The sequence below is a fragment of the Lissotriton helveticus genome, chromosome 1_2, assembly GCF_964261635.1.
Source record: "Lissotriton helveticus chromosome 1_2, aLisHel1.1, whole genome shotgun sequence".
Classification (NCBI taxonomy): Eukaryota; Metazoa; Chordata; class Amphibia; order Caudata; family Salamandridae; genus Lissotriton; species Lissotriton helveticus.
In genome coordinates this window covers 163,203,100-163,779,815 of record NC_136058.1, presented here as the reverse complement: position 1 = coordinate 163,779,815, position 576,716 = coordinate 163,203,100, and the positions used below count along the sequence as shown (strand labels likewise).

Sequence of the window (576,716 nt, the reverse complement as noted above, 5' to 3'; positions counted from 1 at the left end):
TTTCCTCGACCTCCGCGGCCGCTGTGGCGAGCGCCCCCGCTCCTTCTCCCGCTCCTCCCGTGCTCTGGCGCCGTCCGTCCCAGCCTTGTATGTCTCCCACCAGTCCCAGGCCTCTGCTGATGTGTTAAAGAAGCTCGCCTTGTCGTCCACCACCACTCGGAGCCTGGCTGGGAAAAGCAACGAGTAGGCAATCCCCTCATTCCGCAACTCCTTTTTGATTGTAAGGAAGGAGGCCCGCTGCTTCTGTGTCTCGAAGGTGAAATCCGGGAAAAGCGTGACCCTGCTGTTCGCAATCTGGAAGGGGCCATCCTCCCGAGCTCTCCGCAGGAGCAAGTCCCTATCCTTGTGATGAAGCAACTTGGCTATGATCGGCCTGGGTGGGAGCCCGGGCTTGGGAGGCCCTGAGGGGACTCTATGTGCACGCTCCAGTGTGAAGAAGGGCGAGAGCCCTTCCGGCGCCACCACTGTTTTCATCCATTCCTCCATGTAGGCAACCATGTCCCTCGCCCCCTCCGTCTCTGGTACGCCCACGATCCGCACATTGCTGCGCCGGCTTCTATTTTCCGCGTCCTCCGCCCGCCTTTTCAGGGTGCGTATGCGGTCCAGGGCTTCCGTTAGCTTCCCTTCCATCACCTTGTGAGCCGGCGCCAGGTCCTTGATCACCGTTTCAGCGTCCTTGACCCTGTCTTTCAATTTGTCGTGGTCCGCCCGGAGCAAGCCCAGTCCCGACGCCACTTGCGCAATATCGTTGTGGAGCGCGTCTCGAGTGGCCGTTATGGCTTCCAGTATCCGGTCCTGTAAACGCTGCAGGTCCGTCTGCCCGGTGGGGCCCCCCTCCGCCGCATCAGACGGCTCAGCCTCCTCCGCCTTAGTCCTCGGCTTCCCCATTGTGGCTGACTTCGTTCTGCTCGGCCTGCCTGGTTGGCTGAGACCCCCCCGGGCCACGGCCTCACGGCCTGTCCCTGTACGCTACGGGGTCGCGCTGTCGCAGATGTCGCACCCCAGCAGTGGCGCCTGTCGTGGTTCTCGGCCCCCGGGGGCTGTGGATGTTCGTTCTTTTTTCCCTCGGGCCTCAGCCACGTGGCCGGCTCCTGTGCGCCACGGGATCCCACTGCTCTGTTGCCGCACTCCAGAAGCAGCGCCTGCCGTGCAGTTCGCTCCCTGGGGGACTATGGTATACCGTCTCCCCTCTCCTGGGCTAGCGGCTCAAGTGTGGCGCGCTATCGGGAGTTTGGCGCTGTCGGGGGACCGCTGCTGGCCTGCAGGGCGTCTCCGCTACGTCTCCAACAACCATTCGCTCAGTCGCGGCGGGGGGGGCAGCGAGAAAAAGGAGGTGGGGGGCGGGGGGGGGCCCCGGGCCGTGCTGCAGTAGTTCCCGTTCCTCGTGGCCCACCTCTCAGGGCTGCCCCCGCTCACCCGCCATCAAGTTCAGTGCCCAGGGCTGGGTCGGAGGTCGTCTCTCCGCTCTCCTGGCTAATGAAGCCGCCTGGGAGCTCCGCCTGCAGTGACGTACCTGGCGGCCCTGTTTCCTAGCGGTCGCGGTCGCCGCGCACCGCAGCCGAGGGTCAAGGAGCTCCTCCCGCTGCGGGGGGTATCGCCGTTGGGACCGTCCCAGACGGCGGCCGCGCCCCCACCGTGTGCTCCGGGTGTGTGGACCGCTGCGCCGCCCTCGGTCAGTCAAGGCTCCGTCGCGGCCGCCATCTTGCACGCCGCCGTCTCTCCCTTCACTCAGGCGGCCGCTGCGACCGGCGGCCGATCTCGGCGCTGCAGCGCCGCCAGCAGCTCAGATCTCGCCCGGCCAGTCTCCCTCAGGTCCGCCAGCGGCTCCGGGGCACTTGCGGGTTCTCTGGCCCCGTTTTCAGGAGTATTGTGGGGAAGGAGGCACGGAGCTCCGGGCTCACGCCGCCATCTCCCTCGGCGCTCAAGCCACGCCGTGAAGTTCAAAGACTTATGTGTCACCTTTAATGTACTACAGGATTCTGGTCCAAAATACTTCCAAGTCAGGTTTGCTTTGTAGCAGCCGGAGAGAGCTCTCCGCTTCAACTCTGCCACAAACGTGATTGCCCCAGGTTTAAATTTTCCTCCTGCGATGGAAGAAGTTTTGTGGTGGGAGCCTCCAAACTTTGCAATTTTCTTCCTCTTTACATCAAGCTTTCGTCAGATCTATTGTGTTTCAGAAGTGTTCTCTAAACCAGGCTTTTCAAGAACTAGTTGGGCTAATTTTCCTCTCTATATCACAGCAGCACCTAGATGCCCCAGGTTTAGTCTCCCTCTAAATAGGAATATATAACATAACATAACCAACTGTGTAAAATCCATAACACCCCCTTCGCCCCATCAAAGTATTCAGCGCCCAGACCCTATCTGAATCCTGTCAGTGTTCCATCAGTTTACCTGCAGAGTCAAAGTGCCCAGACCACAAGTCTTGCCTCCTCTCAGCTCCTGTGGACAGTGCAAACAGGCAATGGGTGGCCATGCCATTTTTAGGTCTTGCCTGCTGACAGAGCATGGGCTGTCACTGCAAGAGGTATTGTTTGCAATAAAGGGCTTGGAGCCTGCTTGTTGCTTGCCATTCGTTGGCTTCATTGTCACTCTTCTTTGCTTCCTTCTAATTGGCCAGCTTGTGCGCCTGCTTAACTTCCTTTTTTTCCGTGGAGCATGGACCAAGCACAGATTGATTTGTGTCCCTCCGCTGCTCATGCTGTGATTTATATACTATTTATTCTCCCCCTCCATACCACACTTTTTCCGTGCTACTGCCCGATCTCTACCCCTCCCCATCATTGTGATTCTTTAAGTGAGCCATGTTCCTAGCAGGGGACTGCTTGGAAATATGGGCTGGGGAGGCACAAGTGAGTTCAGTTTCTGGACGAGGGGGTCCACAGCTGAAAAGAATGCCGTTTGTTTTGCATTTTTCCCTACTTGTTATGTTAACGCAGTGTTATGGCTGCAGCTTCCATCAACTCCACAAAAGAAAGATTTTACTTTCAATCTTACTTTTATCACCACAGAACGCCGAACTAAAGAGCAGCCACTAAGGGGCTTTAAGTGGACTTTAGTTATGTTTAGTAGGGGATGGTGTTTTCTCATAGCTTTTTTATGAAACCTGCAGAGTGTCTTTAAATACCAACAAATTGTTTTCTAACACATTACAACTATAGCTTGTTTTTTCTTCTTTGGTGTTTCACAAGGAGGTCCTTTAATACCAACTGCAATATCTTACTTGTATGATCGTACATTTTTCACACGACCCCTTCATTACTCACAGTGTGATGACTTGTTAACAAACATATGCAGTTTAGAACAGCAAAGTGAAGAGATGTTTACAAAAGAGATGGCTATTGTTGTGCTGTTTGGAGAGTGTGTTTGTTTCTTAAAACTGCAGCACTGTACAATCAAGTCCTTAGTGTGCCAATAATGAAAATCCGGTGTGGGCGTATATACTTTCAGTTTCTTTATTTTTTGACACAGCAAAATGAGGACTGATTGTAATTTTGTGGTGTAATAGATTCACCCAGGTGTTCACTTGTTAAACAATCCAGGATTATGGGTTTATGTTTAGTTTTGATAGCACATACATGGCTCTTTACACAGCAATAGTAGTTTTTAGGTCGAGCCTAGGCAGCACATGCGCTGCTCCGTGAGCCATGCTGTGTTGGAGTATGTACTTGAAGCCCCGCCCACTCTCTGCCCATATTTGTCACTGGCTTGTGTCATTGTCCTTCGTAAATGCTGCCTTCTGGCTCATTATTGGGATTGTTAGTCTCTCCTTAGTACCGCCTTGTCTTCATTTGTAACCTCCCATAAGGACTGGCCCTTTACTTTGGTTGTTACACTGTCCGTCTTCTTCAGTCTGTAAGCACTATTTTCTTTAATGATTTTCTCTTACTGCAGGAGGGTCTCTCGTGCGCAGTTGTGACCACTAGTTTGTTTATTTAACTTGTAGCAAACTGGGACGACTTCTGGGGCCATGGGAGACAGAGGGGGGCAACTAAGCAATGCCTTCAAGCATTTGGAACGTAGTAGGTCTCGCATTTGCGAGAATTTAAGCTATTGGCATTGTAAATGACAATGCCTTTTATTTATGTTTAAAAAATGAAAACATAAATAAAAGGCATTGTCAATTACAATGCCAATAGCTCAAACGCGCGTAAATGTGAGCGAGACCTATTACATTGCAGATGCTTGTTGTGTTGGCAAAAAAATAAAATAACGAAAATAAAAACATGTCCCCCCACAAGCAGTTGTGGCAGTGCTGCCTAGTTGCACAGTTATCTCAAGGACATCGACTCCACAAATAGGTAGCATGATTCAAAACACAGTAAACAAGCATTGGCAAAGCCACAAGGCTTCGCTGATGTGAGAGCCTATTGGCTTTGCAGTGTCTTTTAGCCTTGCTGTATAGTGGTGTTGACTGTGCAGCAGGGCTGAAGGCAAAGTTAGTATAAAATGGATTTATCATCATTTCCCTTTTTTCTAACTTTACCTTTAGCCATGCTGTACAGCCATACTACTGTAGAACATAGGTAGAAAACATTGGCAAAGTCAACACCTCTCGCATCAGCGAAACCTGTTGGCTTTACCAATGCTCTTTTATACATGCCCCTTGAATCAATAAGCGTGGATGCACAAATTTGGTTTTCAATTTTCTCTGTGGTTGTAAGCATATAGTTGTTAATAATGTATGATTAACTTTGTCTTGCTTAAGTTCCTGCTTCCATAGTGTCATTCCTCTGTGATGTATTCACTCTGACACTTTGAACTTGCAGTTCTCCTTGATTTACTTTTATCAAGTACTTCACTTATTATTCTCATATTTACTCCATTTCCCGAGCCTATTTTGTTTCTGATCTTGTTTAAAGTGGTTTAGCCAAATGGATGTACAGCATTTTTGCATTATCTTTCTGTCAGCAGATGGATCTCCACTAATGTGTTATCCCCTTCCTACATTAAAGTCTGTCATTTGAATACATAGAGATCATTTTATACCATAAAGCGACTTTGTGGTGGCGGCATACCATAGCCCACGTTACAGAGTACCCATTAATCCCAAGCCAAAGGCACTGCAGATGTTGGGGTGGATCAGAATTGACTAGATAAACTGACTTGGAGGTCTCACAAGCTTACTTAATAGAAGCTTGTTATGGCCAACATCACCAGGATCCTTTCAACCCTTGGCTGGTCCAACATAAAGGTCACATTTGCTCATCACAGGATAATGAATCTCAAACAGGACCCAGACAGATAATACCAGTAGCAATAAAGCAGAACATCTGCGTCCTGTGAGGCAATCATTTGAGAATTTGGTGTCTTTATTGGAGACAGAGAGGGCATTAGTGGCCGCCACTGCTAATCGGTCCAACCATTGCTCCATTTTGTGCCCCAGCTTCTCAAACTCCATGTGTGCAAGGGGCTTATGGGTCACCTTCTATTTCTAAATCTTTAGGCTATTGGACTTTGAAGGATTACTGATTGGGAGAGCCATGCAAAAACAGTGCGGAAATTGCACACTCGAAAGTTGTGGTGCTGTGGAGTGCGGCATTCCAGGGTTCGAACCTCCAGATTGGGTTTAACCCACTAATTAAAAGAGTTTTCCCTGTTATGAAATGTACAGTGTCACAATTAGCAGTGTTTGAGTGGAGAATTGTTGCCAGTCTTGACCTGGTGAAAATCATGCCGACAAACAGTGCAATTTGATTGTCACAAACTCAGAATTCCGGTTCGGGTGCAAATGACTGTTTGCACCCAAATAGAGATTTGTGATAGAGTCAGAATAAATGTGTCACAAAAGTGACACAACTCCAGCAACTGGTCATTACACATGGGCAAGTTCCATGTTAAATGTGCCAGCATCAGTCTTATGCCTGCCATGAGGCAAGCGTAAGATATTGACACATTTGCATCCTAGAAGTGGCGCAGTGAAATCTTACAGATTTCACTGCGCCACTTCTACGACCCTTTCTTGCGTCGGATCGCCCCCCGCATACATTATACTTGGCACAGGTATAATGTGGCACAGGGGTTTATGAAATGACGCATCTACCTAGATGCGTCACGTTGTGAATATTACGCACCATTGCTTTTTTATTATACCGCTAGTGCGTCAAAAATGTGACACACCGGCAGCGCAAAAGTGACACCACGGCCCATAAATAGGCCCCTACGGGTCTTATTAACAAGTCCCTTGCACCACTTTTGTGTAATTTTTAAAATGGGAAAAGTGACGTACGGGTGGAGCAAGGGACTTGTAAATCTGCCCATATATGTCCAATATTTTTACCTACTTCATTTTTATTTTGGAATTTTATAAAGCGCTAAGTTACACTCTCCGGCGTGTCCCTGCACTGAGATTGAGTAGGTGAGAGGGTGAAAAGTTTAAGGCAGTGCTAGGCGAAACAGGTGTGTTTTGAGGGGTGTACGGAATTTAGCCTCAGAGGGTTCAAGGCGTATTTCAGTTGGTAGTAAGTTCCAATTCTTGGCTGCAAGAAGTCTGAACGATCTGCCCCCCATGCGGGCTCTACGGATTTTGGGGACTGCGACCATACCAGTCCCAGAAGATCTAAGCATCCGCTCTGGTCTGTAGGGGGTGATAAGACAGTTTAGGGGGGCGGGTGCTCTACCTCCCAAAATGCGGTGGCATACGCAGAGGGCTTTGTACTTTGTACTTTTCCCATACTTTTCACACTTACAACTTTTGCTCACTTTAAACGTCATGTGCTCGATTGAAGCAAGTTTTGAAACAGCTGATCTTCAATCATGTGTTTTATGCCAAGGGTTCCAGTTCCTCATCTTAAATTTTGACCAAATCCACAAGGTGAACCCACATCTCGAGTCTTCCTTACGGTTATTTACTTGTAAGACCGTCATGTAGTTCTTGCTTGTTCTACATTTTCAAGTTAGGTGAAACAGTTGCATCGTTTTTATAGCTCTCTATGAAAAAAAAATGTTGTTTTTATTTTTAATTTCATTCATACATATTAGACACATCATGCCTTTCTATTTATCCTCCATCTAGGCAAGTTTCGAAGCAATTTAATTGACATATGCAAACCCATCTCATCGGATCTACTGTAGACACTTGATACATAATGTGCTTAAATGTTGGCCACTAAGGTCCAAAGACAGGCCAATGCTATATCAAAAGCTCTTTTGTTCCTTTGTAATGCCCTCCCTACAATCTGTGTAGTACATACCAAATAAAAGGATTTTTTTTCTAAACTCTACGACACACCTGTTTCTACCACCCCTCCTCACCTTTTTTTATTTTTCGTTCTTTACTCAGTATTCATGCATTGTGTATCAATTTCACTATCTTCTCCCTATGCATATGTACTGTTTTTTTTTGCACTTCTAGCACTTGTATACTACTTTTCTGCCGGCTGTGAAAAGGTTGAAAAGGTTGAATCCAGATGTTTTACTTTCAAATGTATTGTGTCTGGGTTGCTGTTTTAAATCAACTCCTAAAATGTATATCCCTTTTCATGTTGCACCTTATCGACGTAATGTGAACGAGAGGTGTGTGAAAAGTTTGAAGGTTTTCCTTCCCAGTTTCTGCAGTTATTTTAAACTTGGCAATCTTTTTGTGAAACTCTTAAAAACTGCCTAGTTTAAAAAAGACGAATCTGAGCCTGTTGTCCAAAAGCAGATTTACTACAGAAATTCCCAGGATTAAAACACTTTATTGCAGGAAATGCCTCCAGCAAAAGATTTTGCAAAATAATTATTTTACAAACACCTGCCTTGTTGGCAAAATTGAAAAACCCAATACATCTTCAAGTTTTTATTTAGATGCAAAGTTAATTAAAACCAATGCTGATTAGAACAAGAATGAACAAGATACATCTTTTTTAGACCCAAGTAAAATAAATATAACTTTTACATAATAAATCAAATTAATCAAATAGTAGTAAAAAAATGCGCAAACAGTAAAATAAACCTGTAAACAAGCAGAAGCTAATATAGTTCTCAAATGCCATGGGAACTTTGCCCATAGTCTAGCCCTTCTTCATGTCTAGCCTAATAGTGAGCCAGGTGCAATAGACCGTCAGCTGGAGGGGGATTTCCTGCCATGTGTCATTATCGAAATTATGCATTGTCAGCTGAGTCATAGCGATAGGGAGCAATGCGTGTGACCAAGAGATTTAAAAATGATAAGTTACAGGCTACTTGTTACAGTGGCGGCCAAGGATGCTGCAGGAACAGTGTCCATGCTGGGTCTTGGAAGTTTTAGCTTGTGGGTCCTCTGACTTAAATCAGGACAGTACTGGTTGTCTTCGTATGTGGATCCCACATGTATTAATATGAGTTTTTGAGCAGTTGGGACCTCTCCTTCTTCAGGTGGATACAAGTGCAGAGCAGATGGGGCATATCCTCTGTTCCATTGCCGCACAACCGGCAGCACATTGAGGTTTGCCCCCTCAGCCATGGTGGAAGATGCAGAACAGACGGAAGTATGGCCAACCGATATTTCAGAAACTTTTCCTTTATGTTCCTGGGATAGCCCGGGCTAAAGTAAGTCTGTGGACTAAGTGATTTGTAACAGTTAATCGACATCCAGCCGTGGCTTCGGAATGACAATGCAGCCTTGTCTTCTACTAAGGGAAGACTCCTGATTTCCTTCCGCACCACTTTTTTGAAGGCTGCATGGCTAGTTGGAGTGTCCCAGAGTTGGGAGAGCCCAGTTGTTGTAAGAGATCCCTGTAAGAAGTTTATAGCAGGAGATGTACTCCTGTGCTGAAGCTCATGCCAGAGTAGATGATTTAGGGTGTTAGGGATGGCATTCCTGATCTTGTGCCAAAGGGCTATGTAAGCCCCTTGCACTGATAGGTATTGTTTGGTGAGGCCAAACTCCGACGGGATCTGTGCTGTAGAGATGTAAATCGGTATATTGAACAGAATTGTTTAGGCCTTGACTAGTGTGCTGTCCAGGATTCTAAAGTCCCTTCCTTCTAAAGGCTCCACTTTCATATGTGATGGCTGGTAGTATTTTAGATTGTGCAACCTAGAGGAGTGGAGAGAGCTTTGGGCCTTCCAGTTTGGATTTTGAGTCCATTCTTCAAAAGCAGATTTACTTCACAAATTCCCAGGAATAAAACACTTTCGGGGAAAAGCCTCCAGCAAAAGAGATTTCGCAAAATAATTATTTTACAAAATACTGCCTCTTGTTGGCAAAAATCAACTGTGGTCATTCCCCGTGTACACTAACTATATGTCAATTGTATCTATTTGTATATATGCAAGCTTGGAGATGAAGTAGAACAAAAAAATTATTAAAAAATTGTTAAAAACATCCTTAAAAAAATACATAAAAGTACACTGTATATAGGACTCCTCACAATGTTTCTATCTCCACTCAGTTCCTATTTGTTTTGCTGATGTTAATATTTGCTTCTTAGATGTTACCACTTACCTGTTTGTTTTAAAGGTTTTTAAACGTTTAGAAATCAAATGTTATATTTATATCTTATGTAAAAAATGAGTGTCTAATATCAGTTTTAATATTGTATGTCCTTATAGCCTTGAAGAAGTCTCATGGAGACGAAACGCGTCGCGTCGGCTATGACTATGATCTTGTATTCTGCTCTAAGGAATGAATGAAAATCTCATCTATCAAATAAAGAAAGAAGACTAAAACATTTTTGGACTAAACAAAGTCTCCAGAAAAGTTATTGGGTTCTGGGAGTTTACTTAGGATGACTGAGATTGAAATTTGAACATTATTTGAAAATGTAATCACAAAACTTATCACTTTTCTTGAATATATTGGTATGTGCTGAGCATCTCGTTATCTATAACATATTATATCACTCATGACATGGTCAGTGGCATCACTCATGACATCACTGATGACATCTCAAATGACATCACTGATGACATCACTGATGCCATCATCCAGTGAATGTGTGTCTTTCTGAAAAATAAATATTTTTTATATATGTATATCTAAAGATAGATGGAAGAATAAATGGGTAACTAAGTGTCTAAATGGATGTTTTCTTTGTAAATTTGATTGTAAAACTGACTTAAGTGTATCTTAGTGAATACATGTATTAGCGACTAATGTTTAAATATTTAAATATCTATATCAGTGTCTCACTTTGTGTATAAGTGGCTGCATGAGTTGGTGAGTAGCTACATGAATGTGTATATGGGCTATTAGTTGGTTTTTTGAGTATCAGTATGAGTGTCTGTATGGTTCGGAGGGGGATATAACTTACCGCATAGATGCATGAATGAGTGACTCACTTTATGCATGTGTTTTGAAGACAGCATGTGCGCAGGACTGTATGGGTGGATGAGTGTGTGTATGGGTTTGTTAGTGAGTGAATGACTGTCTCAATAGTGTCTTTATGAGTAAGTACATATGTTTTAAACTAGTATATGTGAGTATTGATCTATATAAGTGAGTATAAATGAGAGCGAGAGATTGGAAGAGTTCCTGTATAAATAAGTATGTATTTCTATAAGTGATTGTTTAAGAGAGTAAGTATGTGTACGTTTCTGTAGAAGTCGTGTGTTGGTGTGTGTATAGCTGTATATGCAAATAAATGAATGTTTGATACTTTATTTGCATGTGTGAGTATGTGTGTGAGTAACTCTATGTACGAGTGTAGGTGTGTAACAGGATGTATAGGTGTATGAGTACATATGATGAGTGAGTACATGTATGTGTGACTATATAGAACTGTTGATGAATGAGTGGATGTGTATGTAGATTTTGGAATTACTGAATAGGTTGTTCTAACTGGTATTGGTATTTCCATTGTTTTGAAAATGTTAGTTTCTATTTTTCAATGTGTGTATCTAAGGTTATATTAGGGTGAGAGGAGGTCTGCCACTCTTTCACAAGGATGATGTCATCAGTGATGTCATTTAAGATGTCATGAGTGATGTCATGAGTGATGTCACTGACCATATCATGAGTGATGTAATATGTGATGGCATCAAGAGTGGATTGCGGGCACACGAGTTATAGTTAGCTAAACTAACTATAACGGGGGAATTTCAATGGTTTTGTATGAGTGAAATGTCCAGACAACCTATGTTTTTTTCAGTGAATTTCTATGGTTTTTTAAATGCTAATTCCTAACTATAACGTGATTGAAACCTATGGCTTTTCCAGTGAATTTGCAAGATTTTTTAAATGCTAATTCCTAACTATAACGTGCCTAAAACCTATGGTTGTTTCAGTGAATTTCATAGGTTTTGCAAATGCCAATTTTGAAATGTATTAATTGTTATATTTATTTTTTTATACTAAATTCCTACATTTTTTGCAATAATTATTTTTATTTTTTTATTTTTTTAATTACATTACATATTTTTAATGTAAAAAAAGTAAAATGATTTCTTTAATTTGATATTTTTTTCAAAATATTAAAATTAATTGCAATATATTTTTGGTGCATTTTCTTGTGGTAAACGTAGGGTACGCGTACCGTCCTCGCACACTCCTGCGCAACTGTAATCATACTGTATGCGTACCCGCGCATACGTTACAGATACATTTTGACGTTACGCCTCGCATCGGCGCTTCTGCGTGACGTCATGTACGTTTGTACGGCATACGCTTTGCGTACCACATGAATTTTTTTTAATGTTTAAAAAGATATATTTATGTATTTAATGTAAATTTTAGGGCAAGGCATTATCTGAGGTTATCATGAAAATACTATTCATTTAGTTTTAGTAAGCGTATATTACTTTTAAAAGCAACTACGCAAATCGCAGGGTACGTCGTACGTACGCGCATCATAAGAGCACCCGACGCGCACCCCATGTGACTTCAAAACAAGAGATTTGATTGGTTCATAATACTTCCTATTCTAACTGTTGAAGGACCCCACCCATTTTAATCATTCTTCTTTGACCTTCACTGAAGAACCATCTGTTTTGTGAAGCTCCTGTGTTTTTTAACAAATCTTCAATATGGCTGCACACTAGGATGAAGATTTATCTGAACACTCTTCAGAAGAAGAATTACTTGCTGAAGATCCAGTCCCAAAAAGAAAGGAAGCTCTGATATGCAATTTTTTTACATTTCCTGATGGAGAAAAGAAAGTTAATGCAGCTAAGGTCACCTGTAAGGTGTGTGGGACAGTGCTTCCAAGAGGCGATCCGAATAAAAAATATTCTTTTGGAACTGCCAGCATGGTAAAACATGTGAAGACACTACATTCCCGTAATTATGCGAGAGATGCATGTGACAGGCTGCAAGAAGACGCTCCACCAGCTGTAGCCAGCACTTCCACAGCACCATCAAGTCCTCATCCGGACATCCGTCCAGATTTTGCTGATTTGATTATTTTATGTAAATTTTGTAAGGAAACCTTATGTTCCGCAGAACAATCAATTGATTTAATTTGCAGACGGAAACAGGAGCACCGTTGCTCCCACCGTTAATTCTTTTTTGTTTATTTGTTACACACTATTTTGTTTCTTCAGTTCCCTTTTTTTCTGTTAATGTGTTCATAAAAAACCCCAAAAAATATAAAACAACAAAAAACACAAAAAAAAGTTATTTTAATAACTAACTTCACTGGTCAAAAAAAGAGCTATATTAGTATGATAGTGTGTAAAAGTTTTTGTTGAATGAATGCGTACTGCATAATTGAATGAATACATTGGTAGTGTATGGTGAATGTAAAAGTGCAGAACTATAAAGAGGTGCTACAGTATAACTCCATAAGGTGTTTACTTGTAGTGTACTGTATTACTTCTAAAACACAGAAATGTAACATATGTACATAACTATATTACAAGTCTATGCTTTCCTCTGCACTTCTGGTGAAACTGCCTGGGTGAATTTATAAGTGTTTGTGTTTTGATGCATTGAATGGATTAGCACATACTGATGAATGGGTCACTATAACAGTGCAACAGCAGTGACAGAGTGTTTGGTGGAAGTGTAAGGATACAGACAGGGGAATTGAAGATATGAAAGACAAGTGTGCAGGTGGATAGAAGACTGCATACATAGTGCATAGAGGTTTGAAGCAGTCCATGTCCTAAGGCCTACTTCACTGCATGAGTACTTGGGTACTGACTGAATGATTACAGTTCTGCAAGGACAGTGCCTGACTGAATTTATAAGTGCTTGAGTTTTAGTGCAGTGAATGGATTAGCACAAACTGCTGAATGGGTCACTACAATAGTAGAACAGCAGTGACAGACTGTTTGGTGGAAGTGTAAGGATACAGACTGGGGAATTGAAGGTTTGAAATACAAGTGTGCAGGTGGATAGAAGACTGCATGCATAGTGTATAGCGGTTTGAAGCTGTCCATGTTCTAAGGCCTACTTTGCTGTATGAGTACTTGGGTATTGACTGTATGATTACAGTTCTGCAAGGACAGTGCCTGACTGAATTTATAAGTGCTTGAGTTTTAGTACACTGAATGGATTAGCACATACTTGAATGAGTCACTACAATAGTGCAACAACAGTGACAGAGTGTTTGGTGAAAGTGTCATGATACAGAGTAGAGAATTGAAGATGTGATAGACAAGTGTGCAAGTGGATAAAAGACTGCATGTATAGTGCATAGGGGTTTGAAACAGTCCATGACCTAAGGCCTACTTCACTGCATGAGTACTTGGGTACTGACTGAATGATTACAGTTTAGCAAGGAGAGTGCCTAACTGAATTTATAAGTGATTCAGTGTTAGCGCAGTGAATGGATTAGCACATACTGCTGAATGGGTCACTTCAATAGTGCAACAGCTGTGACAGTGTGTTTTGGTGGAAGTGTAAGGATACAGACTAGGGAATTGAAGGTATAAAAGACAAGTGTGCAGGTAGATACAAGACTACATGCATAGTGCATAGGGGTTTGAAAGAGTTCATGCCCTAAGGCCTTCTTCGCTGCATGAGTACTTGAGTACTGACTGAATGATTACAGTACTGTAAGTAGAGTGTCTGAGTGAATCTATAAGTGCTTGAGTTTTAGAGCACTGAATGATAAGTACATACCGCTGAAGGAGTCACTACAACAGTGCAAGGGCAGTGACAGAGTGTTTTCTGGAAGAGTAAGGATACAGACTGTGGAATTGAAGGTGTGAAAGACAAGTGTGCAGGTGGATAGAAGATTGCATGTATAGTGCATAGAGGTTTGAAGCAGTCCATGTCCTAAGGCCTACTTTGCTGCATGAGTACTTAGGTACTGAGTGAAGGATTACAGTACTGTAAGGAGAAAGTCTGAGTGAATCTATGAGTGATTCAGTTTGAGTACAGTGAATGGATTAGCACATACTGCTGAATGAGTCACTACAGTAGTGTAACAGCAGTGACAGTGTGTTTGGTGGAAGTATAAGGATACAGAGTGGAGAATTGAAGATGTGAAAGACAAGTGTGCAGGTGGATAGAAGACTGCATGTATAGTGTATAGGGGTTTGAAGCAGCCCATGTTCTAAGGCCTACTTTGCTGCATGAGTACTTTGGTACCTTCTGAATAATTAAATTTCTGCAAGGAGAATGCCTGACTGAATTTATAAGTGCTTGAGTTTTAGCACAGTGAATGGATTAGCACGTACTGCTGAATGGGTCACTACAACAGTGCAACAGCAGTGACAGAGTGTTTGGTGGAAGTGTAAGGATACAGACTGTGGAATTGAAGTTGTGAAAGACAAGTGTGCAGGTGGATAGAAGACTGCATGTATACTGGATAGAGGTTTGAAGCAGTACATGTCCTAAGGCCTACTTCGCTCCATGAGTACTTGGGTACTGACTGAATGACTAGAATACTGTAAGGAGAGTGTCTAAGTGAATATATAAGTGCTTGAGTTTTAGTGCAGTAAATGGATTAGTACATACTGCTAAATGGGTCACTACAACAGTGCAACAGCAATGACAGAGTGTTTGCTGGAAGTGTAAGGATACAGAGTAGGGAATTGAAGATGTGAAAGATAAGTGTGCAGGTGGATAGAAGACTGCATGCATAGTGTATAGGGGTTTGGAGCAGTCCATGTCCTAAGGCCTACTTTACTGCATCAGTACTTGCGTACTGCCTGAATGATTACAGTTCTGTAAGCACAGTGCCTGACTGAATTTATAAGGGCTTGAGTTTTAGCACAGTGAATGGATTAGCACATACTGCTGAATGGGTCACTACAATAGTGCAACAGCAGTCACAGAGTGTTTGCTGGAAGTGTAAGGATACAGACTAGGGAATTGAAGATGTGAAACACAAGTGTGCACATGGATAGAAGACTGCATGCATACAGCATACAGGTTTGAAGCAGTCCTTGTCCTAAGGCCTACTTCACTACATGAGTACTTGGATACTGAGTAAATGATTACAGTACTGTAAGGAGAGTGTCTCAGTGAATCCACAAGTGCTTGGGTTTTAGCGCACTGAATGATTAGTACATACCTCTGAATGGGTCACTACAACAGTTCAAGGGCAAAGAGAGAGTGTTTCCTGGAAGGTTAAACGATACAGACTAGGAAATTGAAGATATGAAAGACAAGTGTGCAGGTGGATAGAAGACTGCATGCACAGTGTTTAGGGGTTTGAAGCAGTCCATGTCCTAAGGCCTACTTCGCTGCATGACTACTTGGGTACTGACTGAATGATTACAGTTCTGCAAGGAGAGTGCTTAACTGAGTTTATAAATCCTTCAATTTTAACGCAGTGAATAGATTAGCACATACTGCTGAATAGGTCAGTACAACAGTGCAACAGCAGTTACAGAGTGTTTGCTGGAAGTTTAAGGATACAGACTGGGAAACTGAAGATGTGAAATGCAAGTGTGCAAGTGCGTAGAAGACTGCATGTATAGTGCATAGAGGTTTGAAGCAGTCCATGTCCTAAGGCCTACTTCGCTGCATGAGTACTTGGGTGCTGACTGAATCATTAGCGTACTGTAAGGAGAGTGCCTGACTAAATTTATAAATGCTTGAGTTTTAGCACAGTAAATAGATTAGTACATACTGATGAATAGGTCACTACAACAGTGCAACAGCAGTGACAGAGTGCTTGGTGAAAGTGTAAGGATACAGACTGGGGAATTGAAGGTGTGAAAGACAAGTATGCAGGTGGATAGAAGACTGCATACATAGTGCATAGAGGTTTGAAGCAGTCCATGTCCTAAGGCCTACTTCACTGCATGAGTACTTGCGTACTGACTGAATGATTACAGTTCTGCAAGGACAGTGCCTAACTGGATTTATAAGTGCTTGAGTTTTAGTGCAATGAATGGATTAGCGCATACTACTGAATGGGTCACTACAATAGTGCAACAGCAGTGACAGAGTGTTTGGTGGAAGTGGAAGGATACAGATAGTGCATAGGGGTTTGAACTAGTCCATGTCCTAAGGCCTACTTCGCTGCATGAGTATTTGGATACTGGCTGGATGATTAGAGTACTGTAAGGAGAGTGTGCAAGTGAATATATAAGTGCTTGAGTTTTAGTGCAGTAAATGGATTAGCACATACTGCTGAATGCACTACAACAGTATTGACAGAGTGTTTGCTGGAAGTCTAAGGATACAGACTGGGGTATTGAAGATGTGAAACACAAGTGTGCAGATGGATAGAAGATGTATAGTGCATAGGGGTTTGAAGCAGTCCATGTCCTAAGTCCTACTATATATCTAACTACTACATTTTAGTGTACAACCCTAACTCATTTTGCAAATACATAAGCAATTTGCTGCACTATTTACAACAACATTACATCGAAAAAGTGACACAATACAACCACAAGAGGCGCAAGGGGCTTGTAAATCTGCCCCAGAGTGTTTGCAGCAGTGTATGTATACTGACTGGGAATTGAAGATTTGAAACACAGGTCTGATTCTAGATAAGCAACACTATTAAGTACTGTAGAAGGGCTAAAATGACTGCACACATTCCAGAAATGTAAATACTGCATTTTAGTGAACAACCATAACTCTTTTTCCAAGTACAAAAGCAATAACTGGTTTCTAATTCTATCAAAACTTGAAAAAAGGATACCTTTTTAAGCAGTTATGTGTCTGCAAACACAAAACGTACAACAATGCTTCTCTAAGAATCGTTCCTAAATGCACACAGATGCACAGTGTGATTGTAGACAAAAAATATAAGACCTTGCATTTTACCAAAACACAATTACTAGTCTAGAAACGGTAAGATGACTAAACACATTTTATATATATGACTGCTGCATTTTACTATACAATCCTGATTCATTTTGCAAATACATAACCAATTCGCTGCATTATAAGCGCCAACATTACATCAAAAAAGTGACACAATAGAACAACAAAGAGGGGCAAGGGGCTTGTAAATCTGCCCCAGAGTGTATGCAGCAGTGTATGTATACTGACTAGGGAATTGTAAATTTGAAACACAAGTCTGATTCTAGACAAGCAACACTATTAATTACTCTTGAAGGGCTAATATGACTGCACGCATTACAGAAATATAAATACTGCATTTTACTGTACAACTATGACTCATTTTGAAAATACAAAAGCAATAACTGGTTTGTAATTCTATCAAAACTAGAAAAAAGGATAGGTTTTTAAGCACTTATGTATCTGCAAACACAAAAGATACAAAAATGCTTCTCTCAGAATAATTCCTAAATGCACACAGACGAACAGTGTGATTCTAGACAAAAAATATTAGACATTGCATTTTACCAAAACACATTTACTAGTCGAGAAACAGTTAAGTAACTGCGCACATTCCATATATAACTACTACATTTCAGTGCACAACCCTGACCCCTTTTGCAAATACATAAGCAATTCGCTGCATTATTTGTGGCAACATTGCATCAAAAAAGTAATGCAATGGCAAAACAAAGAGGTGCAAGAGGCTTGTAAATCTTCCTCAGAGAGTTTGCAGTAGTGTATCTATACTGACTGGAAAATTGTAGATTTGAAACACAAGTCTAATTCTAAACAAGCAACACTATTAACTACTTTAGAACTGGAAAAGTGACTGCACACATTCTACATTTATTAATACTGTACTTTACTGTACAAATCTGACTCACCAAACACATTAACTTACCAAATGCTTTTTTCACAATGGTTATCCAAATGCAGACAAACTCAGAATGCGATTCTACACAACTAAACTACTCCTTGCACTTTAGAAGGATAAATACATTACTCTTATTAAAAACAAAATGCACCACATACACCCCCTTACAAATTAACAACTCACCTTTCAAATTGATTTGTAGATTAAGAAGAATGTCAGTCACACAGCAGATATTCTTATGCATAATCTCTGTACTTCACTGTTCTTTCCAAAACCAGAAAATGGCAAACTTTCCTCTCATTCTACACATACATACATATAAATAACAGATCAAAGTGCTTCCCACATTAATTCAAAAGCAAACACACATTTCTAATGGTTGAACATTTGAACCCTTTCCAACAGACATAACTTTGAACCCTACCCCCAATTTGCTTTCTGCTGTTACCATAGTAACAGATCATGCAAAACTCAACTGACCACAGAGGTCAAAAGTTCAGCACACTGTAAAACACTCCTCCTCAGCAAGTTTACACTCTGCATAGGTACTTACTTATAAGTACCAATAAAGAGAAAGGCTCTTGTTACAACCAACCAACATCTAAACACATAAGCTTGATAGATATCTGAAAAATATATATATTTTTGATCTTTTTTCTTGCTTAGGTACGCGTACCAAACGGATTAGAAATCTCGCAGCATACGTGGTACGATACGCGTACCCAACGCGTGCACACCAGAGGTCGTGCTGAGCACCACGCTCGGTACGCGTACCCTAATTTTAACCTAAAAAAATAGCCCCTATCACAAATTTTTATTATCCCCGGGGACCCCTTCCCCCGGGCTTATATAAAACATTGGGGACCGTGGGAGAGCCCCAATGCCCCCGCGGTCCCAGCCGGCTCCCGTGTCCTTCGGGAGCCGACATTGCTTTTCCTCAGGGGTAGCAGCTAACATGCTGCTCCCCCTGAGGAAAAAAAATGTGCTTTCCTATTTGGAAGACTGAGCAGTTTAACCTGCTCTCTCTTCCAAATAGGAAAGCAGTTTGCAATGACAGGGTGGGAGATGCGAGGCTCCTGCCCTGTCATTGCAAACGGCAGTGTCCCGGGGGTGGGCACTGCAGGAGCCGTCCCTGGGGGGTGACGGTCCCTAGGGCCACCTCGGGCTCCAGGAGGGGGCCATGTGGCCCCCCTCCAACACTTTCAAAAAGCCCCGGGGCTGGCGGGGCCTCAGAGCCCCCCTCAATTAATGTTTTAAAGCCCCGGGGTGGTGGTCCCCGGGGCTGGGGGGTCCTAAGAGCCCCCCCACATGTTTACATTTGTTACGGGGGGGCGTGAGCCCCCCGCACATATATTTAAAAAAAAGCACCAGGGGTGGGGGTCCCCGGGCCTGGTGGGCCCCTCTGGGCCCCCCATTATAATAAACTACATTGGCCCCGGGACTTGGCCCCCCTGGGGGCTAATTACCACTAAAGCGACCTTGGTTTTTTTCTTTTATTCACGCGATACGCGTATCCTACGCTGATCCCGTGATTTAAAAAACAAAAGGTCTCATTTTTAGGCCTTGGATGTCCTTGTGGGACCCCCAGAGCAGAACTAGGGGGTCATGAAGTCCGATGGCAAATAGCAAACTTTTCCTCTCAATCTACACACTCAATCTACACACATATACATTTCTTCCCACATTAATTCAAAAGCAAACACACATTTCTATTGCTTGAACATTTACACCCTTTCCAACTGACATAACTTCAAACCCTACCCCATTCTGCCTTATGCCTGTTACCATAGAAACACTTCATGGAACACTTAACTGAGCACACAGGTCAAAAGTTCATCACACAATGTTGCAAATCAAAACAGCAAGTGTGCTTGACTTTTCAACATATCAGCTTATCTTATGTAACGTACCTTTCAATCAGTTTTTGTTAACCAATAAGAATAATGCTTTTAAAAAACAGAAACATGCACCCTAGTTTTCAGTGTAGAATGTTCTCAAACAACCAATCATTTCTTTACTTTTATCAAAACTGCATCTTATCCACCATTTTAGAAAAATCTGAGGGGCATATTACCAAGGAATAGCGATATTTATCGCAAAATGCGCTTAGCGCATTTTTTTTATCGCTGCCTATCGCTGGATATTTTAGCGGAGAAAACATGCTATAGCAACGTTTTTCTCCATTGTGCTAAAATATCCAGCGATAGCGGCAAAATGCGTGAATATCGCTGAGAATACAGCGATATTCACGCATTAGCGACGAAATGCTCTTAGCCATGTTATCCACCTCCCATTGGATAACATGGCTAAGAACTTGTCTGGGCAGGTGTTAGTATTTAGAGATATTCGTGCTTAGCGCGAATATTTCCATCGCTACGCCTGCTTTGCTAATAGGCGATAGCGACGTTAGCGACTCCTTTCAGTCGCTAACTGGTTGGGTACGCCCACTTTGCATGTCATTAGCGATAAACATCGCTGACATGCAAAGCGGGCCCCAAACCGCTCGCTATCGCCTAAAAGCTGTCACTAACATCAGTTAGCGACAGCTTGCTAATACGGCGATAGAATTATCGCCGCTTAGCGTCTGAAAATGGCCGCTAAAGCGGCGATAATTGCCTATCGCCCTGCTTGATAATATGCCCCTTAGTTTTTAAACGGCCATTTCATTTACAGAGACCATCTGAGTGCATCCAGACCTCTCTGTAAGATGCTTACAGTGTGAATTGTGGGACACAGCTATATTTTCTGGAGACAAAGGTACGCAGAACAGAAAGGAATTCACAAAGACCTAGGTTTACCAAATGTAGACATTAAATGAATTGGACAGAAAGGGTTAAAGTGGCATCAATTGATGCCATTGGTTAAATCCTTTTTACATCTCCAACACCCTGACCTCATAATTGTGCACTGTGGAGGCAATGGCCTAGGCACTTTGACTGGGGTAGGTCTGGAAATGCTTATGAAGGACACCTTTGGAGAACTGATGTCACTTTTCCCCCAAACTGCCTTTGTCTATTCTAACATATGCCAAAGGCAGAAATGGAACTGGTCCAATCAATTTTGTCCACAGATTGAGAAAGCTAGGAAACATGTGAATAAATCTGTTTCTGCTTTTCTCCGAGACTATAGAATGGGGTCCATATACCACAACAATCTGTGTTTCAATATGCGTGGCATCTATAGGAGAGATGGTGTACATTATACAGATGAAGGGAACAGAGTCTTCTTCTAGACTCTGCATCGGTACTTACTTGTAGGTACTAAAATCTCTCAATAAACACAAGGGCTCGTTTTAGCTCCACCCAACATCTAAAACACATAAGCTTGGTAAATATCTGAAAAATATTTTTCTTTTTCTTGCTTGGATACGCGTACTGGACGCCTTAGAAATCGGGCAGCATACATCGTATGGTACGCTACCCAATGTGTACACACCAGAGGTTATAAAAATATGAGGAGGAGGGCAACATGGCCCCCCTCCTGAGGATTCTTTTAACCCCGGGGACCCCATCCCCCGGGGCTCTGCCTCATTAAAAAAAAAACATTTTTGGGGAAGGGGGACCACATGGCCCCCTTCCCGGGCCACTTCTGGCCCCGGGGACCCCATCCCCCTGGGGCTGTTCCTCACTGTTGGGGACTGTGGGGGGGGTCCCCAATCCCCCTACAGTCCCTGCCGGCTCCCTGCATCCTGCGGTAGCCGACATTGCTTTTCTACATGGGGAGCAGCTAACATGCTGCTCCCCATGGAGAAAAGCAATAATCTTTGGTTTTTGGAAGAGAGAGCAGGTTTCCTGCTCTCTCTTCCAAAAACCAAAGCAAACCATAGCAAACTACAGTGTCCCGGGGTGCCTCTGCAGGAGCCGGCCCTGGGGGGTGGCGGTCCCCAGGGCCATCACGAGGGGAGGCCGCGTGGCCCCCCTCCCAACATTTAAAAGCCCCGGGGGTGGTGGTCCCCAGGGCTGGGGGGTCCGTCATGGACCCCCAATTTAAAAATGTAGTGCCCCGGGGAGGTGGCGGTCCCTGGGGCGTGTGGGGGGGCTTGAGCAGAGCCCCCCATAGTTATAAAAAAGAAGAAGCCCCGGGGGGGTGGTCCCCGGGGCTGCGAGGGGGCTGTGAGCCCCCCGCATATATAACAATAAAGCCCCACGGGGTGGCGGTCCCCGGGGCTGGGGGACCCCTCTGGGCCCCCCATTATAATGAATCATATTGCCCCCGGGACTTGGCCCCCCCGGGGGCTAATTAGCACTAAAGCGGGCTTCGGTTTTTTTTTCAGGGGATACGCGTATCCTACGCACATCCCGCGATTTAAAAATAAAAAATGTTTTTTGGGGCCTTGGGGGTCCTTATGGGACACCCTAAGGAAGCCTACGGGGGTCAGGGTGTTTCTACCCTGCCCCCTTTGCGTCTTTTGCGCACTTGTTTTTCAGTTTTCTTGTGCCTCGGTTCTACCGAGACACAAGATGGCTGCCAACACTTCCTGGTTTGGAGTGTTGACAGACAATTAGCATGCAGCTCATGCTCGTAAGGGTACGCTCATGATCCTCGGACGATACGCGTACCCTACTTCGTCCATAGATATATCCATGATTTTACTTTTGATTTTCTCAGGAACTACTGCACAGATTTACACAATTTAACAAAAAGCAAAATCTGCGAACCAAACTCTACCTTTTTGCCAATTTTTGTGTAATTCCGTTCAGCAGTTCGGGCTGTAGCCGTGTCTAAAGGTCCCTATTTAAAATTTCATGGGGAAAACACATTTTGGGACCCCCCTTTTTTCTGGCCCTCACTTGACGAATCATCCCAAAACTTTCAGGATAGGAGCGCAGCAGAGCGGGCCATCTTCTTGGAGAATTTCGCGAAGATTCGTCAATTGGCGCCAAAGTTATTCCAAATAGAATGTTGCAGATTTCCTATGGAAACAAGGTCCTAACTATAACTACCTACTGGCGACCTCCAGTGGGTAATATATATATATATAGAGAGAGGGCTTAATTTCATCTGAGGAGTACAAATTTATGTGTATCAATTTTCCCGTTTTGCCATCTCTTTACCTTATCCCTAAGGTACACAAAGCTGTGCAACCGATACCTGGCAGGCCCATTGTGTCTGCAATTGGCAGTGTGGGTGAAAAAGTGGGGGAGTATATCGACTTTTTCCTCCAAGACTTTGTAAAACAACTACCAAGCTTCACACGTGATACCAGTGATTTTATCAACAAAATTGCAACCATTGAATGGGATAATGATATGTGGCTCATCTCATTAGATGTGGAGGCGCTTTATACAAGCATTGATCACGGACAAGGACTTTCAGCAGTGAAGCATTATCTTTCCAAGCGACCGATTACGTATTATGAATATAATAAGGTCATTTTGTGTCTCATGGAATGGTGCCTCCACAATAATTTTTTCTCTTTTGGCAAAGAGATTTTCAGACAGCTTAGAGGGGTGGCGATGGGGGCCTGCTTCTCTCCCAGCTATGCGTGCTTGCACGTCGGCTGGTGGGAGGAGCAGGTCCTCAATGTACGCCATAAGGGGTGGATGGATGACCATATAAGTTGTTTCTTGAGGTACATAGATGATATTTTTATTGCTTGGAGAGGTACCAAAGAGGAAGCCCTTTTATTCATTCATGAGATAAATTGTAATACTCTTAATCTCAACTTTACGGCGCACATTGATAAAAACAGAATTCAATTTTTAGATGTTGAAGTGTATGTTACTAACGGCACACTCAAAACCACCCTTCATAGAAAACCAACTGCGGGCAATGCTACGCTGCACGCAACCAGCATGCACCCTAGACATACCATCTCAGGAATCCCCTACGGCGAGATCTTGAGATTAAAGAGGATTTGTAGTTCTCCTTCTGATTATGAAACTTGTCTAGCAGAACTTATGATACGGCTAAAGGCAAGGGGTTATTCTGATACCATCTTAAAAGCAGCCCTTGATAAATCCCTATCTCGGTCCAGGGAAAGTCTTTTTCCCACTATAACTTCTGTGGAAGAAACCCCTATCGTAACAGATCCTCTAGTAGAATGCCCACGCCTGATTACCACATACAGTAGAGAGGATAGGAAAATCAACTCCATCATCAATAAAAACTGGCCTATTGTCCTTAGTGACCATGTACTTAACACCAGATTGCCGGCTTCCCCTACTGTCACTTTCAGACGTGCTAAAACAATGGGTAACTGTCTGGACAGAGCAGCCCCTGAGCTTAAAACTAAAAAACCTTGACTACGACCTGCTCGGGTTTTTTTTAAATGCTCAAGCTGCCGTGCTTGCAAATTTGGCACCACTATCTCGCATTATTCCACTCCGTTTAGCACCATTGCCAAACCAAATCTGGGTAACTTCTCCTGTAAAACAGACCAAGCTGTTTACGTTCTGACATGCACCTGTGGGCTTAGATATGTTGGCAGTACTAAGCTCCAGGTGCATGTCAGGATATTGCAGCATTTGCGGGCAATATTACACAGTGACCCGGCCTACCCGGTCGCCCGGCATTTCAAAAGGGTCCACAACAATGACCTCTCATGCTTGAGCTATTTTGTTATTGGAGCAGTCCCACTGCATAAAAGAGGGGGTGATCGTGAACTCCAGCTCAGAAAATTGGAGAGCAGATTCATTTTAGAGCTCGACAGCCGTTGGCCAAATGGGCTCAACAATATTGAAGAAATGCACCACTACCTATAACACTAGACTGTTTATCCCTAGTTATTTCTGAGTTGGTCCATTGACAGTTCATTTTCACTTTCCTTCTTTCTTCTCCTCTCTTGGTGCAATTTTCTCCTAGTTAGGTTCCCTATTAGGAGAAACTAGATTTAGAACATCGGTGGAAGTGTCAACATGAGTAGTGAGCCTTGGGTGTTTAAGTTGAGTGATGTCATTATATCAGATATGTTCCGACGGCGTAGAGATTTTCTTGTAACGTACACTCCTATTCTCCTTAGGTTTATATTGTATATAGATATCTCTGCATATATCACTGTATTTAAGTTTCTAACTTATTTGCCTTGATGTTTACATATGAACTGTTTACATTAGCACATCATGAAATCTCTTTTTACTTTTTCTAGAGGATTTTAGATCAAGTTATATTGTGCCATGACATGTACCTATTTATGGGGTATGATACTATTTTTACATATGCCCATTTTTAATCTTTTGATACTTTTTTACCATTTGTGATTTTAGGGAACCTATAATTCAGTCATACAGTTATTCATGAAATTTAGAATTCGAGAAGTTATACATGTATGAAATTTGATGGTATCCCCGTTCAGATGGTAATGCGGCTGATTCTCGCACTTTGCACTTTTTGACTCATACACTTTTTTACACTTTTTTGCACTTTATCTTTCGCTGCTTATGCACAGATTTGCACATGTTAAAAGCAATGCTACATATAACTTGCTGTGGTAATTACTTAATTGTTGGTGGTTTTTAGAAACATGAGTATCGTATTTATACTGTTATTATATATTCCGCTAAGTTAAAGAAATTTGGATTGGTAATGACTAACAAAACAATAGTCTTTGTACATGTTTTAAAATAGTTTGCAAATTCAGCGTTTCCTTTGAATTACATGGATTTAACCAGTAACGATTTTTTCAGGTGCAATGCTATAGATTAACTAGCAGCGATAGTATTTTTACACTGTCTGTAACACATGTGACACTGGAGGTCGCCACCAGGGGGTGGTGACATTTTCTAACATAAGTGTATAAAAAAGCATAAAAATTCGAATTATGTTGCAGCGTGAACAAGGGCACCTTGGCCCGAAACGCGTCGCTGGTTCTGTGGGTTATGTGTGAATAAACTACATCTTTCTGACTTTGCTGGTCCGTTCCTCTACTTGTTGGCGTGGAAGCGTGGGCTGCGAGCGCAGAGCGTGCTGAGGAGGAGCTGTGTTTATATATATATATATATATTCTCTCTCTCTCTCTCTCTCTCTCTCTCTCTCTCTCTCTCTCTCTCTCTCTCTCTCTCTCTCTCTCTCTCTCTCTCTCTCTCTCTCTCTCTCTCTCTCTCTCTCTCTCTCTCTCTCTCTCTCTCTCTCTCTCTCTCTCTCTCTCTCTCTCTCTCTCTCTCTCTCTCTCTCTCTCTCTCTCTCTCTCTCTCTCTATATATATATATATATATATATATATATATATATATATATATTACCTACTGGCGGTCGCCAGTAGGTATATATAGTTAGGATTTTTTCTCTATGGGTTTTTTGAAAATTCTATGTCTAATAACTTTGGCGTTTGTGGACGGAATTGGCTGAAATTTTCAGGAAAATGGCACATTTTGTTTCTGAGCAGCCCTTGAAAATTTGGGGGGGGTTCGTCCAGTGGGGGCCGAGAAAAAAGGGGGGTCCCAAAACGTGTTTTTAACATTGAGTTTTCCATAGGGCGGTTGGCCTCACTTTTAGCCCGAACGGCTGAATGGATTTGCACGAAACTTGGCAAAATTGTAGGGACTGGTAGCCCGATGTGCCTTTTGTAGGTCTCAATATATGTGCTCCAGTGGATTTTGAGAAATTAACGTTTAAAAAAAGATATATATCTGTAACAGCGGACCGGTTAGCGCTCTGGTTCGCGGACTTTTCGCGCAACGGAGCTTTGTGAAGCGAAGCTGATTGGTTCTCCGGCGTCTGTCAACATTCCAAACAGTCCGTAGCGGCCGCCATCTTGTCTCTCGGTAGGATCGAGAGACAAGAGGAGGTCAAAACAAAGGGGGAAATAACTATAAGGGGGCATAGTAGATCCTCGCTGACCCCCTAGGTTTGATGTGGAGGTTTTAAAAGGGCCCCGCGGGGCAAAAAAAAATAATAAAAATAATAATTGAACGGCTGAATGGATTTGCACGAAACTTGGCAAAATATTAGGGACTGGTAGCCCGATGTGCCTTTGCTAGGTCTCAATATATGTGCTCCAGTGGATTTTGAGAAATTAACGTTCAAAAAAAGATATATATCTGTAACAGCGCTCCGCTTCGCGTAACGGAGGTTTGCGAAGCTGATTGGTCATTCTGTCACTGGGCTATAGTTGGGCTACATCTGGCTGATATTTGGGCTACATTTGTTTTTTTGTGTGTCTGGCGGCCATCTTTGGGCTACATTGGGCTACATTGGGCTTCATTGGGCTACATTCGGCTAATTAGCAAATAGCTCATCGCAAACTAGGAATGGTAAAGAATCGCTATTTATTCCTTAAAGTTCGCTATTTAGGAAATGCAAATAACTTTGATGATACATATGGCGGTTCATCTCTAACAAGATAAGAAGCATAGGGATAGATTTATGATGACTGGCGCATCACCAGGGATGTGTTAGTCATTCTGTGCCGCTGTTCCGTCACCTATGGTGTGCTGCATTTACAATGCGGCGCATCACGGGGCAAAAACAGCACAGATGCGTGATGTATCTGTGCCGTAAAGGTGGCGCATTGCTGGAGTTGTATCGCAAGTGTGATGAAGGTCCAGCAAGGGTCGGGGGTGCCCCTGTCGCAGGGTTTCTGTTCTCACACAGAACTGTGGACAGAGGATTGGAACCTCGGCGAATTAGGGTGTCCCAAAACTCACGTTAGTAATCAAAAACTATTTAGCAAGCTAGGTACAGTGTCACATTGGATATAACAAACTCTCAATGTTTAGACAATCCATAATATGAACTTATAGTACCTCAGGATACGTGGAACTCATGAACAGTCGGTCGTTATATATTTCTTAGAAACCAGAACATGGAGTTAAGAAGAACACATGTGTATTTGAAATGTTTATTTACTAATGCCGTCTTCTCAGGCGTAGTACCTTAGATAATAAAAGTACACATATTATCAGTAGCAAAATTACCAGCATAGTTACTAGTACATAAAAAGTGAATGGTGATAGTATGTTAACATGCTGTAAATGAATAAGAGTTAGCAACACTTATAAGCAGCCGCGGGCCGTGGAGGGAGTTACGGTGGGGCAGGGAGGCGGGGAGGGGGAGGGGCAAGGTAGAGAGGGCTCCACCCTGCTTCTCCCCCTCCCCGCCTCCCTGCCTCACCGTAACTCCCTCCACGGCCCGCGGCTGCTTATATCTCACCCTCCCTAATACACATATTATATTATTTGCTAAGAAGGTCTCTTTGTGTTGGTTTAGGGCGTGCCCATACTTTAGTGTCTTAGATTTGAAGGAATCACATCAGCATACACCAGCTCTCTCTTCATGTGAACCGCATCAACTGTTGTGTATGTGTGTTCGGCAAAGCAATATAAAACCCGCCTCATGCCCAGAATTGGCAGAAGTTGCACTTATGTTATGAGTATGAAGTCGTGGAGATCAGACCTCATAACAATTCTGTATCGTGTTGTTCTTGAAACTTTAGCACTCGCTGTACAGATATAGTTTAACAAGTAAAGCAGATAGTAGACCAATAACATATTATTCTCATGTAAACCACGATGAACTACTAGGTGGAAAGCTAAAGCAACAACTAAATGTCGTGTGCAGAAGTTGCAAAAAAGGAAAAATGGCGTTTAAACCGGTAATGAGCCCATGCTAACTTAACACGGTGTAAAGATATCCAGGACCTAGATGACACCTCCTCATGATCCGGAAACGAACTGAATAAGATAATAGAAGTGCCATCTCATGAGAGCAGATTGCAAGTTTATATGTGGACGGTCCGCAAGGTAAAGCATTAAAAACTAGGAAAATTCAATGCTAAAGAAAAATAAAACAGCCAAGTACTTTATCGAGTCTTAAGCCAATAGGCAAGGTAAATAATAAAAACTTGACAATTAAGTCAATGAATTGTCAATGAAATGCTAGTACTCAGCATATGAAACATGAAAAAGGTCTATGACATAACTGTGTATGCAAAATAAGCTGCAACAGCCTCCAACAGGAAGTCACCGTCTTCATCCGAAAACAGTTCAGCCATCCAATTTAAAAGCGGAAAAGAACATACGTGCTCTCCCAGCACCGGATCCTCTATCACCATCAGAGGACAGCTCGGTGGGTTTTCAAGAAAGCTGTGTTCCAAGAAAGACTGTGCTGCCGCCAGTAAATTCCAGGGACCAAGTAGTCCATGCATCAATGCCACAGCCATAATCCTTTCGCCAGGACAAATCAACTCGTGAGTAATGATAGGAGTCATCAGCTGATTAAAGTCGACGTCAGGAGAAACCGGTCCGCAGAGACACAAATCAATGGCCCAATCGAAATCACAGGTCAGGCAGTGAAATACAGGCTGGACACAGGTGAAGTAGGAGAACCGAAAAGATAATCCATATGCCGTGCTTAATATCGCCAACGGCATTGTGCCATAATATTCTAGCATGCGATTGCGGAACAGTGTCAGCAGCTGCAGGGTCGGAGGTTGCATAGGAGGGACATCCATATTTAAAAATGTAAAAAAGCACAAGAGCGTCCGCTGGTAATGCAAGTAAAAATGCAATCCACGAACCAGAGTGGAGAAAATGGAATGAAAGGGAGCAGGGATGACTCCAAAGATTTTCTCAAATGAAGTCACGAGACCACTGGTAACAACTTTAAAAAAGTGTGCCAGGGATTTTGTGGAGGATGCGTTAAAGATAGTCGGAAACATGTTGCTGAAATTGAAAGGCAAACCTGTGTACGGGTGTTCGCTATGTGAAGTACGAAAGTTTCACGGGCCGAACTCAAGGCCACCTCTCTCTGAGACAAAAGAGCTCTTATTCTTGTCATGCCGTTGAAACGTGTCCCAAGGTTGGTATTTGTGGCCAGATTGAAAACTCCCTATGTTCATGTGTGGGAGGAAATAGAACATTTCTGCAGCAAATAACCCGTTCACTTACTGTTACGATAAAAGGAATACTTTTAATTAACTCAGAACAATCTTCATTATTGAGCATCAAATAACTACCATTTTCCAACAACTTGAACGTGGGGATGATAGCAGGAACTGGCGTGCCTTGCAACACGCAAGCCATATTTGGTCGGTGTTTGTTGCATGAATCGTGTAACTGTATGTGCCTACACATTAGTGAATGATCTGGCGTCTCAGTGCATTCCTCTCCATTCAGATAAACTTCTTGATCATCTTTGAAACATCTGTATGTGTATGGAAGCGACCAGACCTCATGAACAAAAGCACTACCTAAAGGTTCATAAAGACCTATTGGTATATATTTCATACAATTTGAAAACTTATATAAAGCAAAAGGCAGCGTTATTAAACCGTGGATAAGGCATGTTGCCAAAAAACCCGCAATCCTCTGCTGATGATGTCACTGAGCATGTCATGAATGATGTAATATGTGACATCATCAGTAGTGGATTATGGGTAATAGTATCTCTAGTTTACTCCCCTATAGCTGTCTTTCTTTTAACATAAGTGTGTGTTTCCTTCCCTTATACTTACTGTTTTTGGTTCGCTTCCAGTTCGCGTACCAGCGAGCGAACTAGGAAGCGAACTAAGAGAAATAGAGGTTGGCACAGTTCCAAATATTGTACCAATTTTTTAATAACGGGGAGGTAGTTCTGAAAAGAACTTTTTTTTTTATTTTTCTGAACATTTTTTTAATGTTTTTGAATTTTTCGGAACAGTTTTATATTTTTTTGGGTTTTTCTTGGAGGGGGCAATGAAAACGATTCATTGTAAAGGGCTCAACAGGAGCAACAAAACAAAAAAAAGAAGTATTTATTATTTTGGGCGTTTCGGACAAACTTGCATATGATAGTCAATAGCTCTGTTGATCAGAGTGATGCTTCTTTCTCCGTAGGAAATGAATCCATCGCAAAATACGCAGGTGTGTTTTACTTCACCAAATCTCATTTGTATATTTGGCACCATCTCTCTGCCCTCTGGTCCCGTTACTTCCGGTACAACAGATCTTCTGGCCATAATAGGGAGATTATCTAGGTCGTTCCGAAACTGTGCAGCACTGTAGTTGTTAGGATGCCACCTAGTCATATGGCGATGCATTGTGTAGTTTCCGAAACTGTATTTTTTGTCGGTCCCTCTGGACAGTCTATCTTGACATATAAGGCAAGTTACGTATCTTGCATTTACTTTTTTCTGACCTTTGGGAATTTTAAAAAATTGCCAAATGAAGTTTTCTTTCCGGTGAGACGTCTTGGGCTGCTCAGGCAAAAACTGTCTCTCTTCGTGCTCGTCCTCCTGTTCCTCTTCTTCTTCTTCTTGTTGAATTACAACTTGAGCAGGTGGTCCACTCTTCCTTGGATGTGGTGGAGGTGGTGGGGAAGCACCAGCTGAAGCTACTAAAGAAGCCATTGCTCAGTGATCACAAAGGGTCTTTCTCTCACAATGATGAAAGTCAGAGTGAGGAAAGAAGGAGGGATTTTCATCATTTGGGAAAAACAAGAGTTCTCAACCAATCAAAAGTGTTCATTTTAGATTATATGACCTAGTCTTACATCATTAGGAAACCAAAAGTGAAATGAACCAATGAAAAGTGTTATTACCAAGTCACATGACTTGCTGTGTTTACGTTAAGCGCTTTGCAGGGCCTCCCGGTTTGCTTCCAGAAACCTGCGCTTTGGCACTCGCTTCGCGTACCAGTTCGCTAACGTAGCACGTCATATGACGTATCACGCGACAACGTGGAACGTCATGCGGACGGGAGGCGTCACGATGTTGTTTTCTAACGCGGCACTTGCGGTAAAGAAACGTTTACCGGCTCGCGGTCTATTTCGCGGCATCAAGGTCAGCTAACGGGAAGCTTCCCGATTCGCGAAGCGGGAACGAAGAAAAAAAAATATTTTAAAAAAAAATTATTCATAAACATATAAAATATATTTTTGGATTTAAAGAAGAATACATTTTACAGCTACAGATATTAGCTGTTAAAAAAACAATGAAATTCACAGAAAAAACCATAGGTTATAGACCATATATAGTTAGGAATTAGCATTTACAAAACCTTGAAAATTCACTGAAAAAACCATAGGTTATAGACCATATATAGTTAGGAATTAGCATTTAGAAAACCTTATTTCACTCACACAAAACCATTGAAATTCCATATATAGTTAGTTGCACTAACTATATATCGCGCACCCGCAATCCACTGCTGATGATGTCACATATTACATCATTCATGACATGGTCAGTGACATCACTGATGACATCACTGATGACAACATCCAGTGATTATGTGTTTCTGTAAAGTTTAAATATGTTTTACATATTGAAGAATGAGTGGATGTATAAGTGTCTGAATGAAGGTTTTAGTAGGTGCGTGATTGACTGTATGAGTGAGTGATTAAATGCGTCTTACTAAATGCACGGGTTAGTGACTAAACTGTCTGAAAGTGTGCATCAGTATGTCTGTTGTTGTGCAAGCTGCTGCATGTGTTGATCAGTAGCTATATAAGTAGCTATATGGGTTATTGATTGGTTGCACAAGTATTTGTATGGGAGACGGAGTGTGTGTATGGCTGGCTGGGAGGTGTGTGACTCTGTGCAGATCAATGTGTACTTGTATCAGTGATTCTATAAGAGAGTAAGTATGTGTTAGTATATGTTTGAAAATGTAAGGTACTCTATGTTTAACTGTGTAGATTAGAAAATGGAAGTGTGATTGATTCTTTACAGGACTGACTAGGTGTGTGAGTAACTCCATGGATGAGTGGCAGAGTGTGAGTGTCTGTATAGGTGTATGAGTGCATATGATAGTGTTGTAAAGATGAGTGATTGTATGTATGAATGATTGTATGGGTGAATGAGTGAATGTGTGTGTAGACGTAGGAATCAGTGAATGCGTATGTAGTAACTAGTATTGGTGTGTCAATGGTTTCAAAAATTATACTCTGTATTTAACACTGGGTGTAACAGAGGTTATATTAAAGTTGAGGAGATGCATTGTATTGTCACATTAATGATATCATCATTGATGTGACCATTGATGTCAAAAGAGATATCATCAGTGATGTCATTTGAGATGTCATCAGTGATGTCATCAGTGATGTCACTGACCATGTCATGAATGATGTAATATGTGACATCATCAGCAGTGGATTGCGGGTGCGCGATATATAGTTAGTGCAACTAACTATATATGGAATTTCAATGGTTTTGTGTGAGTGAAATAAGGTTTTCTAAATGCTAATTCCTAACTATATATGGTCTATAACCTATGGTTTTTTCAGTGAATTTTCAAGGTTTTGTAAATGCTAATTCCTAACTATATATGGTCTATAACCTATGGTTTTTTCTGTGAATATATATATATATATATATATATATATATATATATATATATATCCCGGAATAATATATAAATCTATCTAGTTTCCTTAGGCAAAGCGTTTTTTGTTTTGCCAATAACTTTGACGCCACTTGATGAATCTTCACACAATTTTCAATCAACGTCCCCATTTACGCTCAGCTACTGTGTTGAAAGTTTCGGGATGATGCTTCAAGCTTTGGCGAGAAAAAGGGTTGGGTCCCAAAACGTATGTTCCCTATGTTATGTCTATGGGGATTTTTCATTTTTTGAACACGAGTAGAGCCCAAACCGCTGAACGGAATTACACCAAATTTGACAGAAAGCTAGATTTTGGTTCAGAAAGCATGATTTTTGTGATTTGGTGTAAATCTGTTCTTTAGTTTCAAATATATTTAAAAATATAACAAATATATATATCAGGGAGCCCAAAAACCTATTGAAACCCTATAGAAATTTGATTGGCTGCCAACACTTCAACCAGGACGTGTTGACAGCCATCTTTGAAATCAGTTGAACCGAGTCCCACAAAAAGTGTAAAAAGAAAAGAGAGCAGGGTAGAAGCACCCTGATCCCATAGGCCTCTTGAGGAGGGGGGTTTCACCCCCCAGCCAGCAGTGAGCCCGGAGATGCGTTTGCAGAGTGGTGGAGAAAGGACTTGGCCTCCGAAGACCTCTCACAGTCCTGCTGTGTGAGACTTACTGGAGGTAACAGGAGGACTTGTTGGCCCCCGAGAACCCTCTAGAGGAAAGCGGACTGCATCCAACAACCATCAGTGCACCAGGAGGTGCGTTTGCACAGTGGAGGACAAAGGGAGCGTGGCATCAGATGACTTCTAAGCAATTGTGCTGTGTGGGACTTGGTGGAGGTAACTACCGGACCCATTCACAGACCCATACCAGTTCTTACCCACTCACGGAATTCATAGAACTACATACACATCCACTCACTCACCCACACAGCCACTCACATCCACCCACTCACTCACTCAATAATACAGCCACTTTAAATCTTGATTTACGATGAAGACTGGTAAAGAAGAGAATACCAAGGCATCAAACTCCCCCTGTCGAATGGTAAGGAGAAAAGAACCAAGTCAAATTCCTGCTGCAAGGAATATCAGGGACAAAGGTTGGAGCAAGAAGGTGAAGAACATGACAAAAGTAAGGGAACACATGTGTTTCTACACAATCTTCTCATAGAATTTCCTCTTTAAATATTTTTCTAACAGTAACTGGCATCACAGAAAAAAGACCTTCTTCATCTTGTTTTACGGAGCTTCAGATAATAGCCTGTGGACAGATCACCATCTTTGATAGGGAATGTTATAAGGTTTGACTGCTTTCTTATTCTGGAAATCATGTAATTCACATAACTCATAGAAACCAATGCCCATATTGCACATCGGGGTAAGTCTGAATGTCCTCAACTTAAAAAAGAAAAGAAAGAAGACTAGGTCTACTCTGGGGACACCTGTCCAGTACGATTAAAGTTGCTTACCTCTGTAGGGATGAAACCTAATGTCGAGCCTGAGGTCTGACATTGAGGACATGTCGGACCGATTTGCAGCAAGAGCCTCACCTCAAGCAGACCTCTTTGAGTTACGGTGTGAGTGTGCTACCATTGATCGCCTTGTAAAGCATGCCACAGCCTAAGACCATGGCAAAGAAACTGGGTGCGTTAAACCTTTCTGGGAGAATGGCTTTATGTACAGTGTGCCCAAGAACTATGAACCTTGATCAACTAGAAAGGTAGTAGTGCCACAGTGTTGCTGGAAATATTCCTTTTAGATTTGGCTCCAACACCAGAGACAACAGTCATAAGCTTTAAAGGGCGGCCCCGGTTCTGCTGGGCAGGTACGGGCTGCTCGGGGACTCAGTAATCTAAAGAGGTGCAGCGGGAGAGAGAGCGGAGCACTCCTGTGCTCCTCCTGCATGCCTCCCCAGGCCACACATGCTTGCGGCTCCCAACCAGAATCCAAGCCTTACCTGGGGGGGTGCGTTGCCTCACTCTCTTTCCCTCCCCGCTTGTTGAAAGTCCTGCTGGGCGGCCTGATGTTGTTCAGCTCGGTTGTTAGGCTACGCTCTAACCGGAAGGGTTACGGTGCTGCCTTCTCCGTCGTTGACAATCTTGGACAGATTGCTGTTGGTGAACAGCGATCACGACCCCTTTCACCTTTGCAGCTCTCTGAGCTTCAAGAAATCCTTTGGCACGTTGCGGCTCGGACCGGCGGCGGTGATCCTCACTCACAGCTTTAGTTACCATGACAGCTCGGGCCACAAACAGCAATTCAGCAGCCTGGACTATGTTTCACGCTGCGGGGGCAATACAATCACGGGGCACCTCGTAACCAGTACCACGGACCACACAGCAGACTTCCAGTAATCCTGTAGCACTTTGCGGCTCGGGCCGTTGGCAGTGATCTTCCCTCACAGCCTCAGTTATGATGACGGCTCGGGCCACAAACAGCAATACAGCAGCATGGACGATGTTTCACGCTGCGGGGGAATGCAATCACGGGGCACCTCGTAAACAGTACCAGGGACCACACGGCAGTCTCAGGCGTGCAAAAGCACCACACACCAAGTGTCGCTGAGACATGGTTGGAAACTTTTATGTTCCTGAGTTTCCACAACAGGGGACCAGTCCTCCTCGGGCCTTTGGAGACACGCTACTTCAGGACACAGCCCACAGCAAAGTCCTCACAAGCAGGGGGATACAGCACACAGCAAAATCCCTTTTCCTCTCCTTAGTCAAATCAGCAAACGGCAGGCCAGCCCCAGAACACACAGCAAGGACAGTCCTACTCTTCAGTCTTTCAGCTGTTCTTCTTTGGCAGAGGTTCCTCTCGATCACCAAGTAGGTTCAATCCTTTTTCAGTTTGGATTTCAGTCTTGAGTTCAGGGGTTTCAGCTCTCACACTTATCCCCCTAAATACCTTTGAAGTCTTTGGGGCCCATTCCGCCCGCCACCGTATCTAGAAACGGGACCGCCCGCCATTGTCGCGGCGGTCCCACAAATGGCATTAGGATGCGCCCGCCAGATTGGCGGGCGCATCCCACATTTTCAACATTGCTGCATGCGGTGCTGCAAGCAGCACCCGCCGCAATGTGTAAAATGCATGTTGTGCATTTGAATGCACAATGTGACAGGCAAGGCACCGCGTGGTGCCTGTCACGTTGCGCACCCCTCACCCCCACAAACACCCTGGGGGCCCACGACGGGCCCCCAAAGACAAAACCGCATGCCTTTCCATGGCGGAGTCTCCGCCATGGAAAGGCATTTCAGCGCCATGTTGATAATATGGATGGCGGTGCCTGCAGGGCACCGCCACCATATTCCTGGGCTTTTCCACCTGGTAGGCAATTGGGCGGATTGCCTACTGGTGAAAACCGGCAGACGGTCTTCCTGTCCGCCGGAGTCCCCCCTGCCATCGTAATGTGGCGGGGGAAATGGTATGCAGGTGGTAGATTTTGGCGGGCGGATTGCCACCGTCATACGGGCGGTGGTGGTCCGCCCTCTATCATAATGACCCCCTTTGTGTTCAGGGAGCTCTGACCCCAGTCCAAACCAGACCTGGGTGTATTCCTGCCAGTGCACACCCTCTTCCTTTGATAGTGCATGTCTGGGACCCAGACGCTCAGCAGGAGGTGGAGCCATCCTTTTGTGGCAGCAACACAGCCCTCTTCACATCCAGGCAGGCTACTCCTCCCCCTCACATCAAATGCAGGCCAGCCTGTTGCTGTCTCACCTACCCTTCCCCGAGGTCAGGAAACTCCCCAGACCCTGTCACATCCAAACCCACATTGTCAATACACAAACAGGCAGGGGTTTAAGGCAAGAAACCAGCAACTTCTAAAAGCTTGGTTTCTAAGCACACAATTTAAAAACCATCTTCACAAAAAGATGTGTTATTAAATTCTGAGTTCAGGCACACTAAACTCCATCTCTCCATCGTATGCCTATGGGAAGATATCTTGGAAACATGGGGCATAGCATTCCCCATTCAGTCCTATGGGCAAGATGACCTTGCAACAGTGAAAAACAAATTTGGCATTATTTCACTGTCAGGACATGTTACACACCTCAGTACATGTCCTACCTTTCACATAGACTGCACCCTGCCCAGGGGGATACCTTGGGCCTACTATAGGGGTGTCTGATGAGCATAAAAAGGGAAGGTAAGGCCTGGCAAGTGGGTGCACTTGTCAGGACAACAAGGCAGTTAACAAACTGTGCGCAGGCACTGCAGTGGCAGGCCTGAGATCGATTTTTAGGGCTACTTGTGTGGGTTGCACAATTAGTGCTGCTGGCCCACTAGTAGCATTTGCATTACCAACCCTGGCACACATAGTGCACTTTACTAGTAAGACAATCATATCAATTATGGACAACCAATTACCATAACACTTTTTACAGGGAGCACGTGCACTTTGACACTGATCAGCAGAGACAAAGTGCCCAAAGCTTCTAAGTCTGCAATATTTTGTCAGAAAAAGGTCTAGGAGGAAGGCAAAAAGTTTAAGGAACTTTAGCCAAAAAGGGCCAAGTCCAACACTTGGATTTACTAGCCAATGGAAATCAGGATTTGCATTTGATAGTTTCCCAAATGCTGCTTTGAGTTTTTTTGCATCAAGGGGCATTCCACAGGTAGGTCATTGGCATTCCCACCCATGGGCTTTGGAACAAATCCAGGGCCGGACTGGCATTTCCGGGCACCGGGCAATCCCCCGGTAGGCTGAATGGGGTGGGTGCCGGTTTTATGACAGAAGGCCGGTTCTGCTGTTGGGGGCCGATTTGGCCGCGTCGGACCGATCGTGCAATGTAAAGTCAAACATAACATTGCATTAAGCACAACCAAGCCTGGTTGTGCTTAATGCAATGTTATGTTTGACTTTACATTGCACAGTCAATGCGACACGGCCAAATCAGCCCCCAGCAAGGCCGCCTGAGCACAAGGATTCTCTCCTGATGCTTTCCAGGCTGCATAAAATGCTGGTGCTCGGTAAATGGGTCACGTGACGTGAGATGATGTCACCGCCTGCGAGTCTGCGCGCGTGGTTAGGGGCCGGAGGGTCTTCTCCTGACTCCTGCCTGGTGGAGCTCATGCGCATTTGGCTCGCGCATTAAAAAGTGTGCCTGAAGATTATCTGAGGCGAGGTCGAGGAGGCGAGGTAGGCATCTGAGACAATTGAAGTGCATGAACCTACGTGACACATTTTTTTGATGTTGTGGTTTAGTATTGAAACTCTTAACTTTCAACACGAGTGCAATTTCCGGTGTGGCTAGAGGACTCCAGAATGATTTATGTCTCGTGCTCTAGAAGAACCTGCTTTTTGCACACATAGCATTTTAATACTAGTTCTGTGTGTATGTTTTTTCCGTTCATGTGAAACAGAATGGTAGTTAGCCCTTTCGATTTACTTGAGGAAAAGACTGTCTCTGATTTAAATGCCAGCTGTAGGCCTTAGGCTTAGACAGTCCGCAGTTCTTACCCAGAATGCACCCGTTGTCCAATGGTGTACACAGTCTGGAATTCTGATTCAGGCTATGCCTGCAGAAAGAGGTTGCTAATAGTCCCAGTACTTACAGCAGAGGTCATTGGTAGCGCCTGGTTCAAATCCTATATCCACGGGCTGAGACCCTGAATAGTGTCTGGTTCAGAACCTATGTGAATATTGTGGATTTTAGCAGGGTTTTAAGTGAGATGAAAAAACTACAGGGTCTCTCATAGGGGCGTGGCCGATGTGATTAAGGATGTGGCTTAAAGCACAAGTTAAACATCTGTGCATAGCGTAGTGTGCTGCCCCACTGGTATTTTGCTGCTTCTGTCTATTCACCCAGATATATAACACAAGAAGTAACACTGCAGTGGACATTGGACAACCAACCAGATCACTTTTACTTTCGGTTGGCAGGTGCGTCCTCAGAATTGGAAACTGTTTTCTCTGGAAACCCATAGTGGGTGAAGATGTGGCAGAGGGAAGGGAGTGTAGTCATAAGGGGCCAAGTTTGAAAAGTAAAGTCTAACAAACTACATATATATTTTTTTAAATATCAGCTGTAAAGAAGTTGGCAACAAGGACATATATTTCAGTAAATCTGTTCTTGATTGGTCACAAAGAGGCTGCAATTTAAAACATTCTACAGGGTTTAGACACCTGCTGCAGAGATCATTGTCTGAACAGCAGTTTTGAATGAATTACATTAGCGGTAAAACAACTTTAGTGGTTAACACAGTTCTGGGAGAGTTCTGTGTTTTGTCCAGTGATAGGTTTGATTCATAAAGTAGCACAGCGGGCTAATGCGCCTGCTGCAAATCCCATCGTTTAACATGCCTGTGCAGATTTGGAGTTTAATTAGGTATGTGTGTTGACTACTGCTTTTGATACAGATCCGTTTGTAACTTCCAGTTCACACACACAAGCCTTTTAATATAGCACAGTGAGCTATAAACCAGCATCGAGGAGCTGCATGCAACCTGTAAGTCGTGGATTTAGATCCTTATTGTTGTAAAGAAGAGTTCCTTTGGGGGGTAATAAAGTGGTGTTAGTGCAGACAACCCAAATCGCTTTGTCCAAGTTCATATTTACAAAATTGTGGACTTTGTCATGCTAAGTCAAAGTGATAGTCACGTACATGCCAATAGAACCAATTCAGGCGGGAGACTCACGATTTTTTAAAATGAAATATTGTTATATTTTAAATCTCTTCCGTCTAAAATGTCTGTGATTCAATATAAATTAATGTGAAAAGTCCATTCCCCTGAAGAATATTTACACATTTCTCACTTTCCATTTTAAATTATTGGCATGTATGTTAAATTGCTTCACTCCGTGCAAGCTTCTAAACCAAGCACTGCATAGCGCCTAGGACCGAACCGCGTGACTTCCCAAAAAGTGAAAGTAAGATGCCGAAGGAACCAACCAGATATAAAAGCTGGAGGAACTGTTTTACCGGCAGTAAATGTGCGGCTGGGGGCGTGACCGTCCCTCTACCTATTCCCTGTTAGTCGACAGTTGTCACTGAGGAGACCTGCTGCTTTTCTCTCGCCATGGACACTGCACTCGACACGGTAAATAACGCTTGCTGTTTGTGTATGTCAGTCTGTCTTTGTATGTGTGTCTGGCAGAGAGGGTATTCGCCGCCCATCTTTCACCTTCGCTGGGTTTCAGCGCCCACCCTGAGGGGCAAATGCGCGTTTTTCGGCGGATTCTGAATATGAGAAGAGCTCAAGCAGCTAAACTTTAAGCCATGGCACCTTATACTGAAAGAAAAGCGTATTTGTCACTAGTCGTAGGAAATTAATGCCACCGGATCAAAGGCAGCTGAAATACATGAAACTAGATGCAGTTGACAACCAGTCACTTTCACTTTCGGTTGGCAGGTGCGTCTTCAGAATCCTACATCACAGACCTCCGCACCTATTTCAGCGAAGTTTAGACATTTAACTTAGAAAGTGATAGTAGGGTGGGCTGCCTTCGATTTCTTTAAACCACAATATAATTTTCCATAATTCGTTTGGCAAATACTCTCAGAAAATAGTGCCTTGGTTCTAAAATATCGCTGTCCCAAAATGCAGTCTCCGTGCACGTCATCTTTTAAGAGTTGTGATGTCATGATATCAACTGCTGCAGATCCAGCAGACAAGGTGAAAGGACGTTATGCAGCATCTTACGCATCTCAGAGGCCAGGCCAGGGACTGGGAAAGTCGGCACCCCATAATTTTATTCCCCCCTTTCTGCCGCCCGCAGGTGAGTCTATTTGCGACTGGATCAGACGCCGTCCAGTCGGTTAAATTGAATTCAATAATCCTCCTGCTTCTGGCCTGATCATCGATGGATGCCGGGCCTATGCCCTTGCCCCTTAGGCCCCTTTTGCTTTTTAAAATTCTTTCTGGGCCTGGCCCGGTTGCAAGTTCCGTGGCACTGGCTGTTGCGAGTCTCAACAGACAGTGGGTGCCACAGTGGCACTAGCTGTTGCGACCGGGGCGGGCGGGCCAGAAGTTGAATTATCATGGCTGCTCTCATGTTGAAACACTGCGTGCTGGCTTTGTTTTCATGTCGAAGTAAGGGTGCATTGTGCAGGGGCATTGTTGTGACGTGAGTGATTGGAGCTTTGGCAAAAGGAGGGTTATCAGGCCTGATGGTTATGTTGGCAGGACCGCCTGAAGTGCCCCTAATTCTGGTGTAATATCCTTAGGTCGGGTTGTCCGTGTATGGAGCTGGTAACGCTGTACGTGTCCTTCAAGGTGTCAGCCTCGCCCTTACATAGAATTATCCCGTCTTCCAGTTCCAGCAGCACTTGCACTTGACATCGCTAACATTGAAAATTGCTGTTCCTCTTGACCTCTCTCTAATGACGCTCATGTGCACATGATTTACTGTAGTGTAGTTCCTATCATCCCAATAGGCTCTGCGCATTGGAATAATATCTTCAATAGTATAGACCTAGGGCAGAGGTTAACTAGGTCTTCTACCGACGATATTAGACTTAAAGTTTTGTGTTTGCCAGCTAGCTCAGAGTTCACTAGAAACTTTCTCGAATAGGCAAGGAGGATTTTAACCTCCCTGGATAGACAAGAAGGGATTTAGTTTCTGACAACCATAGAACATGACAACTTTGCTCTCCCCTAATCAAGAGTGTATCTCTAGAGTCGTGTGAAAACAAAAGACAACTTATTTCACTCAGTCAGTTCAGTGCATTCTTAGTTTCACCAGATTGTAGAGAAAAGGAAAAGACGGGCGTGTTCAATAAAAGATGTTATTTATTGATCAGTCTCCTTTCTCATACAAGAGAAATGAATCGCTATTATTGTAATACTTATAGTTAAGTAAAGTGCATACAGTAAAGACAGAATTATAAAATAATACTGTAAAAGCATTGATATGGTTTCTAAGCCATATGATACCTTAAAATGGATAAAATAGATACATACATATATACATTTGACTAATCATACTCAACTGGTGCTTCTAACCACGCCTACCCCAGTGTACCTGACCTAAGCCTAATACGTGGGCGGGAGTAGATAAGTAGCAGTTTAAGTTAAGTTTGCTTTGCCAAGGGACTGACTCGAGGATTCTCTGCAAGGGGTTATTCAGTTCTGTACCTGAGATCTAGAATGATGGAGGGCTGGTATCTCTTATCCCAGGTCTTGATATTCCAGCTGCCTGCGAGGGCTGCTTGGAAGCGCCGGAGCTGGATTTCTCAGCAGGAGAAAGGCAGCGTCTCGTTCTCAGCGCGTCAGGAAGGCGGGGCAGCGCCTGTGGGCTTCGCTCTCTGCTGGGCTCCTCGGCACGTCTCGCTGCTCCGATCTCGTCACCACCGCATGTGTTTGCTTAAGGCAATGACAGTAATATTTATACCTGAAAGGTGCCGAGATTGACGTAAGGATGGACATATATACGTCAATAAGGATGTCATATGAACGGGCTCGTTCGCACATTCTTTTGCTGAAGTTCTCTGTGAAATCAAAACAATGGCTATGGGAATTTCCCAGGTCGCTGTAGGTTTGATTTGTTTTGAGAACTCCGTATGCCTTATCAGGGGCTGGAGGAATATCGCTTGTCTAATTAGATGGCATGCGTTATGACCTAATCAGATAACGCGCTTCTGTGCCGTGGTGTGGCTTAATCAGATAACGGTTTTTGCACCGTTGGATGGCTGCTAGTTAATTATTAACCAGACCAGGGTCAGGAATAGGGGAATCGATACAGTACCTATAGGAATACATCACACCCACTCCACGTAGACTATGTCCATATTTACAAATCTAGGCATAGTGAAACCAGTAGCGTTTGTGTATATCGTACTACCCCAAAATACATTCATATGTATCCTGAAAATTTTGTACTACGAAACATACGAAACATAATCACATGTACTATCACGTCTACCATATGCACAAGCAGTTTAATAATGCTAAACATATAACGCAAATTTTAAATTTGTCATGAAAAAATGCGAAAAATACACATGAAATGCCTTTTAATACAGAAAAAAGGTGCGAGACCATTTCATCACAATCATAAAGTTATGTAAAATAGTGCTAGAGGATAGCGAATGTCTCGTGACTACCTAAAATAGAAATTTAGTTCTCTAAGAATAATGTCTACTTTAAGCAGAAGATAAGTGTCCCAAAAATTCGTAAATATTTTTGAATTGGGGAGAAAAAAAAACTCTTGTAGTCTGAAAAAATGTTGAGAGAAAATATTTTCATATCGTTTTTCGAAAAGTTGAAGGCCAATTTCAGCATGTAGGGAACTCCAAGTGCTAATTTGCTCAAAGTTATTCCTGCTGCTCTGGTGAAAACATCATATCATTTAGACTGTTGAAAAGACTGTCAACAGCTTCTTGCGTAAGTTCCACTAATTCGGAAAAGGTTGTTACCATGCATTCATGAGCCTGAGCATGATTGCCTCCATTGATGTTTTGATCAGCATAGCTGACTGAAGGTCGTACCTGATCGATGCTGCTTTCATCTTGTGCTTCACTACCCCTCAATCGTAGTGGTGAAGTCTCCACGAATGCCGTCATCAGGATTGGTAGCCGCTGGGGACAGCACAATGCATGAGCCGTTACCGGACCCAACAAGGTATCTGCGTCCATTGGCACATCCGATAGTAGTGCCAGACAGGTGTCCAACACGCATTCTTCGCCGCATAGCAAGCACCTTAATACAGGCATAACACAACTTTGCCACATTGGTCTAAATGAAAGAGACCAAGTCATGTTCAGGTCTCTAAGCCGGGATAGTCCAAGGATTTTAGTTACCCGGTCCCGGTAGCCAATGGCTAGGATCTTTTCTTCCCTTGTCGCAGGTGTTTTGTCTGTGACATGGTTTGCCATAGCGAAATAACAGGATCAAAAATAGAATACCCGCTACTAGTCCCAAAAGGAGTGGAAGTCCGCCAAAAATGGAATGGACAAAGTCTGGAAAAATACCCAGGATGGCTTTGAATGGAGTTAAAGCACCCGAAAACACTGCTTTAAATACACTGGAGACACCAGTGGTATCAGAAATATTTAAGATTTTGTTCAGTATTTCTGCGAAATGTATGGGGGAATTAGTTGATAATAATGAATGAATCTCTTCTGTTGTCCTTGCAACTTGGAGATCATACGTTTCTTTTGATGACGTTAGCCTGGTCGGCGTCTGTAGGAGCACAGTCTTCATTCTGCTTAAAGTATCTATTCGAATAGAAGCAATTTTCAAATCGGGCCATAACCTTGCCTCCCTGTCTGGAGAATCGTTCGGGAACAATACTCGTTCACAGCACATGACCTTCCTAGTCACGGTTATGAGATAAGGTTTTCCGGGCAGCAAACTACAACATCTGCGATCTACTATTAGAATGTAACTCCCGTTCGAGAGTCTCCTAAAGAATGGTTCTATTCGTGTTGCAGGTGTGCCTAGCTGGTAAAATGAAAGGTTATTTGAAGTCCCTTCACAGGCTTCATGCAAACTAATACCCTGACACAGAAGTGTACCGCTTAGTGATCTTGCACAATTATCGCCACTGAGAAACACTTTCTGGCCGTTATTACTGACACATTCGTGTGTATAGGGCAAGTTCCATATTGACTTAATGTACCCTTTACCCAACCTTTCATACTGGCCTGCCTGTATATATTTTTGGCAGAATTGAAACTGGAAAGTAGTTATTGGAATATTTATTATTCCATGTATTATCCATTCAATGACAGGTCGTTCTGACATTGTTAATGGTAATCTCTCAAGTTTTTCAATGCTCAGAATTGTATAGTCAGCACCCTTCTGTGCCAAACTGATTTGTTTATCAGTAAGGTTAAAGATATTAAATAATGACGTTGTGTTGATTAAACGCCAAGGCACATAGCCAGAACGCAGATTTTGTAACGTCCAGCCAAGCTGTACAATAGAACGCAATTGGGACTGACCGTGTTGTAACATCAGTAAGTCTTGCGATATTATATCGATTGCTGAAGACACAATGCTGTCCAGAGAATATATTCTGGAGGACAGAGTCATTAACCCATTGTCCACCACAGAAAGTGATTTTTCCAAATTAATACGGTCAATTTCCCGTATTTTTTCTGCTGTCTCAATTTGAGTTACTTTCCAAACTTCGTTATAAGCTGCATATATAGAGGCCGCTATGAAACGTTTTTGACGCTGTTTGCGTGGTCCCAATATGAAATCACGCAAGTCAGCACCTTCTGTAAGTAAAGTTAGGTGTTGCTTAATTTCAGCCAGTGTGGACGTTTGTAGCCATTGAAGGCAGAGCTTGCCCACGCTGTAGGTGGTTACTATCCCTGGATGTTGTCTTTGGGAATATCTAGGGCCTGGCCTAGTCAATGTGAACCCCTGTATTTTGTTCAGGAATCTGTCTTGACAGTTATTTGTATCTGTGGGCCAGATCAACCATTTTTTCCATTCAGGATGTGTTCTGTTTTGGTTTAATATATGGTTTACGTCTATCTCAACATCTATAGAGCTATTACTGTTCACTGTTGGCTTTGGAATAGACGGTTTGTTCAAATCTTTGATTTTTGCTAAGCCAAGACAGGTAGTTTGTTGAATAGTGTCATTCAAAAATATAATTTGTTCTGGGATCATGCAGGCTCTAAACAATGATTCTATACCTTGTACTTGCCAATCTCTTGTACCCCAAACAGTTTTTGCTTCAATATTATTGTTCCAGAAATCAAACCCAAATGTATTCATTTGTTCAAAGAATGAATCGGAATATATCAATTTTGTGTTTGTAAGCATGGTCTTCATACCTGTCTTATTTGACAATTTGAAATAAAATGTTTCTGCATTACTCGTGTTAAACCCTGAAAAGTATGAATATTTATCATAAAATGTTTTTGAGCTGTCTTTTGGAGGAGTAGCACAATGTTCCCATTGGTTATAATTTAAAACATTTCTAGGTTGAGCAGATTTATGTAGATAATGGTTACCATAGTGGTTGTAGCAGAACATCTGATCATAATTAGACGAACCCTGCAAATAATCATGTTCTGTAAATTTAGCAGACATCACAAGATCAGACATCATATCATTAATACTTTCAAAGTCCCAATCATCAGCAAATGAGCTCGGTTTTACAAAGTCACTCAATGAGATCTTGAATTGGTGTGGATACTTCAGGATTTCAACCGGACCATAGATTTCATAATCAGTTTTGTCCCATGCTACACCGCCTGGTATAGGATTGGCTGTGAAGTTCACTGAAGAAAGTTCTCTTTTCTCGATGTGTGAAGATGTGTGTGGTTTAAGGACCAAGTTGATTTTCTGGCTTGCTGTGTCCATTTTAGCATATTTCCTTCAATGAAATGTCCCAAGCATAGTACCATGATGAGCCAAAGAATGAGGATAAATGCACCGAAGGCCACCCAAAATTAAATCCATGGAGAAATCAGATAGGTTTCTTTCAGCTGTTGAAAAAGTTCCTTAGCTTTGTCTTTAAAAGTTTTTGTTGATGGCTGTTTCTTTGCTTCACTCAGGTCTTCAGATGAATCATCGAAGTTGATGAAGTAGCCGGATGCTGTTCTGTCAATTGTTCCAATTGTTTTTGGATTTTTGCTTTGTTTCATTAGCAAAGTCTGCAGTTACATCATCATAGGTTGTTGTTTCTTGATGAAAAGTTTTAATTTGGGTTTTAAGAGGTTCAAGTTCCATTGCTTTGTTGCATAGTCCTTGTTGATTCACTGTAGATTTTCCAAATGTGATCAGTCTTCCAGTTTGAGCCTCTGTATTCGTAGCAAACATTGGTGTTCTGCTACTTCTTGGGAGTCCACTTGGCCTACTGTTTGTTATCGGCCACATGATTGTGGTTTAACCAGGTCGATGGATACAACTCGGTTCTCCTTTTTACCAGCAAGGGGCGGTAGTACTACTGATCTTGTCCCGTTGACAGACAAGACAGGAACTGCTTTTCTGTAATAAGGTCCAAATTCCTTCTTTACCGCGATCTTCTCTCTGACTAGATCCCCGACTTTTGGAATCCAGACAGGCCTTGCTGGGACAGGTGGTTTCTCTTCAGTGGTTGTTGGCTGTTGTTTCAACTTTATGTTGCTCAGGTCTTTTCTTGTTTCATTTAAGTCCTGTAAAATAGCCAAACGATCTTTGATATCAAAGCTTTTGTCTTTAACCACTGAAGTCTGACTATCAAGATCTTGGATCATCATTCTAGTCCCGAACAATAGTTCGTACGGACTGAACCCTTTCAGAGAATTCCTTGGCAGGTTATTTAGACTACGTTGGACACTTCTTAAATGTTTGACCCACCCAGCTCCCGAACCTAATACCTTTTCCGTTATAGATTGCTCTATGTATTGGTTTTTTCTTTACACCATCCCGTATCCCTCAGGAAGGAAGTGAGAAGAGTCCCGCTATGCTATGCTCATTTGGCCATGCTTCCCCATAAGCTTGAGGGCTAAAGGGAATACATTATTCATAACGTAGCATGCTTCTAGCGTATATGCCATTATAGACTCGCAAATCCTTTTATAAAAGTCCAGACGTCAGCCGAGCGCTGGGGTCTACATTATAAGTGAAAATTAGTCTTTTTATGTTAATATAACGTGTTTTCGTGATGGGTACTTTCTTATTGTTGTTGTTTTTCTGGAGCGAAGTGCCGTGGCAATAGTCCTCCTCGCTCGCCACTGCGATCTCTATTGCAGTCTGGGCAGTTTTTTTACAAAAATGTGATGATGCAGGCTCATGCCTGGCCACCAGTACACTGATTGTAATTCTTCCAGAGAATCTTTTTGCTTAAGGTGTCTGAGACCCTCACCCATATGTGCGTCTGCTATTAACAAGCCTCTCCTGTCCGTGTTTGGAATTACTCTATCCCCCACTCCAGGGATTCGAGCAAAAGGGACTGAGTTTGCATCGATTATGTATGTATAATTGAGTGGATAATTGATCGGTAGCGCTGAGCAGTCGCCTTTTGATGACGTTTTCACCGCCAGCACAGTTTCACCGTCAATGTATTTTACTGCATGCTTTTTTGTAGCTACGGAAGCCGATTTTGTTGCTTCCGCTGTGGCTGTCTCAGCCAATGAATTCCCTGCAACGTGAACGCCATCACGCTGATGACTCAGTGAATGTATCACGTGAGTTTTTGGTAGTTCTTTCTTTAAAAGAACTAATTGTTCCCAAAGCGCTTTCTGCTTTATTGTGGCACCTGTGTCATCTTTGTAACCGTTTTTAATCCATTTCTGTAAGTCGTTATTGTATGATTTGACGCAGTAATACGAATCGCACACTATAAGTGTCGGGAATTCGCGATCGGCATTATCTAGCGCCATTTTCAATGCTATTATTTCAGTTTGTTGTTCTGAATTATTTTCCACTGAGTGTGTTTTTGTAAGTAGAGGTCTTAATTTACCTCCGCGCCACACTTCCTTTACAATTTCGCACGTGGCGTTGTAAGCCAGCTCTCCCCAAACTGAGGGTTGAGCATGTCCGTCTGTATATATTACACAGGCGTACTGTCGTAAAGGCAGAATGTCGATTGGCAGAGGGTATTCTCTCTCATATTTTAGAAATTTTAATTCTTTCATTTCCGGGTCAAAATAGTATTTTATTTTGTCTGTAGCAACAGAATTTACCCATTGTAACCGTTCTGGATTCAGTGCCGTTGTCGGTAAATTACATGGTGTTGTTAATGCCTCAAAAGCTGATTCGGCTGTTCTGACTGTAACCTGTCTACCGTCGGCTTGGTATTTTTCTTTTGCTACAGCTGTTTGAACCGCATGAACAATGCTTTCCTTAATGCTGAACCTTTTTTCAGCTTCTGTGTACAAATGTGATTTGTATGCTATTGGTACCTTCTCTCCTTCATTAGAGGTCCGGTATGTGAATCCGCATCTTCCTGGGATGACTCGAATCACAAGGTTGCGTGTATTGTCACGTGTTTGTAATTTTGTTTTTATTAACATATCTGTTTGTAAAGATCTCAACATTTCTGTGTGTTTTTGAGTCCAATTGATTCTTTTAAAATCTGTTTTTATTAGATCATAGAGAGGTTTAATTCTCTCTGCATAATTTATAATGTAAGTTCTTCCGAAATTTAGGAAGCCTAGAATTGATTGTAAGTTTTTTAGTGTTCTAGGTGCTTGGATTACAGCACATTTCTCTAGGAAATTGTCAGCCAGGCTTTTGCCTTCACTTGATAGTTCATATCCTAAAAACAGGACAGTTAGATGGGCAATTCTTGACTTTTTAAAGTTGAATTTGTAACCCTCTGCTGCGAACCCAAGTATTATGGTGTTCACTCTCTTCAAGTGAGTATCCAAGTCATCATCTGTTAGATAGATGTCGTCGACATAAGATAATGCCTCGTCATCATATGTTTGTAATAATTCTGTTACTCTCGCTGAGAATAATCCTGGGCTATTCTTGAACCCCTGGGGCAAACGACAGAATTATTTTTGCGTGCCATTTATTGAGAACGCCGTCAAATATCTGCTCTCTGGTGCTATATTTTGACAAAAGAATCCATTAGAAATGTCTAATGTGGTTTTGTATTTTTTGCGCACTATGTTATTCATTAGTGCAGCACTATGCAAGTTTTGTACCGCAAATGTTTTGCAACATGAGTTAAGGTGTCTGTAGTCCAAAACAAGACGATATGAATTGTCTGGCTTGGAGACAGGAAACAAAGGGTTGTTCATTTGTGAGGTGCAAGTTTCAATCCCCCCCTGGTATTCAAGTTGATCTAGGATCTCTTTTACCTGTTTTTTAGCTTCTTGCTTAATCGGGTACTGCCTCTGTGCAATAGGTTGTGATTTTAGCTGGATTTTGTGAGGAGGAGAGTCCTCATCCCATCCCACATGATTTTTATATAAGGCAGGGGCTTGAGCTACTGCCCACTTTCTTGCAAGTGTATATTTTTTATGAATTGGAATATGGTTTGAGAAGGCAGGCATAATTATTTCTTCGCCATGTGGGCACTCCCTGACAAACTCTGGAAGCCAGTCTCGTTCAGCTAGAAGGATGTCATAGCCCTTGGAGAGATTATCCCAAAATAGACCCCTTATTTTTCTAGTCTTATCCCCTCTATACGCAATGTTATTTCATATATTTTATGAGGTTTGCTAACTCTGGTATCTGCAGTTTCCACCTGAATGTATTCATTCGTGTCCACTGTCTCCAGATGATTCATAAGGACTTTGCGAGCTATGCTCACTTCTGCTGCGCTGTCTAGCATTGTCTGAGCCCATTCTCCGTTTTTCAGCTGTGTCCTCAGTATTCTCGGCATTGTTAATTACTTTAATACTGGCTACCTTCTTTTTTGGAAATTGTAATTTTTTATTCAGATGAGCAGGTTCTTTGTCTTTGGACTTGACGTGCTCTTCCCTGTGTTCTGATCGTCCTCTTCTTTCCGATTTCTGCGAGGAAGTCTGAAAAGATTGAGAGGAACGTGTATCAATATCTTGATATCTATCACGTTGTTTTATATTATCCCTATTTCTAAGGTTGTATTTTTTCACAGAGGGCTCCCTGTGGGGAGACTTGCATCATTGATCAGGAGATCTTTCTCTCCGCCGAGGAGACCTTCCTCTGGACTGGAATCTTTTTCCTTTAGGATTGGATTGCTTATTTCCATCCCAGCTCTTTTTTTGAGTGTTTAAATTATTTTTTATAAATACCTTTTCAGGACTTTCAACTAGTTGAGGTTTCACTGGTATTCCACCCAAACTATCTCTTCCTAGTTCTTCATAGGATTTTTCTATGATTCTGGCAATTTCAGATGGTTGGTCTGCTATATTTGTCTCTTTTAACCTCTGGCGAATCGCCACATTTGCTGCTTCTCCCTTTATGTTGGCTAATAATATTGCCGAGACCTGCTTGAAATCTTTCAGTAGTTTCATACCGAGAGTTAAAGCGGGTTCTGGACCGTATTCATCTTGAATCTGTTTTAGCACATCTGGTATTACTGACATGGATGGTACACCATGTGTTTTTGTGTAAATGGAAGCAAAGACTGTTCTCCAAGTGTCACAGTCCTCCACATGTGGTGCGATTCCCATTGGAAGACAGATAGTCAGAATCTTATGTTTCTCAACAGGGGTGGTATCTGGAAACACCGCCTCTATTTGAGTGATTTTTTGTGCTAGCCAGAAAGGAATTTGTTCCCGTTTTGTGGGTACTTTACCTAGACAGGACTGTATGTTCTGTGGTGTAATTTTATTTGTGTTCCCCTGATGAGTGGTCAGCTGTGGAATTTTAATTGCTGGTTGGATTGTTGAAGTCCGCATTACATATTGGACTAATTGTCTATGTATTTTTATTAATGTTTTTAGCTGTGCTAAAAGCTCTGGTGCAGGCATTTCTTCAATGTCTGGATGTGGTGTATATCCGGCTAGGACCGGCCACGTTGCTCCTGGTCTACCTAGTGGACCGAGCCTGGTGATGTGATTATTATGTTTTAGGGCGCCATGAAACAAAAGCAGGTGCTCTTGGAATTTGAGTGGTATTTCCACCTCCTCAAAAGGAGTGTACTCATTAGGAGGTTCCTCTATTTTGTAATAGTGGAAGTCCTTTGTTACAGCGTTTGCTGCTGGAAAGTTTATCCATGAATAGAATACCTCTGTCTGCCGATATTCGTGTGCCTCAATTACGAATATGACTGTACCACCTCTTGGTGTCAGTCCATTTTCTATAAGTTTTAGGGTTATAGATTTCCTTATGTTGACCGGGATGAGTATTGCATCTGGGTCATTTTCCAGCAGAGTATTGTCTGCTACTAGGAGTTCAGCTGCTATTCTAACTGTCTCCCTTTCTTCTTCACTTTCTGTCATTTTACTGACAGGAAGGTTATTCTGTTTGTTTGCAGATCAGGTTTTTATGGAAACAAAGATTAGATGCACAATATTTTGGAACAGTGTATCCTTCAACGTTGAATAAACCAAGAACCATACATAGGAGTCTCCTCCTGCGAGGTTTGGCGGATATGACCTTTCACCCACTCCAGACGTCTTTGGAGTATTATGGGAAAAAAGGGGTTCTGTGTGAAAAAGCACGACTGAGTTACTCTAATGTCTTGCGTTAGTTTTATCGCCTATCCAAACGTTGGGCGCCATGTAGTGTAGTTCCTATCATCCCAATAGGCTCTGCGCATTGGAATAATATCTTCAATAGTATAGACCTAGGGCAGAGGTTAACTAGGTCTTCTACCGACGATATTAGACTTAAAGTTTTGTGTTTGCCAGCTAGCTCAGAGTTCACTAGAAACTTTCTCGAATAGGCAAGGAGGATTTTAACCTCCCTGGATAGACAAGAAGGGATTTAGTTTCTGACAACCATAGAACATGACAACTTTGCTCTCCCCTAATCAAGAGTGTATCTCTAGAGTCGTGTGAAAACAAAAGACAACTTATTTCACTCAGTCAGTTCAGTGCATTCTTAGTTTCACCAGATTGTAGAGAAAAGGAAAAGACGGGCGTGTTCAATAAAAGATGTTATTTATTGATCAGTCTCCTTTCTCATACAAGAGAAATGAATCGTTATTATTGTAATACTTATAGTTAAGTAAAGTGCATACAGTAAAGACAGAATTATAAAATAATACTGTAAAAGCATTGATATGGTTTCTAAGCCATATGATACCTTAAAATGGATAAAATAGATACATACATATATACATTTAACTAATCATACTCAACTGGTGCTTCTAACCACGCCTACCCCAGTGTACCTGACCTAAGCCTAATACGTGGGCGGGAGTAGATAAGTAGCAGTTTAAGTTAAGTTTGCTTTGCCAAGGGACTGACTCGAGAATTCTCTGCAAGGGGTTATTCAGTTCTGTACCTGAGATCTAGAATGATGGAGGGCTGGTATCTCTTATCCCAGGTCTTGATATTCCAGCTGCCTGCGAGGGCTGCTTGGAAGCGCCGGAGCTGGATTTCTCAGCAGGAGAAAGGCAGCGTCTCGTTCTCAGCGCGTCAGGAAGGCGGGGCAGCGCCTGTGGGCTTCGCTCTCTGCTGGGCTCCTCGGCACGTCTCGCTGCTCCGATCTCGTCACCACCGCATGTGTTTGCTTAAGGCAATGTCGGTAATATTTATACCTGAAAGGTGCCGAGATTGACGTAAGGATGGACATATATACGTCAATAAGGATGTCATATGAACGGGCTCGTTCGCACATTCTTTTGCTGAAGTTCTCTGTGAAATCAAAACAATGGCTATGGGAATTTCCCAGGTCGCTGTAGGTTTGATTTGTTTTGAGAACTCCGTATGCCTTATCAGGGGCTGGAGGAATATCGCTTGTCTAATTAGATGGCATGCGTTATGACCTAATCAGATAACGCGCTTCTGTGCCGTGGTGTGGCTTAATCAGATAACGGTTTTTGCACCGTTGGATGGCTGCTAGTTAATTATTAACCAGACCAGGGTCAGGAATAGGGGAATCGATACAGTACCTATAGGAATACATCACATTACTGTTACCAGAGTAGATTGGGATGAAAGTTAATTTGTAGAGATAGACATGAACAACGGTGCGTTTTGAAAGACTCGCAGGTCAGAGTTAAGATTGAACAAAATGAGAACTATCCGGTTTGGGTCATGCTGCTGATTTTGCTGAAACAATGTAAGCAGAGTACCACATTGTCTTTATTTTTACTCTAAATTTTACATACTAATCGGCGAACAGGTGATCTGTATTTAATGTGCCGGTGTTCTTCTTGATTCCGCCTGCATCAGCAGAAAAATTGCGTTGGTGGCGGGGAGGGGAGACGAGCCGGTGAAAATACAGTGCACTGTGGTTAAACGTCTGTGGACTTTGTTTCAGACAGTTCTGGGAAAACCTAAATTACCATTTAAAAAAATCTCCAAAATAGATCTAAATTAAATTTAAAAAAATCTCCAAAATAGATATAAATTTACAAAATAGATGAATTAAAGCTGACTGATTAAATGCAAAAACATGATTCATTTGCTTCAGCATTCTCCCTTCAGTTCTTCCATTGTGAGAGAGTGGACACGTTTGTCATGCCCAGCAAAGTAAAGTTTTTAATCACCGCCTCCATTTTGCCTCCATCTAATTAAACAACACTATTGGAATTAGCATGTAGATATTCGCTTTACTAGAAACACATTTCACACGGATGTGGCTTTCCTGGTTTTATGACCTATCCCCCTGTATTACTGATCCTGCGAAAGCAAAAGGGGCCTAAGGTGCAAGGGCGTAGGCCTCGGAGGGGTGATGGCTAAGTTTGTGCTGATGCCTGTGAACATTTGCACGTTCTGCCTGAATTCAGTTGTGCTAGAGTCTACCCTACAACAGTGGGTCATTGAGGATGCGAATCGGGAAAGAGAGTAGAAGGAAAAGGAGACAAGAGGAATAAGTGAGAGAAGGAATGGAATCAAGTAATAGGGTGAAATGAAGGAAGAACAAGGGTAAAGGAGGGCGGAATGAGAGAGCATTAACCAGGATAGGAATTAAGTAAAGAATCTTAGGTGATCATGGAGAAATGGTAGGGAAAAGAACAGAACGCAATGGAATGAGAGGGGAGATTATATTTAGACATGGATTAGAAAAAAGGAGAGACGAGGAGGATAAGAACTGAAAGGATAAGAGAGCAGAGGAAATAGAGGGGAAAATCAAATGGCAAAAAAGGTTTAAGAATGGAGATTTTGACATCTAAGTAAAAAGTGTAGAAGGCAGGATTAGGAAAAAGAGTAGCAAGGGAAAGAAAGGTAACTGGGAGAATGCCCTTCTTTCTGGGGAAGAACATGTTTAAAAAAACATGATAAAAAGCTAGATGAAAGATTATTTAAATCTGGCTGAAAGTACTTGAACAGGAGTGAATGTGAAGAAGCCAGGGGCATCTCCTAGATAGGAAATGTGTTTAATAGCCAAAGTAGTGCAGCCAGAACATCCTATTATATTTGAGCTAAACTTGCAGTTGAGGGAGATGGTGGTCTTGTTGTAACTGGTGCTCCTCATTGAGACACTAGATGCCACCTCCAGTGTATTTATTAAAATGCAAACAGAAAATAAGATGTATACTTTCTAACGCTTGGTAATCAGAATAATGGTAATGAAATTGTTCAAAAATGTCAAATTCATACTATGAAATTCTCATTGTACAAGTTCATGACATTTAAGACAACAGCCAACACATGTTTCGCAAAAGTGTAAATCCGCTTTCTTAGGGCTCTTTCCATCTATTTATCACATATTGTGTTTCAAATTAAAAATATCAATGTATCTTGTTAGGACGGTTTATTCTGTTTTATTTATCCGTGAAGTGTTTTTCTTGCCCAGCATTTAGTAGAATACCTCTTTCTTCCCAATGCATGCACCAGATTTACCTCACTTGGTACTTACTGCCTGTGCATATTGTCATCCAAATAGAAGCAGTCTCTACTGTATCATACCTGTAATATAGCATGAGTTCCTTCCGACCTGCAGCATGCCAGCTGTTTGGTGGTTTACCCCACTACTTACTAGTATACATTGTAGCTTGCTGACTGTGCAGTTGTACATAACCTGTGTGGCTACCCAAGGCCATTTCATCCTTCTGCCTGTGCAAGTGCATTCTTGCCTGTCCTTGATGTGCCTCTTTCCTTTCCATAGCTTAACCCAGAGTCAATTAAAGCTGTCTCTAGGCCAGACTTAAATAAGAAACACAGATGTGCCTGTGGTGTTGGAAGCCTGTCCACGTTTCTACCGAGCCCATAGCTTTTTCTGATATCCTTGGAAACAGTCATTATCTTCACAAGGAGCACAACGGAGGACATGGTTTTTCCTAGACTGTAAAACGAGCAATTCCCTCTTACCAACCAGACCTGTTCTACCATTGGTTGGTTTGATGGTCTGTGGTTAGTAGGGGTTTTGCATGGCCCCAGCTCGACACCCTCACAGTGCGTACTGAATGAGCACAGCGTGCCCTTTCCACGTCTGGTAATGAGCTCTTTGATGGTGTGATGACATGGAGGATGTTCCTTGCTTGGCACAAATGTGTGCAATGGCCGTGCGATTACTCTCCGTAGTCCCCTCCAGGTTCTTTTGAGATTCAAAAGGCTGCGCACATGCGATGCACATGTAAAGCACATGCCTTTCACAAAGTGTCCTACAAATTGTCACACAAGTGAATTGTCACATAAGTGGCGTACCCTTGATGACAACCTATGCTTCACATTCACAGTTAAGCTAAATGGTTGGTGGGGTCTGTAACTATTTGCTGCTGATACAATAGAAGTGGGATATGTCAATTATTAACTCCTCAAAGTAAATGGACGTACAGATCTGCTAATCTGCTTCACATAACATTCAGAATACTTGAAAAGAACTTTAAACAATATGCATCCGTAAACTCTCTCCTGTGTTAAACATTCAAAATGATACTGGGACTTCATGGGGAGATGCTCTTCAAGGATGGTGAGCTGTAGACCTAGTCTTCCACAGGCCTCCTGTGTGAAGTGATTTTTAGATATATTATTGTTCATACTGATGGCTGAGACATGGTTGGATAAGTCCTTGTTGGCCTAAGACTTCTCCTAATTAAATGCAGGTTTTATTCTGCTTTATTACATCAATAGCCATGTTTGTTGGCTCTTAGGGCTTAGTGCACTTTACCACCGCTAACCATTGCTAAAGTGCTTGCGCTCATTCCTTTAAACATGGTAAAATTGGCACATTTTATTTACTTGCAAGTCCCTAAAAATGTGGTTCTACATGTACCCAGGGACTGTAAATTAAATGCTGCTAGTGGGCCTGCAACACTTATTGTGCCACCTACTTAAGTAGCCTATTCAAACATGTGTCAAGGCAAGGGCCTGTCATTGCAGTCTGCCTGTGCAGTTGTAAAACTGCCATTTTGACCTGGCAAAAGGTCGAGGCTGAATTAGGTAATCATTTACTATGCTTTAAGTGAATACAATCTAGTATGTAATGTAAAATGTGTTGAAAAATGCTTTGTTTTGGCCTTTCTGTCTCCCAAATTTTCTTGGGGGGGTCACAAGTTCAACCCCCCAAACTCCCCCTTGTAGTGGTTGTTCACTGCGCTTGCTTGCTACACACCATGTGGGGGCTGGTCTCATTTTTACTTTGTTCTCTCTGATGCACTACTCGTGTCTATTTTTGGTTTTCTCTGAAAGAAAGTCTATGGGTACATATGACTGGATGGGTAACCTGGTGCTCTTTAAGGTCATCATCTACTATTTACTGTGCTTTGAAAGTTGATACAATTGAATATGTAATGAAAAATGTGCTGTGAAATTCACTCTTTTGGTCTGTCGTTTTCCAAAATTTTCTTGGGGGGAAAACCCTCCTAATAGCTGTCAGGCTCGCTCGCTACGCTCGCTCGCTACACGCCGGCCGGGGGCAGGTCTGAAAAAATTTGCCAGGGCTGCTTTCAGTTCCCAGTCCGGCCCTGAACAAATCCCTATCTACAGCCATTCATAGACTGGGATTTGCAGCAAAATCTCCTTTAGGGAGGCATAAGAAGAAGTAATGTTTTCATTTCTGCTTGTTTCTTATACTTTGCATGAGGTGCGGACGGCACAGGTAAGGGCAGTGGGGCGGGGTGAGAGGGTTGACAGATGAAGGGATAGGTAAAAATTAAATTTAAAAAAATAAAACCACATACCATGTGCTTGCTGTATCGCCAACTCAGTTTCGACTTCCCCCGTTCCCACCCCATCGCTCTTACCTATGCTGGCCGCGTCTGCTTTGCATGCTTGGTCCATTGTAGCGTGCACGCATGAAGCAGGAAAAGTATTAAAGGATAGTTTTTGTACTGGATTGGCTTGCTTTCTGTACAGAAACAATTCCTTACAGAATGCACACACCTTGGCAGTATGGCGGAAGGGTGTGTGTGTTAATGCTTGCAGCCTAAAATGCGCCAGCACAGAGAGAGAAGAAAAACAGTGCCGTAACTGCTGGCATTGCGTGAATGTTTCATAAATCTGGGTCTAAATGCTTTGGCAGTGTAAGATCATTTCTTACAGACAATGTAAAGCTTTGGTAAGATGATCATGAAGATGTGTTCGTAACAAGTTTTGTATGGTTGACTATCTGAAGAGGGGACTTCGACTTCTTGGTAGCCTCAACAACGAAGGCAAGAGATTGAACTCCAGATTTGGTACTGAACTCTGGTAGAAGGTGTGAGAAACTACCTCAGCTTCATAGTTGGGTGTAACAGATTTGATAAACCAGTGAGGCTGCAGTACATCTCAGCATTACTACTGTGTCATACATTGAGCAGTTTCAACATCTCTTAATAGGTCTGCTGCATTTGTAATGGAACAGTACAGGCATTTTCCATCACCATACTCTGAATCAAACAGAACTATAAATTATCAACAGAGCGAACAGATATTCACTGCCCTCGAGAAGGGCAAACTGCTGTTGTTTTCTCTGCTGTTGCAGGTGCTCCTGCATGATGAGGTACCCTGTGCAGTAGTCCGGCTCGGTCATGCTTGAGATTGGCACTGAGGTGCATTAACCCTCTGAGTTTCTTGCTGGAAGATACCCACAGATCCCTGCTCTACAGTATATTTAACCGTGTGCTCTTGGCTACCCTACACCTGTACTGTATTAGGTCAGGGAATATTACAACTCTGCTGTGCCTGTTCTGTATGTGTGCAGTGAATTTTGCAGTGCGGATGCCTGCACTTTTCCTACTCTGTGTCTTCGAGGGAAACGTGCATTGCTACTGCATTCAGTTTGCCCAATTTGTGTGTGTTAGGGAAGCTTGCAGTGATTATCTTTATGTATGTGTGATATGTGAGCAAAGGAAATTTGCACTCCTAGTGCCAAGGTGGTATCTGTTTGTGTGTTCAAGGGAAGTGCGAACATCTGGTGCCCATCTGGCACCTGTTATTTGCATGCACACCTCTGTTGCTGAGCTCCCCTTTGGTTTAACACTTCTGTCGGTGAGTGAAACGTTTTGATACTAGACAAGCTTTATCTTCTACCTGTTGTAGACTGTGCAATACCTGTGCTGTGAAAGGCGATATTTGTTAATGCACATCTGGTAGCTCCTCTGTGTGAGGGTGGGGAGCAGGGGATTTACACCAGTTTGCTCCCTGCCCTCCACCTTCCTTCCACTCTCCATTGCCGCCAAATATACCCTCTGCCCCTAGCGTTGTACATTTGAATCTAACCTCCTAGTACTCTCTGCTCTGTCCCAAGGCTGCACCCTGCACTCACACCCTCTTGCACCCATCCACAATAGTGCCGCCACTTTGGCTGTTGTATTGTTTGTTGGCGTGGCTTCAACAACACTGGTACAGTTTATGGAACAATAGTGCCAGCTTCTAACACAGTGAACATTTACAGGCATGTGACAGCTGTGTATCCATCCTCTCACACTTAAAAATGTCCAGAAGTATTGCAAGATTCCTGTGTGTGGCTAATGGCCATCCACCACAACAGTGGTACCCAATGTGAAGCTCGCGAACACATGTTGCTCAAAGGACCCTAAAGTGTTGCTCACCAAATGATAAAAACACTATCTTTTTAGGTCTCGCCTGTCGATGCGCATGCGCATCGAGCAAGCGAGACTATAGGGGCTCATCCACACTTTATCTAACTTGCAAGGAATCGTGGCGATTCCTTGCAGTGCCCGTGACTTTTAAGCTCAATGCGCATGTGCATTGAGCTTAAAAGCGCGTGCACAGCCGCCCGCATTCCTCCGACACCTTTGAAGTGAAGCTTAGCTTCACTTCAAAGGCCCGGCTTGTTCACACCCACATGCCGCTCTGCCCCGCTCCGCCCCCTCCCCTGAGTCATCCTGCCTGCCCTCGACGTTCCCCCCGCCCCCTCCCGCCACGCAATGCCGAGAGCTTGTTGTCACTTTGATTCCGGCTTAATGCTGAGGCTGCTGCCCAACGCGTGACGCATTTGTTAAATGAACCTTGATTGAATGCGAGTTATATTTAATTTAATTTGCAGTGTATTGGTTTAATTAAAGTGACTGTCAGAAGAGAAGGGCGCACACACACGGTGTGCCTAAACTGGTCTCTGCCCTCGCGGCCCTGGCGTCTCTTTTAGGATGTTACCTCGCTGGATTAGTCTTTACACTGATCATGCTTCGAGGCGCCCCTCTCTACCTCATGTCTTAAATTTGGCGCCAGTCCTCGTCCTGTTCTACAAATATTATGACTGCTGCAATTTATACCACACTCTACTGTCTTTACTTTATTTATATGTAGGAACATTTTAGGAATATGTAATATGTATGTCTTCTGTAAAGCGCTTTGGAACCTTTGGCTAATGTCCGCGCTATATAAAAATGCTGTGCGGTTGACTCTCCACCATCCCCGCCATTTCTTTTATGAGAGGCGTACTTGGCCCGCCCCGGGGTCCATTCTCTGCTGGAAGAGGCCCACCTTCTTCAAGTATGGCAGCGCGCCTTTCTTTTGTCATGGACATCGAGGCTTGCCTTCAAACACACTTTTACTCTCAGCGCGGTGCTCAGCAACGTTTATGTGACACTTAATACACTTGAGGAGTTATTGTAGCAATTTACATCCGGCAGTATACTTAACTACATGCAGCCCTTCAGCATCAAGAAATGTGACTGGCTCTGCGGCAGAGCCTCTGCCCCAGTCCATTAAGCCTCATAGAGACACCAACCTGACCCGTGACTGTTTATGCTCCAGGCCAGAACCTCCATTGAGATGTCAGTCATGAGACTACCTTCCCCACAGCCCCTCAAGCCCCATGGAGACATGAGACTGACGTGACTTACTCTGTCCGGGCCCTAACGCAACAAACTAACATACAAGTCTTGAAGCGTTCCCGTTTTCCGGACTATACTGCAGTTCAGCTGCTCAGCAAACCGAAGGATCCTATCTTGCACACTTGTATTTTGCAGGTTTTTTTTTTTTGCAGTTTTGATATAGCGCAAATTCAACTCTAAGCTATTGATTGGAACGGTTAACATGGTACCCGTTACATTGCACAAGGACAAATTTGGTTTTTGTAGGTACGGATAATGATGCGATTTCCCCAGGATCACTGGATGTCGAGCCAACCCCAAGATTAGAACCTGGTTCCCCCGCTCAGAAGTGGTTAGCCCAGACTGATGTCACATTCTCTCCCCATGGCCTAATCTTCACAAACCCGTGTGAAATCTCGAGGGGAGCTGCGAGGTTTAAAGGACCCGCTTTATCTTTCTGTAAAACGCGCTCATTCATCTTCTGTTTGAGCTGTAATTGTTTTGTACGATTCTTTCCTTTTAATAGTAGCTTCTCCTCTTTCTTAGTGACCTTTGGAATTGTAAATGTATGCCAAGGTATCTATTGCTGTTAGCGTGGGTAATACAAGCAATCTCATTTATTCATTCATTCAAATATAATATTGCGCATCCCCAACTTGCTGACCCGTCCTGTGTTTAATGGCTGTAGAGCATCCCCAACCGGCTGAACACGTCCTGTGTTTAATGGCTGTGGAACTATTGATCTCTGTGTTACACATATAGCCCCTGCATCCAGGTACATGGTACATTCTACAAATATTATGACTGCTGCAATTTATACCACACTCTACTGTCTTTACTTTATTTATATGTAGGAACATTTTAGGAATATGTAATATGTATGTCTTCTGTAAAGCGCTTTGGAACCTTTGGCTAATGTCCGCGCTATATAAAAATGCATACATGCATAAACTTATAAACAACTCGCACTATGTATTAATGCCTAAATAAACATACTCCATGTCGGACAAACTGGTACATGACAGAAGAACGGAGCAAAGCAAGGCAAAGCCCGGACTAGCACCCTGACACCGCCCGGAGTGTATCGTACGCTACAAGTGCCTTAAAGAAGAACAACCATTCGTAATAGTATTGTAATTCAACCCAGCGCATCGATGACAGCGCTCCTCAGCAGAGAATTACAGAAGAGACAGTAAGAACATTCATAAAAAGCCATAAACACAGCAGCTTGCCTGTTAATTAGATTGCTTTCTTATAACAGCTGCTAACTATCCATGCTTTGCAAAACATTAAAAGGTACCTCCCACTGTTAGTTCAGCCGACCGTCTCTAAAAACCGGGACATGACCTTAATTTCCTGAAATCTGCAGGGAAGGCTGGAGAAAAACCGGGACTGTCCGGGCAAATCCGCGACGCCTGGTCACCCTATGCTATTGAACGAGGCTATTCTTTGTAAATTGCATAAAACTGAGCTTTCTCTTTCAGTGCGTGCGTTTACTCCACATAGGTATCAGTAGGTGCCACTGTGGAGGAACTGTGCATAGATGCCTGTCAGACCCCGTCCGTGTACATTGTGTGTGCTTGTCAGTTTTTGACTCGAATGGTGTGTTCTGGGTGTGCATTAAGTGCACTTGTACATGTTGGCTGTGCCCCAATCTGTGCGTGCGCTCCTTATGCGCGGGCGTCTCAATATACTTTATTTGTGAGTGCGCATTTTGCATTTGAACGTAAGCACGTGTTTGTGACTGACGCTCGCAATCATCTAGCCCTGGAAGTGCCCCTGCGTGACTGGTGTCAGCACAAGCCCTTCCCGAATCCGTCTGTTTCTGTGTTTATATCTCCTGCGTGTGTGGTGTTACTAGGCCCTGGCGGCTGCGTGTACTTCAAGCTACCTGCGCCCTGGCACATCTGAGGTATGCAAGTACAATTTCTTGATTGAATTTAGGGCAACCCTTCTTGACCGTCACACCAATGGCGAATCCATCCTCACCCTCCACTCCTCACCCTCCACTCCTCACCCTCCACTCCTCACCCTCCACTCCTCTCCTCACCCTCACTCATCCTCACCCTCCACTCCTCACCCTCCACTCCTCACCCTCCACTCCTCACCCTCCACTCCTCTCCTCACCCTCACTCATCCTCACCCTCCACTCCTCACCCTCCACTCCTCACCCTCCACTCCTCTCCTCACCCTCACTCATCCTCACCCTCACTCATCCTCACCCTCAACTCCTCATCCTCACCCTCACTCATCCTCACCCACCCTCACTCACCCTCACTCATCCTCACCCTCACTCATCCTCACCCTCAACTCCTCATCCTCACCCTCACTCATCCTCACCCACCCTCACTCACCCTCACTCACCCTCACCCTCACTCATCCTCACCCTCACTCATCCTCACCCTCACTCATCCTCACCCTCACTCATCCTCACCCTCAACTCCTCACCCTCACTCATCCTCACCCTCACTCATCCTCACCCTCAACTCCTCACCCTCACCCTCACTCATCCTCACCCTCACTCATCCTCACCCTCAACTCCTCATCCTCACCCTCACTCATCCTCACCCTCACTCATCCTCACCCTCAACTCCTCACCCTCACCCTCACTCATCCTCACCCTCACTCATCCTCACCCTCAACTCATCCTCACCCTCAACTCCTCACCCTCAACTCCTCATCCTCACCCTCACTCATCCTCACCCTCACTCATCCTCACCCACCCTCACTCACCCTCACTCACCCTCACACAGTGCAATAGGTCTCGGAGCATTTGAGTTAGAGCTTTTAGAATTGTTTATGGCTTTTTTTATTTGTAATTCTTTAGCATTGGCTACAGGAAACAAAAATGCTAAAGATTTACAAAAAAAACCCATAAACAATTCTAAAAGCACTAACTCTAATGCTGCGAGACCTATTGCATTTCCAATGCTTGTTTACTGTTGTTACACTTGTGATGTGAGAGCGAGTAAGAAGTTCCTCATTGGATATACTCAGTGCAGCTATTTCCCTGGCTCTTGTTCCTCAGATGTGAGGAATTCTTGCTGGACCCGCTCTAATGGAGGCTTCATTCTCAGAAAGGAGCTGGGAGCTCAAGTCAAGATCAGGAAGCACCAAGCGGCAGCTCTTGAACAGAGCGTTTGTAGGAGGGTCGAACAGGGGTGGCATACCTCTACTCAACCTTCGGCTCCTGGCACTGACCAGTCCCTGCCCCTGTCCTGGCACCGCTTCTGACATCTGCTGGGCTAGCAGATCAAGCGGTGTATCCATGGTCCAAATGAGACATCAACCACAGTGATGCTGACCACGCATAAGTACTTCAACTCAGTGAACCTAGGGCTCAACAAGCAAGTTAACACCATGCATAGAGATAGACAGGGCTCACGAAGCGTGCATTCTAGGAGCATTATGGAAACCAGCAAAAGTGTGCCAGAAAGACATTACGAATAATGCACGTGTGCTTGCCTTGCTATGTAATTAGTGGATGTTAAAAATGATCAAATGGGGCATTATGGAATTAGCAGACAGTGTATACTGTTGGCATGGTGCAAGCTTGCAAAATAAATTGGAGAGTTAGGGGGAAATGTAGAGTGATAACTGGGCTGTTTTTAAAAATTGGAAGTATGCTTGCTGACTAATACAGAAAACTATGGAGTGAGCTGGAGAAATTCATAAATTAACCAGTGCTAAATGAGACAAAGTGATTTTTTATTTTAAATATAAGTTTTCCACCCTGATTATTTTTTGTCTTAAGCCCTTCAATAGTGACGTCTGCCATGGATGGAGCTACAAGCACTGGGGATTCTTTCAAATGGTGGTGCCTGACTGTCCCAGCGCATCTCTCTCTGCTTGGGCCTGACTGCCTGTCAGGGTCCGAGGCTGACCGTAGGGAGTAATAGTATACTACTAACAAACCTGGTCGCAGTAAGTGGAGGAACTGTTTCTATCTTTAAATTTGTTTTAATAAATTCATTTTATTAAAGATTTCTAGCACCTAAAAAACACACACACACACACACACACGCTCAGCAGAATCGTAGGCTTGTCTCCCATTTGCCCCAATAATTTATATATCAATTGATGGCCTTCCTGTGCTTGCTGTAGTTAGTATATGCCTCCCCGCCCTGCTGCATTGTGAGCCCTGAGCCCGCCCCCGCTGCCATATCCGGTCCCACTTTTTCGTACGTCCGTAACTCTTGTATATCAGTCTCTCGTGTAAGGAGCACCAGTCCTTATTACAATTCTGCTGCTCTAGGTCTGGCGCGGCCTTAGCACCGAATCGTTGAAGCACATTTCTTCTAGCAACCATCATGCTCACCGTACACAAGATCTTTTCGATGCTTTCTTTTCTTGATGCTTGTTGGTGACGTTCGGGGGTCCATGTTTGTAGACCTGTTCATGGTTGAACGTCTTGGACCGGTTGGTGGTCCACTTCTGCCGATCCCTGGCAGGTTGCTTTCGGTCGTCCTGTCGGACTTTGCGCTACAACAGTTCCTGGGGGACCCGTTGTGGGTCAGCACTTGATGGGCGATCATTCTGCGGATCGGTTCCTGGGAGGCGCCACGTCGTGTGGTCGTGCGCGATAATTGTTCTGCGTGATGGCGCTGCCTGCGGTCTTCTTTCTGCTTGCGGTGGCTGTGCGTCGCCACGTGGCGCGTTGTTTGCGCACTTACTGTTCAGGGTTCTGGGACGCCTGTTGCATGACTTGGGTACTTGCTGCTTTGGCTGTCGTCGGGTACTTGATGCTTTGGACCGTTGGCGGGAGTAGTTGATGCTGCGGTGAGCGCCTGTGGCCACAAGGCGTCGCTGCTCTCTCCGTCCTTTGATCGCGGCAGTCGTTTCCCTGGACGTTCTTCTAGTGCTTGGCAGTCGTTTCCTCCAGACGTCAGTGCTTGGATGCTTTGTGAGGCATTGGTGCCTTTTCCCACGTCGCGTTGGAAGTGGCAGCCGCCGACTCCTTGCTGGTGTGTGTGGGTGTCACTTGCGCTGTTGCGCAGGTACTTGCTGCGGGAGTTTAGATGCTTGCTTGCTGCGGGAGTTTAGATGCTTTCCCTGGGGGCGCTACTCAGTCTGATGCCCCTTGATGCTGTTGACTGAGCTTGCGTTGTGCAATGCTTGTTTTAGTTTTTTTTTTTTTATGAAAATGCAGGTGCGCTTTGCCTTTTGGCCACTGGGTGGCAGTGTTCACTGTGTCAGCAGCCTGCCTTGCTTGATACCTTCTTCGCTGATTGAGCACTCTATTGTCTGTGCTCTCTCGGTGCACAGGGGGCTGGGGTTGGAGCTACTGTTGCCTTCCTGTTGAGTCCCTGTCCTTGGGTGCTGGGCACCGGGCTGCCCTCCTAGTAAGTCCGTCCCCTTTTCTTATTTACTGGTGGGGGCAAGAGGCATAGGCATGGAGGCGAGGTACTTCAGTGGCTATGTGCAGGGGGGGGGAAAACCATGCTCAGTGCCTTGCTGGTTGTCCGTGCTCTCACACACGCTTTACAGTTACTTTTGTCCAGTTCAAAATGATTATTGTGGCGCTGGCCGCATACAGGCACTTTGTTCCTTTCCTGGACGTTGGCGGCGCTGGCCGCGTGCAGACGCTTCTCCTGCTTTCCCCTCCCCGCCCGCTGCAGCCTCGGCAGTCCTCGCGGGGGGGGGGGGGGGATTTGATGCTTCCTCAGGCGGGGAGCGCGTCGCTCCGGTCACTCTTCCCTGGGCGGGGCAGGCCGCGGGTAGGCTCCGCCGGCTCTGCCTATTCGAAATGCTGATGAGGCTCCGGTCTCCCACCGCAGCAGCTCCACATCGCACACGCTGCGCGGCGGAGACCTGTCACGGACGTCGCAGGCCGCGGGTAGGCTCCGTTGGCTCTGCAGTTCTTCTCCACTCGGGGGTGCCGTCGGCGGGCCGCGGGTGGGCTCCGCTGGCGCTGCAGAGTCTTTCCTTTGCTGGGGGGCTACCGGCGGGCCGCGGGTGGGCTCCGCTGGCCCGGAACACGTTGCGAGGGGGGTCGGGAGGCGGTTAGCTACTCCGCTCCCTCCCCCTCGTTGTTGACGGGTGTTGCGGGTCCGGCCGCGCTTCCTCACGCCGCCATTAGTCTCTGTGCCCCGCCGCTTCTAGGCACACACGCGGCGGGGGCGGGGGACGACTCGGGCAGGCCGCGGGTAGGCTCCGCTGGCGCTGCTTATTGTTTGGCACAGTTTATGGCGGGCACTTCGCCCGTGGGGCTCACCTTCGGCCGGCGGGCCAGATGCTCCGTCGCGGTCGCGGCGGGTGGGCTCCGTCCGGCCCGTGCACCTCTGCGGTGGGGGTCTTCAGCCTCGCGGCCGTCGCAGGTGGGCTCTGGGCGGTCCGCTGTTGCTTGGTGGCACTCGGTGGTGGCGGTCGACGCGGGTGGGCTCCGGTCGGCTTGCTGTGGGGCTCCCGGTCACTGCGGGGCTCCGACGTGCCCACCGGCTGCGCCCTGCTGCAGGGGATGCCCTCTAGGCGGGCAGCTCTCTTCCCCTATTTCTTGTAGATTTAGCAGTGGGTAGTGGCACGCATGGGCTGCACTACCGGCCTCGTCGCCAATGTAAAGTTAGAGGTGGAGGGCCCTAGGCCCGCATGTTAGGAGCAGCAATGACGGACGCAGACACCAGATGAGGGTAGTAGGAATCGCCTCGAGCACGTGCGCTCGGCCCCTTTTATTGCCAGCGTCATGTGACACCATGACGTCTGTGGTGGGTGGGTGTAAAGTGTAATACAGACACTCTAAACACTAGACCGTGTTCAGGCTAGGACACTACAGTGTCGTCGTGGGGTTACCTCCCCCAGATATAAATTGCAGCAGTTTTTGCTGAAAGGGGGCCATCTGTGCCAGCCACGCATCATACAGTGTTACACATTGGACCAAAAGGTCTTCAATTCCGGGCACTCCTGTAAAGTTTGGAATAGGGTTCCCCTCCAACCACCCCCTCCCGGGCCGCGATTGTCAGGAGGGTGCCCTACCCAGGCCAGTACCGATCTGGTGAGGTAAGCCCTCTGAAGGATCTTTTATTACACCAGTTTGAAACCCGACCGTATGCTACCTCTTGGTGTCATGACCTCCTCCTCCCACTCACCATCCTGTTTCGCACTAAAGTCAACAAGCTGGATAGGGGTATTGTTGTTGATAGTCTTGTATATGAGGAATATGGCTTTCTGCGGGATCCCCTGAGACAGAAGTATGCTCTCCAGGGGGAATGTGTCCTTAAGGGGGAGTGTGGCAGTGGACTTTGAGTCACCTGAGTGTTGTGATGTGCTGGAACTTAAATGCCTCGGTGCTTGACAGTTTAAATTCTACTTGGAAGTCCACCAGGGTTTTCAACCTATCCTCCCCAAACATCACCCAATTTGATAAACCCTATCAGATCCTTATGACGTACCTCAAGGATCATCCATCTGCCCAACCCTCTTCGACATCTACCTGACCCCCTCACGGACATCGTCAGATCACACATCATAAACATAATTTCCAAAGCCGACGACACCCAGCTCGTCCTATTGCTCTCAGCATACCCCACCTCAACTAAAACCAACTTCTACAACTATATGAAGAATGTCTCAGCCTGGGTGAGGAACAACTACCCCAAGCTCAATCAGAACAAGACGGGAATCCTCATCTTCAGCAAGCATACCACTCTATGGAACGACTCCTGGTGGCTGTTCGAACTATGTCCCATCATTCAGCGACTACAGCTGACACAGAATGCAGTGGCAAGGCTGATCCTCAACCTGTCTAAGAGATCCCACATTACCCAGAACTTGAAGGACCTACACTGGCTCCCAGTCCAGAAGAGAGGCCTTTTCAACACCCTGACCCACACCCACAGCCACACTTACAAGGCCCTGCATAACCAAGGACCTACCTACATGAACCATCGCCTGCACTTCTACCAGCCAAACAGGAACCTCCTCTCGGTGCACCTCGCCCTTGCAGAGATACCACGCAGCTGCACAGGAGTCCGCTTCATCTTCCACCTCACTGCCAAAGCCTGGAACAACCTACCTCTCCACCTCTACACTGCACCATCGCTGACCACCTTCAGGAAGGGACTCAAGACCTGGCTGTTCGAATGAGACCAGCAGGAAGCGCCTGGATACCCTCCGGTGTGACAAGCTGCACTCTACAATTACGTTATTGACTGATTGATCCCATTTACCAAAGCCCGGCAGACTTCCAACGTCCCTGAGCAGATCACTATCCCATAAAGGAGTTTCTCTTGTTATGTCCCACTCCAATTAAGTCAGAGCAGTGCATTGTCCAAGGATCCGACCACTGCCAGTGTGTGCTGTGGTAGTGATGTGCGGCTATTGCGCTTACTTACTCTAGGTGGGTAGCCCCTGTCTCCCATGGTGTGTCTGTCTACTTTCAGGAAGGGCTTATTCTGAGGGACAAATGCCTAATCATTAATTGTCATTAGTTGTAAGCCTGTATGTCGTAGGGAGCTATTCCACTGTCATACACTCCCCCTGTCAGTTTCCCGTGGGCAATTCTAGCTGGTTTCCCGCTCCACAGTAGTAGTACACGCATTCCATCTCTACCCATTAGAGGAGAGCTGCAGACACCCAGGAGGGGGTGTTTTGGAGGACATGTGTAAATTTGGGGGAGAATGAGCATCTTAACCAATGCAGCTGTACCTACGAGGGGCACAGGCGGGCTGCCGCAGTGTGAGGACTGTTTTGCAGAATTTGTCTAGAACATCTTAAAGGTTCTTCTAGAAGAATTCCTCCCTTTACCTAGTTACATATCCCACAAATATTTGAATCCTCCACGAACAATAGGGATCAGTTTCCACAAGGCTACCTGCGATAGTCCTTCAGGGAATGGACGGAGAACTAACTTATCCAAGTTGATGCTGAAGCCAGTATACTGGAAACCGGTCCAGGAGCTACAGTATGCAGTCTGTGGTCAACTCAAGTCGGGGTAATTTGGGAAAGCATTGAGCACAGTCATTTATTCCAAAATACAAAGTCAGAGTTATACATTTTACAAAGCTGCACTGACCTCTGACCAATACAAAATTCTACATTTGGATCACACAATAGTGAAGCCTACAAGTGGATGTCCCTATAGGCCTACTATGGAATTTGCAAAATCTGCACATTGGGGGAATTGTGGAAGTAGACCACAGTATGCTAAAAGTTGTACCATAGAAATGTGTAAAGTGTGATAACTAGAACATTATAGAAAATAGCAAATTGGGTTAAATTGGTATTGCACCCTACCTGGGGGCCCATTAAGATGTCGAGCGGATTGCCCCCGCCAGGCTGGCGGTAGCGACTGCCGGCCTGGCGGGGGCAATCCGCCCGACATCCACTCTCGAATTCCCCCTGCCATATTAGTATGGCGGGGGGGACCGCAGAGGACGGAAAGAGCGTCCGCCGCTTTTCCGCCCCGGTCGCCTTGCGGCCGGGGCGGAAAAGGGTTTATATGGTGGCGGTGTCTATTAGACACCGCCTGCCATATTAGGATAGGCATTTGGGAATGCCTTTCCGTGGCAAAGGCATGTGGAGTCCCCCTGCAGGGGCCAGTTGCGGGCCACCATGGACTCTGGGGGGTTGAGGGGTGCACATGGGGGGTACCTATGGTACCACCCTGCATTTCAATGCACAGCATGACAGGCACCTCGCGGGGCCTCTCATGTTGTGCATTGAAATGCACAACGTGCATTTTTAGCATTGCGGCGGGGGTTGCTTTCAGCACAGCCCGCCGCAATGCTAAAAATGTGGGAAGCGCCCGCCACTGTGGTGAGCGCATCCTAATATGTAGAACGGGACCCCCGCCCTTATAGCGTGTGGTCCCATTCACCGGTAGGATGACGGGCGGCCAAAGTCCGCCTGTCATCCTAATGGACCCCCAAGACTTTACAGGGCTACTTTCATTACAAAATGTAATCTCTGTTACAGAGCTCCCCATAAACAGTTGGAGATTGTCATTAGCCCCTGTAAAGTTGTCTTTTTATCGTACCACATTCTGACCAGTGTTACTAAGTTAAAATAATTAAAATACACCTAATTCTCTATATTTAACAGGTCCTCCGGAAGAATAACCCCCATGCACCTCAATTCTAACTCTTCTTTCAATCCTACCAAAGTTTGACGAAATGCGGGGAATAATATGTTTGAAATGCACAATTTGACATAAAATACTATCGTTCCGTGAGGTGAAACCCCCCCCTCCAAATATCCTTGTGAAATAGAATTGAAGTCTAAAATACATTTATACTCATGCCACTACCCTACAGTTCATTAAAATGCACCATTTGCTACTAATTTCTCAGTTGTTCTTGAGGGCAGTGAACAACTCCCTTGAGAATAGTCACGGAATCTTCCAAAAAGTGTTTTAACTGTTTATGCAGAAAAATGGTTCCTCAAGTTACGCAGGTAACAAAAATAAAAATAAACAGGTCTTGAAATGTCCTATCTCAATCAGATTTCCTTCAATAATAAAGATTATTGTAGCGTTGCATTGATGGTTAAAAAAGCTATTTTCAAATACAGTGACACTTTCAACTTGTATTTTCACAAGATTTTGCTAAGAGACAATGGGGCTTATTTAGAAAACCCCTTGCACCGCGGGCGGATTACTTTTTCCAATATTAAAAGAGGCTTGTGAATATGTCATAGGGACGTGTTTATGAGAAGCGTTGCATCAATGCGACAAAGCAGGGATGCAAGCCTTTTTAGTGCGCCCTTCTTGCAACACCATGGATGTGCCATATTACCAGTACATTCGCATCATCTCTCAAGGGGTTACAGATACGTCAGCACAACTGACCTATCTGTAGGTGCAAAAGTAATGCATTGCTAGGGTGTGTCTGAAAACAGAGGCAACTCCAGCAATGTGTTCCTTCACATGTGGCAAGCCCCATGTGAATACCTTCACATGTGGCAAGCCCCATGTGAAAGAGTCTGTGTCACTCTTACACCTGGCATGAGGCAGGTGTAAGGTTTCGACAGAGTGGCATCCTAAAAGTGGAACACTGAAATCTTATAGATTTCAATTAGCCACTTCTACGAGTCTTTGATGCAGGGGAACACCCACCCTGCATACATTGTACCTGAAGCAGGTATAATGTTGTGCAGGGATTTACGAAGTGACACATCTGCCTAGATGTTTCACTTTTTAAATGTTTTAATCATATCCTTCTCTTGTCTAGTGGTCTGTTATCTTGGTAGGGGCATTAATACGTTACATTAAAAATTGCTATTTTAGAATACTTTGTGAAACAATGTATAGTTTACGCTTAAAAAGTTTGTTTAATTTAAAAAATACTGGTTGTGTAATTGTTATGTGTCATAAAGGTCGTTTTAATGTAAATAAGTGGCCTGATAAAGGCATATGCGTGGAAAGGCATGCGTGGAAAGTCTGAGTGGTAAAAGCATGTGTGTAAAAGTTATGTATTGTAATGTCATATGATCCTCTGCGTATGACCCACTCTTCAGTCTGAAGCCTGTAGGAAAGTTTAAGTCCCTACTTTTCGAGTCATACTGCATACAGGTAACATGGGATCCACTGTCAGATTCCAGCAACTGGTCCAAAGTGTTTTCATCTTCAGGTGTATCTCTCTTCTGCTAAGCAGACACAGTCTTCCTTTCAGGTGATTATTTACACAGCAGGAAGGGGCAAGGGGCGTTTCAAACTGGAGCACCCATAACTTGAGCTAAATTACGTGTGAACCCCTTGTTCCTGCCAGCCACTGCCTTTGGGAGGCAAAGGGTATCAATCAATCAATCAGTACATTTATAGAGCGCACTACTCATCCGTGAGGGTTTCAAAGCTCTGAGGGGGGGGGATGCTGCTACTGCTCGAACAGCCAGGTCTTGAGGTGTCTCCTGAAGGCGAGAAGGTCTTGGGTCAGTGGGAGGTGGGTGGGGAGGGAGTTCCAGGTCTTGGCGGCGAGGTAGGAGAAAGATCTGCCGCCTGTTGTTGTTCTTCTGGTGCGTGGTACGGTGGCGACCCTACCTGGATTATTCACCGTGCAATCAAGGAGACCTCTATCTCTACCTCTCCACATCCTTCATCATACCAAATGGTGGTGCTCAAGAAGAGAGAATCAGCAGACCTCTTAAATCAAGGTCTCAACTGCATAAGTAAAGCAGCCCTGTGTCCTTCCTCTGATGCCTTATTGTCGGATACCAACCCCAAAGTTCAGGAATGCAGCAATGCACTGTGCCAGCCTCGGGAGGCAGTTGTACAGCCTCCATCTTGAGTTACTCTTTACTTGGGGTGATTCCACTGACTTCACATAAAACACTTGCATTCAGCATGGAGTCACACTACACATCACCATATAAACTCTGTGCACACATCATTCACTCAGTGAGGTTAGTGCAGTGTTCCTTCACATCATGGTAACGGAAATTTACCTGAGTGAGGTTGGTAGATATTTCCCTTTCCAATGACAGTAAAAAGGCCTGTCCTGTACGGTACTACAGGATAGAACAACGTATGCTGCCACCACTACTCCATGATTATGCCCCAGCACAAAAGACAGTAGTCTTGTGTCCTGGGGAGGTGCGCCCTTCACGTAACCTACCCCTCAGCGTGCACATGATTTCCATGTATGTTGGGAACAAGAAGCTGGACAGAAGCACATAGCTGTAAAACCATGTATTCCGTTCCTTGCTAAAGAGCACAAGTGCTGCAAAGACTGTCTGACCGAGTGTTGCTAAGGCTGGTGCTCCAAGAAGGGGACACAGAATGTGGCAGTAGCCCTCTGTGAGCTGAGGCAGTGGGGGCCACTGCAAACCTTTTTATGCAATGATAGTGCTCTGTTTAGTCTTTATCTTGTGCCAGTTATCCTCTGAGGCTTTATGTGTGTTCGTGCGTGAGCGTGTGCACGTGTTTGCGTGCATGTGTGTGTGGTGTGGTGTGGGGGGCTGACCTCAGCCTGCTCCAGTAGAGCTCTGTGCTCTGAGATGACAGAGGTCAATGTGGAAGAGGAGGTAGAGCTCAGCTGGTGCCATTTTCACTCAGAAGGGAGGGAAGTGGGCGGAGAGGAAGTGAGCTCAGCATGTGCTGGTTGCTGTCTGTGCTCTGAGGTGGTGGGTGGCCACTGTGCTGTTGTGTATACCAGGACTTTCATGTGATACAAATTCATGGTCAAAGCAAGACAGGCTCAGTTGCATGCAAACATGATCACAGTTAACATAGATGAGGGTGTGTAATAAGGACAAGTCCTATTACACACACATTAAATGTTTGAGTAGTAATGCTAACAGCATGTGCTTGATCACCTTGTCAAGTAAACTCCATGTTTTCTGACACCATTCAAACTAAGGAGACAGAGAAGGAAAACCTTCCAGTTCTCTGGTGCACGTGTTGTACCATAGGTGCAATGAACTTTGTAGGGATCAGTCTTAGAAGGAAGAAGGAAAAGCAGAGTTAGAATCTACAGCTTCTATATACTTTTGGAAAGGGGGATTATTTGCAGATTTTTGTAGCAAAGATGGAGGCGAGTGTGAGCAGCCCCTCAATGCTCTAAGACATCACTGAAAATAAAGGGGTATAAAATAATGGTGCAAGAACGGGGTTAGGTTCTTGGACTAGTTACTGAGAGGAGATACTAAAGGGCTGAATTCTGACTGTTGACCCATTGACAGCATAAGGAACATGACATGACAGAGCACCCCTGAGGAGCAGGAACCCCTGAAAAACCCAAGCCCACCCAGAGAGACCCAGAAGGGATCTTACAATCCTCCTTATTAACAGGGGGGTATTCTGCTTGACCACCTGAGGGTTGCTTAGCTCTTAACAGTTACAAAGGATCTGCTAAATTCACTAGTTCCAATTTCTAAGCCTTTGTGAGCAACGGTGGGGGGAGAAACAAAGAATGTAGAACAGGAGACAGCAGACATACTAGAGAACCTGCCCTTACAGCCCACTTGACACTGGGAGTAGGGCCAGACTCTGTAAGTACTACTGAAATGTTCTTTTCATGGATTGAAGTAGATGTTGCAGATGCACCAGGGCTATTCACAAAGTGAGTAATGATAGCTGCTCCAAAGTTCTGTGCTCCATATCTTTTCATTGAAGTGCATCGGCCTATGTAAAGCACATGACCCTATTTCAAAGGAGACTATCACATGTGATGCAGAATGTACGCTTAACTCCTTTGACATTGCCAGGGCAAACGCGGCCTGCACCAGGCACACATACACCAAACCCTAAGAGGAACCATGTTGGTAGAAATAATAAAGAATAATACAGACATTGTTTACACATTTTGGTAGCAAAGCAAGAACCCAGCAAGATCTCGCCTTCTCGTCATAGGACATAAATGGTGATAAGTTATATAAGTTAGCAGTGTGTATGTTTCCGGAGTTCCATGTACAAGGGTAGGGCTCCATCACATGATTTTCTGCAGATAAAAGATTCTGTAACAGGTTTCTCTGACTCCTAATACTCGCCATCTAACAGATTATAGCTAGCTGGATGAGGAGTGGGTGAAACCTGCCTGTTCTCCGTTTTTCTAAAAATTATATATTTATTTTTGGGGATAAAGGGATCTACTGGGTGTGAGCCCAGTAATATTGAAATGAATATAGCAGTGGCACTAGTCTGAAGCCATAGTTATCTCAACAACGGTGGCCCGCAATGGGAAGTGTTGTAAATTCATTCTTAGCTCTATATGGCTTCTTGGTCTCTTAAGTCCTTTCTTTGTGTTTCTATCTTCTTACCTAGCTGTGTTCTATCTGGTGTGTGGGGATTCTAGCCCTGGCAGTTTGAAGCTGACCAGACCAGAAGCAGACCAAAGGAAAAGACCAGGAAGACCAGAGCAGTACCTCACCAAAAAGAACTCACCTAACTGCAGCAAGAATCAAGAAGAAAAGTCTAAAACCGGAGTATCATAAGAAAGATTGATAAATTAGACGTAAACTACAAGAGGAATTCAATGAAGCAAGCCGCAAATTAGTGCTGTGAAACGCCTGGTAATGTGAGAAGAAACTGTAACAGTGAGTAATACGGATATGTTAAAAGAGATTGTCCCACTTCAACAAATATTTTTAAATAATTATTTTTGTCAAGGTGAAGAAAATATATTTTAAAATTGGGAACTGGTAACTCTCTTTAATATGCCAGAATTGCTCCATATTTGCTAGGAGTATCGTTTTACCCAACAAGTACTTAATATGGAAAACGGGGACAATTAAAACCAAATACTGTGAGACACTTGCCATACGTGTTGCCTAGAAAGGAATGGAAAACGACTGATTTACAAGGAATGTTAAACTAGTAAAAGACTAACATGTAATCAGCCGCATTTTTTAGGTCATCTACAAAGATGTGTGCCCCTGAAGTAATTTTCTGCAGTTGTGTGAGGGAATTCGGCGAAGACTGAATTGACACTTGTACAGATCTCCGTCTTACCGTTGGTGCTCTGAGAGAGATCCTTCCCATATTGCGGTTGTGTGCACACTGATGACGTCGTTGGAATGTCCGTGAGTACTAGCGGAATGATTGTCTCTTCATCGTCATACTCTCAGAATGTCCAGTGTCCTGGCTATCACCCATCGTTTGAGAAGTGCTGTCATCATCACGCATTGCGCGCAGCGTGTAACGTCACTCTGCGACGTCAGGCAACCATTTTATAGCTTCATGCGCTGTGTTCTCATGTAACAGGTTTCGAGGACACAACGCAACGCTACCCATGTGCGGTGTGTAGGGTTGCCACGGAATGAAATTAATGGAGACACAACGACAATCTCAGCGGTTGCCACAAGCTGTTTAATTGGAGCATCAGTGAGTTATTGCTAAGTGACTGACATGTTTTTACTATATGCATAATTGCTGTGTTGCAAAGTCTTCCATTTATTTGTATCATATGGAATGAGAGCGGGCCTGAATGTTCTCAACACATTCAACTTTTTACCGGAACCGATGTACGTGATATTTCACTTTTAATTGAAGTAAAACACCGTCCTAGTGGCGAATCTTCTACAACACTGCCACCTAGTGGATTTGGGTAACATTTTGTGTTTGCTTATTTTTATAAATTGAAGAATTCGATCGTCGCTATATGGTTTTCTTTGACAATCCTCAACAAAACTCAGCGTTTTGCGATAAGAGTGTGAAGGCTCAATTTAAGATTGTCATTACCGCATATATAGTAAAGTCATAGTTGAAGTGCGGAAAAACAAACTGCAAGACATGTGAGGCAGAAGAAAATCAGACTTCATTCGAGTAGAAGAGATGTCATTGGTATTTATAGACTGTAGATTCATAGAGATGAATTACTAACTGCAATATTGAAATCGAGGTCTGTCAGAACTAGCATCTAATTGGGAGAGGTCAAGGATTTCATACGACCGGAGCGGGACAAAGGTCCCATAACCAGGAGGGGACAATGATCCCGGAAGTGGTCTCATGTAGAAGTGGACTAACGCTCCAGTGCCACAGTTAATCTGGATGGTGACTCCTGTGGTTTAAGGGGACATAAGTTTACAAAAAAAAAAGAGAGACAACAAAGGAAATTCCAGAACCCGCTGAACCAAGAGATGGGTGGGGACAGAAAAATGCCCCTGGACTGGTAGGGAACAAAGGAAATTCCAGGACCCGTTGAACCAAGAGATGGGTGGGGACAGAAAAATGCCCCTGGACTGGTAGGGAACAAAGGAAATTCCAGGACCCGTTGAACCAAGAGATGGGTGGGGACAGAAGATTGTCTCTGGACTGGAAGGGGACAAAAGTTCCAGATTTAGGACCGGGAGAGGACAAAGGATGTCCCAGGACCGGAGGAGGAGTACCGGGAGTGGACAGATGATGTCCCAGGACCGGTGGAGGACAAAACTCCCACAACCTGTACCGGGAGAGGATGAACAGAGTCCCAAGTCCGGCAGGGTTCACGACCGTGGTTCGTGAAGGACTAGAGCTTGAGAAATGAAATTTAAGAAATTTCGGAAGCCTAAAAACAATCTGAGGCTCTTAACCCAAAGGAAAGACCCAGAACCTATACACCTGGTTTAGAACTAACTTTTGGACTGAAAGAAGTCTAGATCCAAATTTTCTTTGAGAGTATTCTTCCAGAACTGTTCTACCTTCAAAATAGCGAATATCTGCGATGGACAATTATTATTGGAGAAAGTGAACTCTCTATTTCTGTTTTTGGTGGCCACAATGATGGAGCGTAGAGGGTGCACTGGCTCTTCATTTTTGTCAATTGAAGGGGAGAAGGTGGTCATAGTGATCTTCATCTTGTTTCACTTCTTGATCCTGATTCTTTTCTCCCTGTTCTGGAAGTTCATGAGGTCTTCGACCTCCTAAGTGTTATACGTTTTCTTCTTCGTGTTTTCCATGCTTCATCTTCTTATGTGTTTGAGGTTTTCATATGTGTTTTGTTTGTAAGGGGGGAAGATGTGTTGTAAATTCATTCTTAGCTCTATATGGCTTCTTGGTCTCTTAAGTCCTTTTGTTGTGTTTCTATCTTCTTACCTAGCTGTGTTCTATCTGGTGTGTGGGGATTCTAGCCCTGGCACTTTGAAGCTGACCAGACCAGAAGCAGACCAAAGGAAAAGACCAGGAAGACCAGAGCAGTACCTCACCAAAAAGAACCCACCTAACTGCGGCAAGAATCAAGAAGAAAAGTCTAAAACCGGAGTATCATAAGAAAGATTGATAAATTAGACGTAAACTACAAGAGGAATTCAATGAAGCAAGCCGCAAATTAGTGCTGTGAAACGCATGGTAATGTGAGAAGAAACTGTAACAGTGAGTAATACGGATATGTTAAAAGAGATTGTCCCACTTCAACAAATATTTTTAAATAATTATTTTTGTCAAGATGAAGAAAATATCTTTTAAAATTGGGAACTGGTAACTCTTTTTAATATGCCAGAATTGCTCCATATTTGCTAGGAGTATCGTTTTACCCAACAAGTACTTAATATGGAAAACAGGGACAATTAAAACCAAATACTGTGAGACACTTGCCATACGTGTTGCCTAGAAATGAATGGAAAACGACTGATTTACAAGGAATGTTAAACTAGTAAAAGACTAACATGTAATCAGCCGCATTTTTTAGGTCATCTACAAAGATGTGTGCCCCTGAAGTAATTTTCTGCAGTTGTGTGAGGGAATTCGGCGAAGACTGAATTGACACTTGTACAGATCTCCGTCTTACCGTTGGTGCTCTGAGAGAGATCCTTCCCATACTGCGGTTGTGTGCACACTGATGACGTCGTTGGAATGTCCGTGAGTACTAGCGGAATGATTGTCTCTTCATCGTCATACTCTCAGAATGTCCAGTGTCCTGGCTATCACCCATCGTTTGAGAAGTGCTGTCATCATCACGCATTGCGCGCAGCGTGTAACGTCACTCTGCGACGTCAGGCAACCATTTTATAGCTCCATGCGCTGTGTTCTCATGTAACAGGTTTCGAGGACACAACGCAACGCTACCCATGTGCGGTGTGTAGGGTTGCCACGGAATGAAATTAATGGAGACACAACGACAATCTCAGCGGTTGCCACAAGCTGTTTAATTGGAGCATCAGTGAGTTATTGCTAAGTGACTGACATGTTTTTACTATATGCATAATTGCTGTGTTGCAAAGTCTTCCATTTATTTGTATCATATGGAATGAGAGCGGGCCTGAATGTTCTCAACACATTCAACTTTTTACCGGAACCGATGTACGTGATATTTCACTTTTAATTGAAGTAAAACACCGTCCTAGTGGCGAATCTTCTACAACACTGCCACCTAGTGGATTTGGGTAACATTTTGTGTTTGCTTATTTTTATAAATTGAAGAATTCGATCGTCGCTATATGGTTTTCTTTGCCAATCCTCAACAAAACTCAGCGTTTTGCGATGAGTGTGAAGGCTCAATTTAAGATTGTCATTACCGCATATATAGTAAAGTCATAGTTGAAGTGCGGAAAAACAAACTGCAAGACATGTGAGGCAGAAGAAAATCAGACTTCATTCGAGTAGAAGAGATGTCATTGGTATTTATAGACTGTAGATTCATAGAGATGAATTACTAACTGCAATATTGAAATCGAGGTCTGTCAGAACTAGCATCTAATTGGGAGAGGTCAAGGATTTCATACGACCGGAGCGGGACAAAGGTCCCATAACCAGGAGGGGACAATGATCCCGGAAGTGGTCTCATGTAGAAGTGGACTAACGCTCCAGTGCCACAGTTAATCTGGATGGTGACTCCTGTGGTTTGAGGGGACATAAGTTTACAAAAAAAAAAGAGAGACAACAAAGGAAATTCCAGAACCCGCTGAACCAAGAGGTGGGTGGGGACAGAAAAATGCCCCTGGACTGGTAGGGAACAAAGGAAATTCCAGGACCCGTTGAACCAAGAGATGGGTGGGGACAGAAAAATGCCCCTGGACTGGTAGGGAACAAAGGAAATTCCAGGACCCGTTGAACCAAGAGATGGGTGGGGACAGAAGATTGTCTCTGGACTGGAAGGGGACAAAAGTTCCAGATTTAGGACCGGGAGAGGACAAAGGATGTCCCAGGACCGGAGGAGGAGTACCGGGAGTGGACAGATGATGTCCCAGGACCGGTGGAGGACAAAACTCCCACAACCTGTACCGGGAGAGGATGAACAGAGTCCCAAGTCCGGCAGGGTTCACGACTATGGTTCGTGAAGGACTAGAGCTTGAGAAATGAAATTTAAGAAATTTCGGAAGCCTAAAAACAATCTGAGGCTCTTAACCCGTAGAAAATACCCAGAATCTGTACACCTGGTTTAGAACTAACTTTTGGACTGAAAGAAGTCTAGATCCAAATTTTCTTTGAGAGTATTCTTCCAGAACTGTTCTACCTTCAAAATAGCGAATATCTGCGATCAACAATTATTATTGGAGAAAGTGAACTCTCTATTTCTGTTTTTGGTGGCCACAATGATGGAGCGTAGAGGGTGCACTGGCTCTTCATTTTTGTCAATTGAAGGGGAGAAGGTGGTCATAGTGATCTTCATCTTGTTTCACTTCTTGATCCTGATTCTTTTCTCCCTGTTCTGGAAGTTCATGAGGTCTTCGACCTCCCAAGTGTTATACATTTTCTTCTTCGTGTTTTCCATGCTTCATCTTCTTTTGTGTTTGAGGTTTTCATATGTGTTTTGTTTGTAAGGGGGGAAGATGTGTTGTAAATTCATTCTTAGCTCTATATGGCTTCTTGGTCTCCTAAGTCCTTTCTTTGTGTTTCTATCTTCTTACCTAGCTGTGTTCTATCTGGTGTGTGTGGATTCTAGTCATGGCAGTTGGTCTGGTCAGCTGTGAGGATTTGTGCTCTGCTGTCTTATCTTATCTTGTAACTTAATTAATCCAACTTAACTACTGGAAGACGTGTCCTGCTGCCTACTTAATTTATGTACAACAGGAAGTAGCTGGGGGGGGAGGGGTGGAGAATGTGGGGTGTGTAGACAAGGGGTACCGTGAGCTTTTAACATGCTGTTCTGGTATTTGAAGATGGCTGAGCCACAGGAAAAAACTACTGCTTCTTCTTTTGGCTCGCTTGCAGTCCAGACGGGCTTGCCGACCCCTTAGCTCAGCATGCATAGGCATCAGCCAGGGTACACAGGCATCAAGACTAGCTCCCCTGCAGTGCCTGGTCTCATCAGCTAGGTCCTTGAGACTCTTTTGTAAAATTAAATCCTGCATAGTGCTCCTGTGCGCTGATCCAAAATGTGAGCCACTTTAGACAAGCAAAGACTAAAAGGGGCTGATGGACAGCGACCAACGGGTGATGAGGAATGATGCATAGATATCTATGCCTATCTTTGGGCCTAGTTACGATGGTAGGTGGACTTACGTCCACCCGACACTGTTGAGAAAAGGAATTGCCTGACCGTCGGTCGGCTGCTCCGACCGCAGGATTATGATGCAATCTCTGGTAGCAAACATCCATTTGTCGAGGGAAGCTTGTGGGCGGGCAGAAAAGGTCTGCACCATAAGCATCTGTTGACAAATGGATGTTTGTAAACATCCCTGCACCATGTGGCAGACACTGTGAGGTGCAAGGATTTTCAGCCAGGCCCCATTGCTGAGGGCCAGGGGGAAGGGGCTCTGCTAGGGGTCCCCAAAAACAGTTTCCAACAGCCTTTTCAAGTTGGAAAGGCCGACATGAAATGGCTGTCGGAAAGAGCCATCATAATCCTGATGGTGGAGCTGTGCCTGGCTCTGCCATTATTGTGGTATTATGGTGGATCAGACAATGTCCTGACACTGTCCGTTGGAACTGCATTGGAACCCCCCTGCTGGTTTAAATCCGACTGCTGTCATCTTAATACGGCAGTCGAAATGAAACCTACGATGTCAGGCGTAAAGCCTCCAACCAGCCTCCGACATCTTAATCGGGTCCTTTGTGATTACAGACAGTTAAAGATGTCAATAGTCAAACCGGAAAAAAATCAAAACTCATAAAAATTAATGAATTTTCAGTTAAACGAAGTAGTCCTGGTTGTAATTTCTTGGTTCCTTCCGCCCCCTCTCTTCCCTAGCCTTCTATTGGTACTGCCCACGCAAGACTGCATGAACATTCCACAGCTGCCTTCAGCTGACTGGAACTCGTGATGGTGATAGATGCAATAAAGAAGACTCCATCTTTTACAGTGTGCCTCGTTATTTATTACACTGGCGACGGAAGACTGCGTGGGGGCAGTTCACCATCACCCCCAAGTGATGATCCAGCACAGCAAGTAATTTTCGGAAGAATTAAACGGTACCTGTCAAGAGAGGAGACGTGTCCCTCGTGAACCTTCTTCACCTTTGGCGGAGAGAGTGGAGTATAGAGGCGTCTACACTGAGGTTCCCGCTACGTGCTGTTGGTCTTCGTGCTGAGGTGAGGAAGGGAGATCTTCCGACGCGATCACCAGCTGTTGTCCGCCAGCAAGTGGTTCCGTGGCTTGACATATAAGTGGTTGAGCAGGTGTGGTAACTAGCAGGAAAAGTTATGTGCAACCTGCGGGTGTCGCCTGGAAGGGTTAGCCGCCTCATCTCCGTGGTGTGTAGCGTGCGCTACAGGGATTTTTGTGGCAGTTGCTGAGGAGACCGGTCGGGCGGCTGGGGCTGTCGGTGGTGTAACTGCCTGGGCAGCTGGTGGAGTCGTGCGGCACAAGTTCCCTCTCTGTGCGTTTGCTGTAGAGGGTGGTTTCCTCAAGGAACGCGGCTCCTTTCACGGAAGTTGCGCCAGAACCGGGGAGCTGTGGAGAAAGCACCGCACCTGCGCAGTTAGTTTTCATCACAGCGCCAGAGCCGGGGAGCTGTGTAGAGAGCACCGCACTTGCGCAGTTAATTTTTCCCTCACAGAGGCGTCTGCCAGTAGACAATAAGCTAAAGCGGAGCCTCCTCCTGAGCATTGAGGGTGTGTTAACTCCATAGGTGCCACTCTGTCGTTGCCTGCATTCTTCGCTGACAGGCACAGCTGATTCTAATTGCACGACTTTCCTCAAGCTATTTTCTTGGTACCTAAGCGCAGAAGTTGGGGAGAAAGTACAACGCCGGCGTTACCTGTTCCCTCAAGTAGGTGTGTCACACGGCAGTGGTAGCAGTGTTCACCCTGATCAGCAGGTGTGGTTATTCAACAGGTACTGTCTACTCTCAACTTTCATCTTTCGCTGACAGGCACAGCTGATTCTAATTGTACTTCCTCTATATAGCAGAATCGCCTGTCTAACCTACGCTGATGGGCACAGCTGTGTAGAAGTTGTCTTGGCCAAGTCTCTCCATTTTAGAGTAACCATTATATCCTATCGTTACTTATTTCTGCTTTTCTCTTAAATTTGACAGTGTATGAGTGTTTCAGTAATATTATTCCTGCTTTGGGTTAGGATTAAGGGAGTGACATGTTCCTGTTAAATTCATCATTTTGTATAATATTCTTAAGTATAGCCATTGTATATTGTTTACTTTACAGGATGGCGAGTACGAGTATGTCACAGCCACCACCATTTTTGAACGAGGTGGGTGAGCCACAATTACCCTGGAAACAATGGATTAGACTTTTATAGTCTTATCTGATTTCTATTGGGGGCGAGAGATTTCCTGCTTTAAGAAAATTGCATACTTTACTACATAATTTAGGCGTGGACGGGCGTAAAACTTACGACAATATATCTGCGGAGGCAGAGGAAGACAGCGATGACGATGAAAATGTTTATTTAGCAGCAGTAAACAGGCTGGAAAAACATTTTGGGAAAACCATTAATGTAGTCTTGGAAAGGCATACATTTTTCTCTAGGGTGCAAGGTAAAGGGGAAAAGGTTAACACTTATATTGCTGCACTCAAAGGATTAGCTAACATGTGTGAATTTGAAAACCTACAAGATTCTCTTATTAGAGATCAACTATTTAGATGCACCAATAACGCAAAAATACAAGAAAGACTATTGGTTGCAAATCCAGATCTCAAACAAGCGGTGGATATCGCTGTGGGGATTGAGCACACAGCAGATTGCATGGTTGCCATGAAGGGAGAAGGGCAGAAGAATACAGAGGTGAATGCCATAAGCAAACAGGAAACAAACAGGGAAACTAAAGGGAAAAGTCAAGGGCTGGTTCCTCCAGGGACTAAGCTTAAGTGTTTCAGATGTGGGAGCCCTAATCACCTGGCCAATCATGCAAGTTGCCCGGTAAGATCGGTCACGTGTCACAAGTGTGGGAAAAGGGGGTATCTAGCTAGACTGTGCAAAGAGATTCAACCTAAATCAGTCCACTCTATTGAACAGGAGACTGACCAAGAGGTCAAATGGTGTTCAAGGTTGATGATGAAGACAAGGCTGAGAAGTTTCCGTCTTGCACTATTACCTTAGACCAGAGAGAGGTTACTGTTTTCGCTGATTCCTGTTCACCATATGCATTAGTTGAGGAGAAGACATTTTCTAAAATGTTTCCCACAGGACAACAGGACATACAACCTGCAGACATACACCCAGGGGGGTACAATGGGGACCCTATACCTTTGGTGGGAATGACTACGATGAGGATTGGGTTCAAAGGAAGGTGCACTGTGGGTAAAATGTATCTCACAAAGAAAGGCTCTAGTCTGTTGGGATGGAGACACCAACGGGAGTTAGGCATCAAACTAGACCCCAACAGTCCTGATCAAGTACTCCTGGTGGATCAGTCTGTGGGGGGCGAGAATGTGTGTGAGGAGTTTCCCCAGGTGTTTACGGATAAATTGGGATTACTCAAGGACTACCAGCATTCTATAAAACTTAAAGGGAAGGCTAGACCTGTGGCTCATATGGTAAGGCCGATTCCCCATTTGATGCAGGCTCCGCTACAAGCAGAGATAGACAGACTGTTAGCTCAAGGAGTTATTGAGCCCATAGAGAGCTCACAGTGGTTGGCCCCGATTGTCCTCACAACGAAGTCATCAGGAAAGGACATTAGGCTATGTGTGGACCTTAGGGACCTCAACAACAGCATATGGGTAGACAGGCATCCTTGCCACGCATACACGAGGTCCTCACTTTGATCAAAGGGGCTAGTTGTTTCAGTGTTCTTGACCTTTCATCTGCCTACCACCAGGTAGAGTTACACCCCAATTCATGGCACTTAACCTCTTTCATTACCCCATTGGGACCTTCCAGTACATCCGCATGCCTTTTGGCTTAGCCTCGGCTGCTGCTGTTTTCCAGAGGATCATGCAACATGTGCTGGGGGACCTTCCCAAAACTTTGTGCTTCCAGGATGACATCCTCATCTATGGCAAGGATGTTGAGGAGCACGATTCCATTTTGAGAGGGGCATTGACTAAACTAGAGGCTGCGGGGTTAACCCTGAAAAGAGAGAAATGTCGCATTGGGGTGGGATCGGTGGAATACCTGGGCCACACAATTTCAGAGGATGGCATTAAGCCCAAGTTAAATCTAGTTGAAGCTATTCAAGGTACAAAACCACCTACAAATGCTGATGAATTAAAGTCATTTACTGGGCTTTCAGAGTACTATGCCAAATTCGTGAGAAATTATGCCAGTATTGTTGAACCACTAAGAATGTTGGTGAAAGCAAGAACTCCGTTTGTATGGAATGAAAGTTGTCAAGTGGCGTTCACCACAGTGAAAGACAGCATTGCCTCAGCCCCATTTTTGGGGAGATTTGACCCGACCAAACCCACCAGGGAGAGGGGGCTAGCCTCGTACAGATGGATAAGAACAAAGAACAGGTAGTGGCTTTTGCGTCACATGCTCTTAAAGGAGCGGAGGTAAACTACTCTGTAGTAGAGAAAGAGGCGCTAGCATGTACGTGGGCTATTAAGCATTTTCGTTTCTTCCTCTGGGGCATTCCTTTCACTGTGCGGACCGACCACAAACCCCTCATGTATGCCTTCACTACGAAAGGATCAGAGAAAACAACGCCACGTATTTCAAGGTGGATTTTAGGTTTGGAGGGGTACAATTTCACTGTAAAGTACATGCCAGGCTCACAAAATGTGGTTGCAGATTTCCTGTCCCGCTCACCAAACAGTGTTGATGGAAGTGAAGAGGTAACAGAGGATGAGGAACGGGTGTTGAAACTCACATGTTTGGGCAAAGAGGAGTGGGAACAGGGTTTGAACCAAGATAGGTATTTGCAAGCACTCAAAGACTATATAGTAAATGGATGGCCGGGTGAAAAGAGCAAGGTGATACCTGAATTGTGTGGATTCTGCGAGGTGAGGTTGGAACTTAACATTTATGATGGTGTGGTATTCAGAGGAGAAAAGGTGGTCCCACCTAACTCTTTAAGACAGAAAATTGTTGAACTGGCAGATGTGGGACACTTGGGCCGTAGCTTAACTAAAAATAAGATCAGGATGGACTACTGGTGGCCGGGGATGGATGCCATGGCAGAACTCGTAGTGAGAGACTGCATAGAATGCTGCTAAGCGGATAAAACCCATCGAACTAGGAAACCACCCCTGTCCCCGGTGTCTATACCAGAGAAGCCTTGGTCCAAACTAGCCCTGGACATAATTGGCCCACTTAAGTTGAAAACCTTGAGGGAAAGATTTATGCTTGTTTTGGTAGACTACCATTTGAAGTGGGTGATTTACAAATGCGTCCACCAAATCGACACCAAGGCACTTGTAAGCTTTCTCAAAGATACTTTCTTCGAGGAAGGCATTCCTGATATTATAATTACTGATAATGGGGTGCAATTTACATCAGATGAAATGAAAGAGTTTCTTTCAGACATGGGCATCATCCACCAAAAAACTGCATTGTATTGTCCCCGTGCCAACGGGTTGGTGGAGCGCATGAACCGGTTGATAAAAGAGTGCATACAGCGTGCAGAGATTTTAAACACACCTACTGCACAGGCTCTACAAGAAACAATCTGGGCTCACCGCACCACCCCTAACCTAGTCACGGGGGTGTCTCCTTTCACTTCATTGAAGGGGAGAGTTCCTAGAACCAGACTTTCTCCCCCGATTAAAAGACAGGCCAATTGTCTGGTAAACAGAGAAGAAATTGGAGAACGCTATAAAAGCCACCAAGAAAAGTATGAAGCAAGGTACAATGCGGATAAACATGTAAAAACTAGCCAGGTGAGAGAAGGGGATTTGGTTCGCATCGACCTTCCCAAGTCTAGACAGAGAGGTGCCACCAGATTCTCGGATCCCCTGCGGGTGACTAAAGTGGGTAAGAACGTGGTACAGTTAGCCAATGGTCAAACCTGGAGCATGGATAGAATTGTTCTGCACAAGGAAATCAATGTTCCCCAGTTGCAGTCTATGCCTCACAGTATGAGTCGAGTGGCTCTTAGGAGGTCGTCTAGACCCACAGTTGCACCCCGGTGGAGCAAAGATTACTATACCACATGATTAATTGTGTCAGCACTGGTTACGGTTTTGTTTGATATTCTTACCTCATTTCTGCCTACCTTATTGAATTGAAAATTGTTATCTATGCAATGTACTGTCTATCCTTTTCTTTCCTTCCCTCCATAAGGAGATGTGTTGTAATCTCTTGGTTCCTTCCGCCCCCCCTCTTCCCTAGCCTTCTATTGGTACTGCCCACGCAAGAATGCATGAACATTCCACAGCTGCCTTCAGCTGACTGGAACTGGTGATGGTGATAGATGCAATAAAGAAGACTCCATCTTTTACAGTGTGCCTCGTTATTTATTACAGTCCTGTATTCAACTTTCCTGTAATCCACATCCCTTCATTGAGACAAAAGATCACCATTGGCAGCGTTGGAGTTCTTAAATGAAACGATATTACACTATGTAACCCACTTTTAATTATTGGATGTATGACATTACAACGCATGCTTTTACATCGCATGCCTTCACAACACGGTTTTTACAACGCAAACCTTTACAACGCATAGCGCTTTGGGGTGCTGGATAGTAAATAGTTTAATTTACTATTCCAACTCCAGTCCCCGTGGACACTAGGGAAGGTGTTGGATAGTAAATTAAACGTATTCCCTATCCTAGAGCGCCCCCCAGTGCAATGCGTTGTAATGGTTTGCGTTGTAAAAGTTGCGTCGTAAAGGCACTGCGTGAAAAAAGTTGCGTTGTAAAGGATGTTTCCCTTAATTATTCATTGGTTAATTAGATCAGCGGCTGCGAGCCTGTCACGGGTTCAGAATCACAAGCCTGCAGGTCCGTCTTTGCTTATCATCAATCCGGGCTGATTAAACGACATGCCAATGAGGCTGGTAACAGTTTGAGGCTAGTTATTTTGAAATGCACACTACACGAAAAGCAAGTACTACAATGACAGGGCATTTCTGCTCATTATTGAGTTGTTCTGATTAATTTTACACTTTTTAAGTGTTTATAAATATTGATATTAACCACTGTGGGCATGTGTTACTGTCGCCCTGCTCGATCCTCACATTATCAGATGTACCTTGAACAAACCATCCACCCAGGAGCAGTCTAACAAACACTGGACTTGTGAACAGTCCAGTCAGACACCACAGAGGACAAGGTCAACCCCTTCAGCAGAGACTGATCGGATACTTCCCAAGCATTACTCCTCAGGAAACACGTTTTGTGCAAACGTGCATTTGATTCGAGCTGGAAGGGATATCTGCGCATCTGTGAACAATAAAAAGGGGGAGGGCTGTCTGGGGGCTGCCCCCTGTATTAACTATGCCTCGCTTGTCCTTTTCAACGCTGCTAGAGATAGTGAGATCAGAGGGGGTCATTACGATGGCGGGAAATCCGCGACGGCCGGGCTGGCAGTTGCGGATCTGCCGCCATCACCCTGAAAATTCCCACCACCAAATTAGGATGGAGGTGGGAATGTGAACGGTACCGCGGCGGATGGAAAGACTGTCCGCCATGGTCCGGCAAGGCGGGCCTTTTCCGCCCGCCTTGCGGGACTAGGTACAATGGGTCAGCACCGCCGTGGGCATTATGATGCCTGTCTTTTGCGGCGGTGTTCCTGCCGCAAAAAGACAAGCGGAAAATGCCTTTGGGGGCCCGTTGCATTTGCATGTACAAGGTGGCAGGCACTGCCTGCCACGTTGTACATGCAAATGTAAAACATGTATTTTTACATTTTGGCAGGTGCTGCCACCCGCCACAATGTAAACATACAGGATGCGCCCGCCAGTGTGGCGGACGCATCCTAATTCATTTTGTGGTACCGCCGCACCTATGGCGGGGGTCCCTTTTCAGCAGCGATAGTCCGCCCGCCATCGTAATCGGCCCCAGAGTTTGAAAATCAAAAACCGGGACATTCTACGAACATAGAAGTAGGACTATAATTTTGCATCTGGTGACGGGGACACAACGGCTAAATTGACGACATTCCTCAGCAGAGAAACACAGACAGCGAGGCCCAAAGGGGTAAATAGATGCAACTTTTACTCACAGAATTATGTATGTTAATTTGTTTGCTTTCTGAAAAAGGCTGCTAACTGATCATGCACTGGAGCACATGAAAACGTGCTACCCTCTGTGTTCACTCCACCCTTTCTGAAACTTGTGCAAAAACCGTCCAGGACAGATGGTGAAAACCCGGGACTCTCCTAGCAAATCCTGAATACCTGGTCATCCTAGGTAGGATTGCATGTGTGGAAAGCATAAGAGCAGGGGATCAACATCTTTCACAGGTGCCCCGCACTGCCGAATGCCGATGCGTTTGAATAGTATGACTGCATACTCTTGATTCCACCTTATGCCTCTTTCTTCCACCACCCTACACTTTCTGTCTCCGTATCTCACTTTTTTGTTGCAATTTTGAATCCTTCCTTTCTCATTGTTTTAGTATCTTCCCTGCCCTCCCTCCTTCTTTCTCCCTTTTCTCTTTTTGCTCCGAGTCAAAATATGATCATGAAAAATAAGTCCACTTTCCTGAATGTGAGTGCTGGTGCCCCCCACCTGTAACTATAAGCACAAATGGTATTATTTAAAGGCTTGTGTTTGAAGACGTGGCATTTGAGTAAAGGTTTGGTAATGTTGGTCGAGTTAGATGCTCTCAGGGTGATGCTTAGCATGTCACAGTGAGGTGGAGCTATGAGTGAGAAAGACTAACAGCCAGATGCATCAAACCAAAAAGTGCTCGCAAAAATAGTGATTAGCTATTTGCGAGCGCTTTTTAGCATTTTCCAATGCATCAACCAAAAAGACCAATCCCGCAAAATACCGAATCGCTAAAATAGGGAAAAGCGAAATTGCCATTCCATATTTGCGAGAAATCCAAATTGCGATAACAAATAAGGAATCGCAAAAAAAATTCGCTATACAATGCATGAAAAATCGCAAATAGCGATTTCTTCAAAAATCGCTATTTAGCAAGTGCAGATTAAGGGGAATCACAATCAGGTGGTAAAAAAAAAAAAAACCTACTCACCTGCAAATCATCTGAAGCCTATTTAAACAGACCCATGAGGCCACAGTGGCCTTTCACAATGGCAGCACTCTACGTGTTTGCAAGGAGGAGGAGGATACTTGCAGCAGGCCAGCCCAGAAGGAGAATCCAGGAGAGAATCTTCCGCCTGCGCATCACTTTGTTGGGACAAACTGTAGAGCAAATATATGATAAGTACAGGCTGAATGCTGCAATGATTCACTACTTAATAGATGAATTGGACCCACTATTGCAGCGCCAGACTCTTAGGACCCAGGCCATCCCAACTCATGTCCAGGTGCTATGTTGCCTGCACCTGCTTGCGTCAGGTACTTTCCAGGATGTAGTAGCAGGAGCTGGAGGGGTATCACAGAACTCCCTTTCGCGGTTCTTCAAATCCTTCCTGGCCGCCATGATGGCTTTGATCCACAACCACATCACCTTCCCCACAACCCAACAGGAATTGACCCAAACTAAACAGGACTTCTACCAAGTTGCCCAGTTTCCACACGTGATCGGATGCATAGATTGCATCCACGTAGCCATATGTCCCCCAGCAGTAAATGAGTATATCTTCCGTAACCGCAAAGCATATCACTCAATAAATGTCCAAGCAGTGTGCAATGCGAAAAACATCATTACCGACCTCGTAGCACAATACCCTGGGAGCACCCACGATTCCTACAACTTTCGCCATAGTTGCATGCACACACGTCTGCTCAGGGGCGAATTTGGCGAAGGACACCTGCTAGGTAAATTTAATAAAATACTCATCACTGAAGTATGAAATGGCAATGCATACCTGACACTAACACTTTGCTTTAAACCCTGTAGGTGACAGTGGCTACGCGGTGAGGGATTTCATCATGACTCCATACTTGAACCCAGCCAGCCCACAACAACAGAGGTACAACGCAGCCCACATCAGGACACGTAATGCCATCGAACGGACATTTGGATTGCTCAAGAGTCGCTTCCACATCCTGCATAAGACTGGAGGAGCAATGCTGTACCACCCGGAAACATGCTGCAGGATAGTGGCGGCATGTGCAATGTTGCACAATATAGCAACAAGGAGAGGTATCCCCTTAGAGGAATCCGACACTGAGGACAACCAGCCCCCAGCACACCCACGCCGGGCACATTTGGCCACTTCAGCGGAGGGGCAAAGAAAATGTACAGACATCACCCAGCATTATTTCTAAGGTATGTAATGATGAGACACAACACTTAATTGCAGGAAATGAAAAGTATTTATTAGCACGTGAAGCGGTAGGGGTGTTCATTTAAACATAGCTGGTGGCCATAAGCACAATAACTGCATGCACTAAAGGACAAATGAGACACACAAAGGACTTGAAATTCAGTCACAAAGAATGTCTTGGACATGGTTACGTCACCATTATGAATTCCACCATTCGGATTAGGTTTAGCGTTTCCTCCCTCTCACACCCAAACGTCTTTCACCTGCATCTGCATCTACATTCTCGGATGCAGCGGGAGGGGTTGCTCTACGGGTACTGCACCTCCTGCCAGTGGTGACTTGTGCAGAGATGCTGCTTAGGCTGGATGCCTCACTACCCTCTTCCCCTGTAACATTGCCGTGCTCACCAGTTCTAGACTGCATCAGTTCAACGGCAGTGGTCATTTGGCCGAGTGCTTTGGACACATCCCCACAAAAATGGCCCATATCAATCTGCATTTCCACCGACCGACGTGACAGCAGTGCAATGCTGTTGCAAATCTTGTTTTTAGACCTGGTATAGCCAGCCATGCAGGTCACAAACTGGTGATGCCTCCTCCTCTGTGTGTTGTTTGATTGTCTGTTTGCTTCCACAAGTGCTGTAGTTAGTTACCTCACACTCTCGGCCATGACTGATATGTTTCTGTTCATTTTTGTCATCTTCAGGTTGATGGCTCCCATATGCCTCGCTTGCAGGTGCTGCACCCGCAACATCTGTGATTCCATGCCACCCCACACATTGGGAGTTCCTGCCTCCTGTGCCCCGATAAGGGTCCTTGGCCTGCGTCTTATTCCCATCCGGACATGTGCCTGAGGTGTAGTTGTGTGGCTCACACTTGGATGGCTTGTCTCAGGAGCAGTTTCAGGTCCCTGTTCTGTCTCCATTGGCTGCAGTGGTGTAACTGTGGCCCTGCGTTTTGCCGGTGCCTTGGTTTTGGGTGGTGGTGTCACAGGTTTCGCCACGGCAGCCTCTTCAATGACCTGTGTGCTGTCTCCACATTCACTGTCATCAGTGTCTTCTGCTGCATCTGTGATGTGAAACAGTGCAATATTATTTTGTGTTGGTGCTAATGTTGTGCAACGTTACATTTCTTTACATATTAGCTCTCACTGTCTCTCATCATTGACAGTGCAGCATTTTGGTAGCATTTTGGCTTACAATGTTGTATTGTGACTGGCAATTTGGTTCTACAGCCTACAGGTCCCATAATGTATTTGTGTCCCTATGTACAATGTGGATTGGACTATTTTTGCTGTGATTTAGCTGGTTAATTACTGATTGGGCACGATTAGGATGCACATTGTAATGTTGATTATCATGCATCTTACCTTGTGTGCTACTGGCCGCACCAAATGTATCCAGCTGCGTTACTCCCACCACTGCTTCAGGCTGGATAGTGCCCTCAACCAGGTCCTCCAGGGCTGTGTTGTCTGGGACTGTTGAGCTTCCTCCTCCGGTCACCTCCGCCTCCTTCAGCCTTTGCGCTATCCGCTCCTTGGCACGGCTACGCAGGTCGTTCCATCATTTCTTTAAATCATCGATGCTGCGGTGTGTCACCCCCACAGCATTCACTTTGATTTTGATCCTGTTCCAGATCCTTCTTTTTTCTGCTTCTGGTACTTTAAGTGACAACTTCCCAAAAAGCTTGTCTCTTCCTGGCAACTGCACCCTTTTCTGTTGCTGTTTGGGACATTTTGACTGTCTCCACCTGTCAGCAAACAACAGTTTGTGTTTTCTGCTCTCTCCCCCAGCACTCTGCTTCTGCCTCTCAGTTCCTCTGTGCACAGGTGGCAGCATAGGCGGATTGACTTCCTGGTTGTGAGGTCATCAGCCTGCTCCCAATGCGACTCTGTAGTTTTCCCGAGCTCGGACTTTGCGATCTCGCAATTTGCGATCTCGCAAATAGCGAAATCGCAATTAGCGGGATCGCAAAATGCAAGAATAGAGGTTTTACACAATAGCGATTCTTTAACATGGAATCGCTAATGTAATTAGCGATTTTAAGTGAATCTTAATTTTTTCGCTATCCTCATCATGCATAGCTAATAGCGAGTCCTTATTTGCGATTCCTTAATAATCGCAAATAAGGATTCTCTATTTCTTTGCTTGATGCATCTGGCCCTAAAACCAGAACAAGGATTATGGCTGGAAAGATGCTAGAAAAAGAGGAGGAGTAAAGTGTGGTTTCTTTTACTATCCTTTTGAATGGTCTGCGAACTAAACATGTCGGCATGTTGGGTGGAATGCCGTACTATGGCCTGGATGAACTTTAGGTATAAAAGTGGGCATTTTATTCTGGTTTAGTTCACCACCCAAGAACTTGCCATTGTCTCCTTTTCAGTTCTTCAGTCAAACTATCAACCCCATGGAGAAGGTTAAAAAGGAGGGATCTCTTTGGAGAAAGTGCTTAAAATGAGTGCACAAATGAACCAGGAAAATAAATAAATCCACAACCATCTTTCTAGAATCAAATAAATCATCCCCTTTATATTTAGATATCTAAGGATAGCGCGAGTTCAGGGAGAATGTAATACTTGACTACGATGATTATGTGCACTTAAAATTATGACAAAATCGACCCAGAAAGTGTAGAAAGCCATAAGGCTAAGGCAAAAATGAATTATGGACTGGAGAGAAGAACCTAATGACTGCGCCTCTTGCCAAGATCTGCACTGGTTAAAGGTGGAAGACAATGTAAGATTTAAAGAACAATGCTTATGACATAAATGTGTCACTACCACTGGCGTTGAATATATAAAATATAAGTAAAAACCATTCCATTATACACATACCATTTGCCAGCCAATGAAAGCCAAGTTCCACCAGCAGTGGTGGCCGGCACAGGTAAGATCGATGGGGTGAGGCGGGCTGGGCTGGGGAGTTAAGAAAGTCGACAGACGACGGGTTAGTTAAAATTAAATACAAAAACGAATAAAACCACTTACCTTGCGTTCCGCATTAACTAATATGTCGTCTGTCGGCTTTCACTTCCAACCCTCTCTGCCGCTGCCCCGGCCTCACTGCCTTACCACTCTTATCTGTGCCAGCCGCCACTGGCCACCAAGCGTGTTTTATTTAGGGCCATTAAAAAGGAAATCATTTTGCTACCTGGCACTCAAATTGTGGAATGCCCTTCAACGCTCTCCTCAGTTCCAATCATCTGTACTCGGTTCAAATTACTCCTTAAACATAATTTTTTGCTAAGTTCTAGCTCTGCTATGATTGCAGGCAAAAAGCACAGCATCGCCCACTGATGTATTGGGGCGTTTTTACCAAGGCGTCACGCAGCCAACACAGCAAGACATGCATAAAACATAGAGAGCAGAAAAGTGTGACATCTACAATGATATGGCGCACCTCTGCTCCCTTCTTGTGCTGGTGCACTGTGTTCAGCCTATCGCCAAAGCAGGCACCTTGGGCCATGCTGCAAGGGTACCTGTGTTACGAGTAGGATTGTTTTTGTGCATGAAGGCAAACATTCAGATTCAAAAACAGTCCATAATGGCATTTTCCGTTTTCTATGTGTGATGCAGAATTGATTACACATAGAATAAGGAAGTAACAAGGAGAAATACAGATATTTCTCATAGTTACACCTGGGTCTGGGAGGCGCACTATTTTAGCACCATTCCAGGCTTACTGACATTAGTAAATCTGGGATTGTGCCAAAATCCATGAATGGATGCTTGGGAACGTCCATGCTCCACCCAAGGAAAGCCTCCCTTGTGCAAAGAAACGCAGGGCAGAGCTATGCAGTGCATTGCGTTACTTTGTATATACTAAACCATTGAAAGCAGCTTTGCGTGGCTTAGTAACTCCCAGCTAAGGACATGCGTTGCCTTGTGATGACTTGCGTCATGCAAGAATAATGCAAACCCTTAGTAAATCTGGGACATAATTTATTGAAACCTATACACGTGTACGCCAGCAAGCAATATATCCAAACACTGGATAGAAAAAAAGAAACATGGTCTCTCCGTGTTCCATGCCTATTCTGTTCCTTTCTTGTCCAGGACTATTTAGATCTCATTTTTCAAATGTGCTGCATTGTGATAACTTCCTGTTTCATTGTGTTTCGTGTTTGTACACTTTCTGTCTGTGTTTACCTATGCTTTGCCTCCTTTCCTGTTAGGTGCTGTATTCTGTTGGCCTTCAATCTGTACCCTGACTCCTTGCCCTTGTGTATATATTGGAAAATTACAAGAAAACACATCACAAAGTGCAATTTCAGCAGAGTTTCTAGATCAGTCAATCAAGATTATGTATGGATTCCACGCTTCAACACATCCCTCAAGATGTCCAAACTTCTGAGAATGCATGGACTGTTATATTTCCGTTTGAACTTCAAGGTTAATATTTGACATCAAAGAGGCCTTCTTCAAATTCACTGCCCTGCAATAGTTGGTTTTCATTCATTCTTCTACTGCACTATATCTATCTATCTATCTATCTATCTATCTATCTATCTATATATATATATATATATATATATAATTGTTACTTTAGGGCACGAGGAATAGTTTCTTCAGATAACTATAACTAGTGAATGTCAGTGTTTTAAAATGTTATGTTGCCACTGAAATTTTCACCTAACTATAGTGTTACTTTAACTGTTGTTTTTTTTGTAAAGTAAGATATAATTACAATTCCTAAACATAATGTCACTTTAACCTTTGTTACTTTTAGTGAATTTCTTGCTTTTTTTAATGTAAAGTAGCATTTTACAATCATATGCAAAAACCAACAACAGAGTCATTCTTTTAACATGTTTTAGCCCACAAAACACAATCATAAAAACAACCACAAGAGGGCTTTGTGCTTCATATGAAGAGCATAGAGCTCCAGCTAGGAGTGTTTTTGAAAAATATGGTAAGTTTTCTTGGAAACACCCTCCTAACTATAACTACCTAGCGGCAACTGCCACTGATTAATTATGTATATTATATATATATATATATATATATATATATATGTCAAAGCAAACTCCCTCGAAGAAAGAGCAGAGGCCACACAGGGGAAGTTTCGGAGCCAGCTTTAATCGCAGTTCACACGGAATGGCGAATGCATTTCGGCGTCGTAGCCTTCTTCAGCGCCCAGAGTGTGATCAGGATGCAGGTGCAAAATCACGGGTTTAGAATACCCAGCCCCCTCCTGATAGGTGTTCAGATGCTCCTCCCCCAGGTGAGTCACATGCGCTAATACCTTATGTGGGCCGCCCAGTGGCAGGCGCCTACATATCCCATAATGCTTTGTTCTTAACGGGTGGGTATTGCGAGGGTGGAACAGCAACATAATTCAGCACAAAACTCCAAAGTCCGTGTTAGTGCGCATTCAGCTTTCTCCTCTGGTCCCCACGCTGCAGCAACCTCCAGACATCAGGAATTAATTCAGCGTGGGCAAGTATGTGGGTACACCTTGCCACGGTGCAGTCAATGACCGCATACACCGCCACCTGTCTTCCCGTGCCTGAAAGCGGGCCTTGGCAATACCAGTAACCTAGAAGAAACAAAAATTCGCCGAAGCAGTGTCCAGCAAACCAGGGCCACTTAAAGCTGCGAGAGGCTCTTGAGCGCAGCACTGGAACTGCGCGAATGAATGTCAAAGCAAACTCCCTCGAAGAAAGAGCAGAGGCCACACAGGGGAAGTTTCGGAGCCAGCTTTAATCGCAGTTCACACGGAATGGCGAATGCATTTCGGCGTCGTAGCCTTTTTCAGCGCCCAGAGTGTGATCAGGATGCAGGTGCAAAATCACGGGTTTAGAATACCCAGCCCCCTCCTGATAGGTGTTCAGATGTATATATATATATATATGTGATCTAAACAAAGTGAGCCCTTAAGCTCTTCACAGGGCACACACGCTTTCCCCTCAACATCCGGTTCTAGCGCCTGCTGAGACACGCATACAAGCTGTCAAATCATCTGGCCATCTCCGACTCGTTTCAAGGCTGTTCCGCCCCGTAATCATGGAAAGTGAACAGCAGGATTCAAAACCCTCACTCCTTGTTACTCTCAATCCTTTTATTGATCGAAAGTCCGCCCCCAGTGGGCCCAAAATGCTGGACAATGTTGGGGCACGCGGGGGTCGGGGAAGCCTGATTGCTCCCGGACAAGGTCGGGACGGGCTGCTAGTTTATATATATACGAGAAAGATCCGCCGTCTTCGAACAGTACCTTGGTGGGTTATATAAATATATTTACACATACACTGAAAAACATCTGCTGTTCCTCCCTGGAGATCCGCGGGCTGCTGATCCTCGAACGATATCTTCAAAATACAATTCAGAATCGTTTCCTGAGTATTCTTGGTACAAGCCAGACAGGCTGAGCACTTGGGGGACATTTATAGATAGACATGCAGTGCAGCGCAGCAAGTCACCTTGTTGCACTGTGTGACAGGGAAATGGCAAGAATGCCTCATATTCAAGGCAATAAGCAGCATTCCTGCCTTTTCCTGTAGGCTGGCGTACTTTTGGCAGGCTAGCACCAACAGAGGCCCCCTTGCACTATTGTGCAAGGGGACCTGCGTTGCATGCAGGATTGTTTTTGTGCATGAAGAGGCACCTTCTTGCACAAAAACAAACTTGAGAGGCATATTCCTCTATCTATGTGTGCTGCAGAATGCAGCACACATAGAAAGAGGAAGTAATGAGGAGCCATAAAGATATTTCTCCTCGTTACGCCTCTCCTGGGTAGGCATATCTTTTTGGCGCATTCCCATGTTTACCATCTTTGGCAAATCTGGGAATGCATCCAAAACCATGGAAGTTGCTGGGGATACCCATGCAATGCCTTCTTAGGGCAGAGTAAGGCAATGCAACAGTTTGCAGTGCGTTCCCTTACTCCAGATTCATGGAGCCACTTGTGCCATGCAAAGTGCTTCATAAATCTGACTTAAAGGTTTGCGTTGATCTTGCACAATGTTGCGTGATGCAAAAGTGCCACAAACCACCTCGTAAATAGGCCCCTTGGCATCAATGAAGGGCTTTCAATACACCCTGCAGGAGTGCTGCCCCTGCCGCTGAACAGAAAAAATTATTCGTGGTCAGTGCAAGTGCTGGCATGAACTATACATAAACTACTATTTTTGGGGCAAGAGGACACAGCACATACAACTGACAATTTGTAGTGTGATAAAGGCCACATTTAAGAAGTTGGTGCACAATACAAACATTTTTATAACCCTAGGCAAATTGCGTTACAAAGCGATTGTGCTCACTATACATCTATATTACCCCACTGCTTGGCCTACTTCCCCATCTCTAATTGTTCCCCCAAGCATTCTACCAACTCGACTGCCTATCACTGTACCTATACTCTACATCAAGAACTAACTTTACTTCCTAAATCTATAAGCCTTTAACATCCTGCCTTCTGTAAGTGTAATCATACACCCCACTCTCCCTTTCAAATTGCTTCACCCTCCTCAACAGCAATAAAATCGATACAAACCGTGGAAACATCACAGCAAAGTGTCACCTCAGCACCTGCCCAAAAAGTCTGAGGGGGTGCATTTAATCTAGTTAAATACAGCAAGGTCACTGACTTTATCATGCCATCACTTGGAACACATGCAAAGTCTGACCTTTCCAAAAGGGTACTGAGGATTTACGCAGTGTAAAAAGTAGGTTCAGTTCCAACTTTACTGTTGAACCTGACATCCCAGGCATGGGATCCCCCCAACTTTTTGCCTTCAATTCTCTTGTTTTTGCTGACTTGGTTTTTGCTGGCCTTGGGAGTCTGCACTCTTTACCACTGTTAACCAGTGCGAAAGTCTAGGTGATCTCTTCCCTAAAACATGGTAACATTTGCCTCCACCCAATTTGCACATTTAATTTACTTCTAAGTCCCTAGTAAAGTGGTACTACCTAAACCCAAGGCCTGTAAATTAAATGCTACTTGAGGCCCTGTAGCACTGATTATGCCACACACTTAAGCAGCTCTTTTAACCCGTTTGCGGCGGCTGCGATTACGCGGCAGTGCGGCACTTCCGCAAAAGGGGCGGGGCTGCGTCATCCGTTGGACGTGCGCAGCACTACGAAGGTAGTGCTCGCGACGTCCAACGGCCGACGTCAGCACTTAAGGGGTTAAACATGTATCAGGCCTGCCACAGAAGGTACTGTGTACAGTTTTAAACTGCCATTTCAACCTGGTAAAATAAACCTTTTGCCAGGCCTAAACCTTCTTTTGTAATACATAGAAGGCGCCCCTAAGGTAGAACCCCAAACCGCCCCTAGGGCTTGGTGCAGTGTATTTAAAAAGTTGGACATGCACTTTCTAACGTTCACATGTCTTGGAAGTAGAAAACTCTTAAATTCAGTTTCACTACTACAAAACCTGCCTCTCCCATAGGATCACATTGGGTTACCCTATTACATTAATAAGGGATAACTTTAAGTTGAGAGCAGGTAGGAATGTTGAGTTTGGTGTCTAAACAATAATAATTTAGCACCCACATTAATGGTAAAGTCGAATTTTAAGTCACAATTCAAAAAAGGCTCAAACCTTCTATTTTATTACATATAGGTCACTCAAAGGGTTGGCCCTAAACAGCCTACAGAGCAGGGTGCAATGTGTTAAAAAAATTGGGCATGTACTTTTAAGGTTGCTATGGCCTGATAGTGAAAAACTCTTTAACTTGTTTTTCACTATTACAAGGCCTACCTCTCTCATAGGATAAAATTGGAGTTACCTTATTATCTTTAATGGGCTGTAACTTCCATTTGGGGGCAGGTAGACAGGTCGGGCTTGGTGTCTAAAGAATTGTAATTAAAAGTCCTCTTTAACCCCTCCCACGCTCATGACGAGCTCAGCTCGTCATGAGCCACGGTTCTCGTGTGCTCATGACGAGCTGAGCTCGTCATGACCGTTAGAATGCTCAGATGCGGGGCTAATTCCCCTGCTGTGCTGGGCGTTCTAAGGAACGGGCGTGGTCATGACGAGCTCAGCTCGTCATGAGCACACGAGAAACGTGGCTCATGACAAGCTGAGCTCGTCATGAGCACCGGGGTGCTGTGCGCACCCCCACTCCCCCCAGCACAGCGGGGGAATCGGCCCCTCAGCCAAGGGGTTAAAGGTAAAGTTTCGTTTTTAATCACAATTCTGAAAATGGCACTTTTGTAAAGTTGGCATTTTCATGTCCCAACCATTTAGTGCCTGTAGCCTCTATCCTGGGTCACATAACTAGGTGTAGCTGGCAGTTAGTCTTTGTGTAGTGCTACCAGACAGTGAGACAAAGGGGAACAGGTGTTGGCAGGATGGGCCAACTCTGACTTTATAGGGGGTGAAGCTATCAATCAATCAATCAATCACAGCATTTGTATAGCGCACTACTCACCCGGAGGGTCTCAAGGCGCTAGGGGAGAGGGGGTCCGCTACTGCTCGAACAGCCAGGTCTTGAGCTGCTTCCTGAAGGCGAGGTGGTCCTGGGTCAGGCGTATGTGGGTCAGGAGGAGTTTCAGGTCTTGGTGGCGAGGTAGGAGAAGGACCTTCCCCCTGTGGTGGCTCTTCGGATGCGGGGGACGGCGGCGAGGGCGTGGCTGGTCGATCGAAGCTGGCGTTTGGGAGCGTAGAAGTTGAGGCGGCTGTTGAGGTATCCTGGGCCTTGGTTGTGCAGGGCTTTGTGTGCGTGGGTGAGGAGACGGAAAGTGATTCGCTTGTTGACCGGGAGCCAGTGCAGGTCTCTCAGGTGTCCGGAGATGTGGCTGCGGCGGGGGATGTCCAGGATGAGTCGTGCTGAGGCGTTCTGGATCCGCTGGAGTCTCTTCTGGAGTTTGTCGGTGGTTCCGGCGTAGAGGGCGTTGCCGTAGTCCAGGCGGCTGGTGACGAGGGCCTGGGTGACCGTCTTCCTGGTCTCGGTGGGGATCCACCGGAAGATCTTGCGTATCACCTTCCACACTTGCTCATCGCAAAGACTCTACCTTAGCACAATCACAAAGAGCTTTACACTAGTCTTTTGTGCCACAAACTGGGGCCTGGCATGGAGGTAGGAAATTCCAAACATATCTGGGGGCGGAACCCTCTAGAAACATCTCCTACTTCAAAGGTGGCACCAACGATAAATAGTAGAATGTTGGAAAGTGGATTATTAGTAGTGATAAGCAGTGATTTACCAATAGTAATAAAACCACAAACACGATGAAAGGGTCAGTCAAGGTCTCAGTAATTTGCTCCCTTGCTCAACCCTTGGTAGCTGGCAATGAGCAGGCAAGTGTAACTTAGGAAACAGGTGTGTAAAGTATTTAAAAAACACCAATACATTAAATAAGTTAGACACAACACGCAATAAAAATCCAACTCCAATGTATAAAAATATATTATATTTTTGTGAACAAATGGACACCAAAATGACAAAATCCAAGGTAGGGAACCGGATATATGACTTTTTCAAGAATAAAGACTTTCTAGTGCTTAAAAATATAGCGCCACTTTAGGACATCTGATCGCGCCTGACTGGGACAAAATCAAATGTTTGAGGCCGACCACAATGGAGTCCTCGTTGGCTACACTAAGTGAGAGGCCTCGGTCAAAATGTTTACCTTCACACCTAGTTGTTTTTCTGGAGTTTTTTCCCTCGACGTTGAGCAAGGCACTTCATCAGGCCGGATTCGGTGCAGGTTTGTCGGCTTGACTGTGAGGTCCAGGTAAAATCCTGGAAGTCTGGAGCTCTGGAGTTTTCAGCGGGATGCACCTGAAATCCAGGCCGGGTTGCGGTTGAAGATAGCCGGCTTGACTCTCAATATAGAGTTGGTCACCTTATGGAGCTTTTTCCAAAAGTTGCTCCAAACTTCTGGAACTTCTTCATGAAGTTCCTCTTGAGGGATCAAAGTGCCCTAAACACATATGCAAGGGCCTGGAATCTCCAGGGCAGTCGGAGCCAGAAAACCAGCATCTAGTGATCAAAATGGGGGCAGAAAATGGGGGGACACTTCAAACACATTTCTCACAGGACCTTCAGACTCAACTCTTCAGTGCACATCTGGACCTATGGAAGAAGAGCTGCTGTGCTGCTCTGCCGCAAGAAAGACTGCTACTCTGGGGCTATGCAGTCTAAGCGAGAAGGACTGGACCTTTAACCCAGGACCAGTAGAGTGAATACAAGGGCTCGTTGACTGGCCTCCTGATCAGAGCACCAGCGACAGAAAAACCTCCAACTACGTTGGACCCAGCACCTGGACTCTGCCTGCTGTGAGTCCTGCCCCTCAAGTGGTGCAGCCAAGTTCTAGATCCTTAGAACTGGGCCTGAAAGTGTGCTTCCAGTCTATGGTCCAAGCACAACCAACGCAGCACGGCGCATTACCACACAGCCACGCATCGGAACCGCTGCTGCATGACTCATTCCGAAATGCAGGATCTTACAACTCCTCAGAACCGCCACTGCACACTGAATCTTTGACCCAGGACCTCACCTCACAGCCCTGCAGATCCTCAGAACTGCTGCTGCATGGCACATCCTCGATGCAAAACTTAGCAACCAGTGCAGCACGGCCCATCCTTGATGAGGGACCTCGCAACACCACCCAACCACGATTTATTGTACTTTATTTATTCATTTATTTATTGAGGAATTTTATCTAGCGCTGGCTGGACCCAGGGGTATCGGAGCGCTTTACAACAGTTTTAATGCAAGAATCACACAATAGAGCAGTAGTATATATATATATTGGTTCTGAAGTGCCAGTGTGCTGTGCAGAATTGAGGTAGTAGGTGAGTCCTGAGATAACATCATTGAGTGCACATTGTCTTGGATTGAACCTCTTTGAGGGAGGAGGGAACAGGTAAGGGTCAAGGAGCAAGGAAGAGGTAGGTCTTAATGATTAAGTGTCGGGAGCTACGGCGAGCAGGTTTGTGTGCTTTGGCGGCGGTTATATGTTCAGGAGGCAATGGTTGAGGAAGAGGTCTTTTAGGTGTTTTTCTAATTTTGCGAAGGATGGGATAGTCCGGATATCAGCTGGGATGCAGTTACAGATTTTGGGCGCGTTTCCGGCGAAGGACCGGTCAGCATTTTTTTGTTTGCGTATTTTCATAGGGGTGAGTAGTAGGGTGTTGGAGCTCCTGAGGTTCCTTGTCAGACCAGCCCTCTTTGAGTTTGATGGCCAGGTAGTCCAGTTTTCCTGTGTGCAGGGCTTTGTGCGTGCGGCAGGCAGTTCTGAAGCTGGCATGTAATTCGACTGGGAGCCATTTTAGTTCTCTGAGTGCGGGTGAGATGTGATCGTATTTCATAACTCCAGTGACCATTCTTGCTGCTGCGCTGAGAGTTGTTTTGAGGGGAGCTAGGTGAGATTTTGTTGTACCAGTTAGGGCTGCATTCCCATAGTTGAGTCTGGAAAGCACCAGTGATTGAGTGGCTTGTTTGAGGTCTTTGGGTGGGATGAAGGGTTTTATTCTGTTAAGTAGCTTCAGATTGAGAAAGGCACTCTTTGCGGAGTTCTTAATATGTTTGGCCATGTCAAGTTTTGGGTCTAGAGTGATTCCAATTGATTTTACGGAGTTGGCCAGAGTGAGATTGCCATTGGAAGCATCCATTGCTTTTAGCATTTCTGAAATTTTAGGGTTCTCTTCTTTGTTGGAGATGAGGAAGATCTCTGTTTTGTCTTGGTAGAGTTTTAGGTGGTTTAGTGACAGCCAGTGTTGGATTTTGTTTAGAGTGTTGTTGAGTCTGTGAATGTCATCTATGGAGGAGGTTTCCAGATAGATCTGGGTGTCATCTGTGTATAGGTGGAAGGGGATGTTAGCATTTCTGAGTATGGTGGTGAGGGGTTACATGTATATGTTGAACAGTTGTGGTGAGAGCACTGAACCTTGGGGGACACCCCTGCAGACGGGGTGTAGGTCGGAAGTAAAGTTTTTGGTTTTTATCCTTTGGGAGCGACTGTGTAAGAAGGAGGAGAACCAGTGTAGAACCACCTCATCAACACCTAACTTTTCTTGTAAAGCCTTGATGAGTAGTTGGTGATCAACCGTGTCAATGGCTGCTGATAGGTCCAGGAGAAGGTGGAGGCAACATTGGTCGGTATCGAGGGACTTGTGGATATCGTCCATGATGTTAAGGATTGAGGTCTCGGTGCTATAGCCTTTGCTGAAGCCCGGGGATCATCAAGGTTGATGCTGTCCATGTGCTGTCAGTTGTAAGAGAACGCATCTTTTGAGGATTTTGGATAGGAGGGGGAGATTGGAGACAGGTCTGAAGATGTTCAGGTCCTTGATGTCAAGGCCTGTTTTTTTAGTAGTGGCGTGACTTGGCTACCTTTGAGGCATTCAGGTACGACTCCGGTTCTCAGGGAGTTGTTTATGATCTTGCAACAGAACGGGGCTATGAAGAGTTTCAGCTTTTTGGCCAATTGGGTGAGGATAGGATCAAGGACGTGAGAAGCGCGTTTGGAGGTGGAGATCAGTTTGAGAATCTCGGCTTCCGGGATGGGGTTGAAGGATTTCCATGTTTTCGTAGGGTGCTTGTGAGTGCTGTCTTCTGTCACTGGGGCCAAGCTTTTGCAGGCGAAGTTGACGTTGATGTCTAGAGAGATCTCAATCTTGGTGATTTTGTCTTCGAAGAAGTTGGCACGGGTCCTTGGAGGCCTGCATTGAGGATTCAGGGGGCTTGAAGGTTTGTTGCCTGATGATTTTAAACAGTTCTTTGGGTGGATATTTCGCTGTTGATGTCATTTGTGTATTTCCTTCGGGCTGCTTTGAGTTGTTCGTGTAGGCTTGTGGAGGGGTTGCTCTTCCATAGTCATTCTGTAGCTCTTAATTGTCTTCTTTTGTTGTTAATGTCCGTGTTGAACCAGGATCTGGAAGGGATGTTCCTGGTTTTTTGTTGTTTCAGGGGGGCTACTTGGTCTAGAATGGATGTCATGGTTGTGTTGTAGTGGGCGGTGAGTTCTGTTGTAGATAGATCATCCGTGGAGACAGTGAGGAGGGAGTTTACCCTTTCCTCTAGGTCAGTCATGTTGATCTGAGTAAGGTTTCTCATCCATTTGGGGGGGGGGTCTTGGGTGGGGGGGTTGGAGTGTGATCGGTTGAGTGAGGTGAAATAGGATTAAGTGGTGGTCAGAGCCGTCCACGGGCATGGTGTGGTCTATCTTGACTGTGTCACGTTGGGCGATAATGGCATCTAGGATTGCTCCTTTGTTGTGGGATTCCTCTGAGCAGTGTTGGGTAAGGTTGTTGCTGTGTAGCAGCTCATTCAGGTTCTGGATTAGCGAGTTGTTTTCTTCATTCTAGTGTAGGTTGAGGTCGCCCAGAATTAGGTTGTTCGCGTCTTGGAGAGAGCAGTGGGCAATCAGGTCGGACAGGTGCTCGGTGAATGCAGTGGTGTTCCATGGGGGGGTGGTAAATTAGATGGCTGATTGGTGTTTTGTTATTGCTTGTGTTAATGTTGGTGGTTAGGCATTCAAAGGTGTTGTAGAAAAGGGAGTCTATTCTCGTCACAGAAATGTTGTTTTTGTGGATGATTGTTATGCCTCCACCTCTTTGGTTTTTTCTATCTTTATTGGTGCTTGCAAAGCTAGGGGGACAAGAGTATCCATGAGTGGTGAAGAAAAAATCATTCCGTGATGAATGCTATGTCTATTGTGTGGGTGAGGATTGATTCTGCTAGCTCTGTGGCATGCTTGTTGGCTGATCTGCAGTTTATGAGCATGCAGTTGGTGGGGGCTGTTTCTGTTTTGGGTTTCTTCGTTCAGGAGGGCCGTGGGGATGTTAGTGCGGGTGGCTGGTGGTCTTGGGGATTTTGGAAGGGCCTGGTCTCTTCCCAGTCCAGTGATCACCTGATTTTGGATTGGAGGGTGACAGTAATTGGTGTGCCGTACAAGGAAGCAAGATCTGCCGCTTCACGCGCAGACATTATATCTCTTGTTATTTTGGGTCTCTTTGTCTGATTAGAGACGGGGGTTGAGATCCATCTCGGGTGGGGAGCCTTGGCAGGCATTTGTTGTTTGGGGATGGGGAAGGTAAGGATTCGATGTGGCTTATGGAGTGCGGCGAGGTTGGTTAGGATTTCGCTAAAGCACTGGATTATAGTTGCTATCTGGCTTTCAAGCAGGGTGAGCCGCTGCCCAGTCTCTACGTCGGTGGGGGTGTTCTGGGTGGGTATGTCAAACCTGGAGGGGAAGAGCCTGATGTTGTTTTGTTGCCTTCTTGTGAGTGTGCTGTCCGTGTAGGTTCTGAGTGGGGCCGTGTGTGCAGGGTGTCGAGGGTCATGTTGTGGCATCTGTTTTTTTTTTCATGTGAGCCTAGGGAGGTAGTTGGGAGTCACTAAATGTGTGTTGGTGTTGTTTGATGTGGGTTCGGGGAGTTGGAGGGGGGGATGGGTAGGGGTGATTGCCACAGGGGGTTAGTTGGGCCTTGTTCTCTAAGGTAGTGTTGAGAGTGGTGTCTCATGGCAAAAGGCTGGTGTTGTTATTAGGGGGCACCAGAATAATAGGTGAGCTCTTCTGGCTGGTCTGGCTCTTCGGGGAGAGGAGGAGGGACGGGCAGGGGAGGAGAGCGTAAGAGGGGGCAGTCCTGCATGATGGGAAGAGGGAGTCAAATGTCTCTAGATTGTCGTTGTTGGCTTGTATCAGGACTGTGCCGTTGGAGTAGATGGTCACAGAGATGTTCCCATTCAGCCTATTGCGGTTAGGAGATGAGAATGTCAGTTTGCAGCTATGGGAAGTGTTATTCGTTTTCTAAATGTGGAGCTGCGATCTGAGGATGGAGTTCCACTTTTCGGGTCTTTCAGAGTGGAAAATGAGATCCATTTTTATCTGTCATTTGGAGGAGCAGTGGTATATGTCCGCGAATAGTGATTCTGGGTGCTTTTTAAATCAGTTTGTGCTTGAAGTTTTTTTTCCGCTTTGGGTGATAGGTTAGGAGGAAAACTTATCGAGAAGGAGGTCGGGCTGTGCGGTTTTAAATAACTCGGAGAAGAGGGGTTAGTGTAGCTTGACCTGACGGATGGCATTGTGTCTAGGCAGGACGGGGGCTAGCTCCCTTTGGGAATGGTGGGATAGTGGTTCCAAAGGGGGAGTCGGGGCAATATCTGAGGGCGTACGTTAGATAAGGTCGAGAGCCGTCAGTTTAGGAACTTGTTGTATGTGAGTGATGGGTGTAGTGTGGTGAGCTTGTTGTATTAGGGGGTCTCTGGGTCAGTGATTGGCAGTTTCCCTAATCAGCGGGACGGGGGGAGGTGGAGATAGAGTGGGGTGGATGGCGGGAGTCCTCTGAGGTTGGTGAGCCGTCCTTTTAGGGGTAATGTGCGAGTAGTTGTGAGATTCTTGCCATTTCTTTTTGTGCTGGTCGGTAACTCACCGGTGCAGGTGACTGGAAGTTACTCCTAGTAGGCCATTTTACCGTCAGGCATCATGGGTCAGGCAATGGGTGTATACGTAGTGGCACGGCAGTCATGAAGGGGGGTTCAGATGACTTCCTTTTTGGGCCCAGCAGGACAGGGCCAGTTGTAGCTTTTACCCTACCACATGAGTTGGGGTGGTCAGTAACTCACTGGTGCAAATTGACGGTAGTTAGCCCTAGAGTTAGTCCTGGGTGGCCATCAAATGGTCAGGCACGTAGAGTGGGGATTTAGCAGTCTGGCACATAGAGTGAGGAGAGGCAGACTCAACGGTGCTGGCGGGTCGAAGTGAGGGTGATTGTGTTGGTGAGTTCACCTCTTTATGGAAAGTCAGTGACTCACCGGTGTGGTTTGTTTGACGGTGTGAGTTATGTGCCCCGGGCGGCCATCTTAACGTCAGGCATATAGAGTGGGGAGCTGGCAGTCTCGAGGGTGCGCAGGCTCTTGTTGCTTTAATTTTGTGACCGGTGGGTCGAGGCAAGGCTGCTTCAGGAGGTGAGATCACTACTTTAGTATTGTTAGTGACTCACCGGTGTAGTTTGGTGCGAGTTATGTGCCCCGGGCAGCCAACTTAAGGTCAGGCGCATAGAGTGGGGAGCTGGTAGTCTCGAGGGTGCTTGGGCTCTCGTCACTTTAATTTTGTGACCGACGGGTCGAGGCGAGGTTGATTCAGGAGGTGAGATCTCTACTTTTAGAGTTGTTAGTGACTCACCGGTGTAGTTTGGTTGTCGGGCGAATTCAGCGCCCCGAGTGGCCATCTTGTGGTCAGGCACTGGTGAATTGCGGCACCTAAAGTAAGGAGATGTCAGTCTCAAACGTGCAGGTGGTCTCGTCGCATTAATTCCAAGACCGGTGGGTTGGGTCGAGGTTAATTAAGGTGGTGATAGTGCTTCTCTGAGTGTAGTCTTTGTTCAGCAAGCCTAGTTTGGTTCCTGTACCAGGCCCGTGCTCTATCGCAATCGGCCTGAACAAGTGACTTTGTCTGGGTCTGGCGTGACCAGATAATCATTATTGGCGAGTTAGCTAAATCATTAAAATTACATATCGCTGCAGAATGTGATGAGGGACCCCCGAGCTGCCCAATCTTACAAATAATCATTGACCTTGGACTGAACAGCCCTCCTAGAAGGGTTGGTGGTCCGGTGCATGATTGGGGGCCACCCTGTGTTGCAGCGGGTGCAGGGGACTGTGTTATGCCCCTGAACACCTAAGACAAACTTTGCATGACAATATGGTATATTATCTGAATTATTCCTGCACAAAGTCGAACGTCTCCCACCTCTTTATTTACCCTAAAATCCCAACCCAAATGAGCTGCTCATTGTGCTGCACATATGTCATGCTGCAAACAACTCCCTACTCCTCGGCATGGGTTTGAACAGAAGTATGTTTTCCTCTGTATAAAAAATGGCCCTGCGGGTTGGTCACACCTCCTGCCGTTGCCACTAGCATCTCTTAAAACAACGTGAAGTTGAATAACAATGCAATAACTTTTAAATGCAGCCACTGAGTGGGGCACTGAATCTTATTGCATCTTAGCAGGAAACACTGCTCCATATACATGATACACCAGCATAAGTTCTGAAAAAGTGCCCTGGTCCGGACCACAGTGTGTGTCACACGCACTTATTATCCCTGTACACTCCTTTAATCGAGTAGGATTGTTAAATTTTTCTATCCCACTCCACCTTTTACAACAAGCAATTTCCAACAACATGCTTATAAATAGGTACACTATTAAATGAATGTGGGGTGCTTAGCAATGCTCATAAAAAAGTCAAATAAGGGGCATATTACCGAGGAATAGCGATATTTATCGCAAAATGCGCTTAGCGCATTCTTTTTTATCGCTGCCTATCGCTGGATATGTTTGCCGAGAAAACATGCTATTAGCAAAGTTTTTCTCCATTGTGCTAAAATATCCAGCGATAGCGGCGAAATGCGTCAATATCGCTGAGAATACAGCGATATTCTTGCATTAGCGACTAAATGCTCTTAGCCATGTTATCCACCTCCCATTGGATAACATGGCTAAGAACTGGTCTGGGCAGGTGTTAGTATTTGGAGATATTCGCGCTTAGCGCGAATATTTCCATCGCTACGCCTGCCTTGCTAATAGGCGATAGCGACGTTAGCGACTGCTTTCAGTCGCTAACTGGTTAGGTACGCCCACTTTGCATGTCATTAGCGATAAACGTCGCTGACATGCAAAGCGGGCCCCAAACCGCTCGCTATCGCCTAAAAGCTGTCACTAACATCAGTTAGCGACAGCTTGATAATAGGGCGATAGAATTATCGCCGTTTAGCAGCCAGCGGCGATAATTGCCTATCGCCCTGCTTGATAATATGCCCCTCAGTTTACCCGTTAATGAAAGTTTTCACATATTTTCCCTACATTTTCCCATTTTAAACAAACCAGCAAGGGTTAAAGAGAAAAAAAGGTGCCACACATTATCTCCATTGAATAGATGATGACCCTTCCTTTCGTTCACCTGAGCAGACGCATGAGGCATAAAGGAGAAACCAAAGTGATGAGCATGATGATAAACACGGACACCACACATGTAAAGCTTTTTATTGATAAAGGATTGCATACAGCACCTAATGCAAGTAAATCAGTTTTTGTTAAAATACATACCGCCTCACGAGAAAACAAACATACACATTTTTAGACTCGTCTGAGGCAGCACACGTGCTGCATGCACTTCGCTTGTGAGAAATCTTGTACACAACAAGGGGTTTGCAGTCCGCCCTTTGCTTGATTTTCATTGGCTTTATTGGTACTATTATATGCTATCTTCTAATTGACATGCACATGCTGGCTTCATTTCTTTTGTCTTTTGGCTGGAGCATGGACCAACTACTGATTGTTCAGCCTGATTGGTGGTCTTCCGCAGACCACGCTGTGATTGAGGTACTACTTTTATTTTGTCTTCTTCCCCGTTGTTGTGGTTGAAGTTTAAAAAAATAAATCTTTATTTATAATTCTCATTAAATACAAAGCATGCATTTCAAGACACATGCTCGACATTTACAACTGTCAGTGATCCATCTAATACATAGTAATCCTACAAAACACAATTGCACGTTCTATGTCTGGTAATATAGTGACATATTCCCCATTCACTTCTTTTTACCCCACTCCAGTTGGGTACCTCAATTGCTCGTGCCACTCTGTGAGCTGATATCCTGTTCTGTTTGCGAGCTAACCGATGTATGTTCAAACAAGTAGGACCTGTGGGGCTGCCAGATATCAAGCGGCTTAGACACCGGGTGTTGTAGCTGTGCGCATATCCCACTGGTAGTATTACAATATGACATGCTGAACATCCAGCCCTTCAGTGTTGGCGGGTATTTACTCCACCCAGTGAATTCCCACTTCTCTTTTTGCTAACAATAATGCAATTGCACTGAAACGCTTATATGACTTAGTAATCTCTTGCACATACCCCAACAAGGCCTGCATAGGTGGCAGGGGAAGGCCCAAGCCGGTCATTTCGATAGCTCACTAAATACTTGAGACCAAATTCGAGCCACCCGGACACAGGTCCAAGTCATGTGCGCAAAATCGGCCATCTGGGCTCTACATCTGGGGCAGATGTGTGGGCACAGTGGGTCCATCCGGTGAACTTTGGCAGGAGAGACGTAAGCTCGCCATAGAAATTTTAAGTCTAATATTTTATGTTTATGATTGAATTAAACTTTACGTGTTTGCTTGCAACATGTCGGCCACTGTGCATCAGTAAGAGGGGCACCCAAGTCCTGTTCCCAGGCTGCACATACCCCCTCATCCCAAATTGGGAGCATAGCTATTGATGCCCTATACATCCTAGCCATGAGGTGCCCACGGTTATATCCTTGATAAGGAGTGTCAGCGGAGGAAAGTCCTGTGGTTCCAAGGGGTAGCTCGGAACCAAGGATCTAAACGCTCTCTGTAATCTACACAAATTGAACTGATCAATCAATCAATCAATCAGGACATTTGTTAAGCGTGCTACATACCTGGGGGAGTGGGAGGGGGTGCTGCTACTGATCGAAGAGCCAGATCTTGAGAAGTCTTCTGAAGGCCAGTAGATCTTGAGTCTGCCGTAGGTTGGTGGGGAGGGTGTTCCAGTTCTTGGCGGCGAGGTGGGAGAAGGATCTGCCGCCGGCGGTCATTCTTTGGATGCGGGGGACTGTGGCGAGGGCGAGGCCGGCAGACTGGAGCTTGCGGGTAGTAGTGTAGAAGCTGAGTTGTCTGTTGAGGTACGCTGGGTCGGCGTTGTGGAGGGCCTTGTGTGGGTGGATGAGGAGCTTGAAGGTTATCCTCTTGTTGACGGGGAGCCAGTGTAGGTCTCTCAGGTGGGGTGTGGTGTGGTTGCGGCGGGGGATTTCGAGGATCAGTCGCACCGAGGTATTCTGGATGCGTTGCAGCCGTCTCAGGAGCTTGGTTGACGTTCCTGCGTAGAGGGCGTTTCCGTAGTCCAGCCTGCTGGTGACGAGGGCCGTGGGTGACTGTTCTTCTCGTTTCGGTGGGGATCCACTTGAAGATCCTGCTGAGCATTCTGAGGGTGTTGAAGCAGGAAGAGAACACGGCGTTGACCTGTTTAGACATGGAGAGGGTGGAGTCGAGGATGACCCCCAGGTTGCGTGCGTGGTCGGTGGGTGTCGGGGCTGTTCCCAGTGATGTTGGCCACCAGGAGTCGTCCCAACTTGAAGGGGTGGAGCCAAGGATGAGGACCTCCGTCTTTTCCGAGTTCAGCTTCAGTCGGCTGTTCTTCATCCATTCGGCGATGGCCTTCATTCCTTCGTGGAGGTTGGTTTTGGCGGTGTGAGGTTCTTTGGTGAGGGAGATGATCAGCTGGGTGTCGTCGGCGTAGGAGATGATGTTGAGGTTGTGCTGTCTGGCGACGTGGGCGAGGGGTGCCATGTAGATGTTGAACAGCGTTGGGCTTAGGTAAGAGCCCTGGGGTATGCCGCAGATGATCTTGTGGCAGTGGAGCAGAAGGGTGGGAAGGGGGACGCACTGAGTTCTGCCGGAGAGGAAGGATGTGGTCCAGTCCAGGGCCTTCTCTTGGATCCCGGCGCTGTGTAGGCGTGTTCGTAGTGTGCGGTGGCAGACCGTGTCGAAGGCAGCTGACAGGTCTAGGAGGATGAGGGCTGCTGTTTCCCCGTTGTCGAACAGGGTCCTGGTGTTGTCGGTGGCAGCGATGAGGGCGGTTTCGGTGCTGTGGTTGCTGCTGAAACCGGACTGGGATGGGTCCAGGATGTTGTTGTCCTCGAGGTAGCGGGTCAGTTGTTTGTTGACGATTTTCTCGGTGACCTTCGCCGGGAACGGGAGCAGGGAGATGGGACGGAAGTTCTTGAGGTCGTTGGGGTCCGCCTTGGGTTTTGTCAGTAGGGCGTTGATCTCGGCGTGCTTCCAGCTCTCCGGGAAGGTTGCTGTCTTGAAGGAAATGTTGATAGATTTCCGGAGATGGGGAGCAATGATTGTGCTGGCTTTGCTGAAGACGTGGTGTGGGCATGGGTTAGACGGGGATCCGGAATGGACGGAGTTCATGATCTTTGTGGTGTCATCGCCGTTGATGTTGGACCAGGCGATCAGGTGGCTGGTGGTTGCGGGGGTGGAGGTCTTGGTGGTGGGCGGGAGAGTCGTGGCGTTGAAGCTGTTGTGGATGTCGGCGATCTTGCAGTGGAAGAAGGTGGCAAGTGAGTCGCACAGGTGCTGCGAAGGGGGAATGTCGTTGATGTTGGAGCTGGGATTGGAGAGTTCCTTCACGATGCTGAAAAGCTCTTTGCTGTGTGTGCGTTGTTATCCAGGCGGTCCTTGAAAGTGGTCCTCTTGGCGGTTCTGATGAGTTGATGGTGTCTGCGGGTGGCGTTCTTGAGGGCTGTGTATTTGTCTGGTGATCGTTCGCGGAGCCAATTGTTCTCCAATTTCCAGCATGTACGCTTGGAAGCCTGGAGGTCTTCAGTGAACCAGGTGGCTTTCTTGCTGGCGTGGCTGTTGGAGGATGTCTTGAGCGGAGCGAGAGTGTTGGTGCAATCGTTGATCCACTGTCGGAGTTTGAGGGCGGCGGTGTTGGGTTCGGTGGGGTCAGTTGGTGGATTCTGGGGGAGGGTGGTGACTAGCTGCTCTTCGGTGACTTTACCCCAGCAGCGACGAGGCATCTGTTGGGTGCGGTGGTGTGTGGTGGGCTTCCTGAAGGTGAAATAGATGCAGCGGTGGTAGGTCCAGTGGGGTTCGGTGGTGTGGTTGAAGGAGACGTGGGGGCTTTCAGAAAAGATGGGGTCAAGTGTGTGACCAGCGGTGTGGGTGGGTGTTGTCACAAGCTGTCTGAGTCTGAGGTTGGCGAGGTTGTTGATCAGGGTGGCTGAGTTGACGTCGTTGTTGTTCTCGAGGTGGAAGTTCAGGTCCCAGAGGAGGATGTAGTCTGTGGAGGCGAGGGTGTGGATGCTGATGAGGTCGGCAATGAAGTCGCTGAACTGTGGTCTGGGTCCGGGGGTCTGTAGATGAGGGTTCCTCTGAGGGTGGTGTTGAGGTCGGTGTGGATCTGGAAGTGCAGGTGTTCGGTGGTGCTGAGGGTGTCATCGGTGTTGGTCGAGACTCTGAGGGTGTTCTTGTGGACGATGGCAATTCCACCTCCTACTCTGTTGGTGCGGTCTCTGTGGGAGATCTTGTAGCCTTCTGGGATGGCTATAGCGGTATCGGGTGCAGAGGCGGGGTTCAGCCAGGTCTCCGTTAGGAAGGCTACGTCTGGGGCGCTTGAGTCGAGGAGGTCCCAGAGTTTGACGGCGTGTTTGCAGACGGAGCGAGTGTTGAGGAACGTCGCTCCCTGGAACCTTCCATCCTCTTCCCTGGAGAACATGTGTCCATTAGGAAACACATCCCCAATAGTGCCCAAATTAAATTATGGTAAAGGTTCGTCGCATTGTGACCTCCTTAGTAATGGGTACCCAGATGTTCCCAGCAAACGGGAGAGCAACTGAGTTCCCGTAGTTCGAGCAAACTGCATCCCGGCCCAACTGGTCGTTGACTGTGTCTGTATGTCTGCCATGTCCGGTCGGGAGCAATGCAGACAAGGGGCGTAAATATGGAATCCGTGAATCAAAGTGAAACCAGTGTCTGGAAAAGCCAAACTGCGCAACGGGGTAGTATACGCATAAATTATGAATTCCAACCCCCCCGCTCATACAGGAGCGTCAAACTGTCCCAGATAATCCTCAGCTGTTTGCCGCCCTAGACCTATCAAATTAATTTAGAGCGAAGCATGGCAAAGAAGGTCTTATATAGCGGTATTGGAATATTCTGGAACAGGTAGAGAAATTGCAGAAAAAATGCCATCTTGATCAACGCTATCCTGCCAGCCATGGCCAAGGGGAGTTTAAGCCACCTCTCTATATTACCACCTAATTTCTCCATGGCAGGACCATAGTTAAGTTGGAGTATTTGGGCCAGATTCCTGTGGATACTTATCCCCAGATATTTTTTTTTTTTATAAAATATTTTAATTAGCATTTTTCTGTAAATCCACAACATAAGCATATCATCATCAGTCATCCCTCCCATCCCTTCCGCCCCACACCGCCAAGCATCTTCGTTAAAAACATTATAGTCTCCTTCAACTCAGACCACCCCATCTCACAGTCCTTAAGAATCCAATCAGTATCCTCTAAATGTCTTTCGTTGTGCATCTTTCAGTGCCCACTTATGGACCCCCTTCGACTTCTGAGTTCATTGTCCCCCATCTAGCCCATAATATCTTCTCCACTTGCCCCACACTCTACCAAATTTCTTAGGGCACCCACTCGCCTTATAGGTGACTCTTTCCGCTACCATATGCAAGTCCAGACCCCTCCTCCATTCTTTGAGCTGCGGTAACTCTGCCACCCCCACTTCCTTGCCACATCTCTCTTTGCAACCACTAGGGCCAGGACCAGGAAAATCAGCAGTGGGTGCGCAAGGTCCACATCGTTAGTCATACCCAGCAAAACCAATTTAGGGTCTAACGGTAGGGCAGTCTCCAGCACCTCACCCAATTCTCTCATGACCTCCCCCCAGTAAGTTTGGAGTGTGGGGCAGGACCAGACAGTGTAGTAAAAATCTCCTCTACTGTGGCCACACCTCAGGCAGGTCGAGTCTGGAGCCCGTCCCATCTTGTGCAGTCGCACCCTGTCAAAGTATGTCCAGTGGAGAATATTGTATTGGATAAGCCTCAGTCGGGATTTAATAGCTGCCTCCCTCGAATGCATCAACACCACATATGTAGTAATTCCAGGAGACAGATGGTTGAATCAAATAGGTTTAATTCCCAAACTACACAGCTTGTCATCTGCTAGTCACATCTGTCCCAGTCAGTTAGCTCTCAGTATTGAAACATAACATTCTACAGTGGTACAGATGCGATGACCTCACAGATGCAATGGCAGAAGAATGTAAGAATATGATACAGTACAAGACTTGGAATATAACATACCTCACTTTCCTCAAAATAACATAAAAAAAACTAAACAAAAACAAGAAAACAAACATTGTACATAGTAACTAAACTTAAATATAACATTGCATCTGTAATAACATTCAGCAAGAAATATAAGTACCAAAACAGAAAAACAGTGTAATGCAATAACTTTCTGCAAACAAATATATACTAAAGAATAAATACAACAGTACTTAATCACGATATCTATGAGGTAAAATGGACACTCTAGAGCTCTTCCTACGAGATACATTTATATCGCTATCCCGTCCATTGAGATTATCAGAACAAGAAGATCTTGTTCTCACTTTAACAACTTTTGAAAGATTCCACCAACATCCACCTTCTACCTGGAAAGCATTGTTACCAATTCTTGTAATTTTGATATGTTCACGAAATTTACACTTCACTTTCTTGGTGTGTACAGAACTCTTAATTTTAACAAAATCACCCACACACAATGAAACCATCTTTACATTCTTCTTTTTATCAAACCATTCTTTCTCTTTAACTTGTGTAATTTCAGAATTAGTTTTAACTGTCTCCAAAAGTAACTCAACATCAACCAACGAATCAAACCACTTGCACATCCATCCAGGTCGAAAACTAGTATTCGCTTTTCGTCCCCTTAGCACTTCAAAAGGTGAAACCTTAGTGGATGAGTGATGTGTTGTTCTGCAGGACCAAAGCATACTTTCGATAGATGCAAAAATATCATGCCCACCTTTTACTGCCCACCTAATGCAATCACCAATAACCCTGTTCATCCTTTCCACCAGACCATTGGTCTGTGGATAGTATAGTGAGCTTCTAAGATGCTTGATACCACTGGACTTAATAAAAGTTAGAAATTCATCACTTAGAAATTGAGTCCCATTATCTGAGACAATAAACTGAGGAAATCCTTCCCTCAAAAACTCCTCTTTAAGAAACTTGATTACACTGGATGAACTAGCTTCCTTGACAACTTTTACTTCCGGCCACTTCGATGTGTAATCCATCAAAACTAAAATAAATCTCATCCTCAAAGGTAAAACCTCATAGGGACCCATAATATCAATACCTACTTTGAGCCACGATCTGGATGGACACTCAATTGGAGACAGAGGTGGAACAACAACCTTAAGTGTCTTTTCAGAAGAACTGCACACAGGACAATTCTCAATAAACATCTTGATTTCACTGTCCATACTTGGCCGCCAAAAATCTTGCTGTACACGACGTATAGTAAGTGAGATACCCAAATGCCCTTCATGAGCTTCTTTTACAATGATGGATCTAAGAGAATGAGGTGGAATTAATTTCTCACACCTCATTATTAAACCATCCTCAATAGAAATTTCTGATTCAACCTTCCAGTATGGTTGTAATTCAGAAGACAAAGACTTCTCTTTAGGCCAACCATTCTTGATAAAGTTGAAGACCTCTTGTAACACCCTGTCCTTTGAAAGAGAAGCTCTCCAAACTTCCTCAGACCCAACCGCTAAAATGGGTACATCTACTGATGCCACAAAACAATCCTCCTCATCCTCATCATTTAAGTCTTGAAAACATGTCCCTTTACTCAGATCACCACTCTGGGGATAACGTGATAAAAAGTCCGCCCGTGTGTTCTTCCCCCCCAGCAATATGTGTAACCTCAAATTGATATTGAAGCAACTTACTAACCATCCTAGTGACTCTGGGTGTACAACATTTGCTAGGTCCAGCAGACAAAATAGATACCAGTGGCTTGTGATCTGTGATTAGGTTAAAGTGCCTTCCCCAAACATAAGGTCGATATTTATCAATGGCCCACACACACGCTAATAGTTCTTTCTCGATAACTGAATACTGAGTTTCAGCACTCCTAAGAACCCTAGGCGCAAACGCAACTGTGTGCTCTTGATTACCAGAACGTTAAGTGAGAATAGCTGCTAAACCTACTTTGCTCGCATCTACAGTTATAAAACATGGCAAGTCAGGATCAAATGGTGTAAGAGCGTCACTTTCCTTCAAAACATCCTTGACCTCCATAAATGCACGTTCACAGTCTGTTGACCACAAAAATTTGGTAGACGTCTTGAGAAGGTTGCTAATGGGTCTAACCATGGATGCATAGTTAGGAACAAATCTAGAATAGTACTCTAACAAACCTAGCAATGACTTAACTCCAGATTTGTCTTTAGGTACAGGTGCATTCATGATTGCATCAATCAACCCTTGCCTTGGCTTTATCCCTTCACGAGAAAGCAGATGACCAAGGTACTCTATTCTTTGCATCCAAACTTGCACTTTTCAGTTTTGAGTACCACTCCATTATCCCTGAATATTTCCAAGACCTTCGTAATAATCTGATCATGTGTCTGATCATCTTTGGCATAAATCAACACATCATCTTGGAAAACAAGAACACCTTCTACATCCCTCAATAAGTTTTGCATAACCCTTTGGAATACTGATGCCTTAGAGGCTAGCCCAAACGGCATCCTTTTGTAGCGGAAAGTTCCAAGTGGAGATACAAAAGCTGTCAAGGAACGTGACTCAGGGTGAAGCTCTATTTGATGATAGGCGCTAGCCAGGTCCAACTTAGAATTTTTTTTCGCCCCCTTGATACTGGCAAATAGGTTAGTAATTTTAGGTAAAGGGTGAGAATCAACCCAAATCTCCTTGTTCAAAGATCTGAGATCCACACACACCCTTAGCTTACCATCTCGTTTGCATGCGACCACAAGGGGAGACAACCATAATGAAGAATCAGTAGGTTCAATAATTCCCTTCTCACATAGCATTGACAGCTCTTTGTTGAGATCCTGCCTGATGCTGAAGGGCACACCCCTAAGTTTATGCTTAATAGGAGTTGTTCCATCCTTAACTATGATTTTATGCTTGAACCCCGTGATTTTTCCTATCTCATCACTGAAGACAGAAGGAAATTCATTGATCAATTTAGTGCTTTCTTCTACACAAGAGACCAGCAATACCTGTTCTTTGGCGCCTGGTCTAAGTTGCATGCCAAACAGCCCTTGATGGAACCACCCAAGTATATTCAATCCTTTGACTGCTACGTAAACCTTTCCCCTAATTCTCCTACCTTTGAATATTAGGTAATCTTCAAGAAAACCCAATAGTTCAATTCTTCGTCCTTCGTAAGAAACGGGAGATCTGTCTGGAGGGAACAATTCTCTCTCTCCCCATGTTTCATGAAACAGTTTTTCCGTTACCATGGTAATCCTAGCACCTGATCCACTAGAAGATTAAGTTTCTTATCGCCTACAAGTATCTCAACTATGGGGTCGACACACGTTGATGGATCACCTGTAAGTGGTATCAATATGTTACTAGACTCAGTGTGATCCATGACAACAGAAATGGTTTCTGTATCAGAATCATCTTCTGATTCTACAACACAAGCTATCGCTTTCTTTTTGAATTTCTTTTTTAAACAAACAGTTGCAACATGTCCAATTTTATTACAATAGTTACACGTAGCATTCAATGCTGGACTTCACACAGTGGCTGACCGCCTGCGCCGACGACCTCGTGCCACTAAAGAACCCTCCCAGCAGACCCAGAAGCAAGAAGGCATCCTGGTTCACCCACGACCTCAAGGACTCCAAGAAGACCTGCCGCACCCTCGAGAAAGCCTGGCTCCTCGACCGGACCACCGACAACATGACCGCCCTCAAACACGCTACCCGCAAGCACCACCAGCTCATCCGCACCACCAAGAAGAAATCCCTGAAGGAACGACTGGACAACAACGCCCACAACAGCAAAGAGCTCTTCACTATCGTCAAGGAGTTCTCCAACCCCAGCACCGGCACCAACGACATCACTCCGTCACAAGACCTCTGCGACTCCCTCGCCTCGTTCTTCCACCGCAAGATCGCCGACATCCACAACAGCTTCGGCGCCCCACCCACGCACCCAACCGTCGAACCAACGCCCCCCACCGCCACCCTTCGCACCTGGACCACGGTGACCACCGAAGACACAGCCCGCACGATGAACACCATCCACTCCGGATCACCGACCGACCCCTGCCCACACCACATCTTCAACAAGGCCGACTCCACCATCGCACCCCAACTCCGGAACATCATCAACGCCTCCTTCAACACCGCCACCTTCCCGGAGAGCTGGAAGCACGCCGAGATCAGCGCCCTCCTGAAGAAACCTACAGCGGACCCCACCGATCTCAAAAACTTCCGCCCCATCTCGCTCCTCCCTTTTTCTGCTAAAGTCATCGAGAAGATCGTCAACAGACAGCTGACCGCCTTCCTCGAGACGAACGGATCCCTCGACCCCTCGCAGTCCAGCTTCAGAGCCAACCACAGCACCGAGACCGCCCTCATCGCAGCCACCGACGACATCCGGACCCTGCTCGACAAGGGGTAAACAGTGGCCCTCCTCCTCCTGGACCTCTCCGCTGCGTTCGACACGGTCTGCCACCGCACCCTAGTCCAGCGCCTCAGCAACATCGGTATCCAAGAGAAGGCACTGGAGTGGATCATCTCGTTCCTCGCCGGAAGAACACAAAGAGTCCGCCTGCCCCCGTTTCGCTCCGAGGCCACCGAAGTCATCTGCGGCGTCCCGCAAGGATCTTCACTCAGCCCCACCCTCTTCAACATCTACATGAAACCTCTCGCAGCCATCGCACGCCAGCACAACCTCAACATCATCTCTTACGCCGACAACACCCAGCTGATCCTCTCCCTCACCAGAGACCCCGACACCGCCAGAACCTGCCTACACGAAGGGATGAAAGACGTCGCCGAGTGGATGAAGGACAGCCGCCTGAAACTGAACTCGGACAAGACGGAAGTCCTCATCCTGGGATCTTCGCCCTCCGCCTGGGACGACTCCTGGTGGCCCCCAGCCCTGGGCACCGCACCCAAGCCAACCGACCAAGCACGCAACCTGGGCTTCATCCTGGACCCCTCCCTCTCGATGACCAGACAAGTCAACGCCGTCTCCTCATCGTGCTTCAACACCCTGCGTATGCTTCGCAAGATCTTCCACTGGATCCCGACCGAGACCAGGAAGACTGTCACCCAGGCACTCGTCAGCAGCCGACTGGACTACGGAAACGCCCTCTGCGCCGGAACCACAGCCAAGCTACAGAAAAGACTCCAGCGCATCCAGAACGCCTCCGCCCGACTCATCCTGGATGTCCCCCGACGCAGCCACATCTCCAGCCACCTGAGGAACCTGCACTGGCTCCCCGTCGACAAGAGGATCACGTTCCGGCTCCTCACCCACGCACACAAGTCTCTCCACGACCTGGGCCCCAAGTACCTCAATGACCGCCTGACCTTCTACACACCCACCCGCCAGCTACGGTCCACCAGCCTCGCCCTCGCAGCCGTACCACGCATCCGAAGAGCCACCACCGGAGGAAGATCCTTCTCTTACCTGGCTGCCAAGACTTGGAACTCCCTCCCCATCCACCTTCGGCTGACCCAGGACCATCTCGCCTTCAGGAAACAACTCAAGACCTGGCTGTTCGAGCAGTAGCATACCCCTCCCCCCAAGCGCCTTGAGACCCTCCCGGGTGAGTAGTGCGCTATACAAATGGCATGATTGATTGATTGATTGACATTTCGCTCCTTTACCATGATCTGAACTGCCACAACGTAAGCAAACATCACTAGGTATAGAATTAGCATTTTTGAATCTTGAGGAAGAATTGCTCCCATTCTTCACAGACTTTTTTTTAAAGTTCTTTGAATTACCAACAAAGTTGATACTATCCGGTGGTTTGTCCTCCAACTCTTTAAGAGAGATGTGAGATGTCTCGATGCTCTTTGCTACTTTAAGGGAAACATCCTTTACAACGCAACTTTTACCACGCAGTGCTATTACAACGCAGGTTTTACAACAAAAACCATTACAACGCATTGCGCTGGGGGGCGCTTTAGGATAGGGAATAGATTTAATTTACTATCCAACACCTTCCCTAGTGTCCACGGGGACTGGAGTTGGAATAGTAAATTAAACTATTCACTATCCAGCACCCCAAAGCGCTATTCGTTGTAATGGTATGCATTGTAAAAACTGCGTTGTAACAGCATGCGTGGTAAAAGCATGCGTTGTAACGTCATACATCCCTACTTTAATGGTTTCATCAAGCAGGGGATTGTCCATGGAAAGCAACTTCTGTCTGATCTGCTTGTCTTTACAATGACCAACAAATTGTTCACAAATTAATTGCTCGGTAAAATTCTCAAAAAGACAGACAGAGGCTAACTTCCTAAGAGTAGAAATATAAGCATCAACGTCCTCACTTTCAGATTGCTTTCTTTTGAAAAACTTGTGCCTGAGAACAATTAAATTAGGTTGCTTATCAAATCTAAGCTTCAGTTTAGTGACAGTAATTTGATATTCATCTATTAATTCATTATCACCAGGGGTGTCAGGTAAATGTTTGAAAATCGACCTCCCTTCGAAACCTAGCGAGTGCAATAAAAGACACTTCTTACTTTCAGGACGAAACCTCAAAGCTCCAATAGCACCTAGATAAGTCTCGAAAGCATTGAACCAAATATCCCACTTCACCGGGGGATCCTCTGGAGTATCAAGAAATGAAGGAGGAGCATTAATAGACTGTAGAGAAGACATGTTGAAATTTTGTAAATAATGAACGTTAAATAAGATATGAAATCCAGAACATATAAAACAATCTGAATTCTGACAATAATAGACAGTGATATAAAATCACATAGGTTCTATAGGACTACATTGGTAATTCGCAAAGTAAAAAAAATGTTTCCCCAATCACAGATGAAAGTGTGCGAATCACAGATGACTTTTTAAAAATTGAATAAAAAGTAAAATAGAAGAAAAGAGAAACACCTTACAATGTAAATATAATAAATCCGATGTTTGTAGAAGTCAGTATAGATATTTGAAAGTATGAAAGGTGAAACACCGCAAGAATTGTAATGTCTGCTTCTAGTACTGAATAAAGATTGAAAATTCCAATTGAAGAATGCTTTCCTCTGTAACAAAAGAAATAATGCTGTCCTCTCCCAGAATCTTGTTTGTTGAATAATAGAATGCCCACAGACAATCAGCAAAGCACTGGAAACGTAGTAGAGCGATCGTAGAATGTGAAAACAATGCTGAAAGACACAGTCTCGGAGATGTCAGTTTGTAAAAAAAAAATGCGTGATTGGCAACCTCAGATTCATCCAAAACGTGGTTGGCAACGTGAATCCTTCATTGAATGGTTGGCAGTGTGAGCCTTCAATAGGTTGGCAACGTAGAGAGCATGCGCGGGAAGAAGAATTCAATACACGCGCAGACTCAGACCTCGCCCTGACTCAATAACGAAAGTTGGGAGAGGCTCGCGGTAATAATGCGCGATTGAAAAAATGCTCACAGGAGGGCGTGCGCACGAGGCAGAAAACAACAGTTCAGTAAGTGCTTCTAAAGTTAATGTTATTTAAAAAATGCATCCTATGAGAATCGCCAGATGATACTGTGATATACGCAGAGTAAATAAAAACTTGTTAAACGTGAACACTCTCTAGATCAGAGGTAGAGTTCCGTAACAGGTTGATGGTGAATTTTAAAATACGCATTGATGGTGTGCATAGAAAAGTTACACGATATGCACAATAATGGTAGTGTCTACGCTGTCTGCTTATAATGTCAGACAATAAAAAGTACAGCAGCAGCAAGGTAGACAAAAGTTAATAAAGTCTCAGTTTGAGATTGATGAAATTGAAAATAATAGAAATTGAAAGTCACTTATCTCAAAGTGTCGAGTGTGCCATCACAAATATTGACGCGTTGCAGAAGAATTGAAGAGATGACATTGATGAAAAATGAAAATTGAAGAGATTACATTGATGAAAGATGAGGATGTGACAGTTGAGGCAGATGACTTCAAAAGGGTCAAAATCTTGATTGAAGAGCTTAAATTGATGCGTGGATTCAGCTGTGTAGGTCCTCGTTGCCAAAATTATGTAGTAATTCCAGGAGACAGATGGTTGAATCAAATAGATTTAATTCTCAAACTGCACAGCTTGTCATCTGCTAGTCACATCTGTCCCAGTCAGTTAGCTCTCAGTATTGAAACATAACATTCTACAGTGGTACAGATGCGATGACCTCACAGATGCAATGGCAGCAGAATGTAAGAATATGATTAAAGATACAGTACAAGACTTGGAATATAACAACATCCCAGTCCACGTCATTCATTTCTCCCACGTCCTCCTCCCACTTCCTCCGAAGAGTGACCAACTCATCGGGTACATTATTCATCAGTGTTCTGCACGTTAGGGAGACCGCCCTATCTGGGATTTGCTCCTGTAGTAGGCGGCCTTCCAGAGGAGCATATTCAGGAAGCGGTCCCGACAGAGCCCCCTCTGCCCGCCAGGTGTGCCTCAACTGAGCGTATTTAAAGTACTGAGTGCGATGTAGTCCGAATTCTGTCCGTAACGTTTGGAATGATTTCAGTGCCCCTCTTGCTGTCACGTCTCCCAGCGTCGATATCCCTATGTCATCCCATCTCTGGAATCCTTTCAGCTTATTCAGTTCTTTTAACCAAGCACGGTGCCATAGTGGTGTCTGTCTCGTGGGCTTCTTCTCCCATCCTATACTCTTGATCGCCCGATTCCATACCTTCAGGGTAATACTGGTGGTCGGGAGCAAGGCCTCTTTCCCTTTGCCCCCGTATAAATAGTGGGTACATGAACGGGCTGCCATCCCGCTTCTCTCCAGCGCGTAGGTGGGGTGCGCAGCGGGGGGTGTAGCCAGTCATTAATTGGGACCAGGTGTTCTGCCCAGGAGTAGGCTTCTATGTTGGTGAGCGAGATCCCGCCACTATACTGGTGTCTGTTGAGGGTCGCCAGCGCCACCCAAGGTTGTTTACCCAACCATAGGAAGGCTCGCAAATCGGCATTAATGTCTGTGAACACCCTACGGAGGAGGGGATTGTACTCATTTTGGAAGGCGTACAGAAAGCGCGGAAGCGTAACCATTTTGAACATGGCCGACCGGCCCAGGATTGTTAGGGGGAGCAACCGCCACAGGTTAGCGTCCTCTATGAAATTATGCATTATTCGCCTAATGTTCCTCTCGTAGGAGAGGGCCCTATCTAGCGTCACAAAGATCCCAAGGTACAGAAAACCCTTGCACGTCGTTTGCAGCCGCTCCGGCAAGCCAGACCATTGTTCCTGGCCTCGAGGGCCATAGAGTATCAACTTGTGCCAGTTTATCCGGTATCCCGCGTGAGCTCCGTACCTTTCCAGCTCTGAGAACAATTTCGCTATAGTGGTTTCTGGGTGAGTGATAGACAGGAGGACATCATCCGCGTAGAGGGATATTTTTTCCACAGAGGCACCTGAAGTTCCCATTCTAAACCCCCTAATGTCAGCGTTTTGTCTTATCGCGCATGCCAGAACCTCGATCGTCAGAGCAAAGAGCAGAGGGGACAGAGGGCACCCCTGTCTGGTCCCCCTCCGCACCGGGAAGTCCCAGGAGAGAGTCCTGTTTACTTTGACTTTCGCTCTGGGGTCCGTGTATAGCAACTGTACCCATTTCCGGAACCGGGGTCCAAAACCAAACCGTACCAGGACCCCTTCAAGGAAGGGCCAGTGGACTGCATCGAACGCCTTTTCAGCATCCAGTGACAGGAACCAGTGGGGGTCCCGCCTCTTGCTCACCTCCTGTACCCAATTATGCGTTCTTCTGAGGTTCAATCTGGTGGCCCTATCCGGGAGGAAGCCCGTCTGTTCTAGATGAACGAGCCCCTTTATCACCTCCCGGAGCCGAAGGGCAAGGATAGTCGCTAGTAGCTTCACTTCTATGTTCAAGAGGGAGATGGGGCGGTAGGACGCACAATCCTCCGCCGGCTTACCCTCCTTATAGACCGGAATTATTGTAGCCATCCGTAGGTCTGGCGGCAGCTCCCCTACCTGTACTGCCTCCTCAAAGAGTCCCAGCAAATGGCGGACCACCAAATCCGAGGTGCGTTTAAAAAATTCCGCAGGGAACCCATTAGGTCCCGGGACTTCCCTGCTTTCAGCTTGGTCAGGGCCATCTTAACATCCTCTAACTTAATGTCAGCCTGTAGGGCTCCTTGAGCCGGTGCCCAGGCTGGTGGGCGGCCCCGGATAGACCACGGGCACTGATTCCCCTGGAACGGCGGGGCACGCAGTGAGAAGCAGGGCAGGAGGCTGGAGCAGATATTCGAGGGCTCCACTCGGGGAATCTCTGGGGGGTCCCTTCCAGCCCCTCCCCCCCCAACTGTGTACACGGGGATTGCGCCGGCATACCGGGAGAGCGTGGAGGCTCGACCCTGGCAGGGGGTCAAGAAGATCGACCCTACAGCCGGACACTGACAAAGGCCGGAGTGACCGCCCCGCCCCCCAAGGAAGGCCTAGCTGCGGGGCCCGTGAGAGTGCCTGCATTGGAGTGGAGGTGGCCTGGTGACGCGGCACCTGCCTGAAGGACCGGGAGTGCCCCCCCCCAGAAAGGAGGAAGGGAGAATCGACCGAGGTGCCGTTGCTATTCGACAGCGCTTGGAGGAGTACACGATGGGGAAAAAAGAAGCAGCGGCTAGGACCCCACGACAGGGGACCCTAGACCGCTACGCTACGGCCCAGCCACACACAGGCACTGAACTGCCAGGTCCTCGCTCAGACACGGAGCTATTGATGGGGGCTATACAAGCCTCAAGGGAGGACATACAAGCGTCCCGGGCAGCGCTGGAGGTCAAGATCGGGGAGGTGGGCTCAGAGGTCACACTGCTGAGACAGGACTTCCGCAACTTGACGGAGCGGGTGACCACGGCGGAGACTAGGCTGAGCGAAGCAGAGGACTCCATTCACGCTCTTAAGAAAGATATGGCGGAACTTCAGGCCTCACATCGGCAATTACAATGGAAGGTAGATGACGCGGAAAATAGGGCCCGCCGCAACAACCTCCACTCTGTGGGCTTTAGGGAAGGAATCGAAAGAACTAACATGGTGACGTTCCTGCACTCTTGGCTGCGGAGGACCTTCCAGACAGTGGAGTTCTCTACTTGCTTCCTGATCGAGCGGGCACACCGGGCATTGCTGGTGAAGCCACCAGTGGGGGCAAGGCCGAGACCGGTCATTGCACGCTTCCTGAACTTTGCAGACCAGGATTTGATCCTGAGGGAAGCTGGAAAAATGGGGGAGATCCGACTTGACAATACCCACATAATGATATTTCCTGACCATAGCCTGGAGGTGCAGAAGCAGAGGCGCTCCTTTGACCTGGTGAAAGCAAAGTTAAGAGACCTCCATATCCAATACATGCTGCTCCTCCCGGCAAAATTGAAAGTGATTTATAAGGAGAAGACATACTTTTTCACCCTCCCGGAGAATGCGTGGCAGTGGCTGGAGGAACGCCCCCCGCCCAGGAGAGCGAAAGAGGTGAGGCGGGGGGTGCCAAATGAAGAGGCAACCAACGGGACCCAGTGGGGGCTGCCGAAGTCCCAGAGACGGAGAGGATCGAGGAACAGGAGGCAAGTGCAGACGACGCCGTATCCCAAACTCAGCGCGATTGGTCGACAGAGGCGGAAATCAGCGTCCCCCTTAGCAGGAGATATGGCGGGTTCCAGATTTCGCTGCCTGGAACAGTTTGCCCGCTCGGAAGAGGAGGAAGACACCGGTGGCCTTACGTCTGGAGCGGAGGAAGTGGAGGCGCAGTCACTGCATCCGCTGGTAGCAGCAATTCACGAAATGGAGCAGGAAGCGGTTAAGCAGACATGGGGCTCGCAGGACGATATCCAGGACTCACACTCATGAACCTGGGTCTGAAAGGGCGGAAGAGGCATAGGCTCATAGCCGGAAGGCACGCAAGTTGACTCACCCCTATACCTATTGTTTTAGTGTATTTCTATTCTGCACTTATACGTAGGTCTTGTAGGAGAGTTTTCTATGCCTGCCACATAGACAGTTAGCGTCTGGCTGTTCGGGGGTGAAACAGGGGAGGGCGACAGACCTCCTCTGCTGGAAAGTCCTATATTCTGTGTTTGTAGAGGATAGGACTGAAGGGGGAGGGAGGTGGGGTGGAGGGTGAGGAGGGGAGTTGTTTTTGTTCTAAGTTTGAGACAGTTGGGGAGGAGGGACAGGGGGAGGTTGAGGGGAGGGGTGGTGGGGGTGGGGGAAGTTCGTGGGGGAGTTGGGGGTGAGAGGAGGGGTTTGAGCATGTCACAGAGGTCATTCAAGTCAGCGTCCTGGAAGCTCCTATTGCCCGACCCCAGGCATCATGCATCAGGTATCTGGGCCAGATGTCATCTAGCCGCACGGAGACGCCACAGGCCAGGGCAGGGCTGAAGGTCTTAACTTGGAACGTAAATGGTCTAGGTAATAAAATAAAGAGAGGGCTGGTTCAAGCCTACATCAAGTGGGTGGGCCCTGACATAATCCTATTCCAAGAAACACACTTAAAAGGCACCAAATGTGGGTTTTTGGCTAGAGGGAAGTACACGGTTCTAGCACATGCGGGGTTTACCACAGGGTCCAGGGGAGTGGCTATATTGTGTAAAAAGAATCCACCGTTTCAAACTAAACAGATGTTGTGTGACCCCCAAGGAGCGTATGTGGGAGTGCGGGGTACCTGGAGACGGCAGGAGTATACGATTATTTCGGTATATGCTCCCCCGAAATTGCAAATGGCTGCGCTTGAGGGGGTGACAGATATTCTCCTTAATACGGCGGGTACTCTTCCAGTACTAGGGGGCGACTTTAATGACGTGATGGTCCCGACGCAGGACAGGACGGGAGACAGGTCCAGAGATCAGACCCCAACTTTGCTTTCCAAGACAATATCCACGCTGGGCTTGACGGACGTATGGAGGTGGTTACATCCAGAAGACAGGACTTTCTCATTTTTCTCAGGGGCTGACAGGGTCTACTAGAGACTTGACTATCTCTTCCTGGCCAGGCATACACTGATGGCCGAAGATACGGCTGAATATCAAGCTAGGGGGATTTCGGACCACTCCCCTCTCATAGCAGTGGTGGGGGGAGGGAGGGCAGGGAAGGGGGGGACTTGGAGGTTGACGGCCTGGGATCTGCAAAATGTGTCCATACTGAAGGGTATCAGAGCCGATATCAAAGCATACATTGCTGATAATGAGGGCTCGGTCTCGTCGAAAGTGGTCTTCTGGGAGGCCTTTAAGGCGGTCCTGCGCGGTAGAGCGCAGAACAGGCTAGCATAGGAGGCCAGGAAAGCTCGAAACGATACTAGGCTGCTTGAGGCGCAGATACTGAAACTGGAAAAAGAGTACTGAGGCAATAGATCACCGGAGACTCTCAGAAGGCTGACGGATGTGCAACGTCATTACAGGGACATACTGACGGGGAGGCCAAAACACAGGCACTGGCGACACTTCATCGGATATATGATGTGGGAGACAAATCGGGAAAGCTGCTGGCATGGCTCAGTAGAAAGGAGAGAGACGCACGTTGGATAGAGCAGGTCAGGGAAGCCCAGGGGAACCTAGTACGGTCAGACAGGCTGATAGCGGAGGCCTTTGCTACACACTTTAAACTATTCTATGACGCTAGGGACCTAGGGATGCAGGAGGACGCCCTACGCTATATGTCGCACATTGACCTCCCAGTCTTGACGGAAGAGGACCAAGGAGCCCTAGAGGCTGACATTAAGTTAGAGGATGTTAAGACGGCCCTGAACAAGCTGAGAGCGGGGAAGTCCCCGGGACCTAATGGGTTCCCTGCGGAATTTTTTTAACGCACCTCGGATTTGTGGGCCTGCCATTTGCTGGGACTCTTCGGGGGAGCTGCCGCTAGACCTACAGATGGCTACGATAATTCCGGTCCATAAGGAGGGTAAGCCGGCGGTGGATTGTGCGTCCTACCGCCCCATCTCCCTCTTGAACATAGAAGTGAAGCTACTAGCGACTATCCTTGCCCTTCGGCTCCGGGAGGTGATAAAGGGGCTCGTTCATCTAGATCAGACGGGCTTCCTCCCGGATAGGGCCACCAGACTGAACCTCAGAAGAACGCATAATTGGGTACAGGAGGTGAGCAAGAGGCGGGACCCCCCACTGGTTCCTGTCTCTGGATGCTGAAAAGGCGTTTGATGCAGTTCAACTGGCCCTTCCTTGAAGGGGTCCTGGTACGGTTTGGTTTCGGACCCCGGTTCCGGAAATGGGTACAGTTGCTATACACGGACCCCAGAGCGAAAGTCAAAGTAAACAGGACTCTCTCCTGGGACTTCCCGGTGCGGAGGGGGACCAGACAGGGGTGCCCTCTGTCCCCTCTGCTGTTTACTCTGACCATCGTGGTGCTGGCATGCGCGATAAGACAAAATGCTGACATTAGGGGGTTTAGAATGGGAACTTACGATGCCGCTGAGAAAAAATATCCCTCTACGCAGATGACGTCCTCCTGTATATCACTCACCCAGAAACTACTATAGCGAAATTGTTCTCAGAGATGGAAAGATACGGAGCCCACGCGGGATACCGGATAAACTGGCACAAGTTGATACTCTATGGCCCTCGAGGCCAGGAACAATGGTCGGGCTTGCCGGAGCGGCTGCAAACGACGTGCAAGGGTTTTCTGTACCTTGGGATCTTTGTGACGCTAGATAGGGCCCTCTCCTACGAGAGGAACATTAGACGAATAATGCATCATTTCATAGAGGACGCTAACCTGTGGCGGTTGCTCCCCCTAACAATCCTGGACCGGGCGGCCATGTTCAAAATGGTTACGCTGCCGCGCTTTCTGTACGCCTTCCAAAATGAGGACTATCCCCTCCCCCGTAGGGTGTTCACAGACATTAATGCCGATTTACGAGCCTTCCTATGGTTGGGTAAACAACCTTGGGTGGCGCTGGCGACCCTCAACAGACACCAGTATAGTGGCGGGATCTCGCTCCCCAACATAGAAGCCCTACTACTGGGCAGAACACCTGGTCCCAATTAATGACTGGCTACACGCCCCCGCTGCGCACCCCACCTACGCGCTGGAGAGAAGCGGGATGGCAGCCCGTTCATGCACCCACTATTTATACGGGGCAAAGGGAAAGAGGCCTTGCTCCCCGCCACCAGGATTACCCTGACGGTATGGAATCGGGCGATCAAGAGTATAGGATGGGAGAAGAAGCCCACTAGACAGACACCACTATGGCACCGTGCTTGGTTAAAAGAACTGAATAAGCTGAAAGGATTCCAGAGATGGGATGACATAGGGATATCGACGCTGGGAGACGTGACCGCAAGAGGGGCACTGAAATCATTCCAAACGTTACGGACAGAATTCGAACTACATCGCACTCAGTACTTTAAATACGCTCAGTTGAGGCATACCTGGCGGGCAGAGGGGGCCCTGTCGGGACCGCTTCCTGAATATGCTCCTCTGGAAGGCCGCCTACTACAGGAACAAATCCCAGATAGGGCGGTCTCCCTAACGTACAGAACACTGATGAATAATGTACCCGATGGGTTGGTCACTCTTCGGAGGAAGTGGGAGGAGGAAGTGGGAGAAATGGATGACGTGGACTGGGATGTTGTTATATTCCAAGTCTTGTACTGTATCTTTAATTATATTCTTACATTCTGCTGCCATTGCATCTGTGAGGTCATCGCATCTGTACCACTGTAGAATGTTATGTTTCAATACTGTGAGCTAACTGACTGGGACAGATGTGACTAGCAGATGACAAGCTGTGCAGTTTGAGAATTAAATCTATTTGATTCAACCATCTGTCTCCTGGAATTACTACATAATTTTGGCAACGAGGACCTACACAGTTGAATCCACGCATCAATTTAAGCTCTTCAATCAAGATTTTGACCCTTTTGAAGTCATCTGCCTCAACTGTCACATCCTCATCTTTCATCAATGTCATCACTTCAATCTTCATTTTTCATCAATCTTCAATTCTTCTGCAACGCGGCAATATTTGTGATGGCACACTCAACACTTTGAGATAAGTGACTTTCAATTTCTATTATTTTCAATTTCATCAATCTCAAACTAAGACTTTATTAACTTTTGTCTACCTTGCTGCTGCTGTACTTTTCATTGTCTGAGATTATAAGCAGACAGCGTAGACACTACCATTATTGTGCATATCGTGTAACTTTTCTATGCACACCATCAATGTGTATTCTAAAATTCACCATCAACCTGTTACGGAACTCTACCTCTGATCTAGAGTGTTCACGTTTAACAAGTTTTTATTTACCCAGCGTATATCACAGTATCATCTGGCGATTCTCGTAGGATGCATTTTTTAAATAACATTAACTTTAGAAGCACTTACTGAACTGTTGTTTTCTGCCTCGCGCGCACGTCCTCCTGTGAGCATTTTTTCATTATTACCGCGAGCCTCTCCCAACTTTCGTTATTGAGTCAGGGCGAGGTCTGAGTCTGCGCGTGTATTGAATTCTTCTTCCCGCGCATGCTCTCTACGTTGCCAACCTATTGAAGGCTCACACTGCCAACCATTCAATGAAGGATTCACGTTGCCAAACACGTTTTGGATGAATCTGAGGTTGCCAATCACGCATTTTTTTTTTACAAACTGTGACATCACTGAGACTGTGTCTTTCAGCATTGTTTTCACATTCTACGATCTCTCTACTACGTTTCCAGTGCTTTGCTGATTGTCTGTGGGCATTCTATTATTCAACAAACAAGATTCTGGGAGAGGACAGCATTATTTCTTTTGTTACAGAGGAAAGCATTCTTCAATTGGAATTTTCAATCTTTATTCAGTACTAGAAGCAGACATTACAATTCTTGCTGTGTTTCACCGTTCATACTTTCAAATATGGATGCAGATATTTTACTTTTTTAATCTATACTGACTTCTACAAACATCGGATTTATTATATTTACATTGTAAGTTGTTTTCTCTTTTCTTCTATTTTACTTTTTATTCTATTTTTAAAAAGTCATCTGTGATTCGCACACTTTCATCTGTGATTGGGGAAACTTTTTTTTTACTTTACGAATTACCAATTTAGTACTATAGAATCTATGTGATTTTATATTACTGTCTATTATTGTCAGAATTCAGATTGTTTTATATGTTCTGGATTTCATATCTTATTTACCGTTCATTATTTACAAAATTTCAACATGTCTTCTCTACAGTCTATTAATGCTCCTCCTTCATTTCTTGATACTCCAGGTGATCCCCCGGTGAAGTGGGATATTTGGTTTGATGCTTTCGAGACTTATCTAGGTGCTATTGGAGCTTTGAGGTTTTGTCCTGAAAGAAAGAAGTGTCTTTTATTGCACTCGCTAGGTTTCGAAGGGAGGTCGATTTTCAAACATTTACCTGACCCCCCTGGTGATAATGAATTAATAGATGAATATCAAATTACTGTCACTAAACTCAAGCTTAGATTTGATAAGCAACCTAATTTAATTGTTCTCAGGCACAAGTTTTTCAAAAGAAAGCAATCTGAAAGTGAGGACGTTGATGCTTATATTTCTACTCTTAGGAAGTTAGCCTCTGTCTGTCTTTTTGAGAATTTTACCGAGCAATTAATTTGTGACCAATTTGTTGGTCATTGTAAAGACAAGCAGATCAGACAGAAGTTGCTTTCCATTGACAATCCCCTGCTTGATGAAACCATTAAAGTAGCAAAGAGCATCGAGACATCTCACATCTCTCTTAAAGAGTTGGAGGACAAACCACCGGATAGTATCAACTTTGTTGGTAATTCAAAGAACTTTAAAAAAAAGTCTGTGAAAAATGGGAGCAATTCTTCCTCAAGATTCAAAAATGCTAATTCTATACCTAGTGATGTTTGCTTACGTTGCTGGCCGCCGTCGTCTGCTAGGTGAATCCCGGCCCTGGCGTCTAGCCTCCAGTGCCGTAGGCCTGCTCAACCACTTAGGACGTCCCTGCTACCATCAGAGGATCCACTTCCAGCGCCGCTGGGGCGCACCCGCAGGATTCAGGCCAGGGTGGAGGCCTCGCCACCACACTACCTCTTCGGGCCGCCCGGGCTGGGCCTCGCCGCCACACTCTCTCCTCTCAGCTTCACGCCTCCTCCGGCGATCTTCTGGGGCCCCGACTGTCCTCTGCTCCGTCTCCGCCGGGATGCTGCTGTGCGTTGGGCTCCAGTCTCCACTTCAGGCTGCCGCTCGATCGCTCATCGCTCCGCTCAGCCGCCCAGCTGCGCTGGCCTGCCTCCTCGGGTCACCCGGGCTGGGCCTCTCCGCCGCGCTCGCCCCCTGCAGCGACGTGCCCTCGGCGATCTTCCGGAGCCCCGACTGGCCTCCGCTTCGTCACAGCCGGGGCACTGCCGTGTGCTGGGCTCTGGACTCTGCCTCAGTCTGCCGCTCGGCCACTCACCGCATCTATCGTCTCCGCCCCGGGCTTTCCCAAAGCCGATCAGGGGACCGCCGCCATCTTGGGCTGCCAGTTGGAGCCAGTGCGAACTTCCGAGTGCCGTTTCTGTGGGTGTACTATTCGGCGGCCTCCGCTTCTGGTTGCCAGGGTGTGACTGGACACTTAGCGATCCCTCTGCCACTAGAACGGGACTTTTGGGCAATTTTAGGGTGTCGGATCAAGATCAGCTCGCCGGAGCTGCGGAGGTTCGCTTCCTACTCGGCCATGCTGTTGGCCACGTCTCCTTATCCCCAGATATTTGAAAGAGTCATCGCACCATTTCAAATCCAAAGTGTCCCGGTTACAGTGGGCCTCTGTCAATGGGAAAATGTCATAATTACCCCAATTTATATGCAATCCTGATAGAGCACTAAAGTGGTTGATCTCTCGCAAGAGAGGCCCCAGGTTTTCATCCGGATGCCGCACGTATAAAATTATATCATCAGCCTATAGTGCGATCAACAATGGGCCCGTCTTGAATTGTATGCCCCTGTGAAAATGAGTATCCTTAAGATGACGCACCAGGGGCTCCATCATAATTACAAATAGCAACGGAGAGAGAGGACACCCTGGCGTGTTCCCCTTGGCAGTGTGAAGGGGGCCGTCAACATATGTTTCACCTGAATTTGGGCAGACTGAAGCGTATATAATAACGAGACCCCAGCTATAAACCTGGGGGGCATCCCCAGCCTTATCAATGTAGCCCGGAGAAAGGGCCACTCTAGAGAATCGAAGGCCTTTTCAGCATCTAAAAGCACTGCAGCCGCTGGTAGTGCAGGTGAAATACTGTGGAATGTGGCATACAAATTACGAAGGTTCTGGGCAGTGCACCTATGCGGGATGAACCCATCCTGGGTGGGCGAGATCAGTTTATCAACTATCAGGGCCAACCTGTTAGCCAGCAGTTTCGCCAGAATCTTATAATCAAAATTCAATAAGGATAGCGGCATGTACTAGCCACAACTCTTGGGGTTTTTACCTGCCTTAGGTATTAGTGTGATAACTGCCTCGCGGAGAATCGGGGGGAGTATACCTGTTTCTATTGCTTCCTGATAAACATCTATTAGATGTCCGTTTGAAGGCTTTATAGAAACTGCCAGAAAAGTCATCCAGACTGGAGGCCTTGGACCCATCCATTGCGTCAATAGCTTGAACCACATCATCCACTGTAAATGGCTCAGCCAGTAATTCCCTATGTGCATTCTCCAGCCACACTAACGCTATTTCATCCAAATAGGCATTACTAGCATCAGTATCCGAGGAGACTTTAGTAGTATATACATCTTTATAATACGATAATATTTTGGTTCCTATACCTTCGCAATCGGTTATAATCTCACCTTCTTCCACAATCAAGCTGGTTATGTATGTTGGGGTCCTGTGGTGCTGAATCAATCTTGCCAACGTGCGGCCTGGGCGCTCTCCCTCCCCTTACCTCCTGGCAACCACATACTTCCCTAAATAGTGTTCATGGAATTCAGCCAGGAGGGCCGCCTGTCGCCTCAGCCTGGAAGCCATCTGAGCATCTCCTCGTTCTTTGTCAATAGCCACTAACTGCCTCTCAATTCTGGATAGGGTATTACGCAGGTCCTTAAGAATTCAGGCCCCCTTCGATATATACACATATATATGTATGCTTTAAATGCTTTCCATAGCATCGCTTTAGTGTCAACTGTGCCCTCATTAGGTTCAAAGTCATCATCAATGGCCTGACCCAGCTCGCTTGCAAATAGTGAATCACGCAGTGCCATCTCGGGGAACCGCCACCGCTTGGCTCTACCACCTGCGCCACTGATCCTTAGTCCCACCATAACCGGGGCATGGCTGACAAAGTATGCAACAGGTGCCCTGTCTTAACCAGCCATACAGCCACATAAGGGGTGGGGAACCAATAATCCAGTCTTGTCTACGTATTGTGTGGCGCAGAATAGTGCATGTACATCTGCGTGTCTGCATGTAAGTGTCGCCAAGCATCAATAAGCTGATACGCCTCTAACAATCCTGTCATGATTTGCCTGGCTCTTGGCTTAATGTCTGAAGTGTTGGCTGTACTATCCAGCCGTGGATTCAATAAAATATTCAGATCCCCACCCATGCACACCCGGCCTGCCCCCATCCTGTCAATGCTGGCATGTAAGTCAATAAAGAATTTTGGGTTGTCTATGTTTGGAGCATATACATTTACAAATAGCATTGTGTTCTCTAATAGCCACTCTTTTACTAGTAGGAACCTACCAGCCTAATCTGAGTATATCTCTACAGTTCTAAATGGTACTTGCTTGTGGATTAGAATGGCAACCCCTCTAGAATAGGTGCTGTAACTAGCAAAGTAATGATTTCTGTAACTAGAGCCATTCATTGGGGGGATAATGTGGTGACAATTGGGTTTCCTGTAGGAAGGCAATGTCAGCATTGTGATGCTGTAAATAGTCCCAGACTGCACACAGGCTCTGCAATAGCAGGCCTGAGCCACATTTTACAAGCTGCTTCTGTGGGTGGCACAATCAGTGCTGCAAGCCCACCAGCATCATTTGATTTATAGGCCCTGGGCACACATGGTGCACTGTACTAGGGTCTGACAAGTAAATCAAACAACCAATCATGGATCATAAATACATACAATAATTTACAACTGGGAGCACTTGCACTTTAACACTGAACAGCAGTGGCAAAGTGCCCAAAGCATCTAGACCAGCAAAAAACACAGGAGGCAATAGCTAAAAATGGAAGGGAGTCCAACGCCAATGGGGCCAAGTATAACAGATTGGTCTTTGGTGGGTGCACAGTGGTACATTTCGGAGGTATGTGTCACTTCTTCCTGCCATCGCTCTGTTGTGTAGGAATCCTCCTCCTCTGGCAGTGGGTAAAAATTATATTATAGCCAGCCCATGCCTCCACTGCTGTTGTGAAGAAAGAGGCTGTGCCTTTATCAACGATTGGTAGCCTTGCTGGGGAACATTAGGGCGTAGGGTAGCCCCAGCTGGTGCAGGTATCGCTTCACCCCGAGGAATGTTTCATGTTGCGTTTGCACTGCAGTAGTATAGTCAGGGTAAATATGTACTGCGTTCCTATCCACTGTCCAGGGGCCATGTGCCCTCGTTTTTCGTAGTATCACATCCGGGTCACAATAGTTATACAGTCGAGCTACAGTAGCTCGTGGAGGCACCCTGGGATGTGGCAGTATGCCCGATACTCTCCGTGCTCATTCCACCATAAACCAACGGGATAAATGCCTTCTAGCACCACCAACTCTAGCCAGTCCTCCAAAAATAACCCCATACTGTTCCCCTCCACTCCCTCATGGAGGCCGACCAGGTGCACATTATTATGATGCAATCATGCCCCTGAGTGTGTTTATCTCCTTCTCTAGCGCCTGCATGCAGGAGGGCTGAGCATGTATAACTGGCTATGCCTGTGCCAGTGATGACTCCACTGACGTCGCCCTCTCATCTATCTTCACATTGTCAGCCCATAGAAGCATCTCATCCTGCACTACCATTTAAATGTTGTTTTCTAGCGCCACGTTGGTGTCCTGTATGGCTGCTAGTATAATGGCCCTGTGTGTCCCAAGTCTTGTTCCGCTTGCACTGTTAACCGTAACCAGTGCAGAATTTGTAAAACAATAAGTGCTGGGGCCCAAAATTTTGTTCAGAAGCCTGCAGCCGGTGCTGCGAATATCAGGAGTACTTAGTACCAAGATGGCATAGTGTTGATACAAACTTACTCTTCTTTCAATTACTGCCAAACACTCACAACCCCTTTAGCTTATATTGCAAGATCTTTTTCATCCCTGCTTTCACATATATCACTGTTTTTCTGTCTTTCACTTGATTTTTGTTTTCCCCTTTTGTGTTTTTTTTTCTCTGAGCTCTTGCTCTGGGTAAAAGTCTCATGAACAAAAATAAATGCCAGTCTCCAATAAGTGCTGGTGTGCTTCACCAGCAGCCACTGGTTCAAATTAAGCATTGGCTATACCACTGTTCCGTAATGTCTTTGCAACATCTACAATCATGACAACATGCAGGTGGCAGTGGTGCTCCTTGAGCTATGCCTGGTAACCTGGATCGCTAAAACAAGTGCTGACGGCCTGGATAAGTGACCTGCTGAATATTCAAAAGGATTACAGAAGTATCACAAACCCTCCCAAGAGTAATCCCTTGTACCTTTGTTTCTCATATGGCTCAGTGTATTGCAAAAGGATATCACCAGGAGTGTATCTTTGGGGTGCGACATCCCCCAAGTAAATGCATTCTTGGATTGGTAGTTGGGTCTGGAACCCTGAGTTGGGTCTGCAATCTCTGTGTGGAATTTTCTCATAGGTTGAGCCAAGAATGAAAGACAAAACATTGACCTTTGATGAAAAACAGGAGCAACAGATGTGTATATCTGGTGGCTGTACTTAAAAATGTGAAACTAGGTGAGCTGGAATCAATGCCAGCTTTCCCGCTTGTCAAACGTTTATGATCCCAGGAAAATATTTTATTTCACAGAGCCTTCTTTTTCTTTATTATCGCTTCAGAGCATTTTGAAATGCTTCAGTTCATGATGTGCTCTGTACAAGCACCTCATATATTTACTTTCACAGCCTTTAATGTTGCTCCAACTAAAATAAGAATTTAAGCCACATATAGGGTGTACATGACAACTGACTTGCCTCTTAGTTCATCTATTGGCATAGTCATCGGAGTGTGAGCCGCGAATGTTTCTAAAAACGTTAAATTTTAGTAAATCTCTGTCATTGTAGTGATATCTGAAGTATTAAAGTGAAACAGTTTCATATATTAAAGTAATACACTTTTTTTAACATATTTATTGTATGAAATACATGGCAAACGTTTTTATGGCTATGCTGTGCACATACTCTTGGAGCCAAACCCAACCCATGGCTTGGTTTGGGCTTTGTTGACCCTATTATTTGCCTGCTGCACCCCTCTATTTGCGACTCAGGCTTAGTACATGGGGACGTCAGTGGCTTGATAAAATGGTTTGTAAAAGGCGAGGAAAAGAAACACAGAACCCTGCCCACGTGCACCCATGTGACAATTCTACCAACGAGACTTGTATCAGAGACAAAGAAGAAGAGCGCCTGCAATGAAAAAAAATACATTTAACGTAGAAGATCTCAGGGCAGGGACACCAGGCCGTTGTGTGGTAAGTGACCGTAATCATGAGATCTGAGGGAGAACTACCAGGACCAGCTGGGACGTGCAGGGGAGTAGCTTCAGCAGTGGTGTTTGGGGTTTGACACCCTGTAGGAAACTGGAATTTTGTTGCAGTTGTCCCCCCACCTTTTGCCCCATTAGAACTACTAGGTTTTCTACTCTGACTGTGCACTGGAACCTGCTAACAAGGCTCCAGTGCCAGTGCTCTTTCCCTAAAATAAAGTAAATGTTCAATTGTACCCCAATTGGCAAAGACTTTAGCACCCCTGTAGGTCCCTAGTAAATGATACCACTGGTACCTAGGGCATTGATATTAAAGGGGGTCCCTAAGGGCTGCAGAATGTATTGTGCCACCCTAAGGGACCCACACCCAAATCCACACAGACTGCCATTGCAGGCTGCGTTAAATGGTGCAAACAATGCGTGAAAACACAACATGGCACACTCACTGTGTACCATGCCAAAGTCACTGCATATAATATATGTAAGTCACCCCTACAGCAGGCCTTGTAGCCCTAAGGAAGTGTGCATTATATTATTTGTGGGGGACATATCTACATGAGCAGCTATGCCCCTGTTCTGTCTAGTTCAAATACTAAATGGTACAAGTGAGCACGGAGGCCATCTTAAGTATATGTACTGGGCACTGGACATTACTAGTTCCCCAGCTACATATGGCTTTACTGAAACCTATGGTGTTTGGTATCAAACACCTTGTATGAATAAATCTGTAGTGTTACCAGTAATAGATGTATTATGACATGCACCCTTAGGGCACCATAGCGGTACCCAGTAGCGGTCGGTGACCCTCAAAAGTGGAGGGTCGTCGAGCCGGTGCCAAACCCAGTGGCCTTTAGGCTCACATTCCAAAGCTCTCAATCATGGCTCCTCAACAGATTTTATAATGAGCCATGACTGTGATCGCTGCAATTAAGGCTGAAGGCAATGCGAGTTTCTCACAGTGCCTGTCAGTGGGCCAAAAGATACAAAATAAAAGCGTACTTACCTACGTTTTCTCGCTTCCACGTCACCTTGAATCCTCCATGAGGCTCAGCCAACCCTCTCCAAATCCCAATGCTTATCTCATGCAGCAGATGAGCAGCATGAGAGCAGCACCAGGATTGGCTGGAGTGGGCTGTCTTGATGCTCCAGCTGGTACAGGGGAACTGGGGCTGCTCTCCACTCAGCTATCTAGCTAGGTGGAGAAGTTTACACTGTAAATGTCAGGCTGGCCGTTGCAAGACAGCCAGCCGAAGAGACATGTGCAGTGTAAATTGATGGAGTGAGCACCACTCCCCTGCTGGCAGTCAGCAGCAGCCCCACCCGCAAACACCTCTAGGGCTTGGACCAGTGAAAAATAAAATAGTAATTAATTTTATTACCATTTTATTTTTCACTTTTGCTGCACTGGCAGCAGGGGGTAACGCTCCTCTGCCTTAATGGGGGGTGCACAGTTGGAGGTGCCCCCTGAAAAACCTACCAGAATCTAGTGTGCTGGCTGACTGGTATCGTCCAGCCTGCCACCATCGACAAGTTTTGACCCCCTGCAGGTTAGAGCCCACTCTCTCTATGGTAAAAAATAATGTCTGTTCACACAACCTCCAGCAGGATGGCTAGTGATTTAGCATATTAAGGCCAGGGGCTTTAAAGTCCCTGCCACCTTTTATATGCAACCACAGCATCCCCCAGTCCTGGGAGATGCCACCCCCTGAACTGAGGCCCATTTGGCACCAGGACAAGGGGGAAATTAGCTTTGCCATAGGCGTGTTGCACCTCCAGGCTAGTCACACCCCTAAGGTGGGCTACCTAGTGTGCTTAACGAAAGACGGGTTCCACCATCTTCGTTTTAGTGAAATTAGGAACACTGGGACAAGATTATGTCCACTCCCCACAGGATGTGGTCATATACAGGATGTAGTGACCACAGGGGTAAGTAGCACATTGGTTACTTCCCTCCCCTTAATGCACCTACATTTAGTATTTAGGTGGCCCCCTGACACAGGGAACTCAGATTCATCTGCATGAAAAAAGAATAAGGACTAAGAAGAGACAGAGAGCTGGGAACTGTGGACCTGCACCCAACTTAGCCAAAACCCTGCCACGCTGCTGCTCCCCCAAAAATCACAGACACTGACTCGTCCAGAAGCAGTACAGCCTCCCCAAACCCTTGGAAGTCTCCCCATCACTTCATTTATCCAACGATATCTCCCTGAACCAGCACGCACAGACCGCATCTGCCCTGGACAGCGTTCTGTTGACACCTGGGCCCACCGAGGGAGCAGCACTCCAGAAAAATGTCTACATTTGTCCAGGAGGTCAGATCCAACACCCTGCAAAATCTGAGGACACCAGGGCCTCCAGGAGCCGCCCAGCACCAATACCCGAGGTACCGGAGCCAGCTGTAAGCACTCTAGGCCTTATTTATGAGGCCTTGCGATAGTTTTGCGCCTCCGTTGCATCACTTTTTGTGATGCATCAGCAGCGTAAACATGCCTCCTGTTGTGCCCTATTTACAAAGTGACGCATCTAAGCAGATGCGTCACTTTGCAAACCCATGCGCTACATTATACCTGCGTCAGGTAAGTAAGCCTCGTTGAAGTGTCGCAGTGAAATCTACCAGATTTCACTGCGCCACTTTTAGGGTGCAAATGCGTCAATATCTTGTGCCTGCCTCATAGCAGGCGTAAGACTGATGCAGGTCCGTTCACATGGGGCTTGCCCCATGTGAAAGGACACATTGCTGGAGTTGCGTCACTTTTGTGACACACTCCAGCAATGCGTCACTTTTGTGCCATACAGATACATCAGAAATACTGACGTATCTGTAACTCCTTGAGACATGATGCGTCATACAGTAAATATGAAGTATCAATCATGTTGCAAGGAGGGCGCAATGAGAAGTGACGCATCGCTGTTTTCACGCAGCAATGCGTCACTTCTCATACATGAGTCCCCAAGACTTGTTTGTGTTCAGTCGGAAAACCACTGCAGCAAATACTTACCTGCATGTTGAGGGACTCCAAGAAAGGCCAGCTCCACACTGAGAGTGGCCTTGCAGTGTTTCTTTTCCCTCTTCTGCAGTTACACTGAGAACCGAGAGAGCCTCTAACTCACTGACCTCCTGGACAAAACACCTCTGCACCCGAGCTCCCCATCCTGGGATCATGTAAACCAATAGTGTCTCTGTAGTCCTGAGACCCTCAAGAGCCAAGCCCTACTTGGGTTCTGCCAGACTTGTTTCCCAGTCTCCATTTGCAGCCTTTTTTCTTACAGGTACTTTTCTCCATTGCCTTTACCATGTAGTGTTTGAGGCTACCACAGCGTAAACCACCTCTGCACCTGGACACCCCAGGACAGGTCAACTTGAACTTTTGGTGCTTTCTTGCACCTTGGCCCCTACTTACCCTAAGTCCATAAGAACAGTCCTGTAAGTTGTCTGTAAGTGTACCTATGCAATGAATGTTTCTCCCATAGAATAACATTACTGTGTTTGAGGCTCATGCCTCAAATCTGACAACTGTCACTGTCTACTGTTATTACTGTAAAAATTGATAACGTTTGAAGTACTTACCTTATTCTCATAATCTTGCTATAAAAAATTATATAAATTATGTAAACATCTATATTATTTTTCTAATTGGTCTTGAGTTTCTTCTTGAGTGTGTGTCTCATTTATTGGCTCTGTGTGTACAACAAATAATTAACACTACGCTTTGATAAGCGTAAACACTACCACACAGAGAGCATTTGGGATTATTAATTTAAGCCCTGTAAGCCAAATAAATGACGCCAGGACATTCTACATAGTTTACCTCATTTAGGCACATGACATCGACATTAAATTTAAATACATAACTGATAAGGTTGTATTGTTTTTTTCATAGCACATGATGTGCTGAATCACTTTATGTTTCTGCAACACTACCACAGTTTCTGTGACACACTAGCTGGCAGTAACAAAAAAACAACATATTTCTGAGTACCTGTTTACTTATCTGAGGCCATCATGTATATATCTAAGTGGGATCAAATGATATTCTCATGTTTCCTCATCTAATAACAGACAAAAATGTCTGGCAGGAAAAATACAACAGCTGCTTGGGTGAAGCAAGAGCAGAAAGCCCCTGCAGGCTGCATATTTGTCAGTATGAGGGATGTTTACTCTCCTTGTCTCTGACTGCAGGAGATACTGCTTGGGGAGAAATTATATTTGTATTTGTCTTGGTATGTTCCGGTTCACGAAAAGGAGTCTGCTATTGTTTCATCAAGAGGAAAAAATCTATCATGGCACTCTGAATCATTTCAGCAGGAGCAGCCAAGGAAAGTCAGAAATGTCCTGCATGAGCTTTTTCAGAGCCTGCTGGCTGTCTGGATGAGAAGTAATTCCAAAGAAAACACATGGCTGTTCAAGAGAGTAAAATCCAGGTTTTCGTGAGTAGGATTAGTGCATGTTAGAAATGGGGCTTCTGGTTGGCTAGGGTCTGCACTTAAGCCAAGCAGAACTAACCCACCACTCTAGCCAGGGTAGCTTGGTGCAGAGCAGGCAGACTTGTAGTAGGAGGCAATGTGTAAAGTATTTGTGCAAAACACACAGTAATGCATGAATACACCACAAAAAGACTCTACACAGGTTTAGAAAAATCGGAGATATTTATCATTAGATTTAGAGATATCACTTTGAAATAGATCAAGGAAAAAGCATTGCTTTCAAATATATAGGTGTGTTCACAATTTTGGTAATATTGCAGTCTTAGGAGGCAGTGCGCTTCTCTTATGGTAATGAGGGTCCCTCTGGGGGACTTGTGAGCGGGATGTGCTAAATTCAGTGGCTACAGGGAGTGCCTAACAGCTGCAGGAACCACTCAGGTGGCAGACCCGAGTCTGGTGTACTCACAGGGTATGCGTTAAATCCTGCTGCCTGTGGTGCTAACAGGCCTCAGGTCACGGCGTCGCACTCAGGCCCCTCGGGCTGGGAGTTGGTGCATTCTCCACCGACATCACTCTGCTCAAACAGTCGGCCGAAATGAAATACCAGTATTTGTAAAGCGCACAGCTACCTCCGAAGTGGTGTCCCGGCAAGCTATGGCCCAGAGTCACATGGTGCTGGGTTGGGCTGCCCTGCTGCCGGTGCCGGGAATCTAACCGTGAGCCCCAGATTCCAGCTTCCGTCGCCCTGACCGCGGAGCCACACCTCTTCCAAAAAGAGGCTGCGCTGAGGAATTCCCTTAGTGCGGCGTCATTGCTGGCACAGTCACTCGCTGAAGGGGGCTGCATTGAAGGAGGTTCCCCAGGTGCAGAGGCAATTGAAAAAGAACCAACAGGTGGTGTTTTCACAGCAGTGAAAAACAAACTTAGCTGTTTGTCACTGCCAGGACATGTAAAACTGAAAAGTACATGTTCGGCCTTTTAGTTACATAGCACCCAATCCTTAGAGTTACAGAGGGCCTGCCTTAGGGGTGACTTATGTGTAATAAAAGGGGAGATTGAAGGCTTGGCTAGGTTTTTAATGTGAAGTCTAAGTTGCAGTGGATAGGATCAACTTCATGGCACTGACAAGAAGGACAGCAGTAGAATGCAAAACAGGTGGCATGACCACAAACACAGGGCAAAAGAAAAACTGGCCAGAAACCTCAAAGACTGCAATGAGGACCGGAGGAGGGGCAGATGTCCAGGAGGAGTTGAACCCATTGGAGGAGCAAGCGGCATCACTCATTCCAACTAAGTTAGTTGATGGAGTCGAGGGCCAGAACAGTGCTGGCATAGAGGCCCAAAAATACGTACAGGATGAATGATAGCATAATATATTTGACATATATTTTTTAATTTCCAATATGATCCCTTACAAACATAGGGGTACATTTACTAAATGTTCATGCTACCCAGGGCAGCAAGCAACGTTGCTGTGCTACGTTGTGGGAAAGGGAGAGAGTAGAAATTCTCCACATTTACAAAGATATGTAGCATTTCTGCTCTCACCTTGTTCAGGTGCACTATATCTAACCTAGCACCAAAGCAAGCACCGTTTCTCCAAGGCGCAAGGGGCCTTACAACCAGGATTGTTTTTGTGCTGAAAGGGACACCTTTCTGCACAAACATAATGCTCTGAGGCTTCCTGTTCTGTCTATGTGTGCTGCAGAATGCAGCATTTACAGAAAGAGAAACAATAAGGAGAAATATACATCTTTCTCATCATTAAACCTCCCCTGGGAAGGTGTAGCATTTTGACGCATTGCCAGGTTAACTAATGTTAGTAAATCTGGATATGCCTGCAAAAACCATGGATGAATATGTGGGAAAAGCCATGATCCACCCATAGAAAGATTTCTCAGGTCAAAGCTATGTAAGGCGGCGTCTTGCGCAACTCCAGATTTACTGTACCTCGCAGAGCCACGCAAGGTGGCTCTGCGTGCCATACTAAAGCTCACTTATGGGCTTGTGTTGCCCCTGTGTCACCTTGCGTGACACAAGGTCAATGCAATCCCTTGTTAAAAGTGGCCAGGAGTGCATAGTACAATGTCAAAGACTGTGATACAGGCCCGCAATCCATATACTAGTTACCTGTGGTGCATTGTGTGCTGCAAAGTTACATATCTTACATGCCTCTACCAAATTCAAAGGGTACCAACACTGCAGGCCTATATGTGTGTGCAGTATTGTGTCATACGTCACATGTATAAAATAGGCACAGACAGCATGACACTAATATCCAAGAGTTGGCTTGGTTTATCCTCACTTATGACTCAGAACACGTCAGTATCGCCATATGGGTCACACGTCCACATTGGCACAAGTATGGATGTGTTTTTAAGAATAAACATACTGGTTGAAATGTTTATGATGAAAACGTTATGCAATTTGCACAGATAGTAAGTGAGGGAAGATGAGCTTTCTAACCACCAAGCGTTTTCTTTATCTTGTGGAGGGTTACTCCATCTAACATGGACAGGCTTGTTTGTTTTTGGTACATATCAGTAGGAGGACGAGCCCTTCTGAGACTTTTCTCTTATCTCCCCCTTTTTTTGTTAAGACTTTCTAAATCAACTACATAAACTTAAAGTAAAACGTCTATGCATCTGAAAATAAAAGTACCCTCAAAGTTGTGTAAAATGTCCATCAGATAAAATTCTACAACTCCTTTTGGAAATCATTTTGAAAGTTAGTGCTCCAGTTCAGGTAAATGTGTGGAGATACAGTTAGCACGATGCATCCCTGTGGCGTGTAGAATTGTAAATGTAGGATATGTAGGTGAATCTTTGTGTATTACCGTCGCAAATGTGTGTGGATGGCAATAATCCATGGGGCCTATTTACAAGCCGGTTTGCGTCACCTTTGCAATACACAACTTGGTACATGCGCAATGCAAACCTTAAGCGAGATTTATGAAGCCACACAAGGCCAATTTGGGTGGCCCTGAGTGGCTCCTTAAATCTGAAATAAAGCAACGCAGCACAAATCACTGGGTTGGCTTACTCTGCACAAGGGATGCATTATATGGGTGTTGCATGGGTGTTCCCATGCAACTTCTATGGTTTTTGATTAATTCTGAGATTTAACAGAACTGGTAAACCTGGGGATGCACCAAAAAGATATGCCTTCCCAGGAGAGGCATGACGAATCCTCTCTGTATGTATGCTGCATTCCACAGCACACATAGAAAGAGGAACATGTCTCTCAGGATTATTTTTGTGCAGGAAGGTGTCTTATATATGGCAAGGTGATGCCTTAAATATGGCGCTATCCTGTCCTTTCCCTTTCATGCGGGAATGAAAAAAAGGCCTGTGACAACTTTGGAGAAGAAATGAATCACAGTCTGTCTAAAGAGTGTTGAAAAATTAATAATCAACACCGATTATTATTTTCATATAACGAAATAATAGTTTAGTTATTGTTTTTCAAAAAACACAGTTAATGTAAAAAACATCTTATTGGAAAAACAACTACGTACCAAGAAATTAATATAAAACATACAATACATGTCCTAAAGGGAAAAAGGAGCGCCAAAAATATATATATATTCATTTGCTGTATATGTATTTCATATACTTAAGATTAGTAACACTTAATGCATTACAATAGTAGTAATAACGTTGCAAAGAAGGGGGGGAGGTTTGGGATGGTTGTGCTCGTGATAGAAGGGGTGGGTAGAAGTCACTGGTTAAAGAATACACGTTGTTTCAAAGATTATGAATTCAGACTGGTAACGAAGACCAGTATACAGGACCTGTCCTTGCCAAATGTTTAGGTTGAAGTTATACAATTTTCTAAAGCATTAATGCAACGTCAAGCAATGGAAGGGGGCAGAAAGGTACAGATCCCTGTGAGTGGATGGCGTCGACGTTTTGACTCGACTAATGCAAGGAGGGTGACTTCTGCTGCGACTCTTCCTCAGGATGGATAGCGAGCAACCTAATCCTGGTGCCAGGCAGGCATCACAGGTGAGTTCAGAAGTGATGGTGGGGATCCAACAAGGTAGGTCAATTCCCCTGGTTCTAGTTGAGTTTCTCCTTTGTGTGGACCACCTTGTGAAGTCCTCAATGTTAATTCGTCATACTGACAGTTATGTATATCTGAGTAAATCGGTAGAGTTCATGAAAGAGAAACTAGTGCTGTCCGTCTCTCACCTGTCGTCCTGCCGGAATCAGTGCGAGACTTTCAGGCAGGGCAGCAAAACAACGTGCTACGCTGCGTGACAAGTTCATAAATCTACTGACAAAAATATAAAGGTTAGTAACAATGATGACAAAAAAAATTGTGTGCTGATGTACGAGTTCTAATCAATTTTATACTAAATGAACGACACAAAATAATTAGGATACTCCACTAATGTCATGTTTTGCTAGCACCTGGTGAATATGGTCAGAAAGGGGAGGAACTATCAATTGACTAATTCTCAGTCTAGAAGCTGCAAGGTTGATACAGGTTTGTCTACCGATGTCCACAATCGATAAAGACAATTGTGAAGTCAAATCCAGTAATAATCTTGAACACATTTATATCTACAATTCAAGTTATGGAGTGTTACCATGTCTGAACTGTGACCTATGTACTATGCCATATGCATACCTAATATGTGTGTGTCAGCATGGTACGTTGTTGCACTTACAATGCTGTAGAATAAAATGAGGGTGCCTGGTGACTTTGGCTTACACTACAATATGCCCATATTGGCATGTTGGTATATTTGGTTGCAATATCTTTGCATACGATGAAATGGAATAAATGGCTGTTACAATCAATGTGAGATTATCGCCATTAAATACAACCTCTGATGATTTCTACTATATCCCTCTTCTTTACTAGAGAAAAGCACTAACTCTCCTGAACAATAGGGTGTCTGTGATAACCAGCCTGTCCTGGACTCTCCCATGCTCCCTGAGGATGACGACACCTTCAACCAACTCCTGCACACTATTGACACTTCTCCTTCAATCTAGGTGAGGGAAGAAGATGATGTTGGGTCTCTGTTGGAACTGGCACTTTCTGGTTGGCTGAGGCAGTACCTCAGCCAGGCAGAACTTACCACTCCTGTCAGGGGCGGGTGATTAGATACACTGTATAACCTGCGCTCACCCTTGGGTAGCTTGGCACTGAGCAGTCAGGCTTACCACAGAGGCAATGGGCAAAGCATTGGCACAGCACTCACTCACGATCAATACCTTGTGCATCACAAAAGAAACTTCACATGTGATATATATAAAAAAATGAAGTTTGTATTCAACATACATATTAATCAACACCACATGAACATTATGTATTTCTGTGGATAAATCATATTCAGAATTATTACTAGCAGTACTAGGCTCAACTGTGTCCTCCTCGACCTAAGTGCAGCCTTTGGCACGGTGAACCATCGCACCTTGGTTCATCATCTCAAGAATATGGGAGTAACAGGCATGGCCCTATCATGGCTACAATATTTCCTGAAGAAAGATACTTCCAGGTATTTGAAGGGGATACCCTTTCTAAACCCTTCCTGTTTCAGTGTGGAGTCCCCCAGGGCTCGTCCCTGAGCCCCACTCTTTTTAATGAATATATGGCCCCTTTGGCGGATATCGTATCCCCCTTTGGAAGCCATATAGTCACATTTGCTGATGACACTCAGCTGGTCGTAGCGCTGAATCAGGCATAACCGTCGCCCAGTGATCTTCATTCCTGTCTTGAGGAAGTTGCTACTTGGATGGGCTTATCTCATCTACAGCTCAATGGTGATAAAACCGAGTTTATGCTGCTTGACAACCAGTCAAGTTTTAAATCTTGCACTATGTGGCCGGCCTGCATAGGCCCGGCACCAGTCCAAAAAAACCGAGATAAAAAGCTTGGGTATTTCGTTTGATCAAGATCTTACCTTCAGAGCCCAAGCCAGGAAGACTGCCGCCCCTTCCTACGGCCTGCTCAGAATGACCCGCAAAATACTCCCCCTACTACCTTGCCAAGCTAAAATCTTACTGATCCATGCCTTAATTCTGTCCAGGATAAACTAAGGCAACACTCTACCTAGGCGCCCCAATCTCAGTGGTTGCAAAACTACAGATCGTACAAAATTCTGCAGCAAGACTGCTCACAGGCACGAAGAATCGATGCTCAGCAAAGCCCGCCCTATGCTCCCTTCACTGGCTTCCGGTGCAGGAGAGAATCCATTTTAAAGCTCTCTGTGTCACTCATAAGTCTTTAGAAGGAAATGGGCCACCCTTTATCAAATCCTTGATTAGACTCTACAAGGCTACCAGAAAAATTCGCTCTGACGAGCTCCACTTAGCAGAAGTGCCCAGAATCAAGAAGGCCAGAGCGGGCGGCCATCTTTTCTCACACAACGCTGCCAAGCTCTGGAACTCCCTACCGCTCTTCCTCCGTAGGGAATCTAACCATCTTGCATTTCGAAAACAGCTAAAAACCTGGCTCTTCCCATAAGGGCCCCGGCCTCCGCTGCAGCGCTGGGATGCCTTCGAGTAGCCATGCGCTATATAAAAGCCTTATTCATTTAATTTCATTTCAACTGTGTTCAAATGACATCAGCAATATGCACACTTGGGAAAGATCCTATTCTACAACCCCCTCCGCCCTTAGCATCCTTATGAGATGCAACATGTTGTAAGCTCCAGGCCCACCCTAGCAATTCTTTTTATCCAATACCACACAGTTAGAAGGTGCACCTCCGGTCACAACACAATCTGAAATATGTACATCCACAGAATGATGTCTCTTTTTAAAAGCATCGCGGGCCGAGGTTGCACAAGGAAATAACAATGTCAACCGCAATGCTCATTTGGCAAGAAATCAACGTATCAGGCCAACCACTCTCCAGTTTCATGAATCATGTGCGGTTCCCCACGGTCACTCCCACACACACACACACATACTCACTCATTCCGCACCGCTACATTGTGCAACAGATATCAGACAAGTCTGAATGGAAGCGCTCGTACACAAACGCACTCAGCACCCTAATCAGGTACAACTGATATCCAGCAGGTCAATTTGCTATACACTGTAGACCCCGTGGCCTCAAGCCCCCCTCTGACCTCCAACTCACCCCAACTATCCTACACCAATTGATTGGAGACACCCCGTACTCCCCCTGGGCACTAGTAAGTACGCGGCTGAAGTCGCTCTTAGTCAGGATCCCAGGAAAGCAGGTGGGGCTAGGCAGCAAGGTCAATTCGGAGGCAGTCAGCAAAAGCAGTTAGGCAGCCACTCAAGAAGTTTACACACAGGATGTGGAGCAGACAGAGGCGAAGCACAGGGGGTCACGCAGTCACTTGACCAACTGCCGATCGTTCTCCAAAGTGTTCCTCCAGGACAGTCAGTCACTCCACCCTAGCCGGGCAATACTACTTGGCAACATGGTGTTGTAAGGAAGGCAGGTGAGGAAAGGGCACTTGGTCTGTCGCACTAAGGTCCCAGTAAGGGAACAGTCGTTGAAAGAAGAATGAAGCAGGGAGGGCCTCTTGGAAGGAGAAGGCACCCTGTCAGTTACACTTTGATCGTACTCAGGCAATCTGGAGGCAACATCGGGTGTGCAATGATACAGGTTGCACCAGACCGTACCGGACACACACAACGAAGAGTTGCAAATTCCGCACCTCACTGGAAATGAGGCACAACGTCTGGTACACGTCAATATGGGTTGCACCAGACAGCTCCGGTCATACACACATGCGCAATGCCTCACGAGGTAGAATGGAGCACTACTATGGTTGCGTCCCACCTCAGAGAGACGCAACCTGTGAATTAGACACCGCACGCAATGAACATGCAGTCGGCATGTCGCACGAGAGAGATGCAGCATGGTTGACGAAGCGGGCCATGCTGGGTCCCACAACTGGTGAATCCTCTCACCACCAGCGAGGCACTTATGTGTGCCAAGGTCTCCATGATGTGGGGCCCACATTCCTTAGATACGGGCCAGAATTTGGGGCTCCACAGAAGGCAATCCGGTCTCCAGGCACAATTCTTAGTTCCAAGCCTACGCCGCGCTACCAGTTGGAATCCAGGAGACAATGTGGCCACTTGAGTGGGCACCGCGCTTCAGGTGTCACAGGTAGATGTGGGTCCCTCTTAGGAGATCTGTGATTTCCTCAAGACCTACAAACAGGGGGCAAGCTCAACAAGCCCTCGGAGAGCACACTTCAGTGTGCCACCCAGTAGCAGGCCAGCTACTCTTCAGGAAGGGCACACGGTCCGTTTGAATGGAAGTAATCCTCCTTGTGCATAACAGAGTCCTCTGGCAATGTGCTCCATTCTCGACCTGAAATTCATAAATATGCCCCTATTATAACTATAGGTACAGCTGTCATTCCTTGAGCTTGAAATGAGTAGGAAGGAATGACAGACAGTGACAAATTTATTTTCCACTTTTAGTGCAGGCTCGAAACAACAAGGAGTAGGTGGATTGAAGTTAAACCTGTAGACCGGCGGCTGCTGGATAAACAGGTACAAATAGCGACATTTAGAATGGATAGAGAAGATAAGTGTTTAAAAACAGAGAACTAAAACAAACCTTTTGCTTTGTACACATTTTTTAGATAATTATCAAAGACAGAGCCCTGAAGAGAACCTAGGAACTGAAGTCAGCTGGTTCGAAACGCGTCGGCATATAAAATAGACATCAAATGATTTATAGACCAATGAATTTATGTGTGGTTTATTTTCACAAATAATTGTTGATGGTCTGCATTTATATGTGGTTATTGAACTCGACATTGAGAATTACTTTGTCTAGTCCAGATAAGGATCTGTGTTTACGAAGTGAAAACTGTATATTGTGTATATATATGTGAATAATGTTTTGTATATATGTGTAAATGGTAAAAATGTGTTTTCACACATAAAAATCTTTTTGAAAAAATGAAAAACAGAGATTAAAAGGGTACAAATAAAATATACCCAACAAACCTAAGAGTAATACTGGTTTGTTGTTTTCCTTAAGTACAAGGACAAAAATAGTGTGTGGTTGGTATTTAAAAACTTTTTTTTCCACTTTCTAATAGTGGCATTTCTACACGAATTACGACAAAGCCACCTTTACCACTGGCAAGAGGTTGTCACTGTGAATCCAAGAATAGTAATCATGAGACTGGTCCACTGCAATCCACTATTGCAGCCTGAAGTGAGTTCAGCCATTTCTCATGTTAGCTTAAGGGAAGAGCAAACCTCATAGGAAGTGAAAACACACATGGGTATTCATATTACCTGGGCAGGGGACACACAGGTGTACCTGCCCTGCCTTTCACCTACCACTGGCTTCACCCCTTAAGACGTACCCTCGGGGTACTTGGGTAAAAGTGAAAGGTCCACGCAGGATGGCTAGTTACATAAACGAATGAAGCTGCTCTGAGTCTGTCAGCTGCTCTTTCCAACCCATTGGACACGTTAGCACCCCTCAAAAAACATTACTCGGCCAGGAAAAGTCCCTCGTCGCCCTGGTTCTCTGAACATCTAAGATTACTACGGCAGAAATGTAGACAGAAGGAGAGAGCCTGGTATGCCTGTTCTTATCTCCAGGGGTAGTGTGAACACAAACTAGCCCTGAGAGAATATAAAAAGGCCATTGCTGAGGAAAAAAAGAACTACTTCAGCGAGATTACCACCTCACTGAAATCATCTAGAGAGCTTTTTTAAATCATCTACACTTTATCAACGCCTAAAGTCACTGATTCGGTCGTTGAGTCGCAGAAGCTCTGCGATGATATCGCAAGCTTCTTCCACTCCAAAATCTCTGACATTTATATTTCCCTCAAATCCCTTAATGTGGAATTGGATACCAATAGGGCACTTTTGCCCCCCCTCCCCTCTCCCTCCCACAATGAGACCCCTGAATTGGGCTCCCCTCCTAACTTATCTAGCTTCCCTCATTTGACGCAGGATGAATTAAACCGCCTTCTTGATGCCACTAAATCATGCTCGCCTCTTGATCCCTGCCCCCTAAAAATCTTGAAAGCATGTAGGGAGGCTGTTCTTCCCCCCCTTCTGGAGGTTATGAACAGGGCCATCACAGAGGGGTCTTTTCCAACCCCATGGAAACTGGCAGTTGTTAGGCCTCTTCTAAAGAAGCCTTCCTTAAACCCTGAAGTCTTAAAAAACTTCCGGCCCATATCTTTGCTTCCAGCCCCTGCCAAGATACTTGAGGCCCATCTTAATTGTCATCTGACTACATACTTAGAAAAGATGGGCCTTCTGGACATTTCCCAGCATGGGTTCCGTGCTGCTCACAGAACCGAGTCTGCCCTCACTGTCGTAGTCAACAATATCCGCTCTGAGGTGGACAGAGGGCAGATCACTCTATTGGTGCTGCTCGACCTTACAGCAGCATTTGATACCCTGTCCCCTTCAATCCTGGTAGACCGGCCGAAGGGGATAGGGGTGGGGGGAAGTGCCTTGAATCTCCTATCCTCCTTCCTCTGTCAGAGACACCAAAAGGTTAAGCTCGGTAGCTTTCTGTCTCCCTCTCAGGCCGTGCAATGTGGGGTTCCTCAGGGCTCCTCCCTGAGCCCTCTACTCTTCAACGTTTATGTAACCCCACTTGCCGAGGTAGTAAGATTATTTGGGTACCAAATTCTGTCTTATGCAGACGATACCCAGATTATCATTTCCACCACCTCACCGTCTAAAGAGGATGCCTCCAATTCTCCAGTATTAGGGGTGTCTTTCATAGATTCACATGCCTGAATCATTCCCCGTCGTCGGAGTAGGAGTCCCACGGTACATAAAAAAGCAGTAATATGCCATTTGTACATAGCAAATAACAGTTATACTAAACCAGGAAGTAAAGTAGCCCCAGCTACCATGGAAAAAACTTCCACATTAGTGACTATCCAAGTCATTATGTATAGACCAAACTGCAGCCAATCAGACCACAGCTCCCACCAGAATACTCTCCCCAGAGACCCAGGCTGTCAGATTTTTTACAGCACGTCGTGTGATAGGGAGTCTCTCTGAGCTCTGCTCAGTTTTTTCTCTACTTTTGAAAGTTTTCACTTTCCAACATGTCTAAATCAAAGTCCCTGTTCAGGGCCTGTGAATCCTGTGGAAAGGCAAGACTGTTCAAGGAGGATCCGCATACTCTCTGCATCTACTGCTTGTACCCTGATCATCAGGCTAAGGAGTGCAAGATTTGTCGCACCTTTCCTTCAAAGACCCTCAGGGACAGAGAGGGTCGCTTGCTGCTGTGGATACAGCGGATTAAAGATAAGGATGTGCCACTCTCAGAGGTAGGAAGTTTGGCTTCAGGGTCTTCTATGGGATCTAGGAAGAGGATGGCTGAGAGTACTGTGACTACTCCTAAGGCTAAGGTGGCAAGACAGGCTCAGCTCACTGTAGACGCTGGTGAGCCTTCTACATCAAAAATGAAAAAATCCTCTGAGAAATCTGTGAGGCCAACAGAATAAAAAAAGACTGTGTCTTTATTGTCACCTCAGAGGCCTGTAACCAAGGCAGCGACTACTCTGCCGTTTTCCTGTCAGACAGCCACTGCAGTGACTTCTACTGTGACTTTTTCCTCACCAAAACCTTCTATGGTGATGGCCTCAGCGTCCTCTCCGACGTTTGTTCATGTCCAGATTCGTCCCATCTCGTCGACGAAAATAGTCACACCTCTCGTGGACGAGCCTCCGTCGACGAAGCTAGTACCAGCGTCAACGAGCAGCTTGCCGTCGACGGCAGCCTTACAGGCAAAAAAGACCTTACCGTCGACGACGGCATCGTCGACGAAGCTGCCGTCGACGATCCCATCGTCGACGAGGAAAACACCGTCGACGGCCCCGTCGACGGCCCCGTCGACGACGGCCTCGTCGATGAGGAAGATAGTCCCGTCGACGGCCCCGTCGACGAAGAAAGTTGTTCCGTCGACGATTTCGTCGTCGACGACGAAGTCCATCTCGTCGACGAAGATTAAACAGCCACAGTCGTCGACGGAGCAATTATCGTCGACGAGTGCATCGTCGACGTCGAAGTCTAAGCCACAAGAAGCAGTATTACTAGTGGCTCAAGAGAATCCAACAACACCGAAGCTGTCATATTGCACAGATCTTCAAGTCTGGTCAGCAAGGAGCAAGGTAATACAGCTGCCATCTCCAGCCACCACTGCGGCTCTATTACAAAGGCGTTCATCACAGTCTGCATCTTTGTCGCCACTAAAGATGCCAGACAAGCTCTTGGATTCTGAGGAGGATGAGTCTGGTGAGGAACTATTTCAGGCAGCTAAGAGCCCATCTGATTTGCTTATACTTGTAAAGGATCAGGAGGAAGAGGAGCAAGTGATGCCACCGCCTAGGTTGGAGACTGAACCAACGCCAGGGATGCAAATGCCTATGGAGCTTTTCCAAAATTTGCAGTATATGTTGAGCGATTATTATCGCCGTTTCCCGCCTTCAGAGTCAGGCGAATCACACATCTCTTCTCCACAGCCTCGAGCTCCAATGACAGAAGACACGGAGCATGCCCGACCATCCACACCGGTGCCCTACCACCAAACGGAGGATGAGAATACTGATGAGGAAACTCATGAAGAGGGGGAATTGGATAAAACGGACTCGTCGGACTATGAAGATTATCAAGCTGACACACCTGCTCCAGATGAAGAACCAAAGGCTGAGTCACCACCGGTGGATATTGCAAATTTCCATAGGATTATGGACAAAGCAACTAAGAGATTTCTCATTACCATGGAGGCTAAACAGGACGAATGTTTCCTGTACGACTTTAAGAGTTTGTCTCAGAGGCAAAGTTGGTCTATTCCAATTATAGACTTCATTTGGAAAGAAGGTCTAAAGATCATGGCCACACCTAATTCTTTACCTGCGGTTTTACCGCGAGTGGATAAGAAGTACAGGGCACCAACTTCTTCGCCTGCTTGCCTGATCGGCCAGGCCAAGACGGAGTCAGTCATTGCGCAAGCAGCTCAAAAGAGAGCAAAGAACCCATCATCTCAGATCTCTACTCCTACGGACAGAGATGGGAGGCGACTCGATACCATTGGGAAAAAGGTATCGACTATTGCAGCGACTACAGTTAGGGCTGCTAATTCGTTGGCAATTCTCGGCAGGTATGATAGGCAGATGTGGTCAGACATATCGCCATACATTCAAAAACTGCCTGAACCGGATCGTACCGAAGCCACAAAAATTCTGCAGGAAGGGGAGTGTGCTTCGTCGGAGATCATTGATGCTGCAGTGGACGTGGCAGCTACAGGATTTAGACAGTTGGCAGGAGCTGCTGTCCTTAGAAGAGAGGGATGGTTGAAATCTACATCCTTTAGGCAGGAGGTGCAAGCCAAGGTGCTGAACATGGCTTATGATGGCGAGTACCTATTCGGCTCGCATGTGGATGAGGCTTTGCAGGCCATCAAGAAGGATACAGAAACTGCACGATCGTTGGGTACTCTGCAGTATCGGAAATCTTCCTTTCGTGGTGCTAGAGGAAGAGGTAACTTCACAAATAGAGGAGGATATTACCAACAGCGTTCATATACGAACAACCAAAATGCCCAGAGATACCAGCCATATAAGCAACAGCCTTATGGCCAGAGAAGAAATAATTATTCACAGCCCGAGGGAAAACAACATATCGGGGCAGAGACAACACTAACAAAAAGTGAGACTCACATCCTGCCACCACTTTGTCCCAGCCAGAAACAAATTGGAGGAAGAATATCCCTACATTGCTCAAAATGGTCAAATATTACCACAGACAAATGGGTCCTGGATGTGGTTTCAAAGGGCCACATATTAGAATTTGTAAAAACCCCTCCAAATTCACCCCCAAAGGGACCGCCCCCAGCACATCTCAAAGAGCTGTTCATCCAAATCAATACAATGATTCGAAAGGGGGCAATCGAGAGAGTACCTCAACATCAGAGAGGAAAAGGTTTTTACTCTCGTTTTTTCTTGATACGCAAAAAATCGGGGGAATGGCGCCCCATCCTCGATTTGCATGCCCTCAACAAATACATCAAAAAATTAACGTTCAGAATGTTGACACTCCAAGAGATCCTCCAGTTTTTGGCAGAAGGGGACCACATGGCAACACTCGACCTTCAGGATGCTTACTTCCACGTACCCATTTTCCCCAGACACAGGAAGTTCCTAAGGTTCAGAGTGGCTGGCAGGGATTTCCAATTCAAGGTGCTTCCCTTTGGACTACGTTCAGCCCCAAGGGTATTCACAAAGATGTTGGCACCTGTAGCGGCCCACTTACGATTACAGGGTATTCAGATATACCCATATCTGGACGATTGCCTTATCAAGGCCAATTCCTACGCCACAACAAGCAGACATGTACAGAAATGCCTTTGCCTGCTTCAAAGCCTGGGTTTCTCAGTGAACTTCGAGAAATCAGATCTGATACCATCACAAAGGAAGTCTTTCCTAGGAGCGACGCTGGATTCCAAGCTCGCTCAGGTCTTCATTTCAAGCGAAAGGCAGGAGAAGATTCAAAAGATGGTGACTACACTCCTCAGAAAAGAGTGCATTTCTGTTCGAAAATTCAAATCTTTCCTAGGGATGATCTCATCGTGCATCCCACTCACTCCAAACTGTCGTCTGAGGATGAGACCCTTACAAGAGGAACTCAGTCACCAATGGGTGCAGGTATCAGGTTCCTTCGAGGATATCATCGCCTTAACACCTCGAATGAAGAATACAATCCCGTGGTGGAGTCAGAAACACAACCTGCAGGTGGGTTGTGCTTTCCTCGCAGAGGTCCCCAGATTCATCGTAACCACGGATGCCTCGCTAGAAGGTTGGGGCGCTCACCTTCAAGGGATGACGATCAGTGGCAAATGGGACAGACAACAAAAGAAATGGCACATCAATCTATTGGAATTAAGGGCCATTTTCCTCGCCATGAAATCTTTTCAGGCGATACTGGAAGGCTCGACAGTGTTGATTCGAACAGACAACACAACGAGCATGCATTACCTGAACAAGCAGGGGGGCACAAGATCAGCCCTGTTGTCCCAGCAGGCTCAAGAGATCTGGAATTGGGCTCTGAATCACGACATCAACTTGTCAGCGGTGCATGTTCCAGGAGTAGCCAATGTACTGGCAGATTCCCTGAGCAGGTCCAAGAGCAGCACTCACGAGTGGGAACTGCATCAGCCAGCGCTGGATCGGATCTTCCAGAGATGGGGTCACCCCGATCTGGATCTTTTCGCAACTTTTCGGAACAAGAAATTACACACTTTGCGAGCTGGATTCCCCACAGAGAATCTTGCGGGGATGCTCTGTCACTGAATTGGGAGCGGATATTTGCCTACGCCTTCCCGCCAATTCCATTAATTCCCAAAGTCATCAAGAAAATGAGGAGTCAACCGTGTCGAATAATTCTGATTGCTCCACGGTGGCCACGACAATATTGGTTCACACAGCTTCTTCTTCTATCAGAACGCGAACCAGTCCAGCTGCCTCAAATTCCAAATCTTCTGACAATTCAAGAAGGCAGGGTATATCATCCGGACCCTCATTCTCTGAAATTATCGGCTTGGCTCCTCAACACATGAGTTTGTACACTTGAACATTCCGCAGGACTGTCAAGAAGTCCTAGCCAATGCTAGAGCGCCTTCAACGAACAAAACTTACAAACTTAAATGGAAGCGTTTTTGTGTTTGGTGCCAAACTATGAATTTACATCCCATGAATGCGGAACCGGAAAAGATCTTACCCTTCTTTCTGCAGTTGCCTAATCAGGTTTGGCGCACTCAACGCTTAAAGTGTTTTTAGCGGCTATATCCCGATACCGTCAGGATGGTACGAATTCTCTATATTCCTCAAGAATTATCCAGCAATTCTTTAAAGGTTTATTTCGTATGTTTCCACCAATACGTCTGCCACCTCCATCCTGGCATTTGAATATAGTACTAGCTCAGCTCATGCGCCATCCCTTTGAGCCAATCCATAAAGTTGATCTCAAGTTCATCACTTGGAAGGTTGCATTACTGCTGGCGTTAACATCAGCCAGAAGGGTGAGTGACATGTAAGCGTTCACGTCTAAGCCACCTTTCTTGCAATTCACGAATGACTCTGTGATACTGCGCACCAACCCGAAGTACATGCCCAAGGTGCCATCGGATTTTCATTTAAATGAGCCAGTGATACTTAAGACATTCTTTCCGAATCCGCAGTCGCCAGCTGAGCGGACTTTACACTCATTAGACATTAGGAGATGTCTTAAGTTTTATCTTTCAAGGACAGCTGCCATCAGGAAGACGGATCAGCTATTTGTAGCGCATGGCAGACTGAGACAAGGCTGTGCAGTGACAAAACAGACTATCGCTAGGTGGGTCTCATCAACGATAGGGCTCTGCCATCTACAAGCAGGTAAACCCTTACAGACCTTACCTAGAGCTCATTCTACGAGAGCAGTCTCCTCTTCAACTGCTTTGTTTGCTGGTGTGCCTCTCCTGCAGATCTGTAGAGCGGCAACATGGTCCAGCAGGCACACATTCACGAGGCATTACTGTCTGGATTCTTCAAGTGATACCGATGCCTCAGTGGGGAGAGCAGTCCTGCGTAATCTTTTTCAATAAGGTGAGCCTCTGATGATCTCTCCCACCTCCTCTTGCTCTTTTGACGCTTTAATATGTTATTGCATTACATTATGTTCATGCATGAAGACTGTTAGCTTAGCGTCTAAGAGCGATATATTGTATTACTGCTAACTACTCGGATTCAGGCATGTGAATCTATGAAAGACACCCCTAATACTGGAGAAGAACAATAGTTACTTACCTGTAATCTGTGGTTCTCCAGTATTGGTGTCTTTCATAGATTCACATGCACCCACCCACCTCCCCTCAGAGTCTCACCCAGACTGTTAGATATATATATATATACTCAGGTACACTCCGGTGCTACAAAATCTGACAGCCTGGGTCTCTGGGGAGAGTATTCTGGTGGGAGCTGTGGTCTGATTGGCTGCAGTTTGGTCTATACATAATGACTTGGATAGTCACTAATGTGGAAGTTTTTTCCATGGTAGCTGGGGCTACTTTACTTCCTGGTTTAGTATAACTGTTATTTGCTATGTACAAATGGCATATTACTGCTTTTTTATGTACCGTGGGACTCCTACTCCGACGACGGGGAATGATTCAGGCATGTGAATCTATGAAAGACACCTATACTGGAGAACCACAGATTACAGGTAAGTAACTATTGTTCATTTCGAACGTGTATGGAGGCAGTCTCGCAATGGATGGTGCGTAACTACCTAAAGCTCAACGGAGAGAAGACGGAGGTTCTAATCTTTGGAGAAAGCCACAACATTTGGTCGAAGATTGGTGGCCCCCCTCTTCGGGGAACTGCCCTCATCAAACCAACTCGGCCAGGAACGTAGGCGTTCTTATAGATTCAGCCCTCTCCTTTGACCTTCAGGTTAACAGAACAGTATCCACCTGCTGTAATACCATCCGAATGTTGAAAAAGATCGCCCCCTACTTGTCACCTGACGCCCGCAAGCAGTCAACAGTTGCCCTGATATCTTCCAGGCTTGACTATTGCAATGCGCTCTATGGGGGAGTAAATAAGAAATCTCTTCATCGTCTCCAGATGGTTCAAAATTCTGCAGCCAGAATGGTCCTAAATCTTCCCAGGCTATCATCTGCAACTCAGGCTAGGAAGGATCTCCACTGGCTACCTATATATGCCAGGATTTCCTTCAAGCTCATCTGTTTGGCTCACAGGGCTGTGTTCGGATCAGGTCCTGAAGGTATAAAAACTCTTGTCAGTCCCTACTCCCCCAAGAGAACCCTTCGTTCGTCCTCAAGAAATCTGCTTGCCGTTCCCAGATTTAAAAAGGTGAAACGGGGAGGAAGAGCCTTTTCTACTTTGGCCCCTAAACTGTGGAACAATCTCCCCCCCGAACTCTCCAGCCAACCCTCTCTGGTGATTTTTCGGAAGCTCCTAAAGACATGGCTCTTCTCTCAGGCTTATTAACTCATTCTCTCCTTTCTATCTTGTATATCTCTATGTGTGGACTGCGCCTTGATGCCCCCTGGGTTAAGTTTGCGCATTATAAATAAATAAATAAACATAAACAGGAGAGTCTGAGTGAACGCACAATTGTGTGCCTCAGCCAGTAATGTCAGGCTGGACACATTTTTAAGAGCACCATCGGTGTAAAGCATAACCAAGCCTGCAGTGGCAGGCTGGACACATGTGTAGGGACACCATTTGTGCAGAACACACGCCCGCCTGCAATGGCAGGCTGGACCTGTATTGAGGAGCACCATCGCGGCAACGTGTTCACCAGCCAGCCATGGCAGGCCAGAAACGTATTGAGGAGCACCATTGGTGCGAGTGCGCACACCAGCCTGAAAGGGCAGGCTGGGCACATGCTTAGGATGCCCTCAGTGCTGAGCACACACCAGCCTGCAATGGCAGACTGGACAAATATTCAATGACACCATCGATGCAAGTGTGCACACCAGCCTGCACTGGCAGATTGGACCCAGGTCTTAAAACATCATAGATGGGAGTGGGCACCCATTGGCCGGCCATGGTAGACTGATGCTTTAGAAACCTCAGGTGAGCACCACTTCCTAGCGTGTGTAGGAAGGGCGGGCGCACCTTCACTCTGCACCTCCAGTGGGAAAGTGCCCAAGACTCTAAAAAGAGAATCGTCCAGCCTGGGAGGTGTCCCACAGGAAAATCTGACCCCCTAGGTAGATAAAACCTATATGGAGGGTTATACCTACCTGAGCAGTTCACATTCTGATGTACCTACCCGGCCACTCACCTACCCTGGTTTAGTGGTACTGAACGGCCCTCTTAGGGTTGGCTACGGAGTGAGATCGGCCAACCTAAGTATGAGACATTCTTGACAGGCTATTTAGGAGGGTGGCACAATCAGTGCAGCGTCCCCCTATTGTCTCACCAGCCCTGGGTATGTGGTGTACCTTCGTACAAGGCACTCACAAGGATAACACCTAAATCAATCAAGTACGCACCCTATTCTGGCATGTGCAGGAAAGGTGCATGCACTTTCCCACTGCAGTGCAGTGGGAGAGTGTCCGGGGTCAGGAAAAGGAATTGGCAAATACCAGGAGAACAAAAAGCAACAGCTTTAGGGAAATCCCTCTAAGAAGGGCTATGTCCAACAGTGTCCAAGTGAACCAACTCAGACTGTGTTCATCAAACATGTGTTCCCCATATTACCAGCAAGGACTCTGATGACCCCCAAGTCAGGTTTCAATTGCGAGTAGTTCAGCAAGGACTCTGATGACCCCCAAGTCATGTTTCAATGGAGAGTGGTCAGGGTCCAGCTGCATATGGCAGAAGAAGGCAAGTTGAGGATGGAGACCTTAGCGGGCACCCTTTAAGGAGTCCGGAGGTGTTTCAGCCCCAATAAGGGGTTGGCAGAAGGGGCACAAAACACCCATTCTTGGCTCAATGTATTTGATGACTCCTTAGCAGACATGGCTGGTGTTATGATGCTTCTCATGAATATCATTAACACTCAAGTCTAAATGTTTACTGAGGTCTAGCCATGCCAACTTCCAAGTAGTACAACATGCTACATGTCAGTTTGATATATTTATGCTGCTCACATGACCATAACAGAATGTATGTCATCTAAACTTATTTCATAACATATATGTAGCACACACTATGGTGTTGCCATGTGTCGGGCCCTTCTGCATCCAGGACAAACAACATTTACAAATGAATATCCCACTTTGACTGTGAGTGCTGGAAATCTCACGTCCTTGTTCCCTCAATATATGCATCAATTGAAGTCTAAGAGCTGGATTTACCAAAGGATTGCATTGCAAGGTGACGCAAGGGACACACACTCCTTTAGTCAAATTTATCAAGCCATGCAAAGCCACTTTGCAAGGCTCCAGGTGGCTTGGTAGATTCAAAGTAACGCAAGGCAGTGTAAGTCACTGCCTTACGTTACTCTGCACTGGAAAGGCATTAGATGGGTGGAGCATGGATGTTCCCCCGCATCCACCCATGCTTTTTAGTGCATCCACAAATTTACCAAAACAAGTATACTTGAGAATGCCTCAAAATTGTTTGCCTTCACGATAGAGGCACAACAAGAAGAAATATCTATATTTCTCATGTTGTTTCCTCTTTCTGAGTGTGCTGCATTATGCAGCACACTCTGAAAGAGGAAAACCCCTCTAAGGATTGTTTTTTGCATGAAGGTGCCCCTAGGTGCTCAAAAACAATCCTGCCTGCAATACAGGCACCCTTACACCATGATGCAAGGGTGCATGTGGTGGTGCTAGGCAGCACATAGTGCGCCAGCGCAGGGCCAGAGCAGGAATGTGCATATCTTGTAGTGTAGTTCCTATATTTCCAATAGGCTCTGCACATTGGAATAATATACACTATAGATTTGACATAGGACTGAGGTCAGTATGTCTCTATCGAGTATATTAAACTTAATTGTGTGTGTGCCAGCTAACTCAGAGGTCACTAGAAACTTTCTCGAATAAACAAGAAGGGACTAGTCTCTGACAACTGCATAAACATGACAACTTTGTTTCCCCTAGGACCGGAACAATATCTTCAGAGTCATGGAAACAATAGATAAATATTTCACTTAGTCATTCATGCATTCTTCGTTTCTACAGATTTGCACAGAAATAGAGAGACGGGCATTTCAATAAAAGGATTTATTGAACAGTCTTCTTTCTCATGCAAGAGAGGTGAACTGCTACAAACGTTAGACAGAATGCAAAGTATAATACGTACAGCGCGAACAGTAGTATAAAATATACTGTAATAGCATTGTCTGTTGCTATGACATAAATAAAAATACATACATAAATAACACAGGCTAAAATACTCAACTGGTGCTTCTAAAATACGCCGACCCCAATGTACCTAACCTAGGTCTAGTACCAGGGAGGAAGTAGGTACTGTTTAGATATAGTTTTAGTTCTGCCAAGAATTGCCAAAGGTTTCTCTAGGTTTTAATCATCTCCATACCTTAGAATGAGAGAGGTTGGTATCTCTTTCCCTGGACTCGATCTCCCAACACCCCGCAAGGGGAGTCAGAAACACTGGAGCTGGATTCTCGGCAGGAGGATTACAGCTTTTTAGTCAGTGCGTCAGCTGGAGAGTTGGCTTCCTTCGGCACTTGCTGTGGCGAGCTGCGTCATGCAAGTAGGTATTCGAACTGCACCGAACATCACCGTGCTTTGCCATAGCAAGTGAAGGTATATTTATACCTTGAAGGTGTTTAGGAATGCCAGTATTGACGTAAAGGTTGGGCATATGAACGTCATCAATGAACCCTAAGGAATAGATTTTCATGCATAATAATGAGTTTCTTGCCAAAATCAATATTCAAGCAAGGGGAAGTCCATAACGGCTTAAGAGTCTGGTTTTCCAAGAACTCGTTGTTACGTAGATGAACGGATGGAAGTAGCCATACCAGTATTTGGGTAGCATGGGCTATGCCTAAATAAGGACTGGATTTCTATGCCTATATAAGGGCAATGTGAATTGTACCTATATAAGGGCATGAATCAGGAAAATGCATACGGAATCTAAAATCGAACACAACAATCTTGGAAGACATGGCGCATTCTTGCCCTCTCCATTTTATGCAGCACAGGAAGTTGTCATGCTACACTGCGCTGTGTCAAATATTGATAAAGCTGCCCCTAAGTGCTTGAACAACCATCATGTGGTGTTGTCTGTAGATAGGATATACAATATTGGGGACACACATTACACATGTCATATATGTAGGACAGCAACTCCAATTAATTTACCCTATTGGGTCGAAGGTACCGACCAAGAAAAAATAAAAATTGTATTGATTTTTGATGATGAGTATCAGTAATAAACCTTATCACTATCCCGCTGCACTATTACTTACCCTCTCATTGCACCTAGGCAGCACATATCACCGGCTTCAAATAATGGCTTGAGCTTTTGTGTATCCATCTTAACAGGCATGACCAATATTTATTCGACTAATATATGATGGACTTGCAACAAAGTCATACATATAATGGTATGGTACTCCATTCACATTTGTCAGGAGGATGAACCTATACATGGTGGTTAGTGACACAGTTAGTAAAAGTCTCACATCAACAGCTTTGTATTAAGCACCTAGGTGTATTGTGCATCCTTTCAGTAATGGTCAAGGATGCATACCCTCATTCACATATACAATTCAGCTTATAATGCTGCCGTACTTACACTGTGGACTTATAATGCCAGTGTATGAGCTGTGCAGAATACAGTGCATCATCTGTAGGACTGCTATGGCACACACATCATGCTAACATCGTAAACATTACATCAGAAGTAATCATTCATGTATATGAGCAGTGTAAAATGCAGGATGTTGTATATAGCCTCAAACATACATATGATTTTTCCTTCATTTCATAATATGGACAAATGGCAAATAGCTGTAGTGCTACAGGACCTGTGTAGACATGCTAGAAAGTCTCACTGGAGAGTGCATACAGTTGACATATAGCTGTCTGTAACTTTTTGGTATAATGAGGCCATGACTGGCAAGGGTGACTATCTGATTACTGTACAGAACAGTACACATAACTTATAGTAGGCAAACATGAGGAAGGAAAACCATCCCCCACATGCATCAAGTGGTTTTGGAGTCGCAAACGGTGCGAATCGGAAAAATCGGCCGTTTGCGACTCCAAAATCACTTTTTGGGATGCATGAATCAATTTTAGAAAATTCGCTATTTTTTGCCTTTCCTAAAAATGCGATTGCATTTAAGGAATCACATTTGTGCGATTCCTTAAATGCAATGCATGAATTTTAAAAAAAAATGCAAATTTGGAAATAGGAAGTGCAATGTTAATTTGCGAAAACTTTCAAAAATTCTCAAATAAGCATTTTTGAAAGTGTCATGGACATGTGTGTGTGAAACTTGCACTTAAAAAAAACATTTCAAGGGTGCTGAGGGGGGTCCTTTGGACCCCCCTCAGCACCCTTGAAATGCATAAAAAAAATGGAATTCGCAAAATAAAAAATTGCAAAAAGGCATTGATTCCTATGGGCCTCTAGGCCCATAGGAATCAATGTAATGCCATTCCTTAATTGCGATTCGCAATTAAGGAATCGCAAATACCGAAAATTAAGAAATCCTAAAAACTTTTAAGATTTCTTGATGCATAGGATTTTGCAATTCCTAAATTGCGATTCCTTAGTTTTCGCAATTTAGGAATTACAAAATCCTTCAATGATGCATGTGGCCGCATATGTGTAGTATTTCACACAAAGACATCTAGTAGCAGTTTAATTGTTTTTTTATATAACTCCACTTGTGTCATGAGTAGCGTGAAAGGTTTACATATCAGTTACTCTCATCAAAATGCATTGTTCTATAAGCCTTTTATTTCACATTCACCCATCTGTAAGGTAAATCCTTATTTGAATTATGAGTGTTGGGTTGGGTGAGATAAAAAGAGCTATAAACAACATCCATATTTTGACTTCCAAAATACATTTGGGCCCAGATTTATTGACATCTTGCATTATGTTTACCCAACTTTCGTGGTGTACCAATAACACAAAAAGCTAGTACATATTTACAAAGCAGCAATAGGGACCATTTATACTGTTTTGCATTGATTCAGAAATAAAAGTTTTCCAAAATAGTGGCTTGTGCTGCATTGCATGACATATTTGTTTTGGGAAGCATTACATGGGTGGAGTATAGTTGTTTACTGTGCATCCAACTATGGATTTCACACAATCCCAGATTTCAATAGGTTTGTACACCAGGGATTGCATTAAAAGTTTATATCTCCCAGAGGATGGCGTAAAGAGGAGGAACTATCTTTGTTTCTGATCCTTATAACCTATTCCATTCAGCAGCACAGATAGAAAGAGGAGCATAACATGAGGGATTGTTTTTAGCAGAAAGATTCCTCTACCTGAACTAAAACAGTTATCCCTGTCCCGCAGAGAACTTTGTGGAGTGAGTGATGTATTCTTACATATCTAAGGCCAGGAACCACTGACTAAGAAAGATTCCAGACTAATGAACTGTACTTTCACTATCAGAGTATGTGCTGGGTATCAATGTATATGTTTATATCTGTTTACAGGTTGAGATGCAGACTATGTATTGTGACTGGCTATATAGAAAGTGTTAGTGATAGTTGTAATGACATTCTTCCGGTGATTCTGATGTGATACATACATCAGTAAAGCATCTTCAAATGGAGAGGTTGTATGCTTTGTCACAATTACTATTGTTTTTTTTTTAAGATAAGGCAGCATTGTTACTAACACTAATATTACCTCTCCACGGAACACAACAAGTGGCAAAATCATCTATATTTTTTTAAGTGCACTGCATAAATGTCGTTTGTCACATGTTTACATAGATTTGTATCAACACAATACTGCAGTGCCTTTGTAAATCACTGGGAAGCTATTAGTATCCTTTCATGCTACATCCACTAATTGATGTTGCAGTCAGTGGGCGGTGCTGTCACCCTTGTGATACCCACGATACCAGTTGATACAGCGCTTAATTGTATGCATAGCCCTGACTTACTCTCCCTCCAGCCCCAATTATCATAGAAACGAAGTGGACAATGAGCCATATAAAGGCCCCTACCTTCCTCCATCAAAATTCCTTTCTCTCCTGTTACCAGACATAACAAAGGCACACACTATATACATAACTAAATAAGTAAAAGAAAAATAAACACCCCTTAACACCGCTACGCCTATAAACCCCTAAACTAACCCAAAGAGATACACAAACAAAAGCTTTACAAGACAATACACTGATGAACACACAAATTACACACAGATAACACAAACAGGCAATACTATTCACTAACTCAACAAGTTAGACAAGCCACTAACTCCTAATTCCACACACAACCACCAAGTATAAAGAGAAAGTGAATCTAACTTTCACACACTTCCTGGTATGTGATTTGCATCATTTACAGGGTTCATCCACCCAATTTGTGTAGCTTGCATCCTGTTTTCCAACACAAGGGTCATGCAATGCATGTTTGCGCTACGCAGCGTCCTATTTTACCACGCAGGGGCCTCACAATACATGGTTGTGCTGCATCCCATTTTACTACATAGGGGCCACGTAATATAAATTTGTTCTACGCAGCATCACATTTTACCACGCAGGAGACACACAATGCATTTGTGATACATAGGGTCCTATTTTACCATGCACGGGCCACACAAGACGTTTTTGCGCTACACAGTTTCCTAATTTACCACTCTAAGGCCACCCAAAACTTTTGAGCTGTGCACTGTGGTATCATTCTACCTATAATGCACCGTAGGCAGCACACACACTTTACCTAACATTTAATCAGCAGTGACACTACACAGCAGATTATTTAACTTGTATATGCGGCCCCTTCTTTTTGCCCTGAGAAAGCACAAAGTCACTATATACAACTATGCAGATGACTTGCAGTTAGTTTTCGTTCTTAATTCCCCAAATGCTGTGCAGGACTTCCAAGCCACTATGACTTTAATCCAGAGTTGGATGTCCTCAAATCATCTCAAATTAAACCCAGGGAAAACTGAGTTGATCCTGCCCGGCAAGAGCGAAATCAGTTGGAGCCCTAACTTTTGGCCTGCTGATATGGGCCTTCCCCCTAAGAAATCTTTGACTGTAAAAAGTCTGGGGATAACCATCAATGAGGACCTCTCGCTAAAATCCCAAATTGGAACCGTGGTTTCCTCTGGATTTTTCCAATTGAGGAAAATTAGGAAAATCGCCCATTTCCTCACTCCTTCCGCCTTAATTCAGGTGGTCATGGCCCTAGTCCTCTCCCATATCGATTTCTCAAATAGCCTATACCTTGGCCTACCTGTAGGACAACTTAGAAGATTGCAGTACTTGCAGAATCAGGCCGCCAGGCTGATCTGCAATGTACCCAAATGGGAATCGATCAAATTAGGCCTAGAGACCCTGCACTGGTTACCCGTGGCTCAAAGAGCCGAATTTAAAGCCGGGTGTATTATCTTTAAGGCTTTGCAAGGCAAGGGACCTCTATTCATCAGGCAGCTGATTGGAAGATATGTTCCCTCACGTAATCTGAGATCAGCCCACAAAGATCTACTTGAAGTACCTCGCTTTAAGAAAAAACGACAAGGTGGCAGCAGCTTCCATTTCTTAGCAGCCACCCTATGGAATTCTCTGCCACTAGCCCTTAGACAGAGTAAGGACCTCCTGGCCTTTAGGAAAGCATTTAAGACTCACCTCTTCACACAGGCTTACCTGAAATAAAGATTCCTGCAGACTCACCCCTTGTTATGTTTTTTTTCCTTTTTTGTTTCTTTCCAGCGCCAAGAAGCCTTCGGGCGTATGTGCGCTTTATAAATTTTTAATAACATAACATAACATAGCTATGCACCTTGCTGCATGGCATTGTGTGACAAGGACACAGCAGAAATATCAGATAATTACAAAGATATAATGGGGGTTGGGAGCACGCTGCCTCACAGTCCCAGCACAATTTTCACCTTTGCATCCTGGTAAATGCAGTACACAGTTCAAACTCACTTCAAAATTAGCTGGAGTTTTTCACCAAAGTGGGTGCAGACATTGCTGAATATCTCTAGACATGTGTTTCTGGGATGAGCCCGTCATCACTAGAGAGCAGCAGTATTAGAGAGCAAAGAAAAATAATATCTGGGGTTGCTGGAAATGCTGCCAAGTTTCTCTCAGGTTACAGTACCACTCACAGGCACACAGGTTCATCTCCAAAGCTCGTCAGCTTGCTGATTAAAGGGAGCCTTTTAAACAGAATGGGGTTGGGGAGCACACTGTCTCACAGTCCCAGCACAAATCGCCCCTTTGCATCCTGGTAAATGCAGTACACAGTTCAAACTCACTTCAAAATTAGCTGGAGTTTTTCACCAAAGTTGGTGCAGACATTGCTGTATATCTCTAGACACGTGTTTCTGGGTTGAGCCTGTCATCAGTAGAGAGCGGCAGTATTAGAAAGCAAACACAAATCATCTGGTGTTGCTGGAAATGCTGCTAAGTTTCTTTCAGGTCACAGTACCACTCAAAGGCACACAGGTGCATCTCCAAAGCTTGTCAGCTTGCTTGCTCAAGGGAGCCTTTTAAACTCACTTCAAAATTAGCTGGAGTTTTTCACTAAAGTTGGTGCAGACATTGCTGTATATCTCTAGACACAGGTTTCTGGGTTGAGCCCGTCATCAGTAGAGAGCAGCAGTATTAGAAAGCAAAGAAAAATCATCATGCTGGGATGGTGAGGCAGTGTGCTCCCAACCCCCATTCTAATTACAAAGATATGTTATATTTCAGCATCATCAAAGGTGTTGCAATAATTCTTTCTTAGCACCAACAGCGGAAATCTTGCATAGTGCTAGAGTGGCTGTGTTAGAAGCAGGTTTGATGGTTAGCAGAAAGTGACACCTTCTGGGCCAACATTAATTTGAAAAAGTTATTTTCCTCTTTCTATGTGTGCTGTCTTATGCAGCACACATGGAAAGAGAACATAAAACTTATACCATAAAAATTTTTAGCACGTTACATGGAGCATGTGAAGTTGTAACATTTATGCATAGTCCCACAATTACAAATATTTTTAAAGCTGCGAATATGTCACAAAACATTTGTGCATGCATGGTAACGTCCATGCTTTACCCATTGCACAACTAAAAATGTGTAATGTAGAGTGACGCACCACAAGCAGGTGACTTGTGCCACATTTATTTACAGTGTGACACAAGGCAACGCAGGCCCTTAAGTCTGATTTCATGTGCCCCTCAGAGCCTCCGTGTATTGCTTTTCATAGCATGGTAAATCTGGATTCCCGTAAGGCTGTGCAAGTCACCACCTTGCCTTACTCTGCTCTGGGAAGGTTTTACATTATTTCTGCGGGTTACTTCCACACTCTGTGCATGCTGCGTTCTGCACCACACATATAGAGAGGAGAATGCCTCAAGGACTTATTTTAGTGCACATAATCTATACTGCCTGAAATGCAGGCCCACTTGCACAAGGGTGCCTGAGTCGACACTAGTCTGCACTCATTGGTGCAGAGCAGTGAGAGGTAAGGAATGCCCCATATATATTTATATCTGGGGCATTCCTGTACTATCCCAGTGATGCTACTCATCACAACAAGTTGAATAGCAACGTTTTCTTGTATTGCTTTGTTTGATAACTAGAGCTATGCCTCTTAGCAGAGTCTACATCAATGTACTTATCCATTGTGTGGGCAGAACAGGACAGTATGTGACACATACAATTCATCACACATGTTGTGGGATGTGTTTTATTGGCAGTAGATGTTGTGCTTTTTGTGCAAATGTAGACCCTATAGCACAACCATGTTTTCTAAACTGCAGCTGTCATGACTTACAATAATGACATAGTGTATGGTGTAAGTCCCTTTGTTGCCACTCTGGTTACGCATATTACCAGCTCCTCACCCACTGCATACCTGCTTTAGAATGGAGAAAGTGCTTACATTTGTTGCTATGTCACTTCAAATTCCTAAACACATAGATAGGTGTATGCATAGGTGCACCCATAGTCCTACTAAGCGGCACCTTCACAACCCAAAGTTGCCCACTGATGCAACATGCATTGTCCCAACTTCATTTTAATTACACAACATAAACTTAGGCCACACAAAGTGAGTTAGCATGGCTTAGTGTATATCATCATGTATGTACCTGGAGAATTAATGCACTTAGTATCTCAAATACTATGGTGATAATTACATGATCACATGCCCCTATGAGACTATGACTATTACTACATACCGTAAATATTTAATGTATTAAATCAGAGTAACTAGATAGGAGGAGGACTCGGTTAAAGGTTAAGCTAATTAAAGCGAGGGAAGATAACATTTGGATTAAATTGAGAGAAGCAGCCTCTAAAGGCCAGGTAAGAACCTTTTGGTCTCTCATCGGGGAGGGATATGGAGCTAGATCACGATCACTTCCTGTGGCCATAGAGGAGCACAAATGGGTTAGCTTTATTCAGGATCTGTATGCAGATAATGCAATGGTAAATAGGTCTATATTGTACTAATGGGAGACCCTTTATCGTATGATTCACCATCTGAAAAGGAAATAGAAATGGCGATTAGGGGGATGCGCTCCTCCGGAGCAATGGGCCCCAATGAATTACCAATCACAGTTTTAAAACAAAATAGTGAACTGTGGAGTAAAATTCTCTATCCGGTGTTTAAGCACTGCTATACAATTAAATTGGTTCTCCCCTCTTGGAAGGGAAGTAAAATAGTCCCTCTATTTAAGAAAGGAGATCGAGAAGCTCCACAGAACTATCGTCAAATTGCACTTCTTGACGCAGTGGGTAAAGTTTTTGCTAAATGCCTTTTGTCCGAGATTAATGATTGGGTAGTTGCGGAAAAACTGTTACCGTTGGAGCAAACCGGGTTTTTGACAAGGCATGGAACAATTGATAATCTAACTGCATTACAGGTAATAACTGAAAAATATGTCAAAGTTAGAGGAGGAAAAGTGTATACAGCCTTCATAGATTTCTTCACAGCATTCGATAAAGAAGATTGTTTCTTGCTGTGGAGAAAACTGTTAGACCTGGGTATGCCGGCTACCCTTTTGGAGTTAGTTCGGGCTCTCCATACGGATACGTGGTGCAGAATCCTAATGGGTGGGGAAAGAGGTCTCTCCCAAACCATCCCCACTGCAAATGGCCTAAAACAAGGATGTTTATTAGCTCCTTTACTTTTCTCCCTATATATTTCTGATCTTCTTCACAATCTGGCTCAAAGTGAGGGTATTGCCCCGTTATTGGGGGAAAAACCGTTTGCATGTTTACTTTATGCAGACTACATAATAATATTCGATTTAATGCCTAGGGGATTAAATAGTCGGCTGCAGGCGTTACATAAATTTGCAGAAGCCCACTATCTACAGATTAATATATCTAAAAGTAAAATTATGTGCATGCACGAAAGAAAAAAGCTGCAGTACAGGAATTTTGTATGGTCTGTGGGAGGCCAGAAATTGGAATTTGTAAAATCTTACGTTTTCCTGGGAAAAGTAGTGTGTGGCAACCTAAGTGATAAAGCCTGTATAGAAAGTAATATCCGTAAAGCTACCACGCAGGAGAAAAATTTGGGCTCCCTCTATAGATCTACTGGAAAAAGACATTTTGCATTCTTGTTAGAGGTTTTCCGTGCAAAAATACCTGCCTCTCTGTTATATGGTATTGAATTGCTTGACATAGAGAAATGTTTTTGTTTTTTTAAATACAACAGAAAGACAAATTTTAAAGAGCCTAGCCTCAGTCAACTCTGCGTGCCCAGTGGCTGCCCTAAGGTTAGAATTTGGTTAAAGAAGCAGTTGGGTACAGGGTCTTGCGGGGATAGTGCGATGGGTTGCAAGCCTGGTAAAGGGTGATCCTGGCACACTAAGATTTTTAATCCAGAAAGAAATATTAGAAAATTTGACGAAACAGTCATTAGTTCTTAACATTTTTTAGGATTGCTGTTGATTTGCTTCAATTGGATGAGTCTCTGCTTTTTGCCATATCAATTAAGGGCCATCTTGAACCAGGCTACCAGGGAATTAGGTTTCACTAGGGATAGGGATGCTTGCATCCTAAAGAGGGGTATCCATCTGTCTATAGACTCCTGTGAGATAAATAAAGCACAGGCTTATATTTCCTGGAACCTGCCCCATGGAGTGCGCCACTTCTGGCTATTATTGAGACAGGGTATGCTCCCTTTAAATAATGTGCTGTCTAAATGGTATGGTTCTCCCCCGAGCTATAATCTGTGTAATAACTCCATTCAGGACGTTAATCATGTGTTATTTATTTGCCCCGCTTTATTATTGTATCGACGTAAATGGATGAGACCTATTTGTCTACAATTATCTATCCTCTCAGCGTCAGCACTAATTGATTCTTTTTATGAGCCACCAAATTAAATGTTTTGTTATAGGATTTTTCAATTTTTTTGTGTTTTATAAATTTGTATTAAATGATGTGTAGGAAGCAATTGGTTTTAATCTGATGTTTTAGTATTAAGGGCATAAAGGGTATTTTAATTATCCCCTAATGTATAAGAAACTATGTTGCACAAAACTTTTATATATAGTTGGTCATTCAATTTATGTGGATGTCTTTGGAGTTCCAAGAGCATAAATAAATAAACTTGAAACTTGAGAGTAACTAGATTCCTAATACCTATCACATTATGTGACACAGTAGGTGTGCTGAGAAGGTGTGTTGATACCCCACATATCCACCAACACACATCACCTCTTCTCCTTTGTTAAGGTTCTACAAATTCAGCATGAATCATGAATTCTGGACCTGTGTTATGGACTGCCTATTTGTATAATAACTTTGTAAGACAACGTCTGCAATATGACTGTGCTGGCATTAGGATGTGTAATGTTATGTATATATACGTATGTTGATACATCTTAGATGACTCTACTCAGCTACCATTATACATCACCAGATTACACATCTATGCTTCGCTCATGCCTCTGATGTCTGTTGTTGCATAGGAACCCCTCCTTACACACTTACTATACCAATTATTAAATTCAATGAAATATGGCTAACAACTTAGCACATTTTTTGGTTTTAATTGACACAAACACAACAACATGATTTCATATATGTTGTAACAAACAAGACGTGTCTATTGACTGTGAGTTTTGCCAAGGAGCTTTGGGTTGGAGACATTTTTATACTGATGGCCTTACGTCTTTGTGTACGCCTGTGTTGGCCATGCCTAGCATTCTGACACATTTCCATCATTGAATTGCACTGCATGATGGTGTGTCATGCAGGGATATGTTAGTAAATCCCACTACTTTAAGGTTGCATTGGATTTTCTCTGGAACACCTACCTTGCATACATTAAATCCAGTGTCACGCAGGCCAAACCCGTGCATCACTTGAACTTCATGCAGTCCCAAAAATAAGCAGCAAGGCTCCTGCGTCAGTTGGTAAATTTGACTTGAGAACTTGCATTGTCTTTCGTCACCCTGCGTGATACAAGGGCTTGATAAATCTGAGCCTCAGTTTGTTGTTCCGCCCTCCTGTCTGGAAACACATTACTTTTCCTAATCCCTCTCTGATCGGGGAATCCCACATGGTGGAAAGAAATACTGTCTGCTCCGGTGGCCCGTGGAAAGAATATCTTGTGTAATGAAAACCTCTGTGTTCAATTTCAGCTTGTCATCCTCAACATGAACTCTGTGGTTATTTGGTTTCTAAACACGACCGTGCCATTGTCAGATCTTGTATCTAAACTCAGGACTGCAAATGTCTTTAGAAGATTGGAATGTTCGAAGCCCCTTTAAGGCAATACAGTAGAAGATGGGCAACGGTGGCTGGTGCGTGCCTCCAGGTCTCACATTCCAGTATTGCATTCCAGGGTTCTCCATGTTTAACTTAGAACATTCTGCACTCATTACGTAGGCAGCTCGACTAACCTAGTTTTTCTGAGTCAGGCTGTATCAGCTGTAAGAAAACTGTAATGTTGGAGCTTCAGGGAAGGCAATGGAGTAGCTCAAGGCCACTGATGGGTGATATGCACATTCTGTTCCAACATTCCATTTCTGTTTCTCTCAATTTAATTTAGAACATTTTGCACTCAACGGGTGGAATGTTCTAATAACATTGTAGCTCATCTGCCTCTGATTGTATCAGTTGTTCAAGTACCTGCTGCTTGATACAGACTTTCACATGCAGTTCAGGCCTATCATTTGGGTGGGCACTGATAAATGTGTTGAATTCCCTCCCTAGCCTTGCTGGCTGTGGGTTTGCAAATGCCACTGTGGCATCGAAAGATCTGGCACCTTGACCTTGTAAATCATGGTTCTGTCATTTTGTATTAACAAATCATCCAACATTTCCATGTTACTTCTTTTACAGATCTCAAGGTGTCCTTGTGTTAGGGATGATAAGTGTGTTCCTTGCTGGGGACACATCACATCACAGAACTGGCACTGTACAGAACTGGCACTGTCAGTGCCTGGAACACACAAACAGCCCCATACAATGATCCTGTCATGCTGGCCCATCTCTCACTGCCGAGGGATTGGCCCATCTGGCATGGTCAGGTGAGACTGCTTGATTGGGCCAATTTTTTGTGGTCCTGTCACGGTCTAGGGGCCTAAAACACTGACCCACACACTGACCGCTTCTTACTGCCCCATCTGGTAGTACAAGAGTGGGAGACATGCCAGTTCAAAACTGAACCATGCACCAGGCCCAGGCATTCTATGCATAATATGGGCCCTGATTCCCTGCCAGCAGCCAATCAGAATGATCCTCACATAGGAACTCTTTCTTTCTTTTTTTTTTTTTTGTCAGAAATGTAATGATATGCATTGTGTTCTCCTTGGGGTCATTGCTATATGCAGTTTCTTTTGTCCTGAAGATGGTCTGAGGGATTTACATCATAGAAGACCGAAACGTCGACTGTACTGTCCATTTCCCCAATTACTGATGTATTTGAAGTGATTGTTTTATTTACTATGATATATGTTACTTTTTTTAATTAAACTAGGAATGGATGTTTTTACCCTTGAACTATAGGTTAAAATGTACTGTACTTTGTTCATGTGTATGCATTGAATTAACTTCAGTTTTGATTGTACCCTGCTAACTTTGATTTACAAATGAAAATATATTTATATATTGACTATAAGATATTCCTGTGTGTGTTTTGTTGTTTTGATCCTCTGCATTGATTGCACAAGTTATTCAATTTATTTTACCACTGGTTCATATTTTGTTAACATTTGAACTATCAAAAAATTGTTTTAAATATACCTCATAAGAAATCATATTTCCTGAACAAAATCCCTTGTTGGCACACTTTACCTGATATTACCTGATTCCCTGCCAGCAGCCAATCAGAATGATCCTCACATAGGAACTCTTTCTTTTTTTGTTGCTTTTTTTTAAAAATAGTTGTCAATAAGATTTGTTGAACAGCCTCTTATTTACACAACCTTCCTGGCCACAATTCCTACCACACAGAATAGCTGGGTATGAACTACTAGAAACTCGCACGTGGGCCAGCAATCTTGAAATTATCCAGAGTGCACTGCAGGACATTTGTTACCTCTGTTGGCATATTTTCCATTCGATTGGTTTGCAGAATCAGAGCCTCCCGAACAAGAAAGGTTCACTTTGGGATTCGCTTCAGCTTACAGCGCATTTAAGATTCCCCAGCCCTAGTGGTAACTCTGATTGAGAGATCCCAGGACTGGTGCGCAACTTCGGCTAAGTGGCGTTGCTAGCACTGTCCTTCAAAACGGTTCGTTTGCATGAGTTTATTGTCGAACTGCTCCTGTTGCTGATTGACGAAGAGTATAGACTGAAGGGCCTTCCTAGTCCCCGCCTTCTTTTATGATGTCCGGCAAGTACCAGAATGTTAAAAAAATAAAATTGGAAAAAAAACGGCCTGGCTGAATACCTCACATTCCAGATGCTGTTGCTTGAGAGTTCTGCGTTATTTCAGCAGTTATGAGCTGGCGCCAATCTGCACCTGAGCTTAACTCGCGTTTTCAGTCTCGCGCCTGCACCTGTTCAGTGGAAATTACATTTGTTACTTTTCCCATTTGGACTAACTTCTTGGAGCATGGCTTAGGTCAGCTTGAACACACTATCTGTGGCGCGGGGTTCCTTCAGAGTTGTGAGTAAATGTCTTCACGTCGTAGGCTAGCGTAGTACTGGTCTGCGCAGAGCTCGGCTTCCTCAGTCTCAGAGCCTCTGTCGCAGAGGTTGGGACCTCTCAGAAGTACATCTACTGGGCGCACGGTGACGGACACCTGGCGCTGCGCACTGAAGTACATCCGTTGGGGCACTGAGGCGGGGATCCTCTGGCGCGGCGCACTGACTTCTCATCACCCACGGGGTCTCGGAGACGGGAAACCTTGGCACTGCGCACTGACACTGCTCATCACCCCCGGGAGCGGCGCACTGACTGCTCATCACCCGCACCGCGCGCTGCAGCAAGCAGGGTCTCCTCGCTCTTGGAACGCGTCCGCGCCACATCTGGAGTCGATCTGCGCGCGGCGCTGGGCGGCCCTCGAGCTGCGAGCGTGGATGTGAGCTGCGCGTGACATGGCACGGAGCGAGGCTCGCCGGTGAGAAGACGCGCACTGCCCGCCTCTGCCGTCGTTTGTGGCTCCTGCTGTCAGCCCTCAAGGTGAGTGGGGGAGGGTGGCCGGACAGGCTGGGGGAAGCAGCTGTTACAACCGTGCTGCTGAATTATAAACAAAAACAATTATACACGAGTGCGTTTTTCATCCGAAACTACTCTCTGCGGTTGAACAAGTGTTATTTTGACTGCGCTCTCATATACCCTTATGCATTGACTGTAATTTTGACAAAACTCACGTGGGCAGTGTCTCATTGCTCTGAAGGGCAGTTAGTGCCATATTGTCGGGATCATTTTAATTAGAGGTGCAGTTCTGCCGATGGACTTACTTTTCGGGTCTGTTTTCAGGTGGGGTACTTTCAGTTGAGTGAGTGGTTGCATGCATTCACCTAGTGTTCATTGCAGAGGAGGACGCTAGAGAATATCATGTGGTTCTGGGAACTCACATTTGGAACCTGTGCTGGGTTTGGGTGACACATTTACAGAGCTTTAAGTGGGATTGAAAAACGTAAAGGGGCGTGGCTGGTGTAATTAAGGGCGTGGCTTAAAACCACCTAAGCTAGAAATCTGCATAGCATAGTGTGCCCTCCGACTGGTATTTTGCTGTTTCTGTCATTGCACGTATTGTAGACATATAACAAACACACCAAGTAACTTTATACCAACAACAAGCCAGAACTATTGGCTTTGCCAATAGTTGTTAGTTGTATAAGATACATAAGCAACAACTATGGCTTCGTTGTACAGAACACTGAAAATGCTTCAGTTCTGAAATGGTGAGACCGTGAAAGAACTATAAGGAGTCTTTTGAAGTGACCCCAAAGGCAGCGAGCGGTGGCACTGCTGCAGATTTAAGATTTCATTTTTCAGCGAGAGTGAGCGCACACATGGAGAGCCCGATAGAGACACGTCTCAGCACCTGCTGTTTAGAACTGTCGGTGCTGAGAACCGGTAGGACCCGGCCCACTTAAAGTCTTGCATATGTGGATGTCGAAAAGCTACGGAGAGCCCTACATATGTCAAGGTATCAAACATGCTTGGTGGATTACAGGGAATTTCCATACAGCGAGAAATATGCTGCCCATAGGATTCTTTATATTTATTTATTATATAATTAGTTATTATGTGCGCGGCTATCGGCCTGTGGCTGCTGTAGGGTACATTTGGATGACATTATATGGGTGATACTTGGCGATGCCATGCTGTTGAGGGTCATTGTATTGCAGTCAGAGTACCTGTGTTGGGCATTCGTCTTCCGGTGCCCACATCCTAGTTGCCCTTCGGGTAGCCTTCTTCTGAAAAGTGCAGCTGATTTCAGCATAGTGTGAAGTATGCATCATATGCCCTTACCTCAAAGACCACATGCCTAAAAACTCAGGGCTTTATTTATGAAGGCCTTGTGCCACCGGTGCGTCACTTTTAAAATGGGAAAAAGTGACGAACCGGCGGAGCAAGGCCTTCATAAATAAGGCCCTCAGAGTGAAGCAGAATTCTTTATTTGATGGCACTTTCCAAAGCTAAACTTAATGTAACGATTGTGATTTACATTTTTTTCTTTGATTGCCTTAACTATCTGTAACTGTCTTTAAATTGCCACACAAGATGGTCTAGAAGTCCCTCAGAACACAATGCCATGCATCATCACACAGCACCTTAAAACAGCATATATTAAGTTCTAACTTTGAACATACACACACCCAACATGTCAGAATATGCAATTAACTTGTTATAAAGATGTCCATCAGCACATATCAGTTCCTCCCTACCACACATGTACATTTGTTGGGCAGTCAGCACCCGTGGCAACCGAGGTAATACATGTAACCAATTTGGCACTGCTCTCCACTCTCACTCACCCAAAAAATACAATCCCAAATCATTACAACTGACAGACTCACATCACTCAGCCTATGGAGGGCACCCGTCCACGAAACTGAATCAAAGTTCAGGCTGCGATGGAACCATTTGGAAAGTCATATTCAGAATACAAAACAATGCGATACTAATGGTAATTAACAGCAACAAAAAAGTTAATGGCAGTTTATACCCCAATAACACTACATTGACGAAAAATATCACAGCAATCTGAACTGTACCTAGTTGGTAAAACCAACAGTTGCTACTTACATTCTTTTAACTTCGATGTATATTCTCTTAAACTCTCTTCCAAGTCTGAGCCTAGAAATGTTGGTGCTATGGGCTCCGTGACGTTTAGAATACAGCTCCATCTCATTCTTGTAGGGGCAATCTGGTGAACCCTAGTTGTTGGGGCCCTAGGCAGTTCCCTAGATTGCTCCTCAATAACGTCCTCGCTATTTAATTTACTCATCTCTGATTCATTTTTGCAAACAGAGCAGTGATACCAGCTCGGGAGTGACGTGCCAAAACCACAAGCTATCCATAGGCCGCACATGCAAAATTAAAATGTTCTGTTTGGAATTTATTCGAAAGGTCAGAGCTTACTGAAAAGCTGCTCCATTTGGACAACTTTCCAACGTAGACGGAAACATATCCTTTCCATATAGGGCAGCTTACTTTCATTCCCTGCTATTAATAAACCTCCCATTTTGCAGCTGTTTCCTCTGCCAAAGGGTGTCTTAAAGTTCTGGAGAACTGAACAAATTGTGTCTTTGCCTTGTGATACCAACCTGAAAGGACACGCGCAATCAGACTCAAACTCAAAACATATGTTTCTGACATATTTTTTATCAGCATGTTTATAAATGAATGTGTTCAGGAATAGAAAAGATGACACGGGTAGTCACTGGGGTTGGTTTTAGGGATAGGCAACCTTTTTGTTTGTCTCAGTGCGAAGTGTAAGCGAATTACTGAACTAATCCGCTCATTCCAGTAGTTGTTTCTGCATCCACGGACAAAAAACAAGCTGTGCCAAAACCATAGGTCTGGTGTAGGCTTCCAGCCTTTTCTGGTTTGTCATGTTTGTTTTATTTTGTCATGGTTTATGCATAGTTTTATTGTAGGGGAAGATGTTCAGCCCTCGTCATTCTAAAATAAGCATTGGTTAAAAGCAAAAACATTTTTTTGTTTTCAAAAAGTAAACATTGCCCTAGTAGTCCTTGGCACTGAAGGGTTCTACTTTGTATGTGGAAGTGCTCCTTGTGAAAGGGCAGAATGCTGTCACTCACAGTGAAGCTAGCCAATGGTTTGAGTAGACTGACCCGTTGCCCTATATATATATATATATATATTACCTACTGGCAGTCGCCAGTAGGTATATATATTTAGGATTTTTTTGAATAGGGATTTCTGAAAATTCTATGTTGAATAACTTTGGCGTTGAAGGACGGAATTGGCTGAAATTTTCAGGAAAATTGCACATTTTGTTTCTGAGCGTCCCCTGAAAGTTTGGGGGGGGATTCGTCAAGCGGGGGCCGAGAAAAAAGGGGGGTCCCAAAACGTGTTTTTAACATTGAGTTTTCCATAGGGCGGTTGGACTCACTTTTAGCTCGAACGGCTGAATGGATTTCTATGAAACTTGGCAAAATTGTAGAGACTGTTTGCCCGATGTGCCTTTGCTAGGTCTCAAGATATGTGCTCCAGTGGATTTTGAGAAATTAACGTTCAAAAAAATATATATATCTGTGACAGCGTCCCGGTTGTTGTGTTGTGTGGGTGATGTAAGTACCAACATGTAGGTACCAATGAAGAGTCTAAAATTCAATGTACACCGTCTCCTCTGTAGATATTTTGTATGTTCTAATATGGGTTATTTAAATGTAAATGTGTGGAAAAGCACTTCATGCTTTAAAGCAATTGTATTTTTGAACTGATTGTTCTTTCCTCTTAGTCCTCCTCTTTGTTTTTTTTTCCCAACACTCTTCTTCAGCATGATAGTTGATAAATTCGTTCCCTCAAAACATTTATATACATAAAAAAATTATATTAAATACATATAAAATATATTTTTCCTTTAAAAGAAGAATACATTTTACAGCTTTTGATATTTGCTATTAAAAAACCATTGAAATTCACTGAAAAAACCATAGGTTATAGACCATATATAGTTAGGAATTAGCATTTACAAAACCTTGAAAATTCACTGAAAAAACCATAGGTTATAGACCATATATAGTTAGGAATTAGCATTTACAAAACCTTATTTTCCTCACACAAAACCATTGAAATTCGCATATATAGTTAGTTGCACTAACTATATATCGCGCACCCGCAATCCACTGCTGATCATGTCACATATTACATCATTCATGACATGGTCAGTGACATCACTGATGACATCACTGATGACATCTCAAATGACATCACTGATGACATCACTGATGACAACATCCAGTGACTGTATGTTTCTGTAAAGTTAAAATATGTCTTACATATTGAAGAATGAGTGGATGTATAAGTGTCTGGATGAAGGATTTAGTAGGTGCATGACTGACTGTATGAGTGAGTGATTAAATGTGTCTCACTGAGTGCATGGGTTAGTGACTAAACTGTCTTAATTTGTGCATCATTATGTCTGTTGCTCTGTAAACTGCTGCATGTGTTGATCAGTAGCTATATGAGTAACTATATGGGTTATTGATTGGTTGCCCAAGTATTTGTATGGGAGACTGAGTGTGTGTGTGGGTGGCTGGGAGGTGTATGACTCTGTGCATAGATGTGTGAGCAGTTGATTCACTAGATGTATGGGTTCAAAAGTGCATGTGGAAACAGCTGTGTGGGCGGTTGACTGTGTGCATGAGTGTATTGGTGAGTGAATGGATATCTCAGTGCTACAGGTCAAAGTAAGTACATATGTAAAACACTGTACATGTGAGAGTTGACATATATAAATAACTGTGCATAAGAGCCAGTGAATGTGTGAGTGGCTGTATGGATCATTGTGAACTTGTATCAGGGATTGTATAAGAGAGTAAATATGTGTTAGTATATGTTTGAATAAGTAAGGTGTGTATAACTGTATAGTTGAGGAAATGGAGGTGTGTTTGATTCTTTGCATGACTGACTAGGTGTGTGAGTAACTCCATGGATGAGTGACAGTCTGTGAGTGTCTGTTTACACTGAGTGTATCTAAGGTTATATTAGAGTCTGAAGAGGTTCATCGTATTATCACATGAATGATGTCATCAGTGATGTGATCAGTAATGTCAAATGAGATGTCATCGGTGATGTCATCAGTGATGTCATTTAAGATGTCATCAGTGATGTCATCAGTGATGTCATCAGTGATGTCATTTGAGATGGCATCAGTGATGTCATCAGTGATGTCATCAGTGATGTCATTTGAGATGTCATCAGTGATGTCATCCGTGATGTCATTTGAGATGTCATCAGTGATGTCATCAGTGATGTCACTGACCATGTCATGAATGATGTAATATGTGACATGATCAGCAGTGGATTGCGGGTGCGCGATATATAGTTAGTGCAACTAACTATATATGCGAATTTCAATGGTTTTGTGTGAGGAAAATAAGGTTTTGTAAATGCTAATTCCTAACTATATATGGTCTATAACCTATGGTTTTTTCAGTGAATTTTCAAGGTTTTGTAAATGCTAATTCCTAACTATATATGGTCTATAACCTATGGTTTTTTCAGTGAATATATATATATATATATATATATATATATATAATATAGTTATTTACAGGGTCTTTTTAGTCAGTCCGCTTAATCCATAATAGGGCTGTTATTGTGTCATTCACTTTTCGTGAATGACACAATAACAGCCCTATTATGGATTAAGCGGACTGACTAAAAAGACCCTGTAAATAAGTATATTATATATATATATATATATATATATATATATATATATATATATATATATATATATATATATATATATATATATATATATATATATATATATATATAATTTTAGTAAAATAAGAATGTTGGTGCTAATGCCAGAGCTAAAAATTACTGCTGAAACTTGCTCTGGGCACCAAACTATTTCTAATTGCTTGCCCACCCTTTCTGCCATGCACAGTCTGTGGCAGAATGGATAGGCTGTGCCAGCACTATCATTCGTTCAAATCTTTTTACATTTTTTATAAACAGGTGCCCAGGAGACAATTAGAATGGTAAAACCACAGAAATCCATTTTCATACATTTTGACATCCAATCGGAAATGCTGAAAAAGCTGCTGATCCAGTAACACCGACTGTCCTCAGACAATTTGAATAGTTCCCTTTAGTTACACCATTCTGATTGTCTGCTCAGTTGATATTCAGAATAAGTATAGCAGCAAGCGCCTCCAGGGGCCTCTTTGGATGAATGAAACCGTATTTATAGAGTGCTACAAATACCCGATGAACATCTCGACTCTAAGAAAGGACTGACTAAGCCAACTTGCGGAGGAAGGCATCCTTGAAGGGGACCATGGAAGAATGATGAGCCAGGTTTTCAAAAGTTTCCTGAACTTCTCATGATCTGGATGTTTTTTATCTGTAGAGGCAGCAAATTCCACCACGAGGTGGCCAGATAGGAGAAAGATTGCCCCCAGATTTAGAGGAATTGATGTTGGGAACTGTCAGGTATTGCAGGGCGGAAGAACGCAAAGCGTACCCCGGAGTGTATGGAATTAATGTTTTCCTGCTGTCCACAGGACATGTCTTCTAATCTCCACTATGAACAAGACAAAGTGTTTTAAAGATAGTTTTTTAGGTCTCGCCTGGCAAAAGCAGCGCATGCGTTGCACTTGCTATTGCGAGTACCTTTTGGAATCGATTCTGCAGAGGGCTTTCATGCATGTTTCTGCATGGACAAATATGGCTGCTCTTGCCATTTGTCCATAGCAGACAGCATGCACATGTCAAAAGAACTGTGGACAGTCCGAAGCCATCTTGTGCCAAGCTTTCCATTGTCATGGCAACTAAGCTGTGTGCACGCACGCGCATGCTGTCCATGCGTATGGACACGAGATGTGTACGCGCGCGCGCATGGAGGCGTGCTTACACAGTCTTATTCTAAGCCTCCCTTGCGGCTTCCAATGCAGAAATGTGTAATTTTAGAGATTAAAAAACAATGCTAATGCTTTTTTACCCAATGTTTTTTCATTTTTTTAAGTTAATATTTTCATGGCCCAGCATCACCCCCAACAATACGTTTTGCATGAAACATGACACCTCTTTCATAGTTTGCATTTACCACAAACTGGGGCTTGTGTTTGCAAAGACATGTATCCATGACTACACCGATAATAGCATGTCTGTTCTCAGTTCTGCCTGGAGTTTCGCAGCTGCCTTCCTTTGACAGGGAACTGTGAGTCAGTGTTGCGCTTCTGGCCCCCCCTCAGCTGCAGTGTTCTGGTGTCCGGAGCCTAGCGCCGAGGTGTCGTTGCTTAACCGGATGTGCGGTTGGGGGAGTGCTCGGCATTTTCTGTCAGTGACAGTCGGACGCATCACCTTCCTCCTCTGGATCAACGAGACTGTGATGCCTTAACCTGCTGCTATGCTTAGTAATCACTCACTGACTTCTTCAGTGGGCGTGTTGCCGCAGCGCGGGGGTCAAGAAGCGTGTGTGTATGTAGTGGGACTTGAATAGCGCCCAGGGCTTTAAGTGGGATGAAAATCTAAAGGGGGGGGCTCTCAAATGGGCATGGCCCATGTAATTAGGGTTTGGCTTGAGAAACGGGAGCTAAAAATCTGAGCGTAGCATAGCGTGCTGCACGAGTGGTAATTTTCTGCTTCTGACATTGCACCCAGATATATAATATAACTAGGGCTCCCGGTTTTATGGTATTTTTTTTTTTTCCATTTCCGTCTGTATTTATCCATATTTATTTTTTGGGCATTTTTTCTGTATTTATCCACATTTATTTTTGCCACAAGTAAAATGCGATGCTATAGCTAGTATTTTTCCACATTTATTTAAATTGACAATGCACACATGCGCTGTAACATTACACCTATAACAAGCCAGGACAATTGGCTTTGCCAATGGTTGTTAGTTTCATAAGATAAATAAGCTACAACTGGGGTTTCATTGTATAGAATATTGAAATTGCTGCAGTTCTGAGATGATGAGTATTGGACTTGGCCCTTTTGGCAGGTTCACCCCTAAACTTTTTGCATTTTAATGTGACCTAATGTTTGTTGTTTTTGGCCTCTGCGCACTGTAGCACTGTGGCCCCAGTGTAAAGTGCGTGCACACTCTGAGTGCGTGTGGTGAGATTGGCCTGCCCTCCCATAGGAATGCATGGGGGATATGTGTGTCCATGGTAAATCCTGGTGTGAGAGGAGTGCAGGGGCGAGTTTGGTATGTGCGAACTCGTGAGAATAAATGCTGCGCAATGGTGTGTGACTGGTGGAGAAGTGCCATTTTTAGAAGTTGGCATTTCTGTGTGCTGTGTGCCTGCCAGCCTGATGTGGAGTGCATGTCTGGCTGGTGATTGACAGGGGCTGGATGGTGTGCTAGGCACCAGGAGCCACGATGAGTCTGCCCAGTGGTGAATAGGGAGATCTGCATGTAGATGGGAGGGAGGAGTTGCACCTGGGACCTGAATAGGGCTGTGCCTTCCCTCCACAATGCTGGCTCCGCCCCCTGTGGTGCGTCTGAGCACCTAGCCCCCACCTGACAAAGGGGAGAGGAGTTGAGCACAACAAAGTGCTCCAAAGCTCCCCCAAACCAGTTGCATCTGGTTTTCCCCCAGCCCTGTGCTATGTGACAAAGGGAAAGGGGTATATAAATGCAGGGGGTGTGACCCCAGTGTTCTGTGCACTGATCCTGACTCTGGGGGCTGCTGCTGATGGGCTCCAGGAGAAACCGCCACATGGGACTGCCTCCCTGCTGAAGGGCTATGTGTGCTGGCTTGCCTGAGCCCAGACTTGTGACCCCCTTCCTCTGAGGAGATTCCCTTGGACTTGGGGATTTCACTTCTGGTGCCTTGGGAGCATTTTTGCTTTTGGTTTGAGGAGCGCTTTGTTCTTCATTGTTGCTGGGAGTGCTTCTATTTTTCTTGCTTGCAGCTTGTTGGACCTTAGCGGGTGCCCACCCCGCTGCTGTGTGGCCCCTGAGGGGACCCCTGGTGTGGGGATCCCCTCCCTTCGTGCAGAAGGGAAGCAGGAGCCCACCTCGCTAATATATTTAATTTACACGAAGGCGGGAGCCCACCCCGCACTTCGCTGAGGAAAAGCAGCCCTTAGATTTATAGTGCAAGCGGGCTCCCACCCCGCATTTTTGAAGCCTCTGGTGCCTTTTATTGATAGTGGGTACCCAGCCCGTGTTTTCAACACTAAATGGGAGCCTACCCCGTATTACCTCCCACCTTGAGGAAATCACCGCCGCGACTCAGGTGTGGAGCGTGAGACCGGAAGTCAGGCAGCCCTCGTTGAGACAGGGGCGGGGCCTGACCAGGAAGCAGAAGGGAGCCTACCCCGCGCTCCTGTGCATGCCACAGCTACTGTAGCAGTCTGCCAGCAGAAGCGGAGGTGGCCCGAAGCACATTGCCGGTGCCTGCCCCCGCCGCAGAGGAAGATGTGCTACTGCCGGAGCCTCCCCAGGAAAGGAGAAGCTCCACAGTACCGCCGTGAGACAGGAGGAGTGCTGCAGTGGCTGACGGGGCTCCCATGTGGAAAGGAGAGCCCTGTGTGCAGCTGTAGAGGACACCCGGAAAAACGAGACCACGAGGGAGTCCCAGGTGAGTGGGACGTTACCCCCCCCCCCATGGCCGGTCCCTATTTCTCTTGAGCGGTACCACAGGGCAGCGGACCGCTCCAACGGTGGGAGCTATTTTCGTGGTCTTTAACTCAGAATCCCCACAGTTGTGCCCCTTCCTACTTGGAGCTCACAGCGGCGCTGCAGTTGCGGGCCGCTGCAACATGGGGCACATTTGTTTATTCTTAGAGCCTGTGCGTGTTTCTATTGGGGGCATTATTATTTAAATTTCCAGTGTGCTCCAAACCTGGGGCCAGTTATCAAGCTTCATTTTTGGATACCCAGCTGCCCCCCCAGACAGAGGGCAGCTGCAACGGTTTGTGCCTAATTGTTTTCAGAATCACAGTTTGAGTTTAAAATATTTATAAAAGCGCACTTTCACCAGCGGTTTCATGGCGCTGCAACAAACAAATCCCCAGAGGGGGAAACAAAATGACAAGAAAGAGAGCAAAGGCAACAACCGACCTAATTAAAAGACTTAGCGAATAGATGGGCTTTGAGTTTCTTCCGGAATTGAGGGTAAAGAGTCAGAGATCTAAGCTCTAGAGGCAAGGAATTCCATAGGACTGGGGCAAGGGTCGCGAACTTTGATCCTCCCCATTTCTTCCTCCGGAAACGGGAGACAGATAACAGGGATTGGGTGGATGATCGTAGCTCCCTAGTTGGAACATAGGGAATAATCTCAGATGTGATGAAGGCCGGAGCCGCGCCCAGTCGTGCTTGAAAGGTGATGGAGGCTAGCTTAAACTGGACGCGCTCCCGGACAGGGAGCCAGTGCAAGGATTTGAGAAGGGGTGTTACGTGGTGGGATTTTGGGAGATTGAACACCAACCCTGCCGCCTGGTTCTGGATCAACTGCAAGCGCTTTAGACAATATGCAGGAATACCTGCATACAAGGCGTTGCCATAATCCAGGCGGGAAATAACCATCGCCAGGATGATCAGTTTCAAGGCATCAAAGGAAAAAAAACGAGATACCTTGCGGATGGTGCGTAGTGACAAAAAGGAAGAGGATACCACAGAACTAACCTGGGAGTGAAGGGTGAGCTGGGAATTAAGTTTGATACCTAAAGTTTTAACAGAGGTAGAAGGGACCGTGGGAGAACCTAGGGAAGGGGGCCAAAAAAGAGGAGACCAGGGACTGGAGCAACCACCCGTCAACACCAACTCGGTCTTATCCGGGTTGAGTTTCAGGTGGTTGTAGTTCATCCAGTCCCGGATGAAAATCATAATAGACTGAAAGTTTGAGATGGAAGCAGAGGAAGAAGACAGATTGAAAACAAGTTGGAGGTCATCCGCATAATTGTACACGCTGACCTCCATTTGCTGTAACGAAAAAATAAGGGGGGTGATATAGAGGTTGAACAAAAGAGGTGAAAGGGAAGAACCTTGGGGGACCCCGCACTGAACTTTCCGGAAGTCCGCGGAGAAATCACCCAGGCGAACAGCCTGGGTGCGGTCCCTCAGGAAGGAGGACAACCATACCAGGGCGGTACCCCCGATCCCCGCCGTCCCGACACGGCAGAGTAAGATGGTATGGTCAACGTGTCAAAGGCGGCTGAGAGATCGAGGAGAACCAAGGCCTGGGCCTGGTTGGTATCCATTCCCTCCCTGAGGTTGTCAAGGACCGAAAGTACTACGGACTCCGTAGAGTGTGCGGGGCGGACGCCGGCCTGGCGGGGAGCCAGAACCCCATACTCCTCCACAAACGTGCTCAAAGACTTGGTAACATGGCGTTCGAGCACCTTAGCCAAAAATGGTAGGAGAGAGATGGGGCGATAATTGGCGGGGACCGAAGGGTCTGCGCCAGGCTTCTTTAAGATGGGGACAATAACAGCTGTCTTCACTGAGTTGGGTACAACTCCCTGGGAAAGAGAACTGTTAAGGAAGTGAAGAGGGGGATCTGAACAAGTTGTGTAAATATGGCGAAGAATGTGCGCGGGGCAAGTATCCAGTGGGGAGCCAGATTTGACCAAGGGGATAATCGAGGTCAAGGATTCCTTAGTGAGGGGGGGAAAGGCATCGAGTTGTCCCTTAGGTGGAGGACACTGGGGGTCAACAAAGGTCGGGGAGGGTAAGGGAATGTTGGCTTTAATAATCGCGATCTTCTCAATAAAAAATTATTTAGGGAGTGACAGAGGTCCTGGGAGGGGAAGGGCTTAAGAGATGTCCTGTCAGAGAATGCCAAATTGTGGACTATCGAGAAAATTTCCCTCGGCCGATTCTCAGCTGTAAGAATCTTAGAGGAGAAATAGGACGTTTTTGCCACCGGAATGGCCTTCTTATATTGGGCCAGGAGAGTGGTAAATTCAGATCTGAGTAAGGGGCAATATTTCCTCCTCCAGGCACGCTCGGCTCGGCGCACCGCTAGTTTGGTGATCTTAAGATCATCGCTGAATCACAAGTTGGCATCCTTCTCCCGCTTTGATGTCACCCGCTTCAGCGGGGCAATGGAATCACAGCCTGAGAGGAGCCAGTGTTCGATAGCAGAGGCCTGAGAAAGAGTGGATAGGCCTTGTAGGGTAGGATAGGAAGAAATTAATAATGCGGATAAATTCTCCGGATCCACTTGGCTCCATGAGCGGACCCAAACATTCTTTGGGAGCGGGGGCCTAACAGTAGAGCTAATGGGAAGGTTAAACGAAATCAAATGATGGTCAGACCAGGTGCAGGGTAAAATGGACAGGGGGCCTACCGGGCAGTTCAGGGACCAAATCTGATCTAAGATATGTCCTTTGACGTGAGTGGGAGAATGGACGTGTGACACAAAATTAAGAGATTGAAGTGTATCTGAGAACTGTTTAGAAGATGGACATTCCGCTGGGTCTGAAGGCCAGAAGTTAAAGTCTCCCAATAGTAAAATGGAAGAGTTATTAACCGTAAGTGTGGCAAGTACCTCTTGAAAGTCGGAGAGAAAAAGTAAAGGTGACTGGGGAGGCCGGTAAGTGAGAAAACAGGTAAGAGGGGATGTGGTCGATGTAGTACGAATAGCAAGGTACTCTGTTGTAGCGATATCTGGCAAGGATAGAAGTTGGAAGGGAAGGTCGGCCCGGGTAATGACCGCCACGCCGCCCCCAGCCCTACCGGCAGAATGGTCTGCTCGTAGAGCATAGTATGGAGCAGGGAGAGTGGCCAATAGGGCAGGGAGAGAATCATCACTAAACCAAGTCTCGGTTAGGAAAAGAAGATCAGGTGCGTGGAGATCCAACAGCACCGATAATTCGTGTGAGTGGGCCACAATGGCCGGGTATTAAGGTAGTAGGCCGAGAGGGTCCTAAGAGAGCCTGGGCTGGCTTCCTCTCTGGATAACTGGGGGGGAGTGGAGGGAACAAGAGGGCGGGGAAGTGAGGAGTCAGGGGACAGATCAAGTGAAGATATGATGGAACAAGTAGAGGCGGGCAGAGGCCACGGGCCATGGAGAGTACGGAGTTGGGAAGAAGTGTAAGTGATGATTTGGGCAGAGTGACGTGCCCCTAGCCCCGGTCGGTCGCGGACGGGCGCAGACGGGCTTGCCTTAGGCGCGCCTTCGGCGCGCAATCGTCGCGCCCGCTGCGCCCGTCCGCTGCGCTTCCGGCCAATGCACATAGTTTTATAGGAGCGTTAGGGGCAGTGGGGGGAAGGAAGGGGGCATGGCCAGCGAAGTGGGCGGGGCTAACTCCCTCGCTGTAGATGGCGGCAGAGAGGAAGGATTCCCCGTGACAGCGTCGAAATCGGCTGTTCGGGGTGTTAGAGAATCAAAGCCTGGGTTCAGTGCAGGTGAGTAAAAACACTAAAATACACAAGTTTAAAATGCAATTCTACAATGCTCCAGTGCCAGTGCTCCGTCCTTGAGTGGCCCCGCCTACCAGAGGGCTGCTCCAACGTTGGCCTTTGTTCTTAGGGCGCATTGAAAAAACTGTGCCTCCTTTTAACATTTCCAGCTGCCCCGCAAGTAGTAAGCAGCTGCACCGTTTAGGCGCACAGTTCTTTGGGGACATGGTTGAAGTTAGGAGTGAGACGCACTCCTTCACCCCCACCCATTCCCAGCTGCCCAGCAAGTAATGGGCAGCTGCCACGTTTAGGCCTGCGCAGATTGCGCACCCTTGACTTTCGCTGCCTAGGCAGCGCACCCTGACTCTTGTGACATAGGGCATTTGAGCCCCTTTTTGGATGGTCAGTTGGCCAGGGGGACGGTTAGATTCATAGGGCGCCAGGCCCTGTGTTTGGAGTGCTAGGAAATGTAGTGTATGTAGTTTGTTTTATGCACCCTGTTTTATGCCTCTAAATGTGTTTTATGATTAGGAGGGTGTTTTGCATCTTATGGTTCATGCTAGGGAGATTATGTTTCACAGCGTGATTTCTGCCTTATGTGATGATTATTGCATAGTGTGGTTTACTTTGCAGAACCTCATGCTAAGTTCCTAACTTTTACCAGTAGTTACTGGTTGTGCTCTACATTTATTATTTGTGCTACATTACAATTGGTGATTTGTGATTGTTCTGACAGTTGCCCAATTGGCCCTGTTAGGTGTATATAATCCCCTGTAAGATACTGCCCAGTGTCAGTTGGCACAGTGTACATTGTGTGATTATGATATGTGTTTATGGTAATACAAAGGCTATTTTTATATATAACCTTGTGTGGAGTTCCTTTTGTGGGGTGCCAAGGGTGTTACTGCTGTGTGTGTGTGTTGCACAAACGCTTTACACATTGCCTCCGGGATAGGCCTGACTACTTGTGCCAAGCTACCAAGGGGGTGAGCAGGGGTTATCTTTGGCGTGTAACTCTCAAGCCGAGCGACAACTGGTTGCACTGCAAACTCTGCCTTTAGATAATCACGTGTTTGGGGATTATTGTTTCTGAGTTTTATTTTATTGTTTCTCCTAAGAGTGTCATTTGTGGATTGTGTACTCTTGCTTCAGCTCAGACAGCTAGATCCCCTGTGTTGCACATGTCTCTGAGCGTCCTGCCAAAATGGAGTCTGCTTTTAATTTCTGTGGTCTGTTTAGATACAGTATGTGTGAGTTGGTAGAGTTCTGTGAAGAGAGAGACATAGCAGTGAGTGGGTCAGACACCCAGTCCAAGCTTAGGGAAAACCTAATCCAATGGCAAAAGTATGACTGGGAACGTGAGTGCAGTGAGGAGGAGAGGGCCCGGGCCACACGCCAGGAGGGTGGTGGGTCTGAGGGGAGCCCTGAAGAGTCTGAAGAGGAGGAAGAAAATGACAGGACAGGGACGCCAGTAGATAGTGAGGACCCCATGGATAGGGAGTCCCTTGCTGGGTCCAGTGTCGGGGGCAGCGCCCCATCCCTTTCCCAGTTCCCAGAGGAGTGGGTAGATAGGAGGAAAGAAAGGGAATAACAGCTGGCTTTAGAGAAACTCCAGAAGGAGAGCTATGAGCATATGGAAGCTCAGAAATTGGAGTTGGAGCATAGGAAGTTAGCCTTAGAGGAGAAAAACGACTTATGGGCTCAGGAGTTGAGTCTTAAGGCTTTGGGCCTTGAAGAGCAAAAGCTACAGACTGAGAGGGTCTTAGCGCAGGAGAGGATGGCGGAGGCTGAGAGGGCCTTCGCCAGAGAGAAATTAGCTCTGGAGGGTAAATTATCCCCTGAGCGCAGTCGTAGTTTTCTGGATTTCCCAGTGAGGGTGGATTCCAGTGGTGGCAGCAATATAGAGTCAAGTGCAGGATGTCCCATTCCCAGATCCCAAAGTATGGTCCCTTGTTCCCTAGGAGAGGAGTACAGGTTGAAGTTCATGGGCAGTAAGAAACTGTCTCACCAGTCTTGGGGGAAGTTTGTGGACGAATGTGGTGAGGCACTGGACGAGTGGTTCATGACTAGCACAGCCAAAGAGTTTGATTATGACAGCCTGGCCCATTTGATTATCAAAGAGCACATGCTCAGTCATTGGTATCCGGGGTAGCGCCAACACCTGCTTGGGTGTGGCTCCTCCGATCCCAGGAAGCTTGCACGGGAAGCCAACCTCTGGGTGGTGGCCAGAGGTTCTGAAGAGGCATTGAGAAGTGATCCCAAAAGTAGTGGCTCAGGTATCTCCCAGCCCAGAGTGGTGGAAGAGGTTCAGAGAAGCCCAGCTAGGTCCCAGTGTAGTGAGAGGGGTGTAAGGGCTCAAGTCCTGTCTCAGTAGTGTAGGAGTGAGTGTGGGACTGAGTGTTCCCAGGTGCCCGAAACCCAGACTCAGAACCTGAATGGTTTCTTCAGGGAACACCAGGTTGGGGGCCTAGGCTGTCCTGTTAGTCCATTTGAGGAGGATCTCCTAGTGTCTAGGGAACTTGGAGCATCTGTAAATAAAGCTCCAGTGGTTCTAGTGTCTGGCGGTGCTGCTCCAGTTGGGAGGGCACATAAGTCCGGATTGAGGAATGAATGGGGTATGTGTTCCCCAGTGGAAGAACCAATGGGTCAGGGACCAGCCAGTAGGGCCGAGTTCCCTTGGAGTGACCATGGTGACACCACTTCTGTTCTGGGGGATCTTCGCGCTCTGTCAGGTGGACAGGGGACGGGAGATCTGCACCAGGCAGACTGTCACACAACATATGAGTCATGTATTACCCTTGGAGGGATAGTTTGTGAGTCCCCAGAAGTCCTGGAGTGCCAGGCAAGTACTCTGCCAGAGGGTTTAGACCCAAGGTTGGGAGACCAGGTACAGAATCTGCGTGACCTAGATGGAAGGACGTCTGTAACCAGTGTCCTGACCGGTTCATCTTCCAGGGGTACCACTCCTGTTGGGAGGGGGCAGAATTCTGGAAAGGGGTGCAGAGAGTGGGAAGCCTCGCCTCTGACCCCGGTGTAACCTGAAGGGTTAAACCTTAGGTTGGAGACCAGCTATGGGAGATAGGTCCTGAACTGGTTAGAGAGTGGTGTTCTATGGGTACCTCTCAAAGGAGGAGAGGGCAGAACCCTAGAAGGAGAGGTAGGGGGAGGAGAGCCTCACCCGTGACTTCTGGTCAGCCCGAGGGTGCAGACCCTAGGCTGGAGGATCAGTGGCAGTCTAGACCTGCCCAGATGAGGGGAAGAGTGGAGAATGGATACTATGTGCCAGGGGTTACTTTCCCCCCACTCTGTGAATGGGCAAGGACCAGTGGCATCTGGGTGGCCTAGGGCCTGGTCGCGGATTGCAAGGGAGTACCAGTGGGGTAGCCCAGTTGCTCCGGACAGCTTTTTCAGAAGGAACCACATGGGTTCACCGTGGCGTAGAACAGGAGGGTGTCCCTGCATTGTGGGCCGCGCATCCGTGTTCTATCGCCCCAAGCAGGGAAGCCCATCACAGTGGTGATTGGTCTGCCCTGCGTTTTGGCTGGAAGGGAGTTGTGTTGGACTTGGCCCTTTTGGCAGGTTCACCCCTAAACTTTTTGCATTTTAATGTGACCTGATGTTAGTTGTTTTTGGCCTCTGTGCACTGTAGCACTGTGACCCAGTGTAAAGTGTGTGCACACTCTGAGTGCTTGTGGTGAGATTTGCCTGGCCTCCCATAGGAATGCATGGGGGATATGTGTGTCCATGGTGTTCATGGTAACTCCTGGTGTGAGAGGAGTGCAGGGGAAAGTTTGGTATGTGCGAACTCGTGAGAATAAATGCTGCCCAATGGTGTACGCAGATTTATTGTGACTGCTGGAGAAGTGCCACTTTTAGAAGTTGGCATTTCTGTGTGCTGTGTGCCTGCCTGCCTGATGTGGAGTGCATGTCTGGCTGGTGATTGACTGGGGGTGGATGGTGTGCTTAGCTCCAGGAGCCAGGATGAGTCTTCCCATTGGTGAATAAGGAGATCTGCATGTAGATGGGAGGGAGGAGTTGCACCTGGGACCTGAATAGGGCTGTGCGTTCCCTCCACAATGCTGGCTCCTCCCCCTGTGGTGCGTCTGAGCACCTAGCCCCCACCTGACAAAGGGGAGAGGTGCTGAGCACAACAAAGTGCTCCAAAGCTCCCCAAATCAGTTGCATCTGGTTTTCCCCAAGCCCTGTGCTATGTGACATAGGGAAAGGGGTGTATAAATGTAGGGGCTGTGACCCCAGTGTTCTGTGTACTGATCGCGACGCTGGGGGCTGCAGCTGGGCTCCAGAAGGAACCGCCACAAGGGACTGCCTCCCTGCTGGAGGTCCCTGTGTGCTGGCCTGCCTGAGCCCAGCCTTGTGCCCCCTTCCTCCTGAGGAGATTCCCCTGGACTTGGGGACTTCACTTCTGGTGCCTTGGGAGCATTTTTGCTTTTGTTTTGAGGAGCGCTTTGTTCTTCGTTGTTGCTGGGAGCGCTTCTATTTTTCTTGCTTGCAGCTTGTTGTACCTTAGCGGGTGCCCACCCCGCTGCTGTGTGGCCCCCGAGGGGACCCCTGGCGTGGGATCCCCTCCCTGCATGCAGAAGGGAAGCGGGTGCCCACACCGCTATTATATTTAATTTACACAAAGGCGGGAGCCCACCCCGCATTTCGGTGAGGAAAAGCAGCCCTTGGATTTATAGTGCAAGCGGGTGCCCACACCGCATTTTTGCAGCCTCTGGTGCGTTTTATTGATAGCGGGTGCCCACCCGCGTTTTCACCACTGAACGGGAGCCTACCCCGCCTTACCTCCCACCTTGAGGAAATCACCACCGCAATCCGGGTGTGGAGCGCGAGACCGGAAGTCAGGCAGCCCTCGTCAAGACATGGGCAGGGCCTGACCAGGAAGCAGACGGGAGCCTACCCCACGCTCCTGTGCATGCCACAGCCACTGTAGCAGTCTGCCATCAGAGGCAGAGGGGGCCCGATGCACATTGCCAGTGCCTGCCCCCGCCGCAGAGGAAGACGTGCTACTGCCGGAGCCTCCCCGGGAGAGGAGAAGCTCCACAGTACCGCCGCAAGACAGAAGGAGTGCTGCAGTGGCTGGCGGGGCTCCCGTGTGGAGAGGAGAGCCCCGCATGCAGCTGCAGAGGATGCCCGGAGAGAAGAGACCACGAGGTAATCCCAGGTGAGTGGGATGTTACCCCCCCTCCCATGGCCGGTCCCTATTTCTCTTGAGTGGTCCCGCAGGGCAGTGGACAGCCCCAATGGTGAGAGATATTTTCGTGGTCTTTAACTTCAGAGTCCCCCGAGCGGGGCACACAAGCACAGTTGTGTTCATTCCTACTTTGGGCTCACAGCGGCACCACAGTTGCGGGCCGCTGCAACACGGGGCACGATTGTTTATTCTTAGAGCCTGTGCGTGGCTCTATCGGGGGCATTATTAAATGTCCAGTTCGCTCCAAACCTGGGGCCAGGTATCAGAAAGTCCCGGTGGGGCCAGAGGGCACCTAGTGCCAAGTTTCATTTTTGGATACCCAGCTGCCCCCCCAGACAGAGGGCAGCTGCAACGGTTTGTGCCCAATTGTTTTCAGAGGCACAGTTGGTGCCAGTGCTCCGTCCTTGAGTGGCCCCACCTGCCAGAGGGCCGCTCCAACATTGGCATTTGTTCTTAGGGCACATTGAAAGAATCGTGCCTCCTTTTAACACTTCCAGCTGCCCAGCAAGTAGTGGGCAGCTGCACCGTTTAGGCGCATAGTTCTTTGGGGGCATGTTTGAAGTTAGGAGTGAGACTTACTCCTTCGCCCCCACCCATTCCCAGCTGCCCAGTAAGTAGTGGGCAGCTGCCACGTTTAGGTCTGCGCAGATTGCGCACCCTTGACTTTCGCTGCCTAGGCAGCGCACCCTGACTCTTGTGACAAAGGGCATTTGAGCCCCTTTTTGGATGGTCAGTTGGCCAGGGGGACGGTTAGATTCATAGGGTGCCAGGCCCTAATGTGATTGGGGTGCTAGGAAATGTAGTGTATGTAGTATGTTTTATGCACCCTGTGTTATACCTCTAAATGTGTTTTATGATTAGGAGGTTGTTTTGCATATTATGGTTTATGCTAGGGAGATTATGTTTCACAGTGTGATTACTGCCTAATGTGATGATTATTGCATAGTGTGGTTTACATTGCAGAACCTCATGCTAAATTTTCTAACTTTTACCAGTAGTTACTGTTTGTGCTCTACATTTATTATTTGTGCTACATTTACAATTGGTGATTTGTGATTGTTCTGACAGTGGCCCAATTGGCCCTGTCAGGTTTATATGATCCCCTGTAAGATACTGCCCAGTACCAGTTGGCACAGTGTACATTGTGTGATTATGATATGTGTTTATGGTAATACAAAGGCTATTTTTATATATAACCTTGTGTGGAGTTCCTTTTGTGGTGTGTTAGGGTGTTGCTGCTGTGTGTGTGTTGCACAAACGCTTTACACATTGCCTCCGGGATAGGCCTGACTGCTCGTTTCAAAACTGGGTGAGCAGGGGTTATCTTTGGCGTGTAACTCCCAAGCCCTGACTAGAGTGGTGGTCTCTGCCTGGCTTTGACGCAAGCCTTCGACGACCAGAGATCCCATTTCTAACAATGAGGCTGAAAGAACTGTAGTTAGTCTCATCAAAATTACATCAAAGGCATTGAAGGGTGATACTGCTGCAAACCTATTTAGGAAGTTGTCTAGCTTGGTTGTTGCCTTCAGAGTGAGTACAGACAGGACCCAATCCACGGTGCATTGGGTGGTGGCTGGTCGACAAACAACAACCCCAATCTATGTACAAGCAGCTCTGTGATGGGTGAGGCTTGAATGTCCTGCGCTGCTTGTGGGAATTCCTGCGCGCTTCTCGCAGGTTGCACTGGCAAATAGAGCCGCAGTCACAAGTGAGGAAAGTGCTCGCAGAATTAAGCATTTAGGCGGAGTTATTTAATATTCTAAACGGTTCAAGTTAAGTCACTGGGTTATGCCGCAGTACTTGACAACTTAGGGCTTGTTGTACGCAGATGCCTTTGATATGCTCGACAAATTAAATGCACGGGAAATAACCTCGAAAAAAGGATCTACACCATACTTGCAATTAATTTACTCCAGTAAAAGTTAGCACCGCCCACAGCCCCAGAAGCCCTTCTTGGGCAGGCACGGCGACGAACACACTTTGTCACACATACCATGGTGTGTGTGAGCTCTCCAAGCACAAGAGGAGGCGCACACAGCGCTTGGATGGCTGTGTGTGAGCTCTGCAAGCACGAGAGGAGGTGCACACAACACTTGGATTGCTGTGTGGGAGCTCTCCAAGTACGAGAGGAGGTGCACACAATGCTTGGGTGGCTGTGTGTGACCTCTGCATGCATGAGAGGAGGCACACACAATGCTTGAGTGGCTGTGTGTGAGCTCTGCAAGCACGAGAGGAGGCGCACACAATGCTCTGAATTCTGTGCAGCGCGTGCACCAGTTAAGGTTTGTAAAGGTGGGGGGAGGGGGCGGGGAGGCGATGTTGTTGCAGAAGGAACTACCAGGTTGGCACTGACATATTATGTTCATTTGCTGTTTAACATGTTAGTAATGCCTATACATAATAAAAACTGGCCACTGCATGCAAACTTTCCTAGAATCCTTTTGACATGCACAGGCTCATTAAAGTGTCCTTGTGTAACGTAACTAGTGCTTATGTAAAGCGCACAAACTTTACAGTATTGAACACAACAGCTACATTGCTCTACAACATACCTTAAAAACATTGGCAATAGCTCTGGCTAAACACTTATGAGGTCCCAAAGGCGAGACCTATTGGCTATGCCAATTCTTGTTTAACAGGTAGCCAGTGTAGGCCCTTTAATTGTTTGGAGGCAGATTGTTGTTGAGATATACTGAAAATGTGCAGAGCTGATGAGTTCTACGTAAACTGCAGCCATTTGAATAAATATTGTGATGCTCTCAGAAATAGCGGGTTCCCATAGACCATCAAGGTCATATTGGGGGCCAGATTGCAAAGGTAGCAAAGAAAAATATTTTTTCCAGCACTCTCATAATCAAATGGCGCGAGGCAGAGATCTTATTGATATGGGTTTTAAAAGACAATTGCTGTGCCAACCAAATACCAAGATTCTTGGCGAAGTTGTCAAGAACAAGGGCGCACCTAGCTCTACAAGCCACCGTTATTGAGACCAGCTAACTGATCATTTCCCAAACAGTAGAATTACAGTCATTTCGCTATTAAGTTACAGGTCAGGAATCCATCGTGCAACTACTGACACACATTGGCTAAATGTACAACTGCTGACATACATTGGATAAATGTGAGTTTGAAGGCCTTATAGTTGTCGACTATGGTAACGATAATTTGAGAGTCTCCTGTATCTAACAGAATCTTAAAACCAAAAGAGGAGGACCTGAAAATATGTGATCCCTGTGGGGTTTGGGTCTTCAACTTGGTGCCGAAATTCCCTTTACACCTGGCATGGTGTGGTCTGGGCTGCACAACACTGGAGTTTCTGTGATGGTGAGGTGTAAGGCATTGATCTCCATTACTCAAAGTGTTGCTGCAGTTACCCAGTACACTGCTTACACAGTAAGTGTGCATGTGGTATGCCACAGAGTGCTGTGCTAACTAATATCGGGCAATGGTAATAGCATTGAGGCATGTTTTTCAAGGAGATTTGCACCTGGAATCATGAATTGAAAGATAAGCTCCACTGAATTTTTAAGGAAAATAAACACTCTTCCTCACTCAATTAGCATCTGTCATCAGCTACAGTTAAAACATCTTCAGATTCTTCATTTCAGCAATCTTCTAGGGGAGCTACTCCCCAATGCCAGTCAGTACCAGGCTTCTAAGGAAAGAAGACACTATGGGAAGGCAAGATGTTTTGATCAGAAAGGGAAACAATCCTCACTTAACAAGTCTAAGCTTTTTGACTGTGCTGATGGTAGCCTGAAATGAGCAGTTGAAGATTAAATCAAACATTTCAAGTCCACATAGGAATTATCTACCTCTGATGCTTGGGACCTGAAGCTAATCAAGGAGGGTTCTCGCATTAAATCAATCTCCCTTCCTTCAGATTCTGGTACCACACTTAAGCCTTTCCCTCACAATTCTTTCAAGATGTTGGAGATTCTCCAAGTGTTCCAGTTCCTTTAAATGAACAGGGAATGGTTGTCTATTCTAGCACCTTATTGGTACTCAACGTTCCATGAGGATTCAGGTTTAATTGATCTGAAGATAGTTAACAACTGGATACAGAAAATTATTATTCTCTTTCTGCTAAAAAACATCATGATCATAATAGATCTTCTGGATGCATCCTTCCATATTCCCATTGCAGTTTCCCATCAAAAGTAGCTAAGATTCTACCTGCTAGGGAATCATAATCAGTTCCAGATATTGTCCTTTGGAATTACACTGTTTACCAAGATAATAATTGGTTGATGATGGGTTGGTAGTTTTGTTACATTTTACTGGTTGGATAAATTGTCACGTAATGCTCCATCATCAGAGGAAGCTCAGAAAGGACTGGGTTCTCTTGAGATGTGTCTGACTCATCCTGAACTGCTTCTCAACCTGACACAATGCCATTTGAATCCTGCACATGACAGAGTTTCCTTTGGGGCCCAGCAGGCCTGACAATGGTGTTCCTTCCTGCATAGAGAGCAGAGACGCTGAGAATGGCTCTCCCTATCCAGCTTCAAATTCCCTGGTTAGGTGAAGCATGGCTTTATGTGCAATTCTGGTTACATGGGTACAACTTCATCTTCATCCTTTACTGGTACATCTTCTGAAGTATTGGGGTCCTGCATCTCAAAACTTCAAAAACATATCCCAGGGACTGTTCCTCTCACCTTCATTCTTTAAAGGCAGTGAAAGCCAAAGCATCTGGTCAGAGGTCTAATGTTTCATCTTGTACAACCCTTGGTAGTTACAGTGGATGTCAACCTAAGAGGATGGTAGTAACTCTGCTCTTTAGTTCAAGGCAGAGCCTTGAGAGAAAGTCATGTTACGTAACTCTGCAGGGAGTTGTCTGTAGTACTTTGCCCTATACATCATTTTCATCCCAGTCGGATACATCAGCCTGTCATCATTCAGATAGACAATCTGGTAAAAAATTGCATATTTCACCTGTTCGATGCGTTGGACGGCCGCTGGCCATCCGACGTCATGGTGCTCGTGTGCAGAGGATGGCCGGGGGCCATCCGAACCACGCCCACTCATTATTTCACCCGCACCGCAGCGGAATTTGCGCCACGGTGAACAAGGTAAATTGACAGGTGGGACTCAATCAAGATCTGTAGTTCGGGTAGCAATTCATTTGGGCTACTGTTCAGAACCTCATCTACTGCCACTTGAGGCTGTCTTTATCAAGGCAAACACAAGGAGAAGATGGACGGAGCGCTGAAACTTTTCAGAAACTCACCCCATTCAATATTAGATCTGGGTTGAATCCATCATCATTTTTTATCTCACCTCACAACCCGAGTTTAGATCCAGCCATATGCAAATCGGTCTTGACCCTGTTCCTCATGGGAACAGTCCAGCCTGAACTGCCACACCAGTTCTTCCCTGGACCGGAAACATGCATCCTAGGACTGGTTTTGGTGTATCACCCCTCATCAGCCAGGCTAGCTTGAATCCAGTGGCAAAGTGAGTAAGAGACCCGCATCTGAGCATAACATGCCAACTTAGGGCAAACAAAGCAAACACAAGGAGATGATGGATGGAGCGCTGAAACTTTTCATATACTCACCCCCATTCACTATTAGATTGTGGTTCAATTCATCATCATTCTGTAGCTCACTTCGCCACCTCAGTTAAGACCCAGCTAAATGCAAATCAGTCTAAGACCCTGTTCCTCATGGTAACAGTCCAGCCCAAACTGCCAAGCCAGGTCTTCCCTGAGATAATGTGAACCATAATGAGATTTTTAACTTGTGCACATTCCCATTGTTTCAGTGGTAGATCTGAAAACTGTCCAAATTCCAAGTTCTTTACATTCTGCACAAGACTTCAGATTATGTTATGCATATTCGTGCTTCTCCAGTTGCCATGTGTATAGTTCCAAACCACATTTGTGACTCTGGATCAAATGGAGATATAGCTTCTCAACTTATAACCGGGGGATCACTGCTGGAACCATGTCCCCCTAAAATGCTTCAACTGGCAGTTAGTACAATAGATCAACCTCTAATTGCACTATGAACAAAACAATTAGTTCTTTTTGCTAACCACAGTTGTGGAAAGAGGTAGCAGTCAGGCCTTTACTCAAGAAACCCAATTTAGACCCAAGTGACCTGAAGAACTATCACCCTATCTTCTTGCTTCCAATCCCCGCAAACATTCTGGAAAACCATCTTAACCAACATCTGATGGAGCATGTGAAGAAACGGAAATTGTTGGAATCTCATAGTTCGGCTTCAAAAGTAATCATGGAACAGAAACTGCACTGTTATCTGCAACAGACAGCAGTAGGTGTCTTGTTGACGCAGGGCAGGCCACAGCTCTGAACCTTTTGGATCTCTCCATGGCCTTTGACACCATCTCTTTCACCCTGCTCACTGAACGCTAACAGGATTTGGTTTAAGAGATATGGCGCTGAAACTACTTACCTCATTCCTTATGGATAGATCCCAAATGGTAATTGTAAATAAACTTAAATCTGCTCCTTTCTCCTTGCCATGTGGGGTTCCTCAGGGTTCTTCACTGAGCTCTACACTGTCTAACTTTTATGTTTCCCCACTGGCCAATCTTCTATGCTTTTTTGGGTTGTGGGCCATGTTGTAGGCTGACGACTCACAGATTATTGTATCTATTTCTTAAAAGACAGATGTCACTGAGGACAACTTCTATAACTGTATGAAGGTGAAGACCGGGTAGATTGGCAAGAACTGCCTAAAGTTGAACGGTGAGAAGATGGAGGTGCTGAGTTTTGGAAGCAAACCATCTGTATCGAACCAAAACTGGTGGCCAGATAGCCTGTGGACACTACTCACAGCAGGGGACTCCGTGAAAAATGTAGGAGTTATACTCAAGAGAGAACTGTCTTTGGACCTCTGGGTCAATCGTACTGTGACGTCCTGTATCTGGATTATCAGAACTTACAGAAAGTCTTTCCATTTATTCATCTTCCTGCATGGAAACAGGTAGCCTTAGCACTAATATTATCCAGGATTGATTACTGCAATGCTCTCTATCGCGATACCAATAAGACAACCCAATCAAAGCTACAAATGGTGCAAAATGCAACAGCAAGGCTGACCGTAGGCATCCCTAAACATCAGTCGGTCTCAAGAGGATTGCTTGAACGTCAGTGGCTTCCTGTACAGAAGCATATTACCATTAAACCTCTGTGCATTGTTCATAAAGCCCCGTACAATGCCAGCTCAGGTGGTATTAAAACCATGTTCCAATGGTATTCCCTCATCCTCGCTCGGCAGGTCCTTTTCTGTCACAGTGGCTAGGCTTTGGAATTGCTTCCCCAACATCTGACCTGCAGGAAATTCCATTTTCCTTTCAGGAAAGATTTTAAAACCTGGCTTTTCTCCCTGTGAGGAAGTCAGCCCTAATTGTGATAACCGGGCTTTATAAATGCCGGGTCTACTCTCAGGATTAGTTATTAGTGCTTTGATGCCTTGAGGAATTTGTAGCGCTATATAAATCTTTATCATTTTATAACATTTAATTTTGTCATCTGGGCTTACTTTACTATTCTGGACAATGTGCTGACCATAATCAAAGTTGTTTGCTGACCTATTTGCTTTTTTTTGTATTGGAGTCAAGTGTAGGTCAGGTCGACAAAATCACAATAATTGCATCAAATAAAAATACAAATATTCCATCCAATTAAACACAGCAAAATGGCAATACCAGCCCTTGTGGCTCACATAAAAATATGGCAGCTATATACAACTCATAGATATCATAAGTTTATTCAATTTTCCCAGGTTTCAAAAAATAATTTTAAACACATTTTTCTTCCATGTTTAATGGCGATCCCTGAGCTCCCTAACGGATTGTATCGTACTTTCACCACATATAAAAGTTATTTTACCTTTTCATTGGCATTTTCAATTTGTGTCTCCATTTGTGTATTGTCAAAGGAGTTTCTGCACCCCGTTTCTAATAATTAATGAGTGGGAAATTAATGATCCAAAAACAAAAGGTGAGCTCCCTGAATCTTACCATTCAATCATAGAAACAGCTCTAAACCCTGGTAAACTGCATCTCTCAAACACCTCGGACCTCGTCCAAAAGTCTTTTAATTTTAAATAACCCACACCATAAAACTCCATGTGGCAAAACCATTATGATAACGTGTGAAAATATTACTACAACAAGAGAGATGTTACATAGTCATTCTGGTGATTAGCATAGCCTATGCAATATGGAATGCTCCTAAGGTCAGAGTTAATGGGCATTCTGTTGAAGCGGTGATTTCTCCCCTTCTTTCTTTGCACCAATACTCTCCCTTCTGTTCAGCCTGAATGACTGTAGAACGTAGGCTGATGTCACGGCATGTTGGTGTGTGGTCATGGTTAGAGTGTCAGTTGAAGATGAGAGGTTGAGCATCAGGGAGGCTGCTCCTGGTGGGGCTACTACTGATTACCATCTTATTTACTATCAATCATCTTTCTACTTACCTGGAACTGGATGTAATAAATATCATCTTGGAACCTACTATTCTGTCTACATTTGGACTTCTTTACTTAGTACATTTTGGCGACGAGGATGGGATCCACGGATTGTAGGGGTGCCTAAGACGTCAGGCGTACGAGTGTTGTTCGTGTTCTGTGCCTTTCAGTGCAGCCATACGTTTCAATTTGTGGTTTAGTTCATGTTTTGGCTGAGACTGTCGGTCCCTTCAGGTGTGAGTATTTCATGGCATATGTTTTGTTTTCTGTGTTGTGCCTTTCCTTTGTGAGAAAAGGGGGTGGTGTGCATGCCATTGTATTACTGCAATTTCTTACTATTGCATTATTGGATTTTTTATGCCTTTGTATTATTGCATTGCATTTTCATGCCATTGTATTACCGCAATTTCTTCTTATTTTATGATTGCATTTTTTTATACTGTTGTGTTATTTCATTGCATTTTCATGCCATTGTATTATTGCATTTTCTTGCTACTATATTATTGCCTTTAAGATAGTACCTCTTGCTATCTTTTATCCTGTTTCATTTTCTTCCAATTGTTGATTTTTCTTCTTTCATTTTTCCTATTTCTTGTTCCTTTCTTCAGTACATTTCTTTTGTTGATGTAAAGAAAGAGGATATGTTGTAGCATGATTTCTCGCCTTCTTTCTTTGCACCAATACTCTCCCTTATGTTCAGCCTGAATGATTGTAGAACGCAGGATGATGTCACGGAATGTTGGTGTGCGGTCATGGTTAAAGTGTCAATTGAAGATGGAGGCTGCACCTGGTGGGGCTACTACTGATTACCATCTTATTTACTATCAACCAACTTTTTACTTACCTGGAACTGGATATAATAAATATCATCTTGGAACCTACTATTCTGCATACATTTGGACTTGTTTACTTAGTACACATTCAATGCATAATTCAATTGACTTTACCCCACAGAGCTCCCACCTAATCTAACTGCAGCTTCCCTCACCGTGCAGCTTTAATTTCCGAGTGGTTGGGTGGGTGTTCTTCATAAAGTATTTTGTAAGCACAGCAGATTAAGGGTCGACTTTTACAGGTTGCATTTTTTTGGGACACTGACATGTGTTCAAACATGTTGGTTTGCAAAATTCTGATTTGGTGGGAGTCACAATTTGACCTGCTTCATGAATATTCATGAGGTATGTCGTAAATGTCCATCCACTACAAATCGCTGACAACACAGGGATGCTGGCCTGCTTGGGTCAGCAGACCACTATATATGTGTTTGCCTTTAAATAAAGCAATCTTTTTTTTTAACACAGCCTGTTTTCCTTAAAGGAAAGCGAGGGGCACTTAAAAAAAGAAAATGAAAAGTTTCTAAAACTTTTTTTTAATGAGCAAATGGGAAAGTGTCCCTAAGGGCCCCTTCCTGTTTGCGAGTGAGTACCATCTACTTTGAGGATTCTGGAACCTGTCAATGATTTGCTACCAGAATTGAGGCCGCAAACCATTGGTACACACCATAAACACGCCTCTTTGTATTTGTGATTTGGTACGTAGACTCAAACCTGTTTTGTGATTCTGTAACAAGTTACTGAATCGGAATTTGGGTTTTGAACATACCCAAAAGCTATTTTGTGGTCGCAAAGGCTCACATTTTGTGAATTATAGCCTTTGTAACCACAAAATAGCTTTCTATATATGTCCTGATTGGGAGTGACCGAAAGATCTTATTGATGATGCTTTTTCTGGATCCTTTCTGCCCAACTGTAAATATTTATACAAGTGAGTTTGGCGCTTTATCCCAAATCTCTAACAATTCGGAAAAAGTTGCAAATCCATTCATGTGTAGTAATAGCTCTTGTTCCCAAATCCTTACTTTGTTCCAGTCTGTACCATCTTAATAATATTTTGGCAGGGCAGGGCTATTTCATGGTGGGATACAGTCACATCTCCCTTATTTCTAAACTCTTCCATCGAATATGGATATATTTGGCATATGACTTTTTTGATAAATTAAAAAGGTCTGGCAAGTGCTACCTTTAAGGAAATCTGTTGCTCTATTATCTTGCTAAAAAATCTCTGAGAAAATGGAGCAGTCTTTCTGGGGAGAAACTAAGGGGCTCATTTATCGGCCCTGGCAACACTTTTGCGCGGCCAGTGCATCACTTTTTGCGATGCACCGGCGGCGTAAAAAATGGACCATGTTGCACCCTAGCTACAAAGTGATGCATCTAAGTATATGCGTCACTTTGTAAACCCCTGCGCTACATTATACCTGCATCAGATATAATGTATGCAGGGTGGGTGTTCCCTCGCATCCAAGCCTCCAAGAAGTGATACAGTGAAATCTATCAGATGTCACAGTGCCACTTCTAGGACGCTACTGAGTCAGTATCTTATGCCTGCCTCACAGCAGGCGTAAGACTGACGCAGCCCATTAACATGGGGCTTGCCTCATGTTAATGGACACATTGCTGGAGTTGTGTCTGTTTTCAGATACACCCCATCAATGTGTCAGTTTTGCACCGACATATACGTCAGCAATACTGACGTACCTGTCATTCCTTACGACATGATGCATCATACAGTAAATATGACGCATCCATCATGTCACAAGGAGAGCGCACTGAGAAGCTGTTTTCATGCAGAAATGTGTCACACATCTCATAAATACGGCCCTAAACCTCCTTATAAAAAGAGAACTGGTCACAATAAAAATACCAAGGGGCAGATTTATGAGTTCTGGTGCATCTCTGTAAATCAGCAGGGATGCGCCAGAACTGATGCGTCACGCATTTCCCTCCTTGCGGCACCACAGATGCGCCGCATTTACAATGCGGCGCACCATGGTGCAAGGAAGGGCAGATGCGTGACGCATCTTGTGGTGTACAGGCGGCGCATTGCTGGAGTAGCGTTGCAAGTGCGACGCAACTCCTGCAATGTACAGAGGCCACCCATACATAACGTGGTGCGTCACTCCTTATGCCTGCTTCAAGCAGGCGTAAGGATTTGACCCAGCAGCGTCGTAAAACGGACTCAGTGAAATCTTGTACATTTCACTGCGTCAGTTTTACGTGGCTTTCCTACAAGGGAACGCTCACCCTGCGACAGAACGCCCACATGAAACCTGACGCAGGTTTCATGTGGCGCAGGGCTTTACAACGTGACGCATCTGCCTAGATGCGTCACGTTGTAAATAGGTCGCAGGGATGCGCCACGTTTCCGTGCGGTTGCGTGACGCAACGGCGGCGTAAACGTGGCGCAAGTCCGACATAAATCTGCCTCCAAATTCCGGAACGTTCCAGCCCCTCCTACCACCAGTGCACATAGTTTCCTTTTGGAGAATGTAGGGGATTTGTTCTTCCAGAAAAAGTGTGTAACAAACAACCTATTCTATTTCTATAAACAAAGTGCTGTAAGTAGCAAACAGTATATGCAATCGAGGCAATATAACTATTTTGTATAAAGTTATTTCTCCCAGCTGGTGTTTATTGTTATGTTTTTGTTTAGACGTGAATCATATACGATTGTACTGATAATGTCAAGAAAGGTAATACGCTACCATGAATCTAGCGGTGTTGTGTGCTGTTTAGTATGTTTGTCTTTTCTGGGTACTGTGACTTACACAACTTCGCTGTTCCTCCTTACAATGCTGGACATCTTGCATGCTCAGCTGGGGCATTGCCGCACGGTTGTCATCGGATTCTTGCCTGAACTATCATCACCAATTTGTGAATAAGTTGGTTCAATCCCTCATCAAAGATACTTCATGCACATTTACAACAGCGGAAAACAATTTCAGTCCATCGGCATTCACGAGGCTCTGAAGCTAGATCCAACACTCTACTTTCTACTGCCAGAAGCGTCAATTTCATTGCCAAGTCGTAAAATATATTGTCCAAGATCACACATGAGGACCACAGATTTTTGTAAAGCAGCAACGCTTTACTGTTACATAATAATACACAATTTCTCCTTTCTTTCTTTAAATCTTTATTTCGGTTAAAATACAACCATAAAAGACATACATACAATAGTTAAAACGATGCCAATTTATCCATTCCGGCCATTTTCCTTCCGTTTATTATAGACCAATTATAGTTCATTCCAAAAAGTTAGCTGCGATTTTAAAACCATAAATATATTTACAAGATTAGGTTTAAAACCATATTGCAATTCATCATTCATAGAAAAATATAAGCACTCACAAGGTAGAAATCAATATATCATTAAAGGTTCACATATATACAGATTATTACTGCCTTGTGCAATTAATACAGAATATAAAGTGCACATTTTTAGCGCAATTGCATTATATAAAACCTGTTTGTGACATTACAATTTAAGTCCCCGTCTCTTCCATGCTATCGCCACTGACAAAAGATATCTACTTACACTAAAAACAGTCTGTTGGGATTTTTCTGATCTTAAAATTCTCTCCGCCTCACAATAGCGCCTAAACCCTAAGAGGCGGCAGATTGGTTTTATCCACCTTTTCCTCTGGTCAATATATGCAGGACAGAAGAATAATAAGTGTGCTTCGTCCTCTCTGGCGCTACAATTGCATAATTCACATATTGCCAGGTCATCCTTCTCTGCATTACCCTCATGGTGTACCCACCTCACAGTGTTAGCTTTAATTTGCAGTATACCATATCGAAACTTTAAGTACAATGATTTAGCTAGGCCCGGTAGGATCTCATCCATAAAGGGTTCGCACCTACTCTCAATCTTCATACCCAGGTATTTGAGGGTTAAAGCCCCCAAGTCTGGGTTATGCAATTTTAAGTTTGAGACAAACGCCCAGTAACGTTCCTTCAGCAATTTTTTGCACCTCAAAGTAAGACCCGCAAGATCCACCCAATAATGGTTCAGCCCAAGCTTAAACAACCACTCCTCAATGTGTTTTAACCATGTCAGTTTCATGGTATTTTTTATTTCCATAATCTCTTTCAGACCTTCCTTGTAGTCTACTAGTTCCTCTGTTGAGCACAAACGGATCCAGTACAACAGGGGTCGTAAAACAGCATGGTCATCGGCACAATGGATATCCAGATCCATTATTAGTGGGAGGAGTGATGTACGCTGCAGGATCGCTAAGATGTTCCTTAAAAAAGTATTTTCTTGTACCAGGAAGGCATGCTTGGCGACATGGCCCCGTAGCTTGGCCCCGTAAAGTGAGGCCGATTGAACTTTGTACTTATACAACTGCAATACCAGAGTGACAGATTTCGAGTAGTTAGTCTTGTGGCGCTTTATTATTGGTGCTACATTTTGCGTAAAGATCATTTTACTTCTAGCTATCTGGGTTTTCCAACTTAATTTAGCGTCTATTGTAATACCTAAATAGTTAAAATTCGAAACATATTCAATCCATTCCATGTTTACAGTTAGTGTCTTTTTAAAACTTCTATGGGGGTTAACTGCCATGTACTTGGTTTTTGACGAGTTGATCTCCAGTCCTTTGACTTTACAGTAAGAATAAAAGGTATCGAGTACATTTTGCAGTCCCTTGGGTGTCTGTGAAAGTAAAATGGTGTCATCTGCGAATAACAGTGCGGGCATGTGGAGACCACCCAGCTTGGCAGAGTCATGCTCGCAGCCCAAGAGGGTGTCTGGTGTATCATTGACGTACAAGGAGAACAATGTTGCGCCAGCACACAACCTTGTCTGACACCTCTGTTTATGTTAATTCGATCTGAACGTTCTCCATTTTGGCCCCCTCTCACCCTAGCATAATTAGCCTCATGCAGTCTGACAATCTGTTCTAAGATTTCCCCAGGAACACCCATGTCCCTCAGTCTCAACCAAAGTAAGTTTCTGGGGATCAAATCAAAAGATGCCTTAAGATCGACAAAGGCCACATACAAGTGAGCCCCCTTAATTTTAATGTATTTCCAAATAATACATAAAAGTCTAAACACCTGGTCGACTGTACTAATTCGTTCTCTAAAACCCGCTTGGTATTTGGTTAAGGTGTTAGTCTCCTCAATCCAAGAACCAAGTCTATTTAAAACCTGCCTTCCAAATACTTTCCGTAGAACGTCAATTAGACTAATTGGTCTATAATTGGCCGGATTCATACGGTCCCCCTTTTAAAAAATTGTTACAATCTCAACGCCCCGCCAAGTTTCTGGAATAGGGGCGCCCTTGGCAATATCGTTACAAAGGCAATTTACATATGGGGCCCACAGCATATTTCCATGCTTCCATAGGTCCCCCGGGATCCTATCAGGTCCGGGTGCCTTTCCCGGTTTGATAGCATTAATAGCTTCAATGGTTTCAGCCAGACTAAAAGACAGGGGGGTAGTATCAAGATTTGGTCTTGCATCATTAATGGTAGGTACAGGTTCTACATCGCTAACAGAATATAATTTTGAAAAATAGGAAACCCAAACATTTGCTTCGAGGAACCTATCCCTGCTCGGGATTCCACCTCTTGAACTTTTGGCAATCAAGCCCCAGAATAAGGTCTGGTCATTTGCCTTACATCTTTCCAATAATTTACACCAGTTATTTTCCTACCAGCATTTCTTTGCCCTCTCTAATAAGCTCTTATAGCACCTCCTTTTCTCCCTCAGTTCTTGAACATTACTTTTCTTTACAGCCATTATGAGCTCCTTTTTGGCATTTCGACACCTTTTATTATACCATGGACCCCATTTCGCTGAGTTTAGCTGTCCCTTTTTCATTTGCTTGTTGTTTTTGGTCAGCAATACACCCAGTCCTAAGAATTTGCATAATAGGTATTTCCTGTGCTGGGGAATTAGTGTACGGGGAGAGCTGGTCAACATAAAGTTCATACATTTTCCTAACTATATTATCATTTTCCATTACTATTGGCCACTTCAATGCTCTACGGTTCTTAGAGGTCAGGGGTTCAATCTCAGTATTTTTTAAACAACTTCTCCCCGGCAGATTGAGTAATGTCTTGTTGAACTTTAAAGTAAGCGTGTAGTGGTCGCTTTCAACTCGATTCTCTACTAAGAGATCGTTTACTTCTGGCCAAAGGGAAATTGACACCATAATATAATCAATATGACTATTAGAGCTACCCCTCTTAACGTAGGTTGACTTGGACTGTCTGATGGCAGGCGCCCATTGCAAGCTCGTAAGCCATGCGTAGTGGTCAGACGCAGTAGTTGTGCGGCCGCCACTGAGCATGGTACCGCCCTGCAGGACTCAATTCCTGGGATTTTATTGGCACTGTCCTCTTGTTCAAGGATACTTTCTAAGCCAATTATCTGCTCAAATTTCCGATTAAAGTCACCTCCAACAATTACCAATGTTCCATGTTTGAGCGTAGAGATGATATTATCTAGTTGCTCGATAACTTTAGCTTCCTTATTGGCCAGCGAGGGCCTGCTATACACATTCAGGATACAAACTTCCTTTTGTTTGTAGCATTAAACTTAATTCCCAGGATATCTGAGCTGTTACAGTCAATTTCCTTAAAATCAGTTCCTTGTGTAATTTTTGTTCATATCACCAAGCCTCCCGAGGGTCTTCCTTTTGGGCCGGCGATAGCAGGTACACAGAATGATCTATAGCCAACTCTAAACTGGCTTTCAACAGCCCAGGTTTCCTGGAATAGCATAATTTCACAATCATCCACAAAATTTTGCCATGCAGGATCACTTAAGTTCTTTTTAATTCCTGCAATGTTCCACGACCTTAGTTTAAAACTTGGTTCTACCCCTATTAGTACTTCATTATTTGTCTGATTAGTTTCTATTTCTTGTACCACCTCAGTGCTATCATATTGAACACTTTCATCTACATTATTGCTTTTATTGTTCAACTGATATTAACAGGCGGGGGGGTCCTCGGCAGGTACAATTACATCATGTGTCATATCCTCTATCAAGGTAGGTTCAACTACTTGCCCCTCCTCAATACTAGTATTTTGGACGCTATTTTCTAAAAAATTACCTTTTAATGTTGTACTCACATTATCTGATGAGGGATATGGAACAGGTAGAGTTACATGCGATATTCTATCCACATGGTTAGTCTCCCATCCTTTCCCAGCAAAAGATTCAATATTCACTACCTCCTTGTTTTTGGAAACGCCCCGGTGTAAGCCCCCCCCCCCCCATCCCATTTCTCCTTTCTGAAGTTCCATACAAAATTAAAAGTGAAAAGTGCAGTATGGTAATATTTATCAGAATTTCAGAGAAAAAAGATGTCAGCCCTACCCAAGTGTGTTGTTCACCTCTGTTTTATCTTTCACCATCTGAGACATCACACGACCAGATCGTACACGTTGTAACATGGCAATTTCGAGTTTGAGAATGCAGCGTTCTACTTTCAATGTATGTTGTTTGGTATATAGTTGTACATTTACATTTTTGACTATAGTTTAGAGTGTGTGGAGTTGATAGTGCTTGTCCCATTTTATGTGAGTCTCTCAAACTGCTAAAACTTGAGAAAGATTCCAATGTTCACCAAGCCTGTGTCAGGTGTTGAGTACAATCCTGAAAGAAAAATGTATAGTGAACTCTGCTTGCCCGAATTTAGGGCCATATTATCAAGGCGAGAACATTATCGCCGCTTTAGCGGCAGGAAACTGCAGCTAAAGAGGCGATAATTGGCTTTATAATATGCCCTTGTGAATTCCCATAGAAGCCCAGGTTCTGGTGTGAACCTGGGCTTCTATGGGAATTCACCAGGGCATATTATCGCCACTTTAGCGGCAGTTTCCTGCTGCTAAAGCGGTGAACATTTTAACGCCGTTCTTGATAATATGGCCTTTAGAGATGACGTTTCAGAGTTGTGGGACAAATGCACTGAAGGATTTAGCTGCATTTTGTTTTTCGAACCCACCACATTGTGACCAGACAACTAGGGCTCGATTTTTAAAATTATTTACGCACCTAAATCTAAATAATGTATGCAAACTATTTCAGAAAATCAGGGTAGGTGGATTTTTGGAATTGTAAGCTGCACTTACAGTGGTGGACAATCTAGCAGAGTAGTGGATTTTAGCTTCACTGAGACTCTGTATGAAAGGCAATAGGCTGGTGAGGTAAGAAGCACAGGGGATTGAACCTTTCACTTTCCCCAACATTAGGAGGGATGAGCGAAGGCCTTGACCATCTCGTCATGTCTGTAAGTTATCAGTAAGTAAACATATTATATATTGGCTGCATTGTATTTTTATACCGACCCCCATCAAGAATACAGGAAACTTTACAATTCAGTGTCGGGTTACAGGGTTCATAAAGGATGTTATGGTCACACAAAATATTTATTTTTAAACACCTTGTGCTAAATTTCTCTGAACATTGACACTGGACAACCAACCTTAGGGCATTCATGTACAGAATCATGTGCCTTGCACACACAAAAGTACAAAAGAAATTCCGTAGTAAACCAAATGTTAGGATGAAAGTGCTCAACACACCACAGAAGTGTGATCCTGGCCATTTTCTCATTTGTCTCCGAAAGTTTTTTCATTAACATGATTTTGATAAGCAGTCGTTAGATGTAGCTTCATGTAAAACAAAATACAAACCTTAACAATTAAACTTTGAAAAGTGCAGCCAGGGCTTGTATTAGTAGTCATATATGTTACTGGTGCATTGAATATGATGATTATTTCAATAAGTAGTGGTCTTCGTGGGCGTGTGTGGGTGTGATGGAGTGTTGAGGAAACCGTTGAGTCCTACTTGTTTAATTTAACCTGGATTAACATAGTTTTAGGTGGTAAAGCTAATATTAACGAGGTCTCAAACTATCACCTTTGTGTGTCTGCTTGTTTTCGTGTTAATGCATCTATTGGTGTCCTGCTCTACCTTGTATAATTTGTTGTACCTCTTAGAAAAGTAAGAGTTTGAGGATGTTGGAGCAGACAGTGTCGGGCTGGGTGAAGGATTGCAGAACTGCCGCTCCCGTCAAGGGCAGGTGTTTACACTCGATGTATAATCCGTGCTCACCCTTGGGTGGCTTGGCACCTAGCAGTCATTCTCACTACAGAGGCAATGTGTAAAGCAAAGGAACAGCAGCTACTCGCAATAAACAAGCATCACAAAGGCGACTTCACGCAGTATGTATGTAAAAGTGTTTATATTCAACTCACAGATTCAATCATTATAATATGACCATCATATACTTAATCGGAAATATTACTAGCAGTACTAGGCCCATTCGTATGGATATGCTTTCACTAGTATGCACACTATGGACAATTCCTAATCTAACTCCCCCCTGTTGATAGAGAGCACCCTTATGCGCTGCACTATATCAAGATTATGTACATACACAAAAAATAGAACAATTTTTAGCAGCACCACAGGCCGAAGCCACACGGGAGAAACCCAATGTCAAAAGTTATTGTACTTTTGGCACCAATCAATGTATAAGGTGGTTCCGCCGGCCAATGTCATGAATCACAGGTGGTCCGTACACGATCCCGCACAGTCACTCACACACACTCACTCCGCACCACTATGCGGTGCAACAGATATCAGCCAGTCCGTACAACATGCTCCTACATATACACACACACTCACCAAACTAATGCAGTGCCACTGGTACCGAGCAGGTATATGGTTCATCCATTGCAGACTCCATGGCCCAAGCTTCCCTCCACCCTCAAGTTCATTCTTATTGCCCTATACCCCCCCGGATGGAAGATAACCAGCCCACCTACGCAGCCAACTGTAAACTTAGTATGGGTCCTTGGGATGCAGGTGGAAATATGCAATAGTTTTAATTAGGAGGTAGAGTAAACAAGGGAGAGGTTAGCAGCCATTCGGGATTCAATCTCTCTCACTACTACCTGGCACCGTGATGTCTTCAGGAGGGGCCAGGCGTGGAGAGGGCAGTTGGTCCGCCACGATGAGAGTCAACAAGGGAACAACCGATGAATGGGGAGCAACACAGGGAAGCCTCTCAATAGGATGAGGTGCCCCGATCAGTACACAAAGATATGCTTTGTGCCCGGGCAATCCAGACACAGCAACTGGTGCGTGTAGGGATGAGTCGCACCAGGCACTTCAGATTTCAAACACAATGAATTGCAAATTCCACACTTCCCTGGTCAGGCGGCACCATGACCAGTGCATGTTGAGTTGGGTTGCACCAGGCAATTCCTGTCACACTCAGTGAAGAGTTGCAATTCCGTACCTCTCTGGAAATGAGGCAGAGCATCAGGTGCACAATGAAACAGGTTGCACCACACCAGTTCAATCAAACTCATATAGGTGCAGTCACATGAGGTAGAATGAGGCATTACTCTGGGTACACCCCCACCTATGAGGGTTGCACCTTGTGAATCAGACACCGCACACAATGAGCATGCAGTTGGCGTGTCACATGAGAGAAATGCGGCACAACCAACGAAACGGGCCACACAGAGTCCTGCAACCAGTGAATAGGCTCACCACCACTAGACACTTATGGTTGTCGTGGTCCCCACAGTATGGGATTAACATGCTTCAGATGCGGGCATGATCTCTGGGGCTCTGTGCTAGGCAAGCTGGTCTCCAGACACAAGTCTAAGTCCACGCTCATACCACGCTACCAGTTTGGATTTAGTAGCCGCAGTGGGCCCTTGAGAGGGCACTCTCCAGATGTCACAGGGAGATGGTGTAGGTCCCTCAGGGGAGATCTTTGATGTCCCTGAGTTCTCCGGGAGAACATATGGCCTGCCATCTGGCCCTTGGAGAGCTCACTTCAGGGCGCCACACTTCAGCAGATTCACAGCCCAGGCCAGCCTGTATTTGGACAGGTATCCTTCATGTGCACAACACAGTCCTCTGACAATGTGCACTACGCAGTTCGTGTCCTCCAGTCCCAAATCCCCACAACGAATCTCACCCTTTGCTGGAAGATGGCACCCGTATTTATACTGAAGTGTGTCTTTGAAGTCAGGGTGGTTTAGGAGTTTTCCCTTTGAACCACAGATATATCCCCTAAATTGTAGGTCTGTCTGTCATGGGGTCATGAAATACAGATCTTATTCTTTAGTGGGGTCATGATCCGGCCCCTAGAGGGTAAGTGTCACAACCTCTATCTTCGGTATATATTACATTCGGCCCTCAAATGGCAGAGGCCTACTGTTCCTGTTTGAGGCCCATTTTTATGACTATCAATTGGAGAATTCACAGATGTGCTCCTCCCGACCCTTGGCGCCCCTGGAGCCAGACACCATGGTCCTGGGTCTTTTGGAGCATAGTAATGTCAATATTCTATAAGTGGCATTTGTAAGCAGGTTATGCCAAAACCCCATTTACCAATGGAAAGGGTTTGGTACTGCACATCCATTGATATGAAACATCATAAGGGCTGCTCCACTGAAATCCACCATTGCAGTGCAAAGTATTGTCAACCATTTCCCCATATTAATCGATGGGCAGAGCAGACCTCATAGGTAGTGAAAACACACATAGGTATTCTTCACTACCTAGGCGCACATGCACTATTGTGCACCCTGGCCTGTGATGACAGGAGGGACACATAGTTCCCAGCAACAGTGGTGCTAGTGCACCAGCCTGAGTCTGCACAGCAGACTGAACACAGGTTAAACCAATACGTGTGTCTGTATGCATGCACTAACCTGGCAGACGGACTACGCAATTACGAGCACCATAGGTGCAGGTGCACACTCACAGAGGCCTACACTGTCAAACTGCTCATGAGTTAATTCACCCTCCGATCTGCAATGACAGATCGTCCTGTGTTTAGAACATGAAATTAGCGCCATTTCCTAACACGGATAGGAAGGACATGCACACTTTCACATAGCAAGGACAGGCGGTGCACATGGCTTGCCCAGGCCCGAGCACCTTTGGTGCCAGTGCACACACACCACCCTCCTAGGCCCAGCCAGACATGGGCGGATTTTGGGTAAGAAAGTGCTGGGGAATCCACGCAAGCAACACCTCCCTGGTGTTTATTTTTCATAAATGCTTGAATTTGATAGGTTTCCCTAGATGTCTGCAAGCCCGGGACCAAAAGCACATCTATCACAAAACGACCTGGTTTTGCAAGGGGTTCAGCTGCATTTTTGGTCCCGGGTTCAGCCGGGTTCAGCCGCCACCTACGGAAACCTATAAAATGCAGACATTTCTGAAAACTAGACACCTGGGGGAGTCAAAGGAGGAATGGCTTGCATGGATCTCCAACATTTTCTTACCCTGACAAATCTCAAATTCAGCTAAAAAATCACATTTTCCTCACATTTCTGTGTGGGAAAGCTATGGGCTCACTGGGCCCGCACAAATTTCCTACCAAGCAGCGTTCCCCCAGTTCTCTCAATAAAAATGTTACCTCACTTGCCCATGACAGGGATGAACCCAAAACGTTTTGTGGAGGCATCAAATTTATCAATCACAAAGCAACCTGGTTTTGCAAGGGGTTCACCTGTGCTTTTGGTCCCGGACTCGGCAGCCATCTTGGGAAACCTACTAAACCCAGACATATCTGAAAACTAGACAACCGCTGGAGTCCAGGGAGGTGTGGCTTGAGTGGATCACCCAACGTTTTCTTACTCAGAATCCCCTGCAAACATCCCATATTCCTCACATTTCTGTGTAGGAAAATTCTGGCATCACTGGGCTGACACAAATTTCCTACCACCCAGCTTTTCCCCAGGTTTCTCACTTGTGTGGGTGGACCACATACCTGCAACAGGAAAGGGCCTAACTCATGTTGTGGAGTCATCAAAATTATCACAGAATGATGTGCTTTTGCAAGGGGGAGAACCTAAGTTTTTGGTCTCAGTCTCGGCGGCCATCAAGGGAAACCTACCAAACCCAGATATTTCTGTAAAATAGACACCTGGGGAGTCCAGGGTAGTGTAGAACCCCAACATTTTCTTTCCCAGAATCCTCTCCACCCTCAAATCTTGCTTAAGAAAATCATATTTGCCTCACATTTCTGTGTGGAAAAGTTGTGGGTGACACATTTCCTACCCAGAGTTACACCAGGTCTCACAATGAAAATGGTACCTCACTTGGGTGGGTCGACCAAGTGCCTGCTACAGGGAAGGACCCAACATGTATTGTGGAGACATACATATTATCTTACACAAAACGACCTGGTTTTGCAAGGGAAGAACCAGCGTTTTTGGTCCAGGGCTTGGCAGCTATTAAGGGAAACCTACCAAACCCAGACATTTCTGAAAAGTAGACACCCAGGGGAGCAGGGAGTCCAAGGATGTGTGGCTTGTGTGGATGACCCAATGTTTTCTTACCCAGAACCCCTTGCAAACCTCAAATGTAGCTATAAAATTACATTTTTCTCACATCTCTGAGTGGGATCACCAAACTTGCAAAAATGTCCTACCACCCAGTGTTACCCCAAGTCTCTGAGTAAAATGATACCTCAATTGTGTGGGTGGGCCAAGGGCCTGCATCTGGGATGGGCCAGAACTATAGAGATTGAGGGGATAGCACAGTGAGCTCTAAGCGCTGTACTTTATTTTATAAACATGTTTAGGCTGACTCTACATTGCACCCACATAAGTGAGGTCTCATTTTTATCAGGAGACCAAAATGAACGCTGGGTTGTAGGAAATTTGTGCCGGTGCAGTGATCCCAGGCAGAAAAATAAAGAAAACCTGATTTTTATAGCTAAATTTAAGGTTTTCAGGGGATTCTAAGTAGAAAAACATTGGGGTATCCACACAAGGCACACCTCCCTGGACTGCCCCGGGTGTGTAGTTTTCAGAAATGTCTGTATTAGGTAGGTTTTCCTCAATGACAGCCAAGACCAGCACCAAAAAACACAGGTGCCCCCCCCATGCAAAACCAGGTTGTTTTGTAATAGATCATTTTGATGTCTCCACAATATGTTTTGAGCCCTTCCCTGTCACGGGTACTTGGACCACCAACACAAGTGAGGGAGCATTTTTAACGGGAGACCTGTGGGAACGCTGGGTGGAAGGAAATTTGTGTCGGCCTTTTGATCCCACAACATTCCCACAGAATAATGTGAGGTAAATATGGTTTATTAAGCTAAATTTGAGATTTGTAGTGGATTCTGGGTAAGAAAACTTTGAGGGATCCACACAAGCTACACCTCCCTCAACTCTCCCGGGTGTCTGGTCTTCAGAATTGTTGGGGTTTGGTAGGTTTCCCTAGACAACCACCGTGCCCGAAACCAAAAACTCAGGTGACCCCCTTGCAAAACCAGGTCATTTGTGTTAGATCATTTTGATGCCTTCACAATAGAGTTTAATTTGTTTATTGTATAGTTAATAAAAAACGTAACAACATTCAGCAAATGCTAGCTTAAAACAACGAAAACAGTAAAAAATAAAATGTTCGTAAAATTGCTCTTGTGTTCGTGAACTTGCCTAAAACATAAAAAAGCAATTCTAAAAATAGTATTTACATATGTTAATAAGAGACGTCCTTCTGACTTAGTCCACAAGGCTGAAGTGTCCAGATAAAATAATTTCGTTATGGACTCGTTTGCTTTCAGATGTTTTTCACGGGCTTGCAAAAACTTTATCATTCTACAGTTCATTAGGGGGTCAGTTGGATCCAGGCCCCAAATAATGGCAGTTCTACATGAATGTATTCTCCTGTCCAGGAAGGCTTTCTTCAAAAAAGTTACACACTCAGAATGCAACTTCTTGCAATGGCATATTAGATGAATTAAATCTTCCTTTCCATATCCACAGAGACGGCATTCTTTTGACTCAATATGCCTCCAGGATGGTTCATCGGCTAAGGTTGGAAATTTGCCAAAGCACAAAGCCATAAGTCGTTTTTTAATATAAATAGAGAGCGTTGTGTGCCGGTTTAAGAGTTTTATAATTGTTAATCACAGTCCAAGAATGGGAGCGATGAGAGAAAATACCTTTATCTGTTAGCAGCGAATGAAGTTTTGCAGCTCTATTTAATGCCTGCTTGAATGATAAAAAAGGCAAATTTTTATTGCAGAGGTTAAAAGAACATGTTGCCTCCAGTGAACAGGTCAAGAATTTGTTGGCCTAGGATTTTTTTTGCCTTTCCATTTCCTGCCATAGAAATTTGTTGAGGTTGTTTTCACTAGCGCTTTGCTTAATTTGATACCACACCTTTATATAGGTATAAAGTCTACCCAGTGATTCGTTCCTTAACCCAAATTCTAATCGCATTTGCGCTGGTGAGGCTGAACTGGGAATTTGAAGAACCTTTTTTTTGGTATTAAATTGTTAAGAATTTCAGAATCTTTACCGTCCATGGCGACGCTGGCATATGATAAGGTGGGCGGTGTTTTGCTAGAGATAATTGTCAGGAGCGGCCTCAAAGAAGGCCCTTCCAACTTCTTAGCCAGTGAGCTAAATGCAAATATTAAGGCCCCCGCTCTCTGAGTCATATAATTTTTCTGATCTTGTAGGGATAACTTGTCATCTATGTAGTATCCCAAGTACTTATAACAGGATACTTTTTCCAGTTGTTTACTTTCTAGTCAGATGTTATGATGTGCAGCTTGTCGATTAGTAAGAAGCATTGTTTTTGTTTTAGATGAGTTAAGTTCCAACTTGTTTGTAGACAGGAAATCGGAAAGTACAAAAATTTTAGTTAAGCTCAATAGCACAATGTCGTCTGCATAAGCGAGGTGAGAAAGTTTTAGCTTGCCTAATTTCGGGGAATTTGTAATGGTATTGTCTAGTTTTCCGGAGAGATCTGATATGAAAAGATTAAATAAATATGGAGCCAGGACGCACCCCTGTTTTAAACCGATAGTTGTGTACACTTTTCTTGATAGTCTGGCACCTTTCCCAAGTTTTACTTGAGTCCAGGTGTCAGTATAGAATAATAACAAACCCCTCAGAATCTTCTCTGGTATTTCCCAGGCTTTTAACTTTGCCCACAGCTGATTCCGGTCCACGCTGTCGAATGAAGCTTTTAGGTCTATGAAACACAGGTGCAAGTCCTGTTTCTCACGCTTGCATTTTTCAGCAACCATTGTAATAGATAAAATGTTGGAGGTGGTTCCAAACCCTTCTCTAAATCCTGTTTGATTAATTGGAATCAGGTTTCTTTCCCCGGACCAGTTGACCAGGTCTTTCAGAAGTAATGATGCAAAGTATTTAGCTTCTACGTCCTGCAGTGCAATTAATCTGTAATTAATTGGGTTTGTCCTTTCTCCTCCTTTATAAATGGGCGTTTTTATCGATCCTTGCCAGCTGTCCTGTACTCGATTATTATTCTCTACTTTGGCGAAGAGATTCTCAAAATGTGAGCTCCAGTATTCAGAGGCATATTTGTAGATCGCTTGGGGAATGCCATTTGGCCCTGGAGCCCCATTACTTTTACCCTTTTTAATTATTTTTGCTATGTCCTCTGCAGAATAGATGACATGATTTACTACTGGCGTAGATGTTTGGAACAGGTCTGTTATTAGGGACTGACAGCTGCCTTCTTCATCTGAGTTCAGTTTTTTCAGATTTTCCGTTATTAATTGTTTCTGTGGAACGTTTGATAAATTTTGTTTACATTTTTGCGAAAGGAAGCTGACCCATTCCGTTTACTGCACATTCGACGTTAAGATGTTTCGATGCCTGGTCAATTGATTTATTGTATTCCAAAATGTATTTGAGTTTGGATGCTTAATACTGAATATCAATTTAGTCCAAAAGTTCTTAGTTTTCTTTTTTTTTTAATTCCCAAGTCTTCTTTTTATATTCTTTTCTTTGTAGGAGAAATGACTCCAATAATAGTCCTTCTGTGTTATTTAATTGTAACTTCTTTTGTGTTCTTCTTAAAGCCCTTCTTAGGTCTTGCACCTCTTTTGGGAGTTCAGTGATTGGATAGTGTCTTTTATCCTTCAAGCTCGAAAATTTCATTTTCGTCCTTAGTTTGCCTAAGAAGAGAGACCAGGCTTGAATCTTATTCATAGGTTTGTTTCCTAATTCAGCCAGGATATACTTTATTATCGAAAACCACTCAATTTTGTTTGTGTTTGTCCAATTAATACGTTTTTGATTAATTGTATTTAATTGGCCCTCCAGTATGTTAGATGATTGAAATCTTTCCATGCAAAAATTGAGTTTGATGTGTTGAAACGCGTGATCCCTCAAGGGGGTGTAATCTAGATAAAAGCTGACTAATAATGGCATTAGCGAAAGACTTATAATTGTAACGTCAAGTGTTGTTTGGGCCCGCGGGCCGTAGTACGTTTTCTTTGGCGGACGGTCTTCGTCTGTCCTTCCATTAAGCACTCGCATACCTTGGTACTCAAGATCTGTCACTAATTGCTGGCCCAGTCGATCCTTTCGAATCCTTGCCCCAACTTGAGATTGCTGTGGGACGCACCAATACATATTGTCTTCTGTTAATATTTTGTCTTCTTCCGGCGCGAATATCAAGTATGAATTGAAGTCTCCAGTCACTATTATATTCCACGAAGTCTCAGCACTGCGTAGGCCTATAATTACTTTACTTAGCAGAGCATTTTTTACCTTTTTGACTCGGAACTTCGGTTGTGTGTAATAATTATTCAAAATGATCGTTCTTTTGTTAGCTATGTTTTGATCCAAGAATTTAAGTAGTTGTATACTAGGGTCAGGAGATTTAAGCTGTTCCGTTTTAATTATTAAAGCTGTAGATACATAGACTGTCAGGCCGCCTATTGCACTACCATAGTGCTTACATTTTTCTGCTGCTACATTGTAGTGGACGAACCCTGCTATCGGAATATCTTCTTGCAACCACGTTTCTTTTAGGGCAATTACGTCGCAATTAGCCCACTCCTTTAGAGGCAGACCGTCCTCTAGCAATTTCTTTGCCCCAGCTATGTTCCACGATAGCAAATGAATACCTTCGGATTCTGCATGGATCACCCTTTCCCTCTTTGGTCAGTTCCTCCTCTTATCACTTAGCAAGCTGGGAAGCCAATTCCATTGGTCTGTTGTTGAGATGGGCTCCTCTACACTATCTACAGATGCTCTCTCTGAGGAATAGGCTGTCTCACTTCTACCTCTAGCGTTATGTAAAATTGAGTAGACATGATTTTGTGGTACCCGCTTATCTATTTTCTTTATAATTTGCAGTCCGAAAAGTTTTTTTAAAGGAAAAGGGTAACAAAGAATACTGGGTGTTGATAATTGGATACCCCAGGTTAGAAATAGATCCAATCTTCTTAGTATCATTTGCGCTAACTCTGGCGTTTTCCAGGTGGTTAATGTTTGTTCTTTTGTTACTTTGTTGTTCCCCCAAAGAAATTGGACGGCTACTAGGTCTATTTATTGAATGTTGCTTAATTGCGTAATTTCAGCCATAAGTTTCAAAATGTTACTCCTGTTCAAAGTATCATGCCTACCCTGCGTTTCGTATTCCGGTCTCCATATTATTTGTTGATGTATATCGTTGAGCTTGGGAGAACCCCTTTTTTTATCCTTATCATCATGATAGTTGGGATGTAAGTTATCCTGATTTGATATACAGAAGCTTAACACCTTGGCTGCTTGACAGATCCTTCTCCTGTGCTGGGCCATAATGTTAATGGGTGTTGTCATGACGAGCTCAGCTCATCATGAGCACCCTAGAGGTATACCTCATGATGAGCTGAGCTCGTCATGAGCATCGAAGGGGCTAATTTGCCTTGATTCAGATTACATTGCTTTGCTGACGTACTTCTTGATGTTCGACATTGATGTACTTCTACGGGATCTTGATCACCCGTTTCTTTCACTGTCTGTGGTGATGAGGCAATCTTTTTCTTTTCCTCTGCTTCTGTACAGTTTTCCGTGAATGTTTGAATGATTCCACAATCAATTTCCTTGATTATAGGTGGGTCCCAAGCTGATTTTTGGGCGTTCAACTGGGTTTGAGACTTTAGTATTGTTATTGTCTCAGTTGTTTCAAGGTGCCCCTCTGTATAATTGCTTCCTATTTCTTTTACCTTATCTTGAAGCTGTGTACCCTTCTGGGTTTCTATTATCTGCGTTTTTTCTTCACAACAAGAATGACTGACTATGTCGTCTGCCAAATTTGTGGTTCGTATGTTTTTTCAGAGGATCCTGTCGTAGCTACGGATTTGCCGGTTGACGCCTCTTTCTGCGAATCTTTCGTCGTTTGGGAGGACCAATCCTCTCTTTCCAATGTTATTGAGCCCTGAAGTTCTTTTTTTGGAATCTGAGTTGTATTAATATTCTTATCATCTGTTCCTACAGTAAAAGAGGCTGAGTTACTTATAGATCTTTCCGGTCTGGTTTCACAGATAAAATCCTCTTTCGGACTTCCTGCTTTGGATTTAGAAAACATAGAGTATACTTTGATGCAAGGCTGGGACTCTGAGACAAGTTTTTTGTTCCTTGCTTTTCTTTCCTTCTTTCGTTGTCTCCTTCAATTGTGTCGGCTTTGTTTCTTGTAGGTCATTTGCATTGTTTGTTACTATTTCTTTTTTGTTTTCCTTACTTTCAATATTTCCAAGTTTAGAGATTTGTGCTTCGTTGTTTTGCTCTGAAGTAAAGTAAATATCGGCTTGAGGTTGTGGCTGATTTGTAGAAGCTCTGAGTTGTTCTGTCATAGGTGCTGGGGTGATGAAACATTTGTTAAAGGTAAGTATCTGTTCTAGCAGTGTTGGTAATAAACTCAATTTATCTAAAATTGGTCCACAGGTGCAGACTGGCTCCTGCGGGGGATAAATTGATTGTGCTCTTTTGATTAAATTGTTTAAATTGTCCAGTTTTGTGTTTATCCCGGCTATGTATGTTGCAATAACATTCATTAAGTCTATTTGTATGTCCAATTTATCTGGTTGCATTATTAACATTGCTGTTGATGTTTGCAATGCTTGTAATAACGGTGTAACAAAATCCGGTTGCCCTCCAGTATTGCTGGAATTGACCTTTTCCTCTATGTTTGACGTCTTGTGACGTCTCTCGTTTTGTATTGGTGATGTATTTACTCTGACATTTGTTAGCCTCTATTGGCTTCTGTTGTGACATATGCTGGGTATTTTGTTCTCAGCTTCTTCACTTCCTGTGTCTTCCTCTAATGCCACCTACTTGACTACTGTGGTTTTGTCTTCTGGAAGGTCGTCCGTTTTAACTAGCGAGTAGCATGAGTTAAGCCAGAGGTGTGCAAGATCCTCAGTGCTTGTATGTAGAGATTGTGTAGAATTCAGTTGATCTTTCCTTATAGCTTCCGAATTGGGACTTGTTATAGTATCAGTTGTGACCACACTAGTTAACATGCTGTCTCCCTTAATTATGCTTGGAGTAAATGGGAGCTCTTGCTGCAATGTTGTATTTTTAAAATCGTCTGAGGCCATGTGTACTGTTGCTATTGTAAGAAGGATATTTTGTGTTGGTATTTCCCCTTTTGGATTTTTTTTGTTGTCTATGTCTTCAGATTGTTCTCTCCTTTTGAGCAAGTTACATTTTTCATTAAGAAGTAAGTTTGGTTTCTCAAGGGTTGTCTTTTGAATTTCCTCTTCCCTCTTCGGATCACTCCCCGTTAGGTGTTTTAAGGGTGCCAAAGGAGTCGTCAATCCTGATACTTCCCCTGTTGTTGCAAAAAAAGATGATCCGGGGTCCTTTAAGAATTGAAATCATAGGTTCTATGTGATTTTATTATTTGGTTTAACCTTTTCAAACAAGGAGGCTATTGGCGAGATTAACGGGCTTTTTACGGTGTAGCTTGCCTTGTTTGCATTTGTTTTTTCGATTTCTCCGTTTAGCAAGTCCCTTTGGGGCAGATGCCTTCTCTCCCGGTGTCTTCCTCACTCTGCCCGACCGCATAATTGCTCTGGCTCTGGTGCTGGCTATGCTCCTCTCGCCGCACACCGCCCTCCCCTCGCCGCGCATCGCCCTCAGCCCTCTGCGCTTAGCCTTGGCAAAGCGGAGAACCGGTGCTGAGGGTCGGTCGCAGCGAAAGGTAGTTTGAAGTGCGACCCACTATCCCGCTGGTCAGAGGTCAGGTCTGGTCAGAGATCCTCAGTCCTTAGTCCTTATTCCTTAGTCCTTTGTATGACCTAGGTTCTAGGTCCATTCTGAATCCTCTCTAAAAACCTACTGAAGCCGCTCTTGCTTCGGGGGTACTTAGGGGCACTCAGGAGGCTCCGAACCTGAACCGCTAGAGTCTCTGAGTTGTCTTACACAGGCACCAAGCTCAGACTCAGACACAGGCATTAAAATTTCCTCCGTAAGGCTGCCGGAGGACACCCCCCCGTTCTGGGGTCCAAGTGACCTTCACAGCCCTCGCTGCCCTCAGTGCTGAAGCTGGAAGAACTGTCCTGCCGACCAAGGAGAGGCCGACGTAAGCTGATATATGGAGCGTGGGCTGAGTATAGGCTGAGTATGGGCGGGCGGGGTACAGGTGCAAGGTGCTGCCACTCCTCACTCCTCACCTCCTTTCCTCCCCCCCCCTGTCGTATGGCTCCTGTCTCCCAGCGCTCGCCTCTTTGCTCACCTGTGATAATTGCAGGATCGGAGTGGAGCAAGGGCAACGCGGTGCAGTGTCCTGTGTATCCGTATGTCGTGTGATACAAGCTGTATTTGCTGTCCTGACCCACCCCTCTCTGAACCTGCTTCCCGGCTATGCTCCTGCGGGAGTAAGGCTCTGTCTGGGGCTGGGGCTGCTGGCTGCTAGCTGTAGGTCGATTAACCCGGTTAACCCGGTTAACGAGCCTGTGGCGGCCCGTCACCTCCGGGAGTCGGCAGTCGGCAGTCAGGAGACAGGGAGTCGGAAAACAGGCGATATAACCTTCCGCCGAACTGCTTGCCGAGCCGCCCGGAGCCGCGGTGTAAATCCCGCTCTGCTCCGCGTCTCTGTGCCTGCTCTGCTCCTGACGCCAAACTCCTACTCCTGCTGCTGCTCCTGCAACAACGCTGCAACAACAATGCTCTCTGTAATTTGGGCCTTCCTTGTCGCAGGCACTTGGCCCACCCACACAAGTGAGGTAGCATTTTATTGGTAGAACTGGGGGAACACTGGATGGTAGGAAATGTGTGTGGCCCTAGTGATCCCACAACTTTCCCACACACAAATGTGAAGAAAAATTGATTTTTTTGCTAAATTTGAGGTTTGCAGGAAATTCTGGGTAGGAAAACATTAGGCGATCCATGCAAGCCACACCTCCCTGGACTCCTCCGGGTGTCTAATTTTAAGAAATGTCTAGATTTGGTAGGTTTCCCTAGGTGCCACCAGAACTAGAGTTCAAAATCCACAGCTAGGCACATTGCGAAAAAGGGGCAATTTTCACTGGAAAAATGTGACGTGTCCATGTTGTGTTTTGTGGCATTTCCTGTTGTTGGCATTAGGCCTACCCACACAAGTGAAGTACCATTTTTATTGGTACACTTAGAGAAACACAGAATAGTAGAACAAGTGTTATTACCAATTGACTTTCCATGCATTTCTCCCTTCCAAATGTAAGACAAAGTGTAGAAAAGAAGTCATTTTGAAAAATACCTTCTAATTCACATACTAGTATGGGTACCCACAAACTTGGCGATGTGCAAATAACCACTGCTTCTAAACTTCATATTTTGTTTCCATTTTGGAAGTAAATACGTTTCCTTGATACCTATTTCTCACTCTTTATATTTAACAAATGAATTGCTGTGTACCTGGTACACAATGAAAAACCATTGCAAGGCGCAGTTCAGTTAATGGCTCTTGGTACCTCGAATTCTTAGTGAACCTACAAGTCCTACATATACCTGCAACCAGAAGGTTACAGTAGACGTAACAGTATATTGTTGTAAACAATCTGTCATACATAGGTGAAGTTACAGGTGAAAACATAGGCACAAATGGCTTTTTTTTCAACCCAATTTCAATATTTATTTATTTCAACTGTTAGTTTCTATAGGAAAACCTTAAAGGGTGTATACAAATGAGCCATGCTGAATTTAGAATACTGTTTACTTTTCAGAACAGAATAGCTTTTCAGGATCCATTATTGGTTTTACACCCATTTCTACCACTAACTGGAAGGAGGTTGAAAGCACAAAAAATAGTAAAAATACACTACGCCCCAGTTAAATGCTCAAACTGTGTAGAACATTTTGGTTTTCTGACAAAAGTCTGCTTGTTCCTGAGAACTGAGAAGATGGTGATTTTAGCATCGTAAACCATTTATTGGTACCATTTGCAGGAAAAAGAACGAGCATTTTCTTCTGTAGCACGTTGGCCCCCAAAAACAAACATTAGATGTATTTAGGTTAATTTCTCAGTTCCCTCCAGGGGAATACACAAACCTTGTTTACCTTTAGACTCCTCAAGATGTTAGAAGAAAAGGACGCAAATTTGGTGTAGATACCTTATGTGGACAAAAAAGTTACAGGGGCTTAAGCGTAAGGTACCTAAAATAGCTTTAAAAAAAAGCTTTGTGGCTGAAGGGTTTGGAGGGGGTCTGAGGCCTAGCAGCAAAGGGGTTATTTGGCACACTTTTACATAGTTAATCACCACATCATGGTCATAATATTGGGAGTAGCTTTACATCATGCTTCTTTAATTTTACCTCCCTTTATATGTGTGTTTATGCATTTATGTGTATAAACAGTTCTGCACATGCATGCACACTTATAATTTAATTTAATGTAATTTTGTTATTACCTTTTTTTTCTCTTTTTATTTGCAAAAATAAACTTATTGGTCATTGCACATATGGATTCACAGTCATTACAGTGTTGCATCCACACATTCTTATACAAATATACCTCTCCAGATGTTATAGTACACAAGATGGTAGCAGTACATCAATCATTACGGCGTTAATGGTTCGTCAAGGAAAGGGATCACGGGAGGTTCACACAGAATTCCACTGTACTCATTCCATTTTGACCAAATTGCCACCCATTTCCAGGGACAACCCCGTGCCACATAGACTGTCTTCTCTTGCAGCATGCACCAGTCCATGTCTTTCTTCCATGCACTGAGCTTTGGAGGTGTTCCCGCTCCCCATAGGCTTGCTATATTGCGTTTTGCAATTACCTGTCCAAGCGTCACCCATATTCTGCCTTTTGTGGACAAGTCTGTGGGCTCCCAGATGTTCAAGAGGCACCTTTTAATTTTGGGTCGCAAGTCAACCCCACCAGACAGAACGCATACAGTTGTGCACCCGCTTCCAGGAGGCTTGTATTAGAGGGCACTCCCATAGTATGTGAAGGAACGTCACCACCGCCCCACACTGTCTCCTACAAAGGCCGTCCTCACTCCTACCCATCAATACTAGCCGTGTACCCAAGATGTAAACCCGGTGTAGTATTTGCAGTTGTATCAGCCTCAATTTTGCTGATATCGCTACTTCTTTGGGGTAGGAAGGTGCCTCCCTCCATTCTTTGTCATCAATCTCAAGACCGTCAGCCTCCCATTTTCTCCTAAGTGTAATCAAGGGGTCAAGGGTGTGATGTATAAGTTTTTTATATGTGAGGGAGATAGCCTTTTCTGGTAAAAGGCTGTCAAGCAGTCTTTCCTCTAGGGGGGAGGACTTCGGGAGCATCGTTCCGGGTGGAATGTTAGACTGGAGTGCGTGCCTGATCTGTATGTATTGAAAGTACTCCGTTTGCGCTAAGTCATACGTTTGCTGTAGTGAGGCAAATGTCACCATACCCTTGGGCCCCCATAGGTCTTTTATACGGGAGATCCCTATCAGGTCCCAGTTGCGAAACCCTTTTGTGCGACCCAGTGTACCCAGCCTTTCGGAAACCCAGAGCAGGGTAGCCAATGTGAGTTTGTCACCCCATCCCAGTTTGCGGCTGACAATATGCCAGAGTTGGACAGAGTGCCTTGTAGGTCCTGTGAGGGAATATTTGTTAGGTTTAGAATAGAGCGCAGCCTCAAAGTTCCCTCCCGGGAGGAGCTACCTGTCCATCCCATACCCGGGATAGTACCCATCACTATACGTGCCCTAGTTTATGGCTCAGAGATGTGCTGCCCAGTATTATTTTCGGATGTCCGGAAGTGCTATACCCCCATGGTACCACCCTAGTGTAAGTTTCTGTAGCGATATGCGTGGCGTTCCAGCCCACAACAGGTCCCTTTGAGTGGCCTCAATATCTGCAAAATACTTTCGTGGGCCTAAATCTGGGTAGTTTTGGAGAGCATATAAAAAATGCCCGACCCAGTAGGGACAGCGGGAGCCTCTTCCAAATGGTGGTGTCCCTTTTGAATCTTTGCAGAGGTGGTAAGAGATTCCTCTGGTATTGAGTCGTCTCATCCCTTAAGATAAAGATTCCAAGGTACTTGAACCCCTCTGTGGCCATCTTGATCGGGTATTGGAGGGGGGGAGCCATGCAGGACGTATAGTAATGATTTCCCCCAGTTGATGCTGTAACCTGAGTTTCTCCCAAAACTGGTGAAAATGTCTATGGCGACTCTGAGGGATTTGGAGCGGGAGCACAAGAAGGTATCATCCGCATAAAGCGAAATCCGGTCCTCCCACCCATCTGCCCATCTGAGCCCCCGTAATGAGAGGTCTTGTCGTATCCAGGCTGCGAGAGGCTCCAGGGAAAGGGCGAAAAGCAGGGGTGAGAGGGGGCAGCCCTGTTGCATCCCTCTTTCTAGTGTGAACATCTGTGAGATCTTGTTGTGCACTACCACCTGGGCTAATGGCTCAGTGTAAAGGAGGCGACCCACCCAATGAAATTAGGACCGAAGCCCATCTTTTTGAGGACGGCTATCATATATGGCCATTCAAGCGTGTCGAATGCCATAGCGGCATGCGACGAGACCACAACCGCGTCTTCGCGAGAATTTTGGGTTCACATTTAATAATGATATTGGCCTGTAAGAGGTGCACAGCTCTCTGGGTTTCCCTTTTTTAGGAATGGCCACCAGTGTGGTGATGAGCTGGTCTCTCGGTAGCTTCCCCCGAACTTTACTGTCCTCTAACATATTTTTAAGGTGTTGACCCAGGCAGTCGGGTTTGAGCTTGTACAGCTCAATAGGGAGACCGTTGGGTCCTATGGCTTTCCCAGGCCGGAGGTCATTGATTGCCTTGGCCAGCTCTTCTGCGGTGAGTACACCTTCCAAAGTCTCACAGTCATCGTCAGAAAGGGTGGGCAACTTAATGGCTACCAAAAGCACGGAGGAATTCTCCTCCGGCCGCTCCGACCCCGTGCTGTATACTCTTTTGAAATGCACTGCAAACTCGCTAATCATCTCCTGAGGATCAGTAAGGGGTGCGCCCACTTCAGTCTGAAGCTCAGCCACCACCCTCTGTATAACCAGGCTATTAATTTGCCCGCTTTTTCCCCTTGGTCATACAATTGGCCATCTCTGTCTCTTGCTAGGTTTTTAGCTGCGTTGGATGGCTAGTTCCTTATATTCGGCTGCTTTGAGCCGCATCTGATGCAGAGCCCCCGGATCCCCGTCATCTTGCGCTGTCCCCTCCATAGCGAGACGGTAATGCTCGATGGTAAGCATTTGTGTCTCCTTTTCTTTGCACTGTCCGGCAATTATAGAGAGGACTTAACCCCTCAGTATGGTCTTAAATACTTCCCAGAGGACAGCAGGGGATCCCACCATCCCAATGTTTTCTTGGAAGCATTGCTCTATCGAGTGGGTGATCTTCTTCTTGGTCTCAGGATCGGGTAAGAACCAGGGGTTTATGGGCGCAACACAGCCTACCTTCTGTTCCCCAATAGTGAGGTTATGCCCATATTGGGCAGTGGTCAGATATACCCCTTGCCAGATGTTTGATCTCTTGAATGGTAGTGTCATGCTGCAAGGTGTAAGAATATAGTCTATCCCAGAAAAAGTGTGGTGTGGTCCCGAGAAGAATGTGTACTGCTGTAGGTTTGGGTGGCGCATACGCCAGAGGTCGACTAATCAAATGCCTCCAGGAGATTGGAGAGCCACATGTACCCTGTCGCAATGTCTCGCGGGGGGGGGGGGGTGCCTATCCAGACCTCTCGACACTACTGCATTGAAGTCCCCACCAATTAGAAGCTGCCCCTCAGGAAGGGAAAGGAGAAATCCACTCAGATCGTGGTAGGACTGGGTCTGGAGACCCGGTGGGATATAAACCGTTACCACGTTGAGTATGCATCCCTCTCACCTCCCCGAGAGCGGGTCAGTCTCTGAGCGCTCAAAGACAAATGGAAAGTTACGGCATAACAGAATGCCCACCCCGCGGGACCCCGAAGAGAAGCTGGCATGTGTCGCCAGTTTATAGCCACATCTGTTGTGTGCGTGACATGTGTTGCCGATGAAATGCATTTCTTGTAAGAGGACAACATCTGGATGGTGTTGTTTAACAAATTGAAGAACTATACTCCTCTTGAGCTTGTCCCCCAACCCGTTGACGTTCCAACTAAGTATTTTAAGACTTTTATCCCACCTTGTAGCTATCGCTGGAAGCTATCCTAGTATGCAATCTGTAGCCCTGCAACACTGCACCATTCCACAAGTACATTCCCCGCATGACCAACTCAAGCCCTCAGCCCCCTCCCCCAGGCATCACCAACCATCACTAAATAACAATGAAACTGCCGTCCCCCTGCCTCCCCCCCACCCTGCTACCCTGTCACGTAGGTTTATAACGACCCACATCCCCAACTAGCAGAGCGCCTTTCGCCCCTAAAAAGGAAGGAGAGAAAAAAAAAACTCCCCCTGAAAAACTGGGAAATGCGCTGCCACCAACTCCAGCCACTGAATGTTTTTCCCCATACATTTAGTAGCTTATCAAGCATATGCACACATATCTCGAATAGACCCAAGCGGCACCATCAGTTCCATCCTGCCCCCCACCAAGTGCATTTATCAATGTCCCATGGCCGGCCGGGCATTCTGCCCGTGAAGTGCAAATAATGAAAGTCAGGAAGTGGCTCTGGCCCTACCTGTGTAGATCTAGCCCGTTCCGGGCATGGAGAGTACACCGCCCTCCTGGTTGGCGCCGCCCCGGGAAGTCCTACCCCCAGTAACATAGGAAAGATTTATACATTACAGTACAACTTGCAGAAATCCGAAAATTTAGTCTCTCCAATCAATGCGAGTCCACTAGCGTCTCTGAGTGCTTTCCATGTCAGGGCTGTGAGATCTCGATCGCCATGTGCGCTGACTCCTTCTGTCGGTGTCAGATCTGCCATCCAGTGAGCCTGGTGACTTGGACCGGATGTCTCTCCACTCGTCACCTGTAGCAGTTGCCGACATCTGTGATGCGCTTCTGTCTAGCCGGTCCTGCACCTCCGAAGGCGTACTGAAGAAGAGGGACTTGCCTCCAGCAAATATTTTGAGCTTTGCAGGGAAGAACATCATGTATTTAATACCTATTCCCCGAAGCACCGCTTTCACCCCATCAAAGGAGCGCTGTTGCCGTTGCACTTTTAGCGTAAAATCGGGAAAGAACCTGACTGTTGGGTTCTCATATTGTAGGTCTCCCATCTGTCTGGCGGCCTGCAAGATGGCGTCCCGGTCCCTATAGTTGAGGATTTGTGCAATAATGGTCCTGGGGGGAGCCCCTGGTTTGGGCTTGGGGATCAGCACACGGTGCGCCCTCTCAATGGTGAACATAGTAGAGAGCCGTTTCGGTTTCAAGCAATTGAGGATCAAATCTTCAAGGAAGAGGTCCATACTAGGCCCTTCTAAAACTTCTGGAACGCCCACCATGTTAATGTTGTTCTGTCGGGCCCTCCCTTCCTGGTCCTCGAGCTTCAAGGAAACCTGATGGTGTTGGTGCACAAGTTTGTTAACCCTCTGCTCGAGCTTCTTAGGGGAAGCCTGGAGCTCCCTGATATCCATCTCATTGGTCCTGGCCTTGTCTAACGTCTTGTTGTGATCGGCACGTATAAGATTAATCTCAATGGACATCTTGTCGATTTTTATCTCGAGGGTGGTCCCTAGTTTTTGTATGGCCAACATTATGGAAGCCAAGGAGGGCTCAGTCTGTGCAGGCTGGCCCCCGCCGCTCCCTCGGTCTGGGGGGCCGAAAACGGGACTGCATATTTGTCGAGCTTGTTCGTTTGGGCAGCCACAGCGCCTTTAGGTTTCATTTTGCTGTCCTCCTCATCTAGGCCGTCGCCAGCTGGGCTTTACGGAGGTCCTGTGATGCCTTCCTGTGAACGTCCCGCCGGTTGGTACAGATATTAATCTTCCGGTCGTCCTGCCGCTCCTTGGTGTCACTGTGCCGCACCCTTTCAGAAACCCCTCCGCCACCCAGCAGGGTCTTCGTTGGCTTGTACAGGCGGGCTTGCTGGCCTCCAGTCCTCAGTCACGGGCATGCGTCATGTGCCAGCCGGGTCTCCTTTCTCCACCACTGGCCCCCAGTTCACGCTCGGGCCAGCCAGAAGGGGATAATGGATGCGTTCTTTTTGTGTCCCTGCCCTCCACGAGGGGCTGCATGCCTAGATCCCTATGCAGCCAGCAATATTCGCTACTGGGCGAAGTCTAGGTCCCTCACCGTGTCGCAGGCACACTCTTTCCCGCCTCCGCACCTGGATCTTCCGGCGTAGGGGTCATTGGAGGCCCACCTTTCGCTGTTTCTCACAATGCCTTGGTTACTCAGGGGCTCTTCCCCCCTCGAGAAGGGCCCGTCAGGCCACTAGCCGCAGAAGCACAGGGAGGAGTTCACGCGCAGGCGGGGTCCATCTCAAACCAGTTGTTCCCAAGGTGCAATGTATGTATTGGAGCTCACACGTGGTCTCTAACGCGGCCTCCACCCAACAGCAGTCCTCAGGCCTCGTCGCAAGCTGTCAATATCCCCTCTGCAGCACTTAGGGCCGCGGTTTCCTGCGCGGCCCCCTTGTTTCCTGCGCGGCCCCCTTGCGGTAATGTGGTGGGGTTGGTGGGTGAGCCGAGGTCCGGCCCTCTTCCCAAGAGCAGGCACCTCCCGCTGGTCGTAATTCCGGGCTGTCGCGTATGTGGCAGAGAGGAATGTCTTTCACCGGCTCACAGGCCGCCCAGGCCGCCGCCGTGAGCTCCGGGCACGTTGTGATGACGGAGGCTTCTCTAAGCCTCCGAGCTGCAATACCGGTTGCCGCCTGTTAATGCCACATAGGTGCCGCAGTTCGTTGCGCGGCCCCCTTCAGGCACTGTGGTGAGGTTGGTGGGGGCGCCAAAGCCCGGCCGCAACCCCGAGGGCAGGCGCCGCCACAGGCCCCAACGCCGGGATGTTGCGTAGGTGGCAGGGGGGAGCGCCCGCCACCCGTCTTCCAGGCTCTCCCGGCCGCCTCCGCAAGCACCGGGCACGCCGCGGTCACAGAGGCATCCCAGAGCCTCCGAGTTGCAGATTCCGGTGCCGCTTACGTTTTTGCGGTCATTCTCACCTCTCTGACATGCAGCCTGCAGGATTGTGAACGGATTTTAGGGGAATTGGGGCTTTGCTCCGGCAGAGCTCGCTACTAGGCGGCCATCTTCAGTGGCGCCAAGCCACGCCCCCCATTTAACCTATTTTTAATAATGACTTTCATTTTAAAACTGCGGGGCATATTACCAACAACTAGCGATAATTATCGCTAAATATGCTTAGCGACAATGTTTCTATCGCCAAGCATCGCCGGATTTTATCGCTGAGATAATGTGCTATTAGCAACGTTTATCTCAAAAGCAATAAAATTCCCGGTGATAGCGGCGAAATCCGTGAATATCACTGAGAATACAGCGATATTCACGCATTATCGCTGACAGGGTCTTAGCCATTATATCCACCTCCCATTAGATATAATGGCTAAGAACTGGTCTGAGCAGGCGTTTGTTTTTGGAGATATTCGCGCTAAGGGGCAGATTAGGATGGCGGACGGACCTGCGTCCGTCCGCCACCCCAGAGGTGGAGGGACCGTCCGCAGGGGCAGCGGCGGTCCCTCCGTGCAAATTACGATGTGACCGCCACCCTGGCGGTCACATCCTGTATTAATAACATTGCGGCGGGTGCTGCTTCAAGCAGCACCCACCGCAATGTTAAAAATGCATGTATTACATTTACATGCACAAAGCGTCAGGCACCGCGCGGTGCCTGCCGCTTTGTGCATGTAAATGTTGGGGGGTACCATAGGTACCCCCCATGTGCATCCCCCACCCCCCCGACACCCTGGGGGCCCGCAACGGGCCCCCAAAAGCCAAAGTGCACATGCTTTTCCACGGCGGAAAAGCCACCGCGGAAAAGCATGTCTCCGTGCAAATCCTAATTTGACTGACGGTGTCTTGTAGACACCGTCACCAAATAGCCCTCCCCACCCCGCGGATCAGCGGCGGACGGACCTGCCGTCCGCCGCTGGTCCAACCGCAATCCCACCGCCATCCTAATCTGGCGGTGGGTGTTCTATGTGGCTGCGGCGCTGAATCCGCATACTCCGGGCCGGCGGTGGCTTCCGCCGGCCCGGAGTATGCGGATTCACCGCAATCATAATGAGGCCCTTAGTGCGAATATTTCCATCGCTATGCCTGTGTTGGTAATAGGCGACAGCGATGTTAGCGACTGCTTTCAGTCGCTAACAGGTTGGGTACGCCTACTTTGCATGCCATTAGCGATAAATATCGCTGACATGCAAAGCGGGCCCCAAACCGCTCGCTATCACCTACAAGCTGTCGCTAACTGCTGTTAGCGACAGCTTGCTAATAGGGCGATAGAATTTTCGCCGCTTCGGCCGCCAAAGCGGCGAAATTTGTCTATCGCCCCCCTTGATAATATGCCCCTTAATTTTTAAGGTTATATTGTATTATTAACTAATGTTCTTTAAAAAAAAATATATAAATTATAAAAAATATTCATTTGAATATATTTAATTTAATTTAATTTCATCCATCCCTGAACCCTAAAAAAGCCTAACTACCCCAGACAGTGGCCACCTGTAAACCTTAAAAACTCCATACTACCCTTACACACTACCCTTCACTATGCCCTAAAAACTCCATGCTATCCCTACAAACTACCTATCAGTGAACTGTAAAAACTGCATACTACCAATAAACATTACTCATCCTTGAGCCCTAGAAAACTCATGGTACCCCTATATGCTACTGATCCCTAAACCCTAAAAATGTCATGATACTCTTTACATAAGCCATCCTTGAGCTCTAAACCACCCATTCCTGAACATAAAACCCTCATTCCCTATTAATTTATTACACTTATTACAATTTATATAATACTAATTTTAAAATTATTTGCTATTAATAATATACGTATTTATCTATAATATTACAATTACATTATTCTCCATGTGTTATTTACCTATATGACTAAAAAAATTAAATATATGTTAAAATAACTTCTTAAATTATAAAATGAATATTAATTACTATACATAAAAAACATCAGTATAGTTATGAGTAATATAATTTTTTTTTAAACATGTTAATAACTTTAAATATATTTACCTGTGATCTATAGGACTCCTGATACAAAGGCGTAAAATCTTCTGTCTAGTGTAAAGACTCCTAGTGTAACTCCTGTGATGTAAGCAACCACTATGTAATGCCCGCGATGTAAATGCTGCTCACCATTTGGGCACATGGTGTGTATACGAGTATATACCCACCCGGAAGAGAAAATTATGCTGAACATGTTTTTCCAGCTAGGAACGGCAAACAAAATCTTTCATAGTTGTTCATAAAGGAGTTGAAGATGAAAATCCTTTTACAACTGACATGCCTATTCAGGAAAAGCTTTATATTAAAAACACTAAGGCAGATTATTAGTTTAAGGATTCATTTTATGCCAGTCCTAAAATTAAATTATGGTTTTGGAAGCAGATAGTAAACAAGGACGCTTGTTACATCTGGATCCAATTTAGCATTATTGTGTGCTCTGTCATTGGCATAGATGCACAAAAGAAGTTCACGTTAATAAATGACAGAGACACGTGTTGGCAAGTAAACACTACAATCTAAAAAACACATTTAAGTGAATATTCGACAACCGTTTCTCCAAGCGCCTTGATTTTAATTCTCTTTTCTTCCCATCTTGCTTTTACTTGCTCAGTCCAATGACTTTTCCCTGTACTCTGTAACAAACCTTTACCTCTGCATGCTGCATGTAATCTACATTGCCCTTCCCTCTAAGGGCTAGCATTGTCAATCTCTCTATTGCGTTCTCTACGCCATCTTCTCTTGAGGTTCCATTATTAACTGTTCCATAGCTCCCCTATTACATAACTAATCAAACGTACATCCTTATTTAAGGGTTGGGTGGCGTCACCCCACTAGTTTTGTGAAAGGTCATAACATCTGCTCCACTGGTGAATAGTCGACCATCATATTCAGAGATCTCTGCATGCCTTGTGCAGATATCTGTACTTTCAGAGGAGCTGCTACCACAGTGACTCCTCTAAAGGCACTATTGATTTGCTAAGCAGATGCCCTCTTTCATGCTGCTGTTCGGCAATATTTTTTTGATTTTCAGAAACAAACTCCCAAACAGGAATTTGTTTCTGAAAAACAAAAAAGTATTACCCTGACATCCTGGGAGTTTTCTCCCAATGAGTTGGGTCATTTCTTTTTACAGTGAACAGAAATTACCTGCTGGTCTGTCAGTGGTTTCCACCCATTGAGCCAGTGGAGGCTCTTCCAGGGAAACTGCGCAGTTCACCCAAATCATATTAGAGTGGGGGAGACCAACAGTTTGTCAGACAGAGTTCATCGCCAAATTGATGCGGAGTATCCAGTCCACCAAACTCTAAATAAGACTGTTTGTCTGTTCCATGGGAGGGTCCCTCTTATTCACACCTTCCCTTGCTCTACAGTGTTGCCCAATTTCTATTCTAGGCCCTTCTCTTATTTCCTTTTTCTGATATATCTCTTCATGACATTATCATCTGCTTTAGGTTTTCCTATCATTTCTAAGATGATGGCTCTAGATCTTTGATCGCTTAATTTAGCTGCAGAATCACTTTGTCTCCACTGTCTATCTTCAGTACAACTCTGGCTGGCCTACTGCTTGCTTAACCGTAGCTTAAATAGAGCATAGGACTAGATGTACAAAGCATATTAAAGACTGCTAATGCTTGCATTTGAGACTCTTACAATGCTTTTTCTTATTTACTAATCCCATTCTCGGAGTTGGAAAAGTTTTTCCGACTCCTGAAGTGAGATTCTGAATGGATCTTGATTTGATATATGGAAGGGGCGTGTTGTATCCACTTCTTGCAAATACAGAAACTGTATCTTATGTGTCAATGTTTTATGACTGTAATCCAGCTAAAAAAAATTGATTTTTATTTATTAGCATTTCAAAGGGGTGGGGTAACGTATTGGCAAAAGGGAAGCACTCCCTCCATCCTTCTGAATAAAAAAAAGGTTTCTTGAGGAGTCCAAGGGACCACTACCAACTCTTAAACAAAAAAAAGAATAAACTTTTGTTTTTTAATGAAGTCACAGTTCCTTTAAGGAAACAGGCTCAATTTAAAAAAGGTTTTGTCGATTAAAAATCTATCACAAATAGGTTTGTCTGCTGACACCTGTCATTTCCCCCAATTGTAGTGAATCTTAATCTTTAATATTCTTGATGTAGGTTGGATTTCAACCCACTACAATTCGGATTTTTACGAACCGATCTATTAGTAAATAGGTTGGCTATTAATTTTTTTTTACTAGTTGCAAAAATACTTGTTGCAATGTGCAACCGGTAATTTGCAACTTTATATTTGTGGCCCAACATTCCTATTCTATCCTGTTTATGCTTTTTTTTGGTCCTCATTTTCCACCATGGTTTCAAACGCTAAGGCCAGCTGAGAGCGACAAACTGCCACAGTAAAAAACTGGAAGGGACTGCCAAGCATTAGTTCAGCATCACCAATCAGTAATGTCACTACCTCCTAGACCCCGACGCAAGAGAACCATTAAGGTGCGAAGTTGCTGCAATCATACACCAGCCTCTAAACTCGGACCGGAATACATAGGTGCACCAGACAAAGCAGGAAAAAAAAACAAAGCATCGTAATCATTGGACCATGGGGAAAAGAAAAACCCCATAGTCAAGATCACTGTTGATCCCATTTCAGAAGATGCCAAAAGGCTCTTTTCTCTTCATTTCCAGACCTAGCCAAGTCCAGCTTTGACACCTGCAGAACAGAGGCACGCCAATCAAGAAGGCAAGGAGGTGTAGAGTCCTTCCATTTTTTGCAGATTTCCCTTCTGGCCAACAAGATGGAGTAGAAAAGAAGATTTTTTAACTGGGCCTCGAGCCTCATCTATAACCCCAAATATTGCGAGAGGGAGGTTTATCAAGACTTGGAAACCCAAGGAGGCCGTAAGTGAGGCACCTATAGAGTCCCAAAAGGGAGACAGAAGGGGGCACTCAAAGAACATGTGTACGTCCTAGGCGGCTACTAAACGACATCTGGCACATGCTACAGGGGTGTCTTTAGAAAATTTTGATAGTCTCTGAGGTGAATAGCAAGCTCTATGAAGAGTGAAAAGATGGTTCCTCCGGAGCCAAGCAGGCTTAACAATGTCCCACAGCAGCTTAAACGATGTAAACCACAGATGTTCCAAGTCCTGACCTGCGAGGGAGGATCCCCACAACTTCTCCAGCAGTTGGAATTCGCCATCAACCTCATCTAACATTAAGTTGTACCATAGAGAAACCTTCTTTCTGACTGGTGGTTTATCAAGCAGCAGAGACTCTAGATAACTACCCCCTCCTACTGGGAATCTACTCTGGAGAGCGGTCTGTGAATGAGCCCAACTAACAATCTGAAGATATTTAAACCTAGAAAGGCCCAACTTTATCATTCAGGGATTCCCAAGACAGCAAACAGCTTTCTTCAAACAGATCACCCCAGACCTCCTACCCCGCAACTCTCAAGGGTCCAGCGAGACTGTCTACCAGCCAGCTCGGGCTCCCAGGAGAATCCCACAACGGTGACCTACTTGAAAAATACCGCAACCCTATGGAACTCCTGAGTTTAACCCAAGTTTTCACCATCCCCTGCAAAACCTTCAGTTTTATCTTCTTAAAAAATTGGGGGTCTCCAAATTTAAACAAAAAGCCAATCTGTACTAATCCTTTCCCCCTTAAAGCAAAGCTGCAAACATGCATCCGATCCCAAATTCCGTGGGCATTTTTAATAACATACGAGCGTGGGAACATTGGAATGCCCATGCATATATTTGGAGGTCTGGAGCTGCTAAGCCACCCTTTTCTCTACGCCAACCTACGTTTTTTCCAGGCAATCCTTGGGATATGTTTATCCCAAATAAAAGAACAAATTTCGCTCTGTAGTTTTGACAAAAGTAAAGGTTCAAAATAAAGGGGAATAGTCTTGAACAAAAAAGTAACTTTTGCAAAATAGTCATCTTTATCAGGTTTACCCTTCCTAAGATAGACAACGGAAGCTGTGACCAAGAACGCATTAGTCTACGGCAGTCTTTTGCTACAGCAGAGAGGTTAAGTGTAGCAATTTTATTTATGTCCTTAACAATATTAAGACCGAGATAGCGCACATTTGGACTAGGCTGGACCCCTGCCCCAAGGTCATAATCGTTCCAAACCATAATCTCTGTTTTAGAGGCATTAACATCATAACCAGAGATCTCCCCAAAGTCCTGAGCTAAATTATTAACTGATGGAAGGGCTGTGCGTAGTTCTGAGAAAAAAATCACGATGTCATCAGCGTACAGAGCCACCTTCTTCTCCCATCCCCTATACCTAAAAGACTTGATGTTAATGTCATCCCTCAGTCGTTGGGCGAAAGGTTCAATATATAGGTCAAATAGAAGAGGGGAGAGAGGGCAGCCCTGACGTGTTCCCCTTGGATGGTAAATGGGTCTGATAGTTCTCCATTAACCAACAAACAGGCTGAAGGATTCTGGTAAAGTAATCTCACTGCTCAGCGAAATCCATCCCCGATGTTAAACTTACCCAAGACCCCCGACAGGTATGACCAATTCACCCTGTCGAAGGCCTTGGTTGCGTCAAGCGTAAGAACAGCCAGGGGAAGGGAATCGGTTGTTGCCATGTCAATAGCCCCTATAAGATCGTATGTCAGTTCATAGAGCTGACGACCCTTCACAAATCCTTTCTGATCTTGATGTAAAATGTCGGCTGCCACTGCCCCCAATCTCTTGGCCAAGACAGTAGCAAAGATTTTGTAGTCGACATTTAAGATAGAAATTGGTCTATATGACCCACAACACGATGCTGGTTTCCCCGGTTGTAAAATCAAGGTTATAGACGCACTATCCCAAGAGACAGGGGGTGGCAGACCTTCCTGAAGAATCTGATTAAATAATGTGGTAAGGAAAGGAACAATTGCCTGCTCCAAGGCCTTATAAATTTCATCCGGAAGGCCGTCAGGGCCTGCTGCCTTCCCCTTCTTGCTGCTTAAGATCGCTGCTCTGACCTCCTCCTGTGTAATGATACTATCTAAAGAGGTACGATGTTCTGAGGTCAGTGAAGGGAGAGAAATCCCACTTAACCAGTCATTGCTGCGGTCTACCTCAATATGCTTATCCTCATGATAGATATTGCCGAAAAATTCTTCTAATGTCGTCATCCGTAGAGTAAACCACATTGTCACAGATAATTGAATCAATGTTATTACGAACCTGGTCAGTTTTTGCCTTCCAGGCTAATAGCTTCCCTGCCCCTTCTCCATACTGAAAATGGGCTATTTTACTAGCTTCCCACCTTTAAAGACTGAACCCAGGTGTCCCTTTAGAGAGAATAACTTATTCTGCAGTTCCTGTAGAATATTACTGGACGCAGCAGAATTCAGATCGATTTCAGCTTGCGTCTTGGCCCTCTCAGCTTCAATAGATAATACCTCCTCTCTATAGAGTTTTCTCCTATATGTAACCTTATTAGTGATTAGGGCCCTTAAAAAGGCCTTAAAAGAGTCCCACACACATCCCGATGAAGCTGATCCAATGTTGTTATTCATAAAACACTGAGCTTCAGTTATATAAAAAGTAATATTTTCTGGTGATGAAAGTAATGAGCGGTCATATCCCCAAATTCTGGGGGAAACTTTGGGGAAACCAAAAAGTTCCATAAATACGGCTGAGTGGTCCGATAGATGGGAGGGTAGGTAGAGAATATTTTTGACTAAGCTAGCCAATTTCTGGCTAATCAAAATGAGATCAATTCTTGAATGATGGTGGTATTTATAATTACGAAAAGAGATGCCCTGCAGTTGACCTGACCTAATTCTCCAAATTTCCAAATAACCATATTGTTTCATAGTATTAAGCAAGAAAACCCTGGTTTTAGAGAGAGTTAAAGACCGGCTATTAGGAGTTTTATCGAGAAAGGGGTCCAAAACTATATTGAAGTCCCCTGCCAGAATAATCGGCTCCGGGAAAGATAGTAAGTGAGAAAAAATGGACTTCAGGACCGAAGGATCATCCTGGTTTGGCCCATAATAGCCCAGTATAGTAATTTGAGCCCCTGCAATGATTACCGTTGCAATGACCCATCTGCCACCTGGGTCTACTAGTTTAGAAACTAGTCGTGCTTTTAGTGGTTTCTTGAAAATGATCGTCACTCCCCTAATATTCATGGATTGTGTTGTTGAAACACAAAAGTCAATCCACCTATTCTTTTTAGCCAAAGAAAGCATCTCAGACTCAATAAGATGGGTCTCCTGGAGAACAATGACCTGCTCATCAGAATCCCGAAGATACTGCATTATCTTATCCCTTCTGGGTCTGGTGGGAAGGCCATTGATATTCCAGGAGAGAATTCTCAAACTATTCATAGAAAACAAATCCCCCCACCTTCATTCCATCGATTAACAAAAAGAAGCTACCAATAACCATCCAAAACTGTGACACTATTCTACATCGAGCAAACATCTCTTTACTAAAGATAACCAATACCAAGCAGAAAACGAGGAATTTTTTACATTTTTTCCCTTGCAGCACCCTCCCTCTTCCCCAATGCCCTAAGCTAGCCCCCCCAACCCCTTGGGAAACCCTTGCTCTATCTATCCGGACCAAGCCCAGAAGATAGTGCCCCTTCCGAGCTCCCACCCTGGCAACTAATTAATGCAAACCAGAGACAGAGGGACAAATGATATGCTGATATACTAATAGTTCACCTAAGGGAAAAAAAATAATAATTCAGCTAATGTATAGTGTTATACCAGGACAACATTTCTCCCATCCCTTTATTTTTCCAATTTCTTTTCCTTTTTCTCTTTTTCCAGAACAGGCGATAGATAAGAGGAAGACACTCCAGGAAAGCTTAACGCTAACTTATGGCTAACCAGAGGGCCCTTTCTCATTACCCAAAGTCATCAATAGCTTGTCTGCTGCCTGTACAGATCTAATATTATACATCTTGTTATTATGCATGATCTTCAATGCAGCCGGAAACATGAGTTGTGCAACTGCCCCTAACTTCCTAAATGCATCAAGCCCTCCTCCCAAACTCCCATTGTTTGTCCAAGGTAACCCTGGATAGGTCTGACCTAATCTGAAAATTTAAACCCTTCCCACTCAAAGATTTCTGCTTCAGGGCTAAGTTAAGAATAACCTCTTTAAGTGTATAGGTATGGAAATTAACTAAAATTTTTCTAGGTTTTGACCTTTGAGGGTTCTTTCTAAAAGGGTCTCTATGAATACGTTGGATGTGCATGCCTAGCTCTTCAACCAACTGTTCAAGGCTTAATGAATCCTTTAGGAGCAAGGTAACGTATTGCTTAATATCTGAACCCTCACTCCCCTCAGGAACATTAAGAATACGAATGTTGCTACGTTGAGTATTGTTCTCCAACGATTCCATTCTTTCAGATAAGGTACGGTACTCTTTTTTGACCTTGGTGATATCGGCTCTGATCTGGTCTAAGTGCAAAGAAAGACCAGCCACTGTATCTTTAAGTACCGCTGTTCTAGAAGTGAGGCCATCAATTTTGTTTTCAAGAGATTCACAAAAATTCCTGATTTCAGACTGATTAGCGGCTGACAAATCAAAACCCTTTTTAATATCCGCTGATAAGGAAGAAAACATGAACTGCAAAGAGGTGGCCACCGAACCGCTATTATCACCCTCAACTGCGCTATTGGAAAGAGTGACCATACACTCCTGCAAAGACTCCCCCTGTGTCACTGCCTCTGCCACTACCTCTGCCGCACTTGATGCCTCTAATAGTGGAGGTGGATGTGAGGGTGGCTGTGAAGATACCAAAACCGATGAGACCAAACTCCCCTCATCTTCTAAAGAAACCACAATCTCTCCCAGAAGGTCAGCTTTATCGGTGGCCATATTGCTGGAGTCAGAAACCTTAGGTGCTAAAGAAAGTACCTCGAAATCCATGTGGGAAAGAGAAGCAGTGGGCTGAGGAGAAATTGAAAGTCTTGGCCCAGATGATAAGCGATCCTCCGTTAAATCTAAAACTTGTGTGACTACTTTGAAATAGGATTGAAGCGATTGCGTTATCTTGGAGCCAAGGCTCACAACAGCCTTAACCCCCTTGCTGCCTTACATCCTTTTGAGCGTTTGGCTTTAACCTCACCACACAAAAACATGGAGGTTTTTGGCAGCACAAGTGCCAGGACTTAGTCCCGGAGCTATCTCGCTAGTATTTATCCCAGAAACAGAAACAATATCGCTGCTTTTGCCCCCTCTCACCTCCTTTCTCCTGGCTCCACGTTTACCTTTCTTCTTTGCAGGAGTGGGCTCCGGCGCCCCTGAAGCTGTAATAATATCGACCTCACCACTCTCTCCACACTCACTTGGTTCCCCTATCCGCCGAAGAGACGACTCCACTGCCTCCTCCGTCGTGCCTAGACCTCCTCCACTCTCAAGGGGCCCGGCAGCGATACTGCGGGTGCCCTGGAGGAGACTGCGAAACCTTCGCCCCCTACGAAGCTCCAGGGTGGCCAGATTCCAATGCCGCAGACCTAACGAAGCCGACGGTAAACACGGCAGCAGTACTGTGAGCCATGCAGATGCGGGAAGACACGCCTCCTCCGCACACATGGAGGTGCAAACGCCGGCGGAGCAGCTCGTCCGAAAGAAGGACCTTGTGTCCAGTGTTGGCTAACATCTTCTGCCCTCCATGACGGCGCCTGCATTGTGAATCCAGAGGCCCCGCCGACTCTGATTCTGACATCCAAACGCATACCTTTATTCTAAACCCCTGGTCCTTGGTGCCCATTTGACTCCATACATCGCAACTTACCTCTTCTGTTGTCGGTCTTCCTCTTTCAACCTCCGGTGCCACGCCTGCAGGCTCTTTGCCAAAAGGAGAATCCCTATTGAAAAGCATTGGGTGCCCAACGTCAAATTCGCACCCTGCACCCAGCCGCCCCTGTGCTGCTGGTGGTGTATGTTTGGTGCTACTGTGTGCCCCCATGCTTAACCTAACCACAAACTCTTGGCCCCTGCAATCGATCTACTTCCCTTCAAGAAGCGTGACTCCAGGCACCACCTGCCTCCATTGAAAAGCATTGGGTTGAACTCTGATTTTGACCTCTGCACCCGGCCGCCCCAGTGCCGCTGGTGGTGCAGTTTGGGTACTGCCCTGACCCACTCGCCTGTGCTAACTTTTGGCTCCAAAGACTCAGATTGTAAGTTACATCCTTACCTGTTTAACCACAATATTGTTTTGCACTTAGGATCACACTGGACTTTGTGAAAAGGCATCTAAGTGTTGAGTTTTCAAAGTGAGAAGTATTTTTTTATCAAAAACTTACTTACCCAATTACGAAGACCTGGGTCTTAAAATAAAATACAAAGCATAATTTTATAAAATTGGTCTGGATCTCCTTCTTGAGTCGTGTGTCCATTATTGATCACTGTTGTGCCATGAATGTCTTACACTCCTCCGTGTAAGGCCCAAGGTTGCTTGCCCACACTACCACTAATTGAGCACTTTAGGTTTTACATTGAGCCCTGTACAATTTTGGGGAACTCCTGGACTGTGTGCATGGTATTACCACTTAGTGATAATATCACATACAGAGCCAGCTTCCTACAACAGACAGTGTTCCACAACATATATATGTTACCCAACCCAACTTTATTGAGACCCATATCTGCACAGTTACAGTGTAACTGTTTAAAACTATTATAACTGGTTAAACACCATTGAAGCAAATAATTTGCTTTTCAGTAGAAACTATAATACTCAAGATGTTGCTGCACTTTTACTGCTTAGGTGCCCTCTGTTGTCAAAGAAGTGTAAGTGTGGCCTCTACCTTTAATCATTTTTCTATGAAAGATTAACTAGCTATCACCCATTCGGGCCATGGTATGCCAAGTAAAATTTGGTTTTGACCATTAGCAATGTTCCTGGACCCCTTTACTACCTGCACCTGCACCTAATTCCACTCCCATTTTTGGAGCATGGCTCACGTTCAGTAGCTTCAGTGCACTGTCCACTGCATTTTGCTCTGTAGAGGCCAGTACAATTTTGACTGAACTATGAGCGGTGTCCCTGTGCAGCGAAAGAGGCGCCACCTTCACTGAGAGCGGGATGATGCTTTACTTTCTGAAAGCTAAGGTATCAAGATTGTGGCAACAAAGGTCATTGTGCAAAAAGGTGCTTCTAGAATCAATTTCTTCCCAATAAAGCATACACTCCTGTTCTTAGTTGTTATATAGTGATGATTTGAAAAGCATGCCTATAGGAGACATCCCCTCAAACACAAGGACAAGGACAATATCATGCACAGGCCCAAATGGGGATCAAGTTTTAGTTTTGCTGAAATTGGGCTCTCTACTGCAAAAACTTTACCACAGAAAGTCTATGAGTTAGAGTATGAGCGGTAGACACAGCAGCTAAGATAACGAAAAGGCAGCCACCACTATGTGTTTCCTAGGAGGTGAGTCAGACACCACAATTTTAGAACAAAATGGTGCATGGGTCCGTTCTGAACCTGCACATCAAATTAGGACATATTCATGATGCCAAGTTCAACTTTCATTACCACTGTCTCCATGTCAAAATGAAGGTAAGAAATGCATGGTGCCAAAACAAGGCCTGACACTTCAACTTACATTCAATTGTACAAGCCTCATGATCGTATTTAATGAAATCATACTCAGCTGTGCCTCTTCTTTCACCTAGGACAAAAAATGGACTGAAACAAAACAGTGAACTCAGCACTGAACACAAAGTTAGTGTGCCTTGCGTAACTCACACAAACCTGGCAGGAGCACAGTTCCTCCACTGGTTTCAAATAAACAAAGGCTCACATGCATGTCAAAATCAATGTTAGCCGCCTTCACATTGGCTTTCAAATAAACAATAAATCCTGCAGGCGTGACTCATCAATGTAAAATAAATGTCATTTGCAGTGGTAACTGCACAGGTAATTAGCTGAAGGCACCCTGCAGATCATGAAGTTTCTTTATTACCTCATTTGCTTATGTATACAGCAGCAGAGATTTGCAGTCACTAAATACTCTATAGTCAACAGTTAGCATATTTATTCCTTAGCAGACTTATCCCCTATAATCAAGTAGAAAAGAGGAAATATTCATTCAATCTTTGTAATTTGTCTGAAGAATACAGCAGCAGAAAGAGGTGTTAAGTTTTACTATTAATCGTTTACCTGCTGCAATAAAATATTATTGAGGTGAAGCACATCCCCATTCAAGCTCAAACTGGACATAAGGTTGACCGGATCACTAGAAAGAGAAGTTTGAGTGCTGGGAAATGAGACTCATGAGATTAAATTCAAGGAAAAACTGTAGAGAAGAGAATTAGTAGCAGGAAGGAAGTACTGACTGTGGGAATGAAGGAAGAAAGTAAAAGGCTACTTCTTTATAGGTACTCAGAAAAACACCATCCCCATGGTTTTTACAGAACTAAAGAGAAAACCACTCAGTTGACTGATGTCCCATGTGTGGGGGTGGGGGGGTGTAGGAGTTACTAAGTGTTCGTGGATGTGATGGTTGCACATAACTGAATAAAACATTTTTTTAAAACATGCTGGCAACCACAGATTAAAAAAAAATCAAAATTTGGAAAAAAGTCCCCCTGAAATCACAACAAAATGGAACTGAAAACAGTAAATATGCAAGTGAGAAAACAGATCACCATATATATTTCACCATGGTCTCCTTATAGGAAAGGCCAAACTGTTCGCAATTTGCAAACTTGTATTGCCTTAGGTTTTGAAAGTTTCCCATTACCATTTCCCCTTTACACCCCCATTTTAACGTTTCCCATTATTTTTTATTTATACCGTGTACAGGTTAAAATAAACTAAGAAATACCTACTACCCAGGGATTTTTAAACCACATACCATCATCTCCACTACCATACCTTTTTTAGAACAAGCCCTTTATTCATTGTATAGGAACATCAATAAGTGCTCCCACGTAAGTTGTAGGTCGCAGCACGCCCTGATCGATCAGCGGATCAGGAGGAACCCAATGATGAAGCATTACACCAAGGGGTAATCTTGGTGGATGAGGGTTTTACAAGAAAAACTAAAGTTTTTCCAACAGTGAAGAGTTATTTTCACACCTAACTGTACTGGGTGTCTTTTTTGTTGGAACTATTACATGTAAAGGAGGCCAAACCCATTGCCTCCTCTTACTTCCCCCTTTTCTGTTTGGTATATGTGTGTATGTCACCATTGTTTAGATATGTGTGCCAAGAGAGGTGTGTTTTAGAAGTACTGCTCACCACTTGACCTTGAGCATTTGCCACAACTTAATTGTACAATTATGTGCGTAAGTTCTTAAACAGTTAATTGAACACCGGCAAGCGAACATATGCAATGCGTGTGGTGAGTTTGCATACTCTTTTAAAAAATGTAAGGCTCTTTTCCCATATGTATACATCAGCCACATCTAAAAATACTTCCGCCTCCCGTTGTCCGTGATCGTGCTGGTCACAGAGCAAGAGATGTGCAGGCCATATGTATTTTAGTGAATTTCTTATAAAGTCTATTGATTTATGGCTGGGACTTTAACAGAAGGGGGTGAATTTGAACCTACACTGGTCTGTAATCTGTGTGTATGTTCTGGCCCACGGCTGGGTGAGTTATAGAAGAGAGATCATGTGATATGAGGTTGTGCACTCCTTCTTGTGTATCCTGTTATATTTAATAAAATGATTTCTTTTCGATTTCCAACAATAAACATGATTGGTTGAGCAACGATTAACCAGAGCCTACAAAGTGATGATAGTCATATGTCTATTACACCTAAGAACATTTTTCTATCCTCCTATATTGATAAGTGTGTGCATATAATGGGCATTGTTCCCCTCTTAGACCAAGATGCTGGTATCCCCTAAAATCTATGGTAAGGGATAGTCTCATGTTTATAGGAACTACCTATACTGTTATAAAAAATCAACTGAGTTTTGTTGCCCATAGTCATGTGCGTAGTATATGCATGTGCCTGTGTCACATATCATGAGTCTTACAGTAGAATGCTGTGCAATGTCACTTCTATGCCCTCAGCATGATCACAAGTTTTATGGATGCTATTGTAGGGAAGTTGTAAAATGTATGTTCTTTCTTGTATTTTTACTCCTATAGGTTAATATTCATTCAACAGCCAGGTAGGACTCAACTAGTTTACTTGTTTGTTAGTCTATGTCTCTCGGCGATTAGTGTGCCTGAAAAAGTTAGGGATCCACAGCCCTGAAGAATGCCTTAGGACTGTTAAGGCTACACATTAGGGCAGAAACATGTTGGATTAGAGTGATGTGTTATGCCTTTTTCCTCAAATATACCGTCTCAATTTGCTTTTTAGGTATACCTGTGGTCCCCACTATTAATAGTGATATACCGGGGAACCTCAAGGTACTTTTTAAGTAATCTGGATCCCGTCTTTGTCAGTAGTTTTAATCTAAAAACTCCCTCCTGTCAGGGTCCGTCAGGCGATTGAGTTCCCCATGGTGGTATTATCCTAAGAGGGCAGGGAGAGGTTGCAGATGATGAAGCATGACACAAATATGTGTGTGAGGCTTCCTTTACCATAAGAATGGTCTTCCCTTATTCTGATAGGAATTCTGCAACTCCATACTTTGGAGTTGGACTTGTATTCCCAAAATTGGGATGCAGTCTATCTTCTCTCCTTGTAGAGCTACCTTGATGTGGTTGAGGGTTTAACTAGGGAGGGCACACGGTGGCCTGACCTCCCCCTCTCCCCTTATATGTTAAAAGTGGTCTGCATTTATGCCACCACTTTTCTTACCCAGAATACCCTGCAAATGTCAAACTTTGATTCAAAAAGCAAGTTGAACTCATATTTCCTTGACAGAAGGTTCTGATATTAGTGGGGAACAGCAAACGTCCGACCATTCAGTGTTCCTGCATGTTACCAATATAAATGGTATCTCATGTATGTGGGTGGGCTTATCTTAAAGGAGAGGAAAAGGCCAAAACTGTGACAGACTATGACATTGTTCTATCACGATTTCAGCCTATTCCTGTCCCACACAACAGGCCCATCAAAACAGTTGACATGCCACTTTTATTTGAACTTTGAGAATGCCGGACGTTGAGACTTTTACCATTTGGCATAAGTTCTGAAGTTTTCCATCATGAAAACATTAGGAAATTATGATTTTTAATTTTCTCATACTTTGACATTTGCAGAACAATGTCAGTAATCAAACTTCCTTGGATTCATACATGCCACATAACCTTGGCATTTCCATCGTCTCTACTTTTTAGAAATGTCTGGGGTTGGTAGGATTCCCTGAGAGAGCTAGCCAACAGGCACCAGATATTATAGTCATTCCCTATTAAATTTCCCTCAAGAAAAATATTGACAGATGACTAGTGTGTGAATCACTGTTCAAACCCTTTGAAAACTCATGCATGTCTGATACCCACTCACTCAGGAAAACTATGGGCAACACAGCGGTAGGTCGTGCCTTCCTGCAGCTTTCCTGCATTAGGAAGACGGAAATTATTTAACATGTTTGGTAAACAAAATTGCTGAAAATCTAAACAAAATGACAATCAGAGTATTGCTCCAGTGAGCCATCCAGGATATGGGAGTTTTGGTACCCAGACGTGAATGATATCTAAGGATGTGTAGATAATAAAATACATTGTTTTGGTACACTTTCATACAGCCCAAGGATACAATCTGTGACCAAAACAGGTGCCCTAAACCATGCAGTTCCATATATGCCAAATGCACTGCACCCACTTTATTGCATGTGGGCACCGTGAACCCAAAGTAAACACACATATGCCTCTTACCCTCTCCCTCTGGAGACCCAGAGGGACAAAGCTGCGGTCGAACATTGGCAGGGATATAATCCTGCGTGAGTGAGACTTGGGGAATTACCATGGTTTGGAACAAAAGGTAAAAATCTAATTTACCATGATCTCCAAGCCAGTCTGTCAAGGTAAAGAAGGTCTGGCACTCAGCGCTAGATACTGTAAGATGCGTAAATGTAAAACATATATTGTTGTGTAAGTTACAACCCAGGGGTTGTACCGGAAACCAGAAGATAGGTAACCCTAGCTGGTATTTTGCTTTGCGGTCCATTCCAAATTCTCTAAATGGTCTGTACCCATTTTATAGTTGTGGGCCCTCCATACCTATTGAAAACCCATACATCTTTTACCCTCATGCTCAGGAGACCAAGAGGAACACATATGGGGAGAAAACTGTGGTAGAGATATGTCCCTGTGTAAGTGAGACTAAAGTAAATTACCATGTTTTTGAAAATAAGTGGTAAAAATCTGACTGTTCAGAGAGTTCTAGCAGACAGGGAAAATGAGGCCTGGCTTGCACCAATATATTCCTTACAGGATTACATAATTAAAATATGGCTGCATATTTTCCATTCTACAGGCAGTCAATCAATCAATCAGGGGTTGTTAAACCGTGCTACTCACCCTTGAGGGTCTCAAGGCACTGGGGGGTGGGGGAGGCGTTTGCAGGTCCGTTAGCCAAAGAGCCATGTCTTGAAGGCCTTGCTGAAGGTGTTCAGGGAGGGTGCGAGTCTGATGTCCACTGGCTGCTCGTTCCAGGTTTTGGCCACCGTGTGAGAGAAGGATCTTCCTCCTGCTCTGGCTCTGCAATGCAAGGGGTTTCGGCCAGTGCGAGGTTGGAAGATCGGAGGTTTCTTTTGGGTATGTGGAAGTTGATTCTGTTGTTGAGGTATTTGGGTCCGGTGTTGTGTAGGCATTTGTAGGCGTGGGTGAGGATTTTGAGGGTGACCTGTTTCTCCACGGGGAGCCAGTGAAGTCTTCGTAGGTGTTGCCTTATGTGTTTGTGCCGGGGGATGTCGAAGATGAGTCTGGCGGCGATGTTCCGTATCGTCTGGAGTTTTCGGAGTAGGGACTTGTTAATGCCGGCGTAGAGAGCGTTTCCATAGTCCAGTCTGTTGGTGATGAGTGCGTGTGTGACTGTCTACCTTGACTCCGGGGGGATCAATTTGAAGGTCTTGTGGATGATGCAGAGGGTATTGAAGCAGCTGGAGGCATTCTGCATGCAGCAGTCTGCATTAAAAAAGGAAAAGATGACAGCCGCACCCCTGGTAAATTAATGTATGGGACTGTTGCATTAGAAACTCACAAAAATGCATCGAATTCGGGGTAGCACGTGGTTCTTTTAGGAATATCACAGAAGATTTGTAGTGCATGACAGTGTTTGGCAATGGTTGCACTCTTGTTTTTTGTTCATGTTACTGTATCTTAGCGTGTGCGCATTCTCGCTACTCACAGGACAGCATGCTTACCACTTATTCACCTCTTCTTTTCTCTCTGATGCTTCACTTTTTGAGTGCAAATCCTATTCATTTTTAAGTATTGCTTTACAATTCACATCTGAATGGTTAAGATATAATGTGTGATTAGTTCATATTTGTTGTGTTGTAGATTCCCAAGGAGGACATACCAGACCCCACACAGTAATTGTGTGATGATACTTATCCCCTGAAGAAGGGTTCTGAATGAACCCGAAATGCACTGGGATTATTTTTGGTAGTATATTGCAGACAGGGATTGTCATATATCACTGACTGTGTATATGTGAAGTTTGTACTAATTTGTTTTTTGTTAATATGATGAGATTCTATATTTTTTATACAGTATTCGGTTTTTGATGAAATCATCTGTACAAATTCGTTAACTTCATTGATGAAATCAACACTGATTACGTTCTTTGAATACAGTATATTTGAACATACAAATGTTTGTGCAATTCATTGAAGAAATGTTTTGTCCTTAGCTGTGCTCCACGTAGGTTGTGATTTTCCATAGCCTCCTTGTGTTCTCTTCTAACTGTAGCCTGCACAAAGCAGTACATGGAACTGTTCCATTCTACCTCACTGGCATCATGATCTGCTGCACACCCTTCAGAATTCTGCCTTCCTCACATCACTCCTACATACTTAGCCCCCCTGTGTGCTGCCTCTGGATGAAAGACTCTTGTCCCCCATCACTGGGAAGCTCTGCCTCCTGGTATCCGTGCCTGCTCCACACTTAAGGGATTTAAAACCCGTCCAAAAAGCTACCACTTGCAACTGGAGAGGAAGAATACCTAAAGATGCACATCATATGCCAAATCTTTCAACTCCATCCTGGGGGTGTACCAATTCACCTGCCTATTTGTTGTTTCATCTCGCTGATCATCTCTCAGACATCAGCATCAGTGTAGCTTCAATCAACCACTTTCATTTGTCTTCCCTACCATAACTACAACTCTTGCTAGGCCTATTGCCCTTATGTACAGCATTTCTGTTCGAAATATCAACACTCTCATGCTAAATAAATGAAATTTAATAAAAAAATAGATGTGCTCTGAACAGATGTAAAAATATTAATCTTTTTAAGTCACCTTGCCAAACTTGAGACCATTCCTGTTTTTTTTTTGCAAAACGTGGTCCCTGTATTGTTTCCGGGGGCTGGGGAGGCTTAAATCATCTCATTCATATAATCGGCTGCACCTCCGTGAATAATAAAACATTATCATATGAATCACTGTAGGCATACCCTGCTTTATGGCACCTTTCAACTCTAAGAAACATTAGAACAGAGCTAAAACTATCCAGCAGACTTACTTCTCATGTTATCACCCTTGAAAGATAAAATATTAAGTTCACCCTGCAGGCATTGAAATTTGTAACTTGCAGGTTGTACGCAATTCTCCGCAAGGGGGTCATTCGACTCCAAAGGTTTAGGGAGTGGCTTAGGGGAAGTCAAGACTTGCCAATAATTCTCTGTATGAGGTTCACATTTTGCTTTTGAAGAAGAGCACTTTCATATTTTTAGTCTTCTCTTTAATTGTATCCATCTGGGTGCTTTCAACTCAATTGCTGAGCCTGATTGTCTGAACTTGGAGCTTTTCTTTTGGTCTTAAATTCTTAGAATAGATAAATACAGATAAAAGAATTTCGACCTTTCAACTAATTGGTCTCTTCCACATACCAGAGCGATCTTATGGAAGATACAACTAGACCAATTAGATATCACGATAAGGAATCTGAAGCCCCTGGGCACCCGTAGAGAGGGCTAACTTCATTAGTTTGTTCTCTGGTACTGTGATTTGCAGAAATATTAGGATTCTGAAAGTCGATAAAGTGGATGGGAAAATCGGCCTGGGACGTGATGCACTCGAGATAGCAGAAATGTCCAGACTATGTGAAAAGACCCTGGTTTAAAAACTGTTAGGAAGAAGCCCTGTCTGACCTGTTCCATTGTAACTTAAGAAACACTTACAAACTTTGCTTTTACCAACTTTAATCTCATTTCTAAAGCAAACACTTTTTTGGGATGATCATTTCACAACAGAAAGATTCCACTGTTATGAATGGTCGATTATCCGACAAGACCCTAAAAATGGTTGTGTTTGTTTAGAGTGATTGACACCTGGCCAATGCATTATTTGCAGAAAGACAAAAGTTGTGCAAAACACGATATTCGCCATGCATCTACTAAAATACTGGTGTTTATTGAAAAATAGACATTTTTGTTAAATTTTCCGACAGTTGTATTTAGAATCGGCACAGGTCTTCATGCGTTATGGGTCAACTGCGTAAGTACCACCAAGATGTCCTTTTCTAAAGTCAAGGAATATTTTTGAGGGAAACATCATGGTGACGACTGTAACCTCATATAACAGATCACTAGAAGTACAGTGATAGATCACTTGTACTTCTGTAAGAGATCACTAGTCCTTAGGTGTAAATCAGAATGCGTGAGGCCTGGGTGGCCCCCACGTAGCTGAACAATCTCTGAATTGGATTTAGTTTAGAAATGTTGCATTGGGAAATTTTACCATGAAATGGAATCTGGGAATGCCATTCCATTTTAATTGGGGTTGGCAACTTAATTAATGAGATACATTTCCTCTTTTCCTGTGCCCTCTATGTGTGCCTACCAGGCAACAGCAGCATGGAATACCCTCCCTTGAGAGATTAGATGCATATACAATTATCGAGACCTCAGAAAATATTTAATTTTAGGAAGAAACTAAAACATGGCCCTTTAAGCCATGTTACATAGTTGGCTTGCTCTGGATAGGCCTCAGTATATAGTACAGTGCCAGGAAACATTTCTGGTAATTCAGCGACTGTGGAATTCTGCATCCTTGCATGCTCAATTAATTTCACATATATGAAGAGACAGCAGCTTGGTCAAATCCTATGAATTCCTCTTTCCAAGATGGTGGTCCGTCTAGAGGTAGCTTCTTGAGGTTTCCAATGCTAAATGAAGTTGTTGTTTCTTGCAATGTCAGTTCCTGTTTGAGTCATCTGTAAAGGAGGCATTAAAAAGTGAAGGATAAATCACAACACATTTGTTCCATTATTTTTTTGTTATGTTCATCACCCACATGCTCCTATTTTCCTCCCCGATTTTTGCTAATTGCTGCAGGAGTCTCTTTGTGATCTTCTACGGGATGTCTTTACTTGGCTCTTCCCTGTTGTCAGGGAAAGTTTGGTGCCTTGCTTATTTTCTCAAGTATGCCTTTCGGACCTTATATGTATTTAGCTATGCAGCACATTAGCTTGGGTGCAGAAACATCTACTGTTCTTTAACATGGAGGGAAAGTAAGCAGCAAACTGCGTGACACGCTGGGTATGGGAACACATGGAGAGAAATATTGCATTTCAGCGGGAAATAGTATAGTCCAAAGCTCTATTTTTAATATAAAATCAGGGCCTTCAGCGGTCATATCAATGAAAATATAAGATTTGAAAAAAAATATTATTGTCTAGTGGTGTTCGTGGAAGACAATTTCTATGGACTGGAATCTAGAGAATGCTAAAGTGATTCTGGTATTTTACTGACCTCTGCTGGTCATTTTCCATCATGACAGTTAAATAGAGGCAGTTGAACAAGCAGAAAGCAATTCTGGTATTTTATAATATTAATAATAATAATCCACATTTGTAAAGCGCACAATCACCCGTAAGGGTCTCTAGGCGCTGGGGGCCGTCGGGAAGATTAAGCGAGCTATTGCCCAGAGTCACATGGTGCTGGGCTAACCTGCCGCCGGAGCCGGGGATCAAACCCTGATCCCCAGATTCCAGCGTCAGTCGCCCTGGCCGCGGCGCCACACCTCTCCCATAAGTATTTTACTGACCTCTACTGGTCGTTCTCTATCAAGACAGTTAAATAAAGGCAGTTGAACAGAAAAAAAGTCCCTAAGCGGAAGCAGACAAGTCTTATGGCTGATCTCCAGAGCCCACAAGTACATACACATATGAGTAAATACTAAAGTATATACTAGAGTTCTCGAATGCTCAACCTAAAAAGTGATGGATGGAATGTTTGAATTAATCTCAGCCACTGGCAATTACTGAAGACTGCATACCAGTCCATAGTTAATTCTCACACCATTCCACCTCAGTTTGTAACCAGCCATATGCAAAATAATTTTCACACTGCTCCATATGGCTGAGACCAAATTGAGGGGGCATGATGTGAAAGAAAACAATGGGCTGGGAGGTCGCTCAAGTAATTACCAGTGGCTTATTTACTTCAGCATAATCTTCAGCTTCAATCAAGAGGTAGAAGGAGTTTTTTTCTAGCCTTTTTGGACTTTTTCTCCTAAGTGGGATGCTCTTAAGGAGAAACGTCACCCCTTTCATTTCTACTTTTAAGTGTAGAGGGGCACTCTGGCTAGTAGGAGGAGCCAATATTCTTCTGGAAACCATGAAAAAACATGATGGAACTTCACAGCATCCAGTCCTTTACAAGCTGTTACAGCTACAGGAAATATTTATCTCATTAGCTACACTCCTCAGCATCTCATGTGCACATCTCTCATACAACTCAACAAACATGCCCATTGGTAACATATCATCTTCCCATATCACACTTAAACCCAACTAGGAGATATATAACGTTTCTCAAACCATCCCAAAACATTATAGGTTGTGTTTAAACTGCTTCTTCTATGTGGAATTGGAATAGAAAGCACTCTCTCATTAGCTTTATCTTCTACGAAAAGGCTACATTATTCTGGAGTGCCATACCTGATCAAAGAACACGCAGTGGAGACTAAACCAACATGTGTCATCCAAAAGTCAAGTCACTCTAGAAACAGACCCATAATTGTCTATCAGTCAAACTTAAGAAACATAGAATTTACTAAAATCAAAATGTTTGCTGCACAATTATAAATAGTCAATCTGTAGGTGCTAACCTAGCTGCTGCATCAGCAGCATTTTATATCAAAGACACTGACATCCTGACTCTCACAGAGACTAGGCTCATTGATTCATCACACCAATGTATTGCTTTTCTTCTCACCAAAAGATTACAACATGCTATGGGAAGACAGGTCCTTCAAAAAAGGTGGGGGTGTTGCTATCATCTATAAAAAAAAATACTTTAGTGTAAAATAATTATCTCACTGTCCATCTATTGTGAATGTATGACCACTGACACCATTCCTCAGTATATCAGAGCATACAAGAGCATGTTATTGACTGATTCACAGCTGAGAAAAACACCTTTATTGTGGATTTCACTGAGATAAACATCGGTCAGTTACTTTTTCTGCTAGAATACATATTCATTTGGTACTTCAAACTGCACCCACTGACCCAGTATTAAAGAAAATACATCTCCTCAATTAATATCTTCTGCAAAATCACAACCTTTTCAATACTGTCAGATTACCAGTGCCCCAGACATGCCAAATAATTTTTACCCAATCTTATCATTGACAAGAAGGTATTTTAATAATCACTCACTGACTCCCAGTGGACTAGTCATATCATCACTTATCCCCTTCAGAAACTCCATGACCTATCCTTCACCTAATGAGGAAAAAGACAAGGCTAACCCCATAATCCCATACAGGAGCCTGGGAGATATGATTAACATTAAGACACTAGCACCCTTAGGTGTTAGCTCCCTTAATTTATGAATAGCACCAGGAATTATTCCCAAAAACCTCAAACAAGTTCAAATGAGATTTGTACAAAAAATCTAGTTATTCAAAAAATGTATATACATTATTACATAATCTTTCAATTATATCTGACAGAAAGTGTAGTTAATGTGGGCAGTAAAGTACAAATTAAGGGGCCTATTAGGATGGCGGACGGAAATGTGTCCCGTCCGCCATGGTCGCGGCAAAAACACTCCCGACCGCACCGCGGATAATCCGCGGTTGAAATTAGGATAATAATGTCAAGAAACTCCGACCGCGGAGGACCAATCACATCAAACACCGTCCGCGGCGGACAGAGCACACCAAAGACTGCCGCAAGCGGACGGTACCAAAGAAACACCCTCCGCCGCGGACGAACATGACCGCGGGAATAGGCACAACCGCCGCCATACCTGCGGAGGCTCCGGCCGCGTGATTAGGATAACGCCGCCATTCCAACGGAACTCACCACCTTCCTCTACTGCAGCGGAAACAATGCATCGACAAACGGAGCATGACTGCGGAAGAACCATACGAACACCATCCCTGGCGTCAAACCGATTACAAAATGGCAGACGGAAGTAAATAGAAAACACACTAAACAGGACACACACCCACCTGAAACACCCACCACCAGCAACTACCCGCCCCAATGACACCCCCCCCAAGCACCGAAAAATGCACCCAAGTCACCACACCCACAGAACACCTGACTGGCAACAACCATTGGGACACAACCACCACACAGAGTATATAATGAATCCCTCCCACAACCACAATCCTTTGCATCACAGCATAGCTGCAAGCAAGAGGCAGTATACCACTAACAGCAAACACACAAAAACACACATACAACCTGCACACAAACACACCCACCACACAAACACCCACAACACCATCCCTACACACCACACACCTGCACATCCCACCCCACCAACACCTTGCACATCACACACCATGGCACCAAAGAAAAATCCCAAGGTCACAGACAGTGAGTTGAAGGTCATGGTGGATGAAATCATCCGTGTCGAACCACATCTGTTCGGTACCCTAGTCCAGCAGACCACCTTGGCAACCAAAAACAACATGTGGGACAGGATAGTGACCAGAGTCAATGTGTCAGGGACCGTGCCACGCACCAAACACGAGATCCAGAGGCGGTGGCACGACCTCAAGACAAAGGTGAAAGGCATCAGGGCCAAGAACCACCTGCGGGCACACCACACTGGCGGCGGCACTACCCCGGAGCCCATACCATTTGCAGAATGGGAGGAGAAGGTGCTGGGCATACTGCACCCTGAGAGCCTGGAAGGAATCGAAGAGGGACTAGAGGCTGGTAAGTACAAACCAATGACCACTATCACACTGCCATGGTCTGCCTTGCCCAACTGCCAAGACACATCTCCCAGGCTCCAATCCATGCATGTGGGCCGCATAGTCACCCAAATGTGAAGTCCTGGCCTCAAATACACCCACCATGACCAAACACAAATGTTGCCTCCTACGTTCCCAGGCTTGCATGTTGTCAAAGCAGCAAGCACCACAACTCCCAAGAGGCCCCCATGTCGACAGGGAGGGTGGTGGGGTGTGTGTGAGAGGTGGGTGGGGGCGGTGAGAGACCAGCACTACAACTCCCCACAGGCCCCCATGTCCACAGGGGGGGGTGTGAGAGACCAGCACTACAACTCCCCACAGACCCCCATGTCCACAGGGAGGGTGGTGGGGGTTGGGGTGTGTGAGAGACCAGCACTACAACTCCCCACAGGCCCCCATGTCCACAGGGAGGGTGGTGGGGTGTGTGTGAGAGGTGGGTGAGGATGTGAGAGACCAGCACTACAACTCCCCACAGGCCCCCATGTCTACAGGGAGGGTGATGGGGGTTGGGGGGTGAGAGACACCAGCACTACAACTCCCAAGAGGCCCCCATGTCTACAGGGAGGGTGGTGGGGGGTGTGTGAGAGGTGGGTGGGGGGTGTGAGAGACCAGCACTACAACTCCCCACAGGCCCCCATGTCCACAGGGAGGGTGGTGGGGGTGGGGGGTGTGAGAGACCAGCACTACAACTCCCCACAGGCCCCTATGTCTACAGGGAGAGTGGTGGGGGTTGTGGGGTGAGAGAGACCAGCACTACAACTCCCAAGAGGCCCCCATGTCCACAGGCAGGGTGGTGGGGTGTGTGTGAGAGGTAGGTGGGGGGTGTGAGAGACCAGCACTACAACTCCCCACAGGCCCCCATGTCTACAGGGAGGGTGGTGGGGTGTGTGTGAGAGGTGGGTGGGGGTGTGAGAGACCAGCACTACAACTCCCAAGAGGCCCCCATGTCGACAGGGAGGGTGGTGGGGGGGTGTGAGAGATGGGTGGTGGGTGTGAGAGACCAGCACTACAACTCCAAAGAGGCCCCATGTCCACAGGGAGGGTGGTGGGGGTGTGTGAGAGGTGGGTTGGGGGTGTGAGAGACCAGCAATACAACTCCCCATATGCCCCCATGTCTACAGGGAGTGTGGTGGGGGTTGGGGGGTGTGAGAGACCAGCACTACAACTCCCCACAGGCCCCCATGTCCACAGGGAGGGTGGTGGGGTGTGTGTGAGAGGTGGGTGGGGGGTGTGAGAGACCAGCACTACAACTCCCCACAGGCCCCCATGTCTCATCCCAGAGCAAGATTGAGTCCGCCCACCATTTGCTGACCAGTGCATCTCCTCCTGCAAACTGACAGGTAGATGGACATCTTCACAGGGGGAACATCCAATAGCAGGACAGGACCACACATATCCAAGTATTGCCTTCCCACCTCCAAGCCACCATATTGCCCTCTACTGTCAACCACAACAACATGATGACAACAACAACCATGTCCTGATTCCATAGTGATTTCTAATGTTGGTACCAAAAACATGTAATGTCCACAGCATTGATTCTGAAAATCTTGTCCCGCAGGTGATCGCAACTTGACCGGCAAAAGCAGCAACCGCCAGTACCAGTCCCCCTCACAGCCCGGACTCTCTGGGGACGATCCCATTGACAGCTCGGGTGCAGAGGACGATGCTGGCCCAAGCAGACTCCCAGGGCCATCAGGCACCCAGGACATCCCGGCCTCCCCCACCTTGGCCTGTGTCACTACACCAACACCTGCCATTATGAGCTCTGCAGCTACCACCACCACCACCTCCACCACCACTCCTGCCTGTGCCACCCTGCCTGACCCATCGCCCGATGATGGGCCATCGACATCCCAGGCAAGCAGGGAGAGTGGACGGGAGAGGACACAGGTGAGGCCACAGCTCACAACCAGGAGTGCAGTTGTTAGGCGAGGTCGGGAAGGAGACCCACCCCATCCTGGGGCCGAGACCCTGGATGCCATCGCCAGAGTCCATGCCTCCTATGAGCGGTCGCAGGCACAGGCCGATCGGGCCCACCAAGACTCGCAAGAGAGCGGCCAGCTGTTGCGGTCCATTGACACTCGAATTGGGCAAATTGTGGACCTCATGGGCCAGCAAACTGCTCTGTAGAGGGATTGGTTATCCCGCGCCACATCACCCTCCCCTCACCCAAGTGCCCAGCGGGACAGGTCACCAACACCACCGCCACCCACACCTGAGGCCACGGACAGGGAGGTGGCCCCTGACCAACCTGCCCCCACAGCTGTCTCCGCTTCGGCTCCAAGACAGAGGGGCCTTCCGAGGCTGGATCCAGCTGAGAGCAATGGGAATGCCCCATCTACCCGCTCGAAGAGGGGCCGCAACTGACTTCACCCTTCCTTGAGCCTGCCATTCACCCTGCCAACTATCCTGCCCCACAATGCCAAGCATTGGCACACGTCTGTTGGACTAGGTGGACATCACACAATGTGGTGTCCCCACGGTGTTTTCATCTGCCATGACCTTCAACTCTCACTTCCCCCAACACCTAATTGTAAATATGCACCAACATCAATCCACAACCTGTTAATAAACATCACGTTAACACTCAATGCTGTGTGACCTCCATATTTTAATCACATGATTGTCTTATAATTTGTCGTTACCAGGTGCAGGGATCAATGTTTTTGAGAATCATGCCTCTGTGGGAGTGACCTAGGAATATTGAGAGAACAACAAACACCGGTCAGGAAAGTGATTCACACCCATCACAACACACTGTACTGCAACATCCCACAAACCACACTCATCACCAATTAAGTGGATCACATGACACACATCAGGGAGCTTTGCATGTACACCATCTACCACACACATTTGCAAACAGAACATACCAGAACAGGCAGCATAGACACTCCACATCCACACTTCACCAGCAAACATACATCACGCATTGTCTAGCTGCAGAAGAGGTAGTTACTCACATTCAAGGAAAATAGCGATCAATGAGCTGACGCCTCTGGTCCACACCTTCTTACTCACCACTATCCTCATCAGTGGACATGGGTGGGATGGGAGGCGGAGCAACCTGTTGGTCTTCAGGGTCCATGATCAGTTCAATGTTATTGCGCAAGGCCAGGTTGTGGAGCATGCAGCAGGCAATCACGATTTTGCATTCTTTGGCTGGTGAGTATGGCAGGGCCCCTCCGGTTTTATCCAGGCAGTGAAACCTAGACTTCAGCAGTCCAAAAGTACGTTCCACCACTCGACGTGTCCTCCCATGGGCATCATTATAACGCATTTCACTAGGGGTTGTAGGATTCCGTACGGGGCTCAGCAGCCATGGCCGGTTTGGGTACGCAGAGTCGCCTAGGTGGGGGGATGACAGACACAAATATCATTACCAGGATTGGTGGGAAAACCATGCCACACATACAACACAATTGTCCTCACAGCATACTCACCTACAAGCCACGCACGTTCTGGACGCAGATTAGCCATCAGTTGGGGGACAATGCTGCTCCGCAGGATGTGTGAGTCATGTGCGGAGCCTGGAAATCAGGCACACACATGGGAGATGATGTTGTCAGCCAGGCACACCACTTGCACGTTTATCGAATGGTAGTGCTTTTGATTGCGATATACAGGTTCACGTGCCTGGGGTGGAATGAGACCAATATGTGTGCCATCAATGGAACCCACTACGTATGGTATCTGGGCCAGGGCATAGAAGTCCCCTTTGACTGCTGCCAACTCTGCTGGCCGTGGAAAATGGATGTAATCATCCTTGTAAAGCATCATGGCATTCAGAACATCCCGCAGTACCATGCTGAACATGGATTGTGACATCCCCCTGGCATGTCCAACTGTGTACTGGAAAGTGCCAGTTGCAAAAAAGTGAAGTGCTGCCATCACCTTTGCTGTGGGTGTAATAGCTCCTGGATATGTCCTGCGTGGCTGCAGATGAGGTGACAATTGGGCTACAAGCTCCTGCAATCTACGTCGATCAAGCCGGAATTTGCGGATCACCTCCTCGTCAACCATGTCCTCCAGCACAGTGTATGGTCGATGCACATTGTGAGCCCTCCTGTGCGGGAGTAGATGGTAGCAGATGTCAATTGACCAACAACGCATAGCTGTGCCACACTGTCACATCTTGACCAACACAATGCAAATAATACATGTTGCAGACAATGATTATATGTGTGACGTGACCAATATATAAGGCAATACAGATAACTACACACACAATGTTCACCCACAAACAACATCATGTGTGCAAACATGTCCAATGTAACGTGCACACATGTCGAAAGAACTGTCAACAACACATGACTGAGGGCCCAAATGTGGACAAGCGTCACCACAGACACACATGCACGTGCACACACAACACGAACATGTAACACACCCTCCTTGTCTTCATGCACCCATGACCCCACCTACAATGCTGGGCATCCTCACATGACATGCATGGGCACACAACAGGCAAGACACATACGCATGTACAGAATGCATGTATACCCCCATCATTGTTACTTGCACACACAAACCACAAACTCACAACAGCTTCTGAATGTGGGTAGACACCCTTGATGTACTGTGTAGATGTGTACAAATGGAAACGTGTGTCCGCCAAACCAAGACGTCAACACGTCGCCATGCACATCTGACGCAACTTGGGTGCACATCAATAGCCTTTGTTAACCACTGGCAAGGTCAATAGTACGAACACACATACAAAAAATAGACATGAAAGAGACACGTGGCCACGGGCCATTGACTTCACATTATGATTCTTGCAGCATTCTGGACATGTCCTAACACACATATACAACTATCAACATTACATGTGTGCGGAGACATGCAGTGTGTGTACATACGCCATGTGTGGACGCCTTCCACCAACACAGAAGTTGATCGTTGATCCTGAAATTGTGCATGACATATGCTGTATGGTCAAGGACCATCACCGTCACACCCCACAAAACGCATGTGCGTACTACCGCGACTGTGCATTATTTGAAAAAAATCACTCAGTGGCGACGCTATGGCGGTGCACGCATTCCGCGGGGGCGGTGCAGGCTAACACATACTTTTGAATATGCAATTCGAAATGGCAGTTGATACCCCCCTTACAGTCACATTGCAGCACCCACCGCAGACCGCTGGGTGCTGGCCGGTCACCCACTGCCGAGTGCTGGCCAGTCACCCACCGCCGGTCCTGGCCGGTCACCCACCGCCGGGTGCTGGCGGTGGGTAAGCGGCCTGTGCATTGAGGTCACCATGGCATGGATGGCCCTGGCCGGTCACCCACCGCCAGTCCTGGCCGTTCACCCACCGCCGGTCCTGGCCGGTGACCCACCGTCGGGTGCTGGCCGGTCACCCACCGCCGGTCCTGGCCAGTCACCCACCGCCGGTCCTGGCCGGTGACCCACCGCCGGGTGCTGGCCGGTCACCCACCACCGGTCCTGGCCGGTCACTCACCACCGGTCCTGGCTGGTCACCCACCGCCGGGTGCTGACGGTGGGTGAGCGGCCTGTGCATTGAGGTCACCATGGCATGGATGGCCCTGGCTGGTCACCCACCGCCAGTCCTGGCCAGTCACCCACCGCCGGTCCTGGCCGGTGACCCACCGCCGGGTGCTGGCCGGTCACCCACCGCCGGTCCTGGCCGGTCACCCACTGCCGGTCCTGGCCAGTCACCCACCGCCGGGTGCTGGCAGTGGGTGACCGGGCAGGACCGGCGGTGGATGACCGACCAGGACCGGCGGTGGTTGGCCGGCCAGGACCGGCGGTGGGTGTCCGGCCAGGACCGGCGGTCTGCGGTGGGTGCTGCAATGTGACTGTAAGGGGGGTATCAACTGCCATTTCGTATTGCATATTCAAATGTATGTGTTAGTCTGCTCCGCTCCCGCGGAATGCGTGCACGACCATAGCGACGCCAGTGATTGATTATTTATAAATGATGCACCGTCGCGGTAGCGAGCACATGCGGTTACCGGTGTTTGACCGTGGCGGTCCGTGCATATGTAGCCAATGGAAACAGGTAACGCGGGGCGCGTATGCGCATTCAAAAATAGCGGAAGCCATGCACCGCCACACCAGGGCCAGTCATTGGCTCTTTTTGAATGAGGCATCCAGGGAAAACCAATTGCTGCAGACGTGTGCCACTGATATGAGCTCAGGGCCCTATATATGTGTGAATTTCTGCAGCACACATTCACTGCTTTCAGCCACTGCTGCCTGCGACCATCACCTCAACCTGCTGCTGCTGAGCTATCCAACAACTGCTGCCTGCAGCCATCACCTCGACCTGCTGCTGCTGAGCTATCCGACAACTGCTGCCTGCGACCATCACCTCGACCTGCTGCTGCTGCTGATCTATCCAACAACTGCTGCCTGCGACCATCACCTCGACCTGCGGCTGCTGAGCTAACCAACAACTGCTGCTGTAGTGCCACAGTCCTGGACCTTGCCATGCAGAGAGTGCGAGAGATCCGGTCTTGTCTCTTCACCGCAGTGGAGCTGGATGTCCTTGTGGACGGTGTGCTCAGCCACTATGAACGGCTCTACGGTGCCCCCAGACAGGTGGTAAGTGCAGTGGGGAACATGTTGGTGGGCATGAGGTGGTCACTGACTCCTGGCTTCTGCAAGCTTGGCGGTGTGCTGTGGGACCTTCACATGTGTTGTACTGAGCATGGCTGCATAAAGATACGTGTTTCTACGATGTTTGTGAATGTCAAACTGTCCACTGACATTCACCTCTTGTCTCCCATCATGGTAGGTCAAGCTGCACCTTCGCAAGGCCGTGTGGAGGACCATAGCACGTTATGTACGGGCAGTGGGGGGGTGCAATAGACGACACATACACTGCCACAAGCGCTGGGACGACATATCCAGGCTCAGCAAGAATGTTGCGGAGATGACACTGGGCATGATTCCAAGATCAGCCCGTCTTGCCCGACGCACCATGACCCCTCTAATGCACCGTATCATTGCTGTGACGCATCCTGACCTGTCCGCCCGGCTGAGAGGGGATCCACAGCAAACTAGCGGTAAGCAGACTGTATGTGTCTGTGGCTTGTGAATGCATGCATGTATTGGTGCTCAGACACAGTAGTGACATCCGTGGTGCGTTTGTTTTGCTGCAATTGCATGTTGGTGCCATTAGCGGAGTGAGCGGTAGCATCCATGTCCGCCAGGTGAACATACCAGTTGCTTTGTAGTTGAGGGTTCCAGGACATGCCGTTGAGGTCTGTGGTCCCATGGCATGACATGTGTGGTGGTCTGCATGCACTTGCCCTGTTTGTATGATGTACATGTTTCACAGGCACCCCCGGTTCTTTGATATGAGGATGTCTGGTAGGGGTGGGTTGTGTGCAGGATGGGTGCTACATGTTATTCGACTGTAAGGAAAGTTGTGATTTTGTAACCTTCAGTACGTGAGTGTGGCACTTAGGTAAACCTCTTTTCTCTCTTTTTCAGCTTTGGCAGAGGGCACTGACCCACAGACGACGGAGATGAGTGGTGGCAATGCATCCGGATCCGAGATCACACACACGCAGGTCACAGACAGGGAGTGGGCAATCAACACCTTCAGTCGGGACACAGCACACAGGGCCCACACTGCCACCAACTGCAACAAGTACTGCTCGTGCCGCCAGAGTAGGGGGAGCAGAGTTGCCTTCGGTGCAGGCACCTCAGCCCCTGCCCCTGTGACACAAAGTGCACTTTGTGCTGAGGCTGTTGATCTGCTGCGACAGCTGTGTGTAGGGCAGACCAACATGATCAATGCATTCCAAGACCACAATAGGAAGTTGGGGCAGGTGGTAGCATTCATGGAGGGGATGCATGGCGATGTTGCTGGTCTCCACAGAACAGTTCAGTCATTAGCAAACACTGTGTCTTCAGCCATTCTTCAGTCGCATGGACAGGGTGCTACTTCTGTTCCACCATCCACACCACTTGATGTCTCAGGGGAGAGGGAAATTTAAGACCAGGCCTCATTTTCAGGTTATTTCACTAGAAGCAGCCACAGGCAGCAAGGCAGGAAACGGAGAGCACAGACACCATCCCCTAGGACAGGGAAATCTTTCACCGAAGACGACGTGAGACACACAGGATCCTCAAGGGGTGTTGGGGGAAAGGGATTCACATGTTACACAGGCATCCCCCACAAAAGGTACTCCCAAGGCAAGGGCACCTCCCAAGTCCAGGGACACTCTCAAGGACAAGGACACTACAAAGGAAAGGGCAACTCCCAAGAGCAGGGACACTCCCAAGGACAAGGACGCTTCAAAGGAAAGGGCAACTCCCAAGAGCAGGGACACTCACAAGGACGCTTCATAGGAAAGGGCAACTCCCAGGAGCAGGGACACTCCCAAGGACAAGGACACTTCAAAGGAAAGGGCAACTCCCAAGAGCAGGGACACTCCCAAGGACAAGGACACTACAAAGGAAAGGCCACCTCCCAAGAGCAGGGACACTCCCAAGGACAAGGACACTACAAAGGAAAGGCCACCTCCCAAGAGCAGGGACACTCCCAAGGACAAGGACACTACAAAGGAAAGGCCACCTCCCAAGAGCAGGGACACTCCCAAGGACAAGGACACTACAAAGGAAAGGCCACCTCCCAAGAGCAGGGACACTCCCAAGGACAAGGACGCTTCAAAGGAAACGGCAACTCCCAAGAGCAGGGACACTCCCAAGGACAAGGACGCATCAAAGGACAGGTACACTACAATGGACAAGTCTGCTCCCAGGGACAGGGCAACGCCCAGGGATCAGGGACATTCCAGAGACAGGACACTTCCTACGGCCAAGGCACATCCCAGGGCCAAGGGTTCTCCCATAGAAACGAGCTCCATCAAGGACAGGCATACATCACCCCTGGCTGCCCTGAGGCTGATGTTGTTGAAGGAACGTAAAACACATGTGTCAGCGGTGGAGTCCCCACATACCTCTACTCCCATCCACGCCCCGCAGAAGCAGAGGAAGGAGTACACTGTTGTTGCATCCCCCATTACACATGATGCAGAGGGCAGAAGGCAGGCCCACAGCAAACGTCAAGCAGGGTCCAGCACGTCCCCAGAGAGCAGACCCCCACCAGCACATGATCCACCTTTGATGGGTGATGTTTCAGATGAGCCCGCACCACTTACCAGTCCAGTCATGTCCAGGGTGCCCTTACATATCCCTAAGAAACGTAGACACACAACATTGACACCTGACCACCCCGATGTCGCTCCAGTACAGCTGTCCCCAGCTCCCAGAGCCACCCTGCCTCCTGGCCCATACAGCCCTGTGGCTCATCATTTCAGTGGTCCTAGATGCTCCACTGCAGTTCACTCTCATGTGTCAGATAGTGGCACTGTGTCTGTTGTTCGCTGTCATGCATCATGTAGTAGCACTGTGTCAGTTGTGCCCTCTCCTGTTTCAGGTACTGGCACTGTGTGTGTCAGCCACTCTCATGTGTCAGATGCTGGCATGGTATTTGTTGGTCACTGTACAGGGACATGTCCTGGCAGTGTGTCTGGGTCTATGGCTCATGTGTCAGTCACTAGTGCTGTGGCTGTGTCTCACACTCCTATTTCTGGTGCTGGCAGTGTGTCTGGTTCTATGGCTCATGTGTCAGTCACTAGAGCTGTGGCTGTGTCTCACACTCCTGTTTCTGGTGCTGGCAGTGTGTCTGGGTCTATGGCTCATGTGTCAGTCACTAGACCTGTGGCTGTGTCTCACACTCCTGTTTCTGGTGCTGGCAGTGTGTTGGGGTCTATGGCTCATGTATCAGTCACTCCATCTGTGGCTGTGTCTCACACTCCTGTTTCTGGTGCTGGCAGTGTGTCGGTGTCTATGGCTCATGTGTCAGTCACTAGAGCTGTGGCTGTGTCTCACACTCCTGTTTCTGGTGCTGGCAGTGTGTTGGGGTCTATGGCTCATGTGTCAGTCACTAGAGCTGTGGCTGCGTCTCACACTCCTGTTTCTGGTGCTGGCAGTGTGTCTGGGTCTATGGCTCATGTGTCAGTCACTAGAGGTGTGGTTGTGTCTCACACTCCTGTTTCTGGTGCTGGCAGTGTGTCTGGGTCTATGGCTCATGTGTCAGTCACTAGAGCTGTGGCTGTGTCTCACACTCCTGTTTCTGGTGCTGGCAGTGTGTCCAAGGCGACTAGTTCAAGCAGTCCACCAGATTCTGTACCTTGAGGTGTAGCTCCCATCACTCACATGTAATTTGACTTGGTGTCTAGATTGTCTATTGTAACCACCCTTGCATTGTTAATGTCCTTGGGACGGGGCGCTTGACCCACGTACTTGTGTTGCCTCTGATGTACCTGTGCCTTGCCATGGACTGTTGATGCACTTAGCCCCTCTCATGTGCTGCCTCTGATGTACCTGCTCTGTTATAGACACTGCCCTGTTGCTGTTCTGATACTGCATTGTGCCCTCTCATGTGCTGCCTCTGATGTACCTGCTCTGTGCTATGGACTGTTGATGCACTTGGCCCCTCTCATGTGCTGCCTCTGATGTACCTGCTCTGTTCTCTGCCATGGACTGTTTTTTTTTTTTTATAATCTTTTTATTATTATAGCACGAGGAGAAATATACATATCGGTGTCAGAAACGAATACAACACAGCTGTGGACGGGCAAGTGAAGTGAAGAAATACCGTACAGTCAGAATCAGCAAAGAAATCAATACCAGCGTAAAGCAGAAGCAAAACCATTAGATAGCAATGACCGCAGGCACCCCCCCACAGCACCCGCCCACCAGGAGTACAGGATATACGAGGTAGACATATGACACCCAGATACGTTTAGGCAAAAATCAGGAGAATACGCCACATCTCTTGTGAAGAAGGGAAAAGGGAAATAGAATGGTCATAGAAAATAACAAAGGAAAAACAACCCCCCCCCACAACCCCCCACCCTACACCCCTGCAGATGGCTACGACCTAACCCCACTAGCAGCGTGCCTCTCGCCCCCTAAACTACGCCCCAAGGAAGGGAAAAAGTTGGAGGAGGAGAATGTTGCAAAACGATACGAGCTTCCGGACTCCCATCCCCCCGCCAAAAGCAGACACCCCCTACCGTAGTGTTAAGCACATTTTAGCAAATCAAGAGACAGTCCGTAGGGGAGCCGCAAACAGAAAAAGGACCATCCCGCCCGACCCCCGGCACCGCAGAGGCAGCAAATCCCGTCCCGAGACTAATAATCAGACAATCAGATTCACATCTGGCCCTCGCTCCCACAGATACCACCCAGCAAAGACAAAAGAAACAGTGCATCAAAGTCCAATCAAGTTCAGCCCAAACCATCACGATGACCCCGTCCAGTACAAATAGGTCGCTGCGTTTCTCCACACAGGCTCTGTCCATCCGAACCGCCATCACAACAAGATTAATAGAAAATAGTAGAGTGTCAAGATCAATTCGATAGGAGGGAAAACAGGATAGACGGCCACAGAGTCCAAAAGTCAAAGCAAATCCACAGCCCACCAGCGAAAAATCAGCAAAGCGGTTTTGATCCCTCACAAAAAGAGGCAAAGGTGTAGTCCGACAGACGTTGGAGAAGTCACAATGGCTTACGAAGATAGTCACATCCAGCTCGGGCGGGGTCGACATAGGGCTAAATAAACGTCCAGTTCTTTCGGGCTCGATCGCCGCCATCTTAGGGTCGCAGTAGATTTCCGTGTCGGTATTCTGCACAGGGTCCTCGGTAACAATCAAGGCGTTCTCCGCGGAAGAAGTATCTCGGCTCTCCAGGAACAAAGGGCCGGAATCCGGTCCCAAGCCTATATGATCAACAGTTATGATCATCTCCTGGAAGGTGGCGGTGAATCGTGTGTGGAGCTCCAAAATGGCGGCCATTACAGTGCGTAGCGACGGTGTAGTTTCAGCCCGCTCCATCGCCCCTCAATGAGCGACCGGGCGGGTGTCCGAACCTCGGAGGTCGACTTCTCCGGGGCACAGGGCAGAAGCAATGTAGAAACCACTGTTAACACGTCCAAAGCACGATAGCAGTACCGTCGCCGCCCACGAGGAACCGAGCCCAGAAAACCCCGGAAGCTCAACGGGGCCTCCGGGCAGCGGAACCCCGAACAAATATTCAGTACAATAGGCCACCGTAGTTGCTGGGTAGAGCTGTCACCAAATCACCATCCATAACGGGAGATGAAAAACGCCACTTCGGGAGACCGGAACCGCCCACGGTCCGCGGCCGATGTTGTTCAACTTCAACCCGGCCGGGTTAAAACTCGAGGCCCCGGCTTCAAATCTGGGGTAGGCCAAGAATGGCACACGACCTATCTTTGTCGTCCGAGCAGCTAGAAATTCCGGGATTGCACCTTTCGAGTCAGGCGCAGTTCACCTGCACGGGAGTCCGGCGGGAAATCAGGATGGGAGTCAGGATTCATGAGCCTCTGGCGGAGGTCGGCGGAGCCGGGAGCTTATGCGGCCATCTTGGTTACGAGCGTAGCTCCTCCGATCTCTGCCATGGACTGTTGATGCACTTAGCCCCTCTCATGTGCTGCCTCTGATGTACCTGCTCTGTTCTCTGCCATGGACTGTTGATGCGCTTAGCCCCTCTGATGTACCTGTGCCTTGCCATGGACTGTTGATGCACATTGTCCCTCTCATGTGCTGCTTCAGATGTACCTGCTCTGTTATGGACACTGCCTTGTTGCTGTTCTGAAACTGCATTGTGCCCTCTCATGTGCTGCCTCAGATGTACCTGCTCTGTTCTCTGCCATGGACTGTTGATGCACTTAGCCCCTCTCATGTGCTGCCTCTGATGTACCTGCTCTGTTATGGACACTGCCCTGTTGCTGTTCTGATACTGCATTGTGCCCTCTCATGTGCTGCCTCTGTTGTACCTGCTCTGTTCTCTGCCATGGACTGTTGATGCACTTAGCCCCTCTCATGTGCTGCCTCTGATGTACCCGTGCCTTGCCATGGCCTGTTGATGCACATAGCCCCTCTCACGTGCTGCCTCTGATGTACCTGCTCTGTTCTCTGCCATGGACTGTTGATGCACTTAGCCCCTCTCATGTGCTGCCTCTGATGTACCTGCTCTGTTCTCTGCCATGGACTGTTGATGCACTTATCCCCTCTCACGTGCTGCCAGTGATGTACCTGTTCTGTGCTATGGACTGTTGATACACTTAACCCCTCTCACGTGCTGCCTCTGATGTACCTGTTCTGTGCTATGGACTGTTGAAGCACTTATCCCCTCTCACGTGCTGCCAGTGATGTACCTGTTCTGTGCTATGGACTGTTGATGCACTTAGCCCCTCTCACGTGTTGCCAGTGATGTACCTGCTCTGTTATGGACACTGCCCTGTTATTGTTCTGATACTGCATTGTGCCCTCTCATGTGCTGCCTCTAATGTACCTGCTCTGTTATGGACACTGCCCTGTTGCTGTTCTAATACTGCATTGTGCCCTCTCATGTGCTGCCTCTGATGTACCTGCTCTGTTCTCTGCCATGGACTGTTGATGCACTTTGCCCCTCTCACGTGCTGCTTCAGATGTACCTGTTCTGTGCCATGGACTGTTGATGCACATAGCCCCTCTCATGTGCTGCCTCTGATGTACCTGCTCTCTTCTCTGCCATGGACTGTTGATGCACTTACCCCCTCTCATGTGCTGCCTCTGATGTACCTGTGCCTTGCCATGGACTGTTGATGCACATAGCCCCTCTCATGTGCTGCCTCTGATGTACCTGCTCTGTTCTCTGCCATGGACTGTTGATGCACTTAGCCCCTCTCATGTGCTGCCTCTGATGTACCTGCTCTGTTCTCTGCCATGGACTGTTGATGCACTTATCCCCTCTCACGTGCTGCCAGTGATGTACCTGTTCTGTGCTATGGACTGTGGATGCACTTAACCCCTCTCACGTGCTGCCTCTGATGTACCTGTTCTGTGCTATGGACTGTTGAAGCACTTATCCCCTCTCACGTGCTGCCAGTGATGTACCTGTTCTGTGCTATGGACTGTTGATGCACTTAGCCCCTCTCACGTGTTGCCAGTGATGTACCTGCTCTGTTATGGACACTGCCCTGTTATTGTTCTGATACTGCACTGTGCCCTCTCATGTGCTGCCTCTAATGTACCTGTGCCTTGCCATGGACTGCTGATGCACATAGCCCCTCTCATGTGCTGCTTCAGATGTACCTGCTCTGTTATGGACACTGCCCTGTTATTGTTCTGATACTGCATTGTGCCCTCTCATGTGCTGCCTCTAATGTACCTGTGCCTTGCCATGGACTGTTGATGCACTTTGCCCCTCTCATGTGCTGCCTCTGATGTACCTGCTCTGTGCTATGGACTGCTGATGCACTTATCCCCTCTCACGTGCTGCCAGTGATGTACCTGTTCTGTGCTATGGACTGTTGAATCACTTATCCCCTCTCACGTGCTGTCAGTGATGTACCTGTTCTGTGCTATGGACTGTTGATGCACTTAGCCCCTCTCACGTGCTGCCTCTGATGTACCTGTTCTGTGCTATGGACTGTTGATGCACTTAGCCCCTCTCACGTGCTGCCTCTGATGTACCTGTTCTGTGCTATGGACTGTTGGTGCACATAGCCCCTCTCATGTACTGCCTCTGATGTACCTGCTCTGTTCTCTGCCATGGACTGTTGATGCACTTAGCCCCTCTCATGTGCTGCCTCTGATGTACCTGTGCCTTGCCATGGACTGTTGATGCACATAGCCCCTCTCATGTGCTGCCTCTGATATACCTGCTCTGTTCTCTGCCATGGACTGTTGATGCACTTAGCCCCTCTCATGTGCTGTCTCTGATGTACCTGCTCTGTTCTCTGCCATGGACTGTTGATGCACTTATCCCCTCTCACGTGCTGCCAGTGATGTACCTGTTCTGTGCTATGGACTGTTGGTGCACTTAACCCCTCTCACGTGCTGCCTCTGATGTACCTGTTCTGTGCTATGGACTGTTGATACACTTAGCCCCTCTCACGTGCTGCCTCTGATGTACCTGTTCTGTGCTATGGACTGTTGATGCACTTAGCCCCTCTCATGTGCTGCCACTGATGTACCTGCTCTGGTATGGACACTGCCCTGTTGCTGTTCTGATACTGCATTGTGCCCTCTCACGTGCTGCCACTGATGTACCTGTTCTGTGCTATGGACTGTTGATGCACTTAGCCCCTCTCATGTGCTGCCTCTGATGTGCCTGCTCTGTTATGGACACTGCCCTGTTATTGTTCTGATACTGCATTGTGCCCTCTCATGTGCTGCCTCTAATGTACCTGTGCCTTGGCATGGACTGCTGATGCACATAGCCCCTCTCATGTGCTGCTTCAGATGTACCTGCTCTGTTGTACCCAGTGCCCATGCTATTGGCTACTGTAAGATTATACCCCTATTATGTTTAATAAAGCAAGTCAATCATGTGTAGTGGTTTGTCAATGTCATTCCTGGTTGTGTACTTGAATTGTGGATATATTGGTGCGATCGTAAATGAAGTTTCTCAAACATGACACTCCCCCTCCCAACGTCACAGCCCTGGCACGTACTCCCCTTCCGACAGTAATTGGTGTGTTGGCGTACCTGCGTCGTCGTCGGCGATGGTCCATGACTTGCTGGTGGTGGAGCACGAAGAGTATCGGAAATGCGTGTAGCGCTGGGTCCATGACGGCGAGCTGCTTATGGTGGGTATCTCTGCAATGTGTTGTATCTTCGCTGTGGGGAATCCACCGTGTTCAGGCAGGTTGTTTTTCCGCAGCGATTTCATGTGTGTTTTCCGCCATCGTGATTTAGAGGACGGTCGGAGACGTCATTCCGTACGGCAGTGTCTCTGGATTGGTTACGTCCGCCGCGGGGTCGGGTGTAGTTCCGCGGCGGTGCGTGATCTTCCGCCGCGAACGGACATTTGACAGTGTTTCCCATTCTAATATGGCGGACGGAGTGACCGCGGCTGGCGGACTGGAAAAAGGCATTTTTTGCCTACTCCAGGCCGGCGGTCGTCCTTCCGTCCGCCATCGTAATTGACCCCTAAATTAGCACCACCAGCCCACCTCCCAAAACACAATTTATCATTTCCAACATACATTTACCTTCTAAATCGTGCGCCTTGACAACCATTTTCTATGTTAGAACAGTAAATTAAACATTAGACTATGCACAGGCATGCATGCAATTCATGCTTGCCCACCTTATGACGCATATGTGTGCATTCATCACAATGCTTGTATGTGCATCAGTTTCCATCCTGGAATGGCAATTTGGAGTGCCAGCCATACATGCAAATACATCTTGAAGCCTGTGTTTGTATGCTGCTGCCAGCATGCATTAAAAAAAACAATAGCCGAGCCTTATAAAGCCAAGACCGATTGAATTTGCCAATGCATGTTTAGCAATAGATATACTTTTGTGACTAAATGTTAAATTCAGGGCTGAAGATTTAAATTAAATTCATGTTCATGCATTGTTTTCAACCTTGGTTAAAGTTCTGCAAATTAAACAGGATTTGTTTGTTTTGTGGTTCAAGAAGAGTACTGTCAGCTATAGTTCAAGTTCAAGTTCAAGTTTGGCATTTATATAGCACACTACTCACCCGTAGGGTCTCAAGGCGCTGGAGGGAAGGGGGAGGTTATTTATCGAAAATCCAGGTTTTGAGTTGTTTTCTGAAAGAGAGGTGGTTCTGAGTGAGGCGAAGGTGGGAGGGGAGAGAGTTCCATGTTTTGGCCGCTAAGAAGGAGAAGGATCTTCCCCCCATGGTGGATCCGTGGTATTGTGGAGAGGGCTTGATTGGACGATCTAAGTTCGCGGGTGGGGGTGAAGAAGGAAAGTCGCGTGTTGAGGCATTCGGGCCCAAGGTCGTAGAGGGCTTTGTGTGCGTGGGTGAGGAGACGGAACGTTATTCTTTTGCTGACAGGAAGCCAGTGGAGGTCTCTCAGGTGACTGGAGATGTGAGCTTTGCGGGGGATGTCTAGGATGAGTCTGGCTGAGGCATTTTGGATGCGTTGGAGTCTCTTCTGAAGTTTGGCTGTGGTTCCGGCATACAGTGCGTTTCCGTAGTCCAATCGGCTGGTGACTAGTGCGTGGGTGACCGTCTTTCTAGTTTCGGTGGGGATCCAGCGGAAGACTTTTTTGAGCATACGTAGGATGTTGAAGCAAGACGAAGAGACGGCGCTGACCTGTCTGGACATGGATAGGGAGGAGTCCAGGATGAAGCCCAGGTTCCGTGCGTGGTTCGTAGGTGTGGGGGCATTTCCCAGTGCCGGTGGCCACCATGAGTCATCCCAAGCGAAGGGAGATGATCCAAGTATGAGGACTTCAGTTTTGTCCAAGTTTAGTTTTAGGCGGCTGCTTTTCATCCACTTGGCTACTTCTTTCATTCCTTCATGTTGGTTCGTTTTGGCGGTGTTCGGGTCTTTGGTGAGGGAGAGGATCAACTGGGTGTCGTCTGCGTAGGAGATTATGTTGAGGTTGTGTTGGCGAGCTATGGATGCGAGGGGACTCATGTATACGTTGAAGAGTGTGGGGCTAAGTGAAGAACCTTGAGGTACGCCGCAGATGACTTCGGAGGCCTCTGATCTGAAGGGAGGAAGACGGACTCTCTGGGTTCTCCCGGAGAGGAACGAGATGATCCATTCCAATGCTTTTCCTTGTATTCCGATGTTACTTAGGCGTTGTATGAGGGTGTTATGACAGACTGTGTCGAAGGCTGCGGAGAGGTCGAGCAGGATGAGGGCGACAGTTTCTCCATTGTCCAGCAGCGTTCGGATGTCGTCTGTTGCTGCGATGAGGGCGGTTTCGGTGCTGTGTTTGGCTCGGAATCTGGATTGTGATGGGTCGAGGGATTTGTTGGATTCAAGGAAGGCGGCGAGTTGACTGTTGACAGCTTTCTCAATGACTTTGGCAGGGAATGGGAGGAGCGAGATAGGGCGGTAGTTCTTAAGTTCAGTGGGGTCTGCCGTGGGTTTCTTCAGGAGAGCGCTGAGTTCGGCGTGTTTCCAGCTCTCGGGGAAGGTAGCGGAGTTGAAGGAGCAGTTGATGACGTCTCGAAGATGGGGTGCGATGATGGAGTCTGCTTTGTTGAAAATATGGTGGGGACAAGGGTCTGTAGGCGATCCTGAGTGGATGGAGTTCATCAGGCGGATGGTGTCTTCAGTGGTGACTGGGTTCCAGGTCCAAAGGTTGTTTGAGGAGGGTTTCAGTTCAGAGGTGGATGGGGTGGACTGATCGCTTGGCTGGTTTACGAAGCTATTGTGAATGTCGGCAATTTTGTTGTGAAAGAAAGATGCTAGGGAGTCGCAGAGGTCTTGGGAGGGAGTGATGTTGTTGGTGCCGGCTGAGGGGTTGGTAAATTCTTTTACGATGTTGAATAGTTCCTTGCTGCTGTCGGCGTTGTTGTCGAGTCGATCTTTGAATGCTGATTTCTTGGCGGAACGGATCAGTTGGTGGTGTTTACGGGTGGCGTTCTTGAAAGTGGTTAGGTTTTCGGTGGATGGGTTTTTTCTCCAGGCTTTCTCGAGGGTTAGGCAAGTCTTCTTGGATATCTTAAGATCCTCATTGAACCAGGGGGCTTTTTTGTGGCCTTGTTTGGTTGGATTGTTTCTCACTGGTGCTAATTCGTCAGCGCTGTGGGTTATCCATTGTGCAAGGTTGGTGGCTGCTTGGTTAGGGTCTGACGGATTGGTGGGAGGGTTTTGGTTGAGTGATGTGAGAAGCTGGTCGGTGGTGATCTTGTTCCAGTTTCTGCGAGGAATTTGTTGTGGGTTGTTATGGGTTATAGTTTTTCGGTAGCTGAAGTGTACGCAGCTGTGGTCTGTCCAATGGAGAGCTGTGGTGTGATTGAAGGAGATGTATTTGCTAGATGAGAAGATTGGGTCAAGCGTGTGTCCTGCACAGTGGGTTGGGGTGTTGACAATTTGTTTAAGTCCAAGGTTTGCGAGGTTGTCCAAAAGGGTGGTAGTGTTGTTATCGTTCTTTTCCAGATGGAAGTTGAGGTCTCCTAGAAGGATATATTCCTCGGAGGGGAGGGCGTGTGGGCTGATGAAGTCAGTGATGTCTTCGCAGAATTGTGTACGGGGTCCTGGTGGCCTGTAGATGAGGGTTCCTCTGAGTGTGGTCTTGGGGTCGATGTGGATCTGGAAGTGAAGGTGTTCGGCTGCTGCGAGGTTGTCATCGGAACTGGTCGTGATGCGGATGGTGTTTTTGTGAACAATGGCAATGCCTCCTCCTATTTGATTGGTGCGGTCCTTGCGGATGATCTTGTAGCCTTCAGGGATGGCTATTGCGACGTCGGGCGTAGATGAGGCGTTCATCCATGTTTCGGTGAGAAAGGCGACGTCCGGAGCTGTGGTGTCAAGTAGATTCCAGAGTTTGATGGCGTGACTGTGGACAGAACGGGTGTTGAGAAGGATGCATTTTAGGTGATTGGATTCGGTGTTCCGTTTAGTGTCAGTGGATTTGGTGAGGGTTCGGACGCAGGTAAACTTGCAGGAATAGCAGGTGAATGGTCCATGGGTGTGTCCTGGGGCGGCTTGGTAGCAGTTATGGAGTCTGCCGATGTTAAGGGCAGAGAGGGTGGTGGCGTCGTATGTGATGCGGGCGGGATGGGCTTTTCGGGGACCAGGGGGTCTGGCGCTGGGCGCGGTCCAGGCGCGGACGGGCGTAGACGGGCTTACCTTTGGCGCACCTTCGGCGCGCATCCGCTGCGCGTGAACGCTGCGCGCAAATGCATCTGTCATATATTGATAGGGGAGGGGCGAGGGAGGAGCAGCTGGGAGGCGGGTGCGTGCGTGGAGAGGGCGGGCTCCGAGGCAAAGCAACAACACAAATGGGGGCACAAGTGAAACCGGAACCGGTTGGGGAATTTAAGTAAATAGCGCTGTGGGCAGGGAGGCGCTAGCGAAATGGGGCACAAAATAAATTAAACAATATGGTAATGCGAGCGCTAGCAAAGCGGGCACATGGTAGAGGTAGGGTGATATCGACAGTCAAATGCGAGCAGGCACAGTGAGATGTAATTAATTCAGGGCAGCAGAGCAGCGATACGATACCCAGGCAGTAGAGTAGTCAACAGAGCAGCACAGCGTTGGTCAGAGGCAGCGTGGCACAGCTGAAATCACAAGCACTAGGGGCCTTGGGGGAGCGACCGTTTCTGACGAAGTCAGGACGGTCACAGCGCTTCAATCGGCGGAGAGAGCCTTGCCACTCAGTGGGAGGGAGGAGCAGCTGGGAGGCGGGTGCGTGCGTGGAGAGGGAGGGCTCCGAGGCAAAGCAACAACACAAATGGCGGCACAAGTGAAACCGGAACCGGTTGGGGAATTTAAGTAAATAGCGCTGTGGGCAGGGAGGTGCTAGCGAAATGGGGCACAAAATAAATTAAACAATTTGGTAATGCGAGCGCTAGCAAAGCTGGCAAATGCTAGAGGTAGGGTGATATCGACAGTCAAATGCGAGCAGGCACAGTGAGATGTAATTAATTCGGAGGCCTCTGATCTGAAGGGAGGGAGACGGACTCTCTGGGTTCTCCCTATCTCCTGCTATCAGAAGATGGTGGAGATAGTGGAGAAGTGTGGCTCACTGGTTAGAGGAGGCAGACCCTGATGCAGAGGTCAGACCCGAGCCCAGGGTTCAATTCCTGACGTGACTACTTGAATCATGGGTTCACACTCTGCAACTCTGGGCAATAGCTTGCTTAATCTCCACTACGGCCCCACTGCGATGGGATGCCTGGTCTTCACCTTGGGGATGCCCAGTAGGGGTTATCTCGCAGGGAAAGCCAGGACGGGTTCCCAAAGCAAGCGCTAAGAGACCTGTCGGTGATTTGGCGCTATATAAATCGAAATTAACAATTAACATAACTTTTCAAACACTATAAAATTGTGTCTAACTTTAAGTGTGTTGGTAGCTACAGGAAAATATCACTAAGCACAGTGTCGATTTTTTGGGGATAAACCAATTTGTATTGATTTTGTCCAATAGAACCATAAACCATATAACACTTTTTAGCGTACCTTGCTGCCTGACGGAGGAGCGTTTTGCACAAGCTGCCCAGCGGACCTGCTTTCACCCCCACGACTCGCCGGACCCGCTTCGCGGGTCCCGCAGCGCATCGTCGCTTGGCTAAGGACTGCCCAGAGGAGCTAAGGAGGAACGCGGGGGTAGGTAAGAGAACCAGCGGGGCTGCGAGCTAAGCAGGGGACTCCAGTGACCAGGAGCCCCTGCGCGCCCAACTAGCAACACCTGGGCTGCTCTCCCCGGTGGCCACGCCCCCCCGCCAACGGAGCCAAAAGCTGCTGCTGCCCCTGTGCTCGTGGGACACTTTTTAGCGTACCTTGCTGCCTGACGGAGGAGCGTTTTGCACAAGCTGCCCAGCGGACCTGCTTTCACCCCCACGACTCGCCGGACCCGCTTCGCGGGTCCCGCAGCGCGTCGTCGCTTGGCTAAGGACTGCCCAGAGGAGCTAAGGAGGAACGCGGGGGTAGGTAAGAGAACCAGCGGGGCTGCGAGCTAAGCAGGGGACTCCAGTGACCAGGAGCCCCTGCGCGCCCAACTAGCAACACCTGGGCTGCTCTCCCCGCTGGCTACGCCCCCCCCGCCTATCACATAGCTGCAGCCTCTTAAGGAGTGCAGGATCACCGCTTCGCGGGAGCGAGCGGGAGCGACCGGGAGAAGCCCGGGACAAGGGCGGGACCATCTTAGGCCATCAGGGGCCAGAAGAGGCCGGGCCGGGCCACATCTCTTGGCTCCGGAAAGTGGACACGAAACTAACGGGAAAATGGCTTCAGGTACCCGTTCTAGCAAGATTAAGAAACCTGCGGGAGACGTTGTCACAGGTACTATGGACCAATTTATAACCCGAGCAGTTACATTAGTAGAAAAGGAGATAACCCTAGCTGAACAAAGATTATCATGGGATTCAGTGGGTACGCCCGACAAGCGTTCATCTTTAGGTGCTATTGCCCTGGCTCCTAGCCCCGTGCATGCTACTCCAACCTCATTGGTGATCATTGATTCCTCATTCATTGATGAGAGATTAAGTCGAATTAGGGCAAGTTTAGAAAGGGTGACCACTACCGCACCAAGCATAGTTCTTGACCCCACACTTCATATTTCATCTGCCACCACTGACCTCTCGCTGGGGGAACAATCTTTGGATTCCAACTCCGTAACCCTCATAGCCCCTAGTCCACCTAAATTGCCTAGCGAGGCTAGTGAGGCCCCAAACACACCATCTTTAGTTGTACACACTGTAGCTAGCACTCCCAGAGTAGTGGTTCAGCAAAATACACTTGTAGGGAAGGCAGTTTTAGGACCATTCCAACAAAAAAAGAGAAAGCGCCTTGCAAGCCCCAGCAGGGGGGGCTCCCAAAAACCACGCAGGAAAGCTATGAGGCACACCATGCCTAAAGGGGGTATCGGTACATATCAAGTCCCACAGCAAAAATCAATAACGAGCTTTATCAGAGCTTCCGCTGTGGAGGACACTCCTGGCCCGTTGGCCTCAATAGATACCAGCATTCTTCCTCAGGTTGAGCGCTTAATCAAGTCTGTGGTGCTGCCCCTTGTTGAAAAGATTGATAGTCTCACACGTAAACTAGCTACATTTGAACAGTCAATGCTGGACAACTTTTATGCTGTGAAATCCTTAGTTAAATTTCACGCCAAGGCCCAGGTTGAAGAAAATGGAGGGTTAACAAGTGGTGCTGTCTCTATAGCTCCCCCTGTTTCTAGGGCCCATCCAGAGTCTTTACCTTGTCAAAAGACGCCTATTCCAGTTACGGTTTCTCAACCCAAGCATTCTAAGAGTGGAACCTTACATGGACAACCAACTCTAAACCCTGTGCCTAGTTTGGCCCGTGCAAGGAACAAATCTAGCACTCAAGCCCCTAAGGCTCTTAAGGTCAACCCTGTTTCAAACACCAAGTCCTTAGTCCCAACTGCCACGGCAGCAGGAAATATATCGACCACAACAAAGGGTGATACAACACCATCCCCTCCCACTCCTGCTAATAAGGTTGTATCCAACCCTCCAGCAAAAATTGTAGTAAAATCCCCTGTTAAGGATAGGGCAAAAAGGCAAACCCCTAATGCTAGCCTCCCCCCTGGTTGTAAGCCCTTTGTGGTGATTTTAACGGGGGTTCCTGAGCTTGAAGAAGGTTCTAGTGAGTTATATTCTGACCTTAAACATAAAACGCTCTCCTGGCTCAAAGCAAATAGACCCCTCCCAGGGCACATTGATGGTAGAATAGCTTTTGTCCGACGTGTGGGTTGGATTGGTAATAGACGTAAAAACCTAATGGGGGACTGCGTGCTGATTAATTTTAATGATCCTAGAGCAGCAGGCATGATTTGCAGTCAGCAGTCGCAGCACAATTTCTGCGACATCCAAACCAGGGATTTGGGGTACTTCTATCACCCCCCTCCCCTAATGGGGTATAAGAAATTCTCGCAAGATGGGGGTAGAGGTGGATGGCTCCCACATAACCCAACCCTGGATGCCAGAGCAAGGGCGTGGACACCCACCCAAGCAGCCCCATTCCAGGGTTGGGGTTGGTGACTTGGTGATATAGTAGCATCTAACACCCCCCTGCTTAGGGTTAATACACCACACATAGCCGAGCGGGTAAACTTGTTTAATGTTCCTGTACCCCAACCCTCGCTTAACCCAATTGTGCCTTCCTTCTCAGGCGATTGGTCTGAGACTATTGAGTTAGCGGATGGAGCACAATCTCTGACTATACAGGGTAGGGTAGAAGGTTGTGTGGAATCTTTGCATCATTCAATCTTGAAAGTTATTAGCTGGAATGTGGCAGGCCTAAATAACAAATTGGATACTCCGGACTGGGTGGCGCTTATTGAGCCCCACTCAGTCTGTGCATTTCAAGAGACGTGGTGCGTGGAACCAAGGCACAGAGTGGGTTATGCCACTTTTTTTGTCCCGGCAGGCATCCCAGCATCGGGAAGAGGTCGCCCTTATGGAGGTCTCTTAATTTGGGTAAATATTTCCTTAGGATGGAGAGTATACCATCATCCCCAAAAATCCCCAGATTTGATGCGCTTGACTATAACATGCCCAGGGAAAGCCGAAAAACTGGAGATTATTAATATCTATACACGTGGGGCCTCTGGGAGAGCATTGTCACCAACTCTTTCTGCTTTAGAGATAACTCTAGGTGAGTGCAGTGGAGACTCGTTAATTATGGTCATGGGAGACTTCAATTGCACTTTTGAGCCTCTGTTGCCAGATGAATCTCTGGATTTGTATGATGAAGACTCAAGGAGAGGCGTCCCGTCATTAGACCTTCCAATAATAAATAGATGGACGCCCAGAATTATTCAGCTAAACTCCCTTACACTTGAGTATGGCCTGAGAGCAGCCAATGGGAGAACACGCTCAGACCTAGCAGGGGAACATACATACAATAGGGTTGGGCACTCATCCAGGATAGATTACATCCTTCTAAATTTCTCTTTTTGGGCCCACGTGATGGACATGATAGTTTTACCCTCCCTGGACAGTGACCATAATGCACTTTCTCTATCCCTAACACGCTGGTGGCGGGAGAGTCATTTAGTCAGTGGAGACCGTGATGCACCTGAGCCAATGCCTTTGGGAGGGGTGGTCCCCTCAAACTGCCTAAGACGACTAAAGTGGGATAAAGTGGCAATCGATGAAAAAAAACTTTCCTGCATTCGTGCTGTTGCCTCTGCGGCCTGTGCAATTTTGGAAAATGAGCCTGTCAGTCCAAACCATATTACAGCAATGTTTAGTGAGGTTTCGACGTCAATTGGGGGCCTATTTAAAGCTAAGATAAAAAGGGGAATTAATAACCCTGATAAGCGGCATGGGAATTTTGGCTGGTACTCAAAAGAGTGTCGTGCTAGAAAGAAAGCACTAATATTGGCTGTAAAAAGTGGAGATGCTACCCTAATAGCCACCGAACGCAAGAGTTACAAAGCAGAGCTAAAGTTGGCAAGGAGAGACTGGGAAGACGCATTTTGGCAGGAACTTCGTGTTGCCAGTGGTGGAAAAAATGCAAGAGGCTTTTGGGACCTAATACGCAAGAAAAACAGACCCCTAGACACTGTCATCACTTGTAACATAACTGAGGATCGATGGTATTTACATTTCTCAAAATTGTATACAGCTCCTGTAGCAGAGGTAATGGACTTCGCTCTACCTCAGATCTCTCGAGGTGATGGGAGTTTCGAGGAAAGCCTGTTTACTAGGAAAGAAACAGAAGGTGCAATAAAATCTCTTGTTCCGCGCAAAGCGGCTGGTCCCGATGGCCTTCCTGGTGACCTGCTTCGTATAGACTTGGGCAATTGGAGTATGTTAATTGCATCAGTTTTAAATGCTGCTATGGCGGGTGCACCCCTGCCCGCCTCATGGATGGCTGCGGAGGTGGTCCCTCTGCATAAGAAAGGCTCAAGAGAAGACCCAGCGAACTACAGGCCGATTAGCCTGATCGATTGTTCGCAGAAAGTAGCAGGCAAGGTCCTTTTAGCCAGAGTCCAGCAGTGGGCAGAGGAAAACAAGATTCTTTCAGATTTCCAGGCTGGGTTCCGAGCTGGCACGGGAACAATTGAACAAACATTAAGGCTACTTATGATTTATTGGAAGGTGGTCGTGATTGGGAAGGGTACCCTATATCTGGCCTTCATCGACCTCCGCACAGCCTTCGATTTGGTCCCTAGAAATAATTTATGGAAGGTTTTGTGTGACCTTGGCATGCCATCTTACCTGCTCCACCTGATTATGAGGTTCCACGAAAAAAACTATGCCCAAATTCGCTGGGGGCCGAATGGTGAAAAGACCTTAAGAATAGATGTGAACAGAGGTGTAAGACAGGGGTGCGTACTTGCACCAACACTCTTCTCGCTCTACGTGAATGGGGTGGTGGACTGTCTGACCAGGATACCAGCTGATGCACCCCGTCTGGCAGGTCGCTTAATTCCTACCCTGCTTTTTGCGGACGATACTTTACTTCTGTCAAAATCCCCGATGGGACTTCAGCAGCTTCTCTTTGGTTTTGATGCCTTTTGCAAGCAAAGAGGACTCTGTATTAACACAGACAAAACAAAGTATCTTATCCTGAATCCCCCGCAAAAACTTGGCCCCCCACCAACATTGGGGTCTGTTGCACTGGAAAGGACCAAGACGTTTGATTACTTGGGTATCCGGCTGGTGGACTCGATGAAATGGGACCATCATTTGACCAAAATGTTGCTAAGCTTGAAAAGAGTAACTGGGGCTCTGTTGAAAGAGCAAAGAGCAGCCTCTACGAAACCCATAGCAGCAGTAATGGATATTTACTCGGCCAGAGGAGTAAGTGCCGCTCTTTATGGGGCGGAACTCTGGGGAACGTCAAACATGAAAGATCTTACTCGAGCTGAGAACACCTTCTTGAGAAGTTTGATGTCCCTCGGTCCCTCTGTCCCTATCCTGCCGTTGCAATTAGACATGGGCTGTCGGGCGATTGAGGACCAAGCCAAGTTACGCCCTTTGCTTCTGTGGACCCGCATCTGGAGAGTCCCTGAGCTGTCAAGTTATGCGGATGGCCTGCGTGAGATCATTAAATCCACTGGCTGGACAAAAATAAAATGGTTAAGGGACATCAAAGCATTACTTGCCAATCTGGGCCTAGAAGAAGCATGGCATCAACAGACGGCTCCGCCCAAACTAATGTTAAAACAACTCTATTGGAAATGGGTGGCAAATAAAAGAAACTCTTCTGTAACGATTTGTAAATCGTCTAGAAATTTTATGGAGTTTAAAGATGTCCCCCTCAGAGAACTGTATTTGGACATTATTTCAGCCCCATGGGAAAGATCCTTGTATTTCAAATTTAGAATAGGTCTTCTTCCCTTAATGGAACTCACAAGCCATTGGAAAATTCCCTACCAGACTGCCCCGTGGTGCCCTTTCTGCCCACAGCGTTATGAATCTGTCCCTCATTTTTTATTCGAGTGTCCTGTCTATAAAGTTCCACGGACGAAATGGCTAAAACCCATGTGCCTTACACTGGGAACAAGATATTGTAATATGGCACTAAGGATACTACTTTCAGACACTCGTTCATTTTATGCATGCGCCACCTCGAAGTATCTTGGGTGGGCATGGCGGATTCGGTCAAAAAGACTTAGACAAATAGTTTAATCATGTTTTTATTTGCTGATTTCTATCATGCAAGGAGTCTTTTTTATATGTCTTATTCTTATTGTTTAAAATGAATTTTAATTGTATGTACGCTTTTTAAGATATTTTTTATGTCGAAATAAAGCCTTTTTTGACTTGACTTGACTTGACTATAATGCAAGTGATCCATGAAAACCGTGGATTAATACTAACAAACATATTTAACAGCCAGTGCTTTGGAGCCCAAAGTAGTCCCACCGTTTTCCACAGATGTTTTTGTGTTTGTGGGGCATCCTCTAGCAGTATTGACAGATTCCTCAATTTTTGCACACCAGTCCATTGCCTTGTGCTAGGCTACCACGGTAGGCAAATTTGACGAGTTCCACCACTGAGCTATCATCTTGGCAATCAGAGTCCAGAGGCCCAGCAAATAATGGTTGCTCCTCCTTCCCCACAGCTCATCCATTAGGCCAAGGAGCGCTATGCAGGGAGTGCAGTCAAGTCAATGGGCTGCTCCAGCTCTCGTGACAAAGCAATAAAAATGGAAGTCCAATATCTCTCGATCCCAGGACAGGGAGCACAGGGTCAATTTTAAGGGAGCTGTTGAAATAGAATGCACACTCATTGACTCCTTGGATTCTCACAGGTTTCATACTTAATCAAACTTTACTTTTCTTTTTTTATTCTGGCACTTTTTTCCTCTCAGCAAGAATTGTTTATGCCATTTCAGAATGTATTTGAGCATCAAGAAAATGTGTGTAAGTCTTTTGTGTTGCACCCTTGTACGACACCTAAATATGCAACACATATGATATTTTCACCAAGGGCCTTTTACTATAACCAGTTTAGTGCTTGAGGTATCGCTCCAGATTTGACTTCATATGTTCCCTCTGACCACAGGATTGCAGATGATAGCTGTAGAAGTCAGGCTCAATGTATAATGTTTCACCAAACTCAAATGTATTACCAAAGGTTTCCAAAAACTGAGAGGTAAGTTGGGACCCTGTATGAGAAATGAGCATGGGGGAGTGACCCATGCAATTTCTCAATAAGGTACAAAAGATTTAGCTTACCTGACTTGCAGAGCAATAGTAGTAGTACCAGTAGTATGGTAGCAGTAGTAGCAGCATGAATATCACTAACTATACAGTATGTTATCTGGACTGGGTATTTTGTTAAACGATTAGAGCACATGGGGTCCCCTACTCGCCTCCAAAAGATTATTACTGGCACAATCTTGGGAGTCAGTTCTGTATTTTACTGGTGGGCTGGGGAAGAAACCATTTGAGGCCCTCCTCCACCTTTGCCATGCCAAATGTTATAGGCCCAGACATTAGAGGCCCATGTTAACAAACAGCGTATGGCCTACTTGGAACAGAACAATCTGTTGGACATCTCTCAGTCAGGTTTTAGACCATCCCACAGCACAGAGACTGCTCTACTTGCAGTACTGTACTAGACACCATTACACTGTCACTTGACGACGGACAACCAGCTATGCTAGTGCTGCTCTATCTATCGGCAGCATTTAACAACTTCTCACACACAATCCTATTACAATGTCTGCAGCAGATAGGTATCAGGGGTACAGCCTTTAACTGGCTGAGTGACTTCCTTAAAGACCAAGTACAAACAGTCTCTATGGGACCATACCACTCCAGGACCTTTTCTCTGAACAAGGGAGTTCCCCAGCTTTCTTCCCCGACTTCAGCACTCTTCAATGTATATGTAGCCCCCTTGGCCCAACTGATCAAACCCTTTGGATTTCAGACACTCTCATACACAAACAACACCAAATTGGTCATCGTATTCGGGCAGGACATCGAGAATGTCAAACAAAGATTCTCCACTTGCATGAGGGAGGTTGCTTCCTGGATGTCCTCTAATTGTCTCCAACTCAATGGTGAGCAAAACAGAAATTCTCTTGTTCGACCAGGCCCAAAGTCTCTGGGCTGAGGATGCGTGGCCAGCAGAATTGTGCCCCACCCCTTTGCCCAGAATCACAAGAAATGTAGGCATACTCATCGACAATCAATTTTCGATGCAAGATCATTTATCTTCCACATGTGACACCTGCTTTGGCACCATGCACCTTTTCAGAAAGATCTTTAAAGGGCTCCCATTGAACTCACGTAAAACACTCACGAGGCGCTCATTAGCCCTCTAGACAATGGTAATGCCTTGATCCTTGCCTCCATGGCCTCCAGTTATTCTGTCCCAACTGCAAGTCGTCTAAAATATAGCGCCATGTATGGTTAACAACCTACCACCAAGGACTCTATCTGTTTTCACACTCAGAGCCTTACATAGGCTCCCAATTCGCAAGAGAGCCATGTTCAAACTGCTGTGTATAACTTACAAATCTCTATCAGGCTCTGGACCAAAATACCTGCAAAACAGGCTCGCTCCTTATATTCCTAGCAGGAACTTGCGATCTAGTAATCAATCCTTTCTACACCTCCGCCGGATTCGTATGACTAAATATGGAGGTCGTGCATTTTCCCACCCAAGCCCACTCCATTGGATCAAACTACCACTGACAATACACCTGTGCCCTAGCTTTGCGGAATTCAAGAAACATCTTAAGACCCGGTTGTTCTAAACTACTATTTCTATATCAGCAATTTTCCTTCAAAGCACCGAGATGTCCCTACCGGGATGAGTCATATTCTATACCAAGCAACAAATAACATAATATAAGAAATGTGTATCTGCCACTAGTTATGGCAGTGACATCTGCGGGTTCTGGGACTGCTCAGCTAGAGGAGAACAAGTTCACCAGGTGCCTATTGGGCGCCCTGCGTAGTACCTTGACTTACGTTATCCATGAAAAGTTGCGTTAAGTATATTCTGGATACCATTAGATTAGGCCAATGTTACGGTGAATCTTAATATGGTGCAAGAGTGAGCTAACCCTGAATAGACAGGTCATCGGAGATTGTCTCACCCTGGATAACATCAGAGCAATCCCTTGGTTGAATTACATCAAGTCCCAACTTGCCTCATTGGGTTGTCTGAATCTGTTTTAATGTCCGAACAAGGTAACTTAGGCCGATTAGATCTAGGTGAAACAGAATTTTTAATGGCACACTACTGCAGCAAGTGAGGGCATTGAATTGCAAAAACCTGCTGTTTTCGCCTAAAGCTTGATAAAAACTGTAACTTTAATGGTGCCTTACTTGACTTGGGTGACTAACGTGTATCATCGCCAGCTTTTATCTAGGTTTAGATTAAATGTCTTCCTGCAACTCATTAGTTTTCCCAAGGGCTGGCCCGCTACTTGTTCCCTTGACTCTATGAGTGTGAGAATATTTCTGCACAGACTGTCGCCCGTTTCATCTTTTTTTGTCCTTTTTATATTGTTCCAAGACAAATATTTTTATTACCAATTTTAAAGGTTTTAAAATTTAAACAAGTGAGGCCTGCACAGCTGTATCTTTTAATGCTTAAGGACGTTTCCACTTGTGTGAATGTTGGATGTTTGTTAAGTAGCACAGTTAAACTTCGAGAGGCCTGGCCCTAATCCAGATTATGGACTCCGTGTCAATTTGCAAGGCAATTCCGGCATTTATTTTAAAAGTTTGTTTGACTTTGGCCTCTGAATTTCTTTTGTTGTATCCCTCTTATATACTCATATTGTAATATTGTCTGGATTGTGATTTTTGACTGTGTCTTTTATGCTAATTATTTATAAACAAATAGGCAATAATACTACTTACTTATCTGGGCTGTTGAAGAATTAAACAACTACACTAATAAAAAGGCGGATATGGTTCTAAATTTCATAGATCTAAAGACATATATATTGAATTTTGTTTCCTCTTTTTACTTACCAAAAAGAGTCATTATAGAATTCTAGCAACTTCATTGGTGACTCAGATAAAAATATGTATGGTTTCCTTGGAAAGTATGGTAAGCTCTCCTTAACAGTTAAGCCAAGATGCTTCTTTCGCCACAGTATTTTTATTTAACAAGCGCAAATTATGATGCAAATCTGCCTCGCAGGTACCACTCACCTATTCTGATTTATTCCTGATTGGGATGTTTGGTCTGAGCATACCTTGTGACATATTGACACAAAGCATCTACTTTCTTGTTGGAACTAGCAAGCTAGTACATAACAGCAAAGTTATTATCAGCAAAGAATATCAGCCACTGAAAACAGCTGTATTCTGATGGTCACAATTTGAATGCCAGCAATGCCAGTTCAGCCTTGCATTCTTGTGAGGTCTTTACATTGGGTACTGTTGGACCTGATGATTATTTGGCTATATGACTTATTATTTACAGTTCTTAATGACATCAGCAGTATGGTATGATGTGCTGTATACATAGTTACAATTATTAATAGGTCTAGTAGTTAAATTCCAACATAAATACATTATGCTGGCATATGAAACTGTTAAAGGATATTTGTTTGTAAATTATTAATTACTCTTTTCTTGAAGGGCTCCCTTGACAGCGAACACTTATTTTCATACCACAGAATTATGGACTATTGTGATGAGTTTTCTCCATAAAGTAGCAGCTTGCTAACATTTGGTTGTCATTGTAAATGTGCCAATGGCTTTATTAGAAGCACCTCTCCTGAGATACAAAGATGGCTGTGATGGGTGTAATAACACTTTTTCGGCAATAGAAGCATCTTTACCTTTTGGGATGATTCCCCAGCTTCAGTTATTGAAAGATTGTAACTTCCCTGAAACGCAGCTTGGTGTTGGACAAGTTATTTCTGAGTAACAGTGGAAGAACCTTCTGTACAAATTGGAGAAATTAAAAATGAACTGTAGTTCTCAAGTTGGCAGGGGTCAATAAAGAACTTTGGGTCATTGTTGCAGCATAATAAATTGTAAGAATTAGACTGTTTACTTGTGATACTAGTATAATTTGTATAGCTCCTTTAAATGCACAATCTCACAAGCATACCATACTCTAAGGATACTGCTCACAAATATTTCACAACTATTGAGTTTTAAGAGCAAGTCAAGATAACTTCATTGTACTCATGTGGAAGAATAAAAAAATACTAGAAATCAGAAGTGAATTTTTTTGTGCTCCTGTGTTCCATAACGAGCATCAAAGGCTCATCACACTGTCTAACGTTCAATGGCAATATCCTTTTATCCATTTTAAAAGTTTAGTATTGGTTTTGGCACTGCTTTATTTTTGTATGTATTATTGACTTTTTGGTTTTAATCACAGATCAAAACAACCAGTACACAAATCACTTCCCAGGTGCTTAATAACAGTGGACACAAAGCTGATAAATGATTCTGATAGGCCACAGCATCATATAAGCATCCCTCACGATTACTTCCCCTTCCCCTTCCATATCTGTCTGAACTTAGATTTTGGCATTGCTGATCTAATCCAGCAGACCAGAAATGAAGTATAAAATATACTATTTTAATATACAACTTTGAATACAATCCTATTGCCTGTGCTAGATGGGAATCTCGTATTCTTTATTCACACAAACTATAAATAAGAAGCAGCCTAATCTGTCTGTCAGTAGAATGAACAGTGGAAAATAAGGTGTTAACTAATACCTGTCTATAGTCAGAAAAGAACTGGCATCATTCCTTAAACTATTTGTGTGGCATTATTGAAGAAATAATTTCCTGTATTAGATATCTAAATAATTTAAAACTGTGGCACATTCATAAATGAAATTTACATTGCTCCTATTCATATACTATTCCTGATGAAGGGAAATACATTACGGTAGTGCTTTCCTAAGCAATTCATGTTGTATCAAGGGTAACCATAGTTGTCTCATCATTCTTAAACAATTAAATGACTTTGTAGTATCCTGGTGTTATGGATTGCCTCTCCCATGTTTTACTGTCCCTGGCTGCTCAGCCTGCGTGAGTGTTCTGAATGGAATGTTTGGTGTGTGGGCTATGAGTGGAATGCTTGGGTGACTGAATGAGAGATGACTGTTGATGGATGGGGCTGAGCAGCTAGCAGGCTGCTCCCGGTGGGTTTTCCTATGACTTATACTTGGATGTATTCTACCTGCTTGTCTGCATACCTGCTACATGAATAAACCAACGTTGACATCATTACTCCAGTGTGGTCTCCTGATTACTACAGACTTCAAAATTATTCCAAAGTTGGATTTCTACCAGCAAATAAAGAAGAGGAGGATAGGCAATGTATCAATTTATATCTGATATTGAAGTCCAAATACAGCTGTAGTTTGTGGGCTGCCAACCATGATTGCTTTTTTTATGGGTTATCCTTGACCTAATATCATTAACTTAAGTGGGGAAGTCCTCTTCCTCAGACTCCAGTTTGCATCAGCTGTAAAATTAGTATTAATATCTGTACTGTGCTGTGCAGGATTTTTTTGGGAGGAAGGAGGTGGTGAGGCACTCTCATACAAAGCAAATATCAAAATATGTAGACTCACTTTCATTTGTATTTTGCCATTACAAACACTGTTACATTTATACAGTTTAGAGCCTGAGTTACAGATTCACAGTAGTGTAAATGCCACCCAAATTCCCATTGGCAGAATTGCCACCAGCACTAATTACCACTGCCAGATTGAAACAAAGTGGCAGCATTTTAGTTGGCTGCAAGAAATTGGGGGTTGGTCGAGGAGGGTGAAAGCCTACCCAAGCAACAACCACAATCCTTGTCAGGGTGAACCACAAAAAGTCACAAAATTAGCCTGGGCTTAACTCTCTGGTAGGTTGGCACAAAAGCAGTCTAGCTTTTCTCTGAGGCAATGTGTAAAGTATTCAGCCCAGAACAGTAATAAAGTGACAACACAACAAAATAAAATTCCCACATCAACTTAGAAAAATGGAGTACAATGTAATAAATTACTTGACACCAACACAACACAAATCCAATCAGTGGATCTGGAGATATGCAATTTTAAAGAGTTTAGGTAAGTATGACGGCCGGCATGGTAACCCGGTGGCGGGATGGGTGCGGCTGCTCGAAGGGGGCGATGAGGAGGGAAAAGGTGCTCCAGGTTAAAAAAATAATAATAATAAGAAAATAAATACTTACCTTGCTTCGCCGGTTCTCCCTCTTTCCTGTCCTCGCTGGACTGAGGTACAGAAAGCACAGCCAGGCTCTCCTGATGAATCACAATGCTGCAATGCGTCCTGGTTCAACGCTCAACCAGGGAATGGGGCCCTGGTTTTGTTCTCCATGCAGGCTGCAATGCAGCTGCATGGAGAACGGGGAAAGTGTGCATGCCTGGTTCAGGTGGCCTGAGAGGGCCAACCAAACAGTCACTGTGCACTTAGGAGTGGGCAAACCACTACTCCCCTGCCCTGCTTCGAGGGCAGAGCAGCCCGGCCCACCCGCCCGCCGCAAACTAAGCAGAACAGACTTAAAGTTATTATCATTTTATGTTTCCTTTGTTGCACTTCTTAAAAGCAGTGGGAGGACACTCCTCCACGGAGGACCCGCCACTGGTATTGCACCTAAAAGCATAAAGCGCCTTTCACGGTTATTTGGTTGTGTGAGACCGGGTAAAAGCCACAAGTTCAGGCCGACAGTGATGGAGCACAGGCTGGATACAGGGACTAGACTAGTCTGGAGGAAAAAGTTATCTACTAATGTGTAGCGCAAAGTGTTCCGTTTACGGTGGAGAAGGCCGCGAGGAGAAGGTAGAGTGTCGTGGATGGTCACTGCTGTAGCAAGAAGAGCAGCCTGGGCAATGCGGATGACCGTCACTGTAGCATGAAGAACCTGTCAGGCCTCAAGGATGATTGTTGCAAGTGCTCTCATTGCTGCAGTGTGAAGTGCAAATCTTGCGGTGCAGGTCGTTGCTGGCGGTCGCGGTAGCGCAAAGCGTTAGGTTCACCAGAGCTTCACGATGGCAGTCAGCGCTGGTGCCAAAATCTTGGCACAACCTGACTCACTAGCGGAAAGTGCAAAACTACAGGATTTCTCCTTTTCTTCAAGGAGAAGCTCACCTGATGTCACACCAAGGGATCAGGAACTGGAAGGCACATCTTGGGATCAGGATCTCACTCCAGCAGAGACCAGCAGGGCTCAGGCAGGCTCAGTTGCAGGTATTCTGGCAGGATGGCAGTCCCTTTTCTGTAGTATCCACAGATCCAGGAGTATGCTTAAGAGTGGGTCTGAAGGTCCTCTTTTTATACTTGGTGCTCCCTCTGAAGGGCGGAAGCTCCTAGTCTCCCCACAAAAGCTTCTGGAATTTCCTTCCTCTCTGCCTAGACGCAGACTGTCTGGATTCACAATAGACTAATGTGAAGCCCTTTGTGTGTGAGATGGGCCAGTGCCTTTAAAGTGCAAGTATGGTCAGTGACAGCTCCTCATCAGGCCCATCCCACCAACACTTAGACCCACTATTGTGTTGATGTTTGTGGAGGAATGCACATAGGGCAACTGCCAACTTCACCCAGTCATTTGACCCAGGATCAGTCAAAAGGCAACATATGATTAGGAAAAGAAAATACCAACTTTCTAAATGTGGCATTTTAAGCATTGTGACTTAAAATCCGACTTTCCCTTAAAAGAGGTTTTAAATTACAATTCCTCGGACACCAAACATGATACTTCCACCTGCTCCTAAATAGAAAATATTACTTATTACATGTAATAAGCTAACCCAATGCTATCCCATTGGAGAGGCAGGCCTTGCATTAGCGAATAACGAATTTGAGAGTTTTTCAATACCAGGACATGTAAAACTTAAACGTACATAGCCAACTTTTTAAAAACAATGTACCCTGCTATATGGGCTATTTAGGGCCTACCCTGTGGGTGACTTTTATGTATTTCAAAAGCAATGTTTAGGGTTGGCAAAAGGTTTACTTTGTCAGGTTGAATTGGCAGTTTAAAACTGCACTTGTAGGCCACAATGGCAGACCTAAGACAAAACTTTTGACTCCTGAGGACCCCCATTGAGTCACCACTGGAAGCCGGGGACCCCCGAGCAATTTGTATGAGTTAAATTTCAAACATTAAAACAGTAATTCTAAAAAAATACACACGTGTGCACACAAAACAAATACTCAAAGTACTAAGGGTTTTGAGGCCAGATGTACGACCATTTCATTTAGCGCCTCTCAATTGGCGACACATTGCGAGTGGCAAATTGTGAGTCGCTAAATGAAATGTACAACAGTGTGTTTAACACTGTTTGGGATTCCCAATGGGGTCGCAAATTGCGAGGTTCATTAATATTAATAAGCCTTTCACAATTTGCGAGCCATTGGGAATGGATGTATGACATTACAGTGCATGCTTTTACATCGTATGCTTTTACAACGCGGTTTTTACAACGCATATCATTACAACGCATAGTGCTTTTAGGCGCTGGATAGTGCATTGTTTAATTTACTATTCCAACTCCATTCCCCGAGGATAGTAGGGAAGGTGTTGGATAGTACATTAAACATATTCCCTATCCTGGAGCGCCCCCCAGCGCAATGCGTTGTAATGGTTTGCGTTGTAAAAGTTGCGTTGTAAAGGCACTGCGTGGTAAAAGTTGCGTTGTAAAGGTTGTTTACCATTGGGAATGCCTGCTCTCCCAGCGATGGTGGCCTGCTGGGCTCTGCAGGCCACCATGTCTCGGACTGCTTTTAAATAAAGCAGTGTTTTTTTTTAAAATGCGTTACAACGGGGTGAACCCTAAGAACTCTCTGACCTGGGTCAGTCAATCAGGTACATATGAAAGTGGTCGGAGTCTATTGTTTTCCAGAGTCACAAATATCACAAAAATCACAAATCTTTGGGAGGTAACTTAATTCGTATATGATCCATGAATGTCACTTAAAACATAGGCCATTCATATATCCAGTGCATATTTTATTTTAGCACATCTTAAAAGGAATACTCAGTATCGATTAATCAATAGAGTGTCAGATTTGAAAAATCGGAATTGAAAACATCGCAATTACTTCATTGGCAACGGAATTCAATTAAAGAAAAACACATTGAAACAAAGCAAATACATTTTAGTATAACAACGCGCTCACGGTGCACAGAAGAGGAAGTATTTAGAAGGGATGGGTGTGTTGGGGTAGAAGTGTGGAGCTATAGTAATCATGGAGGTTGATGACTACAAACAAGAGATATACTCGCAGTTGAGGGACAACGTGAGCTATCGGCCGATAGCAACCAATCCGACAAATGGGATCAGACGTCAGATTCTCGCAATCACAGCAAAAGGGAAAGAAGCCGGGTTCCTCACTGAGAAAGAATATTTATATCTTAATGTTGATCAACCACGCACCCCCACGATATATGTCTTACCCAAGGTCCACAAGAATCCTACCAAACCCCCTGGACGACCGATCATATCGGGCTGTGGGTCCCTTCTGGAGCCCCTTTGCAAATATATTGATGTTTTTTTGAAACCACTGGCTGAAACAACTCCCACCTACCTGAGGGACACTATGCAGGTGATCAACCTCATAGACCAACGCCCTTTTGACAAAGACAAACAACTTCTGGTAACCATGGACATCGTGTCATTGTACACGAGTATCCCTCAAGAACCAGCACTGGTAACTATACGAAGAGCCTTGGAATCACGACCACAACCAGCAGAAGTCCCCACGGAATTTCTCATTGACCTTTTGGAGATCGCGATGACGAATAACTTTTTCATATTTCAAGATAACTTCTTCATGCAGATGAAAGGAGTAGCCATGGGGGCTGCCTTTGCCCCGGATCTAGCCATCCTTTATATGAATGAGTACGAGCAACATCGGATTCTCTCTCCTGTGAATCCTTATTTTGACAACATCTTAGAATACCGTCGCTACATAGACGACATCCTCATCATATGGGCAGGACACAAGCACGAATTGGAAGCATTTACCCAGTGGCTTAATACCCAATCATGTGACATTCACTTCACCAGTAATTGCAGCAATGAAACAATCGATTTTCTGGATATCAGCATCAAAGAAAGAGAAGGGCTGTTATATACCACTCTGTACAGAAAACCAACCGAAAGAAATACGCTGCTACAGTATTCCAGCCATCACACACGGGCTCTACGGGAGAACCTACCCTTTGGTCAGTTCCTCAGGATCCGCAGGAACTGTACCCTAAAGGATGATTATTTTCGGGAATCAGATGAACTCATCTTCCGACTCTTAGAAAGAGGATACCCCAAAAGACTTGTCAAGAGAGCACGTAAGAGGGCATGGTTCAGTAACAGAGAATCCTTGCTTGTGCCCAGGGATCGTCAACCCTCGGAGGATAGGATGATTTGTGTGACCACATACTGCAGCAAAAGTAATGAAATACGCAAGATTGTGAATAAACATTGGAATATAGTGGCAAATGCTATCGAAATGCCTCATCTACCTATGCACGCTTTCAAAAAAGCTAAGAGTGTCAGAGATTTTGTAGTGTGTTCTTTGCTGGATAGCCCAGCGGCTCCCACCATTCAATCAATGTGGAACCTACCCATCACACTCGGAAATCACAAATGCGGCAACTGGAAAGCATGTTCACTATGCTTGGAAACAAAAACAATAATACATAACAATTTGACTGTGACTCTGAAGTCCTTCACGAACTGTAATAGTCATGGAGTCATTTACGCAATCTTTTGCCCCTGCGGACTGATCTATATAGGCCAAACCAAGCAGAAAATTAAGAACCGGGTGCTACAACACTGCAGCAGGATAAGATGTAAAACACCAGGAGCCCCCCTGGTAGAACATTTTCAAGCGCACACACACACACCAGAATCTTTGAAGTGGGTGGTTATTGAAAAAATTACATTAGGCCCACGTGGCGGTAATCTGAATTCCATCTTGAATGTAAGGGAGTGTAAATGGATGCAGTCCTTTAACTCTGTCCAACATGGCTTAAATGAACTGGAAGCCACGTTCACCCAGATGGCTCTATTAGATCCTGATTGACGTGTGACGTTGTGCCCCACACTCTAAGTGCACTACCTGAGCTTAACCTGGCCATAACGAACTGCAGGCTACCCTTGCTTCTTTGGTGCAGAGAGACTCTGAGCTACTCACAACGACATTCTCTACATCAGAATTGTACATTTTTAGTAACTAATTGTCAGGCTTGACACATAGGTTACTGTTTATAATTCTTTTCTTCTGCATGGCAACTACTTGTTGATGTATATGTTTAATGACTTTGTACTATTACAATTAGACTCGTCAATCTACATACTAATACAATGTATAGAAATGTTGAAACCCATATCCAATTTTAACGCAGTAAACCATCAACTGTAATGTGTATGGGAACACGTTCATGTTCATATCCCCTTGTAACAAGTGTTGAATATGAGACCTTTTCTGCTCCCCTAACAGAGAGTCATCACTTACTCCCAGATCGCCACGTCATTCAAAATGTTTCACTGGAATGACAATGGGATCTTATCCTTCACCCAGCATGTCAATCTAGGCGTGACTACTTAACCAAGCTAGACGCACCAAGTTCCATTTAGGCGTTTTTATATGCTTCTTTATGTCCCTCTGGCCCAAGGAGTGATACACGATACTCTTTTACCATGCTCCCTTATACAACTCTTCATTGATTGGCTATGCACTGCCGAGCCCCCGAGCAGCACTTAGCGTCTGTACCTCGAGGCGGCTCAGACCTTTGCCGGCAGCCGTATGAAGAAGATGATACATGCGCGTCCTGTGTAAGAATAGGTAAGACATGGACGTTTTTCCCATGCTACTTGCCCATTTGACCAAGTCACATCTACCATGTAGGATTGTCCCCGAGTAGCGTTTTTTAATTTCCTGACTTCGAAGGTACGATTTACTCAGCGTATGTGCCCCGTTTCTTTGACACGGTCGGGACTTACATATAGTCCGAACCTTTTCTTTCTCAAGAGATGTGCCCCACCTAATATAATCTATGTTACCTTATCACGTATGGGCTATGCCAGTTGTGCTTTTGTACACCGGTTCTTCCGGGCAACCGCCTCTGGTACATGTCTGCCCCCGCGGACATGCACAGCACCAAGGGCGCGATATTTGCTCAATTTCCATAACACTTTCCAGTAACTAGACTGACCCGCGTATATTACCTCATTTTTAGAAACTAACGGATCTCACTACGGACCGGCACATCCAGCTGGCCACAGACCTCAACTATATCAAGTTGGAAATTGTTGACTTCCCAGTAAGTGCTCCCCTGATATTATTTTCTTTCACATTGGAGACCTGTCCTCTCCGTGTACACCCTATTGTAATCATGATTCGTTTACACAATTACAGGCCACATTCTACAACATAGGAACCCAGGAAGGTCCCAATCTCAAGGCCCACAATTGGCCCCACGCAAAGTATGTAATTTTTAACTTTAGTCCTAGTGCACTAATTTTGCTCGGCAGTGACAGATACATTCATTGCTATTATATTGATTATAGGCGCTCCAGTTTCTTTTTCCGTGTCCTGATGAAGACCCCAGCCTGAGGTTATGAACAACCCTTCTCTTCAGGGGTCGAAACGTTGACAACCAACCTACTGTATTCCTCTAAGCATAGGAGTAAATAATGGATTATCACAGATCCTATGCTTAAGAATTTCTTGGAACTTCTCGATCTATATACAGACTGTAAAGGCTGCATTTGATTCTCACTGTGATTATAACATAGTCACACCACCTTTACCCGGTCCTCACTTCTACCCCAACACACCCATCCCTTCTAAATACTTCCTCTTCTGTGCACCGTGAGCGCGTTGTTATACTAAAATGTATTTGCTTTGTTTCAATGTGTTTTTCTTTAATTGAATTCCGTTGCCAATGAAGTAATTGCGATGTTTTCAATTCCGATTTTTCAAATCTGACACTCTATTGATTAATCGATCCTGAGTATTCCTTTTAAGATGTGCTAAAATAAAATATGCACTGGATATATGAATGGCCTATGTTTTAAGTGACATTCATGGATCATATACGAATTAAGTTACCTCCCAAAGATTTGTGATTTTTGTGATATTTGTGACTCTGGAAAACAATAGACTCCGACCACTTTCATATGTACCTGATTGACTGACCCAGGTCAGAGAGTTCTTAGGGTTCACCCCGTTGTAACTCACTACTCTATGTGCAAGAGCCGTCTTGCGAGGGTTTTCTCACCAATAGATCTGCATTTATGCACAATACTTGATTGAGGGTATTATCATGTTTCAGTCCGAAACCCTCTCTTACACTGAGGATCACATTAGAGAGCTAATTGGGGGAGACACAGGGACAGCTTTCCTCTCAACTAACATCACCACGGTTGATTTCTCGCTCAATGAGAAGATCAACAAACTAGAGCGTCTTGAAAAGAAACTAGTACGCACCAAACTGCATGGCCATCTCCTAACAGGCTATCTCAAGGCCAACGTCATACCAACAGGGCTACAGGTCCGCAACGAGCCGGCAATATTCGTGGACAGTCCTAAATTCAAAGAGGGCTTTAGCTTTGTGGCAAACAATTGTTCCCGCCATTGGATGGTCCTTGGGGTGGAGACCGCACGAGACCAGGTTGAACAGCTAAGCAAGGAAATAGAGGAACTTAAGGCAGAAATTGCCAGCCACTCAGCCTTTGCAAGTGCAAAAGACACCCTTGAACGTCTAAACAAAACACTAAAAGACTTTGATGTTGAAACGCAAAACAAAAAATTGGAGAAACTAGCGAAAGACATCCAATACTATAACAAGAAAAAAACCTACCCGTATTTGGCTGAGGACTATTTCAAACAGGATAGCCAGGGTCGCTTTTTCTACAGAGGCAGAGGGGGATATAGGGGTGGCCAACGAGGTGGAAGAAGGTACACAAATTTTTCGGACTCCTCGTACAGCGGAGGTAGTGACAACGAAGCAGCCGGACCAAGTAACTACCAAAATCAAGAACAATGGTATCAACCAGCACAGGACCCTCCCAACAGACAACAACAACCTTTTTTAGAGGACAGCACATGGAGACCTCCCCGGGGGAGAGGCGGTGGATGGAACAGACGGCCGACCAGAGGCCACAACCCCCAGAACTGGGACGACTCGAGACAGCAAGGCTACAACAGCAAACAGGTGAGATTTCAGCAGGACAATCACGGGGAAATCAGCACACGGAGGAAAACATATCGCTGGTAACCAGAGGAAGCCCCATCATGAATCTATCCAACCAGACACTATCCCCAGATGAGATCGGAGTCCTGAGTAAGGGCCTTTCATTTGTCCCGACCTCACAGGGCAATTTATTTAACATCAAAACACAACTGGCGAAATTCTTCCGCAGGATCCGTCTGAAGAATTTCTTCCTACATAAACCCGTCACCACGTCTAGAGAATTCACCAGCCTACGACCACCCTCCACCTTCACACCACACACTGCCATGATTAACCATCGAATCCTAACCTACGAGAGCCTCGTAATGAATGATGTACTCAAGATGTGGAAGAAACGCTCCTACGTGAGACATAACATCTCGAAGAATGAACGAGCTGCCCTGGATTGTCTGAAGAACAACAAATCGCTGGTCATCAAGCCAGCGGACAAAGGTGGAGCTATAGTAATCATGGAGGTTGATGACTACAAACAAGAGATATACTCGCAGTTGAGGTACAACGTGAGCTATCGGCCGATAGCAACCAATCCGACAAATGAGATCAGACGTCAGATTCTCGCAATCACGGCAAAAGGGAAAGAAGCCGGGTTCCTCACTGAGAAAGAATATTTATATCTTAATGTTGATCAACCACGCACCCCCACGATATATGTCTTACCCAAGGTCCACAAGAATCCTACCGAACCCCCTGGACGACCGATCATATCGGGCTGTGGGTCCCTTCTGGAGCCCCTTTGCAAATATATTGATGTTTTTTTGAAACCACTGGCTGAAACAACTCCCACCTACCTGAGGGACACTATGCAGGTGATCAACCTCATAGACCAACGCCCTTTTGACAAAGACAAACAACTTCTGGTAACCATGGACATCGTGTCATTGTACACGAGTATCCCTCAAGAACCAGCACTGGTAGCTATACGCAGAGCCTTGGAATCACGACCACAACCAGCAGAAGTCCCCACGAATTTCTCATTGACCTTTTAGAGATCGCGATGACGAAGAACTTTTTCATATTTCAAGATAACTTCTTCATGCAGATGAAAGGAGTAGCCATGGGGGCTGCCTTTGCCCCGGATCTAGCCAACCTTTATATGAATGAGTACGAGCAACATCGGATTCTCTCTCCTGTGAATCCTTATTTTGACAACATCTTAGAATACCGTCGCTACATAGACGACATCCTCATCATATGGGCAGGACACAAGCACGAATTGGAAGCATTTACCCAGTGGCTTAATACCCAATCATGTGACATTCACTTCACCAGTAATTGCAGCAATGAAACAATCGATTTTCTGGATATCAGCATCAAAGAAAGAGAAGGGCTGTTATATACCACTCTGTACAGAAAACCAACCGAAAGAAATACGCTGCTACAGTATTCCAGCCATCACACACGGGCTCTACGGGACAACCTACCCTTTGGTCAGTTCCTCAGGATCCGCAGGAACTGTACCCTAAAGGATGATTATTTTCGGGAATCAGATGAACTCATCTTCCGACTCTTAGAAAGAGGATACCCCAAAAGACTTGTCAAGAGAGCACGTAAGAGGGCATGGTTCAGTAACAGAGAATCCTTGCTTGTGCCCAGGGATCGTCAACCCTCGGAGGATAGGATGATTTGTGTGACCACATACTGCAGCAAAAGTAATGAAATACGCAAGATTGTGAATAAACATTGGAATATAGTGGCAGATGCTATCGAAATGCCTCATCTACCTATGCACGCTTTCAAAAAAGCTAAGAGTGTCAGAGATTTTGTAGTGTGTTCTTTGCTGGATAGCCCAGCGGCTCCCACCATTCAATCAATGTGGAACCTACCCATCACACTCGGAAATCACAAATGCGGCAACTGTAAAGCATGTTCACTATGCTTGGAAAAAAAAACAATAATACATAACAATTTGACTGTGACTCTGAAGTCCTTCACAAACTGTAATAGTCATGGAGTCATTTACGCAATCTTTTGCCCCTGCGGACTGATCTATATAGGCCAAACCAAGCAGAAAATTAAGAACCGGGTGCTACAACACTGCAGCACGATAAGATGTAAAACACCAGGAGCCCCCCTGGTAGAACATTTTCAAGCGCACACACACACACCAGAATCTTTGAAGTGGGTGGTTATTGAAAAAATTACATTAGGCCCACGTGGCGGTAATCTGAATTCCATCTTGAATGTAAGGGAGTGTAAATGGATGCAGTCCTTTAACTCTGTCCAACATGGCTTAAATGAACTGGAAGCCACATTCACCCAGATGGCTCTATTAGATCCTGATTGACGTGTGACGTTGTGCCCCACACTCTAAGTGCACTACCGGAGCTTAACCTGGCCATAACGAACTGCAGGCTACCCTTGCTTCTTTGGTGCAGAGAGACTCTGAGCTACTCACAACGACATTCTCTACATCAGAATTGTACATTTTTAGTAACTAATTGTCAGGCTTGACACATAGGTTACTGTTTATAATTCTTTTCTTCTGCATGGCAACTACTTGTTGATGTATATGTTTAATGACTTTGTACTATTACAATTAGACTCGTCAATCTACATACTAATACAATGTATAGAAATGTTGAAACCCATATCCAATTTTAACGCAGTAAACCATCAACTGTAATGTGTATGGGAACACGTTCATGTTCATATCCCCTTGTAACAAGTGTTGAATATGAGACCTTTTCTGCTCCCCTAACAGAGAGTCATCACTTACTCCCAGATCGCCACGTCATTCAAAATGTTTCACTGGAATGACAATGGGATCTTATCCTTCACCCAGCATGTCAATCTAGGCGTGACTACTTAACCAAGCTAGACGCACCAAGTTCCATTTAGGCGTTTTTATATGCTTCTTCATGTCCCTCTGGCCCAAGGAGTGATACACGATACTCTTTTACCATGCTCCCTTATACAACTCTTCATTGATTGGCTATGCACTGCCGAGCCCCCGAGCAGCACTTAGCGTCTGTACCTCGAGGCGGCTCAGACCTTTGCCGGCAGCCGTATGAAGAAGATGATACATGCGCGTCCTGTGTAAGAATAGGTAAGACATGGACGTTTTTCCCATGCTACTTGCCCATTTGACCAAGTCACATCTACCATGTAGGATTGTCCCCGAGTAGCGTTTTTTAATTTCCTGACTTCTTCGAAGGTACGATTTACTCAGCGTATGTGCCCCGTTTCTTTGACACGGTCGGGACTTACATATAGTCCGAACCTTTTCTTTCTCAAGAGATGTGCCCCACCTAATATAATCTATGTTACCTTATCACATATGGGCTATGCCAGTTGTGCTTTTGTACACCGGTTCTACCGGGCAACCGCCTCTGGTACATGTCTGCCCCCGCGGACATGCACAGCACCAAGGGCGCGATATTTGCTCAATTTCCATAACACTTTCCAGTAACTAGACTGACCCGCGTATATTACCTCATTTTTAGAAACGAACGGATCTCACTACGGACCGGCACATCCAGCTGGCCACAGACCTCAACTATATCAAGTTGGAAAGCGTTGACTTCCCAGTAAGTGCTCCCCTGATATTATTTTCTTTCACATTGGAGACCTGTCCTCTCCGTGTACATCCTATTGTAATCATGATTCGTTTACACAATTACAGGCCACATTCTACAACATAGGAACCCAGGAAGGTCCCAATCTCAAGGCCCACAATTGGCCCCACGCAAAGTATGTAATTTTTATCTTTAGTCCTAGTGCACTAATTTTGCTCGGCAGTGACAGATACATTCATTGCTATTATATTGATTATAGGCGCTCCAGTTTCTTTTTCCGTGTCCTGATGAAGACCCCAGCCTGAGGTTATGAACAACCCTTCTCTTCAGGGGTCGAAACGTTGACAACCAACCTACTGTATTCCTCTAAGCATAGGAGTAAATAATGGATTATCACAGATCCTATGCTTAAGAGTTTCTTGGAACTTCTCGATCTATATACAGACTGTAAAGGCTGCATTTGATTCTCACTGTGATTATAACATAGTCACACCACCTTTACCCGGTCCTCACTTCTACCCCAACACACCCATCCCTTCTAAATACTTCCTCTTCTGTGCACCGTGAGCGCGTTGTTATACTAAAATGTATTTGCTTTGTTTCAATGTGTTTTTCTTTAATTGAATTCCGTTGCCAATGAAGTAATTGCGATGTTTTCAATTCCGATTTTTCAAATCTGACACTCTATTGATTAATCGATACTGAGTATTCCTTTTAAGATGTGCTAAAATAAAATATGCACTGGATATATGAATGGCCTATGTTTTAAGTGACATTCATGGATCATATACGAATTAAGTTACCTCCCAAAGATTTGTGATTTTTGTGATATTTGTGACTCTGGAAAACAATAGACTCCGACCACTTTCATATGTACCTTTTTTAAAAAATGCAGCCTGTTTACCATGCATTTAAAAAAAAAAAGAAAATGAAACGTTTTCATTTCATTTTCTAAGGGCAGGCAGAGGTCCCTGGGACCACTGCCTGCCCTTAAAAAATAATTTTGCATGCATTTGCAAAGGGGAAGGGGTCCCCTGGGGACCCCTTCCCATTTGCAAATGCATTACCATCTACTTGAAGTAGGTGGTAATTGTGACTGTTTTGCAACCGCAAAACATATGTACATGGTTTTGAGACTCGCTATTTGGAAGGGAATGCCCCTTCCAAATACCAAGTTGCAAAACTTATTTAGAGAGTCACAAACAAATTGCGACTCGCGAAATAGGCTATGTACATGGCCCAATAGGTTTTTGCATGCGCAAACGGGTTCGCGAACCCGTTCGCGCATATAAAAACAATTCGTACATCTGGCCCTTAGTATTTTATATTGAAGTAATAGCCCCTCTGTCACATGTATTTCATTTGTTTTATAGCATCTCTCATACCATTGTAGGATGTCAGAGCACTTTACATCACACACATATAGAGATATTGAATCATACATGTAAATCAGTGTGTATATAAAATGTTTAAAGAGTGCTTGGACTGGAAAAACACACACTCAGGATTCAGAACATAACACAGTGGCTAGCATTGACTTTAACATTAAAAATGTATTTCCACCCAAATATATCAGTTTAGCAGCATCAGGTTAATGAATAACTGAGACAAAATATAAGTTACTAACTGGTACCATGCAGTTTGCAAGCAGCTCTTTGATGACAGTTTATAGGCCCCTCTGCTAGATTACGATTGTCCCTTATGAAGTGCACAGTAACAAAAGAAACTCTGTGACAAAAGCAGTAACCAGGAACCTAGGCCCATAAAATACTGCTTTTTAAGATGCATGTTACACGTTCTTTCCAGTAGGCACATTAACCCTCTGTGCTACATTAGTTAAATCAAAGCTGCCACTGAACAAAACTCTCCTGCTCTCCAGCAGGTACATTAATCACTGGCATTCTCTTGACACTTTTATTGTTGCTGGAAAGCTGCTAATTATACAAGAAACGTTTCTGTGCTTTTAAAACTGTTGCCTACGGACCCCCTGGGAATGTGTCGCGGACCCCTGGGGGTCCGCGGACCACAGTTTGGGAAACACTGCCCTATAGCTATTTCCCTGTCTAAAACTCGCTCCACCTAAAAAGAATAGTCATTAAAGACTGCTGTCCTTACATGCGCCAAAGTCCAACAGCATGTCACGCCCTTCAGGAATCAGGAAGCGAGGAGCTCCCTCCTGCCCATGGGGTTAGGTTTTATACCTTTCTGACTAGCTAATCTCCACTAAAAAGTATACTTTCTTCTGCCATCCAGAGTTCTTATTGGCTGACTTATGTCAGTTCATGTGAGATCATCACCTTTTTCAATCCAAAGTTGAGCTTTTCTAAAACTCCATTGTCCTTTCACTCACGCGACTTTTAGCTTCCTCGGAAATGCAACATTTTTTGAGTAACAGTCCGTTACTTCCTTAGCTTGGCAGATTTGCCGCATCCTGTCCTTGGAACCGTCACTCTCAGAGCACGTCTTGCACAGTCTATTTTATTTATTTTTCTGATGAACATCAACATGGCGGAGAGGGGTTAGCCTAACGGCTAAGGCGCTCGACCTCGGACCTGGGGAACTTGGTTCGAGTCTCGGTAACGACGCCAAAAAACCCCCTGTGATTCTGGGCAAATCACTTAATCTCCCCGTGCCTAAAAAAATGAAAGTGTGTCCTCATGTAACGTAACTGGTGCTATGTAAAGCGCTCTGATAACTGATTCGGTTCGGTTCTAGTTCGCGCTATATAAAACTCTGCAAAAAAAAAATGGCAAAACTTTTCATTTCTCTGTGCTTGGCTCTTCACGACAGGATTCCAAACACCCACTTTAAAACGCTAGGCCTCAAGCCTCTCCCTTGGAAACTAGTATTCAAACAAGCACAAGATATTAATTAATTAGAGTATTGAAACCCATTCTGTTACCCACCCCCTTTGCTAATTATTAAACCCATTAATTATGTTGCCTAGCTTTAGCACAAAAAGCAGCTTTTATATTTACTTTCTTCTTTTAGGCCGCAGAATCCTCCACGAGCTTTTGCCACAGAAAAGACGTAAAGACATAACATAAGCACACAAAATAAGCACATGCCATTAGTTAAACAGCCGCATTTAATACTGACAAGGACAATAGACAAAGTTAGTTTATTATTTTTCAACGTACTTGCAAGTGCAACAAGGAGCACATAAATTAGTCCCTTGTGTCGTGTAATGCATTTTAAAACTAAGTTGATTAGTACTTTTCATCACAAACTTATTAATACGGTTATTTTATTATGGAAGTTTAACTTTGCGAGTTTGAACAAAATCTTGTTCTGCACCTCGCTCCATCATAGGTATCCTTAAGAGTTCAGACATGCCTTTGGGCCATATCAAAATTAGTGAAAACGTTTAAGCAGGGCTACATGAATATATTTTTAAATATAGGTTCAGAATGAGCAAGTATGAATTTGCTACAATGACTTTACCCTATAAACATGCATTCAAGATTGGTCAAGTGCACCTCCATCTGGGTTCCTTGTGGTAAAACCATGTAATTGATTTACTAGCTCATCTTCATGAGGCATATACAATAGGGTATTTTGTGTTTCCCCAGTGTCTATGATAGCAAACTGCACGCCCAGTCTCTCTTAAGTGTCCTGGGGTGAAGTTCATTTTATTTACATTGTTCAAGGTACTTTAATAGCTCACAGAATCTCAACAGTATAGATATAATAAGTAATGAAAATCACTATTTATGATTTAGTATAGAAACTTTCAGCTTTACATTATGCACTGAAAATACCTGCCCGTGATGCATACTTACCACAATGCAATCTCTGTTCTTTTTCAGAGAGAACAATGGTCCAAAGCTGTGAATCCCTACTCCTTGTATGTCTTTTAGTGTACAACTGGAATGGGAGCTACGGTGAGCCAGAAGAAGAGGAAATGGATTACTATGAAACAACTTGGACATTGCCAGAACTTTCTCCACCAGTTGAGAAATGTCCTAAGCACTGCAGCTGTTCACAAGAGGGAACAGTGGACTGTGGAGGGGTAGACCTGAAAGAGTTTCCAACTAATTTACCTGAACTTACCATCCAACTCTCCTTACAGGTGAGATCTGCTAAGTTAGTTTATTATGAATCAGCAGTCAGATTTGTGTTTGAAAAATAAAACTAATTTCCTGGGGCTAAACACAAAGACAAAAGAAGAGAGAGAAAATGATACATATGAAACCAAAGAAAGGCTTAAGACTAACAAACACACAGAGAAACCAAACGTGTTGACTCCAAGCAAAAGCTCTTTAAATAATGAACATGTTCATTTCATTGGCACAACGGGAGAGGCCATAACATTTTGTTCCATATAATTATACTCTAAGACTTACAGTGAAAGTCTTTTAATGGTATGTCATATTGGATTTCACTTCATTTTAAGTATAGTGGTCAGACACATTAAAGGCATATTAATTTTTTACTGACACGTTCTAAAAGGAAAATTCTACAAATTGAAGGAAGGAGGGGGCATCCACAGAGAAGTCTTAAAGGACCTGGGAAACTAGATAAACCAAAGCACAGTCTGGTGTTGATGAAGAATGGAATTAATGAGGAAAAGAGGAAAAGTCGTATTTTTTTATTCCTCATCTTTCAAGAGTACATTTAAAGCACTTAGGTTAAGGTGAAAACTTCTTAGTTAAAATGATTTTTAAAAAGCCAGCCGTTCACAATTTTTTTTTAATTTGGCTTTGTCAGTTTTAGTGCTGTGGGTGATTTTGTCCACATATTCGTGGTGTATTGCTTATTTTTCTATCTCTCTGTTGTCCTTGGCTCCCCATGTTGGATAATGAACTTTTGGGCCAGAATCAAACCCTTTTTAATATAGCACCCCATGGATTTATCTGGATCTTGAATAGTCAAGTCAAGTTTATTAGCACAGTAACTTAAAACCATTGCATAAAAGAACACCATAAAATCTCATAAAAATGATAAAATATTATATAAACAAATTGTAGACCATTGTGAAGTACGAGTTGAGTTCTTGGATGTGACTCAATCTAATATTATGAGTCCTTGAAGGCGTGGCATTTGATAGAGAGCCCTCTTCCAGCAGGGAGTGAAATGATTTTAAAGTACTGTAGGGCCATGAAGGTAAAATGACTAATGCATGAATTTTTAGGTTGTGTCTGCAAGAATGTTTTAAGTCAACTGTGAGCTGTATTACGCTGAGAGCCCCTGCCTCAGCCAGCTGGCATATTTTTAGCCACCAGTGTCACAAATGGTACTGAATGACAGTTCAACTGTGGGTCCTCTGGTCCGAATCCCTCTTTAATGTTAAAGTGAGCTTTAAGGAACGGTGTTCGTGTGTCCTAAATGTGATACGGTTATTAAAAGGAAACACACAGCAAGCATAAGTGTCCATTTGATTATTTATTTGTTTTTACCCCCCTAATTTAATGGGATTATGACTTATCTTTTGATACCTAAACAAATGTGGCCTCAATGCTATAGCTTTCATTTGGATTAATCATTGGATTAGGATAGTGCTCCTTCCCACATATGCAGTGTAGCTTTAAGGAGCTGCCTTCTTTCCTTGTAGAGTTCTTTGCAGGTGCACAGGAGGTGCAGCAGATCTTCGGGGAATGTTCTACATAGGCGGCATGTGGAACCTGCCTGACCCCTAAGCCAGTGCGGGAGGTGCCGAGTGCAAGGTAGTAGCCCCAAACTATATTTCAAAAATTGGATTTGAAAGTTTTTTTAATATCTTAGGTTGAAGCATTTTTGAGGGGCGCTGTGTAAGTGCTCAAAGTCATCCAGCCAAGGGTCCTCTTCGCAAGTGCAGCTTTATCTTCTCTCAGTGATAGGAGTTTTATTAATTTCCATATAAGCTTTTTGAATACAATATTGCTGATGGATGATTTCCAGAGCTGCAAGAGCCCTGTGTTGCACAGGCTTTCTCTAAGATAAGTTGTGGCAGGTGATGAGTGTCTCTGTTGCAGTTCTAGTCATAGATAGCTTTTGAGGGTTTTCTGGTGGGGCCTTCCTGATTTTGTTCTAGGTGGTGGTGTAGGTTTCTTGCCTTGCGAGGGACTGTTTTTGTAGTTCAAACTCCAGCCTGATCTTTGCCGGCGAGGAGTGATTAGGAAAGTCGAAGATGATTCTGTATGCTCTTGTTACTGTGCTATCCAGAGTTTTAGCATCCCTGCCCCTCTGTTGTTCGCTGCCATAGGCTATTGTTGGTATAAGTATGGCTTGTGGCACTCGGACTAGGGGAAGCAGCAATGGGCTATTTAGTTTTGAGCTGAGTTTTCTTAATGTAACTGTCAGTGCAAACCCCTTTCTTTCCCATCAAATCCCTCTGGGTGGTAAAGTGTCCTCCCTTGACTATAATCACCCCTAAGTGTTTGTATTCCTTTGCGGTTTCGATGCATGTTTTACCCCAGTACCAGGCCGGTGGCCTTTAGAAAATTTTGCCGATCATCATTGTCCTTGTTTTCACCAGTTTGATGTTTAGGCCATTAGTATCGGAGCATTCCTGGGTGGTGGTGAGGAGGTCCTGTGTATGGCTGACCAGGACTATGTCATCTGCGTAGACAGTGCTAGCCCTCCTAGTCTGGAGGTGTGTGAGTTGCAGGCGTTCAAATGCTGGTAGCCGATATACCTAAGGGTAGTGCTATATTCAAACAGTTGCCTGATTCTCAAACAAAACTAAAATACAGTTGTGAGACCATTCATGCCACACTTAATCTCGTGTCCAACATATATAGTGCTAAACCGAAAAAAAGTGTGCAAGAGCGAGATGGCACCTCACGGGCGCACCACCAAACGGGAACCTGACTGGTACTCGCCAGGATAGCCCTGTTGTCATCATCGGTACCATCAAGCTCAAAACAAAAAGATAGTGTCCAAACACACAAAAGATTTGTGGAAAAGTGCAGTGAACATGAAGCAAAAAAAGTGACCAGTACAGTGTCAGTCAATACCTTAAAACACTCATACTACAACACAGACAATACAATTTTATTCAGTTTCTTGTGTTGTGTATGGAAGGATAAAAAGAAAAAAGTAGATGTGGTTATCACCTATTTAACCACTCATACTTTTACTTGCCGACATGTTTCATTGCCTTTTGGGTTTTAGGCAATTTCATCAGGGCGTCATGTGTATTAAAGCCACTGCAATTGGACCCAAACGTCTTCACAACCTCATTTGGCCATAGGTGCTCCTACCAGCCGGGTGGAACAAGGTTGTTGTTTAAAATGACAGGAAAATCGCCATGAGTCGATTATTCACTCCTCCCCTTCGAACTACGGATGGTGGAGGATCGTCAGCCGTATCTCAGCCCATGCCCATGCATGGTGATCCTCCACCATCCGTAGTTCGAAGGGGAGGAGTGAATAATCGACTCATGGCGATTTTCCTGTCATTTTAAACAACAACCTTGTTCCACCCGGCTGGTAGGAGCACCTATGGCCAAATGAGGTTGTGAAGACGTTTGGGTCCAATTGCAGTGGCTTTAATACACATGACGCCCTGATGAAATTGCCTAAAACCCAAAAGGCAATGAAACATGTCGGCAAGTAAAAGTATGAGTGGTTAAATAGGTGATAACCACATCTACTTTTTTCTTTTTATCCTTCCATACACAACACAAGAAACTGAATAAAATTGTATTGTCTGTGTTGTAGTATGAGTGTTTTAAGGTATTGACTGACACTGTACTGGTCACTTTTTTTGCTTTATGTTCACTGCACTTTTCCACAAATCTTTTGTGTGTTTGGACACTATCTTTTTGTTTTGAGCTTGATGGTACCGATGATGACAACAGGGCTATCCTGGCGAGTACCAGTCAGGTTCCCGTTTGGTGGTGCACCCGTGAGGTGCCATCTCGCTCTTGCACACTTTTTTTCGGTTTAGCACTATATATGTTGGACACGAGATTAAGTGTGGCATGAATGGTCTCACAACTGTATTTTAGTTTTGTTTGAGAATCAGGCAACTGTTTGAATATAGCACTACCCTTAGGTATATCGGCTACCCCATTTAATGCTTAGAAAGGGGAGTAAGGCTTGCAAATAGAATGCAACAAACGAAATATCCTAAATAAGGGTGGAATTTTTCAAGTGCTTTAATAGTCTAGGTCTTGTTTTGTATTAGTTGCATATTGAGTGGAGGGCGACCTATTGACTAGCTTCACCCTCTAAGCTCCTTCTTGTTCTTGACTGAGTTCAAATGCTGGTACCAAGCCTGCCAAGAAGAGATTGAATACAATTGGAGACAGGACGTATACCTGCTTGAACCCTTTGTTCGTTGGTATGCGTCCTGGGAGAAAAGAGCCATTGCCAAGCTTTACCCAGATTCATATGTCAGTATGGAGAGAATTAACAGGTTCAGCAGAGTCCTTGGGATCCACCAGTAGGCCCGGTTACTCCAGAGTTTGTTGTGGTTCGCATTATCAAAAGCTGCTTTATAACTGATAAACCAAAGATGTAGTTGCATTTTTGATACTTTTGCCTTGTCAATCAGCAGTGACATGGACAGGATGTTTGTTGTTGTTCAAACAGACTTTGCAAAACCTGTTTGATTGAGTGATGTAATTGATTGCTCATTGGCCCATGACAGCTCTTCTAGTAATGTTCCTGTGAAATATTTTGCCTCATTATCTAAGAGAGCGACTAGGCGATATGACTTTAAATTGTCTCGAGATTTAAATATTGAGGAGATTATTGAGCCCCTCAAGAAGATGGAAATGTGCTGTTCTGCCTTATTTCGGTAAAATGAGGCTCAACAGCTTCAGCCCAGAGTTTGGAATCCTGTTTAAAAAGTACTAGGGGAGATTCTGTTGGGGCCTAGGGCCGCCTCCCCCATGCCTTTGCCAGTTTGCCTCCTGATTGCTGTGATGTTGTGGGCTGGAGATCATTTAAGCCTGTACTACCTTCTGTTGGTGGAGGCGCTGTGGAGCTCTCTTCCCCTGCATGTACGACCAGCGGGGTCTCTCTTATGTGTCTTGTAAAGTCAGGGCCAGTTGTCTGTGGGGTAATTTCTTGGTGGAAGTGACTCCCAAGATAACTTGTCCACTCTACTTCCAAGATATAGGATACAACACCCTCATGTGAGGCTGTTAATTGTTCACCAGAATCTTGTGCTGTCTTTCTGCTTGATGTCGGCTTACGTTTTGACCGGCTCCGCTTAACTTTGCCTTTTGGCAACCCATTTCAGTCTCTTGAGCAGTGTTTTTTGTTGTTGCAATTGTATCCGATAAGCTTTGCCGGTTTAATTATGTTGGACGGACCTTAATGAGTGATAGATCATGCTTTTTATATTCTTGATTTAAACCCATTGCGCTTTTGGGATGCACCACATCCTGTTGTAATTTTGGTGCACATGTGGTTTAGTCAGTACAGCAAAGAACTCTGCCATTTTGGTGGTAAAGTTCTCCTATCTATCTATTTCACTTGTTTCGGACCGTGACTTTAAGAGAGATATGGCCAATTGAGCAAGATACATAATTGATGCAAATGTAATCCCTTTGTAATTAATTGTAAAGATTGATTTCAAATCAGCCAGTGACCATTCAAATGGATCTTTAATAGGAGCAATGTAGCTAAGAATAGACATTGAATTATTTAGAGATACTGTGAAATGTCCTACCAATAACTTATGTTTTTCCATCCCCTTAGTGTCTTGGGGAAGCTCTCAAATACCTGAATATATTCTCCTTAAAAATGTGTTCCACTTCAGAAATCATAGTTACCTTGGAGATTTAGTAAAAAACTGCTTCAGAGTCTCTTTAGTTTTGTTTGTTTTTCCTAGTAGACTACCTCTCAGCTCAGATTTGACTTCAATAATATATTCAATACTCTTCAAAATGATGACGTAAATCGGGTTCTTCAGTTACTCACAACAATTGATAGACTTCTGTGTCTCAGATAAGCTTACTTCATAAACACTAGAACTAACCTGAATTATGAGAGTAACTCAGGGAATTTGATGAAATTATTATTCATTGAACATTCAGCTACCCCCGCCATCGTATTAAGGTTTTGTTGTGTACTGGTATTTCTGCAATATATTGTAGTAGTTTTCTGTACAATGGAATTGGCGAGAGCATCAGCAATCCTCTTGGAGATATTTCCTGCACACTATCACCACATTAATACATATTTCTCTACCTCATTAATCACTACAGGCCACTAAAACCAATGTGTAAGTAAATCAGTAGTCATCTGAAACCGCTGATGACCTGTTACGTGACTATATATATCCACAATTTGAAAATGCCATCCATAATGTGCTTACTTGGCACATATAAACAGGTATTGACTGATTTAATGAAGTGAAGTAACAAACGATCTTCAAATCATAGCCTAGTGTCTCTCCACGCATCCAGCTCCTTGCCTCCAAATTTAATTTTCAGTGGATTTTATTGAAATTTTTAAAATGTTTCTGTAAACTTGCAATCAGCAACACGTCTTTTTTCACAACATGAATAAACAAGTTGCTCCCCTCATACTTACCTCTCACTCGACCCACCAATGATCCATCCCAAAACCCTTTTATCCTTGCACAGTGACATAATGAATGATGGAACAGTTACCCTTGCTCACCACAGCCCTCTAGCATTTATCTAGACCCTTGTCATCTGTGGTGTGTGCGATAAAGGTTGTGCAATTCCATCAGCATTATATTTTCAAGCCTGCCTAATCCCTCGCACACTCAAGATATGTTTATGCAATAGGTCATTCAATTTCACTTACAGGTAACTCGTCAAAACTTTCCTGACCCTCATAAATTCCCATATGTTTAGTCTGGTACTCAGCAAAACAATTGTTTCACCATGCCTGTTCTTTGACCCCTCCTTACCCACTGAAGTTTCTACATCATCCGACCAACCAGGACATGATCTATAAATCACACTGACGTTCAGTCTCCCTCCTCGCCCACATGATCTACAGTGGAGCAGCTCTGAAGTAGGACACAAGGTCAGGAATGGCTGCTACGCTACACTCTTGTGCTAATTTTCATTGTCTTGCCCTCGCCTACTTCATTAACTCACATTTTCTAGAGTTTGTCAAGGATGCTGTGCGCAGACACAGGTAGGACCTGAAAAAGGAACAAAACTGGTAATATTCTTGGTTTGACTAATGCCATATGTCCTATTCATTTTCTCAATTCACTTAGACTGGTATATGATGTATAACAGAACAATGGGAGTCGCTGGCTGGGAGCGCCAACCTGAAAAACAGCGGCCCTTTTTGGTCAGCTGTTAGAAAAATGCGCGAAATGGGCAAACAACTAACCCCAATCAGCTGCAACATAACTAGCAACTCTTGGGAGGCCCATTTCTCTAAAATATACGCCGCCCCACCTGAAGAATCATCTGCCTTTTCCTGTGGTCAGCTCCACGGCTTAGAGATTGATCTCTATGAGGTGGAGACAGCCATCAAAGAGAGCCTCGGAAATAAGGCTCCAGGCCCTGATGGTCTGCCCATAAATATAATTAAGCACAGTCCGGACCTATGGACACGAATCCTGCTCAATGTTTTTAACAGCCTCCCTAAAGCACCCATGCCCACTACTTGGGCTACCAGCACCATAGTTCCAATTTTTAAAAAGGGCGAGAGATCAGATCCAGTGAACTATCGCCCGATTTCCCTCTTGGATAACACCTTAAAAATTTTGGGGCGAATAATCTATAATCGGGTGGTAGAGTGGACTGAAGATACGGGTCTATTGGACCCGTGCCAGATGGGATTCAGAAGCAGGGTGAGGACGGTCGAGCAATGCTTGAGTCTGAAACTGATGATTGACAAGTATAGCATTGCCCGATCGTCCCCTATCTACCTTGCGTTCATGGATCTTTCATCCGCCTTTGATTTAGTGAACAGATCTAAATTGTGGGCAATTCTTTTGAACTATGGACTGGATGAGGCTCTTGTCAATTTTCTGGCATACCTCCATACTGACCTCAAAGCACAAGTTAGGATTGGGGCGGGTGGAGAAGTATTTGGACCCATTAATATCGGTAGAGGGGTAAAACAGGGGTGCGTTTTAGCACCCCTGCTGTTTATTATTTATATTAACGGCCTGGCCAAAGCTCTTAAACAAGTGACTAGTGATGTACCAAATATCCAGGGGCAACCATTGCCAATTTTATTATATGCTGACGATGCAGTCTTGATGGGACGAACACCAAATGCCCTTCGCCTACTTGTTAAAGGTTTTGTTCAACATATGGAGGGCTTAGACTTGCGTGTCAATTTAAAAAAATCTTTTATTATGCCTTGTGGCCCCGGGAAACGCAAGCTCAATACTATACACATAGGGACAGATAAGTTAGAATCTGTAACTTCATTCCCGTATCTTGGTTTGGCTTTCGCTGCGAATGGCTCATGGAGTGGGCATACAGCCCACGCCATGGGCAAGTTCTCGAAAGCCAACAATTCCATTTTGAGTTTGCCCCGACCGAAGAAAATAGGTGCCACTAGAGCTATTTTAATTTTTTTTTAAGCTACAGTCCCTACCAGTAGTCACATACGGGGCTGAGGTTTGGGGATTGAGAAAAAGCCTCAGTATTCAGCGAGAAGAAGGCCGATTTTGTAGGAAAATATTGGGTGCCCCAATCTCATCCTCCGAATCGATTTGCCATGAGGAACTTAATCTCCCCTACGTATGCGATTTTGTTAGATCTAGACCAGTTCTTTTCTGGATTAGGATCTGGAGGAACAATTCGCCGTCTTAACGCAAAACATCATAAAAGACTGTCTTAAATGCGACCACGGCATGTTGATCCCCTGGCTCGCGGGAGTTCTAAAAACACTGAGCAACGTGAATAGGGAAGATCTTTTCTCCGATCCAAGTAAGATTGAACCTAAAGATAAAACTGAGGTCAAAAATGCACTGTATGCACTTTATAACTCAGAACGAATGGAAAGGGAAATTCTCAAATCAACTGTTGTGACCTACCTGAGGATTGATCTAAGTAGGAGAAATCTCGCACAATACCTCACCCTACCCATGACTAACTGGGAGAGATCATTGCTGTTCCGGCTAAGGGCGGGCTCAATAAGATTTTTGCTGGGCTTTCCCTTGGGCTACCAGCACACAACAGATCATAATCCATGCCCATGTGATAGTATTAGTAAACAGAATGATTTGCACTTTCTATTTTTCTGTAAATTTTACTTAAAATATATTAACTGGTTTTTAACTCTGTATTTTAGGAAACATAGACCCCTTTCGTTAGGGGAGTCCTATTCAATGCTACTTTCCCTGGACACCGATTAATTAATTTACTGCACTAGCACTTTTTTAGATATATAACACGTGCACATAAAACAATGGAAAACCCCTGAAAACAGTCTTATGAGAAATGTATTAGATCTTAATAATTCATGAATTTCTGTAAACTTGTATTTGTTGTGTAAATGTATTGTTCTCATTGTGGTACTTTTATGAATTTTATGAAATTCGAATGAAGGTCTTTTGAACTTGAACTGGTATATGATGTGAAGTAAGACATGTTGAAGAAGAACAAGGTTATAATCAAGAAACATGAACAACGATTAGCTTTCATAGTCTGAGGCAACTTCAATCTACACTGGCTCCACAATCTTTTCTGTCAAAATTGGACCCACAAACTTAGGTTACAATGTAAAGTTTTTTGAAATGATAATCATTTGCAAGTCACCACTCCTTCTCACCTACACCATTCCATGCCCTTCAGCCCTGTAGCTGCTGATACTATGCGCAGGTGGTGGCTTAAGGGTATGTGGGGTGGGGGAGAGCAAAGGGGGGGGCTACAAAAAATAAAATTAAACTGACTTACCTTGGTGCCACCAGGAGCTTTCGCCTCTGCTCCGTCTCCTCCGTGACGCAACAGTAGGCTCCCAGCCTCCCAGAATCTCCTGTCCATTCACAACTCTGCTTTAAGCAGCATTGTGATTGGTCTGAGCACCGTGGATCAGCACTCAGACAGGGGCTTGGAGGCTTTGCATGTTCCTCACCAAGCTGTGCAATGCAGCCTGGTGGGAAAGATGCAAAGTGCACTTGACGGTTTGACCGACCCTCCTGCCCACTTTAGTGTGTGCATTACACTCCTCCCCCTGCCCCCTGCACTGGCCAGCCTAGCCCACCCGCACCCGAGAAGGAAAATTATTGTTTTAGTTTTCCTTTTTACACTGCTCACACAGCAGAGGGGCGATGCTCCTCCACCACCTTAGCGGAGGAGCCACCACAGCTTGAACCACTGAGCATGGGGCTTCCTCACAGCTTATATTTAATTTAGTGGGATGAATTAGTTGGATGATGGAATTTGACTAATTGTATTGAGACCACAACCACTTTAGGAAAAGACTGCAGGCTCAGTTAAAGTGCCTTAGCCATCCTGGTAACAGTTTTCAGATCAGATTCATAGAGCTCGAGATGATTTGAAGCTAGTTCCAAAGGTGATAGACTACTTAATTAAATATAGGCCTTGAGAAAGATCCATATCTAATGTTTCAAGGAGATGACATACTTGTCGGCTGAACCATAATTGATAATGGATAATGCATGAATGTATCTCTGGCTCTCTGGATGTGTTTATACATTTCCAATTATTTCTCAACCACAATGGATGTAAATGAATTAAATCAGTGAATATAAACCTTTCTTGAGAACATAGCAATGGAGATGTTTAGTTTACATCAATACAAGAAGAGAGAGAAAAGGAAACTGAACAGCAGTTATGCCAAGAAACAATGCTTATAGGCAATGACCTCTGTGAATTAAAATGAATAATTATAAGAGTACACTCGTATCCACATCAAAATCATTATGTTGGGTGTATATTAACTGGGTAAAGTCTGAATCAGAGGGACCAGTACCAAATGGACTAGTAAATTAATAAAAGGCAACAATTGGGATGGAGTTCCTGCATAGTAGCCCTTCTGAAAACAGAATAACATGGTATGAAAAAAATGTGTGGTAACACTTTAGATGTTGGTAAACTAGGAAAATACATGAAATGCCCCATTTTAATGAAATGCTCCACAACCACTAAAATTCATGTCCAACTAAGGCTTTTAGGTAACACAACAATACAATCCATTGGTACTGTGTCTTAAAAAACCAACAGGTTTACTGTATGAACTCTTAATTTGGGAACATATTGAGCACAGTTGTACATAGCTTTAATCACCACATAATAACGCCAGCCACCAAAATTATCTTCTTAGTGCTGACAATGTCTTAGCAATTCCAGGATGCCTATTACACAGAATCATGAAGCCAGTTTAAAGCATGCTCTCTTAAGTGGCTTGATCAGTAGTATGCAAGCTTTATTATATCAATCTTAAACAAGCCATCTTTTTCATGTTCGTTAACTTATTATCATACTTATTCTGTATGTACTTCGGTCAAAAATATGTCTACATTAATTAAAGGTATGAAATGACCAGTCAACACCTTTTGGGAGGCAATTAATGGTAGCAGAGGTTTGGTCACCTTATCTTCATTTTCCAAGTGAGTTTGTCATAATAAAGAATCAGCCTTCCTATTCTTTTACCTGGCCTATAGGTAATCACAAAATTATAATAATACAAAAAAACAAAGTCAACATCAAAGTATGTACCGCATTGTGTGTTTGGCTCCTAAATAATGCTTCCAATCCTCAAAAGATCTCTTTATGACCAAAAGTTCCTTATTTCAGATGGTACAGTTTAACCCCTTAGTTGCTGAGGCTTTTCCACCCCAAGTGCTAAACCCTTTTTTGTGTTTGGAGCACTTCGCGCTTTGGCCTTAATAAATTCTATTTCACACAAGTTATCCAAGCCAAATTTGTGTCCTTTTTTATGTCTTGCCTAGCGATGCAGCGCACACGATACTCGCTTTGCCGAGATCTATTGTTGTCGATTTATCTTCCAAAGGGGGACAGGAGATGTGCATGTCTACGGCTCGCTGCGTTTTAGCACAACACCCGCATGGGGTGCTTTCACTTTCCCTCCTTCTTCCCGTCAAAGAACACCTAGGGAGCAGCAGTTTTCACAATACCCTTGCACGGTCTATGACGTGCCCCGCGGTCAGCACTCGGTGCAGGAGCACTGCAACAGCAGTGTGACCTGAAACACCACAAGTTGAATCCCTGTCACAACAGAGACACAATGTTTTTGCTTTGTAACGTGGACATGTATAAAAGTTGATCAGCGAGAAAGCTTCTCAGATATAACAAAGTGCATTAAGTCACTTTGCTAATTTACCATTCCCTGAATTCACCTCCCTCCACCACTCATAAAGCTGTGCACACACCTTCTATGTGGCTTCAATACCTTCACACTTCATAGGGCTATGTTAATGTGGGCCCATATTTCTATCCAACTGGGTTATTGCACACAATTCCTTTTCCACATCTAGTACTGGCTGTGATGGTGTAAACCCTTATTATGGTCTCTCCTGTAGATCTGCTGATTGGAACCCTAGTAGTCCCACCAGTCAAACAGCTGTGCTTGTGTGTGTGACATTCCTTTCCAACTGCTTATCCATCCTAACATTCCCAGTTTCTCATCTCTCACCCGGCAATGTTTTTGTACTCCCTGTCATTCCAACAATTTGAGAAATGACTGTTTTGTAAGATTACGGTGTTATCCAGGCAAGTTCATATTGATCATTCACACTTAGATGTGGGCCTTAAAAATGACTCAAATGCCAATGTTAGCTCAGCATGACTTCCAGTTATTTAGCCACTCCAGTATCTCAATTTAAATTGACTGATTCTGCCTCTTTAGTCAGAGTTTTCTGTATGTTAACCTGGCCCTGAGCAGTTTCAGTAAATAAAGTGATTGATGAATATCAAATTCGTTTGTATGAAATGGTGCTATTGACGTCCACAAAGTAAATCAGTCAGGCTCCCGCACATTCACACAGTTGCTCCTGAGGCGGAAAGCCGGGAGCTAGGACCCTCTGTTTGCTGTTGATTTTAAACCCCTTATTTGTTTGCTTTTTTACATTTTGGCATTTGTGTTCATTTCGTGCTCATTTTAATTAAAGCCTACCTGACAGCAGGAATCTTCGAACCGGCTCCGCCGATTAGGCGAGGAGTCGTCACACGCTCAGAGACGCCGCCGGCTAACTCCACGCCCACCTCGTAGGCGGGACGCTGGGGGTGCGTTTTAGCCCTCTGATGCGCCCTGCGGCTGCTTAAAGGTAAACGGGCATGACTCCGTGCACCAAAGGTAAGCCCGTCTACGCCGGTCCGAGCCCTGACGAGCCCAGAGGCCACGACCCCTGATCGTTCACAGCCAGGGATAAACCCCCTGAGTAAAATTGTTTACTCTCCTACGGAGCTGCGGAATATAATGAAGTCAGTCTCTGTTACACAGGGTGCTATGCTAGTTTGTCCACACAAATTCCCTATCTCCTTGGAAGGTCCGGTAGCCTGCAGGAGCTGCTCCTTTCAAGGAAACCAACTTATTTGTCATGTTCCCCAAACCCGTTCATTTAGGAATCCGTCGTCGGAGGGCCTCTCCTACATTCTCTGTAACGTTAGGTCCTTAGCCAGACACCCATTTGAAATCTGGGACCTGATCCACTCTCATGCCCCGGAGATCTGTTTCCTGATGGAAACATGGCTGAACCCCACCAACTTGCCAATAATAAACATGGCTATTCCCGACAACTACAGGCTTATCCAGCTGGACAGGGTGGGGAAAATTGGAGGGGGGGGGGGGGCATTGCCATCGCCTTTAGAAAGCACCTTAAAGTTGCGTGGACTGAAACGTTCTCAGATAAAAATTTGGAGTTAGGCCTTTTCAAAGTTATATTTTCACCATCGGAAAGTTGGTCAGGTGCCTTAGTATACCGATCCCCGGGCCCTAAAGTGGACTTCACAGATAGGCTTGTGGATACCTACTCATGTCCTGGGTTCTAGCAAATTTGTATTACTGGGTCCAAAAAGTCCAAGCACCCATCCACAACGGGGGGCACACTCTTGATTTATTATTTACTAACATTGACTCATTTGTGTATGATGCGCCATGGCCCCTTACGTGGTCGGATCACTCCATGATCAAATTTATGAGCCCACCTGGTCTACAGACACCTACGGGACAGTCTGCTGGGAAAGACCAACGGTTTCAGCGAACATGGAATAAACTAACCCCCCAGGCATTTGAGGAAGTTTTCTCGGCACTTCCGGTCTTAGAGGAAGGGGAGGTTTCTAAAGCCCTGTTGACCTCTATGGTAGAACTGGGGAGAACCTTGGACACAATTATTCCAGGAAAAAAGAAGTTCGGACTCCTCTTGAATTGTCGCTCAGCCCAATGGTATACCTCCGAACTAAGGCAGGAAAAATCCGCCTGCAAAAGACTGGAGAGAAGTTGGCGACGAAGTAAATCCCCCAAGTCAAAGACACTTTTCAAATCTTCTCTGACAAATTACCATCACAATTTAAGGGCAGCGAGATGTGTGTTCATAGCGAACCAAATCGAAAGTGCTACAAATTCCTCTAAAGCACTATTTGATATTGTGAATGACTTTGCATCCCCTGATGCGTGTAAGCCAATCAATCAATCATAGGCATTTATACCGCGCACTACTCACCCGGAGGGACTCAAGGCGCTTACCTTCCAACCTTCCATAGAGTCTCAAACTCTATGTGACTCACTGGCCAGGTTTTTCCGGGAGAAAATTTAAACTATTCATTTTAAGTTTGCTAACTCTGCTTCTACTCTCCCTAATGCAGGTAGTCCACCTATATGGATGGACTGCGCCTTGGAAGGCTTCAGACCAATTACCTTGGCTGAAACTCATAAAGCCCTAGAGTTTGCAAAGTCGGGCTCACCGGCGGATCCCTGCCCCCCAAAAGTCATGGCACTTCTGGCCCATACATTGGCTCCCACCATTCTGAAAATTTTTAACTTATCAATCACAGAGGGCGTAATTCCGGCCCCTTGGAAGGAAGCCTTTGTTCATCCTATCTTAAAAAAAACGGCGGCTAATCCTTTCGAGTTGAGCAATTACCGACCTATCTCGCTGCTCCCTCTACTGGTCAAAATACTGGAAAGTTTGATTAATCAACAACTGAACATCCATCTTGAATCAAATTGCATTTTGGATGCCTCGCAGTCCGGTTTCCGTAAGGGTTTCAGTACGGAAACTGCGCTTTTAGCGGTAACTGACTCCCTACGGATGATGATGGATGCTGGAGGATCGGCAATCTTGATTCTTCTTGACCTCTCCGCAGCCTTTGCTACCATCTCATATGCTAGGCTGGCGGAGATGTTAAGAGCCATCGGTATCCAGGGTCTGGCCCTCAAATGGCTACAGAACTTCTTGACAGATAGATCCCAAACGGTCAACATGGGCCCCTATCAGGCAGAGAAAACCTCATTGGACAAGGGCATTCCCCAGGGCTCCTGCCTTAGCCCTACCCTTTTTAACATCTATATGGCTCCTTTGGCTAAGGTATTGGAAGCTCTGGGGTTCGAAACGATTTCGTATGCCGACGATACCCAGCTGCTGTTTAACATCGGCCCAGACCGGGAGGCGGACAGACTACGTTTCTCCATAGGTATTCTAAACATTTCTAACTGGATGACTAACAATTCTCTCCAGTTGAATCCTGGGAAGACGGAAGTCATGCTGCTGGGTAAGGCTTTGGCAGCCTGGTCCAAGGAGTGGTGGCCTTCACAACTGGGTCCCCCTCCTACACCTAAAGAGTGCGTTAATAACCTTGGTATCAAGATTAACCATTCTCTGTCTATGCAAGATCATGTAGCCGTTGTCTCTGGGTCATGTTACTACAGACTAAGACTGCTGAGGAAGATCTTCCCTTTTATTCCGTTAGAACATCGCAGAACCCTGCCTAAAGCTATGGTCATTAGCCGTTTGGATTACGGTAACGCCCTTTTAGCAGAAGCCGGGTTAACATCCATTAAGAAATTACAGGTGATCCAAAACACGGCGGCCAGGTTGGTTCTGAACATGCCGGCAAGATCGCCTTCGCTGCCTCTGCTGAGAAGGTTGCACTGGCTGCCTATATAGCAAAGATCCTTCTTCAAAGTCTGTTGTCTGGCTTTTAATGCCCTTAAGGATCAGGGCCCAAAATATTTGCAAAATAAGCTGGTAAAATACATTCCGAGTCGATCACTGAGATCAGTCTCGCAGTCACTATCACATGTTCCCCGTATCAGACTCCAAAAATCGGGAGGTATGGCCTTTTCCTACCTGGCCCCTAAATACTGGAATAGCCTCCCTGTCTCCTTGCGAGAAATCCCATCATATCAAATCTTTAAGAAACACCTAAAGGCTTTCTTGTACTAAAGGCTCCCTTCTCTCTGTTCCTTTCCTCGGGTAGGGTCTGAGTAAGCGCCAAGATGCCTCAAGGTGATTCGAGCGCTACACAAGAGAGTATAATACAACATAACATAACACACAGAGACTGTAGAGATCAGCAGCTGATACATATCCAAGGAGCTTATTTTGTATACTTGACGGCGGATTGGTGTGCGCATTCCGTTTTATTCAGATTTTTTACATTACCATCCTATCTCAAAAAAAGAGATGTCTACTTTGTATGTTCTGATGAAGACTTCGTTCCAAATTTAAACTTTGGGATCAAAATTTCACCGTTATTTTTTTATTTTGTAAAACTTTAATACTCAGCGCGGCGCACTCTTCAGGGACACCACACTAGTTGCCGCCTTAAAACATGCATGTGCCATGTAATAAGTCTCGCATTTACGCGAGTTTAAGCAATTGGCATTGTAAATGACAATGCCTTTCATTTATGTTTTAAAAAACAAAACATAAATAAAAAGCATTGTCATTTACAATGCCAATAGCTCTAACTCGCGTAAATGCGAGACCTATTGCATTGCAAATGCTTGTTTCAAACATCTTAGGGGAACTAAAGGTACACAGGGTTTGTGGATTTCCCTATAGGAACTGAGAAAATAACCAAAATAAAGCAAATTTTTGTTTGAGGGGAGGTGAAATGTGAAATTAAGTGTGGTGCAAAAAAGGGTATGTCTTTTTCCCTAACAATGCCATTAATAGGAGCTTTGCTGTGCTAGGATAAGTATCTTCCCAGGTTTCTGGAACAAGAGGAGTTCTTGCAAAAACATGTTTACCACAGATTTTACATTTTTAAGAGGTAGTCCATTTTCCTCAATTTTATGGCTTGAACCAACTTGCAATTTGGTGTAAACAGAAAGCTACACATTTCAGAAACATGGACACAGTTATGAAATCAACAAGGGGTCATTTGTGTAGATCCCTGAATGTTTTTACCTAGGACAATATTTGACGAAATAAACAATTAATGACAAGAAGTAGAAAAAATAGCAATTGGTGACCTGTGAATATGGGGTTATCTATAGGATCATGTTATTCAAAGGACATTTTATGAAATTTGCATTTCCCTCCACACTGGCTTACATTTGGAAGCCAAAAATGCAGAGAAATTGAATTAATAATAACAAAATTGGTAAAAACAAATGTTCTGCTATTTTATTTCTCATATGTGGCCTGATAAAAACAGCACCCCACCTGTATGACTGGCCTTAGCATCCGCAGCACAAAACACCACAAAATGCACATTCCTGCCAACAAAATAAACTCGTATTTTGCGATATGCATAGTAGAAATCTGGGCCCTAGCTCAGCCACCTCCCAGAGTCCTACTAAACCTAGGCATTTCTAAAAACTAGACACTCAAGAAAATCTAGGTTGGTGTGATTCATGTGGAACCCACTACATTTATGTACCACTAAGGCTTTGCAAACTTCATACGTTGGCAAAAAGCACACATGTTCCTCACATTTCTGTGAGAGAACGCTCCAAGTGCTGTGGTGATCTATAAAGTTCCTACCACCCAGTGTTCCTACACTTATGTCAATAAGAATGGTAATCTACTTATGTGGCTTAGTCTAGAGTCTCCAAAACAAAACACCCCAAAACATGACATGGAGACATAAAAAAATCGGAGCTACAAATTACCCAGTTTCGTGATGTGGGTACCTGCAGAATTTGGTCCCAGGCCCTGCCACGATCCAGGGAAACCTACCAAACTCAAACATTTTTTTAAACTAGACAACCAGGGGAATCCAGACTGTATGTGAGGTGTGACTTGCATCACTAGGTTTTCTTATCCATAAGGCGTTGCAGATCTCAAACTTTGGCTAAAAAATGTCTTTATTCTGTGAGCAAAGGTTTGGAACCTGGGGTATCCACACATTTCCTACCATTCAGATTTCCCAAATTTGTTTGATAAAAATGATACCCCATTTGTGTGTGTAGGTCCGGCACTGTGACAGTAAAGGCCCCAAAATACAACATTTACAAATCTATTGTTAAGGGGTGAAGGTTGTCCAAAAATGCAGGGTTAAACCTAGCTTTCACATTCGAGGAAGTCAAGCTGGAGAATTTGAGACTAGCAAGGGACAAGGCACTGGTTCTAGATGGGATCCTGTCAGAGTTATATGTTAAAGAACCAGGTATGGCCTCCTTTGTCTGCAGCTGTTAAGTCAAGGCCTTTATGCTCATGGTCCTCTATCCTAGTACTGGTGCTTAAGAAGGGGGAGAAGAATAATCCACACTGTGTGGACCCATTTCCCTTATTCTTTTGTTGTGAAGGTGATTGGACAAGTTGTTCTTAATTTTTAATAAATATACAATGGCAAGATCAGCACTCAATCCATACAGCGTTCATGGATCTTACCGCAGCTTTCAACCAAGTTCATCGTTTGAAGCTGTGGAGCATTCTCCTCCTGTTAAGGGTCGATCAGGACCTTTGTCTTTTTTTCATAGATCTCCATACGGATACTACTGTTTTAGTACGTCATGCCAGAGACTCTTATTGTTCAAGATCCATCTTTTAGTACTGCTAACGCGGGATTACTGGTTACTAGTTACCTTACCAAATCCCAAACTAAGTCGACTAAATCGTTGGTACCTGTCATTGAGTAAAAGGTAATCTTACAATAAGTCAATCAATTTAAGAACTTACACCACTCTAAAGGACCACTGACCAAATTTTAAGTTTCAAAGATTTAATATAAAGTCAAAGATAACTGAAGATACAAACTTCTCAAAATGAGATACAGAAGATAAATCGGTATCACTATGAACATGAACTTTTTGAATAGTCTGAGTCTGAAAAACAAAATAATAAGTACAAGCTCGAAAACCATAAGGGTTGCCAAAATGGATACAAGTTGCAACCTCAAAGTCATTACAGAAAAGAAAATTAAGGTTAGTCTGTCCCTACACTATCCTAAGTGACATCCCTACTTAACAAGATCTTTACCCCTCTAGGTGTCAGCCGTGGTGACTTCCTAAGAAGATCACGCACTTCTCTTTGTCTCTTCTCTGATAATGGTTCTCTCCTGATCAGCCTATCTGCCTACCCATCCGCTTCCTTAGGCTCCCAAAATCATCTGCTCTGCTCTCCTCCCGGGTCGCTTTCCCTAATATCAAATCACATTTCTGGTAGGAACGCCCCTTGGGACGCCCCTCACGTGGTACATCTTTGCGCGGTAAACTCCATGATGGTACTCTTGAAGACCCTCGTTAAAGTTGACCTTGGTTCCCAGGCTTCTTCTCCAATGCGCCGATACCCCCTAAATTCCTGGAAACTCCTACAGGCCTGCGCAAGGCGCCACTGAACAAAGTCCCTTTCATTCGAGCTGATTAGGACCCTCGCACCTGCATACAGTTCGTCCTGCAGTGGGCCTCAAATTCCAGACTCCACCATATCTATAGGTCATAAAACACACTCAAAGCTCGGTGCTGGACACCTCTCGACTTCTTCCCTAACGAGCACATGGCAGTTCAAACGATATGACATTATCAGTTCAGGCCTACTTGATTTACATGAAGCAGGTCCCTGCACTCTTAAAACATTAACTTGATTTAAACAGCAACATTCTTAACTAGCATACGTTTCTAAAATAACACATCTATAAAGCATATATTTTAAACTTAATTCAATAATACATTTGTGGAAGAACCAGATTAACTCCATCTCACATTATTTTAGCAGCACGTTTAGATTTGCTGTGAATTGCCCTAAGGCCTACACAATATACTGGATTTTTAGAGTTCTATTCAACTCTAACATGATTCCTTTAACATGAGAACATGAGGTTTTCATATTCATTCCAACATTTCTACATTAATCTCACACAGTTATGATTATTGTTACTCTACTTAAACATTTTATACATTTCACTACTGAATATAAGACACTCTGTGTATTTCACTTCTAAATATAAAACACTCGTGTGCAAAAGCATGTTTAAACTAACTACGTGCTTGTAAATATGGTGTACTTATACATTTTTTCCCAAACTTGTGCTCTCTCAGTCCCCCCTTTGATGACCTTCAGGGGTCATCACCATCAAGACACTAAAAATGTAGAACCCTTCAAAGTGAAGTCATGGCAGTGCCACCTCTTTTCATAGTTTCCAATGCTTTCAGACTCTTGTATTGAGTGTCCTGCATCGCTGTCAACTCTTCCTCCTGTTTCCTCATAGTTCTCTGCAACCTATTTGCTCTATAACATTGATACAAACGCACCAATCCCCACAAAGTGATTACGCAAATCACAATTATGATGATGGGTTTCAGTATGTACCAAACGATACCCTTTCCTAAGTTGGCAAACCAACCTCCAACTTTACCCATTCCATGACCTACTTTTTCCCACACATTTACTTTTGTCAGATCCTCAATTTCGTAGTGTATGGCAGTGATGTTTCGTATATACTTCTCTAGAGGTTTTGAATTGTCTGGAATGTAAGTGCAGCACTCCTGGACCTTCAAAGCCTTACAGACTCCTCCCTCTTTAGCTAACAGAACGTCTAAAGCAAGTCGGTTCTGAAGAACCATTGCCCTAATCGATTGCATCTCACCTTCTATCAGCATCAATGATCTAGCAGTACTGGCAGATAGCCTATCTACGACTGTAGCTAACCTCCTGATCTTAATGTCATTCAATATCAGTCCTAAGAAAGGGAATGCAGCACCGAGTAGATCTCCAACTACTTCTGCTGCACCCAGCCCTCTCTTCCACCTAGTTGGTATTTCTTTCTTTGTCGTTTCTAAATTCTCAACATGATATATTTTAGGGAAGACAACAGCCAGATAGCATGATCCGTACCAATTATCTGGTAGCTTCACATAGGCATTTCTTCCACATACAAAATATACATTTGGAATTGCTTGCATCCCTTTCAAAAAATCCTTAGAGTAATACTCCAGTTGAAAGGCATGTTCACAATTGACTTGACCTACATAAAAATTCTCATAATAGGAGTAACTCCTGTGGATGCACAGTTTCCCCCGTTTCTCCTTATCTAAAGCAATTGGACCAATACTACCCTTTCTTTGATGTGCCCTTTCCTCCTTGGTCCAATCTGTTTCCCATTGTCCTGAGGCCTTCAGAATCTTCTGCCTCCTGTATCTAGTATCTACCTGCCCTATAAACTTTTTCTCAATTTCTGACACTTGACAAGTCAGATTGTTTCTTCGAGCATGTGAAGTATCTAACGTTTTCCATGGAATAAACCATTTGTGTAATCTGTCTTCGCTTTTGTAGTAGTCCCACTTGTTCAAATGCTTGAAATTCGGGACCTCTGGCAATGTCGAGTCGAAATTCGAGAAATAATACTCAAATCCTTCTCGTCCATAAAATATGCTCAACAACAAACTGCATGTGATTCCATATGTCAATGGAAGATGATGGTATCTGATACCCTCCTCCACAGAAGCTGGTAATTGCATACAAACGTAGCAATTCTTCACCTCCATGGCATCAACGTATTCATAAAGCAATTTAGCATAAGCATTTGACCTGTAATTTCCCTGTGACTCATCCGTGTGTAACCTTTTTATTTCTGCATCTAACAACGCTTTGACTTTATCGTTGATGTTTCCCTTATCATTAACAATAGTGGTTCTCGGTGTTGACACTCCCTTGACCTCCTTGACTGCAGTTGCATCTCTCTCGTGTCCCACTATGTATGAAACAGTAACCACTAAAACTATCAGGTAAATCACCACTCCCAACAATGTGCCAACTATACATTTTGCCCTGCGGTTCGGGTTGCCAGCCTCCATGTTCTCAAACAGTGTAGTTCTTGACTTTCTTTCAGCATTCGCTTCTTCTTCTCTCTGTACAAAGTCTTTCTTTTACATATTGTCCCTCTTTGGAACACTTGGAAGCCGACAATTTACTCCGCCAAACATCTTAAAGTCCTGTAGAAAACAGACAACCCTAGCCCTTCTCCATCCGCTAAAAGGAAACCCCTACCAATTTTCTTCTTCCACTCGGTGCTAGGTTATCTTGCAGTAATTTTTCAAAGTCCTTTCAAAAAGTCTTTTTACAACAAAGTGTTAGTCCAAAACAATGAGCATTCCAAGAGCTTCCACTACTCGCTCAAGCATTTCTAACCGAAGGAGCGTTCCCTCCAACACTGGATATCGTGAACAGCAAACTGGAAATTCAACTGTTTCTAAAATCAATTTTCTTATTCCGCTTAGGTGAGGGGGATAGACGATGTTGAGTGTCAGCAACCTTTCAGTCTCCGCCCCCGGTAGCAGGAACAGAATTTGTACAGTGATGATTGGGTCAGTTCTGATCAGGTTCACTTCCCTGACCCTCCCGGTTCTGTGCCCCACCGACATCTGCAACGAGGTAGGTCCAATCAGGAGTAGAGTATCTTCTACTAGGCACTCGCACCCTCCTTGATCTTCTAGGGCCCTCCTCTGTTCCCTCCTGAGTATCTTCTTCCTGATCCGAGTCTTCGGATATAGGAACAAGTGTTTCTTCCTGGGCCGACCTCAAACTTAGCCTCCTGTCTCTTCCCGGCCAAGTGGCAGCCTCACACCTTGTTCTCCTATATCTCGTCCTCACACTCGGTTCTTGATCACTCTGGTACTGATCTGTGTCTGTTTCGTATTCACTGCTGCTCTCTCCTTCAGTTGCGTCCTCAGTCTCACTGCCGTCCTGCCTTCGCTCTTCTTCTGAATCCGATGCGTTCCCAACTTCTTCCGACACCCCCTCAGCTGCTTCAATCCCTTCTTGCGACTCTTCTTCCACTTCCGGGCTTTCGTCTGGGATAGGAGCTGTTTCTTCTAGAGGTGCTGGAACTCTTCGAGTATGGGATGCATGGATCCAATTTGGCAGCCCCCCGCACTTCACCGCGGTGTTCGTGATCAGGATTACCTGAAAGGGCCCACGCCAGCGAACATCTAGGCAGTTCTTCCGGACGTGTTTTTTAACCAACACCCAGTCCCCTGGGTTCAGGTCATGACACAGGTTCCTCGATGCTGGAACTTCAGCCGCATGCACCTGAAGGGACACAGAATGGATGGCGTCAGACAATCCTTTACAATAATCCAAGATCAGATCATCTGTAATATTCAATAGGGCAGCAGTTGGAACTGTGGGAAGTCTCATGGCCCTCCCCATCAGAATCTCGTGTGGAGAGAGACCTGTCCTCCTGTCAGGGGTGCTGCGCATGCTCATGAGCACTAAAGGAAGAGCATCTGGCCAACTCAAAGATGTGGATGCCACTACTTTAGCCAATCTATTCTTCAAAGTGCCATTCACTTGTTCCACAATTCCTGAAGCTTCTGGTCGATAACTACAATGCAGCTTTTGATCGATATTCAGTGTGGAGCACAACATCTTCACTATTTCGCTGTTAAAATGTTTTCCTCTGTCCGATTCCAGAGAGGCAGGCACCCCGAAGCGCGGTATCAACTCCCTGAGCAACAATTTAGCCACTGTGAGTGTATCGCACCTACGTGTAGGGTACGCTTCAACCCATCTGGAAAATACGCATACAATCACCAACACATACCGAAGGCGATTAACTCTTGGCATTTCGATGAAATCTAGTTGCATTCTATTGAAAGGCCCCCCCGACCTCCCAATGTGACTCAGTGTGACTGGTGTTCGTTTGCCTACGTTCAGTTGTTGGCAGGTGACACATCGCTTACATACTGATTCTGCTGCTATTCTAAATTTAGGGCAATACCAAGTTTGCCTAAACACTCTCATCATAGCATCCCTTCCTAGATGTACTGGACCATGTATTTCTCTCGCCATGGGATTAGCTAATTCTTCAGGTAACACAGCCCTCCCATCTGCTGAAACCCAAAAATCCATTTCACTTCGCACGCAACCTGCTATTTCCCATGCCTTTTTCTCTGTTTCAGGTGCGTTCTCCTGCATCATTCTTAAATCCTCCCAAGTGTCTACAGTTTCTAACATCATGCTTAATTCAGTCTTTTCTTCAGCACCATCTATTTCCACTTTTGAAAAAGAATAATCTTGTTCCGCACAATAACGTGCGACCTCATCAGCGTATCTGTTGCCTTGTGACACAAAATCTGTATTCTTAGTATGAGCTACACACTTTACTATTGCGATGTCAACTGGACCTTGTAATGCTTCTAACAACAGTCTCACAAATTCTCCATTTCGAATGGGCGAACCAGAGGAGGTCATGTAACCTCTCTGAGACCACAACTGCCCGAAATCATGAACCACACCGAAACCATATTGGCTGTCAGTGTATATGGTGACTCTCTTTCCATTTCCTGCTATGCAGGCACGAGGTAGGGCAATAATTTCTGCTACCTGTGCGGAATGTACTCCTTCCAGGCAAGCGGCTTCCACAACTCCAGTAATGGTACAAACAGCATAAGCTGCTCTCAATCGACCAGTATCGTCTCTTAAACATGAGCCATCAACAAAATAAATTTCATCGGGGTCAGACAACGGCTCATCCACAATATCTGGTCTGGGTTTCGTGCATAGTTCAGTCACATCAAGGCAATCGTGGTCTTCACATCCTTCGCCTTCTATTACAGTGGGTAATGGCATCAAAGTAGCAGGATTCAAGACAGAGCATCTCCTGAGGGTCACGTTCTCTGCGGCAAGAATAACTTGCTCGTAGCGCGTGAGCCTACTATTGGTCAGATGCTGCGTCTTCGTCCTGGTCATTAACAATTCAACTGAATGTGGTACATACACCACCACTGGATGTCCCATCACAATACTTTCGCTCCTTTCAATGCTGACACCCGTTGCAGCAACGGATTTGAGACATCCGGGCAACGCTGCGGCTACTGGATCTAATGTAGCCGAAAAATATGCAACTGGTCTACGGGCATTTCCGTGGGTCTGTGCCAAGACTGACAAAGCACATCCCTCTCTCTCACAGCAATAGAGTGAAAATGACTTCTCGTAATCGGGCATTCCCAGAGCCGGAGCACGACACAAATCGTCTCTCAGCTGCAAGAACGCCACCAAGCATTCTTCGTCCCATGGTACCGGATCACTCACCTCCTTGTGCGTCAGTTTCTGTAAGGGTTTTGCTTTCAGTGAAAAGTTAACTATCCACTGTCGGCAGTAACCCACCATTCCTAGGAACATTCTAACTTCTCTCTGTGTTGTAGGCGCATTCATCTTCATTATCGCCTCAATCCTCTCTGGTGACACCTTACGTTTTCCTTTCTCTAACCGGTGCCCTAAATACTGTACTTCCGTCAGACAGTACTGCAACTTGCTCGGAGATACCTTATGTCCATTTTCAGCTAAATGGTTCAGTAAGGCAATTGAATCTGCTTTACAGGCTTCCTCTGTCTCTGACGCAACAAGTAGGTCATCTATGTATTGGACCAGAACCGAGTTCTGGGGCAGTACTAGATTTTCGAGATTCTTTTTCAACAACTGATTGAAGATGGATGGGCTGTCTGTGAATCCTTGTGGGATTCGACACCATGTTAAAACGCGATCTTCCATTTTAAAAGCAAAAAGATACCTGCTCTCTTCATCCAATGGGATGGAAAAGAAAGCCTGGCAAAGATCTATCACTGTGAACCATTCTGCCTGACATGGTATTTGAAATAGTATTACTGAAGGATTCGGTACCACGGGACAACATGAAACAACTATGTTGTTAATCTTTCGTAAATCCTGCACTATCCTAAATTTTCCGCTAGGTTTCTGCAAACCCATAATCGGGGAGTTACAAGGACTACCCACGATTTCTTTCAGTATTCCCTGTTGTATCATTGACTCGATCACAGGTTTTATCCCCGCAATCGTTTCCTGGGACAATTTGTATTGAGGCGTTCTTGGAAACTCGGCATTTGGTTTTACCAGTATTTTTACCGGCTCTACCCCTTTAATCAATCCTATTTCTTCTCCTGTGAAATCCCATACCTCTGACGCCACTGCATCTCGTAAGTCTTGGGGAAGATCTTCAACTGTCAGAGTAGGATATAGTTCTACACAGGATTTTGAATTGGCCACCTTAAAGGTAGCATCATCGTCGGTAGTCTGTACCTCCACTCCTTGCGGGGTGCAGTATATGGTGCAGTTCAATTTGCACAACAAATCCCTTCCTAACAGACATACCGGACTCGAGTCACAAACCACAAACTGATGCTCGTTCATATGGTTTCCTATCTTCACAGACACTGGTTCTGTCAAGGGACTAGTCAGCCTTTTGTTCGCGACTCCTATCACCTGAATTGTTTTACCTGACATCGGCAAGTCTGGAACCACCGCCGATCTCAGAGTTGATCGGGTAGCCCCAGTATCCACCAAGAACGTAGTGGGACACCCTGCCACCTCTGCCTCAACAAATGGCCCTCTTTGATCCACCTCTAGGACTGCCCCGAGGGTACAGTCCTCTTCACTGCTCACACGTTGTCCTGTCAATGGATCAATGTAATAACACTTTTCTTCCTCGATGAATAGAGGCATTTGTTTAAAGACCTTTCCCCCTGTCGCTACCTTCGGTGGCTGTGGGAACTGGGCCCGTGGAGCCGAAGTCCCCCTTTGGCCACCTTACTGCTTGGAACTGTCACCTTTTGCGTTGGGACTTCTTGGACCTGCTCTTCTACTTCTAGCTCTCCATTTTCAGGGTTAAAGGGACACTCGCGTCGCCAATGCCCCACCTGGTGACACTGATGACACTTTGTCGTTTTCTTTAAAGTGGCAAAGTCTATCCTAGGTCTCTGCCCTTCTTCATTATCTTTGTTCTGACCATTTGGTTTTCGTCCCATCCCCTGCTTCTGCTGGCCACCCTTCCCGGCGGACTGCATTTGCACCACCATCAATTTCTCTTTTAGATTCTTGGCCTTAGAATCTATTTCATCACTACAGTATCTTGCATAACGTAGAATTTCATCGAGTGGTTTGTTTTGCCAACAGATTAAATGTTGCTGAATCATCAAGCAAATATCAGGTCTCAACCCCAAAACAAACTTTGACACAAATTGGCCTATATCTTTGGGATCCATTACATCGAGTCCACTGTATTGCTTGAATGTTTTCAATAATCTTTCATAAAACTCGTGAACTGTCTCCTTGGGTTCCTGCCTCGTTCGATCTATTTTTACCCAATCTATATCCTGTGGTGGTACCTTCTCTTTCAACCAAGCTATTACCCTTTCATACTTTCGCATGACAATCTCGGATGGTCCATTAGTTCGAACATCCCTCACTGGTTCAGCATTTGGCCATTCGACACTAGTCTTACACGGGGTCCACAGGTCAGATGGGACCACGATGTCAAACAACGTGTTCAAATCAATCCACAATACTTTCGAGATTTTGACAAACCTCTCTACCTGCTTATACCACTCTACTGGATTGTCCCTCAACTTCGGAAATGAGTTGGTAAATGCAGCTAAGTCTCCTCTACTCCAGGGCACATGTACATAATTTCCATTTGATATTTCTCGCAAAGGGAATGCCTCCATCTGCATTACCCTTCCCTCAGGGGTCATCACATTTGTACTTCGCCTAACCGTGCCCTTTTTTGACCACCTTTCTTCCCATTTGTCCAGTTCTCTCCACACTCTTATCCCAGATATCAACTCCCTTATGTGAGTTTTCAATCCAGTAGTCCTCTTCTCATCTAGGTCTTGGTCTGAGTATTGTAACCTATGGTTACTCTGTAGTGCCCTTGTCCTAGATAAATCTACAGCATACCTGTCGGCCAAATTAGACAGTTTCTCGTGGAATGCTCTAGCTCTCCTAGTAGTATCCTTCGCTATGAACAGCAATTCGTCTTGTTCGTACAAATCGATCCTTTCTAAAGGCACCGTTCCTTCTATAATCTCGTCTAGATCGGATTTTAGACTGGAGACATCAAGCCTTTTAACCTTTATCGCAGCCTTTAGTACCTCAGCTCCGGATGTTCCTTCCACATCCCTCCCGTCACAGCTCCTAGTCCTGCGCCTAGGCACTGGTGAGTTAAAGGGAGTCCTCCCCTGCTCCCATCTCTCTAGGTCCCATGCCTTTCCATCTTCTCGGGGTGGATAGTGAAACACTCCTTCGTGCCTCATAGCCCCGCGTTCCCCATCCTGTCTAGTTTCACGGGATGCCTGGTAAGATAGTCCGTTACTCCCTTTTTCTTCCTCATGCATCTGTGACCTCCGATCACTCGATGTATGACGTGACCTTTCACTGTTCCCTCTTTGCCAGTGCTGTACATTTTCCCCAGGTGCGTGTGAGTGATGAGTGCACCTAAACCTATCCCTGTACTCTTGCGTTCTTTGGTCTCCCTCTTTTTGCATGAGGCGAGACACCTCCTCACACTCCATACTCCTATTATTTTGTTCCTGCTGTTCTCTCTGGTCTGCAGGACGTGTATCCCCTCTATTCTCTTGACTTTGGCCTTCCCGTCCCTGACTACTTTCGCTGGCCCCACAATGAGATACAGTCCCGTTACCTCTGGTTTCCCACTCTGGTTCTGTTCTTGTCCTGTTGCTCGGGGATATTGCGGACCCGTCCCACTCCCTCAAATCAGCTCTTAATTCTGAATAGGGCCTTGGCCGCGGTCCCCTTAGGTCCATCGGTCCTCTCTGACCTCCCTGTCTTGTGTTGGGACCCACAGATGTATCTAATGGGGTATTCCACGTTACCGAACCTGGCAATTGCTTCCATGCATTTGTCACGTTATTCCTCCTTTCCATCTCGATCCTTTCTCTATTCAATTGCCTCTGTTCTTCCTCTCTATCTCTCTCTGGGTTATAGATCGATACTATAGGTCCTATGGTAACAGGCACCTGAAGAGCATCTGGCAATCCAAAGGACTCAACCCTTTCGGTGGCTGGCGTTTTCTGCACCACAAACCTTCCCACTACACTCTGTACTGTGCTAGGTTGAGGTGTCTCCCCACCTTTGGTAGGTGTCCATTCCGATATAGGGATTGGTGTATACCCCTCTATGGTATTCCCATCTTCCTTTGCGAGCCCTCTATCTTCTATCACCCCCACTCTCGGAGGTGGTCTATCCATTAACAATCTGTTTATCAGATTGTCCTCCGACTCGCTTTCCTCGTCTTCTTCCATGAGGTTTCCTCCTCCTCCTGCCACCTCCCTCATCGGATACATTTTTTCCACCTCAATAACCTGTACCCTCCACCGCTTTGCTTCCTCATCCCATTTAGAATCTCGCACTGCTCTTACCGATCGCGTCAGTCTTTGTTGACGCCTGTTCAAATTTCTGTCGTGTGCAGCCCTAATCCATGCATTAAGGGCCTCAAACTGTGTTGGTCTGGGCGAGGGTTTCAATGAGGACATGGTTGCTTTTAGCCGATGTAACACCTCTAACTTAAACGTCCCGTACCTCGGGAACTGCATTTCCTCATTCCCTTCCGTAAGCTTATTCCAAGCCCCAATCCATAATATGGTATGCAGCCCCACATTCGTTGCCATATAATGAGCTGGTGTACCCTCCGGCGGAGCCTCTTCCCCGTAATAATGTTCACTTCGTTTACGTTTAAAAATCCCTTTCAAACACTTAAAACACTTCATGATTTCGCTCTTTCTCCGCGTTTGTTTACTTCCTGATGATATTCCACCAATCTCAGCCCCGTTCACACTAACTGGCCTATCCGTACGCGACTTTCCTCCGACGTCACTCTAGTCGCCCAACCAGAGCGCGGCTCTAGCTAACGTCACACCAACCGCTCAATCACAGCGCGGCTCTAGCCGACGTCACCCGTCCCCCTTCGCAGCAGTTCCCCTCCTTTCTCAGCTCGTCTCCTCGGTCATGCACGCGTCCCATTCATACTTTGAAAAATGATTACTTCCGTCCAAGCGATCACCTTTCTTGACTGTACGCCCACAGTCTTTCTCTGTAGTTGTCACCTTAACTTGGCGAAATGTCTTTCCGTTTACTTCCAGACAATCGCCTTCTCCGATAGGTTACTCACACACAGTAACTTTCGACCAGCGTCCGTTACTCATACACTCACTCTTACACTCCCCCTATCTTGGATCCACGGCGGTCAATGGTACCTCGTGACCTCCGTACTATGGTCGACAACTACCCTGGATGTTCGATACACCCAAAACCACTTAAGCTCTGGCCTGAACTTAAGATTTCACCAGTTCACCCGTTTACCAGGTAACCAGCTTACCAGGTTGCGCGCGCTCACAACCTTCTCTCATTCACTCTACAGGCATTCAACTCCGCAAGACATTACAATACAAATACAACACAAAACACCGCAATCTGTTCACGCATGACCCTTTTTATACTCACTCTCCTCCGATACTGCTGCTTTTCTCGCACCGTCTGCACCTTTCGGCACACGATTCTTCCGCTGCTCGTCTTTCGACGTCTCGGGGCCTTGGGGTAAACTAACCTCTCTAGATTACCTTCCTCAAGAAGATAACCATCCTCACTCTGCTACCAACTGCTAACGCGGGATTACTGGTTACTAGTTACCTTACCAAATCCCAAACTAAGTCGACTAAATCGTTGGTACCTGTCATTGAGTAAAAGGTAATCTTACAATAAGTCAATCAATTTAAGAACTTACACCACTCTAAAGGACCACTGACCAAATTTTAAGTTTCAAAGATTTAATATAAAGTCAAAGATAACTGAAGATACAAACTTCTCAAAATGAGATTCAGAAGATAAATCGGTATCACTATGAACATGAACTTTTTGAATAGTCTGAGTCTGAAAAACAAAATAATAAGTACAAGCTCGAAAACCATAAGGGTTGCCAAAATGGATACAAGTTGCAACCTCAAAGTCATTACAGAAAAGAAAATTAAGGTTAGTCTGTCCCTACACTATCCTAAGTGACATCCCTACTTAACAAGATCTTTACCCCTCTAGGTGTCAGCCGTGGTGACTTCCTAAGAAGATCACGCACTTCTCTTTGTCTCTTCTCTGATAATGGGTCTCTCCTGATCAGCCTATCTGCCTACCCATCCGCTTCCTTAGGCTCCCAAAATCATCTGCTCTGCTCTCCTCCCGGGTCGCTTTCCCTAATATCAAATCACATTTCTGGTAGGAACGCCCCTTGGGACGCCCCTCACGTGGTACATCTTTGCGCGGTAAACTCCATGATGGTACTCTTGAAGACCCTCGTTAAAGTTGACCTTGGTTCCCAGGCTTCTTCTCCAATGCGCCGATACCCCCTAAATTCCTGGAAACTCCTACAGGCCTGCGCAAGGCGCCACTGAACAAAGTCCCTTTCATTCGAGCTGATTAGGACCCTCGCACCTGCATACAGTTCGTCCTGCAGTGGGCCTCAAATTCCAGACTCCACCATATCTATAGGTCATAAAACACACTCAAAGCTCGGTGCTGGACACCTCTCGACTTCTTCCCTAACGAGCACATGGCAGTTCAAACGATATGACATTATCAGTTCAGGCCTACTTGATTTACATGAAGCAGGTCCCTGCACTCTTAAAACATTAACTTAATTTAAACAGCAACATTCTTAACTAGCATACGTTTCTAAAATAACACATCTATAAAGCATATATTTTAAACTTAATTCAATAATACATTTGTGGAAGAACCAGATTAACTCCATCTCACATTATTTTAGCAGCACGTTTAGATTTGCTGTGAATTGCCCTAAGGCCTACACAATATACTGGATTTTTAGAGTTCTATTCAACTCTAACATGATTCCTTTAACATGAGAACATGAGGTTTTCATATTCATTCCAACATTTCTACATTAATCTCACACAGTTATGATTATTGTTACTCTACTTAAACATTTTATACATTTCACTACTGAATATAAGACACTCTGTGTATTTCACTTCTAATTATAAAACACTCGTGTGCAAAAGCATGTTTAAACTAACTACGTGCTTGTAAATATGGTGTACTTATACATTTTTTCCCAAACTTGTGCTCTCTCAGTACCAATAGAGATTCCCATCAAGGATGTATTCTTGTGCTGTTTTTAGTTACTTTAGTCATTAACAGTTTAGAGAGCATTTGTTATAGCATCATGAGCAGACTGCCCCCTGGAAAAGACCTATTCCAGCTCTGCTTTAAGTGGACAATGCTGTCCTTGTAGCAAGGACTGTCATGGGATTGCAAAATCTTCTTGACTCATTTGTTTCTTTTATGGAAGGTCTTTTTGAGTTCAAAGTCATATCTTACAGAAAGTTCCTTTTTTAAAGTATTTTGTTTGATTCACAACTCAGTTGGAAGCCCCTTACTGAAGCAAGAAATATGGAATTTAAGTGGTTGATCTCCTCAGTCACTGGTTTTGCATCCAGTCTGGGCAGGAAACCTTTGAAAGCATTATTGAAGGTGTACCAAGCAACATGTATTTCGAAGTTTGCTTACGGTAGACACCTTTGGGGGTACATAAATTGCTCCCAACTTCAGGTTTGCAAACACAAATTCTGGAACTAGGTGCAAATAATCTTTCTGACACCTTGGCACTCTGCCCCCTTCTCTGCTAGGTTTCTATCTGGTGCAGTGGGGACACCCAATTACATCGAGGCATCTTGCTTGATTGTCTCTCTATGAGGAATGTCAAGAGGATCCATGGGCTTTGTTACATCAAGAGCTCTTTATCAGCAATAGGGAGTCAGGAGATGTTTGATAATCTGATAGCCTTGGTTAAAAGTGATATGATTTGGTTGACATTAATTTTTTATTGAGGCGGCAGGCTGAAAGGAAAAGCCTCGAACTTTCTAAAGTCCCAATCAGAGGTACATGCTCCTATAAACTGTTTCTATTATGGAGCTGTATCTCACTGCAGTACATTTGTTATTAGTTGTTCTAAATCTAAAACATTGGGGTGAAATGCAAAATCTAGGTATCTGTGATTGCGACCTTATGTCTCTTCAAGATATCCTACACTTCATGATGTTTTGCAAATATTATGAGAAAACAAGATGAGATTTTATGATTTTTGTTTTAAAAGGTTGTAATTTTTATCAAGTCTGCCCAGCATTGTTATATTTGCAGTCTCTCAGTGAACATGTTGTTTGTTTTTCGTTCCAAGTATTTTAAGTCGTTAATTAATTAAAATTATTACTTTGAATCGTTTAACTAATAGTGTGCCTAGTGTTCTATGGAAGTTAACTGTATGGGGTGGCTCGTCGAATGTGTTGGCTTGATCGTTTGCTGTTTAGTATGTGCATCTCAATTTTTTTATGCATTTGTGTTTGCTTTATAATTATAATATATGTATCTTTTAAGGTTAACTTGAGTTTAGCTGAATAAAGATTATGATGATGATGAACATTAACAAATAAAATGTTTCCATTTACAACCAACCTTTTTTGCAATTTGGGTAGCTTTGTATTTTGGTCCGGGGCTCAGTCATCACAAGCGGAAACCTACCAAATCGAGACATTTTTGAAAACTAGAGCACCCAGGGGAGTCCAAAATGGTTTGACTCACATGGATGGCATGATGTTTTCTTGCCCATACGACCTTGAAAACCTCAAGCTTTGGTTAAACATGTTTTTCTCGCAGAGAAAGTTTTGTTATTTTTGGGGAACCACAAATTTCCTAATACCCTATACTTGTGCTGATAAAAATATTACCCCTCTTGTGTGGGTGGGCCCAGCAGCAGGACACACATGGACAGATCAAATTTTACCACAAAAAAGCTTTTTTTTGTGCAATATTGGTAGCTGTGCATTTTGTGCCTGGGCTTGGCTCCTAATCAGGAATAATCTATCAATCCAGGCATTTATGAAAACTAGACTCCCAGTAGAGTCCACGGTAGTCTCGCTTGTGTGGATCTCTCTACCTTTTCTTATCCACACTGCTATTCCAACCTCAAACTTTGACAAAAACATACATTTTCCTTACATTTCGTGGAGCAAAAGTTCTGTAATCCGTGGAGATCCACAAAATTCCTTGGTTTGGTATATTTCCCTGCTTAGACCCATTCTGGGGTGGGGCACAGGCTAATTCCTGGGCAGGTCACCCCACCCCTACCTTTTTTGTTCCCAGACTTTTCACCCTAGTGTCTAGTGTGCTTTCTGCCCCACTAAGGGGCAGACTGGGGTTAAACAAGCTCGATCCACCCACTACGTGGGACAGAACGTCTGCCATGTCTGGGAGGGGGCACCACAGGGCGATGCCCATGGAGTGCCAACCCCCCTAAAATATTAAAAGTAAAAAAAAAACCTTTCCCTGGTGTCCAGTGAGCCTTCTGACACCTCTCCCCTCGCAGAGGTGTAGACTAAGTTTAAACACCTCCTACATGTCCACTGGGGGCCAGAGAACCTCTCCATTACCCCCCTAACATTCCCTGGTGTTGGTTGAGTAGGCTTTCTGCCCTCCAGGGTGGAAACACAATGACTGTGGGTAACCACCACCTATACGTCCCCAGGGGACAGAAAGACTGGCATACCCTAGGTTGGAGGGATCACTGGTATGTAGATATCACAGAAGACTTTAGCAGTTTGTACTTTGCACTTAAGTGTCTAACTCTGCTGGTGAAACTGTATAAGAAAAGTACATTGCTGGGTGACCCTGGCCAGTCTTTGGACCTCCATTTGTATGGTAAGATTTTTCCATCTCAATGAAAAACCCTGAATTACCTTAACACACGCAGTTGTCAGCCACCTGCTGATTTATTTTTATTCACTCTTTAGTCCTCCAATTGAATCTCTAAAGTATGAGAGTAAATCAATTGAATCTCTAAAGTATGAGAGTAAATCAAGATGTGATCTAGAAAGACAATACAAAACACATCCAAATATCAGTGCAATACCTTTATAAAAAAATACTGAAATGCTGTAAGAGATTGCAGAGTCCAAAAGGCATAATCATATTTTTGATTAATCCAGCCTTAGCACAGAAGCCACCTTCTACTCATCACCCTCTCTGACTTTAACTAGAGGATACGCTCTTCAGCAATACAACTTTGTTAAGTATCTAACTAAAGAGCTATCAACTACAGAGTATACTGTCTTTTTATTATGGGTTTTGAAAATATATGCATGTTCTCAACTTTCCCTCCTCTCTTGGGTACAAATAAATAATGGGGAAGTCACTGGAGACCATGAAGCAATAGATACCTTATGATGTGTACATATTAAAACTATATGTTTTGGTATGTTTTCATATAGTCCATGGTAGATATATGTGAACAAAATTCAGGTATACTGAACCGGCACTTCCGTTGCACTGCTTTCCAAATTTCTTAAAATGCACTGCACCCAGTCACCTGTGCACACCTTGAACCCACTGAAAAACCAACTCATGTCTGTTAGCCTCATGCACAGGAGGAACAAAGTTGGTGAAAAAATCTTGCATGGTATGTGTTCCTGTTCAAGGGAGACTGGTGGGAATTACCAGGTTTGGAAAATAAACTTTTAGAAATCACATGTCCAGCATAATCTCCAGACTAGACAAGTGTGGTCTGCACCCAGCAGTAGAAACTTTAGTAAGTGTAGATGTTAAAAATATATGGTTGATGTATATTTCCATCAGCCCAGGGGTGATATCTGTGACTACATGTACCCTTAACTGGATTTCCAATGCAGCTGCTTTCCAGTTTTCCAAAATACATTGCACTACAATCCCAGAGAAAACCCATAGATATTTGGTACTTCTGTGCTTAGAAGATCTAGAGGAATAATTCTGTGTGAGGAAGACTGGAGGGATTAAAATTGATTGAGGAAAAAATTGCTACAAATCCCACAAACATCTTGTTAAACACAATCTTGTGGCCAGCCAGTCAGGGTGAGGAGTAATGGCTTACAGCAATAGAAATCTTGGGATGTAATTAAATACAAATATATGGTTGTGGTATATTTCCATACATCCCATGGGTTATATCCGTGACCGAAAACAAGTACTCTAAACCAGAATTTCTCTTGTAGCTGTTGTCTAAAATGCACTGCACAGTTTATTGTCTGTGGACACCTTAACCCAAACCAGTATATGAACAAAGTTGTGGGTCAAGTGTTGGCAGGGGCATGTTCCTGTTCTCGGAAGACTAGAGGGCATTGCTATGTTTTGGAAAAAATACTAAAAATCTTATAAATGTCATGTCCAACGAGATCTCCTGGAAAGCAGGTCAAAGTCGGGGAGGTAAGGCACCCCTCAATAGAAACCTTAGGATTTGTAGATATTAAAGATAAACCTGTGACCAAAATACACATAGCTTAGACTGGTATTTGTTTGCAGTTGCTTTCCAAATTTCCAAAATGCATTGCACCTAATCGGGAAACATCCTTTACAACGCAACTTTTACCACGCAGTGCTTTTACATCGCAACTTTTACAACGCAAACCATTACAACGCATAGCGCTAGGGGGCGCTCTAGGATAGGGAATAGATTACATTTACTATCCAACACCTTCCCTAGTGTCCACGGGGAATGGAGTTGGAATAGTAAATGAAACTATTCACTATCCAGCACCCCAAAGCGCTATGCGTTGTAATGGTATGCGATGTAAAAAACGCGTTGTAAAAGCATGCGTGGTAAAAGTATGTGATGTAACGTCATACATTCCACCTAATCTATTGCGTGAGGTACCCAGAATGCATAGAAATCAACACACATCTAGTACCCTATCTGGTACCTCCACGTTCAGGAGACCCAGAGGAACAAGGCCGGGAAGTCAAGCGTTGGCAAGAATATCTTTCTGCAATAATGAGACTCAACGGAAATGCTAAAAACCTAAGAAACGGAATTGTCATAATATTCTACTACTGCCCAGTCAGACAGAGCAAGAGAGGTAATTCTCACAGATACATTCTATCTTACAGAATTAGAAAATATATCATTGATGCGCTTTCCATACAGTTTGAAATCTGTCCTTAAATAAATTGTGCACCATGAAACGTAATTCTGCCTCAATTTTTGTGATCTTCAGCACTACATAACATACTATGAAATAATTGATTGTGCACACTAAATTCTGTACGAAATGTCGCACATTTTTGCTATTGCTAGACTCCAGACATTTAGGGCAACTTTCCTCTGCTAGCGTTAAGGGATTAATATTTGTCAATATTAGAAATGTAACAAAATATTGAGTAAATCTTTTAAATGTGAAAATGTTTTGAAATTTTTCATTGTATCTTCAGACTGAAATAAGTTATTGATGCTGCACATAGCCTCGAGTACACCAAAACTAAATGTAGTATGTATGGGGGTACATAAAGACCAAAGAGGTGCATGTGCCTTCATAACCTAATGCTGAGTTTTGAAAAAAGCTCAGGCACAGAGGTGTGCAAACACCTCGGCAATAAAAGGCTTACATTACTTTCATCAGTCTTGCAAATATCCCTCTTTTTGGTCCAGCTCTTTGCCATAGGAAACTGCAAAGTGTCTTATGCCTAATCCATCCTGCAATGTATAAACTTCATCTGTACTTTGGTCTTAGACCTGACATCAGTATGCTGGTCAAGAAGCCTAGGTCCTGTAGAGTCTCGCTGGCCAGACCCACTTGAGTCATTAATAATTGAAGATCTTTAGACATGAAGATTACGTCATCCAGATATAATACTAATTGAATTTGCAGAGTCTTGAGGTATTCTGCCACTGACCGCATAACCTTCCCTCCCTCGCTAAGCACTAGGATGCAGGGAATAAGCCGAATGGAAGGACTGTAAATACAAACATTTGGCCTGTCTTTAGGACAGTGGCGGCTCCTCCAATATGGCGGTTGAGTGTAACCCCCAAAAACAGCAGGAAAGGAAAAATAAAACAACACTCTTTTATTTTTCCTTTCCTGTCATCTTGGGGGCGGGCCTAGGGGTGAGAACACGAGGTGAGTGGCGTGTGCACTTCCTTCGCGACCTCCCTACCCCCTCATCCTCCGCCCGCCCCGCCACTCATAGAAAACACCAGCCGCTACTGCTATAGGAATGGCAGATGCCTGGAAGGGGGTGGAAAAATGGATTGGTGTGGTAGACATCTTATGAAATCATGATATATCATCGATCTTTTGTATATATAATATTCCTCAGAGGATGAATCCTTTCCATGATTTTACAAGATCCAATAAGTAGAAGAGGCTAAAGGAGGAATCACACTAGGGCGCAGCTCCTGCACCCCAAGACCTATCATGTTGCCATCGGCCAGGGAATGTGCAAAGGGGGTATAGTCCGCTCAGATATTACAAAGGGGTGTCCCTGACGAACCTCATATTTGCACTTAGTAGAGACTCCTATTATCTGGTGCTGCAAAACTGTTCCTTAAAGCAAAAATACAGGAGAACTCTTGAGACTGATGGTAAACGTCAGGGATTGTATGAAAGGTCATGGACAAGCGCCTTTACAATTGTCTTATTTCCTTTTAAAATACTGAACTATTTCACTCTAGTCTGGTCAATGTATAGGTTTATTCTCCTTCCTTCCCAATATTTCCTAGAGCACTGGCAAGTATGCATGGTTTCAAAGAGCATTGTTGGAGATCAGGGTGATGATAAGGGTCTTATTACAAGTTGCCCCTATCAAATACGATAATTATTGCACATGATAAAATCCGACACAGAGGTGTTCAGAATATATTGGATGCAGTAATTACCGCTTATTCTGAATTTTGGGGGAATGATATTTGGCTTTTGGTGCCTACCGCACCGAAATCTGCATGTCCTGGTGAATACTCGGCTGGGTATGGCTGACAGATTTGACCTGCATTAATTTTTAAAAAAGGGTGCAAAATATATTGCCGCTGCTAGTTACAGGTGCAATCAACATCACACAACTCTAAGTCGCAATTCACGTGCAAAAAAATGTTTGAGGATGGCTATTTGATGGGCCACTTGTAATCAGCCTAATGGTGTTTGCTTACAATTCCCAGTTGGCTTGTATTTCATTTCTACTTATATCTTCTCAAAGTTGATGAGCACACTCCTTTTCTCTTTGCTTTCTCCTGGCACAGCTACTGTGGATGTTTCGCTTGCACTAGCATACAATACTGAATACACTACTGAATAAATATGCCATCACCATTTCATATAAAGAACCTAACACATAAATAACATTTATTTTACTTAAATGTGAATTAACTCAGGATATGGGACAGCTAATTGTGTGGCATGTGGGTTCACGATGTGTATCCTCTGCAAATTATTGTTTATCAGTAATGCTTGGAATGCGTTTGGCACACACGTTTGAACATCTGGCATACTCTGGATGCTCTAGACATTTTCACACATACTTACTGCTGTGAGAGTTATTGTACACATCTGGTATTGCTTTAGGAGTGAGGATATTGTGTGATCTTCATGGAATTATTTTACATTTCTGCTGTATAATATACTTTATAAGTGTTATCACTTACTCACTCACCCTGCCACTCAATCAAGGAATTATGGCACATCTGATGCCATGCTTAGGATTGAGCAGATGTTGGAGAGAATGTTTGGAAAATATTCTAATGTGCAGCCCCAGTTTCCATGGACAAACTGCTAGAAGATTTACATTCCATGGTGAAAGCTAGATAAGCTGGTAAATGTCAATTGTTCATGTTTAGTCTATTAAATGCTTTTGCGGGACCCACGTGAAAGGTTTTGTGTGGAACACCATTCTAATCTTTTAGGAATATTTTTTAACAGCATTTGTGTGTGTTTTGTTTGACAGACAAATAATGTGGCATTCTGCTGGCATACACATCAGCAGCCTACAGGTCACGTGATCAGTGGCAATACTAAGAGGTGATCGCCAGCCATTCTGATAAAATCCAACATGAACCAATACAAACCTGTCTTCTACTGACCACCCAGCATCAGGACCAAACCTATAAAACAGAAAGAACAGTAATAATATGTTTTTGTATAGTGCTTAATACCGCACTCCTGTTGTTTCCAAGGCTTCATATGAAGATGTTGCTTCAGCCCAACCTAATAGCTCTGAATTGACCATCATTGGAACAATGGAAGGCTAATCGTCCTTCTTGAGATTCAAACTTGTGATCTTCGGATTACTGTGAGTGTTAGAAATTAACCCACCGAGCCAGATGGCAGACTTCACTGTCCATCATCAACCTGTAATGGCCCTAATTGTGCCCATTTCTCTCATGAACACGTATTAGCCATGATGTTATCCACAATTGCTTAAACCAGGGTAATAATCCATCAAGTGTCAAACACATATAATTTCCCCAAGTCATAAATGCATACAAATCCCTTATCACCCAAAAAACGATTGCACGTACGTGCCCCAGCGGCAAAACATGTTGCAGCATAACACACCCATTTCAACCTATTATTTGGCCCGTATGCACATTTCCAGTTTTACATTGTACAAATAAATGAAAGTTGTCAGTAGCCAGTGCCCAGGTTAAACATGCTTGCCTAGTTTTGACAAAGCACCAACTTACCTTGGTGAATCAGGTCTAAAGAGAGAAGGCAATGCAGAAGAGACACACATTTCAAACACATAAAAAACAGTTACAATAGGAATAGCACTAAAGCAGTCATCTCCAATGCACAGAAAAAGTGTAGTACAGAGAAGAGCATCAGGGCGAGCCTTCATCTCTCAAAAACAAATGATTTGGGGCCAGATGTAGGTAGCCCTTTACCGGTCGGTATTGGCTGAAAATCGATATTTGCGGCCGTTACCGACCGGTATTGAGTGATCGGTATGTAGGTGATAGAAATTTGGCCAAATCGGTAAATGTACCGATTCGGAAAAGTTACCGATTCGGTAAAATACCGAATCGGAATATATACCGAATCGGTAAATTTACCGAATCGCAACGGTCTGCGAATCGGTAAATTTACCGATTCGGTACATTTACCGAATCGGTAAAATACCGAATCGGTAATTAAGAATAGGTAAAATTGAAGATTGAGATGTAGGTAAGCTCTGAAATACCGAATTTGCTTCAAATTCGGTATTTAAGAGTCAGTATTTACCATGGATTCAAATCAGGTGGTAACCAGGTGCAGCCTATAAAAATGGACCCAAAATGCAATTCTGTTTGCACAATGGCGGCATTTTATGTCATCGCAAGATGGCTACCGCTACAGGAGGAAGGAGAGAGGGAATGGCTGAGACAGGAGCAGGTCTACAGGCAGAGGGTGACCCTGTTCATGCTCACAGAGGCAGAGATACTGCAGAGGTACAGGTTGGCTCCAGACACCATCTTGGAGCTCATCAGGGACCTCCAACCACTGTTGCAGTACACTACCCCAAGGGCACATGCAATTTCACCCCATGTACAGGTGCTGTACAGCCTCCACCTGCTCGCGTCTGGGAGCTACCAGAGCGTCTTTGCTGCGGTGGGTGGGGTGACCCAGAGCAGCCTCTCAAGGTTTTTTCACAAATTCCTTGACGCCATGTTGCAGAGGATGGAGCATTACATTTCTTTTCCAGCCACCCATGCTGAACTGGTTCAAACCAAATCTGACTTCTACCAGATGGCTAGATTTCCCCATATCATCGGCTGCATTGATGGCACGCACATCCCCATTTGTCCCTCTGCTGCCACAGAATACATCTACAGAAATAGGAAGTCCACCCACACCATCAATGTGCAGGTGATTTGCAATGCAAAGTTCATCATCACTGACCTTGTGGCGAAATTCCCTGGGAGTACCCATGACTCCTATATTTTTCAGAACAGCCGCATCTATGCACGGCTGTCTGCAGGGGAATTTGGCGAAGGATACCGCCTAGGTAAGACACAGTGTGCTACCCCTTCAACACCTATTGCTGTAAGAATTACAAGTATGCATGTGAGTAATGTATTCCCATTTCCCTTACGTTCATTTATCCTCACTCCCTACCTCAACCCCTCCACACCCAGCCAAAGGAGGTATAACCGGGCCCACAAAAGTACACGGAATGTGGTAGAACGGACCTTTGGCATCTGGAAGAGCAGATTTAGATGCCTTCACAAGAGTGGAGGTGCAAGGCAGTATACCCCCATCACCTGCTGCAAGATAATTGCTGCCTGTGCCATGTTGCACAACTTGGCTGTGAGGAAGGGTACTGAGGTGGATCTTTCTGTCTACGAGGATCATGACGAGGACACTGCTGTGCCAGAAACACAACCTGCTGGAGTTTCAACCCCAATTGATGGCAGATGCAGATGTGAGGAAATAACACGCAACTATTTCTGAGTAAGTAATGAGACACAGACAGGTTGTGTATGGGACCAACGTATTTTTATGTTTCCACAACGTTAAAGCACTTAAGTGCAACAAATTAAAGTAAAGAAAGGTGGGGACTACATGTCCTGGGTTACATCACCCACACCGGTAAAGTCATTTGCGCCCGCGCTTCCCAGAGCCACTGGGATGTTGCTCACTGCTTCCCTCATGGCTTGCAGGCTCAGCTGGGCGCCTGCTGCTCCTACGTGGGTGAACCACAGCGCTTGCCAAGCTGCTGCGGCTACTGCTGTCGTCTCCCTCAGCCACATCCAGGGCTGGATCCAGTGCAGTGTTTGATATTATCATTGCCTCGAGGGCACTGGTGATACTGGCCATGCCCCGGGTGACCTCAGCCGTGTTCTGAGTGAGGCTTTCCTGCATGTTAATGCCTCTACGGCATAGCTGTGATGTGGCAGTGGCCAGGCGATTCATGGCCCTATTGTTTACACGGGCGTCCCTGCGCCTTGTGTGCTCCAGGCTGTCCAGTTTTGAGCACAGCTGGGTTATTGAGGTGCTCATTTGCTGCATTCCTGCAGCTAGGTCAGCATTGGTTTTTGATATCTCCCTGTTGCTTTCTACCATGTCTCTGATGCCCTTCCCCATTTCTCCAATTTGTTGGTTTAGGACACGAAATTGGCAGTGGCAGGCCTGTATTGCTTTCCCCTGCATGCGTTGGATGCGCACCATGCTCCCCTCCAGCCCACAGAACACAGTGCCATCTCCAGGAACACCTGCACTGCTGGGCCTGTGTTGCCATCTGCGCGACGTGAAAGACTCTGTGGTGGGCTGCAGTGCAGCAGGACTTTCAGGTGCAGTGGCTTGGGCCTCTCCCTCTGCTGCCTCCATCACTGGCAGTGGGGCCACGACTCGCCTCCTGGCTGGTGAAGTTGCAGGTGCAGGCTGTGACAGTGATGGGGAGGTCTCAGGAGAGAAAAGCAATGAAGGGGATTGTGAGAGGTGTGGGGAGTGGGGGAACTCGGGTGTCTGGACTGTCTCATCTTCCTGGGAGATGACAGTTGTGTGTTCTTCCTCCTGCGAGGCATGGACATGGCTTGGCCCTGCCTCGTCACTCTGCTCCCTCGCTGGTGCAGTCCCTGCTGTAGCTGTGGCTTGACTGGCTGATGTTGCCCCTAGGTATAAATAAGCGTATGTCAACTGAGTGCTACTGTGTCACAGTCACTAAAATAAATGCTTTACACATTTTACTGTCATTATTCAGCATTACTTTCACTGCCTTGCTGATGTCTGTGCAGTTACACATGGTCTTATGTTAGCTGACTACATTTCCCATAATGCATTGCTCCGAAAGTCCGATACCGACTTTTACCGATTCGGTCAAAAAAATACCGATTTTTTACCTACATCTCATTTACCGATTTTTGAATACCGAATCGGTAAAATTCGGTATTTAAGAATCGGTAAATGACATTTACCTACATCTGGCCCCTGGCATAGTATAACAGGGTAATCTTCCCTTACTCAAATAGATCATACACATAGCAAGCAGCAGCACTGCAAGCTCTTTTTGTAAAGAGAACAGGTGGAGCAAGAGGAGCAACAGTATAAGATTCACCGCGGAAGTGGGGAGAGTGGTGGAGGGCAAACACGCCTCGATATGGTTCTGGAGGGACTTGCCTTTGTCTCTTATGGCCAGATAGCAATTACAAAAAGGATCATTATGCCCCAATGCTTATATGCCTTACAACATTCACTATACATGATCCCCAGATATTATTTCCATACACTAGACGGTCTGTTGGTGGATCTCGTGTGGGGTCCCAAAGTAAAAAGAGCATGCTTGAAAACACTAAAGAGAACGAGGGGAAGAGAGGTGCTTGCGATTCCTTGCCTGGAATTTTATTAAATGGATTCCTAACTTCAGCACGCCATCCACTGGTTGGACATCGATGATAATTGGGAGAAGCAACTCCTGGCGGGCACGTACGGTAACCGTTTTTGCTGGAGCACCTGATGCTCCGTTCCCGGGTTCCCACCTCACTTCCCTACATTGTACGCCATGTGGCTAGTACATGGGAGGACGCGGTTAGGAGGGATATGCCTCTGTGCGTGATAAGACCCTTCTCATGTATCGCTGATTCCATTTCTGTGCGCCGATGGCAGGAGGAAGGATGCCAGCTGATGGGGGAAACTTTTACGTTAACTGACAATGTTTATTGTGGGAGGAGTTAGTGACCTCCTTCAATCTGGAGGCAGGACAGTTAGTACAATACAAGAAGATATCAAGGGTGGCGGGAGAGGTCTGGCCATCGATCCCTGAGGAGCCTCCGCACACTGATGTATTGAAGGTAATGTTGTAGATGGCCCAAGGGCGTCGAGTAGTGTCCCATCTCTACCGATCCTACGAGATGACCTACCAGATGGGGCTCCCCATGGACCGACAAATTGGGATACACTGGTTGGGGTACCTCTAACGAAGGTGGGTTGGTTGAGAGTCCATGAGGGAGTCCAAAGTGTAATCTCCAATGCACGGTTTAAACTCCTCCAATATAATTTTGCGCATCAGGTATATGGACATTAGGCATGATCTATTTGGCCGCCTAGGGGAGCGCCCATAGTGGTGATCGTCAGAGACTGACTTTCTCTATCTGACATGGGCCTGTCAGTCCCTTGTTTCCTACTGGGAGACTATATTGGCACGCCTGAAAGAAGCTACAGGTTGGGTGGTTCGAATGGAGATCCAACAAGTGCTGCTGGGCTTTCTTCATGCCCCAAAACATAAGAAACTGGGCAGGAGATTTATCCTTGTGGGACTGGTATTAGCAAAACGACACACTGCTATAGCCTGGCTTTGCCTTAGGCCCCTGCTAGCCGAGGCATAGCTGAGAGACATGTATGAGTGGGCAACTGCAGAGCTGGTCCAAATGAAATACGTCTGGAAGGATGAAAAACTGGAAGACGACCTCCGGGCATGGCCCTCTATGCTGTCTGATTTACGGGAACTGCAGGCACTGGGAAGGCACAAGAGTGTGAATGAGCAGGTGGCAAAGTTATCCCCGGTGTGTTGACCGCTGGATTGTGAATAGTAGACAATGACTAAAATTACCTTGGGATACCTAGGATGCATATGTACAGTTTACATTTTCAGAGACACAAGACCTTGACACGGAGTTGGGGCGGGAGGGAGGCGGGGGAGTTAGGTTGTTCCGTGTTGGAATGAAAATCCATGGACAGGGTGGGGGTCTCTTTATATACAGTACAATGCAAATGCAATTAATCCTATTTGCTGTCTTTCCAACTTCAAACTGTGGATTAGGATTTCTCATATGCACGAGACTGCTGTATTGGTACACTTCCGTTTCCCCCTTCTTTGATTCCACGCAAAATACTGGTGGTAACAATGTTTTTTACTCCCATTATGGTTGTATGGCAGGGAGAGGGAAGCAGGAGGATGAAGATACTTTCAGTAACTTTGTATGTAAAAACTATCTGTGTGATTGTCAAATGCCCAAAAAGTTATATTAAAAAAAAGCTTCAGCACAGAAACAAAATATTCACAGGACACACAGAAAAACACCCTTGTCCACTCACACCCACACCCGCACCTGTACCTATTCTCATACCAGGTCCAGACAACACAAAGGGTAAACACCCAAAATATAGAATACAAAATATCGAGAGGACATAATATCGAATAAAAAATATCGAGAGGACAGAATATAGAATGGACACAAAATAGTTGGAAATAATATCGACATACAGGTAAGTAATATCAGATGTCATTATATGGTATGTTATAATATAGAATGTCATAATATAGAATGTTATTATATTTATTTTGTTTTCAATTATATTATTTGTTAGTATATGTGTTAAAAGTATATAATATTCTTTTTAATGTATGTTACAATTTTTTTTAAGATAATGAATTATATGTTAATTAATTTTTGGGTATATTAGTTCCGTAGCGGTTTGTGGGTTTATAGGAGACTAGGGTAGGAAGTAATCTAATTTAAATTTAAAAAAATTACTTATTAATTAATACTTTTATACTAAATAATTAATATTGCTAATTACGGTAATTAATGTATCATTACATATTAGAAACGTTATTAATAAAAGTTTTTTATTAATTGATAAATATGTAAATTGTGTACATTGTTATTAATTAGAAATTAATTAAATAATACTTAATAATAACGAATGTATTAATATGTTAATTATGTTAATTTTTTGAGGAGTGTGTTGAGTGTTTATAGGGGAGTATGATGTTTATTAAAATATTTTAAAATAATTTTTTTAAATATTTCTATAATATTTAATCAAAGTTATTTTATACTGTTATTTGTGTTATTTAATTTATATATAATTTCTTTTATATTTTTGTTAATTGTGATTAGCTAATTTATTAAATGTTAATTAATTATGTTAATTTATTAATATTTTAGATTATTGGAGGTGACGTTTATAGTGGAAAATAGTAGGAAGTAAATTAAATGTAAATAATGTTGTTTTTTTTAAAATTAATTTTAATTAAATTGTAGAACTGGGTCTACTAAAGTATTCCTCTATGATATCTAATACTTTCCCTACTGATGCACTCTCTGGAGTGGGAATAGTAATTTTTACCCCTACGCTACCCAGCGGTTTCCCTACTGTTGCACTCACTTGAATGAGAATAGTAATTTTTACCCCTACGCTATCCAAATCTTTACCTACTGTTGCACTCTCTGGAGTGGGAACAGTAATTTTTACCCCTACGCTATCCAATGCTTTCCCTACTGTTGCACTCACTGGAGTGGGAATAGTCTTTTTTACCCCTACGCTATCCAATGATTTCCCTACTGTTGCACTCACTGGAGTGGGAATAGCAATTTTTACCCTCCCGCTATCCAACACTATCCCTACTGTTCCAACCACTGGAGTTGGAATAGTAATTTTTACCTACCCGCTATCCAACAATTTCCCTACTGTTGCACTCACTGGAGTGGGAATAGTAATTTTTACCCCTACGCTATCCAATGCTTTCCCTACTGTTGCACTCACTGAAGTGGGAATAGTATTCTTTACCCTCCCGCTATCCAACGCTTTCCCTACTGTTCCACTTACTGGAGTTGGAATAGTAATTTTTACCTACCCGCTATCCAACACTTTCCCTACTGTTGCACTCACTGGAGTGGGAATAGTAATGTTTATCCCTACTCTATCCAACGCTTTCCCTACTGTTGCTCTCACTGGAGTGGGAATCGTAATTGTTACCCTCCCGCTATGTAATGCTTTCCCCTCGCTGGAGTCTGAATAGTAATTTTTACCTAGCCGCTATCCAACTCTTTCCCTACTGTTGCACTACCTGGAGTAGCAATAGTAATTTTTACCCCTACGCTATCCAACTCTTTTCCTACTGTTGCACTCTCTGGAGTGGGAATAGTAATTTCTACCCCTACTCAACCCATGCTTTACCTAATGTTGCACTCACTGGAGTGGGAATAGTAATTTTTTCCCCTATGCTATCCAATGCTTTCCCTACTGTTGCACTCACTGGAGTGGGAATAGTATTTTTTACCCTACCGCTATCCAATGCTTTCCCTACTGTTCCACTTACTGGAGTTGGAATAGTAATTTTTACTTACCCGCTATCCAACACTTTCCCTACTGTTGCACTCACTGGAGTGGGAATAATAATTTCACCCCTACGCTATCCAATGCTTTCCCTACTCAATCAATCAATCAATCAATCATAACACTTGTATAGCGCGCTACTCACCCGGGAGGGTCTCAAGGCGCTTGGGGGAAGGGGTCCGCTACTGCTCGAACAGCCAGGTCTTGAGTTGTCTCCTGAAGGCGAGATGGTCCTGGGTCAGTCGCAGGTGGATGGGGAGGGAGTTCCATGTTTAGGCCGCCAGGTAGGAGAAGGATCTTCCTCCGGCGGTGGCTCTTCGTATGCGTGGAACGGCGGCGAGGGCGTGGCTGGTCGATCGTGGCTGGCGGGTGGGAGTGTAGAAGGTCAGGCAGTCGTTGAGGTACTTGGGGCCCAGGTCGTGGAGAGACTTGTGTGCGTGGGTGAGGAGCCTGAACGTGATCCTCTTGTTGACGGGGAGCCAGTTCAGGTCCCTCAGGTGGCCGGAGATGTGGCAGCGTCGGGGGATGTCCAGGATGAGTCGGGCGGAGGCGTTCTGGATGCGTTGGAGTCTTTTCTGTAGCTTGGCTGTGGTTCCGGCGTAGAGGGTGTTTCCATAGTCCAGTCGGCTGGTGACGAGTGCCTGGGTGACCGTCTTCCTGGTTTCGGTCGGCGTTGACTTGTCTGGTCATCGCGAGGGAGGAGTCCAGGATGAAGCTCAGGTTGCATGCGTGGTCTGTTGGCTTGGGAGCGGTGCCCAGGGCGGGGGCCACCAGGAGTCGCCCCAGGCAGAGGGCGATGGTCCCAGGATGAGGACTTCCGTCTTGTCTGAGTTCAGTTTCAGGCAGCTGGTCTTCATCCACTCGGCGACGTCTTTCATCCCTTCGTGTAGGCTGGTTCTGGCGGTGTCGGGGTCCCTGGTGAGGGAGAGGATCAGCTGGGTGTCGTCGGCGTAGGAGATGATGTTGAGATTGTGTTGGCGTGCGATGGCTGCAAGAGGTCTCATGTAGACGTTGAAGAGGGTGGGGCTGAGTGATGATCCTTGTGGTACACTGCAGATGACTTCGTTGGCCTCAGATCGAAACGGGGGAGGCGAACTCTCTGTGTTCTTCCGGCGAGGAACGAGATGTTCCACTCCAGTGCCTTCTCTTGGATGCCGATGTTGCTGAGGCGTTGGACTAGGGTGTGGTGGCAGACAGTGTCGAACGCTGCAGAGAGGTCCAGGAGGATGAGTGCCGCTGTTTCCCCGTTGTCGAGCAGGGCTCGGATGTCGTCGGTGGCTGCGATCAGGGCGGTCTCGGTGCTGTGGTTGGCTCTGAAACCGGACTGCGAGGGGTCGAGGGATCCGTTCGTCTCGAGGAAGGCGGCCAGCTGTCTGTTGATGATCTTCTCGATGACTTTAGCAGGAAAAGGGAGGAGCGAGATGGGGCGGAAGTTCTTGAGGTCGGTGGGGTCCGCTGTTGGTTTCTTCAGTAGGGCGTTGAGCCTGGCATGCTTCCAGCTCTCCGGGAAGGTGGCGGTGTTGAAGGAGGAGTTGATGACGTCCCGGAGTTGGGGTGCGATGATGGAGTCGGCCTTGTTGAAGACGTGGTGGGGGCAGGGGTCGGTCGGAGATCCGGAGTGGATGGTGTTCATCGTGCGGGCTGTGTCTTCGGTGGTCACCGTGGTCCAGGTGCGGAGGGTGGCGGTGGGGGTCGTTGGTTCGATGGTTGGGTGCGTGGGTGGTGCGCCGAAGCTGTTGTGGATGTCGGCGATCTTGCGGTGGAAGAACGAGGCAAGAGAGTCGCAGAGATTTTGTGAAGGAGTGATGTCGCTGTTGCCGGTGCTGGGGTTGGAGAACTCCTTGACGATGCTGAAGAGTTCCTTGCTGTCGTGGGCGTTGTTGTCCAGTCGATCCTTTAGTGATTTCTTCTTGGTGGTGCGGATAAGCTGGTGGTGTTTTCGGGTGGCTTGTTTGAGGGCGGTCATGTTGTCTGTGGTCTGGTCGAGGAGGGTGCGGCAGTTCTTTTTGGAGTCCTTGAGTTCGTCAGTGAACCAGGAGGCCTTCTTGCTTCTGGGTCTGCTGAGAGGGTTCTTCAGTGGTGCGAGGTCGTCGGCGCAGGCGGTCAGCCACTGTGTGAAGTTGCGGGCTGCTTCGTTGGGGTCCGTTGTGCTGGTGGGTGGGCTCTGGCTGAGGGAGGTGGTGAGCTGGTCGGCGGTGATCTTGCTCCAACTCCTGTGAGGTACCTGTTGCGGGTGGTGGTGGGTCGTGGTTCTTTTGAAGCTGAAGTGGACGCAGCTGTGGTCAGTCCAGTGGAGTCCGGTGGTGTGGCTGAAGGTGATGTACTTGCAGGAAGAGAAGACGGGATCAAGCGTGTGGCCGTCGTAGTGGGTGGGGGTGTTGACCAGTTGCTTGAGTCCGAGGTTGGCGAGGTTTTCCAGCAGGGCGACGGTGTTGCGGTCCTTGTTGTTCTCCAGGTGGAAGTTGAGGTCCCCTAGGAGGATGTAGTCGGAGGAGGGGAGGGCGTGCGGGCTGATGAAGTCGGCGATGTCTTCGCTGAATTGTGTGCGTGGTCCCGGGGGTCTGTAGACGAGGGTGCCTCTGAGGGTCGTCTTAGGGTCGATGTGTATCTGGAAGTGGAGGTGTTCCGCGGTGGCGAAGGTATCGTTGGAGTCGGTCGTGATGCGGATGGTGTTCTTGTGGACGATGGCGATGCCTCCTCCGGTCTGGTTGATGCGATCCCTCCTGATGATCTTTTACCCATCTTTTACCCGTCCGGGATGGCGATGGCGATGTCCGGGGCTGAGGAGACGTTCATCCAGGTTTCCGTGAGGAAGGCGATGTCGGGTGACGTTGTGTCGAGGAGGTTCCAGAGTTCCACGGCGTGTCTGTGGACGGAGCGGGTGTTGAGCAGGATGCACTTCAGGTGGTTGCTGCTGGTGTTTGGCTTCGCGGGTGCGGTGCAGGTTCGGAGGCAGGTGAACTTGCAGCTTCTGCAGGTGAAGGGTCCGTGGGTGCGTTTCGGGGTGGCTCGGCAGCAGGCGGGGTTCCGGCCGGCATTGAGTGCGTTGAGGGCGGCGGTATCGTAGGTCAGTCGGGTCGTCTTGCATCGTCAGGGGCCAGGGGTCCTGGCGCAGGGCGCGGGCCAGGCGCGGACGGGCTTGCCTTTGGCGCGCCTTCGGTGCACAATCGGCGCGCCCGCTGCGCATCAACGCTGCGCGTCCGTGGGGCGACATAAGAAAGAGCCGGGAGGGAGGAGCAGCTGGTTGGCGGGAGCGGGGCGGCGAATGGGCAAGAGGGGGCGGGCCGCAGGGAGGCAGCGGCGGGAAAGGAGGGCAGGGGGCGTCCTGTGAAAAAAAAGGTTAGGAGAGGGAGAAAAAACGAAAGAAAAAACGGAGGCAGCAGCAAGGCAGCAAAGGGCACAGCAAAGGGCACAGCTGATGGGGGCAAAAACGAAGAAAAAAACGAGGGCAGCAGCGAGGCAGCAAAGGGCACAGCAAAGGGCACAGCCGATGGGGGCAAAAACGAAGAAAAAAACGAAGGCAGCAGCGAGGCAGCAAAGGGCACAGCAAAGGGCACAGCTGATGGAGGCAGTAGCAGGGGTGTGTGGGGGCGACCTCGCCTGGTTACAGGCACTCACTGGAGTCGGAATAGTAATGTTTACCCTCCCGCTATCCAATGCTTTCCCTACTGTTCCACTCACTGGAGTTGGAATAGTAATTTTTACCTACCCGCTATCCAACACTTTCCCTACTGTTGCACTCACTGGAGTGGGAATAGTAATTTTTACCCTCCCACTATGCAACGCTTTCTCTACTGTTGCAATCGCTGGAGTGGGAATAGTCATTTTTACCCAACCGCTATCCAACACTTTCCTACTTTTGCACTCACTTGAGTGGGAATAGTAATTTTTACCCCTACACTATCCAACGCTTTCCCTACTGTTGCACTCACTGGAGTGGGAATAGTAATTTTTACCCACCCGCTATCCATAAATTCTCTACTTTTGCACTTGGAGTGTGAATACTAATTTTATTCCTTTAGCTATGTAATGTTTTTAACTTTGTTATATTTAATGTAGTGTAAATTATTAATTAACAAAACGCATTGCTTTAATTATTTAAATTATTATATATTATTTATTTTTATATTTATATAATAGGTTTATTTATATATGTGTAAATATATTTTTAATAATGTTTTAAACATTTTATAATTAAGATTAATAATTATTTTATAATATTATTAAGTAAATATTTATGTTAAAAAAGTATGTTTTTTTTACATTGCATTTATTATTTTTACATTATTTTAACTATGTTTTATTTAATTGTCTTTAATATGTAATTACTTTTATATGATTTTTAATACATTTAAAAAATTCGATATTTTAGTTAACTATATTTTAACGATCAATATTTTATACTCGATATTTTAGTACTTACCTGTGTGTAGATCGATATTCTGAACAGTCGATATTCTGTCCCTTGATATTTAGTCACTGAACCAACACCATGGTCATCACTGACAAAAATAGTGTAAACTTACCACACTCATCCAACAGGCACACCTGAGAAGAGCAAACAAGCTTGTTTCCTTTACCATATAAAAGGTAGAGCACAGTGTTATGGCTTTAAGGCATACATTGAACTGTCTATGTCTCTAAAATGAATGTTATGTAGCTCTGTGTTATTATATGCTGCTTGAGGGTGGAAGTTCCATAGCATGTCAGTTAGTAGCCGGCTGGCCTGGAATGACCACACTCATGTTCTGTCTAGTAATGAAACTTATCAATCACTACTGCATGTCTTCTGTAACTCCATTGCATTATATTGTTTGCTGATGAGTTGCCTAAAAAGAAGTGCTAACAACCCAGGAGTTGGTCAGTACAAGCTTTGTGTTAAGCTGTGAGGAACCCAGCTGGTGAGCTCACATTTAGAAAGGGTGCAGTGTATTGTTTTGTGGACAACTCTGCCTTAAGTAAAGCGTGCCATATTGTCTGTCTCAGCACTAAGGGGGGTCATTAGCATGGCCATACCCCAGGGAAATGGGACCGCCCGCAATCCATGCACCGGTCACACACATCCCATTAGGATGCGCCCGGCACACTGACGGGTGCATCCCGCATTTCTGACATTGCGGCGGGTGGTGCTGAAAGCACCGCCTGCCACAATGCCAGAAATACAAGTTGTGCATTTGACAGTACAACGTGGCAGGCACCGCGTGGTGCCTGCCACGTTGTACTGTCAAATACCCCCCATGTGCACCTGGGGGCCCGCTATGGGCCTCCAATGGTGAGAACCGTCTGCCCGCCGCCACGGAAAGGCAATACTCTGCATGCATCTTAATATGGATGGTGGTGTCTACCAGAAACCGCCACCATATTAACAGCTTTTCTGCCCGGTAGGCAATCGGACGGATTTCCTACCGGCAGAAAACCGGCGGACGGTCTTTCCATCTGCCGCGGTCCCCCCAACCATAGTAATATGGCAGGGGGAATTGGCATGCGAGCGGGCAAAAATGTTGGGCGGATCGCCACCTCCATGCGGGCGGTGGCGATCCACCCGACAGACTAATGGGCCCCTAAGATTCTACCAGGGTTCTATAGAGTTTTGAACCTTTTGGCTTCAACTGAATAAACTTGAGACCTGCTGGAGAGGAAGGGGATGTGTGCTCATCACTCGCTTACACTGCTGTGTGTCATTCAAAGACTGTGGGTGTCTAACTGTTTGGTGCCCAAACAAATAATCTCGGCACTCTTACTATGCAGATCACAAATAGATTCCAGTCTCCTTGCTGGAATATTTTAGCTGCTAGTGTGGAGTGTAGCAGTTGTGTAAACGTCCACCTCCACCATAATCTCATCTTATCCCTGGTTTTACAGATAAGGCTTCATAACTGTGGTAGTGGAACAGAAGTACTCAGAGGGTCACAAAATGCTCACGTTTTTGCCGGTTGTGCTGGAACCTGATGTTAATATCATATTGGATATGTAGAAGGAAGCTGCAAGAAAAGCCTTTAGACTACATTTGCTAAAGATATAAACATTGCAGTGACATGGTTTAAGAAATACACTTTACCACAAAATCCATGAATTTGATGCAAACTTCTTGAACTCTCGCTAAAGTGTCAGTTTGGCACAATCACCATGAACCTTTTCATGATGAACTTATAGTCTAGCACTAGTAAAATAAAAAGGAGGAGAAGTTATGAGCAGCAAGAAACCCATCTCTGAATTATTTCGTAGACGTAGCTAAGGTGGTGGAAGATTCTAAATTTTGTATAAAGGAAATTGAGAGGTGAGGAAGTAGGAAGGTAAATTACATTGTGTTATAGAGAATGAATGGTGAAATTGATGTCATGAATAAAGGAGCAAACAGATTTTGGAAAAGTGGCAATACATCTAGACGGGGGAACAGATTTTTTAATAGATGGTGTAGCAGTTACCATGGTCCCGAAAAGTTATGTCACAAGTAATAAAGAATGCAGAAAGTGTGGCCGCAATGAACACTTTGCCCACAGGACATCCTCTGGATTTTTCGGGGCCCTGTGCCAAATGTATTTTGGGGGCCCCTGTTTGGAACAGCTTTGAATTTATGATCACATTTCAGCTTTTCCATGCTCTCTTTGGCTAGGTCACTGAAAGTGCACAGGCACTCTCCTCTAAATTCTATATGTTTTTACATATATTGTTTAGGGATAGTGACGTGCTTTCAATATTGTAATACAGCAGCAGCTTGTTAATATTACTGCAAATTATCTCGGTGACACTATGTAATAGACTCTGCAACATCATCCACTTTAAAAATAAATGAAAGGAAAATTATTTTTGAAACAATCTGTTTAATAATTATTCAAGGTCATTGGGGCAGACTCTCTGCACAACAGAGCCAGCTATATCAGGGGCCGACCCGAAAGGCTGTTACCCTGGGCCTGAGCCCATTTTGCCCATGCCATAAAATGGCTCTGTTTGCCCATATGTGCAAAAACACAAGGAAAGGCAGAGAAGCCTTCATAGCTGTTAAGGTGACAAGAGATAGGGATCTTGATAGAGTGCTGACTGTAGGTGATGGTCAGTATGGCAAAGGCAGGAAGTGCACACAACACACTGATATTGCACTTGGGGTAGAAGAGGGAACCTAATGGTGGACTTAGGGCCTATGCATATCATTGTTCCCAAGAAAACATTTTAGACTGAAGGGTCAACTATAGAACACCTACCTGAAGATAGCTGTCCTGGGGGTTATCCAAGGTGAGGAAATTACCATTCTAAGGTATATGCAAACCAGGATTGAGAGATAGAGATATTTGAAGGCAAGGTGTACATTTCAGAAGATGGTCCCCTAATTCTTCGTTGGATGCATTATAATAAATGCATTATAATAAATGCAAGAGCAGTCAACCAAGTAATTGTTGAGGAGGACACCAAAACAGAATCACATTTATTGGACAACTCAAGGCTAATCTCCGGGTGCCAATCGGGGATAGCCGAAAATGAGGAGGGTACCTGCCATAGAGAGAAGTCAGAGAGAGTGTTAGATTAATATTAAAAGAAATGGTTAAAGATGTATTCATATAACCAATTGATGTTCAGTTATGCACCTGAGCTCCACGGTCTGCTGCTATCGTTTACCGGGTGTGTGCTCTTTCATTCGAATCAAAAACAGAAAAAAGCCTTGATAATGCCTATCGGTTCCACTTGTGTATGTTGAAAACTTAATTCTATGCATCATTAACATACAGCAGTAATACACTCTGTTGAGTATACCCACTTCACCCTGCTCTTTAGCTATAGTTCATAGGTTAATGCAGAAAGACCTTATTACCTGAGCTTTTGTCATGAGAAGCCCTGATCCTCCTTCAGGCATAGTTCTCCGTTGTACCAATTTGGACTGACTCAACAACCTGTTCCATAATAATTTTTAGAAACGTTGCTGCTGCAATATGCCACATATGTGAACTAACTGCATAAGAGTCTTATATTCTTCCCCAGTTTTGCTTGTGTGGACCACTCCTCTGTCTCACATAGCATTAGAGAAGCAACTGGATTACGCCGTATAATATTGCACTGGTGCAATTTTTACTTCTCGCCTATGTTGCAAGAGCTTTGTTACTGTAGAGTGGATTTAGAGCCCATCTACTGCTTACCATTGGTTGGCGTCATTGTCACATTGATTTGCTTGCTTCTTATGTTATCAGCTTCCAAAGGCTTTCTTTTCTCTTCCTGTCTTCTTCCCTCCCCTGTAGCATGGACTCATTACTGTGTCCTTCCACTGCTCACCTTTTCAGGTGCTACTTTTTTTTTTGTTTAATCACTCTATGAGTAGTCTACCGTGTGTACTTTTCCTCCCTCAATGTTTCTCTCCAACTCCCCTTTTGCCACCCTCCCTTGTCTATGTGCTGTCTCAAATCAAGTCAAAGTCAAATAGCGTATTGTATAGGATTACTTAAAATCATTACAATTTACACTTTAAAAGTATATTAAACTTAATTTTCCATTGAATACTACTTTTCAGTGATGCGGTTGCCAACATTTTAAAATCTGAATAACGTTATAATACACATAAAATGTTATCTAACAATTTAAACAATCTGTGAGAGTTCTATTATTTTAAAACTTTCAGAAGGTATCAAGTGACTGAAAATGTCAAGGAATCAATTGGCTAGATCCTGTTCCATATAAAATGTCCATGTTAAATTCCAAACTTAACCATTTTCCTATGTTGTTCTCGTTATCCTGTGGATTAGGGGTTCCTTTCTGATTGCTGTTTGGGCTAGTGAGGGTGTGCCATGCATGAGAAACCTCTTCCATCCTTGTTCATGCTTTATTCGTGTCCTCTAGATCGGCTTACCTTAAAAGTTTCCTTACTTTTGCCAGGTATTTCTCACCCCGGCAAGCCAAGATTATAGAGGAACCTTCCAGCCAACGTATCACTGCTTGCCTGCAAGTGCGAATGTGCAATTCATTAAAAATTGGTTTTAAAAGTCCCGTCCTTATATCCTTAACTGCGATGCAAGCACCCAGCAGGTGTGTTAGCGTTTCGTTAAAAAAGCAAAATAATCGACAGTGTGGTGCTAGTTGGTTGCTTTGCCAGGACGTTGTAGATCTTTCGAACCATGCATGCCCAAATGGTAGTTGGTGAAATTCTTTCTTAGCTCGGCACTGAATTGTGTTAGTAAATATGCCTGAGGCTTTATTGATATGTAAGAGTTAACCCCATCGCCGCGGGGCTCATTCCCCCGCCGCGGGGGAATGAGCCCCGCGGCGATGGGGTTAACTCTTACATATCAATAAAGCGCTGTGCAGATGACGAGCTGGGCTCGTCATGGCCCCGCCCGCTCAATGGAATGCCCAGCACAGCGGGGGAATTATCCCCGCGTTGGCATTCCGCGGAGGCAATGACGAGCTCAGCTCGTTATCAGCACAGCGCCACCGTGCTGCATGACAAGCTCAGCTCGTCATCAGCATGGAAGAGGTTAATCATGGTCCACCCATGTCTGCGTTTTGAGGTTGTTATTTTGTCTTCTAGGAAAGACTTCTTCTTTGCTGTCTTATTTGCCAGTTTACCAAAAACTACCCAATCTAACTGGCTGTCCCATATTGTTTGTATGTCAAGTTCCGCCACTGATTTTCTCAGGTATGCCCCCCATGAATGTGGAAGTCTTGGTCCATCTGGATTGTTTAGCAGTTCCGCCTCTTTGCCGTGCCAAACTACTAGGTTCATATGACATATGCTGTCTCAGCTCCTTCCCCTACATTATCCATGAACATCCTTTATCCCCTCCCGTCCACCTCCTGCTCTCTGTGTGATTCCCCCAGCCTCTCCCTCCCACCCGCCATTGCCATTGTTTGCTTCCCCCTCCCCCTGCCCACCCATTGTTCTCTGTGTGCATGCTTCAGCCCATGCCAATCACCTTCTATTGTCTGTGTGCTTAACTCAGACCCTCCTGGGCCACACTCCATTGTGCGTGTGCTTGATCCAGCCCCTCCCGCCCACCGTCCATAGTCGGTGTGCTCCACCATCTGCACTTGCCTGTCCTCTACTCCACCCCTGTCCTTCTCTCACACCCTCCCTCGCTCCGTGTTTCCTTCTCTCTCAACCCACCCTCCAATTACATTTTTTCTAACAAATGTAGGAGTGATTGGGAGATAAGTCCACACAGAGGGCAGTAGAGAAGGATGCAGGTGTGGGAGAGGACAGGCAAGAGTGGATGGGGCTGCACATGACCATACATGGTTAAAAAAACAGCTCTATGATGTAATTTTGCGTACAATGCACTTTCGCATAATTATGAATTTTCAGCAATTGACACATGATCCATTATCTGCAGCATAATATGCAGATTACAAAAAAAATCATAGTTTAAGCGTATCAAATGTCTGTAAAAACGTGGTCACACGTGTTGCTTCCCAGTGGAAGGCCCTTCTCAATGGTTGACTTTCTGTTGCTTGTTGAAATCTTTGTGTGTTAAACTGATACTAATGAGGTGAAACTTTTGTCCTGACACTGTTAACAAGTGTACAAATCACAAAATAATGAAATAATGCAATCACAAAATGTGCCACACTACGCCACCTAATTTACATTTTCTTTTCTCATAATTTAGCCAAGTCTGCCACATATTTTGGTCCTTTCCTGTCACATAATTCCAGTGGCCCTGTTTATAACCCAGGAGGCCAACGGAGTTTGTCAATAACTTATCTGCTCTCTTTCAGCAGAACATTATATTGGATTATGCACTCTGCCAGAGCTCTCTCTCTAATTCCTCTCTCGTGAAATCATAATCCCTTTGGCTCTTGAACCAGAGTGCCTTTTAGCACAGCTGTGAAACGCATCCTGACTAAGTGATTTTTAATCGTGCTGTTGTCAAGTGCACTTTACCTTGGCTTTAAGCATATCTCCTTCAGCATTGCCATGACAAATGAGGCACTCCAAATGCACTTTAAGCCCTCTCACCTTTCAAGATGGAGGGTCGTTGAATAAACACGAAACTTTTCCTTTGGTGGAAACACTTCCCCTTGCTGTTGTGTGATTCCAAATAGGCGTTGGCCAGCAGTATTCATGGGCAAGGATACACAGTCTTAGACCTGAGTGTTTACATCTCTGTTTCCGTGTTCGCTGACAGGCTTTGCTGTTCTCTTGCAGAATAACCAAATTGAGTACATCCCTGCGGAGGAGCTGACCAGGCTGTACCGCCTCGAAACACTCAACCTGCAGAACAACCGCCTGTATTCAAAGGGTGAGTAGCGCAAACAAGTGTGCACTTGTGAATAAATATGGTTTCTAATGTTAGGAACAAATAAAACCACAAAGGCGGTGCAGAGAGTTGTAATCAAAAGTACATGTGCAAAAGCGCATACCGTTGCTTATTCACAGTGAGAACATCATGTTCTGCTTTGTGCTGTTAACAAAGTAGGTTTTCCTGGCACCGTATGCACTCCACTGGTACTTGTAGAAGTACCGAGTAGATATTGAGAAGTTAGCGACCTGCACAGGTCTCAGTGCTGTGTGAGTAACAATATTTGGGGTAATAGCGATCCTACATCTGATTACTACTAGAAGTATAAATTCTGAGCCCTTGTGCAAACTCAGTTGAGCAGTTTAGGGCACCCGTCAACTGCTGGGTGAGATAAAGTCCGTATCCCTGCAATTTTCCCCAGTTTACACATAGATAAGTCAAACTTACTGATACTTACCAGAGTAAATGCCCAGAAAATACCATGACAGGGGAATTTTGGTGCAGAAAGCACAAAACATCCGCATGGCCCTTATCGAAGTGCTTAGCTAGTACTATCGCACCTGATAAATACAGAACCCCAGTGTATCAGATTTTTTAGGGTGCGATAAATATTGTATTCCACAGTGTAAGCACTTGTAATCAGGACCTTACAGTAACATGGACCGTGCGATAAATATTGGGGGGAGGGGCACTGGGTGAGTATAAGTAGCCTCTCTACATGTGGCCTGACTGTCTCTCTCAGACCTTTCTAGCAATGTGGAAGTGGCGCAAAGAACAGCACTTACTCATTGCTGTGAAGTGGTCTTAACAACAGGAGGTAGTCAGTGCTATAGAAAACTACATAATTAAGTCAGTAAAGTGCGACTATCAAATGCCTTTGTACCAGTGCTAATTCAATTATGGTTTTAACACTAGACTTTATAATCGTCCTTAATATTCAGTTACTTTCTATCATTATCAGTTACAGCCCAAATTGACAAAACACACACATTAATTGCCATATTCAACGTGACCCTAACAAATATGTAAGTATACTAATTACTTAGTGCTTTTTCAAGCACTTTAAAGACATGCCCATGGCTTAACGCTGTTTCAAATTCAGGGCTGTATTTGTGAAACTGGGTGAAACTCTGATGCAAACATAACGTCATCTGTAGGTGTAAGCTCACATTTGCCATTCACTAAGCATCAATTAACACTTGTAAAGGGATTTGCTTACATGTTACATTACACTAATGTGCTGGGAGTTTGTGCATTCAAGCGTAGGCTACTGGATATTCACAAACATTTGGCAGGTGCATTCCTACCCTACGTAGAATTGGACATTTACTCCTGTCAAGGGCAGGAGTAAATCATTACACAAGATGAAAACTGGTAGGCAACCCTACCAAAGTTTATGATGGAGTTGCAGGAGAAATCACTTTTCTCGTGGAAAAAAAGTTAGCAACTTTGTTTGGAAAGCAGATATGCCTTCTTTTAGAAGATTGCTGTATCATAGATGCTTGTGCTCAGTTCTCAAAGAATGGTCAAGTGTAGTCCATGGATTCAGCCATTGGACACCTATGGGATCAGCCTCAATATTTCTGGCATTTGAAAGACGGATGGTTTATCCTCTATAAATTGGTTGATATTAAGCTATTGGATATTACATAGAGTGGGGCAAGACTCTGAAATTACACAGCAACTTTATTTCAGAAAGCTTTGTGCATACTGCCAAGGCTGCCTCATTTGATCCTTAGCTTCAGATCTTGAATTTGACCCTTGCTCCACCTGGAGTCAGTGAAGGAAATTCAAGGCAAGTGTTGCACAGTCACCTTTTTTAGGCTCATCCTTGTTGCTTGGTTCTGGATTCGTCAACTTCTGGTCATGGGTTTCTTGCCATAGTCCGGGCGTGCTATCGCCAGTGAACTTTTCCTCTCTTCCCTTTGGCCCATGTGGAGAAAACGCTAAATATTTATTAGAATGGAAAACTGCAAGTGGATATATTTGATCACATATCATCCTCGTCCCCTGAAAGATATGTCAGAAATAAAAATTATTTTTTACCTTTTGAATCAATAGCAGGGTCAGTTCCAGAGTTGTTGACCTGCTAAAAAAGAGAAAGATATCCTCTGTATGCCAGTCGTGGAGACACGTAGACCAAGATAACTTTCTTTTTAACTAAGGCTCTGTTTATTTTGTCCAGACACCAAAACCATCTTTTTAGCATATATAAATCTGAGTGTTGCTAGTCTACATTTAGAATGAGATGTTGTGAAGTTTAATCACCTAGGTTTAAGAGCACTTAACAAGAAGAAAGAAAGATTGAATCACTGTGGAGCACCAGATGGGAAAGCACACTGCTCAGGGAATGCTTACTTTGAAATAGTTCTAAAGTGTAAATTGAAAGAACATAACAAAATATGCATACATTTTATTGCAAGGCACGTGTACGTACAGGACTGTGTTCTGCTCTGTTCAGCATTGTACATGCAAGAAGGTATAGGAATCCGCCTCGCTCCCATTGTCCTTAGCCTAATATTGCACCTCCTACAGCCAGCCCAGCACGCCAAATAACATTGTTCAGTGCATTAGCAGAGACAGAGGTGGGAACTTAGTGCAGTGCATGGCGTTGCATATGGCAGACACAAAGACAGCCTTATGGTGCCTTTTCTATCTTTCTGTTTACTTATTTTTAGTGACAAACTTACACCAAGGATCATAATGATTAAATCTAACAATTAGAATTCCTTGACATTTTCCCAAATATGGTTGTTGTCATCTTCACTATAACATCGCAAAAACTCTGCAACGAGATTGCTTTCCACTTTGAAGAAAAAATCACTAAAATTGTTGGAGATCTTCATCCCGGCAACACCAGTGGCCAGTACGATTTACCTTGGAAGTCAGGTGAAGAATCCAGAGTAGATACTTCCCTGGAGCACTATCACGCTCTCACAGAGGATTCTTTTAATAATCTCGCCCAAAGTGTTTCCTCGGGCTCCCCTTTAGACCCCTTTCCACACAAAATTTGCAAGGAATTTGGGCAAGAAACCTCTCCCCTGGCTGCGGCAGATTTGCTGTCAGTCCTGGAAGATGGAGTGGTACCAGAGGTATGGAAGCAGGCAGTGGTGACCCCCTGCTCAAGAAATCCTCTCTGGACCCTACAACTCCAGCAAATTTTAGACCTATTTCCCTCCTGCCATACCCGATTAAAATCTTAGAAAAAGCAGTTAGTAAAATTTTGTCATGTTATCTTGAGGATAACTGTCTGCTGGATAGGGACCAGTTCGGTTTCCGCCCAGGCCATGGTTCCGAGACAGCTCTGGCAACCGTAATGGACAATCTACAAATGCGTGCCGACAATGGGAATTCCACTGTTCTAGTGTTACTGGACATGTTGGCCGCATTTGACATGGTGAGCCACACAGTACTGCTAGAAAGACTGAAAAATATTGGGGTGAGAGGACGGGCCTTGCAGTGGTTGCAAACCTATCTGTCTGGGAGACAACAGGCTGTGACCATGACGCCGTTCACTTCTAGCAAGTCTCCCGTGCACCAGAGGGTGCCGCAGGGCTCTGCGATTAGCCCTATTCTTGTTAATATCTATCTGTGCCCTCTGTTCCTCATTATTAAGTCCTTCAGAATTGACCTGGTCAACTATGCCGATGACACCCAACTGGTGTTTTCCCTGGAAGGGAAACAAGCGGTGTTGATTGATACGTTCCAGGAATGTATGCACCAGACTGCTAGCTGGCTCAGGAAAAATTCCTTACAATTCAATGGGGGAAAACAGAGGTGGTATACTGCTCCACTACCAGAATGTCTCAGCATTTACCACTGGAGTTCAAGCTTACCCCAGAAGATGAACCCCTGGCTCCGGTTAAAACGGTGCGTAATTTGGGGGTCCTGGTGGATGATAATCTCCAAATGGAGTCACAGGCCAACAAAACAGCTAGTTTTTTTCTTCCCTGCTGAGCATGCTTCGGCAGATTCTACCGTTACTGCCTAGGGATACCCAACCTCTTTTAGTGAGGAGTATCATTTTGAGCAGGCTGGGCTACTGCAACTCCCTGTATCTGGGAACACCACAATTTATCTTGCAGGGGTTGCAGAGAGTCCAGTCCATGTCAGCAAAGCTGATGCTCAATAGGAAGTGTAGGTCCTCCAGGGCATTGGCCTTGAGAGATCTTCATTGGCTGCCCATTAAGGAAAGAGTCTGTTTTAAATCTCTCTGCATTGTGTTCAGAGCAGTACAAGACTTGGGCCCAGTCCCACTGCAGGAGAAATTCATCTGGTATAAGCCCAAGAGGCAGCTTTACTCCTCCAGTGCAAATCTGGTAATGACTACCAGATTTAAGAAATCTAGGATAGGGGCAGAGCTTTTGGTGTGGCAGCCGCACGCCTATGGAATTAGCTGCCTCAGAATATCAGGCAGGCCAACTCTTTGACCTGCGTTAGGAAGAGCCTGAAAACCTGGTTGTTTCCAAGGGCTGAACACTAGGCCTTCCCACTGAAAAACTGGTCTGTTCCTGTGGTGGTTATCTTCCAAGCCTAAGCGTCAGGATACCGTTCGCGCTATATAAGTTCTCAATACATACACACATGCAACACCCTCATATGCAGCCACCGTGAAGCAAATATGACCCGCCCCCCACACGCCCCTCTTCCCCCCTTCATATACAAAGGGAATTGGCATATAATTGTGAAACTGTCCCCCAAGACTTCGATGTGGTGTCCCACATTCGTCAATTGATTTGGGAAGTATCCCTACCATTCTCTGTTCAGCCATCGTGCACCACTTTACTGATCTTCCCCTGGGTAGGTGTCTAGTCCCCCTTCCCATTTCCACCATATTTTATCATATTTGCGGTTGCATCCCCTACCCTCATAGATCAGTTTTTCCTCTGATCCTGCATAGTTCCATTCCTTTCCTCCACTTCAGGAGTCCTGGGCCATGTGGGCTGCCCTGGTGTCTGGCAATATCTCTCTTCGCTACTGTATAGCCCAGGTTGATCAGTAGTTTAATATAAGATGTAGCCTCAGAGTCCATCCAGACCCTTAGCAGTGCCCTCAATTTGGACAGTGGCCCTCCAGTGGCCCTCCCTCGCAGCTTCTGCCAGGGAATTTGACCCTACCTCCCAAAAGGGCCACATTTTTAGGCAGTCCCATAGTGTGTGATAAAAGTTACCCCGCTGTCCACACTGTCAGAGGCATTGGTCATCTGAGGCGCTATCTATCTTGAGGAGCAGTACACAGGTGCAGTATGTTCTGTGCATAATTTTTCATTAGATGAGATGGAAGCTGTCCCGGATGGCCACTTGCCTTGGGAATTGAAGGGCGTCCTCCCAGTCATCATCCTCCAGCTTCCCCTCATATCTTTCTGCCATCTTGCCCTCAATTGTGTTAGCTCTCCCTGTCTGTTTATCAGTGTAGCATACGTAAGGGAGATGGCTTTGGTTGTTAGTCCAGCAAAATGAAAACACCTCAGAACCGGAATGCTGCTCAGATTGGTCCACCTCCTGACATCCCCAACTCTATGGTCATGAATATACATAGAGTAGTGAAGTGGTCAAGCGAGGGATAGGGAATAAGGAATGGAACAGCAGGGAATTTGGAAGCTGTGGAAGGAATAACACGAGAGTGAGTAAAAACACTCAACCACAGTCTACTCTCTGTACGTCTTGCTAATAAAATGAAGAGATCTACCTTAAAACGTACAAGCACAATCTTTTCTGTGACTGTCCTTCAGGACTATAACCATCAATTTGTGTCTTCCTGTAGTTCCTACTGAGGTAAGAGTATAGGGAATTAGCATAGTTATTCATGCGTCATACAATCACACCAATATAGAAGGTACTTCAAATAGAATCATACACCCAACCTCCCACATGCAGGATAGGACATGTCATTGTACAATGATCCAAGTCTTTGTTCTGAGGAATACATACTCCTGTATTCACTGTAATTTAATCCGCAACAAGACCGTAGAAAATGTTAACTAAATGTGATTTTCAAAAGAGCCTCTTCACAGTCACAATGAACGCTAGAACGATTGCATCCAAAGAAGTCACTGAAGGTTGGAATCACCAATAATCACAAAATAAAACGGATGCCAGAAAAAAAGGTTACGTCACCTAGTTTCTTTAGTAAATTAGAAGTTACTCATTCCAGCCTACAATCCTCTTCGAAAGACTAATGCCTAGTACTCCCCAGGCAAATGCTGTACTGTGAATCCTCCCGCACTGGAATAACCCCAAGCCCACAATACCTCAGAGGGAAGTCCTCAAGGGGAATGGCCGAAAAGGTGGCGAAGACTTCTACGTCTTCACCGCGCGTGTGAGCAGAGCCTTGCGAACATGCTGAACTGCTCCAACCAGGTAAACGGACAAAGGACCTTGCTCACTCCGTGATTCCTGAAGCGAGGCACGAAATAACCCGATCAGTCGATGTGGGTCTCAGAAGCAACAACCGGAATGTCAATTACTCACACCGGTTACGTGTGTCCTTGGTAATTAAATACCCATGAGCCTAATCCAGGCATCATGGCAAACGTAGTTTCTTTAGTCGCGAAGTGGTAGGCACCTAGGGTTGCCTGTCCACACATTGGTAGTCAAACCTCCATTTGCAGTTGTCATTCTAGGGGGGTTTATTCCTTTGTTTCCTCTTTTCTGGGCATCCTGGCCTGCAGGGTGCATCTTAATTTCAGGCATTTAAAAATCTGGGTGCTGGCCATGTCATATTCGGCCCATCAATGTGAAAATGGAACCATTTCGCTAGCATCCCACACATTGTCCAGTGTTGAGATGACTCTTAAGTCCTGTTGTTTAAAACCTGGTAAGTTTGGTACTGGACGGAGCCTTGTGCCCACACACAACAGGGTTATTGGTGTCAAACGCCTCACCCCCCATTTCTCTATTCAGTTTTCATCATACGGCTATGACTGTGGTAGTGGCTGGGGGGGCCTTCAGTGGTATTTACCCTCATACCGTACATGGAGGTATCCCCTCTCTCCTAGTATGTCGTGGCCCATCCCAAACGTGGGTCCATCAGCGGGGTGTAAGCCCACTTGTTTATGATGTTTACCAGTGCCGCCTCATAGTACTTCCAAATGTTCAAGAGAGCTATGCTACCCTCTCATCTCTGCAGTGCGGAGACCGCAATAAATGTGGGCCATCCATCCAGAGGAACGACCACAGTAGTTTGTTTGTGGTCTGAATGAAGGTATCAGAGTTTGCAGAGGGTCTGTTTTGCAAGATATAGCTAAATCTGGGTAATGCAATAAATTTAAATAAGACTACCCTCCCCTTGACTGATAGTGTTAGAGCCCAAGAGTGTTTTACGTCATCCTCAAATCTCCACAGCAGGAGGATTTGCAATGTGTACAGTCCTCTCTGGAGATCCATAGACACAGATATCTAAAGTGTCACTTTAAGCAGAAGGGATAGTGTGTCCCCCTCCGACCAACTTATTGGAACTATCAGGAATTTTTTCAAGTAGATTCTCAACCCTGAGTAAGTGCCATAAATAGTGAATATTTCCCCAAGGCACTTTAGTGAGATGTTCGGTTCCGCTATATAAAGTAGGATTCGGCTTTGTACAGCATGATCCGGTAGTCCTATGAGTTGCACCAGCTCCAGTCCCACACCTGGGTGTCGACCCTGATCGACTTGGCAAACAGCATCGATGATAGGGGACAAGCCTCTCATATACCCTTCCGAGTGGGTAATTCCCATGATAGGATTCCATTCACCTTAATTCTGGCCCTGGGCAGTGTATACAAGAGGCAGATTCCTTTCAAGTATTTGGGCCCGAAACCCATTTTCTCCCTAACCACAAACAGAAAGGGCCATAGTATGGAGTCAAAAGCCTTATTCGCATCCAGGGACGCGATGGCCAGTGGGATCCCCAAGTTATACGCTGCCGCTATGCCAATGTATAGGCGTCAGAGATGCAATTTGGTCAACCTGTGGGGTATGAACCTGTTCTTGTCCGGATGGATCAAGTCCAAAATTATGCCCTGTAGTTTTTTCACCAAAGGCTTAGCAATAATGTTTGTATTTGCATTAAGGAAACACATCAGTCTGGACAAGTCCCAGTAGTCTCGGGGCTTGCCTGCCTTGGGGATCAGACCAATGGTTACAATTTGAAGATCTCCCGGTAGCTCCTCCCTTCTATATGCTATGGTATACATCACATGTAAGGGGCCTGTAATTCTACGTGGAATCTTTTCGAACAATTCCGCCGGGAAGACATTCTGAGTGGTCCTCCCAGTGTGGAGCTGTGTGAGTGCTAGGAGTTTTTCATCTTATGTATGGTCGGCCTCTAATTACAGAACAGCTACACACTCTAGCCACTTGCAGGAAAACTCCATTGCAAATTTCCCCAGTTTCGACTCCAGGACTGTAAACTGACAATCATAGATGTTCTGCATATATTTAGCATTAGCCATCATGTCCACTATTTCCTCAATAACCGTAACTGGTGAGCCATTTGATGCAACAATGCCTCCAATATGACTCCTTTATTGTCGCTGGCACTCAGCTGTTCCAGAAGTTTCTCCTCTTGTCCCATAGTTCATATATACGTTTCTGCTTGGCAATATGCACCGCTTAACCTCTTATTTGAACAAGGATCGGAATTCTTCCATTTTGGTCACGATGCTCAGCCTTGTAGCAGCTGATGGCTTCTAATGGTACTCTGCCTCCAAGCCCATAAGTTCCTGATCTAGGTCTAGTTGGCATCGCAATTGCTCCCTTTTTCCCCATCTTGTCTGCAATGATTATCCCCCCTCCACCATCCCCCGATGGTGGCTTTGTAGGCCTTCCACTGGATCAGTGCGTCCCTTTCTGTCACTGGGTTTTCTTTAAAATAGTGCTCTGTTGCATTGTCAAGGCATTCCACTACCTTCTTATGTTTCAAGCGTCATGACACCTTTCTCCATTCTGTCCTGCCTCTCTTTTTTGTCATAGTCAATGTGCCGCTCAGCAGTGAATAGTCTGATATCCCCCGGGCCTGGAATTCCACCTCAGTGAACCTGAGGAGTGCTGGCAGTGGTGTAAGACAGTGGTCTAATCGTGAGTGGGTATTATGTGCCTCGAAGTAGTAAGAATTTCCTCTGCCCATCCCATGCAGTGATCTCCAAATGAACCCCTGCCCTATTGACTTTACAAAGTCGCACAGTTTCCCAGAATGGAGGCTGAAATTCTGATCGGGGATGGACCTATCTAGTTGCAGGTGCATTGTAATATTGATGTCTCCCCCTATTATAGTCTACATCTTGGGGAGATCCCATAGTAATTGTCCCAGGAATTGCAGGATGTCAGTCTGTAGTCCTGGGTGGAAATACCTATTAATCAGCTCCACTGGTTCCCCTTCCCAGATGCCCACGACCATCGCCGCGGCCATCTGAGCGGGTCTGTGTCACCTGGACTGGAAGGGATTTTTTTTAATAGGATTGCAACCCCTCTGGATCCCCATGGGTAACCTGAGTGACCTGCCACTTGTGTATCATCACCTGCCAGGAGAGCACAGTTGGACCCCTTTAGATGTGTTTCTTGTAGAAACACTACATCCCTGGATAGCGTGCTATAGCTTTGGTCACCAGCCCCTGCTGGCCAACCCATTGACATTCCATGTGAGTAGCTTAAGGGCCTGTGTCTTCATAGTGTGACCTAGTCGTCCCTTGCTCATGGGGAGAGTGTCTGCCTAGACAGGGTTTTACTTTCCCTTGCCTAGTATACTCTAGTATCGTTGCAAACTGTTCAATGTTAACCTAAATGTTATCCTAACTCCGATCCCTCCCTATCTTACGATGCTGCAGTGTTAGATCTGGTCACTACCCCAATGCAAGGTATTTAGAGTGTTACCATCAACAATTGTTATCCCCACACTCCAGTGCATATAGATGGATGGTCCCCTGCTGGCTCACGAGTTATACATCAATAAATTACCTCAGCTTTACCACCCCATCTTCAGGAGTGAGTTCCATAACCCTGGATTTCCATTGCAACCTCCCCCAGTCCCGGTTCTGCAGAAAGACCAGTCAGACAATCTCCTCCGAGATCATCTGGGTGACTTTGGGAGTGGTCTGAGTTCTCCGTTGTCTTTATAGACTAGGTTCTCCTCTGATGAATCCCCATGGTCAGTCTCAAGAGCTTCCCATAAGTTGGTAGTCTCCAGGCCGTGTTGGCGCTGGAGATCCATCACTACTCTTGCCCTGTCAATTTGTGCGTGTTCTTTAGTTGATGTTGTTGGTGGCCGCTGCCAATGCTCCTGGTGGCAATTTTTCTGTTCCTGACATTTCAGTACCTGGTGCCTTTCACCATTGTCTGGAGGGTAGTACCCCCTTCTCTCCAGCCAGGTACAGACATCCTACGGTTGTAACGACCGCGTTGTGATTCCCTGTGGGGAAAAAGTTTCGTGGTAAACGTTATTCACCCCAGCTTTTTATGGTTGGCCCTAAATATGATCACATTCTTAGAGACTTGGCCAATTTTATGTTCCAGGGCTCTCTTGGTCTCTTTTATTGCAGCCAAATAGGTTTTTGCATGAATTTCCAATCCACTTTCTGTGAGTAGGAGCATTTGGTCCTGTACATCCATGCGTGAGCGGCCTTTTCCCACTGGCTTGGTAACTTTGGGGTGGACCGTAGTGTTTCCAGCATATGGCGGTCCAGTTTCACCAAATGTGCAAGTGAGGTGTCCAGATGTGGCCTCCTGTTTCCTCTGTGAGCTGCCACCGATGGGCGCTGCAGTCTCATCCTCCTCAGTTTATTCAGGGGTTATGTCCCCCTTTGCATTATGTGGTGGTCCTGGCATCCCCCTATAGTCTGTTTTCCCTCTGTAGCACCCCGGGCCCGAACCCTCCCTTCTTCCCACTGTAGCTATGTTCGTTGGTAGGCTAGAGATTACTGGTGCCCCCCACAGGTGGCCTTGGAGGTGACAGATCTCCCAATGTTACAGGGCATGCGTCCAATCCCCTGGTGCCTTGGTGTCAGCATGTGGTGTTTTCTTGTGGGAAGAGGTAAGGTAGGGGCCAACACCCGCCTTAGGCGAGCAATCAGAGGATCGCCGGTGCAGTGTATTCTCAGTCAGCTGTCAGGTTTCTCATATCCCTTCAGGCAGCCGCGATGCCCGCTGGGAGTAGTTTGGGCCCTTGGAGCTCAGTGGCTGTGCTCCGTGCTAGAACCATGTGTTGAAGCACACCTCATTGTGAGGACTCCCGCCTTCCATTGTGCTGAGTGTACGGGAGGCAGAAAGGGGGCCAAGCTCCTCAATCTGGTCACTGGTGTACTCCCCAGTCCTGGTCATCTGAGCTACTGCAAGGGGTTCGCGTCAGGGCTAGACTGGGAACGGAAACCAGCCCTGGTAAACTGCTCGGCAGGCCCCCTGGGATTAGGGTGGGAGTACAGCAAAGCTATTTGCAATGTCCGGTTTCCGATAATTTTGTCACAGGGGGCCGATATTGCTGATCCCCGGTAACAAAAACAGCCCCTCCAAGAGCTCAAAACCAGCCCTCAACCTGGCGGCCCACCGGGGAAACGCCAGGTGCCTGCTATGGCCAGTCCGGCCCTGGTCCATGTGGCCTGCAAAGTTGGTTATCGACCCATGACCTACTCAGCAGCTTCTTCCCTTTACACTTCTGTTTCTTCCCCAGTTCTCCTGGTACCCCGGCAGTCTGGTTGGTCCCTCCTCTCCAACGCCCGTATTCCGGCAGTGGGACACCCTCCGTGGAGATAGGGGCAGGATAATATCACTCGTGGGCCGTGGCTTGTGAGCTCGAACTACAGGCAAACTGTCTCCATACAGTTCCGAAAAATATATGTATTTTATGCATTCAACTGGCAACATGAGCATTATGGCTTTAGTGGTGAACAAATTAACGATGTAGTGTCCCTTGAAAAATGGGTCCTCTAAATAGAAATACAAATATATAAACATGGTGCCAAATTACAAGTGGTTTGTAAATGTCACCAGAACCCAGAGGTGCCCATTATATATATTTTTGTTATAGTTTATTTTAGGGCACTTAAAGTGAAAACTCTGGGGCTTATTTAAAAGGCCCTAGCGCCACATTAGCATCACTTTTAACATGGGAAAAGTGACGCAAAGTGGCGCAAGGACCTTGTAAATAAGGCCCCCTATTTTCTTCAAAGTGCAGTTATCAATTGGCTGCCTTTGGAATAAGAAAATTTGGGCTTTTTTACCTTTAATGAATACATTGTTAAATAAGCAGTGGGCAATAGTGAAGCAATAGCTGCAGCATTTACTATATAATTATGCATGTACTCCAATGAAATGCATAATTAGAATATTTTGCCACGTAATTTAAATAACCTTAATGCAAAATGATCCTAGTAACCCTGAAAATGTTAAATCTCTGCAGAGTGGTTTGGGGGCAGTCATTATGAAAATTAAGGACGCATTACATAGACAACCGTGAAATATATCATGTATGTCACAGTTTCTTGTGAAATAAAAGTTATCATACAGGTTTTTATAGCATGACTTTTTTGTGCTAAAAAAACACTAAAATTTGATATATTACTCAGGGCCAGATTTGCTAACATGTTACACCAAGATTACATCACAAAAGTGACGCACATGGGTGCAAAGTGTTTAGTTGGGATTTATTTACAATGTAAAATTTTATTTGGGTTGGAAAGTTGCCCTAAAGTAATGCAAAGTATCTAGCGCTGCTTTGCATCAACGGCGCGTTCCACGGCCTATACATGGGTGTTCCCCAAGCAACCACTCGTGGTTTTTGACACAAAGTCTAGCTACTAATAATCGTAGAAAGGTCATTATGGCAAAAAAAGAAAGCCCCTTGAATATGGTATTAAAAATGAGAAAAAGGAGAAACATTCTTATTTTTCCAGGCTTTTCTGACTTTGAATGGGTGTTGCACTGTACAACAAATATTCAGAGGGGAAAACGTTTTATAGTTTGGCATAGTATTTTGTAGTGGAAGTGTACCCTTCCAGTACAAAATCTAAGCAAAATGTGCTCCAAATACCCTGCAAGGGTGTATGTGTGGTGAATTACAGGCTTAAAGAGTGTCTGTGCAGGAAGAGAGAATAATAGTGCCATATCTTTGTAGCTATGGCACTATCCTGCTTCGTCACGCAATGCTGAGCAGCAACTTTGCTTTCTGTGCTGCATTGCATGACATTTTTGTAAATCTGCCAATCTGAGTATTAGCAGTTTTCTAAACAAACTCATACAACACATTTCAGTTAACTCATAGGGCTGTTCAGATCTTCTTGATAATTACTAGATCTGGGCAGAATTTCAATTATGCCGGAGTAATTGGAGCAATTTTGGTAATTTGTGCTACTCTTTGATGTGGAGTTACTGATAATAACGTGATTATGCCTGCTCTCATAATTAAGAGTAATTTGGGGGGAAAAGTCATATCACGAGAGCGCATTTAGTGATCCTGAGCGACTGCTTGTGCTGCTGTTTATGTTCTGTTGCATTAAGCACTGTTGTCCTAGTGCAGAATGCATCCTCGTGTCCATTTTGGAAGCAAGAGGGCATTTCACCCTCAAAAACTAGTAGTAAATGCTGGGAGTACGTTGAGGGTAAATCCTACCCTAAGTGCACATTTAGCGAGCGCAGGTGGCTGCTTGCACTAGCTGTTTATGTTCTGTTGCATTTAGCATTATTTCTCAGTGCAAAATGCATCCTCGCTTCCATTTTGGACTCGAGGGGGCATTTTTGTGCCTAGAAAATAGTGCTAAATGCAGAATTACCCTTCTTACATAATTCCTTGTATTTTACAGAACTTTGGGGTAATTTCGCGTGATTGCGTTACATAGAATTGCAAAAGTTGCATACACCCCATATAATTTCAGGCCCTTTTGAGAAAGTCTAGTGATTTAAAATGTACTACCGATTGTCAATATTTTATCCAGAGTCTCACTGAATAAGAACTTTCTAGCCAACTTTACATTTAGCTCAGTGTTTACCAGCGACACACACCCATATTGCTACTTCTTTTTTTTAAAAGCTGAGGGGCTTAGAAGAAGCTTAGAGTTTCACGTGTATTGGTTTCAGCCAAGTCCCTCTAAAAGGTCTGACAGGACTAATGAGAGTTAAGAAGCCTTTCGAAAAGCACAAAGTGACTTAAACATATTTTGACAAGTGACTTAAACACTTAAATAGTTCAGCTCAAACCATCAAGTTGTGGATAAGTTCAGATAGCTCAAGTAATATTTCTGAGTGCAAATTTGTGGTAGCTGTGGACATGGTGGTTAAAAGCTGACTCCCAAGAAAAGGAAAAGAGGGAAAGAAAAAATTAATTTTGGCTGAGCTGTGTAGGAGTCTGGAAAGGCATCTTGTGCGGTGATGGTGAGCAGCAACCTCCACGTTATTGCCATTCCGCGTGACAGGTGGTATGGTGACAATGTGGAAGCCATGTTACTGCTGCGGTCTGCCAACATACTAAAGCTGTAATACTCAAAATAGGGCCTGGGCGCCGCTTGCAGCCCTCTTGACCTTTACATGCTGCCCCCCTGGTGAACAGCAGCACGAGCTGCTGCTTATTTGCTGAGTACTAATATTCAGATTTTCTTTTTTAAATAATCAGGCATGTATTTATTTGCAGGTTAAATGAAGTTATCAAGTAAATATGGTGGTGCCCTGCACCATTTAACTTCAGTTAACGGCAAATAAAAGCTTGCCCATTTATTTAACAATATTTTAGATCTCCTTGCACAATCCCTAAATCATCCAGACCCCGAAACTGCCATCCTGCTGGCATCAGTGCAGCCCTCTGTTACACCACAGACTATACTTTGTGGCCCCTGGGTAAATGTTTGTGAGTACCCTTGTACTGGAGGCTGCCCTGGTCCTCCTGCCTTTGTACTAAGAGGAGTCTTAGCTTCTCCGACAGTAAACTGTTACAACACGACCTTTTAGCACTTAAAAACACAATAAGCGAGTCAAGATGGTGGCCACTTCGGAGGCCGAGTAAGCTGACTCGCATCTTCCCGACCCCCCTCCTGTATAGATCCTGTGCTGCTCTAAGACAGAGGCGGCCGGCATGATCTAGCAATGGTGTTTGTCCTGCGATCAGATCCGCATATCTCAGGAACTTACCTGGTTTCTCCCGCTCGGTAAACGACCACTGCTGCTCTGGACTTGGTGCAATCTGTTTCACTCAGTGGCTCCAATGCCTCCCAAACCTGTGATAGGTTAGGAGAATAGCACTGCAGTGCTCAGCCAGGGGTGCCTCTCTGGGCTCTGGTGATGCCATGCAGAAAAATTGCTCCTCCGCTCGCGGTAAGAAAACACTGCCAGCTCTCTTTAAAGTGGCTCAAGCAGTTAAGGCCAAAAAAAAAGAATAATGTGGAATCCGAGGCGGTCGGAGCAGATGCCTCTTTGGACCCTGTATTTGGCTCCCAGACGAGTCAGGAAGCGGCACTCCAAATACCCCCTCTAGATTCTCCCCTAGGCGATGAGGAGAGCCATGGAAAAGGGGATGGAGCAGATAAGATTTGGGTGGCGTTGATAGTGGATAATGTCTGGATGATGGCGGGAAGGTTTTGGTTGGAGGGGGTGCAGGGTGTGCCTTGTTCACGGTTTCCCCATATGATGATGTGGCTGGAGAACATTTGAGAGTGTTCCAAGCTTTGAGAGCCGAGGGGGGGAAGCAGCCTAGAAATCAATCCAAACCTAGACATAAAACCCAGAATTGGGGGGATCAAACCTGAAGTCTGGTTAACTATGACGCCCCACAGGAGGTGGACTTGGAGATCATTTTTTCTCTCTCTCAGATCTTGCTAACTCCTCAGGAGACGAGAGTTTAGTAGATATAAAAGATTGGTCTGGTGGAGAAATTATGCACAGCGACCGGAGTGAGACAAACAACTTGCATCTGGAAGATGGAAATAATGGTGATGCAGGGGGTCTAGTCCTTCCACTGTGTGGAAGCAGAAGGACCAGCGAGAGCGAATCAGGTCCAAGCCAAAGGGAGCAACAGGGTCCCTAGTATGGGATTACTCCTTCTCTCCAGGTTTTGAGGGTAGCAGAGATGCAGCCACCTTACCGGCAGCTGAGAGGACAGTAGAAAGCTCAGAGAAGATCTTGCTTTCTGTTATTTACCAGAGCATTATGGCTCACAGAGAGGAGATGCGGACTGAGAGCCAAAGAACACAAGGGGCGTGCCGTATGCTGCAGAACTCTATCCATCGTGTTGTTAAGTCCTGCATGGAATTTGCAAAGAGTATAGGTGAAGTAGAGACGCATATGTCTACGCTCAAAGATGAACTGGTTGCCCAGAAGTCCCTCACGGATTCTCTAAAGTCACAGAAGGATGATGCGTTATGGTAGTTAACTGACATGGAAAATCATTTTGGGAGGAACAATTTGAGAGCTCTTGGTATTCCTGATGGTATGGAGGGATCGGATGTTTGGAAATTTATTGTGAAGCTGTCACAGACGCATTCCTTGAACTTACACAATGGGCCAGGGATCTGGCGGTTTAGAGGGCTCACTGATTTCCTTTCAAGCAGCGTAGGAGCTCAGGACAGCTAGCAACTAAACCAAGCGCTATTTTGATTTGTTTAAATAATCTTTTGTCCCGAAAGGCTATCTATGATCTTGCATGGCCAGATAGGAAAAGGGCAGAGAAGGGGAGTACATTTTTTTGTTAGGCACCACTTTTGTCATGCGACAGTGGACAGTGGCAACTGTGGCAATTGATTCCAATGTTCCAGGCAAAGGGGGCTCAGGTTTCTTTGCTTAACCCTGCCAAGTTGAAGGTCTTAAGCAAGGGTCAAACACAGTTTTTACTTCTGAGGTCCAAGCAAAGGAATATCGGCAAACAATTTAGAATAGTCTGGGGTAGTATAGATATTTTTGGATAGTAGTCAGAGCTGGATTAATAGATACAAACTCTGAAAGGGCTCCTTGGGGGAAGATCGGGGGCAGTAATGTCAGCTTCTCATCACTAGGGACCCTGGGTCCTCTGGCCTCATTAGGTGGGGGGTGGCTCCTTGGGAGGTTGGGGGTACAATAGCTAGGGTGTGTGGGTGGGGAATGGTGGGTGGTGTTTGGGCACAGGGAGGGGGATGGGGCTGGGAGAAAAGTAAAAATGTCATGGTGGATGAGACTGGAGCAGGTTTTATGTTGGGAAGATCTATTTATTTATTTATGTATTTTATTTATTTAATTTATATAGCGCGTTATAACCACCGGGGTCTCTAAGCGCTGTTTGTCCAGATTACGTAGTGGGGGTTCGGCATTTACTTGATCTTAACACAGCGCCTAAAGGCTACTCCATGCTTGCCTAAACAGAGTGGTTTTTAACTTTTTCCTGAAGGATAACAAGTTGCCTTCCTTCCTTAGTTCTGGGGCCAATTTGTTCCATAGAGCAGGAAGCGTGTTGGAGAAGGCACGTCCTCCCACCGTGGCCAGTTTAAAGCGGGATTGGGACAAGAGGGTAGCGTCCGACGAACGCAAAGTCCTGCTCGGTGTATAAGGGGACAGGCGAGATTTCAGGTATCTCGGTGCATTACCATACAACGCCTTATGTACGATGCACAAACCTTTAAAAACAACCCTCTGCCGAATCGGGAGCCAATGTAGCTCCTGCATCAGTGGGGAAGAGTGGGCAGTCCTAGGTTTCTTGTAAATCAGCCGAGCTGCGTCGTTCATAACCCCCTGTAGCATATCCAACAGCCGTTGAGGTAGGCCAATATACAGGGAGTTACCGTAGTCCAGCCTAGCCAGAATTGTGGCTGAGACCACGTGTCTCATGGTGGAAAAAGAGAGTAAAGCAGAGATCTTCCTCAATTGTCGCAGCAGGCCTATACAAGTGCCCACTACGGTGGTAACTTGTTTCTTCATGGAGAGTTTATCATCCACGTATAGACCCAGGCTTTTGACTGCAGACGCCCGTTCCGGCGACACACCCAGCTCCACAGGCCAAAATTTCTCACTCCAGGGGTTGCCCGTGATGGAAATAGGCAGCACTTCCGTCTTGTCCGGGTTGATTTTTAAAGAGTTCTCGGACATCCAGTTAACGGTGGCTTTAAGTATGTCCTGCAACCTGGTAGACGCTCCCGGGCCATCATCCAGCCGGATGATTATCTGGGTGTCATCGGCGTAGTTGTATACTAGGCAGTCCATCCTATTCAGGAGAGCAATTAGAGGCTGCAAGTAGACATTAAAAAGTAGGGGTGACAGGGCAGAGCCCTGTGGAACCCCACAAGTGATGGGAGCGGAAGTGGAAAGAAGATCCCCCAGCTGTACTCTCTGTGTCCTGCCCTGCAGGAATGATGTAAGCCATGCATGTGCTGTACCCCTGATACCAAAGGACCTCAACCGCGACAATAGTTGTTCATGACACACGGTATCAAAAGCCGCGGAGAGATCCAATAGTACCAGGGCGCTCGGTGTTTTTATATCGGCTCCTCAGTTCATCCAGAATAGAGAGCATGACTAATTCCGTGCTATGATTAGCACGGAACCCTGCCTGATTGGGCTCCAGCAGGTTATTGCTCTCAAGATGTCCTGAGAGCTGTGCCAGCACATGCTGCTCGATCACTTTAGCCAAAAAAGGCAGCTGAGAAATGGGGCGAAAATTCTTCAGACACTTCGTGTCTGATCCAGGTTTTTTTAATAAAGGAATCAAGCGAGCCTCTTTAAAAACTAGAGGGACCTGTCCTGTGTAAAGAGAAGTGTTCAGCAGATGTAAGACTTCATTCTCAATACCTGGCAATGCCAGTTTGAAAACATCAGGAGGGCAAAGATCAGCCTTAGAGCCAGATTTGACTCGATCCATAATCGTGAGTAGCACCTGTTTCGCCATTGGGATGAACTCAACCAGCGGTATAATATCCGATGGGGTAGAAAGGTCAGGTGGGCAGGGACAATCGAGGGGTGTAGTTGCGGCGATTTCTCCCAGAATATTGGAGATCTTATTCACAAAGAAGTCCTGGAACCTCTGACAGTCCACCTGGGCGAACTCAGTGCTTTGCTCTTTGTTTGTCCTGAGTTCAGCCAGGACCCGAAAGATTTCCTTCTGTGGATTTCTAGCCGCAACTATTCTTTCCTCAATGAAAACAGCCTTCCTAGATTGGATGGCTAATTTATACATCGACAAGGAAGAAATATAGTCATTCTTGGCCGTGGCGTCATACTCCTTCCGCCATGCTCGTTCTTTCCTCCTCACCGCACGTTTCAAATCCCGTAAGGTGTCATTATACCACGGAGCACCAGCTCCTCTCTCCACCTTCTTCATCCTACGACGGGGTGCCACCAAGTCAATGGCTCTCCCCAATCTATGCTGAAGGTGTCCACAAAGAACGTCAATATTAACGTCCTGCTCCTTTACTGGAGGGGACTCTTCCAGGAGATGCACCAATTTCTCCCCATCGATGTTTCTCCACTTCCGGGCCATTTTCCAACCTTCCCCCAGTTTGGACAAATGCCCATTCAGTAGAATTCTACCCCTTAATAAAAAGTGGTCAGACCAAGCGCATGGCAAGATCTCTAGAGGGCCCTGGGCTGGCATGGTGGTCCAAACTAAATCCAGCACATGTCCCTTCTCATGTGTTGGTCCCTTCACTTGCTGGGTAAAGTCCAAAGAGGAAAATGCTTCCTCAATCTGCAGCGCTTGTCCCTCTTTAGGGGATTTTGCCCAATGGTAATTAAAGTCCCCGACAATAATCATTTTGTCGTACCTCGAACGCAGATCCTGAACCAGTCGAATGAAAAGAGCCGGGAATTCAGGCGAAGCCCAGGGTGGTCGGTATAGCACCAAAAACACCACACAGACCGCCCCCCGCCTGAGTTTTACCCCCATAACCTCTGCGCCCCCTAAGGTTTCAGATAGGAACATTTCGGCACGGAGATGGGCCTGATAAAGAAGGGATACTCCACCTCCTTTCTTAGCTCCCTCCCTATTGAAATGGAGTGCCAGATAGTTATCTGGTAGGGCCGCCACTAAATCCGGCGCCGAACAATCCTCCAGCCATGTTTCGGTAAGCGCAAGGGCATCTAGCTCCCCGTCTTCCAGTAATGAGAAGACCTCCAGCTTATGGGCCTGCAAAGAGCGCGTATTCAACAGGCCATAGTTTAGAGCATGCGCATTAGAATCGCGCTGCCCCTCTCTGGGGTCCCTGGCTGTTAATAGGAGCCCCTCTAGAGCTAGCAGATGTAAACAATCCTGATCGAGGTGGGACTTACCCAAATTGAGCCCCAGAAGGTCGCATCTAGAATAACGCAGGATTGGGCCAGGGGTTCTGGCCCCGGGTCCCGGATGGTCACTGATGGGCAAAGATGGGCTCGCCTCGGGCGCGCCTATGGCGCGCCCGCTGCGCGTCACCGCTGCACGTCATCATGGGGACGTTTAAATAGCACCCAATCGTGCTATGTCTGCCGCGACAGCTAGAGCGGCAACAAAAATGGCGTCCCTTGCCGGCACTTCCCCTCCCAAGATGGCGCCTACCCCCAGTCCAGCTAACGGGCCGCCGAACAGCGGTGGAGATAACAGATTTTAAGTGCAAGTATGTCCTAGCAAGCCCGCTGATCACCACAAATCCAAAAAAGAAGTGTTCCCTATAAAACGCGCAAAATAAAAGCACAAACCCGCGCTTTAAGCGCCGAGCATATGGCAGTTAAAAATTAGGTTAAAAATTAGGTTTCAAGTCCACAATTGAAATTAGGTATCCACAAGTAAGTGGCAGCAATTAAATTTCCTAAATTAGCAAGCGCAGCAGCAGAGTGATGAAAAATGCCTCGCCTGCACTGACGCTTACCTGAACAGAGCGAGCGCCTGCTCTGATCGGCTTAAATAGCACCCAATCGTGCTATGTCTGCCGCGACAGCTAGAGCGGCAACAAAAATGGCGTCCCTTGCCGGCACTTCCCCTCCCAAGATGGCGCCTACCCCCAGTCCAGCTAACGGGCCGCCGAACAGCGTTGGAGATAACAGATTTTAAGTGCAAGTATGTCCTAGCAAGCCCGCTGATCACCACAAATCCAAAAAAGAAGTGTTCCCTATAAAATGCGCAAAATAAAAGCACAAACCCGCGCTTTAAGCGCCGAGCATATGGCAGTTAAAAATTAGGTTAAAAATTAGGTTTCAAGTCCACAATTGAAATTAGGTATCCACAAGTAAGTGGCAGTAATTAAATTTCCTAAATTAGCAAGCGCAGCAGCAGAGTGATGAAAAATGCCTCGCCTGCACTGACGCTTACCTGATCTACACAAAATTACATGATAAAGTTAAATGTGGAAGAATGTGTCACAATTAGATGAGGGATGGGCTGATGGCTGGGATGCTGCTGGTCTGTATGTTTAATGTGTCTGGTCTGAATAATAGGGCTAAACAGCTGAGGGTAGCAATGGAGTTGAGAGCTCTCCGACCTGATATAGTGTGTTTATAGGAAACATGCATTCCCTGGGAGAAGCATGGGATGATGGCTGAATTAGGGTATACAGTATTAGTATGTACACAACACAGCTCTACATCCCGCGGGGGGGGGCTATTTTGGCTAAAATGACTGTACACATGCTGGGTAGGGCTGTTGCCAATAGATATGGGCGAATTGCTATTGCTGTATGTGCGGTCGGACTTGTAAATTTGTTATATGCTCGGTGTATGGGTCAAATACAGACGAGACACACATTTTGGACCTCCTAAATACAGAGCTGGCTTCCTAGTCAACCCCTTTGATAATAGGCGGGACCTCATTATACACTTAGATGGCCCAGAGCTAGAATCCAGTGACGGACGGTATATCAGGAGGAAGCCTAAGGTGTTTAGGGCACTTCAGCAGTTTGTGTCCGAGCATGGTTTATTAGATCTGTGGTTTATAAACCGATACCCTAAGGTTGGATTCACTTACTTTCCTTGTCCGCATAATAAATAGGTTAGGTTGGATTATTTTTTTGTATCCCCAGGTATGGCTGCAATGGCTAAAATTCAGCTATTTCCCAGACTTACGTACGATCATAGCTCTGTAGTTATGGAAATTCTTTGTCTCACTCAGCCTCAGATAACATTTTCTTTTGATAGGAAGCTATTAGCAGATGATATATACGTCACACATATAAAACGCTGGATTCGTTTTTGGAGCTTACTAAGAACACTGCTTCCCCCTCCGTAGTTTGGGATGCCTTGAAGGCAGGGCTTAGGGGGAGATCTTGAGCTTTGATATTCATAAGCGGAGACAGCATAATACCTTGGTTAAAGGTTTGTATGATGATCTCAGAAGGGCTGAATGCAGCTTGATACAATGTATGGTTGATAAGAGGTCATGCACTTTGGCACAAGCTGAAGTAGCTCGCTGCAGGGCCAGAATTATTTATTATGGTCTAAAGATATTGCCTGTAGATATTAAACAAACAGGAGAGAATGCTATGAATTTGGGGAGGCTATTGATAGGTGCCTAGCCAAACGCATTCGGAATAAGGAGATTGATCACAGATTAGCGTCTATGGAATACTTGACCGGCAATTTAGTTTGCATATCCCTTGAGATTTTAGTGGTACTTATCAGGATTTTTATACTGAGGCTGTTAGAGTAGGGAAGTCCCCGCTTGGTCCATTACTGAAAGATCAGTTTGGTCATACTCTGAGTAGCGAAGACTCTGCATACTCTGGGGTAGATTTACAAAAGAGTTGCGCAAAGTAGCACAGCCCCCCGCAAGGCTGCACTTGTGTGTGCATGAGTGTAGCATAGGTTTTGTACAGGAAGGCTACCGTTCCTGTACAAAATACTATGCTAGGCACAATGCAAAGCTCTTCCCACTTTGCATACGTGCTGCGCAATGCAGCACGCATGCAAAGTCAGAAAAGGAAGGCGAAATTAAAGCATTTTTCCTTCCGTGTGCCTAGTTGAAAAGGGCACAGTTTTATCACGCTAAACTCAATTGGGTTTAGCGCGAGAATCCTTGGGTGGTTACATGGGAAAGCCCATGCCCCACCCTAGGCACGCCTCCACGGCGCAAAGTAATGCGAAGCAGCGCATTGCTCTTCTTTGCATTACTTTTATGTTATTTCCAGCGCTAAACAAATTTGTGATGCAAACACTGCGCAAACACTTTTGTGACGCAAACACTGCGCAAAATCTTAATAAACCTCCCCCTTAGATTTGCCAATAACCCTGGAAGTGGTTGAGAATGCTATTAAATCACTAGCGATAGGCAAAGCATCAGGTCCTGATAAATTACCTCTGGAATTTTATACAACTTTTTTTCAGGAACTGAAAACAGATATGCTGTTAGCTTGTCAGGCAGCTCAGTGTGGGCAGGCACCCTTGTCATGGGATGTTGCTAATATTATAATTAATAAGGGACACATTGTCAACTCTGCAAGGATCATATAGACCTATCTCGATTTTAAATAGCGATGATAAAATCTATGCTAACATTTTGGCATTGTGTCTTGTCAGGGTAATAACTCCCTTGGTTTCAATTTGTCAGCATGGCTTTATCCCAGGAAGAGGCACAGTCAATACTATTAATCGGGTGGTGAGCTTGTTTGATACAGCGAGGGTTCAACAGACCCCACTCGAGTTGATACTTCTTTATGCCAAAAAGGCGTTTGATCGTGTCTCTTCTTGGGAGATTTTATGGATGGTGTTGTGATGCACGGGCTTCAGGTTAAGCTTTATTAACGCAGTAAAAGCTATGTGCAGGTCTCCTATAGCCCGAATCTGCATGATGGGCCTACATTCTGAACCTGTTAATATTTCCCAAGGGACGAGACAGGGATGCCCGTGCTCTTCTTTATTGTTCGCATTATACATCAATCTTTTTCTGGTTCAGTTAGAGCAAAGGATGATCATCCAATCTGTGCAAATTCAGCGGGAAGCATATAGGGTGTTGACTTACGCCAATGACATGGCCATTGTCACTACTACACCAGGTAGAACACCTGGCTGCTGCCTTTGGTCAAATGTCAGGGTATAAATTAAATACTGCATAAACGCAGATCATTTGTACAACCCAAGCCAGTTTTGATGATTCGAGAGTTATGCAAGAGGCAGTTTATTTAGGTATTAAAATTAGAGCCTGCCTGGATGATCTAGTGGCCGCTAACTGGGGCCCTATGTTGGTTGGAATTGAAAAAGAATTGGGTAGGTTAGAGGGTTTACATCTCTCGTTGGTCGGTTGTTGTAATATTTTGAAAAATAATATTTTTCCCTAAGTGCGGTATTTTTGTTTAGGTCGGTCCCTTCAGAGCTCAGCAGAGTGCAGCTGCAAAATCTGCAAGCACTCTGGTAGATGTATCTGGGGTCAGAAAGAAGCCTGTAGGGCAATGAAGTTTATGACATTACCCAGAACTCGGGGATTATGGGCGGTTCCTAATTTTGTATTTTATAACTATGCCTGCGTCCTGCAGAATATGAGGATTTCTTTTGATTTTTTTCAAATTTCTTTTGATTTTATTAGGAAAATTTTATATATACAGTACAGTAATAGGAGAAGCATGTAGTAATGTAGCAGACGCCCCCTCTATTTATCAAATGATGCTAGGTGCAGAAGCAGAAAGATGTTTTTTAGGGTGAGCGAACCTAGCTACTATAAAAAGACCCAGGTTAAGATTCTTTCTGCTGCGTTTAAAGTCTGGAAACAGGTTCTTAGAAGTTTTACATTCATACATCCGACAGTGAAGGCATTATCAGATACATACATCATCACAGTTGGCCGCGCGACTGCAGTCAAGAGATACATTGCTGTAGAGTCTCCGTTACAACTAAACAGAATACTTCAACGTTCATCCAGTAATCAAGAGGCAGGTGTGCATGCAACAACTTAACTTACATTTTTCACATTGTCCAGCGTTCGCAGGCGTTACAGCAGGACCCCAGCCTATCCCATAAGCATGGCAAATTGGCACATGTCAGCATATAATTCTCAGAGTTCTCCATTGCATAATGTTCTCAACTTTAGCATGCTACAGGTCTCGCGGGTGAGCTAGGAGGTAACACGTCATCTGAGAAGGATTACCTGTATACATTTGCTGCACTTAGGAAAAAATACGGATTTTCAAACTCAGATTTTTGATGTATTTACAGATATGGGACTATCTCCTGAAAAAAAACTGCAATCAGGGGGACACAGGGAAAAAGGGTCTCATTGAAGTAATCAAACATAGAGAGAAAAACGGTAGCCTTTATATGTGCCTTCTGGAAATGCAGGAGGACGATCTTGAAAACCAAAATAAGAAATGGAGTGTTATCCTGGGCCAGGGTGATGGACTTCTACAGGAGTCCATTGAGATTGCTGAGAAAATCTTGATCTCCTCGAGCTTTAGGGCACAGCACTATAAAACCCATCTTCAACCTTTATCATACACCCGCAAAATTGTTGAAGTGGGGGGTGCAAATAATGGCAAATGTTTTCAATGTCGGGCAGATTTAGCTGATAGTCTCTATGTGTTTTTTTACATGCACTAAGCTGAGTCAGCTCCTTTTAGGGATAGAGGCCTTTTCAACTTTGGTGACGTGGAAAGAAATTAGGATCATTCCCACAGCTATGTTATCAGGTGTCACAAGCGGCTCGGTGACCGGACAGGCTAATCCACAAGTGGGTTACCTTATGTTCATGGCAACTGCCAGGGCCCGGCTGTGTATCGCTTCGTCGTGGCTTCAATCAATAAATCAATCAATCAATTTGTAAAGCGCGCTACTCACCCGTGAGGGTCTAAAGGTGCTGAAGGGGGGGGGGGGGGGTGCCGCTACTGCTCGAATAGCCAGGTCGTGAGGTGTTTCCTGAAGGTGATATGGTCCTGGGTCAGTCGTAGGTGTGCAGGGAGGGAGTTCCATGTCTTGGCTGCCAGGTAGGAGAACGATCTTCCTCCGGTGGTGGTTCTGCGAATCCGAGGGACGGTGGCGAGGGCGAGGCTGGTGGAGCGGAGCTGGCGGGTGGGAGTGTAGAACGACAGGCGGTTGTTGAGGTATTCGGGACCCGTGTCATGGAGCGCTTTGTGTGCGTGGATGAGCAGCCTCAACGTGATCCTCTTGCTGATGGGGAGCCAGTGCAGGTTTCTCAGGTGGGCCGATATGTGGCTGTGACGAGGGATGTCGAGGATGAGTCGTGCGGAGGCGTTCTGTATGCGTTGAAGGCGTTTCTGAAGTTTGGCCTTGGATCCCAGTGTTGTAGAGGCGGGTTATTAGGGTGCGGTGGCAGACGGTGTCAAAGGCTGCAGAGAGGTCGAGGAGGATGAGGGCGGCTGTCTCTCCGTTGTCCATCAGGGTCCTGATGTCATCGGTGGCTGCCATGAGGGCGGTCTCGGTGCTGTGGTTGGCTCGGAATCTGGACTGGGATGGGTCGAGCGAGTTGTTTTCTTTGAGGAATGCTGTCAGCTGTTTGTTGATGCTCTTCTCAATGACTTTAGCCGGGAAGGGGAGGAGAGAGATGGGGCGGAAGTTCTTGAAGTCTTTGGGGTCCGCTGTTGGTTTCTTCAGTAGGGCGTTGATTTCTGCGTGTTTCCAGCTTTCAGGGAATGTGGCTGACGTGATGGAGTTGTTAATGACGTCCCGGAGGTGGGGTGCGATGATGGAGTCGGCTTTGTTGAAGATATGATGAGGGCATGGGTCGGAGAGGGAGCCGGAGTGGATGCTGTTCATGACGCGGGTAGTGTCTTTGGTGCTGATGGGGTCCATGCGTTGAGGGTGGAGGTGGGGGTTGTTGGTTTGGTGGTTGGGGGCGGGGTCTGGGGTCCGAAGCTGTCATGTATGTCTGTGATCTTGCGGTGGAAGAATGTGGCGAGGGAGTTGCAGAGGTCTTGTGACGGTGAGATGTCGTTGTTGCTGGCGCTGGGATTGGAGAGCTCTTTGATGATGCTGAAGAGTTCCTTGCTGTTGTGGGCGTTGTTGTCCAGCCGCTTTTGGAATGATGTCCTTTTGGTGGTGCGGATCATCTGGTGGTATTCGCAGGTGGCTCTCTTGAGGGCTGTCTTGTTTTCTTGTGTCCGCTTGTGGCGCCAGGCTTTTTCGAGGGTTCTGCACGATTTCGTTGCGATTTTGAGGGCGTCTGTGAACCATGCGGTTTTTCTGTTGCTAGTCTTGCCTGGGGGTTTCTCAAGATGGGCGAGGTCGTCGGCGCAGTTGGTGATCCACTGTGTGAGGTTGTGCGCTGCGTCGTTGGTGTCTGGGGTGTTGGCAGGTGGGTTCTGGCTCAGCGATGCGGTCTGTTGGTCTGTGGTGACTTTGCTCCAGCATCTGCGGGGGATCTGTGGTGTCTGGTGGTGGGAGGTGGTCTTTTTGAAGGTGAAGTGGATGCAGCTGTGGTCGGTCCAGTGTAGTCCGGAGGAGTGGCTGAAGGAGACGTGGTTGCTGGCGGAAAAGATGGGGTCGAGTGTGTGGCCGGCGAGGTGGGTGGGCGTGTCCACCAGTTGCTTGAGTCCGAGGTTGGCGAGGTTGGCGAGCAGGGTGGTGGTGTTGCTGTCGTTGTTTTTGTGGAAGTTCAGCTCCCATAGGAGGATGTACTCTGGAGAGGCTAGGGCGTGCGGGCTGATGAAATCGGCGATGGTCTCGCTGAATTGTGTTCGTGGGCCCGGAGGTTGGTAGATGAGGGTTCCTCTGAGGGTGGTCTGGGGGTCGGTGTGGATCTGGAAGTGTAGGTGTTCGGCGGGGGTGAGTGTGTCTTCGGCATTGGTCGTGACGCTGATGGTGTTCCTGTAGATGATGGCAACTCCTCCTCCGGTTTTGTTGATGCGGTCCTTCCGGGTGATTTTGTAGCCGTCCGGGATGGCTATGGCGATGTCGGGGGCCGAGGAGGCGTTCATCCAAGTTTCCGTGAGGAAGGCAACGTCTGGAGCTGTTGTGTCGAGGAGTTCCCAGAGTTCAACGGCGTGTTTGGGACGGAGCGGGTGTTGAGCAGGATGCACTTGAGGTGGTTGTTGTTGTCGTTGCTGTGTTTGGTGGGTGGGGTGCAGGTACGGAGGCAGGTGAATTTGCAGGCTTGGCAGGTGAAGGGTCCATGGGTGCGCTTCGGGGTGGCTTGGTAGCAGGCGGGTGGTCGTCCGTTGTTGAGTGTGTTGAGGGCGGCGGAGTCGTATCTCAGTCGGGCAGCTTGGCTTCGGCGGGGGCCAGGGGTTCTGGCGCTGGGCGCGGTCCAGGCGCGGACGGGCGCGGACGGGCGCAGGCGGCCGTGCAGTGGCCTCCATTAAGAAGGGGCGAGGGAGGGAGGAGCAGGTGGAAGGGGGAGCGGGGGTCCAATCAGGTGTGGGGGGCAGGCCGCAGGGGAGGCAGCGGCGGGAGAAAAACGGCAGGAAAGTAGAGGCAGCAAGGTTGGTGCTGGCGCGGTGGGGGAGCGACCTGGCTTGTGACCAGGGTCGAGGGTCGCTCCCTTAGTGCGCAGCGCCCTCTCTTAAGAAGGGGCGAGGGAGGGAGGAGCAGGTGGGAGGGGAAGCGGGGGTCCAATCAGGCGCGGGGGGCGGGGCCGCAGGGGAGGCAGCGGCGGGAGCGGGAGGCGGGAGAAAAACGGCGGGAAAGTAGAGGCAGCAAGGGGGCAGCAAGGGTGGTGCTGGCGCGGTGGGGGAGCAACCTGGCCTGTGACCAGGGTCGAGGGTTGCTCCCTTAGTGCGCAGCGCCCTCCCTTAAGAAGGGGCGAGGGAGGGAGGAGCAGGTGGGCGGGGGAGCAGGGGTCCAATCAGGCGCGGGGGCGGGGCCGCAGGGGAGGCAGCGGCGGAAGGCGGGAGAAAAACGGCAGAAAAGTAGAGGCAGCAAGGGGGCAGCAAGGGTGGTGCTGGCATGGTGGGGGAGCGACCTGGCCTGTGACCAGGGTCGAGGGTCGCTCAAAAACAACCACCTTCTTTTGAAATGTGGGGAGCTTGATTTTTCGCTTTCTTCACTGTAGAGCTCAGTCTAGACTCACTCAAAGGGCCACGTAGAAGCAAACTCGGCTTAACGGTCTGTGGAGCTTTACTCGATCATATGAATGCTGAATTTCGTGACCCTTAATTTTGATCAGTTTCATCGCCCCTATTCTGGCTGATGATGATCAATAATCGTATGTATTTATATAGTTATCGCTCCAAACCCTTAATATTTAACACGAAATATGAATATTACATAGGTAATGTATGTGCTTTTTCCTATATATGGTAAGTTCTGATTGTGATATCAATTTGTTACACCAATCTGACATCATGGCAAAATAAATATTTTAAAAACATAATAAGCTTGAAAAATGTACCATCAGTGGTTAGAATTTAACAACTACCTTAAAATAAATGTATTTAGGGCGGTGGGTCCTCCTCCCAAAGATTTTGTTGGGGGAAAATACGGGAAATGGAGAACATTCGAGAATGAACGCGGCCAATAACGTTTGTTAAAATGGACCTTTATTTAGTAATGTATTTTACCCTGGTAAAATTTTGAGAAAAATTACACTACATAGTATTTTAATGTTTCTAGTGCGCCGTGGATCAGTAACATTAGTTAACCCCTTTTGTTGGCCCTGCATAATAGTCCTGTGTTTAAACATTTCCCAAATAACACACACACTATCCCAGCAGGAGCACACACATTCTGTTTGGTATATGCATAGTAGTATTGCAAGCACACAACCATAGCACATTTTATTACCATTTGTAAACGACAGCATTCCCACTAGGCCGGCCCATAGGAGCTTATGACTGCCAGGTATACACCGTTCCTTAGCATAGGTGTCTATTTCTTCCATACCCCAGTAATCACAAAACAGTGCCATATTAAATATAAAATGCTAGTTTCCAAGTTGGCCCAGTGACCGCACTTTAAGCTTCAAAATGGCTCAATGCCACTGTAAACGTGTTTTCAATTTCTTCAATGCTCAATAATATGCTTGGTTCCCTTTTCCATGCGATTCTGGTAAACACTTTCATAGTTACCACAATGTCACAATAAGCATACATTCTTCAAAGCATCTCAATTAACGAACATTGACATTTCCACAGTACTGGGGTAACCCCAGTGCATCAGTTGTCGCCAGAGCTTTAAGTGGCATGTAAAAACAGGGGGTCCCCCAAGGGGCGTGGCCGATATATTTAAGGGATTTTATTAAAACACCTACGTTAGAAATATCTGCTTAGCATTATATGCCGCCCAACGGGTATTTTGCTGCTTCTTTCTGCCCACTTACAGCCCTGGTTGTAGCAATACCAGGTATTGCACACATTGCTCCGTTGTCTCAATTTCCACAAAGTGCACATTCCTAGTTTTCACGATGGCTCTGTTAACACCCATTGCTAGTTCAACATTGGCACCGATGCAAACACACATGCCAGCACATACACACAAGGGCAGGCACACAATCATACTTAAAACAAGCATTTACAATGCAATGGTCTCGTCTTTGTTAAAGTTAGAGCTATTGGCATTGGAAATGGCATTTTTTTCATTTTTTGTTTTTTTAAAAACATAAATAAATGGTATTGTCTTTTACAATGGCGAAAGGTGAGCATTAGAGAATAGTAGAGAGTATTAGCACACACAGAGAGCCCAACACACACATACACAGAGCCCAACACACACACACACAGAGCCCAACACACACACACAGAGCCCAACACACACACACAGAGCCCAACACACACACATACAGAGCCCAACATACACACACAGAGCCGAACACACACACACATACAGAGAGACACACACACACAGAGCCACACACACACACACACACACACACACACACACAGAGCCACACACACATAGAGCCAAACACACATAGCCACACATACAGAGAGAGCCACACACACACACACACACACCCATACACACACACACAGAGCCACACACGCACACACAGAGCCACACACACACACACAGAGCCACACACACACACAGAGAGCCACACACACACACACAGAGCCACACACACACACACACAGAGCCACACACACACACACAGAGCCACACACACACACAGAGAGCCACACACACACACACAGATCCACACACACAGAGCCACACATACACACACACAGAGCCACACACACACACACAGAGCCACACACACAGAACCACACACACACACACAGAGCCACACACACAGAGAGCCACACAGAGAGCCACACACACAGAGCCACACACACACCGAGCCACACACACACACACACACGGAGCCACACACACACACACACACACACACACAGAGCCACACACACACACACACACACACACAGAGCCACACACACACACACAGAGCCACACACACACACACACACACAGACACACACACACAGAGCCACACACACACACACACACACACACACAGAGCCACATACACACACCCACACACACTGAGCCACATACAAATACAGAGCCACACACACACACAGCCACACACACACACACACAGCCACACACACACAGAGGCACACACACACACACACAGCCACACACACACAGAGCCGCACACAGAGACACACACACACAGAGCCACACACACACACACACACACAGCCACACACACACACACACAGAGCCACACACACACACAGAGCCACACACACACAAACACACACAGCCACACACACACACAGAGCCACACACACACACAAAGCCATAGAGACACACACACACCCTCACCCCGGGGACTCTCCTTATTTACAAATGGGTTATTCGAGGCCCCCACCAACTCCCAGGGCTCACCCTTTGCTTCCCTCAGTCCAGATCAGCTGGTGCGCTGGCGTCCATGCCCTGGGCACCCACTGCCCCTCACCACACGCCCACCTCTGCCCAGGGAACAGAGGCAAGAAAAGCGATCACAACCAGGGAACAGAGGCAAGAAAAGCGAGCACAACAGGAACAGACGCGAGAAAAAACGATCACAACCAGGGAAGAGAGGCAAGAAAAAACGGGCACAACCAGGGAAGAGAGGCAAGAAAAAGAACGATCACAACCAGGGAACAGAAGCAAGAAAAAACGATCACAAACAGGGAACAGAGACAAGAAAAAACGATCACAACCAGGGAACAGAGGCAAAAATACGATCACAACCAGGGAACAGAGACAAGAAAAAACGATCACAACCAGGGAACAGAGGCAAGAAAAAATGATCACAACCAGGGAACAGAGGCAACACTTGGAAGACTTACATATTCTTGGAATGGCTATTTATGCAAAGAACGTCAACTTTGCAAGGACAGAAAGTCCAGTGTTATCGTAAGGTTATCGTAAGGTTGAAGTTAAGAAACCTATATCGTCTTCCCTTGTTGATTTCAACCCTTCGACCCTCCAGCTGTTCGTTAGCCCTGACTGAGGATAGAAAAGCATTTGACAATAATCAGGTATGTGAGTTGAGGATTTATCTGCCTCCTGAAGCATTATACCATGGGCTCAGTTGCGTTCAGTCGTCCACAACTTGTCACTCGATTTGGAATACACATTCCGGAGTCTGATGGACTAATTCTGCGTGAACCTAGAACACTCCACCCCATCGGGTCTTACCTTCAAGTGCGTCTTAACCCCGGGCTGTTCGCTCGCCTCGTATTCCCCAGTAACTAGCACTTCCTGGTGGATCTCCTCTCATAGACACTGGCGCCCGTTGGACGGAAGGTGAAATAATATAGGCTGCACCGGCACGAAAATAAGCAAGAGCGGCAGCAAACGAAACGCAGCCATGGGCGCAGCAGTCAGAAACCAGAGCACGCACGGCACGTACACAAACGCACGACACGTATCGTACGCGCATGACGTAGACAACGTCAGAAGCCAAGGTTGCCATGCTTACTGTGGTCACTGGCTCCTTTCCATCTCTTGGATTCTTTGGTGAAGCGCGATGAGTCCCTTCTGCTTCAAGCAGACACTTTGTACTACCACACTTTCGGAGACCAAGCCAAGTTTGGGACGATTTACCTGCCCAGAGTGCGCTCACGGCTCACCGACGACCATGTTGGATACTGGCACAGATAGAACTTCCGGAACAGAAAGAGGGGAGGTGGAGAGTTGTAATAAGCCAGGAGACGTGTCCATCACTACTCTTGCTTCTCTCCCCTCCCCTCTACAACATATTGAGAGTTGGCATAGGCGGGACTTCCACAAGCTTAGACGCTGTAGGTGGAAGACTGTTACAGGGTGAGAGTGCTGTCCGTCTCACGTCATCTTTTGTTTGAAGACTTGTTCATTAAAGTTGCATAAAAGTGTAGAACAAGCGCTCCATGGCGGGTCCGGGGATGTGAGGGTGGAGGGATGTGCACAATCCGGGGAACGGCGGAGAATAAATCCCTCAGTCGCTCGCAGGCCAGAATAGATCTCCAAAACGCTCCGTCATTTTCAGATTCGGGGGCGTGTTTTTCTTTCTCTCCTCTACCCATTAAAATTCCAGCCAATGGGAAGAGGAGAGAAAGAAGCAAAAACAACACGCCCGTCAATCCGAAATGGACGGGGCTTAAAGTGACGGACAAAGCTCTTCTCAAATGGCTGGCCGCCGTTTAGGAAGCCAGCCAATGGATAAGAGCTGGCTTGTTTAAGCCCCATACTAGAAAACATAACATCTCGCCAGCGAGACTGCACAAGCGCAGCCTACGCAGGCCGAGACCTAAAAAGGGGGTGTCACAGGTCCGTACACAGCCACACATGTGAACATACTGTAGCATCCAGGCACCTACTCAGGTGCATACAATAATAAACCGAGAGGTTTCCTTAAATAAACACACGTTTTGTACTATTTTTATACATGTTCAGCTTAGCAACATGTCATGTTTCACAATCTTAGTTAACTCAGTGCCAAATATGCCCTGTTTATCTTCTTAGATTATTATTCAGATGGTCCTCAGTCCACATTGAGATACTAATATTGTACACTGAGCATCCACAGTTAACCTTCTAAGTTACTAACCTTCTCCAATTTGGTACGCTCAACACTGTATGTAGAAGTTACGTAATTTTTGTCTGTTTTCATTGTATTACAACTTCGGCATACGTCATAACTTTCCCGCCAAAACATTCCCATATCATTGGCACAGCAGTTACTTTTCCACATCATCACCTTTTCCTGCCCTTCTCCTTTAGCTACTCGTCGGATTGTCAATCTGAAGGAACTCCTTGTCAAAGTATTGTGTTCGTATTTGAAGGTTATGTTGACGTAATGATTTAGGAAAGTAAATGTGATGAAGAAATGCAGACCTGCCAAAACTGAAGTTAATTTTACAGTGTGAAAGGAGGGTACGTGTTCTTGAAGGCTGTGAATGGATGGGGTTTGAAGTGGGGGATGGGATTTGGAGTGGGGGTGTGATTTGGAGTCCATCACCACTTGGCCAAACATGGATAGGGTGGGAGGGCAAGGAGAGAGGACACTGCACAAACAAACCCTCCCACTCGCCACCACAGACAAATCATAAATGCTTCTGAGGCTGCAGTCGACGCCCTGGGGAGGTTCTAAAACCCCTGATGCAAGTCATCTGCCTAGAGCCTCTACACAAAGAGGTGGAAACCTGCTCTCTGTAGGGGTTCCAGCTCACTACACACACCACTCTCACCTGGTGACCGCGTGAAGTGAGCCGATATCGTGTGATACCATTCAGCGCCCTTTGATTTGGCTGACCTGGAAATGTTGCATGGAACAAAATGTGGAAAAGCAAAGGGGGATGATCCCTAAGTAATTTAAATTGTTTCTTGTTAGTAATTATTAAATCATAATCATCTGCTTCCACTATGCGATCCTGCTAATTTACTAAATCACATGATCTAATTAAACCATCTTATAATGCTCAAAATGAGAGTAGTGCTGCTGTAAATACATTACCAATCAAAATGTGTCTAATTCTTTTTTGCTATCATTTAAAGGGCTTCCAGAGGATGTGTTTGAACAGCTGGAGAACCTGAACTACCTGTACCTTGCAAATAATAAGGTAGGGTGAAGGTAAGGTGGAGTAAAGCTTGCAGCTGACCCTTTATCTCAGTCTTTCTGAACAGGAAGAGATGGGTTGCATTAAACAAACCTGCCTCTGGAATACTGCCGATTTTTGATGAGTCTAGGTTACAAGAGCATATATGTGCCTCTTTGACTGTGGCTTTTCTTTTATTAGCGGTCACTTGTCATCAGTGCCACCCGAGGGCTCTTAAACGTTAAGGACTATTAGAACTACGTACAACAATATTTTTTAAAGAAATAAGATGGCGTAACTTTTTGCCTGATTAGGTCAAACTAAAGCAGAGACTTTTTTATCGCTAGTCGTAATAGGTATCTGCACAATAATTATTGTAAAATATAAAATCTATATGGTCATTGTTCAATTTCCCAACTTTAAAAAAATAATTGATGACTATGTTTTACTATCTGTACTGCATAAAGCCATAACGACACATAGTTTTTTGATTATATTTTTTTAAATATCATTATTAGTGTACTGCATTTTAAAGTGATACTTTATCCAGTAGGAGGGAAAAGGACATTTTAAGGTAAGTATTGCTTTAAAGAAATACTTACACTATTCATCTTGACCTTAGCAAGAAAAAGAGCAATAATGTAGAAATAAGAAGATTTCCAAATGAACTATTGTGGTACACCTCAGGAAAGGGCTGACTACTTTTGTTACCTTTGTGTCTTTTGAACAAAAGCATCACTTCGAATTTCCCACTAAAGTGTTTCCATTAAAAACAACTCACAAGACATTAAATATATAATGATTCCCAGAAACATAAGTGACTCTCCTCTCCATACGTTTACAGGAAAATATTGATAAGTTCCAATGATTGAGGATGAGAAGCTGACGTCTTTACTCTGAGCTGCTTAGACAAAGTCTGCTATGAAAAGCTAACAGTTTTCTGAACATTTTCAATGAGCAAAGCACCTTAACTCTTGTTGAGAAATGAAACAATTATTTTGTTTAACAACCTTTAAAGCCAAGCTGATTAGCTTTTTGAAGGTTATTTATCTTTATAGAAGTTTTTGATTTATTCCAAACTCATTGACAATGAATAAAGTAGGCAGAAATATATTTCAACACCCTCAATATTAAATAAACACTCTCATTGTGATGTGAAAAAACTATAGGGTAGCGGGTTCAGGGGTTCATTCTTGAGTGACACATAATGGACTGTGATTCCTTCTAGTTATCAACATTGAAGAAGCACTGTGTGGAAACTCAGGGAGCGGCGGCCTCTGGTGCGCTCACAATATGCAAGTCGCTGTGCTCTCCCCCACTGAGAAGACTCATAAGGAGAGAGACAACTTCTTTCATAGTTTAGCCAAGGCGTAGCCCTTTATCTTTATTCACACAGCATCAGTTTAGAGAGACATGAAAACTATAGTTAAACAGACATAAGAGTTATGAAAATACAGGACATAAGATCAGCAAAACAGCTCAAAGAGATTGTCTCCATTTTCATTAACATGCAACTCTCAGAAGGCATATTGCCAGAAGGCCAATATTCCTTATTAATCTCCCCAGCCCTCAATCAAGGGCATCCCAGGGATTATTGGTAAGTATTCCTTTTTGGCAGCTTTCCCTCCGTCTCGCACAGGGATGGGCAATACCATGCCATCACATACACCAGTGCATCGCATACTGCTCCATCCCTGCTGGGGGTACATGTTGAAGAAATATAATTCTCCTAAGGGGTTCACTAATACACCCAGTCCTTTAAAACCAATAAAGAAGAAATTGGCACAGAAGCTGTAATATAAAAATACAATTTTTAATAAGCTCACATGAGGGAGACTGCGTCATACAATACCCTCAGGCCACTGTAGGAGCCAATCTAAGGAGTACTGAGAACAGAGGCCTTATATATGAATAGGTTACATTAGTCAGCATAAAACCAAAGGGAGGTCCTGGTACATACCAGCATGCAAAATGACTAATATGGCTATACAAAATTTGCTTGCTCAGCAAAGTGGGAGGAGAGACATTTCTCCTTACATCAGCGAGAATAGCCTGACAGTTCTATACTAGGAACAGGTGCATTCTGACAGCTAGGCCTTTCTGAGCATGTTCAAGGCTCTAGAAGAGGGAGAAAGCACATGGCAAGCACATGGCTAACTAAGATGGCTACCAAGTACAAAAATGGCTTTCAGCTCATGCTTACAGATTCCTGCAATCTTTAACAATGTCACCAGACAAATCCCCCCAAAATGTTCAACTCCAGGCATCCCAGAATAGGGCAATAAGGTCCACGACGACCAGCAGGTCAGTCCCCCCTCCTGCCTGGCCAGTGCCCACACAAATCACCACCCCTCCATGAGGTCAACTCAGTAAATCAGTCCAAATGTTTTTTGGCAGCCTTAATTTTCTGCTGCAGGCAATTCCTCCTTCCAAGAGTGGGAGGGTGGGTGTCTGCTCTGGTATGTTGGTGCGCAGTGTGGAGAAAAGGAGGAAGTGCAGAAGGAAACATTAATCTCCAATTCCTCCATCAGTTGTGCACTAGAAGCTGTTGATACTGCAGCCAGAGGAGTTAACACCAACATTCTCCTCAGAAAACATGCACGGCTATATATCTCTGGTTTTAAACCCGGAGTCCATAAAACAATATTAAATGCTACTTTTGATAAAGAACATTTTTTCGCACAACAAGTGGATGAAACACTAGAGACGATGAAAAAGGATACTGAAGTGGCTAAATCTATGGGAGCACTTCACACACCCTCTATTAGAGGTTCCTCTTGTCGCTCATTCTACAGACCCCAAACTCAATCCTCCCCCTCTAGAGGATTTTACAGAGGTGGTTATAGAGGCAACAATTCTAAAGGTAGAGGTAGAGATACATCAACCCATACCTCCACATCTACCAACACGCAGTGACTCCATAACAAATCCCTGACCATCTTACACCTATCAGGGGATGTCTGCAACAGATTCTTCCCACTTGGCAATCAATAACATCAGACAAGAGGGTGATGGACATTAGCCAACATGGGTATTGCCTGGAGCTCACCAGCAATCCTCCCAGTATCCCACCTCACACTCACAGACTCTCTCTAGAGCATCAACAACTGCTCAAACAGATAGTACAAGCCCTTTTAATAAAAGGAGCTATAGAACCAGTCCCAATACAACATCAGGGGTCACAGGTCTATTCTTTTTATTTCCTAATTCCCAAAGAGGACGGTTCTACACAGCCAATTCTAGATCTCAGGCCCTTAAACCTATACATACTATCAGAACACTTCCATATGGTCACACTTCAACAAGTGCTTCCACTCCTACAGCAAGGCGATTTTATGTCACCACTAGACTTAAAGGTTACATATTGTCACATCCTTATTCACACAGCACATCACAAATATCTCAGATTTGTAATAGCCGTAAAGCATGATCAATTCAAAGTGCTCCCATTCCGAGTCACTACCGCACCCAGAGTATTCACCAACTGCTTAGCAATGGTAGCAGCTCATCTTAGAAGACAACAAATGCATGTCTTCCCATATCTGGATCATTGGCTTATCAAAGCCAACATATCACAGGTGTCTACAACACACTCAAATTACCATAAATCTTCTACATCAGCTAGGATTCAGAATCAATGTAATAAAATTCCATCTTCAACTGTCACAGCTACAGCCCTATCTAGGAACAATGCTCAACACTCAAGTAGGTCTCGCCTATCCAAAGGCAGCCAGGATCCACAATTTCTCAAAAATGCTACCACAGTTCCAAAGCAATTATTTTCTAAAAGTCAGAACTTTCATGCAATTACTAGAAATGATGGCATCATGCATTGCGATAGTACCTCATGCAAGATTAAAAATGCGTCCTTTACAGGAATGCTTAGCATGTTAATGGACTCCATCACAGGGTCAACTACAAGATCTAATGTTGGTAGACAGCTGCACCTATCACTCTCTGCAGTGGTGGAACACACAAAACGTATCAAAGTGGCGGCCCTTCGTCGACCCTGTCCCCACAGATTGTGCTAACAGCGGACACATCCCTGACAGGGTGGGGTGCCCACTTATAACATCTGAAAAACAATTGATGGACAGAATGCAGAACAATGTCATACATTCACCCCAGTACAGAGATCTGGGCCTAAATCCATCATTTTCTTGCACCCCATGCCATGCCAGTTTGAACGCAGCCATATGCAAATCAGTCTTGGCCCTGTGCTCAATGGGAACAGTCCAGCTCGAACTGCCAGGCCAGGTCCTCACTGGACCTGAAACAAGCCTCGTAGGACTGGTTTCGGGGTTTCATCCCTCAGCAGCCAGGATAGCTTGACTCCAGTGGCATGGAGAGCACGGGACCCATGTCTGGTCATACCCGTCCCACTCGGGGTGGCAAATGAAAAACAACAATTGATGGACAGAATGCAGAACAATGTCATACATTCACCCCAGTACAGAGATCTGGGCCTAAATCCATCATGTATTTGCTCCCCTTGCCATTCCAGTTTGAACCCAGCCATATGCAAATCAGTCTTGACCCTGTGCCCAGTGGCAACAGTCCAGCCCGAACTGCCAGGCCAGGTACTCTCTGGAATGGAAACATGCATCCTAGACCGATTTCGGGGTTTCACCTCTAATCGGCCAGGATAGCTTGACTCCAGTGGTATGGAGAGCACGAGATCCACATTTGGGCATACCAGCCCCACTCGGGTGGCAAATAAAAAACAACAATTGATGGACAGAATGCAGAACAATGTCATACATTCATCCCAGTACAGAGATCTGGGCCTAAATCCATCATTTGTTTGCTCCCCATGCCATTCCAGTTTGAACCCAGCCATATGCAAATCAGTCTTGACCCTGTGCCCAATGGGAACAGGCCAGCCTGAACTGCCAGGTCAGGTTCTCCCTGGACTGGAAACAAGCATCCTAGTACCGGTTTAGCGGTTTCACCCCTCATCAACCAGGATAGCTTGACTCCAGTGGCATGGAGAGCACTGGACCCACTTCTGGGCATAACCCTACCACTCGGGGTGGCAAATGAAAACAGTTCAGAGTCTATGGGACACCAAACACCAGAATCTTCACATCAACTACCTAGAGATTCATGCTGTTCACCTAGCGCTGAAAGCATTTCTACCTCACCTTATAGACAAGGTTTTCCTAGTCTGAAAGGACAATATGACAGCCATGTACTATATACAAAAACATGAAGGAGACGTTCTCTACAACCCATTTTTCAGATGTTTCCATTCGGATATGATGTCCATCGACCGACATAGTAATGAGGGCCTAAATGTTAAAAAAGCTAAAAAGAGTACATATTTAGTATGCAATTAAAAATATTGTAACAACTTTATTAATTAAAACATTAATATAATATTTGTATTTATTAAATTATAATTAAAATATTTTAAATGAATCCTATACGTCACTATTAATGATTATTAATTCATAATAAAATATATATTTTTGCTTTAGGTGGAAATGTATCATTTAATTTAAACTTCAGAAAAATGATTGTAATTTTTTTATATATTTTAATTAATTAAAGATTATATTACAAATAAAGTTACTAGTGCTGTAATATTTTTCTTTTCTTCAACATGTAAAACAATTTACAATATTACTTAATCATATACATATTTTTATTATTGTTTCAAGTTATATAAACTTGTATTTTTATTTTCCCTACACTTTACCAGAGGAAGACAATGCAGTGGGGCAGGGAAGCTCTGTAGGATAAAGTATCTGCAAACTTCAATGTAATTTAATTTATATTTTAAGAAAAAAGTTACATTAGTGTTTAAATGTAAAAAAGTTTGTTACAATGTTTTATAATTAAATAATAAAAATGTTGTATTTTTTATTTTCTTTATCATTAAACAACAATTATATATATATTTAACTAGTTAGAAAAATGTTATGTAATTTACCAATATTTTCTTAGATGGTTTCATAATGTCCTTGTATTATTTTCTATGTGAGGGCGTTGCAGTACCAGTGTTTGGCCATGTGTGGCGCTGGACTAAGTAATTAAGTGGATTTTGTTTGCAACCACTGAAGCTATTTTTGGATACTGTACATTTACAAAGAATTGAGTTCAGTGGTTTGGCATAAATTATTAAACTTTCCTATTGTTTGTGTTTTAGTAAAACCCGTTTGTATCTGGTCCAACCCTAATAACTGTTGAACTAAATATACTAAAAACTGCAACACTAATTTAACCTGACAGTGTAACCCTAGATTTCAAATTTGGAACAACAAGAAGGTCTTTGGCATAGTTGAGTATGTCAGAAAACCTGGAAAGATGTGGTGGACCTGAAGAGGAGGACCCTAATCCAAACCACAAAAACAAGCATATGCAACTACAATTCCATGAAGCCTAGGGCAAAAATGCATTTTTGTAGTTGTATCTGCGATCTTCATATTAATCCTAATATAGCCCTGAAATATTTTTTTAAACTTGAAGGACAGATGTTTTCAGTTTAAAGATACCTAAAACAGTTGGCTGTCTCCCGTTGAAGAGCAAACACGGTTCTCAAGAACACCCTTTTATTCTAGAGGCTCTTTAGGGGCAGAGGTATTTGGCAACATTACATTGCAGAATTCGTCTTTTCATGACCACACACGTATGCTACATCAGCCATTTCTGTTGCTTCATCTTCTGCCCTGCTCTTGGACATGTCTATGGATTTTGTTAATGGAGACAGTCCAGAATCTTCCTATTTAGTACAAGTAAAAGAACACCATGGGAAGCTGTGCTTTTGGGCTGCTACAACATCTCTCTGGCTCATGCAGCCTTGAAGCATCCAACATGGCAAATGGAAGCGCACTAGAGCCATCTGGCCAAGAGGTAACTAATGTTCATGTGACATCGTTCCAGCTTCTACCGGCTTAGGTTGGCTGCGTCCTTCTTGGAAGTCTGCCTGGCATAAGTGGCCAAAAGAAACATCTACACCGTCTCCAAACAAAGAAAACAAGATGAACTTTGGAGTGCAAATTGCTATGTTACTTCCAATTTTACTAGCAGTGCTATCTGGGCCGGTAACTAGTGCTCAAAATGTGTACTTAATTACATTTGACCGGAATCTAATAAAATACACTTTTAGCAAAAGAGATTATTTTGCACAGCTGTTCCTTTGCATTATTGGTTAACATTTCTAACACTATCAATTATGATATATAGAAAATATAGCTGCTTCCCTTTTCGCACTCCTTCCACTGCCCTTTCTAGAATTGGTCCCATCGCCAAGAGAACCTAGGGTAAATATTGCGCTTTGTAAAACTCCAGTTACATAACAAACATAAAATGAAGGCAGTCAATGTGAACAATGGTCGTGTGTAAGAAGAGGTAAGTCAGAAATAGTGGGCGCTTTTCATCTTGCGTTGTGACCTATGCACTAATAGGTTGCATCACAAAATGTCCACTTGTAGGGGGTCGCAGAACAAGCTCCCTGATATTAATGAGGCAGATTGCTCTTTGCGACTCCTTGCAATTAACTATCCAGGGATGGTGGCCTGCAAAGTTCTGTAGATCTTTATCTCTGTGCTTGTATTCCAAACAGGACATATTTTTGAAGCAGCCTCTATTCTATGGAGGAACTGGTGCTTCTTTAAAAAATGTTTCCTTTCGGGAAGAGATCGGGGACCGGGTTGTGGTGGTCCCCTGAGGCTACCTGACACAAATTCCCAAGAGGAATCTGATGTACATCGTTTACCATCTCCTTTGAGTTTTGGTGACTGTGCCATGGCTTGCAATTGCAGTCACAAACTATTAATTCATACCGTTCTGACTTTCAGTTCAAGACCCCTTCTTCATTGTGACTCGAATGAGTCACAAACCCTCTTTTACAAGTTGAAAAAAAAATCCCACGCCAAAAGGGGTTTTGTGTATTGCCAAATACCATTTTGCAGTCGCACACCCTGGCAATTTTAAAACTCACTGTTTCGAAACAAAAAGTGGTTCGTTCATTAGACCCCATGTGTCTTCCCCTTGATACATATTCTACAAATTAATGTGCTGGTTGCGTAAAGGCTAAAAGCACCTAGGCTAATTTCACATGGATTAATAGCTTTTATTAAACTACCTAAGGATGCTGCTGTGTTATTTTCATGTTCTATTTACATCCAAATTATTGTTCACATTTAGTAATTAGAACTCGTCTCTAAATATTGGGCCCGATTCACAAAGGTAAACTGAGACGAAAGTCCAACTTTTCACAAAGGGTATTTAGGGTTAGTTTAGCTAGACGCTTGTCTCAGTTTAACTTAAGTTTTGGTCCTAAATTCAACTGAGACCAAAACTTAAGTTGCACTGAGACAAATGTCTAACTTTACTACTCATAAATGCCCTATGTGAATACCAAAAGTGATATAGTTAAAATGTTCATCTCAGTTTACCTTTGTGAATCGGGTCCATAGTTTTAAAACTTTTTCCTGAACTTGTATAGTATTAAATCTCCATTCCAGGCCCTCACTCTAATTGATAATTTAGGCTTACTCTTTATTTTAGCCTTGATTACTAGTTTCCCAATTCTTGGCGATTTTTGGTGATTTGTAAAGAAACTGGTTCTAATTTGTAATTCTTTTTCTCTGGTTTAATCCAGGAGCGCAACTACGCTGACAAAGATGTAGTGTCCTAGCATGGACACGTTCTAGTGTTCTGCAGTGTATTGCACATCGAACACACACCCATCACCTACGTCACTGGGTCAGGTGACGAGGCCAATAAAAGGGGCCGAGCGCACGTGCTCGTGGCCATTCCCACTACCCCTATCTGGTGTCCGTGTCTACATCATTGCTGCTCTCTAACATGCGGGCCTAGGGCCCTTTGCAATTTTACACTGGCGACGAGGCCGGTAGTGCAGCCCATGCGTGCCACTACCCACAGCAAAAAGAAAAGGGGAAGAGAGCTGCCCGCCTGGAGGGCATCCCCTGCAGCACGGCGCAGCGCGCCGAGAAGCCGGTGGGCACGTCGGAGCCCCGCAGCGACCGGGAGGCCCACAGCAAGCTGACCGGAGCCCACCCACGTTGGCCGCCACCAACAAGTGCCACCAGGAAAGAGCGGACCGCCCAGTGCCCACCTGAGACGGCCGCGAAGCAGTGACCCCACGGAGCGGTGCACCGGCCGGGCGGAGCCCACCCGCCACGTCCGCGACAGAGCATCAGGCCTGCAGGCCGAAGGTGAGCTCCAGGGGCGAAGTGCCCGCCATGAACTATGCCAAAGTATAAGCAGGACCAGCGGAGCCCACCCGCGGCCTGCCCGAGTAGTCCCCTGCCCCCGCCGTGTGTGTGACTGGAAGTGGTGGGGCCCAGAGACTAGAGACGGCGTGGGAAGGGGCGACCGGATCCGCAATCAAGAAGAATAACGAGGGGGAGGGAGCGGAGTAGCTACCCGCCTCCTGACCCCCCTCGCAACGTGGTCCGGACAGTTAGCGGGCCAGCGGAGCCCACCCGCGGCCCGCCGGTAGCACCCCCAACAACGAAAGAACAAGCAGTGCCAGCGGAGCCCACCCGCGGCCTGCGACAAGCATGGCAGGTCTCCGCCGCGCAGCGTGTGCAAGGTGAAGCTGCTGCGGCGGGAGACCGGAGAGTGGAGCCTGCAGGGCCGGATAATTACCAGCGTTTGAATAGGCAGAGCCGGCGGAGCCCACCCGCGGCCTGCCTCGAGCGCCCCCGCCCAGGCAGGAGTGACAGGAGCGACGAGCTCCCCCGCCTGAGGGAAGCATCACCACCTCCCCCGCCTGCGTAAGGACTGCCGAGGCTGCCGCGGACTGGGAGGGGAAAGCGGGAGAATAAGCAAGCGCCTGCATGCGGCCAGCGCCGCCGAGATCTAATGTGCCCCCACCTCGTGGGCTCCATGTGAGGAACAAAGTGCCTGTAAGCGGCCAGCGCCGCCAAAGATAAGCTTGAAAGTGTGCCAAATAAACTTCAAAGTGTGCGAGACACTGAGCCTTTTATCCCCTGCACATCACATACCCACAGAACTGCCTCGCCATCATGCCTGCGCCCTCCCGCCCCCAAAAGTACACAAAAACAGGGAAGAGACTCACCAGCAAAGAGGTGGCGGCCAGCCCCTGGGGCCGGTTCACAGCAGCAGCTCCAGTCCACAAGGAACACCGGGAGGAGCAGGGACAGTAGAGTGCACAGTCAGGGAGGAGAGTATCAGGCACAACAAGCTACTGCTGAAAGGAAGCTATCCAGCAACACTGCCACCCAGTGGCCAAAAGGAAAAGCGCACCTGCCATTCAAGAAAGAAAACAAGCATTGCACAAACCCACGATGGGTCAACAGTAGCAAGGGGCAATGGATTGAGTAACCCCCCCCCAAGAAAAGCATATAATCTCACGCAGCAAGTAAGTGCGCAACAGCGCAGAAGACACCCACACACACCACCAAGGAGTCGGCAGATGCCACTTCCAGCGCGACGTGGGAAGAGGCACGAACGCCTCACTAAGCATCCAAGCACTGACAGAACGTCTGGAGGAAACGACTGCCAAGCACTGGAAGAACGTCCAGGGAAAAGACTGCCGCGATCAAAGGACGGAGAGAGCAGCGACGCTTTGTGGCCACAGGCGCTCACCGCAGCATTAACTACTCCCGCCAACGGTCCAAAGCAGCAAGTACCTGACGACAGCCAAAGAAGCAAGTACCCAACGTCACGCAACAGGCGTCCAGGAACCCTGAACAGTAAGTGCGCAGAAACGCGCCACGTGGCAACGCAACAGCCACCGCAAGGAGAAAGAAGAGCGCAGGCAGCGCCATCGCGCAGAACAATTATCGCGGACTACCACCCGACGTGGCGCCTCCCAGGAGCCGATCCGCAGAATGATCGCCCATCAAGTGCTGACCCACGACGGGTCCCCAAAAAGATTGTTGAAGCGCAAAGTCCGACAGGACGACCGAAGGCAACCTGCCAGACATCGGCAGAAGTGGACCGCCAAACGGTCCAGGACGTTCAACCATGAAAAGGTCTACGGACGTGGACCCCCGAACGTCACCAACCAGAATCAAGAAAAGAAGGTTCGCGACACCAACTCTGGCTGCTGAGGAAGAAGGAGAAAGTGTCCCCGACGGGGATAAGACATGGGGTACACATGCAGAGTGCGCGCACTGCATGGAGGAGCCAGGTCAGGAGAGAAGACACAAGATCGGTCCAAGTGATGTCGCGAAGCAGAAGGAAGAAAAGAAGAGATCTGAGGGGCACGTCTGCCACTGTGAAAAGGAAGGAAGAAAGGGAGAGATCTGAGTGGCACGTCTGCCACCGTGAAAAGGAAGGAAGTATATCCATGTGGCCTGTTGCCACAGTTAAGAGTGGAAGGAGAAGTCAGTGCGAAGCAACGTCCCCACAGTGAACCAACTAAGGAAAGAGGGAGGAGTGCAGGAAGACCACTCACACTCCCGAGGAGAAGGAAGGCGACAAGTGCCAGGACAACGGTGCGAGGAACACGAGGCCGGAAGAACACCAGTGGCAAAGAAGACCAGCTGATAGACGATGTTTCCGCACACCCAGGATCTGCGGAGAGGAGCAAGCAAGACCGTTTGTGACATCCACCTTTGGGGTCACACGGACACTGGACAAATGCCAGCCGTGGTGACTCAGGGGCAGAGGCCTCCGGGACGCAAGTCCCCGCGACGAGAGATGGTCCTCCAACGCCCATCCGAAAGGTCAGGGGAGGGCGAAGACATCGCAAGCAAAGACAGAAACCAACAGCTACCTTCGGGACGAGGCAGCGGAATCTGAGGTGAGGCACATCGTCTCCTCCATACCCCCACTGACGGCGGCGCAGGAGTAACCTGATGTGGCACATCCAGCCCAGCGCAAATCCGAGAAAAGAGGACCTCAAGGATATCCCGTGGCAGGGGAACACCGACGAGAGAGGTCATCCTGGTGAGAGGGATGCCTTGCAACAGATCTGACTTTTGCCAAGTAGGACACAGACTACAAGTGAAGCCAAGGCCGAGACCGGAAATCGTGCATCATTCCCCGGCGAATGACAAGAACTCTAACTGCACCCGTCGCCATGGAAGTTAGCAAAAGAAGGACTGTGAGGACAATTTTGTCGCAGAGTCGTCAATAGACTGGTTCCATCGAGCACCCCAAACCGGTGCCACTGTGAACTGGGGTTCCCCGCAGCAGATTGAACATCATCTGTGATTCCAAGCAGCGGCGGATATAAGGACTCCACGGAAGTTGAACACTTTACTGCATCCTGATACATTTTGTTTTCCCCACAGGTTGATTTCTGTATGTGGGTTTTTGCGATTAAAAAATGGGAGGGATGTAGTGTCCTAGCATGGACACGTTCTAGTGTTCTGCAGTGTATTGCACATCGAACACACACCCATCACCTACGTCACTGGGTCAGGTGACGAGGCCAATAAAAGGGGCCGAGCGCACGTGCTCGTGGCCATTCCCACTACCCCTATCTGGTGTCCGTGTCTACATCATTGCTGCTCTCTAACATGCGGGCCTAGGGCCCTTTGCAATTTTACAAAAGGTAGAATCAAGGGTACCCAAGAGAGCGTTTAAAAACTTGGAAGTTTCCTCGCACACTCTTATGAAACGTGCCCACCCTGCAGAAAGAGGAGGTACACAGACACACACACACACAAAACCTGTCAAAATCCCAAAACTTGTAATTAGTTTAATCGAAAGTAATTTTATCAGCGTTTCCTAACTGTTCAAACATGATTAATTCATGGAAAAAGTCAAACGAAATTGTATACTCTGTCTAGTATTACTGCATAACGATTAAATATCAATTCTCACCTTACCAGTCACCGCCATAGATACGTTTATAGTACATGACAGGGAAGGAGGATACTTTGGCAGAATCCTTTATGCAATTTTGAATCATAGCTCCTCATGTAAGCTGATATGACTTGCATCAGACACTATACAAAGTGAACAGATAAACAAGTTATTTACTTTTGGTAATAATCTTTCTCATGAATATTCTATCTAACCACAGAGTCCTCTCCTTTTGAATTCCACCGTAAGCAATTCTAGATCTGAAAACTTTTAATTAAATGCTCCAGCATGCTGACAGGTCACGGCATGGAGTCATATTTTGTGCCACCTTTGCTTGCTGACCTCCATTTACAATAAAATATTCCATGCCTAAGGTGTAGGGCATCAGTGACATATTTCAATCTTGACAGTGTGCAAAATCAAACATGCAACATTATTAAGCACTAGAAGCCCAATGCACAGAACGTGGAAGCATGTTCTGTCGCACTCTGATTGAAAATAGAAGAAACTGGAGGAGGGTTGAGAGAAATAGAAAGGCGTAGCCATGATGAAGAACATGCACACTCCACTGTCAGACATAATTGAAAAACCAGTTTGGCAGGTAAAAACATATTATTCCCCCCTGCAAATGGGAATCAGATCGACTTAGCAATGGCAGAGGAAGAAGAAGATTAGGCCTGACTATGTTGTTGGTGACCCTGAGCTCCGTCTCAACCACCACATGCCCTGTAGCCACGAAAAAGCTGAATGGGTTTCTGAACATGCTGAGATGGCTGCCTCTGGCATTAAACCAGACCTGGGGAGTAACCCCTGAACATCTGGCATTGTTGATGGAACTGACAGGCCAGGGAGAGTTTAGCCCAAGGAGCAGGTCGTAGAGCAGCTCTCTTTGAATCACTTGAAAGGTGAATCAACAGCAAGGAGCCAACAAAAGGCATGTCCAGGACTGATGGCGAATCACCAGACTAGTACTTATAGCATGGCCCACAAAGTCTGTGGTACCCAGAGTGACAAGTAAAGTGTACCAGGCTACGTCCTGTCTATCATGGACCATCTGGGTGAAGTTACTTCAGAAGTCTTTAGGGAGGGTGGGTAAAATGTTGCTAGCCATTTCAAGAAGCCATGAGTTTATCTCTCGATCAAGCAACAGTAGCCAGAGGCAGTAATGTCAAAATGTCAGAAGACCACACTCTCTTGCCAAGTGCATCAATGCGCTTCAATTCTCTGTCTGGTGCTGCTGAAGGAAACACATTCAGATTGACTTATCTGGCTGAAGTTTGATTTTGAGGCATTCCGGTGTGAGTTGGTGTGTCAGAAACACCAGATTACCCGAAGCCGGACCAAGTCACCTAGTTGTGACAGGGTGACGTACCTGCAGGGCCGAACATGGTTTAAATAAGTCTGCCAATCAGGGTATTATTCGGGTCTTTATTGAAAGGTAGCAAAGGCTTTGAATTTAAAGGACCACCTATAAGATTCCTGTAAGCAAATTAACGTTAGTTTCCACAGTTGACTACTGTAGTTGTCAGCACCTCCTCAGCTCACAAACTACCACCATGTAAGTGCCCTTTCCTCGGCGAGGTGCCCAGATGCTTTGTTCAGTTTTCTGAGGAGGTATTAAGGCCACTAATATTCTGGAGGTTTAAATATAAGCCAGCATCAGTATAGGAATCATAACCATTTGTCAGCCTCATGTGGAACATTCTGAAGGGCCAGAATTATATTTGAGTCTGAAAAGACCAAGACCTCAAAGCAAATAAGATACTGGCACTGAGGCAAAGGTATTGCCATACCATGGGCAGTGCCCTAGTGATCGTGTAGTGAGAAATTGGCTCAGATCTAGATGAACTTAACTTCGGATACGGGAATGGTGTCGGGCTCAGATCTGTAACTGACCCCCTTTAAGCCATGCCAGTGCTGACCCAGGCAGAACCAGTGTGGCCTTTGTCGAATGAGTGGAGAAGTGGGTGTACTGGTTGATCCATGGGGCCAAAAGGCACTCCAGTGGGACCCATGATTATTTGAAAAAGCTGCAGCATTTCCTCCATGAAGGACTCTCCCTGCTATGCAGTTGAATATGGTCCACTACATTTGGGGTGCATCGTCTCCAGCTGTGGAATGGTGCCGTAGTCAGACCGCTTGTGCGATTTGGCCTTTTGTGTGCGAGTGAAGAGTCCTGTCGAAACTTCCTGTGTTTGCACCAAGATTTGTGCTTTGACTTTGTCTTGTACTTACCCATGGCCAAAGACCTGGACTAGTCTTTGGAGTGAGAACGCCCTCACTTCCTTGCCTTCTGCTTCCTGATGGCCTTTGGATGCATCAGAGAGCATTTGTCACATGGCGTTGAATGAAGCTCTTGGATCCAAACACCAAAGGCAGATGTGAGTCGATAACTGACATCTGCTTCCTGCAGTTGTGGCATGGCTTGAATCCTGTAGTCTTCAGGGGCACAATGCCCCTAACACACTATCACTGAAGTTGATGAAAAACAGACACAAACAAGGATAAGCATTGGAAGACACAGAAAAAAGGAACTAACTTTAGCGCTCAGGGTGGTGCCTATATACAACAGTTTGCCATAACCTCTGGAGGTAGGACGAGGCTGCTGTGAGGTCTGAGGGCATCACCTACTGGCATGCCGGAGCAACTGCTAAAGAGTTTCCAGATACAGTTTGGCACCTATGACAATTCAAAAGGTGAGGAATCAGCATTTGAAGTATTCATCAGATATTCTCATCACTCTGAATACATGTATGACCATCTAATGGGTACTCAACGAAAATTACAGCAATTTCTTTTATTAACTTTTCTTTGCTTTAGTTGTATGAAAGTAGGAATGACCAATTAAGTGTTCATTTAAAGACATTGCATGGAAAACACTTTGTGTAACAATGGTATTGAAACATAGCATTTTAATACTGTAAGAACAGTAAGGTATGTTGTTAGAAATGGGATTTCTGGTTGGCTAAGGCTTGCGCCAAAGCCAGGCAGAAACCACCACTCTAGTCAGGGCAAGGGAGGAACACCCCAAACATAACCCCTGCTCACCCCCTTGGTAGCTTGGCACGAGCAGTCAGGCTTATCCCGGAGGCAATGTGGAAAGCATTTGCGCACGCACACCACAACAACATCCCAGGCACACCACAAAAGGAACTCCACACAAGGTTATATAAAAATAGCCTTTGTATTCTCATAACGCATTAGAATAGTAAACACATAACATACACTGGGCCAATTGGCACGGGCAATATTCACAAGGGATTATTTACACGGGACAGGGCCACGTGGGCCACTGTCAGAACCATCACAAAGCAAACTTGGTAAGAGTAAAATAGATCATGAACAAACAACCAGTAACCACTGGTAATCACTGTACTCCACCTCAACCTGTAACACAAACTACATTATGCACAGTCACCTCAGGCGAAAATCACATTCTGCGCCAACCTCACCAGCATAAACACATTATGCAATCTCCTCACTAGTCTAAACACATTAGACCCTACCTCCTAAGTATAAGTCACATTAGGGGCGTAACTCACACAGTGAAACATCATCGCACTAGCATAACCAAATGAAATGCAAAATAACCTCATCATCATAACCCATATGTAGAGGTATCAAAACAGGGGGCGCAAAACATACTATACACAATACATTTCCTAGCACCACATCACTTTAGTGCATAATCACATTAGGGTCTTGCGCCCTATACCTCTAACACTCCCCCTGGCCAACTGGACATCCAGGAAGGGGCTCAAATGCCCTGTGTCCAGAATGTTAGGGCGCGCTGCCAAAGCAGCGCCAGTCAGGGGTGCGTCATCCGCGCAAACCTAAACTTTGCAGCTGTCCACTACTTGCTTTGCACCTAAGATCCATCACATGGGGACTAAACGCTGCAGCTGGCACTAAGTGCTGCGCAGCTGGAGAAGGCCTGGCACCTCTGTGCCACTTCTGTCCCTCTCAGGGACTCTCACCAGAATTGCGCCTAAACGGTGCAGCTGCCCACTACTTGCTGGGCAGCTGTAAAGGATAAACTGTAGCAGGGAGCTCTCACTGGCCCTTCTAACAACTGCACCAAAATGTACAGGTCCCATGGAGCACACTGGATCCTCAAATAATAAGCGTGGCCCTTCTGGGCCCCGGTAAACAGGTATGGCCCGACGTTGGATGAGCACTGGCACTCTCTGTGCAGGGGAATCCCTGCTAACCGGGACTCTAAAACAACTGGGGTGACGTTGGAGTGGCCCGCAACGGCGGGTCCGCTCTGGGAACAACCACGGGCTCTCACTGGCACCCTACGGGGAAAGACCACAGGCCCCTTTAAACACATATGCCCAGGGTAGAGGCACACAGGCTCTTTAAACAAAGCATGCCGCCCAGGGTTGGAGCCACACTGGGCTCTTACGATAATTAGTGCCTCCATCATTGGAGCGACCCTCCCTTCAGGCGGGGGCCACTCAGGACACAGGCTGGGCTTGGACCGGCACCATCAAGGCTCACCCGGAGCCCCCCCAGCCCTTGCCAACTCACCGGGCTGTTCTCGGGGGACTCCAGCCTTCACTTGACTCGAGAGGCAGGACTCTTCACTGGGATGCGGCCTCCGGGGCTCCCTTCGCTCATGGGAGCCCTGCACCACGACACCTCGCACTAGGATGGGGCGCATTAGGTGTCTTTTTACCCGGTCCTTCTCAGGCGGCAACAATGCTTCTCTCGGCACGGCGGCAGTGGGCGGGGCTCTCTCGCTCCGGAGAGCCTCGTCGGGTCCCGCTGCACCGCGCTTCCTCTGGGGACAACTGCTCGATGCCGCAGGGCTCCCTCCGCTCATGGGAGCCCTGCCGAGCCGCCATACTCCTTCTCTCCCTACCCGGGAGATCCAACGCGGCACGGCATTCCCCCTGGCAAAGGGGGGAAGCGGAAATGACGAACACCGGCTCCGCCCACAACCAGGCGGCGGACTGGACTTCAGCTTCCAGGGTGCTCCTCCGGGGCTGCGGTGGCGATTCCTTTGGCAATGAGGGGTAGGCTCCCTCTATATCAAAAGCACACCACAGGGTGGGCACCTGTTCTATTAAAAAAAAGGAATGAGAGCAAAGTCGCGGGGTGGGCACCCGCGCATATAACTAACCAAATAAGCATGGTGGGCACCCGCAGCTGACACGCAGGAAATCTGGGGGCAATCCCTCGCCAGGGATTCCCTTTCCTCTTCAGGCAGCGCCGTGCTGCCAAGCCCACATAGTCCTCCTTCCCTGAGGCATTTAGAGTACAGCACTCCCATGGCGCTTAGGCTATAACAATCCTTGGCAATGGTAAAACAAAAAGGTCCCAGAAGTCCATCAGGCATCCAGGGGCAGGGCAGGGCCCAGGGAGGCACGCCTTCCCCTGGGCCCCAGCAGCAGCACGCCCTTGGCAGTTTCCAGTATCAAAACACAAGAGCAAAATCATGGAGTCACAGCCCTTCTTTTATACTAAATGTTCTTTTGTTTGAAGGGTGCAGGCAATGGGAGAACCAGCTACAACTGGTTCAGGGGAACTGCTGAGCACTTTTGTTTAGCCAGCCCCTCTCTCCCTTTCACTGGACAGGCTAGGGCCATCAGACGCACCACAGGGGGTGGAGCCAGCATTGTGAAGGGAAGGCACAGCCCTATTCAGATCCCAGGTGCAACTCCTCCCTCCCATTTACATGCAGATCTCCCTATTCACCACCGGGCAGACCCATCCTGACTCCTGGAGCCAAGCACACCAGCCAGCTCCTGTCAATCACAAGCCAGACAGTCAATTCACATTCACTGCACACAGAAATGCCAACTTCTAAAAGTGGCACGTCTACACTAGACACATTAAATCTGCGCACACCGTCGCGCAGCATGCAATCTCACGAGTTCGCACATACCAAACTCGCCCCTGCACTCCCCACACATCAGGAACTACCATGGACACACATATCCCCATGCATTCCTATGGGAGGGCAGGCCACTCTCAGCACACATACACAGAGAGCGCGCACACTTTACACTGGACCACAGTGAAAAAGTGTGCAGAGGCCTAAAATCACCAACACCAGGTTACAGAAACAGGCTAGGAAAATGCAAAAGGTTTCGGGGTGAACCTGCCAAAAGGGCCAAGTACAACACAACCCCCTTCCAGCCAAAACGCAGGGCAGACCAATCACTCCCTAGATGGGCTTCCCTGGTTTGGGCGATAGAACACGGACGCGGGCCCGTACGGCAGGGACACCCTCCGGTTCTACTCCACTCTGAACCCACATGGTTTCCTCTAAACAAGAACTCTTTGGATCAACTAGGATACCCTACTTGTACTCTCTAGTTGTCCACGGCCAGGACCCGGCCCTAGGCCCTCCAGATGTCACAGGTCCTTGCCAATCCACAGAGTGAGGGGAAGTAACCCCTGGCACACAATAGCCATTCTCCACTTTCCTTCTCAGTGTAGTTCCAAACTACCACTGATCCTTCAACCTAGGGTCCACACCCTCAGGCTGACCAGAGGTCACGGGCAAGAATGCCCCACCCTACCTCTACTTCTGGGGTTCCGCACCCTCCCAAGGAAGAACCCTCCAGAACACAACTCTCCCACCAGTTCAGGACCTCTCTCCATCATTGGTCTACCACCTGGGATCCACATTCACCGGATGCACCGGGGTCAGAGGCGAGGACTCCCTCCCTCTGCACCCCTTCCAGAGTTCTGCTCCCTCCCTCTGTAGAGAAGGGTCCCTCTCCCTTAAGATGGGCCACACCTGCTCTCAGGGTAGTACTACCATACTCAGCCAGGGACCCTAAAGATCCCGGCGAGGCCTGCACCACCCCTTCTGGGAAACACAGGTTCCCTCTCCTTTCAGATGGGTCCTTCCTGTGTTCATAGGGGTACTGCTAGAAGGCAACCCGGCCAGGACACTAATTACAGATGCCCTGCCTTCCAGGTCAGGCCACAACCTGAACCTGGCTTTCCCCTCCACAGGGAACGACCTCCAGAGGCCGCACAAATGGTCAAGCACTCTGGGCGGTCAAATGCCCTGCGAACCAGGACCTCACGGGGAGCACACATACCCCCCCTTGAGGGTGACATATAACTAATGTGTCGTGTGGCAGTCTCCCTGTCTCTCAGGACAGAAGTTGTGTCACCATGGTCGCTCACTGGTGGCTCAGCCCTTCTGGCTGGCCCCTGACCCACTGGCTTTTCCACTGGGGCTGGTTGTCCCCCTCTCACCCCTCAACCAGGACTTCTGCACCCTCCACTTAGGAGCGGTACTGCCCAACACCAGGACCGCCGGAGTTCTGGTTACAGACCCTCCCTGTCCTCTAGACACAGAAAGATCCTCCTCAAATGACCTGCAAGTACAGCCTAGGCCCCCGACCTGGCACTCCCTTAGGGAACCCTCCAGGCCCTGAGACAGGGTTTTGGGCACATGGAGACACGCAGTGCCTCCCACTCCTTCTCCTCAGAGACAGGACGTGGGCCCCTACAACCCTCCCATTCTACTGGGACCTAGCTGGGCTACACATGAACCTCTTCCCCACACAGGACCAGAAGATACACAAGCCACTTCTTTTGGAATCACTCCCCAATGCCTCTGCAAGACCTCTAGCACACCGCTAGATGTCCACCTTATCGTCCAGTGCATCTGCAGGACCTCCTGCACACCACCAAAGGTACTCCTCCCTTGCAGGCTCCTTTTATCACCAAAAGAACTCACACCAACTCCTCCAGTGCAACACACCACTCATCCACACACGCCCCCTCCAGACTGGTGAGACAGTTCCTCACTGCCACTGACTCTCAACCTGTACCCTCTTACTGAGCACCAGGCACCATACTCTGGGAACTGGGAATGGGACTTCACGCACTGGACACACTTTTGCTGCCACCACTGGATGCCACCATACTGGGGAATGCAGACACACACACACTACAATCAGGGAATAACCACCCTCCCGAGCTAGCCATTTCTCCTCCACACTCCCTCTCTCCTATCTACCCACACCTCTGGGGACAGGAACAGGGATTGGGCACTGGACCCAGCAAGGGACTCCCTATCTATGGGAACCTCCCCACCTACTGGCGCCCAGTCCTGTCATTTTCTCTCTTCTGCCACTAAACATAAAAGCGCAGGAACACCATTTAAAAATGACACTCTTGAGGAAAAACAAAATCAAAAACAATAATCCCCAACATGTGACTATCTAAATGCAGATTTTTGTAATGTAGCCAGTTGTCGCTGTGGTACTGCGCAAACACAAGTCCTAATCCCACCGCTGCTACCAATGTTAGAAATGGGATTTCTGGTTGGCTAAGGCTTGCGCCAAAGCCAGGCAGAAACCACCACCGCTCTAGTCAGGGCAAGGGAGTTACACGCCAAAGATAACCCCTGCTCACCCCCTTGGTAGCTTGGCACGAGCAGTCAGGCTTATCCCGGAGGCAATGTGTAAAGCATTTGCGCACACACACAACAACAACATCCCAGGCACACCACAAAAGGAACTCCACACAAGGTTATATAAAAATAGCCTTTGTATTCTCATAACACATTAGAATAGTAAACACATAACATACACTGTGCCAACTGGCATGGGCAATATTCACAAGGGATTATTTACACGGGACAGGGCCACGTGGGCCACTGTCAGAACCATCACAAAGCGAACTTGGTACAAGTAAAATAGATGATAAACAGTCAACCAGTAACCACTGGTAATCACTGCACTCCACCTCAACCTGTAACACAAACAACATTATGCACAGTCACCTCAGGCGCGAATTACATTCTGCACCAACCTCACCAGTATAAACACATTATGCAATCTCCTCACTAGTCTAAACACATTAGACCCTACCTCCTAAGTATAACTCACATTAGGGGCGTAACTCACACAGTGAAACATCATCTCACTAGCATAACCACATGAAATGCAAAATAACCTCATCATCATAAACAGGGGACGCAAAACATACTATACACAATATATTTCCTAGCACCACATCACTTTAGCGCATAATCACATTAGGGCCTTGCGCCCTATACCTCTACCACTCCCCCTGGACAACTGGCCATCCAGGAAGGGGCTCAAATGCCCTGTGTCCAGAATGTCAGGGCGCGCTGCCAAGGCAGCGACAGTCAGGGGTGCACCATCTGCGCAAACCTAAACGTTGCAGCTGCCCACTACTTGCTGGGCAGCTGAGAACCATCACATTGGGCCTAAACGCTGCAGCTGGCACTAAGTGCTGCGCAGCTGGGGAAGGCCTGGCACCTCTGTGCCACTTCTGTCCCTCTCAGGGACTCTCACCAGAACTGCGCCTAAACGGTGCAGCTGCCCACTACTTGCTGGGCAGCTGTAGAAGGTAAACTGTAGCAGGGGGCTCTCACTGGCCCTTCTAACACCTGGGCCAAATGTTGGAGCCACGGGGCTCTGAAAATGAACAGGTCCCATGGACCACACTGGCTCCTCAAATAATAAGCGTGGGCCCCTCTGTTCCCCGGTAAACAGGAATGGCCCGACATTGGACGAACACTGGCACTCTCTGTGCAGGGGAATCCCTGCTAACCGGGACTCTAAAACAACTGGAGCCACGTTGGAGCGGCCCGCAACGGCGGGTCCGCTCTGGGAACAACCACGGGTCCTCACTGGCACTCTATGGGGAAAGACCACGGGCCCCTTTAAACACATACGCCCAGGGTAGAGCCACAAGGGCTCTTTAAACAAAGCATGTTACCCAGGGTTGGAGCCACACTGGGCTCTTACGATAATTAGTGCCCCCATCGTCTGAGCGACCCTCCCTTCAGGCGGGGGCCGCTCAGGACACAGGCCGGGCTTGGACCGACACCATCAAGGCACACCCGGAGCCCCCCCCAAGCCCTTGCCAACTCATCGGGGTGTTCTCGGGGGGACTCCAGCCTTCACTCGACTCGGGAGGCGGGACTCTTCACTGGGATGCGGCCTCCCGGGCTCCCTATGCTCATGGCAGCCCGCACCACGATGCCTCGCACTAGGAAGGGGCACATTAGGTGCCTCTTTACCCGGTCCTCCTCAGGCGGCAACAGTGCTTCTCTCGGCACGGCGGCAGCGGGCGGGGCTCTCTCGCTCTGGAGAGCCTCGTCGAGTCCCGCTGCACCGCTCTTCCTCTGGGGACAACTCCTCGATGCCGCAGGGCTCCCTCCACTCATGGGAGTCCTGCTGAGCCGCCATACTCCTTCTCTCCTTACCCGGGAGATCTACCGCGGCACGGCTTGCCCCCTGGCAAAGGAGAGAAGCGGAAATGCCGAACGACGGCCCCGCCCACAACCAGGCGGCGGGACGGACTTCAGCTTTCGGTGCTCCTCCCGGGCTGCGGCGGCGATTCCTTTGGCAATGAGGGGTAGGCTCCCTCGATATCAAAAGCACACCACGGGATGGGCACCCGTTCTATTAAAAAAAGGAATGAGCGCAAAGTCGTGGGGTGGGCACCCGCGCATATAACTAACTAAAGAGGCGGGGTGAGCACCCGCAGCTGACACGCAGGCAATCTCGGGGGAATCCCTTGCCAGGGATTCCCTTTCCTCTTCAGTCAGCGCCGCGCTGCCAAGCCCACACAGTCCTCCTTCCCCGAGGCATTTAGAGTACAGCGCTCTCAAGGCGCTTAGGCTATAACAAGCCTTGGCAATGGTAAAACAAAAAGGTCCCAGAAGTCTATGCGGCATCCAGGGGCAGGGCAGAGCCCAGAGAGGCAAGCCTTCCCCTGGGCCCCAGCAGCAGCACGCCCCTGGTAGTTTCCAGTATCAAAACACAAGAACAAAATCATGGGTTCACAGCCCCTCTTTTATACTACATTTTCTTTTGTTTAAAGGGTGCAAGTAATGGGAGAACCAGCTACAACTGGTTCAGGGGAACTCCTGAGCACTTTTGTTTTGCTCAGCCCCTCTCTCCCTTTCACTGGACAGGCTAGGGCCATCAGACGCACCACAGAGGGTCGAGCCAGCATTGTGGAGGGAAGGCACAGCCCTATTCAGATCCCAGGTGCAACTCCTTCTTCCCATCTACATGCAGATCTCCCTATTCACCACCGGGCAGACCCATCCTGACTCCTGGAGCCAAGCACACCAGCCAGCTCCTGTCAATCCCAAGCCAGACAGTCAATTCACATTCACTGCACACAGAAATGCCAACTTCTAAAAGTGGCACTTCTACACTAGACACATTAAATCTGCGCACACCGTCGTGCAGCATTTAATCTCACGAGTTCGCACTTGCCAAACTCGCCTCTGCACTCCCCACACATCAGGAACTGCCATGGACACACATATCCCAATGCATTCCTATGGGAGGGCAGGCCACTCTCACCACACATACACAGAGAGTGCACACACTTTACACTAGACCACAGTGAAAAAGTGCCCAGAGACCTAAAATACCCAACACCAGGTTACAGAAACAGGCTAGGAAAATGCAAAAAGTTTCGGGGTGAACCTGCCAAAAGGGCCAAGTCCAACATATGTTTACCAATGCATACCAATATATTCTTACCTTCAGGATATTGTTGTAGTCAATATTTTGGCAGGGCAATATTTGTCTTCTCCTTAATCTGGCTTGCAAGCTTTACAAAGCCTTAGAATTTGCTCAATTTAAAGTCTCAGCCTACGTTCTTACAGTCACAGGAACAACCGCACAATTTAACTATAAAACTCAATAATCTGTCAGAGGTGTCAGGATGGCTTTGCGAGCCTTCTTGAAACTCAGCAACTTTGACTGAAAATATTACCCTGTTATTTGACTAACTTCTGGTATAATATTTGCCAACTGTGTTATTTAACAGTGATTATTGGACTCCCCTTTCTTTGCATCTCAATTTGTCTTGGACACATTTACGGTTTTGTCTTGATTTATAGCTACCCTATTTTTTCATTTAAAGGTTCTCATTTAAAGTTTATGTTTTGACTCTGTTCTGTACTGCATATTTGACAGAACAGCGTTATCACAAATGTCACTCCTACAGCTCTCACGCCATTTTAACCACAGTTCAATGGCTTTAATGCCATTGGCTTGTCTTTAGTTACTAGAAATGTACTTTGCAGTAGTGGCTGGTGGCAAAACAGATTTTTTCATTATCTCCCCATCACCTGAGGGTGCATCTAGAAGGCTGGTTAGTAACATCGGTGCATTACATGTCAGGTACTATAGAGGGCAGCAGTAAAGGAGGCTCATTTTGCCTATTGAACACCAACTTACTCTTTGTGTCTTTGTGTTCAGGGAAGAAGGTGTCCTGTGGCTGAAGGAACCCTTTGCTCCTTCCCAGAACAACAAAGGGCAGCTGATGCCACTCCCAAGGTTGTCAAATATCCTGCTTTTCCCTAGGGTACCTTTACAAAGGAGATAGTACCTTGAGGAGATGTAGATGGAGATGTGCCATGACTATGCAGATGGAGAGGAGACCTGGTGACTTGACATTGGACACTGGAAGCAACCCACCTCGCTTTGTATTTGCAATAGGACCGCTTCATCAGGCAGGCTTTGCTTTACATTGCCTCTGTAACAAGTGCATAAAAGCAAATACGAATTGCACACAAATTAGTACTCTTTTCTGATGATCATAAAACAGTGGTAGACATTTCAAATATTTCTTTTTCAGCTAACTGCGGCGCCAAAATATCTTCCACCCTCTTTGGTCAGCGCAGATTTTGCAGCAAATTATCTCACAAAGATATATGGATCTACCTTTGGACAAAAGCCAGACTTAAGGTATTGGAGTTCATGTTTACTGGTATATACATTGTTCAATCATGGATTCAGATGAAGACAAAACAATGATATTTTATTATGTTTCTGCAGAAGTGAATTCAATATTTTGGTACAATATGTATTATGCAAGCTTTTCCAAACTGACAATGCTTTAGAGTGTAATTTAACGAAAGTTTATTTTCAACAAAGAGAACGTTCTTTTACTTTAACAATGTCGTTACAAGTGTGAAAAAACAGCTATTCCAGGTTACCTTCCTACACGCTGTTTTGGCGTTAGCCGCCTCTAAACCACTTGGATGATTATCAAAATAAAGAGGCAGGCGCTGGAAACTGGAATACGGGAAACAGAGTTTCATTCGCTCCGGAGCAGAACACGTCAGATCAGACAAGAGGGTATCTTCTCGAGTCGCCTTCTCAACATCTCTGAGGCCTGGCCTCTTATACACTGGTTTATTACTTTATTACATACAACACATTCTTGGTAATGCTTTGATGTACGGAACGACATCTCCTAAATCCCCGCTCCAGGCCCGTTCCCACACACATCTACAGTAGAAGTCCCCACCCCGATCTCAGCATGATGGCTATCGCGCAGCTGGGCATTCCGCTGGGAACAGGAATATGTGTGATCGGTCGGATCTTGTGGTGTGAGGGCATTGATTAATCTCGGCCCCCTTTGAAGGGAGGCGAGTTTCTACAGTAGGGGGGCAATAAACTGCATCCGCAGGGCTAGGTGATGGCCTGGGATCGGCTTGGACAATCAGGCACAGGGGAAGGGGGTTATCAGAAGCCCATCTGTGTGAAAGGGATGAAAGGGTAGGTGGGTTCCACACGGGATGTGGCTCTGGAGCTGGGTCGCGCTGAAGCTGTTTGTGGCTCCGACAGATGCTTGGGGGTTGCCAGCGCGCGGGGGATGATCGCAAGGCGAGGGAGATGTGCAAGCGATCCACAATGGTACAAGAGTGGTCATGGTTTCAAAATGGCTGCTGCTTACGTGTTCGTAAAAGGTCTGAATGTGACAAGATGGCGCTGGTAATGTTCACTCTATGATCCAATATTCAACACAAGAAGCTGCTATTGACCATTGGATAATCTGTAGTATCATCCACGCACACTAGTCATTGTTGTAGAATATGGATCCTGTTAACATTAGCATAGGCATCACCTTCGATTTGCCATCACATCCACAGAAGGATCTATGCCTTAGATTCCGGGTAGCGGGCTTCTTGAGGGAGAATGGAATGACAGCACAGGCACCACCATGTAGATATCCCTGATATAGTTTGTAGCTATTAAGGAAGATCAGGAAGAGTCAGTAGATAATGCTCACCCACGAGTACCCATAGACCCCGAGAAATTTACAGCATTGCCTTGCACTGCCTGGCATAATTGCAGTGAAGAGGGAGAGCTGCAGGTTTTCCCAGGACAACAAATGATGACCATCCTTAGAGTTACCTTCTTTGAAGTGTGCAAACACCAGACAAGTGGGGATTCCAGATGTGGCATGAGGTGCTCTGGCCACTCGAGACAACTCACATCCCCCCAGACTCTTGGAGTGTCATGGTGTGCAGGAAACTGTGGAAAATACCTGAGAAATCGGTGAACCTGTAGGAATGGAAGGTTTAGCGGTTACTGCCAGCTCTCGGAGGCCGTGCTCCATAGTTCCCACTGCCATCTTTCTTGATCTTGTGGCCATGTGAGAAATAGGCAGCAAGTTCATCCCCACATTCGAACTTGGCGGGTGTAATGCAGGCAACTGATGGTGGCCGAGTCAAGGATCCCACCTTCTGAATGTGAGAACGCCACTTCTGACTTATAGTTGGTGGCTGGGAGGTGATTAGTGAGACTTTTGCAGAAAAAAGCTATGGGCTCCCCTCTTCACCCTGATAAAAACAGAGGCTTCAGTAACGTATTACACTTTAAAGAGACTATTGTACAAAAGATCAATAAAGATATATAAAAAATAAAAAAAAAGCTTTACAGCGCAATCGCCTGAGGTAACAACTATTAGTCTTTAAATGAGAAGAGCAACTTAATTTACTATCTTTATGTCAATTTCATAAAACATTGTATGCAGCTATGGGGCACTTCGGAACACTTAGTAAGGGATAAAAAGGGCTGTGGAATTATGATTGACAAGATAGTTTATTGAGAGAACAATAAATCTAGATCAGAGTTTGTTGCAAGTGCCTTGCAGTATTTATAGATTGCCAAGTCTAGTGAGAGGTGCACTATAAATCCTTTAGCTCTTGAAGGTGATGGGCCATGGGCAAATACATGGCAAGATGAGGGTACAGGAGAAAGATTATCTACATGCAAGTGGTGTCCAGGAGCTTATAGATGCTTTTATTAGACACTGACAGAAGCAGAATATTCCTGTATACAGATCCCTTAGGACTTCTGATAAATCACAGATAGGCCTATGGTGTTCTGAAAGGGTGTTCCAGACAGTGGATCAGTAGTGATAAAGAGTTCAAATTGCAAATATGGTATATGTATGTGGGCACAATGAATTCTAATAGCACCTCTCTGTCTTTTTTGTGACAATGTTGAGAAGGTATAATTGAAAATGCACCAATAATGAGGTCGTTGTTAACCGTGATCTTGAGGTAGTCACTTCTTTAAATATTTATCAGTCTTCTGATGCACGGAATGAATTTATCCAAGCTTAGCTTTCCACAGTGAACTTTGAATTAAGATATAATGCAATGAAATTGCTAATCCCAGCATGCCACCAACCTGCTTTCCTCAATCTGCCAACAACCTGACATTTTTGATACAGCTTAATGATGCCTCCAATGGTAAGTCATTCACTGAATTAATGTCCTAAAGTATCTTCAGAATTACAGAAGCATTCATCACCCCACCCTTACCTTTCCTTCTGTATATGACCTAGGGCTGAATTTTTGTTTTGTGTTTGTGGAGAAGGAACTCCATCCCAACGGTGACTGAGTTCCCTCCCGGCCAACATAATGATCTACTCACCTAAATTAAATTTGAGCATACCATAGTTTGACGACGGTGGAGACTTCACCGTCTCCACTGTGGTCAAACTCCTCTATTGACCCGACGGAGTGAGTGCCATTGGAGATTTGAATGTGTGTCCACCCACCTAATTTAGATGGGTGGACATACAGCCCTTTTTCAGTACCCATCACCGCCAGAAAAAACCTAGAGATAAGGAGCACTGATAATTATGACTTCCGTTGCAAGGGGGATATTGTGTTTATATTGGTTTTTTTTTTAAAAACCTGCTTTGGGATTTTCTTTTTGACAATAATTATTTTATACGTCTAACGTACGGCTTCATCATGTTAATAGAGCTGTAGATCTGCATTGGCAGAACTACTGTGACAGCTTGACAGCTGTTCTTGTCAATGTTTGAAATGCCCATCCACCTGGTGAAAGACAGGCCTAACCTCCATCTGGCCATGTAGAAAATTGGCTTGCTGGTTGAGGGGGAGGGGGCCCTACTAAGGCAGAAACCACAATTTTTATCAGTGTGAAACACAAGCAAACCCCAAATCAACCTGTTCTCAACCCCCAGGCAGCTTGGCACGGACTCTGCCTCAGCCCACTCACAAAGGTTTTAACACTAGTCTTTTGTGCGTCCAGAAAAGCTTGGGCCAGGGCAGGGAGGAAGGAAATTCCAGACACGTCTGTAGGGGGAGGAGTATAGAAGCTTCTCCCACTTTAAAGTGGGCACGTGGTGTACGTAGTGGGCCCTCAGACTCAACTCTTCAGATAGCTTCTGGAGAGTGGCAGCCAGCACAAGTAAGAATGGTGGGTTGGTGGGCAGGGACGGAGTGGAAGGGAAGTCAACAGACTACGGGATGGTAAAGTTAAATAAAAAAATAGAAAAAACGACACCTTGTGCTCGCCGCATCGCCGACTTGTGCCACTTACATCATAGTATCACACCGAGATTTGGTCAAATCCATCAGCCCACATTCCCAAAAAAGAGATGAAAAGGATCCTAATGAACAGATTCCTAACATAAAGTCTATGCTAGCCTGTCCCCATGGGCTCCGCAATGACATTAACAGTAGTACAGGGCTGAAGCACATCCATCCCAGTAGAACTTCTCACAAACACTGCTCCCGCCGGATACCTGGAACTGAACTGATTCGAACCGGGCCCAGAAAGCCTTCTTGGAGATTCTGTCCCAGTGCTTCAGGAATGAATGGCGGATGTTTAATAATAGCCCTGATACAACATACTATATCTTGCTCTAGTTTTAGTTTTTGATCTATGTTAGGTGTTCATTTTCTTATATTTCAGGTCTTTGATTCTGTTTCCAATCGTATGTACAGGTTCTTGGGTCATGTTCGCAATTTATAAAACACTTAAAATAAATAAATATGGAGATGGCAGTAAAGGAGGGAGAGCACCTTCACATCTGGATTGCTACCACTGCCGGCAGGATGCTGACTAAAGCGGCTGAAGTGCTCCACTGCTATGACTGCTTCAGATGCTCTACAGAAGTCTGAGGTTGTGGGTGACTGGTGGAATGCCTGTGGTTACCAGTGAGAATAAGAAAACACTCCAGGGAAGAGGGAACTGAACAACAACATGTATTGGGGAAGTCATGTTCTCAACTGCAATGCACCACATTAACAGCTTGCAATCCAAAATAGAGCTTTCCTTGCTGTCCCCCTCTTCTGCCCCTTCCTCCTCCACAATTCAGGCGCTAGGAAATCATGTTTATCTTTATTTGTCTGCCATTGTGGAGCCTCTTAGGGAAGTAAAGTTCCTTTATATCGTAGCTGATAATCAGTCTGCAGTGCCCAAATTGGCTGTTTCGATCCTGGAGGTCACCCACCATTAGCCACGCTCTCCTGTAGCCAGGTCACTCGCCGGCAGGCTTCACTGACTACACTGGAACTATTATCAAAATATTTCCATTTAAATGTGTGTTCTTCTTTGTAATGAGATCAGCAGAACAGTTGCAATACATTTGCAACACTACTGTTTCTTTTGGATTTATGTTACCCTCCACTCCATTATTTTTTTTTTTTGTAAAATTTTTATTTTTGATTTGCAGAAAGAATAAACAGACAAACAAAGGGCTGCGGAGGAACCGCACATTACTCCATATCAGGGCAAATCATAGTGCACGCATCAGCAGTGTCCCAAATTATATTACAGGCAAATCCAGGCCAGGAGCGAGACAACTTAGCAACTAGGACCACAGTACCAATCGGCCTTCAAACCCATCATTAGGCCAGGCCATCCAGGATAACCAGTGCTGCAATAAGCTGGGCCCCAATCCTCCAAGTCCCACACAGGCTGTGTAGATAAGCAGTCCGTGGACCCTCCACAGCCCATAAACCATGACAACCAACTGCCCCATCCCACCCCCACCCTCCCCCCTGATGGTGACGCCATTCACTCAACACTCAGTCCACAACCATATTACACTTGAAAGAGGTGCATCGACCTCAATGAAGCCGGACATACCGCTGAGGGTAACCCCTTAGAGAGAAAGTCAACCAGGGGACCCCACTGATATCGGAAATTCTTATACTGGCCAAGGAAGATGTCCGCCACTCTTTCCAAACTGAGCAACCTCCAAAGTCGTGCATGCCACAGTGACACTGCCGGGGCATCCTTCTTTTTCCAGGCCGCAGCCAGCGTGAGCTTCGCAGCGCCGAGGCATAGCCACAAAATCTTTTTATCTGCCCTGGTCTGATAAACAAGGCCAGGGTCACGCAGCCCTAGCAGGACACAAGCCATAGACTCATCAATGGGATAAGTCAGCACCTCCTTTATATGTGAGAGGATTTCCTCCCAGTACGGACGGATCACCGGACAGTCCCACCAGATGTGGCGGAAGTCTCCTAGAAGTCCGCAGCCCCTCCAGCACTTATCCGAGGTCGCCAGGAAAATGCGGTGAAGCCTAGTCGGGCACATATACCATTGCATGACCGTTTTGAGGTGGGCTTCCCTCAGGTGCAAGGAATGGTTAAAGGTCGTCAGGTCCCGCCAAAGCGCCGACCATTCCACATCCGAGATATCTCGCCCCAGCATTTCTTCCCATTGCCCCATATAACGAGGTCGAGGAGCTACCGACGATTGAAGCAACAACTTGTATATGAAGGAAATGGCCCCCTTCATGGTGGACGTTCGTAAAATAAAGGCTTCAAACGGCGTCGGCGGTCTCGTAGCAGCCTCCACCACCCCAGGTGACGTAGCCCAGTGAAGCAGCTGGACATGCCGGAATTGTTCAGTCTGGGGGACCCCATAATCTCTCATACAGTTAGCGAAAGTTAGGGTGTCCAAGCCGTGGAACAAATGGGTCAACGCCCGACACCCCCCCTCCCTCCACACCGCAAACGGCCCTTCACGAAGCGCCGGAGGGAAAGCCGGGTTGCAATGCAAGGGCGTAAATGGCGAAGGGAACGTGGTCCAACGGTCGTCCGCCGCTAGCGAGTCCCACACCTTCAACACTGTGCTCGTGGGAGTGCTTATATATGCGTTGAGAGGGCGGTCCTTCTTCGGTTTCCAGGCTAAGTCCCAGATCGACCTGCCGGCAACGCATCGGTCCATATGGAGCCAATGTTTCTCGGAGGTTTGTTGCGACCACTCCACCAACACTCGCAATTGCGCGGCTTTGTAATATAACTGCAGGTCAGGGAGCCCCACTCCACCCTCATATCTCAGCCGCCGAAGAACCGCATAGGAGACCCGTGCCTGACCCCCTTGCCAAACGAAACGCAATACATGGGTCTTGAGCCGCCGAAAGAAATCGCTGTCTATGGGGATAGGCAATGCCTGGAACAAATATAAGAATTTAGGGAGGAGAACCATCTTCACGGCATGAATTCTGCCCAGCCATGACAGAAATTTTGGTTTCCACCTATCCAATTCCGTCCGGGACTTCGCCAACAAAGATGGGAAATTGGCCTGGAACAGCCCGCCCACCGTCGGAGTCAGATGGACCCCCAGGTAGACAATCGAACCTGTGGCCCAGGCCAGCGGAGTCAGCGGCCGTACCCGATCCCTCTCGACCTGCGAAAGGGTAAGATTCAGGATGTAGGACTTGCTATAGTTGACCTTAAAACCGGCCACGGCCTCAAACTCCAATAAGACCTCCCTAATGTACTGCAGCGAGTTTTCCGGATCAGTAATAGAGAACAAGACGTCGTCCGCGAAAAGCGAAATCTTGTGCTGTTCCCCCGCAAATGGCAGACCTCGGATCCCGACGTGCTCCCGCACCGCTACCGCTAGCGGCTCGATGCTCAGCGCGAACAGCAGGGGAGACAGAGGACAACCCTGTCTAGTTCCCCGAGTGTGAGTAAAGAACGCTGACATATGACCATTCACCGCCACCCGGGACCGGGGGCAGCAGAAATTAGCCTTCACCATAGTGATGAAAGCCTCCGAAAAACCAAAGGCAGTCATGGTATTGAACAGAAACCCCCAGTCCACCCTATCGAAGGCCTTCTCGGCATCCAGGCCCACTAGGACCGCCGGAATACGAAATCTTTCTGCCTTTTCTATTAGGTGCACCACCCGACGAGTGTTATCATGCGTCTGGCGCCCCTTGATGAAGCCAGACTGGTCTGGATGGATTAGCGCCGGCATAAGATCCTGTAGCCTACGTGCCAGGATCGCCGAGTATAGTTTGGCATCCAAATTAAGAAGCGCTATCGGGCGAAAGGAGGCGCATTGCGCTGGATCTTTCCCCGGCTTCGGCAAGACCGTAATCATCGCCTCCGCCAAGGAGCCAGTAGAGGAACCGGAGGTGGCCATGTCATTAAAAAGGGTGACCAAGAAATCGCAGATCTCGGAAGCGTAAGATTTATAAAACACAGCGGTGTAACCGTCCGGGCCAGGCGCCTTGTGAAGCTTCAAGTTCGCAATAGCTTCTAGCACCTCCTCCCTGGTAATCGGGGCCCCTAAGAGCTCGTTCCATTCCCTGGACACCTGCGGAAGATGCAGACGCCCCAGGTACTCCCTCTGGGCAGCTGCTCCCAGCCTTTCCCCCTCGTATAGATCCGAGTAAAAGCGTCCGAAGATGGCCGCCTTTGTTTCGTCCCGGTGCTGCAACTGACCCATAGAATCGCGGATCCCCCCAATGTACTCACGTTCCCGCCTGTCACGAAGTTGTCGGGCCAAGTGCCTCCCCACCTTGTTACCACAAGAGTAGGACTGTCGGCCCAATCTCAGAAGTGTGAACTCAGCCCTGTTATTGTAATGTGCCCTCAATTTCCCCCGTACCGCCGTAAGAGGCCGGAGGGTCACCCTCGAGGGGTTGAGTTTATGCGCCCGCTCGAGAGAAGCCAGTTCAGCCTCCAGGGCCTCCCGGTCCCTGCGTCGCAACCTATTGAGTTGTGCATTAAGGCCCAAACATGTGCCCCTGACGGACGCCTTAAAGGCATCCCACGTGTTGGATACGGAGGTATCGGACGGCGGATTGAGGGTAAAGAACTCCCTAATGGCCACCCGCAGCGCCTTGTTAGAGGCCTCGTCCCGAAGTACCGAAGCCGGGAAATACCATTTCCGTTGCCCGATGTCTGCCGACGACCAGCGTAGAGTAAGCACCAGCATGCTGTGGTCCGAGACCGAGATGGGCAGTATGGTGGAGTCAAGGACATCTCCTCTAAGAGCCTGGCTGAGGAATACATGATCCAATCGTGAATATGAGTGGTGTACATGAGAATGAAACGTGTAATCTCTGGACGTTGGATGCATAAACCGCCACCCATCAACCAACCCCATGTCCGCAACCTTTTGCCGTGACAGCTCCGAGAACACACCAGTATCCGCCCTGCGAGCGCCTGAACAGTCCAGCGCCCTGTCCCACACCAAATTACAGTCCCCCATGAGGAACAACCGCCCTTCAACAAAATCACCCACTTTATGCAGCAAGCCGTGCAAGAACTTATTCTGGCCAGTATTAGGAACATACATCACAACAAAAGTACACAGCCTCCCCCGCACCAGCCCTTTCACCATCAACCAACGGCCCTCCCTATCCGTGCGCACCGCCACAGGCTGAAAAAGCAGCGAAGCATGGAAGAGGAGGGCCACCCCCTTATGCTTCGTGGACGCAGAGGATCTGTATATTAGGGGATATGCCTTATGCTTAAGACGCAGCTCATCTTTGCGTGCAAGGTGAGTCTCCTGAAGCCCCACTATATCCAATTGGTGGTCCGTTATATATTTCCACACCTTTTGCCTTTTCTGCGGAGAGTTCAGTCCCTTAACATTCCATGTCCCTAAGCTAACAGGCATCGTGAGACAAAAAACTAGACTCCTCTATGACTCTGGAACATGCCCACCACCCCCGCCAGAAGGAACCCTGGTCACAACACATATGAAAAGCAGACTCCCGCCAATCCTTCTCCCCACAATCCCAACCTCGAGCCCCGTGCCAAATCACCCCGCAACTCACATACCAACAGCGCCTCCCACCTTCCCTCTCACCACCACATGACACAATCCACAACACATCCGCGTCACCACCAGAACCCCCCCACACCCCCAACCCCAACACCCCAAACAGCCCCCCCAGACCCTCCCCCCCCCGGAAACCCCCAAACAACCCATCCAAAGTACCCAAAAGTCCTCCCAGGGCCGGCGAGGAGACAACAGCCGAAGTCCCCTGTAGGCCGAAGGAAAAGGGGACAGTGAAAGTGGAAACAAAACAAAAACAGTGCAGAAAATACTCATCAGTCCCAGTGGTCCACAGGTCACGAAACATCGACCACTCCGGGGACCGGTCAGGAAGACCATCTCGGTTCTTCCCAAGGTCACGGTCTGGGGAGTCTTCTCCGAAAGTACATCCATTCACCCAGACCGGGGGGGTCCATGCCCCTCCAGCGCCGATCCGTAGTATCAAGTCACCGTCACGCCGCTCCAGAGCTGGCCTGTGACGCCGGCACCGTCGCTGAAACTACTGATGCCACTGCATTTCCCCTCTCCTGCTGGCTGGCATCGCGGTCCGGGCGCCCCCGCGCAGGAGAGGACCCCACTCTATGCCACGAGGAGGACCGACGTCGCCTCCGAGATGGGGACGCATTCGACCCCTGGGACGGTGCAACCTCCTCCAAACCCAAGAGCTCCCTCGCCTCCCGCAGGGAGCGCATCTGCATCAATCGATTCTGCCACCTGAAGATGATCCTGAACGGGTGCCCCCAAGAGTAGGCGATGTTGCGTTCCCGCAGAAAGGAAGTCACCGGCCGGAAATCCCTCCTCTTTTGAAGTGTAGACGCTGCTAGGTCCTGGAAAAGCTGAGGATGATGGCCACGAAATTGCAGCGAATCGATGGCCCGAGCCTTCCGGAGGATGCGCTCCTTCAATTGAAAGTCATGAACACAGACAAGGATGTCAGGGGGCGGCCCCCCCCCTCTCCTAGGCAAACCAACGCGATTAACCCTATCCATCTGGATATCCTTCACATCGTCCTCATCCAGGATCTGCAGCAACAGCTCCTGCACATAGCCTCGCAGGTCTCCCGACTCACCATCCCACGGTACCGCTTTAATGCGAATGTTATTCCGCCGGGAGCGGTTCTCAAGAACTTCCATGTGTGCCTGCAGGTCCAAGTTCTGCTCCGTGAGGCGAATGACGTCTTGCTGGAGTAAGTGGACATCATTGGCCGTGCTCAAATCATGGTCCTCAAGAGTCGCCACCCTTTCTCCAATCCCATCAACATCTCGCCGTACTTCCCGGAGATCAGAGGCCAGCTGCGCCCGCAGCTCGGAGATGTCCTCCTTGATGGAAGCAAAAAGTTCGGTCATAAAAGCCTTAGTGGCCGGGGCCTCGTCATCGGACATCCTGGGCGACCCACTTGCACCGGGGGACGCCGGCTGCTGTGACGATCTAGCTGCGCCGTCCTTCAGAACGCGTCCCTTGCGGGCCTGGTTAGCCATAATGTCGGGCGCCTTGCACCAGGGCGAACGCTCCACCAATCACCACCAGAACCAAGCAGTACCCAGAGCTGGGCCTGCAGGTGCAGTAGTTGGCCCCGGCGGGCAGCCCCACTCTGTGTCCGCCACACAGCTCCCGGCCAGAGGCTCCCAGCGAATCTCCGGCGCCCAGACACCAGGAGATAGGAGTGCGCAGAGCCCAGAAGTCAAGAGGCCCCCAGGCAGCTACGACAAGCCCTGGATAGGCGGTGCACGAAAGCAATCCAGACAGCAGAAGTCCAGGAGCGAGCGCTACGCACTCAAACAGTCGGTTGAGCCAGGCAAAATGGCGGCGCCATGCTCCTCAACCAGAGCACCTCCGGGCCTCCAGGTACGCACCCCCAACAGCACCCCTAGCCCGCTCCAGCTCGCAGCGTATGACCGGAGCCCCCTCTGGAAGTCCGGGTACAGGCAATGAGCAGCCGCAGTCCCCTCGGCTCACACACCATCCATTCTGGCACCAAACGCAGCCGTTAAGGCCCTCCAACAGCGTAGGAGGCCGCGCTAGCCTCGATCGCTCCCGCCCTGCTGGAATCGTCGTCCACTGTTAGCACCCCCACAGGGCCGGCGCCTGTCTCCACGCATCAAGTCCAGCAGCCTCAGACCGGGTAAAAGCGGCCTCTGGGAAGCGCCCGGGGCCTCCACTACACCTCCTGGCCGGTGCCCCCGGGCCCCCACACTCCTCGCAGGTCAGGATCCTCCGCCGTGTGGGTACTCCCCCATAGCACCAGTGGCGCCGTGCCAGTCCACCGAAGGGCCCGGGGCTTGTACCACCCCAGGAGCAGTCACGAGGCCGTCGCTGCACCAGGTGCCGGCACCACCACCAATTCGTCCCTCGACGGGCCCCGTCAGCTGGTCGGGCTCCCTCCGTACCTCCCCCGACCACAGCGGGGGGTCACGCACCAGGACTAGGCTTCCTGGGGCCCTCGCGGAGCCCGGTCCTCGCCGCACTACAGGTGCTACTCCGGACCCCGGCGGGGCACAGTGGCGCCGCCCCTCACCGAGGTCTCCGGAACCTCTCTGCTCTCCGTTCGCCACTCGCCGGCACCCCCAGGCCTCACCGGTGATTGCAGCCGCCCCTCGCCGCCTCCGCCGACAGCCCGCAGCCCAGGCGGGCCGAGGCAGAAGGACCCAGGACGGGGCGGGGCGCAGGAAAGGATCTCCTCCGTCGCGGTGGGCCCCGCGACTCGCCGGGCCGGCCTCCGCTAATCTAGCCCGGGGATCCACAGGCCGCAGAGCTCCGCCGGTCCCGCAGCCTCTCCGGGCGATCCCTCACCTCGCCGACGGCACCGCTCACCACCGCAGGGCACCGGCGACCTCCGCCACCGAGTAGGGGCCGAGCTGGACACCAGGTGCCGCGCTATCAGCCGCTTTGCTGGATCGGCGCCGGAGAGGCAGGGAAAAGCGTCCTACTCCGACGCCATCTTGGTCACGCCCCCTCCACTCCATTATTATTCTATGTACCGCTTTTATGGTTCTTCCAAAACGTTTCATATTTAAAATTGCATTGTGTACTAAATTAATAACATGAATTAATTAATGTCAGAGATTTGTTTCATATACCAGACATGGCCCCTTCCTCTTTTGACAGGATGCTCCCACTATAACTTACTGGTGAGATATGAGAATGAAATGTGTATATTTTTACTATCCCTTATGTGGACAGGATTTGGCCTAATAGCTCATGTCCCAATCCTCTGGTGGAATGAGAATGTTTACTGAGAGTTGTCCCCTTCTGTAGTGGCACCTCACTGTAATGGACCAAAAAGACTGAATTGCATCTGGGGTTTCTTGTCTCTTTGAGAGTGCAATACTATATCATGCCAAACTGCTCCTTTTGTCAGCAATGAGGAACGGATTTGTGTAAAGTTATTTTCCTTTTGTGATGGCAGAGAGCAAATAAACAGTGGTGTAATATGGTGCACAGGGTAATTTTTAATGGGTTAAGACCAAAGCAGTTTTTTTTGGTTTTCCTCCCAAAGAGTAGCAAGCATTTCCAGGTGTGTACCCCTTGCATGCTGCGCTTAGAAACAAAGGGCCCAATTCACACAGGCATTTAGTGAGCATGTGTGACTTACTCTAGCAGTCCTCTTAGCTTATTCTTCAATGCCACGTGTAAGTCCTCCTTACTCCTGGAAGTGGAGGAAGTGTATTTTGGTGGCCACACTTATGCCAGGAGCTGCCACCATTATTCCATAGATTACCCTGATGTGGCCATGGAGCACCAGATACCACTGATAGTTTCACATGCCACGGTTTAACCAGTATGCTTTGCACAGTATGCATGCTCACGTGCACAGGCACACACACGCAGACACACTCACACAATACCAGTGCACATGAATGTGCTCACCTTCTCAGATATGCACACACTTGGGCACACTCAGACACATATGCACACATGTGGGCACACACATTCTTTGACAGCAAATCAAGCAGTTACCTGTCGCTGCTCACACTTTTGCCTCCGCTCTCCCACGCTCCTGGGTTGCTCCTACACCAGCGTACCTAGGTCCAACCCAACTATCACAGTCTTGCATTCAATTTTCTGCAACCATCTCTGCCATTTTTCCTTTCTGCCTCTCACACACCCACACAGTGACGTTGACAATACAGGGGCCTTCAACCTAACCCTTTTTGTTGCATTTAAAGCAGACCTGAGACCAAGTGGACAGTTTAGCTCGCATGTGACCTACTGCCACTTCATAAACAGAAACTTAAGGAGATGTTCTCAGACTCCTTACTGTAGTCTGGTTGGATCTGCACTCTATATCCAGAACACTGTCTGTACAGTTCCTTGTCCCTTGAGAATAGAGTTGTGATGTCCTTACTAAGTTACAGATGCTGGTTACAGACATATCCCTTATGCACATCTCAGAGTGTTCGATGCCTCTACTAATACTCCAGGCTGTCTCCAGGTCAAGAAGCCTAGAGAAAGAGAGAGACAGACAGAGGAGAGAGAGAGAGAGAGAGAGAGAGAGAGAGAGAGAGAGAGAGAGAGAGAGAATGAGAAAGACAAAGCGAGAGAGGGTCGGAAATTAGTAGAGCTGGTTTCCATTCTGAGGGTCTGAAATACTGTAGCAATTTTCATAAGGTAGCACCACTCAGACGAATGACCTAAGGGCTGACTGCTTCACACCTGTGAGTTGCTTACTGATACCCTGAGAAAGTCTGGTAGACCACAAGCTAGTGTGAGGATTCCAGTCTACAACATGTCATGAGGATTCCACAATATGATGAGATAGTCACAATGTTCAAGAATTCCTTCATCTATTCCATGCAGGAGCACCTGTTATCACACCTAAATGTCACAGGAAGGGAAATATATCATGGATAGACCAGTATCATGCTTGTCATTACCAGAATGTTGCAAGAATACCCTAAATAGCTACTTAACCGATATGGCCAGAATTTGGCAAGGCCATAACTGAGCAGTGTAGTTATGAAACATAGCCTGCCCCACCCCCGTCCTGCTGCACTCTTGTTGCTAGGCTCAGCAGTAGTAGAGCAGCAGAGCAGCCATCAATTTATTTGTTCTGTTCTACAAGCACCCCAACGACTCACACCGAAGGGCCATTGCTGAAGAAGAGGAAGACAAGAATGAAAGGCTGGAGGGGTATTCTTGAAGGGAGCTGGTTTCTGGAAGAACCGTTCCTAGATTTACCCCTCTGATAAGTTAGGTCTACTCCCACCCAAGCTAGCAGGTCAGTACCCTTCCTAGAGAGGGGTAATGACTGCACCTCTTTCTAAAGGGGAGAATGGTACATTTTCCAAAATATTACCTTCTTACATGTGTCACCAGGGAAATGGATAATATTGTACAATGCCACATAGATCAGAAGTCACACATATTGACAGCGGAATGAGATAGAGAAATTACCAATACTCTAAGAAAGTGGGTCCACTCAGAAGGATTAAAGCAAAATGCCACATATGTTATCAGTCTGATATCCCTATGCTTGGCTGTTGCAAAAGCTTTTTTTCCTGCTCTCATAATAACAAACGCTAAGTAACCAAGCTACACTTATTCTACTGACACGGAGAAAGTAGGGTATTAGAGGAAGCTAAAGGATATGTTTATTTTGGCCCTAGGGTCTGATTTTTAAAGTCCATGAAAAATTAAGTACATGATGAAATTCAAGGTAAAGATAATTTGTTTTTCCAGTTCAACATGGGGTATGATTTCAAGGTTGTGAGATAATCCTGCAGTGATGTAATACGTAGGCTATGTTTGAATGTGTATAATCTCCGTGACTGATGTATTTCGCATGGAAGCTGAGTCTGTAATTGGATCCATTCAGAGGCCTGTGAGTGCACCAGGTTTGCATGAGCAGATGTCATTAGCATTTGGGAAAACAAGTTGTAAGTAACAGGCAACAAAAGGATGGACAAGTGGACAGACAGAAATGTAAACATTTATGTAGCATTCTGTGGAACAAGGGCATGAAAGGCAGGGGCACATTGTGCAGCACAAGACGTTGCACATGTTAGCTAAACTGCGAGAGGACTGCTTGATGAATTGACTTTTAAATTGGCATAGTTATGCTAGCCAGAGGTGGAACCAGTGGCGTGGCGTGGGGGGGTCCACGGGGCAGTTGTCCCGGGTGTAAATTCTTACGTGTGCAAAATTTTAAAGGAAAGTATTGCACCCCCTAACCCGTGGACTGCTAGCACTTCCCGAGCTAAAGGTCCATGGGTTAAGTGTCGCAATACTTTCTTTTAAAATATTCCCCGGGTGTTGGTAATCCACGCTACGCCGCTGGGTGAAACAGGCCTAGCAATAATTGCCAACGAATGGCTGAAGGCTATGTGCCAAATAGGATGGCCACAATGTGAGGCTGGTAGCTGGGCATGGTGATAGGCCATGCACTATTGCAAACCCCTGTTGAAAACAGATGACAAGTGTGCATTATTAGGGTCAACTTCTGGGAAGCTGCATGCAGGGCCAGGTCACAAGTTATACTCTGTGGCCAAACACAGCTGTGTGTAGCCCTTGGCTATGTGCTGTGAGTGGCTGGCTATATTACTCTATGACTAAACCGTGGCTCAAGGCTAAATACCCGTACAGCAATGGCTAAACAGGAATTTGGGCGCAGGGTCTGGGGGCAGCCAAGGTCCTACTGCTGCCTCACTGTGCATGGTCGGTATGTTAAAGTTACTTCACAGGCCCTGCGTCGGAAGTCATTACATCCCAAATGTTACATCGGGAGTCATCACATCGCAGGTAAGTTTAAAGTCACCTAATTTTAACTTTATAAATGCATATAGGGATATATTTATATATTAATTATGTGTGTTTTTGCAGTGAATATAAACATTTATACATTTACATGCATGGGTATTCACACCTATATGTATACATTTGTATTGTCAAGTGTTTTTTGTTTAGTTTGTAATAGTGCTAAGAAAATATCATTTTAAATTAAATTTACTTATTCTGTATGTTAAAAGTTCAAATTAAAATATTTAACGTTATATATGGTATGCATGTAGTTTCTTTGTTACATTTCTATGGTTTAGGAATGAGGCTTTTTTTTAAAAAGGTAAGTGGTGTTTTTTGGAGGGTACAGAATTGTTTTTTTTGTGTTTGTAGTAGGCTTTTAGGATTCAGGAAATAAGCAATGTCTAGGAGTAATAAGTGGTTTTTAGGATTCAAAGATAGGTAATATTTATGGGTTGTAGGGGTTTTTAGGGTTCAGTGATGGATATTTGATAGACATTTGGATTTATGGTTGGTAGAGGTATGCACCCTGTCCAAGCAGGAAGCACAGTGCTAGTCAGGGTAAGTCACAACACACCATAAATTATACGGTGCTCACCCTCTGGTTGCTTGGCACAGAGCAGTCAAACTTATCTTAAGAGCAATGTGTAAAGTATTTGGGCAACACTTCGAACAGTAACACAGTGAAAACACCACAAAAGACTCTACACCAGATTGGAAACATAGATTATAATGTTATATATAAATAGGCTTTCCTGTTTTCAGTTTCTATTTTTGGTAAATTCTGGTGGTGTTTTTTCAGTGTTTTCAATACCTTAAAAAACAGTTGTTATCAGTGGTTACACATTTTTGCGCCACTAAAAACAACAGAAAAAGTGTTTTTCCGGTGTTTATGGAACGTTTTGCTTTTATTATTGCTTGCTTTCTGCACTTATAGAGCATGATATATAGACTAGGTATGTATAGTGTATATGAGGTCCAAATAGAGTTTTGCAAATTAAATTTATTGTAATACACCATACAATACTTCTTCAGTGAGTCTTTGGTCATGTGCGCTCGCCCTTTCCTTCCCATGTAAATTTCTGTGAAAAGACCCTCTCTACATTGGCAATTGAGACGGGCAACTCCAAAACAGCCAGTACACAATTTGTTAACTCTGGCCACTGACATTACTGGTTGCTGTGCCAAAGTCACTAAAGGTGTTGCTCAGCCTACTCTCAAGGAGAGGTTTCACATCTACACCAATTATGCTGAACACTTGGCAGACAAGGCTTTTTTCAAGCTCTAGTTTTTTTATTATGTCCACTACAGAAGTTATGTTTTCCTGTAAGAATCTAATAATGCAGTAGACTGCACTTTTTTCACATCACTATGTTTATGCGACCAAACATCCTCACATTTCTTGCCTTTGGCACCATCACTCAGCAAACATTCTGTAAATGGTTGCCACATGGATTATATAGCCTTCATAGCCCCTTGGAGTGAGAACCATCAGCTAAGAGACACAGCTGTGATGGCTCTTTCTTTGATGCCACACGAAGCACAAAATTATAAATATTTGCGTTTTAGTTCCTGTGCATAAGAAAACAGTGCACCAGAATGGACTAAAAGTCGATAGCATCCCTCATTAACTCTGAAGATTGCAAAGATGCTTTCAGCATACCATATAACAAGTGGCAAGGATCTCCTACAGGGAATCACTTCAGCTCAGGTATCAATTTTGACAGGTCATCACACAACTTTTTCATATATGTAGCTAAATCACTGCAAATACAAACAATATCACTCCAATCTTTGTTGAACTTGGAAAGAACATTTTTTGCAGTGCATTCCAAGTGACACTGCGTTCCATGTTTTCCAAAAGTCTGTTGTCACGTTTTCATCAATATGCTTGATGCTTGGTGATTGCACTCTTTATACATAGACTTGTCACTATACCTTGCATCAAATGTTTAAATCCTGAGGTGTTGGCAATTCACCTACTGTCAATACTGACCCACTAGAAACTGTGGGCTGATTTATTAAGGGTGTTTACCCATTCTCGGTGGGTAAATGTGATTACACATATCAGGAAAGCTTCTTCTGAAACAAGCCATTTTACCTAACAGTGAAAGAATCAAACGCAGCCAAAATATAAAATATGATTTTGATATTTCCTGATTCTCTACAGTTTATAAAATAATTAAACAAGACCTAAAACATGCTTCTAAACCCTGCATCTTTAGACCAAAGACCACAAAACTGAAAAAAGCAAAAGAAAGAAGAAACAATATTTTAGGGTATCCCTAAACAACAAAACTCAAGCAGAATAATGTTAGCCCAGGCTTTGTTACTGCTAGCTTGTATAACGTTACATTGTATTGGCCCCATCAGGAAGTAAATAAATTACTCTTTCACTCTCTTCTTCCTTTCTTTGAATGGCATTTATTTTGTGGTTGTGCAGGTGTTTTTTCAGTGTTTATATGTTTTCACTGGTGAGGGCTATTTCTCTTTCAGTGAGGTTTTATCAGTTATTATAGGTTTAAAACTAAAACTCCACAGCCTATATATAAAACAAGACCACAAAGACAAAAATCCAACAAGTAGAAGTTGCAATATGAATTTTCAAAGAATAAATGTCAAATGCCGCTTAGAAGCAGGAAGAGCTTAAATGGGTCATCTGTAATTTCTGCAACAATCTCTCAACAGGTATTAATACATAACCAATTTTACACTTAATAAATAAGAACACAAAGGGGAAGTACCAAGCACATTACTGAGTTTATATAAACATTTTAGAATACTAAATGATATAAAGCAGCATCATCATTTCTCAGCAATAGGTGCAGTGAGTGCAACAAAGTGAACACTTAGTGCTCGTGAACCAGTGCCCATGAATGGCGCATGTGAAACACATTAAAAACAAAAGATAAGCAGTATATACATGTAAAAACTGCATAAGATCTTAGTGCATCAGTTAGATATTAAAAAGAAAATTAATGGAACCATTTAATAACTCAAGAAGCCAAATTTTGCTGCTTTAAATGTAAACGGGGTTTCGACCCACATTATTAAAGGTCATCATCAGGACAACAATGCATGTAGATAATGTAGTGCTGATAAAGAGCCAGAGGAGACTGGCAGTAAAGCTGAAATTGTGTAAACATACCGGGGGAACAGTTGAAATCAATGCAGTTGTTACATACATGCTGCTTATCTTTTGTATTTCAATGTCTTTGACAAGCACCGTTCACAGGCACTGATCACGAGCACTTAGGGCCTAATTATGAGTCTGGCAGTCAAAGGATCGCCAGATTTGTGTTGGCGTGGCAGTGGCAGCCCAGCCACCACCGCACCGGTTGTCTGACTGCCCTATTATGAGTTGGGCTGTCGGACCGTAATTGAACTGCAAGTTCCACTAGGGAACCACCATTCCCTGGCACTGCCCGCCAGCCAGACGACATTACTTATAATCTGGTATGCAGGTGGCAGCCTCTCTTGGAGGTGTGGGGGCCCAGTGGTGGCGCAGTGGTGGCGGTCCGCCCGCCCCCGCAGAGCCAAAAGTCATAATCGGGCCCTAAGTGCTCACTTTTTTATACTCACTGCACCCATTGTTGAGAAATGTTAATGCTACTTTATATCATTCTGTATTCTGTACTGTTTATATGTTTGGTACTTCCAGTTTGTGTTCTTATTCATTAAGTGTGAAATTGGTTCTCTATTATACCTGTTGAGATATTGTTGCGTATGTCACAGTTAACCCATTTATGTGCTTCTTGCTTCTGAGCAGCATTTGACTTTTATTTTGTTGAGACATTGTTGCAGATATCACTATTTATCCAAGGCACAACTGGGTCTTTGGGTTCCCCTGTGGTTTGTTTTGTTAAATGGGTTATCTGGTCACGCTAGATCAGGGCAAAGTCAAAAGTTCGGGCCAAATGCGATGGAGTGTGGGCTGGACACAGGGACCCACGACGTGTATTCAAAACGATGCGTCAGTGTCGAGCCACACAGTGGACGAGAAGCGTCACTTTTCTCAACGCAACTGTAAACATGCTTCGGTTCCTAGTGCGAGGCGCGGGTTCTGAATGTGATGCATGGCTGCTGCTCCTGCAGTAGGTGATGCGTTGATTCTGAAGACAATGCACTGGTTCCAAAGGCCATGTGCAGGGTCTGCTCTACGCAACAACAAGTAAACGCTGGTTCTCACACACGCAAATGTGAAGATGCGCCAGTCCAGAAAAGGATGCATGGTTTCTGGATGTAGAAGTACCTTAGGCCTCACTTACAAGAGTCCAGGACTGAGGTGGCAACACTTGGCAGGGCAGACTCACAGCTTGTAGAGTTCAGATGTAGATGCAGGTAGTTGATATCCCTGAGACTTTGAACACGAGGCAAGCCAAGAAGCCCTTGGAGCCACTCTGGATTCAATTGATGCAGGTACAGTCCTTCTCACCCAAGCAGGAGAGAAGCAGGATGCAGGGCAGCTCAGCAAGCCAAGAGCACAGCAAGGCAGAGTCCAGCAAAGCAACAGTTCAGCAGAGTGGCAATCCTTTCAGCAGCACAACAGTTCATCTTCATGACAGAGTGATCACAGGTTCGGACTTGTACTGAAGTCATGGTGTCAGAGGTCCAGTACTCATAGCCAGTGGTGCCTTTGATGTGGGGGAGACTTCAAAGAGAGATTTGAATTGTACAGAGGTCCTTTCTTTCTACTCTGGCTTCCGACTCACTATAGGTGAGAATGCAGCCATTTGTTTGGGGACAGGACACAGCCCTTTCAGGTGTAAGTGGGAGTCTGTGCCCAGTTCCTCCCTCCCAAGATCCCTTTGTGTGTAGCTGTCTTGAGGGAATACACAAAGCCCAGCTGTCACCCACCCTAGACTAAACAGAGACAGGCAGCAGGCACCAAATGGCTATAGTAAGTAAATGCCAACTTTCTAAAAGTGGTATTTGCAAAGCTGTAATTTAAAACCCAACTTCACCATAAATTCTGATTTTAAATAAGAGGTCTAGTGATATCAAGCTTGAAAAGTCTATCTCTTCACAAATGGGAATTCGACTGAAAATCTGTAATAAGGTAATCTCAATGTTACCCTATGGAGGGGTAGCCCTTGCAGTAGTAAAACACGAAAATGGGAGTTTTTCACTACCAGGAAATATGAAATTTAAAATTACATGTCCTGCCTTTTAAATACATTGCACTCTGCCCTGTGGGTTAGACAGAGCCTACCTGAGGGGGTGACTTATTTGTCAAGAGAGTCACCCTGTCAGGTCGTAGTGGCAATGTAAAACTGCACATACAGGTTTTGCAATGGCAGGCCTTAGCAAAGGTTAGAAGGTGACTTAAGTGGCACAATGATGGCTGCAGGCCCATTAGTAGCATTTAATTTACAGGCCCTGGGAACATGTAGATCACTTTACTTGGGACTTATAAGTAAACTAAGTTTGCCATTAGAGGTTAAGCAAGTGTTACCATGTTCAGGGTAGAAAGCACAAACACTTTAGCACTAATCAGCAGTGGTAAAGTGTGCAGAGTCCTAAAACCAGCAAAGACAAGGTCAGAAAATGGAGGGAGGCAGGCAAAACATTGGGGAAAGCCAGCCTAGGGCTCTCAGGTCTAGCAATAGTGTTTAGTAGCACTAAGGAGTTTTTTGGGTTCAGGCATGGATAGTGTTAATGGGTGCTTAGGATTCTTTTTAGAATTTAGGGATGGGTAGTGATTAGGGGTAGTAAGGGGTTTTCAATGTTCTTATGTTAATCATGTTATAAGGAAAATATGAAGAGAGGAAAACTCAGGTCCTCAACGTTTAGGACGATTTGATGTCACATTGTTCACATTAGATACTATTTTATCCATGCTTGTTCACAAATATCTTTAGCACCTCACCAGGAGTATGAAGCAGAATAAAAATGCACCTACAATATAATAGGCCTGATTCAATGCTACTTTTACCCAGCGTGTATGTCTTTGATGGTGTACTAATACATGCCACTACTATAAATGATTATGGCAAAAATGTCTGTTTTTTGCCACAGACATGTTTACATTCCTTTTTTTACTCACTAAATTAAATGTTATACAGTATAGAAAGAAAAGATTTCTGAAAGCGTCTTTTATTGTATCCTGTGGCCCAGCACGGAGAGTATAAGGGTGTTGGAAATAATCATCTTTTGCATGGTATTACCTCAGAATTTAGCCTTTGCTACCCTATTTTTGCTGAATCCATTTTTGTTGGATTTAGGACTCTGCACACTTTACTCCTTCTACCCAATGGTAAAGTGCTTGTGTGTTTCAGGCCTTCCAGTGTGTGCACTTTTTAAACTGCCATTTCGATATAGTCAAGTACTTTTTGCTAGGCTTAAACCTTCCTGTTTAATGCTCATAATTCACCCCTAAGGAAGGCTTTACAATCTCATAGGGCACGGAGCCGGCCATTCAAAAAGTAGTACAAGTATACTTCATGTTTTACATGTCCTGGCAGTTAGCTAGCTCTCACACAAACTAATACTGGTTTACCTTATTACATTTAATTACGGGCTAGATTCAGTTTGGGAACGGCTGGAGAGATGCTTCTTTCAATAGTAATTTAAAATCCCTGAAAAAGGTAAAGTCAGATTTTGACTTACTATTGTGAAAATACCACTTTTAGAAATTTGTCATTTTCCTACCCATAAAAAAGTATTTCTGCCACTGTCCAGGCTCACATGACTGTTAATTATAATTGCGATTGCATTCATATAGTGCTTACTTCCCCTGATATGGCATTGAAGCGCTTTACGGCAAGTAGCACATGACTCTTGGTTATTGTGATTAATCATGTGCTCTCAAGAAACACTTTGCATTTATTTACTCCAGTTACTTTGTGATAGATTATATTATTACCAGTTAAGTGTGATCATTAATGGGGTTTATGTGGTTTTAGGTGAATTGTTGGTGAGATAGGCTGGGGGAGTTTAGGTGATGTTAAGTTGCAGGGATAGGTTTTAAATCAGGGAATGCTGTGATCTACAGAACGAGGTGTTAGCCTTTTTCGCAGAATTCCAATAAGGGAAAATAAGGCAGGCATGAGACTAAGAGGAGGCTATACTATGAAATAGAAACATGCGGACGGTGGTAGATAAGAAGAGGGTCACTGAAGAAAGGAAAGAGAGGAATCAAGTGGAGTCAAGTTCCGTTTTTTTCATGCTGGGTTTTAGGAGTATAGTGGAAGGCAGCTTTCTGAAAAAGCAAGCAATCTAAGAATGTAAGCCGTAAAAAGCAATCTGTGGATGTAAGCTGTAAAAAGAAAATATTAAACATAGTGCTCGAAATCCAGAGAAAACAGCTTAAAACATACACGTTTGAGTGCACACATCACTTAAACATCTAGCCTACTGATTTCCACCCTATGACAGCCCTTTTAAACATAGTTTGGAATATGCCAACCTTGGTACAGGGGGTGTGCGTTGTACAGTGCCAATGTATAGGTTATAAATCTATCTTCACAATCATCACTTCCTCGACAAAATACCCTACTTCAGATATTGAATAATCAGAGACACTGATAGCCACACATCTACTGACCAGTGTCTTTCTTTTTCTTATCTTCTTTCTTGCATTTTTTGTTTTCTATGAACTGTTCCTCCTTATCTTGCTCCTTGTCTCTTCTGAGCAGCGTTACTATGCCCTGCAAAACGGTTATGGAAAACATGAGCTACCTGTTGTTACTGAGAAAGGGTTTCCAGTAGCCAATCAGAGGGATGCAGCAACAGAGACATGCCCTGATTGGTGATGGCAGCAATCATATGTGCTGGAACATCAGGCTTTTCAGCTATTTCGCCCATCTGACTTGTTTTTGGGCACCCATTCATAAGAGCCCTGTCCCTACCTGTTCATTCAGCCGGATTGTACACGACTAGATGAACAGGTATGCAATCTCGAGGCAGTGCATGGATCACCACAGAATTTGATTCGCTGTTCACACTTTTTCTGTGCATCACACAAGGAAGAGGATCCAGCAAACAGGAGCTCCTCACTTAGAATGCAAAATTGACTCGGACCTTCCGGAGAGGACAGTAGGGTACGATTTTGTCATTTTCCCTGATGGCATTATGATAAAGTCACAAGAAGTGCATTCTCTACCATGGAGACTCGCTGATGTCTTTTCACTCATCTAGGTTTCCTACAGAAGATTCAGATTATTATCAGCCAGGGCCGGCTCTAGGGCGGTGCGACCAGTGCCAAAGCACCGGGTGCTGGCTTCCTGGGGGCGCCGTGTGCAGCGTTTCGTTTCTTTCCTCTGACAATTACCAGGCCTCACAAAAATGTCAAGATAATTTGTGTGAATAATTATCTTCCTGGAGATATAGATCAGCGTATTGTATAGTTGAGGCTTTGACTTATGTGAAGTTAGTGCAGTGAGTTAATATGCCTGCTGCAAAGAATGTGTGCCAAGTAGATTACAGAGTGCATATAATGTAAACAGATCAGCAGGTTACTGCTTTCAAAAGAGACATCCTTTTGTTACTTGCAATTTATTGAATATAATATTCAACAGTGAGCTATTAACTTTCATCATAGAACTACATACACACTGCAAAGTATACATTACAACATTGATTAATGTTGCATAAAGGGTTAATTTGGCTAGAAATCGATTCTTATTATTAAAGAAAACTTCAAATTTTTCGACTCTGAGTTTGGGCTTCTCCACACCAAGCACTCTTAAACTATACTGCCTACCAGTATGGCTGACATGTGACTCCTACACTTTTAGTCCTTTGGCTTATGTAACATTTCCTATACACTGATTTACACACGTATGATTGATTGTCTCTGTGTAATGTGTGTGTGATGCAAAGTGCTATGACACCCTACACTGGTATGAGTGGCGCTATATAACTAATTCAATGCATTTGAGAGAGTATGGTTATGGAGACTTGGTCACTGTTAAAGGGTGCTAGTGAGAGAATCCGTGGTGGAAGTGGTCAATGGGGTGGGGGGGGGCACCAACAAACATTGTCGCACAGGGCGCCACCAGATCTAAAGCCGGCCCTGTTATCAGCCAATTAACTGGTGATCCATAGCGAGATGCACTCTGTATTGTTTACAGCAGCCTTACTAGGGACCATCATTCATATATATAAAGCCCCAAATATACCCCCAGAACCGAAACCCTGGCTTTATATTGGCACCTAATCGGACTGTCCCAGTCCCAGTGGAACAGCCTTCTTTGCACTGTCAGAAAAACTATGTAATTCCCTCTCAAAATAGATAAGAAAAGTCCAAGACGCCGTGGAATTTTGGAAGCCAATAACAATTTCTATGATCCCTGACCGATCAAGTGGACCACCAACTATCAGACACAACAATCTGTCATTACAATGAGAACATGGACACTACAGAAGGAGAATTATACTCACAATATCTCAAGGATGGTAGGCATAGCCACAGATGCACTAATCTCCCCCTCACTCCTTTCTGCCACATAAATGCAACTATTCATTTGTTTCACAACAGGCTCAGCATCAGCTAAAGACAGGTGTTGTTAAATGTATGTGGATTATTGTTGAATACAGCTTATGATGAGTAGTTTATAAGGTGCTGTGTGAAAAGGTGGCAAGTGATGCGAATAAGATGCGTGTTCTGGTGTGGGAAGTGATATAGTAAGTGGTAGAAATACCTGAGGCAAGGTATGCTGCAAGGGCAGTTTTGAATGTAAATGATAATGTGAAAGCACCCAAGACATGTTGTGCACGGTCAAGTGCATGATTGTGAATGATATGTTATTGGTTACGTAGGAGAATGGTGTTTTAAACAGCTGATGGAAAGTGAATGGTATGGGCAAGCAGGGCCAAGTGTGAGTAGCTGCAGTTGAGTAGTTGTGAGAGTGCAAAAGGAGAGTAGCTTAGGTGACGTTATTGACAATGCAAAAGATGCAGCACGAAGTAGAACACAGTGAATGGGTCGTCAAGGTGAGTGGTTGCATATAAGGGACGAGTTATGTCTTGCGAGTGTTTGAACGTCACAGTGAGTAATGTGGCAAATGATGAAAAGACTGACTTGTTAATGGATGCTGAGGTAGTTTGAGACAAGGTTCGAATAAGTTATGCTGTAATAGGGTGATGGTGTGTGAATTGTGTGAACGACTGGTGTTCTAAGTAATGTCGCAAATGTGGATGACTTCGAGATATTCATTGACTGGTGTTGCATGTGGGGTGAATATGGGACATGTTAATTGACTCTGTGTGATTTTGTGTATGAGTGTTATTGCACATAGGAGGTGTGCTTTGTGTTGTAACTAAATCATAGTGATTGAACGAAGTACACAGTTAGTGTTATGCCTGGTGTTAAAAGTGAGTGGTGATGTGTGCGATTGAGTGGTGTTTCATTTGGGATAAAGTGTAGCGAGGTGAGTAGCTTCGGGTGAACAGTGGTTCTTTTGCAGAGTTAATAATGTGAGGTATGAGATTGGGTAACAAATAAGGCATGCTGTCAAACAATTAAAGCATTTGATCTTGTTGTGGGTGAGCAATATGGAAGCAATATGTTGCATGTAGCTGAGTGAGGTGAATGGCTGGGTAGTAGTGAAGAGTCTCGGGTGAATAGGAAAGGCAACTGTAGGTGATAGCATCGCAGGCGAGTGAGCAAATAGTAAGCAAATATGTTTTGAGTGAAATGCTTATAAATGCACATTGTCCGGAATGACCAACCAAACTGTCAGCTGAAGGGAGAGTTGCGGCTCAGCGGCCCGAGCGGCTGACTCAGGGGCACGGGGCTCTCTCTTCGATCCTCGCGCCGGCGACAGCTTAACTCAGCATCATGTGACTCTGAGCGATAGCACCTTGATACCCTTAAGGGGTGAAAGGGGAGAGGATGTGGCCTCACGGCTAGACTGCCGACGTTGGAGCTGGCAAACCAAAGTTTGAGCCTCTCCGTCAACTCCACATCCTGTGATTGCAAATCACTTAATCTCCCAGTCCCTACCAAAAAAATGAATTTGTCTTTGTGTAACGTAACTGGTGCTCATGTAAAGCGCTCCAATACCTTCGGGTCGAGTTTGCGCTATATAAATCTGCTAAAAAATAAATAAAATGTTCACGCTTTACAAATGTGAATTATATTATAATTATTATCAGTGGTGTTGTGACCAAACGTTAATCAAAATCTTTCTCCAGAATTGCACACCGACAGGCACACTTTCTCTGACTCTCACTCCTACCAACTAATGTGTAAACAGTTACTGGTTCTCAAGACAATATGAGCAGTCTGTGCTATTCACATAGAACACAAAAAGACTTTCCACATTGGCGACATTTGATTCCTGCATGCTGATAGGCAAAAAGCAATGCCTACAAGCTTAAGCTTTCTATCCCCCACTCCTTTCTGCTACTCACCCAAGGCACAATAACATTAAACACAGTAAGAGTACAACTCTGCAGATCACACACACAACAGAAATGTCCATATAGGCCACTATTAAAATTCACACCCTTCCAACCAAGCAAAATCATCTGCGTTGTATGCCAATGTCCAACACTGTGATTTAACTCCTCTCCAGGGGTATGAAGCACATATAAATGCAACCACAAAGGTAGTAAGTGGTTGATTTTCTGAATGTGTATGAATGGTGTATGTGATGTGGGTTCCAGTGAATTATATCAATAACACTATGGGCCCGATTCCGATGTGGTTAGGAAATCTTCCCGATCAAATCGGTTTGGAAATGGTTTCCAACCAACTCATATCGGGAAAGTCCAACCAACCGAGTATAATGCATCCGGATCCTTCCAGATACAATTTGGTAGGACTCCCATTGACTTCTATGGGAGCCTCTGTTCCTAACCGCATCATAATCTGGCCCTCAGTTGGGAAGACACGTTCCTGATCTGAAAGAGCAAATGCCGTTAGGCCTTCCTAACCGCATCATAATCGGGCCCTAGGAGGGAATGCTTTCCTTACTGCATCAGATCGGGCCCTATGTGGTGAGACTGCACCGGAGAGGATGGTGAAAATGTAAAGATCTGAATCATTGCACACAAGTTGTGAAAGATGTGTCAAATGGCTGTTGAAAATGTTGTATGAGGGGATGTGAGTGGCTATGGGTGACTGGTTGAATGGCTGTGGATTCGTGCATTGAATTGCTAGTAAAGATTAGTTTCTGGGGTGTTGTGAGGAATTATGGTAGGTGAAATGTGAATGAGTGATGTGGCCAACTACTGGAAGTGACACAGTGATTAAGTGGTGCAAATGGCTGAGGCAGACGATTTTGCGAGTGAAATATCTGAAGTGAGTAATGTTGTAAAAGCAAGTTTTTTAAATGTCCATTTGTGAAGAAATGGTATGGACAAGCTGGCTCAAGTAACAGTGGTTTCGGTTGAGTGCTAGTGTGTGTGGAGTATGTAAGTGCTGTGATGGGTACCTTGCTGACTAGTATTGCCTGCTAGCTGTGGGTGAGCACTATAAGTGACCTTGGATGGTAAGTGACCTTAAATGGTGTTAATGGCTATCGTAAGGGATGTAGTGAGTGCTCTGAGATGCAGTAAAAAGTGGCACAATGACAGGGTAGTCAAAGTAGGTGATGTAAGCGGTTGCAGGTGAGTGGGTTTGTGAGTTTATCAAATGGTGCAAGTGACTGAGTTGTATGAGAGTGGCTGTGAGAAAATGAGTGGCGGACTAATTATTATTTTGAAGAAGCGGTTGTGTGAGCGATTTGTGGTGCAAGAGTTTCTGTCAGAGACTGGTTGAGAGTGACTAGGATGAACAATTGGTGCTGCAAGTAGTGTTGAGTATGAGGAACATAGTGGTGCTCAAATTGACTGAATGCTGTTGTATGTGGCTGAACATGAGAGGTGTTGATTGCCTCTCTGTGTGAGTGTGATCGAATGGTATTGCAACTTGTAGGGGTGTTTTTTTAACTGTATTATGGTGATTGAACAGGGTAAACAATAGGTGCTACAGGTGGTGTTAAAAGTGGGTGAAAGTCTGTGTCGCTGTGGTGCAACACATAGTTTAAGGAGTAGCCTAATAAATGGATATGGGTGAACAGGGGGTGTTTCATGGGTGACATATTGTGGTGTGAATTTGAGGTTACAAAAAAAGCGTGCTTTCAAAGACTGGTGGTATTTCTTTTTTAGATCTTGTCAGCACAGTGCATAAGCTGTGCTGCATGACATGTTGTTTACAATTCAGTGGGCTTACAATCTGCACACAGCATTCAATTAGTGATTTGCATTGTCACTCCTTTGCAAAGTTCCAATTGTTTAGCTCCGGTAGGCTTTCCTTCCTTTCTTGTGTTAGCTCCTCCCTGGAGCATGGACCAAGCACATGTGTTCTTCCTTTTCTATCCATCCCTGTCTTTTTGCAACACAATGTATTTTTTAAATTTTAAAGGCATTTAGGTATTATTCTTGGCTGTGCAATGTGACTCACTACATTTAACACAGGCATACCCTTTCACTATATCTGCCATCTCTATTGAAGCTTTAGTTACTTACACCCACAACAGTACTGCTCTACTCTAAGCTACTCCACTCTAAGCTACTCCACTCTATGCCATTCCACTCCACCCTATTGTACTCCAATCTGCTCTGTCACTCTACCCTAGGCCACTATTAGCCATGCTGAACAGCAGTCACACTGCTCTACAACCTGGCTTACAGACATTAGCAAAGCCAATAGCTCTCACATAGGTGAGACCTATCAGCTTTGCGAATGCTTGTTTTATGTGGCTGTGTATGGATGTGAGTGTGGTGGAGTGGCATTGTTGAAATTAGTTGCATATAGCCTAGTGGAGTAAATGGCTGGGTTGTATATAGGACCTATAGATGAATAGGTGTTGTAAAAAGTAGCCACATTTATGGAGTTTGAGTGGCTGTAAAAAGTGGATGGTTGGGAGATGGAATAGTAAGCATCTAGATGGCTGGTATGACAAAGTAGGTTGTGAGTGTTGTTGAATAAAGAGACATGAAAACAGTGGTGCCTGAGATTGAGCAGATGGGAGTGAGTGATTATTTAAGTAGCTACAGTGATTGCTGTTGGATGGGGTGTGTGGCTTGTATGGTAAAAGGTTCTTGCTGATTAATGGATGTGGAGTTATATTGATGAGTAGTAAGTGGTGCCTTTGGCTATTTGGCACTGTGAGTAGGCTGTGGGTAACTGTTGGCTGTAGCAGACAGGATTGGTGTAAAAGACTAAGGGTGATCGGCCTCAAAAGTGATGTTGAATGAGTGGTGTTAGTGGCCTGAGGTACAAGGTTGCTATGTAAGGTAGTTATGTAAGTGGTTGACTGTTGTTGTAGGGTGTAAATGGCAGATGTGAAGGACATGGTCAGTGACTAGTGGCATTTGAATAGGTGGTTTTTAATAATGCATAAGTGGCTTAGGGTGCTATAACTATATTGTGTTGTGATTGAGTGAACATCACAGCGAAGATTCCATAGTACGGTTTTGTTTCAAACGACTCTGGGAAGGGTGCTCAGTGCACTAGTTTAAATGACAATAACAGTGTTTTAAGTGTGAGATGATTTTACTGGCAATGTGATGTTGATCTTTGGTTTGTTTGTACCGCAGGATCTCCATGAGTGCGCTATGAGAGAACCACTGAGGTCCAGCGTTATGCTGTGGGTATACAAGTGAGGTGTTAACAGTAAAGGGTGCTGGCTAAACATGTTGCAGAAAAGGAGTGCAACGTTACCATAGTTTATGCACAGGACACGTCTTTTCTGATCGCAGGCTTTAATAAATCTGTTTATTTTGAGCGTTGTAATCTTGATTTGGTTTACTTCCATCTACTGGTTTATAGCACATTAAAATTTATTTTGAAACTGAAAGCAAAATACATTCCCTATAGTATTTGGCAGCATGTTGTTTGTTAAAAGAAAATATTGTTCTGGTTTTGTACTTTGTTATGCAGCGCTGCCTGCATGTACAGCTGCACATCTGCACATAATCAATGTGTTGGCTCTGGCTGGTGCTTGGCAATAGTTACTTTGAGTTTAATAGTAGTGAAAGCTAGCTCATTCACTATTTATGCCAAGCTCTTTACTAAAACTCTGTGGTAGCCCCTCTTGTAAGATTCAAACTTATTTTTATATATTGTGATGGAGTTGTATATAGGTGTGTTACAGTTTCAATTGGTCTGCTGATGCAGTGACCTGCAAGTAGGATTGCTTTGTTTTGTACCAGCATAACCAGTATTTTAATGCTTCAGCTGGTCCCCAAAAAATTGAAAAATCACCTAAATCTGGTATTGTTTCCCCCACATATACATATTGTTGGAAGCCGGAGTCTCAGTCCCCCCACCACTGTTACCAAATGCGAGACCCGGTACTCCTCCCTCAACGTTAGGCCAAGTAAGGACACCATTTGAGATAGTTTTGCTCACCCCCTTAGTAGCTTGGACTGAGCAGCCAGGCCTATCTCCAAGGCATGAGTGTACAGTATGGGCCACCACACTCACAGCAACCCCCTGGTGACATCACAAATGGACTCCACACGAGTTTGATAAAAGAAGTATAAACTTTACATAAAAAGATATACGATCAGATCAGACCACACATTACAAAAGCCAACATATAATAAAGGGTAATATTCTTTCCGGCTGGCTGATAGGTTCAAATCCAAACCGCCGCTTTCAAAAATGCTATGCTGGTCGCAATGCTAGAATCACACACGTTGCAATGGACAAACAATAGTGCGCTGCGTAATGATACAATCCTGTGCTGGGCATAGGAGAAATAATACAATGCGTAACGATACACCCCAGTACCTTGCACTGGGAGAAATGATGCAATGCGTACCGCTACGATCATGTACTGCGCAATGAAGAAATAATGCAATGCATCACACCCCAATCACGTACTTTGCAATGAAGAAATAATGCAAGGTACACCGCTACAATCATGTACTTTGCAATTAAGGAATAATGCAATGTGTAGCTACAATCATGTACTTTGCAATGAAGAAATAATGCAATGCGGGCCGCTAAACTCCTGTACTTTGCAATGGAGAAATAATGCAGTGCGTATGTCTACATTCGTGTACTTCGTTATGCAGAAATAATATCAGGCGTCATAAGACAGTCCGGCAGCTCGTTAGCAGCAATATTGGCAATGTGAATAACGACAGTCAGCCTCTTCGATAACAGTTGCCCCCCACACGTATGAACCATGACAGGTATGTTGTTCTGCGCCCTAATTAAAAAAGACCTCTTGATGTAGGATCAGTTACATTCTGAGATGTGCTCATGTTTTGGTTCATCTTTGCCTTTTTAATTGGCTCTCATTTTGGTGATAGGGTTAATATAGATTCAGGCCCCAGAAAGCTACCTATGCCTCTTCTTCCATGTAACCATCCATTAAAGAGCACATAGAGCAGCCACTTGAAGAGTTTAAACAGACATAGCATAAGGTCAATGAAACATGAAAAGAGGCTAATAGCATCAAAGTATGTCCAGGCTATGTAGCATTCCCTAACACGTGGCTTAACTTCTACCCTACTTTTAAAGTGCAATGCGTATGCATCCCACAGACCACCAAACGGCACTCAGAAAATGAAAACGAGAAATGAAATGCAGCAAAACAAAGCTATCAGGTACTGCTTTGTTTAACAATGGCCTTATGAGCAGCAAGCCAAACCTGCAAGGTACAAAAAGTGGGGGTGTTTTGTCTGCTCAAGCTTCTCCTCACAGATCTGTAACCCAGTAGCGGTCGGTGGTGGGAGTGCTGTCGGGCATTGACGTGGGGTGGGGGAGGGGCAAGGTGGGGGGTTGTAAACTACGGAATACGGCTAAATACAGGTAAGTAAACATATAAATAAATAAAACAAATTTTGTTGCGCTTCATTGTCAAATGCGCCCGGCAATACTCCCACCACAGACGGTTACTATGGGAATTCCCTTTACTTAGGCAGTCCCAAATATGTTACCAACATCTGCAGGTAATACAGAACGCAGCAGCACGTACACTTTTCAAAATCCTTAGAAGCACTTTAGTTGCTCCTGCTTTGTCAGCACTTCCCTTGCTGCCAATGAATCCAGAAGAGAATACAGTTAAGTCCCTCTGTCTGGTCCACCGAAACGTATACAGAAAAGGACCCCACCCCATTCATGTTAAACATGCGTGTATCATAATTGGCACACGTCTGACATATGTATGGAAAAATCATTGTGAATTGTCACCAAATGTTCCTTGTGCATTTAATTTTCACATATTTTCAGACAATGTGATACATCAAATGTACTTGGGAGAATTAGAAGGGCTTTTTTATATAGCCTGCAAGTGGACATGTTTGAAATTTATTTTGTTGGAATACTTTTTCCAGATTTCTGAAATGTTTGGTGTAACATACTTTGTTTTTTTCCGTTTTTTAAAGATCTGTGTACCTTCATAACAATAAACTTTCTGATGCCAGTTTACCTGAACACATGTTTAATGGGTCGGACAATGTGGAAATTCTCATACTGTCAAGCAACTTCCTGAAGCATGTGCCAAAGAATCTACCTGCGGCCTTGTACAAACTACATCTCAAGGTAACAAAAGCCTGCTGCATACATGAGTGTGCATTAATGTATTTACAGGACTGATTTTTAAGGTTGAATTAATCAAATCCCCTCTGCAAATATTGCAGATATGAAAATAACAGTTATAGCACAGCAAAATCTATGAATTTTTACCTCATGCGAGATGTTTCAGATTTCAGGCATGTTTCCATCACATTCTGCTGTACTTCTGTGCTTTTCAATTCCACGAAAATGGGCAGTAGAATAAGTTATTCCCTTCCATCATTATACAGATTTATTCTGTAAAGGCTACATCTTTGTCTGTGCCAAGATTAAAATTAAAAATGCACAGAGTTGTTGATATTAAGGCTTGCTCAAACAAAAACTAAAAGAATGGTGCGGATCGTGTTTAATAGGACTTACTAGTTGTTAAAGACTTAGCACACCTTTCACGGAGCAATATATTAGGGGAAGCCAGGGCATGTTGATAGCCAGACCACAAATATTGCCCTGTCTGGCTACCACACTCACGTGCAATGATACAAAGCCCACAGGTACTGCATCATGGGAGCCACCACATAAGCAAACACTCAGCTAAGAAGTCCCAAGTTGCGAAGGTCTCCACAAATAGCCACTTGTCTTCTTCTTTAACCAGCTTCGCAAGCAGACATAAAGTACGAGATTTTACATGTTTATGTCGCCAAACCTGAGAGGAGAGGCGAATTTTGAATGGTCCTTCTAAATGGACAAAAGAGTCTGAAACAGAAAGAACCATCTTTGTAATCTTTATTCAAACATTGGAATGTTGGGAGCTCCATTGAAGACAATGGAGTGCCCAGAGCATAACCATTCCAATGTTTGTTCACTGCTGTTACTGTGAACAAAGGCCTCAGGGAGCCCGAGGGGATTTCAACCACCTCGAGCTCCTTGAGGCCTTTGTTTTACAAATTAGAAATTTTTTCCCTCTCAGGGCGGAATTTTCTAATAGCCTTAGCGCGCCTTTAATGCTGGAGCGGGTCTTTCATTTCTACAGTGATTTAGAAGATTTCTCCCCAGCCAAGTACACAAACTTGAAAGTGTGAAGTACCTGTACAACTAGGGCGAAATCTATCAAGGTTTTGCATCACCCTTGCTCCACTCAAGGGGGAGTAAGGGCAATGCAAAACCTAAGGTTTATCAAGCCATGTAAGGCCACCTTACGTGGTCCTGCATGACTTGCTAAAACTAGAGTAATGAACGGCAGAGCAAATCACTGACTGGCGTTGCTGTGCCCCAGGAACGTGTCACATGGGTGGTGCATAGGTGTTCCCATGCATGCACACATGGATTTTGGTGCATTGCCAGATTTACCATCAGTGGTAGACCTGGGAATGCGTAAAAATTGTATTTTGTATTACACTTTATAGTTGACGTACACACATGTAAATTGGATACATTGATCAGCTTGGTACACCATTTTTTATAAAATAAAAAAAATTATTAAAATTTGTTGTCGTATAAATGAAAGGAAAAAAGAGAAGGTTTAGTAAGGTGTAATGAAGATGATGTTGAAGATGTAAGGATAGTAAGTGCCAAACATCCTAGTCTAGCTAGTATAGTACCCAGAGTGATGGGCGATTATTTCTAGGATGCTTACTTTATTAATTTGTTTTTTTTAAGGTTTACCAAGCTGATCAATGTATCCAATTTACATGTGTGTTTCAACTATAAAGTGTAATACAAAATATGTTTTATGTTAAAATGCAAAGTAATGACAATACAAATGGCTGTTTAGTATGTTCTTTAATTAATTTCAGGATTTGTGGCTTTTCCTGACGAAGGCATGCTTTACGCCGAAACGCGCTTCGAGGATTAATACTCTGCCACGAGATTGCCTCTTTTAGATTATTTTTTAATGAAAAATTATTTTTAAATGATGATGTAACAAACTGTATGCTGACATGTAATATGGTGTTTTTACATTGTGTACTATAACACTGAACATTGACTTTTGAAGAATAAACTTTTGTAATTTTTTTATCATTTTGTTGTTAGACGAGGTTACTTTAATAAGACACACAAAATAAGAAATATTATATATAATTATTGCCTAGGAATTTATAGTTCATTGTATTGCTTCCTAGACTAGCTCCTGCCAGAAAATTAAGGTAGTGCTGTAAAATATAGGAGTTGACAGGGTGGGAATTGTTAAGGGATAGTGTTAAGGTCACCACCAGTCACTGCATCTACATATCACCTACAACTCTAAATGCTACTGGTATCTGGAAGACTAGAGGAGAAGGTGGATAGTACACTTCCTGCAGCTAAAGAAGGACTGAGAAAAACCTGCTTCCTTCTGACTATCCTAAAGGCCATACTCTGGCTCAGAGAATCTGATATCATGGAACTCCACAGGGGGAAGAGGACTGAGGACATTTTGGAAGAAGAACCTGCTGGCCAATAGGACTCAACTTTAGTTTGAGTCCTTGTTGTTAAAAGCTTTTGAAGAGTGCCAGTCACTGCAATCTATTGTCTTGTATACTGAAAGCGTGGAACCGTTATGAATGACCAGAAAGAATATATTCAGCTTTTTGTGGAGTTGGGATGTAAACATTCTTTTCAGCCCCTGGAGGAAAGGTCTAAGGTGCCAAGTCGACCTTACAAAGAGGCTCATTGAGCAGAGAGGATTTCCTAGTTAATCCCACTCAGACCTTTCTACCAAGAAGTTTGAAGCTCTTGCAGGAACGCAAAAGCCAAATATCTAATCTAGCAGAGTCCTACCCAGCCATAGCTCTTAGTTATGCCCTCTGAAGTTTTTCTAGTCCCCATTTCTTTCTATGGATTTTCTAAACTGTGACTTCAAAAAATAATATCTTCTGATCTCCTTAACCAATATTTCTTACTTCGGTGTTGTTTTAAAAATAAATTATACTCTTTTTTTACTAATTTCTTTTGGGAATATTAACAGTTTTTTTCATGAATGTATTTAATGATGTTTCGGTGCTTCTGTATATTACACAAATTAATTTTCTGAAAAAAACTGTCTCTTGAGACAGCTTACGAGTTAAGTGCCGATTCCACACAGAAACATTCTTTTATCTTTTTAGGCACAAGATTGTTTACCTTTGTGGGGCCTCTTCCTAACTAGTTTAACCTACACGCACCTTCAATGATCTCATTACTGCTTAATCAGTTGGGGAAAAACAGGGTCAGCAAGAAAGCTGAACTAAAAGATTGGATGGCCAGGACTCTTCAAAAGTACTTTCATAACCACATGACTGGTTTAATGAGATGCTGTTTCTGTACGCAGAGTAGACTTTTAGACGGTCAATCCTTATATATAGTTAATATAATCTAGGGCTTAATCATTGTCACCAAAAGTTAGCGTTCATATTTCTCACATATGGGGGTAATGATACATTTGGTTGCAACATTATGCGCTTTCTACAGTCTGTCATCAAATTCCATTACTTGCCTACCAATGATCTCACTCATGAACAACTTTAATTGAAATATTGTTACAGTCTGAAACTTGAAAATGCTCATTTTGGTTGTAGAGTAACAAACTCGAGAAGATCCCAAAAGCGGCCTTCAGTCATCTCAGAGGCCTTCGGGAACTTTACCTGCAGAATAATCTTTTAACGAACGAAGGCATGGATAATGAAACTTTCTGGTAAGACTTTTCCCCCAGTGACAGGTTGATTGTGCAACCATAGCTGTAATCGCTTGCACTATGTTTGCAGAAAAGTATCATCTTGTTTTAAGAACTTTACTACTCCTGCTATGTTGAACTAATGCCTGTATATGGTATTTTCTAATCTACAATCCTGATTACAATTTCATTTAGTTATATGTGTGACAAATTATTTTTTCCTTTTTCTTTTGTAAAAGACTAGCTGTGGGTGGGAGTTGTATTAGCCAGGAAGTTGACAGGAAAGTATTGTCAAACATTGATGCAGTCTAATATGCAAAAGAAGTTAAGAGTTGAAGGTTTTCATCTGTTCATCAGATGTATTAAAAAGCTAAGGGGTGAACAATTCTGGGTCTAAAGCTTCAATTCCTGTGGTCATGAAGAATAGTGACCCCTGGTGATAGGGTCAAATGACACTAAAAGATAAAGAATGGCCAGCAGGTGGACATTAAAATCATAAAGAATAACTAACACATCACTTGCATTGAGAGAGTTTGTTGCACCATTAGAATAGCTTGGTTAGTTGACTCTAAGTACCTTATGCTAGCAGATGTATATTTACAAATGGTTGGCAAACACAACTTTCCCTTACTTTGCTATAGATAAAATACCACATCCCTAATCCAATGATTAATGATGGGTACTTAACCTTTCTTGAGAGCTTCTGGGAGTTGCTTTGTCAGGTCAGATTGGATGGGACTGATAGCAGAGTGTGAGCCCTATCATTGTCGAAATGACTGACATTTGATCAGATCTCTAAATAAAGCTGCTAAATGTATCAGTGGTGGCTAGTGAATATGAGTTACTATGCCAAGGAAGGGGGTGACTATATTTTACCATTTGGAACAGCACTTGTCTAAATGAAAACAGATCTGTTTCTTTTTTTATTTAGTTATAGTGCAGTGACATTGTCTTTGTATGATTGTTAAATGGCGTGAAATGAATACGCAGGTTAGATCATGTGTGCAGCTTTTCAAGTGCCAGGCTTTTCTCATCTTTAAAAAAGGAGAAATCCACAGTGGAGCTTGTTCAATTTTCTTCTTTTGATAGATAGGGGAGATAAGGGGTCTCTGATGGTGAGTTTGATGCATTTGTAGTGGGAGATGAGAGCATCAGTGTCACGGTGAGTGGAAAAATTATTGTATGGATTCTTCCCACCTGGTGTGATGACGAGGAAGACCTGTGTGGGAATGGTTGGAATTTGTTCTGGCTTACCTTTTGTTAAGCGCTCCAGTTTTAGGAGAAGGGTACCGCTCAGTGGATTGACCAGATGATGAGAGATTGGTTTTAGTAGTGCACAAAGTCTTCATGGAGAATGTATGGTTTCACATATTATCTGCTTTGTGGGAAGGTCAAAAGCGTGCTCTAAGGGTGGTGTAGCAATCTCCGAGGTTGGTGTGGGGAAGCCACTCACTTGGAGAGTCATACCTTTGTTATTCAGGCAATCTGGGTCTGGGTTTAGTGCCATATCATGTCCCTAAGATGTTTGTTCAGTTCTGAGATCAGATTAGTACCATCTTTGAGGTACTGATAAATAAGCATATGTAAATAAGCAGGAAGAAGGCAATCTTCCCAGAGGCTATTGAGTGTACTATGCTAAATTCATGGGACAATCATTTGTGCAAATTCGGTTTCAACTCTCATCTTCCTTACTAACAAAAGAAGATTTCCAGGCAGATTGGAGTATTTGTTGTCCAGGCTGAAAGTTAATTACAACTAGGTTTCATTGCAGTTGGAAGAGTTCAGTCTTGGAGAAGAGTCTATTTGATGCAAGCGTACTTCACGACCTTTAAGGGTAGTGGGAACTAGGAAGCTTGCAAGAGGCTCACTTGTTAGATGCAGTGGCAAACAGCCCAGTTTTCTTCCCATCGGAGAAGATGATGGGAAGAAGGTGAGATATTGCAGAGTAATGCATGCTGCAGTTGATGTGGAAAGAGGAGATAAGAAAAACATCAGTGTCATCCTCTAAAGTATCCCAGTGAGCGAAGAGGGACGTTTATTGCTGAATTATACACTTGTTGGAAAATGTATGTAAAGACTTAAGAAGGTATAGGTCAGTCTCATGTGAGTGGAAACTAAATGGATCTTTGACCAGAGCTGTATGACAGATGATGGTACATTGACCAGTTTAGTATGCATCAATGTGTTAGATAAGTGTATTCCTATAAATACTGTGAATCGGCAAAATGTAACTGCTTTTTCTCGGGTGAAACTTTTGTGCAAGACCACGAAGTGCATATTGCATTGAAAGCAACCCAAGATTGCTCTTGCTTATTATAGATCCCACAGGATTCTACCTGAAACAAAATACTACTGGACATACACAAAAATGTAACGGGAAGTCCTCACACACCACCAGGTGTCATGCTTCATCATAGAATGTCACATTGTTTTTAATCTTTATATATTACGGGTCTGTTCTTAGGTAGAAGGGCCTCCCTGTTTTCAGGTGTAGGTCCACTCTCCATCAAACCATGTTTTTGGAGAGCGTGGGGAGTCCTGTGATGAAGCATGACACCTGGTGAACTATGAGGACATCCTGTCATATTTTGTGTATGTCCAGTAGTAGATTGTTTCAGGTAGACTCCTAAGGGATATATAATATACAGCATGCAATCTCGTGGCTTTGTTGTGTTAAGGAGTAGTGGACAAAGGGATTTTCCCATCAGGATGCTACAATTCCATCAATTACAATTGTAGCTGGTGGGCTAGGAGATTTCAAGCCTTTGAGGGACATTGGAAGGGCTCTCTGTGCTGGACCACAATGGTTTACAGGGCTGTCTTGCACATACATTGTGGATTTGGTGCCATGCAATCGCCAGAGTCTTTATGTAAATCCGATGGCTTTCTCTGTGCTGGAGTTGGTGGTTGTTTGGCCACTGGGATCACCTTTTCCTCCCACAGTCAAAATGAGACAGTGGAAGGTGCACGTGGAGGGTAGGACAGCTTCAATTTTTCAGTAGAAGTAGCATTATTAGCTACTTCTAAATCATACCCTTGAAGCAGTATTTCAGCATAGGGGCATGTTTTAAACAAGTGAGCTGAAAAATGAATGATAAGCTCATTCATATGTCTTGGGGCCACATTACATACGATGTTTGTGGTCCCAACAGGCAGGTGTTCCCATTATTTTGAGCCCCAGGGGACTTTTGAATTACAGAAGGAGCTGCAGACACTTGCGTGGTCCATTCTGTAATACAGATAGCACTGGCACACATGTAGCAGAAGTTCTATCCTAAAGGGGTGCTTCCTCATTTGCCTGCGGATGTGGTCCCATAATGGTGAGGGACTCATTTTGCCTGTGCACCACCGCCATATTATGGATGCAGCCACAGAGACAAAGAGCCTGTCAGGAGGTGCACTTACTGTGCGTTACAAAGAAGTGTCTCACAATATGTGCACCCTTTGGGGGTGCCCCTTTGTAGGGGAGTCCTATTGACCCCATCAGACATCCAGTTGCAGGCAGGGGCAGTCATTTCTTCACCCGGTTGTAGGGGAATCTCTGTCCCTCTTGAAAGTGCAGGCTGGGTGCCATCTTTCCATACTGCGTTGCCCCAAGGACAAGAGTTTGCCTCTGCTCTTTGGTCAGGGCATTATCAGCAATGGGGTGTACTGTCTGTATTTGCATGTCACACCTAGTTAAATGTGTGCTGCAATACAAACGGGCATATTCCACTCTTACTGTAATATGGTCCCTGGTTTAATATATGTGATGCTATACTGAACAAGCACTAGCAAACAATTATGTGGTAGGAAAAGACTAATATGTACACTGATATGTTTTTTTTGTTTTAAAGGCATCTGCCAAGCCTTGAATGTTTGGATTTATCCAACAATAATCTTATACAAATCCCTTCTGGTTTACCTCGAAACATAGTCCTGCTACATCTTGAGAAAAATGCCTTGAGGACTATCCCTGCTGATGTGTTCACTCAGATTAGAAATCTTGAGTACCTCCTGCTCCACAACAACAAGCTAAGGGCCAAGGGAATACACCCTCAAGCCTTCCAAGGCCTGAAAAAGTTGCATACCGTTCACTTGTATAACAACATGCTGGAAAGGGTGCCGAGTGGGCTACCACGACGTGTTAAAAGACTAATGATTTTACATAATCTGATAACGGGGATTTCCAAAAATGACTTTGCCTTTACTTACTACCTGGAGGATCTAAACCTGAGCTACAACAAAATCATCAGCACCCAAATTCACCGTGAAGCTTTCCGCAAACTGAGAGTGCTTAAATCGTTAGATCTTTCTGGCAATAACCTGAAACTTTTGCCCTGGGGTTTGCCAAAGAAATTGGAAATGTTGAAGCTCAAGAATAATGAAATTAGCTCTATACCCAAAGGTTCTCTTTCACAGATGTCAAAACTGAAGGAGCTCAACTTGGGTAACAACAAATTGAAGATCAACTCCATCTACACAGGAGCATGGGCCGAACTTGACAATCTTCAGGTAAACGTGTAACTTTGCCCTATGGGTCTTTTGTACTGATGGAGTAATGTTTTGTGTTCCTGTAGAGTGTGTGCCCAGCATACTTTGTCCTGATATATTGTGAAGCGAAATATATTTACATGTGTGTTGTTGTCACCAAACCAATCGGCATGTAATGTTCTCACCAGAGGGCCTGACAATCTAATAATCTTGAAAGCATATGCCTGGGTTTTGCAATTCTGCACTGCATGAATGTGGAACATGTCTCTGAGAACTGAGTACCACAATTTCATATGTGATTTATGAGATTTGTGTGGAGAGCCATCGAAAGTAAGATTTATACCCTTACTAAAGACTTCTAGTGTGATCAGCAGATTAGGAATTTGAATCCTGGCTAGACCACCTTACTCTTTTATCATTCCTAAGTGGTAAAAAAGAGTATTATTTTATCGGGGGATAGTAATCATATTAACACCAGTTATTCACAGCTCTTAGAAATGACAAGACTTTGACTACTTTTTACGTCAGGCTCTGGTGAGGTTTTAGGTTGAGAAGTTGTGGAGAGCGTTTTGTAGTAATCTGGTAGTTTGGCAATGTTTACCACTTTCTTCATTAACTGTGTTTTATGAATTAGGTACTTGAAATCCTACCCTTTCTGTCGAGTTTGAATTGTATGACACTGGAAACAATACATATTGAAGGTTTTGAAGGCTAGTCTACATTGTGGATTTAGTGCAAGTTAATGTAGGGCCAAAGCAAGCAAGAAGAGCTTATGGAGATATGAGAAGACATATCTTGTATTAATTAGGAAGGATGTGCTCTTTTGTGTGGCTTGCCCCTTCCCGTGTCTTCACCACTGCGTCTATTCTGCATATTAAAAACTTAACTTTTAATGACATTTGTATTGAGGTATGTGAGTGCCTAGTAAGGGCTATGAAAAAACCATGTAACATTAGTGAATTAATTTTGCTTTCTTTGGCGTGTATATGCCTTTGGCTGCTTCATTTGGGGAGTATTACTGTCTAGTTGTACTTAATAGATTTCTGTGTAAAGATACAATTGTGAGTATGCTAAATTCATGATGTGTATAAGTCTCTTTTTTGTTTTTTTATTGTAATACTTTGCACTGTCCCGTTATAAAATCAATGGTGCAATTGAATAAATGACCAAAAAATGAAGACTATGACCACTCTTCCTTAAGCCAAGCGATCTTTTCCCATGCAGCTGTTGGCAGGTCAGCGGATTATGCCCTTCTTAGGTCTTGCCTACAGACAGATTTAGCTTCATCACACAGCACACATCACTACACATAACATAATACACAAAACGTACACAGATATAAATATACAGAGAGGGGCTGTGGGCAGCCCCTGTCAGCCTTTGGCTACTGTGCTTCAGCCGGCTTCAGGCATTGACTCCCGGGAATGTCCATCAGAGTTAGTACCAGCCAGGGCCAGACTGGCTGTAGCGGGCACCGAGAGTTACCACGGTGGACCGCCAGGGTGGGGGCCTGTGCAGACCCCTGGGGGCCGTTTTGATTACGGGGGGGGTTGCAATATCGGCCCTCTGTAACAAAAGCTGCTGCAGTGTTATCCAAGCGCAATACCCCCCTCACCAAACCCCTGCGGCAGGTGCGACTCAATGGACAGGGCCATTTTGCGTTCCCAGTAAGGCCCTGGTATCAGCCCAAGGATGTAGTGACTGGGAACATCTGTTTGAAATAATGTTGCACTCCTGGGATTAATGTGTCTCACGGCAAATTATTTAGGCAAACAATCACATCTCAGCCACACACCCACGCATTTCGAAAACAAGTCTTGCCCACAGTAATAGAGTTCTTTTTCTATTATAACTTATGTACAGAATCCCAAATTGGCCACTATACAGCATTGTGGGAACTGTAGTTTAAGACATAGATTAAAATAAATGAATGTAAAAGTACAAAGCTGAACATTCGTCACATGCACATGAAAGCAATGTTTCGCATCACATTTTTGTTACCCTTTCCACTTTTCTTTCTCACACCTAGGGCCCGATGTAGGTGGCAAATACTGGTCGGAAACGGCCGAATTTGGCCGTTTCCGACCGGTATTTGGCATCTTGAGATGTAGGGGGCCAGATTTTATAGATTCTGTAAATTTACCGAATCGGTGAATTTACAGAAACTGTAAAATACCGAATCGGTATTTTTACCGATTCGGTACCTTCCAGATGTAGGTGGGACTCTTCTGAGTCCCACAGGCCTTTAGGAGTCGGTATTTTACCACCCAATCCAATTGGGTGATGAAATACCGAATCCAGGTGTGCATGCACACCTGGCATGTCTGTGTGGCACATGGCACACATGCCTGTAATTGGGGTGCCAGAGGGTGTCAAAGTGACACCCCCTGCACCCTTGCAAGAATAGGTAATTACCGAATCGGTAAATACAGATTCGATATTCCACATTGATTCCTATGGGCTTCAAGGCCCATAGGAATCAATGGGGGATACCGATTCGGTATTTACAGAATCGGTAAATACCAAATCTTACAGATTCGGTATTTACCGAATCAGAATTACCTACATTTCCCCCCTTCTAATTTACCACTTCTTAAATACCGAATCGGTATGATTCGGTATTTTAGAAGTGGTAAATTAGATTTACCTACATCGGGCCCTTACTCACAAAACATACAGGGCAGTTCTATGCAACTAATAGTACGATGCTCATATAATAACTGCAAGCAAAAGACAGACAGACCTTCAGAGGCCTTGTAGACTCTCTTGGGAGCAACATGTGGATGTGAGAAGTCTGCATTCAATCAGCAAGTAGATATTGTATCTTATCCACAGGAAATAAAAGGAAAATTCTAGGTAAGGGTGTTTCAATAAAGTCCGATCCAAACCTTGAAAACAGTTCCTTTGATTTCAAGCCATGTAGAATTATTTCAGAAGGCGTATCACGTGTTCAGTAGAGGTTTTGTTCAAGATTTTGCAAAGGTATGTGTTTCATAGCGTGCAACTGGTGTATATCTTGAATGGCTTCATAAATGACAAAGGGGTAACTCAGGACATCTAGGCATTATCCGCTGCTTAACTTAAAGACCTTAAAGACTGTTATTGCAGGAGTTGTGCCTAAACACCCACTGTTTACGGTATACCAATTCTCTGAACAGCTGAGTTTAAGAGGTACGTGGCTTTGTGCATTCTTATTTCTTTTCTTATGTTTATATGTTGCTTCACAAAAATTCCAGTTTAAGGGGCGGATAACAAGTACTTGATAAATAATGATACCATGGGGTATGCATTTTTATCAGGTGCGACAAATAGCACCTATTACGAGTCTATGGAAAATAACATGCACATTTTGGTATTTAATCCACCAAAATCCTCATGGTCCAGTAAATACCATACCATTTCCCCTGTTAAATTTCGGCAGGTTTGAAGAAGTGTGAGGGATCTAACACCTCTGATGAATCGACAATTATCGGATGAGTTAAATACCTTTTAACTCGTAATTCTGACCTGTACATAAACACGGATTTACGCACGGGTTGGAATTAACTGATCACCTCGTAATCAGCAGTGCCGGACTGGCCATAGCGGGCACCGGGAGTTTCCCCAGTGGGCCGCTAGTGTGGGGACGGTTTTGGGCCCCAGGGGGTCGGCAATATCTGCCCCCTGTAACAAAATTGGCCGAAACCGGCCCTCGCAAACTGCTCGACTGCGCTCCCCCTTACCTCAGTGGGGGGCCGGATGAGGAGTGTGCCAAGGCCGGTTTCTGTTCCCAGTCTGGCCCTGGTAATCAGTGTCAATGAGTCAAAAGTATCATACGTATCAAATCCACATCTCAATTATTGTAAAACAGTGCCAAATAAGGATGATATTTCATTTTGAGCAAAGATCAAATTGTAGTTTGTTCGATTGATGGAATACCTGATTTAATTTTGCTTTAAGCAATGAGGGTAATAAAACAAGGAGATGCATGCTTCCAATAATTATTTTTTATAGCAGTTTGTATTTGTTTTTTTCTTACTGGTAAGGCTGTCACACCGAGTAACAGTTTAGAAAATAGTCTTTTCATTTAAAAATGCTCATATTTTTATGGGGTTATGTCAGAATATTATGCTTCTGACAAAATGGTATTTTAGAGAAGGTGAATTTTAAATGGAAAACTGAAATGTTGGCAGCTCCATTGAAGGCAATGGAGTGGCCAAGGGCCTTATTATTACTTTGGAGGTGTTGGCGTGCTCCGAGACCACCAAATCCATTAAAGACCTCCCGCCAGAGTATGACTAATTTTTACTCTGGCGAGCGGTTCTTTGGCAGTCCCAATGCGGTGCCTTTGAAAAAGGCGCAGCAATGGGAGCATCAAAAGCAGTCCCTTCGGGGCATGGACTATTAAGTCCATTCGCTGCAACTGGGGGTGCATGCACACAGGGGGGGCACAACATGTGTTCCCCTGCATGCACCCTATGGCGCAGAGCAACAGGGTGCCCTGCAAGGCCCCCTTTCTTTCCTCACTGCCATACTTTTCATGGTGTTTGCATCGCCATGAAAAATGTGGCGGTGAGGAAACTCCTAATATGTTTGGCGGTGCTGCAGCAGCACTGCCAGTATATTAGAGGGCAAAGACCACTGCACCACCACCACGGATTGTGGACCACTAGGGGCAACAACAGTCCTGTGGTGGTCCAATCACCACAGTCCTAATGCGGATGGCCAGTCTGGCAGTCCGTGGACCGCCACCACAGATTTGGCAGTTTATTGGACCGCCAAACTCGTAATAAGGGCCTAAGTGTCAATAATGGCAGGTACAGTCGTTATGCTCCAAAATTCCAATGTATGTCTTCTGCATTTGTTTTTAATTTAGGAAATTCTACCCTCAGTGTGTGGAATGTTCTAGTGACTTTACAAACTTTCTCTCACAGGCTATACCACTTGTTAAAGGCCCTCCCCTTAGGCATAGGGTCTCACCTGTGGCCTGGACCTATAACTCAAGTTCAGGCCCAATACCAATAGTTGTAGCCCTCGTGATCAGCCTATAATTCTATATTAGCAAAATGAGATTCCAAAGTGTTGAGAGCTTCAATAGATTACCAGCCGTAGTCATGAATCACAACTGGTAGGAATGGAAGAACTTTTGCTCAGGGAACCTTTCTAAGTGTGAGGCTGAAGTAAAACCCATTGCACATCTTGCAAGCGTACCACATTTTCAGACCACAGCGGCTCACAGCAAGTAAGTCCAAACAGTGTCATAGTTACAGGGACATGTTTTTAATATGAAATCCGAAAGATGACTGTTGTGCCTTGATGGTTGTTGGTTGCACAATTTGAACAAGAGTCAGGTTTGCAATCAATGTTTTCATGTGGAGGAAATAGGATCTATTTGCAATTTTATCACTTTTACAATGCTCAAAGGCAAAACCTTCTCTGAGCAAGCAACTAAAATCTTCTATGAGCGTCTCTTTTCCCTTGGATCCAAACTAGCATAGAATATAGAATATTGAATTCTCCTGCTGCTTAATTTGAGAAGCGTGCTTAGTTCACTAGAGATGCTAGGCTAATTAAACAGAGCTGCATCTGGTAGCTCGGTGGACTAATGCACCCCACCAGGAATCTGTGTGTGACCTCATGGGTACTGATATAAATCCTTGTAGATCCACTCAACGGGTCATCCTACTGAGGTCAATAAAACGAGTGCCATTGAGTTGGGTGACAATAAACATCTTTTATTTCTGGTCCAAGAGACCTAGGAGCGAACTTATGCTTTACAAGTAAATGCTAAGTTATGTTTCTAAAACCTATTTTCTTCAGGTCATTTTCTAGTTTTAAAATATGAAATATCTAATAAATGTTACATAGGAACAGTGGAGAGGTTGGTGGACAGAATTGCAGGATGGACTTGGTAAGTTATCTGATAAAAAATGGACAGCTTTAATGCAGTAATTGCCATGTTGTAAACCCCCCCAGCTTTAAAAATAACTCTGGTTTGGTCTTTCCCAATGACTTGAAGAGATTTATATTTTAAACTATTTATCAATATAAATTGCTTTATTTACACATTTTAGTTAGTCCGTCATGAAGCACTTTGAGTCGAATCAAGGCACGTCCTTCCCTCACAAGGCGGTTAACCTCATCACTGCGGCGCGAATTCCGCCGCAGTGCTGAGCATTACAATCGCGGGCGTGGTCATGACAGCTCCCGGCCGTCATCAGCACACGCCCACCGTGACTCATGACGGCCGGGAGCCCTCATCAGCGTCGGAGAGGTTAAGTGAACTAATGAAGCTCTCTGGCTGCATATTATCTAACAGGACCATATACATGCAATTCAGACAACAGTAAGTAAGGCACTAAACTGTGTAGTCTGTGTATCTCTTTGAGGATAGCGAAGCAGTACCATATTGAGGATTTTGGGAGCCTCTGGCAAGTAATATTTTGGGGCCCCTGTTTGGAAGAACTTTGAATGGTGTTACCCATTTTATTGCTAGTCCAAGTCCTGTGATTGCAAACGATATTGGATTTTTTGTTTAAAGACTGAGATCCAGAAATTCACAAAAGTGAGCTGGAGAGAAAGTTCACTCTCCCAAGAACTCTGAAAGTGGGGGGTGCTGGGCAATTGCCCACTTTGCCCATGCCTTAAAATGTCTCTGTGGTGAAGATAAAATTAGTGAATTCTGGGAAACTTTCACTGCTCATATCAACTACATTCATGATTCATTTTCTTTAATTTACATTTGTTGCTAACTAAAAATAAGAGGGATACAACGAGGCAGACACAGAAGAAGGCTGAAGGGAAATAATAATTTAAGAATAAAAAAAGCCTAAAAATGTAATACGGTGTTGCACACGAAGGCAAATATAGGTCATTAGCTTATGACGTGACTCAGGAAAAGAATGAAATAAGTAAAATATTTTGTTATAAAAAGAAGCCTGTATATTCCAAGCCCAGTAAAAATAAACACCATTAGATACGTATGCAGGATAAAGCATTTACAGTCACCCTCGCCCAGATTTTTTCTGTCTGGCTTTTGAGGCAGCTTTTTTCTGCACATCAGACATAACATAAAAACACAGAGGGGCTTTTGGTCAGTGGACTTCATCCATTGAAACTTTAAATTGTTATTCACATTTTGCTTCCACCCACATCTCCATAGATAATGGATCAGGCTTGCCCCCTTTACCGACTGACTCCCTTTACGTTGAGTGACTGAACAAAGGGTAGATAGTATAGAGAGGGTAACGGATCAGGGGAGACGACTCAGATGGTCTAAAGTGGATGGGGACATTTTCTATAAATCTTTAATGGAGAAAGGTATAGACGAATTTGAGGTGGGTCTTGACCTCTCCGTGGAGGGGGTTGCTGTTGTTAAAGCATTTGAGGAAATGGCGCACCTAATTGATGGACTACTAAGGACCACTAAGAAAATTAGATTAAACACCATTCCCAGATGGTTCGATAAGGACTGCTCTCGGGCACACAAAGAGCTGATATGCAGCCTGAAAACTCTACCCCGGGGCAGGTCACGTATCGCACATTGTAGGCTGGCATACAAAAAGGCACTAACATGTAGGAAGTACTCCCTTCAATCTCAAGCCTGGGAGGATCTAAGGGAGGCAGCAGACAGAAGGGATCTGACAGAGGTCTGGAAAATTATAAATAACCCATGTTTCCAGGACACTAATGCCCCAGAAATTGGCAACACTATTCTCCCAGAACAATGGCAGAACCACTTTAAAAATGTATATAACCACACTACCGATAATAACGAGGTTGATGGGTTGGGCCCTCGGTTGGTAGCCCGGATTGAGTTTACATTGGAGGAAATAGTAGAGGCCATTCAGGGCTTAACCAAAAATAAAGCGCCAGGGCCCAGATGGCATACCCCCTGACCTTTATTTAAGCAAGGTGGAGCTGTGGGCCCCTATCCTCACGAGGGTTTTAAACGCGGTGGTGGCATTTGGCCTCCCGTGCTCCTGGTCGACAGCAATATTAGTCCCCATTTTTAAAAAAGGGAATAGGGACAATCCCCAATGTTACTGACCAATAATATCCCTGATCGATGTAACAGCGAAAGTGTTGGGTCGTGCGGTCCTCCATCGCCTTACGGAGTGGGCTGATGCACACCAAATTATTACCGACACGCAATACAAGGTTCAGGGAGGGGAGGTCAACAACGGACCAATGCCTGAATCTCTATCTCCTGGTCGCTAAATATACCCTAGCTAGTAATGAGGCAGTATACCTAGGGTTTATGGATCTTTCTGCTGCTTTCGACCATGTGAATAGAGAGAAGCTGTGGGCCCTGCTGATTAGATTAGGAGTTGAACAGGACTTAGTCAATATATTGAAAGAACTGCACTGGAATACCTCTGCTAAAGTGCGTTTCAATTCGGAAGGGGGCACCACATCACCTTTCCAATGTAACAGTGGGGTTAGGCAGGGTTGCATTCGAGCCCCATTTTTGTTCTCCATATATATCAATAACTTAGAGATGGATTTACACAAACTAGGAGTAGATTCCCCCCAAGTAGGTTCCCGCCCTGTCCCGGTCCTGTTATATGCGGACGACGCGGTGCTTCTAGACCGTACTCCTAAGGGACTCCAGAGTTTGATTGATGGGTTTGTCAGCTTTATGATTACGTTAGACTTATCTGCAAATCTGGATAAGTCCTACGTTATGCTGACAGGGATCAAACCCTGCAGGAAGTTTTCTTATAAGATAGGCACTCACAGACTAGGGCAGGTGCAGTCCTTTTCCTATCTAGGCCTGTTATTTGATGGGTTTTTAAACTTCAAACTTCTAGTGTTAGAACAACGCTCAAAACTGGTGGCCTCGACCGGGGTGATAATGAACTACAGACGTAGGCTGGGAAGGTGGTCACCCGAACAAGTCATGAACCTATATAGATCGATTTGTTGCTCTAAAGTGGCATATGGGTCTGAAGTTTGGGGTTTTGCAAATACCCAGCAGTTACAGGCAGAGGAAAATAAATACTTTAGAAAGGTACTCAAAACCCCGCTAAGTATCCCCGCCTGTATCATTCACGAGGAACTGGGAGGGGCATACATGGAGGACCTAAATAAAGGTTAGACCTCTTATAGCCTGGCTGAAGATCTGGACTAATAATGAAGCAGACCTAAGCAGATTATTACAGACTGCCTGAAAAGGGACAAAGGAATGTGTATTCTCTGGTTAAAATATGTGAAGGGCACATTCGAGGGAATTGGTTGCAAGAACCTTTTTACTAACCCCAATGAAATTACCCCCCATGACAAACTGAGAGTCAAATTTTTTTGGGGGGAATGGGCAGCTTAACGCAGGGCCGCTGTAGAAGAACGCAAACCCACAGTTGGTGCCTATAGAGTAATGAAAACAGAGGAAGGAATGGAACCTTATCTTGCCCTCATGCACAACGCACAGGACAGATTTTTAATGACCCGTTTTAGGCTCAACCTTTTACATCACATACTGGCTGATCCACCAGGTTTTACTTCAACGGTTGAGCAGAAGGGTACCTGCGGCTGCGACAATAGGTCTTCGCAGGATACCCTTCATTTTGTACTCTTATGTTCATTTTACACTTTACTGAGGCGTAGTTTTTTAGTAGGAATTTTAAAGTTTAAACACGCCAAGGTTGCTTTATTGTTTTGCAAAGGGCCAATGATCCTCACACTCAGTTTTGTATTATGAATTTGATTAAGGTTTCTATAAGGCTACGGAACTCAAGAGGGCGGTGTTGAATGTATCTCTTTTGCTTATTGTTTAATTACTGGCACATGAATTGTATTTTATGGATTTTAACAGTTTATTATGTACTTTTATGGTATTTTTTTAAATACCGAATAAATATCTATTGACTTGACTGAACAAAACCTGTTCACATTGTTCACATCTGCTAAAAATAGTTCCTTCTCTCAGTGACACATCTGGCTGAAAGTGTGTTTCACTTTATTTATTTTTATATTTTAAATACCGGCTGTTTATTTTTGTCTGCACTGTTCAATGATAATTCCTTTTCTGACTCCATTTTAAAGTGTTTATGTAACATTATAACATGGTAGCTGCCTGCAATCTGAGTGCTTGACTAGTTAGTCAGTGCCTCTGCCCGTTTCCCAAAAAGCGATTAACATTTTCTACAGAAGAACTTCTCCAGCTAAACAGGTCTTTGATTAAGTATAGCTATCATACAGTAGACCCTACGAGTTCTATGAGCGACTAGAGTTAGCAACATGTACAGATACCTTATAGTTGAGTTGGGTAACAATAAACATCTGTTATTCAGCGTCTTGAGATCCACGGGTGATAAGTGAGATTTACAAATACACATGTTGTGTTATGCTACAGCACTAAAATGATAATACCAAAATATGGCATATGAATCAGATTAGTTGTAGATCACTTTTCAGACATAAACCTGAGTTGTTTGCTTTTCATGAGGAAAATCAGGCAGAGGCGCTATTTCCTACAGACAACTGGCTTAGAGAGGAATCCATGCCTGATGATATGGTGGCCCTCCCACAGGGATACACTTTAGGTAGATTTTACTGGCAAAACAAAATGGGTAGTGGGGTTGCCATCATTTTTAAGGACGATTTGAAGGGGAAATTTTCCCCTATTAACATTCCTGGGTGTGAGAGTCTTTCCTTTTCAACTGAATTTCCCCCAACCTTTACAGATTCGTAGATATTGGTGTACTGCTCCCGGAACCGGCTACCCAGTATATTCACGCTTTGCTGGATATTGTGGCAGATAAAAGCCTATATTTTGAGGATAATTAATGCAAAAATGCAATTCATCTTATACAGGATCATTCTGCCATTCAGCTCACACAATTGGTAATGTTTCCCAGACATAAAAAAAAGACACCTCCTTGATCCCATTTTCACTCCCATCCTTGATGTGAACTCAGAAGATCCTCTCCCAGTATGCTGGTCAGATCACTACATTGTCCCGTCCTATCTCAATAGAGTAGGAAATGAAATTACACCTGTCCACCTGCCAAGGTTCTGTTGGGGAACATTGACTGCAGCAAGTTGGGAATCTACCCAATTAAATTCCATCCCAAAAATGAATGGAAAAATTTGAGAAATGTATCAAATGTTTGGAGATTGGATCAAGAACTCACTGGACAAACTAATTCCTTTGTAATTACATAAGATCAGCTGACCCCTGGCCCGAGCCCCCTGGTACACTATGCAACTAATGGAATTAAAGAAGAATGCAACAGAATAGAAAGAATGTGGAGAAATAATTATGATGTAACCAGCAAATTAAACTACAAAAAAACAGTAAAGAAATACCACTAAGATATAAGAGAAGCACACACCCCTTATCTCAGCACAAGGATTGATAGTACATCAAACTCGTCAAAAGACCTATTTAAAATAGTCAATTATTTTATGACACTGACCAGGAGCATTCCGGGCCCTCGCCTTCTGAGTCCCTCTGCAATAGGCTAGCACATTATTTTTGGGGAAAAGCTAATAGTATCTGCACCACTCTATGAGGGGAAACAGACCCTAATGATGTTGCCAATGAACATCTTCAGGATAGGATGGCAAAAGAGAAATGATCAGCCTTCCCTGAGGTTAGAAAGGAAGACATTGAAGGGCTCATAAAAACAGTAAAATACGGATTCCCGTTAGATCTGGCACCTTCTTACATATTTATAATAGGAGAAAATGCTATCTTTCTGGTTTTGACTGGCATTTTAACTGCTCACTTGAGAGTGGCCTGCCTGGAAATATCCAATTGCAGGGGACCTCTGCTGAAGAAACCATCCATACATTCTACATGAGCGGAAAACTACAAGCCAATCTCCTTACTTCCAAGCATCTACAAAATATGAGAAATTTGTCAACAAACCTCTCTCCTTATTCTTGGTGAATAACGGAATTTTACATCCAACTCAAATAATTTTCCATCCCGGAAGTAGTATGGAAACAGCACTGTTAGCGGTACCTGAAGATCTGAAAAAAAGTCTTGATCAAGGGGGTTATATTGTTGGATCTGAGTGCAGCCTTTGATACTGCATTTCATCCAATACTAATCCAGAGACATGAAAAGGCTGGAATTACCAGTTTAGCCTCAAATGGATTGCCTCTTTTTTGACCAACAGAATCTTTCAACTTTATTAGGAGCCTTTTCGTTCAGATTCACATCATTTAAAGTGTGGATCCTACAGGGGTCATCTTTGAGCCCTACACTATTTAATCTTTATGTCCGCCCGTTTGCTGAGATTATAAATGCACATGTTTTTTCAATGGTGTCGTGAGCAAAAGACATGCCAATACAAATCTTACTTACTCCTGATATAGTAGCAGTGTCCAGTCAACGAAATGCATGTTTAAAGCAAGTAGCAAATGGATGTCTGTCAGCTGCCTGAAATTAAACGTCGACAAAACTGAAGCGCTAGTAGTTGCCAATAACCCCTCTAGTTGGGTTGAACTGTGGTGGCTTGGCTAGCTTGGTGACCACCCTGCCCCAAAAACCAGCGGTAAAAAGTCTCGTTATTTTGGATTCACAATAGCTCACCATGGAAATCTAGGCCAGTAAACTAGCCTCAAGATGTTTTGGCCTGTTGAAGGCTCTCAGAAAACTGCTGGGCTGGTTTCCCGGCTTTAAGCAGAGAGTGGTAGTACAAGGGCTATCACATTTAGATTATGGGAATTTTCTTTATCTGGGAAGCCCTTAATCGGTTGTCAAAAGACTCCAAATGTATAAAATGCAGTGACCCAATCTCTGCTGAAAATACTGAACCATTTTTCAGCCTCATCCACCATGGCCTCCCCACACTGGCTGCCAGTATGCAAGAGGATATAGGGGCCGATTAGGATGGCGGACGGACTTGCGTCCGTCCGCCATCCCAGAGGTGGAGGGACCATCCGCATGGGCTGCGGCGGTCCCTCCGTGCAAATTAGGATGTGACCGCCACCCTGGCGGTCACATCCTGGATATTTAACATTGCGGCGGGTGCTGCTTCAAGCAGCACCCGCCGCAATGTTAAAAAGTGCATGTTTAACATTTACATGCACAAAGCGGCAGGCACCGCGCGGTGCCTGCCGCTTTGTGCATGTAAATGCTGGGGGGTACCATAGGTACCCCCCATGTGCACCCCCCACCCGCCTACACCCTGGGGGCCCGCAACGGGCCCCCAAAATCAAAAGTACACATGCTTTTCCACGGCGGAAAAACCGCCGCGGAAAAGCATGTTTACAAATGTTTCCTAATTTGGCTGGCGGTGTCTGATAGACACTGCCAGCCAAATGAGAGCTTTTCCGCCGCGGTTGTAATCCGACCGCGGCGGAAAAGCAGCGGACAGAAACCAAGACCCACCAGCCATCGTAATGCGGCGGTGGGTCTTTGGTGACTCCGCAGAGGATTTTCCGCCTCCTCCGGGCCGGAGGTGGCTTCCGCCAGCCCGGAGGAGGCGGAAAATCCTCCATCCTAATCGGCCCCATAGTTCGAGCCCATTTGCATAATTCATCGGGCGATGTATATGAAGGGCCCTTAACTTCTACAGCATTTGTTATGCCCTTACAGCCCTAAAAAATCACTACGATCTGCTGATCAAGAGCTACTTACAGTCATGTAGATCAGGGAAGCTAGAGGTGGAGGGTGCTCGTTCACTTATTTAGTTGCCAAATTATGGATCTCTTTTCCCGTAGCGTAGAAACTTGGGGGCACATTACGATGCTGGTAGAACTGCCACTGACAGACCGTTGGTGGCGGTCCCACTGACAGACAGCCCTCAGGCTGACCGCTGCAATACAATGCAGGCAGTCGGACCCTTGACTGTCTGGGATGGACTGCTACCTCAGACAGGATTTACTGATCCTAACAGGCGGTGTTGGAATCGTGATCCTGAATGAAGGCGGTACCTGCTCAGGAACCCCCGTCAGCATCATGAGGTCCATTTCCAACGGCATGTTCATGGCGGTCCCACCGCCATTGAAAGACAGGCAGACAGGGACTTTGGGGACCCCAAGTATGGCCCTCATCCCCAGTGGGCCACTGCTAAGTGGCTAGAGAAGCTCATGTTTTACCTCCCAAACATTCATGCATGTGTGCCAGGCACCACATGGTGCCTGGCACACGGTGCATGGATGTTTGGAAAAATGCCCTTTTTTCCTGCTGCCTGTGCTGCAGCCCTTTGCCGGCCCGCAGCACAAGCCGCAGTAGAAATCAAATCTATCATCACCTATGTGAATTTTCTGCAGGGCATCTCTCACACTTTCACCCCTACTCAAAAGTTTGCCTTGGTTGTTGCAGTGATTGTTACACCTTGCCATTTTTTTGTAGCTTTATATAGCGCAAACTTAGCCTTTAACTGAGCACCGGGCAACATTACACAAGTTAAGATTTTTTGGACCATTTTAGCCATGGAACAAAGTTCGAAGGGCCCATATCTGCTCAGCATGCACAGACTTTAGCCCAGAATTATTGAGGACTTGTGATAGTGCGCGCAGGTCACCCGACTATAATTTTACCATATGCACATTGGGCCCATATATTTCAATTTACCATATTTATTAATCGGGTAACCTTACACTCTACTATCAGTAACCCTGTTCCTTCCTATTTATTTCCAATGTACCCGACTTACCACTCCACTGCTACGGGTACCTAATGACCACAATGGATCAGGGAGCTAGCTGTAAAAGAAAGGCAGACACCAAAATACAAAACTATTTATTCTATTTGCACTCATATAATAACCACAGACTCAGGAAGTTTTAAAACCTTTATCTAGTTTTCATCAAGATCAGAAAGCATAAGGTTCACAGCAAGTAAACTGTCAATAACTAAGATTATAAAGAGCACATATCCATATAGGAAGTAAATAAGACCAACCATTTAGGACTCTAAAGGTAGGTAAGAACAGGGAACATGCTAGTAAGAATTTTCAGGAATTTAGACTTGACGTGAAGTAACTAAAGGACAGGGAAAAATAAGGAACAAGCTAGAATGTCACAGTTGGTATACCCTTCAAAAGTGGGCAAAGCACGAGAATTTAGTCAGTCTATGGAAACTCGAAGGTAACATGTAACTATGGGGAAGGTAAAAGTGGAACACGCTAATATTCCAGAGCAATCATTTCATTTAGCTAAAGGAAGGTAAAGAAAAGGTACATCTATATTTCAAGAACTGTATGCAGGAATGTACTTAAAGGATGGGTAAAAAATGGAACATGCTAGTATAACAACTATAATGTATGATTTTTTCATTTATCAGTGCAGAAAGAAAGCATGGAAAATCAATATGCAAGAGTACGTCTTTATTAAGCAAGGAAAAAGAATGAAGGATGCTGAATAGGTTCCCCAGCACTATATTTACCTAGAACGGTGTGAAGACCAACCCTGGCCACGGGTCAGTTAAGGACAGGAGAAACCCAAGGAAGGACAGTCACCAATAGGCCAACAGGTGCAGAATGGACACCCAGGACAGGAAAACCAGATTAGGATCAGGACAGGACCATCAAGGAAAGACCAGCACCCGCAATTCGGTAGCAACGCCTGCGCTACACCCTCTCTGCAGCTATCAGTCAGAACCCCGATTGGGTTAACGAATTCCCCAGCAAAATGCTCCGCCAGCACTTAAGGTTCTTAAAACCCCGCTTGGGTCTATGGAAATTACGGACAGAGTGCTCCGCAGCTCTCTGTATCGATCAGCTATTGAGTGCGTTGGGTCAGTGACAGGTCAGCTATTCGGACAAGTCGGACAATTTCTCTAGCTAAACCTAGGCTAGTTATACTGTTTTCGGGTCAGTGTACCACCCCTCAAATGTTGCAAGTGTAAGAATCCCCAATTTCGATTGGTCCTCAAGTAGGACAGGTCAACACACCAACCAGGATTTGACTTTTACAAGCCCCAATTTACATCTTTTGGGACCCCCTATTGAATTTGGGGTTCCCAGGATATGTGCTCTACCTAACAATAGTGCACACAGTTTTTATTACAATTGTTTCAAATGCAGTACATCTCGGCTTCGTCCTGCTGGGTCACTGGTCGGTTCTCATGAGCATCTTGACTGTGGCTGCCAGCTGGCTGGGTTCCACTGGTACAAGGTTTTCTTCCCTCTGCCAGGGTGACATGCGCAGTAGGGACTTCTAAGATGGGGTTTCATACACCTCCCCGGCCCAAAAGACTCGCCACATGAAAAGTAAAGGAAAACAATTTAGAACATAGAAATAGATGAATACTCTGTATACCAGGAATCCCTATATGACTCCCCTTACTTTATATTAACTATAGCATTAATGTTAGTGCAAGACGAACAGCAGTACAAAAGCTACAGTGCAAGCATCAGCATGTGAGAACACAAAGCGGCCATTTTTGTAGCTAGTGCGCAAGTGCAAAGATTCCCACCAGAACTGCAAGTACGTCACGTCACGTGAGTGTGACCAACGCATGTGCAGAAGAAATTACCGCCAAGCAGCAGCCATTTTAGTGGCAAGCGTATTACGGTTAATAAACACATATGCAAGCTTCTCTGGGACACCCCAAATGTCAGAATAAGTGGGAAATTAGTGAGACAAACAGATTGATTTAGTTCATTAAAGTTATTTGAGGTTCTTGAATACAAGCAAGTCGCTTTACGTGCGAATCCTTGCTCCATCAATCCCCGCTTTGATGATATTTTATATCATCACAAATCAAAATAGAACAGATGCCAACTTTTCACAATTTGCCCAATTCAATTACCGACCGCCTGGCTCCCTCAGTGACTTTGTCACAATCATGATGGATATTGCTGCCAACCTAGTGCTCACCTCAGCAAATCTCACTTTGTTGGGCGACCTGAATTTGCACCTGGACGATCCGCTTGATTCAGCAGCTAACAGTCTTCGACTGAATCTCCAGGATATTGATCTGCTCCAGAAAGGCTTCCACCCGACACATACTAAGGGACATCTTCTAGATCACATCTTTAGCAATTTGGACAGCTTAAGGGTCGAACCACCTATACCACTACCGTGGACCGACCACTACTTAATACCCTTTATATGGTCCACAAGTACCCGCCCTATCTCACAAAATAATAACAGACACTGGGGGAGAAAATGGGTCTCGCTTCCCTTTTCTAAGTGGAAATCAGCTCTTACTGAACATCTACCTCCGAAGGTGACGAATTCCAGCACAGCCGCCGCCAATTTTAACAATTGGATTCTTAATACCCTTGACCAAGTTCTCCCGAAGGAATCTTTGCATTCAATAAAAAGACCTAAAGTAGCCCCCTGGTACTCCCCTGCCCTGAGAATTATGAAGCAATCCTGCCGCAAATTGGAGAGAGCTTGGAGACAAGAATACTCGCAATCTAAGAAAGGAGAGTATAGAGCTGCAGTCAAGCTATACAAAAATGAACTGAAAACTGCACAAGCCCAGTTTTATGATTCGAAAATTAATCTAGCGTCAAACTCCCCCAAATAAATTTTTAAAACTGCTAAATCATTAATCTCTCCCCCCCTGAGCGTCCGTCTGTAGTCGGTGTGCAAGCTCGATGTAACAATCTAGCCACCTTCTTCTCCCAGAAGATCCAGGCCATTTACTCCTCCTTTGTCACTGGAGGAAGTGACCTGGAGACTACCGCCGCTACTAACTCTGACCCTCCAGTTCCTTGCTCACTTGATGAGTTCCCTCTCTTAGACTCCATCTCATTAGACAGAATGATCCCTAAAGTCACCTCGGGATCTCCTAATGACCCAGCACCCCCACAGACCCTGACCAAGGTCATTGATGCCATTCGCCCTGTCATCTTAGATGTCCTCAATTCCTCCATCATTTCCAGCTCCGTCCCAGTCCTGTGCAAATGTGCGATGGTCAAGGCTCTTCTGAAAAAGCCTACTCTAGATCAGAACAACTTGGCCAATTTTCGCCCAATCTCCTTACTCCCCTGGATGAGCAAACTGCTTGAGAGGCACATCAATAACATCCTGGTAGATTATTTAGAATCTAACAATCTGCTATGTGCCTCTCAGACGGGATTCCGCCCTCAACACGGAACCGAAACTGCTCTACTAGCAGTAACGGAAGAAACAAGATCTGTGCTGGACCGGGGAGGGAAAGCAGCCATCATATTATTAGACCTCAGCGCCGCCTTTGACACGGTTAACCATGCCACACTATTACATCGTTTAAAGGGCATGGGCATGTCGGGCGCGGCCCTGGAATGGCTGACTTCCTTCCTGGACGTTCGCTTTTTTCAGGTGTTTGAGGGTGAGGCAGTTTCCTCTAAGCAACCTCTCAGCTGTGGGGTTCCCCAGGGCTCTGCCCTAAGCCCCACACTTTTTAATGTTTACATGCAACCTCTAGCAGGGATAGTCCATCCCTTCGGTGTGCGTATTGTCACCTACGCAGACAACACCCAACTGGTGGTTTCTTTAGACCACACTGAGGGGTCGTCCAACACCCTGGGCCCCTGTATAGAGGCTGTAGCTAAGTGGATGCAATCTTCCTGTCTCAGACTTAATGGGGAGAAGACAGAGATTATGCTGCTGGGCAACCTCGCACCGACCACTCTGGCTTCCACCTGGCTCACCTGTCTTGGTTCTCCTCCTTCCCCTAAACCTCAGATAAAGAGTCGTGGAGTCTGGCTCAATAAAGCATTAGATTTCTCTGTTCAGGCCACCAGAACGGCATCCACCTGTATCGGGCTAATGAGAATGCTCCGGAAGGTGCTCCCTTTACTTCCATTCCAGGCGAGGAGAATCATGGTCCAGGCCCTGATACTCTCCCGCCTGGATTATGGAAATGCTTTATATCTAGGAACCCCGGCGGCAGTGACCAATAGACTCCAAGTCACTCAAAACTGTGCTGCCCGATTACTATTCAACATTCCCCGTTGGCATTCAGCCAAGAAGGCCTTGAAAGAACTACACTGGTTCCCAGTGGCTGACGGAGTACATTTTAAGGCCATGTGCATTGTGCATAAATCCTTTCATCGCACGGGTCCTGCCATCTTGCTCCCCTTGGTTGTACCCTACACTCCCTCCAGAACCCTGCGTTCCAGTGCACTGCATCTAGCCACCACAACTAAAATCAATAAAGCCTGTTGGGGCGGCCGTTCATTCTTGCACATCGCTGCGAGAATGTGGAACTCTCTCCCGCTGAATATTAGAGAGAACAACAATCTGATGGCTTTTAGGAAAGCTCTGAAAACACACATGTTTGCAAAAGCGTGTTAACCCATCCCGGCACTCGCCTTAGTAATCAGTCAAAGCGATGCGAGGCATCCGGGTAGTTTCGCGCTATATAAATATAATTTTTCATTTCATTTCATTTCAATTTCTTCAAACATTCGATTCAGCTTCTCTTTTGTCTCTTTATTAGGGTGAGAATTTTTCACCCTTTTATAAATCTGATTATTCATTTCCTCTAATTCAAGTTCATCCACATTTCTCTTCACTCCTCTCTGGTTCACAGTGTACTTCTTTTGGTGCTTTCGACATTTACAACAGATTAATATGATGAATACTACTAAACCTATTCCCACAATTGGCATCAGTACTTTAATCAGAAATCTTCTACCTAAATTAGCAAACCAATGGCCTACGGCGGAGAGACCATCCGTGAGTTTCTTCCAGGCACTGTCAACCTCCAGTGATTTAAGCTCTTTTCCCAAATTTGTAATGTTCCTCACATACCTTTTGATTTCTACACTTTTGTCAGGTATGTAAGTGCAACAATGTTGCGCTTTCAGCATTCTGCAGACTCCGCCCTCTTTTGCCAATAGGGTGTCAAGAGCAAGCCTGTTCTGTAAACCATTGATCTGACCGCAACCATTTCGGTATGAACCATCAGGAAACATCCAGCAGTGTCAGTAGATAACCGATCTACTACTGTTGACAATTTGCAAATTCTGTGTGTATTCAGAACCGCTCCCACTGTAGGTATCAGTGCACTAAAAATATCTCCTACAATTTCACCAGCATTTTCTCTTCTAGTGCGTACTAATTGGTTAGTCTGTTCAGTGCTTCCAGTGATTTTCCCCATATGGTATATCTTTGGGAAGACAATACCAAAATAGCAACTCCTGTACCAATGGTCGGGCAATTTGAAGTAAGCCTTGTTCCCACAAATAAAATAAATTTCAGGAAACCCAGGCTCTGTCCCATCTTTGAAACCCCAACCTCCAATTACCTTGTAATTATGTTCGCATTCACTGGAACCAATGAAAATATTGTTATAATAACTAGTAATTTCTCTTTTAAGACAGAGTTTCCCCTTCTTTTCGAAATCCAGAAGCATCGCAGCATTAGCTCCACCATTTGAGGTGCTCCCTATACTCTCTGCCCATTTAGGAACTTTCTGGTTCTTGTCTTTGGCTTTCCTTTGGAAACTTTCTCTTCTCTTTTCTACCATGTCCAGAAATTCTTTTTCTTTTTCATGTAAAGAACAGGTCAGGTTATTTTTGTGTGCATCATCTATATTAATTTTTCCTACAGTTAGAAAATAATCACTCATGTACTTAGCTACATCTCTAGTCGTATGTACAGGATTCAGGTTTCTTCGAACAGGAAGTTCAGAAAATGTCACGTCAGAGTTTGAATAGTAATACTGTAAAGGTCTTCTTTTGTAAAATAAACTAGTTAGTATACTACAGGAGATTCCATAGGTTAAGGGCAGGTGATGATAAGTCACGCCTTCAGCCACAGAAGTAGGTAGGTTCATGAAGACATAACAGTCGTCTATTTCCATTGTTTCTACATAATGTACTAACAGGTTTGCGAAAGCGTTTAAAAGAGTCTTGTTCTTAATCTTGTTAAATTGTAATCCTTCCTCATCTGGTGCTTCTAAATCTAAATAATTGTCTCCGTTTCAGGCTAAGTGGTTTGTCCAATGTGTCTACTCTTCGTGGTGTAATTCTATTGTGTGATTCTACAGTGTCGTCAGGTAAATTATTATTTGGGTATAGACTACATAAACATACTTGGCAGCATGTTTTACAACAACTTCGTCTTGGTCTCCCATTCTCAGAAGAATCAGACATTTTAACTTAAAAAGAAGCTTAAACCCCTCCTACTAACTCTGCACAGCTTGCTTACTCGAGTAACCTTTCAGGTTGGGTTTGCTTCTTCACTGGTCTGTTCAGCAATCAATTCTTCGTCACTTTCAGTACTTTCGTCACTTATTTCCAAATTCTCAAATTCTTCCAGTACAAAGTAAGTCCATTCAAGGCTTGAATACTTGTTATTCAGCTTTTTGATGCGAGCACTTCTTCTCTTTTGCTTTGTCCCCACTGGGTCAGTTTGACTCGAGACCTCATTTATTTGTTCAGGCTCCTCGGCTATCGTCTTCAGACGCAATCTCAGCCTTTTCACAAATCTAGGTACTGAGTCACCTTTCTTCAGTCTTTTAACTGGCACTGTGTCTTGGCCTTCTTCAAACACCCTTTTGTTTTCGTTCAGTTGTGGCACATTTGGATCAAGTTCGTCTTCAGTATTGTTCCCTAACTGACTAGGTCCAGGTCTTTCATCTGTTTCTTCTGCCTGGTCCCTAAACTGGCCTTGTTCAGGTGTATGCTGATTTTGACTTTGATCTGTTTCGATTTCTTCTTCCTGAACACAATTGTCTAATCCTGTCTGTTCCTGTTCAAGATCTTCAAGCTCTTGATTTTCTTCCGCTTGAACGTCCGCCCTAATTTCTATCTGCCCCTTTTCTGGTGCAGGTGTTCTGGGTGGAACGTCAATTACCTTCTCTTTCCCTATCTGGTCCTCCTCAGAATCAGATTTTACATGGATTTCGATAATCTGAGTGGCTTCTTTTTCACCTGTCTCGTCCTCACTACCCCACTGTCTATCTAACTGGGCTTGACTTCTAGTTCTTATAGGGTTGATTGTCAGATCGATTAATGGACCCCAATCTTCTTGACTGGAGCTCGGTTGTTCTTCAGCTACTTCATGACCGATGTCTTGGGATCCTTCAGCTGCGCAACCTTCAGCCTCAGTTTTGGCAGGTTCAGTTACTTTCTTCGTATGGCTGGCATGGATCCAGCGAGGTACTCCTGCACACTTTACAGCTGGGCTTTCCCCACCTGGGTTCAAGGCAACTTTTCCGAGTGTGCTTCTTTATTACGACCCAGTCACCTGGATTCAGGCCATGTGCTGGAGTCGTTGGCCTGGCGACGTCTTCTCCCCCAACCTGGCGAGAGATAGAACGCACTTGGTCAGCCAGCTCTTTACAGTATTCCAGTACCAAATCATCAGATATGCTTATTATTTTGTATCCTGGCATCCATGCTTGCCGCATTGCTCTTCCCATCAGGATTTCATGGGGACTCAAGCCCATGTTCCTATCTGGAATACTTCTGAGTCCCATCAACACAAGAGGCAGAGCATCTGGCCATTCCAGTTGAGTGTATTCACACATCTTTCCCAATGGAGTGGTGTGGCTCACTGGTTAGAGGCGGCAGACCCGGAAGCAGAGAACGGCCCGGGACCAGGGTTCAATTCCCGACGCGGCAGGGTCGAGGACCAGGATCAGCGGACTCGATAATTCTCGCCTCGGTGCCTACTCTAACCAGGGATCACACTCAGCAACTCTGGACATTAGCTTGCCTCATCTCTACAACGGCCCCCCACATTCGCCGGGGATGCCTGGTTTCACCTTGGAGATACCACGTAGGGACCATCTCGCAGGGATAGCCAGGACGGGTACCCCAGCGGTCTACAGCGCCACGACGCCTCAGGGCAGCAGTGCGCTTTACAAAACGCATACATACTTTACAAAACACATACATCTTGATTTGATTGTGCCATTTATCTGTTCTACCACTCCAGAAGCCTCTGGACGATATGCACAGTGCAGTTTTTGCGTGATTTTGAATGCTTCACAGATTTGACTTATTATTTCATTCTGGAAATGACTTCCTCTGTCAGATTCAATTAAGACTGGGAAACCGTAACGAGGTATGAGTTCCCTAAGTAACAATTTTGCTACTGTGATGCTGTCATTTCTTCGAGCAGGGAACGCTTCCAACCATTTTGAAAACAGGCAGACAATGACAAGTAGGTATTTCATTCCTCGACAAGGGGGCAATTGAATGAAGTCAAGTTGTAGTCTAATAAAAGGGCCTTCTGCCTTTCCAATTTTCCCTGGTAGCACTATAGTTTTCTTTCCAGGGTTAAATTGTTGACAGGTCAACCACCTCTGGCAGAGTGCCTCTGCTACACTTCTGAATTTCGAATTGAACCATGTCTGGCGGAACATGCGAATCATCGCATCTCTGCCTACATGTGCATTTCCATGTATCAGCCTAGCCATAGGAGCAAGCATAAAGTCTGGCAACACAGGCATATCATCAAGGTAAACAATGACACCATCTGCATTTCTCCTACGACAACCAAAGTTTCTCCATCTTTGTTTCTCCTGTGGTTCTGCTGCTTCCTGTAAGTCTCTCACTTCCTCCCTCCCATGTATTTACTCCCTCTAGCATCAAAAGTTGGCAGCTGCTTCCGTTTCCCCCAACCTTTATATTGATTGAAATGTTGTACTTTGCACAATGTTGGGCTAACTGGTCAGCATATCGATTACCTGCTGTCACATTGTCATTGCCAGATTTGTGAGCAGCACACTTGACCACAGCCAATTCTTTTGGTAACTGGATTGATTCTAGTAAATCCTGCACATATTTTCCATTTCGGATAGGGGTGCCTGAAGAAGTCAGGAACTCCCTCTGTAGCCACAATTGGCCAAAGTCATGCACAATCCCATAACCATACTGGCTATCAGTATATATGGTTATTCTCAAATTTCTCCCAAATTTACAAGCTTTTGTCAATGCAATTAATTCGGCTATTTGTGCTGACTTGACTCCATACAAATAGGATGCTTCCACTGGACGCTCTAGAGTGCACACTGAGTAGGCAGCTCTCAGGCCACCGTCCTCATGTCTCATGCAAGAGCCGTCTACAAACAGCTCATAATCTTCACTGTACAGAGGGTTCTCTTTGATGTCTGGGCGTGGCTTGGTGCTGAACTCAGTCAAGTCAATGCAATCATGTGCAAACAAATGAGCTGGGTAGTAAGGTAGCTGGATTCAAAATGTTACATCGCTCGATGGTTACATTTCCTACACCTACAAGGATTCTCTCCATCTTAGTCAGCCGACTAGTTGTGAGATACTGAGTTTTAGTTCTTGTCAGTAAAATTACAACAGAATGTGGAACATACACAGTTACTGGATGTCCCATAACAATGGACTCACTCTGTTCAAGACTCATGCAGGTTGAAGCTACAGCTTTCAGACATCCAGGTAATCCAGCTGCTACTGGGTCCAATGTGGAAGAAAAGTATGCCACTGGACGTCGAGTCAAACCATGAATTTGGGTCAGGACTGAAAGTGCACAATTATCTTGTGTGTCACAGAACAGTGCAAAATCTTTTGAGTAATCGGGCATTCCTAAGGCAGGAGCAGTACAGAGACAGTCTCGTAATTTTATAAACGCTGTCATGCTTTCATCATCCCACTCTACTGGGTCACTTGCTTCTTTCTTTGTCATTTTTATTAATGGTTTTGCTAAGACTGCAAACCCCACAATCCACTGTCTACAGTACCCTACAACTCCAAGGAACATTCTGATTTCCTTCTGGGTATTTGGTAACTCCATGTTTCGAATTATCCTGATTCTTTCTGAGGTGACTTTCCTGATACCTTTCTCTATCTGGTGCCCCATATATTTCACTGATGCGGTACAGAATGGAAGTTTTTCTGGTGATACTTTATGCCCCCCTTCACCTAAAAGGTTCAGCAAGGCAATTGTGTCAGTCACACAGTCTCTTCGACTTTTATACGCCACCAGAAGGTCGTCTATGTATTGCACCAAAACTGACTTTCCGGGCAATATTAGGGTTTCAAGGCACTTTTTCAGAATCTGATAAAAAATTGAGGGGCTTTCTGTATACCCCTGAGGGACGCAATTCCAGACGTACACGTGACTGTCGAACTCAAATGAGAAAATACATTTGCTGTCTGGATGCAATGGAATTGAAAAGAATGCATGACATAAGTCAATGACGGTAAACCATACAGCATTCCATGGAATTTGGTATAGAATCACTGCAGGGTTTGGCACGACACGACAACAAGGAACCACAATTTTGTTAACCCTGCGCAGGTCCTGTACTACCCTGTACTTCCCACTAGGTTTCTTGATTCCAATTATGGGCGAATTACATGGGCTGCTCATCACTTCCTGTATGATCTTTGCTTCTAACAATCTTTTTATTTCAGTGGCAACCCCTGCTTTTACTTCTGCACTCATTTTGTACTGTTTAATATTTGGGTACACTGCATTTTCCTTTATGGCTATTTTGATTGGGTCTACATTTTCCATTAATCCTACATCTTTTCCAGTAAAATCCCATACTTCTGGTTTCACTGTTTCTTGGAGCTCTTGAGGTAAGTCTTGCATTGTCAGTCTTTGAATTTCAAAGTCTGGTCTAGCTAACATTAATTTGTATATTCCATCTTCGTCTGGGGTTTGAATTTCAACGCCATTTGGTGTGCAAAAGATGGTACAATTCATTTTACACAACAAATCTCGTCCTAGCAGGTTTACAGGACTGGAATCACAGACAACAAACCTATGCATCTCTTTAAAATTCCCAATTTTAATTTCCATAGGTTTTGTAACTGGGGTACTAATTAGCTGATTAGAAACGCCCACTACTTGGATCGCTTCTCCCGAGAGGGGTAGGTTTGGAACGTTTGCTGTTCTCACAGTAGAACGGGTAGCACCAGTGTCCAACAGAAAGGTGACATCATTTCCTTCAACCTTTCCTTCAATGTATGGCCCTGACTGGTCCACCGGCAAGGAGGCGCCAAGCACGCACTCCTCGTCCTCCCCCCTCAGGCACCGTCAGTAGGTGTCATCACAGAGAAATGTATCATTTAACAGAAATTGTGAAGTTGCTGCATTCTTATTCTCCCTTACTTCCCACACTTCGGTATCTTCACCCAGTTGTGCTTTGCTCCTATAATTTTGTCTAGGTGCACGAGGCAACTGATTCTGCTTTACCTGTTGCTGGGTCTTTCGTGGTGTCTCATTCTGCGTCTGTGGATTTAAATCAGTTATTTGAACATTACCATTCTGTACATGTGGACACTCGTCTCTCCAGTGACCTACCTGTCCGCCCCCGTGACAGGGGAACTTCTTTTTGGCCTCCTCTCTGCTCATTTTTACTCTGGGCTTTCCCCCACCCCCGGGGCCTTGATTCTGATTACTGGTCAATTTATTTAGCTGTTGTTCCTGTTGTTCTGCCAACTTTACCTGTGCCAACATGACCTTTTCCTTTAATGCTTTTCGTTGGTCTGCCATCTCATCCTCACAATATTTGGCGTACTTCAGGACCTCATCAATTGGTTTGGACTGCCAACAGATTTTATTGTCCTTGATCCATTGTGAAATCTCAGGCCTTAACCCTAGCACAAATCTATAAATGAAATGGGTCATGTCCTTCATTTCTATGTTATCCAGGCCACTGTACTTTTTGAACACCTGTAACAGTCGTTCATAATAAGAATGCACAGTTTCATCTCTATTCTGGGTAGTTCTATCTATTCGGGTCCAATCAGTTTCCTTTGCAGGCACTTTTCCCTTGAGATGCAACATTACCTGGTTCTACTTTTTCATTACTTCTGCAGAAGGAGCCCCTGTGTTAGCGTCCCTCGGGAATTCCTCACTAGGCCAATCAATAGCAATTTTACATTCTGTCCACAAATCTACGGGAACTACAATGTAAAAAAAAATCCAAATCTTTCCAGAGGCATTTCTGAACCTTCACAAACCTTTCTACCTGTCTGTACCAATCTACAGGTTTTTCTCGTAATTTTGGGAAGTCATTGGTAAAGGACACAATATCCTGTCGGGACCATGGAACATGTACATATTTTCCACCTGGCACTTCTCGCATAGGATATAATTTCTCTGCCTTCTCTGCTTCTTTTAAGACATACTCGGAAGCCATCTATTTTGATCTAATCTCCTCCTTTTTCTTTGCCCACCTGGCTTTCCATTTTTCCAATTCTCCCCATTTTTGCAACAGGTTTAATAATTCTCTGATCTGTACTTTTTTCCCTGACACATTCATGTTTTCCAAATCTTTGTCTGAGAACTCTGCTCTGTAGGGTTTTTGCAACACTTTAGATTTACCAATATCTATTCCCATACTAGCCGCGGTGTCCATTAATTTCTCATGGAACACTCTGGTATTACGGGTGATACTTTTGCAAATAAACAGCAATTCTTCCACAGTAAAGGTATTCAGTCTGTCTAACCCCACATTTCCAGCCATCAATTCTTCCAATTCTATTCTTAATTTGTAAATATCTAATGGTTTCGACTGAGAATTTTGTTTCTCTAATTCTCGGTTCCATCTTCCAATTTCTTCAGGAGTCACTACTGTGGCACTTCTAGTACCAGAAGCTGACTCAATCTGCACCTCTCCTGAATTGAAAGGAGTGTTCTTCCTCCGTGAACCCCCTTCTGGTTCCCTTATTGGTAAATCCATCAAGGAAATCACAGATTCATATTCGCTTGCCTGATCATCTACAATTAAGGGCTCTTTTCTCGGCTGCACTACAGCTGGGGTAATCATTGGAGTCTTTGGACTTCCCTGTTTATCCCCGTACAAAGGAACAACTGGTCCAATAGTCACTGGGATTGTTAAGGCTTCAGGACTTGTATTTAGTTGGGAGATTTTCTGAATTAATTCTGTTCTCTGTTTAGCTATAGCCTCTCGTTCTCTCTCTTGCAGTACTCTTTCCAGGCTTGTTTCATGCTCTATTTGCGGAGTTAGGGTAGGAATATAATTCGGGGTAGTTGGATGTATCATACTTCGTCCCTCACCATAGTTAGGTTTCAGGAATGGATTCCCTGTGCTTAAAGGTCTCGGCTCCTCCTGATAAGGAGGTATTAGACAGGCGTCTCTCGCACTTACTGATCTCGATCCTTCATTATAAGGAGGTGGATTCTTCATTATTAATTCCTCCAAATAATCATCATCTGAATCCCCACTGGTCATCAAATGTTTTGTTTTCTCTGTCCTTTTCTCTCCCCTTGGCGCTTCTAGGGCGATTACAGGGTACAGTCCTTCTACTATCATATTCTGTCTCCATTTTTTCATTTTGCTTTCTCGGGTTTCTTTATTTACTTTTGGCTACCATTTTGTCAACCCCTTGTCCATTCCGGGCCTGTCTCGTTCAAAAGCCTCTATCTCCCATTCTTCTAAGGCCTCGTATTGCGTTAGTCTGGGTCTGGGATGTAAATCTTTCATTCGGGTCCTCAAATTGAACAGAATCCTACTATTAAATGTACCGTCTAACGGAAATGCCAAAATTCCATCATTCTTTGTATATTCCACCCAATTTTCCAACCATACGCAAGCATGGTATCCTCTGTCAAACATCATAAATGATGCGGGAGTATTAGGTGGTGGAATGACAACTCCTTCTCTAGTTTTGATAGGCTTGTCTCTTTTGAAATAATTCTTCACTTTGCTTACTAAGGTCATTTTCCTCTTTTCTACGTACATAACGCTTTTACGACCTTTCCACTTATCTTTTCCGAAATCTATATATTTTGGATCAGGTCTAGTCTCTGGGTTAGACGGATGCCACATATAATTTTCCACAAGCGACTTTGTTTACAAAATCACTTCCAATCTAAATGCGTCTTTTATTTTTCTGCAACCAATCAAATGCGCGATTTCAGTATAATTCAACCAATGGGTGAGCTGCGTTTCTCGCAAACGAGTTCTCACGCTCCTGTGCTCACCCCTCCTTTACAATTCCGTCTCAGCTACACGCCCGCTGTCTTAACCAATACCAGCGCGGCACTGAGTGGCGTCAGCACAGCTCCGCAACTGACTCCCTCCCTCACAAGGTAAGAAACGCTTCGATTTCTACCCTTTAAAGTGCAAGTGCTTTATTTAATTTACAACGAAAACACATTCGCCACTGTACTCGAGTGTCTAGAAAGAAAAGATTTGCTTCACTGCAAGTAAACTTTCTTCTATTTACTTTTCAAATACTGCGAGTAGATCCCTTCTGCCTACTCTTCACACAAGCATTAGTGAACCTGCTACTCCTTCGACTCATCCACTTTGGGATATATACTAAGCCAAAAGTTTCACTAGTGAACTCCTTTGCTATCAATCAAGCTTAGACGAACCTGCTACTCCTTCCGTGTAACCCTTACTAGGTTATATCACAATAGAAGTTTTGCCAGCGAACTCTTTGCTACCATTCATTCTTACATTTATACAGAAAACCCTAATTAGTGCTTCCTAACCTGCACCAATTTTCCTCTAGTAAGTGACCTCACTTGCGACGTGGATTCTCCTCACCACCCGCTATTCTGCCCCCGGGGATTCCAGACAAACATATAACAATCACTAACGAGTTTTGTTAAAACATATCTCAATATATCAGCAAGAAAAACAATTTAAAACATTTCATAATTTCTCAAAGCAATAAAACAACAATTGCACATTTGATCGATCGTTTAGCAGCAACATTTTCACAGTTTAGCAGCTAATAACCTACCTACCTATCTTAACTAGTCCTACCTAACTTTAACTAGTCCCTAACCATCCTCTGCTACCAGAAAATTACTGATAGAGCGCGCACGTCACCCAACTATAATTTTACCATATGCACATTGGGCCCATATATTTCAATTTACCATATTTATTAATCGGGTAACCTTACACTCTACTATCAGTAACCCTGTTCCTTCCTATTTATTTCCAATGTACCCGACTTACCACTCCACTGCTACGGGTACCTAATGACCACGATGGATCAAGGAGCTAGCTGTAAAAGAAAGGCAGACACCAAAATACAAAACTATTTATTCTATTTGCACTCATATATTAACCACATACTCAGGAAGTTTTAAAACCTTTATCTAGTTTTCATCAAGATCAGAAAGCATAAGGTTCACAGCAAGTAAACTGTCAATAACTAAGATTATAAAGAGCACATATCCATATAGGAAGTAAATAAGACCAACCATTTAGGACTCTAAAGGAAGGTTAGAACAGGGAACATGCTAGTAAGAATTTTCAGGAATTTAGACTTGACGTGAAGTAACTAAAGGACAGGGAAAAATAAGGAACAAGCTAGAATGTCACAGTTGGTATACCCTTCAAAAGTGGGCAAAGCACGAGAATTTAGTCAGTCTATGGAAACTCGAAGGTAACATGTAACTATGGGGAAGGTAAAAGTGGAACACGCTAATATTCCAGAGCAATCATTTCATTTAGCTAAAGGAAGGTTAAGAAAAGGTACATCTATATTTCAAGAACTGTATGCAGGAACGTACTTAAAGGATGGGTCAAAAATGGAACATGCTAGTATAACAACTATAATGTATAACTTTTTCATTTATCAGTGCAGAAAGAAAGCATGGAAAATCAATATGCAAGAGTACGTCTTTATTAAAGCAAGGAAAAAGAATGAAGGATGCAGAATAGGTTCCCCAGCACTATATTTACCTAGAACGGTGTGAAGACCAACCCTGGCCACGGGTCAGTTAAGGACAGGAGAAACCCAAGGAAGGACAGTCGCCAATAGGCCAACAGGTGCAGAATGGACACCCAGGACAGGAAAACCAGATTAGGATCAGGACAGGACCATCAAGGAAAGACCAGCACCCGCAGTTCGGTAGCAACGCCTGCGCTACACCCTCTCTGCAGCTATCAGTCAGAACCCCGATTGGGTTAAGGAATTCCCCAGCAAAATGCTCCGCCAGCACTTAATGTTCTTAAAACCCCGCTTGTCTCTATGGAAATTACGGACAGAGTGCTCCGCAGCTCTCGCTGTATCGATCAGCTATTGAGTGAGTTGGGTCAGTGACAGGTCAGCTATTCGGACAAGTCGGACAATTTCTCTAGCTAAACCTAGGCTAGTTATACTGTTTTCGGGTTAGTGTACCACCCCCCAAATGTTGCAAGTGTAAGAATCCCCAATTTCGATTGGTCCTCAAGTAGGACAGGTCAACACACCAACCAGGATTTGACTTTTACAAGCCCCAATTTACATCTTTTGGGACCGCCTATTGAATTTGGGGTTCCCAGGATATGTGCTCTACCTACCAATGGTGCACACAGTTTTTATTACAATTGTTTCAAATACAGTACATCTCGGCTTCGTCCTGCTGGGTCACAGGTCAGTTCTCATGAGCATCTTGACTGTGGCTGCCAGCTGGCTGGGTTCCACTGGTACAAGGTTTTCTTCCCTCTGCCAGGGTGACATGCGCAGTAGGGACTTCTAAGATGGGGTTTCATACACCTCCCCGGCCCAAAAGACTCGCCACATGAAAAGTAAAGGAAAACAATTTAGAACATAGAAATAAATGAATACTCTGTATACCAGGAATCCCTATATGACTCCCCTTACTTTATATTAACTATAGCATTAATGTTAGTGCAAGACGAACAGCAGTACAAAAGCTGCAGTGCAAGCATCAGCATGTGAGAACACAAAGCGGCCATTTTTGTAGCTAGTGCGCAAGTGCAAAGATTCCCACCAGAACTGCGAGTACGTCACGTCACGTGAGTGTGACCAACGCATGCGCAGAAGAAATTCCCGCCAAGCAGCAGTCATTTTAGTGGCAAGCGTATTACGGTTAATAAACACATATGCAAGATACTCTGGGACACCCCAAATGTCAGAATAAGTGGGAAATTAGTGAGACAAACAGATTGATTTAGTTCATTAAACTTATTCGAGGTTCTTGAATACAAGCAAGTCGCTTTACGTGCGAATCCTTGCTCCATCACTTGCATTGTCCTTGTATGAAGCAAGTTGTTGCAAGGCAACACAAGTCCTTAGATGGTATTTGCAAAACCATGCAAAGGGTTATTTGCTCCACTTTGTTTGACTTTGTAAAGCAATGCAATACACATTAGCATCTTGCACTGCTTTGCATTCCATTCCATAATGGTAGGAGTTTCTTTTTTGAAGCAGAGGCATTCTCGCCAAGCCACCCACGGATTTGACGCAATCCCATATTTTATTGAAATCAGTAACCTTGGGTTTGTGCCAAAACTGATGCCACCCAGACAGAGGCGTGATAAGGAGTAATATATTTATTTCTACTTGTTACTTCCTCTTTCTGTGGGTGATGCATTCTGCATCATGTATAGAAAGGGGAATATCCCTATAAGGATTGTTTTGTGCAGTAAAGGGTCCCTTAAGGGTGCCTGCACTCGAAGCATTCAAGTACGTCAGTGCAGAGAGGGAGCTGAAGAGTGCTATATAGTAGTAGATATGGCTCTCTTCCACTCTCTCTCGTTCATGCAGCACAGCAACTTTGCTTCCTGTCCTGTGTGTGTGAACGTTTAATAAATATGCCCCTTTGTTTTTAAGTGGACCAAGTCTGTCAACACCAGCGGTTTATTTGTAAAAGCAAGAGTGCTGGTGCCCAAACCTCTGCTCAGACACCTGCAGCCAGAGCAATTGAATGTTGGTGTGCCCAATACCAAGGATATGTAGTCTTAAATCTACCTCATGCCTCTTTAAACCACTAACAGACACTCCCGGGCTCGTAATCCCACTCTTGCAGGTTCCTGCTTTCTCCCTATGTGTCGATTTTCCTTTTTTCTCCTCCTCACTCTTTCTGTTTTGTGTGCTTTTCCCGCTCTTGCTCTCTGGAAATGTCTCAAGCAGTACCATAAGCACTAGTCTCCACATATGACAGCCTGTGGTCCCCATCTGCAACCACCGGCTCAAATTAGGCACTGGTTAATACATGTCTGAAGTCTCTACGTTAGCTCCCTTTGCATGAATGGACAATTCAAAACCCTTGACCTTGTGCAGAGTGGGCAGCGCCACCACAGTTCGAGCCCCTGCATCACATACAGTGGTCAATCACTCTTTAGTCTTCGCCGCATCACTTTAGGCCTGAAGACGACTCTGTATGTTTTATCACATGCCCTGCCACCAAATTAAGAGATCTTCTCCAGGTGACCTCCTTCTAAACTTACCTTTTTTCACCTCTTCTTCTCCCAGCTTTGGTCTGAGCATTATATAAATCCCTGAGTAAAAATTAAATATGTTACACCCAGATGTTTATGATAACGAATACAAAAAAAGTTTTTAAAGAAAAAATATTGAACTTTGCAACAATCTTAAGTAAATGCAAGTCACGTGCTACAATGCTTTGATGCTATTTCTATACAAAAGACAGAGTTTATGTGTTCAGCTAGGTGCCATATAAAACCTACCATCTGTAAGTGTTATTTGCAACAATTTCTCTCTCAAGGAAGAATTGTTCGCTAATTTAGCATTTGATTCATGGAATGTAGCCAATGTTTCACAGATCATCAGAGAACATAAATATGATTAATAACACACAAGGGGACACAGTTATCGAATAACCACTTATTTTTCTACAAGTGACAGGGTTAGTGTTCACCGCCTTCAAACACAGATATACATCTGGGGAACATCTGGGGAATGAGTTGCGCTCCAAAGCACCTAGGTTCAATTTTGATGCATAAATCTGTAACTGTATCTCTGGACTGTTAGAGCCTGAGCAGCTTTAAGGCATGAGGAAAGTGGGAAATGGCCCAGTGTCCCCACTTCCCATGGGGCTCCCAGGTAATGTACCATAAGAAGGTTGCTACAAAACCAGCTTTTTTTCTAATTTGACAGCCTATCATGGTTAACATAATCTTAAAGCGAGATTTGCTAAGGGTTTGTTCTGGGGAAAAAAGTCACACAAAGCAGCTCTAACTCTTGCATGTATTTTGCGCTGGACAGGTGCCCTTTTCTCGGTGTAAATAGCCATGTGTTCTTTTTTTGTGTCACTTTGCGTCAAGTGGTCGTTCTTTTGGGGTAACTGGAGCATTGTAGCACTAGGGCCGTTAGATTTAGATGCAAAACTCGATTTACTAACATTTGCAAACTGGGCTGTGTGCCAACAAATAATACCTCCTTGAAGCTCGCTCTAACATGGAGTAATATCTTAATTTCTCCAAACATTCGACACATTGCTTGTGTGCTGCACTGTGCAGGTCCCATACAATGTGTGGAATGTTTAGGAATTTGTCTAGGTAAGGGTTTTGTACTGAAGAGTATGCTAGACAGTATGCACTCACCTCTGGACCATGGTACAAAGATTGAGCTTGGAGCTAAGCAGTGTTTGTGTGCCAACACTGCAATAGTGAGGAGCACCAGGCCTGCTGTCTTCCTCTGGTCCAATGTAATACAGTAATCTTTATTTCCTGAGCTGTGTTGTGCTACAAAATAATAATGCTGACTTGCATTCGCCGCCCTGCCTTAATTATCTTTCTGTGCCATGTTCTCTCTCATTACTTCACCTCACCTCCACCTTAGCACTCTTTCTTAACCACTCTCTCTTTATCTCTACTACTCTGAGCACCTTCATCATCCCTCTCTCTGTCTCAGGAATATCTACCTTAGCTTTGCCTACTTCACTTCTCTTTTAATATACCCAGTATGTCTCACTTGAACTCATCACCCTCTAACTCTCTCATGAACTTGCTCCTCTCTGTATCATTTTATATGCTTAAATCTATATCTGTCACTCATTACTTCACCTCACCTCTACCTTAGCACTCTTTCTTAACCACTCTCTCTTTATCTCTACTGCTCTGAGCACCTTCATCATCCCTCTCTCTGTCTCAGGAATATCTACCTTAGCTTTGCCTACTTCACTTCTCTTTTAATATACCCAGTATGTCTCACTTGAACTCATCACCCTCTAACTCTCTCATGAACTTGCTCCTCTCTCTATCATTTTATATGCTTAAATCTATATCTGTCACTCATTACTTCACCTCACCTCTACCTTAGCGCTCTTTCTTAACCACTCTCTCTTTATCTCTACTGCTCTGAGCACCTTCATCATCCCTCTCTCTGTCTCAGGAATATCTACCTTAGCTTTGCCTACTTCACTTCTCTTTTAATATACCCAGTATGTCTCACTTGAACTCATCACCCTCTAACTCTCTCATGAACTTGCTCCTCTCTCTATCATTTTATATGCTTAAATCTATATCTGTCACTCTCAATCTTCTCTACGCCACCCCTCTTGCTGTGCCTCTCTACTCTTTTCCGATCTGATCTCCTTATTTCGCGCCTTTTTCTATATCACTCCTCACACAATCTCATCTCTATCTTTACCTCAACTCTCTGTCTCTCTACAAGGCTCTACTACCTTACTTCATTCTTACTTTCTCTCAGCCACTCCTCTTGGGTCTCTTTCTCATATCTCTCTCTACCTTAAAACATCCTCACCTCCTCACCTCTTTCTTCTCCACATTCCCTCTCTCTCAGCTCTATCTGCCTCACCTCTGTATCCCCCACCTCTCTCTCTTCTTCACTTGACTTCATCTCCCTCTTCCTCTCACATGCTTTGTTTGTCTATCACTCTCTATCTGTACCTCTATATCTGTCATTCTTGATCCCCAGTTTCACTCTACTTCATTCCTCTTTATGTACCCCACCTCTCTTTTTCCATCTGAACTCCCTGTGGCTCTCTTTCATCTACTTCACTTCTCACGCAACCCTATCTGTAGCTATACTTCACCTTTCTTTCTCTCTCCATATATCCACTACCTTACTACTCTCTACCTTTATCTAAGCCCTTCTTCTACCTCAACACTTCCCTCAAATCTCTATCTAATGTGTCTCTCTAACTAACATCTCCTTCACCACCCCCCTCTCCTAAACTCACTGCTCTCTCTCTCTCACTACTTAACCTCTCAATTTAAGTCACCATTACTTCACTGCCTCCCCTCTTAGCCTCCCCTTTCTCTTGTTCTACCCTTTCTCTTCCTCCACCTCTTTAAATATGTTACCTCTTTCTGGCTACCTCTCTTTTTCTACCTCTACACGCTTTTCTCTATCATAAACTCCTCTCTCTCGTTCTCTCTCTTACACACACCACCAGAAACGCATCTCTCACTGTACCTCCTTTGCCATTCCAATTCACTCACTTTTCCTCAACACTCTCTTGTATGCTATTTCGGTATAGATCTATCTACCTCACCATCCCTTCCTTCCTCTATCTCACATCTCTTAACCTCTGTATAAACCTCACCTCTCTGTCCCTATTTCATATGTGTCTCTCAACTTTCTCTCTTCACTTACACCACACTTCCCTTTACTGGACTTCCATCCACTCACTACTTTTCCCTCTTCTGCACTACTTTGCCGGACCCATTTTGTCCTCTACCTTGCATGTCTTTGTGTTTCTTAATCACCTCTGTCTACTTCTGCCTCTCGATGCCTCTCACTGCCTTTACCTCTTTCTAATTCATCTCTTTTTCTACATTACCTCTCTCTCTACCTCATTCCTTGGAGGACTGTACTCCTGTGCGTTGCTCTACATTTCATTCTCCCTATCTCTAGCTGTCTAGCACACTTCTAAATATTATCTATTTTTCCACCACTCTTTCTCTACCTACAGCTTCCTCTTTCTACCTCTCTTTACCTTTCCATTCGTATACCTCACATTTCTGTGTTTACTTTACTTCTCTCTCCACCCCAAATCTCTTTCAACATCTTCTCAATCTGTTTCCCTGTCTCTTTTTCACTTCACGCCTCTAGCTATATTGTTTTCTTTATGTCTCTGTTGATCTTATGTTTCTTGCCCCATTCCATTTCTCTTACTCAGCAGAATCAGAAGTGACTGCCTAGCCAAAGAAGTGTGCTAAAGAGGAGAAGAGGAAAAGGCAGGCTAAGAGAAATGAGTAGAAAGTTCTTAGATTTCAACCAAGGGAGTGGTGAAAATCCTCAAAGCAGTTCTTTGTAATGTAAAGATGAGCACTCCTTAAATCGAGTTGCATGTAGTTTAATACGCCCAACAGGGAGGCAAGTCGTTCTCCTCATAGACCATGTTACAACTGATCAACTCTCAAATAACCATGCATTCCAACGCATGACCTAGTTACATTCTAAACAAGGAATGTACTCAATTAAAGGTAAAGATACAACACATCTCCCTTATTATAATAACAAAACGAATGGAAAAATAAATGTGCAGTAAAGATAAAGAGAACAAGGAAAAGGAAAAGAAACAGTCAGAGAAGAAATACATAATGAAAATATAGTTCCGAAAATTGAATTAACAATTAATAAAGCTTCAAGTCTAAGAACTGAGACACCAAGGAAAACAAATAAGACGTTGCAAGATTTGACAAACATTGGTGATAATACCAGTAACCCGCCTCCTAAAACAAGCATTAAATTAGAAGAACTGTCATCACCTATTCAAAGGCGGAGGCGTGCACCTGTAAATTATGCTGAACCGAAACTTCGCTGCAAGTTGCGGAGAGGAGATCAACACACAAATATGGAGTTCCTGAGGTCCCCTATTTTTAAAGGCTCAAAGAAAAAGTCCAGAGTGAAGAAAGTCACTGAAAAGTCAGTGTAAAGTGTGTAACCAACATACTATACAGTACAGTTGAATTGGAACAAGAATACTTGTTTTTAGCAAATGTTTGTGTATATCTATTTTAAATATGCTATACAGATGTTTGTTTTTATACTTAGATGAACATAATTGGAAATAAAGATTTTATTTTACTTTTTATTTTTGGGAAAGAAACAGTCAGAGAAACAAGGATCAAAAGAACAAAAGAATAATTCACTCTGAGTCGTAATCTTGAAGATACAAAGGTGGTCTCCTAGTTCTTGTGCTAGTGCTGCGAAAAGGAACATACTCATTCTGAGGTAGATGGTTAGGGCATTTCTCAGGAGCAGATTCCACAACACATTTTTCAGAACCAGATTTCACAACGCCATCATCCCCCTCCGCACACCTCGACAAACGAGACATACTCCAAACATCACCTCCAGCAAGCATAACCACATTCTTCATGACCTTAACAATGCGTCTAGGTCCAAAATACTTTGACTCACCCTTAGGTGACCAAACAGCCTTTTTAACAAAAACAAAATCACCCACTTTCCAAGAAGCACTCTTCGCTCCCCTTAAAACATCGAACCTTCGCTTGTACTTTTCTTGATAGTTTTCCAACCTCGAATCATTGACCACACAACCCCTATCCTTCACAGACAGCCACAAAGGATTAAGCTTAGAACCAGCAACCCTACCTTTTAGTCTCTTGAAAGGTGATAAACCAGTCACGCTATTAGGAGTGTTTCTGTGCGCCCACAGTTTTTCCCTGAGAATAGGTTTCAAAGGAAGTCTTCTCTCTAAAGCGGTCTGGGCACAAGCTCTAATCAATCTATTCATGCTCTCGACCAAACCATTGGCCTGCGGGGAGTAAAGAGCAGTTTTTTTGGTGGGTGATGGATAAATCCTTCAAAAAGTCAGACATTTCCTGGGAGGTGAATTGGACACCATTATCCGAGACCAAAACGTCAGGTACCCCTTCACAAGTGAAAGCATCCTTCAAAAATTCAATAACATTCCTACTCATCACGGAACCCATACAAGAAGCAGACAACCACTTTGATGTGTAATCTACCAAGACAACGACAAATCTCAGGCCACCAATAGGACTCCCTGACCCTCGCTTTAGTGAGACTACGGCTTAGGTGTCCTTCATGTGCTAAATTTATTATCTTCTCCCTCATCCCAAAAGGGGGAATCAACCTGTCACCTCTGAACAAATTACCATGAACAATGTTCAATTCATCCCTCACATTCCAATAACCCTTAGCAGGATCAGGAACTTCTTTTAAAACAGGCCAACCACTGACTGTGGATTCCAAAACAAAATCCCTGGCTGGATCATTAGAAAAACTATCCTTCCATTTCACTTCATTCAATGCTGATTCCCTCACCCAAGAGACAACAGAAGGCTCAGAATCACACACGACCAACTTATCAAGGGGAGATCTAGAAAGAAAATCAGCAGGGATAGTGCTAATCAACCTATTCATGCTCTCGATCAAACCATTGGCTTGCGGGGAGTAAAGAGCAGTTCTATGGTGGGTGATGGATAAATCCTTCAAAAAGTCAGACATTTCCTGGGAGGTGAATTGGACACCATTATCCGAGACCAAAACGTCAGGTACCCCTTCACAAGTAAAAGCATCCTTCAAAAATTCAATAACATTCCTACTCATCACGGAACCCATACAAGAAGCAGACAACCACTTTGATGTGTAATCTACCAAGACAACGACAAATCTCTCAGAAGGAGCAAGGTTCTCAAAAGGTCCAATAATGTCAACAGCGAGTTTAGACCGAGGACGCTCAGGTATAGCAACAGGGGAAAGAGGGGCAGTGTTCACTTTCCTAGACTTATCATTACCAGCACAAATAAAGCAGTCCCTCACAACAATCTCCACCTCACGGTCTAACTCAGGCCACCAATAGGACACCCTGACCCTCGCTTTAGTGAGACTACGGCCTAGGTGTCCTTCATGTGCTAAATTTATTATCTTCTCCCTTATCCCAAAAGGGGGAATCAACCTGTCACCTCTGAACAAATTACCATGAACAATGTTCAATTCATCCCTCACATTCCAATAACCCTTAGCAGGATCAGGAACTATTTTTAAAACAGGCCAACCACTGACTGTGGATTCCAAAACAAAATCCCTGGCTGGATCATTAGAAAAAACTATCCTTCCATTCCACTTCATTCAATGCTGATTCCCTCACCCAAGAGACAACAGAAGGCTCAGAATCACACACGACCAACTTATCAAGGGGAGATCTAGAAAGAAAATCAGCAGGTATAATTTTAAGTCCCGGTAAGTATTCCACACAGTAATTGTATTCCATGAGTCCTTCGACCCACCTCTTAATCCTTGGAGTTGTACATTCAACATTTCTACACGAAAACAACTGCACCAGGGGTTTGAGATCAGACCTAACAACAAAAGGTAGACTCCACAAATAAAACCTGAAATGCTTGATTGCCCAAAAACAAGCTAATGCTTCACGCTAAATAACCGAATAGCGCTCCTCAGCACCCTTCAAAGAACGTGATGCGAATCCAATGACTTTTTCCGAACCATCCACAAATTGGGACAAAACAGCCCCCAATCCACGTATACTCGCATCCGTAGATAAAATAGTTTTCTTGTGCACATCAAAATGCCCCAAAGTTGGCATTTTTGCAATCTCAGACTTGACAGTCTCAAAAGCCTCTGAACATTCTTTGTTCCAATTAAAAACTGCACCCTTTTTCAAAAGAAGTCTAATAGGTTGTATCACACTAGCAAAGTTTGGAATGAATTTTGAATAATACTCAGATAACCCATTGAAGGATTTCACCTGATCTTTGTTAGAAGGGGGTTGAGCTTGAAGGATAGCCTCCGCCAAATCAATCTTGGGACTGATACCCTCCCCAGATATATTGTGCCCCAAATAAGACACCGATTTAACTCTGAATTTGCATTTCTCCTGTTTCAAGGTCAAACCAGATTCCTTGAGTCTAGATAAGACTCCAATTAAGATGTCATCATGCCTGCCTACATTATTCCCATAGACCAAGATGTCGTCCTGGAAGAAAAGAACGGAATCAATCCCAGACAAAACATTCTTCATGATCCTCTGAAAACAAGCAGCTGCGCTGGCTAAACCAAAAGGCATCCTAATAAATCTGTGCCCACCAATGGGAGTTACAAAAGAAGTTAAATGCCTTGATTCCTCATGCAATAATACTTGGTGGTACGCTGCTGACAAATCCATAACGCTAAACACAGTAGCACCACCCAACTAAGTCAGAATCTCATTTATATTAGGTAAAGGCTGCCTGTCAACCCAAATTGAACTATTTAAACTCCTGAGGTCCACACACATCCTAATTTTGGTATCCTTGTCCTTAGGTGCCAAAACAATTGGCGCAAGCCATTCAGAGGATTCTATTTCCTCAACTACACCCAGCTTCAACAGCCTATCAATCTCATCTTGGAGTGGTTTCAACATAAGATTAGGCACCTTCCGAACTTTATGTACAACAGGTTTTGCATTGCCTTTCAACCGCCTCTTGCCGACGTAAAACTCTGCGCGAGCTGTGTATGAGCGCGCCTCCCGCGTTGATGAGCAACCGCGTCTTTTTGCCGTCACACGTGCTGTGACGCGCACGTTTGTTTACAAGCAACCTGCGGAAGTGCACTCTGATACGCTCCGATACTCGCTCCGATACTTGACTTTATTTTGCGCATTTTGTCACGAATATCGTTTAGACTGAGGCAAGTCATTTTAACCGTTTGAAGCGAGATTTGACCATATGATGAGCGAAATCAGCTGGATTTCATGCCTGAAGTAAAAAGAATATTAATGTTTGTTTGAACTGAAGGAAAAGAAGTACCCATTGAAGAGCAGAGAAGTTTGGAATTATTATTATTTTTCGTTTAATGCTGATTTCACTTCCTTATTTTCTCATTATTATTTTTCCTTCATTATTTTGGATTGTTATTTTAGATTGTTATGTTAGCTTGTTTAGTTAACTTGTTGTGTTAGCTTGTTTAGTTAATTTTTTTCCTTTCAGGATGTCATCTTCTGGGAATGGAATGAATCAACCTCCTCAATTTTTGAGTGAGCAAAGGTGAACCAATCTTACCATGGAAGAAATGGAAGCCAATTTTTGACTCTTATTTGCTTGCTATTGGTGGGGAGAAGCTTTCTGCCGTCAGGAAACAGGCTGTTTTGTTGAACAATCGAGGTATTGGAGGAAGAAACATCTATGATAGTTTGGCTCCAATACCTATTGGTAGGGGTGTGGGTGAACCCTCTGATGTGTATGAGATGAGTGTACTTCTTTTAAAGAATCATTTTGGTGCACGCATTAATGTTGTCATGGAAAGACACAAATTTTTTATGCGTACACAGGCTAAGAGTGAAAGAGTTGGAAATTACGTGGCAGCACTTAAATCCCTTGCACAGACTTGTGAATTTGAACTTTTGACTGACTCTCTCATTCGTGATCAACTCGTTCGTTGCACTAATGATCTGAAGATCCAAGAAAAACTTTTGTCGAAAAATCCAAATTTGAAAGAGGCCATACTTATTGTTGAGAGTGTTGAACATACCTCTACTTGGGTTAAGGAGATTAGGAAGGGCCCTTCTCAAATTGATCCTGTTTCCAGTATAGATAATGAAAATCGTCAAGTTTTCCAACCGGAAATAAGTGTTGCTGCTGTAAGTAAAGCTCCTTCGAAGCAAGAGAAAACTACCTTTAAAATTGAAAGATCTAAACAAAATTACAGCTTTAACAGGGAGAATAAATTTAGATGTCCCAGATGTGGAAGTGAGAAACATGGACCGAACTATCCGAACTGTTTTGCAAAAAGTACTGTTTGCAGGAACTGTGGCAGGAAAGGCCATTATGCAAGAATGTGTAAAAACAGCAAAGTTAATTGTGTAGACAATGAAGAAGAAGAATACTCCCAGGATTCAATTCATTGTATCACTAATTTGCAGGATGATGTTGTTAATGGTGTGAGCCAAGTTGATGATGATGTAGTAATTATGCCCTCTTGTGACATTCAAATTGCCAACAAGGTTGTTCCTGTACTTGCTGATTCCGGTTCACTTTTCACTCTTATCAGTGATAAATTTTGGTTTTCGAATTTTGAAGGAGACAAGATCAAACTTTTGGCTCCTGACATTAATCCTGTTGGGTATGCTAAACAAAAGATTGATTTGATTGGGTACTCCATTGAAATCAGCATTAAACGAAAAATAATAATAATTCCAAACTTCTCTGCTCTTCAATGGGTACTTTTTTTCCTTCAGTTTAAACAAACATCATTATTAATTTTACATCAGGCATGAAATCCAGCTGATTTCGCTCATCATATGGTCAAATCTCGCTTCAAACGGTTAAAATTACTTGCCTCAGTCTAAACGATATTCGTGACAAAATGCGCAAAATAAAGTCAAGTATCGGAGCGAGTATCGGAGCGTATCAGAGTGCACTTCCGCAGGTTGCTTGTAAACAAACGTGCGCGTCACAGCACGTGTGACGGCAAAAAGACGCGGTTGCTTATCAACGCGGGAGGCGCGCTCATACACAGCTCACGCAGAGTTTTACGTCGGCAAGACACGGTTGTTCTTCAACACGGCAGGCGCGCTCACACATAGCTCGCGCAGACAAAACGCGAGGAGAATTTAAATCACGCAGTTCAACGAAGGTAGGCACTTGTGCAGAAAGTTCTTAAAATGAATATTTTAAAATTTTACTTGCCGCAAATAAAGTCGGCACCTCAGAAATCAGTTCAGTCTTTAGAAGTCACTTAATAAAGATCGGAAATCCAACAACAATTAACTCACTACCGCAGTGGTACTGGAAATTCCAAAATCAAATCACGCAGGGTTCTTTATCACCTGTTGAGCTCATCGTCGCCAGTAACGTAATGATGAACACTCCTTAAATCGAGTTGCATGTAGTTTAATACGCCCAACAGGGAGGCAAGTCGTTCTTCTCATAGACCATGTTACAACTGATCAACTCTCAAATAACCATGCATTCCAAAGCATGACCTAGTTACATTTTAAACAAGGAATGTACTCAATTAAAGATCAAATCACGCAGGGTTCTTTATCACCTGTTGAGCTCATCGTCGCCAGTAATGTAAAGATGAGCACTCCTTAAATCGAGTTGCATGTAATTTAATACGCCCAACAGGTAGGCAAGTCGTTCTCCTCATAGACCATGTTACAACTGATCAACTCTCAAATAACCATGCATTCCAAAGCATGACCTAGTTACATTTTAAACAAGGAATGTACTCAATTAAAGGTAAAGATACAACACTTTGATTTTCAGATTTGCATAGAGGTGGGCGAGCCACTGAAAGTTGGAGCCAGACTCGAGATGGAGGCCTGACTCTGGCTAATTTGTAGCTCCTCTTTCAATCTCCTGCCCAAAACAAGCCAAGCTTTCAGCAGAGGGGATGTGGTCTATTGGCTGCAACTGACGAACATGTATGATTGGGAACCAGGTTTGAATCCTGGCATTGGCTCAGGATCCTGAGAATCCTAGAATATCTCTCTGTCCTAAAAAAATAGTGTAAAGTAGCCCGGTCCTTTTGTTAGGTGGTCTTATGTTGTTGGGTGAAGGTTGCACTATATTAAACTGCCCAAAATAAAATGTGGCTTCTGCCTGTCACACATGGCCACTGGAATTATGCAGCTGGGGAGGGCCAAATTGTACTGCAGGATTTTTCGGGGGGGGGGGCATCAAAGGTCACAGGGCCACAACCAGAGGACCAGGTAGGAAGGGGGCCCTGCTAGGGACCTCCAAAGTCGCTTTCCGACAGCCTTTCCATGTCGGAAAGGCCGACATGGAAAGGCTGTCGGAAACTGACATCATAATCTTGACAGCAGAAACGCCATCCTTAAGGGATTATGAGCGGTTTCTGACTGGCCGTCGGATCCAAGCCGGTTTACACTCCAAATGCCAACATTGTAATTTGTCAGTTAGACTGTAAACATTACATGTTATTCAGAAAGCCTCCGAACAGTGAATTATAACATTTTGTACGTTTTCCTGGTTTGTTTATTTGATTTACTGGCTGTTCTATCCAGAGCTGTTAGTAGCATTGTTCTTTTTGGAGGGTTTCAATAAATTTGTAAACTGATGGGTTCTTCATAGTGTGGCTTGGAAGGCACGGTGCCATCCTTCTATTGCAATGTTGGTTTTGGCTTTTTTGATTCATGGTGCTGTTGTAGACATTCCACCATGGTATTTGAACTTTGGGTTGGCATCTGTGTCCTGAGCAGTGCAGTCTGCTAACCTAAGTGTCTTCAAGGTAGCCCATTAGTGTTCTTAGTTTTTGTTTATTTTCTGTAATAGAATGGAGTCTCTGTTAGCATGTTGTTACAGTTAGCTTTGTCTGTTAGAGATAAAAATGCCAGAACTATTAACTATTTAATTTCAAAACCAAACCAGCTTTTTGTTGTGTATTCTGCATTAAGTGTAGATGTTGGCAGGCGTTTAAGAATCTTTTAGTTGAAGTGGTAATCACAGCACAGTATTGTATGGCTGTGTGTGGTTATAGTTTAGGTATTGTTTGTATCATTGCCTGTTCAAAGTCAATTATAGTTTTACGTGGAGAGTAGCTGTCATTTTTCAATTTGATGTGGTTTAACAATTCATGGTACGATGTACTTTATTTGTTAGGCAGCAGTGCATACATGAGGGTTATGTTAGTGATATGATATCCACAATGTACGGTGTATATATGTGTGAAAGGTGCAGGGCACATTTTAAAAGGACCATCCATCATCCAAGTTTGGCGGTTACACCATCAGCCTGCAGCGGTTGAGAGAACACTGCCAAGCCAGCAGTATCCCGACCGCCACATTACAACATTACCGCGGGACTGGTGGTGTTGGTGCAGTGCAGCCAAGGTGGCAGCATGCTACGACTCTAGGAGAGAACCTGGAGGCAATGTCAGCTGCACTGCTGCGCCTCCAGCAAGTTGGGTGCACTGGTGCCATGCACCATGTTGTGCATGGGAAACAGTTCATGCACCAATATTGGTGGCATAGGGGGGCACAAGTCACATGGGCGTATTTGCCTTGGGGCCCTTTTCTGTGGCTCTTTACCTGCCTTTCCCCCGACCTTTTCATTTCGGTGTCCCTGCCATAAATATGTCGGCAGACAGGCAGGTTGCAGTACACACAGCGGTGCAGATGCCAGTACCACCACCATGAATCGCCGCTGCCCCCACGCCGTGGGAGCTCAGATCTTGGCAGAGGCAGTCCGGATGCGGTCTCCCTGCCCATATTGTAATCTGGCAGTCAGATCTCTAGGTATGCGGTCGGTCGGACTGCCAGAAAGTGACTGCGGTTCCTGGACCGCGAGAGTCCTAATCAGGCCCTTAGTCATTTTAATATAGGAATTGTTGGTACCTGACATATATTGTTCTCAGGTACTTTAGGGGGTATTTCTTTTTACATTTTAGTAGTGGGCTCTTGGAAACTAGTGATTGTCTTTTTAAAATCTTGAAGTATGAAACTTCTATCGCCGTTGCATTTGGTAGGTAGTTGTGTTTTCTGACATTTACAATACTGTTTTCTGTTGTAGCTGTTATATAACCAGCATTTGCATAATATTTAGTACATTTCATTTCTGCCATTCTGTCCTAAAGTAGCGTAATTTAAAACTAATTATTTTGTTAAAGCTATGTATTTTGTTTGCTAACATACTTTAAACATGCTTTCAAATGTTTTACATTTCATGCTTACATATGTACTGTTGATTTAATTTTCACTTCATTTTCTTCTGTTTATCTTTGATGTCATAGATATTTAGGCCAAGTAGGCTTTTTGCTGGTGAGAAAATGTTTGTTTTAGTTACATGTTTAAAATACAAGTTTAATGTGTCGAGTTTATTTTATTTTTACAGCTGTTTCAATTTCACCTATTTTGAAAGTGCCTTTTCCCACTTTTGCGAGTGTGGATTTGAATTGTTTGGTGAGCAGTGCTTCGTTATTTCTGAAGTGCTTCTTTAGTATCTAAGAATATATGTATATATATATATATATATATATACACGTTATAGTTAGGAATTAGCATTTAAAAAACCTAGCAAATTCATAGAAAAAAACATAGGTTTTATATCAGTTATGGTTAGCTGGACAATTTACTCATACAAAACCATTGAAATTCCCACGTTATAGTTAGTTGTGCTCACTATAACTGGCGCGCCCGCAAAGCACTGCTAATGACGTCACCTATTACATCACTCATGACATAGTCAGTGACATCACTCATGACATCACTGATGACATCTCAAATGACATCACTGATGACATCATCCAGTGAATGTGTATCTTTCTGATAAATATATATATATATATATATTTTATATATGTGTACCTAAACATCGATGGGAGAACAAACGATTAAATTAGAGTTTAAATGGATGGATTTTTTAATTGATTGTATAACTAACTTATTAAGTGTATGTTACTAAATATATGTATTACCAATTATTGTTTAAAGTTGTAAATATCTGTATCACTGTCTGCCTTTATCTATAGACGGATGCTTAGGTTGGTGAGTAGCTACATGATTGTCATTATGGGGTATTAGTTAGTTTTTTGAGTATTAGTATGAGTGTCTGTTAAGTTTGGTGGGAGGTATTACTTTGTGCATATATGAATGAATGAGTGCCTTACTGTTTGCATATGTTTTGAAGACAGCATGTGTGCACGACTGTATGGATGGATGAGTGTGTGTATGGGTGTGTTAGTGAGTGAATGACTGTCAGAATCATTTCTTTATGAGTAACTACATAGGTTTTAAATTACTATGTGTAAGAGTGAGAAATTGTAAGAGTTTCTGTATAAATACTTTTTTTTCCTATAAGAGATAGTTTTAGTAAAAAAGTATGTGTACGTATCTGTAGAAGTAAGAGTAGTGGTGTATGTATAGCTGTATAAGCAAGTGTATGGTTGTTTTATAATTTATTTGCTTGTGTGAGTATGTGTGTGAGTAACTCTAAGGATGAGTGTCGTTGTGTAACAAAATGTATAGATCAATGAGTATTTATGATGATTGAGTATGTGTATGAGTAACTATATAGATATGTTGGTGAATGAGCGAATGTGTATGTAGATTTTGCAATTTCTGAATAGATTGTTGTAAGTGGAATTAGTTTCCCCATTGTTTTGTAATTATTTGATTCTATTTTTCAATGTGTGTATCAAAACTTATATTACACTGAGAGAGAGTCTGCCATTTTTTCACAAGGATGATGTCATCAGTGATGTCATTTGAGATGTCATCAGTGATGTCATGAGTGATGTCACCGACTATGTCGTGAGTGATGTAATATGTGACGTCATTAGCAGTGCTTTGGGGGCGCGCCAGTTATAGTGAGTACAACTAACTATAACGTGGGAATTTCAATGGTTTTGTATGAGTAAATTGTCCAGCTAACTATAACTGATATAAAACCTATGTTTTTTTTCAATGAATTTGCTAGGTTTTTTAAATGCTAATTCCTAACTATAACGTGTGTAAAACCTATGGCTTTTTCAGTGAATTTGCAAGGTTTTTTAAATGCTAATTCCTAGCTATAACGTGTGTAAAACCTATGTTTTTTTTAGTGAATTTGCAAGGTTTTTTAAATGCTAACCCCTAAATAAAATATGTGTAAAATTCTTTGTTATGAATTTAAATACAACATCAAAACACTGAAAGTAGTTTTTTTCACCTTTCTTTATTGCCCTTCCTTTAGTTTTTCAGTCCCCTTAACTCACTCCCCTACCCTTAGCCCCCTTCTTTCAGTTACTCTTCAACTCTTCTTTTGTCACTCACCATACTCCCCTTTTCTCACTCTTTCCCTCAGTCCCTTCCTTCCCTCAGTCATTTCAATCACTCATTTATGCACTACGCTTTCATTAAAAAAAAATGAACGACACAGTGTATCAAGAATATAACCCTTTTTAGAGAATTGAATGAGTTCTGAAAAGAACTGTTTTTTTCTTTTGTTGTTTTTTTTTTTTCCTTTTTTTAAAGTTTGAGAAAAAAAAAATGTTTGAAGAAAATTCAGGAACTCCAACAAGGAAACTGTTTAACCGGAACAAAATAAATGAAAAATAGAAAAAAAAATTATCTCCTTTCAGAGCATTTATGATTCTGAATCCTGCGTTGAATTGTAACATGCTGCTCATGTGTTTCATCCAGTGAATCTGTCTTTTTCTGAAAAATAAATACATTTTTTTTATATATGTATATCTAAAGGTCGATGGAAGATTGAATGGGTGAATAAGTCTCTAAATAGATTTTTTTTGTAAAATTGATTATATAACTGACTTATTAAGTATATCTTAGTGAATAGGTGTATTAGCGAGTAATATTTAAATATTTAAATATCTGTTTCGGTGTCTCACTTTGTATATAAGTGGCTGCATGGGGTGGTGAGTAGCTACATGAGTGTGTATATGGGTTATTAGTTGTTTTTTTAAGTATCAGAATGAGTGTCTGTATGGTTCGGTGGGGAGTATTACTTAGCGCACAGATGCATGAATGACTGACTCACTGTTCGTATGTGTTTTGAAGACAGCATGTGTGCATGACTTTATAGGTGGATGAGTGTGTATATGGGTGTGTTAGTGAGTGTGTTAGTGAGTGAATGACTGTCTCAAAAGTATCTTTATGAGTAACTACATATGTTTTAAAATAGTATAGGTGAGTATTGATGTATATAAATGAGTATATGTGAGAGCGAGAGATTGTAAGAGTTCCTGTATAAATAAGTATGTGTTTCTATAAGTGATTGTTTTAGAGAGTAAGTATGTGTACGATTCTGTAGAAATTAGTGTAGTGGTGGGTGTATAGCTGTATATGCAAGTAAATGGATGTTTGATAGTTTATTTGCATGTGTGAGTAACTCTATAGATGAGTGTCGGTGTGTAATAAGATGTATAGCTATATGAGCACATATGATGAGTGAGTACATGTATGAGTGCCTAAATAGAACTGTTAGTGAATGACTGGATATGTATGTAGATTTTTGAAATACTGAATAGGTTGTTCTAACTGGAATTGGTATCTCCATTTTTTTGAAAATGTTAGGAAGACCAAATTGTGGGGGCAGAGTGATAAAGAAGTGTGGGGGGTGCCAAATCCACCCCCACACTGTCCCGGGGACCGCCGCCCTCCGGGGCAAAGCAACGCAGCCCCCTGGCGCATACTGGAGGCTCCTGGTGGGCTAGTTGCCTCCCAGGGACCCCCAGTATGCAAGGGGAATTAGTTTCCCTTCTGCAAACACGCCCGTGGGCTGCGCTGCAGAGAGATGTAGAAAAGGGTGTGGCCTCATTACACCTCTCTGCAATGCAGCCCCCTGGGGAATACTGGAGGTTCCTGGTGGGCTAGTTGGCCCCCAGGGACCCCCAGTATGCAAGGGGAATTAGTTCCCCCTCTGCAAACGCGTCAGGAGGCTGCGTTGCAGAGAGGTGTACAAACATTTTTTATCAATTTATATTAAAAATATGTAATGTAATTTAAAAAATAATATATCTAAAAATAAAAAATGTATAATAATGTAGTAAATCAGTATAAAAAATATAACAATTATTACATTAAAAAATTTTCATTTACAAAACCATTGAAATTCACTGAAAAAACCATAGGTTACAGCCACGTTATAGTTAGGAATTAGCATTTAAAAAACCTTTGAAATTCACTGAAAAAACCATAGGTTTCACACCAGTTATAGTTAGCTGGTCATTTTACTCATACAAAACCTTTGAAATTTCCCTGTTATAGTTAGTTCAGCGAACTATAACTGGCGCGCCCGCAAAGCACTGCTAATGACGTCACATATTACATCACTCATGACATAGTCAGTGACATCACTCCTGACATCACTGATGACATCTCAAATGACATCACTGATGACATCATCCTTGTGAAAAAAATGGCAGACTCTCTCTCAGTGTAATATAAGTTTTGATACACACATTGAAAAATAGAATCAAATAATTACAAAACAATGGAGAAACTAATACCACTTACAACAATCTATTCAGAAATTGCAAAATCTACATACACATTCGCTCATTCACCAACATATCTATATAGTTACTCATACACATACTCAATCATCATAAATACTCATTCATCTATACATTTTGTTACACAACGACACTCATCCTTAGAGTTACTCACACACATACTCACACAAGCAAATAAATTATAAAACAACCATACACTTGCTTATACAGCTATACATACACCACTACTCTTACTTCTACAGAAACGTACACATACTTTTTTACTAAAACTATCTCTTATAGGAACAAACAAGTATTTATACAGAAACTCTTACAATTTCCCACTCTTACACATAGTAATTTAAAACATATGTAGTTACTCATAAAGAAATGATTCTGACAGTCATTCACTCACTAACACACCCATACACACACTCATCCATCCATACAGTTGTGCACGCATGCTGTCTTCAAAACATATGCAAACAGTAAGGCACTCATTCATTCATATATGCACAAAGTAATACCTCCCACCAAACTTAACAGACACTCATACTAATACTCAAAAAACTAACTAATAACCCATATAGACAATCATGTAGCTACTCGCCAACCTAAGCATCCGTCTATAGATAAAGGGAGACAGTGATACAGATATTTACAACTTTAAACAATAATTGGTAATACATATATTTAGTAACATACACTTAATAAGTTAGTTATACAATCAATTAAAAAACCCATCCATTTAAACTCTAATTTAATTGTTTGTTCTCCCATCGATGTTTAGGTACACATATATAAAATATATATATATATATATTTATCAGAAAGATACACATTCACTGGATGATGTCATCAGTGATGTCATTTGAGATGTCATCAGTGATGTCATGAGTGATGTCACTGACTATGTCATGAGTGATGTAATATGTGACGTCATTAGCAGTGCTTTGCGGGTGCGCCAGTTATAGTGAGTACAACTAACTATAACGTGGGAATTTCAATGGTTTTGTATGAGTAAATTGTCCAGCTAACTATAACTGATATAAAACCTATGGTTTTTTCAATGAATATATATATATATATATTTATATATATATATATATACTAGCAGCCCGTCCCAACGTTGTCCGGGTATGAATTGCTGCCGGCCAGTAGTATATTGTTTTGTAGGATTTCGTTTTGATAGCATTTCTTATCTGTGACAGGCCTGTGAAACGCTCCGATTCACAGTACACTGCTGATGCACTTAAGAGTGCGCGTTCAGTAGTGTGTGAACTCGAGTTTCCCTACTTTATTTTTCCTTGCAATAGTATATAGCGCGAACTCGACAACATGGCATGAGCGCAATTTACATTACAGAAGAACACATTCAATTGTGGTAGGCACGGGGAGACAAAGCGATTTGCCTGGAATCACCGGATGTTGAGCTGATGCCGAGATTCGAATGTAGCTCCCCAGCTCTAAAGTTCCCAATTCTAGAACTTGTGGCGGGAGGAGTGTCTAAAAGTGGCCATCAATGAGAGAGACCTGTGCATTTTTCAAATCAGTGGTGAAAAAATATGAGTATGTTGCTGGAGATGTGGGCCGCCGTGCCACCAATGTACTTACCGGGGGAGGGTAAACACCCATTATTCCGCAACTTTCTTTCCGCATACCATCACTCCGCATACTTTCATTACGAAAGTACCATGACTCCACAATGCCATTATAACGCATGGCATTACATTTTATATGCTTTTACCACGCATACATTTACAACGAAATTCGTTGTAAATGCATGAATGGTAAAAGCATGTTTTTTTAAATGTTTGGATAAGGTAAGTATGGGTATAGGGGTATATGTTTTGGGGTACTGAGGTATATGTTTTGGGGTGTTTGGGTATTTTAAGGGTTCAGATATAGTTTTGGGTTATGGGGTACAGGGGTAGTTTTAGGGTTTAGGAATAGGTATGAGTTTTGGTGTACAGGGCTATTTTTAGGGTTCAGGGCTAGGTTTGAGTTTTGGGGTATAGGGGTATTTTTAGGGTTCAGGGGTAGGTTTGGGTTTTGGGGTACAGGGGTATTTTAAGGGTTCAGGGCTAGGTTTGGGTTTTGGGGTACAGGGGTATTTTTATGGTTCAGGGCTAGGTTTGTGTTTAGGGGTACAGGGGTATTTTAGGGTTCAGGGGTAGGTTTGGGTTTTAGGGTACAGGGTTATTTTTATGGTTCAGGGCTAGGTTTGGGTTTTGGGGTACAGGGGTATTTTTAGGGTTCAGGGGTAGGTTTGGGTTTTGGGGTACAGGGGTATTTTAAGCGTTCAGGGCTAGGTTTGGGTTTTGGGGTACAGGGGTATTTTAGGGTTCAGGGGTAGGTTTGGATTTTGGGGTACAGGGGTATTTTTAGGGTTCAGGGCTAGGTTTGGGTTTTGGGGTACAGGGGTATTTTTAGGGTTCAGGGGTAGGTTTGGGTTTTGAGGTACAGGGGTATTTATAGGGTTCAGGGCTAGGTTTGGGTTTTGGGGTACAGGGGTATTTTTAGGGTTTAGGGATAGGTTTGGGTTTTGGGGTACAGGGTATATTTATAGGGTTAAGATGGGTTAGCGTTTAAGGGTGTTGGGGTATTTTAAGGAGTTAGGGTGGGTTATGATTATGGGGTGCAGTGGTATTTAAAGGGAGCAGGGTGGACACCCGGAGCTGGAATGTACAGAACCTGAGAAGAAAAAACAATGAAATATTGGGCACACCGCTCGCTTTCTTTTCCCATAATCCCGCGCCCCGCACACGCCCACGCCCATGCCCCCAGCACACGCCCACAGCACACAATATGAGACATGGCATGAAGGGCGGAACGTACCACACGCCCCCAGCATTGGTCACGCCCCCAGCATACACCCACAGCACAACGCAGACACGCCCACAAGGGACTACTTTGCTGCCACGGTTCTTTACCTTTTAAATGTATATGGTGGGCGTCTGCATAGCCTATGTCCTTCTGCTACAACTGCCCTTTCCAACGCTGTATTGGGTGTTGTGATTGGTGCTGTGGTTCCTGAGATTACCCACCTCAAAGGTTTGGGCTCTCTCTTTATTATATTAGTATATATATATATACATATCAGAGCAAGGTGCGCAAGCGCTTCGGCCAGGGCTCACCACGGACTCCGAGCCCTCCGGCTTCACTGTGGCCCCCAGAGCGATGTTTGAGGATGCCTTCTTGCTTCAATGGAACGTCCGACGCGTTTCGGGGCCAAAACCCGCCCCTTATTCATGGACAGATGAAGGAAGACAACCAGACTTGGCTCACACTTCTCAAATACTTTATAATTTGGGAGGGGCATCGTCCGCCCTAAGTGGGTGGAGTTACGGTGCCGGCTTGTGGTTCTTGTAGTCCTATGAGCCAGGTTTATATAAAACAGGAAACTGGAAGGACACACCTACTGGCTCATTTAAGAAATTGCAACCCTGAACCTAGATGTTTATAAATAATGGTGCATTTCTTCAATGTTATGGAGCCCATTAGGCCAACGACTATCCAGCTCAAGGATAAATCGAGACTCAAGTTTTCTTAACTGTAATTCTTGATCTCCCCCTCTTTTCAAAACTGGTACAGCTCCGATGACAAAATAGCTAAGATGTTTTAAATCCTTGTTGTGTACCCGCTTGAAATGCCGGGCAACCGAATATGCTGGGTCGCTATGTAGTATGGCCCGCAGATGCTGTAGTATCCGGACATGCACCTGGAGCTTAGTGCTGCCAACATATCTAAGCCCACAGGTGCATGCCAAGACATATACAGCGTGATCTGTCCTGCAGGTATAGTGACCAGTAATAGGTTTAGGAACAGTGCTAAAAGGGGTGGAGTAGTGTGTGGTTGTAGTGCCAAATTTGCAAGCCCGACAGCTTGTACACCTGTAGAAGCCTCTAGTTGGGCGTAACCAAGGTTTTTTCACTTTTAACTCAGGAGCTGTTTTATCCAAAGAGTTACCCATGGTTTTGGCACGTCTAAAAGTCACAGTAGGGGTGGCTGGTAATCTAGTGTTCAGTATTGGGTCACTTAACACTATTGGCCAATTCTTATTTAAAATGGCTCTAATTTTTCTGTCCTCCCTGCTGTATGTAGTAATTAGACGTGGGCATTCCAACTGGGGCTCAATAATGTTGGAATCTTCAGTGTTGGGCGTAGATGTTGGAAAGAGACTTTCCCTCGATCTAGACAAGGATTTGTTCATGGCTGCTTTTAAGATAGTGTCCGAATAGCCCCGAGCTCTTAGTCTCATCATGAGGTCTCCTACACAGTTGTTGTAATCTTCTGGGGAGCTACAAATCCTTTTAAGTCTCAGAATTTCGCCATACGGGATTCCTGAAATGGTGTGTCTCGGGTGCATGCTTGTAGCGTGCAAAGTAGCATTGCCCGCTGTCAGTTCTCTATGTAGTGTAGTATGTAGTGTATTATCAACAACATACACTTCAACATCCAGAAACTGAATTCTGGTCTTATCAATATGTGCTGTGAAGTTCAAATTGAATAGATTGTTGTTAATATCCTTGATGAACTGGAGCGCTTCCTCTTTACTACCTCTCCATGCAATAAAGATATCATCAATATATCTTAATAAGCACATAACATGTCTATCAACACAAGCTTTATGGCGAACATTGAGGACCTGCTCCTCCCACCAGCCAACGTGCAAGCACGCATAGCTAGGAGAGAAGCAGGCCCCCATCGCCACTCCCCTCAATTGTTTGTATATTTCTTTGCCAAAGGAGAAAAAATTATTGTAGAGACACCATTCTATAAGGCTTAAGATGACTTTGTTGTGCTCATAATACATAATTGGCCTGCTAGAGAGGTAATGTTGTATGGCGGAGAGTCCTTGCAAATGGTCAATACTAGTATACAATGCCTCTACGTCTAAAGAGATAAGCCACATATCACTATCCCACTTGATAGTAGAAATTTTTGTAATAAAGTCACTGGTATCTCGGATGAAGCTGGGGAGATGTTTCACGAAATCCTGAAGGAAAAAGTCAATATATTCACCCACCTTCTCACCCACGCTGCCGATGGCCGATACAATGGGCCTACCAGGTATAGGTTGAACATCCTTATGCACTTTCGGGATGAGATAAAGAGAGGGCAAGATAGGAACATTAATGTACATAAATTTGTATTCTTCAGATGAAATCAAGCTCTCTCTTTTCCATTGGCTTAACATCTTGTGGAGTCTAGTGATAGCATTTTCATATTCTTTTTGTGATGATATGGTGTAACAAAGAGGGTCTTCGAGTTGGCGCTTTGCCTCCCGAATATAGTCTAGTTTAGGCCAGATCACCAGGTTACCCCCCTTGTCGGATTTCTTTATCACAATATCAGGGTTTTCTTTCAGTTTCTTTATCAACTTGTTGTAAGCACGCTTTGTATGTATCTCTTTTTTTCGGTGTTTATTGTTCACTTGTGTGTACAATTATTTAATGTCGTTGGTAACGCAGTCATTAAAAGTGTCTATCGCATCTTTAGGCATCAAAGGAATGAATTTAGATTTGCTGGCAAGGGGACTCAGACCAGCACCCTTTTGGGCAATGGGTACCCGCATTAGACGACTTTGTGTTGCCTCATCACAATCTGATTCCAAGTCGCTACTCGAGTCCATTAATTCGTTTGCATCCAAAAAGGTGTGGGTGTCTGATGCACATAATTCATGTAGTTCATTAGGCTCAGTTTCCTCATTAAGATCGCTGGTTTTGTGAAGATCTTTAGCATTTTTTAAGGCAAAATGTTTTTTTAATTTCAATTTCCTTATGAAACGGAAAAGATCCACTCTAGTCATGGCATAGTTCAGGCTTTGTATAGGCGAATAGTTCAAACCAAGTGAAAGCAGTTGCTCCTCAGCTTTATTGAGAGTCACGTTGGATAAATTTATGATTGTATTTTCACCTACCGACGTTTCCCCCAATTGTTTTTCTTTTTCTTTTGCTGTTGTTGTTGTTGTTGCTGCGCCCCTGCGCTGTTTGGATCTGCGCCGGCGTGCTTTCCTGCGTTGGTTCCTCCTTTGCCTGCTTGTGAATTGGGTTGCCATGACCTCAGAGTTTGCAATCTCTCCTCTACCACAAAATCCATTTCTTGCTGGAGATTGAAAGCTTCCAGTCCCATAGAGTTTAAATCTGAGCTAGTAGAGCCAGATGATAAGGAATCAGTACTAGATAAACTTGTTATAGAAGAGGTCTCATTATTTTGTTCTGCCCCCTCATTAGTGGAAGCACCTGATACAATGGCGATAGCATTTGTGGCTACATTAACATTGCTGATGTTGCCAGTATTGCCTCCCATATATATAATAAAAGAGAGAGTTTAGTAATGTATTTATATATTTGCATTTTTTATAAAAGACAGAGTTTAATAATATATTTGACTTTTTATATTATGTCAGGATACATTGTAGTTAATTTTATTTTTTTAACTTATTTGTAAAGTGCCGTCTTATTTTGTTGAAGTCTTCCATTTGGCTTTTCTTCATGCAGGGCCATCACAGTGTTGTTTTCTTGCAGTTGTTCTTTACTCTGAAAAATACTGAGGTTTTGTGCTCTTTTTATAGTACTCACTTAATTATCTTTACATTTGTTTTTGGTTAGTTTGTTTTATGATACAATGTATTGACTACTTTGTGAGTATTGTGAATTTGTTTCAGTTATTACCTTTTTTGGTGGATGCTAAATGACGTTTCTGTTTTAGAGCCTCATTATGATGGTGGTCGGAGCAGCGTCCGACCGCCATCGCAGCTGGAATGAGACCGCCCGACAAGGAGTTGGCGATCCCAACTGCCATATTTTTATATAACCACTGTGTAGGCGGTCGGAAACTGCCTTTTTCTACTGCAGTCCAGAAAAGGGCCGCAGCACAAGCCACAGTAGAAAAAGTCATTTTTCAAACATCCATGCACCGTGTGCCAGGCACCATGTGGTGTCTGGCACACAGTGCATGGATGTTTGAGGGGGCACCACATGTGTCCCCCTGGCCACTAGGCAGTGGCCGGTGGGGAACGGGGGCCCTGATTGGGGCCCCCAAAGTCCCTTTCCGCCTGCCTTTCCATGGTGGTGGGACCGCCCTGAAAAGGCAGTTGGAAAGGGGCATCCTAATAGCTATGGAGGTGCCTGCACAGGCACGCCCTTATGGTAAGGATAGAAATCCGACTGCTGCTCCAACAGGCTCCTTGAGCCTGTTGGAGATGGCGGTCCTTCCCCCGACATCATCGTTCCGACCACTGGCATAGTAATCCGGTCATCGGACCGATGCCCTGGATGTCGGACAGACTGTCGTGGAAGTCAGCCCAACATCAAAATTAGTGCCTTAATTTTAAACATGTGCATTTTTTGGATTGCTGTAATATTAATATATTTTAAATGTTACATTTATTTTCTTTTTCTTTGTGTAATTACGTTTTTTTTTTCAAATGTGTTTATTTTTAACTTTTAAATATATTGTGAATAGATATGGTAATACAGTAGAATAGTTTTATGTTTTTTGTTTAAGTGTGTTATCTTTTGTGTTGTTTGTTTATTTGTTATTTGGAATATTTAGTTAACTTAAAAAGAAAATAGTGTTTTCCTTATTCTTATTGATATTACAGTAGTCGATATAGTGTGTTTTGAAATTTTTGATATTGTATCTATATTTAAAATGTAGGTGATATTTTGTATTTTGATATATTTGTTTTCAATACTGTTATTTTTGTTATTGATATTTGTGGGTTTTTTCGTTAAATATAGGATGTAGATATTTTTCTCATCTATATTATCTTGATTATATTTTGATGGGTCAATATTATTTTCCACAATATTGAGTCATGGAACCCTGGTCCTTTAAACATCTGACAAATATCTACCAAGTCATCCTTAGCATGTTTTTTTGCAATGGGGGTCCCAAGCTGGATAGATATTAGTTCCACATTAAATATTTCTGTTGATAGTAAAAAATTACATCCAAACTCAAATCGAAATGGCTTCATCGGTGCTTATTCAGGATTTCTTATGGTACTAATTAGCTGGCACACACCAGGCAGCGTGACCTTTTGGGTATTTTTTGTGTGCCCCCATTTAATACTGTTTTACATATAATTCAATAGCGTTTGGCATCATGAGGTCTTGAACGAGCAGAAAATGGTTAATAAATTCAAAGTTGTTCTTAACATTGGGCCCCAAAATATATTTTACCTGGGGCCCAACACATCCTCAAGATATTACTGGCTAGCTAAATCATTAACTGTTTAAAGGTAAGGTTTTGCAACTGAATTAAGTATGTGTATCTGTTATACAGTATTACACTGTATCCTTTTTAGCAAAGGAGTACCGTTTTTTGTATGGCTGACAAAAGTCATACAATACACCTACCTATCTACATGTATACACTTATCTAATGTGTATTACAACATTGGAATGTTGAATTGAAAATAGTGGAGTGGATGATAGATACCTTTTGCTCCAATATTTGTCACTCTGTTTCTTCTTTTGTAATTTAGAACATTCCACCCTCAATGGGTGGAATGTTATAATAGCATTGTAGTCCTCTGCCTTGGGCTATCCCAGCTGTTAAGGTCTCTTTCCCTTATTACATGCCCTAGCCGAAGGCTCAGGCCTATAACTTGGGTTCAGTGCATTTAACAACTGGTATTGTCCCGGGCAGTGGTCTTTAATGCTATAGTAATACATCAGAGGCACCCATCCACTTTTTTACTTATATCCTTCCCAGTTACTCTCTCAGTTATCTGATTAATGAAAAAATCTTTGAACATTCAGAAATGGAAATACTGGAAGTTCAGTAATAAGTACTGAGTGAAATGAAAGGCAGACCTGCATATTATTTGGATGTATAGAGTCCGCTATAACAATCTTATCATTACAGCATGGGTGTCTAAATAATTCAACCAAATACACTGAGATCATAATATTGACCACTTTCCATCAGAATATAAGAAGTTTTCTGATTCTGGAATACAATTCCAAACAGATCCTAACAACACATTTTTGAGAGTGACTACACATGGGCCTCCACAATAGTATTACTAATTCTGCAAATGGAGTCAACAGGGAGAGATTTCAGAAAGAGGTATTTCACCTATGTCTGCGGAAAAAATGGGCCTATCTGACCTTGACACCATCTTGTGAGCCAGTGCTCTATATGCAGTAGGCACAAGCATAAGAGTCTCACGCGGACATCTTAACAGACTATAGCTCAAACAGTCCCCTGCACAACTCATCACCTTCACTATTAGGGCAGGTTGCAGCAGTGAACTTGCAAGGGGATATCTACAGTGGTGGCTGGTGGATTTTAAAATGGGTGGGATGAAACGTAGCGCCAAATTATGAGTTTGGCTATCCATAGGACTGCCAAACTCGTGGCGGAGATGCAGTGTCGGTCAGGGACCGTTGCACTTGCGATCAAACCACTGTATTACGAGTACAGTGTTGGGCCTCCAAGGTACCCCCGCAACTGCCAAGGATCGGTGATCCCCGGCATTGGTGCAGTGGTCTTGAGGATGCAATATGCTTGGTGGTGCAGTTGTGGCATCGCCAAGCTTAATATAAGTTTCCTCCATGGCAGCAGTCTCATGGGGGTTCTCGCACCATGAAACCGCTGGCGGTGAGGAAATCTTGCCCCAATGCATGGGGGTGCATACAGGGGTGCACGTGTTGTGCACCCTTTGTTCTTGCACGGCATGGACTGCACAGTCCATGCCATGCAGGAACTTATATTGGCGATCCCACTGCGGTGCAGTGAGCGTTTGTACTGCACCGCTGCAGGACCGTCGCGCCACCCACCTGCCAGACCACAAAATGACTCGTAATCTGGCAGGCGGCCAGTGGTGAGGTTTGGTGTGTGGGAGCGGGTTTTGTGGCCGCCCGCTCCCACACTGCCAAACTCATAATTAGGTCCTTAGACCTTTGTATAATACTCGAGCAAGAAACTGCTGGCGGTGAGGAAATGAACTGTACTTAAAGAGGTGGGTGTTGGGTGTGGTTTGTGTAGGTTCTCCATGCATGAAAATTCAGAAAAAATGGATTCAAATAGAGAATTTGCATACCATTACTACATGTAATTAACTTATTTTTGACGGATTGCATATTGCTACTATATTCTAAATATGTAAATAAGAAGTACTCATTTTTAAGACCATTAAATCACGGTCCGGGCTTCTATGCTTTCATATAAAACAAAAATGTATGCTTAAGAAAGGAACAGTTCACAGGCAATTCTACAGAAAACAGCAGCAAACACATTTGCATTGAATGTACTGCTACCATCCACATCAAGAAGAAATAAGCAAGTCTGCCTCCCCTCTGTAAGCTCTTCTGAGTTTATTCCAAACGAATAAACCATTGATGCAGTGTTTAAAACACATTTGCCCAACACCAATCTAGAGTTAAGATGGAAAAGAGCAGGGGGACCCCTCCTTCAGCCTGCCCCCTTCCCTGATGAGCAAGTCATTGCCACTCACCCCTACATTGCCTTCTGAAGGCCTGCCCAGCCACTGGCCGTTTAAAAGAATGGAGTTGAGTTAACTCCGCCATGTTGAATTGAAATTTAAAGCACTCTCCACTATGATGTAACAAAGGTGACTTGTGCTTTCAGGGCAAAGAAGCCCTCTCCCTGACTAGCACATGCGCAACCACCTTCAAACCCCAATCACGGCCCAGGAAAAAAAACTGATTCGGTCCACTTTAACACAGAGCATCATGAAAGCATTTTTCCCAGCTGCTTGGTGTTTTTTCTCTTTTTCTTTCCTTAACCCCCAGGATAGTATGTCAACACCGGCTGCAACCATTAATTGCAGCCACCCCTGGATAACTAGCTTGTGCGATTAATTGAACATGGCACACCCAATGCAAACCAGAACTGCAGGCCTTACTGGAACCTTGGTGGTTTGCACCAAGGCTTTCAGGGAGCACTGTTTATTGCTGATATTGATGGCTCCACACTTCTACTGCAGTGGGTGACAGGCTATGTCATACTGCTTAAAAGCTATGTTGGAGAATAAACAAAAAAATGTGACAGCTGTAGTAAGCTAAAAGTAAATAAAGACGATGTACACAATAAATGCTAATAGAATCATAAACAGTGATCAGTAACATCAAGTTTAGCATTTTACTCATTGGCAGTCGGAGAAGATGTAATGAAGCATTTAGAAAAAAGCGGGTCATATTTTTCATCATCCAACAATTTATTTCGAGAATTGGGTTTATTATGTTTTGATATTTAAACTTTGATATATGAGTCACTTTTTTAAATTCGAATCTTGACTCAAAGAATACGGTGCCATATAGAATCATTGAGCTGTACCATACAACAGCAACATAGATTACAGGTTACATTGCAGCATTAAATATATATGCCATGCAGAATGCAAAGTTTGACATGAACACATTCACAGGAAAGTGAATGTATTTTCAATATGACCCAAATTGCAACACTTAAAGCACCCCCACCCTTAAAAGTAATATCACCAACCAATAAACACAAGTGGTCCATGAAGTGACCAAATTACCATGTTTCAAGCCACCTGCCTTTTTATAAAGTAATCTCACCAAACAATAAACACCTGAATGAATACCAAAAAGAGTAAAATAATCCTAAAAGGTCATCAACATCAATATATCAATGACAGTGGCTGAAAACTGATTATACCAAAATATGCATGGAGGCTGCAAATAAGCACGTGGCCAGCCATTTGTTATGATTTTCATTGTTCAAATCAATGTTTGCAAATACATTAAAACATAATATTAATGCATATGGTCATTCCACATAGGGCAATAAGTATCATCAGAGATGACAATGCAGGTTTTGCCTGAATTGAATTTAAAGGGGTAAAACATAGAGGGTATTTTCCTTCAGGTAATAATTATATAGATGTATCTTATAAATCCCAGAGCTGTAGCTGCTCAGCCATAACTACACAAGGAGCTTTCAATACTGAGTCAGTATACATTGTATTCTAAAAATCTGGAAAGCTTATTCTTGTTCTGTCCAGCAAAACGATAAGCCCTTCTTGATTAAAAAGGGGTTGCATAGTTGTTGAGAAACAATGTATGAATAGGCACAAGAAACTGGTGAATACCACAAACCAATGTACTTCTTTGACTGATCTGGGAAAAGGCCCTTCTAATACTGGCGTCAGTTTAAAATAATTCATAATAATCCCTCTTCGAGACATTTCAACAGCCAAAAGTGTACCACTGGGGAATTCACTAAGAAGTGTACCTGCTATGGTATGCAGAGTGTTTCCTGAGATGTGTGAAGGCTTCACAGACATGAATATGATGTTCTAGAATTTAGATTAGGATATCAAGATATACATTGATATGAACATCTTGTAAATACTGAAAGGTGTAACTATCAAACTGTTGAACAGCACCTGTAGCTTTGTTTAACCCACAGGGCATAACAAAGTATTGTGTATTGAAGGCAGTTTTCCACTCACCTCCCTCACTTTCTCAAATTGGGGAGGGGGTGTCCAATTTAGTGAAGATCTTGACTGTCCTAATCTGGTTGAGTGATACTGAGTTGTGGGGGAAAATATACTCATTTATGATGGGGAAAGCATTAGGGTCTCTGTAATCCATACACAGTTGGTATGCTTTCATGTAATTTGGGTATAAGGAAAACAGAAGTGGTGGTGAGCGAGTTGTAGTGTTGGAAAAAGCCTTTCTCCACATTTCCCTACACATATTGGCATCACACTTTTTACTTCACAGTTACGGGGTAGATTCTGCCACGTGCTGTAGGTCCCTCTGGTACCACTATGATGATACAGTTGATGGAGACCAAGGATATCTGTTTCTCCTTCAGTAACACATCCTGAAAATCACACTATGTTGTCACTGGATTTCCTTCCAATTTAATCTCCTTCTTAAGAATCGGTTAGGACATATGGAAAGCAAACCTAAGCAGTGTTGGAAAAATTTTAATGGCTGGAGACAGGAAGTTCTGTTCCAAACAATGATGGGAAGAAAATGTCTGAGAAGATATTCCCAATTTTAAAAAAGTGTATGTATCCATTAACACATTTTTGCTGAAATAATTGGATAGGAGGGTGCATTGAGTAATCCTGTGCTGTTATATAATCGTATGCGCACAGTGAATTGTGACAGTAATGCTAGGACAGCTTTCTAAAACTTCATATGTAGAAACAGCTCATAGAATATAAAAAGTGACCACATAACTGCAGATCCTCTGACAGTTGCTAGAAGGAAAGAACCCTGACTGACGTCTTCAGAGAAGTAGCATATAGCCTGGGACCAACTTTAAATAGAATTTCCTATCTCTCAATACATTGTAATAATTTCCTTGTCTTACAAAATTAGTGCTTATGCCAGATTCTTAGACTAGGTTATTGCGACTACCTGTCAGTCACACTTTGGGGATGTCTCCTTTGTTGATTTATGTAGTGGCTTTAAAACGTTTAAGGTCGCTGAATCACTTTTTTGGGGCCACAGTTTGAAGACACAGTCTGGGAGGGCTCTATGAGGTTCGGAAACTTGCATTCATGATCTTGATGGAGCTTTAAATTTTCAGCCAACGAGCTCCATGTTCTATTAGAAAATCTTGCCAGCTCAGAACATTTCTTTCTCATGGTGACATGGTGGTTTGTTACGAATCTGCAGAAATGAAAAACTTTTTCCCAAGTCCTCTGTCTTTTTTTCATGCGGGCTAAAACCTCCCAAAAGTCCTAGGAAAGCTCCATTGAGATCAGGCCATGAGTTCAAGTAGGAAACATTTCTTTCACTGCTTTACGTTTGACCCATAGCCAAATGTCATCACAATTTGTCTTGCTTGTAGCAGATTCTATTGGCATTACTCCTTAGACATTCCTCATTACTTCCCCCTCAGTGAAGAAATTCCACCACAGGATAAGTGATTTCAGACCTTTTTAGCTTTGTGGGCCTGTAAGATTCCAGCTTTGATGGCTCACATAAACACCTTTTTAGACCCAAATTTGCAAGACGAAGCGGGGGGTCACAAACCACAGTCTTTACAGGACAGTCAGCAATTATTCCATGTCTGTCAACTTCCTTCATCTCAGTCACAAGCTGCTCTGTGCCTTGAGTGGTTGCAGCAATTTTCATGAGGTTACTCTCAGAATTCCTGAAAATGTTCTCGGTTCTTTTTCAGCACCATGATCCAATTCCTGGGTTTCAGGGTTGAGATATTATAAAGGTATGCCCACGTATTCTGTGTTCTGCACCTTTATAAAATGCTAGTAATTAGATCTATTTAGGATTCTCTCTACTCCTCTCCTAAATTTTTAAAAACCATTCTCATCTGACTTTTTAAGGATGTTTTATATGCACATCTGCTACCCCGACTTAGTGTGGCTCATCCAAGCATGCCAGATCTTTTCCCTTCAAAAAAACCAAGTATCAGGAACCTTCTTTGACCAGCAGCTGGTAAAATGGAAAAGTAGTGCCAGAAAGGGAGGCTTTTGTTTGAGGAAATCTTTTCTCAGTGTGAGAGTAGAACCTCTTTTGATAGCTATGTGTCAACAGAGAACGGTATTATCAAGTGAGAAGATGTTGTTTCAGAATAGTATTGATCAATGGAATCAGGCATCTCTCCACGGAGAGAAGTAGATGTGAAAGAAACCAATTAATTGGTGAGCTACTAGGAGCTCAGATCCAGAAAATGATTTATGACAGGAACATCCTCAAACAATACAAGTAATATTTGTAGCCGGTAAAATAAAAAATCTATGTTGATAAATGCCTTTTATTTTCTTTAATTAGTTATATAGCATATAAATAACTTCTCTACCTACCTCCCAACCAGTTTTAAAGACAATTAAGTTTGTGAAACAGTGCAACTTTAAAACCACGCATGCTGACTAAAACCTCTGTACTAAAACAGTACTTAAGCTCGCTCATGTATCCAATTTAAAGTACAAGAGTGGGTGCAACATACATTGTACATTCAATGCAGCAACTGTATCTAACATTTATTAGGCACAGTGAAATCTGCCATTCTTAGTGTTAAGTTTAGCATTGTAATTGAAAATATCCCGTTCAGTTTATACTTTGAATGACCATGCGTATTCTTGATTGTGACATAGTTGCTCCACAAGTCACTTCACAAGTCAACAAAACAGGTGTGAACACATCTGTTGTAGTCATGTGTGTGGAAACTGACTTTTAAGCAGTTGTCGCTATTTAGGTAAACTTTACAATGGAATTTCAATGTCCAATTAAACAACCAAACTGATTTCATTCTTTTATAGCTAGACCGCACAATTATGGCCTATTTGGCGACCCCGAGTGCCCAGGGGTCAAATATACCCGCTATTAATGTAAACATATAAAACAAACCAACGTAAAACATTGTGTAGTGATGGAAATCTTTACAAAGTCCTCAGATACAAATCCTTCCACTTTAATTTAGTTACTGTCTAACCATGGTTTAAACTTTACTTTCAATTGAATGTAAATCAAACATAGAAGGTGGGGTTTGGGCCATGGGGCATCTGCATCTCAGCTCAGTCAGAACTCAACACAGAATTAGTTCTAAGCATGTTAGTCACTTACCAGTATGTTGCAAAATTAGACCGGCAAAAGGGGTTTTGAAACCCACAGATAGAAATATAGACAGTTTTGGAAACTCTGGCATATCTGGAGGAGAAAGGTTGGAAAGGTAAAGTACGGCCGTTCCATAGTGAGTAATTGAATAGTGCTTCTGGGGTAAGAGTGGCAGGAGGGGCAATACAGCTCAGGATGCTCCTTATAACAATGCATTCTAGGCTTTCCTGCTTAGTCTCAGTTAGTCTCATTCAAATTGTGTACTTGCACCTTTTTTGTTTTTCCTCCCTCAGTTTCTTTGGAAAGGCTTGGAGATTCTCCATGATGTTTTTGCTTCCGGCTGATTTATGCTACACAATTATTGGAACTTCTTCGCACATATTGTGGTTTCTGCCTCATAGTGTGGTTCCTTAGTTGTGTCCTGGTGTAGGGTTAATTTCTGCTTCCTCTCACATATCAGTAGCTGGGGTTCCTAAGGAAAAGCCTTCTTTATCTGAGTTGAACAGTTATAAGAGGGGGTGCTGTTTTGCTTTAACCCAAATGCCAGTGTGTCTCATTCACTCTCACATCCACAGGCTTGCTTTCATTCAGTGAACAGAGTGTGGATTAACACCTGTTCCTGAGTTATTGCACCAAAACTTCTAGTGCACTCATGACAAGTTCCATGGGAGAGAGAAAGGCAATGTACAAAAGGAAAATATTATGTAGAATAAACATAATTGCTTCTGTTCAAGGGGCCCACAATACTTCATCCATTGTAGCATAACATCGTCTCAGCTGGTATAATCAAATGGCTACTTGGCGTAAAGAGCATGCAGTGCACCATACAAGCCATCATGGATATCAACTACATTAAGCAGTCTACCCATTTTTTGCCAGTTGAGTGATATCTTGAATTGAAGTCATTCGTGGCAGTTTATTTTAAGGGTGACCTCAAGCAACAGTTTCAAATCTCTAATTAAATGCTTTGTTTTTAAAAGCCTATGGCGACAATAGGAATAGGTAGTAGCAAAGGAAGAAAACGTCCTTGTATGTTACAATAAATGGTACATTTCTATTCACTGTATATTCTTCATGCTCTTAAGTTAAACTACATTTGGTTTATTTTGATAGATATAGTCCACCACGTTTTGACCACTATGAGGTGCATGTTATATTTCTGATGGCTTTCAGGCATAATGAAACTTTTTATTATCCTTCTATAACTTCTATAATTGTTATCTACACCATAGTCTCATATATGTTAGTTTTGTGGCATGAGAAACACGCATCTTCTAGTACTCCTAAATGTTGGAGGTAGTGTTAAGATCATTCAAATCCTGGATGGTATACTTCATATGTCTTGTGAGACAAACAGACATTTATTTTCTAATAAAAGACATATTTCCATGGGAGGATAAATCAGCTTGTGACTTTCTCTCATGCTCCACATCAGTGCCACCAAGTGTGCCAACTTGATGAAACTGATTACTTCAAACATTAGATGTTATTATCCCACCTTAAACAAGCCAGAACATTGTGATGCCTTCAATATCTGCATATGGTTCAAGGTTTGCAGACATATGCTAGCTTCCAAACAATGAACAAAAGGTAATCTCACAATTCTCACCTAATGTATTAACCAGAAATTAAAAATACAACACTTCATCAGGCACTTTGTGGTAGGCTTTTCTGACAATCTTAAATGCAATTCAGTAGGTGAATAAAGTGCATCCTTCAAATGTATGGGAGCTCTGAAGATGGCTCTCATAAATACACATTTTAAGCCAAAACGTTTGTCGAACTAGCATATGCAGTGGTAAGTGTCAAAGAAATTGGATTATGTCTAAATGCATATAACAATAATCATTTACTTGCACATGCATTTCCATTTTAATTCTATACATTGTAAAAATCCCAGCATTGTTTTCCTCTTTTTGCAATATTTTCACACATATCTAGGATTATCAATCTTTGAGCCTCTTACTGAATCTTAAACTGGTTAAGACTTCACAGCTATTAATGATTGTACTATATATGTGAATCTGATTCAATATTCATATTGTAGCAAATCTTTAAGCATCGCCTTACTAAGTGCTCCACTCCGTGCGAATAAAGGCATTTTACAGTCACAGTATTACAGCTTTGTATTGGTAAAATAACATCTATGCCAACCTAGAATAAGTAAAAACAGCTCCTGACCCATGTGGATCACTAGCTGTGTCCAGGCATACAAGAACTCTCAGCATAGGTTCAATACATGCCCTTGCAGGTTTAGAGCACTGCAAAACGTATGCAAAACACCAGTAGGTAATGTTGATTAGCTGAAATTCTGGCCCTGTTTGAATTTACAAGCCACTCTTAATGAGGGTCTAAGCATTAGTAATCTATCCTGGATCCCAGTGAGAATGCTGAACAGATTGCTGAGTTTAAAAATGGAGTGGAAATATTCATGAGAAATTCATAGGCAAAAAGAGGAAGACTTTTCAAGTACCACTGGAGTGTCTTTGCCCCAAATGTGATCATCAAAATCTGCAATTTAGGGCTTTATTCGCAAGCCCATTCAGCAGCTGGTGCGTCACTTTTTTTGATGCACTGGTGGCAGCGCAATGGGCTTGCAAATATTTACAAGGCCACGTAAAGTCCCCCTGCATGTCTTTTCATGACTTGTAAATATGCGCCTCTTTCATGCATTACTCTGGGTGAAAGTGGAGTTCCATGTGTGTTGCTGTGGGTGTTCCCATGCAACATCCATGGAACCTGACACATTCTAAAATTTACAGCGTTTTGTAAAGCGGGGAATGGTCCAGAATCCTACGCCTTCCCAGGGGAGGCATGGGAGTGGTGCAATGAGGAGAAATACTTGTATTTCTCTTTAATTGTTCCTCTTTCTATATGTGTGCTGCTAGGACGAGGAACATGCCATCAATTACTGTTTTTGGGAAGGGAGGTGCCCCTTGTTGCACAAAAACAATCATCCCCGCAGTGCAGGCACCCTTGCAACATGACGCAAGGGTGTCTGCATTGGCGCACGGCTGCTGTTTATTCACTGGCGCAGGGGAGAAGCACAGGAGTGCGCTGTATCTCGTAGATATGGCACATTCCTGCCCTTTTATTTTGAAGCATGGCAGGGCAGCAGGAAGGCATGCTGTGCTGCCATGCATCAAAATATAGTAAATGAGGCCCTTAGTATTTTATCCTTTTAACATTTTAGATCCACTAACTGAGGGGGCTTGGTCTATGTAGCCATTGCCAAAACCTAGTTGAGTGCTACTGCCCCTCCATTTGAATTTTCAGACTGGTGTTCCTTTGAGGAGGCTACCTCTTAGGATGTCCCCTACTCTATCAAATACTTGTTTGTGACGGTGGACTCTGAGAGCAAGTGTGTTGTGAGCTTCAAGCCACATTAAGCAACAAAATGTCCAGCACTCTGTAGACATGTTATTTAGTTGTAGAATGTTATGCTCCCTTAAATAAGTCAGCATTTCTGAAGGAATTTAAATATATGCCAATCGTCAATGTTAAAAAGATGAACAAATAAAGGTAGTATATCAGCATGTATGTGGCTCAAATATACAGTTCCATTCCTTGTGACATCTAAACACATAATTTAAGTAGGCCTTAAACATCATCACTACATGGGCTTGTATGGGGACACCCTGGAAACTGCTTTATCTGCTTTGTCAGGTTTTACTTTAAAAAAAGTTCACTCTATCTGGAGTTGTCACCTGAAGGGGGTTTCATAGTAGGTACCTGTTTCATGATGAGTTAGGAGTGAACCAGCATGTATAGTACAGACTGTTCAGATGAGTTCCCTGTGTATGCCAAGATTTCTGACTATATTCAATGGTGTTGTACAAAGACCCATAAAGTTGGACAAAGTTTTGCTTCTCTTAGTGATGAGAACACAATATTCTTTATTACATTAAAGGTTTGGACCATATATAAATTGTGTTGGTATAGTAAAAAAAATCTACCATTACCTTTCTTCATGTTTGCATTTTGCGTTTAAGAATGGTTGTTTTCTCTGTTTGAATCTTGCAACATGTAAAATAAATCTGTCTAATTTGAAATTGCATGCTGGATTGAAACTGAGCTATCGATTTCCAAGAGATGCTTTCATTTTACTGTTTCCATTATTTATTTTTAGATTTTAGATTTGTCTGAAAATCAGCTTTCCTATATCCCATCAGACCTCCCTGAGTCGTTGGAATATCTTTACCTTCAGCATAACAAGATTGTGAAAGTGCAGGAAAGCTCCTTTGACTCTACGCCAAACATTAAGGGAATCTTCCTCAGGTATTGTTGGTTATACTTTACTCTGGATTTAAACCCCTAACCCGAAATGTTCTCAGGTGTTTAAGCAAAAAAGATGAAAGCCAGCTTCTCTCTTTATGATTTGCAAAAGGATGATTACAATGCACTATTCTGTAGATATTAGCTCATATCCTGGCTATTGCAAAGTAAGTCTTGAAGCTCTTTGGAATATAGATCCTCGGTGGCTTGCTATTTCAAGTAATCTGGTTTATGAATTAACATTCACAATGGTTTAAGTCATGATCTGGTTTCCGTTTGTAAATGCACCAATGTATTATCCCTTATATAAACACATGATTTCTAATTGCCAAATTCTTGAAGCCCTCGAGATGTTCATTAAATGAACACAAGACAATAGCTCCCATCCTTTGCAAAATTAAGTGAAGCACCCATCATTTTTCAGTTAGACTGTACTCCTCACTGATATACACATGCCTTTGCATCAAGCACGGAGTTCCGCTTGTGGCCGATATTATGCCCATGGGCATACGTTACCTGCAGACAAACTGTATGGAGGCGTACATTGTAGTTCGTTATTTAGGTTGACTATATAGTTGAGGTGAACAGCACTCGCAGGTATTTTGATATTTTGCCCTGCATTCAATAGTGAGTAGTCAGTAGTGAGACAAGCGCTCTGGGGCAGACTCTGCAGGAATTGCGCTTAGATGGGGGTTACCGCTCTATGTGACCTCTTAAGGCACAGAAGCACCCAGTGGTGGTGTCTGCTCGGGGTTCCTCAGTTATGTTTTAGGGTTGAGTGTACAGAAATAAGGCACTGTTTTAATAGATTACTTGTTGTGCCTGTGTTTTAGTTTTGCACGGTAGTGAACATAACTTGTTAGCATAGCATCACTTCACGGCCTTTCATCGACCTCAGAGTGGCAATTGCGTGCATCTCTGCATATGGAATGCAGCCAACGCAGGGCACCATCTGGTCTTTGAAACCAAACCAAACCAAACCAAAACCAAAAGCACTTACTTCCCATGGCGCAGCAAACACAATCAAACCCATTTATGTCTGATACAGTGGCCAATAGCCATATCATGATTTAATGAGCCAATTTCTGCCGAGGCAGCTGTAATTGTAAAAGGAATGATTGGATATGCGTCTGCAATAACAATACGTAGTTCTGTCAAGGGTTCAAGAGACACCACTCCTTAGAGATGTTATGTGCCGCACAAGATACAGACATTTCCTCTCCACGGTTTGTTTGACAACCTAATCTCAAACGGGCCACGGCTAATGGTTAAAATACAAGTGGGTGACAGCAAGTTGTCGGGAAACGGCCTTTACAACGAAGCCGTTTCCACGAAATCTTTAACCACGCATGCAGTACAACGCATGCGGGGTTACCACTAAAGCCTTTACCACGCATACCTTTACTACGAGGTTTGTAGTAAAGGCATATGTGGTAAAGGTAAAAAGTAAAACGGGGGGCTTGGGGGGTCTCCCCCCCCAAATAAAAAAACTCACCAGAAGTCACGTCGGGATCTGCACATAATCAGCGTCGTTTAAGAGAAATCGGAAAAAAAATTCCGTTTCTTCTTAACGACGTATGACGTCACCACGCAAGTAGTCGAGGTAAAGGTTATGCGTGGTAAACGAATTCCGTTGTAACGCATGCGTGGTAAAGGCATGCGTTGCAACGGAATTCGTTGTAACGTCATACATTCCAAGTTGTCTAATGGTGCTGAGTCAGAGGACAGAGCTTTTCTATGAGATCCTGTTTCCTGGAGACACCCACCCCTTACCTATCTATGGCCTGACACACCCTACTCTCTAACAATGATTAGTCAAGGGTGTGTGCTCCTGCCTAACTAGCAGTAGCAGTTGATTGTTCAAATTCCTCACGGCTAATGCCAGCCACTTTTACGTTGGCTTTTTCTGGCAATGGTCACTTGCATAGTTTCTACAGATTCTTTCTCCCAGAGCCACATGGACATTGAGCAGTGAGGGTGTCTACTTAGTGCAGGCAGACGTACCACAATGTGCCATGAATCAGGATGTATTCTATTGGAACGGGTTGTATGACGTTATAATGCCTGCTTTTACCCCGCATGCCGTAAAATGCAAATTATTACCCCAACTTGCTGTCAGAAGTGCTCTGGATGTTAGAATAGTATAATTTACTATTCCAACTCCAGTGTGTGCAACAGTAGGGAAGGTGTTGGAGTTAAACCCAACACCTTATAACCCCTGCAACAAGCCATTTGCATTGTAACGGCATGCAGGGTAAAAGCATGCGTTGTAACACATGCATTGCAATGCTGTTTCCCATTGAAATGTGCTAAGCAGGTATGATATGGCAGACAAATGTGAGGCTTTGAACACCAGTAGACTAGCCAAAAGCTTGTAGAAAAGCCTCTTGGCAACAGCAAGAATCAGTGCAGGATTCTAGGGGTAAGCGGTTTGAGAGAACCTGTGCAAAGAGACATATGTAATATATTAAATAGTTTGGCATGAAGTAACAAACAGAAAACATTCTGCTGCATTTGAGGCAATGTCTTGTAATTTCAGAGCACAGCTGTGACTTTGTTAGAGCTGGATGGGTAAGGCACACAGCTACATTTTGAACCAAGCATTCTGTGAAAACACTGCAATGGTATGTGTTTGGAAAGATAAAAAAGTAGGGCAAAGTAATAAACGCTAAACCTTCGAGCCCCTAAGAGGTTTATGTATAAAAAGTATGTATTTAAATTCACTAAGGGACTTGCAGCTTTGTATTTCTGTGAGAGGAAAAGTGTCAGTGACTACATTAAGCCAAAATTACACTTTCTACCTCTGCTTGACCTTCTGTATGCCTTCATTCTGAGTCTTAAGGTGAATTTGTAGGTGTCGCCTAGGCAGCACATGCGCTAGCTCTTCGAGACGTTCTGTATCTAGAATATGGGTTTGAAGAACCGCCCATCTTTTTTATTGATTCCTATTTCTGTGCTTTGGAAATGCTGGCTTTTGTTTGGTGGATACACTTAGTAGTGCCTCCTTTTGGACTTTTTGTATCCTCCAATGAGGACTGCCCCTATTAAATGTGCTCCTATTCATCAGGGTAATGTAGAGCGCTTTGAGAGCACTCTTTTCTTTTTGTGGGCCTGCTTCTGCTCGATAAGTGTTCTGTTTACTTTGCTTCAGCAGCTTCATGTGTCCCTCTTCCCCAACACTGCTTGCCCTCCCCCACCATTCCTCCAAGGTCTGCTTGTTTTGTATTTTATTTAGTTTAATTACTCCTTCACACTTAATATCCCTGTGCCGTCTCTCCCCTCCCACAACACTGCACACTTGCCCCTGTGAGAAAGCGGATTGGCTTTTTAAAATTTCATTTAAATTAATAGATTTATATAGCGCAGGCAAGGGGGGAGAATAAATGATTTGCCAAGAATCACAGGATGTTGACCCTACCCAGAGATTCAAACACGGATCCCCAGCTCCCGAGTCAGTAGCTCTGAACATTGCGCCACATCCCTTTCCTATGGGGATCCATGTTTGAGTCTCCCTCTTTTAACAAAGCAGTGCCAGCAAATCACCCCAAAGGTGCTACTCTTATGTCAGGAGACTGAATCCTGGTTCATTGTTTTTAATGCACTTCAACCAATGGCAACATGCCTGATTTACACGAAATATTCCATTTCTCTAACTTCAGAATTCTCCCACTTAAAAATGTCTCCACTTCAAAGCAAGCTAGTAAACCTTGAGGTTAGACCCATTTGACCAAATGGTCTGCCAATATTTAAAACAGCAGATTATTGGTGGAAGGATTAACATTTTCTGTTCTTGAAACAGACAATCTTGTGGCCCTTCCACCCCACATAACACAGGGAGATTTCTTCCTAATTTTGGCAGGCTCGGAGGTCAGACAAACGGAAACAGCACTAATTTATGAAATAATGAGACGGCTAAGAAAAGCATTCAACACTTGGTCAGGCTTAATCCAATTTGCTGTAACAATCCAGCAACAGGGCTGCATTAGGAATTGATAAACGGGACACATATTACACCAAAAGAAAAAGGGTTAGTGCTAAGATATCCTAGCCTAGTTTGGCTTTTCTTGGCATTGACTTTAAATTATTAAGGTCCCCAAGCTCTGCTCTCCCAACATTTACTTGGCCATTACTCTACATTACTTGACTTCTCATTATACTTCACCTGATTGCTACCAATCCAACATGATGGATGAAATGGGCGTACGATGTCCCCATTAACAGTCTGCTAAACTCATGTGAAACGAATATATTCAGTCTGACCGTGCTCCCTTATTTAATGCCATTAGCAATAAATATCGCTGGCATGCAAAGCGATGTCAAACAGGCTACTTTTGCAAGGAATCAAGCGTTAGCGAGTCCTTGCTAATAGAGCGATATTAATTTCGCCGCTTTTTGGCAAAATGGGCCGCAAAAGAGGCGAAAAGTCGCTTCATAATATGCCCTGAAGTTAGGAAAAGGCTCTGATGTGTTGAGGAAAGTCATTCCATGTCTTGGATGTGATGTAGGAGAGTTAGCGACCTTCAGTTTTGCAGATGCAGGGAGTGTGTGAAAGTGAGAGCGCAGCAGAGCGTAGGTGCCTGGTGGGTTGGTGAAAGTGTATGCAGCTGTTCAAGTATTCTGGTCCTGTGTTGTGTAGGGCTTTGTATGTGTGCATGAGAAGTTTGAATTTGAAGGTTTGCAGATGTATCTCAGATATGCAACCCGGCTGATGTACAAATCAGTTTCAGCTCCTAACCACCATATACAAGTAGTCGCTCATTAATGGTTTGTGACCACCATGGTGGTCGCATAGCATTATGTATCCGATAGAGAAGGGGGTGGTGCCCTCTTTCATGTCCTTTCCCCCTTCAATTCACATGTACACGTTTGCACTTTGAGAAATGGAGAAACATTTCCTACTTGCAATGCACCATTTGTATATGGCAACTTGCAGTTTTGCCTTCACAAATATTGGTTTTACTAATCATAGACAGAAAAGTGTTCAGCATATTCGACCCATCTTACTGTCACCAGATTTTCCTGTGAAAAGGTGTCTTTAGTAACATAGATAGTACTCAAGTCAGAAGAGTGTTTAATTTCAGGTATGTGGAATTCCTTGGTGGTTGTTGATTGAGCCTCCATCAGTCATCATGCAACATTCTGATATTCCATGGTCAAAAACCATGAAAAGGGAATCTCACACTTTGGTTAGAGTGAAGCCCTAAATGCTGAGGTCAGAGTTAACAAGATGAAGAATAGGCACAGGTAATATTTTATTTATGCCAACGTAACTTCACATCATTTCCAGCCTTCCTGTTATGCTAGATTCCCAAAATCATGTCATAATGCGAAGACGTGTAATTTCAAATCTGTTCTGGTAGAAATCTCATTGTGGGAGCACAGGAACACCAACAATGAACAGAAACCGAGCAGCTGTTGTTCACAGCACTTGTGTTTTCAGCTTTATTTTTTTTGCACAAAATGTATCCCCGCATCCAAAATAACGAGAGGTTGTTTTTTTGAGCTGAAATATAGCACTGTGTGCCAGATTTGCATTTTGTGTAATATCACATCATTTCACATAAGGTTTCCAAACTTTTGCGTAATTAAGCAAAAGGAAATTAGAACATTTCACACACTTCTATGAAGACTTGTTATGTGAGCTGGCCTAGGGTACACAAGTATCAAAAAGCATTAAAAAGCCATCTAATAGACCCTGACATAGTCGTTCTAGTCAGGCAAGATCCATCACTCGTAGCTAGGCAAAAGAGCGAGCCTAGTTAACCCTAGTGATGTGAAGCACTAAACAATGTACACAGCATAGCAATGTGCCATAATGAAGAATGCATTTGTGACCGTGTTCTTTCGGACTGTGAGTAATATTTGCAATTTTTCTACTTTTGCTCAAAAGGTACAATATGTTGGAAGTGGGAACTGTGGAGGCAGCTGCCTTCGAAGGGCTCAGGCACCTGCAGGTTCTAGATATTGAGGGCAGCTTTGATATCTCCAACTCTGTGAAAAAAAGAGGTAATTCTAAAGAAAAGGAAGAGGAGGAAGAAGATGAAGGGGATGAAGAAGAAGAGGAAGAGGATCAAGCGACATAAAATATAAAAGGAAGCACATTTTGTATATGGTACGTTATCCTCATCCAATGTTATTAATCTTCATACAGTTACGACAAAGGCCCGCACACTGTGTGACACAATACTTATATTGCAATAAACCTTTGTTGATAAGGCCAAAGAGATAAGCTTGTACTAATGTGCTTCCATGAAAATCGAATATTTCAGTGCTCATAATGCTATCTTACTTTACTAGTGTGGGTAATAAGGTTCAATTGTATATGACTGACAATACTGTGGGTATAAACTTTGCACTAGTGCAAACCTTTTTTGGACCTGCATAATACAAAATGGTGCAGACCGATTTTCATTCAATCCATACTGAAGATTTCTTGGTCTGGGCTAAAATGGAGGAAACAAGTTACTAAAAATATGCACCAAGTCGATTGCTTATACATTTTACCAACAAGATCACTGTACAAGTGTAATGTTAGAGTATCCTGATTTTACATTATTTTTTTATGAGTACACATGAGGGTGTCATTGAAAGTTTGAGAGCAGAGTGAAGTTTCTCCACTTCATTTACAGGTGGGGATCCCTATGAATGTGTGCCAATTAATGTTCCGCCGGCTATGCTGGCGCACAGTGAAAAGCAGTGGGCTGCCTGGCACAGGGACACCGATGTAAAGCCCCTAAGGTTCGACTCCATATTGGATAATGGAGGTCAACATCTTGTTAATCTCAGACAATGGACGTTGCCATCTTTCTCGATTTTGGGAGAACCCTTGTAAAGCAGATGTTGTCTGATCCCATCTTTCTAAGAACTGGGATTATTGATATATATGTGACATTCGCCATACGTCTACTTTTCACCATGTCAACGGTAAATAAGAACGAATACAAACATATAACCTAAACAGTGTACTCTGCATTGTCTTACTATTACCTTATATTATCATGAGGAAACGTATGGGACACATACCTTGATGCACATAATCTATGCCAGACATTCCTAAACTTATGTCAGAAAATTAAATTTCTGATAAGATTTAGTATATAAGGAGTACCACTTGACCACTTGTAAGGAGAGGACCTTCACCCAGATTATCGCAAGAGATTCTGCCAGAGACAGTCCCACCTACTGCCAGCGCACTTCTCACTTTGCAGATGCTACATCTTGCGTGAAGCCGATAAAGCTGAGTCCCAGAGGAAGACCATTACCACAGCATGTGTTTGCCATTTACAGGGAATACTGTCTTCACACCTCCACTGATAAAGACAGCTTTTCTGTCACCAAGGTAGGCAGTGCATCTCTTTGGCCAGGAATATGAGAAACCCTTCCTCTGCGGTCACTCTAACCCAGTTCTGGGGGCAGCTCCTCTCCCACTGGGATTGGTGACTGTCTGACGGGGGTCATGAAGAAAGACACCAGGTGTCAGATAAGATTTGCCTGTGACAGGGTAGGCTTCTTTTGAGTTAATCAAAATTCTGGGCACAGCTGAGAGGATCATCCTGCCAGAGGACAGAAAACAGCTCCCAAAATACAGATCTTTGTCTTGCTCTGGGGGCAGTTTTCACACTTCATTAAGTGGGCTATTCAAATGTTAGGTGACAATGAATCTCGTGCAAATGGCCTCGGTCCGGCAGGGAAAAGCGAGGGAACTTTTAAAAAGTATCTTTTCCAAAATATTTATTACAAATCTACCATCACTGAATTAGGCTTATAATAAATAATAAAGTTCAAGAATTAATATTGTAGCATTTTTTAGCCAGAGATAACATTATTAAATGTAATATTGTATCTAATTGCTTTCTTATGGAACAGCCAACCCTGCTACATTGCTTTTGGGGGCTTTTCACTGTAAGGATATGTTTAACCGTAAACATTTACATGTCCTCCTTTTAAATACCAGGCACCCTGCTTTACGGGCAGTAAGGCTTAATTGAGGGTGATGTATTAGTAATTTAAAAAGGAAGATTTAGTCCTGTCAAAATGGGTTATTTCGACAGGTCAGATTTTCAGCTGTAACATGGCACAACCAGGCTACAAATAGTAGCCCGGCAGTCATGTTTTCATTGTCACTGCAGTCTGTGGCACAATTCTTACTGCAGCCCACTGGGGACATTTAACCTGGAGGCCCTGGGCACACTTTGTGCATATATATGGGTCTTACGGGTAGGTTAAATATGCCATTAATGGGTATTCCAATTTCCTCATGTTGAAAGGCAGAGCACAGATACTTTACCACTGGTTAGCAGAGTAATGTGCACCGATTTCTACAGCCACAGTGCCCCTCTCTTCCAAAGCAAGATGGCAGAACCTTTCTTATCTTTTTGCCAGCAAAAGTAAGTCAAGGCAGAAATCTGGGGGCGCACCATGCAGAAGATTGTAATTTCCAACAGTTACGAGGTTAAAGGAATATGCATAATGATTGCAAGCTTTAAGCACCGTTAATTGCCTCGAGCTTATGGATGCCCACAATCCAAGTTTCTAAAAATCAAATACGATTAAGAGAAAACCTATGAAAAAGATATACACCCAACAGAAAAAATATGTAGCACCTTGAATGTGTAATGCTTTCTAATCTTATCCACAAACCTCTTGAACAAGGGTGAGTGCTATTTATTTGGTTCAAAGGTTAGAACGATGATAAATAGTTTTTTAACAGTTGGACATTAAAGCATGTAAGCCTGCAAAAATTGCACAAGTCTGATTAGAAACACAATCTGTCATTCTAAATAAAGTCCATCACTTATCAGACTGAATAAAAATCTGATTAGTAAACTTGCAATACCATGTTGGGTAAGGCCTTTGCAAGAGCAATATAGCAATCAGCATGGTGAAAGATTGAATGCAAAAACATCTATACTATTGTAAGAAACTCGCCAATGTGAGCGAAAGCACTGGGTAGTCATACACCCATCCAGATGGCATATATTAACAATTTTGGGCAATAAAAATAGTAGTTATATGTGTGTGAGGCAAAGTGTGTTCATAAGAAGACTAAGAAGGAGTTTAAAACACATTCCCTTGCAGACTGTATATAAGATAAGAGGATTACTTGCAAAGTTTGAAAGTAATCTTAAAACATGTCTTCCCCAAATGAAGGTTTGTCTTTATGAATATTCATTTGATTCAGATGCTGACACTGACAATTAAAAGGTTAGTTAGTTTTATATATTTATTTGTACTTCACATTCAATAGACCTTACATTGTTGACGCAGAAACGGATACAATAGTAGGAACAATGAATGTCAAAAGACTGCACGTACCAGAGTTGAATTGTTATTTGGTTGCAGTGCCTGGGCCGCAAGCCCAAGAATCTCTAATCATTGAGTGATTAGCATTTTGTTTGGGGAACCATCAACATCGGAATGTCCTCTGAGCTCAAAGGGGCATATTACCAACCAATAGAGATAATTTTTGTCTCTAACTTGTTTAGAGACAAAAATTATCGCCGCACATCGGCGATTTTTATCGCAGATAAACCTTGCTATTAGCAAGGTTTATCGCAAATGCGATAAAAAACGGCCGCAATGCATGAATATCGCTGAAAAGTCCGCGATATTCATGCATTATCGAGCAAATGCTCTTAGCCATGTTATCCACCTCCCATTGGATAACATGGCTAAGAACTGCTCCTGGGCAAGTGTTAGCTTTTGGAGATATTCACGCTTAGCGCGTGTTAGACTTGGGCCTTAGGGCAGGTTCACCCCGAATCTTTTTGCCTTTGTTTGTGACCCTGTGTAGTGATTTTTGGGTCTTGGCGCACTTTTTCCCTGTGTCCCAGAGTGAAAGTGCGTGCGTGTAGTATGGCTGGCCTGCCCTCCCATAGGAATGCATGGGGAATGCGTGTGCCCTGGTAGTTCCTGATGTGTGGGGAGTGCAGGCTCGAGTTTAGTATGTATGAACTCGTGGGAATGAATGCTGCGCAATGGTATGTGCGGCTTGTATGTGTCTAGAAGGGAAGTGCTACTTCTGGACATTGATGTATGTGTCTAGAAGGGAAGTGCTACTTCTGGACATTGATGTATGTGTGCAGTGAGGATAGTGGAGCGTGATTGGCTGGAGCTGGCTGGCATGCCAGGCTCCAGGAAGTCTGGATGGGTCTGCCCGGTGGTGAGTGTGAGATCAGCATGAGTGATGTGTGGGAGGAGTAGATCTGTGTCCTGGATGGGCTGGGTTTTTCCCCACACAATGCTGGCTCCGCCCCCCTGTGGTTTGTCTAATGACCCAAGCCTCCCCAGTGAATGAAAGGGGTGGTTGGGCCATCAAGGGTACTCCCAAGCCAGCTGCAACTGGTTTCCCCCCACCCTGCACCTCCTAACAAAGGAATTCTCTGTATAAATATGGGGCTGTGTCCCCACAGAAATTGTTCTACTTGTGGATCCTTGCCAGAGGGGGCTGTTGCTGCTGCTGGGGCCAAGAGGACCGCCACTTGGCTTGTCTCCCTGCCTGGAGACCCAGTGTGCTGGCTCTGGCCCTGCCCTGCCCCTCTGCCTGCTTCCAGTCCCTGCTGGAGCTTTCCTGTGCCTGGAGGCACCCTGATTTTGATTTGTAGCGCTAGGAGCGCTTTCCTCATGCCCCAGCGCTCAATAGCGCTTTGCTTGTCTTCCTAAGCGCTGAGCGCGCCTCTCCTGTGCCCCTGAGCGCTTGGGAGCGCTTTATTGACCTTGCCGGTGCCCACCCGGCATTGCAGCTGAATTGCCGATTTCGCCGATTTATTGGCGTAGCGAGTGCCACCTCGCTTTATCTTATTAATTGAAGGCCGGTGCCACCCGGCATTGCCCCGTGGTATTTATTTGTTTACGAGCCGGTGCCCACCCGGCATTGTCCCGTGTTCACCGCCGCAGCCCAGGAGCATTGGAATCCGTTGCCGGGCCGCTGCCTGTTGCGACCCGGAAGTCCCGCCTCCTGACCTCCAGGGCCGCGCTGCCATTGGCGGCCCCGGCGGAAGTCAGGCGGAGGGAAAGGAGACGAGGCCAGGCGGGAGACCGAGGACGTCTGCTCCCGTGTCTGCGAGGCTCCCGAGTGAGGTGAGGAGCCCCGCGCTGCTCCAGCAGCGAGACACCCGGTGAGTGCCTGAAAGGAGGGAGAGGGGCCGCGGGACACATTGCCGGTGTCCGCCCCTCCCCCATAGCGCGATCTAGCGCTTGTAACTGTTTGGAGCCCCGAGGCTCCTGGGGGCATTACTGATTCCTGAGTCCCCCGTGAGGGACTCCAACTAGAGGGGCCATCCTTTGTTCCTTGAGCCCTGAGAGGCTCTCGTGCCCTATTTGTTTATGAGCCCCAGAAAGGCTCTTCATTGCCCACATCGTTTAGAGCCCTGAGAGAGGCTCTGGGGGCATATTCATTATTTAGAGCGCTGAGCTCTATTGGCACATTTTTGCTTGGTGAGCCCCTGAGAGGCTCCTTGCCCATTTGGTCCTTGAGCCCTCCTGGCTCCAACGTTTGCCCAGTGCATATTTACAACTGTCCAGCACTTAGTGGACAGTTGCTACGTTTAGGCTTTTGTGTCTGTGCTGCCTGCGCAGACCTCCCTGACACTGAGACTCAGGGCATTCCGCCCCTTTCGAGGCCAGTTGGCCTGAGGGACATTTTGAGTGTTGTGCTACATGCACCCTGCGCATTGTGATTTCTTTGCTATATGATTCTTGCGCAAAAGTTCTAACCTGCACCTCTGAATGTGTTTTAATGTTACATGTGCAATTCTTGTTTATTATTACCTTTGCTAAAAGTGACCTGCTTAGGTAATTCTTTATGTGTTTATCCCCTTTGCTAAAAGTGACCTGCTTAGAGGATTGGTTGTGTCATTACCTTTGCTAAAAGTGACCTGCTTAGGTAGTGCCTTGTTCTTTTATTTCCCTTTGCTAAAAGTGACCTGCTGAGAGGAATGTTGATGTTTAATTGCCTTTGCTAAATGTTACTTGCCTAGGTGATTATTTTAGGTTTCCTTCCCCCTGCGTGATTTCCCTACAGAGACTAGGGTGGCGTAGGAGGTGATAGGTTTTCCTTCCATAGGTCCTGATGATAAGGTCCTAGCTCCCTGCGTGATTTCCCTACAGAGACTAGGGTGGCGTAGGAGGTGATAGGTTTTCCTTCCATAGGTCCTAGCTCCCTGCGTGATTTCCCTACAGAGACTAGGGTGGCGTAGGAGGTGATAGGTTTTCCTTCCATAGGTCCTGCTGATAAGGTCCTAGCTCCCTGCGTGATTTCCCTACAGAGACTAGGGTGGCGTAGGAGGTATTTTCCCTTTACCAGTAGTTACTGGTTGTATGCTACATTTACTATTTCTGTGTTACAGTCATTGTATGTTTATGTGCTAAAGTGTTATACCTACAAGTATTATTTCTAACAAGTGCATACCCCTGACAGTGGTCCAGGTGGCCCTGTCCTGTACATAATCCCTTGTAAATCTTGCCCGTGCCTGTTGGCACATTGTAAAGTGTGTGTGTTATCTAATGTGTTCTTATTATTATAATACAAAGGCTATTTTTGATATAACCTTGTGTGGAGTTTCCTTTGTGGTGGGCCTTTGGTTGTTGTCGCTGGGGTGCGCGCGCAAACGCTTTACACATCGCCTCTGAGATTAGCCTTGCTGCTCGCGCCACGTTACCTAGAGGGTGAGCGGGGGTTATCTTGGTGTGTGACTCCCTTGCCCTGACCTTGGAAATGGTGATCCCTGACTGACCTTGGCGCAAGCCTTGGCCAGCCAGAGGTCCCGTTTCTAACATTGGTGGCTAGCGGTGCGGATTGGACTTGCGTTTGCGTTGTACCACAGTGGCGACAGGCCACACTTCAAAGCTCTGCAATTTTAGATAACCACATTTTTGGGATTATTGTTTTTTAGGGAAGTTCAGTTTTGCTTCTCCTGAAAGGTGTCATTTGTATTTTGTCCAGTACCTTGTTTCCCCGCCCTGCTCCCAGAGTTTGGTACCTGTGTCGCTAGTGGTCAGGTTGAGATAATCAGGGGTGGTAGAAACTGCCTTACCAGTCCGAGGGGAGGGTTGTGTGTGAATGAGTGTGTGTTACGCTGGACAGTGGAGTGCAAGTTCTGAGATAGGAATCTTGCTGAATTGTGTAATTGTGTACTCCTGTGTAAGCTCAGACCCCCAGGTTCCCTGTGTCAAACTCTTCTTGAGAACGTCCGCCAAAATGGAGCCTGTTTTTGATCTCTGTTGTCTTTTTAGGTACAGTAGGTCAGAGCTGGTCAGATTCTGTGAGGAGGGAGGCATGGAGGTGAGTGTGTTGGATACTCAGTCCCAGCTTAGGGACAGCCTGATCCAATGGCAAAAGGGTCAGTGGGATCTTGAGTACAGTGAGAGAGATAGGGCCCGGGCCGCACGTCATGAGGATGGTGAGTCTGTGGAGAGCCCTGAAGAATGTGAGTTGTATGAGGATGACAGTGGATGGATGTCAGCAGATAGTGAGGACCCCATAGGTAGGGAGTCCCTTGCTGAGTCCAGTGTCAGTACCAGCGCCCCATCCCTTTCCCTGTCCCCAGAGGAGTGGTTGGATAGGAGGGAAGAGAGGGCCTTGTTCAGGGAGAGTAGGTTATCCCCTGAGTGCAATTGTAATTGTCTGGATTCCCCATGGAGGGTGGAGTCCAGTGGTGGCAGCTTTTTAAATATTAGTGTGGACAGTCCCACTCCCAGTTCCCCGAGTATGGTACCTGTTTCCCTAGAAGAGGAGTATAGGTTGCAGTTCAGGGACAGTAGGAAACTGTCTCACCAGTCTTGGGAGGAGTTTACAGAGGACTGTCAGTGTGCACTGATTGAGTGGTTAGAGGTTCCCACGGAACATGATTTTGACAAACTGTTTTGTCTAATTCTCAAGGAAAAGGTGCTCAGTCATTGCCGGCCGGAGTTGCGGCAACACCTGTTGGGGTTGACCTTTGATCCTTGGGAGCTTGCAAAGGAAGCAGACCGATGGGACAGTGCGAGAGGTTCTTTTGAGTCACTAGTGAGTGATTCCAACAATAGTGGGTCAGGTGTCTTTCAGCCCAGTGTGGTGGAGGAGGGTGAGAGTAGCCCAGCTAGGTCCTTGGTTAGTGAGAAGGGTGTAGGGGCTGACTGCCTGTCTCAGTGGAGCGGTAGTGAGTGTGTGACCGAGAGTCCCCAGATGCCCGAAGCCCTGTCACAGAGCCTGGATGGTTTCTTTAGGGAACACCAGGAAAGGAACCTAGACTTGCCTGTTAGTTCACTTGAGGGAGATCTCCTAGTGTGTAGAGAACCTGGAGCATCTGTAAGCGGAGCTTCTATGGTCCTAGAAGCTGGCAGTACCGCTCCAGGAGGGAGAGTACAGAAGTCCAGTGAAAGGAGTGATTTGGGGATGGTGTGTGAATCCCCAGAAGTCCTGGAGTGCCAGGCATTGGTTCCACCGAAGGTTTTAGACCAGAGGTTGGATGGCCAGGTTCAGGATCAGCCTGACCTGAAGGGTGGGACTACTGTAATCAGTGTCCTGACCAGTTCTTTCTCCAGAAGTACCGCCCCGGTTGGGAGGGAGCAGGACTCTGGAAGGGGGTGCAGAGGGTGGGGGAGCCCACCTCTGACCCCGGTACCACCTGAGGGGTTAAACCCTAGGTTGGGAGAATGTTGTTTAGAGGGGACCCCTCGCAGGAGGAGGAGGAACCCTAGGAGAAGAGGTAAGGGGAGGAGAGCCTTCCCTGAGACTCCTGGTCCACCTAAGGTTGTAGACCCTAGGCTGGAGAACCAGTGGCAGTCTAGCCCTGTCTTGCAGACAGGAAGAGTGGAGCATGGCTATTATGTGCCAGGGGTTACTACCCCCCACTTTATGAGTAGGCAGGATCCAGTGGTACCTGGATGGCCTAGGGCCTGGTCCTGGCCGAGGGCAGCTGGAGAGTATCAGTGGGGTACCCCAGTTAGTCCCTATAGTAGTTTTAGAAGGAACCCTAGGGGTTCACCGTGGCGTCAAACAGGAGGGTGTCCCTGCAGTTGTGGGCCCGCGTCCTTGTTTTATCGCCCCAAGCAGGGAAGCCCATCACGGTGGTGATCGGTCTGCCCTGTGTTTTGGCTGGAAGGGGGTCGTGTTAGACTTGGGCCTTAGGGCAGGTTCACCCCGAATCTTTTTGCCTTTGTTTGTGACCCTGTGTAGTGATTTTTGGGTCTTGGCGCACTTTTTCCCTGTGTCCCAGAGTGAAAGTGCGTGCGTGTAGTATGGCTGGCCTGCCCTCCCATAGGAATGCATGGGGAATGCGTGTGCCCTGGTAGTTCCTGATGTGTGGGGAGTGCAAGCTCGAGTTTAGTATGTATGAACTCGTGGGAATGAATGCTGCGCAATGGTATGTGCGGCTTGTATGTGTCTAGAAGGGAAGTGCTACTTCTGGACATTGATGTATGTGTCTAGAAGGGAAGTGCTACTTCTGGACATTGATGTATGTGTGCAGTGAGGATAGTGGAGCGTGATTGGCTGGAGCTGGCTGGCATGCCAGGCTCCAGGAAGTCTGGATGGGTCTGCCCGGTGGTGAGTGTGAGATCAGCATGAGTGATGTGTGGGAGGAGTAGATCTGTGTCCTGGATGGGCTGGGTTTTTCCCCACACAATGCTGGCTCCGCCCCCCTGTGGTTTGTCTAATGACCCAAGCCTCCCCAGTGAATGAAAGGGGTGGTTGGGCCATCAAGGGTACTCCCAAGCCAGCTGCAACTGGTTTCCCCCCACCCTGCACCTCCTAACAAAGGAATTCTCTGTATAAATATGGGGCTGTGTCCCCACAGAAATTGTTCTACTTGTGGATCCTTGCCAGAGGGGGCTGTTGCTGCTGCTGGGGCCAAGAGGACCGCCACTTGGCTTGTCTCCCTGCCTGGAGACCCAGTGTGCTGGCTCTGGCCCTGCCCTGCCCCTCTGCCTGCTTCCAGTCCCTGCTGGAGCTTTCCTGTGCCTGGAGGCACCCTGATTTTGATTTGTAGCGCTAGGAGCGCTTTCCTCATGCCCCAGCGCTCAATAGCGCTTTGCTTGTCTTCCTAAGCGCTGAGCGCGCCTCTCCTGTGCCCCTGAGCGCTTGGGAGCGCTTTATTGACCTTGCCGGTGCCCACCCGGCATTGCAGCTGAATTGCCGATTTCGCCGATTTATTGGCGTAGCGAGTGCCACCTCGCTTTATCTTATTAATTGAAGGCCGGTGCCACCCGGCATTGCCCCGTGGTATTTATTTGTTTACGAGCCGGTGCCCACCCGGCATTGTCCCGTGTTCACCGCCGCAGCCCAGGAGCATTGGAATCCGTTGCCGGGCCGCTGCCTGTTGCGACCCGGAAGTCCCGCCTCCTGACCTCCAGGGCCGCGCTGCCATTGGCGGCCCCGGCGGAAGTCAGGCGGAGGGAAAGGAGACGAGGCCAGGCGGGAGACCGAGGACGTCTGCTCCCGTGTCTGCGAGGCTCCCGAGTGAGGTGAGGAGCCCCGCGCTGCTCCAGCAGCGAGACACCCGGTGAGTGCCTGAAAGGAGGGAGAGGGGCCGCGGGACACATTGCCGGTGTCCGCCCCTCCCCCATAGCGCGATCTAGCGCTTGTAACTGTTTGGAGCCCCGAGGCTCCTGGGGGCATTACTGATTCCTGAGTCCCCCGTGAGGGACTCCAACTAGAGGGGCCATCCTTTGTTCCTTGAGCCCTGAGAGGCTCTCGTGCCCTATTTGTTTATGAGCCCCAGAAAGGCTCTTCATTGCCCACATCGTTTAGAGCCCTGAGAGAGGCTCTGGGGGCATATTCATTATTTAGAGCGCTGAGCTCTATTGGCACATTTTTGCTTGGTGAGCCCCTGAGAGGCTCCTTGCCCATTTGGTCCTTGAGCCCTCCTGGCTCCAACGTTTGCCCAGTGCATATTTACAACTGTCCAGCACTTAGTGGACAGTTGCTACGTTTAGGCTTTTGTGTCTGTGCTGCCTGCGCAGACCTCCCTGACACTGAGACTCAGGGCATTCCGCCCCTTTCGAGGCCAGTTGGCCTGAGGGACATTTTGAGTGTTGTGCTACATGCACCCTGCGCATTGTGATTTCTTTGCTATATGATTCTTGCGCAAAAGTTCTAACCTGCACCTCTGAATGTGTTTTAATGTTACATGTGCAATTCTTGTTTATTATTACCTTTGCTAAAAGTGACCTGCTTAGGTAATTCTTTATGTGTTTATCCCCTTTGCTAAAAGTGACCTGCTTAGAGGATTGGTTGTGTCATTACCTTTGCTAAAAGTGACCTGCTTAGGTAGTGCCTTGTTCTTTTATTTCCCTTTGCTAAAAGTGACCTGCTGAGAGGAATGTTGATGTTTAATTGCCTTTGCTAAATGTTACTTGCCTAGGTGATTATTTTAGGTTTCCTTCCCCCTGCGTGATTTCCCTACAGAGACTAGGGTGGCGTAGGAGGTGATAGGTTTTCCTTCCATAGGTCCTGATGATAAGGTCCTAGCTCCCTGCGTGATTTCCCTACAGAGACTAGGGTGGCGTAGGAGGTGATAGGTTTTCCTTCCATAGGTCCTAGCTCCCTGCGTGATTTCCCTACAGAGACTAGGGTGGCGTAGGAGGTGATAGGTTTTCCTTCCATAGGTCCTGCTGATAAGGTCCTAGCTCCCTGCGTGATTTCCCTACAGAGACTAGGGTGGCGTAGGAGGTATTTTCCCTTTACCAGTAGTTACTGGTTGTATGCTACATTTACTATTTCTGTGTTACAGTCATTGTATGTTTATGTGCTAAAGTGTTATACCTACAAGTATTATTTCTAACAAGTGCATACCCCTGACAGTGGTCCAGGTGGCCCTGTCCTGTACATAATCCCTTGTAAATCTTGCCCGTGCCTGTTGGCACATTGTAAAGTGTGTGTGTTATCTAATGTGTTCTTATTATTATAATACAAAGGCTATTTTTGATATAACCTTGTGTGGAGTTTCCTTTGTGGTGGGCCTTTGGTTGTTGTCGCTGGGGTGCGCGCGCAAACGCTTTACACATCGCCTCTGAGATTAGCCTTGCTGCTCGCGCCACGTTACCTAGAGGGTGAGCGGGGGTTATCTTGGTGTGTGACTCCCTTGCCCTGACCTTGGAAATGGTGATCCCTGACTGACCTTGGCGCAAGCCTTGGCCAGCCAGAGGTCCCGTTTCTAACAGCGAATATCTCCAAAAGTTGGTAATAGGAGATAGCGATGTTAGCGACTGTTTTCAGTCGCTAACATCTTGGCACGCCCACTTTGCATGTCATTAGTGATAAATATCACTGACATGCAAAGCGGGGCCCAAGATGGTCACTATCTCCTATTAGCTGTCGCTAACTGGTGTTAGCGACAGCTTGGTAATAGGGAGATAATTTTATCTCCGCTTTCTTGGCTTTTAAAGCCAAAAAAGCGGAGATAAAGCCCCTTGATAATATGCCCCAAAGTTCTTCTAGGTGGACACGTCTAATATTCTGCTTAGATCCGATATATCCATTTCAAGAACACATTTATTGAGCAGAGATAAGATCTGACCTTATTGTGGCCTTTTCAGATCACTGATGAGCTACACTTCTTAAATACGACATTCTCCATTTGTAAGAGGGCCAGAAAGTACACAAATTGCTGTATTTCCAACATACTACAGGTGTGTCCAGAGAAAACCCAGATGGTCACTACAAGGGGCATTTGTATAAGTCCAGGATTGTAAAAGATTAAAACTCTTTTAAACTTAGCGGAAGTCTGCATTTCAAAGGCATAGAATTCTCCAAAGCAGGGTACCTTACACCAACAGCTCCAAATTAAGTTGCCAGTTTGAGGAATATGATGTATCTCAGACTCTCAAATACTTTACATGTTTTAGAAATGTTTTTGAAAGAGCAAATAGGTTTGGAGGTGGAGTGCATAGTCCAGGGGACAAGTAGATGTGTGACTTCTGGCACCAAGTCAGTTTGTGATCTTAAATGTGCTCAAGATCACAAATGTAAAGCAATGTGGTGAATCTGGCAACCCAAAGATAAATCTGGATATAATTAGCACAGGAGTGGAATTATTTATCGCTTCCTTATTAATCAATTGGATCAAGATTCATATGTCCATGTTAATTAGTAAATGTGTGACGGTGATTCTTGGAGGACATACACTATTGTAGAGGGAGAAAGGGAATAAAGACCACAGCTTCAAAAGTGTGACCTCTCATTAAGAAAAGTGAAGAAGTGCAAGGCTAAGTTGGGCTTTCCCACTACCTTTTTAGTTGGTTAACCCCTTCGGTGCTGCGGAAGGCACCTAGCCGTCCCACGTGACGGTGGGCATGTACGGAGGATGGCCTGGGGCTGGCCGAATCCCGCCCACTCGCTAATTTGCCTGCATAGCGGGAAAATTAGTGCAGCGCACAAGGGGTTAAGCAGAAAGGTGTGATTAATGTTGAGCATCATTGACGCAAGATCTCCACATTATCAAGAGTGCCAAATCCCTTCATCGCTAGTCAGTAGTAGGTTATCCCAACCAGTCTCATGTACTCAAATTGAATATGCTCTAGGATACCATTCTCTTCTCATCATGTTATATTTTTGCTGTTATCTTGGTACTACCACACTGGAGTATTGGCACTAAATGACTGGATGGCCCAAAAAAGATGTAGAAGAAAGCCATCATTTCCAGAGGGAAGTGTCTGGTTTTGAAAAATCTGTGGAATGTCTGGTGTTTTTCAGGAGCACGGGATGGCAATTGTTTGGTTATAAAACACTAACATATTTTTTATTTGTAACAGTATTCCTTTGGATATCTTAGCCCTGCACAGCCTGCCGATAATATGTCTGTTTCATGCAGAATTTGATTGTTGCTCAATTCGGTGCTGATTTGTTTTTGTTACTGTCATTAGTTGTGCCTCATTGTTGAACTACTTCATTAGCCCACAGTTTAAGACTTTTCATTTGTCTGATTTCATTCTGTTCATTTGTGGAGTGGTGTGGCTCACTGGTTAGAGGCGGCAGACCCAGAAGCAGAGGACGGCCCGGGACCAGGGTTCAATTCCCGACGCGGCAGGGTCGTGGATCGGGGTCAGCAGACTCGATAATTCTCGCCTCGGTGCCTACTCTAACCAGGGATCACACTCGGCAACTCTGGGCATTAGCTTGCCTCATCTCCACAACGGCCCCCCACATACGCCGGGGATGCCTGGTTTCACCTTGGAGATACCCAGTAGGGACCATCTCACAGAGAAAGCCAGGACGGGTTCCCCAGTGGTCTATAGCGCAGAGATACTCCTTCGGGAGTCGATTCTAGCGCGTTAGAAACCCACAAATAAATCAAATAAATAAATACATTTATAGTGGGCCAATGTATACATTCTCAATAGTTCGTGGTATTGGTGGTGGAGCTATTGGTGGTAGTGTTGGTATTGGTGATGGTGTGATTAGTAGTGGAGGTTTTAGTGGCAGTAATGGTGGTATTGGTGGTGTTGCTATTAGGGGTGGTCCTGGTGGCTGCCTTAACAGTGTTATTGGTGGAGGAATGGTACTTACAGGTGATTGTATTGATACTCATACTGCTATTTATTGTAGTGTTATTCATAGTGGTGGGATTAGAGGTGAAGCTTTTAGGGGTGGAGGTGGTGGTGGTATTGGTGGTGTTGTAATTGGCAGTGGTACTGCTGGTGACAGCAGCCTTCATAGAGTTATTGGCGGTGGCATGGTACTGAGGATGTAATTGATACTCATGGTGGATTGGTGGATGGTATTTGCGTAGTGTTATTAGATGTAGAAGAAGTGGAGCTGTTGCATTGAGATATTGGTGAGGACTGGTATAGTTGGTGCCCAATACTCTCACAATAGCTGCCAAACCACCTGCTTTTTGAGGTGAGCATCACAACTCGGTTTGAGGTAAAATGTAGAATTTCAATTCCAAATAGCCTGTACAAATGTATGTGTGCGCATGTGCCTGTAATACCCTGTATAGGTATTTTAAATTCTGACTTGAGTCATCTGTGTGTCCCTCCTTTCGGACGATACAGAAAGCTCAGGGTCTTAACAAGTAGGCAACCAGCGATGTGCATAACATGCCAGCATGATGCAATAATAATGTAATAATGCCTTTTCATCTTCATTTCTTTCAGGGACCCATATGGAAAGTCATGCATCTATATTTATATCTACACATATTCCAGGAATCGTCTTTGAATGTGCAATCAATTATACACATGCTTTTTGTTCTGGCGATGGAACAGGCCTCAAGATGACAAAAGACAGCAGCGCTTTAATCTTTCAACGATCCTGCACTTCTTTCAGAGCTTTTCACAAGTTCCAAGTGTGGAAACTTCACAGGATATCTGTAGAACTCACAAAAGCTGGCTTTTGTTCAGTTCAGTTTTTATTGCACATATACAAAGACAATATGCAGCTATTTGTGTTTCTTAAAGTGTAATTTTGTAATAAATTAGCCCGCTGTGTCCAAGGCAACCCAGTTTTTCATTATCGTACTTTTTTGTGTTATTGAACTGGATGTGCTTGGCGTGCGCAGAACAGAGCAGTGTTTTCCTACAAAAGGCAGACTTCCTTTCAGACACGTCATGGTGACTCACGTTCTTTGTACTGTCTCTGACGTTCCACGTACTGGCTCGAGACTCTTTCAAAACTGGAAAGCATGAAGGGAGCACTCGAAGTGGAAATTCAAGACATGGAAGCGAAGCAAGAAAGAATGTTAAAGTGCTTGTGGAAATGTACTTCTCTGCTTGAACCTACCTTTATATTTTCAATTCATAAACGATCCAAGTAGCATGCTTGGAAAGCTATACTTAGTCACAGGTTTCCACTGTAGTACTGGTAATGTCATGTGGCATACACCACGGGCTCCAAGTGCAGAAATCTACACAGAGCAGAATTAAATAGAAAGGGAATCGGTTGTATTTTGTGAATGCCCACAAGCATACACATTAGTAGGCTTTTTCTAAACTTGCAAACCTAGCCACATCTTGAAAAACCCACTTACCGTGCATTGGCTGTGATATAATATAGCCTTGGAGCCCAACATAGCAGGCTCCACCGACCATTAAAGGCCCGCTCCAGCGTGAAAAGCCCGAGCCGAAGACCAATAGTAATTCAATGAAGTCTGCCAGTAATCCTTTTATGAATTCCTCACAGGTGTAAATGGTTGTATTTTGTGCCCTAAACATACATCTACAGATGACAATACCGTTGTGAATCAGGCCCATAATATCTGCAACAGTTTCGGGTTGACTGATGTATTAAATAGTTGAAGAGATTGCCTTAGATAGTTGTAGATTGTTGTGAAACTTTAAAGGAATGCGCTTTTTGTGGCTGGAAATGCAGCCGCGGCCGGTAGTGGGAGTACCGGCCGGGCGGTGACATGAGAAGGGGGAGGGACAGGGTGGGGGGGTAGTAATGTATGGATTACGGACTTTAAAAGATAAGTAACCATAAAAATAAATAAAACGAATTTCGTTGCACACACTGCATCGCATTTGGTGATGCAGTGTGTGCAACTAAATTCGTTTTATTTATTTTTATGGCTACTTACCTTTTAAAGTCCGTAATCCATACATTACTCCCCCCCCCACCCTGCCCCTCCCCCTCCCCACGTCACCGCCCGGCCGGTACTCCCACTACCGGCTGCGGCTGTGGAAATGTAGCAACATTTATTTAGTTTTCCAAAATAATTACAGAGCACAACACAATAATATACCACATATTAACATAACACCATAGCAAAAACATAAAAGAGGAAAAAAAAAAACTAACACCACACAATTGCAAGTATTTGTTCTTCTGTGTTGGTGTAGTATTGTGCTGTGTTAGTATCCTCTGTTATATTGATAATTAGTCTAATGTATTTTGTGCAGTGGCTGTCTATACTTTTGGCAAGGGGGGTTTGGGGAACAACCGCAAAGATGAACACTCATACTCATGCTTTCACGCATCCACTCGCAACACACACTCCCACATATTCATGCACGCACAAATGCAGCAAACATTAAAAATAAAATTACATTTACCTGCACAACTCTGCCTTGGAGATCCCACGAGGGTTGGGACTGCTGCCTGTCATTGGCTGTCCTTAGATCAGCCTATGAGAGAAGGCAACAGTCCCTCACTCATCACAAATTGGGATGGGGTCAGTGAGCCTGCTGACTCCACCCCACTCTGTGACAAGGTGTGAGTAATTGACACTCAGCCCTGGGCACATCACGGCATAGAACTACCCAGGTCCGAGGCAATCAGTGATGCAAGGGGAGGCCCTTGAGGTGCTTTGCCAGGCAGAAGATGTTATGCCCACAGGAGCTGTGACTTCTTCAGCCCAGCAAAGTTCAGCTCAGGCAGCCAGGAGGCTGCACGTTTAGCACATGCTTAACTCTTGGCTGCCTGACCTGAAAATAAAGAGTGAATGTCAGGCTGACCATTGCCGAGCCTGACAGATATTCTTTATAGTAGCCAATAGGCGACTGGTTTTGTGCTGTCAATATGTTGCTCTTTTCTAGGTGCTTTGTATTGTGCTGTATATGTTGTGTTATTGCAGTATTGTGTTTATTCCTGTTAATATTAAGTGGTATTTTGGTGCTGCTGATCTACTGCTGCAGACTGCCTACTTACACATGCAAGTTCAAGTTCAAGTTCATGCATTTATAAAGCGCACTACTCACCCAGAGGGTCTCAAGGCGCTGGGGGGAGGGGATTACTGTTTATCGAATAGCCATGTTTTCAGTTCTTTTCTGAAGGAGATGTGATTCTGAGTAAGGCGGAGGTGGGTGGGGAGTGAGTTCCAGGTCTTGGCAGCCAGGAAGGAGAAGGATCTGCCACCCATGGTGGTTTTTCGGATGCGCGGGACTGCGGCGAGGGCTTGATTGCATGATCTTAGTTGGCGGGTGGGATTGTAGAAGGACAGTCGGGTGTTGAGGCACTCGGGTCCTAGCTTATAGAGGGCCTTGTGTGCGTGGGTAAGAAGGCGGAAGGTAATTCTTTTGTTGACGGGAAGCCAGTGGAGGTTTTTTAAGTGACCGGTGATGTGCTCTCGGCGCGGGATGTCTAATATGAGTCTCGCTGATGCGTTTTGGATGCGCTGGAGCTTTTTCTGCAATTTTGTTGTAATTCCGGCGTAGAGTGTGTTGCCATAGTCCAGTCGACTCGTGACCAGTGCATGGGTGACAGTCTTTCTTGTTTCGAGGGGGATCCAGCGGAAGATCTTTTTGAGAATGCGGAGGACGTTGAAGCAGGAGGACGATACGGCGTTGACTTGTCTGGACATCGAGAGGGAGGAGTCTAGAATGAAGCCAAGGTTACGTTCATGGTCTGTGGGTGTGGGCGCAGATCCCAAAGCGGAAGGCCACCAGGAGTCGTCCCAAGCTGAGGGGGAGGATCCTAGGATGAGCACCTCCGTTTTGTCAGAGTTGAGTTTTAAGCGGCTCTGTTTCATCCATTCGGCTACTTCTTTCATACCTTCGTGAAGGTTGTTTTTGGCGGTGTTGGGGTCTTTGGTGAGGGAAAGGATTAGCTGGGTGTCGTCGGCGTAGGAGATGATGTTGAGATTGTGTTGACGTGCGATGGAGGCGAGGGGACTCATGTAGACGTTGAAGAGGGTGGGACTGAGTGAGGAGCCTTGAGGTTACGCCGCAGATGACTTCGGTGGGCTCTGAGTAGAAAGGGGGGAGTCGGACTCTCTGGGTTCTCCCGGCTAGGAACGAGATGATCCAGTCCAAGGCTTTTCCTTGTATGCCGATGTTGTTGAGGCGTTGTATGAGGGTGTTGTGACAGACCGTGTCGAAGGCGGCGGAGAGGTCGAGTAGAATGAGGGCCACTGTTTCACCGTTGTCCAGGAGTGCTCGGATGTCGTCGGTCGCCGCAATGAGGGCGGTTTCGGTGCTGTGTTTGGCTCGAAAGCCGTTCTGTGAGGGATCCAGGGAGTTGTTGGATTCAAGGAAGGCTGCGAGTTGGCTATTGACGGCTTTCTCAATGACCTTGGCCGGGAAAGGGAGGAGGGAAATGGGTCGGTAGTTTTTCAGTTCTGAGGGGTCTGCTGTTGGTTTTTTCAGAAGGGCGCTGAGTTCGGCGTGTTTCCATATTTCTGGAAAGGTGGCGGAGTTGAAGGAGCAGTTGATGACATCGCGGAGTTGGGGAGCGATGATGGAGTCAGCTTTGTTGAAGATGTAGTGGGGACAGGGGTCAGAAGGTGAGCCAGAGTGGATTGAGTTCATGAGGCGAATGGTGTCTTCAATGGTGATTGGGTTCCAGGAGTTGAGGTAGTTAGTTGGAGGGGTGGGATCTGAAGGGGGTGGGGTGAGTTGGTCATTGGGAGTATTCTTGAAGCTGTTGTGGATGTCGGCAATTTTGTTGTAGAAGAAGGAGGATAGCGCATCGCAGAGGTCTTGGGAGTTAGTGATGTTGTTGGTGCTGCGGGGGGGTTGGTGAATTCTTTGACGATATTGAAGAGTTCCTTGCTGTTATGAGAATTGTTGTCGAGACGGTCCTTTAATGCTGATTTCTTGGCGGATCGAATCAGTTGGTGGTGTTTGCGGGTTGCTGTCTTGAGGGAGGCCATGTTGTCTGAGGTTGGTTCTTTTCTCCAATTCTTCTCCAGGGTGCGGCATGTCTTCTTGGATTTTTTAAGGTCATCATTGAACCAGGGAGCTTTTTTGCTGGATGATTTCGACTGGTGTTTTTTCAGGGGTGCTAGTTCGTCCGCACTGTGGGTAATCCAATGCCTGAGGTTGGTGGCCGCTAGGTCTGGGTCCGTTGCTAGGGTGGGAGTGTTTTGGCTGAGTGATGTGAGGAGTTGGTCGGTGGTGATTTTGTTCCATTTTCTTCAGGGAATGGGTTGTGGACGGTTGTGGGTCAGGGTTGTTTTGTAGCTGAAGTGAACACAGCTGTGATCCGTCCAGTGGAGAGCTGTAGTGTGATCGAAGGAGATGTGCTTGCTGGAGGTGAAGATAGGGTCAAGCGTGTGTCCGGCTATGTGAGTGGGGGTGTCAACAAGTTGTTTGAGTCCGAGATTGGACAGGTTGTCCAGAAGGGTGGTGGTGTTGTTGTCGAGAATGTTGTCAAGGTGGTAGTTGAGGTCTCCTAGAAGAATGTAGTTCTCGGAGGCGAGGGCGTGCGGGCTGACGAAGTCAGTGATGTCGTCGCTGAATTGAGATCGGGTGCCTGGGGGCCTGTAAATGAGGGTTCCTCTAAGTGTGGGCCTGGGGTCGGTGTGGATCTGAAAGTGAAGGTGTTCGGCGGTTGCAAGATTGTCGTCAGAGCTGGATGTAATTTTGATGGTGTTTCTATGGACGATGGCGATGCCTCCACCAGTTTGGTCGGTGCGGTCTTTTCGAATGATCTTGTAAGTGTCCGGTATGGCTATGGCGATGTCGGGGGCAGAAGAAGCATTCATCCATGTTTCAGTAAGGAAGGCTATGTCAGGTGACGCAGTGTCGATTAGGTCCCAGAGTTCGGTTGCATGTCTGTGGACCGAGCGGGTGTTCAGTAGGATGCATTTCAAGTCGTTGGGTCGGAGCTGTGCATGGAGGAAGTGTGTTTGGTGATGGTCCTGAAGCAGTTGAACTTGCAGGAGAGGCAGGCGAATGGGCCGTGGGTACGTCCTGGGGTAGCTTCGCAGCAAAGTGGGGTGCGTCCGGGGTTGAGGGCGAGGAGAGTAGCGGCATCATAAGTTACTCTGGGGGGTTGGGAGCGGCATAGAGCAGGGGGACGGGCGCTGGGCACGGTCCAGGCGCGGACGGGCGTAGACGGGCTTACCTTTGGCGCACCTTCGGCGCGGCCGCAGCGCGTGGACGCTGCGCGTTGGGTCATTGGACATAAATGGAGAGTGGAGGGGGCGGAGCGTGGGCGGGGCAGCTGGGAGGCGGGAGCTGGGAGGAGACACGGGCACAAACAATGTAAACAAACACTCCACCAAATGGCAGCCCGGTAGCAGAAACGAAACTGGGGCACAGCCGGAGTGCGAGATAAGGTACACCAAATGTTAAAATATTTCAAACACAGTGCAGGCGCTTTTAACCTTCCCCGCAATGCAGGCCAATGAGCATAAATTAAGTAGGCACTAAAATGATGTCAGGCGCGATACAAACGCTGTAATATGGCAAGCTGGCATAAAATAAATATTAACGATACCAAGCGCTGCGTGCACTACGAGGCGCTCAATCAGGATAATCAGGCAGCAATCAGGGCAATCAGGTGGCTGGAAGCGAAGCGTCTGTAAGGAGGCAAAGCGCGAGTGGAGCAACCGCTGTGATTAAGGTCCAGCTGGTTACCCAAATATGCACAAATATTCTTGTCATATGTTAGTACCCCAATAAATCTGCTATTAAAATACAACAGTAAACGATGTTGGCACAAAAAACTGACCGTATTTACACCCAGGAAAAGCCATAGCATCAGTCAAAATGTTTTGCTTTTGGGCCAAGAAAGAGATGTTGATAGCTTCACAAACAGGTGTCCTTTGTTTTCATGAAAGACAGCTTACAGGGTACTTCCTCCCAGTCTCTAACATGAGATGGGATTATGAATATGCACTGTGGGACTTGGAAACTTGCCTCAGTGCTGCATGTATATAGGTGACAACATCAATATGCCTCTCTGCTCAAGCTCAAAAAGTTTAATAAAATCCTAAAGTGTCTGAAAGCAATGCAAGGCGCAGTGGCCATTGAAAACCAATGATTTCCCAAAAACTTTAATCTCTTTATTATCTCTGGCTCACTTCTGATTACAGATCTAAATGCATCAGATAAATCACTCATTCTTCCATCTACACTATAGATGTATGTAGACAATATCCAGGAAAACTTTATATATAGGTGTGTGGAATTGAAAATGGAAACCACCAGGAAAACATCTGCAAGATCGCACTGTGTAGAAGGCTCAGGTAGTTTTCCTACAGTGCATGATTTGCGGCTCTAAATCCTTACCAGACATTACCCCCCCCCACCACCCCCCCAACACGCAGTTGAGCAAAGGGGTGGTCCTACAGCCACTGCTTTTTCTTACATCCCACACACTGCAGCTGTTTCCTGATTTTGGCTCTACTTGTGATTTAGAACATCTGTACCCCTGTCACGTAATCACAGCATTGTCAGCAACTCTTCCTCCAACAGCAAGCTAGGAATTGTTTCAACATATTGGTTGTAAATTCAGCCACCATATATATCTTGTCAGATGTGTACCAATAAAGCTCCAGTCTGCATTCTCCAGATTGAGAAAGCTTCATTTTTCTTACATAACAATCTGAATGACATAGAAAAGTTCTTCAAGAAATATCAAGAAGGTTATTTGAGATTTGAGTATGCATATAAAGGTGTCCATTTAAAAATAGGGATAGATTGTTGTGCGAAAAAGCGATATTTTAGCCAGATCTCTTGGCAGCAGTATCGTGCTTGAAAAATTTGGAGATACTGTGCAAAATCGATTAGTATTTGAGAATTATAATTTTGATCTTTTTTGTATGTTGTACGTATGCTAGATTACTGATCGTATTTACTGTTGATTGGTTTGTTATCTTTTATGTGCCACAGCACCCATAAATGTATGCCCTAATTAAGAGTTAAATGGCAAATACCAACTCTGATCCCGCTCCGGTAAATACCGCAAAGAGAAAATTGATTATTCGGAAACTTTTCTCCCTCCAACAGAATCAATATTTTACATAGGCACTATACACTCTGCATGCCAAAAAAATGAACATGGAACTTATTGCCTGTGATTTTTCATGCTTGCAATATTTACAGCATGTTAAATTGTGCTATCAATACTAAAATCACTAAGAGTATATATCCATGTGGAAAATATTGCTGCCTATGTTTTACATGTATAGTAACTGACATGCATTTTCAGAATGTAATTGAGTGAAATGCTGAGACATGGTAATTACCGAGTTATGCAGTATGGGAGATATCCCAGGACAACTAATTGATTCCTTAAAAAAATATATACAATTTAGTCCTATTTATAATTTATTCTTCCTGGAAAATCCTTACGGTAAAGGGAAGTCGAGGGTAGCAAGGTTTTAATACTGGGAACAGCATGAAACATCAAAAGAATCAACTTCACAAGGTTTGAAATACTACCTTAATCTTATTTTCCACCGTTAGAAATTGGGTTTCTGAATGGCAGAGGTATGCACCCTGCCAAAGCAGGAGCCACAATCTTAGTCAGGGAAAGTCAGAAACACACTTTAAAGTAACCTGTGCTCACCCTCTGGTAGCTTGGCAAAGAGCAGTCAGGCTTAACTAAAGAGGCAATGTGTACAACACTTCAAACAATAACACAGTGAAAATACCACAAAAAGACTCCACACCAGTTTAGAAAAATAGAGAATAATTTTATGAATGAAACAATACCAAAACCACAAAATTCCAATCAGGAGAAGTTGAGATGTGACTTCTTAAAGATTAAATGCATAAAGAGCACTCAGAAGCAGTAAGCACAAAACGGGTTAATTGGTCGCTCTAGACCGGGGCAATGTCAAGGGTTCAGGCCGACCACGATGGAGCGTGGGCCGTATACAGGACCCACACAGGGCCTGCTGTGCATAAGCACCTTCATCCTCCTCAGGAGCAACAAGATGAATTGGTGATCCCCAGGCAGTAGTGGTGATATGCCGGCTTTCTCCACCCAACGGAGGTGAAGCGTCAGTTCTGTGAGTGATGCGTTGGATCGCAGGTGCAGCGGTTCTGAATGCAATGCACCTGGTTTCCCCATGTTGTAGAGGCAATGTGCTGATCTTCTCCACACAGTGGCGGGGATGCTGCAGTTTCAATACAGCAGTTGCAAGTGCAATGCATCCATCTGGTTCCCGCAGCAACAAGATGCGTCAGCTCCGATCTGCGCAAATATGCTGATGTGTGGGTCTTAGCAGATGCAGCACTGCATACTCACTTCAAAGGCCCTAGGACTGGATTGGCACCACTTGGCAGAGCAGGACTCACAGCAGCAGAGCCCAGGTACTGTTTGCAGGTTGAAGAGAGAAGTCTTTGATATCCCTGAGACTCCAGAAATAGGAGGCAAACCAACAAGTCCTTGGAAATACTTAGGTTCTGGGATGCAGGGATGCAGGTCGAGTCCTTCTCACTCTCAGGCAAGACTCAAGCAGGCAGTAGGCCAACACAACAAGGCAGTTCAGCAAAGTGGCAGTCCCTCCAACAGCACAGTAGTCCTTCCTGGTAGAATGTCCTCAGTTCCAGAAGTATTCTGATTTGGTGGTGTCAGAGATGCAATACTTATACTCAGTTGGGTCTTAGAAGTGTGGGAGACTTCAATGAGATGCTTTGAAGTGCAAGGGGTCCCTTTTATCCTGTCCTGGCGCTCAAGACTCAATACCGTGGGGTATGAGACCCTTTGTATGGGGACAGGACACAGACCTTTCAGGTGTGTCAGCTCCTCCCTCCCATCCTGCTCAGGATGTTCCATCAGCATGTAGACGACCTACCCTTCCTTTGCATGTGGCTGTATAGAGGGAATGCAGGAAGTTAGCTGTCATCCACCCCAGATGTGTATTCCAGATACAGGCAGAAGGCACCAAATGGTTTCAGGAACACTTTAATTTCAGAATTGCAATTTAAAAGCCCTCTTCACCATAATTTGGGTGTTTTTGTAATTGTGATTCTAGAGACGCCTAATTTAGGGGTACCCAATTGTAAATTACACTTACAAGATGTAAGAAGGCAATCCCAATGTTTTCCTATAGGAGACATAGGCCTGGCAATAGTAAAACATGAATTTTAGAGTATTTCACTCCCAGAACATGTCAAACTTAGACGTACATGTCCTACTTTTTAAATACACTGCACCTGCCCATGTGCTGTCCTGGCCCTCCCTTAGGGATGACCTATATGTAATAAAAAGGAAGGTTTGGGGTTGGCAAGTACGTTATCTTACCAGGTCGACTTGGCAGTTTATAACTGCACGCACAGGCTCTGCAGTGGCAGACCTAAGACATATTAAACAGGCTACTTAAGTGGGTGGCACAATCAGTGCTGCAGGCCAAATAGTATCATTTGATTTACAGACCCTGGGCACAGTTAGTGCACTTTATTAGGGACTTATAAGTTAATGCAATATGCCTGGATTTCTAAAGCCAGCAAAAACGAAGTCAGCAAAAACAATAAAAAAACAGGGTTTCAGAAGCACAAAGTCAGGGGAACCCACGCCAATGATACCAGGTTTAACACCCACAATCTACTGTATTAACTGAACCTTTATCTCTAGTCCCTGCCATCACCTGTGAATGAGAAGTGAATAAGAGTTTGTATGATAAATGTGACTAAAAGCTGGTGTGACACCAGATTGAAATGGTAATTCCACAATTGATTCTTTGTGCTGGAACGTTATTGGTTTTTTTTAGTGTCTAAGATCGAGGCCATGACAAGCTAATTTGTTGTTGGGATGATAAGGTCACGATCCTTATAGGCCAGTTTAGGGCAGCACTTTGGTATAGTATGGTGGTGTGACATGTTTTTGTCCTGGCAAATCTGAAGTCTATTTAGATTAAACCATTATTGGTAATGTGCAATGTGGAGAGCTGAAGAGTAACGTATGGGGGTGGGGGTTAAGGATCAATTAGTACAGAGAGGGTAGGTGATAAGGTTAGGCTAATATCTTAACTTATACATTTCATGTCTTTAATGTGTTTTGCTGTTGCCATTATTCATTAGTAACATCCCCATCACCCAAAACCTCCAACTTAAATTTGTTTTTTGCACAGAATTTAAATTGTTCCTGTAGATGCTTAACACCTACAATCACTGTGTGGAGCATGGTTTTAATTGTTTGTGAATCCAGATGTTTGCGCACAGATGTTGTGTACTATCTTAAAATATATAGTTTTTGTGTACATCACATTAAGGTTGCCATCTTTCTGAAGCTCCACATTATTGGGATGTGTTTAATTGAAGTTTACTAAATTCAGATCATGCACCAAATATAACTTGTGGCGTGTGTGTATGTAAGCGGGGCAACTTTTAGACCCGCCAAGGTAAGCACTTTGCCCTTGCTGAATTTGTTGATGTGTTTTATGCAATGTTCAGGAATATTAAAGTGTTCGTGATTTCAATCAAACAATTTGCTAGCTAAATATTGTAGGTGTGACCATTGGGCTGAAAAGAGATTTAGGTGCACCTAAGCAAAACACCTGCACAAGTTGATTGTTATGTTCATAACCCTTGATGGTCATGCCCATAAATGTTCCTTACCATTTGAGCCAAGCATAAAAATGCTTATGCATTGACTTTCTACATGTGCAGTCCCATCAATTTTCATTTTTTATGAAGAATTATCTGTTGATTGCAAACATTTACTGTCATACAGTGCACGGAACAATTGGTTTTAGTTTATTAATTCAAAAAACAGCTGGACAGAAATTCACAAAACCAAGAAAATATTCCCAATGGATTTTTCTGAGTGATTTTTGAGTTCATCACACCGAAGGTTGCCTATGGTGTCCTCCATTTTATTTGGATATATTACTGGATTGAAGCCATCTGCTTAAACTGTTGACCCCTTTAATCTATCCGTACAAAATGTTTC

At 45.0% G+C, this 576,716-nt stretch overlaps 1 protein-coding gene and 1 long non-coding RNA gene across 3 annotated transcripts; both read left to right on the top strand.

The window, feature by feature from the left end:
• Positions 1–75,608: 75,608 nt before the first annotated feature.
• LOC144799267 (uncharacterized) lies at positions 75,609–96,559 on the top strand. 2 transcript variants are annotated; one of them, XR_013603783.1, is made up of 3 exons: positions 75,609–75,828; positions 91,469–91,840; positions 96,011–96,559. It is a non-coding gene; the product is annotated as an uncharacterized LOC144799267 (long non-coding RNA). The 2 variants fall into 2 exon arrangements; XR_013603782.1 differs by lacking the exon at positions 75,609–75,828 and adding an exon at positions 79,002–79,367.
• Positions 96,560–179,692: 83,133 nt separating this feature from the next.
• On the top strand, positions 179,693–565,661 carry PODN (podocan). The gene is made up of 11 exons (XM_078673459.1): positions 179,693–179,826; positions 312,753–313,015; positions 371,971–372,064; positions 406,786–406,850; positions 432,198–432,307; positions 465,779–465,935; positions 469,442–469,557; positions 473,373–474,030; positions 544,086–544,234; positions 550,122–550,343; positions 565,307–565,661. Exons 2-10 carry the CDS (start codon positions 312,761–312,763, stop codon positions 550,312–550,314), a joined length of 1,797 nt encoding a protein of 598 aa, XP_078529585.1. The 5' UTR covers positions 179,693–179,826; positions 312,753–312,760; the 3' UTR covers positions 550,315–550,343; positions 565,307–565,661.
• The last annotated feature ends 11,055 nt before the right edge of the window (positions 565,662–576,716 follow it).

Bases quoted from the DNA above. Each gene is read 5' to 3' on its own strand.
- PODN (XM_078673459.1), top strand. From the start codon at position 312,761: ATGGTCCAAAGCTGTGAATCCCTACTCCTTGTATGTCTTTTAGTGTAC. The intron at 432,308-465,778 runs GTATTGGAGTTC...CGTTTTTTAAAG, and splicing joins GGACAAAAGCCAGACTTAAG to ATCTGTGTACCTTCATAACA. The intron at 474,031-544,085 runs GTAAACGTGTAA...ATTTATTTTTAG, and splicing joins CCGAACTTGACAATCTTCAG to ATTTTAGATTTGTCTGAAAA.